Source organism: Ranitomeya imitator, chromosome 2, assembly GCF_032444005.1.
Source record: "Ranitomeya imitator isolate aRanImi1 chromosome 2, aRanImi1.pri, whole genome shotgun sequence".
NCBI classification, from domain to species: domain Eukaryota; kingdom Metazoa; phylum Chordata; class Amphibia; order Anura; family Dendrobatidae; genus Ranitomeya; species Ranitomeya imitator.
The window spans coordinates 848,848,525-849,421,869 of NC_091283.1; the positions used below are offsets into that span (position 1 = coordinate 848,848,525).

The 573,345-nt window shown below is 48.8% G+C and overlaps 3 protein-coding genes across 3 annotated transcripts; 1 reads left to right on the plus strand and 2 right to left on the minus strand.

Annotated features, from left to right (window-relative positions):
• Positions 1 to 7,227: 7,227 nt before the first annotated feature.
• On the minus strand, positions 7,228 to 307,487 carry GFRA1 (GDNF family receptor alpha 1). Its single transcript, XM_069754383.1, has 9 exons — positions 307,272 to 307,487; positions 282,099 to 282,401; positions 248,309 to 248,392; positions 96,707 to 97,043; positions 44,298 to 44,407; positions 43,839 to 43,973; positions 16,856 to 17,043; positions 11,928 to 11,981; positions 7,228 to 9,167 (listed from the first exon to the last, which is right to left on the minus strand). Exons 1-9 carry the CDS (start codon positions 307,309 to 307,311, stop codon positions 9,021 to 9,023), a joined length of 1,398 nt encoding a protein of 465 aa, XP_069610484.1. The 5' UTR covers positions 307,312 to 307,487; the 3' UTR covers positions 7,228 to 9,020.
• A 34,675-nt stretch (positions 307,488 to 342,162) lies between these two features.
• Positions 342,163 to 347,518, plus strand: LOC138666890 (uncharacterized PE-PGRS family protein PE_PGRS54-like). The gene is made up of 4 exons (XM_069755069.1): positions 342,163 to 342,637; positions 343,730 to 346,657; positions 347,156 to 347,305; positions 347,439 to 347,518. The coding sequence occupies exons 1-4, from the start codon at positions 342,163 to 342,165 to the stop codon at positions 347,516 to 347,518; spliced, it is 3,633 nt and encodes a 1,210-aa protein (XP_069611170.1).
• Positions 347,519 to 484,201: 136,683 nt separating this feature from the next.
• Positions 484,202 to 504,245, minus strand: LOC138666891 (S-antigen protein-like). Its single transcript, XM_069755071.1, has 3 exons — positions 504,176 to 504,245; positions 484,912 to 485,210; positions 484,202 to 484,852 (listed from the first exon to the last, which is right to left on the minus strand). Exons 1-3 carry the CDS (start codon positions 504,243 to 504,245, stop codon positions 484,202 to 484,204), a joined length of 1,020 nt encoding a protein of 339 aa, XP_069611172.1.
• Positions 504,246 to 573,345: the final 69,100 nt, after the last annotated feature.

Sequence of the window (573,345 nt, forward strand, 5' to 3'; positions counted from 1 at the left end):
CATGACAATCATCTGCAAATCACCGACAATCACTAGCAAAACATCTGCACAATCACTGGGACAATCGTCTGCGCAATCGCCGAAACAATCACCATCACAATCACGGACACAATCATCTGCACAATCACCACCACAATCTTCTGCATAATCCCCAGCACAATCATCTGCAAAATCACTCGGACAATCATCTGGACTATAACTGGGACAATCATCTGCACAATCACCATCACAATCATCTGCACAATTACCGGCATATTTATCTGCAAATCACCAGCACAGTCATCTGCAAAATCATCGACACAATCATTTGCACAATCGCCAGCAAAATTATCTGCACAATCACCAGAACAATAATTTGCATAATCACCGGCACAATCACCACGACAATAATCTGCACAATCAATAGCATAATCATCTGCACAATCATCAGCACAATTATCTGCACAATCAATGGCATAATCATCTGTACAATCACCAGCACAATCATCTGCACAATAAACGGCACTATCACCGACACAATCACTGGGACAATCATCTGCACAATCACTGGCACAATCACCAGGACAATAATCTGCACAATCACCAGCACAATCACCGGGACAATCATCTGCACATTCAATGGCATAATCATCTGCACAATCACCAGCATAATCATCTGCATAATAAACGAGACTATCACCGGCACAATCACTGGGACAATCATCTGCACAATCACCGGCACAATTATCTGCACAATCACCATCACAATCATCTGCATAATCACCGGCACAATCATCTGCAAAATCACCAGGACAATCATCTGGACAATCACTGGGACAATCATCTGCCCAATCACATCACAATCATCTGCACAATCAATGGCACAATCATCTGAACAATCACCGAGACAATCTACACAATCACTGGCACAATTATCTGCACAATCACTGGCACAATTATCTGCACAATCACTGGCACAATTATCTGCACAATCACGGCACAATCATCTGTACAATCACTGAGACAATCACGACACAATCACCGGCACAATTATCTGCACAGTCACCGGCAAAATCATCTGCACAACCACTGGCACAAGCATCTTAACAATCATAGGCACAATCATATGCACAATCACAATCACAGTCACAATAATCTATACAATCATTTGCACAATCACCGGCACAATCATCTGCACTATCAGAGGCACAATCACTGGCGCAATCACCGGCACAATCATCTACACAATTACCATCACAATCATGGGCACAATCACCAGCGCAATCTGCACAGTCACTAACTCAATTATCTGCACAATCACCGATGCAATCATCTGCACAATTACCGGCGCAATCACCGTAACAATCATCGGTACAATCATCTGCACAACCATCTTAACAATCACCGGCACAATTATTTGAACTATCATCTGCACAATAACCAGCACAATCATCTGCACAATCACCGGCAAAATCATCAGGACAATCATCTGCACAATCACCATCACTATCATCTGCACACTCAACGGCACAATCAAAGGCCACAGGACGGACAGTATTAAGTTTTGCTACCACTGTGACAGCCGCAATCGGAGAACTCTCATCTAGTTCCTTACATATTGTCACGATATTGTATGAAATATCATATAAGTTTATTTTCTCTTGTTAGCCCAGGCTGTGGGCTAAAACCCCCCCTTCCCTTTCACTCAGGCAAGAGCTTGCCTTGTCAATGCATGTGGAGGAGTTTTATTGAAGAAAGGTATTTACGACTGGCATAGCTGCAATGGAAAGTTGTGCTAGCTGAAACCGGTCTGATTCCCTTCTGTAAATGCAAGAAGTCCTTTGTTCCATTATTGTAAGATATTGGGCCAACGATTTAGGCTAGAAAAGGAAAAATACATATTGTTATCATTCGTCTGTGGTTCTGTCAGCCACTCTAAACATGAGCTTCTAACTCCAACAGGTAAAAAGTAGGGATTTCTCTGTAATTATGCATCACAAATAGGACATATTTGATCTCATTAGAATGCCAATGTTAATACGAGATGAATGCTGGGTTTGTTATGACTATGACATGTTCTGTAGCGGAGTTACAGGCATTAGACAAATTTAGGTCAAATTTAGTTAAACTGAAGAGAGAGGAGGATCTGGGTAAGCCAGCCCTGTAGGTGATGTCACAGGCTGCGGTTTATAAGTTTTGCCAGACCCCAGCAGTGAGTCTGTCTGCTGGAGTCTATGTGAGCCTGACTTGAAGAGCTGTTCCTAACCAGAGTCCTAATGCACTGGGACAGATGGAAACTCCACCAACTAGCCTGGTTGCCTGCAATGCTCTGAACACATGTAAGTGTTGATTTCTCATTTAACCCCTGTTATTTTTATAATTACCTTGTACATATTTTCAATTGTCTCAAATTGTAATATCTTTATATGACTTTTTTTTATAAACACTGCCTTAAACCTTTGACGGAGTATAATATTTAATACTAGAGTGGTTCTTCCTGCTCTAAAACGTACCCTAAGTCTTCTGAAGGGAATTACGCTACTGTTTTGGGTTAGCTTCGGACCCGTTTAATCGAAGCTGGTGGCAGCATACTGTGTGCAGGCCTTTGGGTGACGTTGTAGCGACTGCGGCGTTGATAATTATTGTTCCTGCCTGAGTGGGAGTAGTTAATCGCGTCGCTGCAGTGTGCCCAATAGCCAGTACATAGCAGGCAGCCTTTCTGGTGACTAATTACCCTAGGTGCAGTACCTAATCTGACCTGAGAGTAAGGAGGGCGCCAGGGAGCTGCAAGTTTCAAGTGGAACTGTAAGCGGGATATACATAAATCCCTGCAGTTTGTGGTATACCTAAAATAAGCCCCTGCTGTAAACTAAGAGGTCAATTGCCTTGTGTGTGTTTTTTCATCACATTGTGGAGTGGAGGGATAACTAGGATAAGCCCCCCTGCACATGTGATTGCCGTCTGTTGGCCTAAAGTCACCCCGACCCGTGACGTGGGGGTGATGGTCACGGTGTGAATCGTGACACATATCACAGAGAATGGTCCCTACTCTGAGTCTCAGGGAGCCTGGGGGTCTGGGAGTAGGGATGAGTGGACCAGTTGAAGTTCGGGTTCTTTGGGTTCGGCCAAACTTTAGTCCAACATTCGGTTTGGATATCAGAACTAGACCCGAATTTGACACCGAACGCTAACCCCATAGAAGTCCGTGGGGACCCAAACTTTAGTGCCGTAAAATGGCAATAAAATGGTCATATTAGGGGCTATGGGGCTGCAAAAGGAAGCAAAATGGAGGTAAATATAGGACAATAGCCCTGCAAACAAATGTGGATAGTTACATTATTTAAAATAACATAGGATAAAAAAAACATGTCATATAGGTAATTTACTCTATAAGTAGCAGAACATGTGTGAATAGTAGTCAGTACCAATCGTGGTCCCCGGTGGACATCTGGTGGTCCGCACTCACATGGACTCCCAGCTGCTCTATATCACTTCTAACACTTGGATTTGCTCTCTATACAATGTATACTGAGTGTAATAGGAGCTATAATCAGGGGGTCTCTGTGTCCTGCATTGGGGTCCCTTCAGCCATTAATCTTCCCAGCTCTTTGCACACCACATACAATGAGACGGAATAAATATTGTTGTTGTCCTTTGCCCGCTGGAGACCAATCACAGGGACACGATGGATTCTCCGCTCTCTTTTGTTTTCAGCAAACACCAGATTTTTTTTAATTACGTTTCAATGCAATTATTTTGTTGCAGAACTATTATCTGTCTCTAATTATAACAGTGATTTGAATAGTAATTAGTCGTCTACCGGCTGCTGTTCATGGAGAACAATGTGCAGGTGTCTGTCACTGCACGGATGCAGGTGACTTTCCTGGTAAACTTTGTGCAAAATATGAAGAGCTGTATATGGAGGCGGCAGAAGCCGGCGAGACGTCATTGTCACATTACAGAGTTAACATTGTATCACTCGTGGATACATTGGCTGAAACCATCCTCCGACCCTGCGCTGTAAGGTCATGTTCACACGTTCAGTGCGTACACGTGCACCACTCCTGCTGTTGGTTTACAAATACTGATGTGAAATACTGATCAAATACAGAACGTGTGAACGTGGACTGACGTGTGCAGGGCACAGAATCAGCAGCCTGGCAGCTCATGTTCATTGCACAAGGGGGCAAGTGGGTAGTTTGTTATATTATTTATTGCATGGGTGCCACCGATCACATATATTAATGTAGGGGTATAGTAAGTTACTACGAGGGCACGGTATAGCGCTCTGGACCTGTGCAATGGATGCATTACCCTGTCATCGTGAAGTACCATTCATATGGGCACTGGACAGCACTGTCTGGTCATGATGTGGCGATATTTATCTAGGCACCGTACCTGTGATTGTGGTGTGCCATTATTTATCTGGCACCGTAGTATTACACTTTTACTTCCTGTAGTATAGTATATTATTACCCGTCTGTAGTATCCTCTTCCTGTAGAATAGTATATTATTACCTGTCTGTAGTATCCTCTTCCTGTAGTATAGTATATTATTACCCGTCTGTAGTATCTTCTTCCTGTAGTATAGTATATTATTACCCGTCTGTAGTATCCTCTTCCTGTAGTATAGTATATTATTACCTGTCTGTAGTATCCTCTTCCTGTAGTATAGTATATTATTACCCATATGTAGTATCCTCTTCCTGTAGTATAGTATATTACCAGTCTGTAGTACCTCCTTCCTGTAGTATAGTACATTATTACCAGTCTGTAGTATCCTCTTCCTGTAGCATAGTATATTATTACCTGTCTGTAGTATCCTCTTCCTGTAGCACAGTATATTATTACCTGTCTGTAGTATCCTCTTCCTGTAGTATAGTATATTATTACCTGTCTGTAGTATCCTCTTCCTGTAGTATAGTATATTATTACCCGTCTGTAGTATCTTCTTCCTGTAGTATAGTATATTATTACCCGTCTGTAGTATCCTCTTCCTGTAGTATAGTATATTACCAGTCTGTAGTACCTCCTTCCTGTAGTATAGTACATTATTACCCATCTGTAGTATCCTCTTTCTTTAGTATAGTATATTATTACCCATCTGTAGTATCCTCTTCCTGTAGTATTGTATATTATTACCTGTCTGTAGTATCCTCTTCCTGTAGTATAGTATATTATTACCCATCTGTAGTATCCTCTCCTGTAGTATAGTATATTATTACCTGTCTGTAGTATCCTCTTCCTGTAGTATAGTATATTACCTGTCTGTAGTATCCTCTCCTGTAGTATAGTATATTATTACCCGTCTGTAGTATCCTCTTCCTGTAGTATAGTATATTATTACCCATCTGTAGTATCCTCTTCCTGTAGTATAGTATTATTACCCGTCTGTAGTATCCTCTTTCTTTAGTATAGTATATTATTACCCGTCTGTAGTATCCTCTTCCTGTAGTATATTTTTACCAGTCTGTAGTACCTCCTTCCTGTAGTATATTATTACCTGTCTGTAGTATCCTCTTCCTTTAGTATAGTATATTATTACCCGTCTGTAGTATCCTCTTCCTGTAGTATAGTATATTATTACCCGTCTATAGTATCCTCTTCCTGTAGTATAGTATATTATTACCCGTCTGTAGTATCCTCTTCCTGTAGTATAGTATATTATTACCCGTCTATAGTATCCTCTTCCTGTAGTATAGTATATTATTACCCGTCTGTAGTATCCTCTTCCTGTAGTATAGTATATTATTACCTGTCTGTTGTACCCTTTTCCTGTAGTATAGTATATTATTACCCATCTGTAGTATCCTCTTCCTGTAGTATAGTATATTATTACCCGTTGGTAGTATCCTCTTCCTGTAGCATAGTATTTATTACCTGTCTATAGTATCCTCTTCCTGTATTGTGCAATCAGCACTTTACACTGGCACTGTTTCCTTTTTGTTGCTGTCTTTTTTTTGTATTTGTTGTCCCTATTGATTTTACATTTTACTATGTTGTTATTTTAATACATACTAATAAACTTGTAATTTTTTTTATTGCATATAGCTTCTTTCCCCTTTTTCTAATGTACATATTATGGAAGTGCCAATGATTTAAACAGTAATACATTTGGATGTACTGTAGTACTTTTTGTTGCAGCATCGCTGCCTGTAGTCCTTTTTTCTGTAACATCATTGCTTTTAGTACTTTTTGCTGTAGAATATCTACCTGTAGTACTTTTTGCAGTAGCATTGCTGACTGTAGTACATTTTCTGCAGCATCGCTGTCTATAGTACTTTTTGCTGTAGCATCGCTGCTTGTAGCATTTTTTTGCTGTAGAATGTCTTCCTCTAGTACTTTTTGCTGTAGAATATCTTCCTCTAGTATTTTTTGCTGTAGCATCGCTGCCTGTAGAATTTTTTTGCTGTAGAATTGCTGCCTGTAGTATTTTTTCCTGTAGCATCGCTGCCTATAGTACCTTTTGCTGTAGCATCGCTGCCTGTAGTACCTTTTGCTGTAGCATCGCTGCCTGTAGTACTTTTTGCTGTAGCATCGCTGCCTGTAGTACTTTTTGCTGTAGCATCGCTGCCTGTAGTACTTTTTGCTGTAGCATCGCTGCCTGTAGTACTTTTTGCTGTAGCATCGCTGCCTGTAGTACTTTTTGCTGTAGCATCGCTGCCTGTAGTACTTTTTGCTGTAGCATCGCTGCCTGTAGTACTTTTTGCTGTAGCATCGCTGCCTGTAGTACTTTTTGCTGTAGCATCGCTGCCTGTACTTTTTGTTGTAGCATCGCTGCCTGTAGTACTTTTTGCTGTAGAATATCTTCCTCTAGTATTTTTTGCTGTAGCATCGCTGCCTGTAGTACTGTTTGCTGTAGCATCGCTGCCTGTAGTACTTCTTGCTGTAGCATCGCTGCCTGTAGTACTTTCTGCTGTAATATCGGTCATTTGCTCGGACTTGTGTAACGCTCACACAGGTGGAATACACATACAATTTCTGTACCTTAATCCGTATCTGTGTATCACACAATAGCGTACACGTTTCCCTGCATGATTGGAGTCGTAGTACTCTGTGCATCTCTGACAATGTCCCACATGATGGGCTGAGATACACCAATACAGAATGTGGATAAAGTGCATCATTGTCCTAGATGTTGGGGGCTGTAGTACTGTTGGCACATGGTTAGATACACCCCGGCAATGGCTGCTTGGTGATTTTCACTAGTTCTCGCTATAAAATAAAAACTTCAGCTTCTCGGAGTCGTGGATTTTATTCACTTTTATTAAAAGTAACATTGTCATAATAATAATAATCACTAATAAGAAAAAATAAGTAATGGATCCGGAGAATAAGCAGAGTGAGCGCCCCATTGCATCTCCACCTCTTTCCAGCAGCTGAAGTTATATACAAGGTGGCAGACGTAATGTAATGTATGTACGATCCCTCGTAGAACACGTATGTGGTAGGAGGGGTTCCAAGCTCTATGCCCCTCCCCCTAAGGGCACAGGTCACATGCTCCTGGATGCCCCCCACTGTGCACCAGACCTCATCCGCTGCAGTGGAGCCCGGCGTGCGCCATAGTTATCAGCGTGCTGCGACATATTGGCCAGGCAGTCGCCATATTGTAACACAGGCCTCACCTTGTGCCATCGGTTTACATCTCTGCATGACAAATTGTGAACTGTACAAACCAGTGCGACACCATTATACAGCCGCTAACACTGCGGTGTCAATCCAACAATGTAGCGCAAAGTACCACTGGAACTGTAGGGACCTTTAGTGACCTCTGCGGCATTTTTGGCACAAATGAGCAGAGCAGTGAGAAGAGACGGACGCTGCGCTCAATTCCGCGGCGGCCGCTCCTGCGCTGAGCCCGCCTCCTCCTCGGGGGGCAGAAACTTTCCTTTCTGTCACTTGTGTTTCTATTCTCCACAGTCTTATCTGACATGAAAGCGATGAAGCTGAGCGCCCCAATCCTTTGTTGTGACGCCCCAGGAGAGCGCCGTCACAGGCCGCGGCGTTACAGCGACAGATGCCACTAGCCGGCTGCATTGTGTTCAGGCCAGCGTCTCCGGTGCCAACACTCATCCTTTCTAGCCGGCACGGGATTAATCTCGCCCTCGCAGGATTAGGCGCCGGCTTCATTAAGGCGAACGCGCCGCTTGTTTCTGTTTCATGTGTACACAACTTGTTTTCAATTAACTGTAGCGGTAATTAAGCCGACGGCGCGCTCCGGCATCACAGCGAGGACGGTTATACGGTGGCCAAGACATGAATATTCAGGAGCCGCAATTACAGACACGGAGGCAAAAAAATATCTTTGTATCAAACGTTTCGACTGTGGAGTCTCGGGCCCGGCGGACGTCTTGTGTGGTTTACAACATATGGCGCCAGGTGGAAGACGTCGGGCGCAGGAGACTCTCACCGTCCTACCACCGCCAGGACCACCCTAATATATGGAAACTCATTACATAGCACAATTAGAGTCCGTCGCCGCCCTCCTGGCGCCAACCTGCACTGCCCACACCGTGCCCAGAGGGCCTCACCTTATTCCACTTCAGCTCTACAAATGCCCCCAAATTTCCGATTTCTCCCAATCGCCTGATGTCGAGGGCCCCAGAGGAGCAGAAATAGCGGGTGCGCAATGGAATGACACGGAGGATGGAAAGTTACCCTAACGCAAGCCCTGATTGGAGGGCACCGCCGACCCTCTCGTATTTCGCCTCATCCCCAAACAGATAAAAAGAGAAATATGTTATAAATATACACAAAATAAAAAAGAAACTTTATCGACAACCAAATGTACAAATGCTCTTTAGAACACAAGACATGTCCAGAATCTCGGGGGCGGGGTTATCAGATCGCGGAATGAATAGCGCAGCCCCGCCCCCGAGGACATCACAAAATGCGACTGGTTCTTCTTCAGCTTCATTCGTTCTTCTCATGGAGCGGCAAATTCAGATGAATGAAAAGGTAGGAAGGTGAATAATATTCTTCATATGTAATATAGATTTATATAGAGATCAGTTTATTCAGGTCCATGAGGGGCGGAGCAGCTATAACGCCAGCAGGGCGGCGGCGAGGAGGTGCGTCGTGCTCAGCAGGAGGAGGCTGCACACACTGGACCAGGCGCCGGGGGCATTGTTGCCGGAGATGTGGCCGCTAGAGGATCTTTCCACAATGTTGTCTTTTCCAAGCGACTGCTGCAATAGATGAAAGGACACGTGCGTCAGGTCAGAGGTTACTATGAGCTCCGCTAACTGGGGCTTATACAGAGTTACATTCCTCATCCTTTTATAAAGCCCTAAAATCTCTTATGCACTTTCTTATTTAATGGACTATGATTTTAGTGTCATTTAGTTTCCATGAGCCTTTTCATACTAAGCTGAGGTGAGATAAACTAGAAGCAGCTACATAAGGAATATTATACAGCAGTACTGAACAATGTAGCTGTGAATCCAGCACTGGGGTTAGATCAACACCTAACAGAGGCAGCTGCATGAGGAATATTATACAGCAGTGCTGAACAATGTAGCTGTGAATCGAGCACTAGGGTTGGATGAACACCAACCAGAGGCAGCTGCATGAGGGATATTATACAGCAGTATTGAAGTGTAGCTGTGAATCCAGCACTGGGCATAGATGAACACCTACCAGAGGCCGCTGCATGAGGAATATTATACAGCAGTGAGGAACAATGTAGCTGTGAATCCAGCACTAGGGATATATGAACACATACCAGAGGCAGTTGCATGAGGAACATTATACAGCATTGCTGAACAATGTAGCTGTGAATTCGGCACTTTGGTTAGATAAACACCAACCAGAGTCAGCTGCATAAGGAATATTATACAACAGTATTGAACAGTGTAGAATAAATCCAGCACTCGGGTTAGATGAACACTTACTAGAGGCAGTTGCATGAGGAACATTACAGCAGTACTAAACAATGTAGCCGTGAATCCAGAACTGGAGGCATGAAGGATTTTAAACAGTAGTACTGAACAGCACACTGCAAGTGAAGCCCTGAAAAGAGTGATTTGCAGCAGACACTCTAAGGCTATGTGCACACGATGCGGATTTGCTGCGGATACGCAGCAAAATTTTTCAGCGCAGAAACGCTGCAGATCCGCACTGTGATGTACAGTACAATGTAAATCAATGGGATAAAAAAAAGCTGTGCAGATGGTGCTGAAAAATCAGTGCGGAATTGCTGCGGATTTCAAAAAAGTGCATGTCACTTCTTTTGTGTGGATCTGCATCGTTTCTGCACCCCTCCATGTTAAAAATACGCAGTGGCAAAAACCGCAAAACATCCGCATCAATTCCACATAAAAACCGCGGGAAATCCGCAGCTGCGGATTCTGACAGGAGAAGCGGATTTTGTGCAGAAAATCCTGCACCTCTTTTCCTACGTGTGCACATAGCCTAAGGGTTACATAGGAATTTCTGTTGCAGATGTGGCATCCGCAAGAGGACTGGCCCAGTGCACATTTAATGTGGCTACTCTGTGGCATATCGCGAGCTCATGATTTTTGTGGAATGTTAGCAAATTTGATGATGGTTTAGGTTGAATCAGTGCTAACAATGATGCGTCAGTGCTAACAATGATGAGTCAGTGCTAACAATGATGTATCGGTGCTAACAATGATGTATCGGTGCTAACAATGATGTGTCAGTGCTAAGAATGATGAGTCAGTGCTAACAATGATGAGTCAGTGCTAACAATGATGTATCGGCGCTAACAATGATGCGTCAGTGCTAACAATGATGAGTCAGTGCTAACAATGATGTATCGGTGCTAACAATGATGTATCGGTGCTAACAATGATGTGTCAGTGCTAAGAATGATGAGTCAGTGCTAACAATGATGAGTCAGTGCTAACAATGATGTATCGGCGCTAACAATGATGCGTCAGTGCTAACAATGATGAGTCAGTGCTAACAATGATGAGTCAGTGCTAACAATGATGTATCGGCGCTAACAATGATGCGTCAGTGCTAACAATGATGAGTCAGTGCTAACAATGATGTGTCGGTGCTAACAATGATGCGTCAGTGCTAACAATGATGAGTCAGTGCTAACAATGATGCGTCGGTGCTAACAATGATGCGTCGGTGCTAACAATGATGAGTCAGTGCTAACAATGATGTGTCAGTGCTAACAATGATGAGTCAGTGCTAACAATGATGTGTCAGTGCTAACAATGATGAGTCAGTGCTAACAATGATGAGTCAGTGCTAACAATAATGTATCGGTGCTAACAATGATGTATTGGCGCTAACAATGATACGTCAGTGCTAACAATGATGAGTCAGTGCTAACAATGATGAGTCGGTGCTAACAATGATGCGTCGGTGCTAACAATGATGCGTCGGTGCTAACAATGATGCGTCGGTGCTAACAATGATGAGTCAGTGCCTTCAATGATGCGTCGGCGCTGACAATGATGTATTGGCGCTAACAATGATACGTCAGTGCTAACAATGATGAGTCAGTGCTAACAATGATGCGTCGGCGCTAACAATGATGCGTCGGCGCTGACAATGATGTATCGGTGCTAACAATGATGCGTCAGTGCTAACAATGATGCGTCGGTGCTAACAATGATGAGTCGGTGCTAACAATGATGTATCGGTGCTAACAATGATGCGTCGGCGCTAACAATGATGCGTCGGTGCTAACAATGATGAGTCGGTGCTAACAATGATGCGTCGGCGCTAACAATGATGCGTCGGCGCTAACAATGATGCGTCGGTGCTAACAATGATTTGTGTGCTGACTATGTCTCCCATACTGACAGCTTGTTACAATGTATCAGTACAGATAATGCCGGGACAAGCTCGGCTCTGCTACACCTGTATACACCGTCTGCCTGGTTGTATCACGAGGACGGTCAGTAATGAAGAGGTTGACGTATAATTGCTTGGTGGAGGCGCTCCAGGGTGTGAGCCGCTCTTACCTCCGCCAGGCACAGCTGAGGGTCCACAGAGTTGTTTGATTTTAGTTTTTGAGCCTGAAAAAAGGAAACATTAAAAAATAAATAAAAAGTGAAAACTTTCACTAATTGACGGGTTTGAGGGCTTTGATTAGCGGCAGACACGTGGCGGAGTGGGTTACCCACAGCGAATAAATAGCGTCTTCATGACCCGATCCTCAGGAAACGCACAAAGCTTTATCAAGTTATGGGATTGATGTGAAATTAATGAGAGCGGCAGAAACCGGGAGGCGCAGCGTCATCATCATCATCAGGGACAGTAATTAGCTGCTCCCGGCTCCTGACGGCTCATTATAGCGACCGGGCAAAATATTGATTGCAACTGACACAAAGCGTCAAACTTCAGAACATTGTTACAGTAATTACTGATTGTCCGAGAAAGAAAGAAAGTGACAAACGTCATCAGCGTCTGCTTAAAGGGACAGTCACCATCACAGCCCTCAACCTACATCAGTGCTGGAGCGACTAATATCTGTACACGGTGACTGCACCAGCAGAATAGTGAGTGCAGCTCTGGAGTATAATACAGGAGGTAACCCAGGATCAGTAATGTAATGTATGTGCACAGTGACTGCGCCAGCAGAATAGTGAGTGCAGCTCCGGAGTATAATACAGGAGGTAACTCAGGATCAGTAATGTAATGTATGTACACAGTGACTGCACCAGCAGAATAGTGAGTGCAGCTCTGGGGTATAATACAGGAGGTAACTCAGGATCAGTAATGTATGTACACAGTGACTGCACCAGCAGAATAGTGAGTGCAGCTCTGGGGTCTAATACGGGATGTAACTCAGGATCAGTAATGTAATGTATGTACACAGTGACTGCACCAGCAGAATAGTGAGTGCAGCTCTGGGGTATAATACAGGATGTAACTCAGGATCAGTAATGTAATGTATGCACACAGTGACTGCACCAGCAGAATAGTGAGTGCAGCTCTGGGGTATAATACAGGATGTAACTCAGGATCAGTAATGTAATGTATGTACACAGTGACTGCACCAGCAGAATAGTGAGTGCAGCTCTGGAGTATAATACAGGAGGTAACTCAGGACCAGTAATGTAATGTATGTACACAGTGACTGCACCAGCAGAATAGTGAGTGCAGCTCTGGGGTATAATACAGGAGGTAACCCAGGATCAGTAATGTAATGTATGTACACAGTGACTGCACCAGCAGAATAGTGAGTGCAGCTCTGGGGTATAATACAGGAGGTAACCCAGGATCAGTAATGTAATGTATGTACACAGTGACTGCACCAGCAGAATAGTGAGTGCAGCTCTGGAGTATAATACAGGAGGTAACCCAGGATCAGTAATGTAATGTATGTACACAGTGACTGCACCAGCAGAATAGTGAGTGCAGCTCTGGAGTATAATACAGGATGTAACCCAGGATCAGTAATGTAATGTATGTACACAGTGACTGCACCAGCAGAATAGTGAGTGCAGCTCTGGAGTATAATACAGGAGGTAACCCAGGATCAGTAATGTAATGTATGTACACAGTGACTGCACCAGCAGAATAGTGAGTGCAGCTCTGGAGTATAATACAGGATGTAACTCAGGATCAGTAATGTAATGTATGTACACAGTGACTGCACCAGCAGAATAGTGAGTGCAGCTCTGGAGTATAATACAGGAGGTAACTCAGGACCAGTAATGTAATGTATGTACACAGTGACTGCACCAGCAGAATAGTGAGTGCAGCTCTGGGGTATAATACAGGAGGTAACCCAGGATCAGTAATGTAATGTATGTACACAGTGACTGCACCAGCAGAATAGTGAGTGCAGCTCTGGGGTATAATACAGGAGGTAACCCAGGATCAGTAATGTAATGTATGTACACAGTGACTGCACCAGCAGAATAGTGAGTGCAGCTCTGGAGTATAATACAGGAGGTAACCCAGGATCAGTAATGTAATGTATGTACACAGTGACTGCACCAGCAGAATAGTGAGTGCAGCTCTGGGGTATAATACAGGAGGTAACTCAGGATCAGTAATGTAATGTATGTACACAGTGACTGCACCAGCAGAATAGTGAGTGCAGCTCTGGAGTATAATACAGGAGGTAACCCAGGATCAGTAATGTAATGTATGTACACAGTGACTGCACCAGCAGAATAGTGAGTGCAGCTCTGGAGAATAATACAGGATGTAACTCAGGATCAGTAATGTAATGTATGTACACAGTGACTGCACCAGCAGAATAGTGAGCGCAGCTCTGGAGTATAATACAGGAGGTAACTCAGGATCAGTAATGTAATGTATGTACACAGTGACTGCACCAGCAGAATAGTGAGTGCAGCTCTGGTGTATAATACAGGATATAACTCAGGATCAGTAATGTAATGTATGTACACAGTGACTGCACCAGCAGAATAGTGAGTGCAGCTCTGGGGTATAATACAGGATGTAACTCAGGATCAGTAATGTAATGTATGTACACAGTGACTGCACCAGCAGAATAGTGAGTGCAGCTCTGGGGTATAATACAGGATGTAACTCAGGATTAGTAATGTAATGTATGTACACAGTGACTGCACCAGCAGAATAGTGAGTGCAGCTCTGGAGAATAATACAGGATGTAACTCAGGACCAGTAATGTAATGTATGTACACAGTGACTGCACCAGCAGAATAGTGAGTGCAGCTCCGGAGTATAATACAGGAGGTAACTCAGGATCAGTAATGTAATGTATGTACACAGTAACTGCACCAGCAGAATAGTGAGTGAAGCTCTGGGGTATAATACAGAATGTAACTCAGGATTAGTAATGTAATGTATGTACACAGTGACTGCACTGGCAAAATAGTGAGTGCAGCTCTGGGGTATAATACAGGATGTAACTCAGGATCAGTAATGTAATGTATGTACACAGTAACTGCACCAGCAGAATAGTGAGTGCAGCTCTGGGGTATAATACAGAATGTAACTCAGGATTAGTAATGTAATGTATGTACACAGTGACTGCACTGGCAAAATAGTGAGTGCAGCTCTGGGGTATAATACAGGATGTAACTCAGGATCAGTAATGTAATGTATGTACACAGTGACTGCACCAGCAGAACAGTGAGTGCAGCTCTGAGGTATAATACAGGAGGTAACGCAGGATCAGTAATGTAATGTATGTACACAGTGACTGCACCAGCAGAATAGTGAGCGCAGCTCTGGAGTATAATACAGGAGGTAACTCAGGATCAGTAATGTAATGTATGTACACAGTGACTGCACCAGCAGAATAGTGAGTGCAGCTCTGGTGTATAATACAGGATATAACTCAGGATCAGTAATGTAATGTATGTACACAGTGACTGCACCAGCAGAATAGTGAGTGCAGCTCTGGGGTATAATACAGGATGTAACTCAGGATCAGTAATGTAATGTATGTACACAGTGACTGCACCAGCAGAATAGTGAGTGCAGCTCTGGGGTATAATACAGGATGTAACTCAGGATCAGTAATGTAATGTATGTACACAGTGACTGCACCAGCAGAATAGTGAGTGCAGCTCTGGGGTATAATACAGGATGTAACTCAGCATTAGAGATGGGCGAACCCGAACAGTAAAGGTCGGTGTCCGTACCGAACACTTACTTTTCGGGCACGGACACCGAACACAGATTTCACCAAGATAAACTCTCATGCTGCTAGCGGGGATCTCACGGCAGTTCAGCCCTGCTGGGAACGGAGCCTCAGTGACGGTAGGTAACCTGATTGTCATCACCTCCTGTCACTGAGGCTACTCTTGCAGCAGTTCATTCCTCAGTGGTTCTCAGTCTGGACGGTCACATCTTGGCACCATCCAGGTTGAAAACTATTTTTCCCCCGTACATGGATTATAGCGTGGGACAGAGCGACGGACAGGTATGGTATATTGTTGTTTTATTATTTTTGGCTTATTACAGGAGATCGAGGGCTTCGGTGTAATTAGACGAGGTCGTAAGTATGGTTTAATTAAGAATATTAAAGAAGTCTGTGTCATTCTTTCAATTAAAGAACTTTATTCTTGCGGTGTCTTTATCTACATAAAACTATAGGAATAGTAATGGATAGGTGTCTTAAAGACGCCTCTCGATTACTAAGCCGCGGGCTTGATGTCGGAGGTGACATCAACCCCACAAATATGAGCCCCTCCTGCCACCGATACAGGGCAAGTGGGAAGAGCCGGGCAAAGCGCCAGAATTGGAGCGTCTAATAGATGTGCCTTTTCTGGGCAGCTGCGGGCTGCTGTTTTTAGGCTGGGGGGGTCAATATCAATGGCTCCTTACAAGCCTGAGAATAGCAGCCCCCAGCTGTCAGCTTTAGCAAGGCTGGTTGTGAAAAATGATTATTTAAATAATTAAAAAATATGGCGTGTGGACCCTTCTATTCTTGATAACCAGCCTTGCTGAAGCTGAGGGTTGCAGCCTCCAGCTGTGAGTTTCGTATGGCTGGTTAACAAAAATACAGGGGAACCCACGCTGTTTTTTTTTTTTTAATCATTTATTTACACTGCTCTCCCTGTTATTAGCGGCAGCAGGTGTCAGATGATGGGAGCAGTAGTCCCATCAGCTGACACCACTGACCGGAGGTAAACTTTATACCTCCAATTACAGCTGAGCGCTCACTGTCTTCTGACAGCGTGGGAACCGCGGCTCTCTGACCGGCGGGGAGGATTTCACTGCCAATCAGAAGCTGTGTTTGCCGCACTGTCATGCACATGCACAAATACTTGATGTTCGGGACCCCCATTCAAGTGAATGGGGTCCGGGTTTGGGTCCTGTTCTGGTACCCGAACCCGAACTTTTTGTAACTGTTCGGCTGAAGCCGCCTTACCCGAACATCCAGTTGTCCGCCCATCTCTACTCAGGATCAGCACATTGTGAAGACCCCCCAGGAGATTACCTGTATGAGGTTGGCACACGCTGGCAGTCCGTTGTGTGTGGGGATTTCATTGGTGAAGTGCATGTTGTCTGAGAAGGCGGAATCCTTGGTTTTGGATTTGGAGAGGATGGAGGAGGTGGTGGGGTGCAGGACCGGATCTGGCTGCAGCTTCACGTCTGTCCCGTTCCCAAATGCCTGAATGGCATTTCCTAAATACAAATAGAGCAAAAACATCAGACATGACGTAATACCGCAGACAAGTCACATCAGACATGACGTAATACCGCAGACGAGTCACATCAGACATGACGTAATACCGCAGACGAGTCACATCAGACATGACGTAATACCGCAGACGAGTCACATCAGACATGACGTAATACCGCAGACGAGTCACATCAGACATGACGTAATACCGCAGATCAGTAACATCAGACATGACGTAATACCACAGACGAGTCACATCAGACATGACGTAATACCGCAGACGAGTCACATCAGACATGACGTAATACCGCAGACGAGTCACATCAGACATGACGTAATACCGCAGACGAGTCACATCAGACATGACGTAATACCGCAGATCAGTAACATCAGACATGACGTAATACCGCAGATCAGTAACATCAGACATGACGTAATACCGCAGACGAGTCACATCAGACATGACGTAATACCGCAGATCAGTAACATCAGACATGACGTAATATCGCAGACGAGTCACATCAGACATGACGTAATACCGCAGACGAGTCACATCAGACATGACGTAATACCGCAGATCAGTAACATCAGACATGACGTAATACTGCAGACGAGTCACATCAGACATGACGTAATACCGCAGATATGTCACATCAGACATGACGTAATACCGCAGACGAGTCACATCAGACATGACGTAATACCGCAGACGAGTCACGTCAGACATGACGTAATACCGCAGACGTGTCACATCAGACATGACATAATACCTCAGATATGTCACATCAGACATGACATAATACCGCAGACGTGTCACATCAGACATGACATAATACCGCAGACGTGTCACATCAGACATGACGTAATACCGCAGACGTGTCACATCAGATATGACGTAATACCGCAGACGAGTCACATCAGACATGACGTAATACCGCAGACGAGTCACATCAGACATGACGTAATACCGCAGACGAGTCACATCAGACATGACGTAATACGACAGACGAGTCACATCAGACATGACGTAATGCCGCAGACGAGTCACATCAGACATGACGTAATACCGCAGATGAGTCACATCAGACATGACGTAATACCGCAGACAAGTCACATCAGACATGACGTAATACTGCAGACGTGTCACATCAGACATGACGTAATACCGCAGACAAGTCACATCAGACATGACGTAATACTGCAGACGTGTCACATCAGATATGACGTAATACCGCAGACGTGTCACATGAGTCATGACGTAATACTGCAGATGTGTCACATCAGACATGACGTAATACCGCAGACGAGTCACATCAGACAAGACGCAATACCGCAGACGAGTCACATCAGACATGACGTAATACCGCAGGCGAGTCACATCAGACATGACGTAATACCACAGATGAGTCACATCAGACATGACGTAATACCGCAGACAAGTCACATCAGACATGACGTAATACTGCAGACGTGTCACATCAGACATGACGTAATACCGCAGACGAGTCACATCAGACATGACGTAATACTGCAGACGTGTCACATCAGACATGACGTAATACCGCAGACGTGTCACATCAGACATGACGTAATACCGCAGATGAGTCACATCAGACATGACGTAATACCACAGACATTTCACATCAGACATGACGTAATACCGCAGACATTTCACATCAGACATGACGTAATACCGCAGACGTGTCACATGAGTCATGACGTAATACCGCAGATGAGTCACATCAGACATGACGTAATACCGCAGACGTGTCACATCAGACATGACGTAATACCGCAGACGAGTCACATCAGACATGATGTAATACCGCAGACGAGTCACGTCAGACATGACGTAATACCGCAGACATTTCACATCAGACATGACGTAATACCGCAGACATTTCACATCAGACATGACGTAATACCGCAGACACTGAGTGTGGAATATAAAACAGGAGTCTAAGGATATGTGCACACGGTCAGTAATGGCTCAGTATTTGCTCAGGATTTCACGTGGGTGAAATCTGCATCTGAGGTAACGTTTTTGATATGTTTTTACATGCGTTTTTGATGCGTTTTTTCATTACTTGCATTTTTTTGTCACTTGAAATAAAGCTAATTGAAAGTTGGCTTCTGAGAAGAGAAAAAAGTGATTTCCTGTTTGCTGATATATTGCGGTATGTTCCCACGGTCAGTAATTGCTGCGGGTTGGCAATTTATGTAGTGGAGACGCTCAGTCTCCATGGCGTAAATTACCCATAGACTTTCATGAGATGCGGTAAAACCGCATTATCTTCCTAGTCACATGCACATTAAGTGCGGGAGCGCAGCTTACTAGACAGGTGTACTAATTTACATAATTGTGAATCTTGTGACACAGCCAGAAGCACATGACACTGAGAACAGAGGAAAGTACAGAGAGAGGTCCCCTCCTTTTTAGTAAATAAATAATAATATTAACCTATATTATGTTATTATAATATTTACCTATATATGTTAGCCAGCCAGAGTAAAGCAGACAGCTGGGACTGGTATTTCAGGATAGTAAGGATCCAATATCCATGAACCTTACCAGCCTGATAACACCTGACCGCAGCAGTCTGCTTACTTTGGACAGTTAGCAAAAATAGCGGGATCCCCTCAAAAAAAATAACGTGCGGTCTCCCCTATTAACCAGCCAAGGAAAAAGCAGACAGCTGCAGCCTGGTATTCTCAGGCAGGCGAGACCCATGGATTTTGGCCCTCGGCAGCCTAAAAATAGCAGCCTGCAGCCCACCCACAATTGGTGCATCCAAAGATGCAAAACCACAAAAAGAGGACTTGAAAGGACACCAAGAAAAAAGCAGAGATGCTTACCCGCCCAGGCCTCAAAACAAATGCACTAACAGGGCGCAGTGGACTCAATTAAAGATGGCGGCTACACAGGTGCAGTAATACCGATGAGACAGACATGTGTTTTTTTGCACTTTATATCTTTTCGGGGTGCAGTTGGGCCCAGATGGCTCTGTAGACTGTGGCCTCTGTTCACACGGGATGCATTACAGTTAGCACCGGGCAGCCCGCCATACGGCGCCATTAATAGGCTGTGAGCCGGATGCTCTGCATCTCCTGTGTGTGAACAGTGCCGTATAGTATCTCTTTCTGCACTGGTGTACCAAACAGCCAGTCCCTGATTGTAGGGTGGCTGTCTCATTGGTATTACTGCACCTGTGTAGCCGCCATCTTTACTTGGGTCCGCTGCGCCCCGTTAGTGCATTTGTTTTGAGGCCTGGGCAGGTAAGCATCTCTGCCTTTTTCTTGGTGTTTTTCACATCCAAAGATGCACCAATTGTGGCACTTTACCCGGCTCTTCCCACTTGCCTTGTAGCCGTGGGGTAATATTTGTGGGGTTGATGTCACCTTTGTATTGTCCGGTGACATCAAGCCCACAGATTGGTAATGGAGAAGACACCCATCCATTACTAATTCTAAGACACGGCCAGAATAAAGTCCTTTAATTGAAATAATGACACAGACTCATTTATTATTCTTAATTAAACCTTACTTACTGCATCGCCTATTCCACTGAAGCCCCCGATCTCCGGTAAGAGAATTAAAGTAAAAAAGCAACAGGATTCTTACCTGTCCTCCGAGAAAATAAAGAAACTGTGCCACGACGAGTCCATCTCTGCTACATCTGGATGCTACATCCAGACACAGCGGAGCTTTAAGCTGATGACCGGACATAGCTCGGTCACTGGCGGTCATGTCCACGGCAGTTCTCGCGGTCAGCTCAACTCATCACGAGAACTGCAGTGGATGCAAACTTCCGGCAGAAGCAAGGTAAGACATTATTAGTACACACGTGTAGTAAGCTGCGTTCCCGCACTTGTGACTAGGAAGATAATGCGGTTTTACCGCATCTCATTAACTCTTATGAGTAAATTATGCAGCGGAGACAGAGCATCTCCCCAACATAAATAGACATGCTGCGGTCTGGAAAGACGCGCCGCATGTCCGGTTACGCAGGGAAGCCGCGGGAGTCTCTGAACGCATAGTGGACATTGTATTTCTTGAAATCCCCTCCACTATGCTGTAACATCTGGACGCCGAGGATGTACGCAGCGTCCAACCCGCAGCGTCTACTGACCGCGGGAACATACCCAAAGTGATATCAAATCAGGGAGAATATGTGAATGTCGCCGCCATCATGTTCCACAGCGCTGCTGGAAAGAAACACAAAAAAAAGCAAAAACCAGAAAATCCGCTTGGAGACGCCAAACCATCTGCATAATTACAGCAACAAAGCAAGGAACATAAGGCTTGAGAAGGGTCAGTGACGGCGGCCTCGGCCGCGCTCCTGGGGTAAATTACCCGCTCGCCCCGTCATCTTTCACCTTCTATAGAAAATGAACGAAAACATTTTGATCAGGGAATCCGCCGCTTCATGGCAGGAAATCAGAAGAGGAATCGCCCGGTGTCCCCAGTGCCACACGGGCAGAAGACGAATCCACATGATGGCAGAATGATCACATGCAGGGGCCCTAAAGTGTGGCCCCTGATCCCCTATACTCTGCATTCACAGTAGGGTGTACTGAAGACCCCGCAGGGGAGTGGGCGCCCGAGATGGGTCCTAGCCCCAAATCTCACAGGACCATAAACCTTTACAGAGCAGGTTAGAAAAACCTACAAAAGTGTCATGTCATCGAGACCCCCTCACTATCCTCCCTGGCTGCCCTGACAGCGTCATGTCATGGAGACCCCCTCACTATCCTCCCTGGCTGTCCTGACAGCGTCATGTCATGGAGACCCCTCATTATTCTCCCTGGCTGCCCTGACAGTGTCATGTCATGGAGACCCCTCACTATCCTCCCTGGCTGCCCTGACAGTGTCATGTCATGGAGACCCCTCACTATCCTCCCTGGCTGCCCTGACAGTGTCATGTCATGGAGACCCCTCACTATCCTCCCTGGCTGCCCTGACAGCATCATGTCATGGAGACCCCCTCACTACCCTCCCTGGCTGCCCTGACAGTGTCATGTCATGGAGACCCCCTCACTACCCTCCCTGGCTGCCCTGACAGCGTCATGTCATGGAGACCCCTCATTATTCTCCCTGGCTGTCCTGACAGCGTCATGTCATGGAGACCCCCTCACTACCCTCCCTGGCTGCCCTGACAGCGTCATGTCATGGAGACCCCTCACTATTCTCCCTGGCTGCCCTGACAGTGTCATGTCATGGAGACCCCCTCACTACCCTCCCTGGCTGTCCTGACAGTGTCATGTCATGGAGACCCCCTCTCTATCCTCCCTGGCCGCCCTGACAGCGTCATGTCATGGAGACCCCCTCACTACCCTCCCTGGCTGCCCTGACAGTGTCATGTCATGGAGACCCCTCACTATTTTCCCTGGCTGCCCTGACAGTGTCATGTCATGGAGACCCCCTCACTACCCTCCCTGGCTGTCCTGACAGTGTCATGTCATGGAGACCCCCTCTCTATCCTCCCTGGCCGCCCTGACAGCGTCATGTCATGGAGACCCCCTCACTACCCTCCCTGGCTGCCCTGACAGTGTCATGTCATGGAGACCCCCTCACTACCCTCCCTGGCTGCCCTGAGAGCGTCATGTCATGGAGACCCCCTCACTATTCTCCCTGGCTGCCCTGACAGCATCATGCCATAGAGACCCCCTCACTATCCTCCCTGGCTGCCCTGACAGTGTCATGTCATGGAGACCCACTCACTATCCTCCCTGGCTGCCCTGACAGCGTCATGTCATGGAGACCCCTCACTATTCTCCCTGGCTGCTCTGACAGCGTCATGTCATGGAGACCCCCTCACTATCCTCCCTGGCTGCCCTGACAGCGTCATGTCATGGAGACCCCTCACTATTCTCCCTGGCTGCTCTGACAGCGTCATGTCATGGAGACCCCCTCACTATCCTCCCTGGCTGCCCTGACAGTGTCATGTCATGGAGACCCCTCACTATCCTCCCTGGCTGCCCTGACAGTGTCATGTCATGGAGACCCCCTCACTATCCTCCCTGGCTGCACTGACAGTACATGTCATGGAGACCCCCTCACTACCCTCCCTGGCTGCCCTGACAGCGTCATGTCATGGAGACCCCTCACTATCCTCCCTGGCTGCCCTGACAGTGTCATGTCATGGAGACCCCCTCACTATCCTCCCTGGCTGCCCTGACAGTACATGTCATGGAGACCCCCTCACTATCCTCCCTGGCTGCCCTGAGAGTGTCATGTCATGGAGACCCCCTCACTATCCTCCCTGGCTGCCCTGACAGCGTCATGTCATGGAGACCCCCTCACTATCCTCCCTGGCTGCCCTGAGAGTGTCACGTCATGGAGACCCCCTCACTACCCTCCCTGGCTGCCCTGACAGTGTCATGTCATGGAGACCCCCTCACTATCCTCCCTGGCTGCCCTGACAACGTCATGTCATGGAGACCCCCTCACTATCCTCCCTGGCTGCCCTGACAGCGTCATGTCATGGAGACCCCCTCACAATCCTCCCTGGCTGCCCTGACAGTGTCATGTCATGGAGACCCCCTCACTATCCTCCCTGGCTGCCCTGACAGTACATGTCATGGAGACCCCCTCACTACCCTCCCTGGCTGCCCTGACAGTGTCATGTCATGGAGACCCCTCACTATCCTCCCTGGCTGCTCTGACAGTGTCATGTCATGGAGACCCCCTCACTATCCTCCCTGGCTGCCCTGACAGTAAATGTCATGGAGACCCCCTCACTATCCTCCCTGGCTGCTCTGACAGTGTCATGTCATGGAGACCCCTCACTATCCTCCCTGGCTGCCCTGACAGTACATGTCATGGAGACCCCCTCACTATCCTCCCTGGCTGCTCTGACAGTGTCATGTCATGGAGACCCCTCACTATCCTCCCTGGCTGCCCTGACAGTACATGTCATGGAGACCCCCTCACTATCCTCCCTGGCTGCCCTGACAGCGTCATGTCATGGAGAACCCTCACTATTCTCCCTGGCTTCCCTGACAGCGTCATGTCATGGAGACCCCCTCACTATCCTCCCTGGCTGCCCTGAGAGTGTCATGTCATGGAGACCCCTCACTATCCTCCCTGGCTGCCCTGACAGCGTCATGTCATGGAGACCCCCTCACTATCCTCCCTGGCTGCCCTGACAGTGTCATGTCATGGAGACCCCTCACTATCCTCCCTGGCTGCCCTGACAATGTCATGTCATGGAGACCCCCTCACTATCCTCCCTGGCTGCCCTGACAGCGTCATGTCATGGAGACCCCTCACTATCCTCCCTGGCTGCCCTGACAGCGTCATGTCATGGAGACCCCCTCACTATCCTCCCTGGCTGCCCTGACAATGTCATGTCATGGAGACCCCCTCACTATCCTCCCTGGCTGCCCTGACAGCGTCATGTCATGGAGACCCCTCACTATCCTCCCTGGCTGCCCTGACAGCGTCATGTCATGGAGACCCCCTCACTATTCTCCCTGGCTGCCCTGACAGGGTCATGTCATGGAGACCCCCTCACTATCCTCCCTGGCTGCCCTGAGAGTGTCATGTCATGGAGACCCCCTCACTATCCTCCCTGGCTGCCCTGAGAGTGTCATGTCATGGAGACCCACTCACTATCCTCCCTGGCTGCCCTGACAGCGTCATGTCATGGAGACCCCCTCACTACCCTCCCTGGCTGCTCTGACAGTGTCATGTCATGGAGACCCCCTCACTATCCTCCCTGGCTGCCCTGAGAGTGTCATGTCATGGAGACCCCCTCACTATCCTCCCTGGCTGCCCTGAGAGTGTCATGTCATGGAGACCCCTCACTATCCTCCCTGGCTGCCCTGACAGCGTCATGTCATGGAGACCCCCTCACTATCCTCCCTGGCTGCCCTGACAATGTCATGTCATGGAGACCCCCTCACTATCCTCCCTGGCTGCCCTGACAATGTCATGTCATGGAGACCCCCTCACTATCCTCCCTGGATGCCCTGACAGTGTCATGTCATGGAGACCCCCTCACTATTCTCCCTGGCTGCCCTGACAGTGTCATGTCATGGAGACCCCCTCACTATTCTCCCTGGCTGCCCTGACAGTGTCATGTCATGGAGACCCCCTCACTATCCTCCCTGGCTGCCCTGACAATGTCATGTCATGGAGACCCCCTCACTATCCTCCCTGGCTGCCCTGACAGTGTCATGTAATGGAGACCCCTCACTATCCTCCCTGGCTGCCCTGACAGCGTCATGTCATGGAGACCCCCTCACTACCCTCCCTGGCTGCCCTGACAGTGTCATGTCATGGAGACCCCTCACTATCCTCCCTGGCTGCCCTGACAGCGTCATGTCATGGAGACCCCCTCACTATCCTCCCTGGCTGCCCTGACAGTGTCATGTCATGGAGACCCCCTCACTATCCTCCCTGGCTGCCCTGACAGCGTCATGTCATGGAGACCCCCTCACTATCCTCCCTGGCTGCCCTGACAGTGTCATGTCATGGAGACCCCCTCACTATTCTCCCTGGCTGCCCTGACAGTGTCATGTCATGGAGACCCCCTCACTATCCTCCCTGGCTGCCCTGACAGTGTCATGTCATGGAGACCCCCTCACTATCCTCCCTGGCTGCCCTGAGAGTGTCATGTCATGGAGACCCCCTCACTATCCTCCCTGGCTGCCCTGACAGTGTCATGTCATGGAGACCCCCTCACTATCCTCCCTGGCTGTCCTGACAGCGTCATGTCATGGAGACCCCCTCACTATCCTCCCTGGCTGTCCTGACAGCGTCATATCATGGAGACCCCTCACTATCCTCCCTGGCTGCCCTGACAGCGTCATGTCATGGAGACCCCCTCACTATCCTCCCTGGCTGCCCTGACAGCGTCATGTCATGGAGACCCCCTCACTATCCTCCCTGGCTGCCCTGAGAGTGTCATGTCATGGAGACCCCCTCACTACCCTCCCTGGCTGCCCTGACAGCGTCATGTCATGGAGACCCCCTCACTATCCTCCCTGGCTGCCCTGAGAGTGTCATGTCATGGAGACCCCCTCACTATCCTCCCTGGCTGCCCTGACAGCGTCATGTCATGGAGACCCCCTCACTATCCTCCCTGGCTGCCCTGACAGCGTCATGTCATGGAGACCCCCTCACTATCCTCCCTGGCTCCCCTGACAGCGTCATGTCATGGAGACCCCCTCACTACCCTCCCTGGCTGCCCTGACAGCGTCATGTCATGGAGACCCCCTCACTATTCTCCCTGGCTGCCCTGACAGCGTCATGTCATGGAGACCCCCTCACTATTCTCCCTGGCTGCCCTGACATTGTCATGTCATGGAGACCCCCTCACTATCCTCCCTGGCTGCCCTGACAGCGTCATGTCATGGAGACCCCCTCACTATCCTCCCTGGCTGCCCTGACAGCGTCATGTCATGGAGACCCCCTCACTATCCTCCCTGGCTGCCCTGACAGCGTCATGTCATGGAGACCCCCTCACTATTCTCCCTGGCTGCCCTGACAGCGTCATGTCATGGAGACCCCCTCACTATCCTCCCTGGCTGCCCTGACAGCGTCATGTCATGGAGACCCCCTCACTATTCTCCCTGGCTGCCCTGACAGTGTCATGTCATGGAGACCCCCTCACTATCCTCCCTGGCTGACCTGACAGCGTCATGTCATGTAGACCCCTCACTATCCTCCCTGGCTGCCCAGACAGTGTCATGTCATGGAGACCCCCTCACTATCCTCCCTGGCTGCCCTGAGAGTGTCATGTCATGGAGACCCCCTCACTATCCTCCCTGGCTGCCCTGACAGCATCATGTCATGGAGACCCCTCACTATCCTCCCTGGCTGCCCTGACAGCATCATGTCATGGAGACCCCCTCACTATCCTCCCTGGCTGCCCTGAGAGTGTCATGTCATGGAGACCCCTCACTATCCTCCCTGGCTGCCCTGACAGCGTCATGTCATGGAGACCCCCTCACTACCCTCCCTGGCTGCCCTGACAGCGTCATGTCATGGAGACCCCCTCACTATCCTCCCTGGCTGCCCTGACAGCGTCATGTCATGGAGACCCCCTCTCTATCCTCCCTGGCTGCCCTGACAGCATCATGTCATGGAGACCCCTCACTATCCTCCCTGGCTGCCCTGACAGTGTCATGTCATGGAGACCCCCTCACTACCCTCCCTGGCTGCCCTGACAGCGTCATGTCATGGAGACCCCCTCTCTATCCTCCCTGGCTGCCCTGACAGTGTTATGTCATGGAGACCCCCTCTCTATCCTCCCTGGTTGCCCTGACAGCGTCATGTAATGGAGACCCCTCACTATCCTCCCTGGCTGTCCTGACAGCGTCATGTCATGGAGACCCCCTCTCTATCCTCCCTGGCTGCCCTGACAGTGTTATGTCATGGAGACCCCCTCTCTATCCTCCCTGGTTGCCCTGACAGCGTCATGTCATGGAGACCCCCTCACTATCCTCCCTGGCTGCCCTGACAGCGTCATGTCATGGAGACCCCCTCACTATCCTCCCTGGCTGCCCTGGCAGTGTCATGTCATGGAGACCCCCTCTCTATCCTCCCTGGCTGCCCTGACAGTGTCATGTCATGGAGACCCTCACTATTCTCACTGGCTGCCCTGAGCGTCATGTCATGGAGACCCCTCACTATCCTCCCTGGCTGCCCTGACAGTGTCATGTCATGGAGACCCCTCACTATCCTCCCTGGCTGCCCTGACAGCGTCATGTCATGGAGACCCCCTCACTATCCTCCCTGGCTGCCCTGACAGCGTCATGTCATGGAGACCCCCTCTCTATCCTCCCTGGCTGCCCTGACAGTGTCATGTCATGGAGACCCCCTCACTACCCTCCCTGGCTGCCCTGACAGCGTCATGTCATGGAGACCCCCTCTCTATCCTCCCTGGCTGCTCTGACAGTGTCATGTCATGGAGACCCCCTCACTATCCTCCCTGGCTGCCCTGACAGCGTCATGTCATGGAGACCCCCTCACTATCCTCCCTGGCTGCCCTGACAGCGTCATGTCATGGAGACCCCCTCACTATCCTCCCTGGCTGCCCTGACAGTGTCATGTCATGGAGACCCCTCACTATTCTCCCTGGCTGCCCTGACAGCGTCATGTCAAGGAGACCCCCTCACTATCCTCCCTGGCTGCCCTGACAGTGTCATGTCATGGAGACCCCTCACTATCCTACCTGGCTGCCCTGACAGCGTCATGTCATGGAGACCCCCTCACTATCCTCCCTGGCTGCCCTGACAGTGTCATGTCATGGAGACCCCCTCACTATCCTCCCTGGCTGCCCTGACAGTGTCATGTCATGGAGACCCCTCACTATTCTCCCTGGCTGCCCTGACAGCGTCATGTCAAGGAGACCCCCTCACTATCCTCCCTGGCTGCCCTGACAGTGTCATGTCATGGAGACCCCCTCACTATCCTCCCTGGCTGCCCTGACAGTGTCATGTCATGGAGACCCCCTCACTATTCTCCCTGGCTGCCCTGACAGCGTCATGTCATGGAGACCCCCTCTCTATCCTCCCTGGCTGCTCTGACAGTGTCATGTCATGGAGACCCCCTCACTATCCTCCCTGGCTGCCCTGACAGCGTCATGTCATGGAGACCCCCTCACTATCCTCCCTGGCTGCCCTGACAGCGTCATGTCAAGGAGACCCCCTCACTATCCTCCCTGGCTGCCCTGACAGTGTCATGTCATGGAGACCCCTCACTATCCTACCTGGCTGCCCTGACAGCGTCATGTCATGGAGACCCCCTCACTATCCTCCCTGGCTGCCCTGACAGTGTCATGTCATGGAGACCCCCTCACTATCCTCCCTGGCTGCCCTGACAGTGTCATGTCATGGAGACCCCTCACTATTCTCCCTGGCTGCCCTGACAGCGTCATGTCAAGGAGACCCCCTCACTATCCTCCCTGGCTGCCCTGACAGTGTCATGTCATGGAGACCCCCTCACTATCCTCCCTGGCTGCCCTGACAGTGTCATGTCATGGAGACCCCCTCACTATTCTCCCTGGCTGCCCTGACAGCGTCATGTCATGGAGACCCCCTCACTATCCTCCCTGGCTGCCCTGACAGTGTCATGTCATGGAGACCCCTCAGTATCCTCCCTGACTGCCCTGACAGTGTCATGTCATGGAGACCCCCTCACTATCCTCCCTGGCTGCTCTGACAGTGTCATGTCATGGAGACCCCCTCACTATCCTCCCTGGCTGCCCTGACAGCGTCATGTCATGGAGACCCCCTCACTATCCTCCCTGGCTGCCCTGACAGTGTCATGTCATGGAGACCCCCTCTCTATCCTCCCTGGTTGCCCTAACAACGTCATGTCATGGAGACCCCCTCACTATCCTCCCTGGCTGCCCTGACAGTGTCATGTCATGGAGACCCCCTCACTACCCTCCCTGGCTGCCCTGACAGTGTCATGTCATGGAGACCCCCTCACTACCCTCCCTGGCTGCCCTGACAGTGTCATGTCATGGAGACCCCCTCACTATCCTCCCTGGCTGCCCTAACAGCGTCATGTCATGGAGACCCCCTCACTATCCTCCCTGGCTGCCCTGACAGTGTCATGTCATGGAGACCCCCTCACTATCCTCCCTGGCTGCCCTGACAGCATCATGTCATGGAGACCCCCTCACTATCCTCCCTGGCTGCCCTGACAGCGTCATGTCATGGAGACCCCCTCACTACCCTCCCTGGCTGCCCTGACAGTGTCATGTCATGGAGACCCCCTCACTACCCTCCCTGGCTGCCCTGACAGTGTCATGTCATGGAGACCCCCTCACTACCCTCCCTGGCTGCCCTGACAGCGTCATGTCATGGAGACCCCCTCACTATCCTCCCTGGCCGCCCTGACAGCGTCATGTCATGGAGACCCCCTCACTATCCTCCCTGGCTGCTCTGACAGCGTCATGTCATGGAGACCCCCTCTCTATCCTCCTTGGCTGCCCTAACAACGTCATGTCATGGAGACCCCCTCACTATCCTCCCTGGCTGCCCTGATAGTGTCATGTCATGGAGACCCCCTCACTATTCTCCCTGGCTGCCCTGACAGCGTCATGTCATGGAGACCCCCTCACTATCCTCCCTGGCTGCCCTGATAGTGTCATGTCATGGAGACCCCCTCACTATTCTCCCTGGCTGCCCTGACAGCGTCATGTCATGGAGACCCCCTCACTATCCTCCCTGGCTGCCCTGATAGTGTCATGTCATGGAGACCCCCTCACTATTCTCCCTGGCTGACCTGACAGTGTCATGTCATGGAGACCCCCTCACTATTCTCCCTGGCTGCCCTGATAGTGTCATGTCATGGAGACCCCCTCACTATTCTCCCTGGCTGCCCTGACAGCGTCATGTCATGGAGACCCCCTCACTATCCTCCCTGGCTGCCCTGATAGTGTCATGTCATGGAGACCCCCTCACTATTCTCCCTGGCTGCCCTGACAGCGTCATGTCATGGAGACCCCCTCACTATCCTCCCTGGCTGCCCTGATAGTGTCATGTCATGGAGACCCCCTCACTATCCTCCCTGGCTGACCTGACAGTGTCATGTCATGGAGACCCCCTCACTATTCTCCCTGGCTGCCCTGACAACGTCATGTCATGGAGACCCCCTCACTATCCTCCCTGGCTGCCCTGATAGTGTCATGTCATGGAGACCCCCTCACTATTCTCCCTGGCTGCCCTGACAGCGTCATGTCATGGAGACCCCCTCACTATCCTCCCTGGCTGCCCTGACAGCGTCATGTCATGGAGACCCCCTCACTATCCTCCCTGGCTGACCTGACAGTGTCATGTCATGGAGACCCCCTCACTATCCTCCCTGGCTGTCCTGACAGTGTCATGTCATGGAGACCCCTCACTATCCTCCCTGGCTGACCTGACAGTGTCATGTCATGGAGACCCCCTCACTATCCTCCCTGGCTGACCTGACAGTGTCATGTCATGGAGACCCCCTCACTATCCTCCCTGGCTGTCCTGACAGTGTCATGTCATGGAGACCCCCTCACTATCCTCCCTGGGTGCCCTGACAGTGTCATGTCATGGAGACCCCCTCACTATCCTCCCTGGCTGTCCTGACAGTGTCATGTCATGGAGACCCCCTCACTATCCTCCCTGGCTTCCCTGACAGCGTCATGTCATGGAGACCCCCTCACTATCCTCCCTGGCTGACCTGACAGTGTCATGTCATGGAGACCCCCTCACTATTCTCCCTGGCTGCCCTGACAACGTCATGTCATGGAGACCCCCTCACTATCCTCCCTGGCTGCCCTGACAGCGTCATGTCATGGAGACCCCCTCACTATCCTCCCTGGCTGCCCTGACAGTGTCATGTCATGGAGACCCCCTCACTATCCTACCTGGCTGCCCTGACAGCGTCATGTCATGGAGACCCCCTCACTACCCTCCCTGGCTGCCCTGACAGTGTCATGTCATGGAGACCCCTCTCTATCCTCCCTGGCTGCCCTAACAACGTCATGTCATGGAGACCCCCTCACTATCCTCCCTGGCTGCCCTGACAGTGTCATGTCATGTAGACCCCCTCACTATCCTCCCTGGCTGCCCTGACAGTGTCATGTCATGGAGACCCCCTCACTACCCTCCCTGGCTGCCCTGACAGTGTCATGTCATGGAGACCCCCTCACTACCCTCCCTGGCTGCCCTGACAGTGTCATGTCATGGAGACCCCCTCACTACCCTCCCTGGCTGCCCTAACAGCGTCATGTCATGGAGACCCCCTCACTATCCTCCCTGGCTGCCCTGACAGTGTCATGTCATGGAGACCCCTCACTATCCTCCCTGGCTGCTCTGACAGCGTCATGTCATGGAGACCCCCTCACTATCCTCCCTGGCTGCCCTGACAGCGTCATGTCATGGAGACCCCCTCACTACCCTCCCTGGCTGCCCTGACAGTGTCATGTCATGGAGACCCCCTCACTACCCTCCCTGGCTGCCCTGACAGTGTCATGTCATGGAGACCCCCTCACTACCCTCCCTGGCTGCCCTGACAGCATCATGTCATGGAGACCCCCTCACTATCCTCCCTGGCTGCTCTGACAGTGTCATGTCATGGAGACCCCCTCACTATCCTCCCTGGCTGCCCTGACAGTGTCATGTCATGGAGACCCCCTCACTATTCTCCCTGGCTGCCCTGACAGTGTCATGTCATGGAGACCCCCTCACTATCCTCCCTGGCTGCCCTGACAGCGTCATGTCATGGAGACCCCCTCACTATCCTCCCTGGCCGCCCTGACAGCGTCATGTCATGGAGACCCCCTCACTATCCTCCCTGGCTGCCCTGACAGTGTCATGTCATGGAGACCCCCTCACTATCCTCCCTGGCCGCCCTGACAGCGTCATGTCATGGAGACCCCCTCACTATCCTCCCTGGCTGCTCTGACAGCGTCATGTCATGGAGACCCCCTCACTATCCTCCCTGGCTGCCCTGACAGCGTCATGTCATGGATACCCCCTCACTATCCTCCCTGGCTGCCCTGACAGTGTCATGTCATGGAGACCCCCTCACTATCCTCCCTGGCTGACCTGACAGTGTCATGTCATGGAGACCCCCTCACTATCCTCCCTGGCTGCCCTGACAGTGTCATGTCATGTAGACCCCCTCACTATTCTCCCTGGCTGCCCTGACAACGTCATGTCATGGAGACCCCTCACTATCCTCCCTGGCTGCCCTGATAGTGTCATGTCATGGAGACCCCCTCACTATTCTCCCTGGCTGCCCTGACAGCGTCATGTCATGGAGACCCCTCACTATCCTCCCTGGCTGACCTGACAGTGTCATGTCATGGAGACCCCCTCACTATCCTCCCTGGGTGCCCTGACAGCGTCATGTCATGGAGACCCCTCACTATCCTCCCTGGCTGCCCTGATAGTGTCATGTCATGGAGACCCCCTCACTATCCTCCCTGGCTGCCCTGACAGTGTCATGTCATGGAGACCCCCTCACTATCCTCCCTGGGTGCCCTGACAGCGTCATGTCATGGAGACCCCTCACTATCCTCCCTGGCTGCCCTGATAGTGTCATGTCATGGAGACCCCCTCACTATCCTACCTGGCTGCCCTGACAACGTCATGTCATGGAGACCCCTCACTATCCTCCCTGGCTGCCCTGATAGTGTCATGTCATGGAGACCCCCTCACTATTCTCCCTGGCTGCCCTGACAGCGTCATGTCATGGAGACCCCTCACTATCCTCCCTGGCTGACCTGACAGTGTCATGTCATGGAGACCCCCTCACTATCCTCCCTGGGTGCCCTGACAGCGTCATGTCATGGAGACCCCCTCACTATCCTCCCTGGCTGACCTGACAGTGTCATGTCATGGAGACCCCCTCACTATCCTCCCTGGCTGCCCTGACAGCGTCATGTCATGGAGACCCCCTCACTATCCTCCCTGGCTGCCCTGACAGTGTCATGTCATGGAGACCCCCTCACTATCCTCCCTGGCTGACCTGACAGTGTCATGTCATGGAGACCCCCTCACTATCCTCCCTGGCTGCCCTGATAGTGTCATGTCATGGATACCCCCTCACTATTCTCCCTGGCTGCCCTGACAGCGTCATGTCATGGAGACCCCCTCACTATCCTCCCTGGCTGACCTGACAGCGTCATGTCATGGAGACCCCCTCACTATCCTCCCTGGCTGTCCTGACAGTGTCATGTCATGGAGACCCCCTCACTATCCTCCCTGGCTGCCCTGATAGTGTCATGTCATGGAGACCCCCTCACTATCCTCCCTGGCTGCCCTGATAGTGTCATGTCATGGAGACCCCCTCACTATTCTCCCTGGCTGCCCTGACAACGTCATGTCATGGAGACCCCCTCACTATCCTCCCTGGCTGCCCTGACAGTGTCATGTCATGGAGACCCCCTCACTATCCTCCCTGGCTGCCCTGACAGTACATGTCATGGAGACCCCTCACTATCCTCCCTGGCTGCCCTGATAGTGTCATGTCATGGAGACCCCCTCACTATTCTCCCTGGCTGCCCTGACAGTGTCATGTCATGGAGACCCCCTCACTATTCTCCCTGGCTGCCCTGATAGTGTCATGTCATGGAGACCCCTCACTATTCTCCCTGGCTGCCCTGATAGTGTCATGTCATGGAGACCCCCTCACTATTCTCCCTGGCTGCCCTGACAGTGTCATGTCATGGAGACCCCCTCACTATTCTCCCTGGCTGCCCTGACAGTGTCATGTCATGGAGACCCCCTCACTATTCTCCCTGGCTGCCCTGATAGTGTCATGTCATGGAGACCCCCTCACTATTCTCCCTGGCTGCCCTGACAACGTCATGTCATGGAGACCCCCTCACTATTCTCCCTGGCTGCCCTGATAGTGTCATGTCATGGAGACCCCCTCACTATCCTCCCTGGCTGCCCTGACAATGTCATGTCATGGAGACCCCCTCACTATCCTCCCTGGCTGCCCTGACAGTGTCATGTCATGGAGACCCCCTCACTATCCTCCCTGGCTGCCCTGACAGTGTCATGTCATGGAGACCCCCTCACTATTCTCCCTGGCTGCCCTGACAACGTCATGTCATGGAGACCCCCTCACTATTCTCCCTGGCTGCCCTGACAACGTCATGTCATGGAGACCCCCTCACTATCCTCCCTGGCTGCCCTGACAGTGTCATGTCATGGAGACCCCCTCACTATCCTCCCTGGCTGCCCTGACAGTACATGTCATGGAGACCCCTCACTATCCTCCCTGGCTGCCCTGATAGTGTCATGTCATGGAGACCCCCTCACTATCCTCCCTGGCTGTCCTGACAGCGTCATGTCACAAAGACCCCCTCACTATCCTCCCTGGCTGCCCTGACAGTGTCATGTCATGGAGACCCCCTCTCTATCCTCCCTGGCTGCCCTGACAGTGTCATGTCATGGAGACCCCCTCTCTATCCTCCCTGGCTGCCCTGACAGTGTCATGTCATGGAGACCCCCTCTCTATCCTCCCTGGCTGCCCTGACAGTGTCATGTCATGGAGACCCCCTCTCTATCCTCCCTGGCTGCCCTGACAGCGTCATGTCATGGAGACCCCCTCACTATCCTCCCTGGCTGCCCTGACAACATCATGTCATGGAGACCCCCTCACTATCCTCCCTGGCTGTCCTGACAGCGTCATGTCACAAAGACCCCCTCACTATTCTCCCTGGCTGCCCTGACAGCGTCATGTCATGGAGACCCCCTCACTATCCTCCCTGGCTGTCCTGACAGTGTCATGTCATGGAGACCCCTCACTATTCTCCCTGGCTGCCCTGACAGTGTCATGTCATGGAGACCCCCTCACTACCCTCCCTGGCTGCCCTGACAGCGTCATGTCATGGAGACCCCCTCACTATCCTCCCTGGCTGCCCTGACAACGTCATGTCATGGAGACCCCTCACTATCCTCCCTGGCTGCCCTGACAACGTCATGTCATGGAGACCCCCTCTCTATCCTCCCTGGCTGCCCTGACAGCGTCATGTCATGGAGACCCCCTCACTATTCTCCCTGGCTGCCCTGACAGTGTCATGTCATGGAGACCCCCTCACTACCCTCCCTGGCTGCCCTGACAGCGTCATGTCACAAAGACCCCCTCACTATTCTCCCTGGCTGCCCTGACAGTGTCATGTCATGGAGACCCCCTCACTACCCTCCCTGGCTGCCCTGACAACGTCATGTCATGGAGACCCCTCACTATCCTCCCTGGCTGTCCTGACCGTGTCATGTCATGGAGACCCCCTCACTATTCTCCCTGGCTGCCCTGACAGTGTTATGTCATGGAGACCCCCTCACTATCCTCCCTGGCTGCCCTGACAGTGTTATGTCATGGAGACCCCCTCACTATCCTCCCTGGCTGCCCTGACAGCGTCATGTCATGGAGACCCCCTCACTATCCTCCCTGGCTGCCCTGACAGCGTCATGTCATGGAGACCCCCTCTCTATCCTCCCTGGCTGCCCTGACAACGTCATGTCATGGAGACCCCCTCTCTATCCTCCCTGGCTGCCCTGACAGCGTCATGTCATGGAGACCCCCTCACTATTCTCCCTGGCTGCCCTGACAGCGTCATGTCACAAAGACCCCCTCACTATTCTCCCTGGCTGCCCTGACAGTGTCATGTCATGGAGACCCCCTCTCTATCCTCCCTGGCTGCCCTGACAGCGTCATGTCATGGAGACCCCCTCACTACCCTCCCTGGCTGCCCTGACAGCGTCATGTCACAAAGACCCCCTCACTATTCTCCCTGGCTGCCCTGACAGTGTCATGTCATGGAGACCCCCTCTCTATCCTCCCTGGCTGCCCTGACAACGTCATGTCATGGAGACCCCCTCACTATCCTCCCTGGCTGTCCTGACCGTGTCATGTCATGGAGACCCCCTCACTATTCTCCCTGGCTGCCCTGACAGCGTCATGTCATGGAGACCCCTCACTATCCTCCCTGGCTGCCCTGACAGCGTCATGTCATGGAGACCCCCTCACTATGCTTCGTGGCTGCCCTGACAGTGTCATGTCACAAAGACCCCCTCACTATGCTTCGTGGCTGCCATCTTGGGTGGATCTCCGGCCGGGTGGGTCACATCCTGTGTATTCCCCCCGGTCCATGACTAGCGCTGAGCTTTCAGTACATCTGGACTTTTACTGGTGGTCTCGCCGCTTTCCCCCAATAATTCCCTTTCCCTTGTAACGCTGTGGGTGTTGCGGCTGATCCGCACTTTGTGTCAGTGATAATGGAGATGATGGGATATTTTATTCTATGTTGCAGTGCGTTTTGCTATGATAATGATGGCAGAGATGATGAATCCGATAATTGGCGCATTACCAGCAGCCACTTATTCATCGGCTTTATTTTCCACTTTATTTCTGTGATTCGCTTTCCTAAAAAAGGGACGTCGCTCAAGGTAATTTGGTTTATATGGAGAGGACGGAGGGTAATGTGGGGGATGGGAGGCGAATGGCGTTATGGCACAGAATATAGATACAGGGTTTGGTATCAGTAGAATTAAAGGGACAGTACCCTATGGTACTGGAGGCAGCAGAGTTTCCAAAAACTCCCACATAAAGCTGGTAAAGTCGGGAAGTGGCTGCTGCAGGTCTGAGGTTCATGTTGTCAGGAGCCATAGACACCGCCAGATCGATGAACTGTGAGGCGGCTGGCACTGCAAGGGGTCACTTTGGTTGGCATTATTGGATGAGAGCACTGTAATGGGTGCAGCTAAATTCAGGAGGGTATTGGGGGGAGGGGGGTTGTAGAATGGGGCTGTGACGACACAGCATTTTACCCTAATTAACCAGGTGTCTGTTTTCAGCAAGCCAGGAGGAATATGTTATCTATATGTTGACTTTTGAATTTACGTGTTTCTTTCTGGGTGGTCAAGAAAACACAGATTTTTGTTCGTAAAAGCCTGTAATATTAACTTGTAAGTTGACATTTGATTTAACATATTGTACTGTAAATCTGGATGGCTAGAGACGCAGGATGACTGAACAACGATGTTTGCTGATATGCTTATTACACATTGTCCAGACCAGTGAGTTTGTTGACTTGATTAACAGAGGAGGAAAAAATTATGCAAATAGATTACCTAATCAAAGAATGAAAGTTGGTCTCCTCACCATTCTTACCCTTTAGTTGTGAATGCTGACTTGACATTTGTTAATTATAAAAACGATAGATACCTCCTTAGACAGAGATTCAGCCAACACCTCAAGACATTCAGACAGCCAAGAGATCCAGAGATCCAAAGAATCAGAAACTCGCTTCATGACAGCAGCCAAGACATCACGGCTCCATCATGAGGGACACAGATTTATCATTCTACAGTACGCCAGATTAGGGGACCACAACCCCGGCTGGAAGAATACAGATCTGCTCCACTGACAATTGCAAATCCATGGATAAGTTTGGGGTAGTCAAGATTTGGACCCACTAGTCACCTGAGCCCCATGGATACGTTTGTGGAGGCCAGGAATGGGACCCACTGGTTGCCTGGCTCCATGGAGATGTTTGGAGAAGTCAGGCTGTGACCCTCTAGTCACCTGGCCTTGTACCTCAATGGGCTATCATCTCCGTAAGTTTGTTGTTACCTCCTCTCTGTGTGCATGCCACAGGTGGGGTAAAGGGCCCGGGAAGCTCTGATGTCACAGCAGTTCTTATCCTGGCGAGTCAGCGGAAGGGTGAGACTCTAATGTGCACCATGTTGGGTATTTTGCTGGGACTGTTCTATGTGTTATTTGCCTGTTTTATGGTTCAAAAAAGTATTGCCACACTGTTTTACCTCACCCTGTGTTGTCTAAGTAGAATTAAGCTCATGGTGAAAAAGAGAGCGGACGTTTGGTGGAATGATCCATGGTCCATACGGTTTCAATCAATCTGCATAGTTTGTCCTTCAATGGTTCCAGGTCAACGAGCTGTATGATTACAATGGGTAATCAATAGTGATGAGCAAGTGTACTCGTTGCTCAGGTGACCTCCGAGTATTTTTTTAGTGCTCGGAGATTTAATTTTCATCTCGGCAGCTGAATGATTTACAGCTACTAGCCAGGCTGAGTACATGCGGGGGTTGCCTGGTTGCTAGGGAATCCCCACATGTAATCAAGGTGGCTAATAGCTGCAAATCATCCAGCTGCCGCGATGAAAACTAAATCTCTGAGCACTAAAAAAATACTCGGAGATCACCCGAGCATTCTCGGGAAAACCCGAGCAATGAGTAAACTCGTTCATCACCAGTAATCAACATATTAGCAAGCACTGATTGATCAATGACCCTGCTTCCCTCTCCTCCAAGGATTGCAACACGATAAGTTGCAACAACCATCAATTTAAGTGTCAACGTTCAGGCTCATGTGAACAATGGCTTATGATAGTAAGACACATCTGGCATAATTAAGAATAAATGGGGTGTCACAGCAGCTGCATAGGGGGAGGGGGTCACTCTCCTATAAGGAAGGCTTCTGCATTTACCAGGCAGTGCCGTCCCAGGACGTGGAGGAATCGTTTACCTTAACCCAAGTGTCTATGAGCCTATTATACCTAACACTGACAGATGTTTACAGAGGGGAGAAAGTACTGCCCTCGTGGGCTTACAGTCTACGGGGTGGTGGGGAGGAGGCAGTAAGTTGGGGGTTGTGACAGCTCCTTTGGTGGTGAAGAGATCGCTCTGGTGGTGGTGAGGAGACTGCTCTGGTATTGGTGAGGTGGCAGCTCTGGTTGTGGTAAGGAGACAGCTCCGGTAATTGTGAGGTGGCATCTCCGAGGGTGGAGAGGTGACAGCTCTGGTGGTGTTGAGGTTACAGCTTTGATGGTGGTGATTAGACAGCTCAGGAGGTGGTGTGGAGACAGCTCTGGTGGTGTGGAGACAGCTCTCGTGGTGGTGTGGAAACAGCTCTTGTGGTGGTGAGGCAGCAGCTACGGTGGAGGTGAGGCAGTAGCTCTGGTGGTGGTGAAGAGACAGCTCTTTTGGTGGTGAGGAGACAGCTTTGGTGGTGGTGAGGCAGCAGCTACGGGGGTGGTGAGGCAGTAGCTCTGGTGGTGGTGAAGTTACAGCTCTGATGGTTGTTATGAGACAGCTCCGGTGATGGGGAGGTGGCAGCTCTGGTAGACCTGAAGAGACAGCTCCGGTGGTGATGAGGAGACAGCTCCGGTAGTGATGAGGAGACAGCTCCGGTAGTGATGAGGAGACAGCTCCGGTAGTGATGAGGAGACAGCTCCGGTGATGGGGAGGTGGCAGCTCTGGTAGACCTGAAGAGACAGCTCTGGTGGTGGGGAGGCAGTGACTCCGGAGGTGGGAAGGCAGCAGTGCTGTCATTGCAGGCTGTAGCTTTCTTGAAGAGATGTGTTTTCAAGTTCCATCTGAAAGTTCTGACTGTGGTAGACAATCGGACAGGTTGGATGAAGGATTCTCAGGATGAGTCTTGGAGGTGATTTGGTGAGGAAAGTATAAGTGTGGAGGACAGAAGGAGGTCCTGGGATGACCAGAGGTTGTGTGTTAGAAAATATTGGGAGATTAGTTCAGAGATACATGGAGGAGACAGGTTATGGATGGCTTTGGAGGTCAATGTCAGTAGTCTGAACTGGATACGCTGAGGGAATTTGGAGCCAATTGCAGAGGGGGAAGCTGATGAGTAGTGAGGAGAGATGTGGATTAGTGAGGTAGTAGAGTTAAGGACGGACTGGAGACGTGCGAGAGTGTTAGCAGGGAGGCCACAGAAGAGGATATTGCAGTAGTCTAAGCAGGAGATCATGAGGGCACAAGCATTTTAGTAGATTCAGGGTTGAGGAAAAGATGGATTCTGGGAATATTTTGAGTTGGAGGTGGCAAAAGCTTGGATGTTTGGTATGAAGGACAAAGCAGAATCGAGGTTACTCTGAGGCAGTGAATGTCCGATGTCCACAGGGGAAATGTGATTTTATCTATAGGGGGGGGTGTTAGGTGAGATAGAGGAAAGCTGAGGAGTTGGATTTTGTTCACATTAAGTTCTAGCAAGCAGGAGGAGAAGAAGGAGGAGGGTATGGCTGATAGACATGCTGGGATTCTGAACAGGAAAGACGTGACGTTTGGGCCAGAGATGTAGATCTGAGTGTCATCAGTGTGTAAATGGTACTGGAAGCCATGGGACTTTATGAGTTGACCCAGGTCATAGGTATAAATGGAGAGGAGTAGGGTCCCAGGCAGACCCTTGAGGGACAACAAGAGAGAGAGTGCGGGATGAGGAAGTAGTGTAGGAGGGAGTGGGAGACGCTGAATGTGCGGGTTGGTGAGGTGTGAGCAAATCCCGGGGAGGGCAAGGTCTATGATACCGAGGGAAGAAAGGATCTGTACTAGGAGGAAGGACAGGTCTATGAGGACCACAGAGTAATGTAGAAAGCAGAGGACAGGTCTATAAGGAGCACAGGGTAATATAGAAGGTAGAGGACAGGTCTATGAGGAGCAGAGGGTAATGTAGAAGGTAGAGGACAGGTCTATGAGGAGCACAGGGTAATGTAGAAGGTAGAGGACAGGTCTATGAGGGGCACAGGGTAATGTAGAAGGTAGAGGACAGGTCTATGAGGAGCACAGGGTAATGTAGAAGGTAGAGGACAGGTCTATGAGGAGCGCAGGGTAATGTAGAAGGCAGAGGACAGGTCTATGAGGAGCGCAGGGTAATGTAGAAGGTAGAAGACAGGTCTGTGAGGAGCACAGGGTAATGTAGAAGGTAGAGGACAGGTCTATGAGGAGCACAGGGTAATGTAGAAGGTAGAGGACAGGTCTATGAGGAGCAAAGGGTAATGTAGAAGGTAGAGGACAGGTCTATGAGGAGCACAGGGTAATGTAGAAGGTAGAGGCCAGGTCTATGAGGAGCACAGGGAAATGTAGAAGGTAGAGGACAGGTCTATGAGGAGCACAGGGTTATGTAGAAGGTAGAGGACAGGTCTATGAGGAGCAAAGTAATGTACAAGGCAGATGACAGGTCTATGAGGAGCACAGGGTAATGTAGAAGGCAGAGGACAGGTCTATGAGGAGCACAGGGTAATGTAGAAGGCAGAGGACAGGTCTATGAGGAGCAAAGTAATGTAGAAGGCAAATGACAGGTCTATGAGGAGCACAGGGTAATGTAGAAGGTAGAGGACAGGTCTATGAGGAGCACAGGGTAATGTAGAAGGTAGAGGACAGGTCTATGAGGAGCACAGGGTAATGTACAAGGCAGAGGACAAGTCTATGAGGAGCACAGGGTAATGTAGAAGGTAGAGGACAGGTCTATGAGGAGCACAGGGTAATGTAGAAGGCAGAGGACAGGTCTATGAGGAGCACAGGGTAATGTAGAAGGCAGAGGACAGGTCTATGAGGAAGAGTACAGAGTAATGTAGAAGGCAGAGGACAGGCCTAGGAGGAGCACAGAGTAATGTAGAAGGCAGAGGACAGGTCTAGGAGGAGAAGCACAGAGTAATGTAGAAGGAAGGGGAGAAGACTAGGAAGAGTACAGAGTAATGTAGAAGGCAGAAGACAGGTCTAGGAGGAGCACAGAGTGATGTAGAAGGTGGAGGACAGGTCCAGGAGGAGGAGCACAGGTCTAGGAGGAGCACAGAGTAATGTAGAAGGCAGAGGACAGGTCTAGGAGGAGCACAGAGTAATGTAGAAGGCAGAGGACAGATCTAGGAGGAGGAGCACAGGTCTAGGAGGAGCACAGAGTAATGTAGAGGGCAGAGGACAGGTCTAGGAGGAGCAGAGTAATGTAGAAGGCGGAGGACAGGTCCAGGAGGAGGAGCACTGAATAATGTAGAAGGTGGAGGACAGGTCTAGGAGGAGGAGCACAGAGTAATGTAGAAGGTGGAGGACAGGTCTAGGAGGAGCACAGAGTAATGTAGAAGGCAGAGGACAAGTCCGCGAGGAGGAGGACAGAGTAATGTAGAAGGCGGAGGACAGGTCAATGAGGAGGAGCACAGAGTAATGTAGAAGGCAGAAGACAGGTCCAGGAGCAGGAGGACAGAGTAATGTAGAAGGTGGAGGACAGGTCTAGGAGGAGCACAGAGTAATGTAGAAGGTGGAGGACATGTCAATGAGGAGGAGAACAGAGTAATGTAGAAGGCAGAAGACAGGTCCAGGAGCAGGAGGACAGAGTAATGTAGAAGGTGGAGGACAGGTCTAGGAGGAGCAGAGTAATGTAGAAGGTGGAGGACATGTCAATGAGGAGGAGCACAAAGTAATGTAGAAGGCAGAAGACAGGTCCAGGAGGAGGAGCACTGAGTAATGTAGAAGGTGGAGGACAGGTTTAGGAGGAGGAGCACTGAGTAATGTAGAAGGTGGAGGACAGGTTTAGGAGGAGGAGCACTGAGTAATGTAGAAGGTGGAGGACAGGTTTAGGAGGAGGAGCACTGAGTAATGTAGAAGGTGGAGGACCGGTTTAGGAGGAGCATAGAGTAATGTAGAACGTGGAGGACAGGTCCAGGAGGAGAAGTATAGAAAATTGGATGTTGGAATTAGCAGTCAGCAACTCATTGGTAATTTTGGTCACAGCAGTTCTGGGTGGTGGGAGGAAAGTCCAGAATGAACATGCAGTTTGAGGAGTTTGGAGGTGAACAGGAGCAGTAATATGCAATGATAGCTGTATGTAGAGGTTGGGTCGAGGGATGGTTTCTTCAGGATAGGTCTGATTATTGCACATTAGAAAGCAGAATGGAAGACACCAGAGGTTAATAATAGGGTGAAAAGATGGGTTAGGGCGCGGATAAGTGTGGTGGTGAGGTTGGGGGGAGGTGGGATGGGGTCAAGTGCACAAGTGGTGAGGAGCGACTTGGAGAGAAGATGAGCAAGCTGCCCTTCAGTGATGGTGGGGAGGAAGGTTATGGGGAGTCGGCATTGGTCTGTTAATTAGGGGGCTGTGGTGGTTGATTAGTAAAGACTTGTCTGATTTGGTCGATCTTATTTTTGAAATTTGAGACAAAGTATTCTGTAGGAGTAAGAGGGGGCAGCGGACGGTGGAGGAAGGAGGTAAAAGTGTGGAATAACCTTGGGTTGATATGGGATAAAGAAGATATCATAGCTGTGAAATATTAAAAAGTATAAAATTAAAAACTAAACTGCGGCATTTATTGTCCCTATAAGAAAAAGCAAAATGGAATGAGTTGCGGTGAATTTCGCGAAACGCTTTAGAAAGATCGTTTTCCTCCGAGTCAACTGAATTGATTTCCATTTGGTAAAATGTCTCTTAAATGTAAAGGAACAGCGTAGTAATGAGCACCCACAGCTGAGCTCGCGGGGCTGGGTGTATTATTAGCTATTAATTAGTAACAGGTATTTCAGGGCTCGCTCAGACTTACTCAGGCAGAGGTTATCCTTGAAGAAGTTTAGGAATTTCAAGCAGTCATCAATGTAGTTTCCGCTGCTGCTGCAGTCGCACCAGGGGGACACGCTGAGGCTGCTGGATTCAATGTAATTCGGGGTGATACCTGTGCCTGTAACCACAGAAACAGCAGATGATAAGCCAGCCATCATCTCGGGAATCTCAGTTATTATGAGCACTGACTGGTGATTTATATTAATAGGGAGCGTAATAACCATTAGAGGTCAGGAGCAAGTGACTGGGAGAGCCTCAGTGATAATAAGCTGGTGACTCATACATCATGTGCTACAAGTAATCCTTAATGGTCACTTTGTGTTCTAATGCCCATTCACACAGTACAGATAATGCCTCAATCAATGTATCCACACACTCTGCAACAATGTATCATGTGTGACACAGATCCCAGCGGTGCTACTTGTATACAGAGGGTTCCTACCGATGAGACCGGAGTATGCCAGCAGGCATTCCGCATAGTTCTCCTTCAGGCATCCGCTCACCGATCGCGGGTCCGGCTGACAGTCGGTAAGAAAGTGAGCGAGACGAGATCTGTGATAGAAAACACAAGGTCACCTTTCTATAAAATCAGGAAGATTCTCATGGATTACTGGATGACAGGAGAAGACACCCGATCTACAGTCACAAGGTCCCGCCGCTCCCACCCCATGGATTAAATGACATTTACTTCACTTTAATTTCTAATCTGAGCTTGAAGTTGTGAAGAAACACGAGTCTTATTTGTACCAATTTAGTCCTGAAGTAATTACATTTATGCACAAACGCTGCGTCTGAATATCAATGAGATTCCTTGTCATGAAAGGAAATGGAGCGGAATTTACCCTCATTTATCTGTAAACAATAAGTTCACTACAATACGAAGCGCAGGCGATATCTAGAGTATCCGCTACAGAGCGCGGCAATAGTATATGACATATGTCTGATTTACAGGGCTGACTATACCTGCTAATGGGCACATGGCAGAGCATCCGGATCAAGGGAGAAAGCAGAAAACACCGGACACAAGGTCCACAATCACTGTGTGTGGTACCGGCTCTGGGGGGACCTGATGGAACATCCAGCATTCTCTATACAACATATTATAGATAGGAAGATGGCATGATGGCATATAGTATGCTGGGGCTGTAAATGGAGCAATGGCACATCATACGTATCGCCTATAGTGTAGAAAATGTGTCTACAAGTTAGGCCTACGGATGGAGTAATGGTCATCATATGTGTACCGCCTGTGGTGTGGAAAAAACATCCGTAGCCAAAAAGATCACTGTATAGTAAATACAAGAGTGTATATACACACAGTAATGGCATATAGTATCATATGTCTCTAGGCAGGAGGGAAGTATATAGATAAGTATCCAGCAGCTAGATGAGGGTGTCTACAACTAAGAGGTAATGGACCCAAAGCTCTAATGTAGGCAGATTGCCAGGGAAGTTAACTATAGAGTAGTAGCTACAGCGCTGGAGTAATCAATACTCCCACATGTATACGTTTAGATACCCATGGAGAGACAATAAAGCAGGGTATATGAAAGGAGACCTGGGTGGTCAGAGGGGTGAGTGCGGCACACACACCCCGATGCGCGTTTCGGATAAAGTCCTTCGTCAGAGAGTAGGGTCTATCAAGAGCCAGGAGGTTTAAAAAGGATAGTGCCAATTAGAGGAGGCCTTAGAGGATGTTGCAGCATGCGCCGCCAGGAGGAACCCGGATGTCACGGGCGCCTGCGTCAGGTGAACGGTGACGTCGGGTCACATGTCCTGTGCCATGACATCAACGCCCCTGAGGAAGCCCGTGTGAAACGAGCGATGGGGTCACAGACTCACATTAAGGACAGTCCTTCACATGGGTGAGCACTGGTATTACCTTTATTAACATTTACAGCCATTCCTTAGCATGTTTTTATCCATCCATTTAAACACACGTACTTGTTCACTTATAGATTCAAGCACACTACTTCATCGCTCTCTTCCTGTATCCTCACCCATCCCTTGTAGATTGTGAGCCCTCGTGGGCAGGGTCCTCTCTCCTCCTGTATCCTCACCCATCCCTTGTAGATTGTGAGCCCTGGCGGGCAGGGTTCTCTGTCCTCCTGTATCCTCACCCATACCTTGTAGATTGTGAGCCCTCGTGGGCAGGGTCCTCTCTCCTCCTGTATCCTCACCCATCCCTTGTAGATTGTGAGCCCTGGCGGGCAGGGTCCTCTCTCCTCCTGTATCCTCACCCATCACTTGTAGATTGTGAGCCCTCACGGGCAGGGTCCTCTCTCCTCCTGTATCCTCACCGATCCCTTGTAGACTGTGAGCCCTCGCGGGCAGGGTCCTCTCTCCTCCTGTATCCTCACCCATCACTTGTAGATTGTGAGCCCTCACGGGCAGGGTCCTCTCTCCTCCTGTATCCTCACCCATCCCTTGTAGACTGTGAGCCCTCGCGGGCAGGGTCCTCTCTCCTCCTGTATCCTCACCCATCACTTGTAGATTGTGAGCCCTCACGGGCAGGGTTCTCTGTCCTCCTGTATCCTCACCCATCCCTTGTAGATTGTGAGCCCTCGCGGGCAGGGTCCTCTCTCCTCCTGTATCCTCACCCATCACTTGTAGATTGTGAGCCCTCACGGGCAGGGTCCTCTCTCCTCCTGTATCCTCACCCATCCCTTGTAGATTGTGAGCCCTCGCGGGCAGGGTTCTCTCTCCTCCTGTATCCTCACCCATCCCTTGTAGATTGTGAGCCCTCGCGGGCAGGGTCCTCTCTCCTCCTGTATCCTCACCCATCCCTTGTAGATTGTGAGCCCTCGCGGGCAGGGTCCTCTCTCCTCCTGTATCCTCACCCATCCCTTGTAGATTGTGAGCCCTCGCGGGCAGGGTCCTCTCTCCTCCTGCATCCTCACCCATCCCTTGTAGATTGTGAGCCCTGGCGGGCAGGGTCCTCTCTCCCCCTGCATCCTCACCCATCCCTTGTAGATTGTGAGCCCTCGCGGGCAGGGTCCTCTCTCCTCCTGTATCCTCACCCATCCCTTGTAGATTGTGAGCCCTGGCGGGCAGGGTCCTCTCTCCTCCTGTATCCTCACCCATCCCTTGTAGATTGTGAGCCCTTGCGGGCAGGGTCCTCTCTCCTCCTGTATCCTCACCCATCACTTGTAGATTGTGAGCCTTCGCGGGCAGGGTCCTCTCTCCTCCTGTATCCTCACCCATCCCTTGTAGATTGTGAGCCCTCGCGGGCAGGGTTCTCTCTCCTCCTGTATCCTCACCCATCCCTTGTAGATTGTGAGCCCTGGCGGGCAGGGTCCTCTCTCCTCCTGTATCCTCACCCATCCCTTGTAGATTGTGAGCCCTGGCGGGCAGGGTCCTCTCTCCTCCTGTATCCTCACCCATCCCTTGTAGATTGTGAGCCTTCGCGGGCAGGGTCCTCTCTCCTCCTGTATCCTCACCCATCACTTGTAGATTGTGAGCCCTCGCGGGCAGGGTTCTCTCTCCTCCTGTATCCTCACCCATCCCTTGTAGATTGTGAGCCCTCGCGGGCAGGGTCCTCTCTCCTCCTGTATCCTCACCCATCCCTTGTAGATTGTGAGCCCTGACGGGCAGAGTCCTCTCTCCTCCTGTATCCTCACCCATCCCTTGTAGATTGTGAGCCCTGGCGGGCAGGGTCCTCTCTCCTCCTGTATCCTCACCCATCCCTTGTAGATTGTGAGCCCTCGCGGGCAGGGTTCTCTCTCCTCCTGTATCCTCACCCATCCCTTGTAGATTGTGAGCCCTCGCGGGCAGGGTCCTCTCTCCTCCTGTATCCTCACCCATCCCTTGTAGATTGTGAGCCCTCACGGGCAGGGTCCTCACTCCTCCTGTACCAGTTGTGACTTGTAATGTTCAAGATTATTGTACCTGTTTTTGCTATGTATACCCTCCTCACATGTAAAGCGCCATGGAATAAATGGCGCTATAATAATAAATAATAATAATATATTGCCAATAGCTACTGTTTGCCTACTATGGATCCTTGCGTTACTTTATTTGGTCCTCACCCGTGACCTAATACTTTATATGTTTATATTGTTTGCCCATTAGTGTCTTCTGACATTATTTTAATCATTTCTTAAAATGTAAAAAATTGATATTATCTTCAAAATTGAACATGACGCATACGCATCAAGCAGGGATTATTTACTCCAATCTCTTGTAGGATCCATTAATTGGGGGGTTCCCTATGATCTGGGACTATCGTCCCAATATATTGCATACATATACATATATTATACAATTAAAACTACATCAGGTCGCATACTTAGTGTCATACACAGTAATTACCTGTCTTGTGGTCCTTCATTGATTATAATTTTTTGAACATTATACATTGTACTATACTACACTTATATACATTGTTTTTGTCCCAGCGATGCTGTTGCTCTTCAAGAGTCTCATTTGCCCTTTGTTGTCTTCGACGTTGTGCCTTTGCTGCTTTCCGTTCATTGTCATTGGCATACTTTTTAGGAGGAGCCATGTTGGCGTTGATATTTGCTTTATAAAGGGGTTTTCCCACAAACGAAAGATCATTATAAAAATTGTCTGTGTCTGACCGTGTACAGAACATATCGCATCTTCTGGGCAGGGGAGGAAGCAAAATACAATACTGACATTACAGCAGGAGATCACAGAGGATACATTATGTGAGGTAAAATATTGTTTAAAAAGTCAATGAAATATTTTACCTCACAAAATGAATCCTCTGTGATCTCCTGATGTAATGTCAGTGTTGTCTTTTGCCTCCTCCCCTGCCCAGGAGATGTGATATGTTCTGTACACGGTCAGACACACTCACCTGTTATGATAAGATAATTCAGTACCACAATGGACATAGAGGTCAGAGCACATACAGTGACCTGACAATAACCCAAAAACATAGAACGAGCTCTGAGACGTGGGAACTCTGCTGACCGCAATCCCTAATCCTCTCCAACCACACTAGAGGCAGCCGTGGATTGCGCCTAACGCTCCCTATGCAACTCGACACAGCCTGAGAAACTAGCTAGCCTGAAGATAGAAAATAAGCCTACCTTGCCTCAGAGAAATACCCCAAAGGAAAAGGCAGCCCCCACATATAATGACTGTGAGTAAAGATGAAAAGACAAACGTAGAGATGAAATAAATTTAGCAAAGTGAGGCCCGACTTTCTGAACAGAGCGAGGATAGGAAAGGTAACTTTGCAGTCAACACAAAACCCTACAAAAACCACGCAAAGGGGGCAAAAAGACCCTCCGTACCGAACTAACGGCACGGAGGTACACCCTCTGCGTCCCAGAGCCTCCAGCAAGCAGGAAAAAACAAATATACAAGCTGGACAGAAAAAAACAGCAAACAAAATAGCAAAGCAGAACTTAGCTATGCAGAGCAGCAGGCCACAGGAACGATCCAGGAGGAAACAGGTCCAATACTAGAACATTGACTGGAGGCCAGGTTCAAAGCACCAGGTGGAGTCAAACAGAGCAGCACCTAACGACTTCACCACATAATTTGAGGAGGGAAACTCAGAAGCCGCAGTACCACTTTCCTCCACCAACGGAAGCTCACAGAGAGAATCAGCCGAAGTACCACTTGTGACCACAGGAGGGAGCTCTGCCACAGAATTCACAACAGTACCCCCCCTTGAGGAGGGGTCACCGAACCCTCACCAGAGCCCCCAGGACGACCAGGATGAGCCATATGAAAGGCATGAACAAGATCGGGAGCATGGACATCAGAGGCAAAGACCCAGAAATTATCTTCCTGAGCATAACCCTTCCACTTAACCAGATACTGGAGTTTCCGTCTTGAAACACGAGAATCCAAAATCTTCTCCACATTATACTCCAACTCCCCCTCCACCAAAACCGGGGCAGGAGGATCAACAGATGGAACCATAGGTGCCACGTATCTCCGCAACAATGACCTATGGAATATGTTATGTATGGAAAAAGAATCTGGAAGGGTCAGACGAAAAGACACAGGATTAAGAACCTCAGAAATCCTATACGGACCAATGAAACGAGGTTTAAACTTAGGAGAGGAAACCTTCATAGGAATATGACGAGAAGATAACCAAACCAAATCCCCAACACGAAGTCGGGGACCCACACAGCGTCTGCGATTAGCGAAACGTTGAGCCCTCTCCTGGGACAAGGTCAAATTGTCCACTACATGAGTCCAAATCTGCTGCAACCTGTCCACCACAGTATCCACACCAGGACAGTCCGAAGACTCAACCTGCCCTGAAGAGAAACGAGGATGGAACCCAGAGTTGCAGAAAAACGGCGAAACCAAGGTAGCCGAGCTGGCCCGATTATTAAGGGCGAACTCAGCCAAAGGCAAAAAGGACACCCAGTCATCCTGATCAGCAGAAACAAAGCATCTCAGATATGTTTCCAAGGTCTGATTGGTTCGTTCGGTCTGGCCATTAGTCTGAGGATGGAAAGCCGAGGAAAAAGACAAGTCAATGCCCATCCTACCACAAAAGGCTCACCAAAACCTCGAAACAAACTGGGAACCTCTGTCAGAAACGATATTCTCTGGAATGCCATGTAAACGAACCACATGCTGGAAGAACAATGGCACCAAATCAGAGGAGGAAGGTAATTTAGACAAGGGTACCAAATGGACCATCTTAGAGAAACGATCACAGACCACCCAAATGACTGACATCTTTTGAGAGACGGGGAGATCCGAAATAAAATCCATAGAGATATGTGTCCAAGGCCTCTTCGGGACCGGCAAGGGCAAAAGCAACCCACTGGCACGAGAACAGCAGGGCTTAGCCCGAGCACAAATCCCACAGGACTGCACAAAAGAACGCACATCCCGCGACAGCGATGGCCACCAAAAGGATCTAGCCACTAACTCTCTGGTACCAAAGATTCCAGGTTGACCAGCCAACACCGAACAATGAACCTCAGAGATAACTTTATTCGTCCACCTATCAGGGACAAACAGTTTCTCCGCTGGGCAACGATCAGGTTTATTAGCCTGAAATTTTTGCAGCACCCGCCGCAAATCAGGGGAGATGGCAGACACAATTACTCCCTCTTTGAGGATACCCGCCGGCTCAGATAAGCCCGGAGAGTCGGGCACAAGACTCCTAGACAGAGCATCCGCCTTCACATTTTTAGAGCCCGGAAGGTACGAAATCACAAAGTCAAAACGGGCAAAAAACAGGGCCAACGAGCCTGTCTAGGATTCAACCGCTTGGCAGACTCGAGATAAGTCAAGTTCTTATGATCAGTCAATACCACCACGCGATGCTTAGCTCCTTCAAGCCAATGACGCCACTCCTCGAATGCCCACTTCATGGCCAGCAACTCTCGATTGCCCACATCATAATTTCGCTCAGCAGGCGAAAACTTCCTGGAAAAGAAGGCGCATGGTTTCATCACCGAGCAATCAGAACTTCTCTGCGACAAAACAGCCCCTGCTCCAATCTCAGAAGCATCAACCTCGACCTGGAATGGAAGCGAAACATCTGGTTGACACAACACAGGGGCAGAAGAAAAACGACGCTTCAACTCTTGAAAAGCTTCCACAGCAGCAGAAGACCAATTGACCAAATCAGCACCCTTCTTGGTCAAATCGGTCAATGGTTTAGCAATACTAGAAAAATTGCAGATGAAGCGACGATAAAAATTAGCAAAGCCCAGGAACTTTTGCAGACTTTTCAGAGATGTCGGCTGAGTCCAATCATGGATGGCTTGGACCTTAACAGGGTCCATCTCGATAGTAGAAGGGGAAAAGATGAACCCCAAAAATGAAACCTTCTGAACACCAAAGAGACACTTTGATCCCTTCACAAACAAAGAATTAGCACGCAGGACCTGAAACACCGTTCTGACCTGCTTCACATGAGACTCCCAATCATCCGAGAAGATCAAGATGTCATCCAAGTACACAATCAGGAATTTATCCAGGTACTCTCGGAAGATGTCATGCATAAAGGACTGAAACACTGATGGAGCATTGGCAAGTCCGAATGGCATTACTAGATACTCAAAATGGCCCTCGGGCGTATTAAATGCAGTTTTCCATTCATCTCCTCGCCTGATTCGCACCAGATTATACGCACCACGAAGATCTATCTTGGTGAACCAACTAGCCCCCTTAATCCGAGCAAACAAATCAGATAACAATGGCAGGGGGTACTGAAATTTAACCGTGATCTTATTTAGAAGGCGGTAATCTATACAAGGTCTCAGCGAACCATCCTTCTTGGCTACAAAAAAGAACCCTGCTCCTAATGGCGACGATGACGGGCGAATATGCCCCTTCTCCAAGGACTCCTTCACATAACTCCGCATAGCGGCGTGCTCAGGCACAGATAAATTAAACAGTCGACCTTTTGGGAATTTACTACCAGGAATCAAATCGATAGCACAATCACAATCCCTATGCGGAGGTAGGGCATCGGACTTGGGCTCATCAAATACATCCCGGTAATCAGACAAGAACTCTGGAACCTCAGAAGGGGTGGATGACGAAATAGTCAGAAATGGGACATCACCATGTACCCCCTGACAACCCCAGCTGGACACAGACATGGATTTCCAATCTAATACTGGATTATGGACTTGTAGCCATGGCGACCCCAACACGACCACATCATGCAGATTATGCAACACCAGAAAGCGAATAACCTCCTGATGTGCAGGAGCCATGCACATGGTCAGCTGGGTACAGTACTGAGGCTTATTCTTGGCCAAAGGCGTAGCATCTATTCCTCTCAATGGAATAGGACACTGCAAGGACTCCAAGAAAAACCCACAACGCCTAGCATACTCCAAGTCCATCAAATTCAGGGCAGCGCCTGAATCCACAAATGCCATGACAGAATACGATGACAAAGAGCAGATCAAGGTAACGGACAGAAGAAATTTTGACTGTACCGTACCAATGGTGGCAGACCTAGCGAACCGCTTAGTGCGCTTAGGACAATCAGAGATAGCATGAGTGGAATCACCACAGTAGAAACACAGCCCATTCAGACGTCTGTGTTCTTGCCGTTCAACTCTGGTCAAAGTCCTATCGCCTGCATAGGCTCAGGTTTAAGCTCAGGTAATACCGCCAAATGGTGCACAGATTTACGCTCACGCAAGCGTCGACCGATCTGAATGGCCAAAGACATAGACTCATTCAGACCAGCAGGCATAGGAAATCCCACCATGACATCCTTAAGGGCTTCAGAGAGACCCTTTCTGAAAATAGCTGCGAGCGCACCTTCATTCCACTGAGTGAGGACGGACCACTTTCTAAATTTTTGACAGTATACCTCTATCTCATCCTGACCCTGACACAGAGCCAGCAAATTTTTCTCTGCCTGATCCACTGAATTAGGTTCATCGTACAGCAATCCGAGCGCCAGGAAAAACGCATCGATATTACTTAATGCAGGATCTCCTGACGCAAGAGAAAATGCCCAGTCCTGAGGGTCGCCACGTAATAAAGAAATAATGATCCTAACTTGTTGAACTGGGTCACCAGAGGAGCGAGGTTTCAAAGCCAGAAATAGTTTACAATTATTTTTGAAACTCAGAAATTTAGTTCTATCTCCAAAAAACAAATCAGGAATAGGAATTCTCGGTTCTAACATAGAATTCTGAACCACAAAGTCTTGAATATTTTGTACTCTTGCCGTGAGCTGATCCACACATGAAGACAGACCTTTAATGTCCATTGCTACACCTGTGTCCTGAACCACCCAAATGTCTAGGGGAAAAAAAAAGGCAAAACACAGTGCAGAGAAAAAAAAATGGTCTCAGAACTTCTTTTTTCCCTCTATTGAGAATCATTAGTACTTTTGGCCTCCAGTACTGTTATGATAAGATAATTCAGTACCACAATGGACATAGAGGTCAGAGCACATACAGTGACCTGACAATAACCCAAAAACATAGAACGAGCTCTGAGACGTGGGAACTCTGCTGACCGCAATCCCTAATCCTCTCCAACCACACTAGAGGCAGCCGTGGATTGCGCCTAACGCTCCCTATGCAACTCGGCACAGCCTGAGAAACTAGCTAGCCTGAAGATAGAAAATAAGCCTACCTTGCCTCAGAGAAATACCCCAAAGGAAAAGGCAGCCCCCACATATAATGACTGTGAGTAAAGATGAAAAGACAAACGTAGAGATGAAATAAATTTAGCAAAGTGAGGCCCGACTTTCTGAACAGAGCAAGGATAGGAAAGGTAACTTTGCGGTCAACACAAAACCCTACAAAAACCACGCAAAGGGGGCAAAAAGACCCTCCGTACCGAACTAACGGCACGGAGGTACACCCTCTGCGTCCCAGAGCTTCCAGCAAGCAGGAAAAAACAAATATACAAGCTGGACAGAAAAAAACAGCAAACAAAATAGCAAAGCAGAACTTAGCTATGCAGAGCAGCAGGCCACAGGAACGATCCAGGAGGAAACAGGTCCAATACTAGAACATTGACCGGAGGCCAGGATCAAAGCACCAGGTGGAGTCAAATAGAGCAGCACCTAACGACTTCACCACATAACCTGAGGAGGGAAACTCAGAAGCCACAGTACCACTTTCCTCCACCAACGGAAGCTCACAGAATCAGCCGAAGTACCACTTGTGACCACAGGAGGGAGCTCTGCCACAGAATTCACAACACTCACCCCTGTGTCTGACCATGTACAGAACATATCACAGCCCCAACATAGGACACCGTCCTCCTCCCATCATAGATCACAGTCCTCCTCCCATCATAGATCACAGTCCTCCTTCCATCAAAGATCACAGTCCTCCTCCCATCATAGATCACAGTCCTCCTTCCATCATAGATCACAGTTCTCCTTCCATCAAAGATCACAGTTCTCCTTCCATCAAAGATCACAGTTCTCCTTCCATCATAGATCACAGTTCTCCTTCCATCACAGATCACAGTTCTCCTCCCATCATAGATCACAGTCCTCCTTCCATCATAGATCACAGTCCTCCTTCCATCATAGATCACTGTCCTCCTTCCATCATAGATCACAGTCCTCCTTCCATCATAGATCACAGTCCTCCTTCCATCATAGATCACAGTTCTCCTTCCATCATAGATCACAGTCCTCCTTCCATCATAGATCACTGTCCTCCTTCCATCATAGATCACAGTCCTCCTTCCATCATAGATCACAGTTCTCCTTCCATCAAAGATCACAGTCCTCCTTCCATCATAGATCACTATCCTCTTTCCATCATAGATCACAGTCCTCCTCCCATCATAGATCACAGTCCTCCTTCCATCATAGATCACAGTTCTCCTTCCATCAAATATCACAGTCCTCCTCCCATCATAGATCACAGTTCTCCTTCCAAAGATCACAGTCCTCCTCCCATCATAGATCACAGTCCTCCTTCCATCATAGATCACAGTTCTCCTTCCATCATAGATCACAGTCCTCCTTCCATCATAGATCACAGTCCTCCTTCCATCATAGATCACAGTCATCCTCCTATCATAGATCACAGTCCTCCTTCCATCATAGATCACAGTTCTCCTTCCATCATAGATCACAGTCCTCTTTACATCATAGATCACAGTCCTCCTCCCATCATAGATCACAGTCCTCCTTCCATCATAGATCACAGTCCTCCTTCCATCATAGATCACAGTCCTCCTCCAATCATAGATCACAGTCCTCCTCCTATCATAGATCACAGTCCTCCTTCCATCATAGATCACAGTTCTCCTTCCATCATAGATCACAGTCCTCCTTCCATCATAGATCACAGTCCTCCTCCCATCATAGATCACAGTCCTCCTTCCATCATAGATCACAGTCCGCCTTCCATCACAGATCACAGTCCTCCTTCTATCATAGATCACAGTCCTCTTCCCATCATAGATCACAGTTCTCCTTCCATCATAGATCACAGTCCTCCTCCCATCATAGATCACAGTTCTCCTTCCATCATAGATCACAGTCCTCCTTCCATCATAGATCACAGTCCTCCTCCCATCATAGATCACCGTCCTCCTCCCATCATACATCACAGTCCTCCTCCCATCATAGATCACAGTCCTCCTCCCATCATAGATCACCGTCCTCCTCCCACCATACATCACAGTCCTCCTCCCATCATAGATCACAGTCCTCCTTCCATCATAGATCACAGTCCTCTTTACATCATAGATCACAGTCCTCCATCCATCATAGATCACAGTCCTCCTTCCATCATAGATCACTGTCCTCTTTCCATCAAAGATCACAGTCCTCCTTCCATCAAAGATCACAGTCCTCCTTCCATCATAGATCACAGTCCGCCTTCCATCACAGATCACAGTCCTCCTTCTATCATAGATCACAGTCCTCTTCCCATCATAGATCACCGTCCTCCTCCCATCATACATCACAGTCCTCCTCCCATCATAGATCACAGTCCTCCTCCCATCATAGATCACCGTCCTCCTCCCACCATACATCACAGTCCTCCTCCCATCATAGATCACAGTCCTCCTTCCATCATAGATCACAGTCCTCTTTACATCATAGATCACAGTCCTCCATCCATCATAGATCACAGTCCTCCTTCCATCATAGATCACTGTCCTCTTTCCATCAAAGATCACAGTCCTCCTTCCATCAAAGATCACAGTCCTCCTTCCATCATAGATCACAGTCCTCCTCCCATCAAAGATCACAGTCCTCCTTCCATCAAAGATCACAGTTCTCCTTCCATCAAAGATCACAGTCCTCCTCCCATCATAGATCACAGTCCTCCTCCCATCATAGATCACCGTCCTCCTTCCGCCATACATCACAGTCCTCCTCCCATCATAGATCACAGTCCTCCTTCCATCATAGATCACAGTCCTCCTCCCATCATAGATCACAGTCCTCTTTACATCATAGATCACAGTCCTCCTTCCATCATAGATCACAGTCCTCTTTACATCATAGATCACAGTCCTCTTTACATCATAGATCACAGTCCTCCTTCCATCATAGATCACAGTCCTCCTTCCATCATAGATCACAGTCCTCTTTACATCATAGATCACAGTCCTCCTTCCATCATAGATCACAGTCCTCCTTCCATCATAGATCACAGTCCTCTTTACATCATAGATCACAGTCCTCTTTCCATCATAGATCACAGTCCTCCTTCCATCATAGATCACAGTCCTCCTCCCATCATAGATCACTGTCCTCCTCCCACCATACATCACAGTACTCCTCCCATCATAGATCACAGTCCTCCATCCATCATAGATCACAGTCCTCCTTCCATCATAGATCACTGTCCTCTTTCCATCAAAGATCACAGTCCTCCTCCCATCATAGATCACAGTCCTCCTTCCATCATAGATCACAGTCCTCCTTCCATCATAGATCACAGTCCTCCTCCTATCATAGATCACAGTCCTCCTCCTATCATAGATCACAGTCCTCCTTCCATCATAGATCACAGTCCTCCTTCCATCATAGATCACAGTCCTCCTCCCATCATAGATCACCGTCCTCCTTCCGCCATACATCACAGTCCTCCTCCCATCATAGATCACAGTCCTCCTTCCATCATAGATCACAGTCCTCTTTTCATCATAGATCACAGTCCTCCTTCCATCATAGATCACAGTCCTCTTTACATCATAGATCACAGTCCTCCTTCCATCATAGATCACAGTCCTCCTTCCATCATAGATCACAGTCCTCCTCCCATCATAGATCACCGTCCTCCTCCCATCATACATCACAGTCCTCCTCCCATCATAGATCACAGTCCTCCTCCCATCATAGATCACCGTCCTCCTCCCACCATACATCACAGTCCTCCTCCCATCATAGATCACAGTCCTCCATCCATCATAGATCACAGTCCTCCTTCCATCATAGATCACAGTCCTCTTTACATCATAGATCACAGTCCTCTTTCCATCATAGATCACAGTCCTCCTTCCATCATAGATCACAGTCCTCCTCCCATCATAGATCACAGTACTCCTCCCATCATAGATCACAGTCCTCCATCCATCAAAGATCACAGTCCTCCTTCCATCAAAGATCACAGTCCTCCTCCCATTATGTGTCACAGGTTAATGGTCTGGGCTTTAGATGAGCGTCCCTAAACAAACCAGATATGATGAGTGATGGTAGGAGTTGAGGGGTTAAATCCTGGATAATGGATGAGTAGTTGGCCTGGGATTTCTGGCACTGGGGGGGTCACATACATCATGGAGTGAACGTTTCTTCACAATAAATGGTTGTAAATGGACAGAGAAGCTTTCATGTCCATTAATGTGTGGGGGGAGGGGGGGGGCAGCGCCTGTTATAATCCTTCATTGATCAGAGAATTCATGAAAAGGCATTTATGATCAAAGCGGAAGATAACGAGTCCGGCATCGGGGGCCATTAGATGGTCTCTCATCGGAGGACCTGCAAAACCCACCTGGACTGAGGACAGGACCTGAGGCAGCACCTGGAGCAGCCCAGAAGGTCAGTGTCTACAAGGCAAGAGTGACCCAACCAGCGGCAGAAGGGACAGCAATGTCAGGAGGACAGGATCCAGGTGACCCTCCCAAAGGCAGAGAACGGCTAATTCACCAAAATAACAAAAAAACACAACCCGTGTCAGTGTCACAACAACGCGGTGGGTTTCCCAATAAATTCATATTTCCATTTTATCACCTCCCATGCGGATCTCTCAGGTGACCTCATCACGCCCAGCGTCGTTCTCTTATGTGACCCCATCCCCCCCCTTGTACAGCTGTGACCCTATCACACCCTCTGCGGTTCTCTGATGTGACCCTATGGCCGCCCTGTGATGGTGGAGACAGCGGATGTTTGGGGTGAGTGTCCCTTTAATATATGAATGCAGCAGTCTGATACAATGTGATTATTTCCTGCTTCCTCGGTAATGTATAGGAATGTTGGCCGTCTCCGCGGCGCGCAGCTTTATGTCCTTGCTTTGTTGGCGTCGTGTCCTCAGTCCTATTCCGTAATGTAAGTTTTGATGAAGCGGCCGCCATCTGCTGCGAAGACTTCATTTACCGCTGTCAAGAGCCGCCGGCCGAGGCTGGAGGAGGATGTGAATGTCGTCCTCTGCAGTCGACCCGTGTCACTGACGGACGGTTACAGAGGTCAGATCCCAGCACAGGATCCGACCATGAGCACGACCACGAGAACGACCACGAGCCCAAGGTGGACACGGGAGAGAGAGGCGATGTCTACAGAGCCAAGATATAGCGCAGCACATCAGAAAAGCCCCCCACAACCACCTCCGGGGGCTTCTCTGTCCTCATCTACATCCATAGACATTAATATGGAGAAAGTATGTGCCCCCCACATCCACCTCCGGGGGCTTCTCTGTCCTCATCTACATCCATAGACATTAATATGGAGAAAGTATGTGCCCCCCACATCCACCTCCGGGGGCTTCACTGTCCTCATCTACATCCATAGACATTAATATGGAGAAAGTATGTGCCCCCACATCCTCCTCCGGGGGCTTCTCTGTCCTCATCTACATCCATAGACATTAATATGGAGAAAGTATGTGCCCCCCACATCCACCTCCGGGGGCTTCACTGTCCTCATCTACATCCATAGACATTAATATGGAGAAAGTATGTGCCCCCCACATCCACCTCCGGGGGCTTCTCTGTCCTCATCTACATCCATAGACATTAATATGGAGAAAGTATGTGCCCCCCACATCCTCCTCCGGGGGCTTCACTGTCCTCATCTACATCTATAGACATTAATATGGAGAAAGTATGTGCCCCCCACATCCACCTCCGGGGGCTTCACTGTCCTCATCTACATCCATAGACATTAATATGGAGAAAGTATGTGCCCCCACATCCACCTCCAGGGGCTTCTCTGTCCTCATCTACATCCATAGATATTAATATGGAGAAAGTATGTGCCCCCCACAACCACCTCCGGGGGCTTCTCTGTCCTCATCTACATCCATAGATATTAATATGGAGAAAGTATGTGCCCCCCACATCCTCCTCCGGGGGCTTCTCTGTCCTCATCTACATCCATAGACATAAATATGGAGAAAGTATGTGCCCCCCACAACCACCTCCGGGGGCTTCTCTGTCCTCATCTACATCCATAGACATTAATATGGAGAAAGTATGTGCCCCCCACATCCACCTCCGGGGGCTTCTCTGTCCTCATCTACATCCATAGACATAAATATGGAGAAAGTATGTGCCCCCCACATCCACCTCCGGGGGCTTCTCTGTCCTCATCTACATCCATAGACATTAATATGGAGAAAGTATGTGCCCCCCACATCCTCCTCCGGGGGCTTCTCTGTCCTCATCTACATCCATAGACATTAATATGGAGAAAGTATGTGCCCCCCACATCCACCTCCGGGGGCTTCTCTGACCTCATCTACATCCATAGACATTAATATGGAGAAAGTATGTGCCCCCAACATCCACCTCCGGGGGCTTCACTGTCCTCATCTACATCCATAGACATTAATATGGAGAAAGTATGTGCCCCCCACATCCTCCTCCGGGGGCTTCTCTGTCCTCATCTACATCCATAGACATTAATATGGAGAAAGTATGTGCCCCCCACATCCACCTCCGGGGGCTTCTCTGACCTCATCTACATCCATAGACATTAATATGGAGACAGTATGTGCCCCCCACATCCTCCTCCGGGGGCTTCACTGTCCTCATCTACATCCATAGACATTAATATGGAGACAGTATGTGCCCCCCACATCCTCCTCCGGGGGCTTCACTGTCCTCATCTACATCCATAGACATTAATATGGAGAAAGTATGTGCCCCCCACATCCTCCTCCGGGGGCTTCACTGTCCTCATCTACATCCATAGACATTAATATGGAGAAAGTATGTGCCCCCCACATCCACCTCCGGGGGCTTCACTGTCCTCATCTACATCCATAGACATTAATATGGAGAAAGTATGTGCCCCCCACATCCTCCTCCGGGGGCTTCACTGTCCTCATCTACATCCATAGACATTAATATGGAGACAGTATGTGCCCCCCACATCTTCCTCCGGGGGCTTCTCTGTCCTCATCTACATCCATAGATATTAATATGGAGAAAGTATGTGCCCCCCACATCCACCTCCGGGGGCTTCACTGTCCTCATCTACATCCATAGACATTAATATGGAGAAAGTATGTGCCCCCCACATCCTCCTCCGGGGGCTTCACTGTCCTCATCTACATCCATAGACATTAATATGGAGAAAGTATGTGCCCCCCACATCCTCCTCCGGGGGCTTCACTGTCCTCATCTACATCCATAGACATTAATATGGAGACAGTATGTGCCCCCCACATCTTCCTCCGGGGGCTTCTCTGTCCTCATCTACATCCATAGACATTAATATGGAGAAAGTATGTGCCCCCCACATCCTCCTCCGGGGGCTTCACTGTCCTCATCTACATCCATAGACATTAATATGGAGAAAGTATGTGCCCCCCACATCCTCCTCCGGGGGCTTCACTGTCCTCATCTACATCCATAGACATTAATATGGAGACAGTATGTGCCCCCCACATCTTCCTCCGGGGGCTTCTCTGTCCTCATCTACATCTATAGACATTAATATGGAGACAGTATGTGCCCCCCACATCCTCCTCCGGGGGCTTCACTGTCCTCATCTACATCCATAGACATTAATATGGAGAAAGTATGTGCCCCCCACATCCTCCTCCGGGGGCTTCACTGTCCTCATCTACATCCATAGACATTAATATGGAGAAAGTATGTGCCCCCCACATCCACCTCCGGGGGCTTCACTGTCCTCATCTACATCCATAGACATTAATATGGAGAAAGTATGTGCCCCCCACATCCTCCTCCGGGGGCTTCACTGTCCTCATCTACATCTATAGACATTAATATGGAGAAAGTATGTGCCCCCCACATCCACGTCCGGGGGCTTCTCTGTCCTCATCTACATCCATAGACATTAATATGGAGAAAGTATGTGCCCCCCACATCCACCTCCGGGGGCTTCTCTGTCCTCATCTACATCCATAGACATTAATATGGAGAAAGTATGTGCCCCCCACATCCTCCTCCGGGGGCTTCACTGTCCTCATCTACATCCATAGACATTAATATGGAGAAAGTATGTGCCCCCCACATCCTCCTCCGGGGGCTTCTCTGACCTCATCTACATCTATAGACATTAATATGGAGAAAGTATGTGCCCCCCACATCCTCCTCCGGGGGCTTCACTGTCCTCATCTACATCCATAGACATTAATATGGAGACAGTATGTGCCCCCCACATCCACCTCCGGGGGCTTCACTGTCCTCATCTACATCCATAGACATTAATATGGAGAAAGTATGTGCCCCCCACATCCTCCTCCGGGGGCTTCTCTGACCTCATCTACATCTATAGACATTAATATGGAGAAAGTATGTGCCCCCCACATCTTCCTCCGGGGGCTTCTCTGTCCTCATCTACATCTATAGACATTAATATGGAGAAAGTATGTGCCCCCCACATCCTCCTCCGGGGGCTTCACTGTCCTCATCTACATCCATAGACATTAATATGGAGAAAGTATGTGCCCCCCACATCCTCCTCCGGGGGCTTCACTGTCCTCATCTACATCTATAGACATTAATATGGAGACAGTATGTGCCCCCCACATCCTTTTCCGGGGGCTTCTCTGTCCTCATCTACATCCATAGATATTAATATGGAGAAAATATGTGCCCCCCACATCCTCCTCCGGGGGCTTCTCTGTCCTCATCTACATCCATAGACATTAATATGGAGAAAGTATGTGCCCCCCACATCCTCCTCCGGGGGCTTCACTGTCCTCATCTACATCCATAGACATTAATATGGAGAAAGTATGTGCCCCCCACATCCTCCTCCGGGGGCTTCTCTGTCCTCATCTACATCCATAGACATTAATATGGAGACAGTATGTGCCCCCCACATCTTCCTCCGGGGGTTTCACTGTCCTCATCTACATCCATAGACATTAATATGGAGACAGTATGTGCCCCCCACATCCACCTCCGGGGGCTTCACTGTCCTCATCTACATCCATAGACATTAATATGGAGACAGTATGTGCCCCCCACATCCACCTCCGGGGGCTTCACTGTCCTCATCTACATCCATAGACATTAATATGGAGAAAGTATGTGCCCCCCACATCCACCTCCGGGGGCTTCACTGTCCTCATCTACATCCATAGACATTAATATGGAGAAAGTATGTGCCCCCCACATCCACCTCCGGGGGCTTCACTGTCCTCATCTACATCCATAGATATTAATATGGAGAAAGTATGTGCCCCCCACATCCTCCTCCTGGGGCTTCTCTGTCCTCATCTACATCCATAGACATTAATATGGAGAAAGTATGTGCCCCCCACATCCACCTCCGGGGGCTTCACTGTCCTCATCTACATCCATAGACATTAATATGGAGAAAGTATGTGCCCCCCACATCCACCTCCGGGGGCTTCACTGTCCTCATCTACATCCATAGACATTAATATGGAGAAAGTATGTGCCCCCCACATCCTCCTCCTGGGGCTTCTCTGTCCTGATCTACATCCATAGACATTAATTAGGAGAAAGTATGTGCCCCCCACATCCTCCTCCGGGGGCTTCACTGTCCTCATCTACATCCATAGACATTAATATGGAGACAGTATGTGCCCCCCACATCCACCTCCGGGGGCTTCTCTGTCCTGATCTACATCCATAGACATTAATTAGGAGAAAGTATGTGCCCCCCACATCCTCCTCCGGGGGCTTCACTGTCCTCATCTACATCCATAGACATTAATATGGAGACAGTATGTGCCCCCCACATCCTCCTCCTGGGGCTTCTCTGTCCTCATCTACATCCATAGACATTAATATGGAGAAAGTATGTGCCCCCCACATCCACCTCCGGGGGCTTCACTGTCCTCATCTACATCCATAGACATTAATATGGAGAAAGTATGTGCCCCCCACATCCTCCTCCTGGGGCTTCTCTGTCCTCATCTACATCCATAGACATTAATATGGAGAAAGTATGTGCCCCCCACATCCACCTCTGGGGGCTTCTCTGTCCTCATCTACATCCATAGACATTAATATGGAGAAAGTATGTGCCCCCCACATCCTCCTCCGGGGGCTTCACTGTCCTCATCTACATCCATAGACATTAATATGGAGAAAGTATGTGCCCCCCACATCCACCTCCGGGGGCTTCACTGTCCTCATATACATCCATAGACATTAATATGGAGAAAGTATGTGCCCCCCACATCCACCTCCGGGGGCTTCTCTGACCTCATCTACATCCATAGACATTAATATGGAGAAAGTATGTGCCCCCCACATCCTCCTCCGGGGGCTTCACTGTCCTCATATACATCCATAGACATTAATATGGAGAAAGTATGTGCCCCCACATCCTCCTCCGGGGGCTTCTCTGTCCTCATCTACATCCATAGACATTAATATGGAGACAGTATGTGCCCCCCACATCCACCTCCGGGGGCTTCTCTGTCCTCATCTACATCCATAGACATTAATATGGAGAAAGTATGTGCCCCCCACATCCTCCTCCGGGGGCTTCACTGTCCTCATCTACATCCATAGACATTAATATGGAGACAGTATGTGCCCCCCACATCCACCTCCGGGGGCTTCACTGTCCTCATCTACATCCATAGACATTAATATGGAGAAAGTATGTGCCCCCCACATCCACCTCCGGGGGCTTCTCTGTCCTGATCTACATCCATAGACATTAATATGGAGAAAGTATGTGCCCCCCACATCCTCCTCCGGGGGCTTCACTGTCCTCATCTACATCCATAGACATTAATATGGAGACAGTATGTGCCCCCCACATCCTCCTCCGGGGGCTTCTCTGTCCTCATCTACATCCATAGACATTAATATGGAGAAAGTATGTGCCCCCCACATCCACCTCCGGGGGCTTCTCTGTCCCCATCTACATCCATAGACATTAATATGGAGGAAAGTATGTGCCCCCCACATCCTCCTCCGGGGGCTTCTCTGTCCTCATCTACATCCATAGACATTAATATGGAGAAAGTATGTGCCCCCCACATCCACCTCCGGGGGCTTCACTGTCCTCATCTACATCCATAGACATTAATATGGAGACAGTATGTGCCCCCGACATCCACCTCCGGGGGCTTCACTGTCCTCATCTACATCCATAGACATTAATATGGAGAAAGTATGTGCCCCCCACATCCTCCTCCGGGGGCTTCACTGTCCTCATCTACGTCCATAGACATTAATATGGAGAAAGTATGTGCCCCCCACATCCTCCTCCGGGGGCTTCTCTGTCCTCATCTACATCCATAGACATTAATATGGAGAAAGTATGTGCCCCCCACATCCACCTCCGGGGGCTTCTCTGACCTCATCTACATCCATAGACATTAATATGGAGAAAGTATGTGCCCCCCACATCCTCCTCCGGGGGCTTCACTGTCCTCATCTACATCCATAGACATTAATATGGAGAAAGTATGTGCCCCCCACATCTTCCTCCGGGGGCTTCTCTGTCCTCATCTACATCCATAGACATTAATATGGAGAAAGTATGTGCCCCCCACATCCTCCTCCGGGGGCTTCACTGTCCTCATCTACATCCATAGACATTAATATGGAGAAAGTATGTGCCCCCCACATCCTCCTCCGGGGGCTTCACTGTCCTCATCTACATCTATAGACATTAATATGGAGAAAGTATGTGCCCCCCACATCCACGTCCGGGGGCTTCTCTGTCCTCATCTACATCCATAGACATTAATATGGAGAAAGTATGTGCCCCCCACATCCACCTCCGGGGGCTTCTCTGTCCTCATCTACATCCATAGACATTAATATGGAGAAAGTATGTGCCCCCCACATCCTCCTCCGGGGGCTTCACTGTCCTCATCTACATCCATAGACATTAATATGGAGAAAGTATGTGCCCCCCACATCCTCCTCCGGGGGCTTCTCTGACCTCATCTACATCCATAGACATTAATATGGAGAAAGTATGTGCCCCCCACATCCTCCTCCGGGGGCTTCACTGTCCTCATCTACATCCATAGACATTAATATGGAGACAGTATGTGCCCCCCACATCCTCCTCCGGGGGCTTCACTGTCCTCATCTACATCCATAGACATTAATATGGAGAAAGTATGTGCCCCCCAAATCCTCCTCCGGGGGCTTCACTGTCCTCATCTACATCCATAGACATTAATATGGAGAAAGTATGTGCCCCCCACATCCACCTCCGGGGGCTTCACTGTCCTCATCTACATCCATAGACATTAATATGGAGACAGTATGTGCCCCCCACATCCACCTCCGGGGGCTTCACTGTCCTCATCTACATCCATAGACATTAATATGGAGAAAGTATGTGCCCCCCACATCCACCTCCGGGGGCTTCTCTGTCCTGATCTACATCCATAGACATTAATATGGAGAAAGTATGTGCCCCCCACATCCTCCTCCGGGGGCTTCACTGTCCTCATCTACATCCATAGACATTAATATGGAGGAAAGTATGTGCCCCCCACATCCTCCTCCGGGGGCTTCTCTGTCCTCATCTACATCCATAGACATTAATATGGAGGAAAGTATGTGCCCCCCACATCCTCCTCCGGGGGCTTCACTGTCCTCATCTACATCCATAGACATTAATATGGAGAAAGTATGTGCCCCCCACATCCTCCTCCGGGGGCTTCACTGTCCTCATCTACATCTATAGACATTAATATGGAGAAAGTGTGTGCCCCCCACATCCTCCTCCGGGGGCTTCACTGTCCTCATCTACATCTATAGACATTAATATGGAGAAAGTGTGTGCCCCCCACATCCTCCTCCGGGGGCTTCACTGTCCTCATCTACATCTATAGACATTAATATGGAGAAAGTATGTGCCCCCCACATCCACCTCCGGGGGCTTCACTGTCCTCATCTACATCCATAGATATTAATATGGAGAAAGTATGTGCCCCCCACATCCACCTCCGGGGGCTTCACTGTCCTCATCTACATCCATAGACATTAATATGGAGAAAGTATGTGCCCCCCACATCCACCTCCGGGGGCTTCTCTGTCCTCATCTACATCCATAGACATTAATATGGAGACAGTATGTGCCCCCCACATCCTCCTCCGGGGGCTTCACTGTCCTCATCTACATCCATAGACATTAATATGGAGAAAGTATGTGCCCCCCACATCCACCTCCGGGGGCTTCTCTGTCCTCATCTACATCCATAGACATTAATATGGAGAAAGTATGTGCCCCCCACATCCTCCTCCGGGGGCTTCTCTGTCCTCATATACATCCATAGACATTAATATGGAGAAAGTATGTGCCCCCCACATCCACCTCCGGGGGCTTCACTGTCCTCATCTACATCCATAGATATTAATATGGAGAAAGTATGTGCCCCCCACATCCACCTCCGGGGGCTTCACTGTCCTCATCTACATCCATAGACATTAATATGGAGAAAGTATGTGCCCCCCACATCCTCCTCCGGGGGCTTCTCTGTCCTCATCTACATCCATAGACATTAATATGGAGAAAGTATGTGCCCCCCACATCCACCTCCGGGGGCTTCTCTGTCCTCATCTACATCTATAGACATTAATATGGAGAAAGTATGTGCCCCCCACATCCTCCTCCGGGGGCTTCACTGTCCTCATCTACATCCATAGACATTAATATGGAGAAAGTATGTGCCCCCCACATCCTCCTCCGGGGGCTTCTCTGTCCTCATCTACATCCATAGACATTAATATGGAGGAAAGTATGTGCCCCCCACATCCTCCTCCGGGGGCTTCTCTGTCCTCATCTACATCCATAGACATTAATATGGAGAAAGTATGTGCCCCCCACATCCTCCCCCGGGGGCTTCTCTGTCCTCATCTACATCCATAGACATTAATATGGAGACAGTATGTGCCCCCCACATCCACCTCCGGGGGCTTCTCTGTCCTCATCTACATCCATAGACATTAATATGGAGAAAGTATGTGCCCCCCACATCCACCTCCGGGGGCTTCACTGTCCTCATCTACATCCATAGACATTAATATGGAGAAAGTATGTGCCCCCCACATCCTCCTCCGGGGGCTTCTCTGTCCTCATCTACATCCATAGACATTAATATGGAGAAAGTATGTGCCCCCCACATCCACCTCCGGGGGCTTCTCTGTCCTCATCTACATCCATAGACATTAATATGGAGAAAGTATGTGCCCCCCACATCCACCTCCGGGGGCTTCACTGTCCTCATCTACATCCATAGACATTAATATGGAGAAAGTATGTGCCCCCCACATCCACCTCCGGGGGCTTCTCTGTCCTCATATACATCCATAGACATTAATATGGAGAAATTATGTGCCCCCCACATCCACCTCCGGGGGCTTCTCTGTCCTCATCTACATCCATAGACATTAATATGGAGAAAGTATGTGCCCCCCACATCCACCTCCGGGGGCTTCACTGTCCTCATCTACATCCATAGACATTAATATGGAGACAGTATGTGTCCCCCACATCCACCTCCGGGGGCTTCACTGTCCTCATCTACATCCATAGACATTAATATGGAGAAAGTATGTGCCCCCCACATCCTCCTCCGGGGGCTTCTCTGTCCTCATCTACATCCATAGACATTAATATGGAGACAGTATGTGCCCCCCACATCCTCCTCCGGGGGCTTCACTGTCCTCATCTACATCCATAGACATTAATATGGAGAAAGTATGTGCCCCCCACATCCTCCTCCGGGGGCTTCACTGTCCTCATCTACATCCATAGATATTAATATGGAGACAGTATGTGCCCCCCACATCCTCCTCCGGGGGCTTCACTGTCCTCATCTACATCCATAGATATTAATATGGAGAAAGTATGTGCCCCCCACATCCTCCTCTGGGGGCTTCTCTGTCCTCATCTACATCCATAGACATTAATATGGAGACAGTATGTGCCCCCCACATCCTCCTCCGGGGGCTTCACTGTCCTCATCTACATCCATAGATATTAATATGGAGAAAGTATGTGCCCCCCACATCCTCCTCTGGGGGCTTCTCTGTCCTCATCTACATCCATAGATATTAATATGGAGACAGTATGTGCCCCCCACATCCACCTCCGGGGGCTTCTCTGTCCTCATCTACATCCATAGACATTAATATGGAGAAAGTATGTGCCCCCCACATCCTCCTCCGGGGGCTTCACTGTCCTCATCTACATCCATAGACATTAATATGGAGACAGTATGTGCCCCCCACATCCTCCTCCGGGGGCTTCACTGTCCTCATCTACATCCATAGACATTAATATGGAGAAAGTATGTGCCCCCCACATCCTCCTCCGGGGGCTTCTCTGTCCTCATCTACATCTATAGACATTAATATGGAGAAAGTATGTGCCCCCCACATCCACCTCCGGGGGCTTCACTGTCCTCATCTACATCCATAGACATTAATATGGAGATAGTATGTGCCCCCCACATCCTCCTCCGGGGGCTTCACTGTCCTCATCTACATCCATAGACATTAATATGGAGAAAGTATGTGCCCCCCACATCCTCCTCCGGGGGCTTCACTGTCCTCATCTACATCCATAGACATTAATATGGAGAAAGTATGTGCCCCCCACATCCTCCTCCGGGGGCTTCACTGTCCTCATCTACATCTATAGACATTAATATGGAGAAAGTATGTGCCCCCCACATCCTCCTCCGGGGGCTTCTCTGTCCTCATCTACATCCATAGACATTAATATGGAGAAAGTATGTGCCCCCCACATCCTCCTCCGGGGGCTTCACTGTCCTCATCTACATCTATAGACATTAATATGGAGAAAGTATGTGCCCCCCACATCCACCTCCGGGGGCTTCTCTGTCCTCATCTACATCCATAGACATTAATATGGAGAAAGTATGTGCCCCCCACATCCTCCTCCGGGGGCTTCTCTGTCCTCATCTACATCCATAGACATTAATATGGAGAAAGTATGTGCCCCCCACATCCTCCTCCGGGGGCTTCTCTGTCCTCATCTACATCCATAGACATTATTATGGAGAAAGTATGTGCCCCCCACATCCTCCTCCGGGGGCTTCACTGTCCTCATCTATATCCATAGACATTAATATGGAGAAAGTATGTGCCCCCCACATCCTCCTCCGGGGGCTTCACTGTCCTCATCTACATCCATAGACATTAATATGGAGAAAGTATGTGCCCCCCACATCCTCCTCCGGGGGCTTCTCTGTCCTCATCTACATCCATAGACATTAATATGGAGAAAGTATGTGCCCCCCACATCCTCCTCCGGGGGCTTCACTGTCCTCATCTACATCTATAGACATTAATATGGAGAAAGTATGTGCCCCCCACCTCCTCCTCCGGGGGCTTCTCTGTCCTCATCTACATCCATAGACATTAATATGGAGAAAGTATGTGCCCCCCACATCCACCTCCGGGGGCTTCTCTGTCCTCATCTACATCCATAGACATTAATATGGAGAAAGTATGTGCCCCCCACATCCTCCTCCGGGGGCTTCTCTGTCCTCCTCTACATCCATAGACATTAATATGGAGAAAGTATGTGCCCCCCACATCCTCCTCCGGGGGCTTCTCTGTCCTCATCTACATCCATAGACATTAATATGGAGAAAGTATGTGCCCCCCACATCCTCCTCCGGGGGCTTCACTGTCCTCATCTATATCCATAGACATTAATATGGAGAAAGTATGTGCCCCCCACACATCCTCCTCCGGGGGCTTCTCTGTCCTCATCTACATCCATAGACATTAATATGGAGAAAGTATGTGCCCCCCACATCCTCCTCCGGGGGCTTCACTGTCCTCATCTACATCCATAGACATTAATATGGAGAAAGTATGTGCCCCCCACATCCTCCTCCGGGGGCTTCACTGTCCTCATCTACATCCATAGACATTAATATGGAGAAAGTATGTGCCCCCCACATCCACCTCCGGGGGCTTCTCTGTCCTCATCTACATCCATAGACATTAATATGGAGAAAGTATGTGCCCCCCACATCCTCCTCCGGGGGCTTCACTGTCCTCATCTACATCCATAGACATTAATATGGAGAAAGTATGTGCCCCCCACATCCACCTCCGGGGGCTTCACTGTCCTCATCTACATCCATAGACATTAATATGGAGACAGTATGTGCCCCCCACATCCTCCTCCGGGGGCTTCACTGTCCTCATCTACATCCATAGACATTAATATGGAGACAGTATGTGCCCCCCACATCCTCCTCCGGGGGCTTCTCTGTCCTCATCTACATCTATAGACATTAATATGGAGAAAGTATGTGCCCCCCACATCCACCTCCGGGGGCTTCACTGTCCTCATCTACATCCATAGACATTAATATGGAGAAAGTATGTGCCCCCCACATCCTCCTCCGGGGGCTTCTCTGTCCTCATCTACATCCATAGACATTAATATGGAGAAAGTATGTGCCCCCCACATCCTCCTCCGGGGGCTTCACTGTCCTCATCTACATCTATAGACATTAATATGGAGAAAGTATGTGCCCCCCACATCCACCTCCGGGGGCTTCTCTGTCCTCATCTACATCCATAGACATTAATATGGAGAAAGTATCTGCCCCCCACATCCTCCTCCGGGGGCTTCACTGTCCTCATCTACATCCATAGACATTAATATGGAGAAAGTATGTGCCCCCCACATCCTCCTCCGGGGGCTTCACTGTCCTCATCTACATCCATAGACATTAATATGGAGAAAGTATGTGCCCCCCACATCCTCCTCCGGGGGCTTCACTGTCCTCATCTACATCTATAGACATTAATATGGAGAAAGTATGTGCCCCCCACATCCTCCTCCGGGGGCTTCTCTGTCCTCATCTACATCCATAGACATTAATATGGAGAAAGTATGTGCCCCCCACATCCTCCTCCGGGGGCTTCACTGTCCTCATCTACATCTATAGACATTAATATGGAGAAAGTATGTGCCCCCCACATCCACCTCCGGGGGCTTCTCTGTCCTCATCTACATCCATAGACATTAATATGGAGAAAGTATCTGCCCCCCACATCCTCCTCCGGGGGCTTCTCTGTCCTCATCTACATCCATAGACATTAATATGGAGAAAGTATGTGCCCCCCACATCCTCCTCCGGGGGCTTCTCTGTCCTCATCTACATCCATAGACATTAATATGGAGAAAGTATGTGCCCCCCACATCCTCCTCCGGGGGCTTCACTGTCCTCATCTATATCCATAGACATTAATATGGAGAAAGTATCTGCCCCCCACATCCACCTCCGGGGGCTTCACTGTCCTCATCCATAGACATTAATATGGAGAAAGTATGTGCCCCCCACATCCACCTCCGGGGGCTTCTCTGTCCTCATCTACATCCATAGACATTAATATGGAGAAAGTATGTGACCCCCACATCCTCCTCCGGGGGCTTCTCTGTCCTCATCTACATCCATAGACATTAATATGGAGAAAGTATGTGACCCCCACATCCACCTCCGGGGGCTTCTATGTCCTCATCTACATCCGTAGACATTAATATGGAGAAAGTATGTGCCCCCCACATCCTCCTCCGGGGGCTTCACTGTCCTCATCTACATCTATAGACATTAATATGGAGAAAGTATGTGCCCCCCACATCCACCTCCGGGGGCTTCTCTGTCCTCATCTACATCCATAGACATTAATATGGAGAAAGTATGTGCCCCCCACATCCTCCTCCGGGGGCTTCTCTGTCCTCATCTACATCCATAGACATTAATATGGAGAAAGTATGTGCCCCCCACATCCTCCTCCGGGGGCTTCTCTGTCCTCATCTACATCCATAGACATTATTATGGAGAAAGTATGTGCCCCCCACATCCTCCTCCGGGGGCTTCACTGTCCTCATCTATATCCATAGACATTAATATGGAGAAAGTATGTGCCCCCCACATCCTCCTCCGGGGGCTTCACTGTCCTCATCTACATCCATAGACATTAATATGGAGAAAGTATGTGCCCCCCACATCCTCCTCCGGGGGCTTCTCTGTCCTCATCTACATCCATAGACATTAATATGGAGAAAGTATGTGCCCCCCACATCCTCCTCCGGGGGCTTCACTGTCCTCATCTACATCTATAGACATTAATATGGAGAAAGTATGTGCCCCCCACATCCACCTCCGGGGGCTTCTCTGTCCTCATCTACATCCATAGACATTAATATGGAGAAAGTATGTGCCCCCCACATCCTCCTCCGGGGGCTTCTCTGTCCTCCTCTACATCCATAGACATTAATATGGAGAAAGTATGTGCCCCCCACATCCTCCTCCGGGGGCTTCTCTGTCCTCATCTACATCCATAGACATTAATATGGAGAAAGTATGTGCCCCCCACATCCTCCTCCGGGGGCTTCACTGTCCTCATCTATATCCATAGACATTAATATGGAGAAAGTATGTGCCCCCCACACATCCTCCTCCGGGGGCTTCTCTGTCCTCATCTACATCCATAGACATTAATATGGAGAAAGTATGTGCCCCCCACATCCTCCTCCGGGGGCTTCACTGTCCTCATCTACATCCATAGACATTAATATGGAGAAAGTATGTGCCCCCCACATCCTCCTCCGGGGGCTTCACTGTCCTCATCTACATCCATAGACATTAATATGGAGAAAGTATGTGCCCCCCACATCCACCTCCGGGGGCTTCTCTGTCCTCATCTACATCCATAGACATTAATATGGAGAAAGTATGTGCCCCCCACATCCTCCTCCGGGGGCTTCACTGTCCTCATCTACATCCATAGACATTAATATGGAGAAAGTATGTGCCCCCCACATCCACCTCCGGGGGCTTCACTGTCCTCATCTACATCCATAGACATTAATATGGAGACAGTATGTGCCCCCCACATCCTCCTCCGGGGGCTTCACTGTCCTCATCTACATCCATAGACATTAATATGGAGACAGTATGTGCCCCCCACATCCTCCTCCGGGGGCTTCTCTGTCCTCATCTACATCTATAGACATTAATATGGAGAAAGTATGTGCCCCCCACATCCACCTCCGGGGGCTTCACTGTCCTCATCTACATCCATAGACATTAATATGGAGAAAGTATGTGCCCCCCACATCCTCCTCCGGGGGCTTCTCTGTCCTCATCTACATCCATAGACATTAATATGGAGAAAGTATGTGCCCCCCACATCCTCCTCCGGGGGCTTCACTGTCCTCATCTACATCTATAGACATTAATATGGAGAAAGTATGTGCCCCCCACATCCACCTCCGGGGGCTTCTCTGTCCTCATCTACATCCATAGACATTAATATGGAGAAAGTATCTGCCCCCCACATCCTCCTCCGGGGGCTTCACTGTCCTCATCTACATCCATAGACATTAATATGGAGAAAGTATGTGCCCCCCACATCCTCCTCCGGGGGCTTCACTGTCCTCATCTACATCCATAGACATTAATATGGAGAAAGTATGTGCCCCCCACATCCTCCTCCGGGGGCTTCACTGTCCTCATCTACATCTATAGACATTAATATGGAGAAAGTATGTGCCCCCCACATCCTCCTCCGGGGGCTTCTCTGTCCTCATCTACATCCATAGACATTAATATGGAGAAAGTATGTGCCCCCCACATCCTCCTCCGGGGGCTTCACTGTCCTCATCTACATCTATAGACATTAATATGGAGAAAGTATGTGCCCCCCACATCCACCTCCGGGGGCTTCTCTGTCCTCATCTACATCCATAGACATTAATATGGAGAAAGTATCTGCCCCCCACATCCTCCTCCGGGGGCTTCTCTGTCCTCATCTACATCCATAGACATTAATATGGAGAAAGTATGTGCCCCCCACATCCTCCTCCGGGGGCTTCTCTGTCCTCATCTACATCCATAGACATTAATATGGAGAAAGTATGTGCCCCCCACATCCTCCTCCGGGGGCTTCACTGTCCTCATCTATATCCATAGACATTAATATGGAGAAAGTATCTGCCCCCCACATCCACCTCCGGGGGCTTCACTGTCCTCATCCATAGACATTAATATGGAGAAAGTATGTGCCCCCCACATCCACCTCCGGGGGCTTCTCTGTCCTCATCTACATCCATAGACATTAATATGGAGAAAGTATGTGACCCCCACATCCTCCTCCGGGGGCTTCTCTGTCCTCATCTACATCCATAGACATTAATATGGAGAAAGTATGTGACCCCCACATCCACCTCCGGGGGCTTCTATGTCCTCATCTACATCCGTAGACATTAATATGGAGAAAGTATGTAACATAACATAGTAACATAGTTAGTAAGGCCGAAAAAAGACATTTGTCCATCCAGTTCAGCCTATATTCCGTCATAATAAATCCCCAGATCTACGTCCTTTTACAGAACCTAATAATTGTATGATACAATATTGTTCTGCTCCAGGAAGACATCCAGGCCTCTCTTGAACCCCTCGACTGAGTTCGCCATCACCACCTCCTCAGGCAAGCAATTCCAGATTCTCGCTGCCCTAACAGTAAAGAATCCTCTTCTATGTTGGTGGAAAAACCTTCTCTCCTCCAGACGCAAAGAATGCCCCCTTGTGCCCGTCACCTTCCTTGGTATAAACAGATCCTCAGCGAGATATTTGTATTGTCCACTTATATACTTATACATGGTTATTAGATCGCCCCTCAGTCGTCTTTTTTCTAGACTAAATAATCCTAATTTCGCTAATCTATCTGGGTATTGTAGTTCTCCCATCCCCTTTATTAATTTTGTTGCCCTCCTTTGTACTCTCTCTAGTTCCATTATATCCTTCCTGAGCACCGGTGCCCAAAACTGGACACAGTACTCCATGTGCGGTCTAACTAGGGATTTGTACAGAGGCAGTATAATGCTCTCATCATGTGTATCCAGACCTCTTTTAATGCACCCCATGATCCTGTTTGCCTTGGCAGCTGCTGCCTGGCACTGGCTGCTCCAGGTAAGTTTATCATTAACTAGGATCCCCAAGTCCTTCTCCCTGTCAGATTTACCCAGTGGTTTCCCATTCAGTGTGTAATGGTGATATTGATTCCTTCTTCCCATGTGTATAACCTTACATTTATCATTGTTAAACCTCATCTGCCACCTTTCAGCCCAAGTTTCCAACTTATCCAGATCCATCTGTAGCAGAATACTATCTTCTCTTGTATTAACTGCTTTACATAGTTTTGTATCATCTGCAAATATCGATATTTTACTGTGTAAACCTTCTACCAGATCATTAATGAATATGTTGAAGAGAACAGGTCCCAATACTGACCCCTGCGGTACCCCACTGGTCACAGCGACCCAGTTAGAGACTATACCATTTATAACCACCCTCTGCTTTCTATCACTAAGCCAGTTACTAACCCATTTACACACATTTTCCCCCAGACCAAGCATTCTCATTTTGTGTACCAACCTCTTGTGCGGCACGGTATCAAACGCTTTGGAAAAATCGAGATATACCACGTCCAATGACTCACCGTGGTCCAGCCTATAGCTTACCTCTTCATAAAAACTGATTAGATTGGTTTGACAGGAGCGATTTCTCATAAACCCATGCTGATATGGAGTTAAACAGTTATTCTCATTGAGATAATCCAGAATAACATCCCTCAGAAACCCTTCAAATATTTTACCAACAATAGAGGTTAGACTTACTGGCCTATAATTTCCAGGTTCACTTTTAGAGCCCTTTTTGAATATTGGCACCACATTTGCTATGCGCCAGTCCTGCGGAACAGACCCTGTCGCTATAGAGTCCCTAAAAATAAGAAATAATGGTTTATCTATTACATTACTTAGTTCTCTTAGTACTCGTGGGTGTATGCCATCCGGACCCGGAGATTTATCTATTTTAATCTTATTTAGCCGGTTTCGCACCTCTTCTTGGGTTAGATTGGTGACCCTTAATATAGGGTTTTCATTGTTTCTTGGGATTTCACCTAGCATTTCATTTTCCACCGTGAATACCGTGGAGAAGAAGGTGTTTAATATGTTAGCTTTTTCCTCGTCATCTACAACCATTCTTTCCTCACTATTTTTTAAGGGGCCTACATTTTCAGTTTTTATTCTTTTACTATTGATATAGTTGAAGAACAGTTTGGGATTAGTTTTACTCTCCTTAGCAATGTGCTTCTCTGTTTCCTTTTTGGCAGCTTTAATTAGTTTTTTAGATAAAGTATTTTTCTCCCTATAGTTTTTTAGAGCTTCAATGGTGCCATCCTGCTTTAGTAGTGCAAATGCTTTCTTTTTACTGTTAATTGCCTGTCTTACTTCTTTGTTTAGCCACATTGGGTTTTTCCTATTTCTAGTCCTTTTATTCCCACAAGGTATAAACCGCTTACACTGCCTATTTAGGATGTTCTTAAACATTTCCCATTTATTATCTGTATTCTTATTTCTGAGGATATTGTCCCAGTCTACCAGATTAAGGGCATCTCTAAGCTGTTCAAACTTTGCCTTCCTAAAGTTCAATGTTTTTGTGACTCCCTGACAAGTCCCCCTAGTGAAAGACAGGTGAAACTGCACAATATTGTGGTCGCTATTTCCTAAATGCCCAACCACCTGCAGATTTGTTATTCTGTCAGGTCTATTAGATAGTATTAGGTCTAAAAGTGCTGCTCCTCTGGTTGGATTCTGCACCAATTGTGAAAGATAATTTTTCTTGGTTATTAGCAGAAACCTGTTGCCTTTATGGGTTTCACAGGTTTCTGTTTCCCAGTTAATATCCGGGTAGTTAAAGTCCCCCATAACCAGGACCTCATTATGGGTTGCAGCTTCATCTATCTGCTTTAGAAGTAGACTTTCCATGCTTTCTGTTATATTTGGGGGTTTGTAACAGACCCCAATGAGAATTTTGTTACCATTTTTCCCTCCATGAATTTCAACCCATATGGACTCGACATCCTCATTTCCTTCGCTAATATCCTCCCTTAAAGTGGACTTTAGACAAGACTTTACATAGAGACAAACCCCTCCTCCTCTCCGATTTTTACGATCCTTTCTAAACAGACTGTAACCCTGTAAGTTAACTGCCCAGTCATAGCTTTCATCTAACCATGTCTCGGTTATTCCCACTATGTCAAAGTTACCTGTAGATATTTCTGCTTCTAGTTCTTCCATCTTGTTTGTCAGGCTTCTGGCGTTTGCGAGCATGCAGTTTAGAGGATTTTGTTTTGTTCCAATCTCCTCACTGTGGATTGTTTTAGAAATGTTCTTACCTCCCTTGTGACCCCCACATCCTCCTCCGGGGGCTTCTCTGTCCTCATCTACATCCATAGACATTAATATGGAGAAAGTATGTGACCCCAACATCCTCCTCCGGGGGCTTCTCTGTCCTCATCTACATCCATAGACATTAATATGGAGAAAGTATGTGACCCCCACATCCTCCTCCGGGGGCTTCTCTGTCCTCATCTACATCTATAGACATTAATATGGAGAAAGTATGTGCCCCCCACATCCTCCTCCGGGGGCTTCTCTGTCCTCATCTACATCTATAGACATTAATATGGAGACAGTATGTGCCCCCCACATCCTCCTACGGGGGCTTCTCTGTCCTCATCTACATCCATAGATATTAATATGGAGAAAGTATGTGCCCCCCACATCCTCCTCCGGGGGCTTCTCTGTCCTCATCTACATCCATAGACATTAATATGGAGAAAGTATGTGACCCCCACATCCTCCTCCGGGGGCTTCTCTGTCCTCATCTACATCCATAGACATTAATATGGAGAAAGTATGTGCCCCCCACATCCTCCTCCGGGGGCTTCTCTGTCCTCATCTACATCCATAGACATTAATATGGAGAAAGTATGTGACCCCCACATCCTCCTCCGGGGGCTTCTCTGTCCTCATCTACATCCATAGACATTAATATGGAGAAAGTATGTGACCCCCACATCCTCCTCCGGGGGCTTCTCTGTCCTCATCTACATCCATAGACATTAATATGGAGAAAGTATGTGCCCCCTGCATCCTCCTCTGGGGGCTTCTCTGGCCTCATCTACATCCATAGACATTAATATGGAGAAAGTATGTGCCCCCTGCATCCTCCTCTGGGGGCTTCTCTGGCCTCATCTACGCTCCCTGATAACAGCCCATAGCCCTATCCCCCTCCACCATCAGGGGTAAACGTCCTCCAGGAATCACCAAACCCAGAATCCTCCATCAGATGCAGATAGAGAAGTGCGATCCGTCACTGCACAGAACATGTCTCCTCCAGAGTCCCGTGGTGGCGGCTTTACACCACTGCATCCGACGCTCAGCATTGTGCTTGGTGATGTACGGCTGTGTGCAGCTACTTGGCTATGAAGCTCCCGGCGGGGAAGCTGTGTTTGTGCTGATACCAGAGGAGGTCTGGTGAAGGACTGGAGTGTATACACTGAGAGGGTGAGGGAAGGAGTTAAACAACTGGGGGGACTGAAACTATACACTGGGGAGAGCGAGGGGCTGGAGATTATACTCCAAGGAATCTAGTGGTTACACATCGGGGGGCAGGAGGTTATACACTGGGGCTGGATGTTAAACAATGGGGGTCTAGAGGTTATACACTGGGGCCGGATGTTATACACTGGAAGGCCGGCGTCACACACAGCGTAAAACAATACGGTCCGTATATTACGGCCGTAATACGCTGAAAAGTCCCCAAAATAGTGGTCCCTATCTCCTCCGTAGGCAGGGTGTGTCAGCGTTTTTTGCGCATGGCATCCTCCGTATGGCATCCGTACTGCGTGTTTTTCTTGCAGGCTTGCAAAACCGACATACCGCTATAGAAGGGGTCCATGTGTAAAAAAAAAAAACAAAAAAAAAAACTATATATATATACACACTAATATTTCTTCCAGCGCGAGATAGCTTTAAAGCCGGTAATTCAATGGTCGGCTTTTTCTTTCTCCTTCCTAAACCCGACATGATATGATACATGGTTACATACAGTAAACCATGTCTTCTCCCCATCTTTTTTGCAGATTCCACACTACTAATGTTAGTAGTGTGTATCTGCAAAATTTGGCCGTTCTACTAAATTAAAGGGTTAAATGGCGGAAGAAATTGGCGTGGGCTCCCGCGCAATTTTCTCCGCCAGAGTAGTAAAGCCAGTGAGTGAGGGCAGATATTAATAGCCTGGAGAGGGTCCACGGTTATTGCCCCCCCCCCCCCCCTGGCTAAAAACATCTGCCCCCAGCCACCCCAGAAAAGGCACATCTGGAAGATGCGCCTATTCTGGCACTTGGCCACTCTCTTCCCATTCTCGTGTAGCGGTGGGATATGGGGTAATGAAGGGTTAATGCCACCTTGCTATTGTAAGGTGACATTAAGCCTAATTAATAATGGAGAGGCGTCAATTATGACACCTATCGATTATTAATCCAATACTAGGAAAGGGTTAAAAAACCCCACACATATTATTAAAAATTATTTTAATGAAATAAAAACAATGGTTGTTGTAATAATTTATTCTTCCAGATGTGCCTTTTCTGGGGTGGCTGGGGGCAGATATTTTTAGCCAGGGGGGGGGGCCAATAACCGTGGACCCTCTCCAGGCTATTAATATCTGCCCTCAGTCACTGGCTTTACTACTCTGGCGGAGAAAATTGCGCGGGAGCCCACGACAATTTTTTTCCGCAATTTAACCCTTTATTTTAAGAGCTAGAACGGCCAAATTTTGCAGATACACTCTACTGACATTAGTAGTGTGGAATCTGCAAAAAAAATGGTGATATGAGATGGTTTACTGTATGTAATCATGTCTCATATGTCGAGTTTAGGAAGGAGAAAGCAAAAGCCGACAATTGAATTACCGGCTTTAAAGCTGTATAGCGCTGGATGAAGTAATAATATATATATACCTATTCTATGTGTACACATTTATTCTACCTATTCTACTGTAAGCTGTCAGTGTGATTTTACTGTACACCGAAATGAATTGCCGGCTTTTCTCTGTAACACCGCTGCGTATTTCTCGCAAGTCACACTGCTGGTCCGTGTGTAATCCGTATTTTTCACGCTTCCATAGACTTTCATTGACGTTTTATTTGCGCAATACGGTGACAAATGCAGCATGCTGCGATTTTCTACGGCCATAGAAAGCCGTATAATACTGATCAGTAAAATACGGCAGATAGGAGCAGGGGCATAGAGAATAATTGTGCCGTATGTTTGGCGAGTTTTACGGACGTATTTTCTGTGCTCTTACGTCCGTAAAGCTCGCAAATGTGACGGCGGCCGAAGTCTGGAGGTTATACACTGGGGGCCTGGAGATTATACACCAGGGGGCTGGAAGCTATACACGGGGGAATGAAGGTTATAAGCAGGGGGGAGGAGATTATACACCAGGGATGGAAGTTATACACCAGGGTGATGGAGGTTATAAACAGGGGGGCGGAGGATATACAATGGGAGTCTGGAGGTTATACACCCAGGGGGCTGGAAGCTATACACCAGGGGGACAAAGGCTATAAACAGGGGGGCGGAGATTACGCACCAAGGGACAGAGGTTATACAATGGGGGTCTGGAGGTTATACACTGGTGGGATGGAGGTTATAAACAGGGGGACAGAGGTTATACACCGGGGGAATGAAGGTTATACACCGGGGGGTGGAGGTTATACACCAGGGATGGAAGTTATACACCGGGGGGTGGAGTTTATACACCGGGGGGTGGAGTTTATACACCGGGGGTGGAGTTTATACACCGGGGGGTGGAGTTTATACACCGGGGGGTGGAGTTTATACACCGGAGGAATGGAGGATATACCCCGGGGGATGGAGGTTATACACCGGGGGATGGAGGTTATACACTGGTGGGATGGAGGTTATAAACAGGGGGACGGAGGTTATACACCGGGGGAATGGAGGATATACACCAGAGGGGTGGAGTTTATACACCAGGGGTGAAGTTTATACACCGGTGGGTGGAGTTTATACACCGGGGGGTGGAGTTTATACACCGGGGGGTGGAGGTTATACACCGGGGGTTGAGTTTATACACCGGGGGATGGAGGTTATACACCGGGGGAACGGAGGTTATACACCGGGGGGGAGTTTATACACCGGGGGATGGAGGTTATACACCGGGGGAACGGAGGTTATACACCAGGGTGGGGGGGGGGGTAGTTTATACACCGGGGGATGGAGGTTATATACCGGGTGGGGACGGAGGTTATACACCAGGGGATGAAGGTTATACACCGGGGGACGGAGGTTATACACCGGGGGATGGAAATTATAAACCGGGGGATGGAGGTTATACACCGGGGGACGGAGGTTATACACCGGGGGATGGAGGTTATACACCGGGGGATGGAGGTTATACACCGGGGGATGGAGGTTATACACCGGGGGACGGAGGTTATACACTGGGGGATGGAAATTATACACCGGGGGATGGAGGTTATACACCGGGGGGACGGAGGTTATACACCTGGGGATGGAGGATATACACCGGGGGAATGGAGGATATACACCGGAGGAATGGAGGATATACACCGGGGGATGGAGGTTATACATCGGGGGATGGAGGTTATACACCGGGGGATGGAGGTTATACACCGGGGGATGGAGGTTATACACCGGGGGACGGAGGTTATACACCGGGGGACGGAAGTTATACACCAGGGGACGGAGGTTATACACCGGGGGATGGAGGTTATACACCGGGGGGACGGAGGTTATGCACCGGGGGATGGAGGTTATACACCGGGGGATGGAGATTATACACCGGGGGATGGAGGTTATACACCGGGGGGACGGAGGTTATACACCGGGGGATGGAGGTTATACACCGGGGGACGGAGGTTATACACCGGGTGATGGATATTATACACCGGGGAATGGAGGTTATACACCGGGGGGACGGAGGTTATGCACTGAGGTTGATATGATGGACAGATATGAGATATATAATTTGCTGATAACATGCGTCGGGTTATTATCCTTTTTTGTGGCGGGGGGCTCACGGTCAGTATCCTCTCCCCTCGCGCCGTCTTTCCTTGCGCTCATTTCCGTTTTGTCTTTGCGCCATTTATCGGAATTATTTGGAAGGAGACAAACTTCCTGGCAATAATTTGTTGTTTCTGAGATAAATCACTTTGTGACAATGTGTCAGGTCTCAGCAGAGATGGAGATGTCAGCGGAGATAATGATAATCCGGCACGGAAGGAAGGAAGGACGGTATCGCTCCTCCATGTGAACCTGCAGGGTAAATAACAGCCATTAACCCCTCCCCCGCGCCGACACGTGTGGAGCCGCAGGTAGGCAACATGTCCGTGGATGATCTGCCATCTTCTTCCCTTGTGATTTAAGGGGGCACTCCACCCGGAGATGTGGGGTACACTGACGATTGTATCACTGTGTAAATGACTGGTTATATAGAGAGGAAACAAGACGGAAATCCATCAGGTGCCACCGCTCTAAAAGAAGCAAAATCGTCCTGTCCCCTTTCCTGCAATTTCTAGACTCCCATCCTTCTAATCTCCAGTCCCCCATCCTTCTTATCTCCAGTCCCCCATCCTTCTTATCTCCAGTCCCCCATCCTTCTTATCTCCAGCCCCCCACCCTTCTTATCTCTAGCCCCCCATCCTTCTTATCTCCAGTCCCCCATCCTTCTTATCTCCAGTCCCCCATCCTTCTTATCTCCAGCCCCCCACCCTTCTTATCTCCAGTCCTCCATCCTTCTTATCTCCAGTCCCCCATCCTTCTTATCTCCAGCCCCCCACCCTTCTTATCTCTAGCCCCCCATCCTTCTTATCTCCAGTCCCCCATCCTTCTTATCTCCAGTCCCCCATCCTTCTTATCTCCAGCCCCCCACCCTTCTTATCTCTAGCCCCCCATCCTTCTTATCTCCAGTCCCCCATCCTTCTTATCTCCAGTCCCCATCCTTCTTATCTCCAGCCCCCCATCCTTCTTATCTCTAGCCCCCCATCCTTCTTATCTCCAGTCCCCCATCCTTCTTATCTCCAGTCCCCGTCCTTCTTATCTCCAGCCCCCCACCCTTCTTATCTCTAGCCCCCCATCCTTCTTATCTCCAGCCCCCCATCCTTCTTATCTCCAGCCCCCCACCCTTCTTTTCTCCAGCCCCCCACCCTTCTTATCTCTAGCCCCCCATCCTTCTTATCTCCAGCCCCCCATCCTTCTTATCTCCAGCCCCCCACCCTTCTTATCTCTAGCCCCCATCCTTCTTATCTCCAGTCCCCCACCCTTCTTATCTCCAGTCCCCCATCCTTCTTATCTCCAGTCCCCATCCTTCTTATCTCCAGCCCCCCACCCTTCTTATCTCTAGCCCCCCATCCTTCTTATCTCCAGTCCCCATCCTTCTTATCTGCAGTCCCCCACCCTTCTTATCTCCAGTCCCCCATCCTTCTTATCTCCAGTCCCCATCCTTATCTCCAGCCCCCCACCCTTCTTATCTCTAGCCCCCCATCCTTCTTATCTCCAGTCCCCCATCCTTCTTATCTCCAGTCCCCATCCTTCTTATCTCCAGCCCCCCACCCTTCTTATCTCCAGTCCCCATCCTTCTTATCTCCAGCCCCCCACCCTTCTTATCTCCAGTCCCCATCCTTCTTATCTCCAGTCCCCATCCTTCTTATCTCCAGCCCCCCACCCTTCTTATCTCCAGCCCCCTATCCTTCTAATCTCCAGTCCTCCATCCTTCTTATCTCCAGCCCCCCATCCTTATCTAAAGTCCCCATCCTTCTTATCTCCAGCCCCCCATCCTTCTTATCTCCAGCCCCCACCCTTCTTATCTCCAGTCCCCATCCTTCTTATCTCCAGCCCCCCACCCTTCTTATCTCCAGCCCCCCACCCTTCTTATCTCCAGTCCCCCATCCTTCTTATCTCCAGCCCCCATCCTTCTTATCTCCAGCCCCCCATGCTTCTTATCTCCAGCCCCCCACCTTTTTTATCTCCAGTCCCCCCACCCTTCTTATCTCCAGCCCCCCATCCTTCTTATCTCTAGCCCCCACCCTTCTTATCTCCAGTCCCCACCCTTCTTATCTCCAGCCCCCCATCCTTCTTATCTCCAGCCCCCACCCTTCTTATCTCCAGTCCCCATCCTTCTTATCTCCAGCCCCCCACCCTTCTTATCTCCAGCCCCCCACCCTTCTTATCTCCAGTCCCCCATCCTTCTTATCTCCAGCCCCCCATGCTTCTTATCTCCAGCCCCCCACCTATTTTATCTCCAGTCCCCATCCTTCTTTTCTCCAGCCCCCCATCCTTATCTCCAGTCCCCCACCCTTATCTCCAGTCCCCCATCCTTCTTATCTCCAGTCCTCCATCCTTCTTATCTCCAGTCCTCCATCCTTCTTATCTCCAGTCCTCCATCCTTCTTATCTCCAGCCCCCCACCCTTCTTATCTCCAGTCCCCCATCCTTCTTATCTCCAGTCCCCCATCCTTCTTATCTCCAGTCCTCCATCCTTCTTATCTCCAGTCCCCCACCCTTCTTATCTCCAGCCCCCCATCCTTCTTATCTCCAGTCCTCCATCCTTCTTATCTCCAGCCCCCCACCCTTCTTATCTCCAGTCCCCCATCCTTATCTCCAGTCCACCATCCTTCTTATCTCCAGTCCCCACCCTTCTTATCTCCAGTCCCCCATCCTTATCTCCAGTCCACCATCCTTCTTATCTCCAGTCCCCACCCTTCTTATCTCCAGCCCCCCACCCTTCTTATCTCCAGCCCCCACCCTTCTTATCTCCAGCCCCCCACCCTTCTTATCTCCAGTCCCCCATCCTTCTTATCTCCAGTCCACCATCCTTCTTATCTCCAGTCCCCACCCTTCTTTTCTCCAGCCCCCCACCCTTCTTATATCCAGTCCTCCATCCTTCTTATCTCCAGTCCTCCATCCTTCTTATCTCCAGCCCCCCACCCTTCTTATCTCCAGTCCTCCATCCTTCTTATCTCCAGTCCTCCATCCTTCTTATCTCCAGTCCCCCACCCTTCTTATCTCCAGCCCCTCATCCTTCTTATCTCCAGTCCTCCATCCTTCTTATCTCCAGCCCCCCACCCTTCTTATCTCCAGCCCCCCATCCTTCTTATCTCCAGTCCTCCATCCTTCTTATCTCCAGCCTTCCACCCTTCTTATCTCCAGTCCCCCATCCTTCTTATCTCCAGCCCCCCACCCTTCTTATCTCCAGTCCCCATCCTTCTTATCTCCAGTCCCCACCCTTCTTTTCTCCAGCCCCCCACCCTTCTTATATCCAGTCCTCCATCCTTCTTATCTCCAGTCCTCCATCCTTCTTATCTCCAGCCCCCCACCCTTCTTATCTCCAGTCCTCCATCCTTCTTATCTCCAGTCCTCCATCCTTCTTATCTCCAGTCCCCCACCCTTCTTATCTCCAGCCCCTCATTCTTCTTATCTCCAGTCCTCCATCCTTCTTATCTCCAGCCCCCCACCCTTCTTATCTCCAGCCCCCCACCCTTCTTATCTCCAGTCCTCCATCCTTCTTATCTCTAGCCCCCCATCCTTCTTATCTCCAGCCCCCATCCTTCTTATCTCCAGCCCCCATCCTTCTTATCTCCAGTCCTCCATCCTTCTTATCTCCAGTCCTCCATCCTTCTTATCTCTAGCCCCCCATCCTTCTTATCTCCAGTCCCCCATCCTTCTTATCTCCAGTCCCCCATCCTTCTTATCTCCAGCCCCCCACCCTTCTTATCTCCAGCCCCCACCCTTCTTATCTCCAGCCCCCCACCCTTCTTATCTCCAGTCCCCCATCCTTCTTATCTCCAGTCCACCATCCTTCTTATCTCCAGTCCCCACCCTTCTTTTCTCCAGCCCCCCACCCTTCTTATATCCAGTCCTCCATCCTTCTTATCTCCAGTCCTCCATCCTTCTTATCTCCAGCCCCCCACCCTTCTTATCTCCAGTCCTCCATCCTTCTTATCTCCAGTCCTCCATCCTTCTTATCTCCAGTCCCCCACCCTTCTTATCTCCAGCCCCTCATCCTTCTTATCTCCAGTCCTCCATCCTTCTTATCTCCAGCCCCCCACCCTTCTTATCTCCAGCCCCCCATCCTTCTTATCTCCAGTCCTCCATCCTTCTTATCTCCAGCCTTCCACCCTTCTTATCTCCAGTCCCCCATCCTTCTTATCTCCAGCCCCCCACCCTTCTTATCTCCAGTCCCCATCCTTCTTATCTCCAGTCCCCACCCTTCTTTTCTCCAGCCCCCCACCCTTCTTATATCCAGTCCTCCATCCTTCTTATCTCCAGTCCTCCATCCTTCTTATCTCCAGCCCCCCACCCTTCTTATCTCCAGTCCTCCATCCTTCTTATCTCCAGTCCTCCATCCTTCTTATCTCCAGTCCCCCACCCTTCTTATCTCCAGCCCCTCATTCTTCTTATCTCCAGTCCTCCATCCTTCTTATCTCCAGCCCCCCACCCTTCTTATCTCCAGCCCCCCATCCTTCTTATCTCCAGTCCCCATCCTTCTTATCTCCAGCCCCCCATCCTTCTTATCTCCAGTCCCCCACCCTTCTTATCTGCAGTCCCCCGCCCTTCTTATCTCCAGTCCCCCAACCTTCTTATCTCCAGTCCCCCATCCTTCTTATCTCCAGCCCCCACCCTTCTTATCTCCAGCCTCCACCCTCCTTATCTCCAGCCCCCCGCCCTTCTTATCTCCAGTCCCCATCCTTCTTATCTCCAGTCCCCATCCTTCTTATCTCCAGTCCCCCATCCTTCTTATCTCCAGTCCCCCACCCTTCTTCTCTCCAGTCCCCACCCTTCTTATCTCCAGTCCCCCACCCTTCTTATCTCCAGTCCTCCATCCTTCTTATCTCTAGCCCCCCATCCTTCTTATCTCCAGCCCCCATCCTTCTTATCTCCAGCCCCCATCCTTCTTATCTCCAGTCCTCCATCCTTCTTATCTCCAGTCCTCCATCCTTCTTATCTCTAGCCCCCCATCCTTCTTATCTCCAGTCCCCCATCCTTCTTATCTCCAGTCCCCCATCCTTCTTATCTCCAGTCCCCCACCCTTCTTATCTCTAGCCCCCCATCCTTCTTATCTCCAGTCCCCCACCCTTCTTATCTCTAGCCCCCCATCCTTCTTATCTCCAGTCCCCCACCCTTCTTATCTCTAGCCCCCCATCCTTCTTATCTCCAGTCCCCATCCTTCTTATCTCCAGTCCCCCACCCTTCTTATCTCCAGCCCCCCATCCTTCTTATCTCCAGCCCCCCATCCTTCTTATTTCCAGCCTCCACCCCACAATCTCCTGCCCACCCTTATCTCCAGTCCTCCATTCTTCTTATCTCCAGTCCCCCACCCTTCTTATCTCCAGTCCCCATCCTTCTTATCTCCAGTCCCCCACCCTTCTTATCTCCAGCCCCCTATCCTTCTTATCTCCAGTCCCCCATCCTTCTTATCTCCAGCCCCCCACCCTTCTTATCTCCAGCCTCCGCCCCACAATCTCCTGCCCACCCTTATCTCCAGCCCCCCAACCTTCCTATTTCTAGCTGTTGGAAAAGTTCAAACCTCGCTCGTGCTGACATCAGTAAGTTGAACTGAGTTCATTGGCTGTGAACTCCCAGGACCTTTCTGACAGCACCATGAGCGTTAGAACTTTCTCACGCTCGCTGTGATGACAGTCAGGTCATAGGAGATCACCGCGAGACACTGAGCAGTGCTAGCAGACGCTGCTCAGTGTCTCTGCTGGATGGCAGGCTGTATGGTCACATCATGCAACCATGCAGCCTGCCATCTAGATGTAGCAGAGCTGGACCCGTGACGGAACAAATGGATTATTATCTTCCCTACAGACAGGTGAACAATACTCCAAAGACTTACTGATAGGGAATTTATATGGACAGTGTCAATAAGGTCTGTAAAGCACTGCGGAATTAATGGCGTTATATAAGTGAGTAAAAAAGTTAAAAAAAATAAAAATATTGTCTTCTGTGGAATTGGAAATGAAGTGAGTATGGTTTAATATAGATTCAATAAAGGAGTCTGTGTCATTCTTTCAATTAAAGGACTTTTTTCTGGGTGTCTCTGTGTGCAATGTGACTATGGGTTTAGTAATGGGGGTGTCTTATAGACGCCTCTCCATTACTAACCTCTGGGCTTGATGTCACCTGACAATACAAATACAATATATATTATATTATTATTAAAGATTATTATTATTATCATTATTATTATTAACCCCCAACTATCATCCCACTTGCCACCGCTACAGGGGAGGCGGGAAGAGTGAGGTTAAGTACCAGATTTGGCACATCTTATAGATGCGCCATTTCTGGAGTGGCTCAGAGCTGATGTTTATAGTCTGGGTGGGCAGTATCCATGTCCCCTTCCTAGGCTATTAATATCAGCCCCCAGCTATCTGAATAGCTTTTGCTGGTTATTAATTATAGGGGACCCTATGCCATTTTTTTTTGTTCGGGGGGGGGGGGCGGGGGGGGTTGTTCCCCCATTTTAATGGCCAGAAAAAGTATACAGCTGTGAGCTGACATTAGTCGCCTGGGAAGCTCCATGGGTACTACCCCCTCTTCCCAGGCTATAGATATCAGCTCCCAGCTGTCTGCTTTCCCTATACTGGTTAATAAAATGGAGGGGGATCCCATGCCTTTTTTTCTGAAGGGAATTTATTTACTAAAAAATGTACAGTAAACTGCACACACAAAGTACTGATTATGTATCTCACTGACATTTATATCTATATTTTTGCATCTATTTGTATATCTATCTAATCTCTCTGTCTCTCTTTCTCTATATATATCTTGAAGAATATTTCCTTGGTAAAATATGTATGAATGACAGAGAATTGCTCTATGTAAAAGCTCATGTTAAAATCACATTGCAAACGGATGCTAGGTGATAAAATCGGATTGTACTCGGATGAAAATTGCACGACTTTTCAGAAACAAAATCGGACCGATTTTAAAATGCTAGAGGGACCCTGTGGGCTCGCTCCCACTTGCGATTAAATCGGACGAAAGCAATCCGATTAAAAATCAGATTGTATTCGTACCAATTTAATCCTTTTCTTCTGTCCTGTCCTCAACTGTGTTATTTTTCCTTCTTGGATCGGATGACAATAGAATAGGAAAAAACATTGCAGCATACGGAATATGGATCGCACGCACCCATATAATTCCATGGGTCCTTGTGAAACATCGAACTGAACTCGGGTATCACCCTAGAGTAGTGAAATTCCCACAGACGCCGGCAATGGAGGAGATGGAAAAATTAATTACTCCGTCTCCTCTGCAGCTGTGCTGTGATTCTCTGATGGGAGAGGATTGGAGCATGGAGCACCGATACTCGGAGCACCGACACTCGGAGCACAGACACTCGGAGCACAGACACTCGGAGCACCGACACTCGGAGCACCGACACTCGGAGCACCGACACTCGGAGCACCGACACTCGGAGCACCGACACTCGGAGCACAGACACTCGGAGCACAGACACTCGGAGCACAGACACTCGGAGCACAGACACTCGGAGCACCGACACTCGGAGCACCGACACTCGGAGCACCGACACTCGGAGCACCGACACTCGGAGCACCGACACTCGGAGCACAGACACTCGGAGCACAGACACTCGGAGCACAGACACTCGGAGCACAGACACTCGGAGCACCGACACTCGGAGCACCGACACTCGGAGCACCGACACTCGGAGCACAGACACTCGGAGCACAGACACTCGGAGCACAGACACTCGGAGCACAGACACTCGGAGCACAGACACTCGGAGCACAGACACTCGGAGCACAGACACTCGGAGCACAGACACTCGGAGCACAGACACTCGGAGCACCGACACTCGGAGCACAGACACTCGGAGCACAGACACTCGGAGCACAGACACTCGGAGCACCGACACTCGGAGCACCGACACTCGGAGCACCGACACTCGGAGCACCGACACTCGGAGCACAGACACTCGGAGCACAGACACTCGGAGCACAGACACTCGGAGCACAGACACTCGGAGCACAGACACTCGGAGCACCGACACTCGGAGCACCGACACTCGGAGCACCGACACTCGGAGCACAGACACTCGGAGCACAGACACTCGGAGCACAGACACTCGGAGCACAGACACTCGGAGCACCGACACTCGGAGCACAGACACTCGGAGCACAGACACTCGGAGCACAGACACTCGGAGCACCGACACTCGGAGCACAGACACTCGAAGCACAGACACTCGGAGCACAGACACTCGGAGCACAGACACTCGGATGAACAACAATCAGAGCACAGACACTCGGAGCACAGACACTCGGAGCACAGACACTCGGATCAACAACAATCGGAGCACAGACACTCGGAGCAACAACAATCGGAGCACAGAAACTCGGGAGCACAGACACTCGGGAGCGCCGACACTCAAAAGCGCTGACACAAGGAGCACAGACACTTGGATGAACAACAATCAGAGCACAGACACTCGGAGCACAGACACTCGGAGCACAGACACTCGGAGCACAGACACTCGGAGCACAGACACTCGGAGCACAGACACTCGGAGCACAGACACTCGGAGCAGACACTCGGATCAACAACAATCGGAGCACAGACACTCGGAGCAACAACAATCGGAGCACAGACACTCGGGAGCACAGACACTTGGTGCACAGACACTCGGAGCAACAACAATCGGAGCACAGACACTCGGGAGCACAGACACTCGGGAGCACAGACACTCGGAGCACAGACACTCGGAGCACAGACACTCGGAGCACAGACACTCGGATCAACAACAATCGGAGCACAGACACTCGGGAGCACAGACACTCGGAGCACAGACACTCGGAGCACAGACACTCGGAGCACAGACACTCGGAGCACAGACACTCGGAGCACAGACACTTGGATCAACAACAATCGGAGCTCAGACACTCGGAGCACAGACACTCGGGAGCACAGACACTCGGAGCACAGACACTTGGATCAACAACAATCGGAGCTCAGACACTCGGGAGCACAGACACTCGGGAGCACAGACACTCGGAGCACAGACACTCGGAGCACAGACACTCGGAGCACAGACACTCGGAGCACCGACACTCGGAGCACAGACACTCGGAGCACAGACACTCGGAGCACAGACACTCGGAGCACAGACACTCGGAGCACAGACACTCGGAGCACAGACACTCGGAGCACAGACACTCGGAGCACCGACACTCGGAGCACAGACACTCGGAGCACAGACACTCGGAGCACAGACACTCGGAGCACCGACACTCGGAGCACAGACACTCGAAGCACAGACACTCGGAGCACAGACACTCGGAGCACAGACACTCGGATGAACAACAATCAGAGCACAGACACTCGGAGCACAGACACTCGGAGCACAGACACTCGGATCAACAACAATCGGAGCACAGACACTCGGAGCAACAACAATCGGAGCACAGAAACTCGGGAGCACAGACACTCGGGAGCGCCGACACTCAAAAGCGCTGACACAAGGAGCACAGACACTTGGATGAACAACAATCAGAGCACAGACACTCGGAGCACAGACACTCGGAGCACAGACACTCGGAGCACAGACACTCGGAGCACAGACACTCGGAGCACAGACACTCGGAGCACAGACACTCGGAGCACAGACACTCGGAGCACAGACACTCGGATCAACAACAATCGGAGCACAGACACTCGGAGCAACAACAATCGGAGCACAGACACTCGGGAGCACAGACACTTGGTGCACAGACACTCGGAGCAACAACAATCGGAGCACAGACACTCGGGAGCACAGACACTCGGAGCACAGACACTCGGAGCACAGACACTCGGAGCACAGACACTCGGATCAACAACAATCGGAGCACAGACACTCGGGAGCACAGACACTCGGAGCACAGACACTCGGAGCACAGACACTCGGAGCACAGACACTCGGAGCACAGACACTTGGATCAACAACAATCGGAGCTCAGACACTCGGAGCACAGACACTCGGGAGCACAGACACTCGGAGCACAGACACTTGGATCAACAACAATCGGAGCTCAGACACTCGGGAGCACAGACACTCGGAGCACAGACACTCGGAGCACAGACACTCGGAGCACAGACACTCGGAGCACAGACACTCGGAGCACAGACACTCGGAGCACAGACACTCGGAGCACAGACACTTGGATCAACAACAATCGGAGCTCAGACACTCGGGAGCACAGACACTTGGATCAACAACAATCGGAGCTCAGACACTCGGGAGCACAGACACTTGGAGCAGACACTCGGAGCACAGACACTCGGAGCACAGACACTCGGAGCACAGACACTCGGAGCACAGACACTCGGAGCACAGACACTCGGAGCACAGACACTCGGGAGCACAGACACTTGGATCAACAACAATCGGAGCTCAGACACTCGGAGCACAGACACTCGGGAGCACAGACACTTGGATCAACAACAATCGGAGCTCAGACACTCGGGAGCACAGACACTTGGAGCAGACACTCGGAGCACAGACACTCGGAGCACAGACACTCGGAGCACAGACACTCGGGAGCACAGACACTCGGGAGCACAGACACTCGGAGCACAGACACTCGGGAGCACAGACACTTGGATCAACAACAATCGGAGCTCAGACACTCGGAGCACAGACACTCGGGAGCACAGACACTTGGATCAACAACAATCGGAGCTCAGACACTCGGAGCACAGACACTCGGAGCACAGACACTCGGAGCACAGACACTCGGAGCACAGACACTCGGAGCACAGACACTCGGAGCACAGACACTCGGAGCACAGACACTTGGAGCAGACACTCGGAGCACAGACACTCGGAGCACAGACACTTGGAGCAGACACTTGGAGCACAGACACTCGGAGCACAGAGAACGAACACTTGGAGCACCGACACTCGGAGCACTGACACTAGGAGCACCGACATTCGGAGCACGAACACTCAGAGCACTGACACTCGGAGCACCGACATTCGGAGCACGGAGAACGAACACTCAGAGCAATGACACTAGGAGCACCGACACTGGGAGCACGGAGCAATGACACTCGGATAACAGAGAACGAACACTCGGAGCACCGACACTCGGAGCACTGACACTCGGAGCACGAAGCACTGGCAGTCGGAGCACCGACACTTGGATCACAGAGAACTAACACTCGGAGCACTGACACTCGGAGCACCAATGCCTTTGCATTGTCTGTGATTCAATAGTTGGACCCCAGTATATCTGGATGTATGTATCCCACTATTTAGTGTCCAGGTATCTCAGCGATGTATCTCATCAGGTGTACCTCTGCTCAGTGACATCTCCCTGCCCTCATTACCAGTCTCTCTGCCTCCGCTCCAGCTAATGACTGAGGAGATAATTAGATTAATTGCTCTGCTGTTCCGGGATCTGTTCTGTGACTCTGGCATTTTATTAGCTGATGGCACCTTCACCCCTGAGAGGCGTGACCGCGGCCAGCACTCATACAATGTCCTTATACCGGGGTACACTCCTCACACAGCGTCCTTATACCGGGGTACACTCCTCACACAGCGTCCTTATACCGGGGCACACTCCTCACACAGCGTCCTTATACCGGGGCACACTCCTCACACAGCGTCCTTATACCGGGGTACACTCCTCACACAGCGTCCTTATACCGGGGCACACTCCTCACACAGCGTCCTTATACCGGGGTACACTCCTCACACAGCGTCCTTATACCGGGGTACACTCCTCACACAGCGTCCTTATACCGGGGCACACTCCTCACACAGCGTCCTTATACCGGGGCACACTCCTCACACAGCGTCCTTATACCGGGGCACACTCCTCACACAGCGTCCTTATACCGGGGTACACTCCTCACACAGCGTCCTTATACCGGGGTACACTCCTCACACAGCGTCCTTATACCGGGGTACACTCCTCACACAGCGTCCTTATATCGGGGTACACTCCTCACACAGCGTCCTTATACCGGGGTACACTCCTCACACAGCGTCCTTATACCGGGGTACACTCCTCACACAGCGTCCTTATACCGGGGTACACTCCTCACACAGCGTCCTTATACCGGGGTACACTCCTCACACAGCGTCCTTCTACCGGGGTACACTCCTCACACAGCGTCCTTATACCGGGGTACACTCCTCACACAGCGTCCTTATACCGGGGTACACTCCTCACACAGCGTCCTTATACCGGGGTACACTCCTCACACAGCGTCCTTATACCGGGGTACACTCCTCACACAGCGTCCTTATATCGGGGTACACTCCTCACACAGCGTCCTTATATCGGGGTACACTCCTCACACAGCGTCCTTATACCGGGGTACACCCCTCACACAGCGTCCTTATACCGGGGTACACCCCTCACACAGCGTCCTTATACCGGGGTACACTCCTCACACAGCGTCCTTATACCGGGGTACACCCCTCACACAGCGTCCTTATACCGGGGTACACCCCTCACACAGCGTCCTTATACCGGGGTACACTCCTCACACAGCGTCCTTATACCGGGGTACACCCCTCACACAGCGTCCTTATACCGGGGTACACCCCTCACACAGCGTCCTTATACCGGGGTACACTCCTCACACAGCGTCCTTATACCGGGGTACACTCCTCACACAGCGTCCTTATACCGGGGTACACTCCTCACACAGCGTCCTTATACTGGGGTACACCCCTCACACAGCGTCCTTATACTGGGGTACACCCCTCACACAGCGTCCTTATACCGGGGTACACTCCTCACACAGCGTCCTTATACCGGGGTACACCCCTCACACAGCGTCCTTATACCGGGGTACACTCCTCACACAGCGTCCTTATACCGGGGTACACTCCTCACACAGCGTCCTTATACCGGGGCACACTCCTCACACAGCGTCCTTATACCGGGGCACACTCCTCACACAGCGTCCTTATACCGGGGCACACTCCTCACACAGCGTCCTTATACCGGGGCACACTCCTCACACAGCGTCCTTATACCGGGGCACACTCCTCACACAGCGTCCTTATACCGGGGCACACTCCTCACACAGCGTCCTTATACCGGGGTACACCCCTCACACAGCGTCCTTATACCGGGGTACACTCCTCACACAGCGTCCTTATACCGGGGCACACTCCTCACACAGCGTCCTTATACCGGGGTACACCCCTCACACAGCGTCCTTATACCGGGGCACACTCCTCACACAGCGTCCTTATACCGGGGTACACCCCTCACACAGCGTCCTTATACCGGGGTACACCCCTCATACAGCGTCCTTATACCGGGGTACACTCCTCACACAGCGTCCTTATACCGGGGTACACCCCTCACACAGCGTCCTTATACCGGGGCACACTCCTCACACAGCGTCCTTATACCGGGGCACACTCCTCACACAGCGTCCTTATACCGGGGTACACCCCTCACACAGCGTCCTTATACCGGGGTACACCCCTCACACAGCGTCTTTATACCGGGGTACACCCCTCACACAGCGTCCTTATACCGGGGTACACCCCTCACACAGCGTCCGTATACCGGGGCACACTCCTCACACAGCGTCCTTATACCGGGGTACATTTCGGCTTCTGCAGGAGTGCAATGAGCGGCGTTTCTCGGCATCAGCCGCAGGTTTCTACGTGGACACATCACATTATGGGACTTGTGGCAGAAATGATAATGCGGTCACTTCAGGTCACTGACAGGAGAGGGACGGTGTGCGTGGTGTGAACATCCCCCGAGGCATGGTGTGAACACCCCCGAGGTGTGAGCCCTCAGCGCTCTGTACCCCCCACATACGGTGTCAGACATAGGTGGGAACCTGCAGATGTAGTTGGTCTTGCAGGCCTCCTGCAGGCTCAGGCAGTTCTGCTTCTCCCGCTCCTCGTATGAACATGCAGGGACGATGGTCTGGCGTCTGCGCTCGGAGCAGGCCGTGTCTTTACAGGAGCAGAACAGCATGCCGTAGCTGTGCTTGGCCGGGACCTTGTCGAAGAACTGGCGCAGCGCTTTGTGGCACTTCCGCCGGTTGCAGACCTCGTTGGAGATACTGTTAGTACAGGGCGTTATATAGGAGGATCGATACTTCTTACACGTGTCGTCAAGGTTACACGCCTTCGCTGCATCCAAGCAATCGTTACCCTTTGAGATAATTGGCTCTGAAAAGATAAAAAGCAGAATAGTGTATTAGTATCTACTGTATACTGCTACCAACCACAGCGCACTCTCTAATGGCACACAGGTCCCTGTTCAAACCCAGACTGGGGGGAGAAAAGACCGTGGTAGCACCGATCGACAGTGCGATCAGGCCCAATGGGTGAGGGGCCAACCAACACCGGCCCCGAGGACTCACATCCAGCCCCTACTTCACCTGAATGTGCGTCTGAGCAGACCCATCTGGTCCGTGCGCCGCAATACACGCTGCTGGCCAATCAGAGACCACAGCGGACGTCGGTATGTATGTGACCAAGGGTGGTCGGCAATCATGTCATGTGCTCCCGTCACACGCCGTCAGCTGCCGACATCAGAAGAGGATGCCACACGGCGTGGGAGCAGAGGGATGGGTGAGGAGGACCGATTAGTGTTTATTTTCTACGAATTGATAACAGCAAATATATATACCAGGATGAGGCTGAGGATGGGGATATATACCAGGATGGGGTCCAGGACAAGGACATATACCAGGATGGGGCCAAGGATGGGGATATATACGAGAATGAGGCCCAGCATGGGGGACCATATACTAAGATGGAGACATATATACACTGCGTGCAGAATTATTAGGCAAGTTGTATTTTGATCACATGACACTTTTTATACTTGTTGTCCTCCTCCAAGCTGTTCAGGCTGAGAGCCAACTACCAATGCAGTAAATCCAGTGATTGCATCTCTGTAATGAGGAGGGGAGTTGTCTAATGACATCAGAACCCTATAGAACGTGCGCTTAATTATTAGGCAACTTCCTTTCCTTTGGCAAAATGGGTCAGAAGAGAGATTTGACGGCTCTGAAAAGTCCACAATTGTGAGATGTCTTCAGAAATGTTTATTTCTAAATTTTTTGCAGTTATATTGGTTTACCTGGTGAAAATAAACAAGTGAGATGGGAATATATTTGGTTTTTATTAAGTTGCCTAATAATTCTGCACAGTAATAGTTACCTGCACAAACAGATATCCTCCTAAGAGCCAAATCTAAAAAAAAAAAACCCCACTGCAACTTAGAAAAATATTAAGCTTTGATATTTATGAGTCTTTAGGGTGGATTGAGAACATAGTTGTTGATCAATAATAAAAATAATCCTCTAATATACAACTTGCCTAATAATTCTGCACGCAGTGTACCAGGATGGGAACCATATACCAGGATGAGGCCCAGGATGGGAACCATATACCAGGATGAGGCCCAAGATGGGAACCATATACCAGGATGAGGCCCAGGATGGGAACCATATACCAGGATGAGGCCCAGGATGGAGACATATACCAGGATGAGGCCCAGGATGGGAACCATATACCAGGATGAGGCCCAGGATGGAGACCATATACCAGGATGAGGCCCAAGATGGGAACCATATACCAGGATGAGGCCCAGGATGGGAACCATATACCAGGATGAGGCCCAAGATGGGAACCATATACCAGGATGAGGCCCAGGATGGGAACCATATACCAGGATGAGGCCCAGGATGGAGACATATACCAGGATGAGGCCCAGGATGGGAACCATATACCAGGATGAGGCCCAGGATGGAGACCATATACCAGGATGAGGCCCAGGATGGAGACCATATACCAGGATTGGAACATATACCAGGATAGCGCCCATGATGAGGGCCATATACCAGGATGAGGTCATATACAGTGGGGAAAAAAGTATTTAGTCAGCCACCAATTGTGCAAGTTCTCCCACTTAAAAAGATGAGAGGGGCCTGTAATTGACATCATAGGTAGACCACAACTATGAGAGTCAAAATGAGAAAATAAATCCAGAAAATCACCTTGTCTGATTTGGTAAGATTTATTTAGCAAATTATGGTGGAAAATAAGTATTTGGTCACCTAAAAACATGGAAGATTTCTGGCTCTCACAGACCTGTAACTTCTTCTTTAAGAGTCTCCTCTTTCCTCCACTCATTACCTGTAGTAATGGCACCTGTTTAAACTTGTTATCAGTATAAAAAGACACCTGTGCACACCCTCAAACAGTCTGACTCCAAACTCCACTATGGTGAAGACCAAAGAGCTGTCAAAGGACACCAGAAACAAAATTGTAGCCCTGCACCAGGCTGGGAAGACTGAATCTGCAATAGCCAACCAGCTTGGAGTGAAGAAATCAACAGTGGGAGCAATAATTAGAAAATGGAAGACATACAAGACCACTGATAATCTCCCTTGATCTGGGGCTCCACGCAAGATCTCACACCGTGGGGTCAGAATGATCACAAGAACGGTGAGCAAAAATCCCACAACCACACGGGGACCTAGTGAATGACCTGCAGAGAGCTGGGACCACCGTAACAAAGGCTACCATCAGTAGCACACTACGCCACCATGGACTCAGATCCTGCAGTGCCAGACGTGTCCCACTGCTTAAGCCAGTACATGTCCGGGCCCGTCTGAAGTTTGCTAGAGAGTATTTGGATTATCCAGAAGAGTATTGGGAGAATGTCCTATGGTCTGATGAAACCAAAGTAGAATGGTTTGGTAGAAACAAAACTCGTCGTGTTTGGAGGAGACAGAATGCTGAGTTGCATCTAAAGAACACCATACCTACTGTGGAGCATGGGGGTGGCAACATCATGTTTTGGGGTTGTTTCTCTGCAAAGGGACCAGAACGACTTATCTGTGTACATGAAAGAATGAATGGGGCCATGTATCGTGAGATTTTGAGTGCAAACCTTCTTCCATCAGCAAGGGCATTGAAGATGAAACGTGGCTGGGTCTTTCAACATGACAATGATCCAAAGCACACCGCCAGGGCAACAAAGGAGTGGCTTCGTAAGAAGCATTTCAAGGTCCTGGAGTGGCCTAGCCAGTCTCCAGATCTCAACCCTATAGAAAACCTTTGGAGGGAGTTGAAAGTCCGTGTTGCCAAGCGAAAAGCCAAAAACATCACAGCTCTAGAGGAGATCTGCAGGGAGGAATGGGCCAACATACCAACAACAGTGTGTGGCAACCTTGTGAAGACTTACAGAAAACGTCTGACCTCTGTCATTGCCAACAAAGGAAATCTAACAAAATATGGAGATGAACTTTTGTTAATGACCAAATAATTTTCCACCATAATTTGCAAAATAAATCTTCCAAATCAGACAAGGTGATTTTCTGGATTTGTTTTCTCATTGTGACTCTCATAGTTGTGGTCGACCTATGATGGTAATTACAGCCTCTCTCATCTTTATAAGGGGGAGAACTTGCACAATTGGTAGCGGACTAAATACTTTTTTTCCACAGTATATATACAGGAGAATTGGTACTGTGCAGTTACAGCATTAAGCTTGGCTGACATTTCGGGGACTTCCTAATCACTGATCATTACCCGTTTGATAAACATGTGCGGGTCCATTAAGGATGCATTAGTCTGTGACGAGACCCCTGCGGTTATCATTCCCACTGCGGTAGATGAACCGGTCTTGTTAACAAACATTAATATGACAATGGCACTAAGGGCATCGGATCAATGACAATGACCCTCATTGGGAAGAGGAAAATGCAATGCTGGGATCATCAGACTATATTTCTCTGTTACTTTGTGACTTTGCTCCTGGTTTTCCTGTGCATCGGCCTGAAGACATTAATGTAAAGAATTTCTGCCTCTTTAACAAAGCATACAACGTATTTAGAGCCAGCGTCACTAATTAGGAAATTCTTATTAAAGGCTGAGAATCTCTAGTCATTTATTCTTCTCACCATTTAACAAAATCAGGGGATCTTTCAGACTCCACATGGGGATCCAACTTATAAGATCACTATGAAGGTCCCTCACTAGAGAATGAACTAGAGCAGCTCTTTGCATCTTCAAGGTCTCTGCCGGCTTCCAGTTGGAGGATTCACAACTACTCTGATCTAGTCCTGCTCTTACAGGTCAGAGATTGCTTGATGTAACATTGATCGTTTATGCTGATACATTGTAACAGATTGGATGCGTCAGTAATAGGTCAGGAATGGACTACGGTAGGTCAAGACAGGACTAGGTCAGGGCAGGACTAGGTCAGAACAGGACTAGGTCAGTGCAGGACTAGGTCAGGGCAGGACTAGGTCAGAACAGGACTAGGTCAGGGCAGGACTAGGTCAGAACAGGACTAGGTCAGGGCTGGACTAGGTCAGAACAGGACTAGGTCAGAACAGGACTAGGTCAGAACAGGACTAGGTCAGGGCAGGACTAGGTCAGAACAGGACAAGGTCAGGGCAGGACTAGGTCAGGGCAGGACTAGGTCAGAACAGGACTAGGTCAGATCAGGACTAGGTCAGAACAGGACAAGGTCAGGGCAGGACTAGATCAGAACAGGACAAGGTCAGGGCTGGACTAGGTCAGAACAGGACTAGGTCAGAACAGGACTAGGTCAGAACAGAACTAGGTCAGGGCAGGACTAGGTCAGAGCAGGACAAGGTCAGGGCAGGACTAGGCCAGGGCAGGACTAGGTCAGGGCAGGACTAGGTCAGGGCAGGACTAGGTCAGATCAGGACTAGGTCAGGGCAGGACTAGGTCAGTACAGGACTAGGTCAGAACAGGACTAGGTCAGATCAGGACTAAGTCAGATCAGGACTAGGTCAGGGCAGGACTAGGTCAGGGCAGGACTAGGTCAGGGCAGGACTAGGTCAGGGCAGGACTAGGTCAGAACAGGACTAGGTCAGTACAGGACTAGGTCAGAACAGGACTAGGTCAGATCGGGACTAAGTCAGATCGGGACTAGGTCAGGGCAGGACTAGGTCAGGGCAGGACTAGGTCAGGGCAGGACTAGGTCAGAACAGGACTAGGTCAGTACAGGACTAGGTCAGAACAGGACTAGGTCAGATCAGGACTAGGTCAGATCAGGACTAGGTCAGGGCAGGACTAGGTCAGGGCAGGACTAGGTCAGGGCAGGACTAGGTCAGAACAGGACTAGGTCAGAACAGGACTAGGTCAGATCAGGACTAGGTCAGATCAGGACTAGGTCAGGGCAGGACTAGGTCAGAACAGGACTAGGTCAGAACAGGACTAAGTCAGATCAGGACTAGGTCAGGGCAGGACTAGGTCAGGGCAGGACTAGGTCAGAACAGGACTAGGTCAGAACAGGACTAGGTCATGGCAGGACTAGGTCATGGCAGGACTAGGACAGGGCAGGACTAGGTCATGGCAGGACTAGGTCAGAACAGGACCAGGTCAGGGCAGGTACATGTCTTTATGGCTCTTTAGGCTGGGGTCATGCTAAGCGCTCGTGCAGACGACCATTTCCATCGCATGAGTGCTATCCACGGTGTTGAATCATCGCATTTGTACCCTTGCCATTCTATGGGGCTGTGACCATGTCCGTTTTTTTTCCCCGGACTGAGTGTTGTGAGGAAAATAAATTGCAGCATGCAGGATTTGCCTCTGAGAGTTGGATGGCACTCGCCCATTCATGTCTATGGTCCGATTTTTACAAACTGACAAAATTGAGAAGGTGGAGAAACTTTTTTTTTTCTATCCTCCTCCGAGAAAATTGGATCCCACTCAAACTGAGTGCGATCAACATAATTTGCCCAATTTTCTTGGAAGGAGAGAAAATGGTCGTCTGCATCTTCCCTAATATACAGACATAGGGGTGAAATCTGAGCAAAAACTGGATGAATATAAGTTTGTGGTATTGTGGTGCTGCGCTGTGACAATCGCCGCTACGTTCCCATCACGTGAATCACATACAACTCCGAGGGGATTTACAATTGTTTTCCATATAGAAATATTAAAAAGACTCAAATTTCAGACATGTGGCGTAAGTTCAATTTTGTTACAAAAAAAAGGGAAAAGCGTGACTTAATGTGATTGTGTGATTGGAGGGTGTGCACGGTGAGATTACAGGGCTGCGCGGACACTAATGGACGGTGACAGTTTGGTGTTAATCTTGTGGGCGTTGCGGTCGCCCTCCGTCAGGATGAAGCGTTCTCCGCGCAGCGCAGGTAATTGAGCTGTTAGAGCAGGTGCGATCATTACATTTCTAATTAACCTCTGCTTGCTACACACTCAGACAAGAGTGACGCCCTGAGCCCCTCCACGGGGTGACACAGGTGTGGACACGTGCACAGTGTCCTGTTCTTCAGATATTATTCTGATCCTGTATATGGCGAGCTGCAGATGAAACTTCTAATACACTGTTAGGGCAAATGCACAGGAAATGGCGCAGGAGCTGTGAAGTGGGGCAATGGCTGTGCTTCCCGGGACTTTGCCTCACTACTAAAAATTAGCAAAACACACAAAAAACACACAAAATTGTGGCATTAACCTTTCCTGCTCCTGACCAAGAATTAATACTCTACTCCCAATCCAGCATCTGTTCCCTTCTTCACCTCCTCTCATCCTGTCCCACCATCCCTTCCCTTCCCATCATCCCTTCCCTTCTCCAGACCAAGCAGTCCATCGCTTCCCTTGTCCCAGCATTGCTTCCCTTTTTCAGCATCCATTCCCATGTCCCTCCTTCACCGCCCCTTCTCGTCTTCACCATCCCTTTCCTTTACTTCATCACCATCTATTCCCACCTCCATTCTTCACCAAGCCTTCTCTTCACTTCACCACAAGTGATTAGCGAATATACTCGTAACTCGAGATTTCCCAGCATGCTCGGGGGTCCTCCGAGTATTTTTTAGTGCTCGGAGATTTAGTTTTCCTCACCTCAGCTGAATGATTTCCATATGTTAGCCAGCTTCATTACATGTGGGGATTCCCTAGCAACCAGGCAACCCCCACATGTACTTATGCTGCTATCAGATGTAAATCATTCAGCTGCGGCAAAAAAAACGAAATCTCTGAGCACTAAAAAATACTCGGAGGACCCCCGAGCGTGCTGGGAAATCTCGAGTAACGAGTATATTCGCTCATCACTAGTCACCAGACATTCCCATCTCCCTCCTTTACCACCCGTTCTCTTCTTCACCATCCCTCTCCTTTACTTCTTCACCACCTCTTCAGTTCACCATCTATTCCCTTCTTCACCTCTTTGTCACCATCCCTTGCCTTTTCGAGACCCAGCATCACAGCCCTTTTCCACCATCTCTTCTTCACCACCCCTTCCTTTCTTCACAATCCCTTCCCTTCACCAGACCCAGTATCACTTCCCTTCTCCACCATCCATTCACTTCTTCACCATCACTTCTCTTCTTCACCACCCGTTCATCGCCATCCCTTCCCTTCTCCAGACCCAGCATCGATCCCTTGTCTTCACTTCTCCACCATCCCTTCCATAGACCAAGCATTGCTTCCCTTCACCATCCCTTCCCTTCACCAGACCCAGTATCACTTCCTTCTCCACCATCCATTAACTTCTTCACCATCACTTCTCTTCTTCACCACCTGTTCATCGCCATCCCTTCCCTTCATCACCTTCCCTTCCCTTCTCCAGACCCAGCATCGCTTCCCTTCATCACTATCCCTTCTCTTCTTCACGATCCCTTCTCTTCACTTCTCCACCATACCATCCCTTCTTCAGACCCAGCATTGCTTCCCTTCTCCACCATACCATCCCTTCTTTAGACCCAGCATCGCTTCCCTTTGTCACTATCCCTTCTCTTCTTCACGATCCCTTCTCTTCACTTCTCCACCATACCATCCCTTCTTCAGACCCAGCATTGCTTCCCTTCTCCACCATACCATCCCTTCTTCAGACCCAGCATTGCTTCCCTTCTCCACCATACCATCCCTTCTTCAGACCCAGCATTGCTTCCCTTCTCCACCATACCATCCCTTCTTTAGACCCAGCATCGCTTCCCTTCATCACTATCCCTTCTCTTCTTCACGATCCCTTCTCTTCACTTCTCCACCATACCATCCCTTCTTCAGACCCAGCATTGCTTCCCTTCTCCACCATACCATCCCTTCTTCAGACCCAGCATTGCTTCCCTTCTCCACCATACCATCCCTTCTTCAGACCCAGCATTGCTTCCCTTCTCCACCATCCCATCCCTTCTTTAGACCCAGCATCGCTTCCCTTTGTCACTATCCCTTCTCTTCTTCACGATCCCTTCTCTTCACTTCTCCACCATACCATCCCTTCTTCAGACCCAGCATTGCTTCCCTTCTCCACCATACCATCCCTTCTTTAGACCCAGCATCACTTCCCTTCATCACCATCTCCTTCCCTTCTCCAGACCCAGCATCCCTGAATGACCCACAGGACTGTTTCCAAATCAGAGGACACAGTACAATAGAGGCTTCCTAATGTGTGTGCTGGTGGTGAGCTAGAACCTTTCCTATATTTAACATCCCTCCTCTTTACCCCTGGACACCCAGTGTATTGTGTTTTGCCGTGGTCTACCTTCCTGTAGCATCTCCTCCCCATTATCCATATTGTAAAAGCATTGGCGCCTCTCATATTTACTGCAGCTGAAACGTTTCCATTTCCCAGTAACATTCCAGCAATGTTATTACAGATAACGTCCATTATCACCACCAATGGCTGATATCAGACCAGTTAGTAGATACAGATATTGTTCAGGGGAATGTTGGATACTGAGAGCAGCAGCCGCGGTCAGTACTGGACACCTCTGGGTCACGAACGTCGGTGCAGACACGGTAGGAACACCACATTCACTGTGGTTGCACCTCCCTTCATCTTCACCCACAGATATCTGATCAATCAATATCTGCCAGCAATGATTGACAGATGAGAATATTGGGTCTGATGTGCAGCGTTTCCAGGACCGCTCTGGTTAATAGGGTGGGCAGAGCAGAAGCTTCATGTTGGGCTCGGATCAAGGACGATACATCATTTTGATAGGACGGGCGCACTAAATGGCGTGGCGGTGTTCCCAGCTCATTTATGTCTTGGCAGCGGAGGAGGCCTTAATGGTTGTGTCTACAGGATGCGGTCTCCTCCGATCGTCTCACTTCCACCTGATGACAATTACAAGGTATAAATCTTTCTCTGATCAATTAGGACAATACAGCCTCATGTATTATTGATCAGCACCGGCTATGTGGGCCGATGCCGGTAATGAACAGCCCTGATCTGTGGTGGAGTCTGGACCAGCAGGCGTTAATCTGCAGCTGCCGTGCCGTCTGTTGTGGGTTGTAGTTGAATCGTCTTCATCATGTGGTTTCCATCTGAAATGTGTTTTATATCTCTTGGCAGCGACTTTGCCGACGCTGCGGTGACCAGTGTTTAATAAAGCGAATCCAGCAGCATTAATCAGAGGAGGTTATATAATGGGGGGTGAGGACATGCGGCGTGGGGGACACATATGTATCACGCGCTTGATTATACTCCACTGAGATTCGTGGTGATGAAGAGTTTGAGATATGTCGTGATGACGAGAGTGAGATACCTTGTCATGAAGCGCACGAGATACCTGGTGATGGCGCGGCGCTAGATAACTGGTGATGAAGAGCATGAGATACCTGGTGATGAAGAGCGGAAGAAACCTAGTGATGAAGAACACGACAAACGTGGTGATGACACAGCATAAGATACCTGGTGATGAATAGAACGAGATAGGTAGTAATGAAGAGAGCGACATTCGTGGTGATGAAGAGTGCAAGATATGTGGTGATGAAGCAACGCAAGATACGTGGTGATGAAGCAACGCAAGATACGTGGTGATGAAGAAGCGGAGATAATTGGTAATGACGCAACACGAGATACCTGTTGATGTATAGTGTGAGATGCTTGGTGATGTAGAGTGTGAGATACGCGGTGATGAAGAGCGCGAGATACGTAGTGGTGACGCAACAAGAAATGCCAGGCAATAACACAACGCGAGATACCTGGTGACGACGCAACAAGAGACACTTGATGATGACGCAACGCGAGATACGTGGTGATGAAGAGTGCGAGATACATTGTGATGACGCAACACGAGTGTGGAGACACAGCATTGTATCTTAATTAACCAGATGACTATTTTTAGCAAACCAAGAAGAATAGACTGTTATCTCTATGTTGGCTTTTGAATTTGTGTTGGTCAAGAAAACAGACTTTTGCTTGTGTAAGCCGGTAATATTGACATTTCATACAACATATTGTACGCTTATCCTTGATGACTAGTGATGTTTACTGATATGCTAATTCTGCATTGTGTAGGATACTGTAGTTTGGTGACTTCGAAAACAGAGGAGGAAAAACTATGCAAATGGATTAAATAATCAAGTAATGCTACTAGATCTCATCTCCATTCTTACCCTTTATGTCAATACTGAATGAAGGACACTTGTTAAGTAAAAAATAGAGGTTACATGCCTCTATAGAGAGTAACCATGAGAGACAGCCTCAGATTCTGATAAGACATCCAAACATTCAGGGGACCCTACAGGTTGGCAGACAATACATCATGGCTCCATCACGAGGGACACAGATCTATCATTCTACAATCCCTGGCAAAAATTATGGAATCACCGGCCTTGGAGGATGTTCATTCAGTTGTTTAATTTTGTAGAAAAAAAGCAGATCACAGACATGGCACAAATCTAAAGTAATTTCAAATGGCAACTTTCTGGCTTTAAGAAACGCTAAAAGAAATCAAGAACAAAAAACGTGGTAGTAGGTAATGGTTACTTTTTTAACCAAGCATAGGAAAAAAAATATGGAATTACTCAATTTTGAGGAAAAAATTATGGAATCATGAAAACCAACCAAACAGAAAACACAGATTGTGGTGATAACGCAGTGCAAGATACATGGTGATGAAGAGCACAATATACGTGTTGATGACATAGTGCAAACTACCTGGTGATGAAGAGTGTGGGATACCTGGTGATGAAAAGTATTAGATACTTGGTGATGACGCAACGTGAAATACGAGGTTTTGACTAGAGATGGGCGAACCCGAACAGTAAAGTTCGGCGTCCGTACCGAACACTTACTGTTCGGGCAATTACACTGAACATGGACTCCACCAGGAAGTCCATGTTACTGTTCGGATTCGGCTGCCCGAACATCGGGTGTTTGTCGTGCTGTCATGTGCATGACAGGGTGGCAAACACCCCTTCTGATCGGCGGTGAAATCATCCCTGCCGGTCAGAGCCGCAGTTCCCACGCTGTCCAAAGACAGCATGAGTACTCAACTGTGATCGGAGGTATAAAGTTTACCTCCAGTCACTGGTGTCAGCGGATCGGACCACAGTTTCCAGCATCTGACACCTGCTGCGGCAAATAACAGCGATAGCCGGAGAGGCGGATGGGTGTATTTACTAGTGTGGGTTAACCTGTATTTTTGATAACCAGCCAGGCAAATCTCACAGTTGGGGGCTGCAACCCTGAGCTTCAACAAGGCTGGTTATCAAGAATAGAGGAGTCCCCATGCTTTTTTTTTTTTTTTTAAATAATTTAAAAAAACAGCAGGTGTCCCCCCAATTTGACAACCAGCCTTGCTAAAGCAGACAGCTGGGGGCTGGTATTCCCAGGCTGGCAAGGGGCCATGGATATTGCCTCCCCACCAGCCTAAAAATAGCAGCCCGCTGCTGCCCAGAAAAGGCACATCCATTAGATGCGCCAATTCTGGCGCTTTGACTGGCTCCTCCCACTTGCCCTGTAGCGGTGGCAGGTGGGGTTAATATTTATGGGGTTGATGTCACCTTTGTATTGTCAGGTCTATGAGACACCTATCCATTACTAATCCTATAGAAATATGGTAAATAAAGATAGCCAGAATAAAGTTCTTTATTAGAAATAAGATACGTGGTGATGAAGAGAGTGAGATATGTCGTGATGAACAAAGTGAGATACCTGGTGATGACTCAACGTGAGGTCCGTGGCGGTGACGCAGCACGACATACCTGGTGATGAAGAGTGCAAGATTGCAAGATATGTGGTAATGAAGAGAGTGAGATACCTGGGGATGCTGCTACCTTAGATATGTGGTGGTGAATGTCACAAGGGTGTCACGTCCCCCCTGGAACACCTGGAGTTAGACGGTCATGTCAGGTAACGAATCGTAGGTCTTTAGAGATGGTGTGATTTGTGTCCCATATTAAATAGATTAAGTTTCCTCAGGTGCTGAAAAGGTTAATGACCCTTTCTAAGCTGGTCAAAAACATGCAGCTCAGTTTCAGCTGCTTCTGATCTGATCGGTACCTCTTGCTATAAAACCTGGCCAGACCTTCTTGTCCCTGCCGGTGATAGATTTGTCTTCATGTGCGCTAAAGCTAAATGGTTGGAGTGGAGTTGTTGTGGAGGTGTTCTGTTGTACGTGTGAGTTTATCCTCTGGTCCCTGTTCCCATTTAGTTTATTCCTCCCTGTCCCTATCCTCCTATCTATTGCTGGTTGGTGTTTTTCTATGATACAGGTTTTCTGTTATCCCCGTTTTGTCTTTGTGTCTTGTTTACCTTACATTTATGTCCCAGGCTCCATGAGGCGAGGAAGGGGATAGACCAGGGTTTAACAGGCAACAAATAAAGTAGCACTCTGCTGCGCTATAGCAAACATGAAATATATGATATAAGAATTGAATTACTGCTCTAAAAAATTAGAAAAATGTAGAATACTTAGCGCATAAACTGGCCAATTGATGTGCCCGGCAGCCAGGGCCGTTTTTGGCCTTCATGCTGCCCTAGGCACTTTTCGTGGTCGCGCCCCTTACTGACGTCACACAGTCTGTGCACACGAAATCTATATAAGGCAGATCTACTCTGTAAAATGCTTTAAAAAGAGCTAAATAAACACTTAAAGAATAAACGTCTGCACTTGCCGCGCACAGGTTCAGTCTTTTGAGTGTTTTTTTTTAACACCTTCAGCTTTCCAAAGTCGTCAAGAGATTAAAATAGGTGACCTAACCATTGCTTCAGTGAGGAGAGGCCTAGTGATATAGAGACATACTTTCTTCTGGCTTCCTGCCTGGACTTTATCTGCTCCGCAGAGCTTGTTCTTCCCTGTCTTGGTGCCGCCCCCAGCAGTCCCACGCCCCTAGGCACGTGCCCTCAAGTGCCTAGTGGCAAATACGGCCCTGCCGGCAGCTACGACAAGGCGACTGTCGCCGCTGAGGACCCGCCTGTGTGAATCCTCTCCTGGGCTAAAACCTACATTTATATGGGAAGGTAGGATCCTACTGTTTGCATGCTGTAGCGCCACAAAGTGCTACTTTCTTCATTGGATACATATGGAGATGGCCTCCGGCTGACACCTGATTTCTGACTGGATCTGCTGGTCAGTCTTTTGATATTTGTAAACACAGGGTTTAACAGAATAGTAAGGTCGGACACTTGGGCCTCTCTACCTTCAAGAGTACCCCTGGATAGTTAGGGTCCCAGCTCCAGGGACAGTTTGAGCCCCCCGTTCCATACCAAAGACTGTGACATGCGCAGTGCGAGACACAGTACGTGGTGATGAAGAGCGCGAGATACTTGCTGATGACGCACCGCGGGATACTTGCTGATGACGCACCGCGGGATACTTGCTGATGACGCACCGCGGGATACTTGCTGATGACGCACCGCGGGATACTTGCTGATGACGCACCGCGGGATACTTGCTGATGACACAGTGCTGGATACTTGCTGATGACGCACCGCGGGATACTTGCTGATGACGCACCGCGGGATACATGGTGATAATGCACCGCGGGATCTGTGGTGATGGTGCAGAGCCAGAGATATTTGGCGATGACGTAGCAGAAGGATTTGCAGCATTTCCGCCATATTTGCTTTCTTGCACTGACAGCCCGGAACACGCTGCAGATATATTCACACCGTACGTCCCCATTATTGCTGACATTCATCTCATCTGTCAGTTTTAATCTTTTCATTCTTTGCCCCGCTGCTCCACGTTTCAGCACATTCACTGATCATTCATTTTCTCCTCCACAGACACAATTCATCATTGGCGGATTTTCAGCCACTTTCCTTTTTTTGTCTTGTGATATCAGTTGCCGTTTTTATGGCGCCAATTCTTTAAAATGTCGCACACGATTCATGAATTAGGTGAAAAGTAAAAGAAAATTGTGCAAATAGAATGATGAATTATGTGCAAACAAAAAAGGCGAAAACTAAATAAAGAACAGGCGCAAAAGGTAACGATGAATCCGGACTTTGGTCTCCTTATGGGGATCTAACAAAAGTCATCCATCCAAACAAGTGATGGCCCTCCGACTCCACAGGAGACGGCCGGCCTCACTGAGGTTTACCACCTAGGGATAACAATGCTAAGGTCTGTGATGGAGGCATCCTCTCCCCAAATGCAGGCCAAAGTAGTCACCATCTGTACAGGGCGGCACCATAGACTGTATATACAGAGGATCCATCTGTACAGGGCGGCACCATAGACTGTATATACAGAGGATCCATCTGTACAGGGCGGCACTATAGACTGTATATACAGAGGATCCATCTGTACAGGGCGGCACTGCAGACTGTATATACAGAGGGTCCAACTGTACAGGGCGGCACTATAGACTGTATATACAGAGGATCCATCTGTACAGAGCGGCACTACAGAATATATATACAGAGGATCCATCTGTACAGGGCGGCACTACAGAATATATATACAGAGGATCCATCTGTACAGGGCGGCACTATAGACTGTATATACAGAGGATCCATCTGTACAGGGCAGCACTACAGAATATATATACAGAGGATCCATCTGTACAGGGCAGCACTACAGAATATATATACAGAGGATCCATCTGTACAGAGCGGCACTACAGAATATATATACAGAGGATCCATCTGTACAGGGCGGCACTATAGACTGTATATACAGAGGATCCATCTGTACAGAGCGGCACTACAGAATATATATACAGAGGATCCATCTGTACAGGGCGGCACTATAGACTGTATATACAGAGGATCCATCTGTACAGGGCGGCACTACAGAATATATATACAGAGGATCCATCTGTACAGGGCGGCACCATAGACTGTATATACAGAGGATCCATCTGTACAGGGCGGCACTATAGACTGTATATACAGAGGATCCATCTGTACAGGGCGGCACTATAGACTGTATATACAGAGGATCCATCTGTACAGGGCGGCACTATAGACTGTATATACAGAGGATCCATCTGTACAGGGCGGCACTACAGACTGTATATACAGAGGATCCATCTGTACAGGGCGGCACTACAGAATATATATACAGAGGATCCATCTGTACAGGGCGGCACTACAGAATATATATACAGAGGATCCATCTGTACAGGGCGGCACTACAGAATATATATACAGAGGATCCATCTGTACAGGGCGGCACTACAGACTGTATATACAGAGGATCCATCTGTACAGTGCGGCACTATAGACTGTATATACAGAGGATCCATCTGTACAGGGCGGCACTACAGAATATATATACAGAGGATCCATCTGTACAGGGCGGCACTACAGAATATATATACAGAGGATCCATCTGTACAGGGCGGCACTACAGAATATATATACAGAGGATCCATCTGTACAGGGCGGCACTACAGACTGTATATACAGAGGATCCATCTGTACAGTGCGGCACTACAGAATATATATACAGAGGATCCATCTGTACAGGGCGGCACTATAGACTGTATATACAGAGAATCCATCTGTACAGAGCGGCACTAAAGACTGTATATACAGAGGATCCATCTGTACAGGGCGGCACTACAGACTGTATATACAGAGGATCCATCTGTACAGGACGGCACCACAGACTGTATATACAGAGGATCCATCTGTACAGGGCGGCACTATAGACTGTATATACAGAGGATCCATCTGTACAGGGCGGCACTACAGACTATATATACAGAGGGTCCAACTGTACAGGGCGGCACTATAGACTATATATACAGAGGATCCATCTGTACAGAGCGGCACTACAGACTATATACAGAGGATCCATCTGTACAGGGCGGCACTACAGACTATATATACAGAGGATCCATCTGTACAGGGCGGCACTATAGACTGTATATACAGAGGATCCATCTGTACAGAGCGGCACTACAGACTATATACAGAGGATCCATCTGTACAGGGCGGCACTACAGAATATATATACAGAGGATCCATCTGTACAGGGCGGCACTACAGAATATATATACAGAGGATCCATCTGTACAGGGCGGCACTACAGAATATATATACAGAGGATCCATCTGTACAGGGCGGCACTACAGAATATATATACAGAGAATCCATCTTTACAGGGCGGCACTACAGACTATATATACAGAGGATCCATCTGTATAGGGCGGCACCATAGACTGTATATACAGAGGCTCCATCTGTACAGGGCGGCACCACAGACTATATATACAGAGGATCCAGCTGTACAGGGCGGCACTATAGACTGTATATACAGAGGATTCATCTGTACAGGGCGGCACTACAGACTGTATATACAGAGGCTCCATCTGTACAGGGCGGCACTACAGACTATATATACAGAGGATCCAGCTGTACAGGGTGGCACTACAGACTGTATATACAGAGGATCCATCTGTACAGGGCGGCACTATAGACTGTATATACAGAGGATCCATCTGTACAGGGCGGCACTACAGACTATATATACAGAGGATCCAGCTGTACAGGGCGGCACTATAGACTATATATACAGAGGATCCATCTGTACAGGGCGGCACCATAGACTGTATATACAGAGGATCCATCTGTACAGGGCGGCACTACAGACTGTATATACAGAGAATCCATCTGTACAGGGCGGCACTACAGACTATATACAGAGGATCCATCTGTACAGGGCGGCACTGTAGACTATATATACAGAGGATCCATCTGTACAGGGCGGCACTACAGACTATATATACAGAGGATCCATCTGTACAGGGCGGCACTGTAGACTATATATACAGAGGATCCATCTGTACAGGGCGGCACTATAGACTGTATATACAGAGGATCCATCTGTACAGGGCGGCACTACAGACTATATATACAGAGGATCCATCTGTACAGGGTGGCACTGTAGACTATATATACAGAGGATCCATCTGTACAGGGTGGCACTGTAGACTGTATATACAGAGGATCCATCTGTACAGGGCGGCACCATAGACTGTATATACAGAGGATCCATCTGTACAGGGCGGCACTACAGACTATATATACAGAGGATCCATCTGTACAGGGTGGCACTGTAGACTATATATACAGAGGATCCATCTGTACAGGGTGGCACTGTAGACTGTATATACAGAGGATCCATCTGTACAGGGCGGCACTACAGACTGTATATACAGAGGATCCATCTGTACAGGGCGGCACCATAGACTGTATATACAGAGGATCCATCTGTACAGGGCGGCACTACAGAATATATATACAGAGGATCCATCTGTACAGGGCGGCACTATAGACTGTATATACAGAGGATCCATCTGTACAGGGCGGCACTACAGACTATATATACAGAGGATCCATCTGTACAGGGTGGCACTGTAGACTATATATACAGAGGATCCATCTGTACAGGGTGGCACTGTAGACTGTATATACAGAGGATCCATCTGTACAGGGCGGCACCATAGACTATATATACAGAGGATCCATCTGTACAGGGCGGCACCATAGACTGTATATACAGAGGATCCATCTGTACAGGGCGGCACCATAGACTGTATATACAGAGGATCCATCTGTACAGGGCGGCACCATAGACTGTATATACAGAGGATCCATCTGTACAGGGCGGCACTACAGACTATATATTGCGGTATATGGTGAAACCCTCCCATACTGCTGACTAAAAGCGCAATGTGCCCGAAGCGCAAAAATCTTCTGAAGTCATCAGAAGAAACAACAGGAAAACTTTTCTGTATTATTGGTATCTGGACGGACATTTCAGTTTTTCGTAATACAAATCACCATTTGTGGAGATGCAGACGCTTTCCATTTCCCCTATTTCCCCTCCGGTAAGTGGCACCGGTCGGTGTAAGCGCGGCCCCTTAACCAATTACACTGATAGCAATCCAGCCGAACACGGTGGCGGCACAATACATACATTCCTCTTATTCCCAGCCACTGCCGCATAAATCAATAGTCGGGAAGGCAGCAGGGACCAAGCACGACATGATTTATGGCAGCATGGATCCCGTCCAAGGCCCAGAACAGTCGTGTAAGAAAGCAGAGGTCTCAGAGTCCCTAATAATCAATATCTGAGTGCGCGGAGGGTTCTCACATCGCCACAGCCTGCACGTAAAGAAGAGAGCAAAGCATCGTATGGCCATTTACACCCCGTAAAGATTAAAGACGGCCATGTGCAGCATTACTATTTTACTGGAAAGAATGGCGCCGGACGAAGCTAATCTCCGCCACTGTATGACACGAAAAAAGTGAAACGCATTGAGGAGCCAACAGATACGCCAGAAGATATGGACACCAAAATGTGTACTAAATTTACCACCATAACAAGTGGCCACCTACTACAATACCGTGGCAGGCAACTAAGCGCTCACTAATGGCAGAACATGTGCCACAGACCTGGCCCCCCACATCAGGCTCCTCACAAACTCTTCACCAATAGCGCCAGGAACACAACCGATCTGCAGCCCCTGATATATCAATCATACAGGAGCTTTGTCTCCTCCATCCCCAGATATGTCCAAGATACAGGATCTTTATCTCCACCGTCCCCCAAGCATGTCCAAGATACACAAGCTTTATCTCCTCTGTCCCCCAGATATGTCCATGATACATGAGGTTTATCTCCTCTGTCCCCCAGATATGTCCATAATACACGAGCTTTATATCCTCCATCCCCCAGATATGACCATGATATAGGAACTTCATCTCCGCCATGCCCCAAATACTTCCATGTTACAGGAGCTATATCTCCACCGTCCCTCAGATATGTCCATCATACAAGACTTTTATTTCCCCTATGCCTCAGATAAGTCCACGATACAGGTGCTTTATCTCCACCATGTCCCATGTCTGCCATCCGCCAGATATGTCCATGATACTGGAGCTTTATATCTGCCGTCCCCCAGATATGTCCATGGTACAGGTGCTTTATCCCCACCATCCCCCCACATATGTCATTGATACAGGAGCTCGATCTCTGCTGTCCTCCAGATATGCCCATGATACAGGAGCCTTATCTACATGGTCCCAAAGATATGTCCATGATACAGGAGCTTTATCTCTGCCGTCCCCAGATATGTCCATGATACAGGAGCTTTACCTCTGCCGTCCCCAGATATGTCCATGATACAGGTGCTTTATCTCTGCCGTCCCCAGATATGTCCATGATACAGGAGCTTTATCTCTGCCGTCCCCAGATATGTCCATGATACAGGAGCTTTACCTCTGCCGTCCCCAGATATGTCCATGATACAGGAGCTTTACCTCTGCCGTCCCCAGATATGTCCATGATACAGGAGCTTTATCTCTGCCGTCCCCAGATATGTCCATGATACAGGTGCTTTATCTCTGCCGTCCCCAGATATGTCCATGATACAGGAGCTTTATCTCTGCCGTCCCCAGATATGTCCATGATACAGGAGCTTTACCTCTGCCGTCCCCAGATATGTCTATGATACAGGTGCTTTATCTCCACCATGCCCCAGATATGTCCATGATACAGGAGCTTTATCTCTGCCGTCCCCAGATATGTCCATGATACAGGAGCTTTACCTCTGCCGTCCCCAGATATGTCCATGATACAGGAGCTTTATCTCTGCCGTCCCCAGATATGTCCATGATACAGGTGCTTTATCTCTGCCGTCCCCAGATATGTCAATCAAATAAATAAGGCAGCACACTGCGGCGCTAAAACATGCAAACATGAAACATGTAAATTGAACTGCATTACTGCACTAGAAACACGAAATCTCCACCACCACCCCAGATATGCCCGTGATACAGGAGCTTTATCTCTGCTGTCCCCCAGATATGTCCATGATACAGCTGCTTTATCTCCACCATCTCCTGGATATGTCCTTGGTACAGGAGATTTACCTCCAGCGGGCCCCAGAAATGTCCATGGTATAGGAGCTTTATCTCCACCATGCCCAGATATGTCTATGACAAAGGAGCTTTATCTAGGCCGTCCCCAGATATGTCCATGATACAGCAGCTTTATGTCTGACGTACCCGAGATATGTACAAGATATAGGAGCTTATCTCTACCGTCCCATTAGATATGTCCATAATACAGGAGCTTTATCTCTGCCAGCTCCCAGATATGTCAATGATACAGGAGCTTTATGTCCACCGTGCCCCCAAATATGTCCATGGTACAGGACCTTATCTATGCCGTCTCAAGATATGTCTATGATAAAGGAGCTTTTTCCTCTACTGTCCCCCGATATGTCCATGATACATGAGCTTTACCTCCTCTGAACCCCAGATATGTCCATTTTACAGGAGCTGTATCTCCACTATCGCACAGTTATGTCCATTAATCAGGAGTTTTATCTCCGCTGTCTCACTGATATGTCCATGTTACAGGAGCTTTATCTCCACTGTCCATCATATATGTCCATGATACAGGAGCTTTAATTCTTTTGTCCCCTGGATAGGTCCTAGATACAAGAGCTTTATATCTTCTGTCACCTAGATGTGTCAATGAGTCAGGAGCTTTATATCCACCGCACCCCAGATATGTCCATGATACAGGACCTTTATCTTCACTGTGCCCAAGATATGTCCATGATTCAGGAGCTTTATCTCTGCCGTCCCCCAGGTATGTCTATGACACCGGAGCTTTATCTAAGCCGTCCCCAGCTATGTCCATCATACAGGAGCTATATCTATACAGTCCCTTAGATATGTCCATGATACAGGAGCCTTATCTATACAGTCCCTCAGAAATGTACATGATACAGGAGCTTTATCTCCGTTGTCCCCCAAATATGTCCATGATACTGGACCTTTAGCTTCTCCATGCCCCTAGAGATGTCCATGATGCAGGAGCTTTGTCTCCGCCATTCCCCACATATGTCCATGATACAGGAGCTTTATCTCTGCCGTCCCCCAGATATGTCCATGATACAGGAGCTTTATATCCTCCATCCCCCAGATATGTGCATGATACTGGAGCTTTATCTCCTCCATCCCCCAGATATGTCCGTGATACAGGAGCTTTATCTCCTCCATCCCACAGATATGTCCGTGATACAGGAGCTTTATATCCTCCATCCCACAGATATGTCCATGATACTGGAGCTTTATCTCTACTATCCCCCAGATATGTCCATGATACAGGAGTTTTATCTCTGTAACCCCACAGATATGTCCATGATACAGGAGCTTTATCTCCTCCGTTCCCCCAGATATGTCCATGATACAGGAGTTTTATCTCTGTAACCCCACAGATATGTCCATGATACAGGAGCTTTGTCTCATCCATTCCCCCAGATATCACCATGATACTGGAGATTCATCTCCACCATGCCCCATATATTTCCATAATACAGGAGCTTTATCTCTGCCGTCACCCAGATATGTCCATGATACAGGAGCTTTATCTCCTCTGTCCCAGCAGACATGTCAATGATACAGGAGCTTTATCTCCACCATCTGTCAGATATGTCCATGATACAGGAGCTTTATCTCCTCCGTTCCCCCAGATATGTCCAAGATACAGAAGCTTTATCTCCGCCATTCTCCAGATATGTCGATGATACAAGAGCTTTATCTCCTCAGTGCCCCAGATATATCCATGATACCATGATACAGGAGCTTTGTCTCTTCCATTCCCCCAGATATGTCCATGATACAGGAGCTTTATCTCCTCCATCCCCCAGATTTGTCGATGATACAGGAGCTTTATCTCCTCCATCCCCAGATATGTCCATGATACAGGAGCTTTATCTCCTCCATCCCCCAGATATGTCATTGATACTGGAGCTTTATCTCCTCCATACCCCCAGATTCGTTCATGATACATGAGCTTTATCTCCTCCATTCCCCCAGATATGTCCATGATACAGGAGCTTTATCTTTTCCATTCCACAGATATATCCATGATACCATGATACAGGAGCTTTATCTTTTCCATTCCACAGATATGTCCATGATACAGGAGCTTTATCTCCTCCATCCCCCAGATTTGTCCATGATACAGGAGCTTTATCTCCTCCACCCCCCAGATTTGTCCATGATACAGGAGCTTTATCTCCTCCATCCCCCCAGATATGTCCATGACACAGGAGCTTTATCTCCTCCATTCCCCAGATATGTCCATGATACAGGAGCTTTACTAGGGGTGTTCATTTCCCCTGAACCACTTCCTGTGGACTGAGAGTAATGAAATTTGGCACAGTTATAAGCTCTTCTCTACATAGGTGCCACCTAGGGACACACACTTCTCTCATCTCTTTAAGGAACTGTAAACACCTCGCTTGTAGAAGTCGCCAGGTTGCTCTAAAAGCCACGTTGTGACTTTGGAAATCAGAGCCTCATCATCTGGACAATGCTTGCCCTTCACAAATAACTTCATTATTAAAAAGTGGTGGAAGTCCAATCATGTGTGGTCGGGTAAATAAGGGGGATGCGGTAGAATTTCACAGCCACAGGAGCATGCTTCCATTTGGGCAACACGTGAGTTGTGAACTGGTGCATTGTCTTTGGTTTTGATGGCCTCCCGCTATTTCTGCAGCAGTGAAGCATTGTATGCCCCGGTGATCATGGTACCCTTTGCTAGGAAATCCATCAATACTACTCCGTGCTGGTCCCTAAATACTGTGAGCATGGCCTTACCTGCCGAGCATTGGTCAGGTGCCTTCTTTGGAGGCGGTGAGACATAATGCTTCCATTGCATCGACTGGACTTTAGTCTCAAGATCATAGTGATGGATCCAACTTTCATACTGTCTGACCAGTCTGTTGAAAAAGTCCTCCTGGTCTCCATGGCACATTGTCGAAAGAGCCTGAGAGCAGACGGGGACACCCAGTGAGCGGCTACCTTATGCATGTGAAGATGGTCTTGGATGAATTTTTTCACGGACCCCACACTAATCTTGACATTTTGGGATAGGTGGCAGAATGGTTACGCAGCGGTTTTCCAAAATGGTGACCTCCACTTGCTGGATGGTGTGCTCATCAATAGCAGAGAGGGGTCGCACTGGAATTGGAGTGTTTGCGCCGAAGTCTGACCAAATTTGTATTGACTATGCCAGTTCTTGAATGTATCATATGATGGAGAACCATTCCCATAAACCTCTTTCATCTCATCTCCTTTGGTGTGCGGCCTTTCAAGTCAAGGAACTTGATGACTGCTCTGGATTCCACTGGGTCCAATATCAAACCTCCCACCAATTCAGCACCTGTAAAATTAAGACCGTTATCAATTCTGCGATGCAAATTGGCACGTAACCTACAGAGACTTATATCATTGCACATGTGCAGTTTCAGTGTCCTATGATAAATATAAGTGGGTCAGGGGAAATCTTTAATGAACGCCCCTCGTATCTCCGCATATTAATTTAACTTACAGATGTAACTCTGTAAAAATTAAAAATCTCACTAGATAATACACATATGAAAGGTGGCGGTGACATGAAAAGTGTCGCCAGCAGGCAGGATCCAGAGCAGATTATGCAGCCTGAAAATTTCATCATGTTTTCAACTCCAAAGTTTTTGACATGTGAAGAACAAAGTGATCCATCACCGGCGCTGCTGATCCATCAGGTGGAACGCTGGCGCTGAAGACCTAATAGTAGGACGGCAATAACGTCGCCATAAACGTTGCGCCATATAATTGACTGCTTCCACCGGAGCTCACACGTCCACGACACTGACTGATGGTCACGGCTCGTAGGGCTGATGCTGAAGGACAAGACGTTATTGCGCACGTGGCTCTCACAGGCTTGTGGACAGAGGCAGCGCGAAAAATAGCCTCAGGGCAGGACTGAATGAGGAGACACGTTCACCGAGACAGAGCCACCCGTGTCCGTGACGCTCTACATACAGTCATGTGTGCTGGCACGCTTCAAATTGTTCCAGAAAATGAAGTATTTCTCCTAGAAAATTATTGCAATTACACACGTTTTATTATACACAGGTTTATTTCCTTTGTGAGTATTGGAACAACACAAAAAAACCCGATAATAAAGGCAAATTGGACGTAATTTCACACAAAAGTTGTTGGCAACTTTCTAAAATTCCAACTTTGTTTCAAGCATTTGATGCTCGTTCACGCTCACCTGTGGCAAGTAACAGTTGTGGGCAATATGAAAATCACACCTGGAACCAGATAAAAGGAGATGTTGACTCAATCATTGTGTGTGCTACACGAAGCATGGAGAAATGAAAGAGGAGAAGAGAACGGTCTGAGGACTTGAGAACAAAAATTGGTAAAAAAAAAAAAAAAAAAAAATCACAGTTATTATGGGGGCACTGTGGATATCACTGTTATTATGGGGGCACTGTGGATGTCTCTTACGGGTGCACTGTGGATGTCGCAGTTACAGGGGCACTGTGGATGTTGCTGTTACAGGGGGCACTGTGGATGCTGCTGTTACGGGGGCACTGTGGATGCTGCTGTTACGGTGGCACTGTGAATGTTGCTGTTACGGGGGCACTGTGGATGTCGCCATTATGGGGAACTGTGGATGTCGCTGTAACGGGGGCACTGTGGATGTCGTTGTTATGGGGGCACTGTGGATGCTGCTGTTATGGGGGCACTGTGGATGTCGTTGTTATGGGGGCACTGTGGATGTCGCTGTTATGGGGCACTGTGGATGTTGCTATTATGGGGCACTGTGGATGTCACTGTAACGGGGGCACAGTGGATGTCGCTGTTATGGGGCACTGTGGATGCTGCTGTTACGGGGGCACTGTGGATGTCGCAGTTACGGGGCACTGTGGATGTCGTTATGGGGCACTGTGGATGCTGCTGTTATGGGGCACTGTGGATGTCGCTGTTATGGGGCACTGTGGATGCTGCTGTTATGGGGCACTGTGGATGCTGCTGTTATGGGGCACTGTGGATGTCGCTGTTATGGGGCACTGTGGATGTCGCTGTTATGGGGCACTGTGGATGTCGTTGTTACGGGGGTATTGTGGATGTCGTTTGCCATTTGGTGTTACACTATGGGATCCTTTTACGCCCCCTGTGCAGCCACCTGCTTTCATTGACTGTGCCAATATTAATCCCCGTGGACAGAGGTGACGCCTGATGCCTTGGTGATCCAGTGGATCCACGCTGCACACTTGTAGACTTGGCCGGCACAACGTGTCTCCTAGAAGCTGACTGGCCGGCGTCTTAGTATATGGAGTGTTTGCTTCGAGGTGGAGTTCGGTAATAGGAAGAAACGCTCCAGCAACATTCAGAGGAGCGGTGCCGCATCGTCAGTTCTGGAACGCACCGTCACCGACCTGTTTAGTGGATTATAAGGTTGTGACGCCGTGGGAAAGACGCACCTCGGTACGTTGTGTAGCGGCAGTAAATGGTACAGCAGATATTTCCAAACAATTTTAGGCTTTAGTGGCAGGACCAAAATACATTTAGTGTTGCCAAAGCAAGGAAAATAAAAGTGACAGGGGAGGGGATTGGGGATTATGGGAGTGGGGTGTTGGGGGACAATCTGGGAAATAGTGGTCAATTTGGGGTTTTAAGCTCCTCTCAGCTTATGACATATGGTGACGTATTGGGCGGGGATCGCCACTGTTGATTCCTCTTCCCCCAGTAGGATGCAGTTTCCTCTCCTCGTCCATGGATGGGAAGTCTGGATTGCGAATGGAAAGTCTCTGGGAGGCCCTCACTGCTGAGGATTTGTTGCAGTGAAGCAGGAAGTGCGCCTCATCCTCCAGTGCCCCCTGCTGGCAGTGCTGGCTTGTATGTCTGTCGCTGCCGCCCTGTTTCCACCTCTAGGCTGTGGGCATTCAGTCTGTATAGACTCAGGATCTGCCCGTCTTGGGGGTGATGTAACCTCTCCAGATATGGGGCCAGAGCGTCGTCCCTCCGCAGTGACCGGTAGATAATGAGTTTCTGGGAGTTCTCTAGTTCACTCTGCCAACCCTCTATATATTGCATCTTGCAGCTCTCGGAGATCTTCTTTATTTCGGCTTTTGTCAGGTTGTGTGGCTGACTTTGGCGGGACTGGCTGCTGGGGTTCGTGGCTTGCACTGGGCTTTGGGATGGTAGGAGCTGGGGTTGCTGCTCTGTATGTGCGCCTGGTGTGATACGCCCTCTTGTTTATAGTTAGCCATACCGGGAATCGTCCCAACTCTGCCCAACAGGCTATACAGTGCGAAAGTATTCGGCCCCTTTACCTTAATACTTTGCTGCGATTACAAGTCTCTTGGGTTCTGTCTCTATCAGTTTTGTACATCGAGAGACTGAAATTCTCGCCCGTTCTTCCTTGGCAAACAGCTCGAGCTCAGTGAGGTTTGATGGAGATCGTTTGTGAACAGCAGTTTTCAGCTCTTTCCACAGATTCTCGATTATTGAGGTCTGGACTCTGACCTGACCATTCTAACACCTGGATACGTTTATTTGTGAACCATTCCATTGTAGATTTTGCTTCATGTTTGGGATCACTGTCTTGTTGGAAGACAAATCTCCGTCCCAGTCTCAGGTCTTTCGCAGACTCCAACAGGTTTTCTCCAAGAATGGGCCTGTATTTGGCTCCATCCATCTTCCCATCAATTTTAACCACCTTCCCTGTCCCTGCTGAAGAAAAGCCGGCCCAAACCATGATGCTGCCACCACCATGTTTGACAGTGGGGATGGGGTATTCAGGGTCACTTTTTATGGATATCTTTGAGAAATGGCTTTCTTCCTGCCGCTCTTCCATAAAGGCCAGATTTGTGCAGTGTACGGCTGATTGTTGTCCTATGGACAGACTGTCCCACCTCAGTTGTAGATCTCTGCAGTTCATCCAGAGTGATCACGGGCCTCTTGGCTGCATCTCTGATCAGTCTTCTCCTTGTTTGAGATGAAAGTTTAGAGGGACGGCCGGGTCTTGGTAGATTTGCAGTGGTAGGATGCTCCTTCCATTTCAATATGATCGCTTGCACAGTGCTCCTTGGGATGTTTAAAGTTTTGGAAATCATTTTGTATCCAAATCCGGCTTTAAACTTCTCCACAACAGTATCACGGACCTGCCTGTAGTGTTCCTTGGTCTTCATGATGCTCTCTGTGCTTCACACAGAACCCTGAGACTATCACAGAGCAGGTGTATTTATACGGAGACTCGATTACACACAGGTGGATTATATTTATCATCATTAGGCATTTAGGACGTAAAATGTAAAATTTACATTTAGTATCTTTATGTCTGAAGCATGATATGTGGGAAAAGGTTGAAAAGTTCCAGGGAGCCGAATACTTTCGCAAGGCACTGTATTTGAGGTGCTGCAATGTACTTGGAGGAGATATTTCCAGGTGAAAGACTTCGGTCGGGCTGGGTGGTCTGGGTAAGTCGCTGGGCCCCAAACCTCACTACCATACAGCAGTATAGGAGTGATGACGCAATTTTAACCCTTTTAGTAATAACTTTTAGGGGATTTTTATCTCTAAGCTTTACTGCAAAAGACTGAATGGGACGTTATGCAAGATGACAATGAGCTGTCACACTGAGCATGCTCGACTGCCGCTGGTTAGACCTCTACAGGTGGCATCCAATGGAAACAGTCATTAGGGAGGACCAGGAAGGTGGACGATCTTTGGAGATCTGTAGATTAACGTTAACAGGATTATTCTGCAGTAACTCAGCTTATAGGATGAGCTGGATGTAGTTTCCTTTAAGACGGGCTGTCTGATATTAAAAGCCGCAATAATTAATTTCATTTCCCTTTAGTAAATTTAACTCCAGTTAAATATTAGAAACCTTTCAAACCACAAATGAAGCCGGAGTGGACGAGCTGCCACCGAGCTCCCTCCGCAGACACATAATGCATCTGCTGCTACTGATGGATCTGTAAAGAGAGTGCATCGATTGCTGCAGGCCGGCCTCGCTAGAAGGCTGCGCCGCTCGTCTGCAGCCTCCGGGTCCAGGCCTCCCCTCCACACATTATCTGAGCCCGGAGTCACCGGGGAGAGCGCGGCGCTCGCACTTACAGACAGGATTAGTATTGAGCGCAGCGCTCCTAAATGGAAGCTCTTAACGTCCAGCACCCAGTAATTACCAGTATATGAACTCATCCCAGACCCCCGGAGGGGCCGAGCACTGCTACCCACAATGCACTGCCCCAGGACTAATGCAACCACATTGTGCCACGAAAGGATAAGCGGCGTTCTCGGTGATGTCACCTCTGATCTCTGGTGATGGATAGGAGGCATTCTCGGTGATGTCACCGCTGATCTCTGGTGATGGATAGGAGGCATTCTCAGTGATGTCACCTCTGATCTCCGGTGATGGATAGGAGGCATTCTCAGTGATGTCACCGCTGATCTCCGGTGATGGATAGGAGGCATTCTCAGTGATGTCACCTCTGATCTCTGGTGATGGATAGGAGACATTCTCAGTGATGTCACTTCTGATCTCTGGTGATGGATAGGAGGCATTCTCAGTGATGTCACCTCTGATCTCCGGTGATGGATAGGAGGCATTCTCAGTGATGTCACCTCTGATCTCTGGTGATGGATAGGAGGCATTCTCAGTGATGTCACCTCTGATCTCTGGTGATGGATAGGAGGCATTCTCAGTGATGTCACCTCTGATCTCTGGTGATGGATAGGAGGCATTCTCAGTGATGTCACCGCTGATCTCTGGTGATGGATAGGAGGCATTCTCAGTGATGTCACCTCTGATCTCTGGTGATGGATAGGAGGCATTCTCAGTGATGTCACCGCTGATCTCTGGTGATGGATAGGAGGCATTCTCAGTGATGTCACCTCTGATCTCTGGTGATGGATAGGAGACATTCTCGGTGATGTCACCGCTGATCTCTGGTGATGGATAGGAGACATTCTCAGTGATGTCACCTCTGATCTCTGGTGATGGATAGGAGGCATTCTCAGTGATGTCACCTCTGATCTCTGGTGATGGATAGGAGGCATTCTCAGTGATGTCACCGCTGATCTCTGGTGATGGATAGGAGGCATTCTCAGTGATGTCACCGCTGATCTCTGGTGATAGATAGGAGACATTCTCAGTGATGTCACCGCTGATCTCTGGTGATGGATAGGAGACATTCTCAGTGATGTCACCGCTGATCTCTGGTGATGGATAGGAGGCATTCTCAGTGATGTCACCGCTGATCTCTAGTGATGGATAGGAGGCATTCTCAGTGATGTCACCTCTGATCACTGGTGATGGGTAGGAGACATTCTCAGTGATGTCACCTCTGATCTCTGGTGATGGATAGGAGACATTCTCAGTGATGTCACCGCTGATCTCTGGTGATGGATAGGAGACATTCTCAGTGCTGTCACCGCTGATCTCTGGTGATGGATAGGAGGCATTCTCAGTGATGTCACCTCTGATCTCTGGTGATGGATAGGAGGCATTCTCAGTGATGTCACCGCTGTTCTCTGGTGATGGATAGGAGACATTCTCAGTGATGTCACCGCTGTTCTCTGGTGATGGATAGGAGGCATTCTCAGTGATGTCACCGCTGATCTCTGGTGATGGATAGGAGACATTCTCAGTGATGTCACCGCTGATCTCTGGTGATGGATAGGATACATTCTCAGTGATGTCACCTCTGATCTCTGGTGATGGATAGGAGACATTCTCAGTGATGTCACTGCTGATCTCTGGTGATGGATAGGAGACATTCTCAGTGAGGTCACCGCTGATCTCTAGTGATGGATAGGAGGCATTCTCAGTGATGTCACCGCTGATCTCTAGTGATGGATATTTCTAAAGGTACCGTCACACTCAGCGACGCTGCAGCGATATAGACAACGATGCCGATCGCTGGAGCGTCGCTGTTTAGGTCGCTGTAGAGACGTCAAACACTGCAGCTCCAGAACGATGCAGGAGCGATCCAGTGACGTAACGGCGACTCACTTCTCGTTCTCGCTGGTTGTTTTCTCCATGTAAAACGTTGCTGGCATCGTTGCTTTTGATGTCAAACACGACGAATCACGCCGACCTGACGACCAAATAGAGTGCTGGACTTCTAGCTCCGACCAGCGATGTCACAGCGGGATCCGGATCGCTGCTGCGTGTCAAACACAACGAGATCGCTATCCAGGACGCTGCAACGTCACGGATCGCTGTCGTTCTCGTTGTAAAGTTGCTGAGTGTGACGGTACCTTTACAGTAAACTGGGCATACGTTGGGGCTCATGCGCTCTTATATGATAGGCGACTCTGTGTTCCAGCACTTTGCGATATTACAGTTGTGTTCATTTTATGCCCCAGCAGCAGGGGAAGACTTATGTAAGACTCCAGGGGGCACAGCAGGATGTGAGCGCTCAAGACCACCCTCCCAGCTACAAGCAGAGACTATTAAAGCCGCACTTCAAAGGGATCTGATGAGATGACACTGTATTCTTTCTGTGCCAATTAAAAGGAGCCTCAGAGAGTTTTCCCTTCTCCTCCTGACTACTGAAGTGTAACTGTTCCCCTGCACTTTATGTAGGGAGACAAGTATGGCCTTACAGAGCAATGGCAGTACGGTCTGCTCCACCGCTGCCGGTCACCGCCGACTACATCACCCCCAGACAAGCTGCGATGAAAGCGTAGCTCCTCCATTCCTGTCACTTCTAGGACATCTAAGAAGGGGGCACTGAGTAGAATCATTGGGGGGATACATTGTATATAACATGAAATGATACGAGAGGATACAGGAGTGAAGACTAAACCATAAGTAGTGTGAGATTGCACTCACTAACGGGTAGGGGATTACTCGCTTGGCACGGGATTAACACACAAGACCGTATTTTCTTCTAAAAGTTCAACTGGGTTTATTACCCCATAAACCCCAGGGGCAGAAAACACAAAGCAACAATCTTTATATCACGGCAAAATACGGTAACAATGTTCACAGCGTGACTCTGTGCCATCCGGACTGTGACCATACCCTCTTGGTCGAGTCCAATGTTCAGGCTCTGGCGCCAAACACACAGTCTGGTATTACCTGCTCGTCAGCGCTGCAGGTTTTCCACTGGCAGTACCAAACGGGCTGTTTCTGGCTCTGCAGATCCCAGTCCTCACCTCGTGCTCTTCAGGGATCCAGTCCTCCTCCCAGGACCTCCCAACACCCAGGTTACTCGGGATCACACAGGTGGCCTGTCCGGGTACAATCCAGGATGTCCAACCCAAGCTGGGTCCGTCCAGTACCCAGGTCACCAGAAACAAAGTCCCACCACGTGCTCTTCAGGGCTTAGCACACCCAACACTGAGGTATCTGCCAGGACCTTGCACATGGACCATGCAGGTCCCCTCACTCAGACAGCACACAGGAATGCTCTGTAGTGTCCTGCCTGGACTCATGGAAGTCTGTCCATCCTGACACTCACCGACACTCCCCCATGTGCTAACACACCTCCATTAGGTAGCCTGTAACCACAGCCACAGGTGAGGTAACATCACATGCACTGGTCACATGACCATCACATCACTGCAGGTCCTCAAACTCCTGCAGGGAAAAGATACAGTGAGCGCCCCTACTCAGAGTGAGGTATGTGGGTAGCCAGACCCTCCCATCTCTCATAGCCACCCGCAACCCGGACCCAGGTGCGCCCCCACCCAGAGTGAGGTAGCCAGACCCTCCCATCTCTCATAGCCACCCGCAACCCGGACCCAGATGCGCCCCCACCCAGAGTGAGGTATGTGGGTAGCCAGACCCTCCCATCTCTCATAGCTACCCGCAACCCGGACCCAAGTGACATCTTCAATGTTCACGTGCTCTAAAGACAAGATACTCCGGGTAGCATCGCAGGGAGCGTTCATCCCTGTGACACATACCTCCCATTAACCACAATGCCAGACACTGTCTCACCATCACATCCATGTACACAATTGCCACGCACTCTCACGGCCTCAATACGCCTCCGTGAGCATACTGGGGAGACAATGCAGCGCCCCCTACCTGTTACAGGGGTCACTGCATCACAGTAGGAAAAAAAGAGAATGAACCAAACAAAAGTATCCAGAAGTGTCTGACACCATGTACACATGCCCGGACGTGTCCGTATCCAGAAGTGTCTGACACCATGTACACATGCCCGGAGGTGTCCGTATCCAGAAGTGTCTGACACCATGTACACATGCCCGGAGGTGTCCGTATCCAGAAGTGTCTGACACCATATGCACATGCCCGGACGTGTCCGTATCCAGAAGTGTCTGACACCATGTACATATGCCCGGAGGTGTCCGTATCCAGAAGTGTGTGACACCATACACACATGCCCGGAGGTGTCCGTATCCAGAAGTGTCTGACACCATATGCACATGCCCGGAGGTGTCCGTATCCAGAAGTGTGTGACACCATACGCACATGCCCGGAGGTGTCCGTATCCAGAAGTGTCTGACACCACGTACACATGCCCGGAGGTGTCCGTATCCAGAAGTGTCTGACACCATACGCACATGCCCAGAGGTGAACGTATCCAGAAGTGTCTGACACCACGTACACATGCCCAGAGGTAGCCGTATCCAGAAGTGTCTGACACCATATGCACATGCCCGGAGGTGACCGTATCCAGAAGTGTCTGACACCATGTACACATGTCCGGAGGTGTCCGTATCCAGAAGTGTCTGACACCATATGCACATGCCCGGAGGTGTCCGTATCCAGAAGTGTCTGACACCATATGCACATGCCCGGAGGTGTCCGTATCCAGAAGTGAGTGACACCATACGCACATGCCCGGAGGTGTCAGTATCCAGAAGTGTCTGACACCATATGCACATGCCCGGAGGTGTCCGTATCCAGAAGTGTCTGACACCACGTACACATGCCCGGAGGTGTCCGTATCCAGAAGTGTCTGACACCATATGCACATACCTGGAGGTGACCGTATCCAGAAGTGTCTGACACCATGTACACATGCCCGGAGGTGTCCGTATCCAGAAGTGTCTGACACCATATGCACATACCTGGAGGTGTCCGTATCCAGAAGTGTCTGACACCATATGCACATGCCCGGAGGTGTCCGTATTCAGAAGTGTCTGACACCATATGCACATGCCCGGAGGTGTCCGTATCCAGAAGTGTCTGACACCATGTACACATGCCCGGAGGTGTCCATATCCAGAAGTGTCTGACACCATATACACATGCCCGGAGGTAGCCGTATCCAGAAGTGTCTGACACCATACGCACATGCCCGGACGTGTCCGTATCCAGAAGTGTGTGATACCATGTACACATGCCCGGAGGTGTCCGTACCCAGAAGTGTCTGACACCATATGCACATGCCCGGATGTGACCGTATCCAGAAGTGTTTGACACCATATGCACATGCCCGGAGGTGTCCGTATCCAGAAGTGTTTGACACCATATGCACATGCCCGGAGGTGTCCGTATCCAGAAGTGTCTGACACCATATGCACATGTCCGGACGTGTCCGGATCCAGAAGTGTGTGACACCATATGCACATGCCCGGAGGTGTCCGTATCCAGAAGTGTCTGACACCATGTACACATGCCCGGAGGTGTTCGTATCCAGAAGTAACATAGTAACATAGTAACATAGTTAGTAAGGCCGAAAAAAGACATTTGTCCATCCAGTTCAGCCTATATTCCATCATAATAAATCCCCAGATCTACGTCCTTCTACAGAACCTAATTGTATGATACAATATTGTTCTGCTCCAGGAAGACATCCAGGCCTCTCTTGAACCCCTCGACTGAGTTCGCCATCACCACCTCCTCAGGCAAGCAATTCCAGATTCTCACTGCCCTAACAGTAAAGAATCCTCTTCTATGTTGGTGGAAAAACCTTCTCTCCTCCAGACGCAAAGAATGCCCCCTTGTGCCCGTCACCTTCCTTGGTATAAACAGATCCTCAGCGAGATATTTGTATTGTCCCCTTATATACTTATACATGGTTATTAGATCGCCCCTCAGTCGTCTTTTTTCTAGACTAAATAATCCTAATTTCGCTAATCTATCTGGGTATTGTAGTTCTCCCAGCCCCTTTATTAATTTTGTTGCCCTCCTTTGTACTCTCTCTAGTTCCATTATATCCTTCCTGAGCACCGGTGCCCAAAACTGGACACAGTACTCCATGTGCGGTCTAACTAGGGATTTGTACAGAGGCAGTATAATGCTCTCATCATGTGTATCCAGACCTCTTTTAATGCACCCCATGATCCTGTTTGCCTTGGCAGCTGCTGCCTGGCACTGGCTGCTCCAGGTAAGTTTATCATTAACTAGGATCCCCAAGTCCTTCTCCCTGTCAGATTTACCCAGTGGTTTCCCATTCAGTGTGTAATGGTGACATTGATTCCTTCTTCCCATGTGTATAACCTTACATTTATCATTGTTAAACCTCATCTGCCACCTTTCAGCCCAAGTTTCCAACTTATCCAGATCCATCTGTAGCAGAATACTATCTTCTCTTGTATTAACTGCTTTACACAGTTTTGTATCATCTGCAAATATCGATATTTTACTGTGTAAACCTTCTACCAGATCATTAATGAATATGTTGAAGAGAAGAGGTCCCAATACCGACCCCTGCGGTACCCCACTGGTCACAGCGACCCAGTTAGAGACTATACCATTTATAACCACCCTCTGCTTTCTATCACTAAGCCAGTTACTAACCCATTTACACACATTTTCCCCCAGACCAAGCATTCTCATTTTGTGTACCAACCTCTTGTGCGGCACGGTATCAAACGCTTTGGAAAAATCGAGATATACCACGTCCAATGACTCACCGTGGTCCAGCCTATAGCTTACCTCTTCATAAAAACTGATTAGATTGGTTTGACAGGAGCGATTTCTCATAAACCCATGCTGATATGGAGTTAAACAGTTATTCTCATTGAGATAATCCAGAATAACATCCCTCAGAAACCCTTCAAATATTTTACCAACAATAGAGGTTAGACTTACTGGCCTATAATTTCCAGGTTCACTTTTAGAGCCCTTTTTGAATATTGGCACCACATTTGCTATGCGCCAATTCTGTGGAACAGACCCTGTCGCTATAGAGTCCCTAAAAATAAGAAATAATGGTTTATCTATTACATTACTTAGTTCTCTTAGTACTCGTGGGTGTATGCCATCCGGACCCGGAGATTTATCTATTTTAATCTTATTTAGCCGGTTTCGCACCTCTTCTTGGGTTAGATTGGTGACCCTTAATATAGGGTTTTCATTGTTTCTTGGGATTTCACCTAGCATTTCATTTTCCACCGTGAATACCGTGGAGAAGAAGGTGTTTAATATGTTAGCTTTTTCCTCGTCATCTACAACCATTCTTTCCTCACTATTTTTTAAGGGGCCTACATTTTCAGTTTTTATTCTTTTACTATTGATATAGTTGAAGAACAGTTTGGGATTAGTTTTACTCTCCTTAGCAATGTGCTTCTCTGTTTCCTTTTTGGCAGCTTTAATTAGTTTTTTAGATAAAGTATTTTTCTCCCTATAGTTTTTTAGAGCTTCAATGGTGCCATCCTGCTTTAGTAGTGCAAATGCTTTCTTTTTACTGTTAATTGCCTGTCTTACTTCTTTGTTTAGCCACATTGGGTTTTTCCTATTTCTAGTCCTTTTATTCCCACGAGGTATAAACCGCTTACACTGCCTATTTAGGATGTTCTTAAACATTTCCCATTTATTATCTGTATTCTTATTTCTGAGGATATTATCCCAGTCTACCAGATTAAGGGCATCTCTAAGCTGGTCAAACTTTGCCTTCCTAAAGTTCAGTGTTTTTGTGACTCCCTGACAAGTCCCCCTAGTGAAAGACAGGTGAAACTGTACAATATTGTGGTCGCTATTTCCTAGATGCCCGACCACCTGCAGATTTGTTATTCTGTCAGGTCTATTAGATAGTATTAGGTCTAAAAGTGCTGCTCCTCTGGTTGGATTCTGCACCAATTGTGAAAGATAATTTTTCTTGGTTATTAGCAGAAACCTGTTGCCTTTATGGGTTTTACAGGTTTCTGTTTCCCAGTTAATATCCGGGTAGTTAAAGTCCCCCATAACCAGGACCTCATTATGGGTTGCAGCTTCATCTATCTGCTTTAGAAGTAGACTTTCCATGGTTTCTGTTATATTTGGGGGTTTGTAACAGACCCCAATGAGAATTTTGTTACCATTTTTCCCTCCATGAATTTCGACCCATATGGACTCGACATCCTCATTTCCTTCGCTAATATCCTCCCTTAAAGTGGACTTTAGACAAGACTTTACATAGAGACAAACCCCTCCTCCTCTCCGATTTTTACGATCCTTTCTAAACAGACTGTAACCCTGTAAGTTAACTGCCCAGTCATAGCTTTCATCTAACCATGTTTCGGTTATTCCCACTATGTCAAAGTTACCTGTGGATATTTCTGCTTCTAGTTCTTCCATCTTGTTTGTCAGGCTTCTGGCGTTTGCAAGCATGCAGTTTAGAGGATTTTGTTTTGTTCCAATCTCCTCGCTGTGGATTGTTTTAGAAATGTTCTTACCTCCCTTCTGAGTTTGTTTTCCTGGATCTTCTTTGTTCAAGTCTAATGTTTTTCTTCCCGTCCCCTCTTCTTCTAGTTTAACACCCTCCTGATGAGTGTAGCGAGTCTTCTGGCGAATGTGTGTTTCCCAGGTTTGTTGAGGTGTAGTCCGTCTCTGGCGAGGAGTCCATCGTACAAGTAATTCACACCGTGGTCCAGGAATCCGAATCCTTGTTGTCTGCACCATCGTCTTAGCCAGTTGTTTGCATCAAGGATCCTGTTCCATCTCCTGGTGCCATGCCCGTCTACTGGAAGGATAGAAGAAAAAACTACCTGTGCATCCAGTTCCTTTACTTTCTTCCCCAACTCTTCAAAGTCTTTGCAGATTGTCGGTAGGTCCTTCCTTGCCGTGTCATTGGTGCCAACATGTATCAGAAGAAATGGGTGGACGTCCTTGGAGCTGAAGAGCTTTGGTATCCTATCGGTCACATCCTTGATCATCGCACCTGGAAGGCAGCATACTTCTCTTGCAGTTATGTCCGGTCTGCAGATGGCTGCTTCTGTGCCTCTCAGTAGTGAGTCTCCCACCACCACCACTCTTCGTTGCTTCTTGGCTGTACTTTTTGCTGTCACTTGTTGCTGTGTGCCCTTTTCTTTTTTGCTTGCTGGTATTGCTTCATCCTTAGGTGTGCCATCTTCATCCTCTACAAAGATTTGATATCGGTTCTTCAGTTGTGTGGTTGGTGATTTCTCTATGGTCTTATTGCTTCTTTTGGTCACATGCTTCCACTCATCTGCTTTTGGAGGTTCTCTGACACTTTTGTCACCTTCTGTGACCAGTAGAGATGCTTCTGTTCTGTCTAGAAAGTCTTCATTCTCTTTGATGAGTTTCAAAGTTGCTATTCTTTCTTCCAGACCCCGCACCTTTTCTTCTAAAAGGGCCACTAGTCTACACTTCTGACAGGTGAAATTTAATTCTTCTTCTGGTCGATCTGTGAACATGTAGCACATGCTGCAGCTCACCATGTAGGTTGTCACATCTGCCATGTTGCTCCTAGATCCTGCTGACTTGCTGTGTGTTTTCCTTCTTGTGTAATCTACTCAGCCAAGCTCTCTTGCAATAATGTCCTACAGGCAAAAATTTGCGCGCCTGTGTGACACCATGTACACATGCCCGGAGGTGTCCGTATCCAGAAGTGTCTGACACCATATGCACATGTCCGGACGTGTCCGGATCCAGAAGTGTCTGACACCATATGCACATGCCCGGAGGTGTCCGTATCCAGAAGTGTCTGACACCATATGCACATGTCCGGACGTGTCCGGATCCAGAAGTGTCTGACACCATATGCACATGCCCGGAGGTGTCCGTATCCAGAAGTGTCTGACACCATGTACACATGCCCGGAGGTGTCCGTATCCAGAAGTGTCTGACACCATGTACACATGCCCGGAGGTGTCCGTATCCAGAAGTGTCTGACACCATGTACACATGCCCGGAGGTGTTCGTATCCAGAAGTGTGTGACACCATGTACACATGCCCGGAGGTGTCCGTATCCAGAAGTGTCTGACACCATATGCACATGCCCGGAGGTGTCCGTATCCAGAAGTGTCTGACACCGTTATGAACCGGGGGGTGTTTGGTTGCCACAGTTCTTTCTTCAGGGGTTTATTTATATCCCACTTCCGGTGTGGAACTTGCAGCTCTCTGGCACCCCCCTCACCCTCAGGACAGTCAGGTAACTGGACCTAGGATAATTAGTCGCCAGAAAGGCTGCCTGGTCGTGTACTGGCTATTGGGCACACTGCAGCGAGGATGATATAACTATTCCCCGCCGCAGCCAGGCAATACTCTTATAAACCCTTTTCCATCACTGCCAGCTTTACCCAACACGTTCAGTATGCTCGGCTGCAACCAGCTCCTATTCCTATGATTAATATCGGGTCAGGAGCCAACCCAATCAGTAGCGTAATATACTTCAGAGGACGTTGGAGGTAAGCTTTAGAGCAAGGAAAACGAAGCTAGTAAATATTATAACTTTTGCTCCAAAAAGAAATAGGCAGTGTTTACAAAATATATAAAAACAATATTACAAGATGAGACAATTACAGTATTTACAGAATGATTACAAAATAAAAGGGATTACAGATGAAAAAAAAACACAGTTCTCTCATATCATGGCTGGCCTTGCGGCTGGGGGGAAGGGCGACACATCCCAATGCATCAGAGCAGATTGCAGAGTTTCTGTTAGCTGACTTCCTGGGAAAAAGACACTCCTAAAATGAGGCTGAATCTCTTATACCCTCTGCTCGTGACATCACTGAGGGGCTGGATACTCCTTTTTGTTTTAAGTTATGAAATCTGGCTATTAGCCATAACTCCTGGGAAGAAGCCCGTAGAAGGCTGACAAAATTATGTTCCTCAGCATGAAATGGGAGTTCATTTAAGTCTAAACACAATTTGGCTATGTGCATCTCTTAAGCAATAATCCACTACTTGGATTCTGCTGGTACGAGAAATTAGGAAACGCACTGGTGTGTAGCTCTATTGTTGCACATCCCAAATATGTAAATTTCACACCTATACCACTACTTGGGGTCGAGTTATTCCATCTTGAATAACTCTTATACACAAATGGAAGCACATGGCTGCAAACAAAGAACTGGTTTCTGCTAACCAACACATTCTTAAGGGAGGGGGGATGAGTGGTTTAGAATTACACAGAGTGAGACTGAGAGCTATCTAGGCAGGGAGGAGGGGCTCCATATACACATGTCCGGAGGCGACGGTTTCCAGAAGTGTCTGGCACTATATTTACATGTCCAGAGATGACGGTATCCAGAAGTGTCTGGCACCATATTCACATGTCCGGATGTGACCATATCCAGAAGTGTCTGACACCATATACACATGTCCGGATGTGACCGTATCCAGAAGTGTCTGGCACCATATACACATGTCCGGATGTGACCGTATCCAGAAGTGTCTGGCACCATATACACATGTCCGGATGTGACCGTATCCAGAAGTGTCTGGCACCATCTACACATGTCCGGATGTGACCGTATCCAGAAGTGTCTGGCACCATATACACATGTCCGGATGTGACCGTATCCTGAAGTGTCTGGCACCATCTACACATGTCCGGATGTGACCGTATCCAGAAGTGTCTGGCACCATATAGACATGTCCGGATGTGACCGTATCCAGAAGTGTCTGGCACCATCTACACATGTCCGGATGTGACCGTATCCAGAAGTGTCTGGCACCATATACACATGTCCGGATGTGACCGTATCCAGAAGTGTCTGGCACCATATAGACATGTCCGGATGTGACCGTATCCTGAAGTGTCTGGCACCATCTACACATGTCCGGATGTGACCGTATCCAGAAGTGTCTGGCACCATATAGACATGTCCGGATGTGACCATATCCATAAATGTCTGACACCATATACACATTTAATGTTAATGATAAACTTACCTGGAGCAGCCAGTGCCAGGCAGCAGCTGCCAAGGCAAACAGGATCATGGGGTGCATTAAAAGAGGTCTGGATACACATGATGAGAGCATTATACTGCCTCTGTACAAATCCCTAGTTAGACCGCACATGGAGTACTGTGTCCAGTTTTGGGCACCGGTGCTCAGGAAGGATATAATGGAACTAGAGAGAGTACAAAGGTGGGCAACAAAATTAATAAAGGGGATGGGAGAACTACAATACCCAGATAGATTAGCGAAATTAGGATCATTTAGTCTAGAAAAAAGAAGACTGAGGGGCGATCTAATAACCATGTATAAGTATATAAGGGGACAATACAAATATCTCGCTGAGGATCTGTTTATACCAAGGAAGGTGACGGGCACAAGGGGGCATTCTTTGCGTCTGGAGGAGAGAAGGTTATTCCATCAACATAGAAGAGGATTCTTTACTGTTAGGGCAGTGAGAATCTGGAATTGCTTGCCTGAGGAGGTGGTGATGGCGAACTCAGTCGAGGGGTTGAAGAGAGGCCTGGATGTCTTCCTGGAGCAGAACAATATTGTATCATACAATTATTAGGTTCTGTGAAGGACGTAGATCTGGGGATTTATTATGATGGAATATAGGCTGAACTGGATGGACAAATGTCTTTTTTCGGCCTTACTAACTATGTTACTATGTCTGGATGTGACCTTATCCAGAAGTGTCTGGCACCATATACACATGTCTGAATGTGACCGTATCCAGAAGTGTCTGGCACCATATACACATGTCTGGAGGTGACCGTATCCAGAAGTGTCTGGCACCATATACACATGTCTGGAGGTGACCGTATCCAGAAGTGTCTGGCACCATATACACGTCTGGATGTGACCGTATCCATTAGTGTCTGGCACCATATAGACATGTCAGGATGTGAACGTATCCAGAAGCGACCAGCTGCACAACTCAGCAACAAGACAAGTACATTAGAGTCTGTAGTTTGAGAAATCGGCGCCTCACAGGTTCTCAACTGGCAGCTTCATTAAATAGTACACGCAAAACGCCAGTGTCAACGTCTACACGGAAGTGGCGACTCCAGGATGCTGGCCTTCAGGGCAGAGTGGCAAAGAAAAAGCCAAATCTGAGACTGGCTAATAAAAGGAAAAGATTAATATGGGCAAAAGAACACAGACATTGGACAGAGGAAGATTGGAAAAAAGTGTTATTGACAGACGAATCCAAGTTTGAGGTGTTTGGATCACACAGAAGAACATTTGTGAGACGCAGAACAACTGAAAAGATGCTGGAAGAGTGTGACGCCATCTGTCAAGCATGGTGGAGGTAATGTGATGGTCTGGGGTTGCTTTGGTGCTGGTAAAGTGGGAGATTTGTACAGGATAAAAGGGATATTGAATAAGGAAGGCTATCACTACAGTTTGTAACGCCATGCCATACCCTGTGGACAGCGCTTGATTGGAGCCAATTTCATGCTACAACAGGACAATGATCCAAAGCCACCTCCAAATTATGGAAGAACTATTAGGGGAAGAAGCAGCAGCTGGTATCTATCTGTAATGGAGCGGCCAGCACAGTCACCAGATCTCAACCCATTGAGCTGTTGAGGGAGCAGCTTGACTGTATGGTGCAAAAAGTGCCCATCAACCAAACCAACTTGTGGAGGGGCTTCTGGAAGCATGGAGGGAAATTTGATGACTTCCGCAAATTAACTGCTAGAATGCCAAAGATCTGCAATTCTAGAATTGCATTCTGTGACGAAAGCAAAGTTTAAAGAAGAAAATTTTTATTTCAAATAAAAATCTTTTTTTCAAACCTTGTCAATATCCGGACTAGATTTTCAATTCATTTGGCAAATCATGTGATTAATAAAAGTATGGGTCTTCATGGAAAACACAAAATTGTCTGGGTGACCATAAACTTTTGAACGGTAGTGTATAAGTCTATATATCGGCTGCCATAATTTACAGCAATTCTGATTAACCCCAGAGAAAGTGTCGCTGCTGTAGGAGGACATTTTCTGGTCTGTAAACAGCTGACAACACAGCAGAGGATCTCAGTGTGGAAAGTTTCAGTCAGGAGAAGGGACAAAAACATTTCCCAGGCATTAGATCTTCCATCGACGCTGTGAAGAAGTCATCAAGAAGTGGCTGAAATTTGGCACAACAGTGACATTACCAAGGACTGTACGTCCCACAAACATTGATGAAAACAGGACTGTGAGGACTCAGAGGTCGACAGCAGTATTAAAGGAGCTGGAGGAGCTTCTGGTTATTCCTGGTTATGTCCTGAATGTGACCATACTCTCCTGAATTCCTCATATCTCTGGCCTGTGGAGTCGGGGATCAGAAGGAAGCATTTTCTTACATAGAAAAACATTCAAGATTGATGATCTGTTACTAAAATTACATCATGTCGGCCAGAAGAGGAAGCGTGCTCTGTCTGAGGAGAACTCTGCGGCAAAATGCACAAAGCTGACGCTGTGCATCACAAGAAGATCACCATCCCCACAGTGAAGCATGGTGGGGGCAGAATTGTGCTCTAGAGATGGTTTTCAGCAGCTGTGAATGGGGCTTTAGTTAAGGGCGAGGGAATTATGGAAAATTCCAGATATCAGACAATTTTACATGAAAACCTTCCGCCTGATGAGGAATTTGACCTATCAGCTGTCAAATTTATATGTATGATGTGGCTGTATACAGTTATCTGATGTTATATGTATGATGTGGCCGTATACAGTTATCTGACGTTATATGTATGATGTGGCTGTATACAGAGTTATCTGACGTTATATGTATGATGTGGCCGTATACAGAGTTATCTGACATTATATGTATGATGTGGCCGTATACAGTTATCTGATGTTATATGTATGATGTGGCCGTATACAGAGTTATCTGATGTTATATGTATGATGTGGCCGTATACAGAGTTATCTGATGTTATATGTATGATGTGACCGTATACAGAGTTATCTGACATTATATGTATGATGTGGCCGTATACAGTTATCTGATGTTATATGTATGATGTGGCCGTATACAGAGTTATCTGACGTTATATGTATGATGTGGCCGTATACAGTTATCTGACGTTATATGTATGATGTGGCCGTATACAGTTATCTGATGTTATATGTATGATGTGGCCGTATACAGAGTTATCAGATGTTATATGTATGATGTGGCCGTATACAGAGTTATCAGACGTTATATGTATGATGTGGCCGTATACAGAGTTATCAGACGTTATATGTATGATGTGGCCGTATACAGAGTTATCTGATGTTATATGTATGATGTGGCCGTATACAGAGTTATCTGACGTTATATGTATGATGTGGCCGTATACAGTTATCTGATGTTATATGTATGATGTGGCTGTATACAGAGTTATCTGACGTTATATGTATTATGTGGCCGTATACAGAGTTATCTGACGTTATATGTATGATGTGGCCGTATACAGAGTTATCTGATGTTATATGTATGATGTGGCCGTATACAGAGTTATCAGACGTTATATGTATGATGTGGCCGTATACAGAGTTATCAGACGTTATATGTATGATGTGGCCGTATACAGTTATCTGACGTTATATGTATGATGTGGCCGTATACAGAGTTATCTGACGTTATATGTATGATGTGGCCGTATACAGAGTTATCTGACGTTATATGTATGATGTGGCCGTATACAGAGTTATCTGACGTTATATGTATGATGTGGCCGTATACAGAGTTATCAGACGTTATATGTATGATGTGGCCGTATACAGTTATCAGACGTTATATGTATGATGTGGCCGTATACAGTTATCAGACGTTATATGTATGATGTGACCGTATACAGTTATCAGACGTTATATGTATGATGTGGCCGTATACAGAGTTATCAGACGTTATATGTATGATGTGACCATATACAGAGTTATTAGACGTTATATGTATGATGTGGCCGTATACAGTTATCAGACGTTATATGTATGATGTGGCCGTATACAGTTATCTGATGTTATATGTATGATGTGGCCGTATACAGTTATCAGACGTTATATGTATGATGTGGCCGTATACAGTTATCTGATGTTATATGTATGATGTGGCCGTATACAGTTATCAGACGTTATATGTATGATGTGGCCGTATACAGTTATCAGACGTTATATGTATGATGTGACCGTATACAGTTATCAGACGTTATATGTATGATGTGGCCGTATACAGTTATCAGACGTTATATGTATGATGTGGCCGTATACAGTTATCAGACGTTATATGTATGATGTGACCGTATACAGAGTTATCTGACGTTATATGTATGATGTGACCGTATACAGAGTTATCTGACGTTATATGTATGATGTGACCGTATAAAGAGTTATCTGACGTTATATGTATGATGTGGCCGTATACAGAGTTATCTGACGTTATATGTATGATGTGGCCGTATACAGTTATCAGACGTTATATGTATGATGTGGCCGTATACAGTTATCAGACGTTATATGTATGATGTGACCGTATACAGAGTTATCTGACGTTATATGTATGATGTGGCCGTATACAGTTATCAGACGTTATATGTATGATGTGACCGTATACAGAGTTATCAGACGTTATATGTATGATGTGGCCGTATACAGTTATCAGACGTTATATGTATGATGTGGCCGTATACAGAGTTATCTGACGTTATATGTATGATGTGGCCGTATACAGAGTTATCAGACGTTATATGTATGATGTGGCCGTATACAGAGTTATCAGACGTTATATGTATGATGTGGCCGTATACAGAGTTATCTGACGTTATATGTATGATGTGGCCGTATACAGAGTTATCTGACGTTATATGTATGATGTGGCCGTATACAGAGTTATCAGACGTTATATATATGATGTGGCCGTATACAGAGTTATCTGACGTTATATGTATGATGTGGCCGTATACAGAGTTATCTGACGTTATATGTATGATGTGGCCGTATACAGAGTTATCTGACGTTATATGTATGATGTGGCCGTATACAGAGTTATCTGACGTTATATGTATGATGTGGCCGTATACAGAGTTATCAGACGTTATATGTATGATGTGGCCGTATACAGTTATCAGACGTTATATGTATGATGTGGCCGTATACAGAGTTATCAGACGTTATATGTATGATGTGGCCGTATACAGAGTTATCAGACGTTATATGTATGATGTGGCCGTATACAGAGTTATCTGACGTTATATGTATGATGTGGCCGTATACAGAGTTATCAGACGTTATATGTATGATGTGGCCGTATACAGAGTTATCAGACGTTATATGTATGATGTGGCCGTATACAGAGTTATCAGACGTTATATGTATGATGTGGCCGTATACAGAGTTATCAGACGTTATATATATGATGTGGCCGTATACAGAGTTATCTGACGTTATATGTATGATGTGGCCGTATACAGAGTTATCTGACGTTATATGTATGATGTGGCCGTATACAGTTATCTGATGTTATATGTATGATGTGGCCGTATACAGAGTTATATGACGTTATATGTATGATGTGGCCGTATACAGAGTTATCAGACGTTATATATATGATGTGGCCGTATACAGAGTTATCAGACGTTATATGTATGATGTGGCCGTATACAGAGTTATCAGACGTTATATGTATGATGTGGCCGTATACAGAGTTATCTGACGTTATAACGTCCTTGTGGGAATAAAAGGACTAGAAATAGGAAAAACCCAATGTGGCTAAACAAAGAAGTAAGACAGGCAATTAACAGTAAAAAGAAAGCATTTGCACTACTAAAGCAGGATGGCACCATTGAAGCTCTAAAAAACTATAGGGAGAAAAATACTTTATCTAAAAAACTAATTAAAGCTGCCAAAAAGGAAACAGAGAAGCACATTGCTAAGGAGAGTAAAACTAATCCCAAACTGTTCTTCAACTATATCAATAGTAAAAGAATAAAAACTGAAAATGTAGGCCCCTTAAAAAATAGTGAGGAAAGAATGGTTGTAGATGACGAGGAAAAAGCTAACATATTAAACACCTTCTTCTCCACGGTATTCACGGTGGAAAATGAAATGCTAGGTGAAATCCCAAGAAACAATGAAAACCCTATATTAAGGGTCACCAATCTAACCCAAGAAGAGGTGCGAAACCGGCTAAATAAGATTAAAATAGATAAATCTCCGGGTCCGGATGGCATACACCCACGAGTACTAAGAGAACTAAGTAATGTAATAGATAAACCATTATTTCTTATTTTTAGGGACTCTATAGCGACGGGGTCTGTTCCGCAGGACTGGCGCATAGCAAATGTGGTGCCAATATTCAAAAAGGGCTCTAAAAGTGAACCTGGAAATTATAGGCCAGTAAGTCTAACCTCTATTGTTGGTAAAATATTTGAAGGGTTTCTGAGGGATGTTATTCTGGATTATCTCAATGAGAATAACTGTTTAACTCCATATCAGCATGGGTTTATGAGAAATCGCTCCTGTCAAACCAATCTAATCAGTTTTTATGAAGAGGTAAGCTATAGGCTGGACCACGGTGAGTCATTGGACGTGGTATATCTCGATTTTTCCAAAGCGTTTGATACCGTGCCGCACAAGAGGTTGGTACACAAAATGAGAATGCTTGGTCTGGGGGAAATTGTGTGTAAATGGGTTAGTAACTGGCTTAGTGATAGAAAGCAGAGGGTGGTTATAAATGGTATAGTCTCTAACTGGGTCGCTGTGACCAGTGGGGTACCGCAGGGGTCAGTATTGGGACCTGTTCTCTTCAACATATTCATTAATGATCTGGTAGAAGGTTTACACAGTAAAATATCGATATTTGCAGATGATACAAAACTATGTAAAGCAGTTAATACAAGAGAAGATAGTATTCTGCTACAGATGGATCTGGATAAGTTGGAAACTTGGGCTGAAAGGTGGCAGATGAGGTTTAACAATGATAAATGTAAGGTTATACACATGGGAAGAGGGAATCAATATCACCATTACACACTGAACGGGAAACCACTGGGTAAATCTGACAGGGAGAAGGACTTGGGGATCCTAGTTAATGATAAACTTACCTGGAGCAGCCAGTGCCAGGCAGCAGCTGCCAAGGCAAACAGGATCATGGGGTGCATTAAAAGAGGTCTGGATACACATGATGAGAGCATTATACTGCCTCTGTACAAATCCCTAGTTAGACCGCACATGGAGTACTGTGTCCAGTTTTGGGCACCGGTGCTCAGGAAGGATATAATGGAACTAGAGAGAGTACAAAGGAGGGCAACAAAATTAATAAAGGGGATGGGAGAACTACAATACCCAGATAGATTAGCGAAATTAGGATTATTTAGTCTAGAAAAAAGACGACTGAGGGGCGATCTAATAACCATGTATAAGTATATAAGGGGACAATACAAATATCTCGCTGAGGATCTGTTTATACCAAGGAAGGTGACGGGCACAAGGGGGCATTCTTTGCGTCTGGAGGAGAGAAGGTTTTTCCACCAACATAGAAGAGGATTCTTTACTGTTAGGGCAGTGAGAATCTGGAATTGCTTGCCTGAGGAGGTGGTGATGGCGAACTCAGTCGAGGGGTTCAAGAGAGGCCTGGATGTCTTCCTGGAGCAGAACAATATTGTATCATACAATTATTAGGTTCTGTAGAAGGACGTAGATCTGGGGATTTATTATGATGGAATATAGGCTGAACTGGATGGACAAATGTCTTTTTTCGGCCTTACTAACTATGTTACTATGTTACTATGTTATATGTATGATGTGGCCGTATACAGAGTTATCAGACGTTATATGTATGATGTGGCCGTATACAGAGTTATCAGACGTTATATGTATGATGTGGCCGTATACAGAGTTATCTGACGTTATAACGTCCTTGTGGGAATAAAAGGACTAGAAATAGGAAAAACCCAATGTGGCTAAACAAAGAAGTAAGACAGGCAATTAACAGTAAAAAGAAAGCATTTGCACTACTAAAGCAGGATGGCACCATTGAAGCTCTAAAAAACTATAGGGAGAAAAATACTTTATCTAAAAAACTAATTAAAGCTGCCAAAAAGGAAACAGAGAAGCACATTGCTAAGGAGAGTAAAACTAATCCCAAACTGTTCTTCAACTATATCAATAGTAAAAGAATAAAAACTGAAAATGTAGGCCCCTTAAAAAATAGTGAGGAAAGAATGGTTGTAGATGACGAGGAAAAAGCTAACATATTAAACACCTTCTTCTCCACGGTATTCACGGTGGAAAATGAAATGCTAGGTGAAATCCCAAGAAACAATGAAAACCCTATATTAAGGGTCACCAATCTAACCCAAGAAGAGGTGCGAAACCGGCTAAATAAGATTAAAATAGATAAATCTCCGGGTCCGGATGGCATACACCCACGAGTACTAAGAGAACTAAGTAATGTAATAGATAAACCATTATTTCTTATTTTTAGGGACTCTATAGCGACGGGGTCTGTTCCGCAGGACTGGCGCATAGCAAATGTGGTGCCAATATTCAAAAAGGGCTCTAAAAGTGAACCTGGAAATTATAGGCCAGTAAGTCTAACCTCTATTGTTGGTAAAATATTTGAAGGGTTTCTGAGGGATGTTATTCTGGATTATCTCAATGAGAATAACTGTTTAACTCCATATCAGCATGGGTTTATGAGAAATCGCTCCTGTCAAACCAATCTAATCAGTTTTTATGAAGAGGTAAGCTATAGGCTGGACCACGGTGAGTCATTGGACGTGGTATATCTCGATTTTTCCAAAGCGTTTGATACCGTGCCGCACAAGAGGTTGGTACACAAAATGAGAATGCTTGGTCTGGGGGAAATTGTGTGTAAATGGGTTAGTAACTGGCTTAGTGATAGAAAGCAGAGGGTGGTTATAAATGGTATAGTCTCTAACTGGGTCGCTGTGACCAGTGGGGTACCGCAGGGGTCAGTATTGGGACCTGTTCTCTTCAACATATTCATTAATGATCTGGTAGAAGGTTTACACAGTAAAATATCGATATTTGCAGATGATACAAAACTATGTAAAGCAGTTAATACAAGAGAAGATAGTATTCTGCTACAGATGGATCTGGATAAGTTGGAAACTTGGGCTGAAAGGTGGCAGATGAGGTTTAACAATGATAAATGTAAGGTTATACACATGGGAAGAGGGAATCAATATCACCATTACACACTGAACGGGAAACCACTGGGTAAATCTGACAGGGAGAAGGACTTGGGGATCCTAGTTAATGATAAACTTACCTGGAGCAGCCAGTGCCAGGCAGCAGCTGCCAAGGCAAACAGGATCATGGGGTGCATTAAAAGAGGTCTGGATACACATGATGAGAGCATTATACTGCCTCTGTACAAATCCCTAGTTAGACCGCACATGGAGTACTGTGTCCAGTTTTGGGCACCGGTGCTCAGGAAGGATATAATGGAACTAGAGAGAGTACAAAGGAGGGCAACAAAATTAATAAAGGGGATGGGAGAACTACAATACCCAGATAGATTAGCGAAATTAGGATTATTTAGTCTAGAAAAAAGACGACTGAGGGGCGATCTAATAACCATGTATAAGTATATAAGGGGACAATACAAATATCTCGCTGAGGATCTGTTTATACCAAGGAAGGTGACGGGCACAAGGGGGCATTCTTTGCGTCTGGAGGAGAGAAGGTTTTTCCACCAACATAGAAGAGGATTCTTTACTGTTAGGGCAGTGAGAATCTGGAATTGCTTGCCTGAGGAGGTGGTGATGGCGAACTCAGTCGAGGGGTTCAAGAGAGGCCTGGATGTCTTCCTGGAGCAGAACAATATTGTATCATACAATTATTAGGTTCTGTAGAAGGACGTAGATCTGGGGATTTATTATGATGGAATATAGGCTGAACTGGATGGACAAATGTCTTTTTTCGGCCTTACTAACTATGTTACTATGTTACTATGTTATATGTATGATGTGGCCGTATACAGTTATCAGACGTTATATGTATGATGTGACCGTATACAGAGTTATCTGACGTTATATGTATGATGTGGCCGTATACAGTTATCTGATGTTATATGTATGATGTGGCCGTATACAGAGTTATCAGACGTTATATGTATGATGTGGCCGTATACAGAGTTATCAGACGTTATATGTATGATGTGGCCGTATACAGAGTTATCTGACGTTATATGTATGATGTGGCCGTATACAGAGTTATCAGACGTTATATATATGATGTGGCCGTATACAGAGTTATCAGACGTTATATGTATGATGTGGCCGTATACAGAGTTATCAGACGTTATATATATGATGTGGCCGTATACAGAGTTATCTGACGTTATATGTATGATGTGGCCGTATACAGAGTTATCAGACGTTATATGTATGATGTGGCCGTATACAGAGTTATCAGACGTTATATGTATGATGTGGCCGTATACAGAGTTATCTGACGTTATAACGTCCTTGTGGGAATAAAAGGACTAGAAATAGGAAAAACCCAATGTGGCTAAACAAAGAAGTAAGACAGGCAATTAACAGTAAAAAGAAAGCATTTGCACTCCTAAAGCAGGATGGCACCATTGAAGCTCTAAAAAACTATAGGGAGAAAAATACTTTATCTAAAAAACTAATTAAAGCTGCCAAAAAGGAAACAGAGAAGCACATTGCTAAGGAGAGTAAAACTAATCCCAAACTGTTCTTCAACTATATCAATAGTAAAAGAATAAAAACTGAAAATGTAGGCCCCTTAAAAAATAGTGAGGAAAGAATGGTTGTAGATGACGAGGAAAAAGCTAACATATTAAACACCTTCTTCTCCACGGTATTCACGGTGGAAAATGAAATGCTAGGTGAAATCCCAAGAAACAATGAAAACCCTATATTAAGGGTCACCAATCTAACCCAAGAAGAGGTGCGAAACCGGCTAAATCAGATTAAAATAGATAAATCTCCGGGTCCGGATGGCATACACCCACGAGTACTAAGAGAACTAAGTAATGTAATAGATAAACCATTATTTCTTATTTTTAGGGACTCTATAGCGACGGGGTCTGTTCCGCAGGACTGGCGCATAGCAAATGTGGTGCCAATATTCAAAAAGGGCTCTAAAAGTGAACCTGGAAATTATAGGCCAGTAAGTCTAACCTCTATTGTTGGTAAAATATTTGAAGGGTTTCTGAGGGATGTTATTCTGGATTATCTCAATGAGAATAACTGTGTAACTCCATATCAGCATGGGTTTATGAGAAATCGCTCCTGTCAAACCAATCTAATCAATTTTTATGAAGAGGTAAGCTATAGGCTGGACCACGGTGAGTCATTGGACGCGGTATATCTCGATTTTTCCAAAGCGTTTGATACCGTGCCGCACAAGAGGTTGGTACACAAAATGAGAATGCTTGGTCTGGGGGAAAATGTGTGTAAATGGGTTAGTAACTGGCTTAGTGATAGAAAGCAGAGGGTGGTTATAAATGGTATAGTCTCTAACTGGGTCGCTGTGACCAGTGGGGACCGCAGGGGTCAGTATTGGGACCTGTTCTCTTCAACATATTCATTAATGATCTGGTAGAAGGTTTACACAGTAAAATATCGATATTTGCAGATGATACAAAACTATGTAAAGCAGTTAATACAAGAGAAGATAGTATTCTGCTACAGATGGATCTGGATAAGTTGGAAACTTGGGCTGAAAGGTGGCAGATGAGGTTTAACAATGATAAATGTAAGGTTATACACATGGGAAGAGGGAATCAATATCACCATTACACACTGAACGGGAAACCACTGGGTAAATCTGACAGGGAGAAGGACTTGGGGATCCTAGTTAATGATAAACTTACCTGGAGCAGCCAGTGCCAGGCAGCAGCTGCCAAGGCAAACAGGATCATGGGGTGCATTAAAAGAGGTCTGGATACACATGATGAGAGCATTATACTGCCTCTGTACAAATCCCTAGTTAGACCGCACATGGAGTACTGTGTCCAGTTTTGGGCACCGGTGCTCAGGAAGGATATAATGGAACTAGAGAGAGTACAAAGGAGGGCAACAAAATTAATAAAGGGGATGGGAGAACTACAATACCCAGATAGATTAACGAAATTAGGATTATTTAGTCTAGAAAAAAGACGACTGAGGGGCGATCTAATAACCATGTATAAGTATATAAGGGGACAATACAAATATCTCACTGAGGATCTGTTTATACCAAGGAAGGTGACGGGCACAAGGGGGCATTCTTTGCGTCTGGAGGAGAGAAGGTTTTTCCACCAACATAGAAGAGGATTCTTTACTGTTAGGGCAGTGAGAATCTGGAATTGCTTGCCTGAGGAGGTGGTGATGGCGAACTCAGTCGAGGGGTTCAAGAGAGGCCTGGATGTCTTCCTGGAGCAGAACAATATTGTATCATACAATTATTAGGTTCTGTAGAAGGACGTAGATCTGGGGATTTATTATGATGGAATATAGGCTGAACTGGATGGACAAATGTCTTTTTTCGGCCTTACTAACTATGTTACTATGTTACTATGTTATATGTATGATGTGGCCGTATACAGTTATCAGACGTTATATGTATGATGTGACCGTATACAGAGTTATCTGACGTTATATGTATGATGTGGCCGTATACAGTTATCAGACGTTATATGTATGATGTGGCCGTATACAGAGTTATCAGACGTTATATGTATGATGTGACCGTATACAGAGTTATCTGACGTTATATGTATGATGTGGCCGTATACAGTTATCAGACGTTATATATATGATGTGGAGGTATACAGAGTTATCAGACGTTATATGTATGATGTGGCCGTATACAGAGTTATCAGACGTTATATGTATGATGTGGCCGTATACAGAGTTATCTGACGTTATATGTATGATGTGGCCGTATACAGAGTTATCTGACGTTATATGTATGATGTGGCCGTATACAGAGTTATCTGACGTTATATGTATGATGTGGCCGTATACAGAGTTATCTGACGTTATATGTATGATGTGGCCGTATACAGAGTTATCTGACGTTATATGTATGATGTGGCCGTATACAGAGTTATCTGACGTTATATGTATGATGTGGCCGTATACAGTTATCAGACGTTATATGTATGATGTGGCCGTATACAGAGTTATCTGACGTTATATGTATGATGTGGCCGTATACAGAGTTATCAGACGTTATATGTATGATGTGGCCGTATACAGTTATCAGACGTTATATGTATGATGTGGCCGTATACAGAGTTATCAGACGTTATATATATGATGTGGCCGTATACAGAGTTATCTGACGTTATATGTATGATGTGGCCGTATACAGTTATCAGACGTTATATGTATGATGTGGCCGTATACAGAGTTATCTGACGTTATATGTATGATGTGGCCGTATACAGTTATCAGACGTTATATGTATGATGTGGCCGTATACAGAGTTATCAGACGTTATATGTATGATGTGGCCGTATACAGAGTTATCAGACGTTATATGTATGATGTGGCCGTATACAGAGTTATCAGACGTTATATGTATGATGTGGCCGTATACAGTTATCAAACGTTATATGTATGATGTGACCGTATACAGAGTTATCTGACGTTATATGTATGATGTGGCCGTATACAGAGTTATCAGACGTTATATGTATGATGTGGCCGTATACAGTTATCTGATGTTATATGTATGATGTGACCGTATACAGAGTTATCTGACGTTATATGTATGATGTGACCGTATACAGAGTGATCAGACGTTATATGTATGATGTGGCCGTATACAGAGTTATCTGACGTTATATGTATGATGTGGCCGTATACAGAGTTATCTGACGTTATATGTATGATGTGGCCGTATACAGAGTTATCAGACGTTATATGTATGATGTGACCGTATACAGAGTTATCTGACGTTATATGTATGATGTGGCCGTATACAGAGTTATCTGATGTTATATGTATGATGTGGCCGTATACAGTTATCAGATGTTATATGTATGATGTGGCCGTATACAGAGTTATCAGACGTTATATGTATGATGTGGCCGTATACAGAGTTATCAGACGTTATATGTATGATGTGGCTGTATACAGAGTTATCAGACGTTATATGTATGATGTGGCCGTATACAGTTATCAGACGTTATATGTATGATGTGTCCGTATACAGAGTTATCTGACGTTATATGTATGATGTGGCCGTATACAGTTATCAGATGTTATATGTATGATGTGGCCGTAAACAGTTATCTGACGTTATATGTATGATGTGGCCGTATACAGAGTTATCAGACGTTATATGTATGATGTGGCCGTATACAGTTATCTGACGTTATATGTATGATGTGGCCGTATACAGAGTTATCTGACGTTATATGTATGATGTGGCCGTATACAGTTATCAGACGTTATATGTATGATGTGGCCGTATACAGAGTTATCAGACGTTATATGTATGATGTGGCCGTATACAGAGTTATCTGACGTTATATGTATGATGTGGCCGTATACAGAGTTATCTGATGTTATATGTATGATGTGGCCGTATACAGAGTTATCTGACGTTATATGTATGATGTGGCCGTATACAGAGTTATCAGACGTTATATGTATGATGTGGCCGTATACAGTTATCTGACGTTATATGTATGATGTGGCCGTATACAGAGTTATCAGACGTTATATGTATGATGTGGCCGTATACAGTTATCAGATGTTATATGTATGATGTGGCCGTAAACAGTTATCTGACGTTATATGTATGATGTGGCCGTATACAGAGTTATCAGACGTTATATATATGATGTGGCCGTATACAGTTATCTGACGTTATATGTATGATGTGGCCGTATACAGAGTTATCAGACGTTATATGTATGATGTGGCCGTATACAGTTATCTGACGTTATATGTATGATGTGGCCGTATACAGAGTTATCAGACGTTATATGTATGATGTGGCCGTATACAGAGTTATCAGATGTTATATGTATGATGTGGCCGTATACAGTTATCAGACGTTATATGTATGATGTGGCCGTATACAGTTATCAGACGTTATATGTATGATGTGGCCGTATACAGAGTTATCTGACGTTATATGTATGATGTGGCCGTATACAGAGTTATCTGACGTTATATGTATGATGTGGCCGTATACAGTTATCAGACGTTATATGTATGATGTGGCCGTATACAGAGTTATCAGACGTTATATGTATGATGTGGCCGTATACAGAGTTATCTGACGTTATATGTATGATGTGGCCGTATACAGAGTTATCTGACGTTATATGTATGATGTGGCCATATACAGAGTTATCAGACGTTATATGTATGATGTGGCCGTATACAGTTATCTGACGTTATATGTATGATGTGGCCGTATACAGAGTTATCAGACGTTATATGTATGATGTGGCCGTATACAGTTATCAGACGTTATATGTATGATGTGGCCGTATACAGTTATCAGACGTTATATGTATGATGTGGCCATATACAGAGTTATCAGACGTTATATGTATGATGTGGCCGTATACAGTTATCAGACGTTATATGTATGATGTGGCCGTATACAGAGTTATCAGATGTTATATGTATGATGTGGCCGTATACAGTTATCAGACGTTATATGTATGATGTGGCCGTATACAGTTATCAGATGTTATATGTATGATGTGGCCGTATACAGAGTTATCTGACGTTATATGTATGATGTGGCCGTATACAGAGTTATCTGACGTTATATATATGATGTGGCCGTATACAGTTATCAGATGTTATATGTATGATGTGGCCGTATACAGTTATCAGATGTTATATGTATGATGTGGCCGTATACAGTTATCAGATGTTATATGTATGATGTGGCCGTATACAGTTATCAGACGTTATATGTATGATGTGGCCGTATAGTTATCTGACGTTATATGTATGATGTGACCGTATACAGAGTTATCAGATGTTATATGTATGATGTGGCCGTATACAGTTATCTGACGTTATATGTATGATGTGACCGTATACAGAGTTATCAGACGTTATATGTATGATGTGGCCGTATACAGAGTTATCAGACGTTATATGTATGATGTGGCTGTATACAGTTATCTGACGTTATATGTATGATGTGGCCGTATACAGAGTTATCTGACGTTATATATATATGATGTGGCCGTATACAGTTATCAGATGTTATATGTATGATGTGGCTGTATACAGAGTTATCAGACGTTATATGTATGATGTGGCCGTATACAGAGTTATCAGACGTTATATGTATGATGTGGCCGTATACAGTTATTAGATGTTATATGTATGATGTGGCCGTATACAGAGTTATCAGATGTTATATGTATGATGTGGCCGTATACAGAGTTATCAGACGTTATATGTATGATGTGGCCGTATACAGAGTTATCAGACGTTATATGTATGATGTGGCCGTATACAGAGTTATCAGACGTTATATATATGATGTGGCCGTATACAGAGTTATCAGACGTTATATGTATGATGTGGCCGTATACAGAGTTATCAGACGTTATATGTATGATGTGGCCGTATACAGAGTTATCAGACGTTATATGTATGATGTGGCCGTATACAGAGTTATCAGACGTTATATGTATGATGTGGCCGTATACAGTTATCTGACGTTATATGTATGATGTGGCCGTATACAGTTATCTGACGTTATATGTATGATGTGGCCGTATACATTTATCAGATGTTATATGTATGATGTGGCCGTATACAGAGTTATCAGATGTTATATGTATGATGTGGCCGTATACAGAGTTATCAGACGTTATATGTATGATGTGGCCGTATACAGTTATCTGACGTTATATGTATGATGTGGCCGTATACAGAGTTATCTGACGTTATATGTATGATGTGGCCGTATACAGAGTTATCAGACGTTATATGTATGATGTGGCCGTATACAGAGTTATCTGACGTTATATGTATGATGTGGCCGTATACAGTTATCAGACGTTATATGTATGATGTGGCCGTATACAGAGTTATCTGATGTTATATGTATGATGTGGCCGTATACAGTTATCTGATGTTATATGTATGATGTGGCCGTATACAGTTATCAGACGTTATATATATGATGTGGCCGTATACATTTATCAGATGTTATATGTATGATGTGGCCGTATACAGAGTTATCAGATGTTATATGTATGATGTGGCCGTATACAGAGTTATCAGATGTTATATGTATGATGTGGCCGTATACAGTTATCTGACGTTATATGTATGATGTGGCCGTATACAGAGTTATCTGACGTTATATGTATGATGTGGCCGTATACAGAGTTATCAGACGTTATATGTATGATGTGGCCGTATACAGAGTTATCTGACGTTATATGTATGATGTGGCCGTATACAGAGTTATCTGACGTTATATGTATGATGTGGCCGTATACAGAGTTATCAGACGTTATATGTATGATGTGGCCGTATACAGTTATCTGACGTTATATGTATGATGTGGCCGTATACAGAGTTATCTGACGTTATATGTATGATGTGGCCGTATACAGAGTTATCAGACGTTATATGTATGATGTGGCCGTATACAGTTATCTGACGTTATATGTATGATGTGGCCGTATACAGTTATCAGATGTTATATGTATGATGTGGCCGTATACAGTTATCTGACGTTATATGTATGATGTGGCCGTATACAGTTATCAGATGTTATATGTATGATGTGGCCGTATACAGAGTTATCAGACGTTATATGTATGATGTGGCCGTATACAGAGTTATCAGACGTTATATGTATGATGTGGCCGTATACAGTTATCAGATGTTATATGTATGATGTGGCCGTATACAGTTATCAGATGTTATATGTATGATGTGGCCGTATACAGAGTTATCAGACGTTATATGTATGATGTGGCCGTATACAGAGTTATCAGACGTTATATGTATGATGTGGCCGTATACAGAGTTATCTGACGTTATATGTATGATGTGGCCGTATACAGAGTTATCAGACGTTATATGTATGATGTGGCCGTATACAGTTATCTGATGTCATATGTATGATGTGACCGTATACAGAGTTATCTGACGTTATATGTATGATGTGGCCGTATACAGAGTTATCTGATGTTATATGTATGATGTGGCCGTATACAGAGTTATCTGACGTTATATGTATGATGTGGCCGTATACAGAGTTATCTGATGTTATATGTATGATGTGGCCGTATACAGAGTTATCAGACGTTATATGTATGATGTGGCCGTATACAGTTATCTGATGTCATATGTATGATGTGACCGTATACAGAGTTATCTGACGTTATATGTATGATGTGGCCGTATACAGAGTTATCTGATGTTATATGTATGATGTGACCGTATACAGAGTTATCTGACGTTATATGTATGATGTGGCCGTATACAGAGTTATCTGATGTTATATGTATGATGTGGCCGTATACAGAGTTATCAGACGTTATATGTATGATGTGGCCGTATACAGTTATCTGATGTCATATGTATGATGTGACCGTATACAGAGTTATCTGACGTTATATGTATGATGTGGCCGTATACAGAGTTATCAGACGTTATATGTATGATGTGGCCGTATACAGTTATCTGACGTTATATGTATGATGTGGCCGTATACAGTTATCTGATGTTATATGTATGATGTGGCCGTATACAGAGTTATCAGATGTTATATGTATGATGTGGCCGTATACAGAGTTATCTGACGTTATATGTATGATGTGGCCGTATACAGTTATCTGATGTTATATGTATGATGTGGCCGTATACAGAGTTATCAGATGTTATATGTATGATGTGGCCGTATACAGAGTTATCTGACGTTATATGTATGATGTGGCCGTATACAGAGTTATCTGACGTTATATGTATGATGTGGCCGTATACAGTTATCTGATGTTATATGTATGATGTGGCCGTATACAGAGTTATCAGACGTTATATGTATGATGTGGCCGTATACAGAGTTATCTGATGTTATATGTATGATGTGGCCGTATACAGTTATCTGACGTTATATGTATGATGTGGCCGTATACAGAGTTATCTGACGTTATATGTATGATGTGGCCGTATACAGAGTTATCTGACGTTATATGTATGATGTGGCTGTATACAGTTATCTGACGTTATATGTATGATGTGGCCGTATACAGAGTTATCAGACGTTATATGTATGATGTGGCCGTATACAGAGTTATCTGATGTTATATGTATGATGTGGCCGTATACAGTTATCTGACGTTATATGTATGATGTGGCTGTATACAGTTATCTGATGTTATATGTATGATGTGGCCGTATACAGAGTTATCAGACGTTATATGTATGATGTGGCCGTATACAGAGTTATCTGATGTTATATGTATGATGTGGCCGTATACAGTTATCTGACGTTATATGTATGATGTGGCCGTATACAGTTATCTGATGTTATATGTATGATGTGGCCGTATACAGAGTTATCTGACGTTATATGTATGATGTGGCCGTATACAGTTATCTGACGTTATATGTATGATGTGGCCGTATACAGAGTTATCTGACGTTATATGTATGATGTGGCCGTATACAGTTATCTGATGTTATATGTATGATGTGGCCGTATACAGAGTTATCAGACGTTATATGTATGATGTGGCCGTATACAGAGTTATCTGACGTTATATGTATGATGTGGCTGTATACAGTTATCTGACGTTATATGTATGATGTGGCCGTATACAGTTATCTGATGTTATATGTATGATGTGGCCGTATACAGAGTTATCAGACGTTATATGTATGATGTGGCCGTATACAGAGTTATCAGACGTTATATGTATGATGTGGCCGTATACAGAGTTATCTGACGTTATATGTATGATGTGGCCGTATACAGAGTTATCTGACGTTATATGTATGATGTGGCCGTATACAGAGTTATCTGACGTTATATGTATGATGTGGCCGTATACAGTTATCAGACGTTATATGTATGATGTGGCCGTATACAGTTATCTGACGTTATATGTATGATGTGACCGTATACAGAGTTATCTGACGTTATATGTATGATGTGGCCGTATACAGTTATCTGATGTTATATGTATGATGTGGCCGTATACAGAGTTATCTGACGTTATATGTATGATGTGGCCGTATACAGTTATCAGACGTTATATGTATGATGTGGCCGTATACAGTTATCTGACGTTATATGTATGATGTGACCGTATACAGAGTTATCTGACGTTATATGTATGATGTGGCCGTATACAGTTATCTGACGTTATATGTATGATGTGGCCGTATACAGTTATCTGACGTTATATGTATGATGTGACCGTATACAGAGTTATCTGACGTTATATGTATGATGTGGCCGTATACAGTTATCTGACGTTATATGTATGATGTGGCCGTATACAGTTATCTGATGTTATATGTATGATGTGGCCGTATACAGAGTTATCTGACGTTATATGTATGATGTGGCCGTATACAGAGTTATCTGATGTTATATGTATGATGTGGCCGTATACAGTTATCTGATGTTATATGTATGATGTGGCCGTATACAGTTATCTGATGTTATATGTATGATGTGGCCGTATACAGAGTTATCTGATGTTATATGTATGATGTGGCCGTATACAGAGTTATCTGATGTTATATGTATGATGTGGCCGTATACAGTTATCTGACGTTATATGTATGATGTGGCCGTATACAGTTATCTGACGTTATATGTATGATGTGGCCGTATACAGTTATCTGATGTTATATGTATGATGTGGCCGTATACAGTTATCTGACGTTATATGTATGATGTGGCCGTATACAGTTATCTGACGTTATATGTATGATGTGGCCGTATACAGTTATCTGACGTTATATGTATGATGTGGCCGTATACAGTTATCTGAGTTATCTGACGTTATATGTATGATGTGGCCGTATACAGAGTTATCTGACGTTATATGTATGATGTGGCCGTATACAGTTATCTGAGTTATCTGACGTTATATGTATGATGTGGCCGTATACAGAGTTATCTGATGTTATATGTATGATGTGGCCGTATACAGAGTTATCTGATGTTATATGTATGATGTGGCCGTATACAGTTATCTGACTTTATATGTATGATGTGGCCGTATACAGTTATCTGATGTTATATGTATGATGTGGCCGTATACAGAGTTATCTGACGTTATATGTATGATGTGGCCGTATACAGTTATCTGACGTTATATGTATGATGTGGCCGTATACAGAGTTATCTGACGTTATATGTATGATGTGGCCGTATACAGAGTTATCTGACGTTATATGTATGATGTGGCCGTATACAGTTATCTGATGTTATATGTATGATGTGGCCGTATACAGTTATCTGATGTTATATGTATGATGTGGCCATATTTGCAGCTCGGCATTAGACGCAGGAGACATGGCACGCAGGCTGCGCGGTTACCCGTGATGGCACGGCCGTCCTGCCCACATGCTGCACGCTTAGCTGGACACTTGATTTGTGGGCGATCGGGGCCATTATCTCTCCATCTTAACACAGGACTTGGGGCCACTAATTAGCTGTTATTTTACGTTTATACAATTAATGTCAGCGAGACGTTTAATTTCCAGCCCGTTAATGGAACAGTCTCGAGGAGCTTCAGAGATGTGCGCCATGATGTGTATTCATGTTGTGACTGCGCCATGATGTGAGGTTAACGGACTGTAGCGGAATCAGCCGATGACCAGGAATCGGGGTCTGCGGGGCGTCCCGCGGGCTCCGCACACATATAATGTCTTCATTAGGACTCGTCTCTAACGTCTGGACCCTGCAGGACCGAGATCCAATCCATTAGAAGGAAACCGCCCCATGACAAACATTCCTGTCCACTGTCTTCTCAACCGAAGTCCAGCGAAAAGTCACACAATATTTGTGGCCATGATAGTACTTTGCTTTTCTTCTGACAACACTTCCTGCATCTGTTATCTCGCAGGGTTGTCAGAAGCCCCTAGGGACCACTCAGGTGTCTTCTGTAATTCCTATATTAAACCGTCAGGATCATTTTGATCAATATCCGCCAATAACAGCGAGAATCTATTATATAGCGACGGTAATTGCTACGTGTACACGAGCCGCGGGCATCAGATATCCAGGTGGTCCCGAGGGTCAATCATCAAAAGCAGCAGCTCTACATTGTCCCCGAGGTTAATTATTAATTGCCTTCATTTGCATAAACACATACATGTAAATCCACGGCGAGCTTCCCTGACTCCTGGTGGTTTTCCTCTTTATTGCTGTCAGTTGTTACCATCAGTGGTTTTTATTATTATTTCCATCATTGTTGGATGATCGGTCAGATAATGTTTGACGCCATTAAACAGCAGTTTCTGGTTCTAGTAACCACAGGAGCGTTCGCTGCGCCCTTGACTTTGGTCGCTCTGTCAATCACCGGCTGCCATCTTCCAGGTCATTGATTTCACGACACGCGAGATGGTGATCGCTGGTCTGGGGGCCGGTCATGGAGGGGGGCACTTAGCAGGCTGACACTGTGGACAATCTCTGGATGTCACCGGGAAACATTTCCAAATAAATCTGTGACACCAGAGAAGTGACGGGAGCAGGAGCAGCGCTGCCGGTTCGTGCACCTCTATATACAGTGGGTGCGGAGAGTATTCACACCGCTATATACAGTGGGTGCGGAGAGTATTCACACCGCTATATACAGTGGGTGCGGAGAGTATTCACACCGCTATATACAGTGGGTGCGGAGAGTATTCACACCTCTATATACAGTGGGTGCGGAGAGTATTCACACCGCTATATACAGTGGGTGCGGAGAGTATTCACACCTCTATATACAGTGGGTGCGGAGAGTATTCACACCGCTATATACAGTGGGTGCGGAGAGTATTCACACCGCTATATACAGTGGGTGCGGAGAGTATTCACACCTCTATATACAGTGGGTGCGGAGAGTATTCACACCGCTATATACAGTGGGTGCGGAGAGTATTCACACCGCTATATACAGTGGGTGCGGAGAGTATTCACACCTCTATATACAGTGGGTGCGGAGAGTATTCACACCGCTATATACAGTGGGTGCGGAGAGTATTCACACCGCTATATACAGTGGGTGCGGAGAGTATTCACACCTCTATATACAGTGGGTGCGGAGAGTATTCACACCGCTATATACAGTGGGTGCGGAGAGTATTCACACCGCTATATACAGTGGGTGCGGAGAGTATTCACACCTCTATATACAGTGGGTGCGGAGAGTATTCACACCGCTATATACAGTGGGTGCGGAGAGTATTCACACCGCTATATACAGTGGGTGCGGAGAGTATTCACACCTCTATATACAGTGGGTGCGGAGAGTATTCACACCGCTATATACAGTGGGTGCGGAGAGTATTCACACCGCTATATACAGTGGGTGCGGAGAGTATTCACACCTCTATATACAGTGGGTGCGGAGAGTATTCACACCTCTATATACAGTGGGTGCGGAGAGTATTCACACCTCTATATACAGTGGGTGCGGAGAGTATTCACACCGCTATATACAGTGGGTGCGGAGAGTATTCACACCGCTATATACAGTGGGTGCGGAGAGTATTCACACCTCTATATACAGTGGGTGCGGAGAGTATTCACACCGCTATATACAGTGGGTGCGGAGAGTATTCACACCGCTATATACAGTGGGTGCGGAGAGTATTCACACCTCTATATACAGTGGGTGCGGAGAGTATTCACACCTCTATATACAGTGGGTGCGGAGAGTATTCACACCTCTATATACAGTGGGTGCGGAGAGTATTCACACCTCTATATACAGGGGGTGCGGAGAGTATTCACACCTCTATATACAGTGGGTGCGGAGAGTATTCACACCGCTATATACAGTGGGTGCGGAGAGTATTCACACCGCTATATACAGTGGGTGCGGAGAGTATTCACACCTCTATATACAGTGGGTGCGGAGAGTATTCACACCTCTATATACAGTGGGTGCGGAGAGTATTCACACCGCTATATACAGTGGGTGCGGAGAGTATTCACACCTCTATATACAGTGGGTGCGGAGAGTATTCACACCTCTATATACAGTGGGTGCGGAGAGTATTCACACCCCTATATACAGTGGGTGCGGAGAATATTCACACCTCTATATACAGTGGGTGCGGAGAGTATTCACACCGCTATATACAGTGGGTGCGGAGAGTATTCACACCGCTATATACAGTGGGTGCGGAGAGTATTCACACCTCTATATACAGTGGGTGCGGAGAGTATTCACACCGCTATATACAGTGGGTGCGGAGAGTATTCACACCTCTATATACAGTGGGTGCGGAGAGTATTCACACCTCTATATACAGTGGGTGCGGAGAGTATTCACACCTCTATATACAGTGGGTGCGGAGAGTATTCACACCTCTATATACAGTGGGTGCGGAGAGTATTCACACCGCTATATACAGTGGGTGCGGAGAGTATTCACACCTCTATATACAGTGGGTGCGGAGAGTATTCACACCTCTACATACAGTGGGTGCGGAGAGTATTCACACCTCTACATACAGTGGGTGCGGAGAGTATTCACACCTCTACATACAGTGGGTGCGGAGAGTATTCACACCTCTACATACAGTGGGTGCTGAGAGTATTCACACCGCTATATACAGTGGGTGCGGAGAGTATTCACACCGCTATATACAGTGGGTGCGGAGAGTATTCACACCTCTATATACAGTGGGTGCGGAGAGTATTCACACCGCTATATACAGTGGGTGCGGAGAGTATTCACACCTCTATATACAGTGGGTGCGGAGAGTATTCACACCGCTATATACAGTGGGTGCGGAGAGTATTCACACCGCTATATACAGTGGGTGCGGAGAGTATTCACACCTCTATATACAGTGGGTGCGGAGAGTATTCACACCTCTATATACAGTGGGTGCGGAGAGTATTCACACCTCTATATACAGTGGGTGCGGAGAGTATTCACACCGCTATATACAGTGGGTGCGGAGAGTATTCACACCGCTATATACAGTGGGTGCGGAGAGTATTCACACCTCTATATACAGTGGGTGCGGAGAGTATTCACACCGCTATATACAGTGGGTGCGGAGAGTATTCACACCTCTATATACAGTGGGTGCGGAGAGTATTCACACCGCTATATACAGTGGGTGCGGAGAGTATTCACACCGCTATATACAGTGGGTGCGGAGAGTATTCACACCTCTATATACAGTGGGTGCGGAGAGTATTCACACCTCTATATACAGTGGGTGCGGAGAGTATTCACACCTCTATATACAGTGGGTGCTGAGAGTATTCACACCGCTATATACAGTGGGTGCGGAGAGTATTCACACCTCTATATACAGTGGGTGCGGAGAGTATTCACACCGCTATATACAGTGGGTGCGGAGAGTATTCACACCTCTATATAAAGTGGGTGCGGACAGTATTCACACCTCTATATACAGTGGGTGCGGAGAGTATTCACACCTCTATATACAGTGGGTGCGGAGAGTATTCACACCTCTATATACAGTGGGTGCGGAGAGTATTCACACCGCTATATACAGTGGGTGCGGAGAGTATTCACACCGCTATATACAGTGGGTGCGGAGAGTATTCACACCTCTATATACAGTGGGTGCGGAGAGTATTCACACCGCTATATACAGTGGGTGCGGAGAGTATTCACACCGCTATATACAGTGGGTGCGGAGAGTATTCACACCTCTATATACAGTGGGTGCGGAGAGTATTCACACCTCTATATACAGTGGGTGCGGAGAGTATTCACACCTCTATATACAGTGGGTGCGGAGAGTATTCACACCTCTATATACAGGGGGTGCGGAGAGTATTCACACCTCTATATACAGTGGGTGCGGAGAGTATTCACACCGCTATATACAGTGGGTGCGGAGAGTATTCACACCGCTATATACAGTGGGTGCGGAGAGTATTCACACCTCTATATACAGTGGGTGCGGAGAGTATTCACACCTCTATATACAGTGGGTGCGGAGAGTATTCACACCGCTATATACAGTGGGTGCGGAGAGTATTCACACCTCTATATACAGTGGGTGCGGAGAGTATTCACACCTCTATATACAGTGGGTGCGGAGAGTATTCACACCCCTATATACAGTGGGTGCGGAGAATATTCACACCTCTATATACAGTGGGTGCGGAGAGTATTCACACCGCTATATACAGTGGGTGCGGAGAGTATTCACACCGCTATATACAGTGGGTGCGGAGAGTATTCACACCTCTATATACAGTGGGTGCGGAGAGTATTCACACCGCTATATACAGTGGGTGCGGAGAGTATTCACACCTCTATATACAGTGGGTGCGGAGAGTATTCACACCTCTATATACAGTGGGTGCGGAGAGTATTCACACCTCTATATACAGTGGGTGCGGAGAGTATTCACACCTCTATATACAGTGGGTGCGGAGAGTATTCACACCGCTATATACAGTGGGTGCGGAGAGTATTCACACCTCTATATACAGTGGGTGCGGAGAGTATTCACACCTCTACATACAGTGGGTGCGGAGAGTATTCACACCTCTACATACAGTGGGTGCGGAGAGTATTCACACCTCTACATACAGTGGGTGCGGAGAGTATTCACACCTCTACATACAGTGGGTGCTGAGAGTATTCACACCGCTATATACAGTGGGTGCGGAGAGTATTCACACCGCTATATACAGTGGGTGCGGAGAGTATTCACACCTCTATATACAGTGGGTGCGGAGAGTATTCACACCGCTATATACAGTGGGTGCGGAGAGTATTCACACCTCTATATACAGTGGGTGCGGAGAGTATTCACACCTCTATATACAGTGGGTGCGGAGAATATTCACACCTCTATATACAGTGGGTGCGGAGAGTATTCACACCGCTATATACAGTGGGTGCGGAGAGTATTCACACCTCTATATACAGTGGGTGCGGAGAGTATTCACACCTCTATATACAGTGGGTGCGGAGAGTATTCACACCCCTATATACAGTGGGTGCGGAGAGTATTCACACCTCTATATACAGTGGGTGCGGAGAGTATTCACACCTCTATATACAGTGGGTGCGGAGAGTATTCACACCTCTATATACAGTGGGTGCGGAGAGTATTCACACCGCTATATACAGTGGGTGCGGAGAGTATTCACACCGCTATATACAGTGGGTGCGGAGAGTATTCACACCTCTATATACAGTGGGTGCGGAGAGTATTCACACCGCTATATACAGTGGGTGCGGAGAGTATTCACACCTCTATATACAGTGGGTGCGGAGAGTATTCACACCTCTATATACAGTGGGTGCGGAGAGTATTCACACCTCTATATACAGTGGGTGCGGAGAATATTCACACCTCTATATACAGTGGGTGCGGAGAGTATTCACACCTCTATATACAGTGGGTGCGGAGAGTATTCACACCGCTATATACAGTGGGTGCGGAGAATATTCACACCTCTATATACAGTGGGTGCGGAGAGTATTCACACCGCTATATACAGTGGGTGCGGAGAGTATTCACACCTCTACATACAGTGGGTGCGGAGAGTATTCACACCTCTATATACAGTGGGTGCGGAGAGTATTCACACCTCTACATACAGTGGGTGCGGAGAGTATTCACACCTCTACATACAGTGGGTGCGGAGAGTATTCACACCTCTACATACAGTGGGTGCTGAGAATATTCACACCTCTATATACAGTGGGTGCGGAGAGTATTCACACCTCTACATACAGTGGGTGCGGAGAGTATTCACACCTCTATATACAGTGGGTGCGGAGAGTATTCACACCTCTATATACAGTGGGTGCGGAGAGTATTCACACCTCTATATACAGTGGGTGCGGAGAGTATTCACACCTCTATATACAGTGGGTGCGGAGAGTATTCACACCGCTATATACAGTGGGTGCGGAGAATATTCACACCTCTATATACAGTGGGTGCGGAGAGTATTCACACCGCTATATACAGTGGGTGCGGAGAGTATTCACACCTCTACATACAGTGGGTGCGGAGAGTATTCACACCTCTATATACAGTGGGTGCGGAGAGTATTCACACCTCTACATACAGTGGGTGCGGAGAGTATTCACACCTCTACATACAGTGGGTGCGGAGAGTATTCACACCTCTACATACAGTGGGTGCTGAGAATATTCACACCGCTATATACAGTGGGTGCGGAGAGTATTCACACCGCTATATACAGTGGGTGCGGAGAGTATTCACACCTCTATATACAGTGGGTGCGGAGAGTATTCACACCGCTATATACAGTGGGTGCGGAGAGTATTCACACCTCTATATACAGTGGGTGCGGAGAGTATTCACACCTCTATATACAGTGGGTGCGGAGAATATTCACACCTCTATATACAGTGGGTGCGGAGAGTATTCACACCGCTATATACAGTGGGTGCGGAGAGTATTCACACCTCTATATACAGTGGGTGCGGAGAGTATTCACACCGCTATATACAGTGGGTGCGGAGAGTATTCACACCGCTATATACAGTGGGTGCGGAGAGTATTCACACCGCTATATACAGTGGGTGCGGAGAGTATTCACACCGCTATATACAGTGGGTGCGGAGAGTATTCACACCGCTATATACAGTGGGTGCGGAGAGTATTCACACCGCTATATACAGTGGGTGCGGAGAGTATTCACACCGCTATATACAGTGGGTGCGGAGAGTATTCACACCGCTATATACAGTGGGTGCGGAGAGTATTCACACCTCTACATACAGTGGGTGCGGAGAGTATTCACACCTCTACATACAGTGGGTGCGGAGAGTATTCACACCTCTACATACAGTGGGTGCGGAGAGTATTCACACCGCTATATACAGTGGGTGCGGAGAGTATTCACACCGCTATATACAGTGGGTGCGGAGAGTATTCACACCTCTATATACAGTGGGTGCGGAGAGTATTCACACCGCTATATACAGTGGGTGCGGAGAGTATTCACACCTCTATATACAGTGGGTGCGGAGAGTATTCACACCTCTACATACAGTGGGTGCGGAGAGTATTCACACCTCTACATACAGTGGGTGCGGAGAGTATTCACACCTCTATATACAGTGGGTGCGGAGAATATTCACACCGCTATATACAGTGGGTGCGGAGAGTATTCACACCTCTATATACAGTGGGTGCGGAGAGTATTCACACCGCTATATACAGTGGGTGCGGAGAGTATTCACACCGCTATATACAGTGGGTGCGGAGAGTATTCACACCGCTATATACAGTGGGTGCGGAGAGTATTCACACCGCTATATACAGTGGGTGCGGAGAGTATTCAGACCGCTATATACAGTGGGTGCGGAGAGTATTCACACCGCTATATACAGTGGGTGCGGAGAGTATTCACACCGCTATATACAGTGGGTGCGGAGAGTATTCACACCGCTATATACAGTGGGTGCGGAGAGTATTCACACCTCTATATACAGTGGGTGCGGAGAGTATTCACACCGCTATATACAGTGGGTGCGGAGAGTATTCACACCGCTATATACAGTGGGTGCGGAGAGTATTCACACCTCTATATACAGTGGGTGCGGAGAGTATTCACACCTCTATATACAGTGGGTGCGGAGAGTATTCACACCGCTATATACAGTGGGTGCGGAGAGTATTCACACCTCTATATACAGTGGGTGCGGAGAGTATTCACACCTCTATATACAGTGGGTGCGGAGAGTATTCACACCGCTATATACAGTGGGTGCGGAGAGTATTCACACCGCTATATACAGTGGGTGCGGAGAGTATTCACACCGCTATATACAGTGGGTGCGGAGAGTATTCACACCTTTATATACAGTGGGTGCGGAGAGTATTCACACCTCTATATACAGTGGGTGCGGAGAGTATTCACACCTCTATATACAGTGGGTGCGGAGAGTATTCACACCTCTATATACAGTGGGTGCGGAGAGTATTCACACCGCTATATACAGTGGGTGCGGAGAGTATTCACACCTCTATATACAGTGGGTGCGGAGAGTATTCACACCTCTATATACAGTGGGTGCGGAGAGTATTCACACCTCTATATACAGTGGGTGCGGAGAGTATTCACACCTCTATATACAGTGGGTGCGGAGAGTATTCACACCTCTATATACAGTGGGTGCGGAGAGTATTCACACCTCTATATACAGTGGGTGCGGAGAGTATTCACACCTCTATATACAGTGGGTGCGGAGAGTATTCACACCTCTATATACAGTGGGTGCGGAGAGTATTCACACCTCTATATACAGTGGGTGCGGAGAGTATTCACACCGCTATATACAGTGGGTGCGGAGAGTATTCACACCTCTATATACAGTGGGTGCGGAGAGTATTCACACCTCTATATACAGTGGGTGCGGAGAGTATTCACACCTCTACATACAGTGGGTGCGGAGAGTATTCACACCTCTACATACAGTGGGTGCGGAGAGTATTCACACCTCTATATACAGTGGGTGCGGAGAGTATTCACACCTCTATATACAGTGGGTGCGGAGAGTATTCACACCTCTATATACAGTGGGTGCGGAGAGTATTCACACCTCTATATACAGTGGGTGCGGAGAGTATTCACACCTCTATATACAGTGGGTGCGGAGAGTATTCACACCTCTATATACAGTGGGTGCGGAGAGTATTCACACCGCTATATACAGTGGGTGCGGAGAGTATTCACACCTCTATATACAGTGGGTGCGGAGAGTATTCACACCTCTATATACAGTGGGTGCGGAGAGTATTCACACCTCTACATACAGTGGGTGCGGAGAGTATTCACACCTCTACATACAGTGGGTGCGGAGAGTATTCACACCTCTACATACAGTGGGTGCTGAGAATATTCACACCGCTATATACAGTGGGTGCGGAGAGTATTCACACCGCTATATACAGTGGGTGCGGAGAGTATTCACACCTCTATATACAGTGGGTGCGGAGAGTATTCACACCTCTATATACAGTGGGTGCGGAGAGTATTCACACCTCTATATACAGTGGGTGCGGAGAGTATTCACACCTCTATATACAGTGGGTGCGGAGAGTATTCACACCTCTATATACAGTGGGTGCGGAGAGTATTCACACCTCTATATACAGTGGGTGCGGAGAGTATTCACACCGCTATATACAGTGGGTGCGGAGAGTATTCACACCTCTACATACAGTGGGTGCGGAGAGTATTCACACCTCTATATACAGTGGGTGCGGAGAGTATTCACGCCGCTTTACATCTTTCACTTTTTGCTTCATTGCAGCCATTTGGTCCCTGACGAAACGGTAGCGAAACGCGCGTTGGAGTGCAGTGAGGGCGGTGTGTGCTGTCCTGGTCAGGATTTCATCACATTCTTATAGCTTTTCATGGTTGGTGTTGCCTATATCTAATGATATTATACAGGGTATATTTGGTATTATGCACTATGCATTTTCATTTCTTCTTATATATACATATGGAGATCAATTGAATGTGTTGCTATAGGCAGCATCGCCATTTTGATCACTCAATATTGGATGATCTTTATAATTATTAGTGATGAGCGAATATACTCGTTACTCGAGATTTCCCAGCATGCTCGGGTGACCTCCGAGTATTTTTTAGTACTGGGAGATTTAGTTTTTCTTGCCACAGCTGAATGTTTTACATCTGTTCGCCAGCATAAGTACATGTGGGGATTCCCTAGCAACCAGGCAACCCCCACATGTACTTATGCTGGCTAACCGATGTAAATCATTCAGCTGCGGCAAAAAAAACTGAATCTCCGAGCACTAAAAAATACTCGGAGGACCCCCGAGCGTGCTGGGAAATCTCGAGTAACGAGTATTTTCGCTCATCACTAATAATTATATATTTATGCTGGCCGGGCGGTGTACTTTGCCCCCTAACTTGATTATCACATTTTTATGATCTGTGCTCTTCTATCGTGTTTTGCATGATTTTTAACTTTTGTTGTACAATCATGTTCTTTTTAAATAATACTTAATAAAGTTTATTTATTTGATATTTTTGTATTTTGGATACTTTTATCTTCTTTTGGATTTATTGATGCTCATTAGTATCCTGTTTCCTCATCCATTAGTACATTTGGTATTTCTATGTAGATTTACTTACAGTCAGGAATGGTCACAGAGTTGTTCTGAAGCCGCTCCTTTGTTATTTTAGCTGTGTGCTCAGGGTCATTGTCTTGTTGGAAGGTGAACCTTCAGTCAAGTCTGAGGTCCAGAGCCTCTGGAAGAGGTTTTCATCCAGGATATCTCTGTACTTGGCCGCATTCATGTTTCCTTCAGTGACAACCAGTCGTCCTGTCCCTGCAGCTGAAAAACACCCCCATAGCATGATGCTGCCTCCACCATGTTTCACTGTGGGGATTGTATTGGGCAGGTGATGAGCAGTGCCTGGTTTTCTCCACACATACCGCTTAGCATTTTCGCCATAAAGGTCTATCTTCGTCTCATCAGACCAGAGAATCTTATTTCTCATAGTCTGGGAGTCCTTCATGTATTTTTTTTAGCAAACTCTATGCAGCTTTCATATGTCTTGCACTGAGGAGAGGCTTCCGTTGGGTCGCTCTGCCATAAAGGCCTGACTGGTGGAGGCTGCAGTGATAGGTGACTTTGTGGAACTTTCTCCCATCTCCCTACTGCATCCCTGTTGCTCAGCCACAGTGATCTTGGGCTTCTTCTTTACCTCTCTCACCAAGGCTCTTCTCCCTACAGACTCCTCTGTCCCCTTCTCCCTCCAGACTCCTCTGTCCCCCTTCTCCCTCCAGATTCCTTTGTTGTCCTCCTTCTCCCTCCAGACTCCTCTGTCCCCTTCTCCCTCCAGACTCCTCTGTCCCCCTTCTCCCTCAAGACTCCTCTGTCCCCCTTCTCCCTCAAGACTCCTCTGTCCCCCTTCTCCCTCAAGACTCCTCTGTCCCCCTTCTCCCTCAAGACTCCTCTGTCCCCCTTCTCCCTCCAGATTCCTTTGTTGTCCTCCTTCTCCCTCCAGATTCCTCTGTCCTCCTTCTCCCTCCAGACTCCTCTGTCCCCTTCTCCCTCCAGACTCCTCTGTCCCATTTCTCCCTCCAGACTCCTCTGTCCCCTTCACCCTCCACACTCCTCTGTCCCCCTTCTCCCTCCAGACTCCTCTGTCCCCCTTCTCCCTCCAGACTCCTTTGTTGTCCTCCTTCTCCCTACAGACTCCTCTGTCCTCCTTCTCCCTCCAGACTCCTCTGTCCCCTTCTCCCTCCAGACTCCTCTCCTCCTTCTCCCTCCAGACTCCTCCCTCCTCCTTCTCCCTCCAGACTCCTCTCTCCTCCTTCTCCCTCCAGACTCCTCTCTCCTCCTTCTCCCTCCAGACTCCTCTCTCCTCCTTCTCCCTCCAGACTCCTCTCTCCTCCTTCTCTTTCCAGACTCCTCTCTCCTCCTTCTCCCTCCAGACTCCTCTGTCCCCTTCTCCCTCAGACTCCTCTGTTCCCTTGTCCCTCAGACTCCTCTGTCCCCCTCCTCCTCCACACTCCTGTTCTTCTCCCCCTCCCTCCAGACTCTACTGCCTTTATTCTGAAACCACCATTTGTCACCAACGCGTTTGGGGACCTACCCTTTAACGAATATCATCCTGAGTGCTGCACCCAATCTGAAGTCTCTCCTGCTACATTTTAACAAGAGGGGCTCTTAATGGGGACCCCATTACACCTCTAGATTTAGGAAACTGGTACTGAGGGCATCAGCCCTTTTGCTGGAAGTAAATTGGCCGCGTTGGGCGTCCATGGACAGTCCAATCGCCTCTGCAGCACCAGGAGTTCGGCAGACCCCTTCCCCCTTTTCTCTTCTAAATGGTCAAGTGATCACGGTCATTTCAATTAAGTACGGAGAATAAAACAAGCTACCGAAAATTACAAATGTTTGATTTATCTAATAGTGTCAGGAGGAGTTCCCTTACCACTGATGTCACGGTGGACTAACAGGAGACCCCTTCATGTCCTTCTGATGCCCCAATACATGTAGCTCCCTCCATCCCGCTCACTGAGGAGCGCAGTGCCTGATCGAGGAGATTTCCCATGATTTCTCATGATTTGCAAGTTTAATCTTTTACGACTAGAAATACAAACAACGGTGCGCAGCGGAGAGCGAGCGCGGATATTTCTGGAGTTATTACATCGTCATTAACTGGCGAAGTAACGATAATTATCTAATCACCTTTATTTATGTTTTCCACTTAAATGTAGTTTATCGCACATAAGTAATGCACATTATGTGTCTGCACGTACCCGGCCGGAGATAATGGCGGCCAGCTCACCGAAAGTGCGGGGAGAAGAGGAGGCAAAACAAAAGTAGCTCAGAGGCTATAAACACTGCACCTGACAATGATGGAGGTATACAGGAGGTGTATGGAGTGCGCAGGAGGTACACGGAGCGCGCAGGAGGTGTATGCAGTGCACAGGACGGTATACGGAGACCGCAGGAGGTGTATGGAGTGTGCAGGAGGTACACGGAGCGCGCAGGATGGTATACGGAGACCGCAGGAGGTGTATGGAGAGTGCAGGAGGTACACGGAGCGCGCAGGTGTATGCAGTGCACAGGACGGTATACGGAGACCGCAGGAGGTGTATGGAGTGTGCAGGAGGTACACGGAGCGCGCAGGAGGTGTATGCAGTGCACAGGACGGTATACGGAGAGCGCAGGAGGTGTATGGAGTGCGCAGGAGGTACACGGAGTGCGCAGGAGGTGTATGCAGTGCACAGGACGGTATACAGAGAGTGCAGGAGGTGTATGGAGTGTGCAGGAGGTACACGGAGCGCGCAGGTGTATGGAGTGCACAGGACGGTATACAGAGAGCGCAGGAGGTGTATGGAGTGTGCAGGAGGTACACGGAGCGCGCAGGATGGTATACGGAGACCGCAGGAGGTGTATGGAGAGTGCAGGAGGTACACGGAGTGCGCAGGTGTATGCAGTGCACAGGACGGTATACGGAGACCGCAGGAGGTGTATGGAGTGCGCAGGAGGTACACGGAGCGCGCAGGATGGTATACGGAGAGCGCAGGAGGTGTAAGGAGTGCGCAGGAGGTACACAGAGTGCGCAGGATGGTATACGGAGAGCGCAGGAGGTGTAAGGAGTGCGCAGGAGGTACACAGAGTGCGCAGGACAGTATACAGAGAGCGCAGGAGGTGTAAGGAGTGCGCAGGAGGTACACGGAGCGCGCAGGATGGTATACGGAGAGCGCAGGAGGTGTAAGGAGTGCGCAGGAGATGTATGGGGTGTGCAGGAGGTACACGGAGCGCGCAGGAGGTGTATGCAGTGCACAGGATGGTATACGGAGAGCGCAGGAGGTGTATGGAGTGTGCAGGACGGTATACGGAGAGCGCAGGAGGTGTATGCAGTGCACAGGACGGTATACAGAGAGTGCAGGAGGTGTATGGAGTGTGCAGGAGGTACACGGAGCGCGCAGGAGGTGTATGGAGTGCACAGGACGGTATACAGAGAGCGCAGGAGGTGTATGGAGTGTGCAGGAGGTACACGGAGCGCGCAGGATGGTATACGGAGACCGCAGGAGGTGTATGGAGAGTGCAGGAGGTACACGGAGTGCGCAGGTGTATGCAGTGCACAGGACGGTATACGGAGACCGCAGGTGTATGGAGTGCGCAGGAGGTACACGGAGCGCGCAGGATGGTATACGGAGAGCGCAGGAGGTGTAAGGAGTGCGCAGGAGGTACACAGAGTGCGCAGGATGGTATACGGAGAGCGCAGGAGGTGTAAGGAGTGCGCAGGAGGTACACGGAGCGCGCAGGATGGTATACGGAGAGCGCAGGAGGTGTAAGGAGTGCGCAGGAGGTGTATGGGGTGTGCAGGAGGTACACGGAGCGCGCAGGATGGTATACAGAGAGCGCAGGAGGTGTAAGGAGTGCGCAGGAGGTACACAGAGTGCGCAGGACGGTATACAGAGAGCGCAGGAGGTGTAAGGAGTGCGCAGGAGGTACACGGAGCGCGCAGGATGGTATACGGAGAGCGCAGGAGGTGTAAGGAGTGCGCAGGAGGTGTATGGGGTGTGCAGGAGGTACACGGAGCGCGCAGGATGGTATACGGAGAGCAGAGGTGTATGGAGTGCGCAGGAGGTACACAGAGCACGCAGGACGGTATACAGAGAGCGCAGGAGGTGTAAGGAGTGCGCAGGAGGTACACGAAGCACGCAGGATGGTATACAGAGAGCGCAGGAGGTGTATGGAGTGCGCAGGAGGTGTAAAGAGTGCGCAGGAGGTGTATGGAGTGCGCAGGAGGTACACGGAGCGCGTAGGATGGTATACGGAGAGCGCAGGAGGTGTATGGAGTGCGTAGGAGGTGTATGGAGTGCGCAGGCGGTACACGGAGCACGCAGGACAGTATACGGAGAGCGCAGGAGGTGTATGGAGTGGGCAGGAGGTACACGGAGCGCGCAGGACAGTATACGGAGAGCGCAGGAGGTGTATGGAGTGCGCAGGAGGTACACGGAGCGCGCAGGACAGTATACGGAGAGCGCAGGAGGTGTATGGAGTGGGCAGGAGGTACACGGAACGTGCAGGATGGTATACGGAGAGCGCAGGAGGTGTAAGGAGTGCGCAGGAGGTGTAAGGAGTGCGCAGGAGATACACAGAGCGCGCAGGACGGTATACAGAGAGCGCAGGAGGTGTAAGGAGTGCGCAGGAGGTACACGGAGCGCGCAGGATGGTATACAGAGAGCGCAGGAAGTGTATGGAGTGCGCAGGAGGTGTAAGGAGTGCGCAGGAGGTACACGGAGCGCGCAGGATGGTATACGGAGAGCGCAGGAGGTGTATGGAGTGCGCAGGAAGTGTATGGAGTGCGCAGGAGGTGTATGGAGTGCGCAGGAGGTACACGGACCTTGCAGGATGGAATACAGAGAGCGCAGGAGGTGTATGGAGTGCGCAGGACGTGTATGGAGTGCGCAGGAGGTGTATGGAGTGCGCAGGAGGTGTATGGAGTGCGCAGGAGGTACACGGAGCGCGCAGGAGGTGTATGGAGTGATTCCAACAAAAAATAGAAATAAAGTGAAGGACGGCACTAGAGGAAAGTAAGCTCATCTGAGCTAGGACTTATTTTCAACAACCGAATAGCAGGCGTCACGAAAGCTCTGGGTGTATGGTGCTCTGCATATGTAGCTCTGCACTCACCCTTTCTGTAGCTGTGTATTCGTGCTCTTTATTGGAAAAAATACATTAATACATCCATTAGGACATTAGGTATGCAGGAGGGTTCGGTACTGGAGTGAGGACTCCAATGGATGTATTAATGTATTTTTTCCAATAAAGAGCACGAATACACAGCTACAGAAAGGGTGAGTGCCGCATATTTTCTTCTTCTGCTTCATGGTGTATGGAGTGCGCAGGAGGTACACGGAGCGCGCAGGATGGTATACAGAGAGCGCAGGAGGTGTATGGAGTGCGCAGGAGGTACACGGAGCGCGCATGATGGTATACAGTGAGCGCAGGAGGTGGATGGAGTGCGCAGGAGGTGTATGGAGTGCGCAGGAGGTGTATGGAGTGCGCAGGAGGTACACGGAGCGCGCATGATGGTATACAGTGAGTGCAGGAGGTGTATGGAGTGTGCAGGAGGTGTATAGAGTGCGCAGGAGGTGTATGGAGTGCGCAGGAGCTACACAGAGCGTGCAGGACGGTATACGGAGAGCGCAGGAGGTGTATGGAGCGCACAGGAGGTGTATGGAGTGCGCAGGAGGTACACGGAGCACGCAGGACGGTATACGGAGAGTGCAGGAGGTGTATGGAGTGCGTAGAAGGTGTATGGAGTGCGCAGGAGGTACACGGAGCGAACAGGATGGTATAAAGAGAGCGCAGGAGGTGTATGGAGTGCGCAGGACAGTATACGGAGCATGCAGGAGGTAAATGTAGCGTGAAGGAAGTATATGGGGAGTTCAGGAGGCATTCGAAGCGCACAGGAGGTAAACAGAGCGTGTAGGAAGTATATGGGGAGTGCAGGAGGTATACGAAGCACGCAGGAGGTAAACGGAGCGCGCAGGAAGTATATGAAGCACGCAGGAGGTATACGCAACAAGCGAAGGTATACGGAGCATGCAGGAGGTATACGGAGCATGCAGGAAGTATACGGACTGTACAGGAGGCATACGAGGCGTGCAGGAGGTATATGGAGCGTGCAGGAGGTAAACAGAGAGAGCAGGAGGTATACGGAGAGAGCATGAGGTATACGGAGAGAGCAGGAGGTATACGGAAAGTGCAGAAGTTATACAAAGAGCGCAGGAGGTAAACAGAGCATGCAGGAGGCATATGGAGTGCGCAGAAGGTATATGGAGCACGCAGGAAGTACACGGAGTGCACAGGAAGTATACGGAGTACGCAGGAAATATATGGAACGCACAGGAGGCATACAGAGAGTGTAGGATGTATAAGGAGAGCGACGGAGGTATACAGAGCGCGCAGGGGGTATACGGAGAGCGCAGGAGGTATAAGAAACGCGCAGGAGGTATAAGGAACGCGCAGGAAGTATACGGAATACGCAGGAAATATATGGAGCGCACAGGAGGCATACGGAGAGTGTAGGAGGTATATGGAGAGCAAGGGAGGTATACAGCGAGCGTAGGGGTATATGGAGTGAGCAGGAGGTATACTGAGCGCAGGTGGCATACGGAGAGGAAAGCATGTATACGGAGCGCGCAGGAGGTAAACGTAGTGCGCAGGAGGTATATGGAGAGCACAGGAGGTATACTGAGAGCACAGGAGGTATAAGGAGCGTGCAGGAGGTAAACAGAGCACGCAGGAAGTATACAGAGAGTGAAGGAAGTATACGGAACGCGCAAGAGGTATACAGAGTGCGCAGGAAATATATGAAGTGAATAGGAGGATTAAAGCGCACACAGAAGGAATACGGAATGCGCAGGACATATACTGTATGGAGCGCGCAGGAGGTATACGCCCATACAAATCTATAGCTATTCTGCTGGTGCAGCCACTGTGTACATACATTACATTACTGATCCTGAGTTACATCCTGTATTATACTCCAGAGCTGCACTCACTATTCTGCTGGTGCAGTCACTGTGTACATACATTACATTACTGATCCTGAGTTACATCCTGTATTATACCCCAGAGCTGCACTCACTATTCTGCTGGTACACTCACTGTGTACATACATTACATTACTGATCCTGAGTTACCTCCTGTATTATACCCCAGAGCTGCACTCACTATTCTGCTGGTGCAGCCACTGTGTACATACATTACATTACTGATCCTGAGTTACATCCTGTATTATACTCCAGAGCTGCACTCACTATTCTGCTGGTGCAGTCACTGTGTACATACATTACATTACTGATCCTGAGTTACATCCTGTATTATACTCCAGAGCTGCACTCACTATTCTGCTGGTGCAGTCACTGTGTACATATATTACATTACTAATCCTGAGTTACATCCTGTATTATATCCCAGAGCTGCACTCACTATTCTGCTGGTGCAGTCACTGTGTACATACATTACATTACTGATCCTGAGTTACATTCTGTATTATACCCCAGAGCTGCACTCACTATTCTGCTGGTGAAGTCACTGTGTACATACATTACATTACTGATCCTGAGTTACATCCTGTATTATACCCCAGAGCTGCACTCACTATTCTGCTGGTGCAGTCACTGTGTACATACATTACATTACTGATCCTGAGTTACATCATGTATTATACTCCAGAGCTGCACTCACTATTCTGCTGGTGCAGTCACTGTGTACATACATTACATTACTGATCCTGAGTTACATCCTGTATTATACTCCAGAGCTGCACTCACTATTCTGCTGGTGCAGTCACTGTGTACATACATTACTGATCCTGAGTTAAATCCTGTATTATACTCCAGAGCTGCACTCACTATTCTGCTGGTGCAGTCACTGTGTACATACAGTACATTACTGACCCTGAGTTACATCCTGTATTATACTCCAGAGCTGCACTCACTATTCTGCTGGTGCAGTCACTGTGTACATACATTACATTACTGATCCTGAGTTACATCCTGTATTATATCCCAGAGCTGCACTCACTATTCTGCTGGTGCAGTCACTGTGTACATACATTACATTACTGATCCTGAGTTACATCCTGTATTATACTCCAGAGCTGCACTCACTATTCTGCTGGTGCAGTCACTGTGTACATACATTACATTACTGATCCTGAGTTACGTTCTGTATTATACCCCAGAGCTGCACTCACTATTCTGCTGGTGAAGTCACTGTGTACATACATTACATTACTGATCCTGAGTTACATCCTGTATTATACTCCAGAGCTGCACTCACTATTCTGCTCGTGCAGTCACTGTGTACATACATTACATTACTGATCCTGAGTTACATCCTGTATTATACCCCAGAGCTGCACTCACAATTCTGCTGGTGCACTCACTGTGTACATACATTACATTACTGATCCTGAGTTACTCCCTGTATTATACCCCAGAGCTGCACTCACTATTCTGCTGGTGCAGTCACTGTGTACATACATTACATTACTGATCCTGAGTTACATCCTGTATTATACCCCAGAGCTGCACTCACTATTCTGCTGGTGCAGTCACTGTGTACATACATTACATTACTGATCCTGAGTTACTCCCTGTATTATACCCCAGAGCTGCACTCACTATTCTGCTGGTGCAATCACTGTGTACATACATTACATTACTGATCCTGAGTTACATCCTGTATTATACTCCAGAGCTGCACTCACTATTCTGCTGGTGCAATCACTGTGTACATACATTACATTACTGATCCTGAGTTACATCCTGTATCATACTCCAGAGCTGCACTCACTATTCTGCTGGTGCAGTCACTGTGTACATACATTACATTACTGATCCTGAGTTACATCCTGTATTATACCCCAGAGCTGCACTCACAATTCTGCTGGTGCACTCACTGTGTACATACATTACATTACTGATCCTGAGTTACTCCCTGTATTATACCCCAGAGCTGCACTCACTATTCTGCTGGTGCAGTCACTGTGTACATACATTACATTACTGATCCTGAGTTACATCCTGTATTATACTCCAGAGCTGCACTCACTATTCTGCTGGTGCAGTCACTGTGTACATACATTACATTACTGATCCTGAGTTATCTCCTGTATTATACTCCAGAGCTGTGCTCGCTATTCTGCTGGTGCAGTCACTGTGTACATACATTACATTACTGATCCTGAGTTACATTCTGTATTATACTCCAGAGCTGCACTCACTATTCTGCTGGTGCAGTCACTGTGTACATACATTACATTACTGATCCTGAGTTACATTCTGTATTATACTCCAGAGCTGCACTCACTATTCTGCTGGTGCAGTCACTGTGTACATACATTACATTACTGATTCTGAGTTACATCCTGCATTATACTCCAGAGCTGCACTCACTATTCTGCTGGTGCAGTCACTGTGTACATACATTACATTACTGATCCTGAGTTACATCCTGTATTATACCCCAGAGCTGCACTCACTATTCTGCTGGTGCAGTCACTGTGTACATACATTACATTACTGATCCTGAGTTACATCCTGTATTATACTGCAGAGCTGCACTCACTATTCTGCTGGTGCAGTCACTGTGTACATACATTACATTACTGATCCTGAGTTACATCCTGTATTATACTCCAGAGCTGCACTCGCTATTCTGCTGGTGCAGTCACTGTGTACATACATTACATTACTGATCCTGAGTTATATCCTGTATTATCCTCCAGAGCTGCACTCACTATTCTGCTGGTGCAGTCACTGTGTACATACATTACATTACTGATCCTGAGTTACATCCTGTATTATACTCCAGAGCTGCACTCACTATTCTGCTGGTGCAGTCACTGTGTACATACATTACATTACTGATCCTGAGTTACATCCTGTATTATACTCCAGAGCTGCACTCACTATTCTGCTGGTGCAGTCACTGTGTACATACATTATATTACTGATCCTGAGTTACATCCTGTATTATACTCCAGAGCTGCACTCACTATTCTGCTGGTGCAGTCACTGTGTACATACATTACATTACTGATCCTGAGTTATCTCCTGTATTATACTCCAGAGCTGCACTCACTATTCTGCTGGTGCAGTCACTGTGTACATACTTTACTGATCCTGAGTTACATCCTGTATTATACTCCAGAGCTGCACTCACTATTCTGCTGGTGCAGTCACTGTGTACATACATTACATTACTGATCCTGAGTTACATCCTGTATTATACTCCAGAGCTGCACTCACTATTCTGCTGGTGCAGTCACTGTGTACATACATTACATTACTGATCCTGAGTTATCTCCTGTATTATACCCCAGAACTGCACTCACTATTCTGCTGGTGCAGTCACTGTGTACATACATTACATTACTGATCCTGAGTTACATCCTGTATTATACTCCAGAGCTGTACTCACTATTCTGCTGGTGCAGTTGCTGTGTACATACATTACATTACTGATCCTGAGTTATCTCCTGTATTATACTCCAGAGCTGCACTTACTATTCTGCTGGTGCAGTCACTGTGTACATACATTACATTACTGACCCTGAGTTACCTCCTGTATTATACTCCAGAGCTGCACTCACTATTCTGCTGGTGCAGTTGCTGTGTACATACATTACATTACTGATCCTGAGTTATCTCCTGTATTATACTCCAGAGCTGCACTTACTATTCTGCTGGTGCAGTCACTGTGTACATACATTACTGATCCTGAGTTACATCCTGTATTATACTCCAGAGCTGCGCTCACTATTCTGCTGGTGCAGTCACTGTGTACATACATTACATTACTGACCCTGAGTTACCTACTGTATTATACTCCAGAGCTGCGCTCACTATTCTGCTGGTGCAGTCACTGTGTACATACATTACATTACTGATCCTGAGTTACATCCTGTATTATACTCCAGAGCTGCACTCACTATTCTGCTGGTGCAGTCACTGTGTACATACATTACATTACTGATCCTGAGTTACATCCTGTATTATAATCCAGAGCTGCACTCACTATTCTGCTGGTGCAGTCACTGTGTACATACATTACATTACTGATCCTGAGTTACATCCTGTATTATACCCCAGAGCTGCGCTCACTATTCTGCTGGTGCAGTCACTGTGTACATACATTACATTACTGATCCTGAGTTACCTCCTGTATTATACTCCAGAGCTGCACTCACTATTCTGCTGGTGCAGTCACTGTGAACATACATTACATTACTGACCCTGAGTTACCTACTGTATTATACTCCAGAGCTGCGCTCACTATTCTGCTGGTGCAGTCACTGTGTACATACATTACATTACTGATCCTGAGTTACATCCTGTATTATACTCCAGAGCTGCACTCACTATTCTGCTGGTGCAGTCACTGTGTACATACATTACATTACTGATCCTGAGTTACATCCTGTATTATACTCCAGAGCTGCACTCACTATTCTGCTGGTGCAGTCACTGTGTACATACATTACATTACTGATCCTGAGTTACATCCTGTATTATACCCCAGAGCTGCGCTCACTATTCTGCTGGTGCAGTCACTGTGTACATACATTACATTACTGATCCTGAGTTACCTCCTGTATTATACTCCAGAGCTGCACTCACTATTCTGCTGGTGCAGTCACTGTGTACATACATTACATTACTGATCCTGAGTTACCTACTGTATTATACTCCAGAGCTGCGCTCACTATTCTGCTGGTGCAGTCACTGTGTACATACATTACATTACTGACCCTGAGTTACCTACTGTATTATACTCCAGAGCTGCGCTCACTATTCTGCTGGTGCAGTCACTGTGTACATACATTACATTACTGATCCTGAGTTACATCCTGTATTATACTCCAGAGCTGCACTCACTATTCTGCTGGTGCAGTCACTGTGTACATACATTACATTACTGATCCTGAGTTACATCCTGTATTATACTCCAGAGCTGCACTCACTATTCTGCTGGTGCAGTCACTGTGTACATACATTACATTACTGATCCTGAGTTACATCCTGTATTATACTCCAGAGCTGCACTCACTATTCTGCTGGTGCAGTCACTGTGTACATACATTACATTACTGATCCTGAGTTACCTACTGTATTATACTCCAGAGCTGTGCTCACTATTCTGCTGGTTTAGTCACTGTGTACATACATTACATTACTGATCCTGAGTTACATCCTGTATTATACTCCAGAGCTGCACTCACTATTCTGCTGGTGCAGTCACTGTGTACATACATTACATTACTGATCCTGAGTTACATCCTGTATTATACCCCAGAGCTGCGCTCACTATTCTGCTGGTGCAGTCACTGTGTACATACATTACATTACTGATCCTGAGTTACATCCTGTATTATACTCCAGAGCTGCGCTCACTATTCTGCTGGTGCAGTCACTGTGTGCATACATTACATTACTGATCCTGAGTTACGTTCTGTATTATACTCCAGAGCTGCACTCACTATTCTGCTGGTGCAGTCACTGTGTACATACATTACATTACTGATCCTGAGTTACATCCTGTATTATACCCCAGAGCTGCACTCACTATTCTGCTGGTGCAGTCACTGTGTACATACATTACCTATCCTGAGTTACATCCTGTATTATACCCCAGAGCTGTGCTCGCTATTCTGCTGGTGCAGTCACTGTGTGCATACATTACATTACTGATCCTGAGTTACATCCTGCATTATACTCCAGAGCTGTGCTCGCTATTCTGCTGGTGCAGTCACTGTGTACATACAAGTGCTTCTGTAAGCCATAATCATCGACATTAACAGAAATAAACACGTGAAATAGATCACTCTATAGAGTATATGAGATTCCCTTTTGTACATTACTTCACGCTCGGTCGGGAGAGCCACCAGTTGGTCCGAGCATTGCGATACGATCCTCGTCCGTGTTCTTCCGACTTCACCCTTTGACAACTTCAGTGTACAATATAAGACATGTGCGGATTTGCTTTACACAGATTTCCTGTAATAAAGATTCCGAGGTGGAGATGACTCTGGTAATGACTCGGGAACGTCTTCGGTATTTTCAGCGCCATTATTCCATGCCTTCTCACCAAACTCGGTTACTTAGCTAAATAAACAGAGAATGTGGAGAGCGCGCTATTCATCAGCGACTTGTCGTGCCCTCAGGCGGAGGCTCCGGTAATATCAGGGGTAGAGGCGCTCGGGGAACCGCTGTGCGGGGGATAAACATCCTTTCTGTATTAATTATGCAAAAATTCTTCCCCATTCTGTGTATGAGCGAGGACAGATGAGCATTAAAAATGGATCACAGGGAGCGGTGGGGGCTGGGTGCAATTACTGGGTATGAAAGTCGGCAATAAGCGTACTGAATGGCGCATTCCTATGGAAAATGATCGCATTCTGCTGCGCTCTGTACGACGACCTTATTTTCTACCTAGTAAAAATCTGCTCCTTCCTGATGGCCACAATCCAAACGCACCCATGGGGTGAATGTGATCTACAGGGGAAGCCATGACCTCGACTGTACAGTAAAGCTCCACCACCTGTAATAATATGTTACACAGCTGATGTCATCTGCAGGAGAAGCTATGACCTGGACTGTACAGTAAAGCTCCAGCACCTGTAATAATATGTTACACAGCTGATGTCATCTACAGGGGAAGCCATGACCTCGACTGTACAGTAAAGCTCCAGCACCTGTAATAATATGTTACACAGCTGATGTCATCTGCAGGAGAAGCTATGACCTGGACTGTACAGTAAAGCTCCACCACCTGTAATAATATGTTACACAGCTGATGTCATCTGCAGGAGAAGCTATGACCTGGACTGTACAGTAAAGCTCCAGCACCTGTAATAATATGTTACACAGCTGATGTCATCTACAGGGGAAGCCATGACCTCGACTGTACAGTAAAGCTCCAGCACCTGTAATAATATGTTACACAGCTGATGTCATCTGCAGGAGAAGCTATGACCTGGACTGTACAGTAAAGCTCCACCACCTGTAATAATATGTTACACAGCTGATGTCATCTGCAGGAGAAGCTATGACCTGGACTGTACAGTAAAGCTCCAGCACCTGTAATAATATGTTACACAGCTGATGTCATCTGCAGGGGAAGCTATGACCTGGACTGTACAGTAAAGCTCCAGCACCTGTAATAATATGTTACACAACTAATGTCATCTGCAGGGGAAGCTATGACCTGGACTGTACAGTAAAGCTCCGGCACCTGTAATAATATGTTACACAGGTGATGTCATCTGCAGGGGAAGCTATGGTCTGGACTGTACAGTAAAGCTCCACCACCTGTAATAATAGCTTCTCCTGCAGATGACATCAGCTGTGTAACATATTATTACAGGTGGTGGAGCTTTACTGTACAGTCCAGGTCATAGCTTCTCCTGCAGATGACATCAGCTGTGTAACATATGACCTGGACTGTACAGTAAAGCTCCACCACCTGTAATAATATGTTACACAGGTGATGTCATCTGCAGGAGAAGCTATGACCTGGACTGTACAGTAAAGCTCCACCACCTGTAATAATATGTTACACAGCTGATGTCATCTGCAGGAGAAGCTATGACCTGGACTGTACAGTAAAGCTCCACCACCTGTAATAATATGTTACACAGGTGATGTCATCTGCAGGAGAAGCTATGACCTGGACTGTACAGTAAAGCTCCACCACCTGTAATAATATGTTACACAGCTGATGTCATCTGCAGGAGAAGCTATGACCTGGACTGTACAGTAAAGCTCCACCACCTGTAATAATATGTTACACAGCTAACTTCATCTGCAGGGGAAGCTATGACCTGGACTGTACAGTAAAGCTCCACCACCTGTAATAATATGTTACACAGCTGATATAATCTGCAGGGAAAGATATGACCTGGACTGTACAGTAAAGCTCCACACTCTGTAATAATATGTTATTCAGCTGATGTCATCTGCAGGGGAAGCTATGACCTGGACTGTACAGTAAAGCTCCACCACTTGAAATAATGTTACAGAGCTGATGTCATCTACAGGGGAAGCCATGACCTCGACTGTACAGTAAAGCTCCACCACCTGTAATAATATGTTACACAGCTGATGTCATCTGCAGGAGAAGCTATGATCTGGACTGTACAGTAAAGCTCCAGCACCTGTAATAATATGTTACACAGCTAATGTCATCTGCAGGGGAAGCTATGACCTGGACTGTACAGTAAAGCTCCAGCACCTGTAATAATATGTTACACAGGTGATGTCATCTGCAGGGGAAGCTATGGTCTGGACTGTACAGTAAAGCTCCTGCACCTGTAATAATATGTTACACAGCTGATGTCATCTGCAGGAGAAGCTATGGTCTGGACTGTACAGTAAAGCTCCACCACCTGTAATAATATGTTACACAGCTGATGTCATCTGCAGGAGAAGCTATGACCTGGACTGTACAGTAAAGCTCCACCACCTGTAATAATATGTTACACAGGTGATGTCATCTGCAGGAGAAGCTATGACCTGGACTGTACAGTAAAGCTCCACCACCTGTAATAATATGTTACACAGCTGATGTCATCTGCAGGAGAAGCTATGACCTGGACTGTACAGTAAAGCTCCACCACCTGTAATAATATGTTACACAGCTAACGTCATCTGCAGGGGAAGCTATGACCTGGACTGTACAGTAAAGCTCCACCACCTGTAATAATATGTTACACAGCTGATGTCATCTGCAGGGGAAGCTATGACCTGGAATGTACAGTAATGCTCCACACTATGTAATAATATGTTACAGAGCTGATATAATCTGCAGGGAAAGATATTACCTGGACTGTACAGTAAAGCTCCACACTCTGTAATAATATGTTATTCAGCTGATGTCATCTGCAGGGGAAGCTATGACCTGGACTGTACAGTAAAGCTCCACCACTTGAAATAATGTTACAGAGCTGATGTCATCTGCAGGGGAAGGATGACCTGGACTGTACAGTAAAGCTCCATCACATGTAATAAGATGTTACAGAGCTGATGTCATCTGCAGGGGAAGGATGACCTGGACTGTACAGTAAAGCTCCATCACATGTAATAAGATGTTACAGAGCTGATGTCATCTGCAGGGGAAGCTATGACCTGGACTGTACAGTAAAGCTCCAGCACCTATAATATGTTCACAGCTGATGTAATCTGCAGGAGAAGCTATGACCTGGACTGTACAGTAAGGCTCCACACTCTGTAATAATGTTACACAGTTGATGTCATCTGCAGGGGAAGCTATGACCTGGACTGTACAGTAAGGCTCCACACTCTGTAATAATATGTTACAGAGCTGATGTCATCTGCAGGGGAAGCTATGACCTGGACTGTACAGTAAAGCTCCAGCATCTGCAATTATATATTACACAGCTAATGTCATCTACAGGGGAAGCTATGACCTGGACTGTACAGTAAAGCTCCACACTGTAATAATATGTTACAGAGCTGATGTCATCTGCAGAGGAAGCTATGACCTGGACTGTACAGTAAAGGTCCACCACCTGTAATAATGTTACAGAGCTTATGTCATCTGCAGGTGAAGCCATGACCTGAACTGTACAGGAACGCTCCACACTGTGTAATATGTTACAGAGCTTATGTCATCTGCAGGGGAAGCCATGACCTGGACTGTACAATAAAGCTCCACACTGTGTAATAATATGTAACACAGCTGATGTCATATGCAGGGGAAGCTATGACCTGGATTGTACAATAAAGCTCCACACTCTGTAATAATATGTTTCAGAGCTGATGTCATCTGCAGTGGAAGCTATGACCTGGACTGTACAGTAAAGCTCCACACTCTGTAATAATATGTTTCAGAGCTGATGTCATCTGCAGGGGAAGCTATGACCTGGACTGTACAGTAAAGCTCCACACTCTGTAATAATATGTTACACAGCTAATGTCATCTACAGGGGAAGTTATGACCTGGACTGTACAGTAAAGCTCCACACTCTGTAATAATATGTTTCAGAGCTGATGTCATCAGCTGATGTCATCTGCAGGGGAAGCTATGACCTGGACTGTACAGTAAAGCTCCACACTGTAATAATATGTTACAGAGCTGATGTCCAACCCTATGTACATGAAACGTCAGTGTATCACGGGGAGGTCATCTCTGCAACTTGATACAGTAACATACTTTTAGGGTCCATTTCTCGCATGCTTGTGACGGCAGCATCCACACAACTGATTACGACACATGCTGCCTGGTAGTATCCACATCTGCCGCATCTCATCTTGCTGCAGTCGATCACTGGTGTAATCGCATCGGACCATGGTCCATAATGTGTAGCAAGAAACCTGTGATTATAGAGGCAGCCATAGTGCCTGAGCTGCTGCTTTGCATAGGATGCTGAGGTCTGGAGATGACTCATTGACTTCTATCGGACAGAGTTGTGGGCATACCCTGTGCAGGGAGGGGACAGCCGTGATCTTGACCTATTCACTGTTATAGGGGAGTGTGTGGGCATGATGTGTCCAGCGCAGGTCTCTAAGGAAGAAGGAGGAGGACTATACGGCCACCATTATTGCTACTAGTAGACCCTGTTATCTGCCTCCAGTGTTATAAGAGGTGCAGCTTGTTATATGTGGGCGGAGTCAGCAGTAATCTCAATATCAGAGGGTGAGGTCAGCAGAGTAATCTAAATATATTTGGGCGTGGCCAGAGTAATCTCATTAACATTAGAGGGCGTGGCCAGCAGAGTAATATCATTATCATTAGAGGGCGGGGTCAGCAGAGTAATCTCATTATCTTTAGAGAGCGTGTTCAGCAGAGTCATATCATCATAAGCCCACTGGAGTCAGCAGTCATCTCATTATCATATAAGGGCGGGGTATGCACATTTATCTCATTATCATATAGGGGCAGGGTCAGCAGTAATCTCATTATCATATAAGGGCGGGGTCAGCAGTAATTTCATTATCATATAGAGGCGAGGTCTGCACAGTCATCTCATTATCATATAGGGGCTGGATCAGCAAGTTATCTCACTATCAATATAGGGGTGGAGTCAGCAGTGTCATCTCATTATTATATAGGGTTAGGGTCAGTAGAGTCATCTCATTATCATATAGAGGCAGGGTCAGCAGTCATCTCATTATCATGTAGGGGCGGGGTCAGCAGTAATCACATTATCATATGGGGGGGATTCAGCAGTCATCTCATCAAGTAAGAGCAGGGTGAGCAGTAATTTCATTACCATATGGGACCAGCAGTTATCTCATTATCATATAGGGGCAGCAGTCATCTCTATCATATAGGGGCAGGGTCAGCAGTCATCTCACTATCATATAGGGGCAGAGTCAGCAGAGTCATATCATTATATAGAGGCGGGGTCAACACAGTCATCTCATTATCATATAGGGGCAGGGTCAGTAGTCATCTCTATCATATAGGGGCAGGGTCAACACAGTCATCTCAATATCATGTAAGGGAGGGGTCAGCAGTCATCTCACTATCATATAAGGGCAGGGTCAGCAGATATCTCACTATCATATAGGGGTGGGGTCAGCAGTCATCTAATTATCATATAGGGGCAGGGGCAGCAGTCATCTCACTATCATATAGGGGTGGGTTTATTTCCAGTTTCATCTCCCCGCTTGCATTCTGTCTTTTTAGTGGATCAGCAGAAGCCGTGGTCTTGTGATGGTCACAGACCCCCCAGGTTAGTGAATCCTGCTTAACTCCTTCCTTTGTAGTCCTGATAAGACCCTGTGGCGCTTACTGTCATTCCAGTTTTATGCACACATATTGCAGACCTTAAGTCTCGCTCCGCCTGTTATATCCCACATTTCTCTTCTGTCTGTGTATCATCCGACTAATAGCTGCGATGTTACACCAATCCCCCTACATGATTCTCATCACCCCGAGTTCACATGAGTCCACCAACCCCCTACATGATTCCCACCACCCCGAGTTCACGTGAGTCCACCAATCCCCCTACATGACTCCCATCATCCCGAGTTCACGTGAGTCCACCAATCCCCCTACATGATTCCCATCATCCCGAGTTCACGTGAGTCCACCAATCCTCCTACATGATTCCCATCATCCCGAGTTCACGTGGGTCCACCAATCCCCCTACATGACTCCTATCACCCCGAGTTCACGTGAGTCCACCAATCCCCCTACATGATTCCCATCATCCCGAGTTCACGTGAGTCCACCAATCCCCCTACATGATTCCCATCATCCCGAGTTCACGTGAGTCCACCAATCCCCCTACATGACTCCCATCATCCCGAGTTCACGTGAGTCCACCAATCCCCCTACATGATTCCCATCATCCCGAGTTCACGTGAGTCCACCAATCCCCCTACATGATTCCCATCATCCCGAGTTCACGTGAGTCCACCAATCCCCCTACATGATTCCCATCATCCCGAGTTCACGTGGGTCCACCAATCCCCCTACATGACTCCCATCATCCCGAGTTCACGTGAGTCCACCAACCCCCTACATGATTCTCATTGGACAGAGTTCACGTGAGTCCACCAATCCCCTACATGATTCCCATCATCCCGAGTTCACGTGGGTCCACCAATCCCCCTACCTACATGATTCTCATTACTCCGAGTTCACGCAAGTCCACCAATTCCAGGACATGATTAGCATTGCCCCGAGTGTACGCGAGTCCACCGATCCCATCCCCCTACATGATTCTTATCACCCGAGTTCACGCTAGTCCACCATTCCCCCTACATGATTCTCATCACCCGAGTTCACGCTAGTCCACCATTCCCCCTACATGATTCTCATCACCCGAGTTCAGGCGAGTCCACCATTCCCCCTACATAGTAACATAGTAACATAGTTAGTAAGGCCAAAAAAAGACATTTGTCCATCCAGTTCAGCCTATATTCCATCATAATAAATACCCAGATCTACGTCCTTCTACAGAACCTAATAATTGTATGATACAATATTGTTCTGCTCCAGGAAGACATCCAGGCCTCTCTTGAACCCCTCGACTGAGTTCGCCATCACCACCTCCTCAGGCAAGCAATTCCAGATTCTCACTGCCCTAACAGTAAAGAATCCTCTTCTATGTTGGTGGAAAAACCTTCTCTCCTCCAGACGCAAAGAATGCCCCCTTGTGCCCGTCACCTTCCTTGGTATAAACAGATCCTCAGCGAGATATTTGTATTGTCCCCTTATATACTTATACATGGTTATTAGATCGCCCCTCAGTCGTCTTTTTTCTAGACTAAATAATCCTAATTTCGCTAATCTATCTGGGTATTGTAGTTCTCCCATCCCCTTTATTAATTTTGTTGCCCTCCTTTGTACTCTCTCTAGTTCCATTATATCCTTCCTGAGCACCGGTGCCCAAAACTGGACACAGTACTCCATGTGCGGTCTAACTAGGGATTTGTACAGAGGCAGTATAATGCTCTCATCATGTGTATCCAGACCTCTTTTAATGCACCCCATGATCCTGTTTGCCTTGGCAGCTGCTGCCTGGCACTGGCTGCTCCAGGTAAGTTTATCATTAACTAGGATCCCCAAGTCCTTCTCCCTGTCAGATTTACCCAGTGGTTTCCCGTTCAGTGTGTAATGGTGATATTGATTCCCTCTTCCCATGTGTATAACCTTACATTTATCATTGTTAAACCTCATCTGCCACCTTTCAGCCCAAGTTTCCAACTTATCCAGATCCATCTGTAGCAGAATACTATCTTCTCTTGTATTAACTGCTTTACATAGTTTTGTATCATCTGCAAATATCGATATTTTACTGTGTAAACCTTCTACCAGATCATTAATGAATATGTTGAAGAGAACAGGTCCCAATACTGACCCCTGCGGTACCCCACTGGTCACAGCGACCCAGTTAGAGACTATACCATTTATAACCACCCTCTGCTTTCTATCACTAAGCCAGTTACTAACATGATTCTCATCACCCGAGTTCAGGCGAGTCCACCATTCCCCCTACATGATTCTCATCACCCGAGTTCACGCTAGTCCACCATTCCCCCTACATGATTCTCATCACCCGAGTTCAGGCGAGTCCACCATTCCCCCTACATGATTCTCATCACCCGAGTTCAGGCGAGTCCACCGATCCCATCCCCCTACATGATTCTCATCACCCGAGTTCAGGCGAGTCCACCATTCCCCCTACATGATTCTCATCACCCGAGTTCAGGCGAGTCCACCATTCCCCCTACATGATTCTCATCACCCGAGTTCACGCTAGTCCACCATTCCCCGTACATGATTCTCATCACCCGAGTTCACGCTAGTCCACCAATCCCCCTACATGATTCTCATCACCCGAGTTCAGGCGAGTCCACCATTCCCCCTACATGATTCTCATCACCCGAGTTCAGGCGAGTCCACCATTCCCCCTACATGATTCTCATCACCCGAGTTCACGCTAGTCCACCATTCCCCCTACATGATTCTCATCACCCGAGTTCAGGCGAGTCCACCGATCCCATCCCCCTACATGATTCTCATCACCCGAGTTCAGGCGAGTCCACCATTCCCCCTACATGATTCTCATCACCCGAGTTCACGCTAGTCCACCATTCCCCCTACATGATTCTCATCACCCGAGTTCAGGCGAGTCCACCATTCCCCCTACATGATTCTCATCACCCGAGTTCAGGCGAGTCCACCGATCCCATCCCCCTACATGATTCTCATCACCCGAGTTCAGGCGAGTCCACCATTCCCCCTACATGATTCTCATCACCCGAGTTCAGGCGAGTCCACCATTCCCCCTACATGATTCTCATCACCCGAGTTCACGCTAGTCCACCATTCCCCGTACATGATTCTCATCACCCGAGTTCACGCTAGTCCACCAATCCCCCTACATGATTCTCATCACCCGAGTTCAGGCGAGTCCACCATTCCCCCTACATGATTCTCATCACCCGAGTTCAGGCGAGTCCACCATTCCCCCTACATGATTCTCATCACCCGAGTTCACGCTAGTCCACCATTCCCCCTACATGATTCTCATCACCTGAGTTCAGGCGAGTCCACCGATCCCATCCCCCTACATGATTCTCATCACCCGAGTTCAGGCGAGTCCACCATTCCCCCTACATGATTCTCATCACCCGAGTTCACGCTAGTCCACCATTCCCCCTACATGATTCTCATCACCCGAGTTCAGGCGAGTCCACCGATCCCATCCCCCTACATGATTCTCATCACCCGAGTTCACGCTAGTCCACCAATCCCCCTACATGATTCTCATCACCCGAGTTCACGCTAGTCCACCATTCCCCGTACATGATTCTCATCACCCGAGTTCAGGCGAGTCCACCGATCCCATCCCCCTACATGATTCTCATCACCCGAGTTCACGCTAGTCCACCAATCCCCCTACATGATTCTCATCACCCGAGTTCACGCTAGTCCACCAATCCCCCTACATGATTCTCATCACCCGAGTTCACGCTAGTCCACCAATCCTCTGCGTCTTCTAACCAGAACCATGTGCCGGTCGGCTGCACCGCACTGACACCCCTGTCACTTGTGAAAGGTTAGAAGTGCCCCGAGGAGTCGCACAGCAGCGTCATCTCCTGCTGAGAAACATGGTATGAACCCTGCTGAATGTAACTCAGGCACGAGTGACACTGTATTCACTGCCATGTCCTCCATTACCAGTGCTAAATACATCTATTAGCCGATGCTGGATGCCCAGATGTCTAAAAGGCCAGAAACACAGTCTAAAGCGTGTAGCGATGCAGGGGCTTCAAATGACTGAAATGGCTGATAACAGGGAGTAGTCACTAGTGATGAGCGAACGTGCTGGGGTGGGAGTCATCTAAGTATGCTCGGGTGTTATCCGAGTACCCTGGGCGCGCTCGGATAATGTATTCGAGTCCCTGTGGCTGCGTGTTTTGCGGCTGTAGACAACCTGAAGACATGCGGGGACTGCCAAACAAGCAATCCCTGCATGTGGTGTGGCTGCAAAACATGGGGCTAAGGTACTGTAAAAACACCCGAGCACGCCCTGATAACACCTTATCCGAGCACGTCCGCTCATCACTAATCGGCATGTATCAACCATTTCATCACCGCCGACAGTAAACAAACATTGGCGTTTGTTGGGCTTTGTACAGCGCCAACGTTTCTCTACGGTTAGCAGTCTATAACATACTGGGCACTACTTTCATGTATGTGCACTACAACATACTGGGCACTCCAATATACGGGCACTACAACTTACTGGGCACTACAAGGTACTGGCACTACAAGGTACTAGGCACTACAATATATGGGCACTACAATGTACTGGGAACAATGTATGAGCACTATAACGTACTGGACATTACAATGTACAGGCAATAAAATGTACTGGGCACTACAATGTACGGGTACTACAACAGACTGGGCACTACAATGTACGACGCCTCCCGAAGAAGCAGTGCGAAACGCGCATCGGGGCAGAGGGACACCCGGGGATTTCCCACGTGCACACCACCTGGTAAAGAATGCCCAGCTACTTTCATTGTCTATGTACCTGAATGGCCATTAGTGCAGCTCATATCCATTACATAGCAGCAGCAGCAGTGAGTTTACTAATATCCATGACACTTAACTTCCTGTGGACTAAGATGTGACATGTATTTCATTGCAGTCTATACTAATGGAGCTATAGTGTCTTTTGGGATTATTGTTTCATCCTCCCAGTTTGCTTCTTTCTGGCAACATCAACTTGTGTATTTCTGCTAAATGTTCATATGCGTTGCACCTTATTGTCTGGTAGTTGCTTCAGGACTTGGATTGTATATTGTATATATATATACACTATATTGGGCTTGGCTATATTTATAGCTTGTAGCACTAGTGCAGCCTATGGCACGATTGCCCTCTTTTTTGTGACTTCACACCTTTTTCTTATTTATGAATTTTAATGTTGTTTTATAAAAAAAAAATTACCTTTTATTAAGAAGTATCTTGGGTGACCATTGTTTCCATTTATTGGTAACCTACATTGTGATTAATGTATGGGCACTACAATGTACCGGACACAACGACATACTGGGCACTACAACGTATTGGGTACTACAACGGCAGATTTGCAATTTTCACTCAGCAACATCCACTGCTGCCTGTTTCTGGAAAACACCCATGGAGTGAAAATCATCACTACACCCGTAGATAAATTCCCTGAGAGGTGCAATTTCCAAAATTGGTTCACCTGATTGGGGATTCTACTCTTCTGGCACTTAGGGGCTTTATATATGGAGTCCGCAAACTATTCTATGAACATTTTGTCTCAGTCATAAAGCGATCCCGACTCGCCGTGTGGCTAACCAGCACTGTACAGCCACATATGGGGTATTGCCAAGTTCAGCAGAAATTGTGTTACAAATTTTTGTGCCATTTTTACCCATTTCCCCTTGTGAAAATGTAAATTCTGGTGTCCTACAGAAAAATTAAAATCCATAAGACATTCCCGGATAGAGGACATATCACCCTCACAATGAACAAATGGGATTATTCATAACGGGGAATGTGAGAAAAAACAAATACTTTAACCTCCACTGAAGTAGGACTCCACATTGAACATATGGGATTAATTATAAATGGAGAACAGAGAAAATAATAACTGGGGAAGTGAGAGAGAGCTGACACTTCAACCTCCATTGAAGTAGGGGCCTATTGCAGTGACCAGGTAATGACCACAGGAGATTTGTTCAGGGAAAAAAACATCAAGACTGAGAGTCATTTACGCACAGGCTGGGAAGTACACTTCCCAGGCATGAGCTTCCTTTGATCAAAGCACAGTTCCCAGTGGTCAGTGATGGGTATTGGGGTTTTCCATCGATCCAATATTTATGGGAGATATATTTTGGGTGTTGCAGCGAAAGGACAAACATAAAGCATTGATTTATATCAAGGTAGGCCATTCTAATCACTCCAACTTAATAATGGTCAGATGAATGATGCTATCCAGGCCATGTTTCATCTGTACAGACAGGTAAAATCGCGGTAAGAAACATGACAATATCTACCGCCTGGGACCAACAGAGACGAAGATATCCTGTAAGTTGGGGATCTCATAAAATTCTAACAAACCTAGCACATCCCACAAGCAGCCCCCAACCTCATATGAGCTCACCAAGGAGAGACATGTGGGTATAACCTAGATACAATAAAAAGCTGAATTTGGGTTTTTCTTATATGTCAGTCCTGGAAGGCACAGCTTGCTGCAGGTCATTTACTAATGAGTGCAGCCCCCCGTTAAGCTCTGAGCCATTTCCATGACGTCAGATTTAGTCATTTTCTTTTGTTATGTCTTTTATTTAATGTAATTGTATATACCGAATTATTTTGTTCCCATTTTGTATCATTTCTATACATTTTTCTAAACTCTGCCTACCTTTCCAAATGAAATTAAATAGCTCTGTACCTCTTGTTCTGTAAACCGCACCCCGGTAGCCATACGCTCCCTGTAACGGCATCCAATCGGCCTGTATAGCTAGTGGTTCTTTTGTTATTGTGGAGTTGGCAGTGACCGCATAGGCGGTATATACTGTATATATATATTGCATGTGTTGGAATCAGAGGTGTATATACCATACGCTTACTGTGAGTTCACCAATGACGGGCCTAGTTGTGGAATCAGTCGTGGCCTCATCCATCACTCGTCAGGCAATTGTGTAATTGTCCTGACAATTGGAGGCAGAGGAGTTGTGTCTATTTGACAAATGGTGGCAGCGGTTGGATCTGCACAACCCACCTGGCTGTTATCCTTAACATCTGGGGCTAAAACAATCTTTTGGTGGTAAGATTTCACCATTTTTTCATTTCTTCAATACACGATGGTATAAAATTCTGTGATACACTCAGTGCACGCCTAGATGAATTCATGGGGGGAGGTGTAGTTTGTAATATGTTGTCACTTATGGGGGGGTCTGCTGTTCTGGCACCTCAGGGGCGCTACCAATGTGACATGGCATCTGCAAACCATAACAGCAAAATCTGCACTATGATATGGAGATTTTTCCCCTCTGAACTTTGCACTGTGCCTCAAAAGTAGTTTCCAACCACATAAGGGGTATAGACACACTCAGGAGAACTAGTGAGACAAATTGCATGCTTCATTTTCTATTATCCCTTCTGAAAATTACAAACTTGGGGCCAAAGAAACATTTTAGTGGAAAAAATGGGAATATTTCTTTTACTCAGCCCAATGTTATACAATACTGTGAATCACCTGAGTGTTAGAAAAACTCACTAGTCTCTTAGATGAATTCCTCGAAAGGTGTAGTTACAAAAATGGGGTCACTTGTTGCGGTTTATGCTGTTTGGGCATGTCAGGGGCTCTTCACAGGTGTTCCCAATCTATTCCAGCCAAAACAGCCCTCCTTCCCTTCCAAGCTCTGCTGTGCGCCCAAACAGTAATTTTCCCACCATATATGGGGTATCGGCATACTCAGAAGAAATTTCACAACTAATTGTATGGTCATTTTTTCTCATGTTACAGCTGTGAAATTAAAAAAATGGGGCTAAAGCAACATTTCTGTAGTAAAAATGATTTTTGTATTTTCATGGCTCAACGTTATAAATTTCTGTGAAGCACCTGGGGGTTCAAGGTGCTCACCACACATCTAGATAACTTGCTTGAGGGGTCTAGTTTCTACTTATGGGGGGTTTCCACTGTTTAGGCACATTAGGGGCTCTACAAGCAAGACATGGCGTCCGCTTTTGACTCCAGCCAGTTTTGCGTTCCAAAAGTCCTTCCCTTCCGAGCCCTGCTGCACGCCCAAACAGTAGTTTTTCTACATAAATGGGATATTGGTGTACTCAGGAGAAATTGCAGAACAAATTGTATGGTCCATTTTTTTCCTGTTTCCCTTGTGAATAATGCAAAATTTGGGGCTAATATAACATTTTGTGGGAAAAAGGAAAATTTTCATTTTTCCCTTCCATATTGCTTTAATTCCTGTGAAGCTCCAGAAGATTAATAAACTTCTTGAAATAAAATTTTATTGGAAAAATAAGAAATTAGTTTTGCAACTTTTAAAACTTGTGACTTCCTAATAAAAATAAATGATGTTTAAAAATGAATTGATGTAAAGCAGATATGTGGGAAATGCTATATAATAAGTATTTTGTGTGGTTTAAGGGTGCAAAAATTAAAACTTTGAAGTTTTCAAAATTTTGACCAAAATTTATTCCGATCTTTTCATAAACAAACGCAAAACATATCGCCCTAGATTTATCACTATAACGAAGTACAGTGTATCACGAGAAATCTCAGAATCACTGGGATACATTGAAGTGTTCCAGAGTTATTTCCTCATAAAGTGACACTGGTCAGAATTGCAAAATTGGCCTGATCAGGAAGGAGACAACAGGCCGTGCGTCCACTGCACAAGATTAGTACTTTGTATTCACACCCATACCAGCAGTGAGGACGAAGCCTGCCCAGACTCACAGATCTAATCCAGGCACAGAGGCCATGTTCACACGGTCAGTATTCGGTCAGTTTTTGACATCAGTATTTGTAAGCCAAAACCAGGAGTGGGTGATAAATACAGAAGTGGTGACGAGTTTCTATTAGACTTTTCCTCTATTTGTTCCACTCCTGATATTGGCTACAAATACTGATGTAAAATACTGACCACATACTGATAGAGTGAAAGTGGCCGTAGACTGACAATAGAGACCAAGAAAAAAAATCGCTAATGTCCCCTCTCCGCAGTGTGTAAGGCCGGTCCCCTCACCGCACAGTGTGTAAGGCCGGTCCCCTCACCGCACAGTGTGTAAGGCCGGTCACCTCTCCGCAGTGTGTAAGGCCGGTCCCCTCTCCGCAGTGTGTAAGGCCGGTCCCCTCGCCGCACAGTGTGTAAGGCCGGTCCCCTCTCCGCACAGTGTGTAAGGCCGGTCACCTCTCCGCAGTGTGTAAGGCCGGTCCCCTCTCCGCAGTGTGTAAGGCCGGTCCCCTCGCCGCACTGTGTGTAAGGCCGGTCCCCTCTCCGCAGTGTGTAAGGCCGGTCCCCTCTCCGCAGTGTGTAAGGCCGGTCCCCTCGCCGCACAGTGTGTAAGGCCGGTCCCCTCTCCGCAGTGTGTAAGGCCGGTCCCCTCGCCGCACAGTGTGTAAGGCCGGTCCCCTCTCCGCACAGTGTGTAAGGCCGGTCCCCTCTCCGCAGTGTGTAAGGCCGGTCCCCTCTCCGCACAGTGTGTAAGGCCGGTCCCCTCACCGCACAGTGTGTAAGGCCGGTCCCCTCACCGCACAGTGTGTAAGGCCGGTCCCCTCGCCACACAGAGTGTAAGGCCGGTCCCCTCGCCGCACACAGTGTGTAAGGCCGGTCACCTCTCCGCACAGTGTGTAAGGCCGGTCCCCCGCCGCACAGTGTGTAAGGCCGGTCCCCTCGCCGCACAGTGTGTAAGGCCGGTCCCCTCGCCACACAGAGTGTAAGGCCGGTCCCCTCTCTGCACAGAGTGTAAGGTCGGTCCCCTCTCCGCACACTGTGTAAGGCCGGTCCCCTCTAAGCACAGTGTGTAAGGCCGCTCCCCTCTCCACACAGTGTATAAGGCCGGTCCCCTCTCTGCACAGTGTGTAAGGCCAGTCCCCTCTCCGCACAGTGTGTAAGGCCGGTCACCTCTCTGCACAATGTGTATGGCTGGTCCCCTCTCCGCACAGTGTGTAAGGCCGGTCCCCTCTCCGCACAGTGTGTAAGGCCGTCCCCTCTTCGCAGTGTGTAAGGCCGATCCCCTCTCCACACAGTGTGTAAGACCGGTCCCCTCTCCACACAGTGTGTAAGGCCGGTCCCCTCGCCGCACAGTGTGTAAGGCCGGTCCCCTCTCTGCACAGTGTGTAAGGCCGTTCCCCTCTCCGCACTGTGTGTAAGGCCGGTCCCCTCTCCGCACTGTGTGTAAGGCCGGTCCCCTCTCCGCACAGTGTGTAAGGCCGGTCCCCTCTCCGCACAGTGTGTAAGGCCGGTCCCCTCTCCGCACTGTGAATATGCCCCTTCTCCAAAGACTCCTTAATATAGCTCCGCATGGCGGCATGTTCTGGCACAGACAGGTTGAAAAGTCGGCCCTTAGGGAACTTACAACCTGGAATCAAGTCAATAGCACAATCACAGTCCCTATGTGGTGGAAGGGAACTGGATTTGGGCTCATCGAATAAATCCTGGAAATCTGACAAAAACTCAGGAATTTCAGAAGAGGGGGAAGAGGAAATTGACATCAAAGGAACGTGACCATGAACCCCCTGACAACCCCAACTAGTCACAGACATAGATTTTGAATCTAACACCGGATTATGTAGCTGTAACCATGGAAAACCCAGCACAATATCATCATGCAAATTATGCAACACCAGAAAACGACAATCTTCCTGATGGGCTGGCGCCATGCGCATGGTCAGCTGTGTCCAAAACTGAGGTTTATTTATAGCCAACGGTGTAGCATCAATAAAGGAATAGGGTTCTGCAAAGGCTGCAAGGGGAAACCACAACGTCTGGCAAATTCTAAGTCCATTAAGTTCAGAGCGGCGCCTGAATCCACAAATGCCATGACAGAAAATGATGATAATGAGCAGATCAAGGTCACAGATAACAGAAATTTAGGTTGTATAGTACTGATGGTAACAGAACTAGCGATTCTCTTTGTACGCTTAGGGCAATCAGAAATAACATGAGCAGAATCGCCGCAGTAAAAACACAACCTATTCTGACACCTGAATGTTTGACGTTCAGCTCTAGACAAAATCCTATCACACTGCATAGGCTCAGGGCTCCGCTCGGAGGACAACGCCACAGTGTGCACAACTTTGCGCTCGCGCAAGCGGCGATCAATCTGAATGGCCAGAGACATAGAATCACTCAGACCAGCAGGCGTGGGGAACCCCACCATAACATCTTTAACGGATTCAGAAAGACCCTTTCTGAAAATTGCCGCCAAGGCATCCTCATTCCATTTAGTCAGTACAGACCATTTTCTAAATTTCTGGCAATACAATTCTGACGCTTCTTGACCCTGACACAGGGCCAACAAGATCTTCTCAGCTTGATCCACAGAATTAGGCTCATCATACAATAACCCTAATGCTTGAAAGAAAGAATCAACATTAAGCAAAGCAGGATTGCCAGATTCCAAGGAAAATGCCCAATCCTGTGGGTCACCACGCAGCAGGGATATGATGATTTTAACCTGCTGAATGGGATCACCAGAGGACCGGGGTCTCAATGCAAAAAACAGTTTACAGTTATTTTTGAAACTCAAAAATTTGGATCTGTCATCAAAAAATAAATCAGGAGTGGGAATCTTAGGTTCTAAGGCAGGAGTCTGAATAATATAATCTGAAATACCCTGTACCCTAGCAGCAAGCTGATCCACCCGAGAAACTAACTCCTGAACATTCATGTTATTACTAGGTTCCGTAGCCACCCAGAGATTAAGAGGGAGTAAAAGACAAAACAGGCTAAGGGAAAAAAAATGGCTCAAAACCTTTCCTCCCTTCTTCTGAGATGCAATTAACTCATTTTTGGCCAGTTGTACTGTTATGATCTGGTGGCCTAGGAGCAGCATGAGACGTACTCTGGAGAAGGTGGTACCTGTACTGACCGCAAACCCTGAACTTAGCAACGCAACTAGAAGTAGCCGTGGGGTGTACCTAACACTCCCTAGACCCCTCGACACAGCCTAAGAACTAACTTCCCCTAAAGACAGAAACGGGAAAACTATCTTGCCTCAGAGAAAATCCCCAAAGGATAGACAGCCCCCCACAAATATTGACTGTGAGAGGAGAGGGAAATAACATACGCAGACATGAAATCAGGATTTAGCATAGGAGGCCATTCTAGCTAAAAAGAAAGAATAGGACAGAGTACTATGCGGTCAGTATTAAAACACTAGAAAATATCCACTACAGAAAATACAAATCTCCACATTTGACTAAAGACATGGAGGGTATATCTGCATCTCCAGAGACACAGCTTGGCTGCAAAAAATCCTTCACAGACAAAGCTGGACAAGACAAAACATGAAAATGCACAGAACTATAAGGTCCACAGCAGGTGGACAGCAAAAACAAAGCCAGAACTTATCTTTGTTGAAATGAACAGCAAAACAGGAGAGACCAGGTATGGATGTGAATCCTCCAAAAACAATGGACAACTGGCACTGACTAAAGGATAAAGCAGGACTAAATAGCCCAGCCCAAATTGCAAAAAGTGGATACACCTGATAAATGCTGCGATCCAAAGACAGCAGCACTACCACTCATAACCACCGGAGGGAGCCCAAGAGCAGAATTCACAACACCGGTCCCCTCTCCGCATAATGTGTAAGGCCGGTCCCCTCTCCGCACAGTGTGTGAGGCCGGTCCCCTCTCCGCATAATGTGTAAGGCCGGTTCCCTCTCCGCACTGTGTATAAGGCCGGTCCCCTCTCCACACTGTGTGAAAGGCCGGTCCCCTCTCCGCACAGTGTGTAAGGCCGGTCCCCTCACCACGCAATGTGTAAGGCCGGTCCCCTCTTCGCAGTGTGCAAGGCCGGTCCCCTCTCCACACAGTGTGTAAGGCCGGTCCCCTCTCCGCAGTGTGTAAGGCTATCCCCTCTCCGCACAGTGTGTAAGGTTGGTCCCCTCTCCGAACAGTGTGTAAGGTCGGCCCCCTCTCTGCACAGTGTGTAAGGTCGGTCCCCTCTCCGCAGTGTGTAAGGCCGGTCCCCTCTCCGCAGTGTGTAAGGCCGGTCCCCTCTCCGCACAGTGTGTAAGGCCGGTCCCCTCTCCGCACAGTGTGTAAGGCCGGTCCCCTCACCGCACAGAGTGTAAGGTCGGTCCCCTCTCCGCACAGTGTGTAAGGTCGGTCCCCTCTCCGCACAATGTGTAAGGCCGGTCCCCTCTCTGCAGTGTGTAAGGTCGGTCCCCTCTCCGCACAGAGTGTAAGGCCGGTCCCCTCTCCGCACAGAGTGTAAGGCCGATCCCCTCTCCGCACAGAGTGTAAGGCCGGTCCCCTCTCCGCAGAGTGTGCAAGGCTGGTCCCCTCTCCGCACTGTGTGTAAGGTCGGTCCCCTCTCCGCACAGTGTGTAAGGCCGGTCCCCTCTCCGCACAGAGTGTAAGGTCGGTCCCCTCTCCGCACAGTGTGTAAGGCCGGTCCCCTGTCCGCACTGTGTGCAAGGCCAGTCCCCTCTCCGCACAGTGTGTAAGGCCGGTCCCCTCTCCGCAGAGTGTGCAAGGCCGGTCCCCTCTCCGCACAGTGTGTAAGGCCGGTCCCCTGTCCGCACTGTGTGTAAGGCCAGTCCCCTCTCCGCACAGTGTGTAAGGCCAGTCCCCTCTCCGCACAGTGTGTAAGGCCGGTCCCTTCTCCGCACAGTGTGTAAGGCCGGTCCCCTGTCCGCACAGTGTGTAAGGCCGGTCCCCTCTCCGCATAGTGTATAAGGCCGGTCCCCTCTCCACACAGAGTGTAAGGTCGGTCCCCTCTCCGTACAGTGTGTAAGGCCGGTCCCCTCTCCGCACAGTGTGTAAGGCCGGTCCCCTCTCCGCATAGTGTATGAGGCCAGTTCCCTCTTCGCACAGTGTGTAAGGCCGGTTCCCTCTCCGCACAGTGTGTAAGGCCGGTACACTCTCCGCACAGTGTGTAAGGCCGGTCCCCTCTCCGCACAATAAGTAAGGCCGGTCCCCTCTCCGCACAATGTGTAAGGCCGGTCCCCTCTCCACACAGTGTGTAAGGCCGGTCCCCTCTCCACACAGTGTGTAAAGCCGGTCCCCTCTCCGCACTGAGTGTAAGGCCGGTCCCCTCTCCGCACAGTGTGTAAGGCCGGTCCCCTCTCCGCACAGTGTGTAAGGTCGGTCCCCTCTCCGCACAGAGTGTAAGGCCGGTCCCCTCTCCGCACAGAGTGTAAGGCCGATCCCCTCTCCGCACAGAGTGTAAGGCCGGTCCCCTCTCCGCAGAGTGTGCAAGGCTGCTCCCCTCTCCGCACTGTGTGTAAGGTCGGTCCCCTCTCCGCACAGTGTGTAAGGCCGGTCCCCTCTCCGCACAGAGTGTAAGGTCGGTCCCCTCTCCGCACAGTGTGTAAGGCCGGTCCCCTGTCCGCACTGTGTGCAAGGCCAGTCCCCTCTCCGCACAGTGTGTAAGGCCGGTCCCCTCTCCGCAGAGTGTGCAAGGCCGGTCCCCTCTCCGCACAGTGTGTAAGGCCGGTCCCCTGTCCGCACTGTGTGTAAGGCCAGTCCCCTCTCCGCACAGTGTGTAAGGCCAGTCCCCTCTCCGCACAGTGTGTAAGGCCGGTCCCCTCTCCGCACAGTGTGTAAGGCCGGTCCCCTCTCCGCACAGTGTGTAAGGCCGGTCCCCTGTCCGCACAGTGTGTAAGGCCGGTCCCCTCTCCGCACAGTGTATAAGGCCGGTCCCCTCTCCACACAGAGTGTAAGGTCGGTCCCCTCTCCGTACAGTGTGTAAGGCCGGTCCCCTCTCCGCACAGTGTGTAAGGCCGGTCCCCTCTCCGCATAGTGTATAAGGCCGGTCCCCTCTCCACACAGAGTGTAAGGTCGGTCCCCTCTCCGTACAGTGTGTAAGGCCGGTCCCCTCTCCGCATAGTGTATGAGGCCGGTTCCCTCTTCGCACAGTGTGTAAGGCCGGTCCCCTCTCCGCACAATAAGTAAGGCCGGTCCCCTCTCCGCACAATGTGTAAGGCCGGTCCCCTCTCCACACAGTGTGTAAGGCCGGTCCCCTCTCCACACAGTGTGTAAGGCCGGTCCCCTCTCCGCACTGAGTGTAAGGCCGGTCCCCTCTCCGCACAGTGTGTAAGGCCGGTCCCCTCTCCGCACAGTGTGTAAGGCCGGTCCCCTCTCCGCACTGTGTGTAAGGCCGGTCCCCTCTCCGCACTGTGTGTAAGGCCGGTCCCCTCTCCGCACTGTGTGTAAGGCCGGTCCCCTCTCCGCACTGTGTGTAAGGCCGGTCCCCTCTCCGCACAGTGTGTAAGGCCGGTCCCCTCTCCGCACAGTGTATAAGGCCGGTCCCCTCTCCACACAGAGTGTAAGGTCGGTCCCCTCTCCGTACAGTGTGTAAGGCCGGTCCCCTCTCCGCACAGTGTGTAAGGCCGGTCCCCTCTCCGCACTGTGTGTAAGGCCGGTCCCCTCTTCGCACTGTGTGTATGGCCGGTCCCCTCTCCGCACAGTGTGTAAGGCCGGTCACCTCTCTGCACAGTGTGTAAGGCCGGTCCACTCTCCGCACAGTGTGTAAGGCCGGTCCCCTCTCCGCACAATAAGTAAGGCCGGTCCCCTCTCCGCACAGTGTGTAAGGCCGGTCCCCTCTCCACACAGTGTGTAAGGCCGGTCCCCTCTCCGCACAGTGTGTAAGGCCGGTCCCCTCTCCGCACAGTGTGTAAGGCCGGTCCCCTCTCCGCATAGTGTATAAGGCCGGTCCCCTCTCCACACAGAGTGTAAGGTCGGTCCCCTCTCCGTACAGTGTGTAAGGCCAGTCCCCTCTCCGCATAGTGTATGAGGCCGGTTCCCTCTTCGCACAGTGTGTAAGGCCGGTTCCCTCTCCGCACAGTGTGTAAGGCCGGTCCACTCTCCGCACAGTGTGTAAGGCCGGTCCCCTCTCCGCACAATAAGTAAGGCCGGTCCCCTCTCCGCACAATGTGTAAGGCCGGTCCCCTCTCCACACAGTGTGTAAGGCCGGTCCCCTCTCCACACAGTGTGTAAAGCCGGTCCCCTCTCCGCACTGAGTGTAAGGCCGGTCCCCTCTCCGCACAGTGTGTAAGGCCGGTCCCCTCTCCGCACAGTGTGTAAGGTCGGTCCCCTCTCCGCACAGAGTGTAAGGCCGGTCCCCTCTCCGCACAGAGTGTAAGGCCGATCCCCTCTCCGCACAGAGTGTAAGGCTGCTCCCCTCTCCGCACTGTGTGTAAGGTCGGTCCCCTCTCCGCACAGTGTGTAAGGCCGGTCCCCTCTCCGCACAGAGTGTAAGGTCGGTCCCCTCTCCGCACAGTGTGTAAGGCCGGTCCCCTGTCCGCACTGTGTGCAAGGCCAGTCCCCTCTCCGCACAGTGTGTAAGGCCGGTCCCCTCTCCGCAGAGTGTGCAAGGCCGGTCCCCTCTCCGCACAGTGTTTAAGGCCGGTCCCCTGTCCGCACTGTGTGTAAGGCCAGTCCCCTCTCCGCACAGTGTGTAAGGCCAGTCCCCTCTCCGCACAGTGTGTAAGGCCGGTCCCCTCTCCGCACAGTGTGTAAGGCCGGTCCCCTGTCCGCACAGTGTGTAAGGCCGGTCCCCTCTCCGCACAGTGTATAAGGCCGGTCCCCTCTCCACACAGAGTGTAAGGTCGGTCCCCTCTCCGTACAGTGTGTAAGGCCGGTCCCCTCTCCGCACAGTGTGTAAGGCCGGTCCCCTCTCCGCATAGTGTATAAGGCCGGTCCCCTCTCCACACAGAGTGTAAGGTTGGTCCCCTCTCCGCACAGTGTGTAAGGCCGGTCCCCTCTCCGCACAATAAGTAAGGCCGGTCCCCTCTCCGCACAATGTGTAAGGCCGGTCCCCTCTCCACACAGTGTGTAAGGCCGGTCCCCTCTCCACACAGTGTGTAAGGCCGGTCCCCTCTCCGCACTGAGTGTAAGGCCGGTCCTCTCTCCGCACAGTGTGTAAGGCCGGTCCCCTCTCCGCACAGTGTGTAAGGCCGGTCCCCTCTCCGCACTGTGTGTAAGGCCGGTCCCCTCTCCGCACTGTGTGTAAGGCCGGTCCCCTCTCCGCACTGTGTGTAAGGCCGGTCCCCTCTCCGCACTGTGTGTAAGGCCGGTCCCCTCTCCGCACTGTGTGTAAGGCCGGTCCCCTCTCCGCACAGTGCGTAAGGCCGGTCCCCTCTCCGCACAGTGTATAAGGCCGGTCCCCTCTCCACACAGAGTGTAGGGTCGGTCCCCTCTCCGTACAGTGTGTAAGGCCGGTCCCCTCTCCGCACAGTGTGTAAGGCCGGTCCCCTCTCCGCACTGTGTGTAAGGCCGGTCCCCTCTTCGCACTGTGTGTATGGCCGGTCCCCTCTCCGCACAGTGTGTAAGGCCGGTCACCTCTCTGCACAGTGTGTAAGGCCGGTCCACTCTCCGCACAGTGTGTAAGGCCGGTCCCCTCTCCGCACAATAAGTAAGGCCGGTCCCCTCTCCACACAGTGTGTAAGGCCGGTCCCCTCTCCGCACAGTGTGTAAGGCCGGTCCCCTCTCCGCACAGTGTGTAAGGCCGGTCCCCTCTCCGCACAGTGTGTAAGGCCGGTCCCCTCTCCGCACAGTGTGTAAGGCCGGTCCCCTCTCTGCACAGTGTGTAAGGCCGGTCCCCTCTCTGCACAGTGTGTAAGGCCGTTCCCCTCTCCGCACTGTGTGTAAGGCCGGTCCCCTCTCCGCACTGTGTGTAAGGCCGGTCCCCTCTCCGCACAGTGTGTAAGGCCGGTCCCCTCTCCGCACTGTGTGTATGGCCGGTCCCCTCTCCGCACAGTGTGTAAGGCCGGTCACCTCTCTGCACAGTGTGTAAGGCCGGTCCCCTCTCCGCACTGTGTGTAAGGCCGGTCCCCTCTCCGCACTGTGTGTATGGCCGGTCCCCTCTCCGCACAGTGTGTAAGGCCGGTCCCCTCTCCGCACTGTGTGTATGGCCGGTCCCCTCTTCGCACTGTGTGTATGGCCGGTCCCCTCTCCGCACAGTGTGTAAGGCCGGTCCCCTCTCTGCACAGTGTGTAAGGCCGGTCCCCTCTTCGCACTGTGTGTAAGGCCGGTCCCCTCTCCGCACTGTGTGTATGGCCGGTCCCCTCTCTGCACAGTGTGAGGCCGGTCCCCTCTCCGCACAGTGTGTAAGGCCGGTCCCCTCTCCGCACAATGTGTAAGACCGGACCCCTCTCCGCACAATAAGTAAGGCCGGTCCCCTCTCCGCACTGTGTGTAAGGCCGGTCCCCTCTCCGCACTGTGTGTATGGCCGGTCCCCTCTCCGCACAGTGTGTAAGGCCGGTCCCCTCTTCGCACTGTGTGTAAGGCCGGTCCCTTCTCCGCACTGTGTGTATGGCCGGTCACCTATCCGCACAATGTGTAAGGCCGGTCCCCTCTCCGCACAGTGCGAGGCCGGTCCCCTCTGCTGGATTTTTCCATTTTGCTGCCATGGTGAGCAATAAAACTTGTAATTTCTGAGGGTCCTAGAGCTAATCTCTTACCCCGCGATCAGCACAGGTCGCCTGGCCTGATGTTACAGCAGGTGATGGTCGTCTTTTCCCAAGTTCCAGCAGACAATGACATTGTAGCTCTGATGGAAATGCAGCCGCTTCTTTCTTGATGCAGCATAAATTTGATTCCTCCATTGAATATCAATGATTTGCAAAACGTCTTAATATCAACTTTTAAAGATAAATTTAAATAATGTTTCTCCTTGAAGCAAAGGGACAACTTTGAAAAAAAGCGAGTCAGTAGAGAAAAAGAGAGAAGGTGGTGAGGGGACAGAGAGGAAGGAAGAGAGAGAATAGGGTGAGAGGAAAAAAGAGAGAAGGGGTGAAGAAAGAGGAAAGATGAGAGAGAATAGGGTGAGAGGAAAAAAGAGAGAAGGGGTGAAGAAAGAGGAAGGATGAGAGAGAAGAGGATGAGAGGGAAAAAAAGAGGATGGGGTGAGAAGAAAAAGAGGAAGGATGAGAGAGAGAGGAGGAGGAGAGGAAAAAAAACAAGTAAGAGAGAGAAGATGGTAAGGGGACGGAGAGGAAGGAAGAGAGAAGGGAGTGAGAATAAAAAAGAAAAGGGGGTGAGAGGAAAAAGAGGAAGGATGAGAGAGAAGAGGATGCAAGGAAAAAAAGAAGGAAGAGAGAGAAGGTGGTGAGAGGAAAAAAGAGAGAAGGGGAGAGGAAGAGAGAAGGAAGAGAGGGGACAGAGTAAGGAAGAGAGAAGAGGATGAGAGAAACAAGAGGAAGGAAGAGAGAGAAAGGGGTGAGAGGAAAAAAAGAGAAGGGGGGAGAAAAAAAGAGAGAAGGGGTGGGAGGAAAAAGAGGAAGGGAGAGAAGAGGATAAGAAAAAAAGAAGAGAGGAGGGCGATGAGAGGAAAAAGGACAGAAAGGGGTGAGTGGAACAAGAGGAAAAAAGAGAAATGGGGATGAGGGGAAAAAGAGGAAAAAAGATAAGGGGTTGAGGGGGAAGATATGACAAAAGAGAGAAGAGGGTGGGGGGAAAAAGAGAGAAGGGGTGAGGAGGAAAATTAAAAAAAGAGAGAAGGGGAGAGGAAAAAAGAGAAAATCAAGAAGAGGGGAGGGGGAAAAAGAGAGGAGGGTAGGGATAAACAGGGGAAAACAGAGAAGGGGGTGAGGGGAAATAGAAAGGAAGAAAGAGAAGTGGATGAGTGGAGAGCAATGGAGAGAAGAGAAAGGGGTGAACAGACAAAGTGAGAAGAGAGCTGTGCGGAGCTTATTGTGACGTGACATGGGACTTCTGCTCTTGGTCTGGAGCTTTTCGCCCTCTGTACCTGGTCAGCTTTGGGGTAATGAATGGCACTGGGATATTTTTCACATGCTGTACCAGTAGTATTGGGATTGTAGATGAGGTGCAAGTGTTCATGTCCTCTGATACGGTTCATACACGGTTCCGTCTTCTCTTATTTCTGACGCCACTGTTGGATGAGAACCACAAGTACCAGGAGGGGCTCAGTGTGGCACAATGCACAACGCCTGGTGATGGGAATCCATAATCTACACCTTGAGTCTACATGCGACCAGGCAAGGTCCTGTGTGACGGGTCTGGGGTTGGGCGAGCCGGGGGTCTAGAGTTACCATCACTAACTCTCCCTCCCCCCACCTTTCAGTGCACAGTAATATGAAGCCACTTTGGCAGCACTTCTCCGCCATTACGATAATCTCTGGATGGCGGCCAATATGAAGTTAGGCAGCGATATCACAATCCGTCTTTGATGACAGACCGATGAGAAGCGTTTTGTTGGAAATTGCTTTGCTATCATTAATTCTGCAAAAGGATAAGAGGGGAAAAAAGCGGCTTCTATTTCTGTTGACCTCCATCCAGTGAGGGTCTTTAAACGATTCAAATTGGAGGAAGGCAGAAAGCCCCCCAACAGCTGCAATCATGGAGAGAGCAGGGACGCCACACTCGACGCCTTCCGCTTTGCAAACGATTTTTGGTAATTTCTCGAAGGAGCACACAAATGGACTCATCGTCCGCTCTTATCTGCATGCTGTTTGCATTGTTCACTCCAGCTTTGTTATCGAGCAGCAGATTGTAAGCTCCTCAGCCCAGTGGGCAACGGTGACCAGGGACAAATCTGGGATTGGTCGCTTCATTCTGCTGCCGACCGTTCTTTTCTCTGTGTTTTTAAAATACAATAAGAAGTGAATGTTTGAAGTGTAGATCCTGGAGATATTCATATTAATATGGAACCCGGCGGAGGCGAGGACGCGGGAGGCGCAGGATCTGCGAGGACGGAGCCCGTCCCCCTCCTCTTCTTGGTTTTAGTCGCTTGGCTTGTTGTAGTCTGGTACGGCACAATGTTCTAATTCAGCTTTGGGTTCTGAAATCCCAAAGACATTTATACTATTGTAAATGCCCACGGATCTGAGTGCGCCAAAGCCTTATGTGAAGAGCCAGAGCCTTACATGAAGCGCTAGAGCCTGAAGTGAAGAGCCAAAGCCATATATGAAGCGCCAGAGCCTGACGTGAAGCATCAGAAGCTTACGGAAAGCGGCTGAGCCTTACGTGAAGAGCCAGAGCCTTACAGAAAGCGCCAGAGCCTTACGTGAAGCGCCAGAGCCTGACGTGAAGCATCAGAAACTTACGGAAAGTGGCTGAGCCTTACGTGAAGAGCCAGAGCCTTACAGAAAGTGCCAGAGCCTTACGTGAAGCGCCAGAGCCTGACGCAAAGCGCCAGAGCCTGACGTGAAGCATCAGAAACTTACGGAAAGCGGCTGAGCCTTACGTGAAGAGCCAGAGCCTTACAGAAAGCGCCAGAGCCTTACGTGAAGCGCCAGAGCCTGACGCAAAGCGCCAGAGCCTGACGTGAAGCATCAGAAACTTACGGAAAGTGGCTGAGCCTTACGTGAAGAGCCAGAGCCTTACAGAAAGCGCCAGAGCCTTACGTGAAGCGCCCGTTGGAGTCAGCCATGTGGCAGCGCTAACCCTTTACATGATGGTGACCTGGTAACTTACATTATCACCCACCACCAGACTATTGGTGTCAGGATATGACCCTGTTTCCATAAAGCTTTCAGAGACGACCTTGAGCCGATCACCAATGATTTTCACCCAGCTGCATAATGTAAGGTTGAAACCTGCTGCTCCTCACATCTGTGGCGAGAAGCGCAGCCCGTGATATGAGGTGAGAGAGTGGTAATGATGGCTCTAGAGATGGCCACTCAGCTTTCCCAGGTTCCTGTGAGATAGGAGAGCGTGAGTCTACGTCTTCTATTTCTGCCGACAGCAAAGAACCGTCCCTCGCCGACAGCTGATGTTTTCTGTCTGTTGCCGGATTTGTGTGTAAACCGATTTAATGATGTTTCTTCTTCTCGTCCTTGGAGAACAATCTGGATAATCCCATCTGCAGAGCGGGTTTTCCTGTTGTCTAGGTCCATCGCGGCGTGAAGGATTATGCGATGCCGCTTGTGTCTTGTCTATCACTAATGAGCGGAGTGGCAGGTCTCTCAGCACATGACAAGTGTCCCCACCGCACTCTCACCAGCTCTGGATGGAGTTACCTCGTTAGTACGGCCGCCTCTCCTGGGGATACAGATGTTGAGACTTTATCTAACCTTCGACTCCTGCACAGGAAAAACCCCATTAAAATAAAGAGTAAAAAAATAAAACAACAGGATCGATTACATGGCAGCTGCCGCCTGGCCACACACTGCCAGGTCAATGGCTGAGGGATCAGTAACGGGGAACATGTGGGGATCATTCACACCAGCACTAATTAAGGGGCGACGAAGGAGGAAAGATCTCCGGAATCGCACGGCTGATGAGGGCGACAATGCCCCAATCCGCGGCTGATGATGGCGACAATGCCCGAACCCGTGGTTGATGAGGGTCACAATGTCCGAACCCACGGCTAATGAGGGCGACAATGCCTGAACCCGCGGCTGATGATGGCGACAATGCCCGAACCCGCAGCTGATATGGGCGATAATGCCCGAACCCACAACTGATGAGGGCAACAATGCCCAAACGCACAGCTGATGAGGGCGACAATGCCTGAACCCACGGCTGATGAGGGTGACAATGCCTGAACCCACGGCTGATGATGGCGACAATGCCCGAACCCGTGGTTGATGAGAGTCACAATGCCCGAACCCACGGCTAATGAGGGCGACAATGCCTGAACCCACGGCTGATGAGGGCGACAATGCCTGAACCCGCAGCTGATATGGGCGATAATGCCCGAACCCACAACTGATGAGGGCAACAATGCCCAAACGCACGGCTGATGAGGGCGACAATGCCTGAACCCACGGCTGATGATGGCGACAATGCCCGAACCCGCAGCTGATATGGGCGATAATGCCCGAACCCACAACTGATGAGGGCAACAATGCCCAAACGCACGGCTGATGAGGGCGACAATGCCTGAACCCACGGCTGATGAGGGTGACAATGCCTGAACCCACGGCTGATGATGGCGACAATGCCCGAACCCGTGGTTGATGAGAGTCACAATGCCCGAACCCACGGCTAATGAGGGCGACAATGCCTGAACCCACGGCTGATGAGGGCGACAATGCCTGAACCCGCAGCTGATATGGGCGATAATGCCCGAACCCACAACTGATGAGGGCAACAATGCCCAAACGCACGGCTGATGAGGGCGACAATGCCTGAACCCACGGCTGATGAGGGTGACAATGCCCGAACAGAAGCGGTCACCGATTACCAAGAACCAGTTTTATCATTGACAGTGGATAATTATCAGGGTCACAACTTCATCAGATTCTCTGATATGATCTAAAACCGCTGATGGCGCTTGATCCGAGTCCCCGATGGAAATCGGACAAGTCGGACCCATAGACTACAATAAGTAAGGAAGTAAACTTTCACTGGCGAGGAAGAGAAGGTCTGGGCAGATTTTATAGAGAGGAAATGACTAGGTCAGGAGCAGCTGTGAGAAGGAGCTGAATGTTTCTAACCAGCATGGAATGGAAGACCTGCAATTCACAATATGTAATGATTTTCTAACTCTAGATAGCCAAGGAGGATGTGACACTCGTGACCCCCACCAATCACACCCAGCACCCCCCACATAACTGTGATCAAAGTAGAGAAAGGCTCCAGCTCCGGAATAAAATATAAAAAAAAACCTTTTATTTGAACATATTGAAGCTAAAAAGCTGCTAGTAAACCACCAACATGATTAGTGGAAGAGAACAGTCAAAACCCACTGAATACGTTTCGAACAGCTCCTGTGTTCTTAATCTTCAGAAGATCAATCATACCCAGCACCCCGAACAATAACATCCAGCAGCCCCCACCAATAACATTCAGCACCCTCATCAATAACTGTCACATCAGGGCAAGGAGATGCACAGTTTGATGCAAAGGGAGGGGGTGAAGAAGCTGAGAAAAGGCCCTGACAGTAGGGAGAGGGAGTAGATTGTGACCCCTCAACACTCACCTAATGCTGACACCTGTGCTCCCTATCGGCCTAGATGTGTCTTTCCCCTCGTGCGCCATCTTGTGACTCAGCCCTGGCTGACCCTGGGTCTTAGCCCTAGATAGTGACCTGGGCAGCAAGACACAGATCTTACTACTAAAATAAGACAACACAGGGAAAGAGACAGACAGGAGAAACAGACAAACAAATGGAAAACCACAGGAATCAAAAGGATCACAAACAACTTCTCCAGGAACACCGCAGCTACTCCATGTAGGTAAGAAACAGGCTAGAGGAACCTACTGCTGGCATGGGAGGAAGTCAGACATAAGATTAAATAGTGAAGGGGAGCGCACCAATAAGCAGCAACTGAGACCAAAGCCAGGTAGAATCTCAGCAGACTAACTTAGTAACATAGTAACATAGTTAGTAAGGCCGAAAAAAGACATTTGTCCATCCAGTTCAGCCTATATTCCATCATAATAAATCCCCAGATCTACATCCTTCTACAGAACCTAATAATTGTATGATACAATATTGTTCTGCTCCAGGAAGACATCCAGGCCTCTCTTGAACCCCTCGACTGAGTTCGCCATCACCACCTCCTCAGGCAAGCAATTCCAGATTCTCACTGCCCTAACAGTAAAGAATCCTCTTCTATGTTGGTGGAAAAACCTTCTCTCCTCCAGACGCAAAGAATGCCCCCTTGTGCCCGTCACCGTCCTTGGTATAAACAGATCCTCAGCGAGATAGTTGTATTGTCCCCTTATATACTTATACATGGTTATTAGATCGCCCCTCAGTCGTCTTTTTTCTAGACTAAATAATCCTAATTTCGCTAATCTATCTGGGTATTGTAGTTCTCCCATCCCCTTTATTAATTTTGTTACCCTCCTTTGTACTCTCTCTAGTTCCATTATATCCTTCCTGAGCACCGGTGCCCAAAACTGGACACAGTACTCCATGTGCGGTCTAACTAGGGATTTGTACAGAGGCAGTATAATGCTCTCATCATGTGTATCCAGACCTCTTTTAATGCACCCCATGATCCTGTTTGCCTTGGCAGCTGCTGCCTGGCACTGGCTGCTCCAGGTAAGTTTATCATTAACTAGGATCCCCAAGTCCTTCTCCCTGTCAGATTTACCCAGTGGTTTCCCATTCAGTGTGTAATGGTGATATTGATTCCTTCTTCCCATGTGTATAACTTTACATTTATCATTGTTAAACCTCATCTGCCACCTTTCAGCCCAAGTTTCCAACTTATCCAGATCCATCTGTAGCAGAATACTATCTTCTCTTGTATTAACTGCTTTACATAGTTTTGTATCATCTGCAAAGAGCTAAAGCCAAGAGCTCTTAACCCCTTCCACACCAAAAGAAATCTCAGGGCCGGCGTCTGCACCCGGCGTACCCGGGCAAGTGCCGGGGCCCTGGCAAGACAGGGGGGCCCATTCAGAGCTGGCGTTAGGGGCAGGCAGCTGCAAGTGCCTAGGGCCCCCGCTCCCCCAGGGGCCCTCAGCTAGCGGCACATCACACAGCTGCTATGGGGCCCCTGTGAGGCAAGGGGGCCACCTGTCACAAGCACCAACTCTCCCGCCACCGCTTTGAACTTTACCAGCGTCTGCACACTCTGTGTGTGTCAGGCAGTGCAGCGGCAGCCACCGAGACCGGATCAGGGAGGGAGAGGTGCGGGCATGTTGAGAGGTGAGGAGTGTTTTTGTTTTTTGTAACTAACAGTGAGTACTGGACTATGGGGCCATTCTTGGGGGGAGGGGGGCTGTGCTGTATAATACATGTCTGTGCTATATACTACATGGGTGTGTTATATACTACCTGGGCTGTGCTATATACTATATGGGCTGATATATACTACGTGGGCTGTGCTGTATACTACATGTCTGTGCTATATACTACATGGCTGTTATACTACATGGCTGTGTTATATACTACGTGGGCCGTGTTATATACTACGTAGGCTGTTATATGCTACGTGGGCTGTGTTATTTACTACATGGCTATTCTATATACTACGTGGGCCGTGTTATATACTACGTGGGCTGCTATATGCTACGTGGGTTGTGCTATATACTACATGGCTGTTCTATAAACTACGTGGGCTGTGTTATATACTATGTGGCTGAGCGGTATACTATATGGGCTGTTATATGCAACGTGGGCTGTGTTATATACTACATGGCTGTTCTATATACTTATATAAAGCCAGGAGGAACCCAGTAAACTTAAAATATAACTTTTAATTATCTCTTCTAAAACATTTTCCAATGGACAAAACAAAACAAAGTGCATATAGTGCTCAAAACAACCAGTGCTCAATTAAAAAAATGGTTTGATCTCACCACATCAGTCGCTTGTTCAGGAGCATCCAAACGTACATACGGAAGCACGGGGAATAAAGTATATGAGTATGCAGAGTAACTATACTACCCGGTCGTGCCCCTGTACTGCTCCCGTCCTGACAAGGACAGTACCCAAGTCAGACTAAATCTTGTACCCACCATAAACAGAGATAAACATCTCTCTGGGATGTTTATCTCTGTTTATGGTGGGGCTGAAAAGACCTGAGACTGGGGCATAGGTTTACTTTCCAGCAGGACAACGACCATAAACATACTACCAGAGCTACAATGGAGGGTTTAGATCAGAATATATTCATGAGTGAACGGCCCAGTCACAGTCCAGACCCAAATCCCACAGAATCTGTGACAAAACGTGAAAATTACTGATCACAGACGTCTCCATCCAATCTCACTGAGCGAGAGCGAGGGGGATACAAAGAAGGGGTAAAATGTCACCTCTAGATGTGCAAAGCCGCAGAGACAGACCCCTAAAGATCCCTGCAGTGAAAGGTGGTCCTGCAAATTACTGACTCAGGGGGCTAAATACAAATGCACCTAAACCACCTTCAGGGTCACATTTTTTAAAATAAATAGAAAACCTTGTATCATTTATTTTTCACGTCACGAACAATCGCTACATTGTGTCGGTGTCACATAAAATCGCACTAAAAACACAACTAGGTTTGAGTGTGAAATGTGAAAAATGTAGAAAAGTTCACGGGGTATGAAGAGTTTTCCAAGGCACTGTATACAAGCAGCCAATGCAGACAACAATGGGGCTGGTTCGGTAACCTATTCTAATGATGTATCATCAATACCACAAGCCAGGAAAGCCCCTTACATGGAATCGGTCAGGAGGATTTCACCCCCACACTGTTCATATGTGCAGGCAGCTCTTTCACTGCCAAGTTCAGCGATATCTGTACACGGCCGGTCCGTTCCTCCATTACTGAGAAATCAGAGCTGCAATTTATATGCAAATGAGGTTGAAGGGCTATGGTAGATCTGAAGCCCTTGTCACTCCAGCTCTACTTCCCTCTCAGCGCCGCCACCTCCGGCTTCATTGACAGCTCCTTAGCCTGACATTACACAGCATGGAGGCTGTCAATCAAGCAGAAAGAGGCGGGGCTACATGCCCATATAATAATGGTGTGAGGGGTGAAATCCCCCATAAGATGTAGATGGAGCCGACGATGGATCATCTTGCTTACATCACAGACGATTGTCTATATTAGATACAATGTGACAAACCTTCAGCTGTGAGAACCATTAGCTGAGGAGGGATCTCACACATGGAAGTGAAAGAAAAAAAAACTCCAATCACAAACAGCAAGCGGAGATCTTAAGAACACTGAGAAATAGAAAGAAAAGTCTACAAGAAGCTGCGGAAGTTTCCATCCGGAAGACGAAGCCTCGTCACGTAAGACCCATAAATCCATCATCATCGTCAGATCTGGCAGGTAAAGGGTGTGATTGGCGCATAAACAGTTTCTATTAGTCGCTTGTTCACATGGATAAGAATGTGAATGAACAATGAATATTCATCATGGAGAACATGTTTCTGCGGATGCCCCCGATGCGCGGCCCAAGGCAAAACCAGCGCCGAGCGCCATGTCCTGGCAGCAGATTAATGGAGCGTCGGCGCAGGGTGCAGGCATCACCCTCCTGCACTTCTGTAATTGAGTCTTGTATTTAAATGAGGACTATCAATTATTAACATTATTTAAACCCGGAGATAAAAGCTGCGCTCCCTCCATTCATCAAGCCTGAGCAGCTCCACCGGAGCGGGGGGCGCAGCGCGGGGGCCGGCGGAGAGCAGCCACACAGCTCCTTACTAATTCATGTCCCTGGACCATTAGCGGCAGCGGTGCCCCCCGCTCCCCTCCTGCACGCCTAATTATGTTGTATGTTTTCAGCCGCTTGAAGGGGATGATATTAAAAACGTGCGGCATTAATATCCGTAATGTCTGTGCGCTTCACAAAGCAGCTGTAGATACAAGTATTGTAGGATGTCCGCCACAGTACGGGGTAGTCAGCGACTAATGAGCCCCAAGCCCCCGGGGCGAACACTGCATGTCCTCCACAATACCCATCCCATACTCCAACTCCAGACACCGAGGAAACAAACAGCGACGGAGCGAGAACCATCCCGGAAACACAAGATAAAGGCAGCAACATCAAGGAATGCACCGAATACCATCATCATCATCATCAACATCATCATAGTCATCATCATCGTCATCATCATCATCAACATCATCAATGTCATCATCGTCATCATCAACATCATCATCAACATCATCATCGTCATCATCGTCGTCGTCATCATCATCGTCATCAACATCATCATCATCATCAACGTCATCATCATCAACATCATCATCGTCATCATCAACATCATCATCAACAACGTCATCATCATCAACATCATCATCATCATCGTCATGAACATCATCATCAATATAATCATCATCGTCATCATCATCAACATCATCATCGTCATCATCATCAACATCATCATCGTCATCATCAATATCATCATCATCATGATCATCATCATCAACATCATCATCATCATCATATGCTCCTATGTACAAGAATATAACTACTATAATACTGCCCCTATGTACAAGAATATAACTACTATAATACTGCTCCTATATACAAGAATATAACTACTATAATACTGCCCCTATGTACAAGAATATAACTACTATAATACTGCCCCTATGTACAAGAATATAACTACTATAATACTGCTCCTATGTACAAGAATATATCTACTATAATACTGCCCCTATGTACAAGAATATAACTGCTATAATACTGCCCCTATGTACAAGAATATAACTACTATAATACTGCTCCTATGTACAAGAATATAACTACTATAATACTGCTCCTATGTAGAAGAATATAACTACTATAATACTGCTCCTATGTACGTGAATATAACTACTATAATACTGCTCCTATGTACAAGAATATAACTACTTTAATACTGCTCCTATGTACAAGAATATAACTACTATAATACTGCCCCTATGTACAAGAATATAACTGCTATAATACTGCTCCTATGTACAAGAATATAACTACTATAATACTGCCCCTATGTACAAGAATATAACTACTATAATACTGCTCCTATGTACAAGAATATAACTACTATAATACTGCTCCTACGTACGTGAATATAACTACTATAATACTGCTCCTATGTACAAGAATATAACTACTATAATACTGCTCCTATGTACAAGAATATAACTACTATAATACTGCTCCTATGTACAAGAATATAACTACTATAATACTGCCCCTATGTACAAGAATATAACTACTATAATACTGCTCCTACGTACAAGAATATAACTACTATAATACTGCTCCTATGTACAAGAATATAACTACTATAATACTGCTCCTATGTACAAGAATATAACTACTATAATACTGCCCCTATGTACAAGAATATAACTACTATAATACTGCCCCTATGTACAAGAATATAACTACTATAATACTGCCCCTATGTACAAGAATATAACTACTATAATACTGCTCCTATGTACAAGAATATAACTACTATAATACTGCCCCTATGTAAAAGAATATAACTACTATAATACTGCTCCTATGTACAAGAATATAACTACTATAATACTGCTCCTATGTACAAGAATATAACTACTATAATACTGCCCCTATGTACAAACATATAACTACTATAATACTGCTCCTATGTACAAGAATATAACTACTATAATACTGCTCCTATGTACAAGAATATAACTACTATAATACTGCCCCTATGTACAAGAATATAACTACTATAATACTGCTCCCTATGTACAAGAATATAACTACTATAATACTGCCCCTATGTACAAGAATATAACTACTATAATACTGCCCCCTATGTACAGGAATATAACTACTATAATACTGCCCCTATGTACAAGAATATAACTACTATAATACTGCTCCCTATGTACAAGAATATAACTACTATAATACTGCCCCTATATTCAGGAATATACTATAATACTGCCCCTATGTACAGGAATATAACTACTATAATACTGCCCCCTATGTACAAGAATATAACTACTATAATACTGCTCCTACGTACAAGAATATAACTACTATAATACTGCTCCTATGTACAAGAATATAACTACTATAATACTGCTCCTATGTACAAGAATATAACTACTATAATACTGCCCCTATGTACAAGAATATAACTACTATAATACTGCCCCTATGTACAAGAATATAACTACTATAATACTGCCCCTATGTACAAGAATATAACTACTATAATACTGCTCCTATGTACAAGAATATAACTACTATAATACTGCCCCTATGTAAAAGAATATAACTACTATAATACTGCTCCTATGTACAAGAATATAACTACTATAATACTGCTCCTATGTACAAGAATATAACTACTATAATACTGCCCCTATGTACAAACATATAACTACTATAATACTGCTCCTATGTACAAGAATATAACTACTATAATACTGCTCCTATGTACAAGAATATAACTACTATAATACTGCCCCTATGTACAAGAATATAACTACTATAATACTGCTCCCTATGTACAAGAATATAACTACTATAATACTGCCCCTATGTACAAGAATATAACTACTATAATACTGCCCCCTATGTACAGGAATATAACTACTATAATACTGCCCCTATGTACAAGAATATAACTACTATAATACTGCTCCCTATGTACAAGAATATAACTACTATAATACTGCCCCTATATTCAGGAATATACTATAATACTGCCCCTATGTACAGGAATATAACTACTATAATACTGCCCCCTATGTACAAGAATATAACTACTATAATACTGCTCCTATGTACAAGAATATAACTACTATAATACTGCCCCTATGTACAGGAATATAAATACTATAATACTGCCCCCTATGTACAAGAATATAACTACTATAATACTGCTCCTATGTACAAGAATATAACTACTATAATACTGCTCCCTATGTACAGGAATATAACTACTATAATACTGCTCCCTATGTACAAGAATATAACTACTATAATAATGCTCCCTATGTACAAGAATATAACTACTATAATACTGCTGCTATGTACAAGAATATAACTACTATAATACTGCCCCCTATGTACAAGAATATAACTACTATAATACTGCTCCTATGTACAAGAATATAACTACTATAATACTGCCCCTATGTACAGGAATATAACTACTATAATACTGCCCCTATGTACAGGAATATAACTACTATAATACTGCCCCCTATGTACAAGAATATAACTACTATAATACTGCTCCTATGTACAAGAATATAACTACTATAATACTGCCCCTATGTACAGGAATATAACTACTATAATACTGCCCCCTATGTACAAGAATATAACTACTATAATACTGCTCCTATGTACAAGAATATAACTACTATAATACTGCTCCCTATGTACAGGAATATAACTACTATAATACTGCCCCTATGTACAAGAATATAACTACTATAATAATGCTCCCTATGTACAAGAATATAACTACAATAATACCGCACCCTATGTACAAGAATATAACTACTATAATACTGCCCCCTATGTACAAGAATATAACTACTATAATACTGCTCCTATGAACAAGAATATAACTACTATAATACTGCCCCTATGTACAGGAATATAACTACTATAATACTGCCCCTATGTACAGGAATATAACTACTATAATACTGCCCCCTATGTACAAGAATATAACTACTATAATACTGCCCCCTATGTACAAGAATATAACTACTATAATACTGCCCCCTACGTACAAGAATATAACTACTATAATACTGCTGCTATGTACAAGAATATAACTACTATAATACTGCCCCTATGTACAGGAATATAACTACTATAATACTGCCCCCTATGTACAAAAATATAACTACTATAATACTGCCCCCTATGTACAAGAATATAACTACTATAATACTGCTCCTATATACAAGAATATAACTACTATAATACTGCCCCTATGTACAAGAATATAACTACTATAATACTGCTCCTATATACAAGAATATAACTACTATAATACTGCTCCTATGTACAAGAATATAACTACTATAATACTGCCCCTATGTACAGGAATATAACTGTTGTGAGTTCTGTTTTTGGGCTCCCTCTGGTGGTTACTGATGGTACTGGGTGATTTGTGTTCTGCTGTCTCTGGTGTCCACCTGTTCTATTAGGATTTGGGAGTTTCCTATTTAACCGGGCCTTCTTGTCATTTCCTGGCCGGCTATCAAGGTTATCAGAGTGTTTTGTTACCTCAGCTTCTGGCCTCAGTATTCTTCAGGACAAGCTAAGTTTTTGATTTTCTTGTTCCACGTTTGCTTTATTTTTGTCTTGTCCAGCTTGCATTGACGTGTTTCTTTGCTGCTGGTTGCTCTAGCGGGCTGTAATTGCTCCTCATGTTCCATGAGTTGGAACATGAGTTCAAGTAATTACAGGATGGTTTTTTGAAGGGTTTTTTGCTGACCGCGCAGTTTACTTTTGTATCCTCTGCTATCTAGTTTTAGCGGGCCTCATTTTGCTGAATCTGTTTTCATACTGTGTATGTGCCTTCCTCTCATTTCACCGTCATTATATGTGGGGGGCTGCTATTTCTGTGGGAAGTTTCTCTGGAGGCAAGAGAGGTCTGTGTTTCTTCTAATAGGGGAAGTTAGATCTTCGGCTGGTGCGAGACGTCTAGGATCAACGTAGGCACGTTCCCCGGCTATTGTTATTTGTGTGTTCAGGTTTAGGGTCGCGGTCAGCTCAGGTTCCATCACCCTAGAGCTCGTTGGTGCTTGTCCTTTTGTGATTCCCTGCCATTGGAATCATGACAGTATAGCCGGCCACAAAGTTTGGGCTGAAGTAGGAGGAAAAGTAGTCTGAGGAAGTTTTTTTTTTTTTTTCTCCTCTGAGGTTGCTGCCTAGCCTTAATTGCAGCCGGGCTGATTTTTTTTTCCTCCACTTAATCCTTGAATGGCTCTGACCTTAGCTGTTTGTCATGGACGTCCAGAGTTTAGCTTCCAGCCTGAATAATCTTGCTGCTAAGGTTCAAAATATACAAGATTTTGTTGTACATACGCCTATGTCTGAACCTAGAATTCCTATTCCAGAGTTCTTTGCTGGAGATAGATCTAGTTTTCTGAATTTTAGGAATAATTGCAAGTTGTTCCTTTCTTTGAAATCTCGCTCTTCTGGAGACCCTGCTCAGCAGGTTAAGATTATTATATCTTTCCTGCGGGGTGACCCTCAAAATTGGGCATTTGCATTGGCACCAGGGGATCCTGCGTTGCTTAATGTGGATGCGTTTTTTCTGGCATTGGGTTTGCTCTATGAGGAACCTAACCAAGAGATTCAGGCTGAAAAAGCTTTATTAGCTCTCTCTCAGGGGCAAGATGAAGCAGAAATATATTGTCAAAAATTTCGGAAATGGTCAGTGATTACTCAGTGGAATGAGTGCGCCCTGGCTGCAAAGTTTAGAGATGGCCTTTCTGAGGCCATTAAAGAGGTTATGGTGGGGTTCCCTGCGCCTACAGGTCTTAATGAGTCTATGACTATGGCTATTCAGATTGATCGGCGTTTACGGGAGCGCAAACCTGTGCACCATTTGGCGGTGTCTTCTGAACAGGCACTTGAGACAATGCAATGTGATAGAGTTCAGTCTAGAAGTGAACGGCAAAACTATAGGCGGAAAAATGGGTTGTGCTTTTATTGTGGTGATTCAGCTCATGTTATATCAGCATGCTCTAAACGCACAAAAAAGGTTGATAAGTCTGTTGCCATTAGTACGTTACAGTCTAAGTTCATTCTGTCTGTGACTCTGATTTGTTCATTATCATCCATTTCCGTCGATGCCTATGTAGATTCAGGCGCTGCCCTGAGTCTTATGGATTGGTCATTTGCCAAGCGATGTGGGTTTAGTCTTGAGCCTCTGGAAGTCCCTATTCCTTTGAAGGGAATTGACTCTACACCTTTAGCTATGAATAAACCTCAGTACTGGACACAAGTGACCATGCGTATGACTCCCGTTCATCAGGAGGTGATTCGCTTCCTGGTATTGTATAATTTACATGATGTTCTAGTACTTGGTCTGCCATAGTTACAAACTCATAATCCAGTCCTTGACTGGAAAACAATGTCTGTGTTAAGCTGGGGATGTCAGGGGGTTCATGATGATGCACCTCCGATTTCTATCGCTTCATCTACTCCTTCTGAGGTTCCTGTATTTTTGTCTGATTATCAGGATGTTTTTGAGGAGCCTAAGCTCAGTTCGCTTCCTCCTCACAGGGATTGCGATTGTGCTATAGATTTAATTCCTGGTAGTAAATTTCCTAAAGGTCGTTTGTTCAATCTGTCAGTGCCAGAGCATACTGCTATGCGGGATTATGTTAAGGAGTCCTTGGAAAAGGGACATATCCGTCCATCTTCGTCCCCTTTGGGTGCAGGTTTTTTTTTCGTGGCCAAAAAAGATGGGTCCTTGAGGCCTTGTATAGATTATCATCTTTTGAATAAGATTACCGTAAAATATCAGTATCCTTTGCCTTTGTTGACTGATTTGTTTGCTCGCATTAAGGGGGCTAAATGGTTCACTAAGATTGATCTTCGGGGTGCGTATAATCTTATACGAATAAAGCAAGGTGATGAGTGGAAAACCGCATTTAATACGCCTGAGGGCCATTTTGAGTATTTGGTAATGCCTTTCGGACTTTCTAATGCTCCTTCAGTCTTCCAGTCCTTTATGCACGATATTTTCCGTGAATATCTTGATAAATTTATGATTGTGTATTTGGATGATATTTTGGTTTTTTCTGATGACTGGGAGTCTCATGTTCAGCAGGTCAGGAAGGTGTTTCAGGTCCTGCGGGCTAATTCCTTGTTTGTAAAGGGCTCAAAGTGTCTCTTTGGAGTCCAGAAGATTTCTTTCTTGGGGTATATTTTTTCCCCTTCTACTATTGAGATGGATCCCGTCAAGGTTCAGGCTATTTGTGACTGGACGCAGCCTACATCTCTTAAGAGTCTACAGAAGTTCTTGGGCTTTGCTAATTTCTATCGTCGTTTTATAACTAATTTTTCTAGTGTTGTTAAGCCTTTGACGGATTTGACTAAGAAGGGTGCTGATGTTGCTGATTGGTCTCCTGCGGCTGTGGAGGCCTTTCAGGAACTTAAACGCCGGTTTTCTTCTGCTCCTGTATTGCGTCAGCCTGATGTTTCGCTTCCTTTCCAAGTTGAGGTTGATGCTTCCGAGATTGGAGCGGGGGCGGTTTTGTCACAGAGAAGCTCCGATTGCTCGGTGATGAAGCCATGTGCGTTCTTCTCTAGAAAATTTTCGCCCGCTGAGCGGAATTATGATGTGGGTAATCGAGAACTTTTGGCCATGAAGTGGGCATTTGAGGAGTGGCGTCATTGGCTGGAGGGTGCTAGACATCGTGTGGTGGTCTTGACTGATCACAAAAATCTGATTTACCTTGAGTCTGCCAGGCGTCTGAATCCTAGACAGGCTCGTTGGTGACTGTTTTTCTCTCTTTTCAATTTTGTGGTTTCATACCTGCCAGGTTCAAAGAATGTGAAGGCGGATGCTCTTTCTAGGAGTTTTGTGCCTGACTCCCCTGGAAATTCTGAGCCCACTGGTATCCTTAGGGATGGGGTGATTTTGTCGGCGGTCTTCCCAGACTTGCGACGTGCTTTGCAGGAGTTTCAGGCGGGTAAACCTGATCGTTGTCCGCCTGAGAGACTGTTTGTTCCGGATAGTTGGACCAGTAGAGTCATCTCCGAGGTCCATTCTTCTGCGTTGGCAGGTCATCCTGGAATATTTGGTACTAGAGACTTGGTGGCCAGGTCTTTTTGGTGGCCTTCCTTGTCGAGGGATGTGCGTTCTTTTGTGCAGTCTTGTGAGGTTTGTGCTCGGGCTAAGCCTTGCTGTTCTCGAGCCAGTGGATTGTTGTCACCTTTGCCTATCCCGAAGAGGCCTTGGACGCACATTTCCATGGACTTTATTTCGGATCTCCCTGTCTCTCAAAAAATGTCCGTCATCTGGGTGGTGTGTGACCGCTTTTCTAAAATGGTTCATCTTGTACCCTTGCCTAAGTTGCCTTCCTCCTCTGAGTTGGTCCCTCTGTTTTTTCAGAACGTGGTTCGTTTGCATGGGATTCCGGAGAACATCGTTTCTGACAGGGGATCCCAGTTTGTGTCTAGATTTTGGCGGACGTTCTGTGCTAAGATGGGCATTGATTTGTCCTTTTCGTCTGCATTCCACCCTCAGACGAATGGCCAGACGGAGCGAACTAATCAGACCTTGGAAACTTATTTGAGGTGTTTTGTTTCTGCTGATCAGGATGACTGGGTTACCTTTTTGCCGCTGGCCGAGTTTGCCCTTAATAATCGGGCTAGTTCTGCTACCTTGGTTTCTCCTTTCTTTTGTAATTCGGGGTTTCATCCTCGTTTTTTCCTCTGGTCAGGTGGAGCCTTCTGATTGTCCTGGAGTGGACATGGTGGTGGATAGGTTGCATCAGATTTGGAGTCATGTGGTGGACAATTTGAAGTTGTCCCAGGAGAAGGCTCAGCAGTTTGCTAATCGCCGTCGCCGCGTGGGTCCTCGACTTCGTGTTGGGGACTTGGTGTGGTTGTCTTCTCGTTTTGTTCCTATGAAGGTCTCTTCTCCTAAGTTCAAGCCTCGGTTCATCGGTCCTTATAGGATCTTGGAAATTCTTAACCCTGTGTCGTTTCGTTTGGATCTCCCGGCATCGTTTGCTATTTATAATGTGTTCCATCGGTCGTTGTTGCGGAGGTATGAGGTACCTGTTGTTCCTTCGCTTGAGCCTCCTGCTCCGGTGCTGGTGGAGGGAGAATTGGAGTATGTTGTGGAGAAGATCTTGGATTCTCGTGTTTCCAGACGGAAACTCCAATATTTGGTCAAGTGGAAGGGTTATGGTCAGGAGGATAATTCTTGGGTGGTTGCCTCTGATGTTCATGCTGATGATTTGGTCCGCGCTTTTCATAGGGCTCATCCTGGTCGCCCTGGTGGTTCTCGTGAGGGTTCGGTGACCCCTCCTCAAGGGGGGGGTACTGTTGTGAGTTCTGTTTTTGGGCTCCCTCTGGTGGTTACTGATGGTACTGGGTGATTTGTGTTCTGCTGTCTCTGGTGTCCACCTGTTCTATTAGGATTTGGGAGTTTCCTATTTAACCGAGCCTTCTTGTCATTTCCTGGCCGGCTATCAAGGTTATCAGAGTGTTTTGTTACCTCAGCTTCTGGCCTCAGTATTCTTCAGGACAAGCTAAGTTTTTGATTTTCTTGTTCCACGTTTGCTTTATTTTTGTCTTGTCCAGCTTGCATTGACGTGTTTCTTTGCTGCTGGTTGCTCTAGCGGTGTTATGGCTGGCAATCAGGCAACACAGCGTGCAGTAATCAGCGCACATACAGAGATCTGGCAATAACCAAAAACAATAGGACGAGCTCTGAGACGTGGAATCTCTGTAGACTGCAGTACCTGATCTATCCTCACACAACTATAAGCAGCAGTGGATTGCGCCTATCACTACCTATGCAACTCGGCACTGCCTGAGGAGCTGACTAGCCTGAAGATAGAAATACAAGCCTGACTTACCTCAGAGAAATACCCCAAAGGAATAGGCAGCCCCCCACATATAATGACTGTTAGCAAGATGAAAAGACAAACGTAGGAATGAAATAGATTCAGCAAAGTGAGGCCCGATATTCTAGACAGAGCGAGGATAGCAAAGAGAACTATGCAGTCTACAAAAAACCCTAAAACGAAAACCACGCAAAGGGGCAAAAAGACCCACCGTGCCGAACTAACAGCACGGCGGTGCACCCCTTTGCTTCTCAGAGCTTCCAGCAAAAGTTAATAGCAAGCTGGACAGAAAAAACAGAAAACAAACTAGAAGCACTTATCTAGCAGAGCAGCAGGCCCAAGGAAAGATGCAGTAGCTCAGATCCAACACTGGAACATTGACAAGGAGCAAGGAAGACAGACTCAGGTGGAGCTAAATAGCAAGGCAGCCAACGAGCTCACCAAAACACCTGAGGGAGGAAGCCCAGAGACTGCAATACCACTTGTGACCACAGAAGTGAACTCAGCCACAGAATTCACAACAAGCGGGCTGTAATTGCTCCTCATGTTCCATGAGTTGGAACATGAGTTCAAGTAATTACAGGATGGTTTTTTGAAGGGTTTTTTGCTGACCGCGCAGTTTACTTTTGTATCCTCTGCTATCTAGTTTTAGCGGGCCTCATTTTGCTGAATCTGTTTTCATACTGTGTATGTGCCTTCCTCTCATTTCACTGTCATTATATGTGGGGGGCTGCTATTTCTGTGGGGAGTTTCTCTGGAGGCAAGAGAGGTCTGTGTTTCTTCTAATAGGGGAAGTTAGATCTTCGGCTGGTGCGAGACGTCTAGGATCAACGTAGGCACGTTCCCCGGCTATTGTTATTTGTGTGTTCAGGTTTAGGGTCGCGGTCAGCTCAGGTTCCATCACCCTAGAGCTCGTTGGTGCTTGTCCTTTTGTGATTCCCTGCCATTGGAATCATGACATATAACTACTATAATACTGCCCCCTATGTACAAGAATATAACTACTATAATACTGCCCCCTATGTACAAGAATATAACTACTATAATACTGCTCCTATGTACAAGAATATAACTACTATAATACTGCTCCTATGTACAAGAATATAACTACTATAATACTGCTCCTATGTACAAGAATATAACTACTATAATACTGCCCCTATGTACAAGAATATAACTACTATAATACTGCTCCTATGTACAAGAATATAACTACTATAATACTGCCCCTATGTACAAGAATATAACTACTATAATACTGCCCCCTATGTACAAGAATATAACTACTATAATACTGCTCCTATGTACAAGAATATAACTACTATAATACTGCTCCTATGTACAAGAATATAACTACTATAATACTGCTCCTATGTACAAGAATATAACTACTATAATACTGCCCCTATGTACAAGAATATAACTACTTTTATACTGCCCCTATGTACAAGAATATAACTACTATAATACTGCCCCTATATACAAGAATATAACTACTATAATACTGCCCCCTATGTACAAGAATATAACTACTATAATACTGCTCCTATGTACAAGAATATAACTACTATAATACTGCTCCTATGTACAAGAATATAACTACTATAATACTGCCCCTATGTACAAGAATATAACTACTATAATACTGCCCCTATGTACAAGAATATAACTACTATAATACTGCCCCTATGTACAAGAATATAACTACTATAATACTGCCCCTATGTACAAGAATATAACTACTATAATACTGCTCCTATGTACAAGAATATAACTACTATAATACTGCCCCTATGTACAGGAATATAACTACTATAATACTGCCCCCTATGTACAAGAATATAACTACTATAATACTGCCCCCTATGTACAAGAATATAACTACTATAATACTGCTCCTATATACAAGAATATAACTACTATAATACTGCTCCTATGTACAAGAATATAACTACTATAATACTGCTCCTATGTACAAGAATATAACTACTATAATACTGCTCCTATGTACAAGAATATAACTACTATAATACTGCTCCTATGTACAAGAATATAACTACTATAATACTGCTCCTATGTACAGGAATATAACTACTATAATACTGCCCCCTATGTACAAGAATATAACTACTATAATACTGCCCCCTATGTACAAGAATATAACTACTATAATACTGCTCCTATGTACAAGAATATAACTACTATAATACTGCTCCTATGTACAAGAATATAACTACTATAATACTGCTCCTATGTACAAGAATATAACTACTATAATACTGCCCCTATGTACAAGAATATAACTACTATAATACTGCCCCTATGTACAAGAATATAACTACTATAATACTGCTCCTATGTACAAGAATATAACTACTATAATACTGCTCCTATGTACAAGAATATAACTACTATAATACTGCTCCTATGTACAGGAATATAACTACTATAATACTGCCCCCTATGTACAAGAATATAACTACTATAATACTGCCCCCTATGTACAAGAATATAACTACTATAATACTGCTCCTATGTACAAGAATATAACTACTATAATACTGCCCCCTATGTACAAGAATATAACTACTATAATACTGCCCCCTATATACAAGAATATAACTACTATAATACTGCTCCTATGTACAAGAATATAACTACTATAATACTGCCCCCTATATACAAGAATATAACTACTATAATACTGCTCCTATATACAAGAATATAACTACTATATTACTGCCCCTATGTACAAGAATATAACTACTATAATACTGCCCGTATGTACAAGAATATAACTACTATAATACTGCCCCCTATGTACAAGAATATAACTACTATAATACTGCTCCTATGTACAAGAATATAACTACTATAATACTGCCCCCTATGTACAAGAATATAACTACTATAATACTGCCCCCTATATACAAGAATATAACTACTATAATACTGCTCCTATGTACAAGAATATAACTACTATAATACTGCCCCCTATATACAAGAATATAACTACTATAATACTGCTCCTATATACAAGAATATAACTACTATATTACTGCCCCTATGTACAAGAATATAACTACTATAATACTGCCCGTATGTACAAGAATATAACTACTATAATACTGCTCCTATGTACAAGAATATAACTACTATAATACTGCCCCTATGTACAAGAATATAACTACTATAATACTGCCCCTATGTACAAGAATATAACTACTATAATACTGCCCGTATGTACAAGAATATAACTACTATAATACTGCTCCTATGTACAAGAATATAACTACTATAATACTGCCCCTATGTACAAGAATATAACTACTATAACGCAGATGTGAGCTGTGCCGCTCTCTTTAAGGCAATGGTCGTCCTCAGAGGAACCACAGACCCAGTAGATGACAGCTTTGTGTATGAAGATGATGGACAGTGAGCTCTGACGCGGATCGTTATGGAGTGAGAGCGATGCTCTTGAGGCACGGCGTCCGGTAACGTAATACCTCGTGAACTTTATACCACTTTCTCCAGTTTCCTCCTCCATTAATTTCTCCATCCAGATGTCTGTTACTCATATCATATCCAGGAACAATACAGATTCGTGGAACATAAGATGGAATATGAGCACAAGAAGTCGGCAGAAAATTGATTTCTCCATAGGGAAGGTCACTGTGTCCTCTGCATCTTGGAGTGGTCTGATTGCCCCCTATGTCTCCACCTGCGCCCCTACACAGTATACACGTGCATGCTCACACCTGCATGCTCATCTTGTCATCTGGATATAAACGCTTCATAGACAGCCGTACAGTAGTGATGAGCGAGCGTGCTCGAATAAGGTGTTATCTGAGCATGCTTGATGCCAATACAGCATCCTTGGCCTGAGTCGCAGTGGCTGCAGGTCTCGTGGCTGGCCGATACATGCAGGATTGTCTGTTTATTAGGCATCACATAAACACGTAAATTCCTTATCGGTCTCCCGATATCCATTTGCTGTCAGTGACTGGGAACCTTTTTGTTGAAAACCTGCCATAATGCGGCCTGACTTTACAGCTGTGGGGATGTTACAATGTATCAGTACAATTAAGTGACTGGACTATAGCAAGACCAAGAAGTTTAGCTTACAAAACATTGTTTGTAGCGATACACTGTAACAAAAGCACAGTTACTAGAGTTCAGCAAAAAAGATTTGTTTAGCTCTGGTCTGACATTCAGTCCGGTATTTTGTGGACAATTTTATAAGACTTTTTCAGGAATGCCAATTTTATCTTACCGAGCAACGTATCTGCATGATTGCTGGTAAGGCTTTTTTTTACACTTACCGTGTTTTTTGCGGCCCATTATTTTGCCTTTTTTGCGGGCCGTATTGCCGCAATTTTCACGATCTGCTTCGATAACGGACCGCTAAAATCTTGCTGATCGCCGTTTTTCGGGTTTCCAATACTATGGCAAAAGTATTGGGAAAAAAAACAGCGTTTTGCAAAACCGTATGTCACGGTGCACTGCAAAAACAAGCTTCCGTTGTTTTTGCGGCCCCACTGATTTTCAATGGGGGCCGTGTCCGTAAGCCATGAAATTTTTTCATGACTATAAATACGGCTCTAATGGCTATATGGCGTACGGCACTCCATCAGATTATTGCGGCCCTATAGAAATATATTGGGGCCACAAAAACAGGCCACAAAACCAAGGTAAGTGTAAAAAAAGTCCAATAAAAGCCCAACATGAAGTGTTTTGTTTCTTTGTATCTTTTTTCATCTCCTTTGTGCATCCAGTGTTACAGGGTGGCATTATCCCTATCTACTAAACCTCCAGTTCCCAACAGCACCCCACTTCTCCTCAGTGCTGCAGGCCCCTCGCTCTGCTCCACTGTGTTTTTGATAAGGGATGGAAAGATCTCAGCATGGATGAGGTCAGCACGAGGCGCTGTGCGACCAGCAGTCATTACTAGTTACACACTTTACATTTCATTAGTGGCTCATCATCGCACTCTCCCCTTCATGCAGAGCAGAGCCGAGCAGTGCTGCTGCACGGCTGTCAGGGCCGTGCGGGGGATGACATTAGATACCAGTGCAGCTGATGTCAGTGGGATCTTCGGCATAACAGAGCTGAGCTGTGCTACACTCCGGCTGTCAGGACCGTGTGGGGGATGACATTAGATACCAGTGCAGCTGATGTTAGTGGGATCTTCGCCATAACAGAGCTGAGCTGTGCTGCTACACTCGGCTCTCAGGGCCGTGTGGGGGATGACATTAGATACCAGTGCAGCTGATGTCAGTGGGATCTTCGCCATAACAGAGCTGAGCAGTGCTGCTACACGGCTGTCAGGGCCGTGCGGGGGATGACATTAGATACCAGTGCAGCTGATGTCAGTGGGATCTTCGCCATAACAGAGCTGAGCTGTGCTACACCCGGCTGTCAGGGCCGTGTGGGGGATGACATTAGATACCAGTGCAGCTGATGTCAGTGGGATCTTCGCCATAAGGGTACGTTCAGACTAGCGTTGTGCGGCGCTGCGTCGGCGACGCGACGCACAACGCACCGAAAAACGCGGCAAAACGCACGCAAAAACGCTGCGTTTTGCAACGCGTGCGTCGTTTTTTGCCGAAAATCGGACGCAAGAAAAATGCAACTTGTTGCGTTTTCTTGGTCCGACGCTTGCGGCAAAAAAGACGCATTTGTCGCAAAACGCAACAAGCAAAAACGCATGCGTCCCCCATGTTAAACATAGGGGCGCATGACGCGTGCGTCGCCCGACGCGGCGCCGACGCACACTAGCACAACGCTAGTCTGAACGTACCCTCACAGAGCTGAGCAGTGCTGCTACACGGCTGTCAGGCCGTGCGGGGGATGACATTAGATATCAGTGCAGCTGATGTCAGTGGGATCTTCGGCATAACAGAGCTGAGCTGTGCTACACCCGGCAGTCAGGGCCGTGCGGGGGATGACATTAGATACCAGTGCAGCTGATGTCAGTGGGATCTTCGGCATAACAGAGCTGAGCAGTGCTACACCCCGGCTGTCAGGGCCGTGCGGGGGATGACATTAGATATCAGTGCAGCTGATGTCAGTGGGATCTTCGGCATAACAGAGCTGAGCTGTGCTACACCCGGCAGTCAGGGCCGTGCGGGGGATGACATTAGATACCAGTGCAGCTGATGTCAGTGGGATCTTCGCCATAACAGAGCTGAGCTGTGCTACACCCCGGCTGTCAGGGCTGTGCGGGGGATGACATTAGATACCAGACCAGTGCAGCTGATGTCAGTGGGATCTTCGGCATAACAGAGCTGAGCTGTGCTACACCCGGCTGTCAGGGCCGTGCGGGGGATGACATTAGATATCAGTGCAGCTGATGTCAGTGGGATCTTCGGCATAACAGAGCTGAGCTGTGCTACACCCCGGCTGTCAGGTTGTATCACACAGGGTCATTATCTGCATCTGAGCACGGTCCACCATCAGTGTGAGAAGTACCGGAGGACGAGTCCGGTGGCATTGGGGGGTAAAGAAAGCAGTGGGGGCGTCAGTAGGTGGTGATAAATCAGATTTTACAATGGATGTTATTGGCACGTGAGTAATTCTGCCTGTGCAGAAAGCTGGGAGCACATTACCACCTCGGGAATCTCCTGCTCACCCACCATCCTGGACGCGGCGTGTGACGTCTAGACCTCACACCATGGAATGGCCGGCGGGAGTCCAGAAGGATGCCAGCTGCTAATGTGAACGCTGGCTGCCCAACCAAGACAGCGTGAGACTAACGCTAAATATTCCTGTGCACTCTCACCAAATCTAAGAACTGATAGCCAAAGTTTGTAAGGAAGTGGCAGAAAGCATAAAGTGACGCCCTCACGAATCATTACAGCAGACGGCAGCAGAAACATTGGGAATTTATTCCAAGTTTTAGGATTTTGGTCCTGCAGTGAAATGGAATATTTACTGAGGCACGTAGCCCCTCCCCCAGCAGTCACATGATCACTGTTAGCACTGCCCCCGCGGAGCCGCAGACAGCGCGCACAGCCTTCCTGTGGATTTCCCTTATGCTGAGTGCAGCATGCGGTGTCTACTCCGCAGGTGGAGAACACACGGAGGAATCTTCATGATCTGATATTTGCTCAGAAACATTTAACACAACACAGCAGGAAATGTTCTGACTTGTTACAATGTATCGGTCGCACCTCCAGTGTAAAAGCTTCTTTTATCTGCTTGTAACAATCTCCGATAACACCTAATTATACGGTTATAAAGACAACGCCTGGATCTGCGGCAAATAAACCCCCTGGCACCATCTGGAAGAGTATGAAGCCCGCCCCTTCCAGCAGTCTCTTTATCTTCTCCCAGCCTGGCAGTGCCCGCACCTCACTGGCTTTCAAGCTTGGGCCAAATCCGCCGGCTGACAGTCATAGCGCAGACGATGAATTTATTACTGTCACCCAAAGAAGACTTTCCTTGGCTTCCAGCCCCGTAGATCGGCGCCAAAACCAATCCCAGCGCTCGGCAACAATGAAACAACTTCTGGGCTCATGACGGCGATTAGATCATTATAATGATGGGATAAAAGAAAGGCCCCCTCCCCCGTCCACTGGCGGGACCCGTCAATCATCTCTGTGCCGTCCCATCACCTCCATTCAGAAACAGAAAGCAGAGAATGTGATACCGGCCCCAGGACCTCAGAGCAGAACTCGACCGCAGCCCGGATTTACCACCAGATAAACAATCGGCATCTGAAAAACATTTCAGAGGGTCTGAAGCTTTTACAGGGTGTCAGATTAAAGGAAGTTTACGGCTCCCACCCAGACAGCCGCTCCGCTCCTCTGATCCATATTTAATGCTCGTCTGTCTTCATTCATACACAGAACGAGGAAGAAAGAGGAGATAATTAATACAGAAGGGAAGGTTATCCCCCAATATTACCCGAGCCCCTCCACAGACTGGAGCCGCCACCGAGCAGCACACACACCGCCTGCGCACTGCAGCGCTACCGCTACTCTGCAGGCGCATACTATTACTCCCTGTAATCAGCCATTACTAGGGGAGGAGACTGTAGGACAGGAGACCACAATCTATTACTCCCTGTTATCAGCCATTACTGGGGGAGGTGACTGTAGGACAGGAGACCACAATCTATTACTCCCTGTTATCAGCCATTACTGGGGGAGGAGACTGTAGGACAGGAGACCACAATCTATTACTCCCTGTTATCAGCCATTACTGGGGGAGGAGACTGTAGGACAGGAGACCACAATCTATTACTCCCTGTTATCAGCCATTACTGGGGGAGGTGACTGTAGGACAGGAGACTACAATCTATTACTCCCTGGTATCAGCTATTACTGGGGGAGGAGACTGTAGGACAGGAGACCACAATCTATTACTCCCTGTTATCAGCCATTACTGGGGGAGGTGACTGTAGGACAGGAGACTACAATCTATTACTCCCTGTTATCAGCTATTACTGGGGGAGGAGACTGTAGGACAGGAGACCACAATCTATTACTCCCTGTTATCAGCCATTACTGGGGGAGGAGACTGTAGGAGAGGAGACTGCAATCTATTACTCCCTGTTACCAGCCATTACTGGGGGGGGGGAGACTGTAGGACAGGAGACCACAATCTATTACTCCCTGTTATCAGCTATTACTGGGGGAGGAGACTGTAGGACAGGAGACCACAATCTATTACTCCCTGTTATCAGCCATTACTGGGGGAGGAGACTGTAGGAGAGGAGACCACAATCTATTACTCCCTGTTATCAGCCATTGCTGGGGGAGGAGACTGTAGGACAGGAGACCACAATCTATTACTCCCTGTTATCAGCCATTACTGGGGGAGGAGACTGTAGGAGAGGAGACTGCAATCTATTACTCCCTGTTACCAGCCATTACTGGGGGGGGGAGACTGTAGGACAGGAGACCACAATCTATTACTCCCTGTTATCAGCCATTACTGGGGGAGGAGACTGTAGGACAGGAGACCACAATCTATTACTCCCTGTTATCAGCCATTACTGGGGGAGGTGACTGTAGGACAGGAGACTACAATCTATTACTCCCTGTTATCAGCTATTACTGGGGGAGGAGACTGTAGGACAGGAGACCACAATCTATTACTCCCTGTTATCAGCCATTACTGGGGGAGGAGACTGTAGGAGAGGAGACTGCAATCTATTACTCCCTGTTACCAGCCATTACTGGGGGGGGGAGACTGTAGGACAGGAGACCACAATCTATTACTCCCTGTTACCAGCCATTACTGGGGGGGGGAGACTGTAGGAGAGGAGACTGCAATCTATTACTCCCTGTTACCAGCCATTACTGGGGGGAGGAGACTGTAGGACAGGAGACCACAATCTATTACTCCCTGTTATCAGCTATTACTGGGGGAGGAGACTGTAGGACAGGAGACCACAATCTATTACTCCCTGTTATCAGCCATTACTGGGGGAGGAGACTGTAGGAGAGGAGACCACAATCTATTACTCCCTGTTATCAGCCATTGCTGGGGGAGGAGACTGTAGGACAGGAGACCACAATCTATTACTCCCTGTTATCAGCCATTACTGGGGGAGGAGACTGTAGGAGAGGAGACCACAGTCTATTACTCCCTGTTATCAGCCATTACTGGGGGAGGAGACTGTAGGACAGGAGACCACAATCTATTACTCCCTGTTATCAGCCATTACTGGGGGAGGAGACTCTAGGAGAGGAGACTGCAATCTATTACTCCCTGTTACCAGCCATTACTGGGGGGGGAGACTGTAGGACAGGAGACCACAATCTATTACTCCCTGTTATCAGCTATTACTGGGGGAGGAGACTGTAGGACAGGAGACCACAATCTATTACTCCCTGTTATCAGCCATTACTGGGGGAGGAGACTCTAGGAGAGGAGACTGCAATCAATTACTCCCTGTTATCAGCCATTACTGGGGGGGGAGACTGTAGGACAGGAGACCACAATTTATTACTCCCTGTTATGAGCCATTACTGGGGGAGGAGACTGTAGGACAGGAGACCACAATCTATTACTCCCTGTTATCAGCCATTACTGGGGAGGAGACTGTAGGACAGGAGACCACAATCTATTACTCCCTGTTATCAGCCATTACTGGGGAGGAGACCACAATCTATTACTCCCTGTTATCAGCCATTACTGGGGAGGAGACTGCAATCTATTACTCTGTTCCTGAGCCAGGGGCTGACCTCTCGCTGGGCGGTGTGGCAGAAGCGAACAAAGAGGAAGTGAGACTGACGATCGATGGGCTCCGGCCCCAAAAAAAAAAAAATCGCCAGGTCCGGATGGCTTAACATCCGAGTTCTTTAAGACCTTCAGGGACTCCTTGGTCGCCCTCTTGACTCAGGTGTTTAATGAGTGTCTCTCCTCGGGCACTCTGCCGAGATCATTAAGGAGGTCGGCTTTGATCATTTTGTCAAAGGGTAAGGATCCGTCGCGCATTGAGAATTGGCGTCCCATATCACTTCTCAATGTGGACAGGAAGGTGTTGGCTAAGATACTCTTCAACAGGCTGGTGAAGTTTGCACCGCGGCTCCTTTCGGAGGCCCAGCACTGTTGCGTTCCTGGCCGTAGCACTTTCAGTGCTGCTCTGGGTGTCCGAGAGGCCGTGGAGCGGGGCAGGGCAGGCCTTTGGAAGGGGTTCTTGCTGACCCTGGATCAGGCAAAAAGCCTTTGATCGGGTCAACCACGAGTACTTCTGGTCCACTCTTTTGAGGTATGGTCTGCCTGGAGGGTTTGTGAACTGGCTTAAGACCTTGTACGCAGGGGCTGAGACCTTCCTTCTGGTAAATGGTTGGATTGGACAACCTTTCGGGGTAGGATCTGGTGTCCTCTAGGGCTGCCCTCTTAGCCCTTTGCTTTACGCGTTTGCGATCCATTCTTTCCTCAGAAAGGTCGACTGTGGACCGTTGGCGGGGGTGAGGATGGACGGGGTGGCGCCGGAGGCTATCCTGAGGGTAGTGGCCTACGTGGACGATGTGACCGTCTTTGTTTCTTCACAAGAGGATGTGATGGTGGTGATGTCAGAAATGGAGAGCTACTCGGAGGCATCCGGGTCCAAGGTCAACCAGGACAAGTGTGAGAGTCTCTGGCTGGGAGGCGGGGATCCCGTGTTTGATCTTCCAGCAAAGCTTTCCTGCTCCCCTTGCTAATCTACCTGGGCAGCGTCTGTGTCTTGCCGGAGCCTCTCTGGACACGGGTCTACAGTCTGTTCTTCCAGATGTTATGGGGGAATAGACTAAACCTAGTCAAACGGGAGGTCACTTATTACACGAGGAGACTAGGGGGGTTGAATATGGTGAACCCCGTGGTGTTTCTAGTGAACACCTTTTTGAAAGTTAACGTGGCAAACCTCTGGAAAGAGAGGGCTCCTCCGTGGGTATTCTCCTGCAAGGGATGGTTTCAGCCTTTCTTCCAGGAATGGGAGACAGGGGGAAGATTGAAGGATCTTCGCACACCGCACGGGCATATCCTGGCTTATGTTACCCCGGTTCTGAAAATGTTGCACGGTGGGGTCTGGGAATGTGGGAAGTGAGGTCCCTCCCTAGGAAACTCCTCGACATGCGGGTCTTGCTTTCGCATTTTCACAAACCATTGGTCCTCAAGGACTGCCCAAGTCGGGATCTAGAGGTTGGGTTGAGTTTGTTAAATTATAGCAGGATCCCCAAGAAGTATTGGTACTTGACTTGGCGCTGCTTCCAAGGTAAGTTGTATGTGCGGGACAATTTGAAGCACAGGAGCTCAGAGGACAGGAATTGTCCCCGTGAGGCTTGCGCTACCATGCTGGAAAGCATGGAGCACTTCCTTCTTCATTGTCCCTTTAATACAGAGGTGTACAACAGGGTGGGCGCTTCCATTGGTTGGCTGTGGCTGGCCATTCTGTCCTATGCCGAGTGGGCCTATGGAGCGTTCAGAGACCTCGGGAGAAGGGACCGAGCCACTTTATTCTTAGTCAGCGCAGTGGTCAGGTACTTCACGTGGAACGCACGAGTTTTAGTTTCGACGCAGAGTAAAATCCTCCATGTAGATGAAGTTTGTAACAGCATCCTAGGTGCCCTGGTGAAGGTGCGTTCTCTGGAGTGCGAAGGACTGGGTGCCCGGAGGGCGGCCCATCTCTGGAGGGGTTTCTCCTTCAGGGTGCCTTAGTCCGTTAGCGCTCCTATATCCTGGAGGTGGGCTGATATCTTTACACCCTAGATTTTTGTTTTATATTTCTGTTCCCTGAATAGAATGTTTGCAGGCATTGAACTTGAGCCTTGGGTCGTGAGTATGTACAGTTGCGGCCAAAAGTATTGACACCCCTGCAATTCTGTCAGACTCAGTTTCTTCCTGAAAATGATTGCAATCACAAATTATTTGGTATTATTATCTTCATTTAATTAGTCTTAAATGAAAAAAAACACAAGAGAGAATGAAGCAAAAAGCAAAACATTGATAATTTCACACAAAATTCCAAAAATGGGCCAGACAAAAGTATTGGAACCCTCAGCCCAATACTTGGTTGCACAACCTTTAGCCAAAATAACTGCGACCAACCGCTTCCGGTAACCATCAATGAGTTTCTTACAATGCTCTGCTGGAATTTTAGACCATTCTTCGTTGGCAAACTGCTCCAGGTCCCTGATATTTGAAGGCTGCCTTCTCCAAACTGCCATTTTTAGATCTCTCCACAGGTGATCTATGGGATTCAGGTCTGGACTCATTGCTGGCCACCTTAGAAGTCTCCAGTGCTTTCTCTCAAACCATTTTCTAGTGCTTTTTGAAGTGAGTTTTGGGTCATTGTCCTGCTTGAAGACCCATGACCTCTGAGGGAGACCCTGCTTTCTCACACTGGGCCCTACATTATGCTGCAAAATTTGTTGGTAGTCTTCAGACTTCATAATGCCATGCACACGGTCAAGCAGTCCAGTGCCAGAGGCAGCAAAGCAACCCCAAAACATCAGGGAACCTCCGCCATGTTTGACTGTAGGGACCGTGTTCTTTTCTTTGAATGCCTCTTTTTTTCTCCTGTAAACTCTATGTTGATGCCTTTGCCCAAAAAGCTCTACTTTTGTCTCATCTGACCAGAGAACATTCTTCCAAAACATTTTAGGCTTTTCCAGGTAAGTTTTGGCAAACTCCAGCCTGGCTTTTTTATGTCTCGGGGTAAGAAGTGGGGCCTTCCTGGGTCTCCTACCATACAGTCCCTTTTCATTCAGATGCCGACGGATAGTACGGGGTGACACTGTTGTACCCTCGGACTGCAGGGCAGCTTGAACTTGTTTGGATGCTAGTCGAGGTTCTTTATCCAACATCCCCACAATCTTGCGTTGAAATCTTTTGTCAATTTTTCTTTTCCGTCCACATCTAGGGAGGTTAGCCACAGAGCCATGGGCTTTACACTTCTTGATGACACTGCGCACGGTAGACACAGGAACATTCAGGTCTTTGGAGATGGACTTGTAGCCTTGAGATTGCTCATGCTTCCTCACAATTTGGTTTCTCAAGTCCTCAGACAGTTCTTTGGTCTTCTTTCTTTTCTCCATGCTCAAGGTGGTACACACAAGGACACAGGACAGAGGTTGAGTCAACTTTAATCCATGTCAGCTGGCTGCAAGTGTGATTTAGTTATTGCCAACACCTGTTAGGTGCCACAGGTAAGTTACAGGTGCTGTTAATTACACCAATTAGAGAAGCATCACATGATTTTTCGAACAGTGCCAATACTTTTGTCCACCCACCTTTTTTATGTTTGGTGTGGAATTATATCCAATTTGGCTTTAGGACAATTTTTTTGTGTTTTTTCACTTAAGTCAAATTAAATGAAGATAATAATAACAAAGAATTTGTGTTTGCAATCATTTTCAGGAAGAAACTGAGTATTATCTGACAGAATTGCAGGGGTGTCAATACTTTGGCCACAACTGTAGGTTGTGTTCTGTGATGTTGGTTTATGCATATATTGTATATATTGTATATAGTGTGTATAATAGAGGGTCTTAGTTAGGTTGGGGGAATTGGGGGGTTAAACGGCGGTGATAAGAAACTGATCTGGCCTGGCCCAGGCCCCGCCTGGGGAAAAACTTTGGGGCCTGATCCTAGCTCGGATAATTCCTGAAGTTTGTGGCCAGAGCTGGATCAGGGATTGCGGGATAATAGTGTAGGTGTGTGTTTATATATATTTCTAAAAAAAATAATAATAATGGAAAAAGAAAAAAAAATAATAAATGGAAAAAAAAATAAAATATTAATTTTGTACACTGTGTTGTATTTAGGTTTGCTGTAGGGTGAATGTGGTGGTGTAAGGGGGGGCTGTAAGGTAAGGCAGTGGGACCAGCAGGGTTGTGTTGTGTTTGCGGTGTTGTATAATATTTGGTTTAGTATAATGTGTTTATAGTGTATATATTGTATATAATATTGTATATAGGACGGTGTGAATGTAGTTGGGGTTGTATATAGTAGTATGAATGAAGCTGGACCGGGGGTCTTACATGATTTTATACTATTTATTAATTATAATTTTTCGGGGGTATTCATGTAAGTTATGAATATTGTGTTTGTTGTCTTTTAGTTTTGCTTTCTTTATTTTGTTGGAATTTTTCTTTCTTGTCCCTGATTTGTAGGTCATGAACTTTCTCCATTTTGGTTCCATTTCTGGTTTATTTCTTTGTGATTTTTGTCGTTTGTTGTCGTCTGATTGGAGCTTTGTTCTTATGTTTTGTTCTGTTGTGTTTTATTTGTAATGTATCACAGTTAGTGTCATGTGAAAGTATTTTTTTATTTAATAAAAGACCTACAATCTACTACTCCTTGGTATCAGCCAATACTGGGGGAGGAGACAGTCGGATGGTGACTACATTCTTCGGACTCTGGAGTGGAGCGTACATGCTTTGCGGCATTATCTGCACAATTGTCCTGTTTTTCCTTTCTATGATGTGATGGATAATTCTGGATTATAATCTATAGCTGACGCCTCGTGCTGTGGTTTGCATCAGCTTTGTATCCTGCGTGTTCTTTGTCTCTGAATCAGATACATTGTATCCATCTTGCAGTTCCATTTTTTTGCATACGTTCCAGTAAAGGGTTAACTAGAGCGGCTGGGATACAATGTATCTGCGGCTGGAGCTCAGATATATGGCTGTGTATATTGGGAGATTTTAATAATGCACAAGTGTCATAAAATCTACAAGGAGCAAAAAATATTGTTTTACTGATCCTTCTGAAGCAAATCTGCCGTTCAAGCCGCAAAGTGAAATGTGATTAGAGCGTCGGCGGCTCCTGTCCCGGGATGTGATTCTATTATTTTTAGAAATGTATCTTTCATATTTTTATATTAAGTCATCAGCTCCATACAAATCCCATTACAAGAACCTGACACCGGCGGAGGCAGAGAGAAGCCGGGGACGCGTCGCCATACGGAGGCCGGGCTGGATTTCCATATCGCCTTCTCTGGTCTCGCCAGTGTCTGCACAGAGCGGCTTTTCCACGGATTTGTACTGATGGTGCAGACAGCTCTGCACTCGATACTGAACTGATTAATGGGGACTAATGACGGAGGTTTCCCTGCTGATCATCACACTGAACCCCGGGACCACAATATCACACAGCTGACAGTCTCACACATCGACACTCATGGGACATTACATTTAACGACGGGGCGGCCATTGCTGACAATCTATCCTAGCTGATGCTATACCATCCGGCGCCTTTATTTTTTGCATTGCACACGTGGGGGCACTGGCTGCTGCCATCTTGGCTTCACAACTCCCCCCATTTCCATCCTGTATCCTCCCTGAATCTCAGGGGAATCTGTGCAGCGTGGGGTCCGGTCCGTGTGAGGTCGCCTTGTTATGGCAGATGGGATCACACAATGTACGCCCCCATACTTACCATGGCCCAGATTCAGTGGGGCCGGTGTTGTGTACGTCGTATTAATGAGGGGGAGCAGGAATAAGGTGCTCTCCATTAATTCATCTCATCAGGGACTGGAGTAACAAACGCCTCCAGTTTTGATGAATTTGACACGGAGTTGACCAAGAGACCAAAATTCCCAACTCTTTTACGCAACTTTGCGCTGCACAAAATTTTGGCAATTTTTACAGCAGAATAGCACGTTTTGATGAATCGGGGCCATGTTTATATCCATCGTCCTGTTTACACGGTGCTGCAGCCTTTGCAGAGCGAGTGTCGCCAGCTCCCTGGCCAAGGCAGGTATTCGGTCCCACCTAATCAGCACGCCCCGTGCCCCTTCCTTTTACTTCTGCTGATGTAATAATAGTTTGCCCTGCAGCCCCCAAGCTATATCTGGTTGCTGAAATGTGACCTCAAATTAAAAAAAAATAACGTTATAAATTGTTAAAAAAAAAGTTTTACATACTATTTTTTAATGTAACTTTTATTACAATAGGCCAATGTCTAAACCTAGTCTTAAACCTAGACTTGACCAAAAGCCTAGCTCTGACCCCATTCCTAACCACAGTCCTATACCTCACACTGTGGCCTTAACACTAGTCCTATATCTGAAAACCTAACCCTTAACCCAAGTCCTAGCCCTCTCCCTGCCTTACACCTCACCGTACTGCCTTCATTCATTAGCTGCTCAGTTTGTCATCTAGACTGCCGCGCTCTGCACAGGCACTCTGTGCGTCACTCTAGGAGGTAATGTTTGCTGGCAGCACTCCTTTTGCATTAGATTTGGGAGTGGACAAATGTATACACCCCCACAGACTGTAGCACTTGCCCATGTGTTTCACCACACTACACCACGGGCTACTGTCGCTTCAGCATTTGGCTTGTCTAGTCACAGCAGAGGCTGCTGCACATTTACTTTGCTTTCTTTAGAGCTGCCGCCTTGTTTTTTGCATGCTCCCTTAAAACTTGACATGTGGTACAGCAATGGGGGTCACAACAAGGCCTTGAATCTTATTAAGGAACTCACACAAGTGGACAGAAACCCCACTTACTACATATGGCGCCTTAGAATAAATGTAACACTGTAGCATTCCTCGTAATCTCCCACGACACGCAGAGGACAAGAAGTGCACAACAATATTCTAGTGTTGGACTACAGCCATTTGTGGGCACCAATTTTCCAAGTGCAGCATTTCTTGCAGTTCTTTAGCGGCGGTCGTTGAGGTCACAGGTGTCTTTCACATGAAGGGCACATGCTTTCACCGGATTTCAGTAGTCTCCGATACATCAGGGCCATCACATTTCTAGGTAACTCCTGATTATCGGGGTGCCAGTTACTCGGTCTCAGGCAGTAGTCAAACTTACATTTGGGCAATTTTTTTGGCAGTATTTTCTGCTTGCAAGGATCATTCCAATGCTGTAGGAATAACCAGCCATTTATATTGGAGGATCACAATACAGGGATGTCTTGTATTTCGGGCAACATCTAGGTCTATTTTCACTGTTATTGTCTTGCTTTGGACTCATACAGAGGACACGTGAGCGCACTTGTTCATTCTACCAGTGTTCACATTATTGTAGGACACAGACGGGATGTGCTCATCTCTGGCCCCGGGCCCCTCATATCCTGTACTTTGTATGGCCTGGTTTGGCGGGCATTGTTTTGCGGGTGTCCTTCCTCTCTCTATGCAGATGAGATTAGTAAGCACGCGTTGTCTGGGGCGAGGTATAAATATCGGATGATTAGTTTATTATCTGATGACAGGTAAAGCTGATTTACTCCACGCTCTGAACCATTCATCACCGCGCCAGCTCTGTTTTTGCGCGGCGTTCTGTATTAGCATCCTACAAACAATGCCGACCACACTGAGCTTTTCATCAAGGCGACCGACATCCCATTTACATGGAAACGCAATGCTTTTAATTTAATTGGTTTTCATGGCGCCGACTGTGTGGTGGGATCCCTGAGGATAGCGGAGAGACGAACCGCAGCGTGCACCAAGTTCAAAGATTTCTCTTCAGCCACCCAATGCGAGAAGAAATGCATTGTGCGGAGACAATCGGCTGCTCGTTCCTCACCACAGAGCAAACAAAAGGAGCAAAATCCTCCATGTCTGCACCCGGGAGACAGCAGGATCAGGACCTAACACGAGGGGTTGAGGATGGATCCAGCAGACATCGCAGCGCCTGGGGACTGGCCAACGATAAAGCGCAATAGGTCAGATGATGGCAGCGCCACCTCCAGGCCGGCCGGGTATACAGTGCAGACATTTGTCTCCCATACACCTCCCTCATAATTAGGGGCTGCAGAGAGCCCCATACTGGAGCATGCAGCTGAGGTCTCTAGTAGGGAGACATTTCACAGATGGACTCTGTCCTTCTCATTACGTCACATCTCCAGGACCTCTGGTTCAGAGACCCCTTTACCCTGCCCTATAAGGCCATGTCAGGTTCCTGATGGGGGGGATTAGTGTCCGGAGTAGTACTGCCCCCACCCAGAGCAGCAGGCGTCACAGAAGCCGCTCTTCATGGTGCCGGGTCCCCCGATTCCTGATGCTGTCAGGGGGACAGCTCTCTATGGACTGAAGCTCATTTGATCCTTATTTCTATTTTTAATGGTGAAGTAAAATCTACCCCCTGATATAACGATGAGATGACGAGCGGCGACCCACCAGGAGGCCGCAGGGTTTCCCTCCGCTCACACTGCCTGTGCGGACTGCGATCTTTGCCTTATGTAGTTTAATTGTTAACTGTATGAACAACTTCTTAAAGGGTTAAACTTCGTGTGCCAGAGGAGGGACGGAATGATGGCTGCAGTGTCTGAGCCAACACATCTAGGAGAGGTGAAGACATCACCGAGCGGCACAGAGTTGGGATAAAGCCGTGACCCCGTGGGACATCTCCCCCAAATCACAACTGTCCTGTTGGATTCTGCAGTATATCTCTCCTTTCTGTCACCTATTAATACAACCTATCCCACAGTATAACCTCTCAGGCACCTGAATACAGCCCATCCTCCAGACGATCCCTACCTGCAAGCACCTGTATACAGCCTACAGAGCATAATATATCTCTCCTTTCTGTCACCTATTAATACAACCTATCCCACAGTATATCCCACCTCTCAGGCACCTGAATACAGCCCATCCTCCAGAATATCCCTACTCACAGTCTATTCTGCAGTATATCTCTCCTTTCTGTCACCTGTATACAGTCCATAGTGTAGTATATCTCTCCTTTCTGTCACCTGTATACAGTCCATAGTGCAGTATATCTCTCCTTTCTGTCACCTGTATACAGTCCATAGTGTAGTATATCTCTCTTTTCTGTCACCTGTATACAGTCCATAGTGCAGTATATCTCTCCTTTCTGTCACCTGTATACAGTCCATAGTGCAGTATATCTCTCCTTTCTGTCACCTGTATACAGTCCATAGTGTAGTATATCTCTCTTTTCTGTCACCTGTATACAGTCCATAGTGTAGTATATCTCTCCTTTCTGTCACCTGTATACAGTCCATAGTGCAGTATATCTCTCCTTTCTGTCACCTGTATACAGTCCATAGTGTAGTATATCTCTCTTTTCTGTCACCTGTATACAGTCCATAGTGCAGTATATCTCTCCTTTCTGTCACCTGTATACAGTCCATAGTGCAGTATATCTCTCCTTTCTGTCACCGTTATATATCTCATCCTTCAGTATATCCTTTCTGTCACCTTTATATAGTTCATATTACAGTACATCTCTCCTCTTAGTCCCCTGTATACAGCCCATAGTGCAGTATATCTCTCCTTTCTGTCACCTTTATATAGCTCATACTACAGTATATCCTTTCTGTCACCTTTATATAGTTCATATGACAGTACATCTTTCCTCTTAGTCCCCTGTATACAGCCCATAGTGCAGTATATCTCTCCTTTCTGTCACCTTTACATAGCTCATACTACAGTATATCCTTTCTGTCACCTTTATATAGTTCATATTACAGTACATCTCTCCTCTTAGTCCCCTGTGTACAGCCCAGAGTGCAGTATATCTCTCCCTTCTGTCACCGTTATATAGCTCATCCTGCAGTATCTCTCCATTCTGTACACTGTATACAGCCCATCCTGCATTACATTGCTCTTTTTAGTTATCAGAACACCCTGCCTCTTTCCATTGTATCATCCCTCACAGTAGATGTTCCGTTCTAGACACAGCACAGCTATGCTGATGGTGCCAGATGAGAGGCTGTACTGCGCAGGATCCACCAGGGCCCCCTGGACTACAGTATGGTACCAATGCCAACTCACGTGTAAATAGAGCCTGGAAGGGCATCCTTAAAGGGCTATGTACAAAATGTCTCAGATTTAAAAGTTCATGTACTTTATTATAAAACCACATTAAGATTTGAGGAATAACCCTTTAAGGTGAATCTATCACTGGCTGTAAGGTCTCCACACTAAAAAGTGCTGGATGGCAAAGTAAAGGATGAGTGACAAACCTTCCAGGCCACAAAAGGATACTCCACTAAGTGCAGCTGATTCTTGGCTAGTGCACCAAGAGTGGCCAATTTCCAATTACAAAAGTAAAAAGTTTCCCTCCGGTAACTGGTGTCGGCAGATGGGACTACTACTTCCATCAGCCTACACCTGCTGCCGCTAATTACAGTGAGAGCAGGAGTGGCTCATAAGAGTATTCATCAGCCGCCTGTGCTCTAAATAAATAATTTTAAAAATAGCGAGGATTCTCCTACATTTTTTAATAACCAGCCAGGCAAAACTGACAGCTGGGGGCTGCAACCCTCAGCTGTCAGCTTCAGCAAGGCTGGTTCTCAAGAATAGAGGGGTCCCCATGATGTTCTTTTTTAAATTATTTAAATAAATTAAAAAAACAGCATGGGGTCTCCCCCATTTTTTGACAAACAGCCAAGCTAAAGCAGACAACTGGTGGCTGGTATTCTCAGGCTGGTTATTGCCCCCACCCCCAGCCTAAAAATTGCAGCCCATAGCCACCTCAGAAAAGACACTTTTCCCAGATCTTCCCACTTGCCCTGTGGCAGTTGCAAGTGGGGTAATATCTGTGGGGTTTATGTCACCTTTGTTTTGTCTGGTGACATCAAGCCCACGGCTTAGGAATGGAGAGTCATCTATAAGACTCCTATCCATTACTAATCCTATAGTTATATTGTAAATAAACCCATTTCATTTTTTTTATTTAAAAATAACAAATAGAGTTATACTCACCTAACGCCAATTCCACTGAAGCCATGGTCTCCTGTAATAAAACAATAATAAAAAAACAATAATATCCCTCACAGGTGAGGATGTTACCTTTAGAAGCCATTCAAACCCATTTGTGTCAACTTCTGTGCATGTTATCGGCCAAAATCACCAGGGGATGTGAACTTTTGATCAGGGTCATTTGGGTTGTCATTATGACTTAAAAAGAGAAAACACAGTAGTCAGACAATAAATGGCTTCATTAACCATAAGTGGAAAAAAAGTTTTGGTGTTATCATTCATATTCTTGGAAAACAGGACCAAGAAAGCAAAAATTCTGCCGATGTATGTAAACTTTTGAGCACAACTGTAACTATAAGATTAGTAATGGATAGGTGTCTTATAGATGCCTCTCCATTACTAAGCCATGGGTTTAATGTCACCGGACAATACAAAGGTGACGTCAACCCACAGATATTACCCCACTTGGCACTGCCACAGGTCAAGTGGGAAGAGCTGGGAAAAGCGCCATTTCTGAGGCAGATATGGGCTGCGATTTTTAGGTAGAGGTTGGGGGCAATATCCTGCCTGAGAATACCAGCCCCCAGTTATCTGCTTTAGCTTGGCTGGTTGTCAAAAATGGGGGAGACTCCATGCCGCTTTTTTTATTCATTTAACCTTGCTGTAGAACCATGAAACAAATCACTGCTTTGGTACCATGGGGTCTATATGACCCCAGGCTCAAAATCGGCATATTTCATTAAAATGAACATGCTGGCTGTTCCGAATAATCAAGTTTTATTCTGTCATCATTTCAGAATACAGTTATGAAATCAAACGTAACTTTGAAGTGATTTATTTGTCATCATCAAACGCAAACTGAAATTTATACCAAAATGCTTTACTAATAATTAAAAGTATTCAAATTCAATAAAACAAAATGCACAATAACTGCAACTGTGTGGATTTTAGTAACAAGGTAATGACAAGGAATGATCTGGCAATAAATGTAGCCCTTGCATTCACTGCACGTCATAGTGCCATGTTCTTCACAAATGAACTTCTTGCAGTCATTGCAAACAAACCTCGTCTTTCTGCCCTACGATCGAGGACAGACATAGCAGCGTTTGCGCTGTCCGGTAACACTGCTGGTGTCACTTGGAACCAGCCATTGTTTATTTACAATTATATTACAAAACCTGTGAATAAACAGAAAATATAAGAAAAAATGTCAGACAATAAAGACACTATGGGGTCAGGAGGGTCCCAAACACAGAAAATTGAAAATAACTTTGAAACAAAATTGAAAAACAAATTCAAAATATCATCAACGTAAGCAGAAATATGTTACTTGAAAATACATAGAAGGTCAATGTCTGATATTGACCAGTTTTTGAAATAATTCAATTTATTCAGCGCTGGGGTCTATATGACCCCATGGTTCCACAGCAGGGTGTTACATACACACATTAATTGCTTCTCACCTGATAAACTGGAATCCATTTTAAAGATGTCGGAAAGTCGGTTGTTAACAGGCTCATATGGTGAATCCTCCAGAAGTTCATTTCCTACAGGAGACAGAGGAAAAATCAACTTTATGTGGCTATCAGTTATCCAGTGAGGCAATGTATCAGAAGGATAGCAGAGCAGCATATATGTAGATATTAGCTATCCAGAGACAATGTATCAGAAGGATAGCAGAGCAGCATATATGTAGATATTAGTTATACAGTGACAACGTATCAGAAGGATAGCAGAGCAGCATATATGTAGATATTAGTTATACAGTGACCATGTATCAGAAGGATAGCAGAGCAGCATATATGTAGATATTAGTTATACAGTGACCATGTATCAGAAGGATAGCAGCATTAAACATGTACTTGGATAAAAATACAGTAAATAACCAGAGCCAGCATGGGTTTGTAGCAAACAAGTCATGACAGACAAATCTAATCTCCTTCTATGATGGAATCACTGACTGGGTGGATAAGGGAAATGCAGTAGATATAGTATATCTCGACTTCCAGAAAGCATTTGCTAAAGTATTTCATACTATCCTTATAGAACAAATGACCAAGTATGGGATTGACAAGGCTATGGTTAGGTGGATTCATAACTGGCTCAGTGATTGTACTCAAAGAGTGGTGATAAATGGTTGCACGTCCAATTGGAAAAGTGATTCAAGTGGGGACCACAAAGTCCTGGCCCCAGTGCTGTTCAACATTTTTATAAATTATTTACATAAGGGAACTGAATGTAAACTAATCAAATGTGCAGACTATGCAAAGCTAGGAGAGATAGCTAACACTAGAGAAGACAGAGAAAGGATTCAAAAGGATCTAGGGCAATGGGCAGTGACTAATAGAATGGTATTTATTAACAAGAAGAAATGCAAGATTCTACATCTGGGGAGAAAAAACAAAAAATACATCTATAGAATGGGAGGAACAGAACTAATCAACAGCACGTGTGAGAAAAAGACTTGGGTATACTAATAGATCACAGACAGCACAAGAGTCAACAGTGTAATGCAGCAGCAAAATTAAGCAAACACAGTTCTAGGATGTATTAAGAGAAGCATACAGTTTAGATCGTGTGAAGTCATTATCCTCTCTCCTCCTCCTTGGTCAGACCTCATCTGGAATACTGGGTCCAGTTCTGGGCTCCACATTATATAAAAGACATTGAAAAACTGGAGCAAGTTCAGAGAAGAGCTACCAGGATGGTGAGCGGACTGCAAAGTATGTCCTATGAGAAACAGTTAAAGGATCTGGGAATGTTTAGCTGCAAAAAAAGAAGGATAAGAGGAGACTTCGTAGCTGTCTACAAATATCTGAAGGGCTGTCACAGTGTAGAGGGGTCATCATTATTCTCATTTACACATAGAAACACGAGAAGCAATGGGAGGAAACTGAGAGGGAGAAGAGACAGGTCAGATATTAGAAAAAAGTTTTTGACAGTGAAGACGATCAATGAGTGGAACAGGCGGCCATGTGAGGTGGTGAGTTCTCCTTCAATGGAAGTCTTCAGAGGCTGGACAGACATCTGTCTGTGATGGTTCAGTGACTCCTACAATGAGCAGGGGATGGACACAACGACCCTGGAGGTCCCTTTCAACTCTAATATTCTAGGATTCTATGTAGATATTAGTTATAAAGTGACAATTTATCAGAGGATAGCAGCGTTATATATGGAGATTAGTTATACAGTGACGATGTATCAGAGGATAGCAGCGTTATATATGGAGATTAGTTATACAGTGACGATGCATCAGAGGATAGCAGCGTTATATATGGAGATTAGTTATACAGTGACGATGTATCAGAGGATAGCAGCGTTATATATGGAGATTAGTTATACAGTGACGATGCATCAGAGGATAGCAGCGTTATATATGGAGATTAGTTATACAGTGACGATGCATCAGAGGATAGCAGCGTTATATATGGAGATTAGTTATACAGTGACGATGTATCAGAGGATAGCAGCGTTATATATGGAGATTAGTTATACAGTGACGATGCATCAGAGGATAGCAGCGTTATATATGGAGATTAGTTATACAGTGACGATGCATCAGAGGATAGCAGCGTTATATATGGAGATTAGTTATACAGTGACGATGCATCAGAGGATAGCAGCGTTATATATGGAGATTAGTTATGCAGTGACGATGCATCAGAGGATAGCAGCGTTATATATGGAGATTAGTTATACAGTGACGATGTATCAGAGGATAGCAGCGTTATATATGGAGATTAGTTATACAGTGACGATGTATCAGAGGATAGCAGCGTTATATATGGAGATTAGTTATGCAGTGACGATGTATCAGAGGATAGCAGCGTTATATATGGAGATTAGTTATGCAGTGTCGATGCATCAGAGGATAGCAGCGTTATATATGGAGATTAGTTATGCAGTGACGATGCATCAGAGGATAGCAGCGTTATATATGGAGATTAGTTATACAGTGACGATGCATCAGAGGATAGCAGCGTTATATATGGAGATTAGTTATACAGTGACGATGTATCAGAGGATAGCAGCGTTATATATGGAGATTAGTTATACAGTGACGATGCATCAGAGGATAGCAGCGTTATAGATGGAGATTAGTTATACAGTGACGATGTATCAGAGGATAGCAGCGTTATAGATGGAGATTAGTTATACAGTGACGATGTATCAGAGGATAGCAGCGTTATATATGGAGATTAGTTATACAGTGACGATGCATCAGAGGATAGCAGCGTTATATATGGAGATTAGTTATACAGTGACGATGCATCAGAGGATAGCAGCGTTATATATGGAGATTAGTTATACAGTGACGATGCATCAGAGGATAGCAGCGTTATAGATGGAGATTAGTTATACAGTGACGATGTATCAGAGGATAGCAGCGTTATAGATGGAGATTAGTTATACAGTGACGATGTATCAGAGGATAGCAGCGTTATATATGGAGATTAGTTATACAGTGACGATGTATCAGAGGATAGCAGCGTTATATATGGAGATTAGTTATACAGTGACGATGTATCAGAGGATAGCAGCGTTATATATGGAGATTAGTTATACAGTGACGATGCATCAGAGGATAGCAGCGTTATATATGGAGATTAGTTATACAGTGACGATGTATCAGAGGATAGCAGCGTTATAGATGGAGATTAGTTATACAGTGACGATGTATCAGAGGATAGCAGCGTTATATATGGAGATTAGTTATACAGTGACGATGTATCAGAGGATAGCAGCGTTATATATGGAGATTAGTTATACAGTGACGATGCATCAGAGGATAGCAGCGTTATATATGGAGATTAGTTATACAGTGACGATGTATCAGAGGATAGCAGCGTTATATATGGAGATTAGTTATACAGTGACGATGTATCAGAGGATAGCAGCGTTATATATGGAGATTAGTTATACAGTGACGATGTATCAGAGGATAGCAGCGTTATATATGGAGATTAGTTATGCAGTGACGATGCATCAGAGGATAGCAGCGTTATATATGGAGATTAGTTATACAGTGATGATGCATCAGTGGATAGCAGCGTTATATATGGAGATTAGTTATACAGTGACGATGTATCAGAGGATAGCAGCGTTATATATGGAGATTAGTTATACAGTGACGATGTATCAGAGGATAGCAGCGTTATATATGGAGATTAGTTATACAGTGACGATGCATCAGAGGATAGCAGCGTTATATATGGAGATTAGTTATACAGTGACGATGTATCAGAGGATAGCAGCGTTATATATGGAGATTAGTTATACAGTGACGATGTATCAGAGGATAGCAGCGTTATATATGGAGATTAGTTATACAGTGACGATGTATCAGAGGATAGCAGCGTTATATATGGAGATTAGTTATACAGTGACGATGCATCAGAGGATAGCAGCGTTATATATGGAGATTAGTTATACAGTGACGATGTATCAGAGGATAGCAGCGTTATATATGGAGATTAGTTATACAGTGACGATGCATCAGAGGATAGCAGCGTTATATATGGAGATTAGTTATACAGTGACGATGTATCAGAGGATAGCAGCGTTATATATGGAGATTAGTTATACAGTGACGATGTATCAGAGGATAGCAGCGTTATATATGGAGATTAGTTATACAGTGACGATGCATCAGAGGATAGCAGCGTTATATATGGAGATTAGTTATACAGTGACGATGTATCAGAGGATAGCAGCGTTATATATGGAGATTAGTTATACAGTGACGATGCATCAGAGGATAGCAGCGTTATATATGGAGATTAGTTATACAGTGACGATGTATCAGAGGATAGCAGCGTTATATATGGAGATTAGTTATACAGTGACGATGTATCAGAGGATAGCAGCGTTATAGATGGAGATTAGTTATACAGTGACGATGTATCAGAGGATAGCAGCGTTATAGATGGAGATTAGTTATACAGTGACGATGTATCAGAGGATAGCAGCGTTATATATGGAGATTAGTTATACAGTGACGATGCATCAGAGGATAGCAGCGTTATATATGGAGATTAGTTATACAGTGACGATGTATCAGAGGATAGCAGCGTTATATATGGAGATTAGTTATACAGTGACGATGCATCAGCAGTATTACAGAATAGAACATACAGTACAGAGCAAAAGTTTGGACACACCTTCTCATTTAAAGATTTTTTTTATATTTTCATTACTATAAAAATTGTACATTCACACTGAAGGCATCAAAACTATGAATTAACACATGTGGAATTATATACTTAAAGGGAACCTGTCACCCCGAAAATCGCGGGTGAGGTAAGCCCACCGGCATCAGGGGCTTATCTTCATCATTCTGTAATGCTGTAGATAAGCCCCCGATGTTACCTGAAAAAGGAGAAAAAGACGTTAGATTATACTCACCCAGGGGCGGTCCCGCTGCTGGTCAGGTCAGATGGGCGTCTCTGGTCCGCTGCGGCGCCTCCCATCTTCATTACAAGACGTCCTCTTCTGATCTTCAGCCACGGCTACGGCGCAGGCGTACCTTGCTCTGCCCGCTTGAGGGCAGAGGATAGTACTGCAGTGCGCAGGCGCCGGAAAGGTCAGAGGCCCGGCGCCTGCGCACTGCAGTACTTTGCAGAGCAAAGTACGCCTGCGCCGGAGCCGTGGCTGAAGATCAGAAGAGGACGTCTTGTAATGAAGATAGGAGGCGCCGCAGCGGACCGGAGACGCCCATCTGACCTGACCAGCAGCGGGACCGCCCCTGGGTGAGTATAATCTAATGTCTTTTTCTCCTTTTTCAGGTAACATCGGGGGCTTATCTACAGCATTACAGAATGCATTACAGAATGATGAAGATAAGCCCCTGATGCCGGTGGGATTACCTCACCCGCGATTTTCGGGGTGACAGGTTCCCTTTAACAAAAAAGGGTGAAACAACTGAAATGATGTCTTATATTCTAGGTTCTTCAAAGTAGCCACCTTTTGCTTTGATGACTGCTGTGCACTGGGTAATGTCATGGGGGCAGATAGGGGTCTTCCCCAAACTTCCCACAAAGCAGACACTACACTTGCCCACAATTTCTTAAAATTTCCCTTCACTGCAGCTGGTGGTCCGAGGCCACCCCCTGATAACAGCCCATACCACTATCCCCCTCCACCATCGGGGGGAAACGTCCTCCTGGAGTCACCAGCCCCAGACTCCTCAGACACAGATGGAGAAGTGCGATCCATCACTGCACAGAACCCGTCTCCTCCAGAGTCCAGAGGTGGCGGCTTTACACCACTCCATCCGACTCTCGGCATTGTGCTTGGTGATGTACGGCTGTATCCAGCGGCTCAGCTACGAAGACCCATGTCATGAAGCTCCAGATTCTACATTATCTGTAGTCAGAGAGCTATCACTGTGTTATCTGTGGTGTTACATAGGACTGCAGGTGACATATACTACATTATCTGTACTCAGAGTTATCACTGTGTTATCTGTGGTGTTACATAGGACTGCAGGTGACATATACTACATTATCTGTACTCAGAGAGCTATCACTGTGTTATCTGTGGTGTTACATAGGACTGCAGGTGACATATACTACATTATCTGTACTCAGAGAGCTATCACTGTGTTATCTGTGGTGTTACATAGGACTGCAGGTGACATCTACTACATTATCTGTACTCAGAGAGCTATCACTGTGTTATCTGTGGTGTTACATAGGACTGCAGGTGACATCTACTACATTATCTGTACTCAGAGTTATCACTGTGTTATCTGTGGTGTTACATAGGACTGCATGTGACATCTACTACATTATCTGTACTGAGAGTTATCACTGTTATCTGTGGTGTTACATAGGACTGCAGGTGATATCTACTACATTATCTGTACTCAGAGAGTTATCACTGTGTTATCTGTGGTGTTACATGGGACTGCAGGTGACATCTACATTATCTGTACTCAGAGAGGTATCACTGTGTTATCTGTGGTGTTACATAGGACTGCAGGTGACATCTACTACATTATCTGCACTCACAGAGTTATCACAGTTATCTGTGGTGTTACATAGGACTGCAGGTGACATCTACTACATTATCTGTTCTCAGAGAGGTATCACTGTGTTATCTGTGGTGTTACATAGGACTGCAGGTGACATCTACTACATTATCTGCACTCACAGAGTTATCACTGCTATCTGTGGTGTTACATAGGACTGCAGGTGACATCTACTACATTATCTGCACTCACAGAGTTATCACAGTTATCTGTGGTGTTACATAGGACTGCAGGTGAGATCTACTACATTATCTGTACTCAGAGAGGTATCACTGTGTTATCTGTGGTGTTACATAGGACTGCAGGTGACATCTACTACATTATCTGCACTCACAGAGTTATCACAGTTATCTGTGGTGTTACATAGGACTGCAGGTGACATCTACTACATTATCTGTTCTCAGAGAGGTATCACTGTGTTATCTGTGGTGTTACATAGGACTGCAGGTGACATCTACTACATTATCTGCACTCACAGAGTTATCACTGTTATCTGCGGTGCTACATAGGACTGCAGGTGATTTGGTGAGGCCCTGTATATGTGGTGAACGCTCTGCAGCCCTCCATATTGTGGGGCCCCTCTGGTGGCCCCGGGTTCTGGAGCGCTCACACTCCTGCGGTCTCTCGGGCAGTGGCGGGGGGTCTAATGAACGCTGTGCGTCTTTCTTCGGATTATTCTATACGATGGATTCTCTCCATGAACAGAGCAGACACCAGGAAGTAACGGGCCGCGCCGCTCACAAGATCCAATCTCCGTCCAGTTGACTGTGCTGCAGTGGTGAAGGGGTTAAGTGCAGTTGTGTTTTATAACTGGAGAAACATTCTTTACTCCTGGTAACAGAACAGTGAGATGGGCGATGAGTGATGGGCGATGAGTGATGGGCGATGAGTGATGGGCGATGAGTGATGGGCGATGAGTGATGGGCGATGAGTGATGGGCGATGAGTGATGGGCGATGAGTGATGGGCGATGAGTGATGGGCCATGAGTGATGGGCGATGAGTGATGGGAGATGAGTGATGGGAGATGAGTGATGGGCCATGGGTGATGGGCGATGGGCGATGAGTGATGGGCGATGAGTGATGGGCCATGGGTGATGGGCGATGAGTGATGGGCGATGAGTGATGGGAGATGAGTGATGGGAGATGAGTGATGGGAGATGAGTGATGGGAGATGAGTGATGGGCGATGATGGGCGATGAGTGATGGGAGATGAGTGATGGGAGATGAGTGATGGGCCATGGGTGATGGGCGATGAGTGATGGGCCATGGGTGATGGGCGATGAGTGATGGGCGATGAGTGATGGGAGATGAGTGATGGGAGATGAGTGATGGGCGATGAGTGATGGGCGATGAGTGATGGGCGATGAGTGATGGGCGATGAGTGATGGGAGATGAGTGATGGGAGATGAGTGATGGGCGATGAGTGATGGGCGATGAGTGATGGGCGATGAGTGATGGGCGATGAGTGATGGGCGATGAGTGATGGGCGATGAGTGATGGGCGATGGGTGATGGGCGATGGGCGATGAGTGATGGGCGATGAGTGATGGGCGATGAGTGATGGGCGATGAGTGATGGGAGATGAGTGATGGGAGATGAATGATGGGCGATGAGTGATGGGCGATGAGTGATGGGAGATGAGTGATGGGAGATGAGTGATGGGCCATGGGTGATGGGCGATGAGTGATGGGCGATGAGTGATGGGCGATGAGTGATGGGCGATGAGTGATGGGCGATGAGTGATGGGCGATGAGTGATGGGCGATGAGTGATGGGAGATGAGTGATGGGCCATGGGTGATGGGCCATGGGCCGGCACCAACTGCGGGACAGGGAGCCATCATAACAGACCAGCACCACTCCAGTCCCCGGCCGACACCTCTGATCAATTACACAGGCCTGGCTGGGCAGCACTGGGTCTGAATGCCTCTCAGCTGGTGATGAACCACAAGTACCAGCAATGACCACGACTGCCTAACATTGCCTCTACCTAGGGCAGAGAATATACCGTATCCATAAATCCGCCTGTTACCCTCTTACACGCTATGTGAGAGCTGCCGGGGAGTTTACACACTAGACTGCAAGCTCTATAGTCCAGGAGGCTCAAAGGGACCAACTGTGACCTCAGCGCCCAAAAGTGAGGTCAGAGGCCGAGAGATACAAGGAACTGACCAATCACCTCCGCAACCTCACAGCACGGATACTCAGAGCTGCAATCACAATGCTGCGGATAGCTACTCAAAATAAGTATGTACACAGTGACTACACCAGCAGAATAGTGAGTGCAGCTCTGGGGTATAATACAGGATGTAACTCAGGATCAGTAATGTAATGTATGTACACAGTGACTGCACCAGCAGAATAGTGAGTGCAGCTCTGGAGTATAATACAGGATGTAACTCAGGATCAGTAATGTAATGTATGTACACAGTGACTGCACCAGCAGAATAGTGAGCGCAGCTCTGGGGTATAATACAGGATGTAACTCAGGATCAGTAATGTAATGTATGTACACAGTGACTGCACCAGCAGAATAGTGAGCGCAGCTCTGGGGTATAATACAGGAGGTAACTCAGGATCAGTAATGTAATATATGTACACAGTGACTGCACCAGCAGAATAGTGAGTGCAGCTCTGGGGTATAATACAGGATGTAACTCAGGATCAGTAATGTAATGTATGTACACAGTGACTGCACCAGCAGAATAGTGAGCGCAGCTCTGGGGTATAATACAGGATGTAACTCAGGATCAGTAATGTAATGTATGTACACAGTGACTGCACCAGCAGAATGGTGAGCGCAGCTCTGGGGTATAATACAGGATGTAACTCTGGATCAGTAATGTAACGTATGTACACAGTGACTGCACCAGCAGAATAGTGAGTGCAGCTCTGGGGTATAATACAGGAGGTAACTCAGGATCAGTAATGTAATATATGTACACAGTGACTGCACCAGCAGAATAGTGAGTGCAGCTCTGGGGTATAATACAGGATGTAACTCAGGATCAGTAATGTAATGTATGTACACAGTGACTGCACCAGCAGAATAGTGAGCGCAGCTCTGGGGTATAATACAGGATGTAACTCAGGATCAGTAATGTAATGTATGTACACAGTGACTGCACCAGCAGAATGGTGAGTGCAGCTCTGGGGTATAATACAGGATGTAACTCTGGATCAGTAATGTAACGTATGTACACAGTGACTGCACCAGCAGAATAGTGAGTGCAGCTCTGAAGTATAATACAGGATGTAACTCAGGATCAGTAATGTAATGTATGTACACAGTGACTGCACCAGCAGAATAGTGAGTGCAGCTCTGGGGTATAATACAGGAGGTAACTCAGGATCAGTAATGTAATGTATGTGCACAGTGACTGCATGAGCAGAATAGTGAGTGCAGCTCTGGAGTATAATACAGGAGGTTACTCAGGATCAGTAATGTAATGTATGTACACAGAGACTGCACCAGCAGAATAGTGAGTGCAGCTCTGGAGTATAATACAGGATGTAACTCAGGATCAGTAATGTAATGTATGTACACAGTGACTGCACCAGCAGAATAGTGAGCGCAACTCTGGGGTATAATACAGGATGTAACTCAGGATCAGTAATGTAATGTATGTACACAGTGACTGCACCAGCAGAATAGTGAGTGCAGCTCTGGGGTATAATACAGGAGGTAACTCAGGATCAGTAATGTAATGTATGTACACAGTTACTGCACCAGCAGAATAGTGAGTGCAGCTCTGGAGTATAATACAGGATGTAACTCAGGATCAGTAATGTAATGTATGTACACAGTGACTGCACCAGCAGAATAGTGAGTGCAGCTCTGGAGTATAATACAGGAGGTTACTCAGGATCAGTAATGTAATGTATGTACACAGTGACTGCACCAGCAGAATAGTGAGCGCAGCTCTGGGGTATAATACAGGATGTAACTCAGGATCAGTAATGTAATGTATGTACACAGTGACTGCACCAGCAGAATAGTGAGCGCAACTCTGGGGTATAATACAGGATGTAACTCAAGATCAGTAATGTAATGTATGTACACAGTGACTACACCAGCAGAATAGTGAGCGCAGCTCTGGAGTATAATACAGGATGTAACTCAGGATCAGTAATGTAATGTATGTGCACAGTGACTGCACCAGCAGAATAGTGAGTGCAGCTCTGGAGTATAATACAGTATGTAACTCAGGATCAGTAATGTAATGTATGTACACAGTGACTGCACCAGCAGAATAGTGAGCGCAGCTCTGGGGTATAATACAGGATGTAACTCAGGATCAGTAATGTAATGTATGTACACAGTGACTGCACCAGCAGAATGGTGAGCGCAGCTCTGGGGTATAATACAGGATGTAACTCAGGATCAGTAATGTAACGTATGTACACAGTGACTGCACCAGCAGAATAGTGAGTGCAGCTCTGAAGTATAATACAGGATGTAACTCAGGATCAGTAATGTAACGTATGTACACAGTGACTGCACCAGCAGAATAGTGAGTGCAGCTCTGGGGTATAATACAGGCGGTAACTCAGGATCAGTAATGTAATGTATGTGCACAGTGACTGCATGAGCAGAATAGTGAGTGCAGCTCTGGAGTATAATACAGGAGGTTACTCAGGATCAGTAATGTAATGTATGTACACAGAGACTGCACCAGCAGAATAGTGAGTGCAGCTCTGGAGTATAATACAGGATGTAACTCAGGATCAGTAATGTAATGTATGTACACAGTGACTGCACCAGCAGAATAGTGAGCGCAACTCTGGGGTATAATACAGGATGTAACTCAGGATCAGTAATGTAATGTATGTACACAGTGACTGCACCAGCAGAATAGTGAGTGCAGCTCTGGGGTATAATACAGGAGGTAACTCAGGATCAGTAATGTAATGTATGTACACAGTGACTGCACCAGCAGAATAGTGAGTGCAGCTCTGGAGTATAATACAGGATGTAACTCAGGATCAGTAATGTAATGTATGTACACAGTGACTGCACCAGCAGAATAGTGAGTGCAGCTCTGGAGTATAATACAGGAGGTTACTCAGGATCAGTAATGTAATGTATGTACACAGTGACTGCACCAGCAGAATAGTGAGCGCAGCTCTGGGGTATAATACAGGATGTAACTCAGGATCAGTAATGTAATGTATGTACACAGTGACTGCACCAGCAGAATAGTGAGCGCAACTCTGGGGTATAATACAGGATGTAACTCAAGATCAGTAATGTAATGTATGTACACAGTGACTACACTAGCAGAATAGTGAGTGCAGCTCTGGGGTATAATACATGATGTAAGGTACTGAAGCTTCCGCCTCGAAAAACGAGAATCCACAATCTTCTCAACAACATATTCCAACTCCACATCGACCAACACAGGGGCCAGAGGATCAACAGAGGGAACAACGGGCTCCACATATTTCCGCAACAAAGATCTATGGAAGACATTATGAATATCAAAAGAGGCCGGAAGCGCCAGGCGAAAGGACACCGGATTAATAATCTCCGAAATCCTATAAGGACCAATAAACCGAGGCTTAAACTTAGGAGAAGAAACCTTCATAGGAACATGATGGGAAGACAACCAAACCAGATCCCCAACCCAAAGCCGGGAACCAACACACTGACGACGGTTAGCAAAACGTTGAGCCTCCTCCTGAGACAGCACCAAATTGTCCACCACATGAGCCCAAATCTGCTGCAACTTGTCGACCACAGAATCCACACCAGGAAGGTCAGAAGGCTCAACCTGCCCAGAAGAAAAACGAGGATGAAAACCAAAATTACAAAAAAAAAAGGCGAAACCAAAGTAGCCGAACTAGCCCGATTATTAAGGGCAAACTCGGCCAATGGCAAGAAAGCCACCCAATCATCCTGATCAGCAGACACAAAGCATCTCAAATAGGTCTCCACGGTCTGATTAGTTCACTCAGTCTGGCCATTTGTCTGAGGATGAAATGCAGAAGAAAAAGACAAATCAATGCTCAGCTTGGCACAAAAGGCCCGCCAAAACCTAGAAACAAACTGGGAACCTCTGTCGGACACAATATTCTCCAGAATACCATGCAAACGTACCACATGCTGAAAAAACAACGGAACCAAATCAGAAGAAGAAGGCAATTTAGGCAAAGGCACCAAATGAACCATCTTAGAGAATCGGTCACAAACAACCCAGATAACCAATATCCTTTGGGAAGCAGGAAGATCGGAAATAAAATCCATAGAAATATGCGTCCAGGGCCTCTCAGGGACTGGCACTGGCAAAAGCAACCCACTAGCACGGGAGCAACAAGGCTTGGCCCGCGCACAAGTCCCACTGGACTGCACAAAAGACCGCACATCACGCGACAAAGAAGGCCACCAAAAGGACCTACCAACAAAGTCTCTGGTACCAAAAATACCAGGATGACCAGCCAACACAGAACAATGAACCTCAGAAATCACTCTACTAGTCCATCTGTCAGGAACAAACAGTATTCCCACAGGACAACGGTCAGGTTTGTCAGCCTGAAATTTCTCAAGAACCCGTCGTAAATCAGGAGAAATGGCAGAAAGAACCACCCCTTCCTTCAAAATACCGACTGGTTCCAAGACCTCAGGAGAATCAGGCAAAAAACTCCTAGAGAGGGCATTAGCCTTAACATTCTTAGTACCAAGAAGGTACGAGACCACAAAATCAAAACGAGAAAAAAACAAGGACCATCGAGCCTGTCTAGGATTCATCCGTTTGGCAGACTCGAGGTAAATCAAATTCTTATGGTCGGTCAAGACCACAATACGGTGCTTAGCTCCCTCAAGCCAATGTTGCCACTCCTCAAACGCCCACTTCATAGCCAACAACTCCCGATTGCCGACGTCATAATTGCGTTCCGCATGCGAAAATTTACGGGAAAAGAAGGCACACGGTTTCATCAAGGAACCATCAGAATTCCTCTGAGACAAAATGGCCCCTGCCCCAATCTCAGAAGCGTCAACCTCAACCTGAAACGGAAGAGAAACATCCGGCTGGCGCAACACTGGAGCAGAAGAAAAACAACGTTTAAGTTCTTGAAAGGCAGAGACAGCCGCAGAGGACCAATTCGCCACATCAGCGCCCTTCCTAGTCAAATCAGTCAAGGGTTTGACCACGCTGGAAAAATTAGCAATGAAACGGCGATAAAAATTAGCGAAACCCAAAAATTTATGAAGGCTCTTCACGGATGTGGGCTGAATCCAATCATGAATGGCCTGAACCTTAACCGGATCCATCTCTATAGATGAGGGAGAAAAAATAAAGCCCAAAAAGGAAACCTTCTGCACCACAAAAAGACACTTAGACCCTTCCACAAACAAGGCATTTCACGAAGGATCTGGAACACCATTCTGACCTGCTGCACATGAGACTCCCAATCATCGGAAAAAATCAAAATATCGTCCAAATATACAATCAAGAATTTATCAAGATAACTCCGGAAGATATCATGCATGAAGGACTGAAAAACAGATGGAGCATTAGAGAGTCCGAATGGCATCACAAGGTATTCAAAATGGCCTTCGGGCGTATTAAACGCAGTTTTCCATTCATCACCCTGCTTAATACGAACTAGATTATATGCCCCTCGAAGGTCAATCTTAGTAAACCAACTAGCTCCCTTAATCCTAGCAAACAAATCAGAAAGCAAAGGCAAGGGGTATTGAAACTTGACCGTGATCTTATTTAAGAGGCGATAATCAATACAGGGTCTCAAAGATCCATCTTTCTTAGCAACAAAAAAGAACCCCGCTCCCAACGGTGAAGAGGATGGACGAATATGCCCCTTCTCCAAAGACTCCTTAATATAGCTCCGCATGGCGGTATGTTCAGGTACAGACAGGTTGAAAAGTCGACCCTTTGGAAACTTACAGCCTGGAATCAAGTCAATAGCACAATCACAGTCCCTGTGTGGTGGAGGGAAACTGGACTTGGGCTCATCGAATACATCCTGAAAATCAGACAAAAACTCTGGAATTTCAGAAGAGGGAGAAGAGGAAATTGACATCAAAGGAACGTGACCATGAACCCCCTGACAACCCCAACTAGTCACAGACATGGACTTCCAATCCAACACAGGATTATGTACCTGCAACCACGGAAAACCCAGCACAATAGTATCATGCAAATTATGCAACACCAGAAATCGACAATCTTCCTGGAGGGCTGGCGCCATGCGCATGGTCACCTGTGTCCAAAACTGGGGCTTATCTTTAGCCAAGGGTGTAGCATCAATGCCCCTTAAAGGAATAGGGTTCTGGAAAGGCTGCAAGGGAAAACCACAACGCCTGGCAAACTCAAAGTCCATTAAGTTCAAGGCGGCGCCTGAATCCACAAACGCCATGACAGAAAATGACGACAATGAGCAGATCAAGGACACAGATAACATAAATTTAGGTTGTACAGTACTGATGGTAAATGAACTGGCGATCCTCTTTGTCCGCTTAGGGCAGACAGAAATGACATGAGAAGCGTCGCCACAATAATAACACAACCTATTGGCACGTCTGAAACCTTGTCGTTATGTTTTAGACAGAATCCTATCACACTGCATAGGCTCAGGACCTTGTCCTGAAGATAATGCCATATCACTCACAGCCCTGCGCTCCCGCAAGCGCCGGTCAATCTGAATGGCCAGAGACATAGAATCACTCAGACCGGAAGGCGTGGGAAACCCCACCATAACATCCTTAACGGATTCAGAAAGACCCTTTCTGAAAATTGCCGCCAAAGCATCATCATTCCATTTAGTCAGCACAGACCATTTTCTGAATTTCTGACAATAAAAATTCAGCCGCCTCTTGCCCCTGAGATAGGGCCAACAAGATTTTCTCAGCTTAATCCACAGAATTAGGCTCATCATACAATAACCCTAATGCTTGAAAGAAAGAATCAACATTAAGCAAAGCAGGATTGCCAGATTCCAGGGAAAATGCCCAATTCTGTGGGTCACCACGCAGCAGGGATATGATGATTTTAACCTGCTGAATGGGATCACCAGAGGACCGGGGTCTCAATGCAAAAAACAGTTTACAGTTATTTTTGAAACTCAAAAATTTGGATCTGTCACCAAAAAATAAATCAGGAGTGGGAATCTTAGGTTCTAAAGCAGGAGTCTGAACAATATAATCTGAAATACCCTGTACTCTAGCAGCAAGCTGATCCACACGAGAAGCTAACTCCTGAACATTCATGTTAGTACTAGGTTCCTCAGCCACCCAGAGATTAAGAGGGAGGAAAAGACAAAACAGGCTAAGGAAAAAAAAAATGGCTCAAAACCTTTCCTCCCTTCTTCTGAGATGCAATTAACTCATTGTTGGCCAGTTGTACTGTTAAGATCAGGCGGCCTTGGAACAACATGAAAAGACCTTCGCTGGAGTAGTGGTAACTATACAGACCGCCAACCCCGAACCCATCACAGACACCAGAATTAGCCGTGGGGTGTACCCATCAGACCTAGACACCTCGACACAGCCGGAGGACCAAATTTCCCCAAAGATGGAAAATAGGAAAACTGACCTGCCTCAGGGTAGACCCCCAAAGCATAGGCAGCCCCCCACAAATAATGACGGTGAGTAGGAGAGGAAAAGACACACGCAGGCGGAAAACAGATTCAGCAAAGGAGGCCACCTCTATCCAGATAGGAAAGTATAGTACAGGATACTGAGCGGTCAGCACAAAATCTACAAAATATCCACCGCAGAAAAATACAAAAACTCCACCACCTAACCAAAGGTGTGGAGAGTACATCTGCAACTCCAGCAAATCCAACCAGACTGAGAAAACAACAGGACAGTCGAAGCAGGAACAAAATAGAAACTATGAACAGCACTGAAAAACAGACACACAGCCTGTGAGCCTAAGAAAAAGAATAAGACACTCATCTTTAGCTGAAATGGCAGAAGGCAGGAGAGGCAGGCAAAGAACCATTTCTGGCAATTGAACATTGACAACTGGCAGGGACTAACGAGTCCTGCAAAACCAAATAGCCCAGTCAGCTTTGCAATTAGCAGATACACCTGTCCAATCCTGCAGTCCAGGCACAACCGCATTACCATCTACAACCACCGGAGGGAGCCCAAAAGCAGAATTTACAACAATGTACACAGTGACTGCACCAGCAGAATAGTGAGTGCAGCTCTGGGGCATAATACAGGGTGTAACTCAGGATCAGTAATGTAATATATGTACACAGTGACTGCACCAGCAGAATAGTGAGTGCAGCTCTGGAGTATAATACAGGATGTAACTCGGGATCAGTAATGTAATGTATGTACACAGTGACTGAACCAGCAGAATAGTGAGTGCAGCTCTGGAGTATAATACAGGATGTAACTCAGGATCAGTAATGTAATATATGTACACAGTGACTGCACCAGCAGAATAGTGAGTGCAGCTCTGGAGTATAATTCAGGATGTAACTGAATTATACGGTGCACAGTGGCGCAGTGGTTAGCACTGCAGCCTTGCAGAGCTGGAGTCCTGGGTTCTAATCCCACCTAGGACAACATCTGCAAAGAGTTTATATGTTCTCTCCGTGTTTACGTGGGTTTCCTCCGGGTACTCCGGTTTCCTCCCACATTCTAAAGACATACTGATAGGGAATTTAGATTGTGAGCCCCATCAGGGACAGCGATGATAATGTGTGCAAACTGTAAAGCGCTGCGGAATATGTTAGCGCTATATAAAAATAAAGATTATTATTATTATTAACTCGGGATCAGTAATGTAATGTATGTACACAGTGACTGCACCAGCAGAATAGTGAGTGCAGCTCTGGGGTATAATACAGGATGTAACTCAGGATCAGTAATGTAATGTATGTACACAGTGACTGCACCAGCAGAATAGTGAGTGCAGCTCTGGAGTATAATACAGGATGTAACTCAGGATCAGTAATGTAATGTATGTACACAGTGACTGCACCAGCAGAATAGTGAGTGCAGCTCTGGAGTATAATACAGGATGTAACTCAGGATCAGTAATGTAATGTATGTACACAGTGACTGCACCAGCAGAATAGTGAGTGCAGCTCTGGAGTATAATACAGGTGGTAACTCAGGATCAGTAATGTATGTACACAGTGACTGCACCAGCAGAATAGTGAGTGCAGCTCTGGAGTATAATACAGGAGGTAACTCAGGATCAGTAATGTATGTACACAGTGACTGCACCAGCAGAATAGTGAATGCAGCTCTGGGGTATAATACAGGATGTGGCATGTGAACAGATTTTAGGCTTGCAATACAGCACATGGAGTCTGGATGTGGGGTGTCTCTTAATATCAGTTGGAAAGGTCAATCCTTCCCCTTCCCTTCACTCAGTTTTTTTGTTGGTTCTGGTTGGTAAAGACCATCTGTTCCCCAGAATGAAGAATGTACCAGATCTTACAGATAGGAGGGGGGGTAAATGGGTAAATTAAATCATGAGGTCAATGCTGTGTTTTGTATGACAATGGGCATGTTGATGCCAGTCATTGATGTGCGGCAGAGTCACCGTGGGAAGGAGGGGGACACTGAGCAGCCGCCTGCAGGGTCAGAGGTCAGGGTCACAGCCTCCCACATCACAAAACACTTTCATTGAAAGTTCATTTGAAAAATGCAAAGGTTCTGTCACTGAGCCCGAACACGTCCTCCACCGGGGAAGAGGAAGCGGACGTGGCCGACACTGCACACAGCGCTGCCGAGAGCATTCAGACTGAGCCACCAAGCTGCTGTATATATTGTACTGCTAACCACTGAGCACCCATCCTGCCCTATATACAGCTCAGTAATAATAATAATTTTATTTATATAGCGCCGACATATTCCGCAGCGCTTTACATTATAGAGGGGACTTGTACAGACAATAGACATTACAGCATAACAGAAATAACAGATCAAAACAGATACCAGGAGGAGTGAGGGCCCCGATCACCAGATACAGGAGGAGTGAGGGCCCCGATCACCAGATACAGGAGGAATGAGGACCCCGATCACCAGATACAGGAGGAGGGAGGGCCCCGATCACCAGATACAAGAGGAGTGAGGGCCCCGATCACCAGATACAGGAGGAGTGAGGGCCCCGATCACCAGATACAGGAGGAGCGAGGACCCCGATCACCAGATACAGGAAGAGCGAGGACCCCGATCACCAGATACAGGAAGAGCGAGGGCCCCGATCACCAGATACAGGAGGAGCGAGGACCCCGATCACCAGATACAGGAAGAGCGAGGACCCCGATCACCAGATACAGGAAGAGCGAGGGCCCCGATCACCAGATACAGGAGGAGCGAGGACCCCGATCACCAGATACAGGAAGAGCGAGGGCCCCGATCACCAGATACAGGAGGAGGGAGGGCCCCGATCACCAGATACAGGAGGAGCGAGGACCCCGATCACCAGATACAGGAGGAGTGAGGACCCCGATCACCAGATACAGGAGGAGTGAGGGCCCCGATCACCAGATACAGGAGGAGCGAGGGCCCCGATCACCAGATACAGGAGGAGTGAGGGTCCTGCTCACCAGATACAGGAGGAATGAGGGTCCCGATCACCAGATACAGGAGGAGTGAGGGCCCCGATCACCAGATACAGGAGGAGTGAGGGCCCCGATCACCAGATACAGGAGGAGTGAGGGCCCCGATCACCAGATACAGGAGGAGTGAGGACCCCGATCACCAGATACAGGAGGAGTGAGGGCCCCGATCACCAGATACAGGAGGAGCGAGGGCCCCGATCACCAGATACAGGAGGAGTGAGGGCCCCGATCACCAGATACAGGAAGAGCGAGGGCCCCGATCACCAGATACAGGAGGAGTGAGGGCCCCGATCACCAGATACAGGAGGAGTGAGGGCCCCGATCACCAGATACAGGAGCAGTGAGGGTCCCGATCACCAGATACAGGAGGAGTGAGGGCCCCGATCACCAGATACAGGAGCAGTGAGGGTCCCGATCACCAGATACAGGAGGAGTGAGGGCCCCGATCACCAGATACAGGAGCAGTGAGGGTCCCGATCACCAGATACAGGAGGAATGAGGGCCCCGATCACCAGATACAGGAGGAGTGAGGGCCCCGATCACCAGATACAGGAGGAGTGAGGGCCCCGATCACCAGATACAGGAGGAGTGAGGGCCCCGATCACCAGATACAGGAGGAGTGAGGGCCCCGATCACCAGATACAGGAGGAATGAGGACCCCGATCACCAGATACAGGAAGAGCGAGGGCCCCGATCACCAGATACAGGAGGAGGGATGGCCCCGATCACCAGATACAGGAGGAGCGAGGGCCCCGATCACCAGATACAGGAGGAGTGAGGGCCCCGATCACCAGATACAGGAGGAGTGAGGGCCCCGATCACCAGATACAGGAGGAGCGAGGGCCCCGATCACCAGATACAGGAGGAATGAGGACCCCGATCACCAGATACAGGAAGAGCGAGGGCCCCGATCACCAGATACAGGAGGAGGGATGGCCCCGATCACCAGATACAGGAGGAGCGAGGGCCCCGATCACCAGATACAGGAGGAGTGAGGGCCCCGATCACCAGATACAGGAGGAGTGAGGGCCCCGATCACCAGATACAGGAGGAGCGAGGGCCCCGATCACCAGATACAGGAGGAATGAGGACCCCGATCACCAGATACAGGAAGAGCGAGGGCCCCGATCACCAGATACAGGAGGAGGGATGGCCCCGATCACCAGATACAGGAGGAGCGAGGGCCCCGATCACCAGATACAGGAGGAGTGAGGGCCCCGATCACCAGATACAGGAGGAGTGAGGGCCCCGATCACCAGATACAGGAGGAGCGAGGGCCCCGATCACCAGATACAGGAGGAATGAGGACCCCGATCACCAGATACAGGAAGAGCGAGGGCCCCGATCACCAGATACAGGAGGAGGGATGGCCCCGATCACCAGATACAGGAGGAGCGAGGGCCCCGATCACCAGATACAGGAGGAGTGAGGGCCCCGATCACCAGATACAGGAGGAGTGAGGACCCCGATCACCAGATACAGGAGGAGTGAGGGCCCCGATCACCAGATACAGGAGGAGCGAGGGCCCCGATCACCAGATACAGGAGGAGTGAGGGCCCCGATCACCAGATACAGGAGGAGTGAGGGCCCCGATCACCAGATACAGGAGGAGTGAGGGCCCCGATCACCAGATACAGGAGGAGCGAGGGTCCCGATCACCAGATACAGGAGCAGTGAGGGCCCCGATCACCAGATACAGGAGGAGTGAGGGCCCCGATCACCAGATACAGGAGGAGCGAGGGCCCCGATCACCAGATACAGGAGGAGCGAGGGCCCCGATCACCAGATACAGGAGGAGCGAGGGCCCCGATCACCAGATACAGGAGCAGTGAGGACCCCGATCACCAGATACAGGAGGAGTGAGGGCCCCGATCACCAGATACAGGAGGAGTGAGGGCCCCGATCACCAGATACAGGAGGAGCGAGGGCCCCGATCACCAGATACAGGAGGAGCGAGGGCCCCGATCACCAGATACAGGAGGAGTGAGGGCCCCGATCACCAGATACAAGAGGAGTGAGGGCCCCGATCACCAGATACAGGAGGAGTGAGGGCCCCGATCACCAGATACAGGAGGAGCGAGGGCCCCGATCACCAGATACAGGAGGAGCGAGGGCCCCGACCACCAGATACAGGAGGAGCGAGGGCCCCGATCACCAGATACAGGAGGAGTGAGGGCCCCGATCACCAGATACAGGAGGAGTGAGGGCCCCGATCACCAGATACAGGAGGAGCGAGGGCCCCGATCACCAGATACAGGAGGAGCGAGGGCCCCGATCACCAGATACAGGAGGAATGAGGGCCCCGATCACCAGATACAGGAGCAGTGAGGGCCTCGATCACCAGATACAGGAGGAGTGAGGACCCCGATCACCAGATACAGGAAGAGTGAGGGCCCCGATCACCAGATACAGGAGGAGCGAGGGCCCCGATCACCAGATACAGGAGGAATGAGGACCCCGATCACCAGATACAGGAAGAGCGAGGGCCCCGATCACCAGATACAGGAGGAGGGATGGCCCCGATCACCAGATACAGGAGGAGCGAGGGCCCCGATCACCAGATACAGGAGGAGTGAGGGCCCCGATCACCAGATACAGGAGGAGTGAGGACCCCGATCACCAGATACAGGAGGAGTGAGGGCCCCGATCACCAGATACAGGAGGAGCGAGGGCCCCGATCACCAGATACAGGAGGAGTGAGGGCCCCGATCACCAGATACAGGAGGAGTGAGGGCCCCGATCACCAGATACAGGAGGAGTGAGGGCCCCGATCACCAGATACAGGAGGAGCGAGGGTCCCGATCACCAGATACAGGAGCAGTGAGGGCCCCGATCACCAGATACAGGAGGAGTGAGGGCCCCGATCACCAGATACAGGAGGAGCGAGGGCCCCGATCACCAGATACAGGAGGAGCGAGGGCCCCGATCACCAGATACAGGAGGAGCGAGGGCCCCGATCACCAGATACAGGAGCAGTGAGGACCCCGATCACCAGATACAGGAGGAGTGAGGGCCCCGATCACCAGATACAGGAGGAGTGAGGGCCCCGATCACCAGATACAGGAGGAGCGAGGGCCCCGATCACCAGATACAGGAGGAGCGAGGGCCCCGATCACCAGATACAGGAGGAGTGAGGGCCCCGATCACCAGATACAAGAGGAGTGAGGGCCCCGATCACCAGATACAGGAGGAGTGAGGGCCCCGATCACCAGATACAGGAGGAGCGAGGGCCCCGATCACCAGATACAGGAGGAGCGAGGGCCCCGACCACCAGATACAGGAGGAGCGAGGGCCCCGATCACCAGATACAGGAGGAGTGAGGGCCCCGATCACCAGATACAGGAGGAGTGAGGGCCCCGATCACCAGATACAGGAGGAGCGAGGGCCCCGATCACCAGATACAGGAGGAGCGAGGGCCCCGATCACCAGATACAGGAGGAATGAGGGCCCCGATCACCAGATACAGGAGCAGTGAGGGCCTCGATCACCAGATACAGGAGGAGTGAGGACCCCGATCACCAGATACAGGAAGAGTGAGGGCCCCGATCACCAGATACAGGAGGAGCGAGGGCCCCGATCACCAGATACAAGAGGAATGAGGGCCCCGATCACCAGATACAGGAGGAGTGAGGGCCCCGATCACCAGATACAGGAGGAGCGAGGGCCCCGATCACCAGATACAGGAGGAGTGAGGGCCCCGATCACCAGATACAGGAGCAGTGAGGGCCCCGATCACCAGATACAGGAGGAGTGAGGGCCCCGATCACCAGATACAGGAGGAGCGAGGGCCCCGATCACCAGATACAGGAGGAGCGAGGGCCCCGACCACCAGATACAGGAGGAGCGAGGGCCCCGATCACCAGATACAGGAGGAGTGAGGGCCCCGATCACCAGATACAGGAGGAGCGAGGGCCCCGATCACCAGATACAGGAGGAATGAGGGCCCCGATCACCAGATACAGGAGCAGTGAGGGCCTCGATCACCAGATACAGGAGGAGTGAGGGCCCCGATCACCAGATACAGGAGCAGTGAGGGCCCCGATCACCAGATACAGGAGGAGTGAGGGCCCCGATCACCAGATACAGGAGGAATGAGGACCCCGATCACCAGATACAGGAAGAGCGAGGGCCCCGATCACCAGATACAGGAGGAGTGAGGGCCCCGATCACCAGATACAGGAGGAGTGAGGGCCCCGATCACCAGATACAGGAGGAGCGAGGGCCCCGATCACCAGATACAGGAGGAGTGAGGGCCCCGATCACCAGATACAGGAGGAGTGAGGGCCCCGATCACCAGATACAGGAGGAGCGAGGACCCCGATCACCAGATACAGGAGGAGTGAGGGCCCCGATCACCAGATACAGGAGGAGCGAGGGCCCCGATCACCAGATACAGGAGGAGTGAGGGCCCCGATCACCAGATACAGGAGGAGTGAGGGCCCCGATCACCAGATACAGGAGGAGTGAGGGCCCCGATCACCAGATACAGGAGGAGGGAGGGCCCCGATCACCAGATACAGGAGGAATGAGGACCCCGATCACCAGATACAGGAAGAGCGAGGGCCCCGATCACCAGATACAGGAGGAGTGAGGGCCCCGATCACCAGATACAGGAGGAATGAGGACCCCGATCACCAGATACAGGAGGAGCGAGGGCCCCGATCACCAGATACAGGAGGAGCGAGGGCCCCGATCACCAGATACAGGAGGAGCGAGGGCCCCGATCACCAGATACAGGAGGAGCGAGGGCCCCGATCACCAGATACAGGAGGAGTGAGGGCCCCGATCACCAGATACAAGAGGAGCGAGGGCCCCGATCACCAGATACAGGAGGAGTGAGGACCCCGATCACCAGATACAGGAGGAGTGAGGGCCCCGATCACCAGATACAGGAGGAGTGAGGGCCCCGATCACCAGATACAAGAGGAGCGAGGGCCCCGATCACCAGATACAGGAGGAGTGAGGACCCCGATCACCAGATACAGGAGGAGTGAGGGCCCCGATCACCAGATACAGGAGGAGTGAGGGCCCCGATCACCAGATACAAGAGGAATGAGGACCCCGATCACCAGATACAGGAGGAGTGAGGGCCCCGATCACCAGATACAGGAGGAATGAGGACCCCGATCACCAGATACAGGAAGAGCGAGGGCCCCGATCACCAGATACAAGAGGAGTGAGGGCCCCGATCACCAGATACAAGAGGAATGAGGACCCCGATCACCAGATACAGGAAGAGCGAGGGCCCCGATCACCAGATACAAGAGGAGTGAGGGCCCCGATCACCAGATACAGGAGGAGTGAGGACCCCGATCACCACATACAGGAGGAGCGAGGACCCCGATCACCAGATACAAGAGGAATGAGGACCCCGATCACCAGATACAGGAGGAGTGAGGGCCCCGATCACCACATACAGGAGGAGCGAGGACCCCGATCACCAGATACAAGAGGAATGAGGGCCCCGATCACCAGATACAGGAGGAGTGAGGGCCCCGATCACCAGATACAGGAGGAGCGAGGGCCCCGATCACCAGATACAGGAGGAGTGAGGGCCCCGATCACCAGATACAGGAGGAGTGAGGGCCCCGATCACCAGATACAGGAGGAATGAGGGCCCCGATCACCAGATACAGGAGGAATGAGGGCCCCGATCACCAGATACAGGAGGAGTGAGGGCCCCGATCACCAGATACAGGAGGAGTGAGGGCCCCGATCACCAGATACAAGAGGAGTGAGGGCCCCGATCACCAGATACAAGAGGAGTGAGGGCCCCGATCACCAGATACAGGAGGAGCGAGGGCCCCGATCACCAGATACAGGAGGAGCGAGGGCCCCGATCACCAGATACAGGAGGAATGAGGGCCCCGATCACCAGATACAGGAGGAGTGAGGGCCCCGATCACCAGATACAGGAGGAGTGAGGGCCCCGATCACCAGATACAGGAGGAGCGAGGGCCCCGATCACCAGATACAGGAGGAGTGAGGGCCCCGATCACCAGATACAGGAGGAGTGAGGGCCCTGATCACCAGATACAGGAGGAGTGAGGGCCCTGCTGCTCACAAGGTTACAATCTATGGGGAGACACGAGAGGTGGATGGTAACAATTGCTTTCGTTGTTCGGACCAGCCATAGTGTAAGGATCGGGCAGGGCCGTATTTGGCCTTCATGCTGCCCTAGGCAGTTTTCGTGGTCGCGCCTCTTACTGACGTCACACAGTCTGTGCACACGAAATCTATATAAGGCAGATCTACTCTGTAAAATGCTTTAAAAAGAGCTAAATAAACACTTAAAGAATACATGTCTGCACTTGCCGCGCACAGGTTCAGTCTTTTGAGTGTTTTTGTTTAACACCTTCAGCTTTCCAAAGTCGTCAAGAGATTAAAATAGGTGACCTAACCATTGCTTCAGTGAGGAGAGGCCTAGTGATATAGAGACATGTCGTCTGCTCCTTCACCCTCCTCTTAACGGAAGGTGTTCAAAGTGAAGCCGAGGGCAGCCAGGTATCAGAGCGAGCCTGCAGCCACATTGTTTGCTGCCACACTGACACTTAGAGCGCGCTGCTGCACTCATCCAATGTCGCTGCTTTCACACTTGCGTTTTTTTTTTCAAATCAGGGAAAATCAGGTTTTCCAGCCAAATCGCAGCTGCCGGTCCTGCAGAGAATCGCACATGAAATTTATCACTCTCCTTACTTTCTTCTGACTTCCTGTCTGGACTTTATCTGCTCCGCAGAGCTTGTTCTTCCCTGTCTTGGTGCCGCCCCCAGCTGCCCCGCGCCCCTAGGCGCGTGCCCTCCCGTGCCTAGTAGCAAATACGGCCCTGGGATCTGGTGTTCATGTAAAGCTGCATGAACCAGTTATCAGCCTGAATATGTAACAGTACAGACACAGAGGGCTATTAACAGCATGAAGTGTATGAGAACCTGATGCGAGGAACCTGATTATGGTTTACGTTTTGTGAATGGGCCGCACAGGGATAGTTAGGTTAATGCATTGAGGCGGTAGGCCAGTCTGGACAAATGCATTTTTAGGGCGCGCTTATAACTGTGGGGATTGGGGATTAGTCGTATTAACCTGGGTAGTGCATTCCAAAGAATCAGCGCAGCACATGAAAAGTCTTGGAGACCGGAGTGGGAGGTTCTGAATATTGAGGATGCTAACCTGAGGTCATTAGCGGAGCGGAGAGCACGGGTAGGGTGGTAGACTGAGACCAGGGAGGAGATGTAGTGTGGTGCTGAGCCATGGAGGGCACGGGTAGGGTGGTAGGCTGAGACCAGGGAGGAAATGTAGGGTGGTGCTGAGCCATGGAGGGCACGGGTTGGGTGGTAGACTGATACCAGGGACGAGATGTAGGGTGGTGCTGAGCCATGGAGGGCACGGGTAGGGTGGTAGACTGAGACCAGGGAGGAGATGTAGTGTGGTGCTGAGCCATGGAGGGCACGGGTAGGGTGGTAGGCTGAGACCAGGGAGGAAATGTAGGGTGGTGCTGAGCCATGGAGGGCACGGGTTGGGTGGTAGGCTGAGACCAGGGAGGAGATGTAGGGTGGTGCTGAGCCATGGAGGGCACGGGTAGGGTGGTAGACTGAGACCAGGGAGGAGATGTAGTGTGGTGCTGAGCCATGGAGGGCACGGGTAGGGTGGTAGGCTGAGACCAGGGAGGAGATGTAGGGTGGTGCTGAGCCATGGAGGGCACGGGTTGGGTGGTAGGCTGAGACCAGGGAGGAGATGTAGGGTGGTGCTGAGCCATGGAGGGCACAGGTAGGGTGGTAGGCTGAGACAAGGGAGGAGATGTAGGGTGGTGCTGAGCCATGGAGGGCACCGGTAGGGTGGTAGACTGAGACCAGGGAGGAGATGTATTGTGGTGCCGAGCCATGGAGGGCACAGGTAGGGTGGTAGACTGAGACCAGGGAGGAGATGTAGGGTGGTGCTGAGCCATGGAGGGCACCGGTAGGGTGGTAGGCTGAGACCAGAGAAGAGATGTATTGTGGTGCCGAGCCATGGAGGGCACAGGTAGGGTGGTAGACTGAGACCAGGGAGGAGATGTATTGTGATGCCGAGCCATGGAGGACACAGGTAGGGTGGTAGACTGAGACCAGGGAGGAGATGTATTGTGATGCCGAGCCATGGAGGACACAGGTAGGGTGGTAGACTGAGACCAGGTAGGAGATGTATTGTGGTGCCGAGCCATGGAGGGCACAGGTAGGGTGGTAGGCTGAGACCAGGGAGGAGATGTATTGTGATGCCGAGCCATGGAGGACACAGGTAGGGTGGTAGGCTGAGACCAGGGAGGAGATGTAGGGTGGCGCTGAGCCATGGAGGGCACAGGTAGGGTGGTAGGCTGAGACCAGGGAGGAGATGTAGGGTGGTGCTGAGCCATGGAGGGCACAGGTGGGTGGTAGACTTAGACCAGGGAGGAGATGTATTGTGGTGCCGAGCCATGGAGGGCACAGGTAGGGTGGTAGGCTGAGACCAGGGAGGAGATGTAGGGTGGTGCTGAGCCATGGAGTGCACGGGTAGGGTGGTAGGCTGAGACCAGAGAGGAGATGTATTGTGGTGCCGAGCCATGGAGGGCACAGGTAGGGTGGTAGACTGAGACCAGAGAGGAGATGTAGGGTGGTGCTGAGCCATGGAGGGCACGGGTAGGGTGGTAGGCTGACACCATGGAGGAGATGTAGGGTGGTGCTGAGCCATGGAGTGCTTTGTGGATGAGGGTAGTAGTTTTGTACTGGATTCTGGAGTGGATGGGTAACCAGTGTAATGACTGGCACAAGGTAGAGGCATCGGTGTAACAGTTGGTGAGGAATATGATCCTGGCTGCAGCATTCAGGACATATTGGAGCAGGGAGAGTTTGGTAAGAGGGAGGCCGATTAGTAGAGAGTTACAATAGTCCAGACGAGAATGAATGAGTGAAACAGTAAGAGTTATTGCAGAGTCGAAAGTAAGAAAAGGGCGAATTCTAGAAATGTTTTTGAGATGCAGATAACAAAAGCGAGCCAGTGATCGGATGTGGGGGGTGAATGAAAGCTCAGAATCAAGGATGACCCCAAGGCAGCGGGCATGTTGCCTTGAAGTAATGGTGGAACCACACACGGAGATGGCAATGTCAGGCAAAGGTAGGTTAGTAGAGGGAGAAAACACGAGGAGTTCAGTTTTTGACAGGTTCAGTTTCCGATAGAGGAAGGACATGATGTTAGAGACAGCGGTAAGACAATCACTGGTGTTTTCTAAATAGACAGGCGTGATGTCAGGAGAGGAAGTGTATAATTGGGTGTCATCAGCATAGAGATGGTACTGGAACCCAAATCTACTAGAGCCAATATTGGTACTGGAACCCAAATCTAGAGCCAATATTCAAAAAGGGCTCTAAAAGTGAACCTGGAAATTATAGGCCAGTAAGTCTAACCTCTATTGTTGGTAAAATATTTGAAGGGTTTCTGAGGGATGTTATTCTGGATTATCTCAATGAGAATAACTGTGTAACTCCATATCAGCATGGGTTTATGAGAAATCGCTCCTGTCAAACCAATCTAATCAGTTTTTATGAAGAGGTAAGCTATAGGCTGGACCACGGTGAGTCATTGGACGTGGTATATCTCGATTTTTCCAAAGCGTTTGATACCGTGCCGCACAAGAGGTTGGTACACAAAATGAGAATGCTTGGTCTGGGGGAAATTGTGTGTAAATGGGTTAGTAACTGGCTTAGTGATAGAAAGCAGAGGGTGGTTATAAATGGTATAGTCTCTAACTGGGTCGCTGTGACCAGTGGGGTACCGCAAGGGTCAGTATTGGGACCTGTTCTCTTCAACATATTCATTAATGATCTGGTAGAAGGTTTACACAGTAAAATATCGATATTTGCAGATGATACAAAACTATGTAAAGCAGTTAATACAAGAGAAGATAGTATTCTGCTACAGATGGATCTGGATAAGTTGGAAACTTGGGCTGAAAGGTGGCAGATGAGGTTTAACAATGATAAATGTAAGGTTATACACATGGGAAGAAGGAATCAATATCACCATTACACACTGAACGGGAAACCACTGGGTAAATCTGACAGGGAGAAGGACTTGGGGATCCTAGTTAATAATAAACTTACCTGGAGCAGCCAGTGCCAGGCAGCAGCTGCCAAGGCAAACAGGATCATGGGGTGCATTAAAAGAGGTCTGGATACACATGATGAGAGCATTATACTGCCTCTGTACAAATCCCTAGTTAGACCGCACATGGAGTACTGTGTCCAGTTTTGGGCACCGGTGCTCAGGAAGGATATAATGGAACTAGAGAGAGTACAAAGGAGGGCAACAAAATTAATAAAGGGGATGGGAGAACTACAATACCCAGATAGATTAGCAAAATTAGGATTATTTAGTCTAGAAAAAAGACGACTGAGGGGCGATCTAATAACCATGTATAAGTATATAAGGGGACAATACAAATATCTCGCTGAGGATCTTTTTATACCAAGGAAGGTGACGGGCACAAGGGGGCATTCTTTGCGTCTGGAGGAGAGAAGGTTTTTCCACCAACATAGAAGAGGATTCTTTACTGTTAGGGCAGTGAGAATCTGGAATTGCTTGCCTGAGGAGGTGGTGATGGCGAACTCAGTCGAGGGGTTCAAGAGAGGCCTGGATGTCTTCCTGGAGCAGAACAATATTGTATCATACAATTAGGTTCTGTAGAAGGACGTAGATCTGGGGATTTATTATGATGGAATATAGGCTGAACTGGATGGACAAATGTCTTTTTTCGGCCTTACTAACTATGTTACTATGTTACTGATTGTTTGTCCAATAGGGGCAGTATACAAAGAGAGGAGGAGAGGGCCTAGGACTGATCCTTGAGGAACCCCAACAGTAAGGGGAAGGTGAGAGGAGGAGGAACCAGGAAAAGATCGGTCGGAGAGATAGGAGGAGAACCAGGAGAGAACGGTGTCCTTGAGGCCGATGGAGCGGAGCATAGCGAGGAGGAGCTGATGATCCAGTGTCGAATGCTGCGGAGATATCCAAGAGAATTAGCATGGAGTAGTGACCATTAGATTTAGCTGTTAGTAGGTCATTAGAGACTTTAGTGAGGGCAGTTTCAGTAGAGTGTAAAGAGAAGAAAATAGATTGAAGAGGGTCGAGAAGAGAGTTATCTGAGAGATAGCGGGTAAGACGGGAGTGGACCAGGTGTTCCAGGAGTTTAGAGATGAAGGGAAGATTAGAGACAGGTCTATAATTAGCGGCACAGTTTTGGTCGAGGGATGGTTTTTTAAGTAATGGGTGTATGATGACATGCTTAAATGTGGAGGGAAAGATACCGGAAGTGAGAGAAAGGTTGAATATTTTTGTTAGGTAAGAGGTAAGGCCGGGGAAAGGGACTGGAGGAGATGTGAGGGAATAGGGTCACTGGTGCAAGTGGTCGGGCGAGAAGATGCAAGGAGCCTGATTACTTCTTCTTCTGTGACTGGTTCGTAGTCAGAGAGTGAGCGAGATGCAGTGGGGCAGGGAGGACAGTGCATGGTATGAAGGGATTGGGAGATAATTTACTGTCGAATGTGGTCAATTTTTTCTTTTAAGTAATTGGCCAGATCGCCAGCGCGGAGATCCGTGGTTGGGGCCTGCACTCTTGGGTTGAGTAGGGAATGAAAAGTGTCAAAGAGAGGTTTAGGGTTATTGGACAGTGAGGTGAAGGGGGTGTTGAAATCGGTTTGTTCGGAGAGGTGAAGGGCAGAGTTGTATGTTTTAAGCATGAACTTATAATGGATGAAATCTTCGGGTAGATTAGATTTTCTCCACAGACGTTTGGCGCACCTGGAGCACCGCTGTAGGAAACGTGTTTGCAGCGTGTGTCAGGGTTGTCGCCGTCTGTGACAAGTTGTTTTATGTATAGGAGGAGCAGCTTCATCCAGGGCACTTTGCAGGGTTTCATTGTAATGCTTCAGATCAGAATCAGGACATGAGATGCAGGAGATTGGGGCCAATGAGGACTGCAAGTTCTTCATAAGTTTCTGGGTGTTAATGGCCTGTATGTTTCTATAAGTGTGGAAAGTGGGGGTGACCTGAGCGGGATGGCAGTTCTTGATAGAGAATGAAAGAAGGTTGTGGTCAGAGAGTGGGAGAGGGGAGTTTGTGAAATCATCCACTGAGCAAAGCCGTGAGAAGACCAAGTCGAGGGAGTTCTAACCACTGAGCTCCCGTGCTGCCAACTGAGCTGTCGTGCTGACCTATATACAGAACAGTACTAACCACTGATCCAACATGCTGTATATATAGTACAGTGCTGACGACTGGGCCACTGTGCTGCCTTATATATAGTATTGCAAACCACTGAGCTGCCATTCTACCCTATATACCATACTAAACACTGAGCAACCGTGCTGTCATATACAGCAGTGGTGACACGGAGCTGCCATGCTGCCCTATATCCAGACCTGTACTAAATAATGAGGCGCAGTGCTGCACTATATCCAATACAGTACTAACTAGCCACTGAACCGCCGTGCTGCCCTATATACAGTACAGTACTAAGCACTGAGCCACCATGCTGCCCTTTATCCAGTACGGTATTAATCACTGAGGCGCCATGCTGTCCTACATACAGTAGAGTGCTGACCACAGAGACGATGCTGACAGTCAGTGATATGATTATTTACTCTGCCCTTGCTTCAGTGACCATACACTAATTCTCTGCTAGGACTGATCTATAGGAACATACGGGCCCTCATCTAGAGGAACATACGGGCCCTCATCTAGAGGAACGTACGGGCCCTCAACTAGAGGAACATACGGGCCCTCATCTAGAGGAACATACGGGCCCTCATCTAGAGGAACATACGGGCCCTCAACTAGAGGAACATACGGGCCCTCAACTAGAGGAACATACGGGCCCTCAACTAGAGGAACATACGGGCCCTCATCTAGAGGAACATACGGGCCCTCATCTAGAGGAACATACGGGCCCTCATCTAGAGGAACATACGGGCCCTCATCTAGAGGAACATACGGGCCCTCATCTAGAGGAACATACGGGCCCTCACATAATAACTCTGCATGTTACATCTGGGAATATCCTGACATAATGGGGTAAATCAGATACATGGAGTAAAGCCCTGCATACAGTAGAACAGCAGCAGTAAGTGCCTGTGCACACCCTGCAGCCGCCGCTGCTTCTGCAGCTTCTCCCTGGTTGTATGGGTGGCTTCCCCGCTTCCTCCCGGATGTCGCCCAATGACCAGGTCACTTCTGCTAAATGCTCCAAGGTGTCTGAAGCGTCTGATCCGGCAGCGTTATAGGCTACGACCCCACAATGGGAGCAGAGCATGTCCGCTGCTGCCTAATGAACACAGGTGAATCCGCATGTGATCACTGACCCGCGCGGATTTACTGTGCTCGGTACATTCTACTGCTACAATTTTGCAAGAAACGCTCACATGCTGCTGTCCTGAAAGACATGACGCATGTCAGTGTCCGCGGGTGATCTGCAGGTGCACATAGGACCGGCGCACACCAGACCATAGGACAGGCCCACGCCAGACCCTAGGACAGGCCCACGCCAGACCCGAGGGCCGGCCCACGCCAGACCCGAGGGCCGGCCCACGCCAGACCCGAGGACCGGCCCACGCCAGACCCTAGGACCGGCCCACGCCAGACCCGAGGGCCGGCCCACGCCAGACCCTAGGACCGGCCCACGCCAGACCCTAGGACAGGCCCACGCCAGACCCTAGGACAGGCCCACGCCAGACCCTAGGACAGGCCCACGCCAGACCCTAGGACAGGCCCACGCCAGACCCCCGGACAGGCCCACGCCAGACCCTAGGACAGGCCCACGCCAGACCCTAGGACAGGCCTACGCCAGACCCGAGGGCCGGCCCACGCCAGACCCTAGGACCGGCCCACGCCAGACCCGAGGGCCGGCCCACGCCAGACCCTAGGACAGGCCCACGCCAGACCCTAGGACCGGCACACGCCAGACCCTAGGACAGGCACACGCCAGACCCTAGGACCGGCACACGCCAGACCCTAGGACAGGCACACGCCAGACCAGAGGACCGGCCCACACCAGGCCCTAGGACCGGCCCACGCCAGACCTTAGGACAGGCGCACACCAGACCCTAGGACCGGCCCACACCAGACCCTAGGACCGGCCCACACCAGACCCTAGGACCGGCCCACGCCAGACCCTAGGACAGGCCCACGCCAGACCCTAGGACAGGCCCACGCCAGACCCTAGGACAGGCCCACGCCAGACCCTAGGACAGGCCCACGCCAGACCCGAGGGCCGGCCCGCGCCAGACCCGAGGACCGGCCCACGCTAGACCAAAGGACAGGCCCACACCAGACCCTAGGACCGGCCCACGCCAGACCCTAGGACAGGCGCACACCAGACCCGTAGATTAGTACCCACCAGTCCAGCTCACAGCCCCATCCTTCACTGTATGGTTTCTGGTTATCTTACTATGTTGATACATTATTGCAGCGTCTGAAGAACAATTAACCATTTAGACAACACTTTCATTTTTATCTTTCAAGACAGAAGAAACAAAGTAAGACTGATGTTTTCACACAGACCACACTGGTTTCACTGTTCAGCCGGAGGAAGGGCTGGTACTGAGGAATTATGGCCGACTCTGCTGCCTCTTGACATTTTGGCACAGTGGGCACAACAGAAGCGGGCACCTACCCTGCAGGATCTGGTACATGCTCCAATATATCCTCAGACAGTTCTTCTCTTTCTTCATCCCCCGTTTACAGCGACAGTTGTACAGGGATTTCTGTTTCAGAGCCTCCGTGGCATTTTTACACTCATCTTTGGCCTCCAGGCTGGTGACTTTGCTGAAGTTGGTCTCCTTTCCAGCCACGCACTGGCGCAGAGTCCTGGATTTGGCGCTGCACTCCGGCTCTTTCAGGCACTGCTCATTGGCTTTTACACAGTCCAGTCGATCCCCAGATGGCAGCCGCCTCAATTCGGCAGACAGAACGGCATCTGCAGCAGCAAAGAGAGACACAAGGTGACATAATGAGCATTATTACAGTCATATAGAGGCCCAGATGCTCCAGACTCAGCAGAAATGACGGACAGAAATACAGAAGGAAATCCAGAAACACACGAGACCAGAACACTGAAAGACAAGGCCAAAGAGAGAAAGGGAAGAAAGTCGCAATGTAAAGGCAATGTAGGTTACATGCCGAAACCCTGCACTTATAGGTTTATTGTTTGAGCTGCTAAAGTATATATTTCAGAGATACATGATAAGATCATCATGAAGGGGAGCTCCCTGTATATAGAGACACATGATAAGATCCTGTCTGCAGCCACCACTAGGGGGAGCACCCTGTATACAGAGATACATGATAAGATCCTGTCTGCAGCCACCACTAGGGGGAGCTCTCTGTATACAGAGATACATGATAAGATCCTGTCTGCAGCCACCACTAGGGGGAGCTCCCTGTATACAGAGATACATGATAAGATCCTGTCTGCAGTCACCACTAGGGGGAGCTCCCTGTATACAGAGATACATGATAAGATCCTGTCTGCAGTCACCACTAGGGGGAGCTCCCTGTATACAGAGATACATGATAAGATCCTGTCTGCATCCACCACTAGGGGGAGCTCCCTGTATACAGAGATACATGATAAGATCCTGTCTGCAGTCACCACTAGGGGGAGCTCCCTGTATACAGAGATACATGATAAGATCCTGTCTGCAGTCACCACTAGGGGGAGCTCCCTGTATACAGAGATACATGATAAGATTCTGTCTGCAGTCACCACTAGGGGGAGCTCCCTGTATACAGAGATACATGATAAGATCCTGTCTGCATCCACCACTAGGGGGAGCTCCCTGTATACAGAGATACATGATAAGATCCTGTCTGCAGTCACCACTAGGGGGAGCTCCCTGTATACAGAGATACATGATAAGATCCTGTCTGCATCCACCACTAGGGGGAGCTCCCTGTATATAGAGACACATGATAAGATCCTGTCTGCAGCCACCACTAGGGGGAGCACCCTGTATACAGAGATACATGATAAGATCCTGTCTGCAGCCACCACTAGGGGGAGCTCCCTGTATACAGAGATACATGATAAGATCCTGTCTGCATCCACCACTAGGGGGAGCTCCCTGTATATAGAGACACATGATAAGATCCGTCTGCAGCCACCACTAGGGGGAGCTCCCTGTATACAGAGATACATGATAAGATCCTGTCTGCAGCCACCACTAGGGGGAGCTCCCTATATACAGAGATACATGATAAGATCCTGTCTGCAGCCACCACTAGGGGGAGCTCCCTGTATACAGAGATACATGATAAGATCCTGTCTGCAGCCACCACTAGGGGGAGCTCCCTGTATACAGAGATACATGATAAGATCCTGTCTGCAGCCACCACTAGGGGGAGCTCCCTATATACAGAGATACATGATAAGATCCTGTCTGCAGTCACCACTAGGGGGAGCTCGCTGTATACAGAGATACATGATAAGATCCTGTCTGCAGTCACCACTAGGGGGAGCTCCCTGTATACAGAAATACATGATAAGATCCTGTCCGCAGCCACCACTAGGGGGAGCTCCCTGTATACAGAGATACATGATAAGATTCTGTCTGCAGTCACCACTAGGGGGAGCTCCCTATATACAGAGATACATGATAAGATCCTGTCCGCAGCCACCACTAGGGGGAGCTCCCTGTATACAGAGATACATGATAAGATCCTGTCCACAGCCACCACTAGGGGGAGCTCCCTGTATACAGAGATACATGATAAGATCCTGTCCGCAGCCACCACTAGGGGGAGCTCCCTGTATACAGAGATACATGATAAGATCCTGTCTGCAGCCACCACTAGGGGGAGCTCCCTGTATACAGAGATACATGATAAGATCCTGTCTGCAGTCACCACTAGGGGAGCTCCTTGTATACAGAGATACATGATAACATCCTGTCTGCAGCCACCACTAGGGGGAGCTCCCTGTATACAGAGATACATGATAAGATCCCACCTCCAGCCACCACTACGGGGAGCTCCCTGTATACAGAGATACATGATAAGATCCTGTCTGCAGACACCACTAGGGGGAGCTCCCTGTATACAGATATACATGATAAGATCCTGTCTCCAGTCACCACTAGGGGGAGCTCCCTGTATACAGAGATACATGATAAGATCCTGTCTGCAGCCACCACTAGGGGGAGCTCCCTGTATACAGATATACATGATAAGATCCTGTCTGCAGTCACCACTAGGGGGAGCTCCCTGTATACAGAGATACATGATAAGGTCCTGTCTGCAGCCACCACTAGGGGGAGCTCCCTGTATACAGAGATACATGATAAGATCCTGTCTGCAGCCACCACTAGGGGGAGCTCCCTATATACAGAGATACATGATAAGATCCTGTCTGCAGTCACCACTAGGGGGAGCTCGCTGTATACAGAGATACATGATAAGATCCTGTCTGCAGTCACCACTAGGGGGAGCTCCCTGTATACAGAAATACATGATAAGATCCTGTCCGCAGCCACCACTAGGGGGAGCTCCCTGTATACAGAGATACATGATAAGATTCTGTCTGCAGTCACCACTAGGGGGAGCTCCCTATATACAGAGATACATGATAAGATCCTGTCCGCAGCCACCACTAGGGGGAGCTCCCTGTATACAGAGATACATGATAAGATCCTGTCCACAGCCACCACTAGGGGGAGCTCCCTGTATACAGAGATACATGATAAGATCCTGTCCGCAGCCACCACTAGGGGGAGCTCCCTGTATACAGAGATACATGATAAGATCCTGTCTGCAGCCACCACTAGGGGGAGCTCCCTGTATACAGAGATACATGATAAGATCCTGTCTGCAGTCACCACTAGGGGAGCTCCCTGTATACAGAGATACAGGATAAGATCCTGTCTGCAGCCACCACTAGGGGGAGCTCCCTGTATACAGAGATACATAATAACATCCTGTCTGCAGCCACCACTAGGGGGAGCTCCCTGTATACAGAGATACATGATAAGATCCCACCTCCAGCCACCACTACGGGGAGCTCCCTGTATACAGAGATACATGATAAGATCCTGTCTGCAGACACCACTAGGGGGAGCTCCCTGTATACAGATATACATGATAAGATCCTGTCTGCAGTCACCACTAGGGGGAGCTCCCTGTATACAGAGATACATGATAAGATCCTGTCTGCAGCCACCACTAGGGGGAGCTCCCTGTATACAGATATACATGATAAGATCCTGTCTGCAGTCACCACTGGGGGAAGCTCCCTGTATACAGAGATACATAAGATCCTGTCTGCATTCACCACTAGGGGGAGCTCCCTGTATACAGAGATACATGATAAGATCCTGTCCGCAGCCACCACTAGGGGGAGCTCCCTGTATACAGAAATTGTATGTGTTTACTACACACAGATTGGTCGCCACTGGTTCTTGTTACAGGGCTTGCAGCAATGAATTAGGACAGATTTTTAGCTGTTGGATGCCAACAATATTTTTTTTTCCTTTCACTGACAGCAAGTAGAAATGATGAAAATGGTTAAGTGTATAAATGTAAAGTCAATTAGAACGTTTAATCTTTCCATGATACTCTGATGAGCGTGGCCCGTAGTCGGCAGCGTCAGTCTGTGCAGGGAGCTCAGTGTTTGACGCATGTTTCCGAAGAGGCCTCATTGTCATCAGACACACGGACCTGATGACATCAGATGACAGACGCTGCGTCCAATGATCTCACCATCTGATGACTTATCTGCAGCATCTCCTCTGCTGCTGCCAAGAAATTCACTGATTCCAGAGACTCTGCTGAGTCACTACCTCATCCTATAAAATAAAGCAGGAAGAACTACAACTCAACTACAACTCTCACACAACGTATCACTCCCATCACCCCGGACACATGGAGCGCTCTACCTCATCTCACACAACGTATCACTCCCATCATCCCGGACACATGGAGCGCTCTACCTCGTCTCACACAACGTATCACTCCCATCATCCCAGACACATGGAGCGCTCTACCTCATCTCACACATCGTATCACTCCCATCACCCCGGACACATGGAGCGCTCTACCTCATCTCACACATCGTATCACTCCCATCATCCCGGACACATGGAGCGCTCTACCTCGTCTCACACAACGTATCACTCCCATCATCCCGGACACATGGAGCGCTCTACCTCGTCTCACACAACGTATCACTCCCATCACCCCGGACACATGGAGCGCTCTACCTCATCTCACACAACGTATCACTCCCATCATCCCAGACACATGGAGCGCTCTACCTCATCTCACACAACGTATCACTCCCATCACCCCGGACACATGGAGCGCTCTACCTCGTCTCACACAACGTATCACTCCCATCATCCCAGACACATGGAGCGCTCTACCTCATCTCACACAACGTATCACTCCCATCATCCCAGACACATGGAGCGCTCTACCTCATCTCACACAACGTATCACTCCCATCACCCCGGACACATGGAGCGCTCTACCTCGTCTCACACAACGTATCACTCCCATCATCCCGGACACATGGAGCGCTCTACCTCGTCTCACACAACGTATCACTCCCATCATCCCGGACACATGGAGCGCTCTACCTCGTCTCACACAACGTATCACTCCCATCATCCCGGACACATGGAGCGCTCTACCTCATCTCACACAACGTATCACTCCCATCATCCCAGACACATGGAGCGCTCTACCTCGTCTCACACAACGTATCACTCCCATCATCCCGGACACATGGAGCGTTCTACCTCGTCTCACACAACGTATCACTCCCATCATCCCGGACACATGGAGCGCTCTACCTCGTCTCACACAACGTATCACTCCCATCATCCCAGACACATGGAGCGCTCTACCTCATCTCACACATCGTATCACTCCCATCATCCCGGACACATGGAGCGCTCTACCTCATCTCACACATCGTATCACTCCCATCATCCCAGACACATGGAGCGCTCTACCTCGTCTCACACAACGTATCACTCCCATCATCCCGGACACATGGAGCGCTCTACCTCATCTCACACATCGTATCACTCCCATCATCCCAGACACATGGAGCGCTCTACCTCATCTCACACAACGTATCACTCCCATCATCCCGGACACATGGAGCGTTCTACCTCGTCTCACACAACGTATCACTCCCATCATCCCGGACACATGGAGCGTTCTACCTCGTCTCACACAACGTATCACTCCCATCATCCCGGACACATGGAGCGCTCTACCTCGTCTCACACAACGTATCACTCCCATCATCCCGGACACATGGAGCGCTCTACCTCGTCTCACACAACGTATCACTCCCATCACCCCGGACACATGGAGCGCTCTACCTCATCTCACACAACGTATCACTCCCATCATCCCAGACACATGGAGCGCTCTACCTCATCTCACACAACGTATCACTCCCATCACCCCGGACACATGGAGCGCTCTACCTCGTCTCACACAACGTATCACTCCCATCACCCCGGACACATGGAGCGCTCTACCTCGTCTCACACAACGTATCACTCCCATCACCCCGGACACATGGAGCGCTCTACCTCGTCTCACACAACGTATCACTCCCATCATCCCGGACACATGGAGCGCTCTACCTCGTCTCACACAACGTATCACTCCCATCATCCCGGACACATGGAGCGCTCTACCTCATCTCACACAACGTATCACTCCCATCATCCCGGACACATGGAGCGCTCTACCTCATCTCACACAACGTATCACTCCCATCATCCCGGACACATGGAGCGCTCTACCTCATCTCACACAACGTATCACTCCCATCATCCCAGACACATGGAGCGCTCTACCTCATCTCACACAACGTATCACTCCCATCATCCCGGACACATGGAGCGCTCTACCTCATCTCACACATCGTATCACTCCCATCATCCCAGACACATGGAGCGCTCTACCTCATCTCACACATCGTATCACTCCCATCATCCCAGACACATGGAGCGCTCTACCTCGTCTCACACAACGTATCACTCCCATCATCCCGGACACATGGAGCTCTCTACCTCATCTCACACAACGTATCACTCCCATCATCCCAGACACATGGAGCGCTCTACCTCATCTCACACAACGTATCACTCCCATCATCCCGGACACATGGAGCTCTCTACCTCATCTCACACAACGTATCACTCCCATCATCCCAGACACATGGAGCGCTCTACCTCATCTCACACAACGTATCACTCCCATCATCCCGGACACATGGAGCGTTCTACCTCGTCTCACACAACGTATCACTCCCATCATCCCGGACACATGGAGCGCTCTACCTCGTCTCACACAACGTATCACTCCCATCATCCCAGACACATGGAGCTCTCTACCTCATCTCACACAACGTATCACTCCCATCATCCCAGACACATGGAGCGCTCTACCTCATCTCACACAACGTATCACTCCCATCATCCCGGACACATGGAGCGCTCTACCTCATCTCACACAACGTATCACTCCCATCATCCCAGACACATGGAGCGCTCTACCTCATCTCACACAACGTATCACTCCCATCATCCCGGACACATGGAGCGCTCTACCTCATCTCACACAACGTATCACTCCCATCATCCCGGACACATGGAGCGCTCTACCTCGTCTCACACAACGTATCACTCCCATCATCCCAGACACATGGAGCGCTCTACCTCGTCTCACACAACGTATCACTCCCATCACCCCGGACACATGGAGCGCTCTACCTCATCTCACACAACGTATCACTCCCATCATCCCGGACACATGGAGCGCTCTACCTCGTCTCACACAACGTATCACTCCCATCATCCCAGACACATGGAGCGCTCTACCTCGTCTCACACAACGTATCACTCCCATCACCCCGGACACATGGAGCGCTCTACCTCATCTCACACAACGTATCACTCCCATCATCCCGGACACATGGAGCTCTCTACCTCATCTCACACAACGTATCACTCCCATCATCCCAGACACATGGAGCGCTCTACCTCGTCTCACACAACGTATCACTCCCATCATCCCAGACACATGGAGCGCTCTACCTCATCTCACACAACGTATCACTCCCATCACCCCAGACACATGGAGCGCTCTACCTCATCTCACACATCGTATCACTCCCATCATCCCGGACACATGGAGCGCTCTACCTCATCTCACACAACGTATCACTCCCATCATCCCGGACACATGGAGCGCTCTACCTCGTCTCACACAACGTATCACTCCCATCATCCCAGACACATGGAGCGCTCTACCTCATCTCACACAACGTATCACTCCCATCACCCCAGACACATGGAGCGCTCTACCTCATCTCACACATCGTATCACTCCCATCATCCCGGACACATGGAGCGCTCTACCTCATCTCACACATCGTATCACTCCCATCATCCCAGACACATGGAGCGCTCTACCTCATCTCACACATCGTATCACTCCCATCATCCCGGACACATGGAGCGCTCTACCTCATCTCACACATCGTATCACTCCCATCATCCCGGACACATGGAGCTCTCTACCTCATCTCACACATCGTATCACTCCCATCATCCCGGACACATGGAGCGCTCTACCTCATCTCACACATCGTATCACTCCCATCATCCCAGACACATGGAGCGCTCTACCTCGTCTCACACAACGTATCACTCCCATCATCCCGGACACATGGAGCTCTCTACCTCGTCTCACACAACGTATCACTCCCATCATCCCGGACACATGGAGCGCTCTACCTCGTCTCACACAACGTATCACTCCCATCATCCCAGACACATGGAGCGCTGTACCTCGTCTCACACAACGTATCACTCCCATCATCCCGGACACATGGAGCGCTCTACCTCATCTCACACAACGTATCACTCCCATCATCCCGGACACATGGAGCGCTCTACCTCGTCTCACACAACGTATCACTCCCATCATCCCGGACACATGGAGCGCTCTGTACCTCGTCTCACACAACGTATCACTCCCATCATCCCGGACACATGGAGCGCTCTACCTCATCTCACACAACGTATCACTCCCATCATCCCGGACACATGGAGCTCTCTACCTCGTCTCACACATCATATCACTCCCATCATCCCGGACACATGGAGCTCTCTACCTCGTCTCACACAACGTATCACTCCCATCATCTTAAACACAATTGGGCTCACTTCCTAACCTCACATACATTTTACTTTGCCCCAATGTATCACTTCCGTCTTCCCTTAACCTGTGGACTCAATATAAAATTCTTGTATGGCACAATGTATCACTCCTATCATCCTTGTAGTAGCTCACATTTAAATCTCTACATATGACAATGAATCATTCCCATCATCCGTGTCCCAATACACTCACCATCCAATCTCATCCTCCCCTGGCCCCCATATAAGAGACCCAACCACATTGCCTGTGATCAGACTCCATGTATCCAGCAGCTGATGGACCTGTATACCACTAATAGTCTAAGCACAGAGGCAGCTCTGAAAGGTTCAGGGAGAATGCGGATTACCCATCTATCCGGCGCTACGTCATATAATATCATGTTATACCAGCGTGTGACCTGGGACACAATCCATATACATTACACTGTGACTGCGGACAAGTGAAGAAGTACAAATCACAGAAATAACCCTGCAGATAAAGTCTGAGAATGGTGTTCCCAAAAATCACCAGACATATCCCCCATGGCCTCGTCAGCGGGAGATTTCAAGAGATATTCACCACTAATGAAAGGAGACATTGCCAGTGGTGCCCTTCATCTGCCCAGAGACATTTCCAGTGGTGCCCTCCATCTGCCCAGAGACATTTCCAGTGGTGCCCTCCATCTGCAGAGAGACATTGCCAGTGGTGCCCTTCATCTGCCCAGAGACATTTCCAGTGGTGCCCTCCATCTGCCCAGAGACATTTCCAGTGGTGCCCTCCATCTGCCCAGAGACATTTCCAGTGGTGCCCTTCATCTGCCCAGAGACATTGCCAGTGGTGCCCTCCATCTGCCCAGAGACATTTCCAGTGGTGCCCTCCATCTGCCCAGAGACATTTCCAGTGGTGCCCTCCATCTGCCCAGAGACATTTCCAGTGGTGCCCTCCATCTGCCCAGAGACATTTCCAGTGGTGCCCTCCATCTACCCAGAGACATTTCCAGTGGTGCCCTCCATCTACCCAGAGACATTTCCAGTGGTGCCCTTCATCTGCCCAGAGACATTGCCAGTGGTGCCCTCCATCTGCCCAGAGACATTTCCAGTGGTGCCCTCCATCTACCCAGAGACATTTCCAGTGGTGCCCTCCATCTGCCCAGAGACATTTCCAGTGGTGCCCTCCATCTGCCCAGAGACATTTCCAGTGGTGCCCTCCATCTGCCCAGAGACATTTCCAGTGGTGCCCTCCATCTGCCCAGAGACATTTCCAGTGGTGCCCTCCATCTGCCCAGAGACATTTCCAGTGGTGCCCTCCATCTACCCAGAGACATTTCCAGTGGTGCCCTCCATCTGCCCAGAGACATTTCCAGTGGTGCCCTCCATCTGCCCAGAGACATTTCCAGTGGTGCCCTCCATCTACCCAGAGACATTTCCAGTGGTGCCCTCCATCTGCCCAGAGACATTTCCAGTGGTGCCCTCCATCTACCCAGAGACATTTCCAGTGGTGCCCTCCATCTGCAGAGAGACATTTCCAGTGGTGCCCTCCATCTGCCCAGAGACATTTCCAGTGGTGCCCTCCATCTGCAGAGAGACATTTCCAGTGGTGCCCTCCATCTACCCAGAGACATTTCCAGTGGTGCCCTCCATCTGCCCAGAGACATTTCCAGTGGTGCCCTCCATCTACCCAGAGACTTTTCCAGTGGTGCCCTCCATCTGCCCAGAGACATTTCCAGTGGTGCCCTTCATCTGCCCAGAGACATTTCCAGTGGTGCCCTCCATCTGCCCAGAGACATTGCCAGTGGTGCCCTCCATCTACCCAGAGACATTTCCAGTGGTGCCCTCTATCTGCCCAGAGACATTTCCAGTGGTGCCCTCCATCTGCAGAGAGACATTTCCAGTGGTGCCCTCCATCTGCCCAGAGACATTTCCAGTGGTGCCCTCCATCTGCAGAGAGACATTTCCAGTGGTGCCCTCCATCTACCCAGAGACATTTCCAGTGGTGCCCTCCATCTGCCCAGAGACATTTCCAGTGGTGCCCTCCATCTACCCAGAGACTTTTCCAGTGGTGCCCTCCATCTGCCCAGAGACATTTCCAGTGGTGCCCTTCATCTGCCCAGAGACATTTCCAGTGGTGCCCTCCATCTGCCCAGAGACATTGCCAGTGGTGCCCTCCATCTACCCAGAGACATTTCCAGTGGTGCCCTCTATCTGCCCAGAGACATTTCCAGTGGTGCCCTCCATCTACCCAGAGACATTTCCAGTGGTGCCCTCCATCTGCAGAGAGACATTTCCAGTGGTGCCCTCCATCTACCCAGAGACTTTTCCAGTGGTGCCCTCCATCTACCCAGAGACATTTCCAGTGGTGCCCTCCATCTGCCCAGAGACATTTCCAGTGGTGCCCTCCATCTACCCAGAGACATTTCCAGTGGTGCCCTCCATCTGCCCAGAGACATTTCCAGTGGTGCCCTCCATCTACCCAGAGACATTTCCAGTGGTGCCCTCCATCTGCCCAGAGACATTTCCAGTGGTGCCCTCCATCTGCAGAGAGACATTTCCAGTGGTGCCCTCCATCTGCCCAGAGACATTTCCAGTGGTGCCCTCCATCTGCCCAGAGACATTTCCAGTGGTGCCCTCCATCTGCAGAGAGACATTTCCAGTGGTGCCCTTCATCTGCTCAGAGACATTTCCAGTGGTGCCCTTCATCTGCTCAGAGACATTTCCAGTGGTGCCCTCCATCTGCCCAGAGACATTTCCAGTGGTGCCCTCCATCTGCCCAGAGACATTTCCAGTGGTGCCCTTCATCTGCTCAGAGACTTTTCCAGTGGTGCCCTCCATCTGCCCAGAGACATTTCCAGTGGTGCCCTTCATCTGCCCAGAGACATTTCCAGTGGTGCCCTCCATCTGCCCAGAGACATTGCCAGTGGTGCCCTCCATCTGCCCAGAGACATTTCCAGTGGTGCCCTCCATCTGCCCAGAGACATTTCCAGTGGTGCCCTCCATCTGCAGAGAGACATTTCCAGTGGTGCCCTCCATCTGCCCAGAGACATTTCCAGTGGTGCCCTCCATTTGCCCAGAGACATTTCCAGTGGTGCCCTCCATCTGCTCAGAGACATTTCCAGTGGTGCCCTCCATCTGCCCAGAGACATTTCCAGTGGTGCCCTCCATCTGCCCAGAGACATTTCCAGTGGTGCCCTCCATCTGCAGAGAGACATTTCTAGTGGTGCCCTCCATCTGCCCAGAGACATTTCCAGTGGTGCCCTCCATCTGCCCAGAGACATTTCCAGTGGTGCCCTTCATCTGTCCAGAGACATTTCCAGTGGTGCCCTCCATCTGTCCAGAGACATTTCCAGTGGTGCCCTCCATCTGCAGAGAGACATTTCCAGTGGTGCCCTCCATCTACCCAGAGACATTTCCAGTGGTGCCCTCCATCTGCCCAGAGACATTTCCAGTGGTGCCCTCCATCTGCCCAGAGACATTTCCAGTGGTGCCCTCCATCTACCCAGAGACATTTCCAGTGGTGCCCTCCATCTGCCCAGAGACATTTCCAGTGGTGCCCTCCATCTGCCCAGAGACATTTCCAGTGGTGCCCTTCATCTGCCCAGAGACATTGCCAGTGGTGCCCTCCATCTGCCCAGAGACATTTCCAGTGGTGCCCTCCATCTGCCCAGAGACATTTCCAGTGGTGCCCTCCATCTGTCCAGAGACATTTCCAGTGGTGCCCTCCATCTGCAGAGAGACATTTCCATTGGTGCCCTCCATCTGCCCAGAGACATTTCCAGTGGTGCCCTCCATCTGCGCAGAGACATTGCCAGTGGTGCCCTTTATATGCCCAACGCATTACAGTTGGCTTGTAGCCTGGCCTTGACCATCCCACACATTTGTCCTTCTGTGGTGTCCTCCATAATTCAGCCATGTTCCGAAGACTTTGCTGATCTCCATCATCGCAGAGACACTTAGGAATGATATCCTTCATCCTGTACAGATGTATTTACCAATAATGGCCTCCACCTTTACCAGTGTCTTCTATATTCCACAAGACAGACCTTGTATCTGGTACGTCTGTCCATTTCCCAGTGTGGTGCTCCATATTTCTAGAGACAACTTGCAGAGGTCTCGTCCACTGTCCGGACCCTTCGCCCTCCACCATATTGGCCTCCATCATCTCAGAGATCAATGTTATGGTGGAAGCCTCCAATCTCCTCTATATAAGTTACCAGTAGTGGCCTCCATCATCTCAGAGATCAATGTTATGGTGGAAGCCTCCAATCTCCTCTATATACGTTACCAGTAGTGGCCTCCATCATTCTACAGTCTTCTCTGGAAGTCTTGTCCCCCATTGCAGCATGCATTCACCAAAGATCTCTGTTTCAATGTAGCACACCCCAGACATTTTATTCCCAATGGCCGCCTCCATCCTCTCCTTTGCAGGGTCGACCTCTGTTCTTTCCAGAGAGATCTTTCTACAGTTGAGAACATGGTTCGTAACTCCATTTCTACTAAGACCCCAGGACGCCCTCACATTAGATATATAATAGAGGGACATTCACTTTTCAATTATTGTAATATTTCCAGGAGGTTAAATGTAATTTATGACATTAAAAACGAATATAGATATTACATTAGGATGAAGGTCACAGGAGGAGCCACTAAGCTGTGGATCGTCAGGTCCAGCAGATATAACCACCAGTCTCACCCCACATGAATCAGGAGGGGCCAGGACTTTGTAGAGACCCTCTATAGTCACTAGTGACAGCCACATAATGTCAGGAGGAGGCAGAGAAAGAGCCGAGAGCGACCCCTGCCGGTCACCGAGCTCATTACATGCGCTGCACAGGAGCATCTGAATGTTGTCACCGACCCCATATTATGTAGGGGCACTACCCCACTATTAGGCCTATTAACCCATCACACGCCACACAGATCGTGGCACCTTTACCTCCTTAACAGAAGAAGCTACAAAAGACGATGGAGGTCTCTACTCAATGGAAGGAGCGCAACAAAACCCAGACAGTGCCCAGACCCTGCCAACTCCAGCAGAGGAGCGCCCAGTCCATCACTGCCATGTCCCACCGCGCGGAGCAGAAAGGAGCAGATGGCGCTGGGAAAATACATCAATTCTTTACAAGGGCTCGCTGCTTCCTAATGAATCCGGGGGAACATTGGCTACAAATGAGACAACAGTGTTGGGTCCCCCCCTCAGTGTGCATATATCAGGGCACAATCCCCCCTCAGTGTGCATATATCAGGGCACAATCCCCCCTCAGTGTGCATATATCAGGGCACAGCCCCCCTCAGTGTGCATATATCAGGGCACAATCCCCCTCAGTGTGCATATATCAGGGCACAATCCCCCCTCAGTGTGCATATATCAGGGCACAATCCCCCCTCAGTGTGCTTATATCAGGATGCAGCCCCCCTCAGTATGCATATATCAGGATGCAGCCCCCCTCAGTGTGCATATATCAGGGCACAATCCCCCCTCAGTGTGCATATATCAGGGCACAATCCCCCTCAGTGTGCATATATCAGGGCACAGCCCCCCTCAGTGTGCATATATCAGGGCACAGCCCCCCTCAGTGTGCATATATCAGGGCACAATCCCCCCTCAGTGTGCATATATCAGGGCACAATCCCCCCTCAGTGTGCATATATCAGGGCACAATCCCCCTCAGTGTGCATATATCAGGGCACAATCCCCCCTCAGTGTGCATAGATCAGGGCACAGCCCCCCTCAGTGTGCATATATCAGGGCACAATCCCCCTCAGTGTGCATATATCAGGGCACAATCCCCCCTCAGTGTGCATATATCAGGGCACAATCCCCCTCAGTGTGCATATATCAGGGCACAATCCCCCCTCAGTGTGCATATATCAGGGCGCAATCCCCCCTCAGTGTGCATATATCAGGGCACAGCCCCCCCTCCATATATATCAGGGCGCAGTCCCCCCCTCCATATATATCAGGGCGCAGTCCCCCCCTCCATATATCAGGGAGCAGCCCCCCCCATATATCTCAGAGAGCAGCCCCCCCTTCATATATATATGGGCGCAGTCGTCCCCCCCCTCCATATATATCAGGGAGCAGCCCCCCCCCCATATATCTCAGGGAGCAGCCCCCCTCCATATATATCAGGGCGCAGTCCCCCCCCCTTCATATATCTCAGGGAGCAGCCCCCCTCCATATATATCATGGCGCAGCCCCCCCTCCATATATATCAGGGCGCAGTCCCCCCCCTCCATATATCTCAGGGAACAGCCCCCTCCATATATATCAGGGCGCAGCCCCCCCCCATATATCCCAGGGAGCAGCCCTCCCTCCATATATCTCAGGGAGCAGCCCCCCCTCCATATAGATCAGGTATCAGCCCCCCCCTCCATATATCTCAGGGAGCAGCCCCCCCTCCATATATATCAGGGCGCAGTCCCCCCCCTCCATATAGATCAGGTAGCAGCCCCCCTCCATATAGATCAGGGAGCAGCCCCCCTCCATATAGATCAGGGAGCAGCCCCCCCTCCATATATATCAGGGCGCAGTTCCCCCCCCCCTCCATATATCTCAGGGAGCAGCCCCCCTCCATATATCTCAGGGAGCAGCCCCCCTCCATATATATCAGGGAGCAGCCCCCCCTCCATATAGATCAGGTATCAGCCCCCCCCTCCATATATCTCAGGGAGCAGCCCCCCCTCCATATAGATCAGGGAGCAGCCCCCCCTCCATATATATCAGGGCGCAGTCCCCCCCTCCATATATCTCAGGGAGCAGCCCCCCCTCCATATATATCAGGGCGCAGTTCCCCCCCCCCTCCATATATCTCAGGGAGCAGCCCCCCTCCATATATCTCAGGGAGCAGCCCCCCCTCCATATATATCAGGGAGCAGCCCCCCCTCCATATAGATCAGGTATCAGCCCCCCCCTCCATATATCTCAGGGAGCAGCCCCCCCTCCATATAGATCAGGGAGCAGCCCCCCCTCCATATATATCAGGGCGCAGTCCCCCCCCTCCATATATCTCAGGGAGCAGCCCCCCCTCCATATATATCAGGGCGCACCCCCCCCCCCTCCATATATCAGGGAGCAGCCCCCTCCCCCCCATATAGATCAGGAGCAGCCCCCCTCCATACACCGCGGGGATCCGGCATCTGGGGGATCTCGTGCATCATCTCCTCTTTCCGCGGCCGCGCGGTCTGTGATACAATGTATCCGAGGAGTAAATATTGACATTAGAAGACGCGCGATACAATGTAGCGATCAGCGGGGTCCGATCACAGGAGGAAAGAACGAGGGTCAGAACCCCGAGAACCAGCGGATCCGAGAGGTCCCGACAAAGCGCAGACCCGAGACCCATTGGTAGTAGTCCTATAGGCTGTGTGCAGGATATTGGCGGTAGTAGTCCTATAGGCTGTGTGCAGGATATTGGCGGTAGTAGTCCTATAGGCTGTGTGCAGGATATTGGCGGTAGTAGTCCTATAGGCTGTGTGCAGGATATTGGCGGTAGTAGTCCTATAGGCTGTGTGCTGGATATTGGCGGTAGTAGTCCTATAGGCTGTGTGCAGGATATTGGCGGTAGTAGTCCTATAGGCTGTGTGCAGGATATTGGCGGTAGTAGTCCTATAGGCTGTGTGCTGGATATTGGCGGGAGTAGTCCTATAGGCTGTGTGCAGGATATTGGCGGTAGTAGTCCTATAGGCTGTGTGCTGGATATTGGCGGGAGTAGTCCTATAGGCTGTGTGCTGGATATTGGCGGTAGTAGTCCTATAGGCTGTGTGCAGGATATTGGCGGTAGTAGTCCTATAGGCTGTGTGCAGGATATTGGCGGTAGTAGTCCTATAGGCTGTGTGCAGGATATTGGCGGTAGTAGTCCTATAGGCTGTGTGCTGGATATTGGCGGTAGTAGTCCTATAGGCTGTGTGCAGGATATTGGCGGTAGTAGTCCTATAGGCTGTGTGCAGGATATTGGCGGTAGTAGTCCTATAGGCTGTGTGCTGGATATTGGCGGGAGTAGTCCTATAGGCTGTGTGCTGGATATTGGCGGTAGTAGTCCTATAGGCTGTGTGCAGGATATTGGCGGTAGTAGTCCTATAGGCTGTGTGCAGGATATTGGCGGTAGTAGTCCTATAGGCTGTGTGCAGGATATTGGCGGTAGTAGTCCTATAGGCTGTGTGCAGGATATTGGCGGTAGTAGTCCTATAGGCTGTGTGCTGGATATTGGCGGTAGTAGTCCTATAGGCTGTGTGCAGGATATTGGCGGTAGTAGTCCTATAGGCTGTGTGCTGGATATTGGCGGTAGTAGTCCTATAGGCTGTGTGCTGGATATTGGCGGTAGTAGTCCTATAGGCTGTGTGCAGGATATTGGCGGTAGTAGTCCTATAGGCTGTGTGCTGGATATTGGCGGTAGTAGTCCTATAGGCTGTGTGAAGGATATTGGCGGTAGTAGTCCTATAGGCTGTGTGCTGGATATTGGCGGTAGTAGTCCTATAGGCTGTGTGCAGGATATTGGCGGTAGTAGTCCTATAGGCTGTGTGCTGGATATTGGCGGTAGTAGTCCTATAGGCTGTGTGCTGGATATTGGCGGTAGTAGTCCTATAGGCTGTGTGCAGGATATTGGCGGTAGTAGTCCTATAGGCTGTGTGCTGGATATTGGCGGTAGTAGTCCTATAGGCTGTGTGCAGGATATTGGCGGTAGTAGTCCTATAGGCTGTGTGCAGGATATTGGCGGTAGTAGTCCTATAGGCTGTGTGCTGGATATTGGCGGTAGTAGTCCTATAGGCTGTGTGCAGGATATTGGCGGTAGTAGTCCTATAGGCTGTGTGCTGGATATTGGCGGTAGTAGTCCTATAGGCTGTGTGCAGGATATTGGCGGTAGTAATCCTATAGGCTGTGTGCAGGATATTGGCGGTAGTAGTCCTATAGGCTGTGTGCTGGATATTGGCGGTAGTAGTCCTATAGGCTGTGTGCAGGATATTGGCGGTAGTAGTCCTATAGGCTGTGTGCTGGATATTGGCGGTAGTAGTCCTATAGGCTGTGTGCAGGATATTGGCGGTAGTAGTCCTATAGGCTGTGTGCTGGATATTGGCGGTAGTAGTCCTATAGGCTGTGTGCTGGATATTGGCGGGAGTAGTCCTATAGGCTGTGTGCAGGATATTGGCGGTAGTAGTCCTATAGGCTGTGTGCTGGATATTGGCGGTAGTAGTCCTATAGGCTGTGTGAAGGATATTGGCGGTAGTAGTCCTATAGGCTGTGTGCTGGATATTGGCGGTAGTAGTCCTATAGGCTGTGTGCAGGATATTGGCGGTAGTAGTCCTATAGGCTGTGTGCTGGATATTGGCGGTAGTAGTCCTATAGGCTGTGTGCAGGATATTGGCGGTAGTAGTCCTATAGGCTGTGTGCTGGATATTGGCGGGAGTAGTCCTATAGGCTGTGTGCAGGATATTGGCGGTAGTAGTCCTATAGGCTGTGTGCAGGATATTGGCGGGAGTAGTCCTATAGGCTGTGTGCAGGATATTGGCGGTAGTAGTCCTATAGGCTGTGTGCAGGATATTGGCGGTAGTAGTCCTATAGGCTGTGTGCTGGATATTGGCGGTAGTAGTCCTATAGGCTGTGTGCTGGATATTGGCGGGAGTAGTCCTATAGGCTGTGTGCTGGATATTGGCGGTAGTAGTCCTATAGGCTGTGTGCTGGATATTGGCGGGAGTAGTCCTATAGGCTGTGTGCAGGATATTGGCGGTAGTAGTCCTATAGGCTGTGTGCAGGATATTGGCGGTAGTAGTCCTATAGGCTGTGTGCAGGATATTGGCGGTAGTAGTCCTATAGGCTGTGTGCAGGATATTGGCGGTAGTCCTATAGGCTGTGTGCTGGATATTGGCGGTAGTAGTCCTATAGGCTGTGTGCTGGATATTGGCGGTAGTAGTCCTATAGGCTGTGTGCTGGATATTGGCGGGAGTAGTCCTATAGGCTGTGTGCAGGATATTGGCGGGAGTAGTCCTATAGGCTGTGTGCAGGATATTGGCGGTAGTAGTCCTATAGGCTGTGTGCAGGATATTGGCGGTAGTAGTCCTATAGGCTGTGTGCTGGATATTGGCGGTAGTAGTCCTATAGGCTGTGTGCTGGATATTGGCGGGAGTAGTCCTATAGGCTGTGTGCTGGATATTGGCGGGAGTAGTCCTATAGGCTGTGTGCTGGATATTGGCGGGAGTAGTCCTATAGGCTGTGTGCAGGATATTGGCGGGAGTAGTCCTATAGGCTGTGTGCTGGATATTGGCGGGAGTAGTCCTATAGGCTGTGTGCTGGATATTGGCGGTAGTAGTCCTATAGGCTGTGTGCTGGATATTGGCGGTAGTAGTCCTATAGGCTGTGTGCAGGATATTGGCGGTAGTAGTCCTATAGGCTGTGTGCAGGATATTGGCGGTAGTAGTCCTATAGGCTGTGTGCAGGATATTGGCGGTAGTAGTCCTATAGGCTGTGTGCTGGATATTGGCGGTAGTAGTCCTATAGGCTGTGTGCTGGATATTGGCGGTAGTAGTCCTATAGGCTGTGTGCAGGATATTGGCGGTAGTAGTCCTATAGGCTGTGTGCTGGATATTGGCGGTAGTAGTCCTATAGGCTGTGTGCAGGATATTGGCGGTAGTAGTCCTATAGGCTGTGTGCTGGATATTGGCGGTAGTAGTCCTATAGGCTGTGTGCAGGATATTGGCGGTAGTAGTCCTATAGGCTGTGTGCAGGATATTGGCGGTAGTAGTCCTATAGGCTGTGTGCTGGATATTGGCGGTAGTAGTCCTATAGGCTGTGTGCTGGATATTGGCGGTAGTAGTCCTATAGGCTGTGTGCTGGATATTGGCGGTAGTAGTCCTATAGGCTGTGTGCTGGATATTGGCGGTAGTAGTCCTATAGGCTGTGTGCAGGATATTGGCGGTAGTAGTCCTATAGGCTGTGTGCTGGATATTGGCGGTAGTAGTCCTATAGGCTGTGTGCTGGATATTGGCGGGAGTAGTCCTATAGGCTGTGTGCTGGATATTGGCGGTAGTAGTCCTATAGGCTGTGTGCTGGATATTGGCGGTAGTAGTCCTATAGGCTGTGTGCTGGATATTGGCGGTAGTAGTCCTATAGGCTGTGTGCAGGATATTGGCGGTAGTAGTCCTATAGGCTGTGTGCTGGATATTGGCGGGAGTAGTCCTATAGGCTGTGTGCTGGATATTGGCGGGAGTAGTCCTATAGGCTGTGTGCAGGATATTGGCGGTAGTAGTCCTATAGGCTGTGTGCAGGATATTGGCGGTAGTAGTCCTATAGGCTGTGTGCAGGATATTGGCGGTAGTAGTCCTATAGGCTGTGTGCTGGATATTGGCGGTAGTAGTCCTATAGGCTGTGTGCTGGATATTGGCGGTAGTAGTCCTATAGGCTGTGTGCTGGATATTGGCGGTAGTAGTCCTATAGGCTGTGTGCTGGATATTGGCGGTAGTAGTCCTATAGGCTGTGTGCTGGATATTGGCGGTAGTAGTCCTATAGGCTGTGTGCTGGATATTGGCTGTAGTAGTCCTATAGGCTGTGTGCAGGATATTGGCGGTAGTAGTCCTATAGGCTGTGTGCAGGATATTGGCGGTAGTAGTCCTATAGGCTGTGTGCTGGATATTGGCGGTAGTAGTCCTATAGGCTGTGTGCTGGATATTGGCGGTAGTAGTCCTATAGGCTGTGTGCTGGATATTGGCGGTAGTAGTCCTATAGGCTGTGTGCTGGATATTGGCTGTAGTAGTCCTATAGGCTGTGTGCAGGATATTGGCGGTAGTAGTCCTATAGGCTGTGTGCTGGATATTGGCGGTAGTAGTCCTATAGGCTGTGTGCTGGATATTGGCGGTAGTAGTCCTATAGGCTGTGTGCTGGATATTGGCGGTAGTAGTCCTATAGGCTGTGTGCTGGATATTGGCGGTAGTAGTCCTATAGGCTGTGTGCAGGATATTGGCGGTAGTAGTCCTATAGGCTGTGTGCTGGATATTGGCGGTAGTAGTCCTATAGGCTGTGTGCTGGATATTGGCGGTAGTAGTCCTATAGGCTGTGTGCTGGATATTGGCGGTAGTAGTCCTATAGGCTGTGTGCTGGATATTGGCGGTAGTAGTCCTATAGGCTGTGTGCTGGATATTGGCGGTAGTAGTCCTATAGGCTGTGTGCTGGATATTGGCGGTAGTAGTCCTATAGGCTGTGTGCTGGATATTGGCGGTAGTAGTCCTATAGGCTGTGTGCAGGATATTGGCAGTAGTAGTCCTATAGGCTGTGTGCTGGATATTGGCGGGAGTAGTCCTATAGGCTGTGTGCAGGATATTGGCGGTAGTAGTCCTATAGGCTGTGTGCAGGATATTGGCGGTAGTAGTCCTATAGGCTGTGTGCAGGATATTGGCGGTAGTAGTCCTATAGGCTGTGTGCTGGATATTGGCGGTAGTAGTCCTATAGGCTGTGTGCTGGATATTGGCGGTAGTAGTCCTATAGGCTGTGTGCTGGATATTGGCGGTAGTAGTCCTATAGGCTGTGTGCTGGATATTGGCGGTAGTAGTCCTATAGGCTGTGTGCTGGATATTGGCGGTAGTAGTCCTATAGGCTGTGTGCTGGATATTGGCTGTAGTAGTCCTATAGGCTGTGTGCAGGATATTGGCGGTAGTAGTCCTATAGGCTGTGTGCAGGATATTGGCGGTAGTAGTCCTATAGGCTGTGTGCTGGATATTGGCGGTAGTAGTCCTATAGGCTGTGTGCTGGATATTGGCGGTAGTAGTCCTATAGGCTGTGTGCTGGATATTGGCGGTAGTAGTCCTATAGGCTGTGTGCTGGATATTGGCTGTAGTAGTCCTATAGGCTGTGTGCAGGATATTGGCGGTAGTAGTCCTATAGGCTGTGTGCTGGATATTGGCGGTAGTAGTCCTATAGGCTGTGTGCTGGATATTGGCGGTAGTAGTCCTATAGGCTGTGTGCTGGATATTGGCGGTAGTAGTCCTATAGGCTGTGTGCTGGATATTGGCGGTAGTAGTCCTATAGGCTGTGTGCAGGATATTGGCGGTAGTAGTCCTATAGGCTGTGTGCTGGATATTGGCGGTAGTAGTCCTATAGGCTGTGTGCTGGATATTGGCGGTAGTAGTCCTATAGGCTGTGTGCTGGATATTGGCGGTAGTAGTCCTATAGGCTGTGTGCTGGATATTGGCGGTAGTAGTCCTATAGGCTGTGTGCTGGATATTGGCGGTAGTAGTCCTATAGGCTGTGTGCTGGATATTGGCGGTAGTAGTCCTATAGGCTGTGTGCTGGATATTGGCGGTAGTAGTCCTATAGGCTGTGTGCAGGATATTGGCAGTAGTAGTCCTATAGGCTGTGTGCTGGATATTGGCGGGAGTAGTCCTATAGGCTGTGTGCTGGATATTGGCGGGAGTAGTCCTATAGGCTGTGTGCTGGATATTGGCGGTAGTAGTCCTATAGGCTGTGTGCTGGATATTGGCGGTAGTAGTCCTATAGGCTGTGTGCTGGATATTGGCGGTAGTAGTCCTATAGGCTGTGTGCAGGATATTGGCGGTAGTAGTCCTATAGGCTGTGTGCAGGATATTGGCGGTAGTAGTCCTATAGGCTGTGTGCAGGATATTGGCGGTAGTAGTCCTATAGGCTGTGTGCTGGATATTGGCGGTAGTAGTCCTATAGGCTGTGTGCAGGATATTGGCGGTAGTAGTCCTATAGGCTGTGTGCAGGATATTGGCGGTAGTAGTCCTATAGGCTGTGTGCTGGATATTGGCAGTAGTAGTCCTATAGGCTGTGTGCTGGATATTGGCGGTAGTAGTCCTATAGGCTGTGTGCTGGATATTGGCAGTAGTAGTCCTATAGGCTGTGTGCTGGATATTGGCGGTAGTAGTCCTATAGGCTGTGTGCAGGATATTGGCGGTAGTAGTCCTATAGGCTGTGTGCAGGATATTGGCGGTAGTAGTCCTATAGGCTGTGTGCTGGATATTGGCGGTAGTAGTCCTATAGGCTGTGTGCTGGATATTGGCGGTAGTAGTCCTATAGGCTGTGTGCTGGATATTGGCGGTAGTAGTCCTATAGGCTGTGTGCTGGATATTGGCGGTAGTACCCCAGTGTCACACTGAGCCCAGAATATAATCTGTGTCTGTACATGGACTATTCGGAGATTAGAATTACATCTGTGCTAATAATGGGGGAGGATAATCTACTTTTTCCGTTGTGTGAATATTCAGCGGTGTCTGATCTCCACGTGTTCCGGGGTTTTCTGCACTGGGATTATTTCCACTTTCAGAGAATTTCAGATCTGCAGGAGACACTCGGGGGATCAGAGCCCCAACAACCCCTCATATAGGGGGCGCAGCCCCCAATACAGAATACACGGCTAATGCCAGCCGACAGAGATTACACAACCAGCACCAGGAACCCCCGACATCAGTGCCCCCCACCCCCGACATCAGTGCCCCCCACCCCCGACATCAGTGCCCCCCCACCCCCGATATCAGTGTCCCCCACCCCCGACATCAGAGCCCCCCCACCGACATCAGTGCCCCCCACCCCCGACATCAGTGCCCCCACCCCCGACATCAGTGCCCCCCACCCCCGACATCAGTGCCCCCACCCCCGACATCAGTGCCCCCCCACCGACATCAGTGCCCCCCACCGACATCAGTGCCCCCACCCCCGACATCAGTGTCCCCCACCCCCGACATCAGTGCCCCCACCCCCGATATCAGTGTCCCCCACCCCCGACATCAGTGCCCCCCACCCCCGACATCAGTGCCCCCCACCCCCGACATCAGTGCCCCCCGACAACCGGCACCATATCATGTGGAGCAGTGATCGGGAATCTCGTATTTTATACATGATGAGAAGTGGATTTACTTTCCCCTTCATCAACGCCAGATCTGCATCATTACAGAACTTTATTACACCCTGCCTTGGATCACTTTATATAGGGATCTCCTGCACCCGGTCCATCCCCCATCACTTTATATAGGGATCTCCTGCACCCGGTCCATCCCCCATCACTTTATATAGGGATCTCCTGCACCCGGTCCATCCCCCATCACTTTATATAGGGATCTCTTGCACCCGGTCCATCATTCATCACTTTATATAGGGATCTCCTGCACCCGATCCATCCCCCATCACTTTATATAGGGATCTCTTGCACCCGGTCCATCATTCATCACTTTATATAGGGATCTCCTGCACCCGGTCCATCCCCCATCACTTTATATAGGGATCTCTTGCACCCGGTCCATCATTCATCACTTTATATAGGGATCTCCTGCACCCGATCCATCCCCCATCACTATAAAAAGAGATCTCCTGCACCCGGGTCCATCCCCCATCACTTTATATAGGGATCTCCTGCACCCGATCCATCCCCCATCACTTTATATAGGGATCTCCTGCACCCGGGTCCATCACTTTATATAGGGATCTCCTGCACCCGGTCCATCACTCATCACTTTATATAGGGATCTCCTGCACCCGGTCCATCAATCATCACTTTATATAGGGATCTCCTGCACCCGGTCCATCACTTTATATAGGGATCTCCTGCACCCGGTCCATCAATCATCACTTTATATAGGGATCTCCTGCACACGGTCCATCACTTTATATAGGGATCTCCTGCACCCGGTCCATCACTCATCACTTTATATAGAGATCTCCTGCACCCGGGTCCATCACTTTATATAGGGATCTCCTGCACCCGGTCCATCACTTTATATAGGGATCTCCTGCACCCGGTCCATCACTCATCACTTTATATAGGGATCTCCTGCACACGGTCCATCACTTTATATAGGGATCTCCTGCACCCGGTCCATCACTCATCACTTTATATACAGATCTCCTGCACCCGGTCCATCACTTTATATAGGGATCTCCTGCACCCGGTCCATCACTTTATATAGGGATCTCCTGCACCCGGTCCATCACTCATCACTTTATATAGAGATCTCCTGCACCCGGTCCATCACTCATCACTTTATATAGAGATCTCCTGCACCCGGGTCCATCACTTTATATAGGGATCTCCTGCACCCGGGTCCATCACTTTATATAGGGATCTCCTGCACCCGGGTCCATCACTTTATATAGGGATCTCCTGCACCCGGGTCCATCACTTTATATAGGGATCTCCTGCACCCGGGTCCATCACTTTATATAGGGATCTCCTGCACCCGGGTCCATCACTTTATATAGGGATCTCCTGCACCCGGGTCCATCACTTTATATAGGGATCTCCTGCACCCGGGTCCATCACTTTATATAGGGATCTACTGCACCCGGTCCATCAATCATAACTTTATATAGGGATCTCCTGCACCCGGTCCATTACCCATCTCTTTATATAGGGATCTTTTGCATTAAAATCTCTTTAATGGATCACTAGGGTTATAATTTTGTAGAAATCTCCTGTCCTTCACTCACTTTGTACCGGGATCTGCTTCATTACCCCCCGGATCACTTTATATTGGGGATATTTTCTGCCCCCACTCTCGGTCGCGATCACTTTATATTGGGTTTCTGCCCCCACTCTGTCGCGATCACTTTATATTGGGGCTTTCTGCCCCTGCCATGATCAGCCTGTGCCCTCCTTTGTCAGTGATGCCCACACACACGGTACAGGGACACTCACCCATCAGGGGCACAAGGAGGTACAGGGTGACTCCCAGCATGGTGCCCGCACGGTCACAGATCCAGCTCGGGCTCAGCAGGAAGCAGCATCCACATCCCACAAGTTCCCATCCACAGAAGAGAAGGCAGATCCGGGGGCCACAGAGCGGAGATCCCGGTACAATCCCAGCCGCGGAGCGCAGGAGCCGGAGCTGCAGCCGCACCGAGCGCAGCCGAGGAGTGAGAGCAGCGAGCGGGGCTGCCGGACCGGGGGAGGAGCGGGGGCTGCGGAGCACGAGGAGGGGAGGAGACTGGAGGGTCACAGCCGGGGCTGGGGGTCTGAGTACAGGGGGCGTCTGTGAGACTGGGCACTGGGGTATACAGCCAGAACTGTACCCTCCCCACTAACACAGGCTAGGTAGGACAGGCCCTAAGCTGTGGGGGCCACGCAGAGCACTGGGTATACAGGGGGCCACACACACAGAGCACTGGGTATATAGGGGGCCACACAGAGCGCTGGGTATACAGGGGGCCACACACACAGAGCACTGGGTATATAGGGGGCCACACAGAGCGCTGGGTATACAGGGGGCCACACAGAGCGCTGGGTATACAGGGGGCCACACACACAGAGCACTGGGTATATAGGGGGCCACACAGAGCACTGGGTATACAGGGGGCCACACACACAGAGCACTGGGTATATAGGGGGCCACACAGAGCGCTGGGTATACAGGGGGCCACACAGAGCGCTGGGTATACAGGGGGCCACACACACACAGAGCGCTGGGTATACAGGGGGCCACACACACAGAGCGCTGGGTATACAGGGGGCCACACACACAGAGCGCTGGGTATACAGGGGGCCACACACACAGAGCGCTGGGTATACAGGGGGCCACACACACACAGAGCGCTGGGTATACAGGGGGCCACACACACACAGAACGCTGGGTATACAGGGGGCCACACACACACAGAGCGCTGGGTATACAGGGGGCCACACACACACAGAGCGCTGGGTATACAGGGGGCCACACACACACAGAGCGCTGGGTATACAGGGGGCCACACACAGAGCGCTGGGTATACAGGGGGCCACACACACACACAGAGCGCTGGGTATACAGGGGGCCACACACAGAGCGCTGGGTATACAGGGGGCCACACACACACAGAGCGCTGGGCATACAGGGGGCCACACACACACAGAGCGCTGGGCATACAGGGGGCCACACACAGAGCGCTGGGTATACAGGGGGCCACACACAGAGCGCTGGGTATACAGGGGGCCACACACAGAGCGCTGGGTATACAGGGGGCCACACACAGAGCGCTGGGTATACAGGGAGCCACACACACACAGAGCGCTGGGTATACAGGGGGCCACACACAGAGCGCTGGGTATACAGGGGGCCACACACACACAGAGCGCTGGGTATACAGGAGGCCACACACAGAGCGCTGGGTATACAGGAAGCCACACACACACAGAGCGCTGGGTATACAGGGGGCCACACACAGAGCGCTGGGTATACAGGGAGCCACACACACACACAGAGCGCTGGGTATACAGGGGGCCACACACAGAGCGCTGGGTATACAGGGAGCCACACACACACAGAGCGCTGGGTATACAGGAGGCCACACACAGAGCGCTGGGTATACAAGAAGCCACACACACACAGAGCGCTGGGTATACAGGGGGCCACACACACACAGAGCGCTGGGTATACAGGGGGCCACACACGCTGAGCGCTGGGTATACAGGAAGCCACACACACACAGAGCGCTGGGTATACAGGAGGCCACACACAGAGCGCTGGGTATACAGGAAGCCACACACACACACAGAGCGCTGGGTATACAGGAGGCCACACACAGAGCGCTGGGTATACAGGAAGCCACACACACACAGAGCGCTGGGTATACAGGGGGCCACACACACACACAGAGCGCTGGGTATACAGGGGGCCACACACGCTGAGCGCTGGGTATACAGGAGGCCACACACAGAGCGCTGGGTATACAGGAAGCCACACACACACAGAGCGCTGGGTATACAGGGGGCCACACACACACAGAGCACTGGGTATACAGGGGGGCCACACACGCAGAGCAATGGGTATACAGGGGGGCCACACACGCAGAGCAATGGGTATATAGGGAGCCACACGCAGAGCACTGGGTATACAGGGGGCCACACACACACAGAGCGCTGGGTATACAGGGGGCCACACACACACAGAGCGCTGGGTATACAGGGGGCCACACACACAGAGTGCTGGGTATACAGGGGGCCACACACACAGAGCGCTGGGTATACAGGGGGCCACACACACACAGAGAGCGCTGGGTATACAGGGGGCCACACACACAGAGCGCTGGGTATACAGGGGGCCACACACACAGAGCGCTGGGTATACAGGGGGCCACACACACAGAGCGCTGGGTATACAGGGGGCCACACACACACAGAGCGCTGGGTATACAGGGGGCCACACACACAGAGCGCTGGGTATACAGGGGGCCACACACACTGAGCGCTGGGTATACAGGGGGCCACACACACTGAGCGCTGGGTATACAGGGGGCCACACACACTGAGCGCTGGGTATTCAGGGGGCCACACACACTGAGCGCTGGGTATACAGGGGGCCACACACACACAGAGCGCTGGGTATACAGGGGGCCACACACAGAGCGCTGGGTATACAGGGGGCCACACACACAGAGCGCTGGGTATACAGGGGGCCACACACACACAGAGCGCTGGGTATACAGGGGGCCACACACACACAGAGCGCTGGGTATACAGGGGGCCACACGCAGAGCGCTGGATATACAGGGGGCCACACACGCAGAGCGCTGGGTATACAGGGGGCCACACACACAGAGCACTGGGTATACAGGGGGGCCACACACGCAGAGCAATGGGTATACAGGGGGCCACACACGCAGAGCACTGGGTATATAGGGAGCCACACGCAGAGCGCTGGGTATACAGGGGGCCACACACGCAGAGCGCTGGGTATACAGGGGGCCACACAGAGCGCTGGGTATACAGGGGGCCACACACACAGAGCACTGGGTATACAGGGGGGCCACACACGCAGAGCAATGGGTATACAGGGGGCCACACACGCAGAGCACTGGGTATATAGGGAGCCACACGCAGAGCACTGGGTATACAGGGAGCCACACGCAGAGCACTGGGTATACAGGGGGCCGCTCAGAGCACTGGGTATACAGGGGGCCGCACACACTGAGCACCGGGTATATAGGGGGGCACACAGAGCACTGGGTATATAGGGGGCCGCACACGCAGAGCAATGGGTATACAGGGGGCCACACACAGAGAGCGCTGGGTATACAGGGGGGCCACACACGCAGAGCAATCTGTATACAGGGGGCCACACACGCAGAGCACTGGGTATACAGGGGGGCCACACACGCAGAGCAATCTGTATACAGGGGGCCACACACGCAGAGCACTGGGTATACAGGGGGCCACACACACACAGAGCGCTGGGTATACAGGGGGGCCACACACGCAGAGCAATCTGTATACAGGGGGCCACACACGCAGAGCACTGGGTATACAGGGGGGCACACAGAGCACTGGGTATATAGGGGGCCGCTCAGAGCACTGGGTATACAGGGGGCCGCACACACTGAGCACTGGGTATATAGGGGGGCACACACAGAGCACTGGGTATATAGGGGGGCACACACAGAGCACTGGGTATATAGGGGCCCGCTCAGAGCACTGGGTATATAGGGGGGCACACAGACCTCCATCATGAGTGTGCAGAATCAGCTGATACATCCGTCTATTTGCTGAGTAATCACTGGGACTGGTGAGTTAGAGCAGGGGTCCCCAACTCCAGTCCTCAAGGCCCACCAACAGGTCATGTTTTCAGGATTTCCTTAGTCTTGCCCAGGTAATAATTGCATCACCTGTGCAATGCAAAGGAAATCCTGAAAACATGACCTGTTGGTGGGCCTTGAGGACTGGAGTTGGGGACCCCTGCGTTAGAGATTTGGGACTGGGTAGAAAGTATATGTTCAGGTTACAATAAGAGCAGTTAGGACAATGGCTTGAACAGGAGTCAGAAGGACTAATAAGAGGTTCATGGAGGATACATAGAGCAGGCATCACTCACATCTGGGGGGGAGGGGTGGGTTGCAAATAAAAGAAGTGTATTCAGTGCTGAAGTCTCTCAGTTGTGTGTCAGGCGGAGTGGTGACTAATTGTCTCATTCAGTGCTGAAGTCTTAAGGTACCGTCACACTAAACGAGATCGCTAGCGATCTGTGACGTTGCAGCGTCCTGGCTAGCGATATCGTCCAGTGTGACAGGCAGCAGCGATCTGGATCCTGCTGTGATGTCGCTGGTCGGAGCTAGAAGGCCAGAACTTTATTTGGTCGCTGGATCTCCCGCTGACATCGCTGAATCGGCGTGTGTGACGCCGATTCAGCGATGTCTTCACTGGTAACCAGGGTAAACATCGGGTTACTAAGCGCAGGGCCGTGCTTAGTAACCCGATGTTTACCCTGGTTACCAGCGTAAAAGTAAAAAAAAACAAACACTACATACTTACATTCCGCTGTCTGTCCTCGGCGCTGGGCTTCTCTGCCCTGTGTAAGCACAGCGGACGGAAAGCAGAGCGGTGACGTCACCGCTGTGCTCACAGTCAGTGCAGAGAAGCAGAGCGCCGAGGACAGACAGCGGAAGGTAAGTATGTAGTGTTTTTTTTTTTTTACTTTTACGCTGGTAACCAGGGTAAACATCGGGTTACTAAGCGCGGCCCTGCGCTTAGTAACCCGATGTTTACCCTGGTTACCGGGGACCTCGGGATCGTTGGTCGCTGGAGAGCGGTCTGTGTGACAGCTCTCCAGCGACCAAACAGCGACGCTGCAGCGATCCGGATCATTGTCTGTATCGCTGCAGCGTCGCTTAGTGTGACGGTACCTTCAGGGTACCGTCACACAGTGGCATTTTGATCGCTACGACGGCACGATCCGTGACGCTCCAGCATCATAACAATATCGCTCCAGCGTCGTAGACTGCTGTCACACTTTGCAATGTACGACGCTGGAGCGATAATTTCATGACGTATGTGCGATGTAGAAGCCATTGGTTACTATGCGCACATCGTATACAATATCGTGCACACCTTTGTTACACCATGCGATCATGCCGCCACAGCGGGACACTAGACGACGAAAGAAAGTTTCAAACGATCTGCTACGACGTACGATTCTCAGCGGGGTCCCTGATCGCAGGAGCGTGTCAGACACAGCGAGATCGTAACTATATCGCTGGAACGTCACGGATCGTGCCGTCGTAGCGATCAAAGTGCCACTGTGTGACGGTACCCTAAGTGTCCTTCAATGACACAAAGAGAGCAGTCAGATTAGGGATCTCTTAGGGCTGGGAGTTTTATTCCCCATTTATTGCCTCCCCTATATACAGGCCTGGTTCTTCTGGGGGGCTCCATTCCAATCTCCCACTCACCTGCAGGGCTGTGGAGTCGCTAAGCAAACCTCCCACCCACTCCACAGCCCCGGTCACTACTGAGCATGGACATAAAGTGCAGCACGGATTCATCTCCACTACAAGCCCAGATCCTGAGATCAGGAACAGAACAGACATTTATAGGACATTTCAGAACTTTCCCAACTTATCATGGAACCATTTACAGCAGATCCTGCATTGTACTACTGCCAGTAATGTGCGATATATGATAAGTCGGAGTCAGTCCATTTTATACCGACTGACCCAAGATGGACACCGACTCCACAGCCGTGTTCACGGGGACCCATAACATCACAGGACATAGAAGCCTGTTCTGGGGTTTTGTAGGAAACAATCTGAAAAGAACCCGCAAGGTGACAGGAAGCAAATGCAAACTCCATGTCAGGCAGACGACCTCTCTGTAAGAAATCCATTACGGGTAAGGTTCTGCTTGTGGAGAGTGACATGCCAGGCCGGGCAGAGACGATCTGCATATTACATCTTTTAGGCATCTCTCCAGCCTCACTGGCAGGGGGCGCCATTTATCGGACAGGCCAATATGATGGCACAGAATACAGTAAATCAGAAGATACAAGTGACACAAGTGTCTAAGGCACCAAGGTCGTCGTCCACAGCCGGACACACAAAAGATTTGGTGCAGCTAATCTAGTTTTAAGCTGTCAAAATACATTAAGATGTGCTGGGCATCATTTATGAGTCAGGTGGAGCAATGAGTAAGAAGTCAAAGGCACAGTTACACGGGTAAAATAGAAATATCACTTCGATTCGCGACAGGTGGACCAGTAAGTAAAAAGTCTGCACAGTTACAGTCAGAGATTGGAAACTATTATTGAGCTGTGTGTCAGGTGGACCAGTGAATAAGAGTTCTACAAAAGATACGTACAGAGGTTAAAAACTATTCAGACGTCTAGTGGACCAGTGAATAAGAGGTCTACAAAAGATACGTACAGAGGTTAAAAACTATTCAGACGTCTAGTGGACCAGTGAATAGGAGGTCTACAAAAGATACGTACAGAGGTTAAAAACTATTCAGACGTCTAGTGGACCAGTGAATAAGAGGTCTACAAAAGATACGTACAGAGGTTAAAAACCATTCAGACGTCTAGTGGACCAGTGAATAAGAGGTCTACAAAAGATACGTACAGAGGTTAAAAACTATTCAGACGTCTAGTGGACCAGTGAATAAGAGGTCTACAAAAGATACGTACAGAGGTTAAAAACTATTCAGACGTCTAGTGGACCAGTGAATAAGAGGTCTACAAAAGATACGTACAGAGGTTAAAAACTATTCAGACGTCTAGTGGACCAGTGAATAGGAGGTCTACAAAAGATACGTACAGAGGTTAAAAACTATTCAGACGTCTAGTGGACCAGTGAATAGGAGGTCTACAAAAGATACGTACAGAGGTTAAAAACCATTCAGATGTCTAGTGGACCAGTGAATAAGAGGTCTACAAAAGATACGTACAGAGGTTAAAAACTATTCAGACGTCTAGTGGACCAGTGAATAAGAGGTCTACAAAAGATACGTACAGAGGTTAAAAACTATTCAGACGTCTAGTGGACCAGTGAATAGGAGGTCTACAAAAGATACGTACAGAGGTTAAAAACCATTCAGATGTCTAGTGGACCAGTGAATAAGTGATCTTAACTCCTTCCCCATTACCATTGTGTGAGGCCATTGTCTTCCCCTCTGTCGCTGTTATTTTGTTCTCTGCATGTAACCTCACCTGTACAGAACCAGCAATCAATGGGGCTTGGAAAACAGTAATAATGTAACTAAAGCAACTATAAACAATATACCATGTTATTGTGTGTCAGGTGGACCAGTGAATAAAAGGTCTACACAGGCACATATACATTTGAAACCGGAAGTTTCCATCCACTATATATAAAGACACTTCCGCAGGTTTTTCTCAGTATATGACATGATATGAGAATAAACCTTTCCCATTTTAGGACAATTAGGATTACCATAATTATTAATATTTGCCAGAATAATCAGAGAGAGAACGTGTTAAGACATTTTTAATACTTACTGGAAAGTCAGAAATTTCCCTCCATTTCATTAGTATTTGGTGCCGTTGCCCTTACACTGAATGACTTGGGTTAGACGTTTGGGATCTCCTTCCACAACTTCTCACAATAGTTGGTCGGAATTTGGGTCCATTCCTCCTGACAACACTGGTGATCCAGGTTTGTAGATCGTCTTGCTCGCACCAGCCTTTTCAGCTTTGCCCATAAATTTTCAGTAAGATTGAGATCAGGGCTTTGTGTTGGCCGCTCCAAAAGATCGACTTTGTTATACGGAAGCCCCTTTGATATAGGAAAAATAGTAGAGAATCTATGATGGCCTTTGGAAGGATATACACAGCTCTGGCAGTTTGTCTGATTTCTCTCTTTATATTTTTGAGTAAAATGTAAATTGTTCTTTTATTTTATAACCTACTGACATGTCTCTGAAGTTCCAAGCAATACATTTTGTATTTTTTTTTCTGAAAAGGAGAAATAGTCAAAATTAAAAAACCACAGTGCTTGCAGACCTCAAATAATGCAAAGAAAAAACAAGTTCATAATCATTTAGAAACAACAATACTAATGTTTTACCCCAGGAAGAGTTCAGAAATCAATATTGTGTGGAATAACCATGATTGTTAATCCCGGCTTTCCTGCGTCTTGGCAGCTTTCCTCCAGTATCTCACACGGCTCCTGGGTGACCTTATGCCTCTCCTGGTACAATAATGTCAGCAGTTCTTCTTGATTTGATGTTTTGTGACTCTCCATCATCCTCCTGATTAATTCCAGAGGTTTTCAGTGGGTTCAGGTCTGGAGATTGGGCGGCGGTGACAGGGATGTGATTTGGTGGTCCTTCATCCACACCTTGACTGACCCAGCTGTGTGGCATGGTGCATTGTCCTGCTGGAGAAACCAGTCCTCAGAGTTGGGGAACATTGCCTGAGCAGAAGGAATCAACTGTTTTTCCAGGAAAACCTTGTATGCGGCTTGATTCATACGTCCTTCGCAAAGATTAACCTGCCCAATTCCAGCCTTGCTGAAGCCTCCCCAGATCTCACCGATCCTCCACCAAATTTCACAGTGGGTGCAAGAAACTATGACTGGTACGCCTCTCCAGGTCTCCGTCTAACCATTAGACGACCAGATGATTATCTGTAATCAGTGATGAGTAATGTAATGTATGTACACAGTGACTGCACCAGCAGAATAGTGAGTGCAGCTCTGGGGTATAATACAGGATGTAACTCAGGATCAGTAATGTAATGTATGTACACAGTGACTGCACCAGCAGAATAGTGAGTGCAGCTCTGGGGTATAATACAGGAGGTAACTCAGGATCAGTAATGTAATGTATGTACACAGTGACTGTACCAGCAGAATAGTGAGTGCAGCTCTGGGGTATAATACAGGATGTCACTCAGGATCAGTAATGTAATGTATGTACACAGTGACTGCACCAGCAGAATAGTGAGTGCAGCTCTGGAGTATAATACAGGATGTCACTCAGGATCAGTAATGTAATGTATGTACATAGTGACTGCACCAGCAGAATAGTGAGTGCAGCTCTGGAGTATAATACAGGATGTCACTCAGGATCAGTAATGTAATGTATGTACACAGTGACTGCACCAGCAGAATAGTGAGTGCAGCTCTGGGGTATAATACAGGATGTCACTCAGGATCAGTAATGTAATGTATGTACAGTGACTGCACCAGCAGAATAGTGAGTGCAGCTCTGGAGTACAATACAGGATGTAACTCAGGATCAGTAATGTAATGTATGTACACAGTGACTGCACCAGCAGAATAGTGAGTGCAGCTCTGGAGTATAATACAGGATGTAACTCAGGATCAGTAATGTATGTACACAGTGACTGCACCAGCAGAATAGTGAGTGCAGCTCTGGAGTATAATACAGGAGGTAACTCAGGATCAGTAATGTAATGTATGTACACAGTGACTGCACCAGCAGAATAGTGAGTGCAGCTCTGGGGTATAATACAGGATGTAACTCAGGATCAGTAATGTAATGTATGTACACAGTGACTACACCAGCAGAATAGTGAGTGCAGCTCTGGGGTATAATACAGGAGGTAACTCAGGATCAGTAATGTAATGTATGTACACAGTGACTGCACCAGCAGAATAGTGAGTGCAGCTCTGGGGTATAATACAGGATGTCACTCAGGATCAGTAATGTAATGTATGTACACAGTGACTGCACCAGCAGAATAGTGAGTGCAGCTCTGGGGTATAATACAGGATGTCACTCAGGATCAGTAATATAATGTATGTACACAGTGACTGCACCAGCAGAATAGTGAGTGCAGCTCTGGGGTATAATACAGGATGTCACTCAGGATCAGTAATGTAATGTATGTACACAGTGACTGCACCAGCAGAATAGTAAGTGCAGCTCTGGAGTATAATACAGGATGTAACTCAGGATCAGTAATATAATGTATGTACACAGTGACTGCACCAGCAGAATAGTGAGTGCAGCTCTGGGGTATAATACAGGATGTCACTCAGGATCAGTAATGTAATGTATGTACACAGTGACTGCACCAGCAGAATAGTAAGTGCAGCTCTGGAGTATAATACAGGATGTAACTCAGGATCAGTAATGTAATGTATGTACACAATGACTGCACCAGCAGAATAGTGAGTGCAGCTCTGGAGTATAATACAGGATGTATCTCAGGATCAGTAATGTAATGTATGTACACAGCGACTGCAGCAGCAGAATAGTGAGTGCAGCTCTGGAGTATAATACAAGAGGTAACTCAGGATCAGTAATGTAATGTACGTACACAGTGACTGCACCAGCAGAATAGTGAGTGCAGCTCTGGGGTATAATACAGGAGGTAACTCAGGATCAGTAATGTAATGTATGTACACAGTGACTGCACCAGCAGAATAGTGAGTGCAGCTCTGGCGTATAATACAGGAGGTAACTCAGGATCAGTAATGTAATGTATGTACACAGTGACTGCACCAGCAGAATAGTGAGTGCAGCTCTGGAGTATAATACAGGATGTATCTCAGGATCAGTAATGTAATGTATGTACACAGTGACTGCACCAGCAGAATAGTGAGTGCAGCTCTGGGGTATAATACAGGAGGTAACTCAGGATCAGTAATGTAATGTATGTACACAGTGACTGCACCAGCAGAATAGTGAGTGCAGCTCTGGGGTATAATACAGGATGTAACTCAGGATCAGTAATGTAATGTATGTACACAGTGACTGCACCAGCAGAATAGTGAGTGCAGCTCTGGAGAATAATACAGGATTGTAACTCAGGATCAGTAATGTAATGTATGTACACAGTGACTGCACCAGCAGAATAGTGAGTGCAGCTCTGGGGTATAATACAGGAGGTAACTCAGGATCAGTAATGTAATGTATGTACACAGTGACTGCACCAGCAGAATACTGAGTGCAGCTCTGGAGTATAATACAGGAGGTAACTCAGGATCAGTAATGTAATGTATGTACACAGTGACTGCACCAGCAGAATAGTGAGTGCAGCTCTGGAGAATAATACAGGATTGTAACTCAGGATCAGTAATGTAATGTATGTACACAGTGACTGCACCAGCAGAATACTGAGTGCAGCTCTGGAGTATAATACAGGAACAGTACAGGGTCAATACAGGATTGCGTACATGACAAACTAGGTTGTTCTCCTAGTCGGCCATTGGACTGCTGCTCTCCTCATGCTCTGCTGGGCCGTCGTCTGTGTGGTATATATAGTTGTCTTGTTCTGCACCTGTAGAACTACAAGTAGCAGGCTTGGCGTCCTGGCTGGGCTGAGATCCTCCTCCCTCAGCTCCCATGATGAATGGTGATGAATAGAGGACTGTGACCAGTGCTATGAGGAGGTCGAGTCCTTCTTGATGCCTCCCATGTTGTCCTGTCTTGTCCCTTTTGTGAGGAGTTACTGCGTGCTAATAGAGAGTGAATGGCGCCCGAGGCCTCAGCCGCCTCCGTGCAGATCACATTGCAGAGCGAGTCTCCGCTTCGGGACACGGCTGAGGATCACTGCATGTGAACAGCACGTCTCCGAGATACATACATGGGCGTACAATGTGCTGCGACACCGCAGCCCCCGGGCTCCTCACTGACAGATTTGGGGGTTACGTGCAGGAATTGGGTCAATGGGCTCCAAATGCAAAATCAGCTACAGGACCCTAAACAATCATGGCTCCAACAGCATTGGCCATCTCATATGCGTGCCCTAAACCATTGCCTCTCCTGCACCCACTATACACGGAGGGGACCACCGCTTCTTCAGTCCTGAGAGTTTGCTACACTGTATCAGCGCAGGATGATGAATCTCACAGAGGACTGTTGGCTGCGGATTTGCCTCAGATTCTTGGCGCTAGGTAATTGAAGACTATGGGTCCGTGGAAAACATCGCATGTCTGAGTGCGGTCTGATTTTCGTGGACAGACTGAATGAAGCTGGTAAAGAAAGGTTTTTTCTTGGGATCAAACTCAGAGTGATTAACATAACGGACTGTCTCAGATGAGAGAAGACAGGTTGTGTGCCCGGAGCCTCGGAGACCCTCACAACAATGAACGGAGAAGCAAAGTTTATTAGGAACTCTCAATAGTTTTCATTATACAATGATTCACCCCCTAAAAAACGTGACCAGAAAACCTTCCCCATCAGTGACTATGACCATTATCATGGAGATGCCCCACTCAGTGGAAATGCTGCCTTATTTCTGTGCAGTTAGGATTGTGCATGTTTTTACGTGTTTTTTTTCTTACAGACTTGTATAGAGAGCCAGTTTTGTTATAAATATGGATTTGCAGCGATTTTGCACTTAAAAAGCACTATAAAACGGCAGCACACCAAAAAAAGGCACGAAAAAAGCAACAATGAGCAGCACTGCGTATCCTGGGAGGAACACCGCGGAGAAAAAGGACAAAACGTGTCTCCACCCGTGGGGACAGGGAGTTGCTCAGCCACGATAGGTCCGCAGGTAACGAGCGCAGCTCTGGCCATTATTGATCTTTGCATCAATTAACAATTACTCTTGAATAAACACAGAAAACATATGCGGCACAGATGGTGGAAGACGCGGTCATTGTGCCGTTTTCTCACGCTTATGTTTCGCTCCGCCGTCTCGTGCTGTGCTCGGATTTTTAAGTGACCTACTCAGAAGATAATTGCCAGGACAAACAGGGCGCACCGAGAACCAGGGAGCAATGACAAGGGGATCATCAAAGGAGAACGCAGAGCTGCCGTTCACGAGCCTCGTGAATGTGCTCATCACAGGAGAACGCAGAGCTGCCGTTCAGGAGCCTCATGTGAATGTGCTCATCACAGGAGAATGCAGAGCTGCCGTTCAGGAGCCTCATGTGAATGTGCTCAAAGGAGAACGCAGAGCTGCCGTTCACGAACCTCATGTGAATGTGCTCAAAGGAGAACGCAGAGCTGCTGTTCACGAGCCTCATGTGAATGTGCTCATCACAGGAGAACGCAGAGCTGCCGTTCAGGAGCCTCATGTGAATGTGCTCATCACAGGAGAACGCAGAGCTGCCGTTCAGGAGCCTCATGTGAATGTGCTCAAAGGAGAACGCAGAGCTGCCGTTCAGGAGCCTCATGTGAATGTGCTCAAAGGAGAACGCAGAGCTGCCGTTCACGAACCTCATGTGAATGTGCTCAAAGGAGAACGCAGAGCTGCTGTTCACGAGCCTCATGTGAATGTGCTCATCACAGGAGAACGCAGAGCTGCCGTTCACGAGCCTCATGCGAATGTGCTCATCACAGGAGAACGCAGAGCTGCCGTTCAGGAGCCTCATGTGAATGTGCTCATCACAGGAGAACGCAGAGCTGCCGTTCACGAGCCTCATGCGAATGTGCTCATCACAGGAGAACGCAGAGCTGCCGTTCAGGAGCCTCATGTGAATGTGCTCATCACAGGAGAACGCAGAGCTGCCGTTCACGAGCCTCATGTGAATGTGCTCACAGGAGAACGCAGAGCTGCCGTTCACGAGCCTCATGTGAATGTGCTCAAAGGAGAACGCAGAGCTGCCGTTCACGAGCCTCATGCGAATGTGCTCAACACAGGAGAACGCAGAGCTGCCGTTCAGGAGCCTCATGTGAATGTGCCCAACACAGGAGAACGCAGAGCTGCCGTTCACGAGCCTCATGTGAATGTGCTCAAAGGAGAACGCAGAGCTGCCGTTCACGAGCCTCATGCGAATGTGCTCATCACAGGAGAACGCAGAGCTGCCGTTCAGGAGCCTCATGTGAATGTGCTCAACACAGGAGAACGCAGAGCTGCCATTCAGGAGCCTCATGTGAATGTGCCCAACACAGGAGAACGCAGAGCTGCCGTTCACGAGCCTCATGTGAATGTGCTCAAAGGAGAACGCAGAGCTGCCGTTCACGAGCCTCATGCGAATGTGCTCATCACAGGAGAACGCAGAGCTGCCGTTCACGAGCCTCATGCGAATGTGCTCATCACAGGAGAACGCAGAGCTGCCGTTCAGGAGCCTCATGTGAATGTGCTCATCACAGGAGAACGCAGAGCTGCCGTTCACGAGCCTCATGCGAATGTGCTCATCACAGGAGAACGCAGAGCTGCCGTTCAGGAGCCTCATGTGAATGTGCTCATCACAGGAGAACGCAGAGCTGCCGTTCAGGAGCCTCATGTGAATGTGCTCACAGGAGAACGCAGAGCTGCCGTTCACGAGCCTCATGTGAATGTGCTCAAAGGAGAACGCAGAGCTGCCGTTCACGAGCCTCATGCGAATGTGCTCAACACAGGAGAACGCAGAGCTGCCGTTCAGGAGCCTCATGTGAATGTGCCCAACACAGGAGAACGCAGAGCTGCCGTTCACGAGCCTCATGTGAATGTGCTCAAAGGAGAACGCAGAGCTGCCGTTCACGAGCCTCATGCGAATGTGCTCATCACAGGAGAACGCAGAGCTGCCGTTCAGGAGCCTCATGTGAATGTGCTCAACACAGGAGAACGCAGAGCTGCCGTTCAGGAGCCTCATGTGAATGTGCCCAACACAGGAGAACGCAGAGCTGCCGTTCACGAGCCTCATGTGAATGTGCTCAAAGGAGAACGCAGAGCTGCCGTTCACGAGCCTCATGCGAATGTGCTCATCACAGGAGAACGCAGAGCTGCCGTTCAGGAGCCTCATGTGAATGTGCTCAACACAGGAGAACGCAGAGCTGCCGTTCAGGAGCCTCATGTGAATGTGCCCAACACAGGAGAACGCAGAGCTGCCGTTCACGAGCCTCATGTGAATGTGCTCAAAGGAGAACGCAGAGCTGCCGTTCACGAGCCTCATGCGAATGTGCTCATCACAGGAGAACGCAGAGCTGCCGTTCAGGAGCCTCATGTGAATGTGCTCAACACAGGAGAACGCAGAGCTGCCGTTCAGGAGCCTCATGTGAATGTGCTCATCAAAGGAGAACGCAGAGCTGCCGTTCAGGAGCCTCATGCGAATGTGCTCATCAAAGGAGAACGCAGAGCTGCCGTTCAGGAGCCTCATGTGAATGTGCTCACAGGAGAACGCAGAGCTGCCGTTCACGAGCCTCATGTGAATGTGCTCAACACAGGAGAACGCAGAGCTGCCGTTCAGGAGCCTCATGTGAATGTGCTCATCACAGGAGAACGCAGAGCTGCCGTTCAGGAGCCTCATGTGAATGTGCTCATCAAAGGAGAACGCAGAGCTGCCGTTCACGAGCCTCATGTGAATGTGCCCATCACAGGAGAACGCAGAGCTGCCGTTCAGGAGCCTCATGTGAATGTGCTCATCAAAGGAGAACGCAGAGCTGCCGTTCAGGAGCCTCATGTGAATGTGCTCATCACAGGAGAACGCAGAGCTGCCGTTCAGGAGCCTCATGTGAATGTGCTCATCAAAGGAGAACGCAGAGCTGCCGTTCAGGAGCCTCATGTGAATGTGCTCATCACAGGAGAACGCAGAGCTGCCGTTCAGGAGCCTCATGTGAATGTGCTCATCAAAGGAGAACGCAGAGCTGCCGTTCACGAGCCTCATGTGAATGTGCCCATCACAGGAGAACGCAGAGCTGCCGTTCACGAGCCTCATGTGAATGTGCCCAACACAGGAGAACGCAGAGCTGCCGTTCACGAACCTCATGTGAATGTGCTCACAGGAGAACGCAGAGCTGCCGTTCACGAGCCTCATGTGAATGTGCTCATCAAAGGAGAACGCAGAGCTGCTGTTCACGAGCCTCATGTGAATGTGCTCATCACAGGAGAACGCAGAGCTGCCGTTCAGGAGCCTCATGTGAATGTGCTCATCAAAGGAGAACGCAGAGCTGCCGTTCACGAGCCTCATGTGAATGTGCTCATCACAGGAGAACGCAGAGCTGCCGTTCAGGAGCCTCATGTGAATGTGCTCATCAAAGGAGAACGCAGAGCTGCCGTTCACGAGCCTCATGTGAATGTGCCCATCACAGGAGAACGCAGAGCTGCCGTTCAGGAGCCTCATGTGAATGTGCTCATCAAAGGAGAACGCAGAGCTGCCGTTCACGAGCCTCATGTGAATGTGCTCATCACAGGAGATCGCACAGCTGCCGTTCACGAGCCTCATGTGAATGTGCTCATCACAGGAGAACGCAGAGCTGCCGTTCACGAGCCTCATGTGAATGTGCTCATTGTACACATTGTCATATGGGGCATTGCTACCGTGGGGGCTACAAGTGGCAGGGTGCCATGCAGATGGGTCCGCTGCCACTCTGTGGTCACAGGTGGTTCTGCAGTCACTGTAAAGTAAGGCTGCTCCCAAGTGTAACATCAGTCCCATGTGTGATAAAGCAGAGCCATAGTAACACATTGCCCGTATGAGAACAACGCTTTACAAGGAATCACACACTGATTAAATCTCCTCGCCATGTACAATCTTGGGAACCCCCTTGAGAACATCTGTCCGATAATCCACGCTCCTGTAAGGCTACTTTCACACATCAGTTTTTTACCATCAGTCACAATCCGGCGAGTATTGCAAAAAACGGATCCGGCAAAATATTGAAAAACTGAGGAGACGGATCTGTTTTTTTGCTGGATCCGTTTTTATGGGGGTTTTTAATCGATAAAATTTGGACTTCCTGTGAGAGAGAGAGAGAGAGAGACAGAAAAAAATGCCGCTACGGGGCATGCTCAGTGTAAAAAAAAAAACAAAAACGGAATCGGTCGCCGGATTCACTCATTTCACCTCACATTTCATACGTTTTCGCTGGATCCGTCGCTGTGCGTTTTTTTACCGGACAGAAATAACGTTCCTCTGTACGTTTTCTCCGCCGCCGGAAAACTAATTTTGGACGGATCCGGCAAAAAACGGATGAAATGTTAGGCCATCCATCGCTAATACAACTCTGAGGAAAAAAAACAGATCCGTTTTTTTTCCATTATTCGCCGGATTGTGCCTGACAGCAAAAACCTGATGTGTGGAAGCAGCCTAAGCCCCTCGCCATTGTCCTCCATGTATCTGTTACACGTCGGTCTCGGCCCTGGAGGTAAATGTGAACAAAGGAGTGAGAATTAGCGGCCATTATGTTCTCACAGTGGATAACTGGCAGGAACTGACGGTCGGGACCGAGCAATCTGATGTTTTGGGGTCCTGGCTTAGAAGGGGACACAGCTCCTCCATCCCCGTCCTCCCTGCAATCATCAAAACCAGAACAATCCTCAGATCCAAATCATCAGCTTCTTTCACAATGGACGAGAGATTGTGTCCACGAGAAGCGCGCCACGTCATCCACAATCAATTCATCCTGCTGAAATTACACCGAGATTACAGAAATCTTCCCGCTGTCACAAATAACAGAAGCCCCTGCAGATGTGGGCCGCCAGAAGAACTGCAGCAAGAGCATGCCAAGGAGCGGCCCCGGGGCGGACACGGGGTCACCAGTGTATATGGAGGGCCCATCACTACGCGGGCAGGTGAGTTAATGGGTAACCTGGTCTTCAGTCAACTGGCAAATTAATGAGTTACTGCTGGCTGCATGACTGGTCCCCAACGGTGGGGAAGGGTCACCACCAGGTGAATGGAGACCTGGAGGCTACAGGGTGGGGACTGGTGAGGGAGCAGAGATGGTGGATGGGTCACGCAGTGTGAGGTGGGAAGCACAGCGCCAGGTTAGGGTACGTTCACATTTGCGGTTTGCGCCGCAGCGTCGCCGCCGCAACAAAACGCATGCGTCGTGCGGCCCTATCTTTAACATTGGCGCCGCATGGGGCCGCATGTGCATGCGTTGTGTTGCGTTTTACGCCGCATGCGGCGTTAGGGCGCACCTGTCTGGGCGCGGCAAACGCAACATGTTGGATTTTTTGTGCGGCGCCGACCTTTTAAAAAACGCATGCGTCGTGCGGCCCTATCTTTAACATTGGCGCCGCATGGGGCCGCATGTGCATGCGTTTTGCTGCGTTTTTGTTTGCGTTGTGCGTTGCGGCGACGACGCTGCGGCGCACAACGCAAATGTGAACTTAGACTTATGTCCATGGTGTAGTGCCATACGATGCCCACACAAGTGCACGGACCCCCTGGGTGCCCTCTGTACGCCTCCAACATTGCCGCGCTTTCACTATGAGCAAATCAACAGAAACGTCACTCATGGCGAATCCCAGCAGATGCCGTACATGTGAAAGTATGAAAAAACATGGCTTCTATGGGAGAACATTCCCCAAAATGGATGCGTGATCCATTGGTTGGACACCTGCCCCGTACACACAATTCCACCATAGATTGCCCCTCTCAATTCTGCTGTACACGCCCTGTGCACTGTGACATCAGACCCGTCCTGTCGTGCATGGACACTCCATTCCACCATACATCCCCCTGCGCCCGGTTCGGTCATACATGATCCGTGCTTACAGTCGTGCTGTACACACCGTGCTTAGCGGTACCGTACACGCCCCGTGCTTACAGTCGTGCTGTACACACCCCTGCTTAGTGGTACCGTACACGCCCCGTGCTTACAATCGTGCTGCACACGCCCCTGCTTAGTGGTACCGTACACGCCCTGCGCTTAGGGGTACAATACACTCCCGAGCTTACAATCGTATTGTAGACACACTGCGATTATTCATACCATACACACCCCGTGCTTAGTCGTACCGTACACGCCCTGTGCACGGTTACATCAGACACGTCCTGTCGTGCATGGACACTCCATTCCACCATACATCCTCCTGCGCCCGGTTCTGTCATACATGATCCGTGCTTACAATCGTGCTGTACACGCCCCTGCTTAGTGGTACCGTACACGCCCCGTACTTACAGTCCTGCCATACATACCACCTACTTAGTCGTATCGTGCCCGACCCATACTTAGTTATACTGTACACGCCCCGTGCTTAGTCATACCGTATAGGACCTGTCAGGAAATAGGAAGAAGTTCTGTTTACTTCAATCACACATACAGAGCTCTCAGCTGCAGTTTCCTCTGCCTGCCAGCACAAGGCTGGAATTCTAAGCCACTCTTCCTCCCTCCCCCCGCTATATAGCTGTAATGTGAGACCAGCATGCCAGCAACACTCACTGAAGTTGCTGAGGAATTTTTATGACTTTGTGCTAGGAAAGCCAGTCTCTGTCTAAACCCCTCAATCCCCCTCCCGCCTGATACCAGCTATAACTGGTACAGCAACTTCCAAACCGCCTGGGACTCTTTTGTTCTTGAGAGGTTATGTATAATGGCACCGATCAGGGATAGAGATATAAGGGTTACATATTCTGAATGTCTACCGAGAGATCTATAACTCACTGAAATCACTAGGATCTAAACCCATGAAATGCAACAAACGGATTTCTCTTTAAGCGGGTCATACATGTATGCCGTGTTTATACTTAAAAGAACCTCCCTGACGTGGTGAGCATCATGAGCATGGTGTCCTTCTACGAAGTTCATACAGCGAGTTATGTATAGAAATGGCTTGTCATAACTCTAAGGGGAGTATTCAGTCTCTGAGTGAGGTCACCACAGGGGGAGTGCCTTGGTTTTGGGCAGGGAGATAATAGAGTGAGACATCAGGCTTCACTAGTCTTTTGTCCCGGGTCTAGCTGTGAGACAGAACTGTAATGCATCTGGATGTTTGCCCATCCCCCACAGCCCATGGTCTGCGATGAGATGACATAACGAACTGTAAGTGTTTTTCAACTTTAATCCCATTTTATTTGTAATTGCACTGTACATACGATACTTGTCTTTATAATATCTTTTTATACTTCTGTAAACACTGCCTACCTTTTTGGAGTAAAATATATAAAATTACTAGCTTTGTTTCTCCTTGCTCTATAACGCACTGTCACGTCCTCTGAAGTGAATTACGCTACTAATTTGTGTTGGCTCCGGACCCGTGAATAATTAAGAAATCGGAGCTGGTGGCAGCGGATTTGTCCTGTGCATTTGGGAGACTTGGGAGACAGCATGCCCATAAGCCAGTACAAAGTAAGGCAGGCTTTCTGACAACTAATTATCCTAGGTGCAATACCCTGTCTGACCTGAGAAAAAGGGGGGCGCCAGAGAGCGGCAAGTTCAAAACCTAAACTGGGAAGTGAGATATAGATAAATCCCTTTCAGAAAGGAACCAGGGGCAACCAAACAACCCCGGTTCATGACAAATTGGTGTGAGTGGTGGGGATGATAAAGGTATCTTCCCTGGGATCCATGACAGGACCTGTGCTTAGTCATACCGTACACGCCCCCTGCTTACAGTCATACCCATACACAACCTGTGCTTAGTAGTATCGTACACGCCACATGCTTAGTCGTACAATACACGCTACGTGCTTAGTCGTACCGTGCAGTCGTACCATACACACCCCATGCTTACAATCGTACCGTAGACACCCATTCTGACAGTCGTAACGTACACACCACGGGCTGACAGTCGTACCATACACATCCCGTGCTTAGTTATACCATACACACCCCGCGCTTTCAGTCGTGCCGTACACTCCACACGCTAACAATCGTACCGTAGACACCCCGCGATTAGTCATATCGCACATACCCTGTGCTTACAGTTGTACTGTACATGCGCCACCTGCTTAGTCATAGTGCACACGCCACATGCTTAGAGTAATGCCGTACATGCGCCACCTTAGTCATACTGTACACGACCTGTCCTTACAGTCGTACCATACACGCCCCCCTGCACACGATTTATTTAGTCTACTATTCTTAAACAATATTTCAGCATTTGGCTGAACTCGATGGATGTCAGTCTGCTGTCAGCGCTGTGTTCCTTATTCCACGAGGCTTATCTGCTACAATTCACGTGTATCCTGCGCTCTCCTCGCCTCCAGGTGCCGAGGACAGAGGAGTCATCCACCCACCCAGGACACGAGACCTCCAGATGGTCCTGACTTATTTGTGCTGCTCAGCCGCCTCTTGGAGGTCGTTCTTTCATTTGATACCCTGAGATGTATTGCAGCAATATGGTGCAGGAGGCCGCAGCAGCGGAGGGCGTCCGTAACAGTCGCAGGGCGATTCCACCCAATTATGGGACGAGCCGAGAACTTATTTTGCTGAGAACAACGTAAACCATATGCAGACCGTGATCCTTGGGAGTTTCTGGGGCCGGCAGATGGTGGTGACCAAGGAAGGTCATCTGTGCTGGACACTCAGTTCATGGTTTTATGAAAATAGAGGGGGGGGAAGCCACATAATAGTGGGGGGGGGGGGGGGGGGTCTGGACACAATGCAAAGAGAGGGTCTGAACTAAGCGCGGAGGGTGGGGGGCTGGACAGTGTGTGGGAAATCCCAATATCCCAGTAGATAAAGACCTGTACCCACCATTGCTGAGGGTGAGACCTCTGGGGCCAGATGGGGCCCCTCAGCAGCACGTGATCCACTCCCAGGCTACAGTCAGATATGGTGGTCTTAGGAACAGTCCACAGATCTAGTGGGATGTGTGGGGTCCCTGAGCATCTAGCCTCCCCCCACACCGCCGTCTGCCCCAACGGATTATCAGCAGGAGTGAGGCACTATTGATGGGCATTGATTCATCTGCGGAGTAGGACGCTGTGTGAAACGCTCCAAGCGGAATAATCAATGTCAATCACTAATGTTACACGCAGTCTATTCACCTGTCCACTGCACACAGTGGTCCGGCATCGGGGGGATGCATCTTCATCCTGCAGCACAGGAAGGATAAATGGACAGAGAATCCTACAAACTACAATAGGGAGAAATGTCCCATCATGTTCCAAGCACAGACTTTCCTACGAGTGCATTGGTGTCAATACCTCTGCTCGGAGAAAAGGTGTCTGGTGAGGTGCAAGGTTTGTCCTGACCTCTTGCTGCCCATGCAGCTGATGCTTCGTTACAGTGCTTTAGTCCTTTCTCAGATAGATAATCGTATCATCAGCACAAACATGTCGGGTGTTTTGGGTCCGAGTCTTTATGAATGCTCGTGGTAGGTCGTATCTAATATTTTTTCCTAGGTTTCACTCTAGGACTCCATTGGAATCCAAGCAGGTCTCCAAAAATGGTGGAAATGAATTTAGAGATGAGTTTATCCAGTATACAGGTGCTTCTCACAAAATTAGAATATCATAGTTCATAGTTAATTTATTTCAGTTCTTCAAAACAAATAATGAATCTCATATACTCTATAGAGACATTACACACAGAGTGATCTATTTCACGTGTTTATTTCTGTTAATGTTGATGATTATGGCTTACAGCCAATGAAAGCCCAAAAGTCATTATCTCAGTAAGTTAGAATAATTAACAATAATCACCTGTAAAAGGCTCTTATGTGTTTATAAAGGTCCCTTAGTCTGTTTCAGTAGCTCCACAATCATGGGGAAGACTGCTGACCTGACAGATGTCCAGAAGGCATCACTGACACACTCCACAAGGAGGGGAAGCCACAAAAGGTCATTGCTAAAGAAGCCGCTGTTCACACAGTGCTGGATCCAAGAATATTCATGGAAAGTGGAAGGAAAAAGTGTGGTAGCAAAAGGTGCAGAAGCAACCGGGATAACCGCAGCCTGGAAAGGATTGTTAAGAAAAGGCCATTCAGTAATGTGGGGGAGATTCACCAGGAGTGGACTGATGCTGGAGTCATTGCTCCACCACACACAGACGTGTCCAGGACATGGACTACAAGTGTCACATTCCTTGTGTCCGGCCGCTCATGACCAATAGACAACGCCAGAAGCGTCTTACCTGGGCCAAGGAGGAAAGAACTGGACTGTTGTCAGTGGTCCAAGGTCCCAGAGTCTGGAGGAAGAGTGGAGGCCACAATCCAAGCTGCTGGAGGTCTGGTGTGAAGTCTCCACAATCAGTGATGGTTTGGGGGCCATGTCATCTGCTGGTGTAGGTCCACTGTGTTTTATCAAGACCAAAGTCAGCGCAGCCGTCTACCAGGACATTGTAGAGCACTTCATGATTCCCTCTGCCGACAAGCTTTATGGAGATGGAAATGTCATTCTCCAGCAGGACTTGGCCCCTGTCCACACTGGCAGAAGTACCAATACCTGGTGTAAAAACAACAGTATCACTGGGCTTGATTGGCAGCAAACTCGCCTGACCTTAACCCCATAGAGAATCTATGGAGCATTGTCAAGAGGAAGATGAGAGACAACAGCCCCAACGAGCTGAAGGCTGCTATCAAAGCAACCTGGGCTTCCATAACCCCTCAGCAGCGCCACAGGCTGATCGCCTCCATGCCACGCCGCAGTGATGCAGTAATTGATGCAGAAGGACCCGACCAAGTATTGAGTGCATTTACTGAACAGACATTTCAGTAGGGAACATTTCAGGCAGGTGTTATAAAGTATTCTAATTTACTGAGATCATGACTTTTGGGTTCTCATTGGCTGTAAGCCATAATCATCAACATTAACAGAAATAAACACATGAAATAGATCACTCTGTGTAATGACTCTATAGAATATAGGAGATTCACTTTTTGTATTGAAGAACTGAAATAAATTAACTCTGTGATATTCTCATTTTGTGAGAAGCTCCTGTATTTACCAAGTTCAAAACTAGATCTCTGGGAGTGAAGATGACGCACAGCAGTTATCAGATTTCACCCTCATGTGTTGCCAAGAACAGTTTAAAAATGCCCTCAAATGCAAAATGGTATTTAAGAGCCAAATGGGCCTGCGCCCTGCTCCCTAGCGTCCAACGGGATCCGCATCCTGCTCCCTCGCGTCCGACGGGCCTGCACCCTGCTCGCTAGCGTCTGATGGGATCCGCACCCTGCTCCATAGCCTTTGATGGGCCTGCGCCCTTCTCCCTTGTGTCCGACGGGCCTGCACCCTGCTCCCTCGCATCCGACAGGTCTGCACCCAGCTCCCTAGCGTCTGATGGGATCCGTGCCCTGCTCCATAGACTTTGATGGGCCTGCGCCCTTCTCCCTTGTGTCCGACGGGCCTGCGCCCTTCTCCCTCGCGTCCGACGGGCCTGCGCCCTGCTCCCTCGCATCCGACGGGCCTGCGCCCTGCTCCCTTGCATCTGACGGGCCTGCGCCCAGCTCCCTCGCATCCGACGGGCCTGCGCCCAGCTCCCTCGCATCCGACGGGCCTGCGCCCAGCTCCCTCGCATCAGACGGGCCTGTGCCCAGCTCCCTAGCGTCCAACGGGATCCGCATCCTGCTCCCTCGCGTCCGACGGGCCTGCGCCCTGCTCGCTAGCGTCTGATGGGATCCGCGCCCTGCTCCATAGCCTTTGATGGGCCTGCGCCCTTCTCCCTTGCGTCCGACGGGCCTGCGCCCTGCTCCCTCGCATCCAACGGGCCTGCGCCCTGCTCCCTCGCATCCGACGGGCCTGCGCCCAGCTCCCTCGCATCCGACGGGCCTGCGCCCAGCTCCCTAGTAGCCAACGGGCCTACGCCCAGCTCCCTCACGTCGACAACTCCTAATGACGCAGCAAAGACCCCAGTGACACAGCAGAGACCCCAATGACGTAGCACAAAGAGACCCCCAAAAACGCAGAACACAGAGGCCCCGCGATGACGCAGTGCACAGAGACCCCCCGATGACGCAGCGCAGAGACGCCCCCCATGACAGGTTTTGATGCCCTGTAGACAAACATTTTCACACACTGACAGCAAGCAGAGCTGGACGAGATGAACGGTCACATCCAGAAGTGGAGAAACATTGCAGAGATTCTCAGAGTCAGTAGTTGGTGGAGAACATGGCGCTCCCAATAACAAGGCTTCAGCTACTGGTGGTGATAAAGGGTTAAGGTCTGAGTTCCAGAAATTCGGAGCGCGGCTAATCCCTCCCATTGATATCCCGACTCCTGCAGCCGGATCCAGGGGGAGCCATGTTTGATTTGTAATGTCATTTTCCCATCCATTGAAATAACCAAGATATCTTGTGAATTGCTCTTGTGTTACAGCAGAAGATGTATGAGTCTAATAAGACGCCGGTGCGGATTTCATCTGAGCTCCTTCACTTCTACCCGGCAGCCAAGAGCCGCACAGCCCCGGCCAAGAATCTGCAGCCTCCTGGGCCCAGATAGCGCAGAACCCAGAAGATCAGACTGGCGGCCTGACACTGAGCGCCAGAAACAGAAAAATGGGGGTCTATAGACACTATAGGATTATACGGGGATTATATACACACACTATAGGATTATACGGCAGGGGATTATATACACACACTATAGGATTATACAGGGGATTATATATACTATAGGAGGGATTCTAGACACTGCAGGATTATACAGGAGATTATATACACTACACTATAGGATTATACAAAGGATTATAGACACTATAGGAGGGATTATAAGGGGGATTGTATACACTATAGGATTATACAGGGGATTATATATACTATAGGAGGGATTATAGACACTGTAGGATTATACAGGAGATTATATACACTATAGGATTATACGGGGATTATATACACACACTATAGGATTATACGGCAGGGGATTATATACACACTATAGGATTATACAGGGGATTATATATACTATAGGAGGGATTATAGACACTGTAGGATTATACAGGAGATTATATACACTATAGGATTATACGGGGATTATATATACACTATAGGAGGGATTATAGACACTATAGGAGGGATTATAAGGGGGATTGTATACACTATAGGATTATACTGGGATTATATATACTATAGGAGGGATTATAGACACTGCAGGATTATACAGGAGATTATATACACTATAGGATTATACGGGGGATTATAGACACTACTAGATGGTGGCTCGATTCTAACACATCGGGTATTCTAGAATATGTATGTAGTTTATTTATGAAGTTTTCAGAATAATGCAATTTATACACAGGATTCAGCCGGCCGCGACCAATTAGCGAAGCGTGGTTCAAATTCCGCGCCAATTCGCGGCCGGACTGCGCCTGTTGCTGATTGGTCACGGCCGGGCGTGACCAATCAGTGAAGCCAGGGCCGGTGCCAGGTTTTTGAGGGCCCCGGGTGAAAGTCTCAGTGGGCCCCCCTCTTTAACACATACCACGATTCATGATGCACAGATACAGAAGAGAAATATAACACAGCCATGTAGTATATAGCACAGCCACGTAGTATATTGCACCCAGGGCCGGCTCCAGGTTTCCATGGGCACCGGGCGAAAGAGTCCCGGTGGGCCCCTTTAACACATACCACAATTCATAATGCACGGATACGGCAGAGAAATATAGGTATAGTACAATGCCAAAGATTTCACATACTTCTTACATTACATGAGTGATATCTATTGTGCATTCTGCATTAGCTCAGAAACAGAACAGTATAGTCCTCCATACAGTATAATGAGCCCCATATATTGCTCCATACCGTATAATGGCCCCATATATTGCTCAAAACAGAATAATGAGCCCAATATTATGCTCCATACAGAATAATAAGTCCCATATAATGCTCCATACAGTATAATTGGAACCACAGAGTGCTCCATACAGAATGAGCCGCATATATTGCTCCATATGGAATTGACCCCATATAATGCTCCATACAGTATAGTGAGCCACATATAATTCTCCATACAGTATATGATCGGCCCAGTACAGTATACTGAGTCCCATATATTGCTCCATACAGAATGGGCCCCATATAATGCTCCAAAAATAATTGGCCCCATAAGATGCTCCATGTATAAAGGGCCCCATATAATGCTCCATATATATTATTGGCCATATAAAATGCTCCATATATAATTAGTCCCATAAGATGCTTCATATATTATTGGCCCCATATACTGCCCCATATGTAATTGTCCCCATATACTGCTCCATATTGAATTGGCCCCATAAGATGCTCCATATTAAATTGGCCACATATAATGCTCCCTATAGAATTGGCTTCATAAGATGCTCCCCATATTATTGGCCCCATAAGATACTCCATATAATGCTCCATATATGGCCCCTTCTGATGGTCCCCATATATTTCTCCAAATATTTAAAAAAAAAAAAAAAAAATGAAATACTCACCTCTCGTTGCTTGACGCTGCTCTGCTCTGGACTCCTCACCGTCGGCGTCTTCCTGTTCTCTGTGCTGCGACTGCTCAGGCAGAGGGCGCGCACTGGTGACGTCATCGCGCCCTCTGACCTGAACGTCACAGTCAGAGGATGGAAGACGCTGCAGCGCTGGAACAGTGAGAGGCAAGTATCGCAAGTGCCGGGGCCCGGAGAAGGCGGGGGCCGGCACCATAGCACACCAGTGTCCCCGATGGCGAGGGGGCCCCCTGCCTGCTCAGGGCCCCGGCACTTGCCCGGGTGCTGACGCCGGCCCTGATTGCACAGACACGTAGTATATAGCATAGACATAGTATATTGCCCAGCCACGTAATATATTGCCCAGCCACGTAGTATATAGCACAGAGACGTAGTATATAACACTGCCGATGCAGTATATAACACAGCCACATAGTATATTGCCCAGCCACGTAGTATATTGCCCAGCCACGTAGTATATTGCACAGCCACGTAATATATAGTAAAGAGACGTAGTATATAACACAGCCACATAGTATATTGCCCAGCCATGTAGTATATTGCCCAGCCACGTAGTATACACCACAGCCACGTAGTATATAGCACAGCCCATGCAGTATCTAACACAGCCCACATAGTATATAGCAATGTGGGCACCATATCCCTGTTAAAAAAAGAATTAAAATATAAAATAGTTATATACTCACCTTCCCCCGGATCCAGCTGAGGCGTTTACCGATGCTCATTGTGCGCTCCGGTCCCAAGAGTGCATTGCGGTCTCGCAAGATGATGACGTAGCGGCCTCGCGAGACCGCAATGCATGGACCCGAGCGTCGCGAGGAGCGGGAAAGGCCTGGGCTCTATCCGGGGGCCGACAGAAGGTGAGTATATAATGATTTTTTATTTTTTTGGTATTTTTAACATTAGATCTTTTTACTATTGATGCTGAATAGGCAGCATCAATAGTAAAAAGTTGGTCACACAGGGTTAATAGCAGCGTTACTGGAGTGCGTTACACCACAGCATAACACGGTCCGTTACCGCTGCCATTAACCCTGTGTGAACAGTGCCTGGAGGGGAGTATGGAGCAGGCACTGACGGCAGGAGAGTAGGGAGCGGCCATTTCGCGGCCGGATTGTGCCCGTTGCTGATTGGTCATCGCCGTTTGGCCACGACCAATCAGCAACTTCGGATTTCCGTGACAGACAGACAGAAAGATGGAAGTGACCCTTAGACAATTCTATAGTAGATAGGAGGGGTTATATACACTATATGATGGATTATATACACTGTAGGATTATACAGGGGATTATAGACACTATATGATGGATACAAACGAACGAGAAAAAGGAACAGTAATAATCTCATAAGATATCTAAAAAAGTTTATTCAAAAAAGTATTATAATCCAACAGAATAAATTACATAAAATCACATGAAAAAAAGACAAAGTGGATAGTTGATTAACACAGGTGTAAAACGAATGATCCTAAAAAGAAAGTAAAGTGGAAGGAGGGAACCAAAAACTAGCAGCAAGTCTCTCTGGGGTGGTGGCTTTAGCATCATCATCCCTCTGTCTTAGGCCTTTTCACACTTCCATCTTTGTAGTCCTGTCGAGATACGTCGTTTTTTTTTGAGAAAACAGAATCCAGCATTGTCTCATAGACTTGTAATAGCGACGGATGGTCACACGTTTCGTCCGTCGGGGACTGGATCCTGCGTAATTTGACGGCCCGTCTTTTCAAAAAAAGTTCCATGTCTGCAGTGGAAAAACGTTCCCCGACGCCTCCATCGGCATACGTCGTTCCACAGAATGGGAGCCTATGGACACTGGATCTCTCCCTCTCCTCCAGAATCTTATATTATAAAATTCGACCTAAAACTCACTCGACGCATCCGTCATAATACTGGATGCGCCACACACGGTTTCCCCTATTTTCATAACGTCCGTCGAGGCATCATTTCACTGCACTATGACGCACCGCCAATGACGGAAGTGTGAAAGAGGCCTTACTGGTCTGAATGTCGTCCTCAGGCCCCCTCCTTATAACCGGGGGTAGGCAGACATGTTGAAGGTTTTTCAGGTCCCCAGACCTGGGAATGGCGCCTCAGATCAAGGCACTACAGGGGGTGATTTGCGACATTTGTAGAGCAGAGGGGTCATGAATGGACAGTCAGGAATACTCAGCAGGGGTTCATCAAGAGGCATGGGCACATTCAGGCTGCAGAAGTAACTGAGCTAATTCTATCAGAACTTTTATAAGGTCATTAAGACTCTAGAAAAGATGTGGAATAACAATAGTACAAAGCAACAAGACAACACTCCTAAAATCAGTACAAATCTGAACATAGACAGAATGATACCCCACACACCATCATAACCTCTCCCCCCATTTAATAAGTGAGCACACCATGAGGTCTACACAGACCCGTGGCCACCTCACTTTAGTCCACATTGCTCAACTGTTTTAGTTCCTTGTACAGTGGTAGGGGTAGGTTGACCCGAGTCTATGGTTCTTCATGTCATGACAGTCCATCAGCATTATGTTGTTGGCTTCCCCGTTTGTTTTGGATAGAGAAGCTGTAGGGTTATAAAGGCAAACTCCACCACAGCAATCGTCCATTGTCCTCGGATACACGGTTCAGCCATGTGATGGGGTTGGGGTCTTTCACAATTGTTAATTCTCTGCCATACACGTATGGCTACAATATTTTAGTTCCCATACAATGGCAAGGCACTCATTTTCAATGGTGGCATATGCAACTTCCAAATGCAGTAGTTTCCAACTGGGAAATGCAATAGGATGTTCCTCCCCAGCAACGTTCACCTAAGAACTGCCCAAATCCCGATGCATCTGTCTGCACAAGGAACCTCTGCGTATAGTCAGAGGGGCCAAGATATGAGCAGTGATGAGGGCGGTCTTTCATGCTGAAAAGTTATCCTCACATGCAGTCGTCCACGTCACATTCCTTGGCACCAGTTCCCAAAAAAGCAAGTACCTGCTTCTTAGTCTGCGGTCTACACCAGTTGCTAATGGATTCCACTTTGGCAGGCTCAGGCCTTAGGGTTCCATCCCCAACTCTATGCCTGAGGTACTGCATCTCAGCCATCCCCAAGTGGCATTTATCAGGGCAAATGGTCAGTCCTGAAGTTAGACTACAGAGTAGTACTAGGCCCAAGTGATTAAGATGTTCAGCCCAGGTTGTGCTGAAAATGGCAATGTCGTCTAAGTAAGCACACGCAAAGTCCTGACATTGTTCTAACAGTCGATCTACCATTCTCTGGAAAGTAGCGGGGCATTTTTTATCCCAAAGGCATTCCTAGGAACTCCAAAAGCCCAAATGGAGTAGTGAGGGCTGAGTGCTCCCGAACGTCCTCCATCAGCAGTTTCTGCCAGTACCCCTTGCTCACGTCTACCGTCGTTACAAATTGGGCACTGGCTAGCTGATCCGATAGATCATTACCCCAGGGCATGGGGTAAGCGTCACTCTTGGGGCCATCGTTTAGTCTCCGGCAATCGTCACACAAACCGCGTTGTACCATCCTTCTTGTGGACCAGGACAACAGGAGAGGCCAAGGAGCTGTGAGATGGCTGAGTAACCCCCAGTTCTTTCCTTTCTTCCAATTTGTTCTGTATCAAGCCTTGAACAGCCCCTGGAACCCGGTAGGCAGCTTGCTGGATGGGACGTTGTCCAGAGGTTTCCACATGGTGGCTGGTAAGAGTTGCCTGCCAAGGCTTTGAGGAGAAAGCAGAAACCTTAGGTCTTAATACAGAGAAAATGTGTCGTCCTTTTGTATATCCGATAATTGGGAGTCCAGGGGCACTTGTTCCAGGGATCCTCCCTCTTGAGCGACCAGGAGGTCGGGAAGATACTCGTCCTCGGAGGTATCACTAGAGGGGTAGCAGAAAGCTAGAACAGGCAGAAATCGGTCGTGATATTCTTTCAGCATGTTGATGTGGAGGGTCTTCTGTTGTCGACCACTAGGGTCCAGGACAATGATGTAGTTAGTATCATTAATTTTCCTGACCATCTGATAAGGGACTTCCCACGTTTCTACACGTGGGGCTACATCAGAGTTCTTGAGGGACAACTGGAAAGCAGGTGCCCAGGTTGCCCGCACCCATAACATCTCGTCTCTCAGTCCCCAAGGTCGTGGTCGGAATTGTTGTGGCCCAGGATTGTGAGGCGTTGTCGTCATAGGCCTGCGGCTGGGTGGAGGGGTAGATATGACTGGAGGGTGCAGGGGCACAGGAACAGGCTGTGGTTTATGATCCAGAAGCCTCCTCCAGAGGTGCCCGCTCTGTCGCCCGCGGCTCTACAAGGCGCCCAATGAGAGCCTGGCTTCAGATATACAGTATATTCATCCATTCGTACAACTCCAATGTATGCGGTTTAATGGCTACATCAGCCGGAGAAGTAGAGGTTGGTGGTCGATGATTTTGGGTTGATGACCAGACTCTCCTCAGCCCCAGGACTGGAGATATCAACCTTCTAATGTACTACGTGCCCCTGCTGAAAGTGGAAGGGAACATTCTATAGTTTGACAACCATAACGGACCTAATATGTCTCTTACGCCAAGTTCACATGTTTAGTATTTGGTCAGTATTTTACATCAGTATTTGTAGGCAAAATCAGGAGTGGAACAATCATAAGAAAAGTAGAAACTCGTCACCACTTCTGGATTTATCACCAAATCCTGGTTTTGTTTTTTACGGATTTAAAATAATGACCAAATACCGATCGTGTTAACGTGGTCTTAATTGTATCCAAAAGTTCTGGAGAATCGGTGCGAGGCCACTTCACCACCTGGATACTTAATTTCCTTTCTGCCAACATCCCCACTATCATCGTGAGCGACTTCAACATCCCCATTGACTCTTCCCTCTCAGCTGCCACTAAACTCTCACTTCCTCCTTCAGCCTCACTCAATGGTCTTCTGCAGCCACTCACAAGGATGGTCACACACTGGACCTCATCTTCAAACGTCTCTGCTCCCCATCTAACCTCTCTAGCTCACCTCTTCCTGACCACAATCTACTGACATTCTCTTCCCTCTCCACTCCATGTCTACAATCCTCACCCCACAAACTTGCACAACCTCGCAGAAATCTTTAACACCTTGATCTACACTCACTCTCTTAATCCCTCCTCCCTCTCACAGACATAAGTTCCTTACACAATGCGGATGACGCTGCCGCTCTATATAACACCACAATAGCTGTAGCTTTGGAATCTCTTGCCCCTCTCACACATACTAAAGCTCGTAAAATCAACAGATAGCCCTGGCACACCAGCCTGACCAAAGAACTGAGGCGAGCTTCCAGGGCTGCAGAGCGGAGATGGAAAAGATCCCACTCCAACGAGCACTTCATCGCATTCAAACAGTCCCTCACTACTTTCAACACCACACTTGCCACAGCAAAACAAACCTACTTCTCATCTCTCATATCCTCCCTGTCTCACAACCCTAAACAGTTATTCAACACATTCAATTCTCTCCTCCGTCCCCCAGCACCTCCTCCCTCCCCACTCATCTCAGCTGAACACTTTGCCTCATTTTTTAAGCAGAAGATTGAGAACATCAGAGACAGTTTTAGTCGACAACCCCCAGAGCACTTCCTCCCATCTGCCCAGCCCTCCACCTCCAAAACCAACTTCTCCACCATAACAGAAGATCGACTCTCCACTCTACTCTAAAGATCGCATCTCACCACTTGTGCACTTGACCCGATCCCTTCCCACTTCATCCCAAAAATCGCCAAAGTTTTCATCCCAACCCTAACCCATCTCTTCAACCTATCACTAACTGGTGTTTTCACCTCAAGCTTTAAACATACCTCCATCACACCTATCCTCAAAAAGCCCTCTCTTGACCCATCCTCTGTATCTAGCTATCGCCCTATATCACTTCTACCCGATGCCTCAAAACTACTGGAACAACACGTCCATCTTGAACTGTCCTCCCATCTCTCTTCTTGCTCCCTCTTCGACCGCTTACAATCAGGCTTCCGGTCACACCACTCCACTGAAACTGCCCTAACTAAGGTCATCAATGACCTATTAACCAAGAGCAAGCGACACTACTCTGTCCTCCTCCTCCTGGACCCGTCCTCTGCCTTCTACATTACTCTATCCTCCTCCTCCTCCTGGACCTGTCCTCTACCTTTGACACAGTGGACCATTCCCTGCTGCTGCGGACCCTCTCATCCCTTGGCATCGAAGACTTGGCCCTATCCTGGATCTCAACATACCTAACTGACCGGACATTCAGAGTTTCCCACTCACACACCACCTCCTCACCTCGCCCCCTATCTGTCGGAGCCCCGCAAGGTTCAGTTCTAGGGCCCTTGCTCTTCTCCATTTACACCTTTGGCCTGGGACAGCTCATTGAATCTCACGGCTTTCAGTATCACCTCTATGCTGACGACACACAGATCTACATCTCTGGACCAGGTATCACCTCCCTACTAACTAGAATCCCTCAATGTCTATCCGCTAGCTCATCCTTCTTCTCCGCTAGATTTCTAAAACTTAACATGGATAAAACAGAATTCATCGTCTTTCCCCCATCTCACGCGACCCCAACGAACCTATCCATTACAGTAAACGGCTGCCCACTCTCCCCAGTCCCACAAGCTCGCCGTCTCGGGGTAATCCTTGACACTTATCTCTCCTTCAAACCGCATATCAAAGCCATTTCCACTTCCTGCAGCCTTTAACTCAAAAATATTTTGCGGATCCGTACATTCCTAAACCAAGAATCTGCAAAAACCCTAGTCTATGCCTTCATCATCTCCTGCCTCGACTACTGTAACCTCCTGCTCTGTGACCTCGCCTCTAACACTCTCGCACCCCTCCAATCTATTCTAAACTCAGCTGCCCACCTGTCCCCCCGCTGTTCCCCGGCCTCTCCCCTCTGTCAATCCCTTCACTGGCTCCCCATTGCCCAGAGACTACAGTACAAAAGCCTAACCATGACATACAAAGCCATCCACAACCTGTCTCCTCCATACATCTGTGACCTCGTCTCCCGGTACTTACCTACACGCAACCTCCGATCCTCACAAGATCTCCTTCTCTACTCCCCTCTTATCTCCTCTTCCCAAAATCACATACAAGATTTCTCTCGCGTATCACCCCTACTCTGGAACTCTCTACCACAACACATCAGACTCTCGCCTACCATCGAAACCTTCAAAAAGAACCCAAAGACCCACCTCTTCCGACAAGCCTACAACCTGCAGTAACCACCGATCGACCAAACCGCTGCATGACCAGCTCTATCCTCACCTACTGTATCCTCACCCATCCCTTGTAGATTGTGAGCCTTCGCAGGCAGGGTCCTCTCTCCTACTATATCCTCACCCATCCATTGTAGATTGTGAGCCTTCGCGGGCAGGGTCTTCTCTCATCCTGTACCAGTTGTGACTTGTATTGTTCAAGATTATTGTACTTGTTTTTATTATGTATACCCCTCCTCACATGTAAAGCGCCATGGAATAAATGGCGCTATAACAAATAATAATAATAATAGACACTCTGAATGACTTTAAAGGGTTATTCTCATGTTCATGGATGGATACGTCAGAACACACTTGGAGAACAAACACTCCATGTAACTACTTGTTATCAGCCACTCTTCAGATATTAAAAGTATTGCCCACAATGGACACCCCCAGATCAATCATGTCAGGGCCCCAAGTGAAATAGAGACAATCTACTTTCCCCTCCTGCAGCGTGCCGCTCCAGGAACGTTGGCTGTTCTTGGAGAGTTACCTTGTGTCACGTGCCGGCTGTAACCAATGAGCGGCTGCTCGTCAACTACAGTGTTTACTTTTTCCATCACAGCGGATATCCACCCTGATGGAAAATTTATGAAGTGCAGCGACTCACTGACTGCAGCCGGCACATGACACAAGAAGGTCACTCAACAAGAACAGTGGCGCCAAGGTGGCCACTCCCCAAGAACAGTGGCGCCAAAGTGACCACTCTCCAGGAACAGCTGCGCCAAGGTGGCCACTCTCCAGGAACAGCTGCGCCAAGGTGGCCACTCTCCAGGAACAGCTGCGCCAAGGTGGCCACTCTCCAGGAACAGCTGCGCCAAGGTGGCCACTCTCCAGGAACAGCTGCGCCAAGGTGGCCACTCTCCAGGAACAGCTGCGCCAAGGTGGCCACTCTCCAGGAACAGCTGCGCCAAGGTGGCCACTCTCCAGGAACAGCTGCGCCAAGGTGGCCACTCTCCAGGAACAGCTGCGCCAAGGTGGCCACTCTCCAGGAACAGCTGCGCCAAGGTGGCCACTCTCCAGGAACAGCTGCGCCAAGGTGGCCACTCTCCAGGAACAGCTGCGCCAAGGTGGCCACTCTCCAGGAACAGCGGCGGCAAGGTGACCACTCTCCAGGAACAGCTGCGCCAAGGTGGCCACTCCCCAGTAACAGTGGCGCAAAGGTGGCTACTCCCCAAGAACAGCGGCGGCAAGGTGGCCACTCCCCAGGAACAGCGGCGGCAAGGTGGCCACTCCCAAGGAACAGCGGCGGCAAGGTGGCCACTCCCAAAGAACAGTGCCACCAAGGATGTATCTCCCCTGAAATAGCGCCACCAAGAACACTCCCTGGGAACAGCTATTGTTTCTATTTTAATCGGATCGATGATCCGAACAAGCTGGGGATGTCCATAAAGGACAAGTGCTAGAACACATTTCTTTCGCTTACAGCTCATTGCCCAAGTGACCGATCAGCGCTGCTGTGTAGATTGTAAGCAGGGCAGGATTAGGAGGCAGTTTGCTACAGCCTTCCTGGACACCTCTAAAACAGTAATTACATCAACACAAAAGAGCCTGTAAGCGCTACGCTATTTAGCAGCAGTGGTCGGTCTCCATGACAAGGACCAAAGAAAAGTGCCGATATCTCAAGAACGGCTGAAAATGTTAACAAGAAGTAAATTGCTAAATAAATTGTATTCGCAAATGCTACACGACACTACCATTGCTGAAGAAAACCCTTTAAGAAAAGTGACAGATGTGCGCAGTCATGCCTCTGCGACCCTCTGAAGATGCAGCCTCCTTTGCCTGCAGACTAATGAGCTGAGTCCTATGCCGTCACTGACAGCACTAAATGAGGGGCAGATTAGCAGAAGTGAGGGAGCAGCGCTAATCCCATCCCATACCGACTCCGGGACCCAACACTACAGTCTTCAGCCCAATTACACACAGACAGGAATCTGCATTGTCACAATCTTCCCAGAAATGTTCCGATTCACAAGCGGCCTCACCATTCCTCTCCGTGCCAAAATAAAGCTGTAATTGGCGAGAAAACACAGCAGAACGGTCGGAGCAAATTGCTGAGTCCGTGTAAAAGCAGCTTAATAAGGAGAACAAACAAGCTGCAATAGAGACGTCCGTGGCCCCCCGGGATCGGCAGCAGCTCTGAGCGAGAGAGACAGCAGGTACAATAGCAATTACACCAGGCCTGTATCGCAGTCAGGGGGACGGCAGCGGGACAAAGGGACGGTGGGGCAGGAGAGCCGCAGGACAGAGGGGACGGCAGCGGCACAAAGGGACGGTGGGGCAGGAGAGCCGCAGGACAGAGGGGACGGCAGCGGGACAAAAGGACGGTGGGGCAGGAGAGCCGCAGGACAGAGGGGACGGCAGCGGCACAAAAGGACGGTGGGGCAGGAGAGCCGCAGGACAGAGGGGACGGCAGCGGGACAAAAGGACGGTGGGGCAGGAGAGCCGCAGGACAGAGGGGACGGCAGCGGGACAAAGGGACGGTGGGGCAGGAGAGCCGCAGGACAGAGGGGACGGCAGCGGGACAAAAGGACGGTGGGGCAGGAGAGCCGCAGGACAGAGGGGACGGCAGCGGCACAAAAGGACGGTGGGGCAGGAGAGCCGCAGGACAGAGGGGACGGCAGCGGGACAAAAGGACGGTGGGGCAGGAGAGCCGCAGGACAGAGGGGACGGCAGCGGGACAAAGGGACGGTGAGGCAGGAGAGCCGCAGGACAGAGGGGACGGCAGCGGCACAAAGGGACGGTGGGGCAGGAGAGCCGCAGGACAGAGGGGACGGCAGCGGGACAAAAGGACGGTGGGGCAGGAGAGCCGCAGGACAGAGGGGACGGCAGCGGCACAAAAGGACGGTGGGGCAGGGGAGCCGCAGGACAGAAGGGACGGCAGCGGGACAAAAGCACGGTGGGACAGGGGAGCCGCAGGACAGAGGGGACGGCAGCGGGACAAATGGACGGTGGGGCAGGAGAGCCGCAGGACAGAAGGGACGGCAGCGGGACAAAAGGACAGTGGGGCAGGAGAGCCACAGGACAGAAGGGACGGCAGCGGGACAAAAGGACGGTGGGGCAGGAGAGCCGCAGGACAGAGGACACGGCAGCGGGACAAAAGGACGGTGGGGCAGGGGAGCCGCAGGACAGAAGGGACGGCAGTGGGACAAAAGGACGGTGGGACAGGGGAGCCGCAGGACAGAGGGGACGGCAGCGGGACAAAAGGACGGTGGGGCAGGAGAGCCGCAGGACAGAAGGGACGGCAGCGGGACAAAAGGACGGTGGGGCAGGGGAGCCGCAGGACAGAAGGGACGGCAGCGGGACAAAAGCACGGTGGGACAGGGGAGCCGCAGGACAGAGGGGACGGCAGCGGGACAAATGGACGGTGGGGCAGGAGAGCCGCAGGACAGAAGGGACGGCAGCGGGACAAAAGGACGGTGGGGCAGAAGAGCCGCAGGACAGAGGGGACGGCAGCGGGACAAAGGGACGGTGGGGCAGGAGAGCCGCAGGACAGAGGGGACGGCAGCGGGACAAAAGGACGGTGGGGCAGGGGAGCCGCAGGACAGAGGGGACGGCAGCGGGACAAAAGGACGGTGGGGCAGGAGAGCCGCAGGACAGAGGGGACGGCAGCGGGACAAAAGGACGGTGGGGCAGGAGAGCCGCAGGACAAAAGGGACGGCAGCGGGACAAAAGGACGGTGGGGCAGGAGAGCCACAGGACAGAGGGGACAGCAGCGGGACAAAAGGACGGTGGGGCAGGAGAGCCACAGGACAGAGGGGACGGCAGCGGGACAAAAGGACGGTGGGGCAGGAGAGCCGCAGGACAGAGGACACGGCAGCGGGACAAAAGGACGGTGGGGCAGGGGAGCCGCAGGACAGAAGGGACGGCAGCGGGACAAAAGGACGGTGGGGCAGGGGAGCCGCAGGACAGAGGGGACAGCAGCGGGACAAAAGGACGGTGGGGCAGGGGAGCCGCAGGACAGAGGGGACGGCAGCGGGACAAAAGGACGGTGGGGCAGGAGAGCCGCAGGACAGAAGGGACGGCAGCAGGACAAAAGGACGGTGGGGCAGGGGAGCCGCAGGACAAAAGGGACGGCAGCGGGACAAAAGGACGGTGGGACAGGGGAGCCGCAGGACAGAGGGGACGGCAGCGGGACAAAAGGACGGTGGGGCAGGGGAGCCGCAGGACAGAGGGGACGGCAGCAGGACAAAAGGACGGTGGGGCAGGAGAGCCGCAGGACAGAGGGGACGGCAGCGGGACAAAAGGACGGTTGGGCAGGAGAGCCACAGGACAAAAGGGACGGCAGCGGGACAAAAGGACGGTGGGGCAGGAGAGCCACAGGACAGAGGGGACAGCAGCGGGACAAAAGGACGGTGGGGCAGGAGAGCCGCAGGACAGAGGGGACGGCAGCGGGACAAAAGGACGGTGGGGCAGGAGAGCCGCAGGACAAAAGGGACGGCAGCGGGACAAAAGGACGGTGGGGCAGGAGAGCCACAGGACAGAGGGGACGGCAGCGGGACAAAAGGACGGTGGGGCAGGAGAGCCACAGGACAGAGGACACGGCAGCGGGACAAAAGGACGGTGGGGCAGGAGAGCCGCAGGACAGAGGGGACGGCAGCGGGACAAAAGGACGGTGGGGCAGGAGAGCCGCAGGACAAAAGGGACGGCAGCGGGACAAAAGGACGGTGGGGCAGGAGAGCCACAGGACAGAGGGGACGGCAGCGGGACAAAAGGACGGTGGGGCAGGAGAGCCACAGGACAGAGGACACGGCAGCGGGACAAAAGGACGGTGGGGCAGGGGAGCCGCAGGACAGAGGGGACGGCAGCGGGACAAAAGGACGGCGGGGCAGGGGAGCCGCAGGACAGAAGGGACGGCAGCGGGACAAAAGGACGGTGGGGCAGGGGAGCTGCAGGACAGAGGGGACAGCAGCGGGACAAAAGGACGGTGGGGCAGGGGAGCCGCAGGACAGAGGGGACGGCAGCGGGACAAAAGGACGGTGGGGCAGGAGAGCCGCAGGACAAAAGGGACGGCAGCGGGACAAAAGGACTGTGGGGCAGGAGAGCCGCAGGACAAGCGGAAAGGCCGAGGGACAGTGGGGCAGGAGGGCAACGGACAGAGGGGACGGCAGTGGGACCAAAGTGGGAAAGGATGGCGTTGGGACAGGGGGGGGCAGGAAGGCCGAGAGACATATGTCAGTGGGACGGGGGGAGGTGGAGTGATACAGCAGACAGTATCACACACGAAGGGAGGAGATACAGCAGACAGTATCACACACGAAGGGATGAGATACAGCAGACTACTGCACAGGAAGGGAGGAGATACAGCAGACAGTATCACACACGAAGGGAGGAGATACAGCAGACAGTATCACACACGAAGGGATGAGATACAGCAGACTACTGCAAAGGAAGGGAGGAGATACAGCAGACAGTATCACACACGAAGAGATCAGATACAGCAGACAGTGTCACACACGAAGAGATCAGATACAGCAGACAGTGTCACACACGAAGGGATGAGATACAGCAGACTACTGCACAGGAAGGGAGGAGATACAGCAGACAGTATCACACACGGCAGCATTAGATACCAGCTCGGGCTTTTCCTCTTCCTTGTGAGACATATTCCCATTACAGATGTATCTGTACCGGTGTTCTCATTACTTGGCTTCTGGCTGGAGTTAATGATGGGGTTTCTTCAGCCCTCCATGTTGATATCCGGCCCTTCCCCCCTTCAGCTCTTCAATAAATCCGCCTGTCAGACGCTGATTTATACGCTGGTGGCAGGTGAGTGAGACACAAGGGTGGCCTAGTGAAGCGCGTCCACACTCTGCTGCTCTCCTTGCATAATAATCAATTAATCTCCGTATCACAAGTGACAAAATCGTTTTATTCCTGCGACCTTATCCTTGGATCTCAGAGATTTACTCCCTGAACAAAGTAACAGTTACCAATAAACTTCATAAAGATAAACAATTACACAAAGTGACAAGCACATAAAGATAACATCCTCCAGTCACATCCTTGCTGCACTCACTAGTCTGCTGTTACATTGTGTCTTATCCTCCAGTCACCTCCAGAGCTGCACTCACTATTCTGCTGTTACATCATGTCTTATCCTCCAGTCACCTCCAGAGCTGCACCCACTATTCTGCTGTTACATTGTGTCTTATCCTCCACTCACCTCCAGAGCTGCACTCACTATTCTGCTGTTACATCATGTCTTATCCTCCACTCACCTCCAGAGCTGCACTCACTATTCTGCTGTTACATCAAGTCTTATCCTCCAGTCACCTCCAGAGCTGCCCTCACGATTCTGATGTTACATCAAGTCTTATCCTCCAGTCACCTCCAGAGCTGCACTCACTATTCTGCTGTTACATCAAGTCTTATCCTCCAGTCACCTCCAGAGCTGCCCTCACGATTCTGCTGTTACATCATGTCTTATCCTCCAGTCACCTTCAGAGCTGCACTCACTATTCTGCTGTTATATCGTGTCTTACATTCTAGTCACGCTCACAACCTCTTTATGATATTATCTTAGTCTTATGACTCGGTTATATCTAGAGCTGCATTCAGACTTCTGCTATTATGTCACATCTCTACTGGTTATATGGGGAAAAGAAAAAAAACAAAACACTGTCATATATAAATACACCGTATCACCGGGTACACGTCCTCAGCACACACTGTATACCGAGCCCAGACACCGTATCACCGGGTACACGTCCTCAGCACACACAGTATACCGAGCCCAGACACCGTATCACCGGGTACACGTCCTCAGCACACACAGTATACCGAGCCCAGACACCGTATCACCGGGTACACGTCCTCAACACACACTGTATACCGAGCCCAGACACCGTATCACCGGGTACACGTCCTCAGCACACACTATATACCGAGCACAGACACCGTATCACCGGGTACACGTCCTCAGCACACACTGTATACCGAGCCCAGACATCGTATCACCGGGTACACGTCCTCAGCACACACTATATACCGAGCCCAGACACCGTATCACCGGGTACACGTCCTCAGCACACACAGTATACCGAGCCCAGACACCGTATCACCGGGTACACGTCCTCAGCACACACTGTATACCGAGCACAGACACCATATCACCGGGTACACGTCCTCAGCACACACTATATACCGAGCACAGACACCGTATCACCGGGTACACGTCCTCAGCACACACAGTATACCGAGCACAGACACCGTATCACCGGGTACACGTCCTCAGCACACACAGTATACCGAGCACAGACACCGTATCACCGGGTACACGTCCTCAGCACACACAGTATACCGAGCCCAGACACCGTATCACCGGGTACACGTCCTCAGCACACACAGTATACCGAGCACAGACACCGTATCACCGGGTACACGTCCTCAGCACACACTGTATACCGAGCCCAGACACCGTATCACCGGGTACACGTCCTCAGCACACACAGTATACCGAGCACAGACACCGTATCACCGGGTACACGTCCTCATCACACACTATATACCGAGCCCAGACACCGTATCACCGGGTACACGTCCTCAGCACACACAGTATACCGAGCACAGACACCGTATCACCGGGTACACGTCCTCAGCACACACAGTATACCGAGCCCAGACACCGTATCACCGGGTACACGTCCTCAGCACACACTATATACCGAGCACAGACACAGTATCACCGGGTACACGTCCTCAGCACACACTGTATACCGAGCCCAGACACCGTATCACCGGGTACACGTCCTCAGCACACACTGTATACCGAGCACAGACACCATATCACCGGGTACACGTCCTCAGCACACACTGTATACCGAGCCCAGACACCGTATCACCGGGTACACGTCCTCCGCACACACTGTATACCGAGCCCAGACACCGTATCACCGGGTACACGTCATCAGCACACACTGTATACCGAGCCCAGACACCGTATCACCGGGTACACGTCCTCAGCACACACAGTATACCGAGCACAGACACCGTATCACCGGGTACACGTCATCAGCACACACTGTATACCGAGCCCAGACACCGTATCACTGGGTACACGTCATCAGCACACACTATATACCGAGCCCAGACACCGTATCACCGGGTACACGTCCTCAGCACACACTGTATACCGAGCCCAGACACCGTATCACCGGGTACACGTCCTCATCACACACTGTATACCGAGCCCAGACACAGTATCACCGGGTACACGTCCTCACCACACACTGTATACCGAGCCCAGACACCGTATCACCGGGTACACGTCCTCAGCACACACTGTATACCGAGCACAGACACCGTATCACCGGGTACACGTCCTCCGCACACACTGTATACCGAGCACAGACACAGTATCACCGGGTACACGTCCTCGGCACACACTGTATACCGAGCCCAGACACCGTATCACCGGGTACACGTCCTCAGCACACACTGTATACCGAGCACAGACACCGTATCACCGGGTACACGTCCTCAGCACACACTGTATACCGAGCCCAGACACCGTATCACCGGGTACACGTCCTCAGCACACACTGTATACCGAGCCCAGACACAGTATCACCGGGTACACGTCCTCAGCACACACTGTATACCGAGCCCAGACACCGTATCACCGGGTACACGTCCTCAGCACACACTGTATACCGAGCCCAGACACCGTATCACCGGGTACACGTCCTCAGCACACACTGTATACCGAGCCCAGACACCATATCACCGGGTACACGTCCTCAGCACACACTATATACCGAGCACAGACACCGTATCACCGGGTACACGTCCTCAGCACACACTATATACCGAGCCCAGACACAGTATCACCGGGTACACGTCCTCCGCACACTGTATACCGAGCCCAGACACCGTATCACCGGGTACACGTCCTCACCACACACTATATACCGAGCACAGACACCGTATCACCGGGTACAAGTCCTCACCACACACTGTATACCGAGCCCAGACACCGTATCACCGGGTACACGTCCTCCGCACACACTATATACCGAGCCCAGACACCGTATCACCGGGTACACGTCCTCACCACACACTGTATACCGAGCACAGACACCGTATCACCGGGTACACGTCCTCGGCACACACTGTATACCGAGCCCAGACACCGTATCACCGGGTACACGTCCTCACCACACACTGTATACCGAGCACAGACACCGTATCACCGGGTACACGTCCTCGGCACACACTGTATACCGAGCCCAGACACCGTATCACCGGGTACACGTCCTCCGCACACACTATATACCGAGCACAGACACAGTATCACCGGGTACACGTCATCAGCACACACTATATACCGAGCCCAGACACCGTATCACCGGGTACACGTCCTCAGCACACACTGTATACCGAGCCCAGACACCGTATCACCGGGTACACGTCCTCAGCACACACTATATACCGAGCACAGACACAGTATCACCGGGTACACGTCCTCAGCACACACAGTATACCGAGCACAGACACCGTATCACCGGGTACACGTCCTCAGCACACACAGTATACCGAGCACAGACACCGTATCACCGGGTACACGTCCTCGGCACACACTATATACCGAGCCCAGACACTATCACCGGGTACACGTCCTCAGCACACACTGTATACCGAGCCCAGACACAGTATCACCGGGTACACGTCCTCAGCACACACTGTATACCGAGCCCAGACACCGTATCACCGGGTACACGTCCTCAGCACACACTATATACCGAGCACAGACACCGTATCACCGGGTACACGTCCTCAGCACACACTATATACCGAGCCCAGACACAGTATCACCGGGTACACGTCCTCCGCACACTGTATACCGAGCCCAGACACCGTATCACCGGGTACACGTCCTCCGCACACACTATATACCGAGCCCAGACACCGTATCACCGGGTACACGTCCTCACCACACACTGTATACCGAGCACAGACACCGTATCACCGGGTACACGTCCTCGGCACACACTGTATACCGAGCCCAGACACCGTATCACCGGGTACACGTCCTCGGCACACACTATATACCGAGCCCAGACACCGTATCACCGGGTACACGTCCTCATCACACACTATATACCGAGCCCAGACACAGTATCACCGGGTACACGTCCTCATCACACACTATATACCGAGCCCAGACACCGTATCTCCGGGTACACGTCCTCAGCACACACTATATACCGAGCCCAGACACCGTATCACCGGGTACACGTCCTCAGCACACACTGTATACCGAGCCCAGACACCGTATCACCGGGTACACGTCCTCAGCACACACTGTATACCGAGCCCAGACACCGTATCACCGGGTACACGTCCTCAGCACACACTGTATACCGAGCCCAGACACCGTATCACCGGGTACACGTCCTCAGCACACACTATATACCGAGCACAGACACCGTATCACCGGGTACACGTCCTCAGCACACACTATATACAGAGCCCAGACACCGTATCACCGGGTACACGTCCTCAGCACACACTGTATACCGAGCACAGACACCGTATCACCGGGTACACGTCCTCAGCACACACTGTATACCGAGCACAGACACCGTATCACCGGGTACACGTCCTCAGCACACACTGTATACCGAGCACAGACACCGTATCACCGGGTACACGTCCTCAGCACACACTGTATACCGAGCCCAGACACCGTATCACCGGGTACACGTCCTCAGCACACACTATATACCGAGCCCAGACACAGTATCACCGGGTACACGTCCTCAGCACACACTATATACCGAGCCCAGACACCGTATCACCGGGTACACGTCCTCAGCACACACTATATACCGAGCCCAGACACCGTATCACCGGGTACACGTCCTCAGCACACACTGTATACCGAGCCCAGACACCGTATCACCGGGTACACGTCCTCAGCACAACCTATATACCGAGCCCAGACACCGTATCACCGGGTACACGTCCTCAGCACACACTATATACCGAGCCCAGACACCGTATCACCGGGTACACGTCCTCCGCACACACTGTATACCGAGCCCAGACACCGTATCACCGGGTACACGTCATCAGCACACACTGTATACCGAGCCCAGACACCGTATCACCGGGTACACGTCCTCAGCACACACAGTATACCGAGCACAGACACCGTATCACCGGGTACACGTCATCAGCACACACTGTATACCGAGCCCAGACACCGTATCACCGGGTACACGTCATCAGCACACACTATATACCGAGCCCAGACACCGTATCACCGGGTACACGTCCTCAGCACACACTGTATACCGAGCCCAGACACCGTATCACCGGGTACACGTCCTCATCACACACTGTATACCGAGCCCAGACACAGTATCACCGGGTACACGTCCTCACCACACACTGTATACCGAGCCCAGACACCGTATCACCGGGTACACGTCCTCAGCACACACTGTATACCGAGCACAGACACCGTATCACCGGGTACACGTCCTCCGCACACACTGTATACCGAGCACAGACACAGTATCACCGGGTACACGTCCTCGGCACACACTGTATACCGAGCCCAGACACCGTATCACCGGGTACACGTCCTCAGCACACACTGTATACCGAGCACAGACACCGTATCACCGGGTACACGTCCTCAGCACACACTGTATACCGAGCCCAGACACCGTATCACCGGGTACACGTCCTCAGCACACACTGTATACCGAGCCCAGACACAGTATCACCGGGTACACGTCCTCAGCACACACTGTATACCGAGCCCAGACACCATATCACCGGGTACACGTCCTCAGCACACACTATATACCGAGCACAGACACCGTATCACCGGGTACACGTCCTCAGCACACACTATATACCGAGCCCAGACACAGTATCACCGGGTACACGTCCTCCGCACACTGTATACCGAGCCCAGACACCGTATCACCGGGTACACGTCCTCACCACACACTATATACCGAGCACAGACACCGTATCACCGGGTACAAGTCCTCACCACACACTGTATACCGAGCCCAGACACCGTATCACCGGGTACACGTCCTCCGCACACACTATATACCGAGCCCAGACACCGTATCACCGGGTACACGTCCTCAGCACACACTATATACCGAGCACAGACACCGTATCACCGGGTACACGTCCTCAGCACACACAGTATACCGAGCACAGACACCGTATCACCGGGTACACGTCCTCACCACACACTGTATACCGAGCACAGACACCGTATCACCGGGTACACGTCCTCGGCACACACTGTATACCGAGCCCAGACACCGTATCACCGGGTACACGTCCTCACCACACACTGTATACCGAGCACAGACACCGTATCACCGGGTACACGTCCTCGGCACACACTGTATACCGAGCCCAGACACCGTATCGCCGGGTACACGTCCTCCGCACACACTATATACCGAGCACAGACACAGTATCACCGGGTACACGTCATCAGCACACACTATATACCGAGCCCAGACACCGTATCACCGGGTACACGTCCTCAGCACACACTGTATACCGAGCCCAGACACCGTATCACCGGGTACACGTCCTCAGCACACACTATATACCGAGCACAGACACAGTATCACCGGGTACACGTCCTCAGCACACACAGTATACCGAGCACAGACACCGTATCACCGGGTACACGTCCTCAGCACACACAGTATACCGAGCACAGACACCGTATCACCGGGTACACGTCCTCAGCACACACAGTATACCGAGCACAGACACCGTATCACCGGGTACACGTCCTCAGCACACACTATATACCGAGCCCAGACACTATCACCGGGTACACGTCCTCAGCACACACTGTATACCGAGCCCAGACACAGTATCACCGGGTACACGTCCTCAGCACACACTGTATACCGAGCCCAGACACCGTATCACCGGGTACACGTCCTCAGCACACACTATATACCGAGCACAGACACCGTATCACCGGGTACACGTCCTCAGCACACACTATATACCGAGCCCAGACACAGTATCACCGGGTACACGTCCTCCGCACACTGTATACCGAGCCCAGACACCGTATCACCGGGTACACGTCCTCCGCACACACTATATACCGAGCCCAGACACCGTATCACCGGGTACACGTCCTCACCACACACTGTATACCGAGCACAGACACCGTATCACCGGGTACACGTCCTCGGCACACACTGTATACCGAGCCCAGACACCGTATCACCGGGTACACGTCCTCGGCACACACTATATACCGAGCCCAGACACCGTATCACCGGGTACACGTCCTCATCACACACTATATACCGAGCCCAGACACAGTATCACCGGGTACACGTCCTCATCACACACTATATACCGAGCCCAGACACCGTATCTCCGGGTACACGTCCTCAGCACACACTATATATCGAGCCCAGACACCGTATCACCGGGTACACGTCCTCAGCACACACTGTATACCGAGCCCAGACACCGTATCACCGGGTACACGTCCTCAGCACACACTGTATACCGAGCCCAGACACCGTATCACCGGGTACACGTCCTCAGCACACACTGTATACCGAGCCCAGACACCGTATCACCGGGTACACGTCCTCAGCACACACTATATACCGAGCACAGACACCGTATCACCGGGTACACGTCCTCAGCACACACTATATACAGAGCCCAGACACCGTATCACCGGGTACACGTCCTCAGCACACACTGTATACCGAGCACAGACACCGTATCACCGGGTACACGTCCTCAGCACACACTGTATACCGAGCACAGACACCGTATCACCGGGTACACGTCCTCAGCACACACTGTATACCGAGCACAGACACCGTATCACCGGGTACACGTCCTCAGCACACACTGTATACCGAGCCCAGACACCGTATCACCGGGTACACGTCCTCAGCACACACTATATACCGAGCCCAGACACAGTATCACCGGGTACACGTCCTCAGCACACACTATATACCGAGCCCAGACACCGTATCACCGGGTACACGTCCTCAGCACACACTATATACCGAGCCCAGACACCGTATCACCGGGTACACGTCCTCAGCACACACTGTATACCGAGCCCAGACACCGTATCACCGGGTACACGTCCTCAGCACAACCTATATACCGAGCCCAGACACCGTATCACTGGGTACACGTCCTCAGCACACACTATATACCGAGCCCAGACACCGTATCACCGGGTACACGTCCTCAGCACACACAGTATACCGAGCCCAGACACCGTATCACCGGGTACACGTCATCAGCACACACTGTATACCGAGCACAGACACCGTATCACCGGGTACACGTCCTCAGCACACACTATATACCGAGCCCAGACACCGTATCACCGGGTACACGTCCTCAGCACACACTATATACCGAGCCCAGACACAGTATCACCGGGTACACGTCCTCCGCACACTGTATACCGAGCACAGACACCGTATCACCGGGTACACGTCCTCAGCACACACTATATACCGAGCCCAGACACCGTATCACCGGGTACACGTCCTCAGCACACACTGTATACCGAGCCCAGACACCGTATCACCGGGTACACGTCCTCATCACACACTGTATACCGAGCCCAGACACCGTATCACCGGGTACACGTCCTCACCACACACTATATACCGAGCACAGACACCGTATCACCGGGTACAAGTCCTCACCACACACTGTATACCGAGCCCAGACACCGTATCACCGGGTACACGTCCTCCGCACACACTATATACCGAGCCCAGACACCGTATCACCGGGTACACGTCCTCACCACACACTGTATACCGAGCACAGACACCGTATCACCGGGTACACGTCCTCGGCACACACTGTATACCGAGCCCAGACACCGTATCACCGGGTACACGTCCTCACCACACACTGTATACCGAGCACAGACACCGTATCACCGGGTACACGTCCTCGGCACACACTGTATACCGAGCCCAGACACCGTATCACCGGGTACACGTCCTCCGCACACACTATATACCGAGCACAGACACAGTATCACCGGGTACACGTCATCAGCACACACTATATACCGAGCCCAGACACCGTATCACCGGGTACACGTCCTCAGCACACACTGTATACCGAGCCCAGACACCGTATCACCGGGTACACGTCCTCAGCACACACTATATACCGAGCACAGACACAGTATCACCGGGTACACGTCCTCAGCACACACAGTATACCGAGCACAGACACCGTATCACCGGGTACACGTCCTCAGCACACACAGTATACCGAGCACAGACACCGTATCACCGGGTACACGTCCTCGGCACACACTATATACCGAGCCCAGACACTGTATCACCGGGTACACGTCCTCAGCACACACTGTATACCGAGCCCAGACACAGTATCACCGGGTACACGTCCTCAGCACACACTGTATACCGAGCCCAGACACCGTATCACCGGGTACACGTCCTCAGCACACACTATATACCGAGCACAGACACCGTATCACCGGGTACACGTCCTCAGCACACACTATATACCGAGCCCAGACACAGTATCACCGGGTACACGTCCTCCGCACACTGTATACCGAGCCCAGACACCGTATCACCGGGTACACGTCCTCCGCACACACTATATACCGAGCCCAGACACCGTATCACCGGGTACACGTCCTCACCACACACTGTATACCGAGCACAGACACCGTATCACCGGGTACACGTCCTCGGCACACACTGTATACCGAGCCCAGACACCGTATCACCGGGTACACGTCCTCGGCACACATTATATACCGAGCCCAGACACCGTATCACCGGGTACACGTCCTCATCACACACTATATACCGAGCCCAGACACAGTATCACCGGGTACACGTCCTCATCACACACTATATACCGAGCCCAGACACCGTATCACCGGGTACACGTCCTCAGCACACACTGTATACCGAGCCCAGACACCGTATCACCGGGTACACGTCCTCAGCACACACTATATACCGAGCCCAGACACCGTATCACCGGGTACACGTCCTCACCACACACTATATACCGAGCACAGACACCGTATCACCGGGTACACGTCCTCAGCACACACTGTATACCGAGCACAAACACCGTATCACCGGGTACACGTCCTCCGCACACACTGTATACCGAGCACAGACACCGTATCACCGGGTACACGTCCTCAGCACACACTGTATACCGAGCCCAGACACCGTATCACCGGGTACACGTCCTCAGCACACACTGTATACCGAGCCCAGACACCGTATCACCGGGTACACGTCCTCAGCACACACTATATACCGAGCACAGACACCGTATCACCGGGTACACGTCCTCAGCACACACTATATACAGAGCCCAGACACCGTATCACCGGGTACACGTCCTCAGCACACACTGTATACCGAGCACAGACACCGTATCACCGGGTACACGTCCTCAGCACACACTGTATACCGAGCACAGACACCGTATCACCGGGTACACGTCCTCAGCACACACTGTATACCGAGCACAGACACCGTATCACCGGTACACGTCCTCAGCACACACTGTATACCGAGCCCAGACACCGTATCACCGGGTACACGTCCTCAGCACACACTATATACCGAGCCCAGACACAGTATCACCGGGTACACGTCCTCAGCACACACTATATACCGAGCCCAGACACCGTATCACCGGGTACACGTCCTCAGCACACACTATATACCGAGCCCAGACACCGTATCACCGGGTACACGTCCTCAGCACACACTGTATACCGAGCCCAGACACCGTATCACCGGGTACACGTCCTCAGCACACACTATATACCGAGCCCAGACACCGTATCACCGGGTACACGTCCTCAGCACACACTATATACCGAGCCCAGACACCGTATCACCGGGTACACGTCCTCAGCACACACAGTATACCGAGCCCAGACACCGTATCACCGGGTACACGTCCTCAGCACACACTGTATACCGAGCACAGACACCGTATCACCGGGTACACGTCCTCAGCACACACTATATACCGAGCCCAGACACCGTATCACCGGGTACACGTCATCAGCACACACTATATACCGAGCCCAGACACCGTATCGCCGGGTACACGTCATCAGCACACACTGTATACCGAGCACAGACACAGTATCACCGGGTACACGTCCTCTGCACACACTATATACCGAGCCCAGACACCGTATCACCGGGTACACGTCATCAGCACACACTGTATACCGAGCCCAGACACCGTATCACCGGGTACACGTCATCAGCACACACTGTATACCGAGCCCAGACACCGTATCACCGGGTACACGTCCTCAGCACACACTATATACCGAGCCCAGACACCGTATCACCGGGTACACGTCATCAGCACACACTATACACCGAGCCCAGACACCGTATCACCGGGTACACGTCATCAGCACACACTGTATACCGAGCCCAGACACCGTATCACCGGGTACACGTCATCAGCACACACTGTATACCGAGCCCAGACACCGTATCACCGGGTACACGTCATCAGCACACACTGTATACCGAGCCCAGACACCGTATCACCGGGTACACGTCATCAGCACACACTGTATACCGAGCCCAGACACCGTATCACCGGGTACACGTCCTCAGCACACACTGTATACCGAGCCCAGACACCGTATCACCGGGTACACGTCCTCAGCACACACTATATACCGAGCACAGACACAGTATCACCGGGTACACGTCCTCAGCACACACAGTATACCGAGCACAGACACCGTATCACTGGGTACACGTCCTCAGCACACACAGTATACCGAGCACAGACACCGTATCACCGGGTACACGTCCTCGGCACACACTATATACCGAGCCCAGACACTGTATCACCGGGTACACGTCCTCAGCACACACTGTATACCGAGCCCAGACACAGTATCACCGGGTACACGTCCTCAGCACACACTGTATACCGAGCCCAGACACCGTATCACCGGGTACACGTCCTCAGCACACACTATATACCGAGCACAGACACCGTATCACCGGGTACACGTCCTCAGCACACACTATATACCGAGCCCAGACACAGTATCACCGGGTACACGTCCTCCGCACACTGTATACCGAGCCCAGACACCGTATCACCGGGTACACGTCCTCCGCACACACTATATACCGAGCCCAGACACCGTATCACCGGGTACACGTCCTCACCACACACTGTATACCGAGCACAGACACCGTATCACCGGGTACACGTCCTCGGCACACACTGTATACCGAGCCCAGACACCGTATCACCGGGTACACGTCCTCGGCACACACTATATACCGAGCCCAGACACAGTATCACCGGGTACACGTCCTCATCACACACTATATACCGAGCCCAGACACCGTATCACCGGGTACACGTCCTCAGCACACACTATATACCGAGCCCAGACACCGTATCACCGGGTACACGTCCTCAGCACACACAGTATACCGAGCCCAGACACCGTATCACCGGGTACACGTCATCAGCACACACTGTATACCGAGCACAGACACCGTATCACCGGGTACACGTCCTCAGCACACACTATATACCGAGCCCAGACACAGTATCACCGGGTACACGTCCTCCGCACACTGTATACCGAGCACAGACACCGTATCACCGGGTACACGTCCTCAGCACACACTATATACCGAGCCCAGACACCGTATCACCGGGTACACGTCCTCAGCACACACTGTATACCGAGCCCAGACACCGTATCACCGGGTACACGTCCTCATCACACACTGTATACCGAGCCCAGACACCGTATCACCGGGTACACGTCCTCACCACACACTATATACCGAGCACAGACACCGTATCACCGGGTACAAGTCCTCACCACACACTGTATACCGAGCCCAGACACCGTATCACCGGGTACACGTCCTCCGCACACACTATATACCGAGCCCAGACACCGTATCACCGGGTACACGTCCTCAGCACACACTGTATACCGAGCCCAGACACCGTATCACCGGGTACACGTCCTCAGCACACACTATATACCGAGCCCAGACACCGTATCACCGGGTACACGTCCTCACCACACACTATATACCGAGCACAGACACCGTATCACCGGGTACACGTCCTCAGCACACACTGTATACCGAGCACAGACACCGTATCACCGGGTACACGTCCTCCGCACACACTGTATACCGAGCACAGACACCGTATCACCGGGTACACGTCCTCAGCACACACTGTATACCGAGCCCAGACACCGTATCACCGGGTACACGTCCTCAGCACACACTGTATACCGAGCCCAGACACCGTATCACCGGGTACACGTCCTCAGCACACACTATATACCGAGCACAGACACCGTATCACCGGGTACACGTCCTCAGCACACACTATATACAGAGCCCAGACACCGTATCACCGGGTACACGTCCTCAGCACACACTGTATACCGAGCACAGACACCGTATCACCGGGTACACGTCCTCAGCACACACTGTATACCGAGCACAGACACCGTATCACCGGGTACACGTCCTCAGCACACACTGTATACCGAGCACAGACACCGTATCACCGGGTACACGTCCTCAGCACACACTGTATACCGAGCCCAGACACCGTATCACCGGGTACACGTCCTCAGCACACACTATATACCGAGCCCAGACACAGTATCACCGGGTACACGTCCTCAGCACACACTATATACCGAGCCCAGACACCGTATCACCGGGTACACGTCCTCAGCACACACTATATACCGAGCCCAGACACCGTATCACCGGGTACACGTCCTCAGCACACACTGTATACCGAGCCCAGACACCGTATCACCGGGTACACGTCCTCAGCACACACTATATACCGAGCCCAGACACCGTATCACCGGGTACACGTCCTCAGCACACACTATATACCGAGCCCAGACACCGTATCACCGGGTACACGTCCTCAGCACACACAGTATACCGAGCCCAGACACCGTATCACCGGGTACACGTCCTCAGCACACACTGTATACCGAGCACAGACACCGTATCACCGGGTACACGTCCTCAGCACACACTATATACCGAGCCCAGACACCGTATCACCGGGTACACGTCATCAGCACACACTATATACCGAGCCCAGACACCGTATCGCCGGGTACACGTCATCAGCACACACTGTATACCGAGCACAGACACAGTATCACCGGGTACACGTCCTCTGCACACACTATATACCGAGCCCAGACACCGTATCACCGGGTACACGTCATCAGCACACACTGTATACCGAGCCCAGACACCGTATCACCGGGTACACGTCATCAGCACACACTGTATACCGAGCCCAGACACCGTATCACCGGGTACACGTCCTCAGCACACACTATATACCGAGCCCAGACACCGTATCACCGGGTACACGTCATCAGCACACACTATACACCGAGCCCAGACACCGTATCACCGGGTACACGTCATCAGCACACACTGTATACCGAGCCCAGACACCGTATCACCGGGTACACGTCATCAGCACACACTGTATACCGAGCCCAGACACCGTATCACCGGGTACACGTCCTCAGCACACACTGTATACCGAGCACAGACACCGTATCACCGGGTACACGTCCCCAGCACACACTGTATACCGAGCACAGACACCGTATCACCAGGTACACGTCCTCAGCACACACTGTATACCGAGCACAGACACCGTATCACCGGGTACACGTCCTCAGCACAGTCATTGAGTCATTGTGGAAGTTGCAGATTTTCGTTAGTTCCTGACCTCGGAGTCGCTTCCTTATCGTTTGGTTGGCGGCGCCCTCTTGGGGCTGTTGAATGTATTATGTCTGATCTGTGGCCACAATTAGCCGCTCTGTGAACTGTGACGTTATGTTATTTTCCTATTAAGCCGGCGTCACACTACCGTAGAATACGGGCGAGTGCTATGTGAGAAAACATCGCAGCACGCGGCCCAGTGTTAATCTATGGGGCAGCTCACATCTCCGTTTATTTTCTCCGCCATATTTAGCGTGTGAGTAAAATCGTAGCATGATGTGATTGTCCGCGTATATCAGAGTCTCACCAATGCAAGCCTATGGGTGTGAGAAGACGCCACACGGACCATCAGTCTAGCTTGCTAGAAATACGCACACATTTACCTCATTTCAGCACATTGAGCCCTTAAATTCAAAGGGGAAAGTCAATGAGAACTGTAAAGTCATACGGATACATGGGTGGGAGAGAATCGCACCATCGCATTACACACGGAGAACACGCGTGCGACTCTCGGCAGGGAGCCTCGGACAGATTTTCCATACGTTTAGTGTGACCCCGGCCTCATATGGAGGCTACCCTGACCCTCATATTACTGACAATGGCTTCAGGCCTGCTGACATCCATCATGTGGTAGACCGATCTATCGCTGTCACCTGCACATACCGCGACAGACTCAGGGGAACGAGCAGGGCTGCAGAGCAGCGGAGGGGCCAGAGATCTTCATTGCTAGGATTAGTCACACCGTCATTTCACTACTTTACAGTCTTATTTCAGAAGCTTAGTAATAGGTTACAGTCATCAGTGAGGGTTGTCTACAGTTACAGCAGTGAGCCTTTATCGCAATGCTGTATTCTCAGTATCAGTACGCGGACCACCAGTATACGGACCACCAGCATGCGGACCACCAGTATACGGACCACCAGTAGGCGGACCACCAGTAGGCGGACCATCATTATGCGGACCACCAGTAGGCGGACCACCAGTAAACGGACCACCAGTATGCGGGCCACCAGTATGCGGACCACAAGTATGCGGACCAACAGTATGCGGACCACCAGTATGGCATGTGATTCTTATGGACACATTACCATAATGTAGCTTAGAAACTATAAATGATTACTATCTGCTGAGAAGAACAAACTGCAGCCGGGGGACAAGTGAGGAGAAATCGTCCCGTTACTGGATGAGGATGGAAATTATTTATCCGCCAGTGTGAACGAGGCCGGTGACTACATGAGGATTGATTCAGGCCCCTTTACATTTTTCACTCTTTGTTTCATTGCAGCCATTTGGTAAATTCAAAACATTTCATTTTTTCACATTAATGTGCACTCTGCCCCCATCTTCCAAATTTAATAAAAAAGAAAACCTGAACTATCCCATGGCCATAAGTCTTCAGACCCTTTGCTCAGACTCTCATATGTAAGTCCCATGCTGTCCATTTCCTTGTTTTCCTCCTTGAGATGGTTCTACTCCTTCATTGGAGTCTCGCTGTGTGTAATTACACTGGTAGGACTTGATTTGGAGCGGCGCACACCTGTCTATATAAGACCTCACAGCTCACAGTGCATGTCAGACCAAAGGAGAATCATGAGGTCAAAGGAACTGGCCATGGAGCTCAGAGACAGAATTGTGGAAAGGCACAGATCTGGCCAAGGTTACAGCAGAATTTCTGCAGTACTCAAGGTTCCTAAGAGCACAGTGGCCTCCATAATCCTCAAATGGAAGAAGTTTGTGACCACCAGAAGTCTTCCTAGACCTGGCCGTCCAGCCAAACTGAGCAATCGTGGGAGAAAAGCCTTGGTGAGAGGTAAAGAAGATCCCCAAGATCACTGAGGCTGAGCTCCAGAGATGGGAGAAAGTTCCACAAAGTCACCTATCACTGCAGCCTCCACCAGTCAGGCCTTTATGGCAGAGTGGCCCGACGGAAGGCTCTCCTCAGTGCAAGACATATGAAAGCTGCATAGAGTTTGCTAAAAAAATAAATGAAGGGCTCCCAGACTATGAGAAATAAGATCTCTGGTCTGATGAGATGAAGATAGACCTCTTTGGTGATAATTCTAAGCGGTATGTGTAGAGAAAACCAGGCCCTGCTCATCACCTGCCCAATACAATCCCCACAGTGAAACATGGTGGAGGCAGCATCATGCTATGGGTGTGTTTTTCAGCTGCAGGGACAGGACAACTTGTTGTCATTGAAGGAAACATGAATGCGGCCAAGTACAGAGATATCCTGGATGAAAACCTCTTCCAGAGGCTCTGGACCTCAGACTTGGCCGAAGCTTCACCTTCCAACAAGACAATGACTCTAAGCCCACAGCTAAAATAACAAAGGAGCGGCTTCAGAACAACTCTGTGACCATTCTTGACCGGCCCAGCCAGAGCCCTGACCTAAACCCAATGGAGCATCTCTGGAGAGACCTGAAAATGGCGTCCACCAACGTTCACCATCCAACCTGAGGAACTGGAGAGGATCTGCAAGGAAGAATGGCCAAGGATCCCCAAATCCAGGGGTGAAAAACTTGTATCATTCCCAAGAAGACTCATGGCTGTACGAGCTCAAAAGGGGCTTCTACTCAATACTGAGCAAAGGGGCTGAAGACTTATGACCATGGGAGATTTCAGGTTTACTTTTTTAATAAATTTGGAAAAATTTCTACATTTCTGTTTTTTTTTTCAGTCAAGATGGGGGCAGAGTGCACATTAATGAGGAAAAATGAACTTTACTGAATTTTTTTTGTTTAAATAGTTTTTTTATTGAAAGCAAACATGCACAATACAATTTATGCACTGTCCAGTATTTTACAAAAATTTTAACATTTTCCAAACCCCCAACAATCCCAACCATACCCAAACCTCCCCCTCCCCTGACAGCTCCTTCCCAGTTATACTTTTGTTACCAGTATTGATGGTTCCTTGAGCCATTTGACTCACTTATGTTCGCTTGTTCCTTTGGCACTCTCTTCCTTTCAGAGGCTCTCACTCTCCCATTTCCCATAACTACTCATCCCAGCTCGAGCCACGGAGACCACATTTTGTCAAACGTTTCTATTTTCCCATGTCTTTTATAGACCCCCTTTTCCAGATTGAGACCATGTTTAACATAATTCAGGAATTCACCCCTCGTAGGCGGTTCCTCCTTGATCCAGTTCCTTGCTATTACCTTCCTTGCCATGTATAATAGCCTAGCTATTGCTATCTTCCAGATGTTATCCACTCTAATTTCCTCTACATATCCTAGTATACACACTATCGGATCTCTCGGCACTCTGCATTTATACGCCCCTTCCACACGGCTCATTACCACCAACCAGAAAGCAACCAGTCTTGGACATGTCCACATCATGTGGTATATTCCTGCATTCCCAGTCTTACATCTCGGGCATTCAGAGTCAGCACGCAACCCCGCTCTGCACAACACTTCCGGTGATTTATAGACTCTGTGCAAGATGTACAGCTGCGATAGTCTATACGGCTCGCTCAGCGACACTCGTGGAACCGACTCCAACACCGACTCCCAGGTTTCATCCTCCATTGGGCCTAAATCTCTTTCCCATTTCGCTCTCGCTTTTAAAGGGAAGTCTAACAAATATGCATGTAGAAGGTCCTTATAAAGGGTGGTAATGACTCCCCTTGTGGACCCTTCCCCACACACGTATTCCAGAACTATGTCCTCTTGGATCTCAACACCACCGCCCCTGTTTTGAGCTTTAAAAGCATGTTTCATCTGAGCATATTGATACTCCCCAGTCGGTCTCAGTCCAAACTCCCCTTGCAGCTGCGAAAAGGACTTTAATCCTCGTTGTTGAACTATCTGAGCCACCAAGTGGATTCCTTTGGCCCTCCACTCCGCCAGCACTCCAAGGGCCGCAAACTCAACCAAATTATTATTAAACCATATCGGTGTAAATTTAGTCAGCCCCGTAACCCCCCGAATCTGTCGCAGTCTGGTCCATAATTTATATATCAAAAACATAGTTGGGTATAATTTCCCCAATACTCCCAAGGAACCATCCTCCAGACACTGCGCTACCGGTCGTCGGTCTGTCACCCTCTCCATCAAGTGCTGTACCGCACTGGAGGACACCTCCCGTGCCCAGCCCTTCAAATGTTGGCTCTGGGCTGCAAGAAAGTATAACTCAGGATTGGGTAAAGCCAATCCTCCATCTTCCTTGGGTCGCTGAAGCGTCTCCAGGCGAATACGTGGGTACCGCCTCCCCCATATCAGACTTCTAAATAGAGCATTAATCTGCCGGAATTTCCCACGTGGAATCCAAACTGGCGCATTATGTAGGACGTAGAGTAATTTGGGCATCAGAACCATTTTAATTAGATTAACCCTCCCCACCACCGATAAGTGCAATTTATTCCATGCATCCACTTTTGCTTTAAGGGCGCCCACGAGAGGTGTCAAATTCCTATACAGAAACTCTGTAACTGGCATCGAGATCCATATTCCCAGGTATCTGAAAAGGGATACTACCCTAAGCCGCCCCTCTCCCAATGGCTCACTTCTGCTCTCCTCCACCCCATCCACCTCAAAGAGGACCGATTTATCCCAGTTTATCCTCAATCCCGATAAGTCTCCAAATTTCCCAACGATCTCGATAGCCCCATTCAAGGCTTCATCCGGGTCCGCTAGGAACAGTAGGATGTCGTCTGCATATAACGCAATCTTCTCCTCAACACTCCCATAACTGAACCCAGGGACTTCATCCGACTGTCGGATCTTGGCGGCCAATGGCTCCACAGCTAAGGCAAACAGAAGGGGCGACAGTGGGCAACCCTGCCTCGTACCTCTGGCCAGCTTTATAGGCTGAGAAAGTTCCCCATTCACTCTAATTCTAGCTGTTGGTAGTGAATATAACAGTTGAGTCCACGCCACAAATTGCGGGCCAATACCCATACATTTCAACACCCGCCAGAGATATCCCCACTCCACACTGTCAAACGCCTTATGGGCGTCCAAGGATGCAATAACCCTTCGGCCACAATTGTCAGACTTCAGCTGCAGGTTCATATGCAGCCTCCGCAGATTAACCGCTGTAGATCTGTCAGGCATAAAACCAGACTGATCCGGATGCACAAGGTTAGTAATGACACTAGACAGACGGGTAGCTAACACCTTGGCCAAGAGCTTGACATCGATGGTTAACAGAGAGATTGGCCGATATGACTCAGGCTTCCCCAGATCCTTATCCTCCTTCGGAATAACCACTATAATAGCCTCCCTCATAGATGCTGGGAGATACCCTTTACATCCAGCCTCCTCCAGTACTAACTTTAATCTGGGAATCAGCACTTCCTCCAAACTTTTATAGATTTCGGCTGGTAACCCATCAACCCCAGGTGCCTTCCCATTGGCCATAGACTTCAGCGCCCGACTCAGTTCCTCCTCGGTGATAGGGGCATCGAGGCTCACCCTATCCTCCTCACTCAATTTCGGAAGACCCAGACTCTCAAGGAAAGTCTCCGTATCTCCGGCTGACTCATTGACCCTGGAGGAATATAAGTCCGCGTAAAAGTCCGCAAAGACCTTTATAATATCAGGTGTTTCAGATACCCTGCTCCCCCCATCCGAAACCAACGAGTGTACATATGAGGTACTACGCTGAGCCGCGGCTACCACCGATAGAATGTGTCCCACTGTTTCTCCCTCCTGAAAATAAGCCACCCTCTGAAACTCCCGCTTCCTTTCAGCTTTTCCCAGCAGAATCTTTTCCATACAATTTTGCGCTGTTCTCAACCTTTTCTCTGCCTCGGAGGTCCCCAGTACTACCATCTCGTCCTCTGCGGCTTTCAGCTCCTCCAACGCCACTCTCTCCGCTTCCCTTGTCCTCCTCTTACACCTACTAATGTCTCTAAAAAGTAGCCCTCTCAGGTACGCTTTCATTGCATCCCAAACAGTCAGAGCATCAGTACTCCCATCATTTAACGCAAAGAATTCCGTCACCTCCTTCCCTATACCGTCCAAGTCAATACTCTGTAACCAGTTAGGATGGATCTTCCATTCTCTCCCGCTTGTAGTCCGTGTCCCCAACAACCTAACCTCCACCTCAATTGGACTATGATCCGAAAGGGCCCTCGGCAGATAACGCACCTCCCCCACCATTGTGTCCAACAGGCGGTTACCCAGTGCCATATCAATTCTGGATAACGTAGCATGAGCCGGCGAATAGCACGAGTATCCTCTCTCCCCAACATGTCTGACTCTCCATAGATCAATCATGCCTAATTCACGCACATAGGTTCCAAATGTTGTAGTGTGCCCCTCCGACCTATTCTGGGCGTTCTTATTTTTATCCCAAAAGTCATCGCATATATTGTTCAAATCCCCAATAATTAAGAGTGGCAGTGGTTCCCATCGTTCCACCCTCTCCAATACCTCCCTGATCTTCTTACTTGAATATGGAGGTGGAATATACATTGCCGCAACACACACTCTCACTCCATACAATATACATTGTATCACCACATACTGACCCTCAGCATCCACGCATACTTTCACCTCTTCATACTGCACTCCCACCGGCACCAACACTGACACACCCCTTGGGTACGTCGAAAAGGTAGAATGATACCCCTTCTGTATCCAACGTCTATTTAGTACGTCCACTTTCTCCTGTATCAAGTGCGTCTCTAGCAAGCATATCATAGAGGCCCGTTGATCCTTCGCATACTGCAAGCTCGCAGCTCTCCTAGACTTATCCGCCAGGCCTCTCACATTCCAGCTCAATATCTTAAAGCGGTCCCCTATTATGTGACTCATCATCCTTAGTTATGTCAATACTCCCGGTTCTGAGCTGTCTAACTTCCCTCCCCACCCTCACCCCTCCCCCCCCTCCCCCACACCCCCCAATATTATACATTCTGCCTCTTATCAAGAGTGGGGCACCATCACCCGTTGCGAACACTCTTGCTAAACCTTCTCTTTCCGCCTCCCGCTACCGTTTATAACAGAATTCGGCGCAATTCTTAGAAGAACAGTATAATTAAACCTGTATTATGTTACAACTGCAAGAAACTAAATAAACTTTTTAGTACGCTGCACCCCCTTCCTCCCTCATATTTCACCGCCGCACCAGCTCTCCCAGTGCGTTCCCTGAGTAATATCCAACTCCACCCTTCAACCTTCACATTTCAATTACCAGTGTACTGTCAGTCAATCTCTTTTTTTCCCCTTTTTGAAAGAATTAAGATACCTCCCGACCAACCCGCCCCACATTTTCAATCTCCTTTCCCTTTAAGTTTTTTAGCGTTAAGATCTATCCACTGGGTAGCGTCCTCCGGCGTCTGGAAAAAGTGAATCTTATCCAGCGCTACCACTCTCAGTCGTGCCGGAAACATCATGGAGTATTGCACTCCCAGTTCTCTCAGCCGTCTCTTGATACCCGTGAACATCATCCGTTGTTTCTGTACCAGGGCAGAATAGTCAGGGTAAATAGCAATTCTTTGACCTCCAATTGTCAGATCCGTCATGTCTCTAGCCTTCCTCAGGATAATGTCTCTGTCTCTGTAGTTTAGGATTTTGGCAAGCATGGTACGGGGACTTGCTCCAGGGACAGGTGGTTTCGGTGGGACCCTGTGGGCTCTCTCTACCGCAAATACTTTTGTCAGTGCTGCATCACCAAAAGTCTCAAGGAGCCAGCTTTCAATATACTCCGTGGGATTCCTCCCCTCAGTTTTTTCAGGGACACCCACTATGCGAATGTTATTTCTTCTGGACCTATTCTCCAGATCCTCATTTTTTGCAGCTAGCTCCGATATTGTTTGAGCAAACTTCCTCTCCGCTTTCTGCAGCTGCACTATATGGTCTTCTGCCGTGCTCACTCTTTCCTCCACAGCCCCCACACGTTTGTCAATCTTCTGCAGGGCTGCATTTATCTGGGCTGTATCCCTTTTAACCTCCTGTATCTGCTGGGTCAGGGATTGTTTGCATGATGACACCAGTGCAAAAACGTCTCTAAGGGTGGGCTCTGCTCCTGGCTCCTTATCTTCAGATCCCCCTACTACCACCGCCATGTCACCATCCCCACTCTCCTGTTGTACCTCCTGCTCCTCTGCTGGGCTTTCCTCCTCTCCTTCTGTGTCTGTGTCTGCTCCGTCGTCCTCCTCTGCTTTTCCTGTGTTCCCTGCGGCTTCCACTCTAGCAAACTGCTGGAGCTTTGCCGCCGCCGACATTCTCTTCTGGCATGCCGCGTTGTCCTTCTCCGCCTTCTCCCTGGCGTCGGCGCCATCTTGGCCGGTCCCTGCCTCGCCGGCTCCGGCGTCTCTTTGTCTCCTCCTGGTCATGTTCACCGACCTCGGGGCCGCCGCTATTCACCGCCGCACTCCCGGGACTCTCCTGCAGCCGGTATGCGCTGTGAATCGCCGCTCAGCTGCGGCTTATAAGGATAATATTAACTTTGGCAGCGGGAGCGCTCTGTCACGCGTCCGCTCACATGAACGTTCAGGCCACGCCCCCAACTTTACTGAATTTACCAAATGGCTGCAATGAAATAAAGAGGGAAAATGTAAAGGGGTCTGAATACTTTCTGGTGCAGTCACTGTGTACATACATTACATTACTGATCCTGAGTTACATCCTGTATTATACCCCAGAGCTGCGCTCACTATTCTGCTGGTGCAGTCACTGTGTACATACATTACATTACTGATCCTGAGTTACATCCTGTATTATACTCCAGAGCTGCACTCACTATTCTGCTGGTGCAGTCACTGTGTACATACATTACATTACTGATCCTGAGTTACATCCTGTATTATACCCCAGAGCTGCGCTCACTATTCTGCTGGTGCAGTCACTGTGTACATACATTACATTACTGATCCTGAGTTACATCCTGTATTATACTCCAGAGCTGCACTCACTATTCTGCTGGTGCAGTCACTGTGTACATACATTACATTACTGATCCTGAGTTACATCCTGTATTATACCCCAGAGCTGCACTCACTATTCTGCTGGTGCAGTCACTGTGTACATACATTACATTACTGATCCTGAGTTACATCCTGTATTATACTCCAGAGCTGCACTCACTATTCTGCTGGTGCAGTCACTGTGTACATACATTACATTACTGATCCTGAGTTACATCCTGTATTATACTCCAGAGCTGCACTCACTATTCTGCTGGTGCAGTCACTGTGTACATACATTACATTACTGATCCTGAGTTACATCCTGTATTATACTCCAGAGCTGCACTCACTATTCTGCTGGTGCAGTCACTGTGTACATACATTACATTACTGATCCTGAGTTACCTCCTGTATTATACTCCAGAGCTGCACTCACTATTCTGCTGGTGCAGTCACTGTGTAAATACATTACTGATCCTGAGTTACATCCTGTATTATACTCCAGAGCTGCACTCACTATTCTGCTGGTGCAGTCACTGTGTACATACATTACTGATCCTGACTTACATCCTGTATTATACTCCAGAGCTGCACTCACTATTCTGCTGGTACAGTCAATGTGTACATACATTACATTACTGATCCTGAGTTACATCCTGTATTATACTCCAGAGCTGCACTCACTATTCTGCTGGTACAGTCAATGTGTACATACATTACATTACTGATCCTGAGTTACCTTCTGTATTATACTCCAGAGCTGCACTCACTATTCTGCTGGTACAGTCAATGTGTACATACATTACATTACTGATCCTGAGTTACATCCTGTATTATACTCCAGAGCTGCACTCACTATTCTGCTGGTACAGTCAATGTGTACATACATTACATTACTGATCCTGAGTTACATCCTGTATTATACTCCAGAGCTGCACTCACTATTCTGCTGGTACAGTCAATGTGTACATACATTACATTACTGATCTTGAGCTACATCCTGTATTATACTCCAGAGCTGCACTCACTATTCTGCTGGTGCAGTCACTGTGTACATACATTACATTACTGATCCTGAGTTACATCCTGTATTATACCCCAGAGCTGCACTCACTATTCTGCTGGTACAGTCACTGTGTACATACATTACATTACTGATCCTGAGTTATCTCCTGTATTATACTCCAGAGCTGCACTCACTATTCTGCTGGTACAGTCAATGTGTACATACATTACACGGCAAAAAACGCAAATGTGAAACCAGCCTTAGTGAGCTGCGGTACTCTCTACAGACAGAACATCAGGCGATGCCTCATCCTGTATTACAGACACTCGGATTTTCTACAGTTACAGCAGTAATTCAGCCTTTTTCTGTAATTCACATTTTGATTATTAGGAGATCCAATCCTCAGCAGGACACTCCAGTTTGCCAAGTGATGATTCATGTTGCCGTGTGTAATTAATGCAATGCCATTAAATGAAATGTATAAATTCAAACATTGTTAAATTACATAGATAAAAAACTCTACAAAGTTGTCAGGGAACCAGTAAGCCAGAGAAATGGCAATTATTATCACACAATGGTGGTCATCAGCATAGGAAACGTAATCTACAAGTATGACCACACGTGTGAAAACAAGGATTTTTATTTAACCCCTTCATGACCCAGCCTATTTTGACCTTAAAGACCTTGCCGTTTTTTGCAATTCTGACCAGTGTCCCTTTATGAGGTAATAACTCAGGAACGCTTCAATGGATCCTAGCGGTTCTGAGATTGTTTTTTCGTGACATATTGGGCTTCATGTTAGTCGTAAATTTAGGTCAATAAATTCTGTGTTTATTTGTGATAAAAACGGAAATTTGGCGAAAATTTCGCAATTTTCACATTTTGAATTTTTATTCTGTTAAACCAGAGAGGTATGTGACACAAAATAGTTAATAAATAACATTTCCCACATGTTTACTTTACATCAGCACAATTTTGGAAACAAAATTGTTTTTTGCTAGGAAGTTATAAGGGTTAAAATTTGACCAGTGATTTCTCATTTTTACAACGAAATTTACAAAACCATTTTTTTTAGGGACCACCTCACATTTGAAGTCAGTTTGAGGGGTCTATATGGCTGAAAATACCCAAAAGTGACACCATTCTAAAAACTGCACCCCTCAAGGTACTCAAAACCACATTCCAGAAGTTTATTAACCCTTCAGGTGCTTCACAGCAGCAGAAGCAACATGGAAGGAAAAAATGAACATTTAACTTTTTAGTCACAAAAATTATTTTTCAGCAACAATTTTTGTATTTTCCCAATGGTAAAAGGAGAAACTGAACCACGAAAGTTGTTGTCCAATTTGTCCTGAGTACGCTGATACCTCATATGTGGGGGTAAACCACTGTTTGAGCGCACGGCAGGGCTTGGAAGGGAAGGAGCGCCATTTGACTTTTTGAATAAAAAATTGGCTGCACTCTTTAGCGGACACCATGTCAAGTTTGGAGAGCCCCCGTGTGCCTAAAAATTGGAGCTCCCCCACAAGTGACCCCATTTTGGAAACTAGACGCCCCAAGGAACTTATCTAGATGCATAGTGAGCCCTTTAAACCCCCAGCTGCTTCACAAATTGATCCGTAAAAATGAAAAAGTACTATTTTTTCACAAAAAAAATTCTTTTAGCCTCAATTTTTTCATTTTCACATGGACAACAGGATAAAATGGATCCTAAAATTTGTTTGGCAATTTCTCCTGAGCACACCGATACCTCACATGTGGGGGTAAACCACTGTTTGGGCACATGGTAAGGCTCGGAAGGGAAGGAGCGCCATTTGACTTTTTGAATGAAAAATTATCTCCATCGTTAGCGGACACCATGTCGCGTTTGGAGAGACCCTGTGTGCTTAAACATTGGAGCTCCCCCACAAGTGACCCCATTTTGGAAACTGGACCCCCCAAGGAACTTATCTAGATGCCTAGTGAGCACTTTAAACCCTCAGGTGCTTCACAAATTGATCCGTAAAAATGAAAAAGTACTTTTTTTTCACAAAAAATTTCTTTTCGCCTCAATTTTTTCATTTTCACATGGGCATTAGGATAAAATGGATCCTAAAATTTGTTGAGCAATTTCTCCCGAGTACGCCGATACCTCATATGTGGGGGTAAACCACGGTTTGGGCACACGGCAGGGCTCAGAAGGGAAGGCGCGCCTTTTGACTTTTTGAATGGAAAATTAGCTCCATTTGTTAGCGGACACCATGTCGCATTTGGAGAGCCCCTGTGTGCCTATGCAATGGAGCTTCCCCACAAGTGACCCCATTTTGGAAACTAGACCCCCCAAGGAACTTATCTAGATGCATACTGAGCACTTTAAACCCCAAGGTGCTTCACAGAAGTTTATAATGCAGGGCCATGAAAATAAAAAATAATTTTTCTTTTCTCAAAAATGATTTTTTAGCCTGGAATTTCCTATTTTGCCAATGGTAATAGGAGAAATTGGACCACAAATGTTGTTGTCCAGTTTGTCCTGAGTACGCAGATACCCCATCTGTGGGGGTAAACCACTGTTTGGGCGCACGGCAGGGCTCAGAAGGGAAGGCACGCCATTTGGCTTTTTAAATGGAAAATTAGCTCCAATCATTAGCGGACACCATGTCGCGTTTGGAGAGCCCCTGTGTGCCTAAACATTAGAGATCCCCCACAAATGACCCCATTTTGGAAACTAGACCCCCAAAGGAACTAATCTAGATGTGTGGTGAGCACTTTGAACCCTCAAGTGCTTCACAGAAGTTTATAACGCAGAGCCATGAAAAAAAAAAAAAAAAAAATTCTTTTCTCAAAAATGATTTTTTAGCCCGCAATTTTTTATTTTCCCAAGGGTAACAGGAGAAATTTGACCCCAAAAGTTGTTGTCCAGTTTCTCCTGAGTACGCTGATACCCAATATGTGGGGGTAAACCACTGTTTAGGCACATGCTGGGGCTCGGAAGTGAAGTAGTGACGTTTTGAAATGCAGACTTTGATGGAATGCTCTGCGGGCGTCACGTTGCGTTTGCAGAGCCCCTGATGTGGCTAAACAGTAGAAACCCCCCACAAGTGACCCCATTTTGGAAACTAGACCCCGAAAGGAACTTATCTAGATGTGAGGTGAGCACTTTGAACCCCCAAGTGCTTCACAGAAGTTCATAACACAGAGCAGTGAAAATAATAAATACGTTTTCTTTCCAGAAAAATAATTTTTTAGCCCAGAATTTTTTATTTTCCCATGGGTTACAGGAGAAATTGGACCCCAAAAGTTGTTGTCCAGTTTCTCCTGAGTACGCTGATACCCCATGTGTGGGGGTAAACCACTGTTTGGGCACACGTGGGGGCTCAGAAGGGAAGTAGTGACTTTTGAAATGCAGACTTTGATGGAATGGTCTGCGGGCGTCACGTTGCGTTTGCAGAGCCCCTGGTGTGCCTAAACAGTAGAAACCCCACACAAGTGACCCCATTTTGGAAACTAGACCCCCAAAGGAACTTATCTAGATATGTGGTGAGCACTTTGAACCCCCAAGTGCTTCACAGACGTTTACAACGCAGAGCCGTGAAAATAAAAAATCATTTTTCTTTCCTCAAAAATGATGTTTTAGCAAGCAATTTTTTATTTTCTCAAGGGTAACAGGAGAAATTGGACCCCAGTAATTGTTGCGCAGTTTGTCCTGAGTATGCTGGTACCCCATATGTGGGGGTAAACCGCTGTTTGGGCACACGTCGGGGCTCGGAAGTGAGGGAGCACCATTTGACTTTTTGAATACAAGATTGGCTGGAATCAATGGTGGCACCATGTTGCGTTTGGAGACCCCTGATGTGCCTAAACAGTGGAAACCCCTCAATTCTAACGCCAACACACCCCTAACCCTAATCCCAACTGTAGCCATAACCCTAATCACAACCCTAACCCCAACACACCCCTAACCACAACACTAACCCCAACACACCCCTAACCACAACCCTAATTCCAACTGTAGCCGTAACCCTAATCACAACCCTAACCCCAACACACCCGTAACCCCAACACACCCCTAACCACAACCCTAATTCCAACCGAACCCTAACCCTAAGGCTATGTGCCAACGTTGCGGATTCGTTTGAGATTTTTCAGCACCATTTTTGAAAAATCCACGGGTAAAAGGCACTGCGTTTTACCTGCGGATTTACCGTGGATTTCCAGTGTTTTTTGTCCGGATTTCACCTGCGGATTCCTATTGAGGAACAGGTGTAAAACGCTGCGGAATCCGCACAAAGAATTGACATGCTGCGGAAAATACAACGCAGCGTTCCCGCGCGGTATTTTCCGCACCATGGGCACAGCGGATTTGGCTTTCCATATGTTTACATGGTACTGTAAACCTGATGGAACTCTGCTGCGGATCCGCAGCGGCCAATCCGCACCGTGTGCACATGGCCTAATTCTAAAGGTATGTGCACACGCTGCGGAAAACGCTGTGGATCCGCAGCAGTTTCCCATGAGTTTACAGTTCAATGCAAACCTATGGGAAACAAAAATCGCTGTACACATGCTGCGGAAAAACTGCACGGAAACGCAGCGGTTTACATTCCGCAGCATGTCACTTCTTTCTGCGGATTCCGCAGCGGTTTTACAACTGCTCAAATAGAAAATCGCTGTTGTAAAACCGCATTGAAATGCGCAGAAAAAACGCGGTAAATCCGCCATAATTCCGCAGCGGTTTAGCACTGCGGATTTATCAAATCCGCAGCGGAAAAATCCGCAGAGGACCAGAATACGTGTGCACATACCGAAACCCTAACCCTAGCCCTACCCCTAACCCTACCCCTACCCCTAGTTCTTATTTTGATCACTGAGATATAACCTCTCTCAGTGATCAAAATTCACTCTGGAACGAATCTGCCGGCCGGCAGATTCGGCGGGCGCACTGCACATGCGCCCGCCATTTTGGAAGATGGCGGCGCCCAGGAAAAAAGACGGACGGTCCCCGGGAGGCCAGGTAAGTATAAGGGGGGAGATCAGGGCACGGGGGGGCGTCGGAGCACGGGGGGGGGTGGATTGGAGCACGGAGTGGGGGATCGCTGTGCGGGCGGGTGGATCGGAGCACGGGGGGGGAAATCGCTGTGCGGGGGGGGGGGGGATCGGAGTGCGGGGGGGTTTGTTTGGAGCACGGGGGGTGTGATTGGAGCACGGGGGGAGCGGGCAGGAGGACGGGGGAGCGGAGCACAGGACCGAGGGGAGCGGACCACAGATCGGGGGGCGATCGGAGGGGTGGGGTGGGTGCACATTAGGGTGTCCAGCCATGGCCGATGATATTGCAGCATCGGCCATGGCTGGATTGTAATATTTCACCATTTTTTTAGGTGAAATATTACAAATCGCTCTGATTGGCAGTTTCACTTTCAACAGCCAATCAGAGCGATCGTAGCCACGGGGGGGGGGTGTGAAGCCACCCCCCCTGGGCTAAACTACCACTCCCCCTGTCCCTGCAGATCGGGTGAAATGGGAGTTAACCCTTTCACCTGATCTGCAGGGACGCGATCTTTCCATGACGCATATGCTGTGTCATGGGTCGGAATGGCACCGACTTTCATGACGCAGCGTATGCGTCAAAGGTCGGGAAGGGGTTAAGCAATACATAAAATAAACATATATATAATAAAAGGTGGATGATAACATTACAGATAAATAGAATGTAGCACGCGCGGTAAAAGGAGGAGAGGCATCAACATCACATTTCAATTATCACTGATGAACAATAACATCCATCCATGACCTGTAACAAAGGAGCAGATAATGTATCCCAAATATGAAGTCTGCACAGTGCAAAACAGGGCTATAGGCCAGCCTGCCCCAAGATGTGGATACATGCACTACAAAGCCCAGCCACATCCGCCAGCAATCAGTCCTACAGCGCAGATCTATACACGGTATATTCATAGATGTTATAGAACGTGCGCTGCCTCATATGGGTTATTTGTATAGAGGCATCTTTTTCTGTATTGTTATCATCCACTTGTTATTATACTTGTATATTTTATATATTAATTAAATAAAAATCATTGTTTTTGTTCATGTGTGGTCATACTTGTAGATCTTGTATCACAGAAATCAAAGCAAATGAATCACAAGATTTACCCCCCCCCCCCATCTCAGCCCCTCTCCAAATTTAAAGTGGAGAAAAAAGTCCAAAAAACAAAGAGGAGATAAAGAAGAAAGAAAAAACAAAAACACAAAAACCTCGGAGCACTCAACCTTTATCCATGGCTGCAGCCGCCAATTACATGTCTCCCCAAACAAACACTGTCAACTAAAAATATAACAAAGTGCCGGCACATCCACAGCCAAATTACAGGGTCCAAATGTTTCCCATTTTTAAGAGACCATCTAATAACAGTAACAAGGCTCTAATCACCCCTCAGCCAGACGTAGAGACAGTCTGTAAACTTTTAGAGAATTTCTGCCCCCCTCCCCCCCCCCCAAAAAAAAAAAAAAAAAGAAAATCGCAGCTAAAGAAAAATCCCTGAGCGATTTCCACCCATCAAGTTTGTAAAAAATAAGTTTCAGTACTTCTCAACTTATTTATGGGTAACATCCAATATTGTCTCCTTTAAAGGGATCATCCAGCCCCTTAAAATGTATCTTAATAGAGTAATATTAATCCGGCTCACAGGTTATTCCAGTTAGTTGTGAGATACTAAACGTATTCTTAGGTTGCTGGAAGATGATTGGAGTTGACAACATTTGTTTGTAGAGAGTGGGGAGAACCCACACACTGGACTGTTGTCAATATCTGCGGGTTTGGCTGATTTTAGTCAAATGTGTATAGGGCCTTTAGAGTATAACAATCTATGGTCATCGCAGAAGATAGTATAAGCAGGTCGCATAGTGTCCTCCCTTATTACACATAACTTCACACATTATAACATATTATCCTCCCTTATTACACACAGCGTCATCCAGAATAGTGTTCTCCCTTATTACACATAACTTCACGTCAGCCATTATAAGTGTCTTCCCATATTACACATAGCATCATATAAGTGTCCTCCTTTAGTACACATAGCTTCACCCATTATAACGTAGTGTCCTCCCTTATTACACATAGCGTCATTCATTATAACAATGCCCTCCCTTATTACACATAGCATCATCCATTATAAGTGTCCTCCCACATTACACATAGCATCATCAATAATAACAGTACCCTCCCTTATTACAGTGTCATCCATTATAACAGTGTCCTCTCTTATTATAAAGTGTCAGTCATAAGTGTTTTCGCTTATGATAGTTTCAATCAATTATAATATAGTGTCCTCCCTTATTGTACAATCTCACACCTTTTATTACATATCCAGTCTACGCCTCCTGTGGCAGCCAGATTAGAACAGTGCTCTCATGCATCAATCTATATATTTATGAGATTGCAGCTGAAAGCAGGAAAATGATCCTGCTCTTCAAAATGTGATGGTACAAATTTCCAAAAGGTGGACCAAAGTAACAAGAGGGACAATACAATGGCTGCATTGGGACCATAACTGCAGAAAGTTGGGAATTCTCATACAATGTGCAGATTCGAGAAGATGCCAAAGCTGCACTGGCTATGATAACATGGATGGAAGTAGTTACAGGCTGAGGAAGTAGAGGGGAGAGACAAACAAAGAAGACTGATGGGGGGATGGTATAGTTTGTGAAAACAAACTTTTAATATATAAGGCTAAAATCGGTATAATCAACCACATATAGGTAAACAAACAAAGGACTCACAGAATAGATTCCCATATACATGGAATCTGCGGATAGTAGGATCCCTCAGACTGTCCACATGGACGCCTCAGTGTCAGTCTTGAAAGGGAAAAATCTCCCAAGAAGGAGCATGTAACATGTACAAGTAGTATCTCTCACCGCATATAAAAAACCATGAAGGTGCGGTGAAGGTGCATGTATCCTGTCTTTGTAGTTAATGCAGAGCCATACACAGTACATAAAGAAAAATTGGAACGATCTCACCTCTAGTTCTCTTGTAACGGCAAGATCTACTCACATCCGCAGCATCTGGGAGGGGGGGTCCACAGTTTTGACCACACATATACCCATCCAAGCTGTCAGGCGTGTGAATTAACCCCAAAACATCAACCGCATTCTGGAATGCATGCTGCGGATGTGAGTAGATCTTGCTGTTACAAGGGAACTAGAGGTGAGACATGTGGACAGTCTGAGGGATCCTACTATCCGCAGATTCCATGTATATGGGAATCTATTCTGTGAGTCCTTTGTTTGTTTACCTATATGTGGTTGATTATACCGATTTTAGCCTTATATATTAAAAGTTAATTTTTATTATTAGTCACACCCTGCTTTGATACAATTTTTTGACTGGTGACACACCGCTGTTTTTGATTTCATAGTTTGTGAAAACAAACACATCACAATACATAAAAAGGTGAGCGGTGCTTATCGGCATAAAACGTATTTTCGACTACGATCTCTGAAAACACGTTTTAATCTCAGCGGTTGATTATGAATAGGATTTTGATAAAAAATTGTGGTCAAATTTTGGTGTCAGTACGGGGTCTAAATTTGATTAGTTTTCTATCATTTGTGTATCATGGTGGGGAAAAGCACAATTCTTCTTTGCCCATGTGTTATTTTGGGGGTCCCACTCGTCAGCTTGCTACATAGATGACCTGATCCTGATATGATGGGCCGATTTGCAGATCTTACTGAACTTCATAGCCTGCCTAAAAAGTAATGTGAACTTAAAATCCACCCAAGAGACACATGAGAGGGAAGTGTTTTTTTCTTGACTTGTATATCGACTCTGATGTAAAAGTCAGTAAAACTAACCGACAGAGCGATGTCAGACATTTACTGCTCCATGCACAATGTGGTCACCCTCAGCATATAAGGGAAGAAATCCCTGTTGGTGAGACATTCGAGTCCAGCAGGATCTGTTCTGACGCCTCATTATTGAACAAGTGGTCTACAGTCGGCTGGCACAGAGGCTGCCCCTGATGGTCCACTGAAATGGCGAAACAACGAATGAATAGTAAAAATTGTAAACCTGTAAGGGAGGAACAATCACAAACATGAGAATAAAAATTGTATATACACATCCCCGCCGCTTACAGTATTACATTGCCCGAAAAAAGTGAGATCTATCTTTACACTCTACTGAAACTGCCCTCACTAAAGTCCCTAATGATATAACAGCTCCTCCTCACTATGCTCCGCTCCATCGGCCTCAAGGACACCGTTCTCTCCTGGTTCTCCTCCTATCTCTCTGACCGCTCCTTCACTGTATGTTTTGCTGGTTCCTCCTCCTCTCACCTTCCCCTTACTGTTGGGGTTCCTCAAGGATCAGTCCTAGGCCCCCTCCTCTTCTCTTTGTATACCGCACCTATTGGACAAACAATCAGTAGATTTGGTTTCCAGTACCATCTCTATGCTGATGACACCCAATTATACACTTCTCCTGATATCCCACCTGCCTTTAGATAACACCAGTGATTGTCTTACCGATACCTCCAACATCATGTCCTCCCTCTATCTGGAACTGAACCTGTCAAAAACTGAACTCCTCGTGTTCTCTCCCTCTACTAACCTACCTTTGCCTGACATTGCCATCTCCGTGTGCGGTTCCACCATTACTCCAAAGCAACATGCCCGCTGCCTTGGGGTCATCCTTGATTCCGAGCTTTCATTCACCCCCAACATCCGATCACTGGCTCGCTCTTCTTATCTGCACCTCAAAAACATTTCTAGAATTCGCCCTTTTCTTACTTTCGACTCTGCAAAAACTCTTAGTTTCACTTATTCATTCCCGTCTGGACAATTGTAACTCTCTACTAATCGGCCTCCCTCTTACCAAACTCTCCCCGCTCCAATCTGTCCTGAATGCTGCTGCCAGGATCATATTCCTCACCAACCGTTACACCGATGCCTCTACCTTGTGCCAGTCATTACACTGGCTACCCATCCACTCCAGAATCCAGTACAAAACTACTACCCTCATCTACAAAGCACTCCATGGCTCAGCACCACCCTACATCTCCTCCCTGGTCTCAGTCTACCACCCTACCCGTGCTCTCCATTCTGCTAATGACCTGAGGTTAGCATCCTCAATCAGAACCTCTCACTCCCGTCTCCAAGACTTTTCACGTGCTGCGCCAATTCTTTGGAATGCACTACCCAAATACTATTAATCCCCAATCCCCACAGTTTTAAGCGTGCCCTAAAAATGCATTGTCCAGACTGGCCTACTGCCTCAGCGCATTAATCTAACTATCCTTGTGTGGCGCATTCACAAAACGTAAACCATAATCAGGTTCCTCACATCATGTTCTCATACACTTTATACAGTTAATAGCCCTCTGTGTCTATACTGTTAAATATTCAGGCTGCTAACTGGTGCATGCAGCTTTACATGAACACCCGATCCTTACACTATGGCCGGTCCGAATAACTAAAGCAATTGTTACCATCCACCTCTCGTGTCTCCCCTATTTCCCCATAGATTATAGCTTGTGAGCAGCAGGGCCCTCGCTCCTCCTGTATCTGGTGATCGGGGCCCTCGCTCCTCCTGTATCTGGTGATCGGGGCCCTCATTCCTCCTGTATCTGGTGGTCGGGGCCCTCGCTCCTCCTGTATCTGGTGATCGGGGCCCTCACTCCTCCTGTATCTGGTGATCGGGGCCCGCATTCCTCCTGTATCTGGTGGTCGGGGCCCTCGCTCCTCCTGTATCTGGTGGTCGGGGCCCTCGCTCCTCCTGTATCTGGTGATCGGGGCCCTCGCTCCTCCTGTATCTGGTGATCGGGGCCCTCGCTCCTCCTGTATCTGGTGATCGGGGCCCTCGCTCCTCCTGTATCTGGTGATCGGGGCCCTCGCTCCTCCTGTATCTGGTGATCGGGGCCCTCGCTCCTCCTGTATCTGGTGATCGGGGCCCTCGCTCCTCCTGTATCTGGTGATCGGGGCCCTCGCTCCTCCTGTATCTGGTGATCGGGGCCCTCGCTCCTCCTGTATCTGGTGATCGGGGCCCTCGCTCCTCCTGTATCTGGTGATCGGGGCCCTCGCTCCTCCTGTATCTGGTGATCGGGGCCCTCGCTCCTCCTGTATCTGGTGATCGGGGCCCTCGCTCCTCCTGTATCTGGTGATCGGGGCCCTCGCTCCTCCTGTATCTGGTGATCGGGGCCCTCACTCCTCCTGTATCTGGTGATCGGGGCCCTCACTCCTCCTGTATCTGGTGATCGGGGCCCTCACTGCTCCTGTATCTGGTGATCGGGGCCCTCACTCCTCCTGTATCTGGTGATCGGGGCCCTCACTCCTCCTGTATCTGGTGATCGGGGCCCTCACTCCTCCTGTATCTGGTGATCGGGGCCCTCACTCCTCCTGTATCTGGTGATCGGGGCCCTCACTCCTCCTGTATCTGGTGATCGGGGCCCTCACTCCTCCTGTATCTGGTGATCGGGGCCCTCACTCCTCCTGTATCTGGTGATCGGGGCCCTCACTCCTCCTGTATCTGGTGATCGGGGCCCTCACTCCTCCTGTATCTGGTGATCGGGGCCCTCACTCCTCCTGTATCTGGTGATCGGGGCCCTCACTCCTCCTGTATCTGGTGATCGGGGCCCTCACTCCTCCTGTATCTGGTGATCGGGGCCCTCACTCCTCCTGTATCTGGTGATCGGGGCCCTCACTCCTCCTGTATCTGGTGATCGGGGCCCTCACTCCTCCTGTATCTGGTGATCGGGGCCCTCACTCCTCCTGTATCTGGTGATCGGGGCCCTCACTCCTCCTGTATCTGGTGATCGGGGCCCTCACTCCTCCTTTATCTGGTGATCGGGGCCCTCACTCCTCCTTTATCTGGTGATCGGGGCCCTCACTCCTCCTGTATCTGGTGATCGGGGCCCTCACTGCTCCTGTATCTGGTGATCGGGGCCCTCCCTCCTCTTGTATCTGGTGATCGGGGCCCTCACTCCTCCTGTATCTGGTGATCGGGGCCCTCACTGCTCCTGTATCTGGTGATCGGGGCCCTCACTCCTCTTGTATCTGGTGATCGGGGCCCTCACTCCTCCTGTATCTGGTGATCGGGGCCCTCACTCCTCCTGTATCTGGTGATCGGGGCCCTCATTCCTCCTGTATCTGGTGATCGGGGCCCTCACTCCTCCTGTATCTGGTGATCGGGGCCCTCACTCCTCCTGTATCTGGTGATCGGGGCCCTCACTGCTCCTGTATCTGGTGATCGGGGCCCTCACTGCTCCTGTATCTGGTGATCGGGGCCCTCACTCCTCTTGTTTCTGGTGATCGGGGTCCTCCCTCCTCCTGTATCTGGTGATCGGGGCCCTCACTCCTCCTGTATCTGGTGATCGGGGCCCTCACTGCTCCTGTATCTGGTGATCGGGGCCCTCACTGCTCCTGTATCTGGTGATCGGGGCCCTCACTCCTCTTGTTTCTGGTGATCGGGGCCCTCCCTCCTCCTGTATCTGGTGATCGGGGTCCTCACTCCTCCTGTATCTGGTTGATCGGGGTCCTCGCTCCTCCTGTATCTGGTGAGCAGGGCCCTCACTCCTCCTGTATCTGGTGATCGGGGCCCTCATTCCTCCTGTATCTGGTGATCGGGGTCCTCACTCCTCCTGTATCTGGTGATCGGGGTCCTCGCTCCTCCTGTATCTGGTGATCGGGGTCCTCACTCCTGTATCTGGTGATCGGGGCCCTCACTCCTCCTGTATCTGGTGATCGGGGCCCTCACTCCTCCTGTATCTGGTGATCGGGGTCCTCGCTCCTCCTGTATCTGGTGATCGGGGCCCTCACTCCTCCTGTATCTGGTGATCGGGGCCCTCACTCCTCCTGTATCTGGTGATCGGGGCCCTCACTCCTCCTGTATCTGGTGATCGGGGTCCTCGCTCCTCTTGTATCTGGTGATCGGGGTCCTCGCTCCTCTTGTATCTGGTGATCGGGGCCCTCACTCCTCCTGTATCTGGTGATCGGGGCCCTCATTCCTCCTGTATCTGGTGATCGGGGTCCTCGCTCCTCTTGTATCTGGTGATCGGGGTCCTCGCTCCTCCTGTATCTGGTGATCGGGGCCCTCACTCCTCTTGGTATCTGTTTTGATCTGTAATTTTTGTTATGCTGTAATGTCTATAGTCTGTACAAGTCCCCTCTATAATGTAAAGCGCTGCGGAATTTGTTGGTGCTATATAAATAAAATTATTATTATCTTGCAATATGAATAGGATGTTATTTCACTCAGGGTGGGGTGGAGGTTATCCATTATAAGCCACCATACGTATGCAAAGATCACAGATGTAGCCAGGCTCGACCGACAGTCACGTGTATGGGGCATCCTGACGATCCCCCGTGAAATGATGTTGAGGGGGACGGTCTGATTTTACATTGCTGATCCTCTTCTCAGCAAGATAAGTGTGGATGACATAGGGATCCGTCATCCACACAAAGCAAGAAGGAGGCACCGGACCACGAGCGGCAGCGTCACCTCTCGGGCTGCCGCCCCAGGTGAGCATAATAAAGAGGTCTTTTTGTTATTTTACAGGTCAGGTTGGGGGCTTATATACAGCGTTATAGAAGGCTGTATATCAGGCCGGACAGGTGGTCTTATCTCTTATCGGCCAAACCTGATGACAGGTAGGATTTAAAATAAAATGATAAACTGAGTAATACTTACCATACGGATCCCGCCCCGCTGCTTTGCAGGTTCCTTGCTAGTCTTTGTATCCTGGACTGCTGACATTTCAATATGAACATGTGACCACTGCAGACAATGACTGTCTGCACCTGACACCACAGAGCAGTGACTGCAGTCAGGGATTGGCTGCAGTGGTCACGCGTCAGCTTCAAATCTTCACAACTTAAAAATCTACAGGGCTTAATACAAAGTCACTTGGGTGCTTGGATTCTTGGTAACATCAGCATCTCCAGCACATCACAGACCATGGAGGCGACAGCAGAAGTGACTGACTGTGATATGTTCAGAGGATCAAAGACTTCAGGCAGCACATGGTACTTAACTCTGGAAGTGTAACCCCAGGGGGCTGCGATAAGGGAAGCAGGGGCACAGGAGTCATTAAGGTACCGTCACACTAGACGATATCGCTAGCGATCCGTGACGTTGCAGCGTCCTCGCTAGCGATATCGTCCAGTGTGACAGGCAGCAGCGATCAGGCCCCTGCTGTGCTGTCGCTGGTCGGGGAAGAAAGTCCAGAACTTTATTTCGTCGCTGGACTCCCCGCAGACATCGCTGAATCGGTGTGTGTGACACCGATTCAGCGATGTCTTCACTGGTAACCAGGGTAAACATCGGGTAACTAAGCGCAGGGCCGCGCTTAGTAACCCGATGTTTACCCTGGTTACCATCGTAAAAAAACAAACAGTACATACTTACATTCAGCTGTCTGTCCCTTGCCGTCTGTTTGCTGCACTGACTGCTGGCCGCAAAGTGAAAGTGAAAGCACAGCACAGCGGTGAGTCACACAGCGGTGACTCACCGCTGTGGCTGTGCTCTGCTTTCACTTTGCGGCCAGCAGTCAGTGCAGCAAACAGACGGCAAGGGACAGACAGCTGAATGTAAGTATGTACTGTTTGTTTTTTTACGATGGTAACCAGGGTAAACATCGGGTTACTAAGCGCGGCCCTGCGCTTAGTTACCCGATGTTTACCCTGGTTACCGGGGACCTCGGGATCGTTGGTCGCTGGAGAGCGGTCTGTGTGACAGCTCTCCAGCGACCAAACAGCGACGCTGCAGCGATCCGGATCGTTGTCGGTATCGCTGCAGCGTCGCTAAGTGTGACGGTACCTTTAGGCAGCACAGTGGAGACTACTGGATAGAGAGAGATATAGATATGCTCAGTGGTTAGCACTACAATATATACGGCAGGATAGTGACAGTGGTTAGCACTACAATATATACGGCAGGATAGTGGCAGTGGTTAGCACTACAATATATACGGCAGGATAGTGGCAGTGGTTAGCACTACAATATATACGGCAGGATAGTGGCTCAGTGGTTAGCACTACAATATATGCGGCAGGATAGTGACAGTGGTTAGCACTACAATATATACGGCAGGATAGTGACAGTGGTTAGCACTACAATATATGCGGCAGGATAGTGACAGTGGTTAGCACTACAATATATGCGGCAGGATAGTGACACAGTGGTTAGCACTACAATATATACGGCAGGATAGTGACAGTGGTTAGCACTACAATATATACGGCAGGATAGTGGCAGTGGTTAGCACTACAATATATGCGGCAGGATAGTGACAGTGGTTAGCACTACAATATATACGGCAGGATAGTGACAGTGGTTAGCACTACAATATATGCGGCAGGATAGTGACAGTGGTTAGCACTACAATATATACGGCAGGATAGTGGCTCAGTGGTTAGCACTACAATATATGCGGCAGGATAGTGACACAGTGGTTAGCACTACAATATATGCGGCAGGATAGTGACAGTGGTTAGCACTACAATATATACGGCAGGATAGTGACAGTGGTTAGCACTACAATATATGCGGCAGGATAGTGACACAGTGGTTAGCACTACAATATATGCGGCAGGATAGTGACAGTGGTTAGCACTACAATATATACGGCAGGATAGTGACACAGTGGTTAGCACTACAATATATACGGCAGGATAGTGACAGTGGTTAGCACTACAATATATGCGGCAGGATAGTGACAGTGGTTAGCACTACAATATATGCGGCAGGATAGTGACAGTGGTTAGCACTACAATATATGCGGCAGGATAGTGACAGTGGTTAGCACTACAATATATGCGGCAGGATAGTGACAGTGGTTAGCACTACAATATATGCGGCAGGATAGTGGCTCAGTGGTTAGCACTACAATATATGCGGCAGGATAGTGACAGTGGTTAGCACTACAATATATACGGCAGGATAGTGACACAGTGGTTAGCACTACAATATATACGGCAGGATAGTGACAGTGGTTAGCACTACAATATATGCGGCAGGATAGTGGCTCAGTGGTTAGCACTACAATATATGCGGCAGGATAGTGGCTCAGTGGTTAGCACTACAATATATGCGGCAGGATAGTGGCTCAGTGGTTAGCACTACAATATATATGGCAGGATAGTGGCTCAGTGGTTAGCACCACAATATATGCGGCAGGATAGTGGCTCAGTGGTTAGCACTACAATATATACGGCAGGATAGTGACACAGTGGTTAGCACTACAATATATACGGCAGGATAGTGACAGTGGTTAGCACTACAATATATACGGCAGGATAGTGACAGTGGTTAGCACTACAATATATGCGGCAGGATAGTGGCTCAGTGGTTATCACTACAATATATACGGCAGGATAGTGACAGTGGTTAGCACTACAATATATACGGCAGGATAGTGACAGTGGTTAGCACTACAATATATGCGGCAGGATAGTGGCTCAGTGGTTAGCACTACAATATATACGGCAGGATAGTGGCAGTGGTTAGCACTACAATATATACGGCAGGATAGTGGCAGTGGTTAGCACTACAATATATACGGCAGGATAGTGGCTCAGTGGTTAGCACTACAATATATGCGGCAGGATAGTGACAGTGGTTAGCACTACAATATATACGGCAGGATAGTGACAGTGGTTAGCACTACAATATATGCGGCAGGATAGTGACAGTGGTTAGCACTACAATATATGCGGCAGGATAGTGACACAGTGGTTAGCACTACAATATATACGGCAGGATAGTGACAGTGGTTAGCACTACAATATATGCGGCAGGATAGTGACAGTGGTTAGCACTACAATATATACGGCAGGATAGTGACAGTGGTTAGCACTACAATATATGCGGCAGGATAGTGACAGTGGTTAGCACTACAATATATACGGCAGGATAGTGGCTCAGTGGTTAGCACTACAATATATGCGGCAGGATAGTGACACAGTGGTTAGCACTACAATATATGCGGCAGGATAGTGACAGTGGTTAGCACTACAATATATACGGCAGGATAGTGACAGTGGTTAGCACTACAATATATGCGGCAGGATAGTGACACAGTGGTTAGCACTACAATATATGCGGCAGGATAGTGACAGTGGTTAGCACTACAATATATACGGCAGGATAGTGACACAGTGGTTAGCACTACAATATATACGGCAGGATAGTGACAGTGGTTAGCACTACAATATATGCGGCAGGATAGTGACAGTGGTTAGCACTACAATATATGCGGCAGGATAGTGACAGTGGTTAGCACTACAATATATGCGGCAGGATAGTGACAGTGGTTAGCACTACAATATATGCGGCAGGATAGTGACAGTGGTTAGCACTACAATATATGCGGCAGGATAGTGGCTCAGTGGTTAGCACTACAATATATGCGGCAGGATAGTGACAGTGGTTAGCACTACAATATATACGGCAGGATAGTGACACAGTGGTTAGCACTACAATATATACGGCAGGATAGTGACAGTGGTTAGCACTACAATATATGCGGCAGGATAGTGGCTCAGTGGTTAGCACTACAATATATGCGGCAGGATAGTGGCTCAGTGGTTAGCACTACAATATATGCGGCAGGATAGTGGCTCAGTGGTTAGCACTACAATATATATGGCAGGATAGTGGCTCAGTGGTTAGCACCACAATATATGCGGCAGGATAGTGGCTCAGTGGTTAGCACTACAATATATACGGCAAGATAGTGACACAGTGGTTAGCACTACAATATATACGGCAGGATAGTGACAGTGGTTAGCACTACAATATATACGGCAGGATAGTGACAGTGGTTAGCACTACAATATATGCGGCAGGATAGTGGCTCAGTGGTTATCACTACAATATATACGGCAGGATAGTGACAGTGGTTAGCACTACAATATATACGGCAGGATAGTGACAGTGGTTAGCACTACAATATATGCGGCAGGATAGTGGCTCAGTGGTTAGCACTACAATATATGCGGCAGGATAGTGGCTCAGTGGTTAGCACTACAATATATGCGGCAGGATAGTGGCTCAGTGGTTAGCACTACAATATATATGGCAGGATAGTGGCTCAGTGGTTAGCACCACAATATATGCGGCAGGATAGTGGCTCAGTGGTTAGCACTACAATATATACGGCAGGATAGTGACACAGTGGTTAGCACTACAATATATACGGCAGGATAGTGACAGTGGTTAGCACTACAATATATACGGCAGGATAGTGACAGTGGTTAGCACTACAATATATGCGGCAGGATAGTGGCTCAGTGGTTAGCACTACAATATATACGGCAGGATAGTGACAGTGGTTAGCACTACAATATATACGGCAGGATAGTGACAGTGGTTAGCACTACAATATATGCGGCAGGATAGTGGCTCAGTGGTTAGCACTACAATATATGCGGCAGGATAGTGGCTCAGTGGTTAGCACTACAATATATGCGGCAGGATAGTGGCTCAGTGGTTAGCACTACAATATATACGGCAGGATAGTGACAGTGGTTAGCACTACAATATATATGGCAGGATAGTGGCTCAGTGGTTAGCACCACAATATATGCGGCAGGATAGTGGCTCAGTGGTTAGCACTACAATATATACGGCAGGATAGTGACACAGTGGTTAGCACTACAATATATGCGGCAGGATAGTGACAGTGGTTAGCACTACAATATATACGGCAGGATAGTGACAGTGGTTAGCACTACAATATATGCGGCAGGATAGTGGCTCAGTGGTTAGCACTACAATATATGCGGCAGGATAGTGGCTCAGTGGTTAGCACTACAATATATGCGGCAGGGTAGTGGCTCAGTGGTTAGCACTACAATATATGCGGCAGGATAGTGGCTCAGTGGTTAGCACTACAATATATGCGGCAGGATAGTGGCTCAGTGGTTAGCACTACAATATATATAGCAGGACAGTGGCTCAGTGGTTAGCACTACAATATGTATGGCAGGATGGTAGCTCAGTTGTTAGCACAACATACACGGCAGAATGGTGGCTCAGTGGTTAGCACTGTTGCTTTGCAACACTGGAATCCTGGGTTCAAATCCCACCAAGGACAACATCTGCAAGGAGTTTGTATGCTCCCCCGCGTTTTGTGTTCTCCTCCCCAAGTATCACCCATATGGATAGGGATAGTGATAGGGATTTGAGGTTGTCGGTAAAGCAGAATATGATGGTGCTAAATAAGCAAATATGATGACGTAAAAAACGAGGGAACTGGAAGGGTCAGTGTGTTTGTATTGTTAACATGGGGATAAGGACACATGGCTGCACATTCCTGTTCCGAGGGGTTCGGTAAACCCAGCGTGCCTCATATTAGCTGTCATGTCCCATCCCGAGAACATACATAACGTGTGCGTAATGCACACACAGTAGATACACACATTATAGATACATATATTACACACACACACACCAACAGTTAATTTGGTTTTACATTAAGGGGAGAATACGGGGTCGGTGGCAGGACACGATGGCTGCTGGCTGAGGTTCTAATGAAATCACAGCGCTTCGTTACGGACGCACAAACATCTGAGCTCCTGGAGCATAAAATGATCCTTATCGCAGTGAATTAGCTGCTGCTTTAAGATCTACATCAAGATGACAACTTACAGCAGAGATTGAAACAGTTTATTTACCGGCACATGCTCTGAAAGCGCGGACGGCGGCGTCTTATGGAGCCCGAGAACATGATAAACTCTGCACTTTGCCTAATACAAGTGAAATGAGAAACTGAAGAGAGGGAGAGAAATCTAATTATTTACTCCCTTTTGATAAACTAATGCACATTGTATCACTGCCGTCGCTTCACCCTTTTCTTTGTGGTCCATAAAGCGGATTTGTCACAAAAAAGAATCTCAATTCCATAAACTCTCAGATTACAAAAGGGAAAATCTCATTTCATCATGAAGCTGCAGGAAGAATACAGCAACCTGCTCGTAAGATCAAAGAGCAACTTTGTATCACCGAATACTGGGAGCGACCACGGCAACACCATCACCGAATACTGGGGGCGACCACGGCAACACTATAAAAGAATACTGGGGCGAGCACGGCAACACTATAAAAGAATACTGGGGCGAGCACGGCAACACTTTTGCCTTCACTCTGCGGTCCAGCTCACCCCAAACCATCTCGATTGGGTTCAGGTCTGGTGACTGGAGGCCAGGTCATCTGGCGTAGCCCCCCATCACTCTCCTTCTTGGACAAATAGCCCTTACACAACCTGGAGGTGTTTGGGGTCATTGTCCTGTTAAAAAAATAAATGATGGTCCAACTAAACGCAAACCGGATGCAATAGCATGCCGCTGCAAGATGCTGTGGTAGCCATGCTGGTTCAGGATGCCTTCAATTTTGAATAAATCCCCAACAGTGTCCCCAGCAAAGCCCCCCCACACCATCCCACCTCCTCCTCCATGCTTCACGGTGGGAACCAGGCATGTAGGGTCCATCCGTTCACCTTTTCTGCGTCGCACAAAGACACGGTGGTTGGAACCACATATCTCAAATTTGGACTCATCAGACCAAAGCACAGATTTCCACTGGTCTAATGTCTATTCCTTGTGTTCTGTAGACCAAACAAGTCTCTTCTGCTTGTTGCCTGTCCTTAGCAGTGGTTTCCTAGCAGCTATTTTACCATCAAGGCCTGCTGCACAAAGTCTCCTCTTAACAGTTGTTGTAGAGATGTGTCTGCTGCTAGAACTCTGTGTGGCATTGACCTGGTCTCTAATCTGAGCTGCTGTTAACCTGCGATTTCTGAGGCTGGTGACTCGGATAAACTTATCCTCAGAAGCAGAGGTGACTCTTGGTCTTCCTTTCCTGGGGCGGTCCTCATGTGAGCCAGTTTCTTTGTAGCGCTTGATGGTTTTTGCAACTGCACTTGGGAACACTTTCAAAGTTTTCCCAATTTTTCAGACTGACTCATTTCTTAAAGTAATGATGGCCACTCGTTTTTCTTTACTTAGCTGCTTTTTTCTTGCCATAATACAAATTCTAACAGTCTATTCAGTAGGACTATCAGCTGTGTATCCACCAGACTTCTGCACAACACAACTGATGGTCCCAACCCCATTTATAAGGCAAGAAATCCCACTTATTAAACCTGACAGGGCACACCTGTGAAGTGAAAACCATTCCTGGTGACTGAAGAACCTAGAATATAAGACATAATTTCAGTTGTTTCACACTTTTTTGTCAAGTATATAATTCCACATGTGTTAATTCAGTTTTGATGCCTTCAGTGTGAATGTACAATTTTCAGTCATGAAAATACAGGAAAATCTTTAAATGAGAAGGTGTGTCTGTACTATACATCCTGTATTATACCTCAGAGCTGCACTCACTATTCTGCTGGTGCAGTCACTGTGTACATACATTACTGATCCTGAGTTGCCTCCTGCATTATACCCCAGAGCTGCACTCACTATTCTGCTGGTGCAGTCACTGTGTACATACATTACATTACTGATCCTGAGTTACCTCCTGTATTATACTCCAGACCTGCACTCACTATTCTGCTGGTGCAGTCACTGTGTACATACACTACATTACTGATCCTGAGTTACCTCCTGTATTATACTCCAGAGCTGCACTCACTATTCTGCTGGTGCATTCACTGTGTACATACATTACATTACTGATCCTGAGTTACATCCTGTATTGTACCCCAGAGCTGCACTCACTATTCTGCTGGTGCAGTCACTGTGTACATACATTACATTACTGATCCTGAGTTACCTCCTGTATTATACCCCAGAGCTGCACTCACTATTCTGCTGGTGCAGTCACTGTGTACATACATTGCATTACTGATCCTGAGTTACATCCTGTATTATACTCCAGAGTGGAACTCACTATTCTGCTGGTGCAGTCACTGTGTACATACATTACACTACTGATCCTGTCTCTGGAAAACAATACATCCTTACTGTGGTAGACTATGCTACCCGGTACCCAGAGGCAGTAGCTCTGTCGTCAACTAGGGCAGATAAGGTGGCGGATGCCCTGTTGGCCATCTTTTCACGTGTAGGATCTCCCAGGGAAATGCTTACTGATCAAGGGATCCAATTTATTTCTCGCCTAATGGAGGCTTCTCTGTAAGAGAATGCAGGTGAAGCACCTGGTATCGAGTGCGTATCACCGACAGACCAATGGCTTGTGTGAACGCGTCAATGGTACCCTCAAACAGATGCTACGCATGCTGGTTGAGACCCAAGGGTGCGACTGGGAGCGATACCTCCCACACCTGCTATTCGCTTACCGAGAGCTTCCGCAGGCCTTGACGGGGTTCTCCCACTTCGAGCTCCTGTACGGAAGGCGAGTTCGGGGACCCCTTGGGTTGGTAAGGGAATCCTGGGAAGAGGAGCCGAACCCTTCTGAAGTGTCCATAGTGGATTATGTCATGAGCTTCCGTGACAAGATGCAGACCTTGACGCAGTTGGTGCATGACAACATGACGCAGGCTCAGGCTGATCAGAAGCACTGGTACGACCAGAACGTCCGGGAGCAGACCTACCACATGTGTCAAAAGGTGTGGGTTCTGGTCTCCGTGCCAAAGGATAAGCTTCAGGCAGCCTGGGAGGGCCCGTACGTCGTCCACCAACAGCTCAACCCGGTCACCTACATGGTCACACTTGACCACGCTCGGGGTAGCGAAAGGCCTTTCACGTCAACATGATGAAAGCTCATCAAGAACGCGAACCTTTCATCCTACCGGTCGGCAGCCTGCCTGAAGACGGGGAGGAAGACACCCTCCTGGACATGCTGACCCAAGCCAAGGCCGGTGGGTCCATCGAGGACATGGAGGTAAGCGCCTCACTAACCGAACCCCAGCGATCGTAGTTACGGACCAAGCTGGAACCCTTCTGGGTCGTGTTCTCCAACCGAACTGGAAGGACTGAGTTAGCAGTCCACAAGGTGGACACCGGGAATCACGCCCCACTACGGCGAACACCCTATCGAATCTCCGACCAGGTGCAGCAGGTTATGCGCCAGGATATCGATGAGATGTTACAGCTAGGGGTGATTCGACAGTCAAAGAGTGCGTGGGCCTCTCCTGTAGTTCTCGTGCCCAAGAATGATCGGACCACCCGATTCTGCGTGGACTACAGGGGGCTCAACGCCATCACAGCCTCTGACGCGCACCCAATGCCGCGCATCGAGGAGCTACTTGAGAGGTTAGCTGGCGCAAACTACCTGACCATAATGAGCCCGAGGCGCAGGAGAAGTCCACCTTTATCACACCCTTCGGACTGTATGAGTCCACAGTCATGCCCTTCAGCAGTTTGACTTCACCACTGAACACAAAACGGACAGGGAGCATGGCAATGCAGATGGACTGTCCCACCAGGGTGAACCTACTTAGGTGCGCATGGAGGCATACCGAGTGGTTCTGCCTCCGTAGCGCAGACCAAAAGGGGAGGTGTCATGATATTGTATAAAATGTAATATGATTTTGTAGCTTGGCCTGTGAGCACCCATGCTGTGGGCTAAAAAAACCCTTCTCTCTGTGCTTCTGCTTCCTGGAATGTGTGTAGAAGAGGTTTTATTGCTTCTAGCTGCAAATTTCAGGGTCTGGGTAACTTACTCATTCCCTCCCACAAAAGGAATTTTTACAGCCGCTGTAGCTGCAATAGACAATTGTACCAGCTAAAACTGGTCTGATATCTCTCTCAAGACATGCGGTTCTTTGTCCTGTTATAGTAAGATATTGGACATCCGATTTGGGCTAGGAAAATAAGTCCATGTTGCGAATCTCCATCGGCGGATCTGTCAGCCACTGTAAGCGCGTGCTTCTAATTCCAACGGGTACAGAATACGGATTTCTCCGGAACCGGGCGTCCCAACGAGCCCAAGTTTTGTCTCATTAGAAAGCCAATTTTAAAATAAGATGAATGTTTGGTGTGTTATGATTCTGACATGTTCGGGAACGAAAATACAAGAATTATAAGAATTGTTGGAGAAAACTGTACAGCTGAGGAGAAGGGAGGGCGATGTTAACTCCACCCCTTTAGTGATGTCACGAGGCTGCAGAATATAAGTCTCTACTCTTCACCCAGCCTTTAGTCTTACCTGAGGAGCTCTTACTGCGAGCCCTGATGAACTGGGCTATTTGGAGCTCCGCCCACTAGCCTGGTTTTGCCTGAAATGACCTGAACACATGTAAGTGTTAATTTCTCATTTAACCCGTTATATTATAATTACTTTGCACATATTTCCAATTGTCTCATATTGTAACATCTTTATATACCTTTTTCATAAACACTGCCTTAATCTTTCGGAGTAAAATATTTAAATTACTAGTTTTCGTTGTCCTGCTCTAAAGCATACCCTAAGTCTTCTAAAGGGAATTACGCTGTTTTGGGTTAGCTTCGGACCGTTAATCGAAGCTTGTGGCGAAAAACCTTGTTCTGGGTATTTGGGAGTCATTGTAGCGACAGCGGGGTTGATAATTATTGTTCCTGCCTGAGTGGGAGTAGTTATATCTCGCTGCAGCGTACACAATAGCCAGTACATAGCAGGCAGCCTTTCTGGCGACTAATTACCCTAGGTGCAGTACCTAATCTGACCTGAGGGTAAGGGGGCGCCAGAGAGCTGCAAGTTTGCAAGCGGAACTGTAAAGCGGGATATACATAAATCCCTGCAGTTCGTGGTATATTGTAGAGCAGTGGGATACCTAAAATAAGCCCCTGCTGTAAATCGATAGGTCAATAGCCTTGTGTGTGTTTTCATCACATTGTAGCAGTGGAGGAATAAAGATAAGCCCCCCAGCACGTGTGATAGCCGTCTGTTGGCCTAAAGTCACCTCGACCCATGACGTAGGGGTGACAGTCACGGTGTGAATAGTGACAGCTGCACTCACTATTCTGCTGGTGCAGTCATTGTGTACATACATTACTGATCCGGAGTTATATCCTGTATTATACTCCAGAGCTGCACTCACTATTCTGCTGGTGCAGTCACTGTGTAACTACATTACTGATCCGGAGTTACCTCCTGTAGTATACCCCAGAGCTGCACTCACTATTCTGCTGGTGCAGTCACTGTGTACATACATTACATTACTGATCCTGAGTTACATCCTGTATTATACTACAGAGCTGCGCTCACTATTCTGCTGGTGCAGTCACTGTGTACATACATTACATTACTGATCCTGAGTTACATCCTGTATTATACCCCAGAGCTGCACTCACTATTCTGCTGGTGCAGTCACTGTGTACATACATTACATTACTGATCCTGAGTTACATCCTGTATTATACTGCAGAGCTGCACTCACTATTCTGCTGGTGCAGTCACTGTGTACATACATTACATTACTGATCCTGAGTTACATCCTGTATTATACTGCAGAGCTGCACTCACTATTCTGCTGGTGCAGTCACTGTGTACATACATTACATTACTGATCCTGAGTTACATCCTGTATTATACTGCAGAGCTGCGCTCACTATTCTGCTGGTGCAGTCACTGTGTACATACATTACTGATCCTGAGTTACATCCTGTATTATACCCCAGAGCTGCACTCACTATTCTGCTGGTGCAGTCACTGTGTACATACATTACATTACTGATCCTGAGTTACCTCCTGTATTATACTCCAGAGCTGCACTCACTATTCTGCTGGTGCAGTCACTGCGTACATACATTACGTTACTGATCCTGAGTTACATCCTGTATTATACTCCAGAGCTGCACTCACTATGATGTTATTTGTAACACGCACTAAAAATGTAATGTGTCTGATCGCAGCATTTGTCTTATACAGAAGTCTATGGAAACACCTTTCCCAGATCGGGCTGCGTCTTGGAAAGAAATATATACACCATTGACTCTGAAACCCACCAAATGATTTTTGTGATGAGAATCATTTCATATTTTGTGGTTAGCATTTTCGGCTTTTCAGAATCCTGCGTCATGTGTAAATCAGCCTGAGGGTAGGTGAGGTCTTCACAATGCCGGTGACTTTACAGATGTTAGACTGTTCGCCTCCAAGACGTCTCCTGAATATCCCCCGTCCTCTGGAATTTTGTGCCCCAACACATCCGGTTATCCACTACATTTGGATCCTTCAAAAGAAACCTGAAAACCCGTCTCTTCAAGGAAGCTTACAGCCTGTAAAGACCACACGGCCACCTCAACACCACCGGAGCTCCTGCAACCCTCGACCTACTGTCTCTTCCCCACCATCCTGTAGAATGTAAGCCCGCGGGGGCAGGGTCCTCTTCCCTCTGTACCAGTCTGTGATTGTTAGTTTTGTTTACTGTAAGTGATATTTGTATTTTGATTTAACCCCGTCTAATGTACAGACCGTGGAATTAATGGTGCTATATAAATAAATAATAATTAGACACATCAGCGTTCATTTTCCTGAAGTTTCTTCCCGTGTTCTCAGCGGTTTTTGTGTCGACCACTCCATACTTTAAGGTTTGTGGCGCAGGCAGCTGCCAAACGCGTCCTAAGACTTCGGCCCCTTTCAAACATCAGTTTTTTGCCATCAATCACAATCCGTTGGCTCGACGGATCTGCCGCAGATTGTGAAAACTGAGGCGATGGATCCGTTTCTTGGACGGATCCAACTAGTGGATCTGGCTAATTGGATCGGAGCATACTCAGTTAAAAAAACCGGAATTCGTCGCCGTAGGCTTCCATTCTTTCAAACGACAGACGGTGATGGATCAGTCGCTGCCTGTTTTTTCGAGGTACACAAAAAACGTTACTTTGTCCGTTGTCTCCGGTCACCGGACAAAATTTTTCAACAGATACGGCAAACGACAGATGAAACGTGAGACAATCCGTTACTAATACAAGTCTATGAGAAAAAAAACGGATCCACCAGCATTAGTCACCAGATGTTTTTTGTTTTTTTTCAAAATTCAACAGATTGCAACTGATGGCAAAAAAAATGATGTGTGAAAGGGGCCTAAGGTTACACAGAGAAGGCTGAACATGTGCACAGCAAGGTTGTTTTGCTATTGATGTGTATTAAGTTTATGTTTGCGGCGTCTTTCAGGCAAATTCTGACTAAAAAAAAAAAGGTGTTTTGTGCATATACCCCAAATCTCCTGCCTCCGCATAAGCAAAATGCATGCAAATAGCGTGTTATGGGGCATCGGTGCTCAAAAATGTAATATTGTGTTGCTCCCCTATCGGTATACAGCGCGTCGCCTATGCGGGCAGTAAGGTAACGTTCACACTAGCGTTACGCTAATTTGCGTCGGGTGACACAGCGGCGACGCATGCGTCATGCGCCCCTATATTTAACATGGGGGACGCATGCGTTTTTTGTTGTTGCGTTGTGCGACGCATGCGTCTTTTTTGCCGCAAGCGTCGGACCAAGAAAACGCAACAAATTGCATTTTTCTTGCATCCGAATTTCGGCAAAAAACGACGCATGCGTCGCAAAACGCAGCGTTTTTGCGTGCGTTTTGCATGCGTTTTTGCGTGCGTTGTGCATTGCGTCGCCGACGCAGCGGCGCACAACGCTAGTGTGAACATAGCCTAACACACCCGTGATATTGAGAAGACGATGTGTAACGCGTCGTCACGCGAGTTGGGCGTCAGCCAAGGACACAGCGCAGAGGGTAACAGGGAGCGGTACGAGACAGACACGTCTAATCTCCTCTTTACTACACCCATCTGTTCTCCTTCCACCTCCATCTCCCGTTTCTATCTCCGCTCGCTGATTTCATAGACACGATCAGGAAAGATTCTATGAAGCACGTACAACAATGCTGGCAGCCAACTCCTGTGCAGATCGCCAGCGCCGAGCGTCCGCTGCAACATCTGTGCGCGTCCTGTGTTTACATCCACAGCAAAACACACAAAAAATGTGGTGTTAAATACATCAGGACAAGACACCAGGGAGGGGGGCAGACAAATCTGAAGTCTTCCATCTGTTCTGGGGGTTACGACAACAATGTCACCGCGGCGCTGCAATCAGACACGGAGGCTCGCCATCATTACAGGTCGCTTCCCTCTAAAATCAGAGCTTGTCCTCCTCCGTCCCACCAATAACTACCAATATGGAGGACAGTAAGCCATGGCTTCCTGGAGTCAAGATTGGCAATTCAGTCCAGTGTTCAGTAGCTGTACACCCACCATTCCCAAAGTGTAAGCAATGTCTATGGCATATCAATTAGATCAAGGTCCGAGGAGTGAGGGCCGTCCTCCGGGACCCCCATAATGACAAGTAGACCATGGTGTGGTCTGTGCAGTTACTGAGCCTTGTGTCAGGAGTGAGGGCCGTCCTCAGGGACCCCCATAATGACAAGTAGACCATGGTGTGGTCTGTGCAGTTACTGAGCCTTGTGTCAGGAGTGAGGGCCGTCCTCCGGGACCCCCATAATGACAAGTAGACCATGGTGTGGTCTGTGCAGTTACTGAGCCTTGTGTCAGGAGTGAGGGCCGTCCTCAGGGACCCCCATAATGACAAGTAGACCATGGTATCATCTGTACAGTTACTGTGCCTTGTGTCAGGAGTGAGGGCCGTCCTCAGGGACCCCCATAATGACAAGTAGACCATGGTATCACCTGTACAGTTACTGAGCCTTGTGTCGCTTCTGAAGCCTGGAGAAACTGCTGGAGCCTCGAGTATCATGGCAAGTTCCATACACCGGGGAAGGTCAATACAGAGGTCAGAGCCATGGCAATCCCAGATGAAGGTCTCACTTTCTGTTGGTGGGGATCTGATAGCAGAGACCCCACAATCATCCTGAGTATAAGGCCCTGAAGAGCTCAATCTAAGTGCAGAGCGGGCCTCCTTCTCTACGGGACTGCCGGAGGTCACCGAGTACAGAACCTGTCCACGACACATCCATAAATGATGAGTGGAGTCATGCATGGTCGACCAGCCTCCATTCTCACAAGGGTCTTCAGAGTCTTGCCCACTGGATTGGCATCAGTGGTGTTCATTCAGATTTTTTTGATATGCAAAACTAGACACAGTCACGTGAATGTAGCCATAACCAGGTCTTGCAGGAATAATACAGAAATACCACATTATGGCTTAGATGGAACTGGATCTGTAGACAATTTCTGCAGTGCCCATGTTAAGCCCCAAACCATCAAACACAAATAATCACACCAAACAATATTGTGGCCGCTGTTCATTAACACTATCCGGCAGCTCACCCAATGGGCCCGGGGCTCGCCAGCTCTGGTTCCTCCTAGTGATTAAGAGGATGGTGCCGCGCTCCTCGTCCACACTGACTAACCTTCATGGTCGTCTTAGCTGGGTGGCATCCCAGCTCTAGGGCTCGCTCACACGAGTGTGGATTCTCTCACGCGGTACACTTTAGCAATGATACTCTGATCAAACTCTGATCCGATTCTCTCGTAGGAGATAACCGCATCGCAGGTGAGGAGAAGATGGAGAACAAGATTTATCTTCTCCATTGTGTGAGTCTATGGAGTCGGACTGTACTCGGATGTCAAGTCAGAGGTTTTCCACGCAGGAATAGACTTGTATGGGCGAGCCCGATCCGATTCTCAGATACACTCGCATCACGTGCATGAGAACAAAAACGCTATTTAGCACAGCCCCATACAGTAACATTGGTCCGAGCGCTATGAGATAAAACGTCAGCACTCGTCTGATGTATACACTCATGTGAGCTAGCCCTGACCCTGTATATAGGACCCAACTAGCCTCTTATCTCTGACCTGCCTTTCCTTAAGGCTGCGTTCACACTCAGCAGTCAAGCAGCAGCTGTTACTGCACCACCAGGCCTGTGCCGCCGCCGTCTTTCCACTGTTTCCCTCCCCAGTCATAAGGCCAACTCCATATACCTTTATCCCAAACTATCCCTGCCTGTGTCAGTGTCCCCATTACTATCCTTCTGGGGTACACACGGTCGCCTCTCTAGGTCATTGCTACCACTACAATTCCCAAACACCCGTCCACAGCGACGCACATGCCTCTGATGATATTGCTGCACCCCGAAGAATGAAAGGCGTTTATTAATAAGTGCACGCAGGATCTGCAGCCATCCAGCACCTGACACATTAGTGACGGCACATCAAATAGAAAGCAGAACGTAGAAGGAAATTCCTGCGGTACAATGAGCATCTAATGACAAGTGTCATTTCCATCATCTTCTATGGGGCAAGGTCTTAGAAACCATGTTCCTTGGTTCTTCCCTACATTTGGCTCTCTGGAGCCTGGCCTGCAGTCAGAGTCCCGCAGAGTGAGGGGTCCCTGTGGTCTAGAGCCCCCTGTGCAGACGTGATCTCTCCACACGGCGTGGACTGCAGAACGGTGATTACACTTCCACCATCACTAAGCGTCGGCCCCGGGAGTGGAGTTTATAAATATGAGGCGATTTCATGGGCAGTTACAGCCCACAAATCCCATCTTGGCCTTCACTCGGAGAGGCAGTGAATCTAAAATAAATAGGTCTGCACTTAATGTAGAAGTCAATAGTATATCACAAAGCCATAAATCACCGGCAAAATGAATGAGCGCTTAAATCACATTCCGTCAAATATGTCAATACAGACAATTAGGAATTCTGTATGGAAGATGTGGAGCGATGATTTACTGCGCGGCGCAGCCCCCTCTATAACACAGAATGTCATTTATAGAAGCAGGACACGGAGAAGGGATCGCCGCTCGCTCCATTTATCACATGATGGGGTCAGCGGCAGCTACACTATGGCGAGGAACATCGCGAGCTCCTCTGCGCTTCCCAAAAGATCTGCCATATCCACAACACATTAAGAACGAGGGCGGCTGTGTCAGCGAAGGGGACAGTCAGTACCAACAGCCAGGGATCGGCAACCTCATCTGGTGCTGGGTGTTATTGTTATGGGGGAGTTGTGGGTATACACTGCTGTGGGGGAGTGATCCGTTCATGACTTACCATGGTAGGGGGATCCATAGATGAATCACTGTCGTGGGGGGCTCTGTAGAGGATGCGCCGTCGTATGGGGGGAGGGGATCTGTAGAGGACGCACTGTCGTGAGGGGATCTGTGGAGGACCCACTGTCGTGGGGGGGGGGGAATCTGTAAGGGACACACTGTCGTGGGGGGGGAATCTATGGAGGACTCACTGTTGGGGGGGGGGGGATCTGTGGAGGAACCAATGTCGTGGGGGGGGGGGGATCTGTAAAGGACACCCTGTCGTGGGGGGGGGGAATCTATGGAGGACTCACTGTCGGGGGGGGGGGGGGGATCTGTGGAGGAACCAATGTCGTGGGGGGGGGGGGAGATCTGTAGAGGACCCACTGCAGTGAGGGGATCTGTAAAGGACGCACTGTCGTGGGGGGGATCTGTAGAGGACCCACTGCAGTGAGGGGAACTGTAAAGGACCCACTGTCGTGGGGGGGGGAATCTGTGGAGGACCCACCGTCGTGGGGGGGTGGGGGGGGATCTGTAAGGGACACACTGTCGTGGGGGTGGGGGATCTATGGAGGACTCACTGTCGTGGGGGAGGGGGGATCTCTGGAGGACCCACTGTCGTGGGGGGGGGGGGGGGGGAGGGGGAAATCTGTAGAGGACCCACTGCAGTGAGGGGATCTGTAAAGGACGCACTGTCGTGGGTGGGATCTGTGGAGGACCCACTGTCAAGGGGGTATCTGTGGAAAACCCACTGTCGTGGGGGGGGAATCTGTTGAGGACCCACTGCAGTGAGGGGATCTGTAAAGGACGCACTGTCGTGGGGGGATCTGTGGAGGACCCACTGTCGAGGGGGTATCTGTGGAAAACCCACTGTCGTGGGGGGGGGGGGGGAATCTGTGGAGGACCCACTGTCGAGGGGGGATCTGTGGAAAACCCACTGTCGTGGGGGGATCTGTGGAGGACCCACTGTCGAGGGGGGATCTGCGGAAAACCCACTGTCGTTTTCTGTGGAAAACCCAATGTTGTGGGGGGGGGATCTGTAGAGGAGCCACTGTCGTGGGGGGGGGGGGGATCTGTGGAGGAGCCACTGTCGTGGGGGGGGGAATCTGTGGAGGAGCCACTGACGTGGGGGGGGGGGGGAATCTGTGGAGGCGCCACTGTCGTGGGGGGGGGGGGGGAATCTGTGGAGGAGCCACTGTCGTGGGGGGGGGGGATCTGTGGAGGCGCCACTGTCGTGGGGGGGGGAGGATCTGTGGAGGAGTCACTGTCGTGGGGGGGGGAGGATCTGTGGAGGACACACTGTCGTGGGGGGGGGGGGGGAGAGGATCTGTGGAGGAGTCACTGTCGTGGGGGGGGAGGATCTGTGGAGGACACACTGTCGTGGGGGGGGATCTGTGGAGGAGCCACTGTCGTGGGGGGGGGGGGGGGATCTGTGGAGGACACACTGTCGTGGGGGGGGGGGGATCTGTAGGACACACTGTTCTGTAGATGTCGCGGTATGTCACTGTTACGGGGGCACTGGTGAATGGGTGATAACTTGCCCCATCCATAGCACACAGCACGTCTACAGCATCTTATGTGACAGATGAGGGATGTATGTCATGCACAGTATGAATGACTCGCTCCATACATCCATGTCCAGTAACACGTATGAGTTTTGTCTCTATGCCCAGCCAATGTAGCAGTTCCATGTAAAGTAGAAGTCCCATGTGAGGCAGCAGAACGCTGTTCTTGCAGATAATTCTGATACGCAGTGTGCTCAGGTTATAATTACGGTATATCTATAATGCCGAAGCATTGGATATAATGACAGGTATGGATGTGGCGCCAGGTAATCACGCGTATAAATATTACATCCGCTGCTGATAACATTACACAATAAAGTAATAAACACTTATGGAGCTGGAGCGACACGCGGCTGTCACCATATTATCTGTGTGAAGGCTCCTGACAGACGTCTGCTCCACTCTCCTCCGTCCCTGAGGTGGAGGATTGATGGCTCCAGCGCTCCACGGCCTCCCATCAGTCAATAGAATATATAATGAATATGTATGAGCTGCCAAACACACGTGTGTGTGTAATATACATATATACACACACTGCTCAAAAAAATAAAGGGAACATAATCAACAGAATATAACTCCAAGTAAATCAAACTTGTGTGAAATCAAACTGTCCACTTAGGAAGCAACACTGATTGACAATCAGTTTCACATGCTGTTGTGCAAATGGAATCGACAACAGATGGAAATTATTGGCAATTATCAAGACCCCCTCAATAAAGGAGTGGTTCTGCAGGTGGGGACCACAGACCACATCTCAGTACCAATGCTTTCTGGCTGACGTTTTGGTCACCTTTGAATGTTGGTTGTGCTTTCACACTCATGGTAGCATGAGACGGACTCTACAACCGACACAAGTGGCTCAGATAGTGCAGCTCATCCAGGATGGCACATCAATGCGAGCTCTGGCAAGAAGGTTTGCTGTGTCTGTCAGCGTAGTGTCCAGAGGCTGGAGGCGCTACCAGGAGACAGGCCAGTACACCAGGAGACATGTAGGGGGCCGTAGGAGGGCATCAACCGAGCAGCAGAACCGCTACCTCAGCACATTTGTGCCTGCTGGAGGTCATTTTGCAGGGCTCTGGCAGTGCTCCTCCTTTTCCTCCTTGCACAAAGGCTGAGGTAGCGGTCCTGCTGCTGGGTTGTTGCCCTCCTACGGCCTCCTCCACGTCTCCTGGAGTACTGGCCTGTCTCCTGATAGCACCTACAGCCTCTGAACACTACGCTGACAGACACAGCAAACCTTGTCACAGCTCGCATTGATGTGCCATCCTGGATGAGCTGCACTACCTGAGCCACTTGTGTGGGTTGTAGAGTTCGTCTCATGCTACCACGAGTGTGAAAGCACAACCAACATTCAAAAGTGACCAAAACATCACCCAGAAAGCATTGGTTACCGAGATGTGGTCTGTGGACCCCACCTGCAGAACCACTCTTTTATTGAGTGTGTCTCGATAATTGCCAATAATTTCCATCTGTTGTCAATTCCATTTGCACATGTGAAACTGATTGTCAATCAGTGTTGCTTCCTAAGTGGACAGTGATTTCACAGAAGTTTGAGTTAATACAGATGGACAATCACGGGCAGGATGAAGTCTTGTCCAGACCCAATTCTCCACACACAGATGAGGGCACTAGTGCTGACCCTAGACAGGAAACAGTTTACACTCCGGAAATCGTTTGAGGGCCAGTTTGCCTCGTGCTGGGAAAACTTCTGGCACAAACAGACACCCACAACCCAATTCACCTGTCAATCATTGATCAAGCTCTCGTCTCCACTGACACACTGTAGCAAAAGGATAGGCTCCCCTAAAGGAATCTGATTGTAGAGGGAAGGGTGGACCAGATGGAGACGGTGTGGTAAGGAGCGGCCAGTATCACACACAACAGGCGCTGACACTGTGCGATATACCCTGGTGTTATCAGCTGGGAGTCCGAGGCTGATGAAGAACTGGTGGAAGACGGCGACAATCACTCAGCATTCACACAGCGTATAAAACTGGCACTGGAAAAAACACTATCAGTGCACCTATAAGGGTTCTGGATCGGTGACTGACACCCCGCACACCGGCCTGACACCCCACAGTCACTGACACCCCACAATCAGAGACTGACACCCCACAATCAGAGACTGACACCCCACAATCAGTGACTGACACCCGCACACCGGCCTGACACCCCACAGTCAGTGACTGACGCCCCACAATCAGAGACTGACGCCCCACAGTCAGAGACTGACACCCACACACCGGTCTGACACCCCACAATCAGAGACTGACGCCCCACAATCAGAGACTGACGCCCCACAATCAGAGACTGACACCCCACACACCGGTCTGACACCCCACAGTCAGTGACTGACACCCCACACACCGGTCTGACACCTCACAGTCAGTGACTGACACCCCACACACCGGTCTGACACCCCACAGTCAGAGACTGACACCCCACACACCGGTCTGACACCCCACAGTCAGTGACTGACACCCCACACACCGGTCTGACACCCCACAGTCAGTGACTGACACCCCACACACCGGTCTGACACCTCACAGTCAGTGACTGACATCCCACACACCGGTCTGACACCCCACAGTCAGTGACTGACACCCCACACACCGGTCTGACACCCCACAGTCAGTGACTGACACCCCACACACCGGTCTGACACCTCACAGTCAGTGACTGACACCCCACACACCGGTCTGACACCTCACAGTCAGTGACTGACACCCCACACACCGGTCTGACACCTCACAGTCAGTGACTGACACCCCACACACCGGTCTGACACCTCACAGTCAGTGACTGACACCCCACACACCGGTCTGACACCTCACAGTCAGTGACTGACACCCCACACACCGGTCTGACACCCCACAGTCAGTGACTGACACCCCATACACCGGTCTGACACCTCACAATCAGTGACTGACACCCCACACACCGGTCTGACACCTCACAATCAGTGACTGACATCCCACACACCGGTCTGACACCTCACAGTCAGTGACTGACATCCCACACACCGGTCTGACACCCCACAGTCAGTGACTGACACCCCACAGTCAGTGACTGACACCCCATACACCGGTCTGACACCTCACAATCAGTGACTGACACCCCACACACCGGTCTGACACCTCACAGTCAGTGACTGACATCCCACACACCGGTCTGACACCTCACAGTCAGTGACTGACATCCCACACGCCGGTCTGACACCTCACAGTCAGTGACTGACACCTCACAATCAGTGACTGACACCCCACACACCGGTCTGACACCTCACAATCAGTGACTGACATCCCACACACCGGTCTGACACCTCACAATCAGTGACTGACACCTCACACACCGGTCTGACACCTCACAGTCAGTGACTGACATCCCACACACCGGTCTGACACCTCACAGTCAGTGACTGACATCCCACACGCCGGTCTGACACCTCACAGTCAGTGACTGACACCCCACACACCGGTCTGACACCTCACAGTCAGTGACTGACACCCCACACACCGGTCTGACACCTCACAATCAGTGACTGACATCCCACACACCGGTCTGACACCTCACAATCAGTGACTGACACCCCACACGCCGGTCTGACACCTCACAATCAGTGACTGACACCTCACACACCGGTCTGATACCTCACAGTCAGTGACTGACATCCCACACACCGGTCTGACACCCCACAATCAGTGACTGACACCCCACACGCCGGTCTGACACCTCACAATCAGTGACTGACACCTCACACACCGGTTTGACACCTCACAGTCAGTGACTGACATCCCACACACCGGTCTGACACCCCACAGTCAGTGACTGACATGCCACACACCGGTCTGACACCTCACAATCAGTGACTGACACCCCACACGCCGGTCTGACACCTCACAATCAGTGACTGACACCTCACACACCGGTTTGACACCTCACAGTCAGTGACTGACACCCCACACACCGGTCTGACACCTCACAATCAGTGACTGACACCTCACACACCGGTCTGACACCTCACAATCAGTGACTGACACCCCACAGTCAGTGACTGACATGCCACACACCGGTCTGACACCCCACAATCAGTGACTGACACCCCACACACCGGTCTGACACCCCACAATCAGTGACTGACACCCACACACCGGTCTGACACCCCACAATCAGTGACTGACACCCCACACGCCGGTCCGAGGCTCCGCACGGGTCGGGTACTCACCTCCGGCCTCCTCTGCTAAAAAAAAAAAACACCGCACGAAATTCTGGGACGTGGTCACCTAGTAACATCGCAGCTAAAGCGCGGGAAAAGCTGTTGCCACAGAGCAGAAAATCTGAGAGGAAACGGCGGGAACTCGGCGTCACCATAGAGACTGGGCCCAACGTTGCCATAGACACGGGGCCCCGCGTCCTCGGCCGCTCCCAGAGATGAGTGTGGACGCTCTGTACCAGCACATCGTGCTCAGCGAGAAGCGGGCGCAGGAGCAGCGGAGAGTCCAGCAGGAGGGTGAATGTGATGTCATTGCCTGCAGGAGGGTGAATGTGACGTCATTGCCTGCAGGAGGGTGAATGTGATGTCATTGCCTGCAGGAGGGTGAATGTGACGTCATTGCCTGCAGGAGGGTGAATGTGACGTCATTGCCTGCAGGAGGGTGAATGTGACGTCATTGCCTGCAGGAGGGTGAATGTGATGTCATTGCCTGCAGGAGGGTGAATGTGACGTCATTGCCTGCAGGAGGGTGAATGTGATGTCATTGCCTGCAGGAGGGTGAATGTGACGTCATTGCCAGCAGGAGGGTGAATGTGACGTCATTGCCTGCAGGAGGGTGAATGTGATGTCATTGCCTGCAGGAGGGTGAATGTGACGTCATTGCCTGCAGGAGGGTGAATGTGACGTCATTGCCTGCAGGAGGGTGAATGTGATGTCATTGCCTGCAGGAGGGTGAATGTGACGTCATTGCCTGATAGTGACCGGTGACGTCATTGCCTGGCAGTGACCGGTGATGTCAGCTCCTGATAGTGACCGGTGACGTCAGCGCCTGATAGTGACCGGTGACGTCAGCTCCTGATAGTGACCGGTGGCGTCAGCTCCTGATAGTGACCGGTGGCGTCAGCTCCTGATAGTGACCGGTGATGTCAGCTCCTGATAGTGACCGGTGACGTCAGCTCCTGATAGTGACCGGTGACATCAGCTCCTGATAGTGACCGGTGACGTCAGCTCCTGATAGTGACCGGTGACGTCAGCTCCTGATAGTGACCGGTGACGTCAGCTCCTGATAGTGACCGGTGACGTCAGCTCCTGATAGTGACCGGTGACGTCAGCTCCTGATAGTGACCGGTGACGTCAGCTCCTGATAGTGACCGGTGACGTCAGCTCCTGATAGTGACCGGTGACGTCAGCTCCTGATAGTGACCGGTGACGTCAGCTCCTGATAGTGACCGGTGATGTCAGCGCCTGATAGTGACCGGTGATGTCAGCGCCTGATAGTGACCGGTGATGTCAGCTCCTGATAGTGACCGGTGACGTCAGCTCCTAATAGTGACCGGTGACGTCAGCTCCTGATAGTGACCGGTGACGTCAGCTCCTGATAGTGACCGGTGACGTCAGCTCCTGATAGTGACCGGTGACGTCAGCTCCTGATAGTGACCGGTGACGTCAGCTCCTCATAGTGACCGGTGATGTCAGCTCCTGATAGTGACCGGTGACGTCAGCTCCTGATAGTGACCGGTGACATCAGCTCCTGATAGAGACCGGTGACGTCAGCTCCTGATAGTGACCGGTGACGCCAGCTCCTGGTAGTGACCTGTGATGTCAGCGCCTGATAGTGAACGGTGGCGTCAGCGCCTGATAGTGATGTCAGCGCCTGATAGTGACCGGTGACGTCAGCGTCTGATAGTGACCGGTGACGTCAGCTCCTGATAGTGACCGGTGACGTCAGCTCCTGATAGTGACTGGTGACGTCAGCTCCTGATAGTGACCGGTGACGTCAGCTCCTGATAGTGACCGGTGACGTCAGCTCCTGATAGTGACCGGTGACGTCAGCTCCTGATAGTGACCGGTGACGTCAGCTCCTGATAGTGACCGGTGACGTCAGCTCCTGATAGTGACTGGTGACGTCAGCTCCTGATAGTGACCGGTGACGTCAGCTCCTGATAGTGACCGGTGATGTCAGCTCCTGATAGTGACCGGTGACGTCAGCTCCTGATAGTGACCGGTGACGTCAGCTCCTGATAGTGACCGGTGATGTCAGCTCCTGATAGTGACCGGTGACGTCAGCTCCTGATAGTGACCGGTGACGTCAGCTCCTGATAGTGACCGGTGATGTCAGCTCCTGATAGTGACCGGTGACGTCAGCTCCTGATAGTGACCGGTGACATCAGCTCCTGATAGAGACCGGTGACGTCAGCTCCTGATAGTGACCGGTGACGTCAGCTCCTGATAGTGACCTGTGATGTCAGCGCCTGATAGTGAACGGTGGCGTCAGCGCCTGATAGTGATGTCAGCGCCTGATAGTGACCGGTGACGTCAGCGTCTGATAGTGACCGGTGACGTCAGTGCCTGATAGTGACCGGTGACGTCAGCTCCTGATAGTGACCGGTGAAGTCAGCGCCTGATCGTGACGTCAGCGCCTGATAGCGACCGATGTCATCAGTGCCTGATAGCGACTGATGTCATCAGCGCCTGATAGCGACCGGTGACGTCAGCGTCTGATAGTGACCGGTGACGTCAGCGTCTGACAGTGACCGGTGACGTCAGCTCCTGATAGTAACCGTTGATGTCAGCTCCTGATAGTGACCGGTGACGTCAGCTCCTGATAGTGACCTGTGATGTCAGCGCCTGATAGTGAACGGTGGCGTCAGCGCCTGATAGTGATGTCAGCGCCTGATAGTGACCGGTGACGTCAGCTCCTGATAGAGACCGGTGACATCAGCTCCTGATAGAGACCGGTGACGTCAGCTGATAGTGACCGGTGATATCAGCTCCTGATAGTGACCGGTGACGTCAGCGCCTGATAGTGACCGGTGACGTCAGCGCCTGATAGTGACCGGTGACGTCAGCTCCTGATAGTGACCGGTGACGTCAGCTCCTGATAGTGACCTGTGATGTCAGCGCCTGATAGTGAACGGTGGCGTCAACGCCTGATAGTGATGTCAGCGCCTGATAGTGACCGGTGACGTCAGCGTCTGATAGTGACCGGTGACGTCAGTGCCTGATAGTGACCGGTGACGTCAGCTCCTGATAGTGACCGGTGAAGTCAGCGCCTGATCGTGACGTCAGCGCCTGATAGCGACCGATGTCATCAGTGCCTGATAGCGACCGATGTCATCAGCGCCTGATAGCGACCGGTGACGTCAGCGTCTGATAGTGACCGGTGACGTCAGCGTCTGACAGTGACCGGTGACGTCAGCTCCTGATAATAACCGTTGATGTCAGCTCCTGATAGTGACCGGTGACGTCAGCTCCTGATAGTGACCGGTGACGTCAGCTCCTCATAGTGACCGGTGACGTCAACTCCTGATAGTGACCGGTGACGTCAGCTCCTGATAGTGACCGGTGAAGTCAGCGCCTGATCGTGACGTCAGCGCCTGATAGCGACCGATGTCATCAGTGCCTGATAGCGACTGATGTCATCAGCGCCTGATAGCGACCGGTGACGTCAGCGTCTGATAGTGGCCGGTGACGTCAGCGTCTGACAGTGACCGGTGACGTCAGCTCCTGATAGTAACCGTTGATGTCAGCTCCTGATAGTGACCGGTGAAGTCAGCGCCTGATCGTGACGTCAGCGCCTGATAGCGACCGATGTCATCAGTGCCTGATAGCGACCGATGTCATCAGCGCCTGATAGCGACCGGTGACGTCAGCGTCTGATAGTGGCCGGTGACGTCAGCGTCTGACAGTGACCGGTGACGTCAGCTCCTGATAGTAACCGTTGATGTCAGCTCCTGATAGTGACCGGTGACGTCAGCTCCTGATAGTGACCTGTGATGTCAGCGCCTGATAGTGAACGGTGGCGTCAGCGCCTGATAGTGATGTCAGCGCCTGATAGTGACCGGTGACGTCAGCTCCTGATAGAGACCGGTGACGTCAGCTCCTGATAGTGACCGGTGATATCAGCTCCTGATAGTGACCGGTGACGTCAGCGCCTGATAGTGACCGGTGACGTCAGCGCCTGATAGTGACCGGTGACGTCAGCGTCTGACAGTGACCGGTGACGTCAGCTCCTGATAGTAACCGTTGATGTCAGCTCCTGATAGTGACCGGTGACGTCAGCTCCTGATAGTGACCGGTGACGTCAGCTCCTCATAGTGACCGGTGACGTCAACTCCTGATAGTGACCGGTGACGTCAGCTCCTGATAGTGACCGGTGAAGTCAGCGCCTGATCGTGACGTCAGCGCCTGATAGCGACCGATGTCATCAGTGCCTGATAGCGACTGATGTCATCAGCGCCTGATAGCGACCGGTGACGTCAGCGTCTGATAGTGGCCGGTGACGTCAGCGTCTGACAGTGACCGGTGACGTCAGCTCCTGATAGTAACCGTTGATGTCAGCTCCTCATAGTGACCGGTGACGTCAGCTCCTGATAGTGACCTGTGATGTCAGCGCCTGATAGTGAACGGTGGCGTCAGCGCCTGATAGTGACCGGTGACGTCAGCTCCTGATAGAGACCGGTGACGTCAGCTCCTGATAGAGACCGGTGACGTCAGCTCCTGATAGTGACCGGTGATATCAGCTCCTGATAGTGACCGGTGACGTCAGCGCCTGATAGTGACCGGTGACGTCAGCGCCTGATAGTGACCGGTGACGTCAGCGCCTGATAGTGACCGGTGACGTAAGCGCCTGATAGTGACCGGTGACGTCAGCTCCTGATAGTGACCGGTGACGTCAGCTCCTGATAGTGACCTGTGATGTCAGCGCCTGATAGTGAACGGTGGCGTCAGCGCCTGATAGTGATGTCAGCGCCTGATAGTGACCGGTGACGTCAGCGTCTGATAGTGACCGGTGACGTCAGTGCCTGATAGTGACCGGTGACGTCAGCTCCTGATAGTAACCGTTGATGTCAGCTCCTGATAGTGACCGGTGACGTCAGCTCCTGATAGTGACCGGTGACGTCAGCTCCTCATAGTGACCGGTGACGTCAACTCCTGATAGTGACCGGTGACGTCAGCTCCTGATAGTGACCGGTAACGTCAGCTCCTGATAGAGACCGGTGACGTCAGCTCCTGATAGTGACCGGTAATGTCAGCTCCTGATAGTGACCGGTGGCGTCAGCTCCTGATAGTGAACGGTGACGTCAGCTCCTGATAGTGACCGGTGATGTCAGCTCCTGATAGTGACCGGTGATGTCAGCTCCTGATAGTGACCGGTGACGTCAGCGCCTGATAGTGACCGGTGTCGTCAGCGCCTGATAGTGACCGGTGTCGTCAGCGCCTGATAGTGACCGGTGACGTCAGCTCCTGATAGTGACCGGTGATGTCAGCTCCTGATAGTGACCGGTGACGTCAGCGCCTGATAGTGACCGGTGTCGTCAGCTCCTGATAGTGACCGGTGACGTCAGCTCCTGATAGAGACCGGTGACGTCAGCTCCTGATAGTGACCGGTGACGTCAGCTCCTGATAGTGACCGGTGACGTCAGCTCCTGATAGTGACCTGTGATGTCAGCGCCTGATAGTGAACGGTGGCGTCAGCGCCTGATAGTGACCGGTGACGTCAGCGCCTGATAGTGACCGGTGTCGTCAGCTCCTGATAGTGACCGGTGACGTCAGCTCCTGATAGAGACCGGTGACGTCAGCTCCTGATAGTGACCGGTGACATCAGCTCCTGATAGTGACCGGTGACGTCAGCTCCTGATAGTGACCGGTGACGTCAGCTCCTGATAGTGACCTGTGATGTCAGCGCCTGATAGTGAACGGTGGCGTCAGCGCCTGATAGTGACCGGTGACGTCAGCGTCTGATAGTGACCGGTGACGTCAGTGCCTGATAGTGACCGGTGACGTCAGCTCCTGATAGTGACCGGTGAAGTCAGCGCCTGATCGTGACCTCAGCGCCTGATAGCGACCGATGTCATTAGTGCCTGATAGCGACTGATGTCATCAGCGCCTGATAGCGACCGGTGACGTCAGCGTCTGATAGTGACCGGTGACGTCAGCGTCTGACAGTGACCGGTGACGTCAGCTCCTGATAGTAACCGTTGATGTCAGCTCCTGATAGTGACCTGTGATGTCAGCGCCTGATAGTGAACGGTGGCGTCAGCGCCTGATAGTGATGTCAGCGCCTGATAGTGACCGGTGACGTCAGCTCCTGATAGAGACCGGTGACGTCAGCTCCTGATAGAGACCGGTGACGTCAGCTCCTGATAGTGACCGGTGATATCAGCTCCTGATAGTGACCGGTGACGTCAGCGCCTGATAGTGACCGGTGACGTCAGCGCCTGATAGTGACCGGTGACGTCAGCGTCTGACAGTGACCGGTGACGTCAGCTCCTGATAGTAACCGTTGACGTCAGCTCCTGATAGTGACCGGTGACGTCAGCTCCTGATAGTGACCGGTGACGTCAGCTCCTCATAGTGACCGGTGACGTCAACTCCTGATAGTGACCGGTGACGTCAGCTCCTGATAGTGACCGGTGAAGTCAGCGCCTGATCGTGACGTCAGCGCCTGATAGCGACCGATGTCATCAGTGCCTGATAGCGACTGATGTCATCAGCGCCTGATAGCGACCGGTGACGTCAGCGTCTGATAGTGGCCGGTGACGTCAGCGTCTGACAGTGACCGGTGACGTCAGCTCCTGATAGTAACCGTTGATGTCAGCTCCTCATAGTGACCGGTGACGTCAGCTCCTGTTAGTGACCTGTGATGTCAGCGCCTGATAGTGAACGGTGGCGTCAGCGCCTGATAGTGAACGGTGGCGTCAGCGCCTGATAGTGACCGGTGACGTCAGCTCCTGATAGTGACCGGTGACGTCAGCTCCTGATAGAGACCGGTGACGTCAGCTCCTGATAGTGACCGGTGATATCAGCTCCTGATAGTGACCGGTGACGTCAGCGCCTGATAGTGACCGGTGACGTCAGCGCCTGATAGTGACCGGTGACGTCAGCGCCTGATAGTGACCGGTGACGTAAGCGCCTGATAGTGACCGGTGACGTCAGCTCCTGATAGTGACCGGTGACGTCAGCTCCTGATAGTGACCTGTGATGTCAGCGCCTGATAGTGAACGGTGGCGTCAGCGCCTGATAGTGATGTCAGCGCCTGATAGTGACCGGTGACGTCAGCGTCTGATAGTGACCGGTGACGTCAGTGCCTGATAGTGACCGGTGACGTCAGCTCCTGATAGTAACCGTTGATGTCAGCTCCTGATAGTGACCGGTGACGTCAGCTCCTGATAGTGACCGGTGACGTCAGCTCCTCATAGTGACCGGTGACGTCAACTCCTGATAGTGACCGGTGACGTCAGCTCCTGATAGTGACCGGTAACGTCAGCTCCTGATAGAGACCGGTGACGTCAGCTCCTGATAGTGACCGGTAATGTCAGCTCCTGATAGTGACCGGTGGCGTCAGCTCCTGATAGTGACCGGTGATGTCAGCTCCTGATAGTGACCGGTGACGTCAGCTCCTGATAGTGACCGGTGACGTCAGCGCCTGATAGTGACCGGTGTCGTCAGCGCCTGATAGTGACCGGTGTCGTCAGCGCCTGATAGTGACCGGTGACGTCAGCTCCTGATAGTGACCGGTGATGTCAGCTCCTGATAGTGACCGGTGACGTCAGCGCCTGATAGTGACCGGTGTCGTCAGCTCCTGATAGTGACCGGTGACGTCAGCTCCTGATAGAGACCGGTGACGTCAGCTCCTGATAGTGACCGGTGACATCAGCTCCTGATAGTGACCGGTGACGTCAGCTCCTGATAGTGACCTGTGATGTCAGCGCCTGATAGTGAACGGTGGCGTCAGCGCCTGATAGTGACCGGTGACGTCAGCGCCTGATAGTGACCGGTGTCGTCAGCTCCTGATAGTGACCGGTGACGTCAGCTCCTGATAGAGACCGGTGACGTCAGCTCCTGATAGTGACCGGTGACATCAGCTCCTGATAGTGACCGGTGACGTCAGCTCCTGATAGTGACCGGTGACGTCAGCTCCTGATAGTGACCTGTGATGTCAGCGCCTGATAGTGAACGGTGGCGTCAGCGCCTGATAGTGACCGGTGACGTCAGCGTCTGATAGTGACCGGTGACGTCAGTGCCTGATAGTGACCGGTGACGTCAGCTCCTGATAGTGACCGGTGAAGTCAGCGCCTGATCGTGACCTCAGCGCCTGATAGCGACCGATGTCATCAGTGCCTGATAGCGACTGATGTCATCAGCGCCTGATAGCGACCGGTGACGTCAGCGTCTGATAGTGACCGGTGACGTCAGCGTCTGACAGTGACCGGTGACGTCAGCTCCTGATAGTAACCGTTGATGTCAGCTCCTGATAGTGACCTGTGATGTCAGCGCCTGATAGTGAACGGTGGCGTCAGCGCCTGATAGTGATGTCAGCGCCTGATAGTGACCGGTGACGTCAGCTCCTGATAGAGACCGGTGACGTCAGCTCCTGATAGTGACCGGTGATATCAGCTCCTGATAGTGACCGGTGACGTCAGCGCCTGATAGTGACCGGTGACGTCAGCGCCTGATAGTGACCGGTGACGTCAGCGCCTGATAGTGACCGGTGACGTCAGCGCCTGATAGTGACCGGTGACGTAAGCGCCTGATAGTGACCGGTGACGTCAGCTCCTGATAGTGACCGGTGACGTCAGCTCCTGATAGTGACCTGTGAAGTCAGCGCCTGATAGTGAACGGTGGCGTCAGCGCCTGATAGTGATGTCAGCGCCTGATAGTGACCGGTGACGTCAGCGTCTGATAGTGACCGGTGACGTCAGTGCCTGATAGTGACCGGTGACGTCAGCTCCTGATAGTGACCGGTGAAGTCAGCGCCTGATCGTGACGTCAGCGCCTGATAGCGACCGATGTCATCAGTGCCTGATAGCGACCGATGTCATCAGCGCCTGATAGCGACCGGTGACGTCAGCGTCTGATAGTGACCGGTGGCGTCAGCTCCTGATAGTGACCAGTGATGTCAGCTCCTGATAGTGACCGGTGATGTCAGCTCCTGATAGTGACCGGTGATGTCAGCTCCTGATAGTGACCGGTGATGTCAGCTCCTGATAGTGACCGGTGATGTCAGCTCCTGATAGTGACCGGTGATGTCAGCTCCTGATAGTGACCGGTGACGTCAGCTCCTGATAGTGACCGGTGACGTCAGCTCCTGATAGTGACCGGTGACGTCAGCTCCTGATAGTGACCGGTGACGTCAGCTCCTGATAGTGACCGGTGACGTCAGCTCCTGATAGTGACCGGTGACGTCAGCTCCTGATAGTGACCGGTGATGTCAGCTCCTGATAGTGACCAGTGATGTCAGCTCCTGATAGTGACCGGTGATGTCAGCTCCTGATAGTGACCGGTGATGTCAGCTCCTGATAGTGACCGGTGACGTCAGCTCCTGATAGTGACCGGTGACGTCAGCTCCTGATAGTGACCGGTGACGTCAGCTCCTGATAGTGACCGGTGACGTCAGCTCCTGATAGTGACCGGTGACGTCAGCTCCTGATAGTGACCGGTGACGTCAGCTCCTGATAGTGACCGGTGACGTCAGCTCCTGATAGTGACCGGTGACGTCAGCTCCTGATAGTGACCGGTGACGTCAGCTCCTGATAGTGACCGGTGATGTCAGCGCCTGATAGTGACCGGTGATGTCAGCGCCTGATAGTGACCGGTGATGTCAGCTCCTGATAGTGACCGGTGACGTCAGCTCCTAATAGTGACCGGTGACGTCAGCTCCTGATAGTGACCGGTGACGTCAGCTCCTGATAGTGACCGGTGACGTCAGCTCCTGATAGTGACCGGTGACGTCAGCTCCTGATAGTGACCGGTGACGTCAGCTCCTCATAGTGACCGGTGATGTCAGCTCCTGATAGTGACCGGTGACGTCAGCTCCTGATAGTGACCGGTGACATCAGCTCCTGATAGAGACCGGTGACGTCAGCTCCTGATAGTGACCGGTGACGCCAGCTCCTGGTAGTGACCTGTGATGTCAGCGCCTGATAGTGAACGGTGGCGTCAGCGCCTGATAGTGATGTCAGCGCCTGATAGTGACCGGTGACGTCAGCGTCTGATAGTGACCGGTGACGTCAGCTCCTGATAGTGACCGGTGACGTCAGCTCCTGATAGTGACTGGTGACGTCAGCTCCTGATAGTGACCGGTGACGTCAGCTCCTGATAGTGACCGGTGACGTCAGCTCCTGATAGTGACCGGTGACGTCAGCTCCTGATAGTGACCGGTGACGTCAGCTCCTGATAGTGACCGGTGACGTCAGCTCCTGATAGTGACTGGTGACGTCAGCTCCTGATAGTGACCGGTGACGTCAGCTCCTGATAGTGACCGGTGATGTCAGCTCCTGATAGTGACCGGTGACGTCAGCTCCTGATAGTGACCGGTGACGTCAGCTCCTGATAGTGACCGGTGATGTCAGCTCCTGATAGTGACCGGTGACGTCAGCTCCTGATAGTGACCGGTGACGTCAGCTCCTGATAGTGACCGGTGATGTCAGCTCCTGATAGTGACCGGTGACGTCAGCTCCTGATAGTGACCGGTGACATCAGCTCCTGATAGAGACCGGTGACGTCAGCTCCTGATAGTGACCGGTGACGTCAGCTCCTGATAGTGACCTGTGATGTCAGCGCCTGATAGTGAACGGTGGCGTCAGCGCCTGATAGTGATGTCAGCGCCTGATAGTGACCGGTGACGTCAGCGTCTGATAGTGACCGGTGACGTCAGTGCCTGATAGTGACCGGTGACGTCAGCTCCTGATAGTGACCGGTGAAGTCAGCGCCTGATCGTGACGTCAGCGCCTGATAGCGACCGATGTCATCAGTGCCTGATAGCGACTGATGTCATCAGCGCCTGATAGCGACCGGTGACGTCAGCGTCTGATAGTGACCGGTGACGTCAGCGTCTGACAGTGACCGGTGACGTCAGCTCCTGATAGTAACCGTTGATGTCAGCTCCTGATAGTGACCGGTGACGTCAGCTCCTGATAGTGACCTGTGATGTCAGCGCCTGATAGTGAACGGTGGCGTCAGCGCCTGATAGTGATGTCAGCGCCTGATAGTGACCGGTGACGTCAGCTCCTGATAGAGACCGGTGACATCAGCTCCTGATAGAGACCGGTGACGTCAGCTGATAGTGACCGGTGATATCAGCTCCTGATAGTGACCGGTGACGTCAGCGCCTGATAGTGACCGGTGACGTCAGCGCCTGATAGTGACCGGTGACGTCAGCTCCTGATAGTGACCGGTGACGTCAGCTCCTGATAGTGACCTGTGATGTCAGCGCCTGATAGTGAACGGTGGCGTCAACGCCTGATAGTGATGTCAGCGCCTGATAGTGACCGGTGACGTCAGCGTCTGATAGTGACCGGTGACGTCAGTGCCTGATAGTGACCGGTGACGTCAGCTCCTGATAGTGACCGGTGAAGTCAGCGCCTGATCGTGACGTCAGCGCCTGATAGCGACCGATGTCATCAGTGCCTGATAGCGACCGATGTCATCAGCGCCTGATAGCGACCGGTGACGTCAGCGTCTGATAGTGACCGGTGACGTCAGCGTCTGACAGTGACCGGTGACGTCAGCTCCTGATAATAACCGTTGATGTCAGCTCCTGATAGTGACCGGTGACGTCAGCTCCTGATAGTGACCGGTGACGTCAGCTCCTCATAGTGACCGGTGACGTCAACTCCTGATAGTGACCGGTGACGTCAGCTCCTGATAGTGACCGGTGAAGTCAGCGCCTGATCGTGACGTCAGCGCCTGATAGCGACCGATGTCATCAGTGCCTGATAGCGACTGATGTCATCAGCGCCTGATAGCGACCGGTGACGTCAGCGTCTGATAGTGGCCGGTGACGTCAGCGTCTGACAGTGACCGGTGACGTCAGCTCCTGATAGTAACCGTTGATGTCAGCTCCTGATAGTGACCGGTGAAGTCAGCGCCTGATCGTGACGTCAGCGCCTGATAGCGACCGATGTCATCAGTGCCTGATAGCGACCGATGTCATCAGCGCCTGATAGCGACCGGTGACGTCAGCGTCTGATAGTGGCCGGTGACGTCAGCGTCTGACAGTGACCGGTGACGTCAGCTCCTGATAGTAACCGTTGATGTCAGCTCCTGATAGTGACCGGTGACGTCAGCTCCTGATAGTGACCTGTGATGTCAGCGCCTGATAGTGAACGGTGGCGTCAGCGCCTGATAGTGATGTCAGCGCCTGATAGTGACCGGTGACGTCAGCTCCTGATAGAGACCGGTGACGTCAGCTCCTGATAGTGACCGGTGATATCAGCTCCTGATAGTGACCGGTGACGTCAGCGCCTGATAGTGACCGGTGACGTCAGCGCCTGATAGTGACCGGTGACGTCAGCGTCTGACAGTGACCGGTGACGTCAGCTCCTGATAGTAACCGTTGATGTCAGCTCCTGATAGTGACCGGTGACGTCAGCTCCTGATAGTGACCGGTGACGTCAGCTCCTCATAGTGACCGGTGACGTCAACTCCTGATAGTGACCGGTGACGTCAGCTCCTGATAGTGACCGGTGAAGTCAGCGCCTGATCGTGACGTCAGCGCCTGATAGCGACCGATGTCATCAGTGCCTGATAGCGACTGATGTCATCAGCGCCTGATAGCGACCGGTGACGTCAGCGTCTGATAGTGGCCGGTGACGTCAGCGTCTGACAGTGACCGGTGACGTCAGCTCCTGATAGTAACCGTTGATGTCAGCTCCTCATAGTGACCGGTGACGTCAGCTCCTGATAGTGACCTGTGATGTCAGCGCCTGATAGTGAACGGTGGCGTCAGCGCCTGATAGTGACCGGTGACGTCAGCTCCTGATAGAGACCGGTGACGTCAGCTCCTGATAGAGACCGGTGACGTCAGCTCCTGATAGTGACCGGTGATATCAGCTCCTGATAGTGACCGGTGACGTCAGCGCCTGATAGTGACCGGTGACGTCAGCGCCTGATAGTGACCGGTGACGTCAGCGCCTGATAGTGACCGGTGACGTAAGCGCCTGATAGTGACCGGTGACGTCAGCTCCTGATAGTGACCGGTGACGTCAGCTCCTGATAGTGACCTGTGATGTCAGCGCCTGATAGTGAACGGTGGCGTCAGCGCCTGATAGTGATGTCAGCGCCTGATAGTGACCGGTGACGTCAGCGTCTGATAGTGACCGGTGACGTCAGTGCCTGATAGTGACCGGTGACGTCAGCTCCTGATAGTAACCGTTGATGTCAGCTCCTGATAGTGACCGGTGACGTCAGCTCCTGATAGTGACCGGTGACGTCAGCTCCTCATAGTGACCGGTGACGTCAACTCCTGATAGTGACCGGTGACGTCAGCTCCTGATAGTGACCGGTAACGTCAGCTCCTGATAGAGACCGGTGACGTCAGCTCCTGATAGTGACCGGTAATGTCAGCTCCTGATAGTGACCGGTGGCGTCAGCTCCTGATAGTGAACGGTGACGTCAGCTCCTGATAGTGACCGGTGATGTCAGCTCCTGATAGTGACCGGTGATGTCAGCTCCTGATAGTGACCGGTGACGTCAGCGCCTGATAGTGACCGGTGTCGTCAGCGCCTGATAGTGACCGGTGTCGTCAGCGCCTGATAGTGACCGGTGACGTCAGCTCCTGATAGTGACCGGTGATGTCAGCTCCTGATAGTGACCGGTGACGTCAGCGCCTGATAGTGACCGGTGTCGTCAGCTCCTGATAGTGACCGGTGACGTCAGCTCCTGATAGAGACCGGTGACGTCAGCTCCTGATAGTGACCGGTGACGTCAGCTCCTGATAGTGACCGGTGACGTCAGCTCCTGATAGTGACCTGTGATGTCAGCGCCTGATAGTGAACGGTGGCGTCAGCGCCTGATAGTGACCGGTGACGTCAGCGCCTGATAGTGACCGGTGTCGTCAGCTCCTGATAGTGACCGGTGACGTCAGCTCCTGATAGAGACCGGTGACGTCAGCTCCTGATAGTGACCGGTGACATCAGCTCCTGATAGTGACCGGTGACGTCAGCTCCTGATAGTGACCGGTGACGTCAGCTCCTGATAGTGACCTGTGATGTCAGCGCCTGATAGTGAACGGTGGCGTCAGCGCCTGATAGTGACCGGTGACGTCAGCGTCTGATAGTGACCGGTGACGTCAGTGCCTGATAGTGACCGGTGACGTCAGCTCCTGATAGTGACCGGTGAAGTCAGCGCCTGATCGTGACCTCAGCGCCTGATAGCGACCGATGTCATTAGTGCCTGATAGCGACTGATGTCATCAGCGCCTGATAGCGACCGGTGACGTCAGCGTCTGATAGTGACCGGTGACGTCAGCGTCTGACAGTGACCGGTGACGTCAGCTCCTGATAGTAACCGTTGATGTCAGCTCCTGATAGTGACCTGTGATGTCAGCGCCTGATAGTGAACGGTGGCGTCAGCGCCTGATAGTGATGTCAGCGCCTGATAGTGACCGGTGACGTCAGCTCCTGATAGAGACCGGTGACGTCAGCTCCTGATAGAGACCGGTGACGTCAGCTCCTGATAGTGACCGGTGATATCAGCTCCTGATAGTGACCGGTGACGTCAGCGCCTGATAGTGACCGGTGACGTCAGCGCCTGATAGTGACCGGTGACGTCAGCGTCTGACAGTGACCGGTGACGTCAGCTCCTGATAGTAACCGTTGACGTCAGCTCCTGATAGTGACCGGTGACGTCAGCTCCTGATAGTGACCGGTGACGTCAGCTCCTCATAGTGACCGGTGACGTCAACTCCTGATAGTGACCGGTGACGTCAGCTCCTGATAGTGACCGGTGAAGTCAGCGCCTGATCGTGACGTCAGCGCCTGATAGCGACCGATGTCATCAGTGCCTGATAGCGACTGATGTCATCAGCGCCTGATAGCGACCGGTGACGTCAGCGTCTGATAGTGGCCGGTGACGTCAGCGTCTGACAGTGACCGGTGACGTCAGCTCCTGATAGTAACCGTTGATGTCAGCTCCTCATAGTGACCGGTGACGTCAGCTCCTGTTAGTGACCTGTGATGTCAGCGCCTGATAGTGAACGGTGGCGTCAGCGCCTGATAGTGAACGGTGGCGTCAGCGCCTGATAGTGACCGGTGACGTCAGCTCCTGATAGTGACCGGTGACGTCAGCTCCTGATAGAGACCGGTGACGTCAGCTCCTGATAGTGACCGGTGATATCAGCTCCTGATAGTGACCGGTGACGTCAGCGCCTGATAGTGACCGGTGACGTCAGCGCCTGATAGTGACCGGTGACGTCAGCGCCTGATAGTGACCGGTGACGTAAGCGCCTGATAGTGACCGGTGACGTCAGCTCCTGATAGTGACCGGTGACGTCAGCTCCTGATAGTGACCTGTGATGTCAGCGCCTGATAGTGAACGGTGGCGTCAGCGCCTGATAGTGATGTCAGCGCCTGATAGTGACCGGTGACGTCAGCGTCTGATAGTGACCGGTGACGTCAGTGCCTGATAGTGACCGGTGACGTCAGCTCCTGATAGTAACCGTTGATGTCAGCTCCTGATAGTGACCGGTGACGTCAGCTCCTGATAGTGACCGGTGACGTCAGCTCCTCATAGTGACCGGTGACGTCAACTCCTGATAGTGACCGGTGACGTCAGCTCCTGATAGTGACCGGTAACGTCAGCTCCTGATAGAGACCGGTGACGTCAGCTCCTGATAGTGACCGGTAATGTCAGCTCCTGATAGTGACCGGTGGCGTCAGCTCCTGATAGTGACCGGTGATGTCAGCTCCTGATAGTGACCGGTGACGTCAGCTCCTGATAGTGACCGGTGACGTCAGCGCCTGATAGTGACCGGTGTCGTCAGCGCCTGATAGTGACCGGTGTCGTCAGCGCCTGATAGTGACCGGTGACGTCAGCTCCTGATAGTGACCGGTGATGTCAGCTCCTGATAGTGACCGGTGACGTCAGCGCCTGATAGTGACCGGTGTCGTCAGCTCCTGATAGTGACCGGTGACGTCAGCTCCTGATAGAGACCGGTGACGTCAGCTCCTGATAGTGACCGGTGACATCAGCTCCTGATAGTGACCGGTGACGTCAGCTCCTGATAGTGACCTGTGATGTCAGCGCCTGATAGTGAACGGTGGCGTCAGCGCCTGATAGTGACCGGTGACGTCAGCGCCTGATAGTGACCGGTGTCGTCAGCTCCTGATAGTGACCGGTGACGTCAGCTCCTGATAGAGACCGGTGACGTCAGCTCCTGATAGTGACCGGTGACATCAGCTCCTGATAGTGACCGGTGACGTCAGCTCCTGATAGTGACCGGTGACGTCAGCTCCTGATAGTGACCTGTGATGTCAGCGCCTGATAGTGAACGGTGGCGTCAGCGCCTGATAGTGACCGGTGACGTCAGCGTCTGATAGTGACCGGTGACGTCAGTGCCTGATAGTGACCGGTGACGTCAGCTCCTGATAGTGACCGGTGAAGTCAGCGCCTGATCGTGACCTCAGCGCCTGATAGCGACCGATGTCATCAGTGCCTGATAGCGACTGATGTCATCAGCGCCTGATAGCGACCGGTGACGTCAGCGTCTGATAGTGACCGGTGACGTCAGCGTCTGACAGTGACCGGTGACGTCAGCTCCTGATAGTAACCGTTGATGTCAGCTCCTGATAGTGACCTGTGATGTCAGCGCCTGATAGTGAACGGTGGCGTCAGCGCCTGATAGTGATGTCAGCGCCTGATAGTGACCGGTGACGTCAGCTCCTGATAGAGACCGGTGACGTCAGCTCCTGATAGTGACCGGTGATATCAGCTCCTGATAGTGACCGGTGACGTCAGCGCCTGATAGTGACCGGTGACGTCAGCGCCTGATAGTGACCGGTGACGTCAGCGCCTGATAGTGACCGGTGACGTCAGCGCCTGATAGTGACCGGTGACGTAAGCGCCTGATAGTGACCGGTGACGTCAGCTCCTGATAGTGACCGGTGACGTCAGCTCCTGATAGTGACCTGTGAAGTCAGCGCCTGATAGTGAACGGTGGCGTCAGCGCCTGATAGTGATGTCAGCGCCTGATAGTGACCGGTGACGTCAGCGTCTGATAGTGACCGGTGACGTCAGTGCCTGATAGTGACCGGTGACGTCAGCTCCTGATAGTGACCGGTGAAGTCAGCGCCTGATCGTGACGTCAGCGCCTGATAGCGACCGATGTCATCAGTGCCTGATAGCGACCGATGTCATCAGCGCCTGATAGCGACCGGTGACGTCAGCGTCTGATAGTGACCGGTGGCGTCAGCTCCTGATAGTGACCAGTGATGTCAGCTCCTGATAGTGACCGGTGATGTCAGCTCCTGATAGTGACCGGTGATGTCAGCTCCTGATAGTGACCGGTGATGTCAGCTCCTGATAGTGACCGGTGATGTCAGCTCCTGATAGTGACCGGTGATGTCAGCTCCTGATAGTGACCGGTGACGTCAGCTCCTGATAGTGACCGGTGACGTCAGCTCCTGATAGTGACCGGTGACGTCAGCTCCTGATAGTGACCGGTGACGTCAGCTCCTGATAGTGACCGGTGACGTCAGCTCCTGATAGTGACCGGTGACGTCAGCTCCTGATAGTGACCGGTGATGTCAGCTCCTGATAGTGACCAGTGATGTCAGCTCCTGATAGTGACCGGTGATGTCAGCTCCTGATAGTGACCGGTGATGTCAGCTCCTGATAGTGACCGGTGACGTCAGCTCCTGATAGTGACCGGTGACGTCAGCTCCTGATAGTGACCGGTGACGTCAGCTCCTGATAGTGACCGGTGACGTCAGCTCCTGATAGTGACCGGTGACGTCAGCTCCTGATAGTGACCGGTGACGTCAGCTCCTGATAGTGACCGGTGATGTCAGCTCCTGATAGTGACCGGTGATGTCAGTGGCTCATAACATCCATTGAGTGGTTGCATGTATCAGACTGAAGCCCTCTATCAGTGAGGGGCCGCATATATCATTTGAGAGTCATGTATATCGGTGAGGGGCAGGAATCACAGTTACGTATGTAGCGCTGCCCCTGGTTTCCGCACATGCAGTCAGCATACACACAGTGCTGTCTTTACACCGGGAGCGGACCCGTCTGTACGTTTGACGCACGTCCCCCCACGGTTTACAGGAGCCGACAACATGATTTCTGCTTTCCTTATAGTGAAATCTGAAGTTATCAAATGCCATGAAAAAATCTTCCAGGTCAGAGAGACTCTCCGAGCCGCGAAAGGAGCACAGGACACACAGGTGAGAAAATGTCATATATATATATATATATATATATATCAGTACAGACCAAAAGTTTGGACACACCTTCTCATTTAAAGATTTTTCTGTATTTTGATGACTGAAAATTGTACATTCACACTGAAGGAATCAAAACTATGAATTAACACGTGGAATTATATACTTAACAAAAAAGTGTGAAACAACTGAAATTATGTCTTATATTCTAGGTTCTTCAAAGTAGCCACCTTTTGCTTTGAAGACTGCTTTGCACACTCTTGGCATTCTCTTGATGAATGAAATATTCCAGTTGTAAATCTTTATTCATTACATAGTGGAATGTGTTGAGAACAATAAAACCTAAAAATAATCAACGTAAATCACAACTAATATCCCTCGGAGGTCTGGAGTTGGAATGATGCTCAAAATCAAAGTGGAAAATGAAGTTACAGGCTGATCCAATTTCAGTGGAAATGCCTCAAGACAAGGAAATGATGCTCAGTAGTGTGTGTGGCCTCCACGTGCCTGTATGACCTCCCTACAACACCTGGGCATGCTCCTGATGAGGCAGTGGATGGTCTCCTGAGGGATCTCCCAGACCTTGACTAAAGCATCCGCCAACTCCTGGACAGTCTGTGGTGCAACGTGACGTTGGTGGATGGTGCGAGACATGATGTCCCAGATGTGCTCAATCGGATTCAGGTCTGGGGAACGGGCGGCCAGTCCATAGCTTCAATGCCTTCATCTTGCAGGAACTGCTGACACACTCCAGCCACATGAGGTCTGGCTTTGTCCTGCATTAGGAGGAACCCAGGGCCAACCGCACCAGCATTTGGTCTCACAAGGGGTCTGAGGATCACATCTCGGTACCTAATGGCAGTCAGGCTACCTCTGGCGAGCACATGGGGGGCTGTGCTGCCCTCCAAAGAAATGCCACCCCACACCATTACTGACCCACTGCCAAACCGGTCATGATAAAGGATGTTGCAGGCAGGAGATCGCTCTCCACGGCGTCTCCAGACTCTGTCACGTCTGTCACCTGTGCTCAGTGTGAACCTGCTTTCATCTGTGAAGAGTACAGGGCGCCAGTGGCGAATTTGCCAATCCTGGTGTTCTGTGGCAAATGCCAAGCGTCCTGCACGGTGTTGGGCTGTGAGCACAACCCCCATCTGTGGATGTCGGGCACTCAGACCATCCTCATGGAGTCGGTTTCTAATTGTTTGTGCAGACACATGCACATTTGTGGCCTGCTGGAGGTCATTTTGCAGGGCTCCCGCAGTGCTCCTCCTGTTCCTCCTTGCACAAAGGCTGAGGTAGCGCTCCTGCTGCTGGGTTGTTTCCCTCCTACGGCCCCCTCCACGTCTCCTGGAGTACTGGCCTGTCTCCTGGTAGCGCGACCAGCCTCTGGACACTACGCTGACAGACACAGCAAACCTTGCCACAGCTCGCATTGATGTGCCATCCTGGATGAGCTGCACTACCTGAGCCACTTGTGTGGGTTGTAGAGTCCGTCTCATGCTATCACGAGTGTAAAAGCACAACCAGCATTCAGAAGTGAACAAAACATCAGCCAGAAAGCATTGGTACTGAGATGTGGTCTGTGGTCCCCACCTGCAGATCCACTCCTTTATTGAGGGGGTCTTGATAATTGCCAATAATTTCCATCTGTTGGCTATTCCATTTGCACAACTGTACGTGAAATTGATTGCCAATCAGTGTTGTGTCCTAATTGGACAGTTTGATTTCACAGAAGTTTGATTTACTTGGAGTTATATTCTGCTGTTTAAGTGTTCCCTTTATTCTTTGGAGCAATGTATATATACACATATAATATATATATATATATATATATATATATATATATATATATATATATATATACAGTGTTTGCATCAGTTCATGTAAAGAACATGCCAACAACTGTGAACATTTGCCTTTCTTTTTATTGTGAAGAAATAGAACAAAATAACTGAAAGCTTCAGTTTGCATAACTATGCACTCCCTTAAAGTCAGTACTTTGCAGAGCCTCCTTTTGTGGCATTTGCACCTAAAAGTCTCTTTGGATAAGTCTCTATGAGCTTTCTACATCTTGTCACTGGGATTTTTTACCCGTTTGCAAAACTTCTCATGCTCCTTCACGTTTGCTGTTCACCAGAGGAAACATCTATCTTCAAGTCTGACTACAGATTCTCTTGGATTAATGTATTGGCTGTGGGTAGTCCACTCCAAAACATTTACATGTTTCCCCTTAAACCACTTGAGTGTTGGTTTAGCAGTATGCTTTGGGTCACTGTTAGTGATGAGCGAATATACTCGTTACTCGAGATTTCCCAGCACGCTCGGGGGTCCTCTGAGTATTTTTTAGTGCTCGGAAATTTAGTTTTTCTTGCCACAGCTGAATGTTTTACATCTGTTAGCCAGCATAAGTACATGTGGGGATTCCCTAGCAACCAGGCAACCCCCACATGTACTTATGCTGGCTATCAGATGTAAATCATCGGCAAGGAAAACTTAATTTCCGAGCACTGAAAAATACTCGGAGGATCCCCGACCATGCTCTGGAAATCTCGAGTAACGAGTATATTCGCTCATCACTAGTCACTGTTGGAAGGTGAATCTCCGTCCCTGTCTCATATGGCAAACTCAAACAGGTTTTGCTCAAGAATATCCTTGTGGCTGCTCACTTTCCCCAGTCCCACACGCTCGGGTGATCCTCGACTCTGCCCTCTCTTTCAAGCCACATATCCAAGCTCTTGCCTCCTCCTGCTGTCTCAAACTCAAAAATATTTCTCGGATCCGCGCATTCCTTGACCGCGACACCACAAAAACGCTAGTGCATGCCCTTATCATCTCCCGCCTCGACTACTGCAACCTCCTACTCTCTGGACTCCCCTCTAGCACTCTGGCACCACTCCAATCCATCCTACACTCTGCTGCCTGACTAATCTACCTGTCTCCCCGCTATTCCCCAGCCTCTCCCCTATATCAAGCCCTTCACTGGCTTCCTATCGCCCAGAGACTCCAGTTCAAAACCCTCACAATGACATACAAAGCCATCCACAACCTGTCTCCTCCATACATCTGTGACATGGTCTCCCGGTACCTACCTACACGCAACCTCCGATCCTCTCAAGAAAGATCTTCTCTACTCCCCTCTCATCTCTTCTTCCCACAACCGCATCCAAGACATCTCCCGTGCTTCCCCCCTACTCTGGAACTCTCTACCCCAACACATCAGACTCTCGCCTACCATAGAAACCTTCAAAAAGAACCTGAAGACTCACCTCTTCTGACAAGCCTACAGCCTGCAGTGATCCTGAACTTACTGAACCGCCGCACAACCTGCCCTACCCTCTCCTAGTGTTTCATCACCCATCCCCTGCAGACTGTGAGCCCTCGCGGGCAGGGTCCTCCCTCCTTATGTACCCGTGTGCCTTGTTATTTGCTCATGTTTATTGTACTTGTCTATATTTTCCCCGTATTCACATGTAAAGCGCCATGGAATAAATGGCGATTTAAAAATGTATAATAATAATATTTAGCACCATCTTCTCCTCAACTCTGACCATTTTTCCTTTTCCAGCTGCCGAACAACCTCTCTTCATCATGATACCACCACCGTGTTTCTCTGTGGGGATGGTGTTCTTGGGATGGAGCGCTGTGTTGGTTAGGCGCCACACATAGCGTTTACCTTGGTGGTCGAAAAGTTCAATTTTGGTCCCAACTGACCACAGCACCTTCCTCCATACATATGGGGAGTCTCCCACGTCTTTTGTCAAACTGAAAACAAGCCGTACAATTTTTGTGTGTAAGTAAAGGCTTTGTTGTGCCACTTTTCCATAAAAGCCATCTCTATAGAGAGTATGGCTAATTGTAGTTGTATTGGCAGATGCTCAAGTCTCTGCTTGCAAACTCTGCAGCTGCTTCAGAGATTGAGAGTTTTTTTTTTTAACCCAATCCTGACTTGTACTTCTCAACAACTTTATCCCTGACTAGATTGGGGATCTCCTTGGTCTTCATGGTGTTGTTTGGAGATATGCTTGGTCTTCATGGTGTTTGGAGATCTCCTTGGTCTTCATGTTGGTGTTTGGTTAGTGGAGCGTCTTGCTTAATGGTGTTGCAGCCTCTGTGGTCTTTCAGAAAAGATAAGGGCTCTTTCTTATCTGTGTATAAATCTGAAGAAGTGCAGCCTTATTGTGAAGATACTGGGGGGGTGGGGGCGGGTCTGCAGGTGATCTCATCCGCTAGCCCGAAACTGCAGAGACCAGGGCACATATCACCGAACGCCCGTTTTCCTTTTATCGTGGGCGTAAAACTACTCGGACAACACAGGGTTAGGGGAAACACAGTGTGGCAATACTTTATTGAACCACAAAGCAGGCAAATAACACACGGAACAGTTCCAGCAAAATACCCAAGATTGTAAAATTTGACAGCTTCCAGAAGGCGATTAATCCCATCTGTGGCACCCACAGAGGTAACGACAAGCTTAGGAAGTTGACAGCCCATTGAGGGACAAGGCCGTTTGACTGGAGGGTCACAACCTATCATCTCCAAGCAACTCCATGGAGACGTGACCGGTGGGTCCCAATCCTGACAATCCTCCAACATATCCATGGGTTCAGTGATGGTCAATAGAGCAAATCTGTATTCTTTCAGCCAGAGCCGTGGTTTTCTAAGCTGGCATCCTGTAGAATGTCAAATCTGTGTCCCTCGTGATGCAGCCATAATCTGGCAGCTATCCTGTAGAGCAGACCTGGGCAAAGTGCGGCCCGCGGGCCAAATCCAGCCCTTTGGTTGTCTACTCGCTCTAATACTACTTGGAGGGAAAAACAGTGGGGAAATAGTTCATTGAAACACATAATAGGCTAAGAGCACATAGAACAGACCCAGCAACATACCTAAGATGGTGCAAAATTGCACAGTCTCACCCTTCTGCTGACTTGCCAAGATAAGAGCAGCCGTGACTTCAGAGCTTCCAGGGCCGACTCGATCTGATTGGACTAAAAAAAAATTACAGCATGCAGCAAGTGGCCATGTATAGCGAACAAGACTCACCAATGCAAGTCTGTGGTTGCGGGAAAAAAATCGCACTGTACACGGTCCATGCATGTGCCGTCCGATTTTTACATTTCTCAAAGGAAACTGCATTTTATCAGCCAAGTACTCTAAATTCATAGCCTGAACTGTCAGGATAGGATAGAAATAGTTCAAAGATATGTATAATGAGTTAATTGCGTGTGTTATTTTCTGTACTGTACATAGCCAGGAGTCTGACCAGACGTGTCTGACCATCTTAGAAATTGCATTTTTAAATTGCAGTTTTTTAATTGCTATGAATTAGACTAGAATTCCATGGGGCATTTGAGCATTCATCACTGCTGTACTTTCATCATCCTCATCACCACCTGTATCCTCTAATCAAGCTGTTTTGTCTACCCACAGGTATGCTGCTGTCCATCTACTCTGCCTTTCCTGCAATGTGTGTTTATGTGAACTGCATATAATTCCCACCTGGTATGCTGCTGTCCATCTACTCTGCCTTTCCTGCAATGTGTGTTTATGTGAACTGCATATAATTCCCACCTGGTACGCTTTGCTTACCCATTGTTTTCTATCCATTCGTATTTCACTTCCCTTGCTTCTTGCTTGCATACCTGAGTGGCCATCTACCCCACCCCCTCTTTATGACCTGGCTTAACTGTGAACATGTGCTCTAGACACACACGCCCACATCCTCCCTCTCAGCTGTGAGCCCTTAGGTGCCCATAAATTCATAGCCAGGAGTCTGACCAGACGTGTCTGACCATCTTAGAAATTGCATTTTTAAATTGCAGTTTTTTAATTGCTATGAATTAGACTAGAATTGGACTGGAATTGACTGGAAGGTAAAGGAATAGAAAACCACTATAATGTTTCGGTTTCTTTTCACATTCACCCCCATACTACTCTATTTCTTCCTATCTCCTGTAGTCCCTCCACCCAGTAAAGAACTAGTCATTTCTCCCTCCATCCTCCCCAGTCATCTCACCTCCTCCACAGAACTATTCCTCCACATACAATCCTTTCTCGCCAGGCACACACGGCCACATCATGACCTATCCAGCTCACACCTTCTAACGCTCTGTCTGCTGCTCCTCATTGCTGGCGACATATCCCCAAATCCTGGCCCTCCTCATCACATCCCCACACTCATTTCAAATCCCCTGCCACGATCCTCTACACGTCCTCGCAACCACAGTAACCTCATACCCATTCATCCTGCCCCCACTCCCCCAATTTCCCTATCTGGAGCACTATGGAACGCACGCTCTGTCTGCAATAAACTTCCATTTATCCATGACCTCTTTATCAATAACAAACTCTCCTTCCTCGGCATCACTGAAACCTGGCTCACCCCTTCTGACACAGCCTCCCCTGCGGCACTCTCTTACGGTGGCTTCCACCTTTCTCACACACCCCGCCCCAGCAGCAAGCATGGCGGAGGAGTTGGTTTTCTCCTGTCAGATAACTGCTCCTTCACCCCAATCCCACTGCCACCCTCTGTTATCCTCCCTTCCTTTGAGGTGCACTCTGTGCGCATCTACTCCCCCTCCAACCTCCAACTGGCTGTCATCTACCGTCCCCCAGGGCCAGCCACCACCTTCTTCGACCACTTCACCACCTGGCTACTCCACTTCCTCGCCGCTGACATCCCCACTATCATCATGGGCGACTTCAACATCCCCATTGACACTTCCCTCTCAGCTGCCACTAAACTTCTATCTCTCACTTCCTCCTTTGGCCTCACTCAATGGTCTTCTACAGCCACCCACAAAGATGGTCACACACTGGACCTCATTCTCACCCGCCTCTGCTCCCTATCTAACCTCTCAAACTCACCTCTTCCTCTTTCTGACCACAACCTACTTACATTCTCTTCCCTTTCCACTCCTTGTCTACAACCCCCACCCCACAAACTCTCACACCCTCGCAGAAATCTTAAACACCTTGATCTTCACTCACTCTCTGAATCCCTCCTCCCTCTCACAGACATAAGCTCCCTACACAATGCGGATGATGCTGCCACTCTATATAACACCACAATAGCTGCAGCTTTGGAATCTCTTGCCCCTCTCACACATACCAAAGCTCGCAAAATCAACAGACAACCCTGGCACACCAGCATGACAAAAGAACTGAGGCGAGCTTCCAGAGCTGCTGAGCGCAGATGGAAAAGATCCCACTCCATCGAGCACTTCATCGCATTCAAACAGTCCCTCACTGCTTTCAAAACCATGCTCGCCACAGCAAAACAAACCTACTTCTCATCTCTCATATCCTCCCTGTCTCACAACCCCAAACAGTTATTCAACACCTTCAACTCTCTCCTCCGTCCCCCAGCACCTCCTCCCTCCCCACTCATCTCAGCTGAAGACTTCGCCTCATTTTTCAAGCAGAAAATTGAGAACATCAGAGACAATTTTAGTAAACAACCCCCAGAACCCTTCCTCCCAACTACCCAGCCCTCCACCTCCAAAACCAACTTCTCCACCATTACAGAAGACGGACTCTCCACTCTACTCTCAAGATCGCATCTCACCACCTGTGCACTTGACCCGATCCCATCCCACTTCATCCCAAACCTCACCACAGTCTTCATCCCAACCCTAACCCATCTCTTTAACCTATCACTAACAACTGGCATTTTCCCCTCAAGCTTTAAACATGCCACAATCACACCTATCCTCAAAAAGCCCTCTCTTGACCCATCCTCTGTATCTAGCTATCGCCCTATATCACTTCTCCCCTTTGCCTCAAAACTACTGGAACAACATGTCCATACTGAACTGTCCTCCCATCTATCTTCCTGCTCCTTCTTCGACCGCTTTCAATCAGGCTTCCGGTCACACCACTCCACTGAAACTGCCCTAACTAAGGTCACCAATGACCTATTAACCGCCAAGAGCAAGCGACACTACTCTGTCCTCCTCCTCCTGGACCTGTCCTCTGCCTTTGACACAGTGGACCATTCCCTGCTGCTGCAGACCCTCTCATCCCTTGGCATCACAGAATTGGCCCTATCCTGGATCTCATCATACCTAACTGACCGTACATTCAGCGTCTCCCACTCACACACCACCTCCTCACCTCGCCCCCTATCTGTCGGAGTCCCGCAAGGTTCAGTTCTAGGACCCCTGCTCTTCTCCATCTACACCTTTGGCCTGGGACAGCTCATAGAATCTCACGGCTTTCAGTATCATCTCTATGCTGACGACACACAGATCTACATCTCTGGACCAGATATCACCTCCCTACTAACCAGAATCCCTCAATGTCTGTCTGCTATTTCATCCTTCTTCTCCACTAGATTTCTAAAACTTAACATGGACAAAACAGAATTCATCATCTTTCCCCCATCTCACGCGATCTCCCCAACGAACCTATCCATTACAGTAAACGGCTGCCCACTCTCCCCAGTCCCACAAGCCCGCTGTCTTGGGGTAATCCTTGACACTGATCTCTCCTTTAAACCACATATCCAAACCCTTTCCACTTCCTGCCGCCTCCAACTCAAAATATTTCACGGATCCGCACATTCCTAAACCAAGAATCTGCAAAAACCCTAGTCCATGCCCTCATCATCTCCCGCCTTGACTACTGTAACCTCCTGCTCTGTGGCCTCCCCTCTAACACTCTTGCACCCCTCCAATCTATTCTAAACTCTGCTGCCCGACTAATCCACCTGTCCCCCCGCTATTCCCCTGCCTCTCCCCTCTGTCAATCCCTGCACTGGCTCCCCATCACCCAGAGACTCCAGTACAAAAGCCTAACCATGACATATAAAGCCATCCACAACCTGTCTCCTCCATACATCTGTGACCTCGTCTCCCGGTACTTTCCTGCACGCAACCTCCGATCCTCACAAGATCTCCTTCTCTACTCCCCTCTTATCTCCTCTTCCCACAATCGCATACAAGATTTCTCTCGTGCATCCCCCCTACTCTGGAATGCTCTACCACAACATATCAGACTCTCGCCTACCATCGAAACCTTCAAAAAGAACCTGAAGACCCACCTCTTCCGACAAGCCTACAACCTGCAGTAACCACCGATTGACCAAACCGCTGCACGGCCAGCTCTACCCTCACCTAATGTATCCTCACCCATCCCTTGTAGATTGTGAGCCCTCGCGGGCAGGGTCCTCTCTCCTCCTGTACCAGTTGTGACTTGTATTTTTCAAGATTATTGTACTTGTTTTATTATGTATACCCCTCCTCACATGTAAAGCGCCATGGAATAAATGGCGCTATAATAATAAATAATAATAATAATAATAAGTACTTGTATTTAGCTAATAAATATATAAATGAAAAATATGGCATGGGGTCCCTTCTAGTTTTACTAACCAGCTGAGGGAAAAACGACAGCTTTGAGCTGGTCTTATTAGTCTGGGAAAGGGCCAATAATATTGGAGCTTCCCAGCCTATTAACCCCTTCATGACCCAGCCTATTTTGACCTTAAAGACCTTGCCGTTTTTTGCAATTCTGACCAGTGTCCCTTTATGAGGTAATAACTCAGGAACGCTTCAACGGATCCTAGCGGTTCTGAGATTGTTTTTTCGTGACATATTCGGCTTCATGTTAGTGGTAAATTTAGGTCAATAAATTCTGCGTTTATTTGTGATAAAAACGGAAATTTGGCGAAAATTTTGAAAATTTCGCAATTTTCACATTTTGAATTTTTATTCTGTTAAACCAGAGAGATATGTGACACAAAATAGTTAATAAATAACATTTCCCACATGTTTACTTTACATCAGCACAATTTTGGAAACAACATTTTTTTTTGTTAGGAAGTTATAAGGGTTAAAATTTGACCAGCGATTTGTCATTTTTACAACGAAATTTACAAAACCATTTTTTTTAGGGACCACCTCACATTTGAAGTCCGTTTGAGGGGTCTATATGGCTGAAAATACCCAAAAGTGACACCATTCTAAAAACTGCACCCCTCAAGGTACTCAAAACCACATTCCAGAAGTTTATTAACCCTTCAGGTGCTTCACAGCAGCAGAAGCAACATGGAAGGAAAAAATGAACATTTAACTTTTTAGTCACAAAAATTATCTTTTAGCAACAATTTTTTTATTTTCCCAATGGTAAAAGGAGAAACTGAACCACGAAAGTTGTTGTGCAATTTGTCCTGAGTACGCTGATACCTCATATGTGGGGATAAACCACTGTTTGGGCGCACGGCAGGGCTTGGAAGGGAAGGAGCGCCATTTGACTTTTTGAATCAAAAATTGTCTCCACTCTTTAGCTGACACCATGTCACGTTTGGAGAGCCCCCGTGTGCCTAAAAATTGGAGCTCCCCCACAAGTGACCCCATTTTGGAAACTAGACACCCCAAGGAACTTATTTAGATGCCTAGTGAGCACTTTAAACCCTCAGGTGCTTCACAAATTGATCTGTAAAAATGAAAAAGTACTTTTTTTTCACAAAAAAATTCTTTTCGCCTCAATTTTTTCATTTTCACATGGGCAGTAGGATAAAATGGATCATAAAATTTGTTGGGCAATTTCTTCCGAGTACGCCGATACCTCATATGTGGGGGTAAACCACTGTTTGGGCACACGGCAGGGCTCGGAAGGGAAGGCGCGCCATTTGACTTTTTGAATGGAAAATTAGCTCCAATTGTTAGCGGACACCATGTCGCGTTTGGAGAGCCCCTGTGTGCCTATGCATTGGAGCTCCCCCACAAGTGACCCCATTTTGGAAACTAGACCCCCCAAGGAACTTATCTAGATGCATATTGAGCACTTTAAACCCCCAGGTGCTTCACAGAAGTTTATAACGCAGAGCCATGAAAATAAAAAATAATTTTTCTTTCCTCAAAAATGATTTTTTAGCCTGGAATTTCCTATTTTGCCAAGGATAATAGGAGAAATTGGACCCCAAATATTGTTGTCCAGTTTGTCCTGAGTACGCTGATACCCCATATGTGGGGGTAAACCACTGTTTGGGCGCACGGCAGGGCTCGGAAGGGATGGCACGCCATTTGGCTTTTTAAATGGAAAATTAGCTCCAATCATTAGCGGACACCATGTCACGTTTGGAGAGCCCCTGTGTGCCTAAACATTGGAGATCCCCCAGAAATGACCCCATTTTGGAAACTAGACCCCCAAAGGAACTAATCTAGATGTGTGGTGAGGACTTTGAACCCCCAAGTGCTTCACAGAAGTTTATAACGCAGAGCCATGAAAATAAAAAAAAAAATTATTTTCTCAAAAATTATCTTTTAGCCTGCAATTTTTTATTTTACAAAGGGTAACAGGAGAAATTTGACCCCAAAAGTTGTTGTCCAGTTTCTCCTGAGTACGCTGATACCCCATATGTGGGGGTAAACCACTGTTTGGGCACATGCCGGGGCTCGGAAGTGAAGTAGTGACATTTTGAAATGCAGACTTTGATGGAATGCTCTGTGGGCGTCACGTTGCGTTTGCAGAGCCCCTGATGTGGCTTAACAGTAGAAACCCCCCACAAGTGACCTCATTTTGGAAACTAGACCCCGAAAGGAACTTATCTAGATGTGTGGTGAGCACTTTGAACCCCCAAGTGCTTCATAGAAGTTTATAATGCAGAGCCGTGAAAATAATAAATACGTTTTCTTTCCTCAAAAATAATTATTTAGCCCAGAATTTTTTAATTTTCCCAAGGGTAACAGGAGAAATTTGACCCCAATATTTGTTGTCCAGTTTCTCCTGAGTACGGTGATACCCCATATGTGGGGGTAAACTACTGTTTGGGCACATGCCGGGGCTCGGAATTCAAGTAGTGACGTTTTGAAATGCAGACTTTGATGGAATGCTCTGCGGGCGTCACGTTGCGTTTGCAGAGCCCCTGATGTGCCTAAACAGTAGAAACCCCCCACAAGTGACCCCATTTTGGAAACTAGACCCCGAAAGGAACTTATCTAGATGTGTGATGAGCACTTTGAACCCCCAAGTGCTTCATAGAAGTTTATAATGCAGAGCCGTGAAAATAATAAATACGTTTTCTTTCCTCAAAAATAATTATTTAGCCCAGAATTTTTTATTTTCCCAAGGGTTACAGGAGAAATTGGACCCCAAAAGTTGTTGTCCAGTTTCTCCTGAGTACGCTGATACCCCATGTGTGGGGGTAAACCACTGTTTGGGCACACGTCGGGGCTCAGAAGGGAAGTAGTGACTTTTGAAATGCAGACTTTGATGGAATGGTCTGCGGGCGTCACATTGCGTTTGCAGAGCCCCTGGTGTGCCTAAACAGTAGAAACCCCCCACAAGTGACCCCATTTTAGAAACTAGACCCCCCCAAGGAACTTATCTAGATATGTGGTGAGCACTTTGAACCCCCAAGTGCTTCACAGACGTTTACAACACAGAGCCGTGAAAATAAAAAATCATTTTTCTTTCCTCAAAAATGATGTTTTAGCAAGCATTTCTTTATTTTCACAAGGGTAACAGGAGAAATTGGACCCCAGTAATTGTTGCTCAGTTTGTCCTGAGTATGCTGGTACCCCATATGTGGGGGTAAACCACTGTTTGGGCACACGTCGGGGCTCGGAAGTGAGGGAGCACCATTTGACTTTTTGAATACAAGATTGGCTGGAATTAATGGTGGCGCCATGTTGCGTTTGGAGACCCCTGATGTGCCTAAACAGTGGAAACCCCTCAATTCTAACTCCAACACACCCCTAACCCTTATCCCAACTGTAGCCGTAACCCTAATCACAACCCTAACCCCAACACACCCGTAACCCCAACACACCCCTAACCCCAACACACCCCTAACCACAACCCTAATTCCAACCGAACCCTAACCCTAAGGCTATGTGCCAACGTTGCGGATTCGTATGAGATTTTTCAGCACCATTTTTGAAAAATCCGCGGGTAAAAGGCACTGCGTTTTACCTGCGGATTTACCGCGGATTTCCAGTGTTTTTTGTCCAGATTTCACCTGCGGATTCCTATTGAGGAACAGGTGTAAAACGCTGCGGAATCCGCACAAAGAATTGACATGCTGCGGAAAATACAACGCAGCGTTCCCGCGTGGTATTTTCCGCACCATGGGCACAGCGGATTTGGCTTTCCATATGTTTACATGGTACTGTAAACCTGATGGAACTCTGCTGCGGATCCGCAGCGGCCAATCCGCACCGTGTGCACATAGCCTAATTCTAAAGGTATGTGCACACGCTGCGGAAAACGCTGTGGATCTGCAGCAGTTTCCCATGAGTTTACAGTTCAATGCAAACCTGTGGAAAACAAAAATCGCTGTACACATGCTGCAGAAAAACTGCACGGAAACGCAGCGGTTTATATTCCGCAGCATGTCACTTCTTTCTGCGGATTCCGCAGCGGTTTTACAACTGCTCCAATAGAAAATCGCTGTTGTAAAACCGCATTGAAATGCGCAGAAAAAACATGGTAAATCCGCCATAAATCCGCAGCGGTTTAGCACTGCAGATTTATCAAATCCGCAGCGGAAAAATCCGCAGAGGAACAGAATACGTGTGCACATACCGAAACCCTAACCCTACCCCTATCCCTACCCCTAACCCTAGCCCTAACCCTAACCCTAGTTCTTACCCCAACCTTAGTGGAAAAAAAATATATATATTTTTTTTATTGTCCCTACCTATGGGGGTGACAAAGGGGGGGGGGGGGTCATTTACGGTACTTTTTTTTTTTATTTTGATCACTGAGATATAACCTATCTCAGTGATCAAAATTCACTCTGGAACGAATCTGCCGGCCGGCAGATTCGGCGGGCGCACTGAACATGCGCCCGCCATTTTGGAAGATGGCGGCGCCCAGGAAAGAAGACGGACGGTCCCCGGGAGGCCAGGTAAGTATAAGGGGGGGGGGGAGATCAGGGCACGGGGGGGGCGTCGGAGCACGGGGGGGGTGGACCGGAACACGGGGGGGTGGATTGGAGCACGGAGTGGGGGATCGCTGTGCGGGCGGGTGGATCGGAGCACGGGGGGGGGGGAATCGCTGTGCGGGGGGGGATCGCTGTGCGGGGGGGGGATCGGAGTGCGGGGGGGGTTTGATTGGAGCACGGGGGGTGTGATTGGAGCACGGGGGGAGCGGGCAGGAAGACGGGGGAGCGGAGCACAGGACCGAGGGGAGAAGACCGCAGATCGGGGGGCTGGGGGGGCGATCGGAGGAGTGGGGTGGGTGCACATTAGTGTGTCCAGCCATGGCCGATGATATTGCAGCATCGGCCATGGCTGGATTGTAATATTTCACCATTTTTTTAGGTGAAATATTACAAATCGCTCTGATTGGCAGTTTCACTTTCAACAGCCAATCAGAGCGATCGTAGCCACGAGGGGGTGAATCCACCCCCCCTGGGCTAAAGTACCACTCCCCCTGTCCCTGCAGATCGGGTGAAATGGGAGTTAACCCTTTCACCCGATCTGCAGGGACGCGATCTTTCCATGACGCATATGCTGCGTCATGGGTCGGAATGGCACTGACTTTCATGACGCAGCGTATGCGTCAAAGGTCGGGAAGGGGTTAATATCCGCTCACAGCTGTGTGTGTAGCCTTTACTGGTTGTTAAAAAGGGCCCCTCCAAAAAAAAAAAAATGAGATGTGGGGTCCCCTTTATTTTGAATAACCATCAAAGGCTAAGCAGACAGACAGCTGTGGGCTGATATTAATAGGTTGGGAAGGTCTATGGTTATTAGACTAATAAGAACAACTCACGGCTGTCTGCTTTCTGCTAGTTCATTATATGTAGGGGGGCTTGTGACATTAAATATATACAGTACACCTATCCTATTTATTCTATCTATGATCTGTTTATCTCTATGTATAAGATTGTTTTATTGGTTTGTAAACTAGCTTTGTTAAAAACGCATAGTAAACATATGTCATACAGATGATGGGTGAGAAAAATCATATTGCACTCATGACACTTGTTCTACTTTTCTGGATCAACATTGGAGCCTTTTTTCTTTTTTTTTTTTTGCGCAGATGAGTACGAGCCGTAAATTGTATATAGCAACAGACATGTGACACTTAGATTGCACATAGGGGTGTCCTGTCATTAAGCGTGGGTCTTATGAAGATGCTTCATAGTAAAAGGGGGTGAATACATATGTATCTGCCAATTTTTAGTTATTTGATCCCATAAATTTAATTTATACCTATATTATTCTCATTTTACCAACTTAGACTATTTAGTGCTGATGCATCACACGCAAATTGTATTACAAAAATATTTACACACAGCTTGTAATGTAACAAAATAGGTAAAAAGATAAGGGAGTGAATACTTTCGCAAGCCACTGTATATTCATCTAATATATAGTGCTCAGCATAAATGAGTACCGATAAGAGGCCATTCCCCTAAGCAAACACATATAGCCAAAACGCACGTCGGGGTCCTGGCGCCGCACCACCCGGAGGTATGCCATCTATTTACTGCATTGGTCCGCACGTCGGGGTCCTTCTCCAGGATGACTGGAGCAACCTCCGCCCGGGATCCTTCCTGGTTTACAGATACTCTATGAAAGGGTTAATAGTTTATTTTATTAAGGTTTCTTACTCTGCTTCCACTTCTGCACATTTGCAATAGTCACCTGAGGATATTAGCGCAGGCTACCCTGGGATCGCTGCTGACCTTATTCACAGCCATTTCTTTATGGTCACAGGTCCCTGTTTTGCTCGAGAAAGGATTTCAGAGAGATCTGATGAAGAAACGCCAGGACGGCCTGGAGATCCAGAAGCGGAAACTTCTCGGACAGAATCAGGGTCTCCACGCTGAACTTGTGGGTATAACGTATAACCGGTGCGGAGGGTTTTGTGTCGTGGATATGGCTTTAGTGGTGCACAGAAGATAAATGCTTCCACCATCACAGTGCAAATTGTACAGGAGATCTGTAGTGACAGGTTATCTGTAGTGACAGGAGATCTGTACTGACAGGAGATCTGTAGCGAGAGGAGATCTGTAGTGAGAGGAGATCTGTAGTGAGAGGAGATCTGTAGTGAGAGGAGATCTGTAGTGACAGGTTATCTGTAGTGAGAGGAGATCTGTAGTGAGAGGAGATCTGTAGCGAGAGGAGATCTGTAGCGAGAGGAGATCTGTAGCGAGAGGAGATCTGTAGCGAGAGGAGATCTGTAGCGAGAGGAGATCTGTAGCGAGAGGAGATCTGTAGCGAGAGGAGATCTGTAGCGACAGATCTGTACTGACAGGAGATCTGTAGCGACAGGTTATCTGTAGCGAGAGGAGATCTGTAGTGACAGGAGATCTGTAGTGACAGGAGATCTGTAGCGAGAGGAGATCTGTAGTGACAGGAGATCTGTAGTGACAGGAGATCTGTACTGACAGGAGATCTGTAGTGACGGTGGAGCCCCCCAGGTCCTGATCAGCTTGTTAGAATCTCTGCGTTCACGTGTTACCCCCAGCATCAGCATCCCATTCTCTGTAACATAAGAATAATGCCGCTACAGTGAAGGAGGAGGACAGAGGAGTCTGGAGGAGGAGGACAGGAGTCTGGAGGAGGGGGACAGAGGAGTCTAGAGGAGGAGGAGAGAGGAGTCTGGAGGAGGAGGACAGAGGAGTCTAGAGGAGGAATACAGAGGAGTCTAGAGGAAGAGGACAGAGGAGTCTAGAGGATGAGGACAGAGGAGCCTAGAGGAGGAGAAGGACAGGAGTCTGGAGGAGGAGGACAGAGGAGTCTGGAGGAGGACAGAGGATTCTAGAGGAGGAGGACAGAGGAGGAGGACAGATGAGTCTAGAGGGAGGAGGACAGAGCATCCCATTCTCTGTAACATAAGAATAATGCCGCTACAGTGAAGGAGGAGGACAGAGGAGTCTGGAGGAGGAGGACAGGAGTCTGGAGGAGGGGGACAGAGGAGTCTAGAGGAGGAGGAGAGAGGAGTCTGGAGGAGGAGGACAGAGGAGTCTAGAGGAGGAATACAGAGGAGTCTAGAGGAAGAGGACAGAGGAGTCTAGAGGATGAGGACAGAGGAGCCTAGAGGAGGAGAAGGACAGGAGTCTGGAGGAGGAGGACAGAGGAGTCTGGAGGAGGACAGAGGATTCTAGAGGAGGAGGACAGAGGAGGAGGACAGATGAGTCTAGAGGGAGGAGGACAGAGGAGTCTATAGGAGGGGGACAGAGGAGTCTATAGGAGGGGGACAGAGGAGTCTATAGGAGGGGGACAGAGGAGTCTAGAGGAGGGGGACAGAGGAGTCTAGAGGAGGAGGACAAGGAATCTAGAGGAGGGTATCGGGAACATGAGGTATTTGATTGTGTATTATCACGCACACTGAGCTCTGCTAAGTCCCTTATAGCTGAGCCGACACACGCTGCTGGCCATCCCGACCCCCATCTTCTCACTCTGCCTGTGAGTCACCCACCAGGGCAGCAGAGTACTCTGTACCGGGTCCCTTCTTAAAGGGGATGTCACGGTGGCCGCCACCCTGTCCGTGGCCGTGGGACTCACTGTAAAAGGGGAACGGTCTTTAAAGAGAATTGTGATAAAGTCTGTCGTGACGCCACCTGTGGAGTTAGGTCAATAGGGGGACCGACGCTGCTTTAAAGGGGTCCTCTGGGGGATGTTGCAGCAATGATGGTGACGCTTCCCACAGGTGAAGCGGGGTCCCCAGGGGTCCCAAGGTGTATGGTGATGATGGTGTATGCCGGTCAATGAGTAAAGGACACAGCGTTGCAGTCTTTACCTGGTTTACTGAAGTTGTAACAGGCCTCAGTCCAGGGTAACGGCAACAGGTACATTAGGATTCCAGGCAGCCCGGAAACAAGTGAAATCCCCTTGGCACGTCAGGTTGGGAGCCTTCCACATTGTGCTGGCTATAAGTCCCTTGCTGCCTGAAGTGTCCTAACAAGTTCCTGGTTCTTTCTCCTGTCCTGGGACAGGTGGCTGTATGGTAGGCAGCTTGAGCCGTTCCTTCTAGGGTCTCTGCACGGTGACTCCAGGCTCCAGAATGCTGCTGTACCACAGGCTTAATTTGGGCAATATACGTGTAGTTCTGTGCCCTCCGGTTCTGCTATGGGGCTTGCAGCTCCCCACAGCCTCGGGCTCCCGGTACCCTGTCTCTGCGCTCTCGTTCCTCGGAGGCAAACTCGCAGCCTCCTTGAGCCCTAAAATCTCTCCTCTGCTGTATTGTGATACCACAGAGCTGTGTCCATGTGCTCAGCTCTATGTCTATGTGCTCAGCTCTCTGTGCCCTGTATTGTGATACCACAGAGCTCTCTGTCCATGTGCTCAGCTCTCTGTGCCCTGTATTGTGATACCACAGAGCTCTCTGTCCATGTGCTCAGCTCTGTGTCCATGTGCTCAGCCCTCTCTCCATGTGCTCAGCTCTCTCTCCATGTGCTCTGCTCTCTGTCCATGTGCTCTGCTCTCTGTCCATGGGCTCAGCTCTCTGTCCATGGGCTCTGCTCTCTGTCCATGGGCTCAGCTCTCTGTCCATGGGCTCAGCTCTCTGTCCATGGGCTCAGCTCTTTCTGTCCATGTGCTCTGCTCTGTCCATGTGCTCTGCTCTCTGTCCATGTTCTCTGCTCTCTGTCCATGTGCTCAGCTCTCTGTCCATGTGTTCAGCTCTCTGGGCCCTGTATTGTGATACCACAGAGCTCTCTGTCCATGTGCTCAGCTCTCTGTGCCCTGTATTGTGATACCACAGAGCTCTCTGTCCATGTGCTCAGCTCTGTGTCCATGTGCTCAGCTCTCTGTCCATGTGCTCAGCCCTCTCTCCATGTGCTCAGCTCTCTCTCCATGGGCTCTGCTCTCTCTCCATGTGCTCTGCTCTCTGTCCATGTGCTCTGTGCTCTGCTCTCTGTCCATGGGCTCTGCTCTCTGTCCATGTTCTCTGCTCTCTGTCCATGTGCTCTGCTCTCTGTCCATGTGTTTAGCTCTCTTTCCATGTGCTCAGCTCTCTGGGCTCTGTCCATGTTCTCTGCTCTCTGTCCATGTCCTCTGCTCTCTGTCCATGTTCTCTGCTCTCTGTCCATGTTCTCTGCTCTCTGTCCATGTGTTCAGCTCTCTGGGCTCTGTCCATGTGCTCTGCTCTGTCCATGTGCTCTGCTCTCTGTCCATGTGCTCTGCTCTCTGTCAATGGGCTCTGCTCTCTGTCCATGTTCTCTGCTCTCTGTCCATGTTCTCTGCTCTCTGTCCATGTGCTCTGCTCTCTGTCCATGTGTTTAGCTCTCTTTCCATGTGCTCAGCTCTCTGGGCTCTGTCCATGTTCTCTGCTCTCTGTCCATGTCCTCTGCTCTCTGTCCATGTTCTCTGCTCTCTGTCCATGTTCTCTGCTCTCTCTCCATGTGTTCAGCTCTCTGGGCTCTGTCCATGTGCTCAGCTCTCTGTCCATGTTCTCTGCTCTCTGTCCATGTGCTCTGCTCTCTGTCCATGTTCTCTGCTCTCTGTCCATGTTCTCTGCTCTCTCTCCATGTGTTCAGCTCTCTGGGCTCTGTCCATGTGCTCAGCTCTCTGTCCATGTGTTCAGCTCTCTGTCCATTTGCTCAGCTCTCTGGGCTCTGTATTGTGATGCTGGTGGATCCTCATGGAGGCTACCCATGGCCTCAGCCTCCGTCTGTATTACTGCGGCCGTTTACCACTCAGTGCTGTAATTGCTAAAAGACCATAATAGAAATAAATCTGGTGTTTTTGCAGTCCAGCCGCTGCGCCCCAGTGGGGAGGCGTTGGGTTTAGCTGTAAAATATAGATTTCTTTGCACCATTCTTGAAGAGAGCAGAGTTGTGTGACTGCGGCTTCCCGGACCCCTGACCCAGCGCAGGCTGACAGCCATTACTGCCGGCGGGTAGAAGACGCTTTTATCACAGCACTAGCACCTGCTCCTCCATCCCCGGCTCCGGGTCCAGGACTGAGGCTGCAGATGCAACAGTGAGGACAATGTCACCGGGGCCGCAGACACGTTACTGGGGGATTTACGGGGGGCTTAACTTGTCAGGAATTGTCCCCTTTCCTTTCGCCCCTTAGTAATAATGTGGATAATTACCGGATGGGACAGATAGCTGTGTGCCCGACTATATGTGCTCCAGTATCTGACAGATGGACACCACAGTGAAGCCTCTACCAGGTGCCCTCTGGGGCCAGCGAGTCGCCTTGGTCCAGTCAGCCATGTATGATAGGAGCTATATCCCATTGTTATCTATAGGGACAGTAACTCGTCCCCCCCAGCACATTCTAGCAGCTGATGTGTTTTATTTTTCTTAGCAAGAGATGAAGGACAAGATGGCCTCTGAGGAGGAGATGTTTATGATGGAAATCGTGGATTATAATAGAAATTACGGGTTAACGGTGAACAGAAAGGAGCTTCTTGGAGGACAAGCGGAGGCTGAAAGCCGGAGTCTGGAGAAGGAGGCCGAGGTGCTGGGAGAGGGTAAGCGATTCTGGTGCCGCTGTGTGGGATCAGTGTCTTCTAAGATGTCCTTATGAAGCTTGTACCCCCAAGTCATCAGTTGGGTTTCAGCATCTAGTGGGAGCTGCGGCCAGACGCTCGTGTCCGCTCTTCAGTCCTCTGTCCCCCTTTTGATTTCCTTTCTCACCTATCCTACTCCTGCCCCTTCAGAAGAAGCTTCCCCATGTGGCAGGTGTCACAGAGCAGTAATGTGAGCGTCTGCATATACATCCGACGTAGCATTCGATGGTCTGGAAATCCTGTAATCCAAAATCTGTACGTAATGTGAATTTCAGAAGATTTTTTCCTGCCTATACCGCTGAGACAAGCACTGCCTAAACCACAGAGACAAGCACTGCCTAAACCACAGAGACAAGCACTGCCTAAACCGCAGAGGCAGGCACTTCCTAAACCGCAGAGGTGAACACTGCCTATACCGCTGAGACGAGTACTGCCTAAACCGCTGAGGCAGGCGCTGCCTAAACCGCTGAGGCGGGGACTGCCTAAACCGCTAAGGAGATCACTGCCTAAACTGCAGAGGCGGACCCTGCATGAACCGCAGAGGTGAACAGTGTCTAAACCGCAGAGGCGTACCCTGCATGAACCGCAGAGGTGAACACTGCCTAAATCAGAGGTGGACCCTGCATGAACTGCAGAGGTGAACAGTGTCTAAACCACAGAGGCGGACCCTGCATGAACCGCAGAGGTGAACAGTGCCTAAACCACAGAGGTGAACCCTGCATGAACCGCATAGGTGAACAGTGCCTAAACCACAGAGGCGGACCCTGCATGAACCGCAGAGGTGAAGAGTGCCTAAACCACAGAGGCGGACCCTGCGTGAACCGCAGAGGTGAACAGTGCCTAAACCACAGAGGCGGACCCTGCGTGAACCACAGAAGTGAACAGTGCCTAACTCACAGACGGACCCTGCATGAACCACAGAGGTGAACAGTGGCTACACCACAAGTAAACCCTGCATGAACCGCAGCGGTGAACAGTGCCTAAATCACAGGTGGACCCTGCATGAACCGCAGAGATGAACAGTGCCTAAACCACAGAGGCGGACCCTGCAGGAACCGCAGAGGTGAACAGTGCCTAAATCACAGGTAGACCCTGCAGGAACCGCAGAGGTGAACAGTGCCTAAATCACAGGTGGACCCTGCATGAACTGCAGAGGTGAACAGTGCCTAAATCACAGGTGGACCCTGCATGAACTGCAGAGGTGAACAGTGCCTAAATCGCAGGTGGACCCTGCATGAACCGCAGAGATGAACAGTGCCTAAACCACAGAGGCGGACCCTGCAGGAACCGCAGAGGTGAACAGTGCCTAAATCACAGGTGGACCCTGCAGGAACCGCAGAGGTGAACAGTGCCTAAATCACAGGTGGACCCTGCATGAACCGCAGAGGCGGACCCTGCATGAACCGCAGAGGTGAACAGTGCCTAAATCACAGAGGCGGGCCCTGCATGAACCGCAGAGGTGAACAGTGTCTAAACCACAGAGGCGGACCCTGCATGAACCGCAGAGGTGAACAGTGTCTAAACCACAGAGGCGGACCCTGCATGAACCACAGAGGTGAACACTGCCTAAATCACAGCCGAACCTTGCATTATCGCAGAGGTGAACAGTGCCTAAATCAGAGGCGGACCCTGCGTGAATGGCAGAGGTGAACATTGCCTAAACCACAGAGGCGGACCCTGCATGAACCGCAGAGGTGAACAGTGCCTAAATCACAGAGGCGGTCCCTGCATGAACCGCAGAGGTGAACAGTGCCTAAATCACAGAGGTGGACCCTGCATGAACCGCAGAGGTGAACACTGCCTAAATCACAGCCGAACCCTGCATGAACCGCAGAGGTGAACAGTGCCTAAACCACAGAGGCGGACCCTGCATGAACCGCAGAGGTGAACAGTGCCTAAATCACAGAGGCGGACCCTGCATGAACCACAGAGGTGAACACTGCCTAAATCACAGCCGAACCCTGCATGAACCGCAGAGGTGAACAGTGCCTAAACCACAGAGGCGGAACCTGCATGAACCGTAGAGATGAACAGTGCCTAAACCCCAGAGGCGGACCCTGCGTGAACCGCAGAGGTGAACAGTGCCTAAATCACAGAGGCGGACCCTGCATGAATCGCAGAGGTGAACAGTGCCTAAATCACAGAGACGGACCCTGCATGACCTGCAGAGGTGAACAGTGTCTAAACCACAGAGGCGTACCCTGCATGAACCGCAGAGGTGAACTGTGCCTAAATCACAGCCGAACCCTGCATAAACCGCAGAGGTGAACAGTGCCTAAACCACAGAGGCGGACCTTGCATGAACCGCAGAGGTGAACACTGCCTAAATCACAGCCGAACCCTGCATGAACCGCATAGGTGAACAGTGCCTAAACCACAGAGGCGGACCCTGCATGAACCGCAGAGGTGAGCAGTGCCTAAATCACAGGTGGACCCTGCATGAACCGCAGAGGTGAACAGTGCCTTAACCACAGAGGTAGACCCTGCATGAACCGCAGAGGTGAACAGTGTCTAAATCAGAGGCGGACCCTGCATGAACCGCAGAGGTGAACAGTGCCTAAATCACAGAGGCAGTCCCTGCATGAACCGCAGAGGTGAACACTGCCTAAACCTCAGAGGCGGACCCTGCGTGAACCGCAGAGGTGAACACTGCCTGAACCACAGAGGCGGACCCTGCGTGAACCGCAGAGGTGAACACTGCCTAAACCACAGAGGCGGACCCTGTGTGAACCGCAGAAGTGAACACTGCCTAAACCACAGAGGCGGACCCTGTGTGAACCGCAGAAGTGAACACTGCCTAAACCACAGAGGTGGACCCTGCATGAACTGCAGAGGTGAACAGTGCCTAAATCACAGAGGTGGACCCTGCATGAACCGCAGAGGTGAACAGTGCCTAAGTCACAGAGGTGGACTCTGCATGAACCGCAGAGGTGAACAGTGCCTAAGTCACAGAGGTGAATAGTGCCTAAATCACAGAGGCGGACCCTGCATGAACCGCAAAGGTGAATAGTGCCTAAATCACAGAGGCGAACCCTGCATGAACCGCAGAGGTGAATAGTGCCTAAATCAGAGGCGGACCCTGCATGAACCGCAGTGGTGAACAGTGCCTAAATCACAGGCGGACCCTGCATGAACCGCAGAGGTGAACAGTGCCTAAACCACAGAGGTGGACCCTGCATGAACTGCAGAGGTGAACAGTGCCTAAATCAGAGGTGGACCCTGCATGAACCGCAGAGGTGAACAGTGCCTAAACCACAGAGGCGGACCCTGCATGAACTGCAGAGGTGAACAGTGCCTAAATCACAGCCGAACCCTGCATAAACCGCAGAGGTGAACAGTGCCTAAGTCACAGAGGTGGACCCTGCATGAACCGCAGAGGTGAACAGTGCCTAAATCACAGAGGCGGACCCTGCATGAACCGCAAAGGTGAATAGTGCCTAAATCACAGAAGCGAACCCTGCATGAACCGCAGAGGTGAATAGTGCCTAAATCGGAGGCGGACCCTGCATGAACCGCAGAGGTGAACAGTGCCTAAATCACAGCCGAACCCTGCATAAACCGCAGAGGTGAACAGTGCCTAAGTCACAGAGGCGGACCCTGCATGAACCGCAGAGGTGAACAGTGCCTAAATCACAGAGGCGGACCCTGCATGAACCGCAGAGGTGAACAGTGCCTAAACCACAGGCGGACCCTGCATGAACCGCAGAGGTGAACAGTGCCTAAATCACAGGTGGACCCTGCAGGAACCGCAGAGGTGAACAGTGCCTAAATCACAGAGGCGGACCCTGCATGAACCGCAGAGGTGAACAGTGCCTAAATCACAGAGGCGGACCCTGCATGAACCGCAGAGGTGAACAGTGCCTAAACCACAGGTGGACCCTGCAGGAACCGCAGAGGTGAACAGTGCCTAAATCACAGAGGCGGACCCTGCATGAACTGCAGAGGTGAACAGTGCCTAAATCACAGAGGTGGACCCTGCATGAACCGCAGAGGTGAACAGTGCCTAAACCACAGAGGCGGACCCTGCATGAACTGCAGAGGTGAACAGTGCCTAAATCACAGCCGAACCCTGCATAAACCGCAGAGGTGAACAGTGCCTAAGTCACAGAGGCGGACCCTGCATGAACCGCAGAGGTGAACAGTGCCTAAATCACAGAGGCGGACCCTGCATGAACCGCAGAGGTGAACAGTGCCTAAATCACAGAGGCGGACCCTGCATGAACCGCAGAGGTGAACAGTGCCTAAATCACAGAGGCGGACCCTGCATGAACCGCAGAGGTGAACAGTGCCTAAACCACAGAGGCGGACCCTGCATGAACCGGAGAGGTGAACAGTGCCTAAACCACAGAGGGGAACCCTGCATGAACCGCAGAGGTGAACACTGCCTAAACCACAGAGGCGGACCCTGCATGAACCGGAGAGGTGAACAGTGCCTAAACCACAGAGGGGAACCCTGCATGAACCGCAGAGGTGAACAGTGCCTTAAACTCCTTTTAAGGTTCCTAAATATTTCCTTCGTTATATTTTTACGGCCTCAGAGTAAATTCTGTCTAACCAGTGTGATGGGTCGGTGCATTACTAGGACATTCTGCAGATTTTTTCGGGCCCCGGGGTCCTACCAGGAGGCGTCACATCACCATACACCGGTATCTATTATTTTGGGCATTTATAAACGCTCTTTCCATTCTGTACATGTACATTACCCACCGCCAGTTTCATACATACCGCCTCGGGTGCTTGTCTGTCACTACCATCGTGCGACATTATATTTCCCCCCAGAGATAGAAACCCTGAGAGGTGAAAACATCCATCTGAACACTCTTTATCGACAGAGGAACATGATCCAGAGGGAACTAAGTGACTTCCAGGAGACTCTGAGAGGTAATGTGTCCCGCAGTCAGCAAGCGCAGCCCTGAAGCTTTCTTCTCTCGTACCCGCAATGCACGGCCATAATTGCATCTGCCTTATATCTCAGGTCTGGACAAGGCGATCAGTGCTGCCGCCGGGGTCACCAAGGACCTGGAGGCTGAGAAGCTGTCCATCAGTCAGAAGCCGCAGAGCGATGAGGAGTGTCTGAGGTGCGGGGACCTGGTCCGGATACGGGTATAACATAGACTTGGCAGCGCACTTTGTGTAGGATGAGCACGGAGTGTCATTTAGGAGCTCCTAACCTGCTACATGTTCCAGATCTATAAGCGAGGTCTCTACTGCGAAAATATTGTAGAAATCGCTCCAAAAGCCCCGGGACCCTTCTTTCTTCAGTAAGACTGTATTCTGCCATTCGTTAGTTATATCTGTTTCTAGAAAAGCAGGGTGAAAAAATGCCTGTGACGTCACCTCCTCCAGTGGATTAGTTACCCAGCTTTCCCAGACTCCTGCGGCAGTAGAAAAGTAGGATGTGCAGCAATGCTACATAATTACACCTATTATTCATGCAGGAACCCGAGAAAGATGCAGAGAAAGGGAAGAAAAAGTAGCACAAGTCCGTCCTATTCCCCTCTCATCCTGCAGTAATGTCCCTTCTAAAATCAGTAGCGTTAAGCATAAGAGTCGCACTGCCCCGGTCTGGGGTCCGGTCCCGTCTGCAGGTGTGTGGCCCCTAATTCCTGAGGTGTCCCTGGTCATCCATCCCGAGCAGACAGGTACATGGCCAGCAAGCGCCTTCCTCCTAGGCTCACACAGCGCATTGTGTGGGCTTCGCTTAGGTTTTGGGGACACCTAGGACTGACATTGTGAGCGCCGACCATAGCGCTGACGCCCCGGGACAGGGCACCGCTCCTCCATTAGTGCTGGAGGACGTCCATTCTGAAATGGAGAAAGCTCGTTCCCTATTGATTGTAAGCTCGGCCCTAAAGGCAGCGATGTAATGGGTCTGATCCTGCGCCGTCTCCGGTGTATTCCCCGACACTGTATAGACTCCACATCTGTAATAACAGTAATTGTGTTAGCGCATTTCTCTCCCTATAGCTCCGCTATCAGAGCCAATCGAAGACACAAATGTGCGGCTAAGTGACTTCTCCATTCTTCAATTACCGAACTCCTATACGAAGCAGACGGCCGGGAGGTGCGAGATTAAGTGTCAGATATTGAATTAGAGCTTTATGGAAAGCTGCAATTTATATGGAGGCAGAGGAAAGAGCCGACTGGGACCAGACTCTGCTCAGAACTGGGCGCTCAGTTTCCGGCCAGATGAGGGGCTGAGATCAGCAATGTGCAGCTGGATGTCGTCTGCATGTAAGCACAGTCCCCTCATATAAGGCACAGTCACCTCATATAAGGCACAGTCACCTCATATAAGGCACAGTCACCTCGTATAAGGCACAGTCACCTCGTATGCACTGTGTATGAGAGACGGCCAGGAGGTCCACCTTGGTTTTCTCTTGTTGATACAGTTCTGTATCTTGGGCTGATTGTATCTGATCACTTGTAGTGTTTGGACTTTCGCCGACTTCACTCATTTGATCAGAAGTCGTCACTTTCAGTCTTCTCTTCTGTTCTTATTTCTGATATCATCGTCACATTACCTTTCCCGATCCTTTGTAAGGTTCTGTTTTTTGCAGCTCCTTTATATTTTCTGAGTGTCTGAGGCCCAGACATCTGTGCCATGTGTGGACACAGTCATTGCATCCGTCTATGCAGAGTCTCGCCTGTTCCGTTACTGTATTGAGAAGATATAAATGCTTAATTCTTTTGGCATTATCTCCTAATTTTCCTCTAGGGTAGCACAATTTGTGGCCGGGAATTTTACAGTCAGTACTTTAGCTGTCATATGCTTTACAGATAACAGTCCTTCTAGATTGAGAATTTACAACACGTCCTTTACTGGTATTGATGCTTTCTGTGCTTTATTACTGGGGCACATGACGACTCCATGCCCAGAACCTTCTGTCTTTATTCTACTTTCATCAGTAAAATACATTGTGTCCTTGTTATTTAGAGGAGTTGTCCGAAACGTGACAGCTCACCACCTCACGCTGTCACAATTTCACAGTATTCCCCGTTGCGAGCAGGCGGTCATGTGTACAAATGCAAGAGATTTGCTTAGTTGCAGTTACGCGCCCGACTTGAAAGAATTGGAACCGAATTGAAAGAAGCAGATGAGTCAAGTCAGCAGTTTACTGCTCACATATGAATACTGACTGCAGCTCTGGAGGTGACTGGAGGATAAGACATGATGTAACAGCAGAATAGTGACTGCAGCTCTGGAGGTGACTGGAGGATAAGACAATGTAACAGCAGAATAGTGACCGCAGCTCTTGAGGTGACTGGAGGATAAGACACGAGCACAATAGTGAGTGCAGCTCTGGAGGTGACTGGAGGATAACACGATGTAACTGCAGGTGTGTTTGCAGCTTTGGCAGTGAGCGGTGTGATCTGAGGCATCTCCCTGGCAGTATGTTGTGCCTTGTGTAGGTCGCTGGGCCTTAGGTAGTTTATTATCTTACAGTCAATGTCCTTTCTAGGCGGACGTCCGTACAGGATGGCCGTTTTCTGGCCGCAGTCGGGCTCCTCGTCTTTAGTGCCTCTCATTTTACAGAGGATTCGATTTGTCAGGGATCTCCTCTGTGTCAGCAGCTTGATTTCAGCTCCGAGCGCTCTCCCCGTCAGCTCATTATTATCTCCGGCTCTGACAAGTCCCATTTGCCTTTAACTCTCCAGAAATGAGTTTGTCTGGGGAGCGCAGGAGAAGGAGCACATTTCCATTCTGTGCTATATTTAATTGTAATATTTACATTTTAATCAAAGTGAGTATATTTAAGAATGAGCTCCGCCGCTGACATTTACTTAAATCATTTTGTCCTCCTGTCGGGGAGAGAATGACTCGCGGCTGCAGGAGATGAAGTGCGCTGTGTGTGAAGGTTACAGCTCCCAGCCACTTCCAGGGAGAAGGACGGGGCCCAGGCTGTGTGTCTGGTCATATCCTAACCGGGGCCTATCTACAAGGAAGCAGGGGGTCAGCAAGGGCCCTTCTACAAGGGAGCAGGGGGTCACCTGGGCCTATCTACAAGAGGGCAGGGGGTCACCCGGGCCTATCTACAAGGAAGCAGGGGGTCAGCCGGGGCCTATCTACAGGAGAGATGGGCATCATCCGTGCCTATCTACAAGGGAGCAGGGGGTCACCCGGGCCTATCTACAAGGGAGCAAGGGGTCAGCAAGGGCCCTTCTACAGGAGAGATGGGCGTCAGCCGGGACCCATCTACAAGGAAGCAGGGGGTCAGCCAGGGCCTATCTACAGGAGAGATGGGTGTCATCCGTGCCTATCTACAAGGGAGCTGGGCGTCAGCCGGGCCGGGGCCTATCTACAAGGGAGCAGGGGGTCAGCCGGGGCCTATCTACAGGAGAGATGGGCGTCAGCCGGGGCCTATCTACAGGAGAGATGGGCGTCAGCCGGGGCCCATCTACAAGAAAACAGGGGGTCAGCCGGGACCCATCTACAAGGGAGCAGGGGGTCAGCCGGGACTATCTACAAGGGAGCAGGGGGTCAGCCGGCACTATCTACAAGGCAGCAAGGGGTCAGCCGGGACTATCTACAAGGCAGCAGGGGGTCAGCCGGGACTATCTACAAGGGAGCAGGAGGTCAGCCGGGGCCCATCTACAAGGGAGCAGGGGGTCAGCCGGGGCCATCACCCTGAGTGAGGTGGGGAGAAGCTGGCTGGGGACTGTATGGAGAGACTTGTGAATCACCCTGAGTGAGGTGGAGAGAAGCCGGCTGGGGACTGTATGGAGAGACTTGTCCATCACCCTGAGTGAGGTGGGGAGAAGCCGGCTGGGGACTGTATGGAGAGACTTGTCCATCACCCTGAGTGAGGTGGGGAGAAGTCGGCTGGGCACTGTTTGGAGAGACTTGTCCATCACCCTGAGTGAGGTGGGAGAAGCCGCTGGGGACTGTATGGAGAGACTTGTCCATCACCCTGAGTGAGGTGGGGAGAAGTCGGCTGGGGACTGTATGGAGAGACTTGTCCATCACCCTGAGTGAGGTGGAGAGAAGCCGGCTGGGGACTGTATGGAGAGACTTGTCCATCACCCTGAGTGAGGTGGGGAGAAGCCGGCTGGGGACTGTATTGAGAGACCTGTCCATCACCCTGAGTGAGGTGGGAGAAGCCGCTGGGGACTGTATGGAGAGACTTGTCCATCACCCTAAGTGAGGTGGGGAGAAGTCGGCTGGGCACTGTTTGGAGAGACTTGTCCATCACCCTGAGTGAGGTGGGGAGAAGCCGGCTGGGGACTGTATGGAGAGACTTGTCCATCACCCTAAGTGAGGTGGGGAGAAGTCGGCTGGGCACTGTTTGGAGAGACTTGTCCATCACCCTGAGTGAGGTGGGGAGAAGCCGGCTGGGGACTGTATGGAGAGACTTGTCCATCACCCTGAGTGAGGTGGGGAGAAGCCGGCTGGGGACTGTATGGAGAGACTTGTCCATCATCCTTAGTGAGGTGGGGAGAAGCCGGCTGGGGACTGTATGGAGAAACTTGTCCATCACCCTGAGTGAGGTGGGGAGAAGCCGGCTGGGGACTGTATGGAGAGACCTGTCCATCACCCTGAGTGAGGTGGAGAAAACCCGGCTGGGGACTGTATGGAGAGACTTGTCCATCACCCTGAGTGAGGTGGAGAGAAGCTGGCTGGGGACTGTATGGAGAGACTTGTCCATCACCCTGAGTGAGGTGGGGAGAAGCCGTCTGGGAACTGTATGGAGAGACTTGTCCATCACCCTGAGTGAGGTTTGGAGAACCCGGCTGGGGACTGTATGGAGAGACTTGTCCATCACCCTGAGTGAGGTGGAGAGAAGCCGGCTGGGGACTGTATGGAGAGACCTGTCCATCACCCTGAGTGAGGTGGGGAGAACCCGGCTGGGGACTGTATGGAGAGGCCTGTCCATCACCCTGAGTGAGGTGGAGAGAAGCCGGCTGGGGACTGTATGGAGAGACTTGTCCATCACCCTGAGTGAGGTGGGGAGAACCCGGCTGGGGACTGTATGGAGAGACCTGTCCATCACCCTGAGTGAGGTGGGGAGAAGCCGGCTGGGGACTGTATGGAGAGACTTGTCTATCACCCTGAGTGAGGTGGAGAGAAGCCGGCTGGGGACTGTATGGAGAGACTTGTCCATCACCCTGAGTGAGGTGGGGAGAAGCCGGCTGGGGACTGTATTGAGAGACCTGTCCATCACCCTGAGTGAGGTGGGAGAAGCCGCTGGGGACTGTATGGAGAGACTTGTCCATCACCCTAAGTGAGGTGGGGAGAAGTCGGCTGGGCACTGTTTGGAGAGACTTGTCCATCACCCTGAGTGAGGTGGGGAGAAGCCGGCTGGGGACTGTATGGAGAGACTTGTCCATCACCCTAAGTGAGGTGGGGAGAAGTCGGCTGGGCACTGTTTGGAGAGACTTGTCCATCACCCTGAGTGAGGTGGGGAGAAGCCGGCTGGGGACTGTATGGAGAGACTTGTCCATCACCCTGAGTGAGGTGGGGAGAAGCCGGCTGGGGACTGTATGGAGAGACTTGTCCATCATCCTTAGTGAGGTGGGGAGAAGCCGGCTGGGGACTGTATGGAGAAACTTGTCCATCACCCTGAGTGAGGTGGGGAGAAGCCGGCTGGGGACTGTATGGAGAGACCTGTCCATCACCCTGAGTGAGGTGGAGAAAACCCGGCTGGGGACTGTATGGAGAGACTTGTCCATCACCCTGAGTGAGGTGGAGAGAAGCTGGCTGGGGACTGTATGGAGAGACTTGTCCATCACCCTGAGTGAGGTGGGGAGAAGCCGTCTGGGAACTGTATGGAGAGACTTGTCCATCACCCTGAGTGAGGTTTGGAGAACCCGGCTGGGGACTGTATGGAGAGACTTGTCCATCACCCTGAGTGAGGTGGAGAGAAGCCGGCTGGGGACTGTATGGAGAGACCTGTCCATCACCCTGAGTGAGGTGGGGAGAACCCGGCTGGGGACTGTATGGAGAGGCCTGTCCATCACCCTGAGTGAGGTGGAGAGAAGCCGGCTGGGGACTGTATGGAGAGACTTGTCCATCACCCTGAGTGAGGTGGGGAGAACCCGGCTGGGGACTGTATGGAGAGACCTGTCCATCACCCTGAGTGAGGTGGGGAGAAGCCGGCTGGGGACTGTATGGAGAGACTTGTCTATCACCCTGAGTGAGGTGGAGAGAAGCCGGCTGGGGACTGTATGGAGAGACTTGTCCATCACCCTGAGTGAGATGGGGAGAACCCGGCTGGGGACTGTATGGAGAGACCTGTCCATCACCCTGAGTGAGGTGGGGAGAAGCCGGCTGGGGACTGTATGGAGAGACCTGTCCATCACCCTGAGTGAGGTGGGGAGAAGCCGGCTGGGGACTGTATGGAGAGACTTGTCCATCACCCTGAGTGAGGTTTGGAGAACCCGGCTGGGGACTGTATGGAGAGACTTGTCCATCACCCTGAGTGAGGTGGAGAGAAGCCGGCTGGGGACTGTATGGAGAGACCTGTCCATCACCCTGAGTGAGGTGGGGAGAAGCCGGCTGGGGACTGTATGGAGAGACTTGTCTATCACCCTGAGTGAGGTGGAGAGAAGCCGGCTGGGAACTGTATGGAGAGACTTGTCCATCACCCTGAGTGAGATGGGGAGAACCCGGCTGGGGACTGTATGGAGAGACCTGTCCAGCACCCTGAGTGAGGTGGGGAGAAGCCGGCTGGGGACTGTATGGAGAGACCTGTCCATCACCCTGAGTGAGGTGGGGAGAAGCCGGCTGGGGACTGTATGGAGAGACTTGTCCATCACCCTGAGTGAGGTTTGGAGAACCCGGCTGGGGACTGTATGGAGAGACTTGTCCATCACCCTGAGTGAGGGGGAGAGAAGCCGGCTGGGGACTGTATGGAGAGACTTGTCCATCACCCTGAGTGAGATGGGGAGAACCCGGCTGGGGACTGTATGGAGAGACCTGTCCATCACCCTGAGTGAGGTGGGGAGAAGCCGGCTGGGGACTGTATGGAGAGACTTGTCCATCACCCTGAGTGAGGTGGAGAGAAGCCGGCTGGGGACTGTATGGAGAGACTTGTCCATCACGCTGAGTGAGGTGGGGAGAACCCAGCTGGGGACTGTATGGAGAGACCTGTCCATCTCCCTGAGTGAGGTGGGGAGAAGCCGGCTGGGGACTGTATGGAGAGACTTGTCCATCACCCTGAGTGAGGTGGAGAGAAGCCGTCTGGGGACTGTATGGAGAGACTTGTCCATCACCCTGAGTGAGGTGGGGAGAAGCCGGCTGGGAAGTGTATGGAGAGACTTGTCCATCACCCAGAGTGAGGTTTGGAGAACCCGGCTGGGGACTGTATGGAGAGACTTGTCCATCACCCTGAGTGAGGTGGAGAGAAGCCGGCTGGGGACTGTATGGAGAGACCTGTCCATCACCCTGAGTGAGGTGGGGAGAACCCGGCTGGGGACTGTATGGAGAGACCTGTCCATCACCCTGAGTGAGGTGGGGAGAAGCCGGCTGGGAACTGTATGGAGAGACTTGTCCATCACCCTGAGTGAGGTTTGGAGAACCCGGCTGGGGACTGTATGGAGAGACTTGTCCATCACCCTGAGTGAGGTGGAGAGAAGCCGGCTGGGGACTGTATGGAGAGACTTGTCCATCACCCTGAGTGAGGTGGAGAGAAGTCGGCTGGGGACTGTATGGAGAGACTTGTCCATCACCCTGAGTGAGGTGGAGAGAAGCCGGCTGGGGACTGTATGGAGAGACTTGTCCATCACCCTGAGTGAGGTGGGGAGAAGCCGGCTGGGCACTGTTTGGAGAGACTTGTCCATCACCCTGAGTGAGGTGGGGAGAAGCCGGCTGGGGACTGTATGGAGAGACTTATCCACCCTGAGTGAGGTGGAGAGAAGCCGGCTGGGGACTGTATGGAGAGACTTGTCCATCACCCTGAGTGAGGTGGGGAGAAGCCGGCTGGGCACTGTTTGGAGAGACTTGTCCATCACCCTGAGTGATGTGGGAGAAGCCGCTGGGGACTGTATGGAGAGACTTGTCCATCACCCTGAGTGAGGTGGGGAGAAGTCGGCTGGGCACTCCATCACCCTGAGTGAGGTGGGGAGAAGCCGGCTGGGGACTGTATGGAGAGACCTGTCCATCACCCTGAGTGAGGTGGGGAGAAGCCGGCTGGGGACTGTATGGAGAGACCTGTCCATCACCCTGAGTGAGGTGGGAAGAAGCCGGCTGGGGACTGTATGGAGAGACTTGTCCATCACCCTGAGTGAGGTGGGAGAAGCTGGCTGGGGACTGTATGGAGAGACTTGTCCATCACCCTGAGTGAGGTGGGGAGAAGCCGGCTGGGGACTGTATGGAGAGACTTGTCCATCATCCTTAGTGAGGTGGGGAGAAGCCGGCTGGGGACTGTATGGAGAGACTTGTCCATCACCCTGAGTGAGGTGGGGAGAAGCCGGCTGGGGACTGTATGGAGAGACTTGTCCATCACCCTGAGTGAGGTGGGGAGAAGCCGGCTGCGCACTGTTTGGAGAGACTTGTCCATCACCCTGAGTGAGGTGGGGAGAAGCCGGCTGGGGACTGTATGGAGAGACTTGTCCATCACCCTGAGTGAGGTGGGGAGAAGCCGGCTGGGGACTGTATGGAGAGACTTGTCCATCATCCTTAGTGAGGTGGGGAGAAGCCGGCTGGGGACTGTATGGAGAGACTTGTCCATCACCCTGAGTGAGGTGGGAGAAGCTGGCTGGGGACTGTATGGAGAGACTTGTCCATCACCCTGAGTGAGGTGGGGAGAAGCCGGCTGGGGACTGTATGGAGAGACTTGTCCATCATCCTTAGTGAGGTGGGGAGAAGCCGGCTGGGGACTGTATGGAGAGACTTGTCCATCACCCTGAGTGAGGTGGGGAGAAGCCGGCTGGGGACTGTATGGAGAGACTTGTCCATCACCCTGAGTGAGGTGGGGAGAAGCCGGCTGCGCACTGTTTGGAGAGACTTGTCCATCACCCTGAGTGAGGTGGGGAGAAGCCGGCTGGGGACTGTATGGAGAGACTTGTCCATCACCCTGAGTGAGGTGGGGAGAAGCCGGCTGGGGACTGTATGGAGAGACTTGTCCATCATCCTTAGTGAGGTGGGGAGAAGCCGGCTGGGGACTGTATGGAGAGACTTGTCCATCATCCTTAGTGAGGTGGGGAGAAGCCGGCTGGGGTCTGTATGGAGAAACTTGTCCATCAACCTGATTGAGGTGGGGAGAAGCCGGCTGGGGACTGTATGGAGAGACCTGTCCATCACCCTGAGTGAGGTGGAGAGAACCCGGCTGGGGACTGTATGGAGAGACTTGTCCATCACCCTGAGTGAGGTGGAGAGAAGCCGTCTGGGGACTGTATGGAGAGACTTGTCCATCACCCTGAGTGAGGTGGGGAGAAGCCGTCTGGGAACTGTATGGAGAGACTTGTCCATCACCCTGAGTGAGGTTTGGAGAACCCGGCTGGGGACTGTATGGAGAGACTTGTTCATCACCCTGACTGAGGTGGAGAGAAGCCGGCTGGGGACTGTATGGAGAGACTTGTCCATCACCCTGACTGAGGTGGAGAGAAGCCGGCTGGGGACTGTATGGAGAGACCTGTCCATCACCCTGAGTGAGGTGGGGAGAACCCGGCTGGGGACTGTATGGAGAGACCTGTCCATCACCCTGAGTGAGGTGGGGAGAAGCCGTCTGGGGACTGTATGGAGAGACTTGTCCATCACCCTGAGTGAGGTGGAGAGAAGTCGGCTGGGGACTGTATGGAGAGACTTGTCCATCACCCTGAGTGAGATGGAGAGAAGCCGGCTGGGGACTGTATGAAGAGACTTGTCCATCACCCTGAGTGAGGTGGGGAGAAGCCGGCTGGGCACTATTTGGAGAGACTTGTCCATCACCCTGAGTGAGCTGGGGAGAAGCCGGCTGGGGACTGTATGGAGAGACTTGTCCATCACCCTGAGTGAGGTGGGGAGAAGCCGGCTGGGGACTGTATGGAGAGACCTGTCCATCACCCTGAGTGAGGTGGGGAGAAGCCGGCTGGGGACTGTATGGAGAGACTTGTCCATCACCCTGAGTGAGGTGGAGAGAAGCCGGCTGGGGACTGTATGGAGAGACTTGTCCATCACGCTGAGTGAGGTGGGGAGAACCCAGCTGGGGACTGTATGGAGAGACCTGTCCATCTCCCTGAGTGAGGTGGGGAGAAGCCGGCTGGGGACTGTATGGAGAGACTTGTCCATCACCCTGAGTGAGGTGGAGAGAAGCCGTCTGGGGACTGTATGGAGAGACTTGTCCATCACCCTGAGTGAGGTGGGGAGAAGGCGGCTGGGAAGTGTATGGAGAGACTTGTCCATCACCCAGAGTGAGGTTTGGAGAACCCGGCTGGGGACTGTATGGAGAGACTTGTCCATCACCCTGAGTGAGGTGGAGAGAAGCCGGCTGGGGACTGTATGGAGAGACCTGTCCATCACCCTGAGTGAGGTGGGGAGAACCCGGCTGGGCACTATTTGGAGAGACTTGTCCATCACCCTGAGTGAGGTGGAGAGAAGCCGTCTGGGGACTGTATGGAGAGACTTGTCCATCACCCTGAGTGAGGTGGGGAGAAGCCGGCTGGGAAGTGTATGGAGAGACCTGTCCATCACCCAGAGTGAGGTTTGGAGAACCCGGCTGGGGACTGTATGGAGAGACTTGTCCATCACCCTGAGTGAGGTGGGGAGAAGCCGGCTGGGGACTGTATGGAGAGACCTGTCCATCACCCTGAGTGAGGTGGGGAGAAGCCGGCTGGGGACTGTAAAGAGAAACCTGTCGATCATCTGGAGAGTGGAGAAACTGGCTGGGATCTGCAGAAATATCAAATTCTGTGGTAGATACAGTTTGCTTCTTTTATAAGCCACCCTACCCTCAGTAGACCTTAAGAAACAAGCCGGAAAGCTTGTGTAGAGGCAAACATTTGGCTTTTCCCAGAATTTCAGCCTCTAAGCCGTGAATTTCTTGGGGTTTTGGGGGCCTTGCCTAGCATTCCGATGTGACCGAAGCAGCCACAAAAAAAACAAACAGTCTTGAGTGAAAGCAGAGAATGAAATGAACGCGCTCTCCTTATAAATCATATCTGGAAGCAGGGCCACCAGACCTGAACCAATGCTTTATTTCTGTGATGGATTGCCGTGGGGCCACAGTTCTAGCAGTTTTGAGGAATATTTGCAATTTAATTTTATGTTAAGTTTCATAAGCCGAAAATATCAATCTTCAGAGCCGTATATTTCATGGCAAATGAGTTTCTGTAATGGCAATCTGTTTACTGTTCCCTCTCACTGTGAAAGTGATCCTGCTCCTCCTAGAGGACGGCGAACACAGCCCTGATCTCCGAGGGTTTATGGCCTACTGTCTGGAAGGATCAATGATCCCAGACACTTATGGTACATGGACACCGCATGTCTGTAAGGAGACGTCATCAGGTCCTGACATCAGAAGGCGCCAGAGATACAGAGACAAGCGGCAAAACTGCAGAATGGATCTGTTATCATTGCTGCTGCCAAACTCCATCTCCTCATGGGCTGAGCCCGTACTATACCATGATTTACTGACCTCACCAAATACCGATCTTATGTCATATTGTCATATGTCACCTCAAATAGTATCTCCCCTCATACCGGACCTCCCCTCATAGGTCACCTCAAATAACTCCTCCCATACCGGACCTCCTCTCATACCAGACCTCCCGTCATACTGGACTTCCCCTCATAGGTCTCAAATAATATCTCCTCTCATACCGGACCTCCTTTCATACTGGACTTCCCCTCATAGGTCTCAAATAATATCTCCTCTCATACCGGACCTCCCCTCATACCGGACCTCCCGTCATACTGGACCTCCCCTCATAGGTCATCTGAAATAATAGCTCCTCTCATATTGGATCTTCCCTCATACCGGACCTAACCTCATAAGTCAGCTCAAATAATATCTCCTCTCATACCAGACCTCCCATCATACTGGACTTCCCCTCATAGGTCTCAAATAATAGCTCCTCTCATACCGGACCTCCCCTGATAAGTCAACTTAAATAATATCTCCTCTCATACCAGACCTCCCGTCATACTGGACTTCTCCTCATAGGTCTCAAATAATATCTCCTCTCATACCAGACCTCCCATCATACTGGACTTCTCCTCATAGGTATCAAATAATATCTCCTCTCATACCAGACCTCCCGTCATACTGGACTTCCCCTCATACGTCACAAATAATAGCTCCCCTCATACCGGACCTCCCCTCATAGGTCATCTCAAATAATAGCTCCTCCTACTGGAGTTTCCCTCATACTGGACCTAACCTCTGAGGTCAACGCAAATAATGGCTCCTCTCATTCCGGACCTCCCTTCATACTTGACTTCCCCTCATAGGTCTCAAATAATAGCTCCTCTCATACTGGTCCTCCCCTCATAGCTCAATTCAAATATTAGCTCCTCTCATACCGGACCTCCTCTCATACCAGACCTCCCTTCATAGGTCACCTCAAATCATAGGTCACCTCAAATAATAGCTCCCCTCATACCGGACCTCCTCTCATAGCAGACCTCCCCTCATAGGTCACCTCAAATAATAATTCCTCTCATACCGGACCTCCCCTCATATGTCAACTCAAATAATAGCTCCTCTCATACCGGATCACTGCTCATACCAGACCTCCCTTCATAGGTCACCTCAAATCATAGGTCAGCTCAAATAATAGCTCCCCCATTACGGACCTCCTCTCATAGCAGACCTCCCCTCATAGGTCACCTCAAATAATAGCTCCTCTCATACCGGACCTTCCCTCATACCGGACCTCACCTCATAGGTTAACTCAAATGATAGCTCCTCTCATACCAGACCTTCCCTCATACTGGACCTAACCTCAGAGGTCACCTCAAATAATAGCTCCTCCCCTACCGGACCTTCCCTCATACCAGACCTCCGATCAAAGGTCAACTCAAATAATAGCTCCTCTCATACTGAACCTTCCCTCATACTGGACCTAACCTCAGAGGTCACCTCAAATAATAGCTCCTCTCATACTGGACTTCCCCTCATAGGTCAACTCAAATAATAGCTCCTCTCATACTGGACCTAACCTCAGAGGTCACCACAAATAATAGCTCCTCTCATACTGGACCTTCCCTCATACCGGACCTCGCCTCATAGGTCACCTCAAATAGTAGCTCCTCTCATACCGGACCTTCCCTCATACTGGACCTAACCTCAGAGGTCACCTCAAATAATAGCTCCTCTCATACAAGACCTTCCCTCATACTTGGCCTAACCTCAGCGGTCACCTCAAATAATAGTTCCTCTCATACCAGTCCTTCCCTCATACTGGACCTAACCTCAGAGGTCACCTCAAATAATAGCTCCTCTCATACCGGACCTTCCCTCATACTGAACCTCCCCCCATTGGTGAACTCGAATAAAAGCTCCCCTCACACTGGACCTCCCATCACTGGGCCGTAATATTACTGCACCACTCTCCATGTCCCCTCACCCAGTGCCTGGTCACATCTCATCAATTGTTTCCCTTCTGCTCTTTCCTGGGGTGTTTCTGGATTGTTTGGCTACGAGAGACGTCTCTTGAGATTTTTGGCTGCTCATCCTGGACATGTCACCTGGATCAGATCAGACGTCTGCCTTGTATATAGCGGCCACTGCTGCGGGGGGGCGCTGTGCATTACTAGCACACTACCTGGGAGCTGATGATGGGCTCCTGCAGCTCGCTCAGCGGATGTGTTTGGGGGGCTCCTCAGTATTACATGCTGCAATCCAAGCTGGACATACGAGCAACACTTTAGGATGTAGAGGGATGGTGTCAGCCACATGTCGGGTCTGTCACAGTGTTACATTCTGCTTGATGGTAGAAGAGTTCTCCATGCTGATGTTATCGCAACCTCATACCGCTCTCTTCCTCCCGCCGCCAGCTCTTGCCCACATTAATAAGTTTATGATGCCAGTCTCCATAACTGAAGCCCTCGCAGACCCCCCTACAACCCATCCGCTGGTGTGAACGGCCCTCCAGCTCGTGTCCTCGATACTCCGCAGAGCTGTTTCATAAAGCCGCAGAGATTAGAGAGAAAAGCAATTGTGAGATGATTAGATCATAAGGTAAAACACGACATTACAGGAATCATTCTATATGTAAAACTGCAAAATTATGCAAGAACATCACATCACCATAATGTCATCCACAGCCGGTCTGACATCTGATTCCTGTACCGCTGCCAGCCCCAGGGTATGCAGACCCCCGAGATCATGACATCAGCCATCACCCACCATGTACTCCCCTCCTATTCTGCCTCTAGCTGCTCCTGTTAAATTGTCAACCACAGCAGCCTCCTGGCAATGTCAGCCTCCGTGCCCCCTAGCATACCCCCTTACATCATCAGCCTCCGTGCCCCCTAGCATATCCCCTTACATCATCAGCCTCCGTGCCCCCTAGCATACCCCCTTACATCATCAGCCTCCGTGCCCCCTAGCATACCCCCTTATATCATCAGGCTCCGTGCCCCCTAGCATACCCCCTTACATCATCAGCCTCCGTGCCCCCTAGCATACCCCCTTACATCATCAGCCTCCATGCCCCCTAGCATACCCCCTTACATCATCAGCCTCACCCTTACATTGTCAGCCTCCATGCCCCCTTGCATCCTCCTTACATTGTCAGCCTCCGTGCCCCCTAGCATCACCCTTACTGTTATGAACAGGATATTCAGAACCACAATGGACCTTGAAGTTCAGAGCACACAAAGTGACCTGACAATTACCAAAAACATAGGACGAGCTCTGAGACGTGGGAACTCTGCTGACCGCAATCCCCAATCCTATCCAACCACACTAAAGGTAGCCGTGGAGCGCTCCTGACCAGTCCTATGCGCCTCGAGCACAGCCTGAGAAACTAGCCAGCCCTAAGAAAGAAAAATAAGCCTACCTTGCCTCAGAGAAATACCCCAAAGGAAAAGGCAGCCCCCCACATACAATGACTGTGAGTAGAGATGAAAATACAAACGCAGAGATGAAATAGATTTAGCAAAGTGAGGCCCAACTTACTGAACAGATTGAAGATAGGAAAGATTGCTTTGCGGTCAACACAAAACCCTACAAACAACCACGCAGAGGGGGCAAAAAGACCCTCCGCACCGACTAACGGTACGGAGGTGCTCCCACTGCGTCCCAGAGCTTCCAGCAAGCAAGAAAAGCCAATATAGCAAGCTGGACAGAAAAAATAGCAAACAAAAATAACACAAGCAGAACTTAGCTTATGCCGTGGTGTGTGTCTACCGTGGTGTGTGTCCGCCGTGATGTATGTGCCCACTGTGTTGTGTGTATCCTGTTGCGAATTCTGTGGTCAAGCTCCCTCCTGTGGTCATGAGTGGTACTTCGGCTGGCTCTGTCCATAAGCTTCCTCTGGTGGATGTGAGTGGGGCTGCGGCTTCTGAGTTTCCTTCCTCAGGTGACGAGGTTAAGTCGTTAGGTGCTGCTCTATTTAACTCCACCTAGTTCTTGGTTCCTGGCCTCCAGTCAATGTTCCAGTATTGGTCTTGCTCTCTCTCCTGGATCGTTCTTGTGGCCTGTCTGCCCTGCATAAGCTAAGTTCTGCTTGTGTTATTTTTGTTTGCTATTTTTTCTGTCCAGCTTGCTATATTGGTTTTTCTTGCTTGCTGGAAGCTCTGGGACGCAGAGGGAGCACCTCCGTACCGTTAGTCGGTACGGAGGGTCTTTTTGCGCCCTCTGCGTGGTTGTTTGTAGGTTTTTGTGCGGACCGCAAAGCTATCTTTCCTATCCTAAAATCTATTTCATCTCTGTGTTTGTATTTTCATCTTTACTCACAGTCATTATATGTGGGGGGCTGCCTTTTCCTTTGGGGAATTTCTCTGAGGCAAGGTAGGCTTATTTTTCTATCTTCAGGGCTAGTTAGTTTCTCAGGCTGTGCCCGAGGCGCCTAGGTCTGGTCAGGAGCACTCCACGGCTACCTCTAGTGTGGTGTGATAGGATTAGGGATTGCGGTCAGCAGAGTTCCCACGTCTCAGAGCTCGTCCTATGTTATTATTAACTATCAGGTCACTTTGTGTGCTCTTAACCACCAGGTCCATTGTGTTTCTGAATCACCAGTTCATAACAGTATCCGCCATGGTGCGCACCCCATTGTGTCTGCCATGGTGTGTGTCTGCCGTGGTGTGTGTCCGCCGTGGTGTGCGTCCGCCGTGGTGTGTGTGTCCGCCGTGGTGTGTGTGCATCATGTTGTGTGTCCGCCGTGATGTATGTGCCTACTGTGTTGTGTGTATTTGCCATGGGGCGCACCGTAGTGGTGTGTGTCTGTCGTGCTGTGTATCCGCCGTGGTGTGTATGTGCCCCGTGGTGTGTGTGTCCGTCGTGATGTGTGTGCCTCATGGTGTGTGTGTGCCGTGGTGTGTGTTTGCGTCTTGTGTGTGTCTGCTGTGGTGTGCACCCATTGTGTGTGACTGTCGTGGTGTGTGTCCGCCGTGGTGTGTGTCCATTGTGGTGTGTGTGCACTGTGGAGTGTGTCTGCCGTGTTGTGTGCACCCCATTGTGTATTTCTACTGTGGTGTGTGTCCGCCATAGTGTGTGTTCACCGTGGTGTGAGTCTGCTGTGGTGTGTGTCCGCCGTGTTGTGTGTGCACCGTGGTATGTGTCCGCCATGGTGTGTGTGCACCGTGGTGTGTGTCTGCTGTGGTGTGTGTGCACCGTGGTGTGTGTCTGCTGTGGTGTGTGTGCACCATTGTGTGTGTCTGCTGTGGTGTGTGTGCCCCATTGTGTGGGTCTGCCCCATTGTGTGTGTCTGCTGTGGTGTGTGTCCGCCATGTTGTGTGTGCACCGTGGTATGTGTCCGCCATGGCGTGTGTGCACCGTGGTGTGTGTCTGCTGTGGTGTGTGTGCCCCATTGTGTGGGTCTGCTGTGGTGTGTGTGTCCGCCGTGTTGTGTGTGCCCCATGGAGTGTGTCCACCATGGTGTGTGCGCTATGGTGTATGTTCGCCGTGGTGTGTGTCCGCCATGGTGTGTGTGCACCGTGGTATGTGTCTGCTGTGGTGTGTGTGCCCCATTGTGTGTGTCTGCCGTGGTGTGTGTGTGTCCGCCATGGTATGTGTGCCCCATTGTGTGGGTCTGCTGTGGTGTGTGTGTTCGCCGTGTTGTGTGTGCACCGTGGTATGTGTCCGCCATGGCGTGTGTGCACCGTGGTGTGTGTCTGCTGTGGTGTGTGTGCACCATTGTGTGTGTCTGCTGTGGTGTGTGTGCCCCATTGTGTGGGTCTGCTGTGGTGTGTGTGTCCGCCGTGTTGTGTGTGCCCCATGGAGTGTGTCCACCATGGTGTGTGCGCTATGGTGTGTGTTCGCCTTGGTGTGTGTCCGCCATGGTGTGTGTGCACCGTGGTATGTGTCTGCTGTGGTGTGTGTGCCCCATTGTGTGTGTCTGCCGTGGTGTGTGTGTCCGCTGTGTTGTGTGTGCCCCATGGAGTGTGTCCGCCATGGTGTGTGCGCTGTGGTGTGTGTCCGCCGTGATGTGTGTCCGCAGTGGTGTATGTCCGCCATGGTGTGTGCCCTGTGGTGTGTGCCCGTGGTGTGTGCCCCATGGTATGTGTCCATCGTGGTGTGTCTGCCGTGGTGTGTGTGCCCTGTGATGTGTGTCCCCCGTGGTGTGTGTCTGCCGTTGTATGTGTCCGCCGTGGTGTGTGCACCGTGGTGTGTTTCTGCCATGGTGTGTGTCCGCCATGGTGTGTGTCCGTCGTGGTATGTGCCCTGTGGTGTGTGTCCGCCGTGGTGTGTCCGCCGTGGTATGTGCCATGTGGTATGTGCCTTGTGTGTGTCAGTCGTGGTATGTGCCCTGTGGTATGTGCCTTGTGTGTGTCCGTCGTGGTATGTGCCCTGTGGTATGTGCCTTGTGGTGTGTGTCCGCCGTGGGGTGTGCCTTGTGGTGTGTGTCTGCCGTGGTATGTGCCCTGTGGTATGTGCCTTGTGGTGTGTGTCCGCCGTGGGGTGTGCCTTGTGGTGTGTGTCTGCCGTGGTATGTGCCTTGTGGTGTGTGTCCGCCGTGGTGTGTGCCCTGTGGTGTGTGTCCGCCGTGGTGTGTGCCCTGTGGTGTGTGTCTGTAGTATGTGCGCCGTGGTGTGTGCCCTGTGGTGTGTGTGCCCTGTGGTATGTCCGCCGTGGTATGCGCTCTGTGGTATGTGCCCTGTGGTGTGTGTCTGCCGTTGTATGTGCGCCGTGGTGTGTGTCTGCCATGGTATGTGCCCTGTGCTATGTGCCCTCCGGGGTGGTGTGTGCCCTATGGTATGTGCGCCGTGGTGTGTGCCCTCCAGGGTTGTGTGCCTTGTGTGTGTGCCCTGAGGTGTGTGCCCCGTGGTGTGTGTCTGCCGTGGTGTGTGCCCCGTGGTGTGTGCACTGGTCATTAGGCGCTGATAGCGGGTTGTACACATTGATGCCATTTTGCATCTGCCCCTGTATGTGTAACCCCGAGCTGCGGTGTACGAGCAGCACCGTCCCCTCCTGTAGCGCGGTACAACACGGCCTCATCAAACTTTATTTGTTTGCACTCAGGCTGAAGAAGGAGCTGGAATCCTACAGGGAGGAGGCGGTGTGGAGGTCCGAGGCGCTGCAGCAGGTGCGTACCCGCCGTCATCTACACAATGATGGAGAACCTGGAATTCTCGTACATTCTGCTCAGATAATTGTAAGTGATTGCAGCGGACAGCGGCCGCTATCATATGCCAGGGACAAGACGTGGCTGCCGTCACCTAGCACAGCCAGAGAAAGACCCTACCGTGTACTGTAAGCGTCCTCTAATCCGACATCAGTGGGAGCGATGGATTATCAGATAGTCTGGATTATGGGTCCATTATATGAGATGAACACCCGTCTGGTCCGATCTCACGGAATAGTCAACGCTCCCAAATTACTAATAATTGTCCTGCTCACAATGACGGGAAGGTCTCAGGACACGGAGAGCCTCGGTCAGCCGCCGTATATGAAACGTGCACGCCGTCCCTGAGGTTTCTGACCTCTCAGTGCTCCTGATATTCCTGCAATATTGGCGGCATCTGGCCTGCGGCTGCGGTTATCTTCCCGTAGCCTCATGACAACACTACCCGCTGGTCATAAGAAATAAAATCACCATCCATATCCTCTATAACCGGCTTCAGTAGAAGCCATGGGGGCTGTCCAGCAATGTCGGTGATGTCTTGGAGCCACACATTGCTCACACAGTCTCCTCGCCCCCCGTTTGTAACCACCAGCCCATCTCCCCGGTGTATAACCTCCAGACCGTTGCCCCCATCACTCCCAGTGTATAATCATCAGCCCATCTCCCCGGTGTACAACCTCCAGACCGTTGCCCTCATCACTCCCGGTGTATAATCATCAGCCCATCTCCCCGGTGTATAACCTCTAGACCGTTGCCCCATCACCCCCAGTGTATAATCATCAGCCCATCTCCCCGGTGTACAACCTCCAGACCGTTGCCCTCATCACTCCCGGTGTATAATCATCAGCCCATCTCCCCGGTGTATAACCTCCAGACCGTTGCCCTCATCACTCCCGGTGTATAATCATCAGCCCATCTCCCCGGTGTATAACCTCCAGACCGTTGCCCCCAGTGTATAATCACCAGCCCATCTCCCCGGTGTATAACCTCCAGACCGTTGCCCCCAGTGTATAATCACCAGCCCATCTCCCCGGTGTATAACCTCCAGACCGTTGCCCCCAGTGTATAATCACCAGCCCATCTCCCCGGTGTATAACCTCCAGACCGTTGCCCCCATCACCCCCAGTGTATAATCACCAGCCCATCTCCCCGGTGTACAACCTCCAGACCATTGCCCCATCATCCCCAGTGTATAATCACCAGCCCATCTCCCCGGTGTACAACCTCCAGACCATTGCCCCATCATCCCCAGTGTATAATCACCAGCCCATCTCCCCCGGTGTATAACCTCCAGACCGTTGCCCTCATCACTCCCGGTGTATAATCATCAGCCCATCTCCCCGGTGTATAACCTCCAGACCGTTGCCCCATCACCCCCAGTGTATAATCACCAGCCCATCTCCCCGGTGTATAACCTCCAGACCGTTGCCCCCAGTGTATAATCACCAGCCCATCTCCACGGTGTATAACCTCCAGACCGTTGCCCCCATCACCCCCAGTGTATAATCACCAGCTCATCTCCCCGGTGTACAACCTCCAGACCGTTGCCCCCATCACCCCCAGTGTATAATCACCAGCCCATCTCCCCGGTGTACAACCTCCAGACCGTTGCCCCATCATCCCCAGTGTATAATCACCAGCCCATCTCCCCGGTGTACAACCTCCAGACCGTTGCCCCATCATCCCCAGTGTATAATCACCAGCCCATCTCCCCGGTGTATAACCTCCAGACCGTTGCCCCCATCACCCCCAGTGTATAATCACCAGCTCATCTCCCCGGTGTACAACCTCCAGACCGTTGCCCCCATCACCCCCAGTGTATAATCACCAGCCCATCTCCCCGGTGTACAACCTCCAGACCGTTGCCCCATCATCCCCAGTGTATAATCACCAGCCCATCTCCCTGGTGTATAACCTCCAGACCGTTGCCCCCATCACCCCCAGTGTATAATCACCAGCCCATCTCCCCGGTGTACAACCTCCAGACCGTTGCCCCCATCACCCCCAGTGTATAATCACCAGCTCATCTCCCCGGTGTACAACCTCCAGACCATTGCCCCATCACCCCCAGTGTATAATCACCAGCCCATCTCCCCGGTGTACAACCTCCAGACCGTTGCCCCATCACCCCCAGTGTATAATCACCAGCCCATCTCCCCGGTGTACAATCTCCATTGCCCCCATCACCCCCAGTGTATAATCATCAGCCCATCTCCCCGGTGTATAACCTCCAGACCGTTGCCCCATCACCCCCAGTGTATAATCACCAGCCCATCTCCCAGGTGTATAACCTCCAGACCGTTGCCCCATCACCCCCAGTGTATAATCACCAGCCCATCTCCCCGGTGTATAACCTCCAGACCGTTGCCCCCAGTGTATAAACACCAGCCCGTCATCCCAGTCCCAGTGTATAACTTCCAGCCCATCACCCCCAGTGTATATCCTGCAGCCCATCACCCCAGTGTATAACCTCCAGCCCGTTTCTACCAGTGTATAAGCTCCAGGCTGTCACCCCCGGTGTATTACTTCAACTCCATCGCTACCAGTGTATAACCTCCAGACCATCGCCCCCAGTCTATATAACTCCAGCCCGTCACCCCCAATGTATAACTTCCAGCCCGTAGCCACCAGTGTATAACCTCCAACCCGTCACCCCGGTGTATAATCTCCAGCCCATTGCCCCAGTGTATAAACTCCAGCCCGTTGCCCCAATTGTAAAACCTCCAGTCCATCGTCCCCGGTGTATAAACTCCAGACCGTCGCCCCAATGTATAACCTCCATACTGTTGCCCCCAGTGTATAACCTCCAGCCCGTCATCCCAGTCCCAGTGTATAACTTCCAGCCCATCACCCCCAGTGAATAACCTCCAGCCCATCATCCCCAGTGTATAACCTCCAGCCCATCATCCCCAGTGTATATCCTCCCGCCCATAATAATAATAATAATCTTTATTTTTATATAGCGCTATCATATTCCGCAGCGCTTTACAGTTTGCACACATTATCATCACTGTCCCCGATGGGGCTCACAATCTAGAATTCCTATCAGTATGTCTTTGGAATGTGGGAGGAAACCGGAGTGCCCGGAGGAAACCCACGCAAACATGGAGAGAACATACAAACTCTTTGCAGATGTTGTCCTGGGTGGGATTAGAACCCAGGACTCCAGCGCTGCAAGGCTGCAGTGCTAACCACTGCGCCACCGTGCTGCCCCATCACCCCATCACCCCAGTGTATAACCTCTAGCCTGTCACCCTGGTGTATAACCTCCAGCCTGTTACCCCTAGCGTATATACTCCAGACCGTTGCCCCCATTGTATAACCTGTAGCCTGTCACCCCAGTGTATAACCTCCACTCCATCGCTACCAGTGTATAACCACCAGCCTGTTACCCTCAGTGTATTCTTCAGATCGTCACCCCAGTGTATAACCTCCAGCCCGTCACCCCAGTCCCAGTGTATATACTCCAGACTGTCACCCCAGTGTATAACCTCCAGCATATCGCCCCTAGCATGTAACCTCCAGCCCATCACCCCAGTATATATCCTCCAGCCCATCACCCCAGTATATATCCTCCAACCCATCACCCCAGTATATAACCTCCAGCCTGTTACCCCCAGTGTATAAACTCTAGACCGTGACCCCCATTGTATAACCTCTAGCCTGTCACCCCCGGTGTATAACCTCCACTCCATCGCTACCAGTGTATAACCTTCAGGCTGTTACCCCCAGTGTATATACTCCAGACTGTTACCCCCGGTGTATAACCTTCAGCCTGTTACCCCCAGTGTATATACTCCAGACTGTTACCCCCAGTGTATAACCTCCAGCCTGTTACCCCAAGTGTATAACCTCCAGACCGTCGCCCCAATGTATAACCTCCAGCTCTTCATCCCAGTCCCAGTGTATATCTTCCAGCCCATCACCCCCAGTGTATAACTTCTAGTCCGTCACCCCCGGTGTATAACCTCCAGACAGTTGCCCCCGGTGAAGCTGCATACTGCCATACATCACCAAGCATATTGCCACCACTGAACTCTAGAGCAGACGTGTTCTGTGCACTTCATCATTTTGGTAGATGGCAACAGATTTTTATCCGGAACGTCTCTTACATTTGTCCATTCATTCTTCCTTCAATCATAGGAAGTTTTATGCTGAAAACCAGCCCCCCATCATGATGTTCCCACCTCCACACTTGACTGCTAGCATAGTGTCTTTGGGGTGATATGCAGTGCCTTTGGCTTTCTAACATGGTGTGTTATGGCGTCCAAAAGACTGAATTTGGGTTTCATCTGACCAAACTATATTCACCCAGTATTTCACAGGCTTGTCTGAATGTTATGCAAATTAAACTGGTGAGCATAAATATAGGCTATGGAGGTAGCTTGGGGAGCGTGCATACAGGCCATGGAGGTTGCTTGGTGAGCGTGCATACAGGCCATGGAGGTTGCTTGGTGAGCGTGCATACAGGCCATGGTGGTTGCTTGGTGAGCGTGCATACGCGCCATGGAGATAGCTTGGTGAGCGTGCATACAGGCCATGGAGATTGCTTGGTGAGCGTGCATACAGGTCATGGAGGTTGCTTGGTGAGCGTGCATACAGGTCATGGAGGATGTGTGGTGAGAGTACATACAGGCCATGGAGGATGCTTGGTGAGCGTGCATACAGGCCATGGTGGTTGCTTGGTGAGCGTGCATACAGGTCATGGAGGATGTGTGGTGAGAGTACATACAGGCCATGGAGGATGCTTGGTGAGCATGCATACAGGTCATGGAGGATGCTTGGTGAGCGTGCATACAGGCCATGGAGGTTGCTTGGTGAGTGTACATACAGGACATGGAGGATGTGTGGTGAGAGTACATACAGGCCATGGAGGATGCTTGGTGAGCGTGCATACAGGCCATGGTGGTTGCTTGGTGAGCGTGCATACAGGTCATGGAGGATGTGTGGTGAGAGTACATACAGGCCATGGAGGATGCTTGGTGAGCATGCATACAGGTCATGGAGGATGCTTGGTGAGCGTGCATACAGGCCATGGAGGTTGCTTGGTGAGTGTACATACAGGACATGGAGGTTGTGTGGTGAGAGTGCATACAGGTCATGGAGGTTGCTTGGAGAGCGTGCATACAGGGCATGGAGGTTGCTTGGAGAGCGTGCATACAGGTCATGGAGGTTGCTTGGTGAGCGTGCATACTGGCCATTGAAGTTGCTTGGTGAGCGTGCATACGCGCCATGGAGGTAGCTTGGTGAGTTTGCATACAGGCCATGGTGGTTGCTTGGTGAGCGTGCATACAGGTCATGGAGGATGCTTGGTGAGCGTGCATACAGGCCATGGTGGTTGCTTGGTGAGCGTGCATACAGGTCATGGAGGATGCTTGGTGAGTGTACATACAGGACATGGAGGTTGTGTGGTGAGAGTATATACAGGACATGGAGTTTGCTTGGTGAGCGTGCATACAGGTCATGGAGGTTGCTTGGAGAGCGTGCATACAGGTCATGGAGGTTGCTTGGAGAGCGTGCATACAGGTCATGGAGGTTGCTTGGTGAGCGTGCATACTGGCCATTGAAGTTGCTTGGTGAGCGTGCATACGCGCCATGGGGGTAGCTTGGTGAGTGTGCATACAGGCCATGGTGGTTGCTTGGTGAGAGTGCATACAGGCCATGGTGGTTGCTTGGTGAGCGTGCATACAGGTCATGGAGGTTGCTTGGTGAGCGTGCATACAGGTCATGGAGGTTGCTTGGAGAGCGTGCATACAGGGCATGGAGGTTGCTTGGAGAGCGTGCATACAGGGCATGGAGGTTGCTTGGAGAGCGTGCATACAGGTCATGGAGGTTGCTTGGTGAGCGTGCATACTGGCCATTGAAGTTGCTTGGTGAGCGTGCATACGCGCCATGGGGGTAGCTTGGTGAGTGTGCATACAGGCCATGGTGGTTGCTTGGTGAGAGTGCATACAGGCCATGGTGGTTGCTTGGTGAGCGTGCATACAGGTCATGGAGGTTGCTTGGTGAGTGTACATACAGGACATGGAGGTTGTGTGGTGAGCGTGCATACAGGTCATGGAGGATGCTTGGTGAGAGTACATACAGGCCATGGAGGATGCTTGGTGAGCGTGCATACAGGCCATGGAGGATGCTTGGTGAGCGTGCATACAGGCCATGGAGGATGCTTGGTGAGCGTGCATACAGGCCATGGAGGATGCTTGGTGAGCGTGCATACAGGCCATGGAGGATGCTTGGTGAGCGTGCATACAGGCCATGGAGGATGCATGGTGAGCGTGCATACAGGTCATGGAGGATGCTTGGTGAGCGTGCATACAGGCCATGGTGGTTGCTTGGTGAGCGTGCATACAGGTCATGGAGGATGTGTGGTGAGAGTACATACAGGCCATGGAGGATGCTTGGTGAGCATGCATACAGGTCATGGAGGATGCTTGGTGAGCGTGCATACAGGCCATGGAGGTTGCTTGGTGAGTGTACATACAGGACATGGAGGTTGTGTGGTGAGAGTGCATACAGGACATGGAGGTTGCTTGGTGAGTGTGCATACAGGTCATGGAGGTTGCTTGGAGAGCGTGCATACAGGGCATGGAGGTTGCTTGGAGAGCGTGCATACAGGTCATGGAGGTTGCTTGGTGAGCGTGCATACTGGCCATTGAAGTTGCTTGGTGAGCGTGCATACGCGCCATGGGGGTAGCTTGGTGAGTGTGCATACAGGCCATGGTGGTTGCTTGGTGAGCGTGCATACAGGCCATGGTGGTTGCTTGGTGAGCGTGCATACAGGTCATGGAGGTTGCTTGGTGAGTGTACATACAGGACATGGAGGTTGTGTGGTGAGCGTGCATACAGGTCATGGAGGTTGCTTGGTGAGTGTACATACAGGACATGGAGGTTGTGTGGTGAGCGTGCATACAGGCCATGGAGATTGCTTGGTGAGCGTGCATACAGGCCATGGTGGTTGCTTGGTGAGCGTGCATACAGGCCATGGAGGATGCTTGGTGAGCGTGCATACAGGCCATGGAGGATGCTTGGTGAGCGTGCATACAGGCCATGGAGGATGCTTGGTGAGCATGCATACAGGCCATGGAGGATGCTTGGTGAGCGTGCATACAGGCCATGGAGGATGCTTGTTGAGCGTGCATACAGGCCATGGAGGATGCTTGGTGAGCGTGCATACAGGCCATGGAGGATGCTTGGTGAGAGTACATACAGGCCATGGAGATTGCTTGGTGAGCGTGCATACAGGCCATGGTGGTTGCTTGGTGAGCGTGCATACAGGCCATGGAGGATGCTTGGTGAGCGTGCATACAGGTCATGGAGGATGCTTGGTGAGCGTGCATAGAGGCCATGGAGGATGCTTGGTGAGAGTGCATACAGGCCATGGTGGTTGCTTGGTGAGCGTGCATACAGGTCATGGAGGATGCTTGGTGAGCGTGCATACAGGCCATGGTGGTTGCTTGGTGAGCGTGCATACAGGCCATGGAGGATGCTTGGTGAGCGTGCATACAGGCCATGGAGGATGCTTGGTGAGCGTGCATACAGGCAGCACGTTGGCTCAGTGAATAGCACAGCAGCCTTGCAGCGCCAGAGTCCTGACTTCAAATCCCACTTTGGACAACATCTGCAAGGAGTTTGTATGTTCTCTCCGTGTTTGCGTGGGTTTCCTCCGGGTTCTCCGGTTTCCTCCCACATTTCCAAAGGCATACTCATAGGGAATTTAGATTGTGAGCCCCATCGGTGACCGCAATGATAATGTGTGCAAACTGTAAAGCGCTGCGGAATATGTTAGCGCTATATAAAAATAAACATCATATTATTATATATACAGTATATTATATACAGGACATGGAGGTTGTGTGCATTACTTATAGCTTTCTGCTGATTCCGGGTGTGAAGAAACCAGATTGTATCTTAATTTCCCAGACAACCATGTTTTTTTGCAAACCAAAATAACTGTTTTGTTATCAGTATATTGGCTTGTGAATTTAAGTGTTTATGTCTGGTGGGTCAAGAAGACAGACTGCCCACTGATATACTATCTAACATACTGTGTAAAGGTACCTGCACACTCAGCAACTTTCCAACGATCACAACCAGTGATACGACCTGGCCGTGATCGTTGGTAAGTCGTTGTGTGGTCGCTGGGGAGCGGTCACACAGACAGCTCTCTCCAGCGACCAACGATCAGGGGAACAACTTCGGCATCGTTGAAACTGTCTTCAACAATGCCAAAGTCCCCAGGTAACCAGGGTAAACATCGGGTTACTAAGTGCAGGGCCGCGCTTGGTAACCCGATATTTACCCTGGTTACCATTGTAAAAGTAAAAAAAAAAACACTACATACTTACATTCCGGTGTCTGTCACGTCCCTCGCCGTCAGCTTCCCGCACTGACTGTGAGCGCCGGCCGGCCGTAAAGCAGAGCGGTGACGTCACCAGTGAACACATTGGTTACCAATGGTTACCAGTGAACACATTGCTGGATCGGCGTCACACACGCCGATCCAGCGATGTCAGCGGGTGATCCAGCGACAAAATAAAGTTCTGGCCTTCTAGCTCCGACCAGCGATGTCACAGCAGGATCCAGATCGCTGCTGCATGTCAAACACAACGATATCGCTGTCCAGGACGCTGCAACGTCACGGATCGCTATCGTTATCGTTGTAATGTTGTTCAGTGTGAAGGTACCTTAAGTCTGTAATAGGGGACTGTACATTGAGTGGGTTAAGCTTTGTTTATCGATGTGTGCTTATATGCTACTAGTGCTACTTAATCCCATCACCATTGTTTACCTTATCTTGATGTTGGACTGAAGGACCCTGGGTAATTCTAAAAATAGCTTGCATGCCTTGGGTATAAAAAGACTCAGAGATCACATCCTGGGAGACTGAAGTAATATAGAGCCACCAGCCGGACATTCTGCAAACCACCCAACAGACAAGAGAAAGGACTGCAGCCAATTCATCATGGCACCATCACGAGGGACACTGATCTATGATTCTATAGGAAACAACCTAGGGGTTTTCGGCTCCGGTTGGAAGGACACAGATCTGATCCAGTGACCATCTCTGAACCATGGATATATTTCGAGAAAGCCAGGGTTGGGACCCGCTGGTCGCCTGGTTCCATGGAGCTGGTCCGATAAGACAGGTGGTGACTCTCGTGTCAACTGGCTTTGGACCTTGTATGGACTCTATGGACAGTTCTTGGTCATCTCCCAATGCTTGTCGTTACCTCTTCTCTGTGTGTGCATCCACAGATGGAGTAGCGACCCTGGGAGCTCTGACATCATGTCATACTGGAAATATGTGGAAACGCAGTGATCTTTTATATGCGCCCATGTAATCAAGCAATTCCAGCCATGTTGGGATTGTTCTGTTTGCTATTGTGTGCTGTGGTTCAATAAAGTATTGCCACCCTGGTTTACCTTAACCCTGTGTTGTCTGTGTAGTGTATTGCCCACTGGGAGATAGAGTGAACGTTCAGTGGTATGAGCCGTGGTCCATGCAGTCTTGCTAAAGACAGCCGGGCCAGCGGACAAGAGCACCCACTGACCCGTTTCTCCACACCGGGTCGTTTGGTATAAGGCTACTTTCACACTAGCGTTTTTGCAATACGTCGCAATGCGTCGTTTATGGGAAAAACGCATCCTGCAAAGTTGTTAGCAGGATGCGTTTTTGCCCCATCGATTAACATTAGCGACGCATTGCCACACGTTGCAACCATCTTGCGACGGTTTTTGTAACGTTTTTTGCTGCTGACGGACCGCTTTTTCCGACCGCGCATGCGCGGCCGGAACTCCGCCCCCACCTCCCCGCACCTTACAATGGGGCAGCGGATGCGCAGGAAAAATGCATCCGCTGCCTCCGTTGTGCGGGGCTTTTGCTGCTAGCGTCGGAACCTCGACCCGACGCACTGCGACGGGCCAAGTCCGACGCTAGTGTGAAAGTAGCCTTATTCTCCTTTCACTCTTGTGGGGAGCACCGGGTCGTGGTCGATTTGTGGTGAAATCTTGGGGGGGGCATCTGGTTGTGGCTGATTTATGGTGAGATCTTAGGGGGGCACGTTGCTGTGGCTGGTTTATGGTGAAATCTTGCTTGGAGCACCTGGTTGTTGCCCGTTTATGGTGAAATCTTGTGGGGAGAACCTGGTTGTGGCTCATTTATGGTGGAAATGGTTGGGGGGGGGCACCTGGTCGTGACTGGTTTATGGTGAAATCTTGAGGGGGCACCTGGTTGTGGCTAGTTTATGGTGGAATCTTGGGGGGGGGGCACCTGGTCGTGGCCGGTTTATGGTGAAATCTTGCTGGGAGCACCTGGTCGAGGCCAGTTTATGGCGAAATCTTGTGGGTGAGCACCTGATCGTGGTCGACTTTTGGTGAAACCTTATGGGGAGCACCTGGTCGTGGCTGGTTTATAGAGCAATCTTGCAGTGTGCACCTTATCGTGGCCGGTTTATGATGAAATCTCTCGGGGAGCACTTGGTCGTGGTCGATTTTTGGTGTAATATTGCGGGGAGCACCAGTTCATGGCTGGTTTATAATGAAATCTCTCAGGGAGCACCTGGCAGTGGTCAATTTTTGTTGAAATCTTGCGGGGAGCACCTGGTTGTCTCCACTTTATGGTGAAATCTTAACTTGGAGCATCTGGTCGTGGTCGGTTTATGGTGAAATCTTGCTGTGAGCACCTGGTTGTGGCCGGTTTATGACGAAATCTTGTGGGGAGCACCTGGTCATGGCCGGTCTGTGGTGAAATCTTGTGGAAGACATCTGGTCATAGTTGTGGCCAGTTTATGGTGAAATCTTGTAGGGAGCACCTGGTCATGGCTGGTTTATGGTGAAATCTTGCAGGGAACACCTGGTCATGGTCGTGGCATGTTTATGGTGAAATCTTGTATGGAGCAGCTGGTCATGGCTGGTTTATGATGAAATCTTGTGGGGAGCACCGGGTCGTGGTCTTGGCAAGTTTATGGTGAAATCTTGTGGGGAGTGCCTGGTCGAAGCCAGTTTATGGTGATATCTTGTGGGGAGCAACTGGTTGTGGCTGCTTTATGGTGAAATCTTGTGGGGACTACCTGGTCGTGGCTGGTTTATGGTGCAAACTTGTGGGGAGAACCTCGTCGTGGCTGGTTTATGGTGAAATCTTGTGGGAATCTTGCGGGGAGCACCTGGTCTTGGCTGGTTTTGGTCAAATTTTGCGGTGGGCACCAGGTCGTGGCCGGTTTATGGTGAAATCTTGCGGGGCCACCTGGTCATGGCCGGTTTATGGTGACATCTTGCTGGGAGCATCTGGTTTATCGTGAAATGTTGTAGGGAACACCTGGTTTGTGGCCGGTTTATGGTGAAATCTTGTGGGGGGGCACCTGGTCGTGGCTGGTTTATGGTGAAATGATGTTCTTTCCACTCCTGGATTGCGGCCACCAGCATCGCTCACTGGAACCTTCAGTAGTTCTGAAATTCTGTAACCAATGACATCAGGATGTTTTACAACAATAAGGTTGTGAAGGTCTTGAGACAGCTCATTGATATTATTCATCATGAGCTGTTTCCTGTGTGTTCCCATTTTAATAAGGCCCTTCTTATAGACATCAGGTGACCCAGCTGATATTATTTGTCACTAATAGCAGCGTTGCTTCCTACTTACTGATACAGTAGATCTCTGCCGGTGTCAGGACTTTTCAGGGCTTTTTGTTTATTTCGTTGTTCATGTGTTCAGTACTTTTCCCTGTATCCTTTCTCAAAATTTCACATAATTTATGAACATCTATGGTGATTTCTTTCCTGTGTGGATTGAACCCATTGTTACCAACATCTGGGTAGAATTAACAGCTTTACCGATAGATTTACTAAGAACACTGGTGACGAGTTCCATTCTTCTGTCACTGTTGTATACATTTACTTTTATTTTTCTTTACCTGCAGAATCTCTGTGATGGTCATTTTGATAGGACGAAACCAAACATTTCACCGCAGTAAACCCAACTGATAAGTGGTTACAGTACGGCGACAATCTCCCCTGCAGTTACAGCATCAGTCTCCCCTTCAGCTACAGCAACAGTCTCCGGTGGTTACAGCGACAGTCTCCGGTGGTTACAGCGACAGTCTCTGGTGATTACAGCGACAGTCTCCATGGGTTACAGCGAAAGTCTCCGGGGGTTACAGCGACATTCTTCCCAGTGGTTACAGCGTCAGTCTCTGGAGGTTACAGCAGCAGTCTCCCCAGTGGTTACAGCAGCAGTCTCTGGAAGTTACAGCGTCAGTGTCACCGGTGGTTACAGCGTCAATCTCTCTGGTGGTTACAGCAGCAGTCTCCCCTGTGGATACAGCGAGAATCTCCGGTGGTTACAGCATCAGTCTCTCTGGAGGTTACAGCGACAACCTCTGGAGGTTACAGAGTCAGTCTCCCCAGTGGTTGCAGTGTCACTCTCCCCAGTGGTTGCAGCCTTAGTCTCCCCTGTGGATAAAGTGACAGTCTTCGGTGGTTATAGTGTCAGTCTCCCTGATGGTTACAGCAGCAGTCTCAGGAGGTTACAGTGTCAGTCTCCCCGGTTTTTATAGCAGCAGTCTCTGGAGGTTACAGCATCAGTCTCCCCAGTGGTTACAGCAGCAGTCTCCACTGTGGTTATAGCATCAATCTCTGGAGGTTACAGCGTCAGTCTCCCCAGTGGTTACCGCAGCAGTCTCCATGGTGGTTATAGCATTAATCTCTGGAGGTTACAGCGTCAGTCTTCCCGGTGGTTACAACAGCAGTCTCTGGAGGTTACAGTGTCAGTCTCCCCAGTGGTTACAGTGTCAGTCTCCCCAGTGATTACAGCGTCGGTCTCCCTGGTGGTTACAGCATTAGTCTCCCCTGTGGATAAAGCAGCAGTCTCTGGAGGTTATAGCGTCCGTCTCCCCAGTGGTTACAGCAACAGTTTCCACGGTGGTTACAGCATCAGTCTCCCCAGTGGTTACAGCAGCAGTCTCCACGGTGGTTATAGCATCAATCTCTGGAGGTTACAGTGTCAGTCTCCCCGGTGATTACAGCAGCAGTCTCAGGAGGTTACAGTGTCAGTCTCCCCGGTGATTACAGCAGCAGTCCCAGGATGTTACAGTGTCAGTCTCTGGAGGTTACAGTGTCAGTCTCCCCGGTGGTTACAGCGTCAGTCTCCCCGGTGGTTACAGCGTCAGTCTCCCCGGTGGTTACAGCGTCAGTCTCCACGGTGGCTACAACGTCAGTCTCCCCAATGGTTACAGCAGCAGTCTCCCCGGTGGTTACAGCGTCAGTCTCCCCAGTGGTTACAGCATCAGTCTCCCCAGTGGTTACAGCAGCAGTCTCCACGGTGGTTACAGCGTCAGTCTCCCCAGTGGTAACAGCGTCAGTCTCCCCGGTGGTTACAGCAGCAGTCTCCACGGTGGTTACAGCAGCAATCTCCCCAGTGGTTACAGCGTCAGTCTCCCCAGTAGTTACAGCGTCAGTCTCCCCAGTGGTTACAGCGTCAGTCTCCCCAGTAGTTACAGCGTCAGTCTCCCCAGTGGTTACAGCAGCAATCTCCCCAGTGGTTATAGCGTCAGTCTCCCCAGTGGTTACAGCAGCAATCTCCCCAGTGGTTACAGCGTCAGTCTCCCCAGTGGTTACAGCAGCAGTCTCCACGGTGGTTACAGCGTCAGTTTCCCCAGTGGTTACAGCAGCAGTTTCCACGGTGGTTACAGCGTCAGTCTCCCCAGTGGTTACAGCAGCAGTCTCCACGGTGGTTATAGCATCAATCTCAGGAGGTTACAGTGTCAGTCTCTGGAGGTTACAGCGTCAGTCTCCCCAGTGGTTACAGCATCAGTCTCCCCGGTGGTTACAGCAGCAATCTCCCCAGTGGTTACAGCGTCAGTCTCCCCAGTGGTTACAGCGTCAGTCTCCCCGGTGGTTACAGCGTCAGTCTCCCCAGTGGTTACAGCATCAGTCTCCCCAGTGGTTACAGCGTCAGTCTCCCCAGTGGTTACAGCGTCAGTCTCCCCAGTGGTTACAGCGTCAGTCTCCCCAGTGGTTACAGCGTCAGTCTCCCCAGTGGTTACAGCGTCAGTCTCCCCAGTGGTTACAGCGTCTGTCTCCCCAGTGGTTACAGCATCAATCTCTGGAGGTTACAGCGTCAGTCTCACCGGTGGTTACAACAGCAGTCTCTGGAGGTTACAGTGTTAGTTTCCCTGGTGGTTACAGCGTCAGTCTCCCCTGTGGATACAGCAACAGTCTCTGGAGGTTACAGCGTCAGTCTCCCCTGTGGTTACAGTGTCAGTCACTGCAGTTTACAGTGTCAGTTTACCCGGTGGTTGCAGCAGCCTCTGGAGGTTACAGCAGCAGTCTCCCCGGTGGTTACAGCAGTCTCCCAAGTGGTTACAGCGTCAGTTTATGGAGGTGACATTGTCAGTCTCCGGTGGTTACAGCGTCAGCTTCCCTGGAGGTTACAGCAGCAGTCTCTGGAGGTTACAGCAGCAGTCTCTGGAGGTTACAGCAGCAGTCTCTGGAGGTTACAGCAGCAGTCTCTGGAGGTTACAGCAGCAGTCTTCCCAGTGGTTACAGCGACAGTCTCCCCGGTGGTCTCTGGCCTGACCGCACGCCGTCTCCTCACCGCAGCTTATTTCATCGTTCACTCCAATTAAATTGAATTATTAATAATAGTTCTCGGCGTACATTAGGAGTTATAGGCGATGGGCTTTGGCGTTTATGCCGTTTATCGGCAGCACAAATGTTCACTTTGCACTAAATGGTTATTACTTTGCTGGATGCTGGTGGTATTAATAAAGGCTCGCCGGCTGCGAGTTATTGATGCGCCTCTCGCTAATGTTTCATGGCACTGATCGCGGGGAAAATAATTATCACAAAAACTTCAGCTCCATTATAACCCGGTCACAATCCTGCTCAGTAACTCTCCTCCCCGGCAGACGGGTAAAGTGGTTTTCTGTCATTATGTGACATGCAGGAGAGTTCTGCTCCGGAGGTGACACCGCCGGTACCTGCGACGTCACACGCATGCCACACTGCGGCCGCTCTGCCGGGCTTGTATCGTTGCTTCTCTGTTTCCATGTACCGGCTTCCTGCCTGTACACCGCAGCCAATGTAATGAAGCTGAGCAGTAGTATAAATCATAGCGGATAGGAAAAAACCTCTGATGAGATGTGCCTGTGTCAGACGCTTAGACGGTGCAGCTGAGCGACACTTAAGGTATGTGCACATGTAGAAAGTTCCTCTGTGCATTTTTCCGCAGCGGATTTCATAAATCCGCAGTGCAAAACCGCTGCGGTTTTTCCTGCGGATTTATCACGGTTTCTATTGCAGATTCCGCTCCGGTTTTACACCTGCAGTTTTCTATTGGAGCAGGTGTAAAAATGCTGCGGATTCCGCACAAAGAATTGACATGCTGCGGAAAATAAAACGCTGCGTTTCCGCGCGTTTTTTTCCGCAGCATGTGCACTGCGGATTTCGTTTTCCGTAGGTTTACATTGTACTGTAAACTCATGGGAAACTGCTGCCAATCCGCAGCTCCGGAAACGATGCGGATCCGCAACAAAATCCGCAACGTGTGCACATACACTTACTGGTTAGGCTTCTGTCCTTGTGAAGCAGAGGTGCAGTGTAAAGCATAGTGCATAGGCTAGCATGAGCCCAAGCTTCTGATGAGACATTGGTTGTATGATTCTTATAGGTAGTGCAGCTCAGAAAGTCACTGATTGTGTCTCTGAGGAAGCAGAGCTCCAGTGCAAAGCATGAGGAACAAGTATACAAGTGAGCATCTGATGAGCCAGGAGGTGAACTCAGCCTATGATACAGGCTCTGTCCTGACGAGGCCGCTGTCAGGGTGGAGGAAGGTGATATGGCTGTAGATTTGAGCCCTGGTGTGTGCAAGTTGGGGCCCCGGCTGTCAGTCTGCTCCATCTGCGGTGCATTGTATCATGTGGCCTCTGCGGATACATAGGATGCAGGTACTGAGACAGCGAGGCATGGAAGGAGTTAACCATCAATTAAAGTGTTTGTGTACAATGATGTTATCGACATCCTGGTGTGCCTGGTACATTGTACAGGATCCGCAGCCGCTCGATACAACCTCGTCAATTAGCTGCAAATTAACGAGCTGTGGCGTTCACTGCGCAGTGTAAACACTCCACCCCGTGAACAATCACTTAAGAGTACATGTAGAATGTAAAGAAGCCTGCACACACCACATTAGGCGTCTCCGGTACGTGTGGTGACAGTTTTCACATGTACCGGAGACACTGACACACATAAACCCATTTAAGTGAATGGGTCTGTGCACAAGTCAGTGTGTTTCCACAGATCGTGTGTCCGTGGGCAAAACGCACTGACATGTCCACTTTTTACCGCAAAACGTCCTGCACTCATGCACACGGAGAATACACATGGATGTCATCCGTGTGACACGCATCGGCGCCAGGGAAGAAGCGCTACAGTAAGCGCTGTTCCCCGGCGCCGGATGCTGAAGACATTATCATTATTTTCCCTTGCTCTGCCGGCGATCAGCGCAAGCAGGGGAGAATGACTAGAGTTGTGTTCAAGAGATAACAATGACAGCAGGTGGCAACTGATGGGACTATTACTTCCATCAGCCTACACCTGCTACCGCTAATAACAGTAAAAGCAGGAGTGGCTGATAAGAGTATTCCTCACCCGCCGCCTGCCCTGGAAAGAAATATTATTATTATTATAGCGCCATTTATTCCATGGTGCTTTACATGTGAGGAGGGGTATACATAATAAAAACAAGTACAATAATCTTGAACAATACAAGTCACTACTGGTACAGGAGGAGAGAGGACCTGCCCGCGAGGGCTCACAATCTACAAGTGATGGGTGAGAATACAGGAGGAGAGAGGACCCTGCCCGCGAGGGCTCACAATCTACAAGGGATGGGTGAGGATACAGGAGGAGAGAGGACCCTGCCCACGAGGGCTCACAATCTACAAGGGATGGGTGAGGATACAGTAGAGAGGACCCTGCCCGCGAGGGCTCACAATCTACAAGGGATGGGTGAGGATGCAGTAGGTGAGGGCAGAGCTGGTTGAGCAGCGGTTTGGTTGATTGGTGGTTACTGCAGGTTGTAGGCTTGTCGGATGAGGTGGGTCTTCAGGTTCTTTTTGAAGGTTTCGATGGTAGGCGAGAGTCTGATATGTTGCAGTAGAGAATTCCAGAGTATGGGGGATGCGCGAGAGAAATCTTGTATGCGATTGTTGGAAGAGGAGATAAGAGGGAAGTAGAGAAGGAGATCTTGTGAGGATCGGAGGTTGCGTGCAGGAAAGTACCGGGAGACGAGGTCACAGATGTATGGAGGAGACAGGTTGTGGATGGCTTTGTATATCATGGTTAGGCTTTTTTACTGGAGTCTCTGGGTAATGGGGAGCCAGTGAACGGATTAGATGAAAAAAAACAGCGTGGGTTTCCCTCTATTTTCTATAACCAGCCAGGCAAAAGTGACAGCTGGGGGCTGTAACCCTCAACTTTCAGCTTCTGCAAGGCTGGTTATCAAGAATAGAGGGGGTCCCCATGCTGTTTTTTAAACAGATGCACCATTTCTGGTGCTTTGCCCGGCTCTTCCTCTTGCCCTGTAGCTGTGGGAAGTGGGGTTCATGGCACCTTTGTATTGTCAGGTGACATCAAGCCCACGGCTTAGTAATGGAGAGGCGTCTATAAGACACCCATCCATTACTAATCCTATAGTTATATGGTAAATAAGGACACAGCCAGAATAAAGTCCTTTATTGTAAATAAAACAAACCACACTTTTCCATTTTTATTTAAAAATAATAAACACAGTTATACTCACCTAATGCCTAATTCCACTGAATCTCTCATCTCCTATAATAAAATTAAAATAAAAAAAGCCATATCCCTCACCTGTCTGTAGTTCTGACCCACGCTGTAATCCATGTCTGGGGGATAAATAGTTTTCAACCTGGATGGTGCCAAGGTGCGACTGTCCAGGCTGAGAACCACTGGTGAATGAGCTGCTGTGAGCGCAGCATCAGTGACCAGCTGTGACGTCATCAAGGTTACCTCCGGTCACTGAGGCTCTGTTCCCAGCAGGGCTAGTTTTATTGCAGAAGACAATGGTGTTGGTGGAATAGGCGTTAGGTGAGTATGGCTGTGTTTAGTATTTTGAAATACAAATGGTAAACTGTGTTTTATTTTATTTCTAATAAAGGACTTTTTTCCTGCTGTGTCTTTATCTACCATATAGCTATAGGATTAGTAATGGAGAGGTGTTTTATAGACACCTCTCCATTACTGCATAACAATACAAAGGTGACATCAACCCCACAAATATTCTACAGGGCAAGTGGGAAGAGCCCGGCAAATCTAATAGATGTGCCTTTTCTGGACAGCTGCGGGCTGCTATTTTTAGGCTGGGGGCCTATATCAATGGCCCCTTACCAGCCTGAGAATACTAGCCCCCAGCTGTCAGCTTTAGCAAGGCTGGCTGTCAAAGATGGGGGGGTGCCATGCCGTTTTTTTTTTTATTATTTAAATAATTAAAAATAACTTTGGGGACCCCTTTTATTCTTGATAACTAGTGGTGATGAACGTGTGTACTCGTTGCCCGGATTTTCCAGAGCACGATCGGGCGGTCTCCGAGTATTTGTAACTGCTCGGAGATTTAGTTTTTGTTGAGGCAGCTGAATGATTTACATCTGCTAGCCAGCCTGAGCACATGTGGGGGGGTTGCCTGGTTGCTAGGGAATTCCCATATGTATTCAAGCTGTCAGCTGTAAATCATGTAGCAGAGGCAACGAAAACTAAATCTCCGAGCACTAAAAAATACTCGGAGATCACCCGAGCAATGAGTACTCTCGCTCATCACTAATAACCAGCCTTGCTGACAGCTGAGGATTGAAGGCCTTCAGCTGTCAGTTTTGCCTCGCTGGTTGTACAAAATAAAGTGGAACCCACACTGGGTTTTTTAATTTATTTATTTATTTACAAGGCGGGTGAGGAATAGGCCGGGGTCACACTAGCGAGTTTTACGGACGTATGAGAGGCGCAAATTCTATGCATTGCACACGGACCAATGATTCTCTATGGGGCAGCTCCTATCTGCCGTATATTTCTCTGCCGTATTTTACGAGCGTAGAAAATCGCAGCATGCTACGTTTGTCAGCGTATTGCGCAAAAAATTCGCCAATGAAAGTCAATGAAGGCGAGAAAAATACGGATTACGCACGGACCAACAGTGTGACTTGCGAGAAATACGCAGCGGTGTTCTATAGAAAAGCCGGCAATTCAGTGCGGTGTACAGTAACATCACAGTGACAGGTTAGAATAGAATAGATAGAATAAATGTCTACACATAGTATAGGGGTATATATATATATATATATATATATATATATATGTATGTCAGTGAGACACATATACAGTGGGGCAAAAAAGTATTTAGTCAGCAATAGTGCAAGTTCCACCACTTAAAAAGATGAGAGGCGTCTGTAATTTACATCATAGGTAGACCTCAACTATGGGAGACAAACTGAGAAAAAAAAATCCGGAAAATCACATTGTCTGTTTTTTTAACATTTTATTTGCATATTATGGTGGAAAATAAGTATTTGGTCAGAAACAAACAATCAAGATTTCTGGCTCTCACAGACCTGTAACTTCTTCTTTAAGAGTCTCCTCTTTCCTCCACTCATTACCTGTAGTAATGGCACCTGTTTAAACTTGTTATCAGTATAAAAAGACACCTGTGCACACCCTCAAACAGTCTGACTCCAAACTCCACTATGGTGAAGACCAAAGAGCTGTCAAAGGACACCAGAAACAAAATTGTAGCCCTGCACCAGGCTGGGAAGACTGAATCTGCAATAGCCAACCAGCTTGGAGTGAAGAAATCAACAGTGGGAGCAATAATTAGAAAATGGAAGACATACAAGACCACTGATAATCTCCCTCGATCTGGGGCTCCACGCAAAATCCCACCCCGTGGGGTCAGAATGATCACAAGAACGGTGAGCAAAAATCCCAGAACCACGCGGGGGGACCTAGTGAATGAACTGCAGAGAGCTGGGACCAATGTAACAAGGCCTACCATAAGTAACACACTACGCCACCATGGACTCAGATCCTGCAGTGCCAGACGTGTCCCACTGCTTAAGCCAGTACATGTCCGGGCCCGTCTGAAGTTTGCTAGAGAGCATTTGGATGATCCAGAGGAGTTTTGGGAGAATGTCCTATGGTCTGATGAAACCAAACTGGAACTGTTTGGTAGAAACACAACTTGTCGTGTTTGGAGGAAAAAGAATACTGAGTTGCATCCATCAAACACCATACCTACTGTAAAGCATGGTGGTGGAAACATCATGCTTTGGGGCTGTTTCTCTGCAAAGGGGCCAGGATGACTGATCCGGGTACATGAAAGAATGAATGGGGCCATGTATCGTGAGATTTTGAGTGCAAACCTCCTTCCATCAGCAAGGGCATTGAAGATGAAACGTGGCTGGGTCTTTCAACATGACAATGATCCAAAGCACACCGCCAGGGCAACGAAGGAGTGGCTTCGTAAGAAGCATTTCAAGGTCCTGGAGTGGCCTAGCCAGTCTCCAGATCTCAACCCTATAGAAAACCTTTGGAGGGAGTTGAAAGTCCGTGTTGCCAAGCGAAAAGCCAAAAACATCACTGCTCTAGAGGAGATCTGCATGGAGGAATGGGCCAACATACCAACAACAGTGTGTGGCAACCTTGTGAAGACTTACAGAAAACGTTTGACCTCTGTCATTGCCAACAAAGGATATATTACAAAGTATTGAGATGAAAGTTTGTTTCTGACCAAATACTTATTTTCCACCATAATATGCAAATAAAATGTTAAAAAAACAAACAATGTGATTTTCTGGATTTTTTTTTCTCAGTTTGTCTCCCATAGTTGAGGTCTACCTATGATGTAAATTACAGACGCCTCTCATCTTTTTAAGTGGTGGAACTTGCACTATTGCTGACTGACTAAATACTTTTTTGCCCCACTGTATATGTATTTCTATTTCATACATGGCTAGATAGCAGAAAAGCCGGTAATTCAATTGCCGGCTTTTGCTATCTCCTTCCCAAACGCGACAGCATATGAGACATGATTACATACAGTAAACCATTTCATATCCCTTATTTTTTAACATATTCCTCACTAATAATGTTCCAAGTGTCTCTGTGCGAAATTTGGGGGCTCTAGCTGATAAAATAAAGGGTTAAATCGCGGAAAAAACTGGCGTGGGCTCCAGCGCAATTTTCTCCGCCAGAATGGTAAAGCCAGTGACTGAGGGCAGATATTAATAGCCTGGAGAGGGTCCACGGTTATTGCCCCCCCCCCCCTGGCTAAAAACATCTGCCCCCAGCCACCCCAGAAAAGGCACATCTGGAAGATGCGCCTATTCTGGCACTTAGCCTCTCTCTTCCCATTCCCGTGTAGCGGTGGGGATATGGGGTAATGAAGGGTTAATGTCACCTTGCTATTGTAAGGTGACATGAAGCCAGGTTAATAATGGAGAGGTGTCAATAAGACTCCTATTCATTATTAATCCAATAGTAGTAAATGGTTACTAAAACACACATTAGGAGAAAAATATTTTATTGAAATAAAGACGCAGGGTGTTGTAATAGTTTATTATACTCTGGATCCAATTGAAGACCCTTGTCACCTGAAACAAAGTTAAAATAAAAAAAAACAACAATATCCCATACCTTCCGTCGTTCAGTCTTGTCCCACGCTGTAAATCCATCTGAAGGGGTTAAATAATTTTACAACCAGGAGCCTGCTAATGCAGCTGCCCCTCCCTGTAAAAAGTGGGGAATGAATGGAAAGCAGGGGAACGTAGATACCTAGATTTGTGGTGCTGCGCCCCCTGCTGGCATAACCTCAGATGAACTCGAGCGTGAGAAAATATTCAGAAAATTTCCCACGCTCGAGTTCATCTGAAGTTATGCCAGCAGGGGGCGCAGCACCGCAAGTCTAGGTAGCTACGTTCCCCTGCTTTCCATTCATTCCCCACTTTTTACAGGCAGGAGCATAGCTGCATTAGCAGACTTCTGCTTGTAAAATTATTTAACCCCTTCAGATGGATTTACATCGTGGGACTTGACTGTAACATCGGAGAGGTATGGGATATTGTTGTTTTTTTTTATTTTAACTTTGTTTCAGGTGACAAGGGTCCTCAATTGGATTGAGGGTATAATAAACTATTACAACACCCTGTGTCTTTATTTCAATAAAATACTTTTTTCCTAATGTGTGTGTGTTATATTAACCATTTACTACTATTGGATTAATAATGGATAGGTGTCTTATTGATGCCTCTCCATTATTAACCTGGCTTAATGTCACCTTACATTAGCAAGGTGACATTAACCCTTCATTACCCCATATCCCACCGCTACACGGGAGTGGGAAGAGAGAGGCTAAGACCGGAGTCACACTATACCGCAATACAGCCGAGTGCAATGCGATAAAAAATCGCATAGCACTCGGCTCAATGCAATTTTCTCCGTCAGAGTAGTAAAGCCAGTGACTGAGGGCAGATATTAATAGCCTAGAGAGGGACCATGGTTATTGGCCCCCCTGGCTAAAAACATCTGCCCCCAGCCACCCCAGAAAAGGCACATCTGTAAGATGCGCCTATTCTGGCACTTAGCCTCTCTCTTCCCACTCCCGAGTAGCGGTAGGATATGGGGTAATAAAGGGTTAATGTCACCTTGCTATTGTAAGGTGACATTAACCCCTTAGTGACAGAGTCAATTTGGTACTTAATGACCGAGCCAATTTTTGCAATTCTGACCACTGTCACTGGAACACTTTAACGGATCCCGCTGGTTCTGAGATTGATTTTTCGTGGCATATTGTACATCATGTTAGTGGTAACATTTCTTCGATATTACTTGCGATTATTTATGAAAAAAACAAATATGGCGAAAATTTTTAAAATTTTGCAATTTTCAAACTTTGTATTTTTATGCCCTTAAATCAGAGAGATATGTCACGAAAAATAGTTAATAAATAACATTTCCCACATGTCTACTTTACATCAGCACAATTTTGGAAACAAATTTTTTTTTGTTAGGGAGTTATAAGGGTTAAAAGTTGACCAGCAATTTCTCATTTTTACAACACCATTTTTTTTTAAGGACCACATCACTTTTGAAGTCATTTTGAGGGGTCTATATGATAGAAAATAACCAAGTGTGACACCATTCTAAACCTGCACCTCTCAAGGTGCTCAAAACCACATTCAAGAAGTTTATTAACCCTTTACGTGCTTCACAGGAACTGAAACAATGTGGAAGGAAAGAATGAACATTTAACTTTTTTTGCAAACATTTTACTTCGGAACCTTTTTTTTTATTTTCACAAGTGTAAAAACAGAAATTAAACCATAAATTTTGTTTTGCAATTTCTCCTGAATACGCCGATACCACATATGTGGGGGTAAACCACTGTTTGGGCGCACCGCAGAGCTTGGAAGTGAAGGAGCGCCGTTTGACTTTTTCAATGCAGAATTGACAGGAATTGAGATGGGACGCCATGTCGCGTTTGGAAAGCCCCTGATGTGCCTAAACAGTGGAAACCCCCCACAAGTGACACCATTTTGGAAACTAGACCCCTTAAGGAACTTATCTAGATTTGTGGTGAGCAGTTTAAACCCCCAGGTGCTTCACAGAAGTTTATAACGTAGAGCCGTGAAAATACAAAATCGCATTTTTTCTACAAAAATGATTTTTTTTGCCCCCAAATTTTTATTTTCACAAGGGTAACAGGAGAAATTAGACCACAAAAGTTGTTATGCAATTTCTCCTGAGTACATCAATACCCCATATGTGGGGGTAAACCACTGTTTGGGCGCACCGCAGAGCTTGGAAGAGAAGAAGTGCCGTTTTACTTTTTCAATGTAGAATTGGCTGGAATTGAGATCGGACGCCATGTCGCATTTGGAGAGCCCCTGATGTGCCTAAACAGTAGAAACCCTCCACAAGTGACCCCATTTTGGAAACTAGACCCCCCATGGAACTTATCTAGATGTGTGGTGAGAACTTTGAATGCCCAAGTGCTTCATAGAAGTTTATAATGCAGAGTCGTGAAAATAAAATTTATTTTTTTTTCCACAAAAAAGATATTGTAACCCCCAAGTTTTTATTTTCACAAGGGTAACAGGAGAAATTGGACCGCAAAAGTTGTTGTCCAATTTATCCCGAGTACGCTGATGCCCCATATGTGGGGGTAAACCACTGTTTGGGCGCACGGCAGAGCTCGGAAGGGAAGGAGCGCCGTTTTGGAATGCAGACTTTGATAGAATGGTCTGTGGGCGTTATGTTGCGTTTGCAGAGCCCCTGATGTACCTAAACAGTAGTAACCCCCCACAAGTGACCCCATTTTGGAAACTAGACCCACCAAGGAACTTATCTAGATGTGTGGTGAGAACTATGAATGCCCAAGTGCTTCACAGAAGTTTATAATGCAGAGTTGTGAAAATAAAAAATATTTTTTTTCCACAAAAAATATTTTGTAGCCCCCAAGTTTTTATTTTCACAAGGGTAACAGGAGAAATTAGACCGCAAAAGTTGTCCAATTTATCCCGAGTACGCTGATGCCCCATATGTGGGGGTAAATGTTGTGAATTCTGCTCTTGGGCTCCCTCCGGTGGTTATGAGTGGTAGTGCTGCGGTCTGTGGATCGCAGCATTCATCAGGTGTGTTCAATTTGGACTCAGCTATTTAGTCCTGCTTTATCCTTTAGTCTGTGCCAGTTGTCCATTGTTTTTGGAGGATTTCTTCTCTTCTGGTCTCTCCTGTTTGCTGTGTTTTTCTACAAAGATAAGACCTGGCTTTGTTTTTGCTGTCCACCTGCTGTGGACCTTATAGTTCTGTGCATTTTCATGTTTGTCTTGTCCAGCTTTGTCTGTGAAGGATTTTTTGCAGCCAAGCTGTGTCTCTGGAGATGCAGATATACCCTCCATGTCTTTAGTCAGATGTGGTGATTTGTATTTTCTGTGGTGGATATTTTCTAGTGTTTTAATACTGACCGCATAGTACTCTGTTCTATTCTTTCTTTTTAGCTAGTATGGCCTCCTATGCTAAATTCTGATTTCATGTCTGCGTACGTTATTTCCCTCTCCTCTCACCGTCAATATTTGTGGGGGGCTATCTATCCTTTGGGGATTTTCTCTGAGGCAAGATAGGTTTCCTGTTTCTGTCTTTAGGGGTAGTTAGCTCTTAGGCTGTGTCGAGGGGTCAAGGGAGTGTTAGGTACCCCCCACGGCTACTTCTAGTTGCGCTGCTAGGTTCAGGGTTTGCGGTCAGTACAGGGACCACCTTCTCCAGAGTCCGTCTCATGCTGCTCCTAGGCCACCAGATCATAACAGTACAACTGGCCAACAATGAGTTAATTGCATCTCAGAAGAAGGGAGGGAAGGTTTTGAGCCATTTTTTTTCCTTAGCCTGTTTTGTATTTTCCTCCCTCTTAATCTCTGGGTGGCTACGGAATCTAGTAATAACATGAATGTTCAGGAGTTAGTTTCTCGGGTGGATCAGCTTGCTGCTAGGGTACAGGGTATTTCAGATTATATTATTCAGACTCCTGCCTTAGAACCTAAGATTCCCACTCCTGATTTATTTTTTGATGACAGATCCAAATTTTTGAGTTTCAAAAATAACTGTAAACTGTTTTTTGCATTGAGACCCCGATCTTCTGGTGATCCAATTCAGCAGGTTAAAATCTTCATATCTCTGCTGCGTGGTGACCCACAGGATTGGGAATTTTCCCTGGAAACTGGCAATCCTGCTTTGCTTAATGTTGATTCTTTCAGGCATTGGGTTTGTTGTATGATGAGCCTAATTCTGTGGATCAGGCTGAGAAAATCTTGTTGGCCCTGTGTCAAGGTCAAGAAGCGGCAGAATCGTATTGCCAGAAATTTAGAAAATGGTCTGTACTGACTAAATGGAATGAAGATGCCTTGGCGGCAATTTTCAGAAAGGGTCTTTCTGAATCCATTAAAGATGTTATGGTGGGGTTCCCCACGCCTGCTGGTCTGAGTGATTCTATGTCTCTGGCCATTCAGATTGATCGGCGCTTGCGCGAGCGCAGAGTTGTGCACACTGTGGCGTTGTCCTCTGAGCGGAGCCCTGAGCCTATGCAGTGTGATAGGATTTTGTCTAGAGCTGAACGTCAAAGATTCAGGCGTCAGAATAGGTTGTGTTTTTACTGCGGCGATTCTGCTCATGTTATTTCTGATTGCCCTAAGCGTACAAAGAGAATCGCTAGTTCTGTTACCATCAGTACTATACAACCTAAATTTCTGTTATCTGTGACCTTGATCTGCTCGTTATCATCATTTTCTGTCATGGCATTTGTGGATTCAGGCGCCGCTCTGAACTTAATGGACTTAGAATTTGCCAGACGTTGTGGTTTCCCCTTGCAGCCTTTGCAGAACCCTATTCCTTTAAGGGGCATTGATGCTACACCGTTGGCTAAAAATAAACCTCAGTTTTGGACACAGCTGACCATGCGCATGGCGCCAGCCCATCAGGAAGATTGTCGTTTTCTGGTGTTGCATAATTTGCATGATGATATTGTGCTGGGTTTTCCATGGTTGCATGTACATAATCCGGTGTTAGATTGGAGATCTATGTCTGTGACTAGTTGGGGTTGTCAGGGGGTTCATGGTCACGTTCCTTTGATGTCAATTTCCTCTTCCCCCTCTTCTGAAATTCCTGAGTTTGTCAGATTTCCAGGATGTATTCGATGAGCCCAAATCCAGTTCCCTTCCACCGCATAGGGACTGTGATTGTGCTATTGACTTGATTCCAGGTTGTAAGTTCCCTAAGGGCCGACTTTTCAACCTGTCTGGGCCAGAACATGCCGCCATGCGGAGCTATATTAAGGAGTCTTTGGAGAAGGGGCATATTCGGCCATCTTCTTCACCATTGGGAGCAGGTTTTTTTTTTTGTTGCCAAGAAGGATGGCTCCTTGAGACCCTGTATTGATTATCGCCTCTTGAATAAGATCACGGTCAAATTTCAATACCCTTTGCCTTTGCTTACTGATTTGTTTGCTAGGATTAAGGGGGCTAGCTGGTTTACTAAGATTGACCTTCGAGGGGCATATAATCTTATTCGTATTAAGCAGGGTGACGAATGGAAAACTGCATTTAATACGCCCGAAGGCCATTTTGAATACCTTGTGATGCCATTCGGACTCTCTAATGCCCCATCTGTGTTTCAATCCTTCATGCATGATATCTTTCGGAGTTATCTTGATAAATTCATGGTTGTATATTTGGATGATATTTTGATTTTTTCCAATGATTGGGAGTCTCATGTGAAACAGGTCAGGATGGTATTTCAGATCCTCCGTGATAATGCTTTATTTGTGAAGGGATCAAAGTGCCTCTTTGGAGTGCAGAAGGTTTCTTTTTTGGGTTTCATTTTTTCTCCCTCATCTATAGAAATGGATCCGGTTAAGGTTCAGGCCATTCATGATTGGATTCAGCCCACATCTGTGAAGAGCCTTCAGAAATTCTTGGGCTTTGCTAATTTTTATCGTCGTTTCATTGCCAACTTCTCCAGTGTGGTTAAACCTTTGACCGATTTGACGAAGAAAGGCGCTGATGTGACGAATTGCTCCTCCGCGGCTGTTTCTGCCTTTCAGGAGCTTAAACGCCGATTTACTTCTGCCCCTGTGTTGCGTCAGCTGGATGTTTCTCTTTTATTTCAGGTTGAGGTTGACGCGTCTGAGATTGGGGCAGGGGCCGATTTGTCTCAGAAGAATTCTGATGGTTCCTTGATGAAACCGTGTGCCTTCTTTTCTCGGAAGTTTTCGCCTGCGGAACGCAATTATGATGTCGGCAATCGGGAGTTGTTGGCTATGAAGTGGGCATTTGAGGAGTGGCGTCATTGGCTTGAGGGGGCCAAGCACCGTATTGTGGTCCTCCTGACCGATCATAAGAATCTGATTTACCTCGAGTCTGCCAAACGGCTGAATCCTAGACAGGCTCGATGTTCGCTCTTTTTCTCCCCTTTTGATTTTGTGGTTTCATACCTTCCGGGATCTAAAAATGTGAAGGCTGATGCCCTGTCAAGGAGTTTTGTGCCTGACTCTCCGGGTGTTCCGGAGCCGGCGGGTATTCTTAAAGAAGGGGTAATTTTGTCTGCCATTTCCCCTGATTTGCGGCGTGTGCTGCAAAAGTTTCAGGCTGATAGACCTGACCGTTGTCCTACGGAGAAACTGTTTGTCCCTGATAGATGGACTGGTAGAGTTATCTCGGAGATTCATTGTTCAGTATTGGCTGGTCATCCTGGAATCTTTGGTATCAGAGATTTGGTGGCTAGATCTTTTTGGTGGCCTTCTTTGTCACGGGATGTGCGTTCTTTTGTGCAGTCCTGTGGGATTTGTGCTCGGGCTAAGCCCTGCTGTTCTCGTGCCAGTGGGTTGCTTTTGCCCTTGCCGATTCCGAAGAGGCCCTGGACGCATATTTCCATGGATTTTATTTCTGATCTCCCTGTTTCTCAAAAGATGTCGGTCATTTGGGTGGTTTGTGATCGCTTCTCTAAGATGGTCCATTTGGTACCCTTATCTAAACTGCCTTCCTCCTCTGATTTGGTGCCATTGTTTTTCCAGCATGTGGTTCGTTTGCATGGCATTCCGGAGAACATCGTCTCGGACAGAGGTTCCCAGTTTGTTTCGAGGTTTTGGCGGTCCTTTTGCGCTAAGATGGGCATTGATTTGTCTTTTTCTTTGGCTTTCCATCCTCAGACTAATGGCCAAACCGAACGAACTAATTAGACTTTGGAGACATATCTGAGATGCTTTGTTTCTGCTGATCAGGATGATTGGGTGTACTTCTTGCCTTTGGCTGAGTTCGCCCTTAATAATCGGGCCAGCTCGGCTACTTTAGTTTCTCCTTTTTTCTGCAATTCTGGTTTCCATCCTCGTTTCTCTTCAGGGCAGGTTGAGCCTTCGGACTGTCCTGGTGTGGATGCGGTGGTGGACAGGTTGCAGCAGATTTGGACTCATGTGGCGGACAATTTGACATTGTCTCAGGAGAAGGCTCAACGTTTCGCTTGATTTTGTGGTCTCCTACATTCCTGGTACTAAGAATGTTAAGGCGGATGCCCTCTCTAGGAGTTTTTTTCCTGATTCCCTTCTAGTCTCTCCTGTTTGCTGTGCTTTTCTACAAAGATAAGTCCTGGCTTTGTTTTTGCTGTCCACCTGCTGTGGACCTTATAGTTCTGTGCATTTTCATGTTTTTGTCTTGTCCAGCTTTGTCTGTGAAGGATTTTTTTTGCATCCTAGCTATTTCTCTGGAGATGCAGATATACCCCCCATGTCTTTAGTCAGATGTGGTGATCCGTATTTTCTGCGGTGGATATTTTCTAGTGTTTTTATACTGACCGCATAGTACTCTGTTCTATTCTTTCTTTTTAGCTAGTATGGCCTCCTATGCTAAATTCTGATTTCATGTCTGCGTACGTTATTTCCCTCTTCTCTCACCGTCAATATTTGTGGGGGGCTATCTATCCTTTGGGGATTTTCTCTGAGGCAAGATAGGTTTCCTGTTTCTGTCTTTAGGGGTAGTTAGCTCTTAGGCTGTGTCGAGGGGTCTAGGGAGTGTTAGGTACCCCCCACGGCTACTTCTAGTTCCGCTGCTAGGTTCAGGGTTTGCGGTCAGTACAGGGACCACCTTCTCCAGAGTCCGTCTCATGCTGCTCCTAGGCCACCAGATCATAACAGGTAAACCACTGTTTGGGCACACGGCAGAGCTCAGAAGGGAGGGAGCACAATTTGACTTTTTGAGCGCAAAATTGGCTGTCGTGTTTGGAGACCCCCTGATGTACCTAAACAGTGGAAACCCCCCAATTCTGACTCCAACCCTAACCCCAACACACCCCTAACCCTAATCCCAACCGGATCCATAATCCTAATCACAACCCTAACGATAATCACAATCCTAACCCCAAAACAACCCTAATGTCAACCCTAACCCTAATCAAAACCCTAAATCCAACACACCCCTAATCCTAATCTCAACCCTAACCTCAAACCTAACCCTAATCCCAATATACCCCTAATCTCAACCCTAACCTTAACCCTAATCCCAAACCTAACCCTAATCCCAAGCGTAACCCTAATGCCAACCCTAACCCTAATACCAACCCTAATCCAAACCCTAATCCCAACTCTAACCCTAACTTTAGCCGCAGCCCTAACCCTAAATTTAGCCCTAACCCTAACTTTAGCCCCAACCCTAACCCTAGCCCTAACTTTAGCCCCAACCCTAACCCTAGCCCTAAGGCTACTTTCACACTTGCGTCGTGTGGCATCGGTCGCAATCCGTCGTTTTGGACAAAAACAGATCCTGCAAATGTGCCCCCAGGATGCGTGTTTTGCCCATAGACTTGTATTGCCGATGGATCGCAACGGATGGCCACACGTCGCGTCCGCCGTACACTGGATCAGTTGTGTTTTGACGGACCGTCGGCACAAAAAATGTTGAATGTAACGTTTTTTTTTGTACGTCGTGTCCGCCATTTCCGACCGCGCATGCGTGGCTGTAACTCCGCCCCCTCCTCCCCAGGACATAGACTGGGCAGCGGATGCGTTGAAAAACTGCATCCGCTGCCCACGTTGTGCACAATTTTCACAACGTGCGTTGGTATGTCGGGCCGACGCATTGCGACGACCCCGTACCAACGCAAGTGTGAAAGAAGCCTAACCCTAAATTTAGCCCCAAACCTAACCCTATATTTAGCCCCAACCCTAACCCTAAATTTAGCCCTAACCCTAAATTTAGCCCCAACTACTCTACCTGCTGGCCGGCAGAATATGGCGGGCGCACTGCGCATGCGCCCGCCATTTTCTTTCCGGAGAAAGAAGCTGGCGGCCAGGAGAAGAACCAGGAGGACCCAGGGACACCGGTAAGTATAGCAGGGTCCCCGAATTCCCCTATTTCTCTGTTCTCTGATGTGCGATCACATCATAGGACAGAGAATGAAAGATCGCTTTTTCTTTTTTTTTTTGCGATCGCCGGTAAACAGTTAATTACCGGCGATCGCAAAACAGGGTTCGGTAAAAACCGACCCCGATCATGTTATTTGGGGTCTTGGCTACCCCCGGCAGCCTAGACCCCAAAGACCTTCCTGGTGCCTGCCGGCAGGCGCACTGCGCATGCGCCCGGCATTTTTTGGCCGGAACAAGATGGCGGCGCCCTCGGGAGCCACGAGGAGCACCGGGGGAGACAGGTGAGTATCGGGGGGCTATCGGGGACCCCATTTCTCTGTCCTCTGATGTTCCATCACATCGGAGGACAGAGAAATTAAATGGGAAATCACTTTTTTTTTTTTGCGATCGCCAGTAAAGGGTTAATTACTGGCGATCGCAACCCGGGGTCGGTAAACCCCCCCGAATCATGTTCTCTGGGGTCTCGGCTACCCCCAGCAACCGAGACCCCAGAGAAAATCCGACTCTGGGGGGCGCTATTCACTTTTTCCACAGCGCCGTTAATTAACGGCGCTGTGGTTTAAGTACCCTTAACTGCCGCCGTTAAAAGGCGTATCGGCGGTCGCTAAGGGGTTAAGCCAGGTTAATAATGAAGAGGCGTCAATAAGACACCTATCCATTATTAATCCTATAGTAATAAAGGGTTAATAATACACACACCTTAGGAAAAAAGTATTTTAATGAAATAAAGACACAGGGTGTTGTAATAGTTTATTATACTCTCAATCCAATTGATGATATCTGAGTGGTGTGCGCTGTCTCATAGGCTTATATGGGTGCGAGTGAGCCGACAAAACATCGCCTGCTGGGATCTGCCCCCTGGCGTAACATTGGGCCGAGTGCAATGCGATTTTTAATTACATTGCACTTGTCCGTTTAAATCGCCAGTGTGACCCCGGCCTTACTGAGCTGGCGGTGCCTCCTTGTGAATGATGAGATCAGGAGGCAGGAGAGGAAATGAAGAGGCTCATAAGTGCAGCACTCCATTGTACCCAGCCTGTGCACCAGATGGATTAGCACTAGAGATGGGTGCGTGTGCTCGTTGCTCGGGTGACCTGTGACTGCTCGGAGATTTAGTTTTTGTTGCCTCAGCTGCATGATTTACAGCTGCTAGCCAGCCTGAGTACATGTGGGGGTTGCCTGGTTGCTATGGAATCCCCACATGTAATCAAGCTGTCTATCAGCTGTAGGGCTATGTGCACATCTTGTGGATTTTGCTGCGGATTCGCAGCAGTTTTCCCTGAGTTTACAGTACCGTGTAAACCTATGGAAAACAAAATCCGCTGTGCTCATGGTGCAGAAAATACCGTGCGGAAACGTAGCGTTGTTTATTCCGCAGCATGTCAATTGTTTGTGCGGTTTACACCTGCTCCATAATAGGAATCTGCAGGAGTAAAACCGCAGGTGGAATCCGCACAAAAACCGAAAAATAACGCAGTAATTCCGCAGGTAATTCACAGTGCGGTTTACCTGCGGATTTACCAAAATCAGTCCGGAAAAATCCGCAGGACTTTCCGCAACGTGTGCACATGGCCTGAACCGAGCAGTCCCAAATACTCGGGGGTCAGCCGAACAACGAGTCCTCGCACTCATCACTAATTAGCACCGCGCTCATCACTAATTATCACAGTGTTCAGCCGCAGACGATGAGGGATCAGATACTTTTGCGTCTGTTATTTTACTATTTTCGAATCCTTGCGAGCAGGACGACTCTGCCTCTTCTGGATTTGCGGACGGCGGTGCTTATTCTGCGACATTTTCTGTGTTTGTGGCCTCTGTTCTCAGACGCCTTGTACAGTGCGGCTGCTCCATCTAGTGTTATTACAGGAGTGTGTAATAATCTCAGCGCTGCAAACGATCCCGAGCATTGTGCCCCAGAATAAACCATAGACCCCAGGAATACCTGCGGCTCTGCCTGAGCGCGGACACAAAGGGTTAAGACGCCGGTTCTGTTGTATCAGCAGAGCAGCCATGTTTCATTTTTATGGCAGTCATTCAATCTGCAATGTGCCTTGTCTGATATACTCGGCTATTATGGCGGCACATTACCAGGCATCTTTTATTACCGCACGTCTCTGATTTCTCGTCACTGTGAAAGTGATATATCTGTAGTGTGGAGCCGATATCAGGAGTCATGTCGCCATATTATATACCGCCACATGTGACCGCTGCTTCATATGGAGCCTTGTGCTCTGCAGTCTGTGGTATGGATGGTACAAAAAAGCCCCACCAGCCTGCCCCCTAATACTGCCAGCAGCCTGCCCCCTAATACTGCCACCAGTGTGCCCCCTAATACTGCCAGCAATCTGCCCCCTAATACTGCCACCAGTCTGCCCCCTAATACTGCCACCAGCCTGCCCCCTAATACTGCCACCAGTGTGCCCCCTAATACTGCCAGCAATCTGCCCCCTAATACTGCCACCAGTCTGCCCCCTAATACTGCCACCAGCCTGCCCCCTAATACTGCCAGCAGCCTGCCCCCTAATACTGCCACCAGTCTGCCCCCTAATACTGCCACCAGTCTGCCCCCTAATACTGCCACCAGCCTGCCCCCTAATACTGCCAGCAGCCTGCCCCCTAATACTGCCACCAGTCTGCCCCCTAATACTGCCAGCAGCCTGCCCCCTAATACTGCCAGCAGCCTGCCCCCTAATACTGCCAGCAGCCTGCCCCCTAATACTGCCACCAGCCTGCCCCCTAATACTGCCAGCAGCCTGCCCCCTAATACTGCCAGCAGCCTGCCCCCTGATAATAGAACCTGCAGTCTGCCCCCTGATAATAGTACCCGCAGTCTGCCCCCTGATAATAGTACCCGCAGTCTGCCCCCTGATAATAGTACCCGCAGTCTGCCCCCTGATCATAGAACCCGCAGTCTGCCCCCTGATAATAGTACCCGCAGTCTGCCCCCTGATAATAGTACCTGCAGTCTGCCCCTGATAATAGTACCCGCAGTCTGCTCCTGATAATAGTACCCGCAGTCTGCTCCTGATAATAGAACCCGCAGTCTGCCCCCTGATAATAGTACCCGCAGTCTGCTCCTGATAATAGAATCCGCAGTCTGCCCCTGATAATAGTACCTGCAGTCTGCTCCTGATAATAGAACCCGCAGTCTGCCCCCTGATCATAGAACCCACAGTCTGCCCCCTGATAATAGAGCCCGCAGTCTGCCCCTGATAATAGAACCCGCAGTCTGCCCCCTGATAATAGAACCCGCAGTCTGCCCCCTGATAATAGTACCCGCAGTCTGCCCCCTGATAATAGTACCCGCAGTCTGCCCCTGATAATAGTACCTGCAGTCTGCCCCTGATAATAGTACCTGCAGTCTGCCCCTGATAATAGTACCCGCAGTCTGCTCCTGATAATAGTACCCGCAGTCTGCTCCTGATAATAGAACCCGCAGTCAGCCCCCTGATAATAGTACCCGCAGCCTGCTCCTGATAATAGAATCCGCAGTCTGCCCCTGATAATAGTACCTGCAGTGTTGTGAATTCTGTTGTCGGGCTCCCTCCTGTGGTAATGAATGGTACTTCGGCTGGTTCTATCCATGGAATTCCTCTGGTGGCTGTGGGTGTTTCTGAGCTTCCTTCCACAGGTGACGAGGTTAATTCTTTAGCTGGCTGCTCTATTTAACTCCACTTAGATCTTTGCTCCATGCCACCTGTCAATGTTCCAGTATTGGTCTTGTTCACTCCTGGATCGTTCTTGTGACCTGTCTTCCCAGCAGAAGCTAAGTGCCTGCTTGTTTTTCTCTGGTTTGCTATTTTTCTGTCCAGCTTGCTATTTTGTTTGTTGTCTTGCTTGCTGGAAGCTCTGGGACGCAGAGGGAGCACCTCCGCACCGTGAGTCGGTGCGGAGGGTCTTTTTGCGCCCTCTGCGTGGTCTTTTTGTAGGTTTTTGTGCTGACCGCAAAGTAACCTTTCCTATCCTCGGTCTGTTCAGTAAGTCGGGCCTCGCTTTGTTAAATCTATTTCATCTCTGTGTTTGTATTTTCATCTTTACTCACAGTCATTATATGTGGGGGGCTGCCTTTTCCTTTGGGGAATTTCTCTGAGGCAAGGTAGGCTTTATTTTTCTATCTTCAGGGCTAGCTAGTTCCTTAGGCTGTGCCGAGTTGCATAGGGAGCGTTAGGAGCAATCCACGGCTATTTCTAGTGTGTTGTGATAGGATTAGGGATTGCGGTCAGCAGAGTTCCCACGTCCCAGAGCTCGTCCTATATTATCAGTAACTATCAGGTCATTCCGTGTGCTCTTAACCACCAGGTCCATTATTGTCCTGACCACCAGGTCATAACAGTACAGGTGGCCCAAAGTACTAATGCATCTCAATAGAGGGATAAGAGAAGTTCTGAGACCATTTTTTTATCTTTGCAGCGTGTTTTGTCTCTCTTTTCCCCTTAACCTCTGGGTGGTTCAGGACACAGGTGTAGACATGGACATTCAAGGTCTGTCCTCTTTGATGGATAATCTCACTATAAGTGTACAAAACATTCAAGATTTTGTGGTTCAGAATTCGATGTCAGAGCCTAGGATTCCAATTCCTGATTTGTTTTTTTGGTGATAGATCTAAGTTCTTGAATTTCAAAAATAATTGTAAATTGATTCTTGCCTTGAAACCTCGCTCCTCAGGTGACCCTGTTCAACAAATAAAGAGCCTTATTTCTTTGTTACGTGGTGACCCTCAAGACTGGGCATTTTACCTTGCGCCAGGGGATCCGGCATTGCGTGATGTTGATGCGTTTTTCCTGGCGCTTGGATTGCTTTATGACGAACCTAATTCAGTGGATCAGGCAGAGAAAATCTTGCTGGCTCTGTGTCAGGGTCAGGATGAAGCGGAGATATATTGTCAGAAGTTTAGAAAGTGGTCTGTGCTCACTCAGTGGAATGAATGTGCCCTGGCAGCGATCTTCAGAAAGGGTCTCTCTGAAGCCCTTAAGGATGTCATGGTATCTCCGATTGTCCTAAGCGCACTAAGCGGTTCGCTAGGTCTGCCACCATTGGTACGGTACAGTCTAAATTTCTATTGTCCGTTACTCTGATTTGCTCTTTGTCATACTATTCTGTTATGGCATTTGTGGATTCAGGCGCTGCCCTGAATTTGATGGACTTGGAGTATGCTAGGCGCTGTGGTTTTTTCTTGGAGCCCTTGCAGTATCCTATTCCATTGAGAGGAATTGATGCTACGCCTTTGGCCAAGAATAAGCCTCAGTACTGGACCCAATTAACCATGTGCATGGCTCCTGCACATCAGGAGGATATCCGCTTTCTGGTGTTGCATAATCTGCATGATGTGGTCGTTTTGGGGTTGCCATGGCTACAGGTCCATAATCCAGTATTGGACTGGAAATCTATGTCTGTGTCCAGCTGGGGTTGCCAGGGGGTAATTTTGTCTGCCATCTCCCCTGATTTGCGGCGGGTGCTGCAAAAATTTCAGGCTGATAGACCTGACCGTTGCCCATCGGAGAAACTGTTTGTCCCTGATAGATGGACTAGTAGAGTTATCTCTGAGATTCATTGTTCAATGTTGGCTGGGCATCCTGGAATCTTTGGTACCAGAGATTTGGTGGCTAGATCCTTTTGGTGGTCGTCTTTGTCACGGGATGTGCGTTCTTTTGTGCAGTCCTGTGGGACTTGTGCTCGGGCTAAGCCCTGCTGTTCTTGTGCCAGTGGGTTGCTTTTGCCCTTGCCGGTCCCAAAGAGGCCCTGGACGCATATTTCTATGGATTTTATTTCGGATCTCCCCGTCTCTCAAAAGATGTCGGTCATTTGGGTGGTTTGTGATCGCTTTTCTAAGATGGTCCATTTGGTACCTTTGTCTAAATTGCCTTCCTCCTCTGATTTGGTGCCATTATTTTTCCAGCATGTGGTTCGTTTACATGGTATCCCGGAGAACATCGTTTCTGACAGAGGTTCCCAGTTTGTTTCGAGGTTTTGGCGATCTTTTTGTGCTAGGATGGGCATTGATTTGTCTTTTTCCACGGCTTTCCATCCTCAGACAAATGGCCAAACCGAACGAACTAATCAGACTTTGGAAACATATCTGAGATGCTTTGTTTCTGCTGATCAGGATGATTGGGTGTCCTTTTTGCCGTTGGCTGAGTTCGCCCTTAATAATCGGGCCAGCTCGGCTACTTTGGTTTCGCCGTTTTTCTGCAATTCTGGTTTCCATCCGCGTTTCTCTTCAGGGCAGGTTGAGTCTTCGGACTGTCCTGGTGTAGATACTGTGGTGGATAGGTTGCAGCAGATTTGGACTCATGTGGTGGACAATTTGACATTGTCCCAGGAGAAGGCTCAACGTTTCGCTAACCGCCGGCGCTGTGTGGGTCCCCGACTTCGTGTTGGGGATTTGGTTTGGTTGTCGTCTCGTTATGTTCCTATGAAGGTTTCCTCTCCTAAGTTTAAGCCTTGTTTCATTGGTCCATATAAGATTTCTGAGGTTATCAATCCTGTGTCATTTCGTTTGGCCCTTTCTGCTTCTTTTGCCATCCATAATGTGTTCCATAGGTCGTTATTGCGGAGATACGTGGCGCCTGTGGTCCCATCCGTTGATCCTCCTGCCCCGGTGTTGGTTGAGGGGGAGTTGGAGTATGTGGTGGAGAAGATTTTGGATTCTCGTATTTCGAGACGGAAACTCCAGTACCTGGTCAAGTGGAAGGGTTATGGTCAGGAAGATAATTCCTGGGTTTTTGCCTCTGATGTTCATGCTGCCGATCTGGTTCGTGCCTTCCATTTGGCTCATCCTGGTCGGCCTGGGGGCTCTGGTGAGGGTTCGGTGACCCCTCATCAAGGGGGGGGTACTGTTGTGAATTCTGTTGTTGGGCTCCCTCCTGTGGTCATGAATGGTACTTCGGCTGGTTCTATCCATGGAATTCCTCTGGTGACTGTGGGTGTTTCTGAGCTTCCTTCCACAGGTGACGAGGTTAATTCGTTAGCTGGCTGCTCTATTTAACTCCACTTAGATCTTTGCTCCATGCCACCTGTCAATGTTCCAGTATTGGTCTTGTTCACTCCTGGATCGTTCTTGTGACCTGTCTTCCCAGCAGAAGCTAAGTGCCTGCTTGTTTTTCTCTGGTTTGCTATTTTTCTGTCCAGCTTGCTATTTTGTTTGTTGTCTTGCTTGCTGGAAGCTCTGGGACGCAGAGGGAGCGCCTCCGCACCGTGAGTCGGTGCGGAGGGTCTTTTTGCGCCCTCTGCGTGGTCTATTTGTAGGTTTTTGTGCTGACCGCAAAGCTACCTTTCCTATCCTCGGTCTGTTCAGTAAGTCGGGCCTCACTTTGCTAAATCTATTTCATCTCTGTGTTTGTATTTTCATCTTTACTCACAGTCATTATATGTGGGGGGCTGCCTTTTCCTTTGGGGAATTTCTCTGAGGCAAGGTAGGCTTTATTTTTCTCAGTCTACCACCCTACCCGTGCCCTCCGCTCCGCTGATGACCTCAGGTTAGCATCCTCAATAATCAGAACCTCCCACTCCCGTCTCCAAGACTTTACACGTGCTGCGCCGATTCTTTGGAATGCACTACCTAGGATAATACGATTAATCCCCAATCCCCACAGTTTTAAGCGTGCCCTAAAAACTCATTTGTTCAGACTGGCCTACCGCCTCAATGCATTAACCTAACGATCCCTGTGTGGCCTATATTAAAAAGAAAAAAAAAATTAATTAACTGGTTCATGCAGCTTTACATGAACACCCAAGCCTTACACTATGGCTGGTCCGAATAACTATAGCAATTGTTACCATCCACCTCTCGTGTCTCCCCTTTTCCTCATAGTTTGTAAGCTTACGAGCAGGGCCCTCACTCCTCTTGGTATCTGTTTTGAACTGTATTTCTGTTATGCTGTAATGTCTATTGTATGTACAAGTCCCCTCTATAATTTGTAAAGCGCTGCGGAATATGTTGGCGCTATATAAATAAAAATTATTATTATTATTATTATTATTATTATCTTCAGGGCTAGCTAGTTCCTTAGGCTTTGCCGAGTTGCATAGGGAGCGTTAGGAGCAATCCACGGCTATTTCTAGTGTGTTGTGATAGGATTAGGGATTGCGGTCAGCAGAGTTCCCACGTCCCAGAGCTCGTCCTATATTATCAGTAACTATCAGGTCATTCCGTGTGCTCTTAACCATTGCGTGATGTTGATGCGTTTTTCCTGGCGCTTGGATTGCTTTATGACGAACCTAATTCAGTGGATCAGGTAGAGAAAATCTTGCTGGCTCTGTGTCAGGGTCAGGATGAAGCGGAGATATATTGTCAGAAGTTTAGAAAGTGGTCTGTGCTCACTCAGTGGAATGAATGTGCCCTGGCAGCGATCTTCAGAAAGGGTCTCTCTGAAGCCCTTAAGGATGTCATGGTGTCTCCGATTGTCCTAAGTGCACTAAGCGGTTCGCTAGGTCTGCCACCATTGGTACGGTACAGTCTAAATTTCTATTGTCCGTTACTCTGATTTGCTCTTTGTCATCCTATTCTGTTATGGCATTTGTGGATTCAGGCGCTGCCCTGAATTTGATGGACTTGGAGTATGCTAGGCGCTGTGGTTTTTTCTTGGAGCCCTTGCAGTATCCTATTCCATTGAGAGGAATTGATGCTACGCCTTTGGCCAAGAATAAGCCTCAGTACTGGACCCAATTGACCATGTGCATGGCTCCTGCACATCAGGAGGATATCCGCTTTCTGGTGTTGCATAATCTGCATGATGTGGTCGTTTTGGGGTTGCCATGGCTACAGGTCCATAATCCAGTATTGGACTGGAAATCTATGTCTGTGTCCAGCTGGGGTTGCCAGGGGGTAATTTTGTCTGCCATCTCCCCTGATTTGCGGCGGGTGCTGCAAAAATTTCAGGCTGATAGACCGCTGCTTGTTTTTCTCTGGTTTGCTATTTTTCTGTCCAGCTTGCTATTTTGTTTGTTGTCTTCGTGCTGGAAGCTCTGGGACGCAGAGGGAGCGCCTCCGCACCGTGAGTCGGTGCGGAGGGTCTTTTTGCGCCCTCTGCGTGGTCTTTTTGTAGGTTTTTGTGCTGACCGCAAAGTAACCTTTCCTATCCTCGGTCTGTTCAGTAAGTCGGGCCTCGCTTTGTTAAATCTATTTCATCTCTGTGTTTGTATTTTCATCTTTACTCACAGTCATTATATGTGGGGGGCTGCCTTTTCCTTTGGGGAATTTCTCTGAGGCAAGGTAGGCTTTATTTTTCTATCTTCAGGGCTAGCTAGTTCCTTAGGCTGTGCCGAGTTGCATAGGGAGCGTTAGGAGCAATCCACGGCTATTTCTAGTGTGTTGTGATAGGATTAGGGATTGCGGTCAGCAGAGTTCCCACGTCCCAGAGCTCGTCCTATATTATCAGTAACTATCAGGTCATTCCGTGTGCTCTTAACCACCAGGTCCATTATTGTCCTGACCACCAGGTCATAACACTGCAGTCTGCCCCCTGATAATAGTACCTGCAGTCTGCCCCTGATAATAGAACCTGCAGTCTGCCCCTGATAATAGTACCAGCAGTCTGCCCCCTGATAATAGAACCTGCAGTCTGCCCCCTGATAATAGAACCCGCAGTCTGCCCCCTGATAATAGAACCCGCAGTCTGCCCCCTGATAATAGTACCTGCAGTCTGCCCGATAATAGAACCTGCAGTCTGCCCCTGATAATAGTACCTGCAGTCTGCCCCCTGATAATAGTACCTGCAGTCTGCCCCCTGATAATAGTAACCGCAGTCTGCCCCTGATAATAGAACCCGCAGTCTGCCCCCTGATAATAGTACCTGCAGTCTGCCCCCTGATAATAGTACCTGCAGTCTGCCCCCTGATAATAGTACCTGCAGTCTGCCCCCTGATAATAGTACCCGCAGTCTGCTCCTGATAATAGTACCCGCAGTCTGCCCCCTGATAATAGAACCCGCAGTCTGCTCCTGATAATAGTACCTGCAGTCTGCCCCTGATAATAGTACCCGCAGTCTGCCCCCTGATAATAGAACCCGCAGTCTGCCCCCTGATAATAGTACCCGCAGTCTGCCGCCTGATAATAGTACCCGCAGTCTGCTCCTGATAATAGTACCTGCAGTCTGCCCCTGATAATACTACCCGCAGTCTGCTCCTGATAATAGTACCCGCAGTCTGCCCCCTGATAATAGAACCCGCAGTCTGCCCCCTGATAATAGAACCCGCAGTCTGCCCCTAATAATAGAGCCCGCAGTCTGCACCCTGATAATAGTACCCGCAGTCTGCCCCCTGATAATAGAACCCGCAGTCTGCCCCCTGATAATAGTACCCGCAGTCTGCCGCCTGATAATAGTACCCGCAGTCTGCCCCTGATAATAGTACCTGCAGTCTGCCCCTGATAATAGAACCCGCAGTCTGCCCCCTGATAATAGAACCCACAGTCTGCCCCCTGATAATAGTACCCGCAGTCTGCTCCTGATAATAGAACCCGCAGTCTGCCCCCTGATAATAGTACCCGCAGTCTGCTCCTGATAATAGAATCCGCAGTCTGCCCCTGGTAATAGTACCTGCAGTCTGCCCCCTGATAATAGTACCTGCAGTCTGCCCCTGATAATAGAACCTGCAGTCTGCCCCTGATAATAGTACCAGCAGTCTGCCCCCTGATAATAGAACCCGCAGTCTGCCCCCTGATAATAGAACCCACAGTCTGCCCCCTGATAATAGTACCTGCAGTCTGCCCCTGATAATAGAACCTGCAGTCTGCCCCTGATAATAGTACCTGCAGTCTGCCCCCTGATAATAGTACCTGCAGTCTGCCCCCTGATAATAGTAACCGCAGTCTGCCCTTGATAATAGAACCCGCAGTCTGCCCCCTGATAATAGTACCTGCAGTCTGGCCCCTGATAATAGTACCTGCAGTCTGCCCCCTGATAATAGTACCCGCAGTCTGCTCCTGATAATAGTACCCGCAGTCTGCCCCCTGATAATAGAACCCGCAGTCTGCTCCTGATAATAGTACCCGCAGTCTGCCCCCTGATAATAGTACCTGCAGTCTGCCCCCTGATAATAGTACCCGCAGTCTGCCCCCTGATAATAGTACCTGCAGTCTGCCCCCTGATAATAGTACCCGCAGTCTGCCCCTGATAATAGTACCCGCAGTCTGCTCCTGATAATAGTACCCGCAGTCTGCCCCCTGATAATAGAACCCGCAGTCTGCCCCCTGATAATAGAACCCGCAGTCTGCACCCTGATAATAGTACCCGCAGTCTGCCCCCTGATAATAAAATCATCAATCTACCCCCTGTTAAATAGTAGTGCCACCGTTTTCCCATGATGCACAATGCCAGCTTTTCATCTTTTATGATAATTATTCCTGTTTGCCTTAGTGTCACTTTTTTGCAGCAATATATTTTGTGCCACTAGGGGGAGCTGACTCCAGAAGTTGATGGGAGCTGTGGATGAGGCTGGCTCCTCCTAGTGGTGGCTTCTGGCAGCACTTTGTTGGGATTTTTGCCTTCTCTGCTGGGAGTCTATGGGATCGCTGATTCTTCTTCTTAGGTCTGAAGATCTGACACGATGTCGCCCAAACAGCCTTTATCATCAGCCCAACATACATGTTCATCAGAAGTGTGACAATGAGTCGGTCTCTTCTATGGGGGCGGCCATTACTGTCAGCGGCTCCCTGCTCCTGGGTGCTGACTAGTGGAAAACTTCCCATTTCCCTAACCCAGCCCAGGAGAGGCTCGTTCCGCCCCGGTATGGGGGTGTACATCGCTGCATTACTGTGGTGCACCGATGTCGGAGGTACGCTCAGGGCCCTCAGTACCCTCGGCCAGGGGTGAACATAGAAATCATGGGTCCACATGGCAGAAGTCCTAATTGGGCCCCCCAAAGAAAAAGAAATAAATATTTGGTGGGGTTTTACTCGTGGTTTTGGCTACAAATACTGATGTGAAATACTGAAGGTGTGAACATGGCCTGAGTCTGCACAAGTGTAAATGATGGGGGGAGTCATGCTGTAATGTGTGCTGGAGATATCACCTGTGAGTCCCCTCCATGTCACATTCATTGTACTGACCCTGGGGTGTAGGTAAGAACATCTGGGGGAAAAGGCCAAATACTACCCCTCCGCATCGCATCTATGGCTTTCTCCCCACTGAGCAGATACGCAGACATCAGGTTATGAAAGGGTTACTGGTCAGTAATAACAAGAAACCAAATCCTAAAAGATGCAGATTAATAGAAGGGTGTTTATCGCCACCTAGTGTTGGACACTGATCATTACACTGGTTACTACCATCTGATATAAGTGTAGCAATCCCCAGGATTCGCTCATGTCCAACCTTTATAAGCAAGAAAGATTTTATTCACGAACGGCAAGCCGAAATCTTCATAAAGGTGAAGTCAGACGGCTGTCGAAAGGGGCCGATGATCGCAATGCTCGGACTGGCCGGCGCCTCTCCTGACCTGAGCATGACAGCTGCATAGAAATACATGGCCATGCTCAGGTCAGGAGATGCGATTGCCGTCTGCGCCCTTAGACCTTCTGCACACATCCTTTTTTAAGGACCTCAAGTACGGACACACGCACCCCCATTGTATTCAATAGTGGTGCACACATGTCAGGTTTTACACACGGACCGTGCGTAGATGTGAAGAACCCGCTGATATGTCAGTTTTTTTTGCTGCACATGTGCACACTGATAACACGTGGATGAGACTAGCGTGACAGGGAACAAGTGGTACAGCTCGCTTTTCCCATTTTTCGTGATCTGGGGTCGGGTGAGGGCTTATTTTTTGCGTGCCGAGCTGACATTTTTAATTATACTATTTTGGTGCAGATACGTTCTTTTGATCGCCCGTTATTGCATTTTAATGCAATGTCACGGCAACCAAAAAAATGTAATTTTGGTATTTTGATTTTTTTTTTCTCTCTACGCTGTTTAGCGATCAGGTTATTCCTTTTTTTGTTGCTAGATCAGGCAATTCTGAATGTGGCGATACAAAATATGTGTAGGTTTGATTTTTTATTTATTTATTTATTTTTATATTTAATTTTGATTCAGGCAAAAGGGGGTGATTTGAAATAAATCTATCTATCTATCTATCTACAGTGGGGCAAAAAAGTATTTAGTCAGTCAGCAATAGTGCAAGTTCCACCACTTAAAAAGATGAGAGGCGTCTGTAATTTACATCATAGGTAGACCTCAACTATGGGAGACAAACTGAGAAAAAAAAATCCAGAAAATCACATTGTCTGTTTTTTTATCATTTTATTTGCATATTATGGTGGAAAATAAGTATTTGGTCAGAAACAAAATTTCATCTCAATACTTTGTAATATATCCTTTGTTGGCAATGACAGAGGTCAAACGTTTTCTGTAAGTCTTCACAAGGTTGCCACACACTGTTGTTGGTATGTTGGCCCGTTCCTCCATGCAGATCTCCTCTAGAGCAGTGATGTTTTTGGCTTTTCGCTTGGCAACACGGACTTTCAACTCCCTCCAAAGGTTTTCTATAGGGTTGAGATCTGGAGACTGGCTAGGCCACTCCAGGACCTTGAAATGCTTCTTACGAAGCCACTCCTTCGTTGCCCTGGCGGTGTGCTTTGGATCATTGTCATGTTGAAAGACCCAGCCACGTTTCATCTTCAATGCCCTTGCTGATGGAAGGAGGTTTGCACTCAAAATCTCACGATACATGGCCCCATTCATTCTTTCATGTACCCGGATCAGTCATCCTGGCCCCTTTGCAGAGAAACAGCCCCAAAGCATGATGTTTCCACCACCATGCTTTGCAGTAGGTATGGTGTTTGATGGATGCAACTCAGTATTCTTTTTCCTCCAAACACGACAAGTTGTGTTTCTACCAAACAGTTCCAGTTTGGTTTCATCAGACCATAGGACATTCTCCCAAAACTCCTCTGGATCATCCAAATGCTCTCTAGCAAACTTCAGACGGGCCCGGACATGTACTGGCTTAAGCAGTGGGACACGTCTGGCACTGCAGGATCTGAGTCCATGGTGGCGTAGTGTGTTACTTATGGTAGGCCTTGTTACATTGGTCCCAGCTCTCGGCAGTTCATTCACTAGGTCCCCCCGCGTGGTTCTGGGATTTTTGCTCACCGTTCTTGTGATCATTCTGACCCCACGGGGTGGGATTTTGCGTGGAGCCCCAGATCGAGGGAGATTATCAGTGGTCTTGTATGTCTTCCATTTTCTAATTATTGCTCCCACTGTTGATTTCTTCACTCCAAGCTGGTTGGCTATTGCAGATTCAGTCTTCCCAGCCTGGTGCAGGGCTACAATTTTGTTTCTGGTGTCCTTTGACAGCTCTTTGGTCTTCACCATAGCGGAGTTTGGAGTCAGACTGTTTGAGGGTGTGCACAGGTGTCTTTTTATACTGATAACAAGTTTAAACAGGTGCCATTACTACAGGTAATGAGTGGAGGAAAGAGGAGACTCTTAAAGAAGAAGTTACAGGTCTGTGAGAGCCAGAAATCTTGATTGTTTGTTTCTGACCAAATACTTATTTTCCACCATAATATGCAAATAAAATGATAAAAAAACAGACAATGTGATTTTCTGGATTTTTTTTTCTCAGTTTGTCTCCCATAGTTGAGGTCTACCTATGATGTAAATTACAGACGCCTCTCATCTTTTTAAGTGGTGGAACTTGCACTATTGCTGACTGACTAAATACTTTTTTGCCCCACTGTATCTATCTATCTATCTATCTATCTATCTATCTATCTATCTATCTATCTATCTATTTATTTTTTTCATGCAATAGTCTCCATGGGAGGCTAGAAGCTGGCACAACTCGATCGCCTCTGCTACATAGAGGTGATGCACCGATCACTTCTATGCAGCAGAATTACAGCATTGCTATGAGCGCCGACCACAGGGTGGTGCTCATAGCAATCTGCATCAGCAACCATAGAGGTCTGGAGCAGACCTCTGGTTGTGATGGCAACGCACCAATGACCCCCGATCATGTGAAGGGGGTCAGCGGTGTGAATACTTCCGGACACATGGCCAGCAGCGCTTGTTAACCCCTTCCTGACATGCGCCGTACTAGTACTGCTCTGCGGGAACTGACTTCTCACAAACCGGAGTAATAGTACAGCGGCACGATTGCACGGCCTCACGGTGAGCACCGCGGCGATCGTGTGCAGGTATCAGCTGTATGTGACAGCTGACACCCCGCAGCAATGCCCACGATCGGCGCTAGCGCCGATCGTGGGCATTTAACCCCTCTGATGCCGCTGTCAGTAGTGACAGCGACATAGAGGGGCATCGCACAAGGACGGGGGCTCCCTGCACTCTCCCACCGGAACTACGCAATGCGATCGTGTTCTCCAAGGAGCCCCCAGATCCAAAATGGCCGCGGGGCTCCCTCTGGGTCCTGAAGTGAGGTGGCTTCCCGGCGCCTGCTGAGAACAGGCGCCGGAAAGCCTCCTGCACTGCCTGTCAGATTGCTGATCTGACACAGTGCTATGCAAAGTGTCAGATCAGCGATCTGATGTAATATAGTGATGTCCCACCCTGGGACAATGTTATAAAGTTTAAAAATCCCCAAATAAAGAAGAAAATGAATAAATATTTTCCAATAAATCCATAAAAAAATGGCCTGGTCAAGAAGTTGAAAACAGGCTTTGGGCTGAAGGGGTTAAATGCCGCTGTCAGAGTTTGACAGCGGCATTTAACTAGTTAATGGGCACGGGTGGATCGCAATTCGTCTCGCGCCCATTGTGCGCACATGTCAGCTGTTGAACACAGTTGAAATGTCTCGGCTTTGAGGTGGGCTCACCGCCGGAGCCCACCTCAAAGCGGGGGATACTGCCAGCTGACGTACTATTCCGTCCGATGGCAGATAAAGGGTTAACAGCTCACAGCTATTTGCTTGGCCTCTACTGGTGAATTTAAGGGGGACCCAAGAAAATTACGTAGCGTCCCCCCTATAAATCCAAACCAGCAAAGGCTAAACGGACAGCTGTCTGTTAATATTAATAGCCTGGGAAGGGGCCATGGATATTGCCCCCTCCCCCAAAGCTGCCCACATCAGCCCTCAGCTGTTCCAGAAATGGCGCATCCATAAGATGCTTAGCCTCGCTCTTCCCACTTGCCCTGTCACGGTGTCAAGTGAGGTAATAGCATTGGGGTTGATGTTACCTTTGTAATATCAGGTGACATCAAGCCCAAGGTTAGTAATGGAGCTGGAGCTGTTATTAATAACCTGGGAACCGTATGGGGAGTTGTCACCATTGTCCTGCGCAGGAGACGGTGATGAGAGCTGCCTTCGCCAGCCGGGTTTCTGGGATTAGTGCGAGCTGTACTGCTTGTCCTAGGCGCCGGTACGTGTCGCGTGGGCATACGAATGGCACACGGACCACAGATCTCTCCAGTATGATTTTATTTCCTGTACAGGAATCACCAGGATGTATGAAGGAGCCTTGTAGTGAGAAAGGGAAATGCAAGGAGAAACTGGCAGAACTTTTGCACAATAGTCACAAGTGTACAGTAGCTGTTTTCAGTTTTATTTCACAGATCATTAAAAGAAATGCAAAATGTTTCCGTCCTCCTGGATTGAACTTTCATTCTCAATTCAGGGGCAGAATCTGTATTCAATGAATATACAATTTCACATGACTGAGCCTAGAGATGACAGCTCGTGCTGGAGCTAGAGACTGTCATAAACGGGGAGGAGCTAGAGACTGCCACAGAGGGGAGGAGTGAGACTGCCCTAAAGGGGGAGGAGCAAGAGACTGCCCCAGAGGGGGTGAAGAGATAGAGACTGCCCTAGAGGGGGAGGAGCGAGAGACTGCCGTAGATGGAGAGGAGCTAGAGACTGCCCTAGAGGGGGAGGAGCGAGAGACTGTCCTATATGGGGAGGAGCGAGAGACTACCCTAGAGGGGAGGAGATAGAGACTGTCATAAACGGGGAGGAGCTAGAGACTGCCACAGAGGGGAGGAGTGAGACTGCCCTAAAGGGGGAGGAGCAAGAGACTGCCCCAGAGGGGGTGAAGAGATAGAGACTGCCCTAGAGGGGGAGGAGCGAGAGACTGCCCTAGAGGGGAGTAGCTAGAGACTGTCCTATATGGGGAGGAGCGAGAGACCGTCCTATCTGGGGAGGAGCGAGAGACTGACCTAGAGGGGGTGAAGAGATAGAGACTGACCTAGAGGTGGATGAGCAAGACACTGTCCTAAAGGGATGGAGTGAGAGACTGCCGTAGATGGAGAGGAGCTAGAGACTGCCCTAGAGGGGGAGGAGTGAGAGACTGCCCTAGAGGGGGAGGAGCTAGAGACTGCCCTAGAGGGGGAGGAGTGAGAGACTGCCCTAGAGGGGGAGGAGCAAGAGACTGTCCTAGAGGGGGAGGAGTGAGAGACTGCCCTAGAGGGGGAGGAGTGAGAGACTGCCCAAGAGGGGGAGGAGCGAGAGACTGCCCTAGAGGGGGAGGAGCGAGAGACTGCCCTAGAGGGGGAGAAGCTAAATCCATTGGAAGTGATATACATACGTAGATGGGCAGAAGTTAGGTATAGAGGGGGAGGAGTTAGGAGCAAACAGAGGGGGAGTAGCTAGAAACAGATATATAGGAAGGAGTTAAAGGCAGACAGAGGAGTAGGGGCTAGAGACAGATATATAAGGGATGAGCTAGAAACTGAGAAAGAAATGGAGGCAGATATAGAGGGGAAGGGGCTAGAGACAGATGATGAGTATGAGGCAGAGGAGGAGCTAGAGACAGAGGAGGAGGAGGAGCTAGAAGCAAAGAGGAGGTGCTAGAGGCCCCAGTAAATGTGAATGAGCCTTTTATGATTACAGGATTGTAAGGACATGGATATACTACCCGCGTTCCACCTTTAAGACTTTTGCATTGCTTTAATGTATTTATTTCTAACATGTCATAAAACACATTGCACATTTAGAGTTAATAGTTGGGACTAGCCCAGAGCGGATGTGGATAAGCTGAGGGAACAGAGGTAGTTTCCTGTTAGGAAGTCAGATAGGGCCTGGAGTACATAGAGAAAGGACCTAAGGTTCACGCTGAGCAGTGTCGCATTCTGGGTTGTCCCCAAATGAGAGGAGACTGAAAGAAAGAGATAACAAGATCTGGAACAGAAGTGACTGAGAGTAATCTTACGAGTCGGGTCCTGGGTCAGGACGCCTAGCAGAAAGGCCTTGAGTTTTTATAAGGTAAAGGGCAGGACTGGGTATGTAAGACAAATAGATTGTCTGGGAGTTCCAGAGCGTCAGCACTAGAGATGATAAGTACCGGCCATTCTGGCATCATAGCTTCCCTAAGGGACGAGAAGACGCAGAACCGCAGGTTGAGAAAAGGACTCTTGGTAAACATTACTATAGTGTTTAGCTGGGTTGTGGAGAAGCAATGGTTACAGAGGGCCCGGTGAACCCGCAACATCGGTTACATGTGGCCTGCACTGGTGTAGCGCCCTCACGGCACAAGTCCACACACACACAGCCAGGACCTCCACCTTTATGTAACCTGCTGGGGCATAAGAGATGAGTACCTCGCCCACAACTACTCGCACCACGTTATAGGATGACGTTTTGCATGTTGGATGTGTCCTGTCCCATTGCGAGCAGTCGTGACCACTAGTTGGCAGTAAGCTATAGTGATGTACTGTGTACCTCTGCCGGCCTCCTTCTCTGTAGAAGCTTTCTTCAGGACACATCTCTCTATGTAGAAGTTTAGAGGCTCTGGCTCAGTCTTCAGTTGTCTTTACGTCCGCTAATATTGTGGAGAGCGGATCTCATTCTGTAATCACTGGTGTAACGCGTTTCGGATGGATGTAGTTGCATCAATGTTTCCAGTCACCTTACGGTGCTTTCGTATGTCATTTTTTTTTGGGGGGGTCCACATTCAGCGTGAACGCCCACCCCAGCTGTGGGTCTCCTGACCAAACCTAACAGCTTTATGGTCAATGATAAGATTATTAGTTGAGGGCCGCAAACCTGCTGTCAAAGGTCGCAGCCTGGGAGGTTGCGCAGCTCCACCCACTGTGATCTTTGTGTTCAACAGCCTTGTGCTGCCCCCTGTAGTCCAAACAATTACGTGATTGAACGACAAACAATGGAGAAGGCCGCAGGTTGTTTCCAATAGGTTGGTTATCAGGAAACTAGCAGTGAGCATATGGTATATACACCTCCGATTCCAAGCTTCTCCACCATGACAGAAGATCAGCTCTCAACCCTCCTGTCAAGATCACATCTTACGACTTCCATGCATGACCCGCTCCGGTCCCTCTTCAACCTCTCACAAATGGTGTCTTCCCCTCATCCTTCAAGCATGCCTCATTCACACCCATCTTCAAAACGCCCTCCCTCGACCCATCCTCTGTATCTAGCTATCGCCTGATATCTCTTCTCCCTTATGCATCAAAACTACTGGAACAACACGTCCATCTTGAACTATCCTCCCACCTCTCCTCCTGCTCCCTCTTTGATCGGTTACACTCTGGCTTTCGACCGCATCACTCAACTGAAACTGCCCTAACTAAAGTCACCAATGACCTACTAACTGCCAAAAGCAAGCGACACTACTGTCTTCCTTCTCCTGGACCTGTCTTCTGCCTTCGATACTGTGGACCATTCCCTCCTGCTACAGATTCTCATATCTTGGCATCACAGACTTGGCCCTATCCTGGATCTCGTCATATCTGACAGACCGAACATTCAGTGTCTCCCACTCACACACCACCTCCTCACCTCGACCCCTGTCTTTCGGTGTTCCCCAAGGCTCAGTTCTATGACCCCTGGTCTTCTCCATCTACACCTTCGGCCTGGGACAGCTCATAGAATCACACGGTTTACAGTATCCTCTCTACGCCGATGACACGCAGATCTATTTATCTGGACACGACCTCACTTCCTTACTGACCAAAATCCTACAATGTCTGTCTGCCATATCAGCTTTCTTTTCTGCACGCTTTCTAAAACTGAACATGCACAAAACAGAATTCATCATCTTTCCCCCATCTCACTCTGCCCCTCCATGAGACCTATCCATCAATGGCTGCTCACTTTCCCCAGTCCCACACGCCCGGTGCCTCAGGGTGATCCTCGACTCTGCCCTCTCTTTCAAGCCACATATCCAATCCCTCGCCTCCTCCTGCTGACTCAAACTCAAAAATATTTCCTGGATCCATGCATTCCTTTACCATGAAACCACAAAAACACTACTGCTCACCCTTATCTCCCGCCTCGACTACTGCAACCTCCTACTCTCTGGACTCCCCTCTTGCACTCTGGCACCCCTCCAATCCATCCTACATCCTCTGCCCGATTAATCCACCTGTCTCCCCGTTATTCCCCAGCCTCCCCTCTCTGCCAAGCCCTTCACTGGCTTCCTATTGTCCAGAGGCTCCAGTTCAAAACCTTTACTATGACATACAAAGCCATCCACAACCTGTCTCCTGCATACATCTGTGACCTCGTCTCCTGGTACTTTCCTGCACGCAACCTCCGACCCTCTCAAGATCTCCTTCTCTGCTCCCCTCTTATCTCTTCTTCCCACAACCGCATACAAGACTTCTCCCGTGCTTCCCCCATACTCTGGAACTCTCTACCCCAACACATCAGACTCTAGCCTACCATGGAAACCTTCAAAAAGAACCTGAAGACTCACCTCTTCCGACAAGCCTACAGCCTGCAGTGATCCTCAGTCTACTGAACCTCCGCACAACCTGCTCTACCCTCTCTGTTATGATCTGGTGGTTTAGGAGAAACATGGAACGAGCTCTGAAGGACGTGGTAACTGTACTGACCGCAGTCCCTAAGCTCAACACAACACTAGAAGTAGCCGTGGAATGCTCCTAACTCTCCCTAGGCATCTCGTCACAGCCTAAGAGCTAACTACCCCTAAAGATAGAAGCAGTAAAGCTATCTTGCCTCAGAGAAAATCCCCAAAGGATAGATTAGCCCCCCACAAATAATGACTGTGAGTGGAGAGGGAAAAGACATACACAGAATGAAACCAGGATGAGCACAGGAGGCCAGTCTAGCTAAATAGATAGGACAGGATGGAATACTGTGCGGTCAGTATAAAACACTACAAAAAATCCACGCAGAGTTTACAAAAATCTCCACACCTGACTAAAGGTGTGGAGGGTAAATCTGCTTCCCAGAGCTTCCAGCAAGACAGAATTAATTCATACTGATAAGCTGGACAAACAAAGAAAGCACAGAACGGATAAGTCCACAATCTATGGACAGAAAAGAGCAAGCAAAAACTTAGCTTTGCTGAACTGGTCAGGATAACAGGGAAATCCAAAGAGATGTGAATCCAACCAGGAACCATTTACAAGTGGCACTGGCTGAAGGAAAGAGCCAGGCCTAAATAGCAGAGCAGAAGAGACGATAAGTGGAGGCAGCTGATGACAGCTAACTCCAAGGAGCAGCCATACCACTTGAAACCACAAGAGGGAGCCCAAGAGCAGAACTCACAAAAGTGCCACTTACAACCACCGGAGGGAGCCCAAGAGCGGAATTCACAACAGTACCCCCCCTTGAGGAGGGGTCACCGAACCCTCACCAGAGCCCCCAGGCCGATCAGGACGAGCCAAATGAAAAGCACAAACCAAATCGGTGACATGGACATCGGAGGCAACAACCCAAGAATTATCCTCCTGGCCATAACCCTTCCACTTGACAAGATACTGAAGCCTCCGCCTCGAAAAACGAGAATCCAAAATCTTCTCAACCTCATATTCCAACTCTCTCTCAACCAACACCGGGGCAGGAGGGTCAACAGAGGGAACAACGGGCACCACATATCTCCGCAACAAAGATCTATGGAAAACATTATGAATGGCAAAAGAGGCTGGAAGGGCCAAACGAAAAGATACCGGATTAATAATTTCAGAAACTTTATAAGGGCCAATAAACCGAGGTTTAAACTTAGGGGAAGAAACCTTCATAGGAACATGACGAGAAGACAACCAAACCAAATCCCCCACACGAAGCCGGGGACCAACACACCGACGGCGGTTAGTAAAACGTTGAGCCCTTTCCTGAGACAACGTCAAATTGTCCACCACATGAGTCCAAATCTGCTGCAGCCTGTCCACCACAGAATCAACACCAGGACAATCAGAAGGCTCAACCTGCCCAGAAGAAAAACGAGGATGAAAACCAAAATTACAAAAGAAAGGTGAAACCAAAGTAGCCGAACTAGCCCAATTATTAAGGGCAAACTCGGCCAACGGCAAAAAAGACACCCAATAATCCTGATCAGCAGACACAAAGCATCTCAAATAGGTCTCCAAGGTCTGATTACTTTGCTCAGTTTGGCCATTGGTCTGAGGATGAAACGCCGAAGAAAAAGACAAATCAATGCCCATCCTAGCACAAAAGGCCCGCCAAAATCTAGAGACAAACTGAGAACCTCTGTCAGACACAATATTTTCCGGAATGCCATGCAAACGAACCACATGCTGAAAAAATAATGGAACCAGATCTGAGGAGGAAGGCAACTTAGGCAAAGGCACCAGATGGACCATTTTAGAGAACCAGTCACAAACAACCCAGATAACAAACATCTTCTGGGAAACAGGAAGATCCGAAATAAAATCCATGGAAATATGCGTCCAGGGCCTCTCAGGGACTGGCAAAGGCAAAAGCAACCCACTAGCGCGGGAACAGCAAGGCTTGGCCCGGGCGCAAGTCCCACAGGACTGCACAAAAGCACGCACATCGCGCGACAAGGAAGGCCACCAAAAGGACCTAGCAACCAAATCTCTGGTACCAAAAATCCCAGGATGACCAGCCATCACTGAACAATGAACCTCAGAAATTACCTTACTTGTCCATCTATCAGGAACAAACAGCTTCCCCACTGGACAGCGGTCAGGCCTATCAGCCTGAAATTCCTGAAGTACCCGCCGCAAATCAGGGGAGATAGCAGAAAGAATCACCCCCTCCTTAAGAATGCCAACCGGCTCAAGGACTCCAGGAGAATCAGGCGAAAAACTCCTAGAGAGGGCATCAGCCTTAACATTCTTAGATCCTGGAAGATGCGAGACCACAAAATCAAAACGGGAGAAAAACAGGGACCATTGAGCCTGTCTAGGATTCAGCCGCTTGGCCGACTCGAGGTAAATCAGATTCTTATAATCGGTCAGGACCACAACGCGGTGTTTAGCTCCCTCAAGCCAATGTTGCCACTCCTCAAACGCCCACTTCATAGCCAACAACTCCCGATTGCCGACATCATAGTTGCGTTCCGCAGGCGAAAACTTTCTGGAAAAAAAAGCACATGGTTTCATCAAAGAACCATCAGACTCCCTCTGAGACAAAACGGCCCCTGCCCCAATCTTAGACGCGTCAACCTCAACCTGAAATGGAAGAGAAACATCCGGCTGACGCAACACAGGGGAAGTAAATCGGCGTTTAAGCTCCCGAAAGGCCTCAACAGCCTCAGAGGACCAATTCGTCACATCAGCGCCTTTCTTCGTCAAATCAGTAAGGGGCTTAACCACACTGGAAAAGTTGGCAATGAAATGACGATAGAAATTAGCAAAGCCCAACATTTTTTGAAGGCCTTTCACAGATGTGGGTTGGATCCAGTCATGAATAGCTTGGACCTTAACAGGATCCATTTCTATAGACGAGGGAGAAAAAATAAAACAAAAAAAAGAGACCTTCTGAACTCCGAATAGGCACTTAGACCCCTTCACAAACAAAGCATTATCACGAAGGATCTGGAACACCATCCTGACCTGCTTCACATGAGACTCCCAATCATCGGAAAAAATCAAAATATCATCCAAATATACGACCATGAATTTATCAAGATAATTGCGGAAAATATCATGCATGAAAGACTGGAACACAGATGAAGCATTAGAGAGCCCAAATGGCATCACAAGGTATTCAAAATGGCCTTCGGGCGTATTAAATGCAGTTTTCCATTCGTCACCCTGATTAATACGAACAAGATTATATGCCCCTCGGAGGTCAATCTTAGTAAACCAACTAGCCCCCTTAATCTGAGCAAACAAATCAGTAACCAAAGGCAAGGGGTATTGGAATTTGACCGTGATCTTATTAAGAAGACGATAATCAATACAGGGTCTCAATGAGCCATCCTTCTTAGCAACAAAAAAGAAACCCGCTCCCAATGGTGACGAAGAGGGCCGAATATGCCCCTTCTCCAAAGACTCCTTAACATAACTCCGCATGGCGGCATGCTCTGGCACAGACAGATTGAAAAGTCGGCCCTTAGGGAACATGCAACCAGGAATCAAGTTAATAGCACAATCACAGTCCCTGTGCGGTGGAAGGGAACTGGACTTGGGCTCATGAAATACATCCTGGAAATCCGACAAAAACTCAGGGACCTCAGAAGAGGGGGAAGAGGAAATTGACATCAAAGGAACGTCACTATGTACCCCTTGACAACCCCAACTAGTCACCGACATAGTTTTCCAATCCAGCACCGGATTATGTTCCTGTAACCATGGAAAACCCAGTACAACAACATCATGCAGGTTATGCAACACCAGAAAACGGCAATCTTCCTGATGTGCAGGAGCCATGTACATAGTCATCTGTGTCCAGTACTGAGGTTTATCCTTGGCCAAGGGTGTAGCATCAATACTCCTCAAAGGAATAGGGCTCTGCAAAGGCTGCAAGGAAAAACCACAGCGCCTGGAGAATTCTAAGTCCATTAAGTTCAGGGCAGCGCCTGAATCCACAAATGCCATAACAGAAAAGGACGACAATGAGCAAATCCGGGTCACAGATAAGAGAAATTTAGGCTGTATAGTACTAATGGTAACAGACCTAGCGACTCTCTTAGTACGCTTAGGGCAATCAGAGATGACATGAGCAGAATCACCACAGTAAAAACACAGCCTATTCTGACGTCTGAATTCCTGCCGTTCTATTCTAGTCAAAATCCTATCACATTGCATAGATTCAGGACTCTGCTCAGAGGATACTGCCATATGGTGCACAGCTTTGCGCTTGCGCAGACGCCAATCAATCTGAATGGCTAGCGACATAGATTCGCTCAAACCGGCAGGCGTAGGAAAGCCCACCATAACATCTTTAAGGGCTTCAGAAAGACCTTTTCTGAAAATAGCAGCCAGAGCCTCTTCATTCCATTTAGTGAGCACAGACCATTTTCTAAATTTCTGGCAGTATAACTCTGCGGCTTCCTGATCTTGACACAAGGCCAACAGGGTTTTTTCTGCATGATCCACAGAATTAGGTTCATCATACAATAATCCGAGCGCTTGAAAAAATGCATCAACATTCAATAATGCCGGATCCCCTGTTTCAAGAGAAAAAGCCCAGTCTTGAGGGTCACCACGCAGCAAGGATATGATGATTTTTACTTGCTGAATGGGATCACCAGAAGAACGGGGTTTCAAAGCAAAAAACAATTTGCAGTTATTTTTAACGTTCAAAAACTTGGATCTGTCCCCAAAAAACAAATCAGGGGTAGGAATTCTAGGCTCTAAAGCCGGAGTCTAGACAACATAGTCCTGGATACTCTGTACTCTTGCAGCAAGTTGATCCACACGAGAAAACAAACCCTGCACATCCATGCCAAAGCATATATCCAGAACCACCCAGATATCAAGAGGAAAAAAAAGACAAACCAGAGCACAGAAAAAAAAATGGTTCAGAACTTTCTTTTCCTTCTTTTGGGATGCATTTAATTCATTTTTGGCCACATGTACTGTTATGATCTGGTGGTTTAGGAGAAACATGGAACGAGCTCTGAAGGACGTGGTAACTGTACTGACCGCAGTCCCTAAGCTCAACACAACACTAGAAGTAGCCGTGGAATGCTCCTAACTCTCCCTAGGCATCTCGTCACAGCCTAAGAGCTAACTACCCCTAAAGATAGAAGCAGGAAAGCTATCTTGCCTCAGAGAAAATCCCCAAAGGATAGATTAGCCCCCCACAAATAATGACTGTGAGTGGAGAGGGAAAAGACATACACAGAATGAAACCAGGATGAGCACAGGAGGCCAGTCTAGCTAAATAGATAGGACAGGATGGAATACTGTGCGGTCAGTATAAAACACTACAAAAAGTAGTAGTTTACAAAAATCTCCACACCTGACTAAAGGTGTGGAGGGTAAATCTGCTTCCCAGAGCTTCCAGCAAGACAGAATTAATTCATACTGATAAGCTGGACAAACAAAGAAAGCACAGAACGGATAAGTCCACAATCTATGGACAGAAAAGAGCAAGCAAAAACTTAGCTTTGCTGAACTGGTCAGGATAACAGGGAAATCCAAAGAGATGTGAATCCAACCAGGAACCATTTACAAGTGGCACTGGCTGAAGGAAAGAGCCAGGCCTAAATAGCAGAGCAGAAGAGACGATAAGTGGAGGCAGCTGATGACAGCTAACTCCAAGGAGCAGCCATACCACTTGAAACCACAAGAGGGAGCCCAAGAGCAGAACTCACAAAAGTGCCACTTACAACCACCGGAGGGAGCCCAATAGCGGAATTCACAACACCTCTCCTAGTGTATCCTCACCCATCCCCTCCAGACTGTGAGCCCTCATGGGCAGGGTCATCCCTCCTTATGTACCCGTGTGCCTTGTTTTGCTCATGTCCATTGTACTTGTCTATAATTTCTTCTTCCACGTGTAAAGTGCCATGGACTAAATGGCGCTATAAAAATATATCCTTGCGAAGTTCTTGGCTCCCTGGAACTTTTCAACCTTTTCCCACATATCATGCTTCAAACATAAAGATACCAAATGTACATTTTTGGTGAAGAATCAATAACAAGTGGAACACAATTGTGAAGTTGAACGAAATTTATTGGTTATTTTAAATTTTTGTGGAAATTCAAAAACTGAAAAGTGGGGCGTGCAATATTATTCGGCCCCTTTAACTTACTTTGTTGCGCCACCTTTTGTTGCGATAACTGTTGTGAATAGGTAATTCAGAACCACAATGGACCTTGAAGTTCAGAGCACACAAGTGACCTGACAAAAACCACAAAACATAGGACGAGCTCTGAGACGTGGGAACTCTGCTGACCGCAATCCCTAAACCTATCAAACCACACTAGAGGTAGCCGTGGATTGCGCCTAACGCTCCCTATGCAACTCGGCACAGCCTGAGAAATTAGCTAGCCTGAAGATAGAAAAATAAACCTACCTTGCCTCAGAGAAATACCCCAAAGGAAAAGGCAGCCCCCCACATATAATGACTGTGAGTTAAGATGAAAATACAAACACAGAGATGAAATAGATTTAGCAAAGTGAGGCCCGACTTACTGAATAGACCGAGGATAGGAAAGATAGCTTTGCGGTCAACACAAAAACCTACAAACAACCACACAGAGGGGCAAAAAGACCCTCCGCACCGACTAACGGTACGGAGGTGCTCCCTCTGCGTCTCAGAGCTTCCAGCAAGCAAGCAAAACCAAAAAAGCAAGCTGGACAGAAAATATAGCAACAAAAGTAACACAAGCAGAACTTAGCTTATGCTGAGCAGACAGGCCACAGGAACGATCCAGGAGGAAGCAAGACCAATACTAGAACATTGACTGGAGGCCAGGATCAAAGCACTAGGTGGAGTTAAATAGAGCAGCACCTAACGACTTAACCTCATCACCTGAGGAAGGAAACTCAGAAGCCGCAGTACCACTCGTTACCACAGGAGGGAGCTTGATCACAGAATTCACAACAGTACCCCCCCTTGAGGAGGGGTCACCGAACCCTCACCAGAGCCCCCAGGCCGACCAGGATGAGCCATATGAAAGGCACGAACAAGATCGGTAGCATGGACATCAGAGGCAAAGACCCAGGAATTATCTTCCTGACCATAACCCTTCCACTTAACCAGATACTGGAGTTTCCGTCTCGAAACACGAGAATCCAAAATCTTCTCCACTATATACTCCAACTCCCCCTCCACCAAAACCGGGGCAGGAGGATCAACATATGGAACCACAGGCGCCACGTATCTCCGCAACAATGACCTATGGAATACGTTATGGATGGAAAAAGAATCTGGAAGGGTCAAACGAAAAGACACAGGATTAAGAACCTCAGAAATCCTATACGGACCAATGAAACGAGGCTTAAACTTAGGAGAGGAAACCTTCATAGGAATATAACGAGATGACAACCAAACCAAATCCCCAACACGAACTCGGGGACCCACACAGCATCTGCGATTAGTGTTAAATATTAATTATTCTTATTTTTATTCTGTACCGAGCACATGGATTCTTGCTGACACTATCAAAAGCTATTTCTGTGTATGTAGCTCAGAGTATAAGTTAACTCCATATACAGAAGACACGTGATCAGTGTTGAACATATATAAACGTCTCTTAGGAGGGTGTGGGGGCTTTTGTCACGTGGGACGGTCACCTCCCTTCCTTCACCATCATTCTCCATGGACATGAGACAAGACACGAGGAACAACAGCTGTTAGCTACTCCATGCTATGATGACTTCAGACTTCACACAGACAGATGACTTTTACCATTCAGGACCTTGGAAAGATGAGTAACAAGAAAAGCGCTGATATTTACACATGGACACTCTGTTCGTAACTGTTTAATCTATTTTTATGTTTTCTGCAATTTGGTTTTTCTGTGGACTAGTCAATAAACCACTATATTTTCTTCAGAAAATCATGACATTTTTCTTTTAAGAATAACGCACCTGGTTAAGTCTTGATTAGATATTTTTGCGCAATAACGATTTTTAACATTGGCCTAGCCAGCCAGTTTTGATTTTTTTGTGCTATTTTTGCGTGAATTTCCTTCTTCTTGCACACGGGGGAAGACAGAAGAGTTCCGCTAGATTGTGCAAGTATTCAGGAATTCCACTTCAAAACTTCAAGTCACAAAGAACTCATACAAGAACCTATGAATTACGGAGACTTTAACAGGTGTCAGATGGATTGACAGCAAGCACTGGTAGTGCTGAAGATAGACGTGCTAAAAATAGCCGTGCTGAAGTCCGGAGCCCAGCGTTGTAAAAGCAAAGGGATTACAAGCTGAGATTTCAAGGTAAGACAAATGGATTTGATTAATTCATATGCTAAATCAAGTCAGATAGAATTTGTAAGTTTGTACGGATCTAGCTTAGAAATATTTTGGGTCTCTTTATTTGCAGAATAGCGAATTTGAAATTAGATTCTAAGCTAATGTCTAGGAAAAAAAAGAAAAAGAGCAACTGAAAAATATTTTACATATGGTTTATGTATTTAACGAGTTTGTGACAGAGAAGTCCAAAAAAGACAGTGTAGAAAGAATTTCTAAGGAAACTAATGATGTTCCCAAGATTGACTGTAATGGGAAGAGTGAGGAAGATGTGACGCACGTATCTGTGATGACGATGACCACCCAAAGTGACATTGACTTTGTGACTCAGGATGAAAAACAAGATGGAGGAAGTGTAGGAGACATTGACAAAGATGATCTACGAGGGACAGATGTACAAGGGCCACTAAAAATAGAAGACGACTCAGAGTCCCAAAAACTCCAAACTAAATCTAGAAAAATCTTGCTAAAATTATGCAAAATCAAATCTATGAAGTACGAAGAAAATTACATATTTGTTACAAACCCTATGAAAAGATTCAGGAGTCTATCAAAGAAATTCCTCTGAGAGGGTTAAATGCTGAAGGCTCAGATCTCTCTGAGATGTCGAAAATTGACAGATGGAAGCAGGTGAGTATCTCAGGGGGTGCTCAGCTGAACACTCCATTAACACAGCTCTTCAAAGAGTCCATAGGGTTAAAGTTACATTTTGGGATAGGAATTGGCTAAAAATGTAATTATATATTATGATGAGTTATACAATGTATTATTTATTAATGTAATTATTTTATTCTATATAATTCTGCAGTTACATATATTAATATAATATACAGTAAATACTGTAGCATATTTGTATAAGTAGAGATTATATTAACTGCATTTTTATATGTATAGTGAAATAATTAAAATTTACTCCAGTAATAATATTTAGAATTACATTAAATACATTTATTAAATATATACATATGTATAAGATATCTAAATTATTTTGTTTTGAAATAAATATGAAATTAACCTTTATGTTTCATTTTCCCTTAGAATTTTACTTTCAAAGCGAGGATTGAACAAAAAAATACCTCTTTCATGAATTTATGTCCTATTCACACAGGAAGCTATATTAACTGCATGATATATATATATATATTTAACACTTAAAAATAAATAATATATCTAATAACCTAAAAATGTGTGTACTACATGTTTTTCTGTAACATTATGTTTTTTCCACTGCATGGTGCATGACGTGACAGCTGTGAGTTAAGGGATATCATATAGCCTTGTTTTTTAACTTTAGGAATTTTCCTCAGCCTTTACTTGCAAATGGATTCCTGTACCGAAATAGCGTTGGAACATTCAACTCGGGTTTCTTGTAAATGGAGGAGTCCTTTCTATAGGTTAAAACATAGTGTTAGATAATATTTGGGGAATATTCAAAGAAATATTAGAATACTAAATTTAATAGATTACAATGCGCATTGATTGATAATTAGGATACAATATTTTGGGTTAAAATATGTGTATTTTTTGTATGTGAAATATACATTGTGAACGTCTACGTGTGTCACCGTCTGAGTGACAGATGACAGAAGTGTATGGGCAGCTGCTAAGGGTGAATCCAATGTAAGAGTGACCAGAGCGTGGTATGTGGAATGTGGAATGTGTATGCACAGTTTGACTGAGCCCTCATGATTTATGGTATGTTTGAAAGAAAAAAAAAAAAAAACCCACCTTGTGTTAATGAGAAAATAATAGGATTCAGTTAAATTATTAGAATATTAAGATATATTTAAATATTATTATTCAACATATATTTCTTTAGTGATTATTAGTGAATAAGTACAATAACATTTTCCAAATGATAATTTTTTCATATTCAGTGTTTTTTATAGTTACATAGATGAGTACACATCTTCAAACAAATATAAGTCATAAAGCTGATATGACAGTTATAAAAATAATGATTTTTCACTTGGGTTTTTACAAATTAATTTTTTCATAAAATAATATTTTTTGATATTAAGGGGGAAATGTGTTTTTGATCCTGATCACATCATCACATTTCATCAATACCTCTTCTTCACACATTTTAATAAAGAAGAAATATTAATAAGGTATTATTGGGTATAATAACAATAAATATTATAAAAGTCATTTTTTCCTCTAATGAAGGGTATTATATGCAAAGCTGCATAATTTCAATATTTTGGTGATCCAAGGTTATGACAACATCTACATGAGGAAAATATTAAGGGAATGTGTTACTGAGACATAACCTCAGCATTTGTCATCAACATATAAAGGCCTTATTCTTATTTTTATTTTTTATTCTCATTTTTATTTTTCATTTTTTATCAACAAATGAAGGCCTTATTTTTATTTTTCATTTTTTCACTTTTTCTTCAATTTTTATTCTTAATTTTTATTTTACATCTCAAGAAAAAAATCAATATTTAATAAAGTAATGTCTACAAGCATATTGCTTTATCAAATATAGTGATCATATGGTTTCATTATATAAGAAATGTTTCAATCCTGAGTTAAATACAACAATTCTTTAACTCATTCATTCATTTATTCATATATATTCTTATTTTGGTTCATGGCTATACATACTTACATATTATTGGTCTACTGAACATAAATTAATAAAGTTTTAATACTAAATATCAGCACTTGTTACATAAAAGACACACTGACATCTATGGGTTCAAAAAGAAATTACACCTATGACATAAAAATGTCCTATCACATGAAGAAAATGGTTAATAATATACTATCATTTATCATTTATTATTATTATTATTATTATTATTTTATTTTTCCAAATATAAACTCCATTTTAATATCATTTAATAATTATATGGATATTATTGATTGCTATGGTACGCTGTGATATTATAAGTTAGGGAAATTACCAGATTTGGTATAGAATAGGGAATGAAGACTTCAATCAAGATACTAAAGACGTTAATAAAGACTTTACATTTTTCTAAATTCAATTGATTCTTAAAAGTTGCAAGAAGAAAAGCCGTTATCCAGAAGTTCCACAAGGTAACAATGCTATGATTTCTGAGTAATAATAGACTGTGTCAAATACAATTCATGTCACCATTCACAACGACAGCATCCAGCATTGACAACTGAGTACAGTATCAAAGATGAACTGTGTTATTACGTTCTTATCACGTTCCAGTGGTTTCCTATCACCTATAAGACTTCCATGAAAGCTGGTGAACACTCAGGTAATTGTCAGGACGCTACAACCCTGACATGTGTCCTGTGCACTAAGGACTGGTTATGGTGCTATGTTTAGCAAGGAAGAGTCAATGTAACCCTTGCTGTGCTGACCAAAGACGTCACACCTGTCCCAAGACCAGTGCGGATGATTTGAGGATTCCAGATGATTTCAAGGCGAGCCAATGTAAGTCCAGGTCTCTAAAGGTGACACTACACAGATATTAAAGCTACATTTCATCTATGGACTTTGTTTTCTTATCAACATTTGAATTTATGGACTTTGATTGACACACGACACACAGTCTCTACATATCTACATGCTATCATCTATTTTAAAAGACTTATAATAAAGATTATTTAAAAGAACCAAGAAGACATCAATATGAAGACCAGATGACATCAGACCTGAGATGCTTCAAGTAGATATAGGGAAGTAACATAGTAACATAGTAACATAGTTAGTAAGGCCGAAAAAAGACATTTGTCCATCCAGTTCAGCCTATATTCCATCATAATAAATACCCAGATCTACGTCCTTCTACAGAACCTAATAATTGTATGATACAATATTCTGCTCCAGGAAGACATCCAGGCCTCTCTTGAACCCCTCGACTGAGTTCGCCATCACCACCTCCTCAGGCAAGCAATTCCAGATTCTCACTGCCCTAACAGTAAAGAATCCTCTTCTATGTTGGTGGAAAAACCTTCTCTCCTCCAGACGCAAAGAATGCCCCCTTGTGCCAGTCACCTTCCTTGGTATAAACAGATCCTCAGCGAGATATTTGTATTGTCCCCTTATATACTTATACATGGTTATTAGATCGCCCCTCAGTCGTCTTTTTTCTAGACTAAATAATCCTAATTTCGCTAATCTATCTGGGTATTGTAGTTCTCCCATCCCCTTTATTAATTTTGTTGCCCTCCTTTGTACTCTCTCTAGTTCCATTATATCCTTCCTGAGCACCGGTGCCCAAAACTGGACACAGTACTCCATGTGCGGTCTAACTAGGGATTTGTACAGAGGCAGTATAATGCTCTCATCATGTGTATCCAGACCTCTTTTAATGCACCCCATGATCCTGTTTGCCTTGGCAGCTGCTGCCTGGCACTGGCTGCTCCAGGTAAGTTTATCATTAACTAGGATCCCCAAGTCCTTCTCCCTGTCAGATTTACCCAGTGGTTTCCCGTTCAGTGTGTAATGGTGATATTGATTCCCTCTTCCCATGTGTATAACCTTACATTTATCATTGTTAAACCTCATCTGCCACCTTTCAGCCCAAGTTTCCAACTTATCCAGATCCATCTGTAGCAGAATACTATCTTCTCTTGTATTAACTGCTTTACATAGTTTTGTATCATCTGCAAATATCGATATTTTACTGTGTAAACCTTCTACCAGATCATTAATGAATATGTTGAAGAGAACAGGTCCCAATACTGACCCCTGCGGTACCCCACTGGTCACAGCGACCCAGTTAGAGACTATACCATTTATAACCACCCTCTGCTTTCTATCACGAAGCCAGTTACTAACCCATTTACACACATTTTCCCCCAGACCAAGCATTCTCATTTTGTGTACCAACCTCTTGTGCGGCACGGTATCAAACGCTTTGGAAAAATCGAGATATACCACGTCCAATAACATAGTAACATAGTTAGTAAGGCCGAAAAAAGACATTTGTCCATCCAGTTCAGCCTATATTCCATCATAATAAATCCCCAGATCTACGTCCTTCTACAGAACCTAATAATTGTATGATACAATATTGTTCTGCTCCAGGAAGACATCCAGGCCTCTCTTGAACCCCTCGACTGAGTTCGCCATCACCACCTCCTCAGGCAAGCAATTCCAGATTCTCACTGCCCTAACAGTAAAGAATCCTCTTCTATGTTGGTGGAAAAACCTTCTCTCCTCCAGACGCAAAGAATGCCCCCTTGTGCCCGTCACCTTCCTTGGTATAAACAGATCCTCAGCGAGATATTTGTATTGTCCCCTTATATACTTATACATGGTTATTAGATCGCCCCTCAGTCGTCTTTTTTCTAGACTAAATCCTAATTTCGCTAATCTATCTGGGTATTGTAGTTCTCCCATCCCCTTTATTAATTTTGTTGCCCTCCTTTGTACTCTCTCTAGTTCCATTATATCCTTCCTGAGCACCGGTGCCCAAAACTGGACACAGTACTCCATGTGCGGTCTAACTAGGGATTTGTACAGAGGCAGTATAATGCTCTCATCATGTGTATCCAGACCTCTTTTAATGCACCCCATGATCCTGTTTGCCTTGGCAGCTGCTGCCTGGCACTGGCTGCTCCAGGTAAGTTTATCATTAACTAGGATCCCCAAGTCCTTCTCCCTGTCAGATTTACCCAGTGGTTTCCCGTTCAGTGTGTAATGGTGATATTGATTCCCTCTTCCCATGTGTATAACCTTACATTTATCATTGTTAAACCTCATCTGCCACCTTTCAGCCCAAGTTTCCAACTTATCCAGATCCATCTGTAGCAGAATACTATCTTCTCTTGTATTAACTGCTTTACATAGTTTTGTATCATCTGCAAATATCGATATTTTACTGTGTTGAAGAGAACAGGTCCCAATACTGACCCCTGCGGTACCCCACTGGTCACAGCGACCCAGTTAGAGACTATACCATTTATAACCACCCTCTGCTTTCTATCACTAAGCCAGTTACTAACCCATTTACACACATTTTCCCCCAGACCAAGCATTCTCATTTTGTGTACCAACCTCTTGTGCGGCACGGTATCAAACGCTTTGGAAAAATCGAGATATACCACGTCCAATGACTCACCGTGGTCCAGTCTATAGCTTACCTCTTCATAAAAACTGATTAGATTGGTTTGACAGGAGCGATTTCTCATAAACCCATGCTAATATGGAGTTAAACAGTTATTCTCATTGAGATAATCCAGAATAACATCCCTCAGAAACCCTTCAAATATTTTACCAACAATAGAGGTTAGACTTACTGGCCTATAATTTCCAGGTTCACTTTTAGAGCCCTTTTTGAATATTGGCACCACATTTGCTATGCGCCAGTCCTGCGGAACAGACCCTGTCGCTATAGAGTCACTAAAAATAAGAAATAATGGTTTATCTATTACATTACTTAGTTCTCTTAGTACTCGTGGGTGTATGCCATCCGGACCCGGAGATTTATCTATTTTAATCTTATTTAGCCGGTTTCGCACCTCTTCTTGGGTTAGATTGGTGACTCTTAATATAGGGTTTTCATTGTTTCTTGGGATTTCACCTAGCATTTCATTTTCCACCGTGAATACCGTGGAGAAGAAGGTGTTTAATATGTTAGCTTTTTCCTCGTCATCTACAACCATTCTTTCCTCACTATTTTTTAAGGGGCCTACATTTTCAGTTTTTATTCTTTTACTATTGATATAGTTGAAGAACAGTTTGGGATTAGTTTTACTCTCCTTAGCAATGTGCTTCTCTGTTTCCTTTTTGGCAGCTTTAATTAGTTTTTTAGATAAAGTATTTTTCTCCCTATAGTTTTTTAGAGCTTCAGTGGTGCCATCCTGCTTTAGTAGTGCAAATGCTTTCTTTTTACTGTTAATTGCCTGTCTTACTTCTTTGTTTAGCCACATTGGGTTTTTCCTATTTCTAGTCCTTTTATTCCCACAAGGTATAAACCGCTTACACAGCCTATTTAGGATGTTCTTAAACATTTCCCATTTATTATCTGTATTCTCATTTCTGAGGATATTGTCCCAGTCTACCAGATTAAGGGCATCTCTAAGCTGTTCAAACTTTGCCTTCCTAAAGTTCAATGTTTTTGTGACTCCCTGACAAGTCCCCCTAGTGAAAGACAGGTGAAACTGCACAATATTGTGGTCGCTATTTCCTAAATGCCCAACCACCTGCAGATTTGTTATTCTGTCAGGTCTATTAGATAGTATTAGGTCTAAAAGTGCTGCTCCTCTGGTTGGATTCTGCACCAATTGTGAAAGATAATTTTTCTTGGTTATTAGCAGAAACCTGTTGCCTTTATGGGTTTCACAGGTTTCTGTTTCCCAGTTAATATCTGGGTAGTTAAAGTCCCCCATAACCAGGACCTCATTATGGGTTGCAGCTTCATCTATCTGCTTTAGAAGTAGACTTTCCATGGTTTCTGTTATATTTGGGGGTTTGTAACAGACCCCAATGAGAATTTTGTTACCATTTTTCCCTCCATGAATTTCAACCCATATGGACTCGACATCCTCATTCCCTTCGCTAATATCCTCCCTTAAAGTGGACTTTAGACAAGACTTTACCTAGAGACAAACCCCTCCTCCTCTCCGATTTTTACGATCCTTTCTAAACAGACTGTAACCCTGTAAGTTAACTGCCCAGTCATAGCTTTCATCTAACCATGTCTCGGTTATTCCCACTATGTCAAAGTTACCTGTAGATATTTCTGCTTCTAGTTCTTCCATCTTGTTTGTCAGACTTCTGGCGTTTGCGAGCATGCAGTTTAGAGGATTTTGTTTTGTTCCAATCTCCTCACTGTGGATTGTTTTAGAAATGTTCTTACCTCCCTTCTGAGTATGTTTTCCTGGGTCGTCTTTGTTCGAGTCTAATGTTTTTCTTCCCGTCCCCTCTTCTTCTAGTTTAACGCCCTCCTGATGAGTGTAGCGAGTCTTCTGGCAAATGTGTGTTTCCCAGGTTTGTTGAGGTGTAGTCCGTCTCTGGCGAGGAGTCCATCGTACAAGTAATTCACACCGTGGTCCAGGAATCCGAATCCTTGTTGTCTGCACCATCGTCTTAGCCAGTTGTTTGCATCAAGGATCCTGTTCCATCTCCTGGTGCCATGCCCATCTACTGGAAGGATAGAAGAAAAAACTACCTGTGCATCCAGTTCCTTTACTTTCTTCCCCAACTCTTCAAAGTCCTTGCAGATTGTCGGTAGGTCCTTCCTTGCCGTGTCATTGGTGCCAACATGTATCAGAAGAAATGGGTGGACGTCCTTGGAGCTGAAGAGCTTTGGTATCCTATCGGTCACATCCTTGATCATCGCACCTGGAAGGCAGCATACTTCTCTTGCAGTTATGTCCGGTCTGCAGATGGCTGCTTCTGTGCCTCTCAGTAGTGAGTCTCCCACCACCACCACTCTTCGTTGCTTCTTGGCTGTACTTTTTGCTGTCACTTGTTGCTGTGTGCTCTTTTCTTTTTTGCTTGCTGGTATTGCTTCATTCTTAGGTGTGCCATCTTCATCCTCTACAAAGATTTGATATCGGTTCTTCAGTTGTGTGGTTGGTGATTTCTCCATGGTCTTCTTGCTTCTTTTGGTCACATGCTTCCACTCATCTGCTTTTGGAGGTTCTCTGACACTTTTTGCACCTTCTGTGACCAGTAGAGATGCTTCTGTTCTGTCTAGAAAGTCTTCATTCTCTTTGATGAGTTTCAAAGTTGCTATTCTTTCTTCCAGACCCCGCACCTTTTCTTCTAAAAGGGCCACTAGTCTACACTTCTGACAGGTGAAATTGGATTCTTCTTCTGGTCGATCTGTGAACATGTAGCACATGCTGCAGCTCACCATGTAGGTTGTCACATCTGCCATGTTGCTCCTAGATCCTGCTGACTTGCTGTGTGTTTTCCTTCTTGTGTAATCTACTCAGCCAAGCTCTCTTGCAATAATGTCCTACAGCCTCCTGAAGCTTGAATCCCTGGTTTGGTGATGCTTTCGAAGCAGCTGGTCCCGGCTGTACCCAACGATCTTCTAGCTTAGGGAGACTTCGCTTCTCCCAGAAGGCACCTGGAATATGCAAATTAGCCTCCTGAAGCTTGAATCCCTGGTGGTTGACTCACCGTGGTCCAGTCTATAGCTTACCTCTTCATAAAAACTGATTAGATTGGTTTGACAGGAGCGATTTCTCATAAACCCATGCTGATATGGAGTTAAACAGTTATTCTCATTGAGATAATCCAGAATAACATCCCTCAGAAACCCTTCAAATATTTTACCAACAATAGAGGTTAGACTTACTGGCCTATAATTTCCAGGTTCACTTTTAGAGCCCTTTTTGAATATTGGCACCACATTTGCTATGCGCCAGTCCTGCGGAACAGACCCTGTCGCTATAGAGTCACTAAAAATAAGAAATAATGGTTTATCTATTACATTACTTAGTTCTCTTAGTACTCGTGGGTGTATGCCATCCGGACCCGGAGATTTATCTATTTTAATCTTATTTAGTCGGTTTCGCACCTCTTCTTGGGTTAGATTGGTGACCCTTAATATAGGGTTTTCATTGTTTCTTGGGATTTCACCTAGCATTTCATTTTCCACCGTGAATACCGTGGAGAAGAAGGTGTTTAATATGTTAGCTTTTTCCTCGTCATCTACAACCATTCTTTCCTCACTATTTTTTAAGGGGCCTACATTTTCAGTTTTTATTCTTTTACTATTGATATAGTTGAAGAACAGTTTGGGATTAGTTTTACTCTCCTTAGCAATGTGCTTCTCTGTTTCCTTTTTGGCAGCTTTAATTAGTTTTTTAGATAAAGTATTTTTCTCCCTATAGTTTTTTAGAGCTTCAATGGTGCCATCCTGCTTTAGTAGTGCAAATGCTTTCTTTTTACTGTTAATTGCCTGTCTTACTTCTTTGTTTAGCCACATTGGGTTTTTCCTATTTCTAGTCCTTTTATTCCCACAAGGTATAAACCGCTTACACTGCCTATTTAGGATGTTCTTAAACATTTCCCATTTATTATCTGTATTCTCATTTCTGAGGATATTGTCCCAGTCTACCAGATTAAGGGCATCTCTAAGCTGTTCAAACTTTGCCTTCCTAAAGTTCAATGTTTTTGTGACTCCCTGACAAGTCCCCCTAGTGAAAGACAGGTGAAACTGCACAATATTGTGGTCGCTATTTCCTAAATGCCCAACCACCTGCAGATTTGTTATTCTGTCAGGTCTATTAGATAGTATTAGGTCTAAAAGTGCTGCTCCTCTGGTTGGATTCTGCACCAATTGTGAAAGATAATTTTTCTTGGTTATTAGCAGAAACCTGTTGCCTTTATGGGTTTCACAGGTTTCTGTTTCCCAGTTAATATCCGGGTAGTTAAAGTCCCCCATAACCAGGACCTCATTATGGGTTGCAGCTTCATCTATCTGCTTTAGAAGTAGACTTTCCATGCTAACGATTTTTAACAATTAGCGAAACGTTGAGCCTTCTCCTGGGACAAGGTCAAATTGTCCACTACATGAGTCCAAATCCGCTGCAACCTGCCCACCACAGTATCCACACCAGGACAGTCCGAAGACTCAACCTGCCCTTAAGAGAAACGAGGATGGAACCCAGAATTGCAGAAAAACGGTGAAACCAAGGTAGCCGAGCTGGCCCGATTATTAAGAGCGAACTCAGCCAACGGCAAAAAGGACACCCAATCATCCTGATTAGCAGAAACAAAACATCTCAGATATGTTTCCAAGGTCTGATTGGTTCGTTCAGTCTGGCCATTCGTCTGAGGATGGAAAGCCGAGGAAAAAGACAAATCAATGCCCATCCTAGCACAAAAGGCTCGCCAAAACCTTGAAACAAACTGGGAACCTCTGTCAGAAACGATGTTCTCTGGAATGCCATGTAAACAAACCACATGCTGAAAGAACAATGGCACCAAATCAGAGGAGGAAGGTAATTTAGACAAGGGTACCAAATGGATCATCTTAGAGAAGCGATCACAAACTACCCAAATGACTGACATTTTTTGAGAGACGGGGAGATCCGAAATAAAATCCATAGAGATATGTGTCCAAGGCCTCTTCGGGATCGGCAAGGGCAAAAGCAACCCACTGGCACGAGAACAGCAGGGCTTAGCCCGAGCACAAATCCCACAGGACTGCACAAAAGAACGCACATCCCGCGACAGAGACGGCCACCAAAAGGATCTAGCCACCAAATCTCTGGTACCAAAGATTCCAGGATGACCAGCCAACACCGAACAATGAACCTCAGAGATAACTTTATTCGTCCACCTATCAGGGACAAACAGTTTCTCTGCTGGGCAACGATCAGGTTTATTAGCCTGAAATTTTTGCAGCACCCGCCGCAAATCAGGGGAGATGGCAGACACAATTACTCCCTCTTTGAGAATACCCGCCGGCTCAGGCAAACCCGGAGAGTCGGGCACAAAACTCCTAGACAGGGCATCCGCCTTCACATTTTTAGAGCCCGGAAGGTACGAAACCACAAAGTCAAAACGGGAGAAAAACAGCGACCAACGAGCCTGTCTAGGATCAGGGCCGGCGTCAGCACCCGGCGTACTCGGGCAAGTGCCGGGGCCCTGGCAAGACAGGGGGGCCCATTCAGAGCTGGCGTTAGGGGCAGGCAGCTGCAAGTGCCTAGGGCCCCCACTCCCCCAGGGGCCCTCAGCTAGCGGCACATCACACAGCTGCTATGGGGCCCCTGTGAGGCAGGGGGGCCGCCTGTCACAAGCACCAACTCTCCCGCCACCGCTTTGAACTTTACCAGCGTCTGCACACTCTCTGTGTGTCAGGCAGTGCAGCGGCAGCCACCGAGACCGGATCAGGGAGGGAGAGGTGCGGGCATGTTGAGAGGTGAGGAGTGTTTTTGTTTTTAGTAACTAACAGTGAGTACTGGACTATGGGGCCATTCTTGGGGGGAGGGGGGCTGTGCTGTATAATACATGTCTGTGCTATATACTACATGGGTGTGTTATATACTACCTGGGCTGTGCTATATACTATATGGGCTGTTATATACTACGTGGGCTGTGCTATATACTATATGGGCTGTTATATGCTACGTGGGCTGTGCTGTATACTACATGTCTGTGCTATATACTACATGGCTGTTATACTACATGGCTGTGTTATATACTACGTAGGCTGTTATATGCTACGTGGGCTGTGTTATTTACTACATGGCTATTCTATATACTACGTGGGCCGTGTTATATACTACGTGGGCTGTTATATGCTACGTGGGCTGTGCAATATACTACATGGCTGTTCTATAAACTACGTGGGCTGTGTTATATACTATGTGGCTGAGCGGTATACTATATGGGCTGTTATATGCAACGTGGGCTGTGCTATATACTACATGGCTGTTCTATATACTACATGGGCTGTGTTATATAATATGTGGCTGTGCTATGTACTATGTGGGCTGTTATATGCTACGCGGGCTGTGTTATATACTACATGGCTGTGTTATATGCTATGTGGGCTGTTATATACTACATGGCTGTGTTATATGCTACGTGGCTGTGATATATACTACGTGGGCTGTGTTATATACTACATGGCTGTGTTTATATGCGATCATGAATCTTGGTATGTGTTAAAGGGGGGGCCCACTGAGACTCTTTCGCCCGGGGCCCTCATAAACCTGGAGCCGGCCCTGTCTAGGATTCAACCGTTTGGCAGACTCGAGATAAGTCAAGTTCTTGTGATCAGTCAAGACCACCACGCGATGCTTAGCTCCTTCAAGCCAATGACGCCACTCCTCGAATGCCCACTTCATGGCCAGCAACTCTCGATTGCCAACATCATAATTTCGCTCAGCAGGCGAAAACTTCCTGGAAAAGAAGGCGCATGGCTTCATCACCGAGCAATCAGCACCTCTTTGCGACAAAACAGCCCCCGCTCCAATTTCAGAAGCATCAACCTCAACCTGGAACGGAAGCGAAACATCTGGTTGACACAACACAGGGGCAGAAGAAAAACGACGCTTTAACTCTTGAAAAGCTTCCACAGCAGCAGAAGACCAATTGACCACATCAGCACCCTTCTTGGTCAAATCGGTCAATGGTTTAGCAATACTAGAAAAATTACAGATGAAGCGACGATAAAAATTAGCAAAGCCAAGGAACTTTTGCAGACTCTTCAGAGATGTCGGCTGAGTCCAATCATAAATGGCCTGGACCTTAACAGGGTCCATCTCGATGGTAGAAGGGGAAAAAATGAACTCCAAAAATGAAACCTTCTGAACACCAAAGAGACACTTTGATCCCTTCACAAACAAAGAATTAGCACGCAGGACCTGGAACACCATTCTGACCTGCTTCACATGAGACTCCCAATCATCCGAGAAGACCAAAATATCATCCAAGTATACAATCAGGAATTTATCCAGGTACTCTCGGAAGATGTCATGCATAAAGGACTGAAATACTGATGGAGCATTGGCAAGTCCGAATGGCATAACTAGGTACTCAAAATGGCCCTCGGGCGTATTAAATGCAGTTTTCCATTCATCGCCCCGTTTAATACGCACAAGATTATATGCACCACGAAGATCTATCTTGGTGAACCAACTAGCCCCCTTAATCCGAGCAAACAAATCAGATAGCAGCGGCAAGGGGTACTGAAATTTGACCGTGATTTTATTTAGAAGGCGGTAATCAATACAAGGTCTCAGCGAACCATCCTTCTTGGCCACAAAAAAGAACCCTGCTCCCAATGGCGATGACGACGGCCGAATATGACCCTTCTCCAAGGATTCTTTTACGTAACTCCGCATAGCGGCGTGCTCAGGTACAGATAAATTAAACAGTCGACCCTTAGGAAACTTACTACCAGGAATCAACTCGATAGCACAATCACAATCCCTATGCAGAGGTAGGGCACTGGACTTGGGCTCATCGAATACATCCCGGTAATCAGACAAGAACTCTGGGACCTCAGAAGGGGTGGATGATGAGATAGACAGAAATGGAACATCACCATGTACCCCCTGACAACCCCAGCTGGACACAGACATTGATTTCCAATCTAATACTGGGTTATGGACTTGTAGCCATGGCAACCCCAACACGACCACATCATGCAGATTATGCAACACCAGAAAGCGAATATCCTCCTGGTGCGCAGGAGCCATGCACATGGTCAGCTGGGTCCAATACTGAGGCTTATTCTTGGCCAAAGGCGTAGCATCAATTCCTCTCAATGGAATAAGACACTGCAAGGGCTCCAAGACAAACCCACGGCGCCTAGCAAACTCCAAGTCCATAAAATTCAGGGCAGCGCCTGAATCCACAAATGCCATGACAGAATAGGAAGACAAAGAGCAGATCAAAGTAACGGACAAAAGAAATTTCGACTGTACCGTACCAATGGTGGCAGACTTAGCGAACCGCTTAGTGCGCTTAGGACAATCGGAGATAGCATGAGTGGAATCACCACAGTAGAAACACAGCCCATTCTGACGTCTGTGTTCTTGCCTTTCAGCTCTGGTCAAAGTCCTATCGCCTGCATAGGCTCAGGTTTATGCTCAGATAATACCGCCAAATGGTGCACAGATTTACGCTCACGCAAGCGTCGACCGATCTGAATGGCCAAAGACATAGACTCATTCAGACCAGCAGGCATAGGAAATCCCACCATGACATCCTTAAGGGCTTCAGAGAGACCCTTTCTGAAGATTGCTGCCAAAGCACATTCATTCCATTGAGTGAGCACAGACCACTTTCTAAACTTCTGACAATAAATCTCTATCTCATCCTGACCCTGACACAGAGCCAGCAAATTTTTCTCTGCCTGATCCACTGAATTAGGTTCATCGTACAGTAATCCGAGTGCCAGAAAAAACGCATCAATATTACATAATGCAGGATCTCCTAGCGCAAGGGAAAATGCCCAGTCTTGAGGGTCGCCACGTAATAAAGAAATAATGATCTTAACTTGTTGAACTGGGTCACCAGAGGAGCGAGGTTTCAACGCCAGAAACAGTTTGCAATTATTTTTGAAAATCAGAAATTTAGCTCTATCTCCAGAAAACAAATCAGGAATAGGAATTCTTGGTTCTAACATAGAATTCTGAGCCACAAAGTCTTGAATATTTTGTACTCTTGCAGTGAGAAGATCCACACATGAAGACAGACCTTTAATGTCCATCACCACACCTGTGTCCTGAACCACCCAAATGTCTAGGGGAAAAAAAAGGCAAAACACAGTGCAAAGAAAAAAAAATGGTCTCAGAACTTCTTTTTTCCCTCTATTGAGAAGCATAGTACTTTTGGCCTCCAGTACTGTTGTGAATAGGTAATTCAGAACCACAATGGACCTTGAAGTTCAGAGCACACAAGTGACCTGACAAAAACCACAAAACATAGGACGAGCTCTGAGACGTGGGAACTCTGCTGACCGCAATCCCTAAACCTATCAAACCACACTAGAGGTAGCCGTGGATTGCGCCTAACGCTCCCTATGCAACTCGGCACAGCCTGAGAAACTAGCTAGTCTGAAGATAGAAAAATAAACCTACCTTGCCTCAGAGAAATACCCCAAAGGAAAAGGCAGCCCCCCACATATAATGACTGTGAGTTAAGATGAAAATACAAACACAGAGATGAAATAGATTTAGCAAAGTGAGGCCCGACTTACTGAATAGACCGAGGATAGGAAAGATAGCTTTGCGGTCAACACAAAAACCTACAAACAACCACGCAGAGGGGCAAAAAGACCCTCCGCACCGACTAACGGTACGGAGGTGCTCCCTCTGCGTCTCAGAGCTTCCAGCAAGCAAGCAAAACCAAAAAAGCAAGCTGGACAGAAAATATAGCAACAAAAGTAACACAAGCAGAACTTAGCTTATGCTGAGCAGACAGGCCACAGGAACGATCCAGGAGGAAGCAAGACCAATACTAGAACATTGACTGGAGGCCAGGATCAAAGCACTAGGTGGAGTTAAATAGAGCAGCACCTAACGACTTAACCTCATCACCTGAGGAAGGAAACTCAGAAGCCGCAGTACCACTCGTGACCACAGGAGGGAGCTTGATCACAGAATTCACAACAGATAACCAAGGCCATATTTGCCACTAGGCACTTGAGGGGTCGCTGTGGAGCACGCTGAGGTTGGAGATTACACTCATGTAAGTTCACCTCTTTTTGGCGATAGTTTCAGGCACGGTCCATTATCTTTAGCACTGTGCACTTTATTTCAGTCCCAAGTATCATTTAGAATGGGGATCTATATATATTAATAGCCATTATTATTCCATAGGAACGTTGTTTCCAGTATACATTTTATGTATGGTTTATTATATTATCTAACCTTCTACTAGGAGATACCATGGACTGTTTTGTTATTTATGCAAATTGTTACAGTTAGTCTTAGTGCATTCTATTGTCATATTCACATTCTCCAGCTTTGATGTTGCTCCCAGCTGTCTCACAGAGAGGTCTCTTTGTTTAATATACTGGGTTTTTTTTTAATATTTCTTATTAAAAATATATTTTTATTGAATTGGTTACTACTTGCTTTAGCCTCTTTTTTCCCCGTATTATTCTGGTATGGGAAAGTTGGTTTATTATCAATCGGATTCAGGTCTGGGGAACGGGCGGCCAGCCCATAGCTTCAATGCCTTCATCTTGCCGGAACTGCTGACACACTACAGCCACATGAGGTCTGGCATTGTCCTGCATTAGGAGGAACCCAGGGCCAACCGCACCAGCATATGGTCTCACAAGGGGTCTGAGGATCTCATCTCGGTACCTAATGACAGTCAGGCTACCACTGGCGACCACATGGAGGGCTGTGCGGCCCTCCAAAGAAATGCCACCCCACACCATTACTGACCCACTGCCAAACGGTCATGCTAAAGGATGTTGCAGGCAGCAGATTGCTTTCCACGGTGTCTCCAGACTATGTCACGTCTGTCACATGTGCCCAGTGTGAACCTGCTTTCATCTGTGAAGAGCACAGGGCGCCAGTGGCGAATTTGCCAATTCTGGTGTTCTGTGGCAAATGCCAAGCTTCCTGCACGGTGTTGGGCTGTGAGCACAACCCCCATCTGTGGACGTCGAGCACTCGGACTATCCTCATGGAGTTAGTTTCTAACCGTTTGTGCAGACACATGCACATTTGTGGCCTGCTGGAGGTCATTTTGCCGGGCTCTGGCAGTGCTCCTCCTGTTCCTCCTTGCACAAAGGCTGAAGTAGTGATCCTGCTGCTGGGTTGTTGCCCTCCTAAAGTACCTTCCACGTCTCCTGGTGTACTGGCCTGTCTCCTGGTAGCGCCTCCAGCCTCTGGACACTACGCTGACAGACACAGCAAACCTTCTTGCCACAGCTCGCATTGATGTGCCATCCTGGATGAGCTGCACTACCTGAGACACGTGTGGGTTGTAGAGTCCGTCTCATGCTATCATGAGTGTTAAAGCACAAGTAACATTCAGAAGTCACCAAACATCAGCCAGAAAGCATTGGTACTGAGATGTGGTCTGTGGTCCCCACCTGCAGAACCACTCCTTTATTGAGTGTGTCTTGATAATTGCCAATAACCTCCATCTGTTGTCTATTCCATTTGCACAACAGCATGTGAAATTGATTGTCAATCAGTGTTGCTTCCTAAGTGGACAGTTTGATTTCACAGAAGTTTGATTTACTTGGAGTTATATTCTGTTGTTTAAGTGATGCCTTTATTTTTTTGAGCAGTGTGTAAAATATATATATATATATATATATATATATATATATATATATATATATATAAATATATAGCCCTAGACTATATATATATATATATATAAATATATAGCCCTAGACTATATGCTGCCACCACCAGTAGGTTTTTATACAGGCTGACAGAAGGCCTGGTTCTGGACCTGGTAACATATGGCTTCAAGGATGTGGTTTATAGAACAAAAGGAACAGAACTATTACATTTTATATTTCATCCAAGGCAGTTGTGGAGACACTGGGGTTGGCAGGCGCCCAGGTCTGCCAGCCAAAATCTCATGGACCAGGGATCATCCCACCAAACGCACGCTCTCCTTAACATGGGCATAACGCTACTCAGACAACACAGGGTGAGAGTAAAACAGTGTGGCTGTTAGAATCTGTTTAGTTTGTTACTATCCACCATTTTAATGTAGAGTTCTGGCTGCTGGTCTTTTTCCTCTGGTGCTGGGTTTGTCTTGGGTCAGGTGTTTGTTTCACTCTTTATTAACCAGCATCTGACCCCCATTCCTTGCTGGACACCAGTGTTTATCTGCTTGAGCTCTAGCTTGGTGCTTTGTTTTTTCTTCTGTGTGTTATTTGTGCAGCGCTGGTATCTCTGGTTCTGCTAGCCTTAGTTTGTGTTTTCTATTGGTTCCTGCAGCCTTCTCTTTGTTTTCTATTAGGAGGTGACCCGTTTTTGTACCCAGTCCTTAGTTCTTTAGGGAACCCTTCCCCATTATCTATAGGTTTTTGCTTGAGATAAACCTAGGATCGTCGGTGGGTCTATTTGCAAGGAATGGGTCACCCACTCCATCGTAGGGTTTCAGCCTAGTCATAGTGCAGTGTCAGTTTTCCACCTTCTACCTTCGTCCTGTGGTGTAGATCCATAACAGTGGCAATGCTTTATTGAACCACAAAACAGGCAGATAACACATAGAACAGTCCCAGCAAAATACCCCAAGATGGTGCACATTAGAATCTCACCCTTCCGCTGACTCACCGGGATAATGGCAGCTGTTACGTCAGTGCTCCCAGAGTCGGCTTCTCCACCTGTGGCATGTACACAAAGGAGGTAATGACAAGTGTAGGGAGTTGACAGTCCATTCAGGTACAAGGCCAGTTGACCCGATGGTCACAACCTGGCTTCTCCGAAGATCTCAATGGAGCCAGGTGACCGGCAGGTCCCAATCCTGGTTTTCTCCAAACGTATCCATATCGTATGGTCAATAGAGCAGAACTGTATTCTTCCAATCAGGGCAGAAAACCCCTAGTTTGTTTCCTGTAGAATGATAGATCCATGTCCCTTGTGATGGGGCCAAGATGAATTGGCAGCTGTCTTGTAGGATCCCCTGGAGGTTTGGATGTCTTGGCAGAATCTCTGGCTCCCTCTCAGTCTCTCTGTACAGAGGCATGTAACCTATTTTGTATATTTAACTAGTGTCCTTCAGTCCAGCATCACAGATAAGCGGAAGAATGGTGACAACCAAATCACTTTGAATATGTAATCTATTTGCATAAATTTTCCTCCTCTGTTTTAAAAATCAACAAACTTTCTGGGCTACACAATGCATAATTAGCTTATCAGTAAACATCACTAGTCATCAAGGATAAGAGTACAATACAAGTCAATATTACAGGCTAAAGGTACCGTCACACTAAGCGACGCTGCAGCGATACCGACAACGATCCGGATCGCTGCAGCGTCGCTGTTTGGTCGCTGGAGAGCTGTCACACAGACCGCTCTCCAGCGACCAACGATGCCGGTAACCAGGGTAAACATCGGGTTACTAAGCGCAGGGCCGCGCTTAGTAACCCGATGTTTACCCTGGTTACCAGCGTAAAAGTAAAAAAAAAAAAACACTACATACTTACCTTCCGCTGTCTGTCCCTCGGCGCTCTTCTTCTCTGCCCTGTGTGACGTCACCGCTCTGCTTTCCGGCCGCTGTGCTTACACAGGGCAGAGAAGCACAGCGCCGAGGGACAGACAGCGGAAGGTAAGTATGTAGTGTTTTTTTTTTTTTTACTTTTACGCTGGTAACCAGGCTAAACATCGGGTTACTAAGCGCGGCCCTGCGCTTAGTAACCCGATGTTTATCCTGGTTACCAGCGAAGACATCGCTGAATCGGCATCACACACGCCGATTCAGCGATGTCAGCAGGAAGTCCAGCGAAGAAATAAAGTGCTGGACTTTCTGCAGCGACCAACGACATCACAGCAGGATTCTGATCGCTGCTGTGTGTCAAACTGAACGATATCGCTAGCCAGGACGCTGCAACGAAACGGATCGCTAGCGATATCGTTTAGTGTGACGGTACCTTAACACAAAAGTTTGTTTTCTTGACCAGCCAGAAAGAAATGCTTAAATTAAAAAGCCAACACACAGATAACAGCCTATTATTTTTGATTTTCTAGAAAGATACCTCTGTTTAATTAAGATACAATGCTGTGTCTCCACGCAGTGTTTGTAAAATCTTTTGTATATTTTTTTGTAAAGGGGGACAAAACAATACAGCATATACTGTTACAGAAAATAAAAAGAAATGGCATAAGAAACTTACTACACCGATCACAGAGATTATTCAGTTTAGCGAAGGAGAGTTCTTCAATTGGAGACGTTCAGTAATCATCATGCATACACTGATGTGTAGTTACACTAGCACAGTCCCGTGGTGACCTCACGTCTACCGGGTTGTGGGATGTCCTCAGCCCTTCAGGATTTTATGAAATTATCAGCCTATGCAATACCTTCACTCATGATGATTGCAGAAGTTCGGGATCGCCGTTATGTTTTTTTTATCGCCATCAGTTACCCAGAGACTGAACATGACATGGCTGTTGTCAGCTATCTGCCCATATCTGTATCTCTGTACACAAGGACCTCCCTCTAGTAGTGACTATAGACAGAATCTTGTCATGTATCTTTGTTGTGACGACACAGCATTTCTTCTTAATTATGCCAGATGTAAATTTAGTAGGCCCAGAATTAGAGATGAGCGAATATGTTTGTCTCCCTCCTTATTCGGCAAGCTATAACACTTACCGAATACGCTGCAGAGGGAACCCAGATACCTGGATCGCTCCTGCTGATCAGCGGTCCGGCGCTGCAGCTGCATATGCTGCGACTGTGTGGCAGTCACAACACATGCACGGAGAGCCCAAAAAAACAGGTAAGCACTGTAGCTTGCCGAATAAGGAGGGAGCCGAACATATTCGCTGATCTCTACCCAGAATCATAAACTGTTGCCTGAAGTATTGATCATCTCCTACAGCGTATTTTCTGTTATCTTTGAAAAATAGTTATGCATGGCCACTGAACAATGATGTTTGCTGATATGTCGATTATGCAGCGCCCCAGAGACCTGGTCGTTGCAGTAACGTCGCTCTGCCACTAAGGGGAGTGATGTTATGTCTGATGGCACTAAAGGAGTTCACCTGACCAGGTATCACAGTCACACACTACACTTCACACTCCGGCCACTAGGGGGAGCAAAAGGTTCTATTTATTAGGCCACTCCTCACACTGGTAAAACTAGGGGTTGGATAGGAAGTTAGTCAGAAGCTGGCTGGGTTTTGTCCAGGCAACATCCCATGGCAAGGGGTGTTGCGGGGAAGATTCAGAGGGGTCCCTGTCAGGCGTGGGAACCTGGCAGTGACTTAGCGACAAGGACAGAACGTTACAGAGCCGCGCCTGCACTACCTTGCGGTGGCATCTAAAGGAAGGACACGAAGCGAAGTATATTGTGGAGAAGTGAGAAACGAGATCAAGCATAAAGGAGAGCCAGTAGGAGTCGTGCCCCGAGATCGGCAGCATCCTACTGAGGCGCGTAGCCGGTGGCCGGAACACCGAGGAAGTAACTGACTCCAAGCATTACTTCAAACAGAGGCAGGACAGTTGATTATAGGTTGGCTGTCTAACATACATCACCTAAGAAGACATAGGGGGCAACTGTGGAGAGGGGCGTCTCTAGGGTCTCAGAATAGCTCCGAGCCTTCCCGTCAAACGGGTGCGTCCTAGCCATAACAAACAGGGGGACGAAGCAGAACATCAGAATAGAAACGACAGTTGTGAGGACTATCCCGAATGCTCAGCAGGGAAGCACTACAACACACAGGCGCTAGTGGTAGGCAACGATTTCCACCTGCAAAGGGAACTCTGGATGTGCATTCGGACCGGCCGGTCTCAGACAGCCCTGTTAACTGTGCTCTGGATTGAGGATCCTGAAGTCTTCAGTAAAGCGGTAAAGAGACTGCAACCTTGTGTCCTCGTTATTAACTGCGCCTCACACCATCGCCACCTACACTACTGGGAAGCCCTGGTGACATACTTCACCTGTGGGAAGGTATACCATCCAGCTGCTATCACATCACCCCAGCGGACCCCTAAGCAGCGTCGGTCACGCTGACTGAATACCACAGGTGGCGTCACAAACACCTAACAACTTTTACCACCCTTTCATTGGGCGCCCCTTAGCAGGGTCACGGACCGGGTCCAGCCACCGTGACAATCCTAGGACTGAGACAGAGAGGACCGGTACCGAGAGAACCTGTGGCCCTGTGTCTGGGGGCGATCCAACTACATACATTGTCCATGTCAGACAGTTTTTTGGCATTCCAAACAGAGGAGGAAAAAACTATGCAAATAGAATACATATTTAAACAATGCAGGTTGACCTCATTCACATCTCTCTGTCCTCTGAATGCTGGTTGAAAGCCAGTTGTGAACTATACAAAGAGACTTTTTCTTCTGGTCCGAGTGACTCTACAGGATGTCAGTTTATGGGACTATGGTCCCAGCTGGAAAACACTGGACTTCATTGACCATCACTGAAACCCCAGAGATGTCTTAAAGATTTCAGGTTGGGACAATTGGGTCACCTGGCCACATACCTCACTGCTCTCGGTTAGCTTCCTAAGCTTGTTGTTACCTCCTCTCTGTGGGGCCTGCCAAAAGTGGAGAGCCACTGGTGGGGGTAATCAGCACTGGAAACAGCTCTGTAATTTGTAACATCTTGGGTATTTGCTGGGACTGTTCTGTTTGCTGTTGTGTGTGGGTGGTTCAATAAATTATTGCCACACTGTTTTACCCTCACTGTGTTGTTTGAGTAGTTTGGCCCATGGGGAGAGAGAGCGGCCGTTCAGTGGTATGAGCCCTGGTTCATGCAGTTTTTCTAGAGCCAGCAGACGAGAGCACCCACTGACCCCCATGTCTCCACATCTGTATACAGGGAGCTCTCCGTAGTGGTGACTGCAGACAGGATCTTATCATGTATCTCTGTATACAGGGAGCTCCCCCTAGTGGTGACTGCAGACAGGATCTTATCATGTATCTCTGTATACATGTAGCTCCCCCTAGTGGTGGCTGCAGACAGGATCTTATCATGTATCTCTGTATACAGGGAGCTCCCCCTAGTGGTGGCTGCAGACAGGATCTTATCATGTATAGCTGTATACAGGGAGCTCCCCCTAGTGGTGACTGCAGACAGGATCTTATCATGTATCTCTGTATACAGGGAGCTCCCCCTAGTGGTGGCTGCAGACAGGATCTTATCATGTATCTCTGTATACAGGGAGCTCCCCCTAGTGGTGGCTGCAGACAGGATCTTATCATGTATCTCTGTATACAGGGAGCTCCCCCTAGTGGTGGCTGCAGACAGGATCTAATCATGTATCTCTGTATACAGGGAGCTCCCCCTAGTGGTGGCTGCAGACAGGATCTTATCATGTATCTCTGTATACAGGGAGCTCCCCCTAGTGGTGGCTGCAGACAGGATCTTATCATGTATCTCTGCATACAGGGAGCTCCCCCTAGTGGTGACTGCAGACAGGATCTTATCATGTATCTCTGTATACATGGAGCTCTCCGTAGTGGTGGCTGCAGACAGGATCTTATCATGTATCTCTGTATACAGGGAGCTCTCCGTAGTGGTGGCTGCAGACAGGATCTTATCATGTGTCTCTGTATACAGGGAGCTCCCCCTAGTGGTGGCTGCAGACAGGATGTTATCATGTGTCTCTGTATACAGGGAGCTCCCCCTAGTGGTGGCTGCAGACAGGATGTTATCATGTGTCTCTGTATACAGGGAGCTCCCCCTAGTGGTGGCTGCAGACAGGATCTTATCATGTATAGCTGTATACAGGGAGCTCCCCCTAGTGGTGGCTGCAGACAGGATCTTATCATGTATCTCTGTATACAGGGAGCTCCCCCTAGTGGTGGCTGCAGACAGGATCTTATCATGTATCTCTGGATACAGGGAGCTCCCCCTAGTGGTGGCTGCAGACAGGATCTAATCATGTATCTCTGTATACAGGGAGCTCCCCCTAGTGGTGACTGCAGACAGGATCTTATCATGTATCTCTGTATACAGGGAGCTCCCCCTAGTGGTGGCTGCAGACAGGATCTAATCATGTATCTCTGTATACAGGGAGCTCCCCCTAGTGGTGACTGCAGACAGGATCTTATCATGTATCTCTGTATACAGGGAGCTCCCCCTAGTGGTGGCTGCAGACAGGATCTTATCTTGTATCTCGGTATACAGGGAGCTCCCCCTAGTGGTGACTGCAGACAGGATCTTATCATGTATCTCTGTATACAGGGAGCTCCCCCTAGTGGTGGCTGCAGACAGGATCTTATCATGTATCTCTGTATACAGGGAGCTCCCCCTAGTGGTGGCTGCAGACAGGATCTAATCATGTATCTCTGTATACAGGGAGCTCCCCCTAGTGGTGACTGCAGACAGGATCTTATCATGTATCTCGGTAAACAGGGAGCTCCCCCTAGTGGTGACTGCAGACAGGATCTTATCTTGTATCTCGGTATACAGGGAGCTCCCCCTAGTGGTGACTGCAGACAGGATCTTATCATGTATCTCTGTATACAAGGAGCTCCCCCTAGTGGTGACTGCAGACAGAATCTTATCATGTATCTCTGTATACAGGGAGCTCCCCCTAGTGGTGGCTGCAGACAGGATCTTATCATGTATCTCTGTATACAGGGAGCTCCCCCTAGTGATGGCTGCAGACATGATCTTATCATGTATCTCTGTATACAGGTATCTCCCCCTAGTGGTGGCTGCAGACAGGATCTTATCATGTATCTCTGTATACAGGGAGCTCCCCCTAGTGGTGACTGCAGACAGGATCTTATCATGTATCTCTGCATACAGGGAGCTCCCCCTAGTGGTGGCTGCAGACAGGATCTTATCATGTATCTCTGTATACAGGGAGCTCCCCCTAGTGGTTGTTGCAGACAGGATCTTATCATGTATCTCTGTATACAGGGAGCTCCCCCTAGTGGTGGCTGCAGACAGGATCTTATCATGTATCTCTGTATACAGGGAGCTCCCCCTAGTGGTGGCTGCAGACAGGATCTTATCATGTATCTCTGTATACAGGGAGCTCCCCCTAGTGGTGGCTGCAGACAGGATCTTATCATGTATCTCTGTATACAGGGAGCTCCCCCTAGTGGTGGCTGCAGACAGGATCTTATCATGTATCTCTGTATACAGGGAGCTCCCCCTAGTGGTGGCTGCAGACAGGATCTTATCATGTATCTCTGTATACAGGGAGCTCCCCCTAGTGGTGGCTGCAGACAGGATCTTATCATGTATCTCTGTATACAGGGAGCTCCCCCTAGTGGTGGCTGCAGACAGGATCTTATCATGTATCTCTGTATACAGGGAGCTCCCCCTAGTGGTGGCTGCAGACAGGATCTTATCATGTATCTCTGTATACAGGGAGCTCCCCCTAGTGGTGACTGCAGACAGGATCTTATCATGTATCTCTGTATACAGGGAGCTCCCCCTAGTGGTGGCTGCAGACAGGATCTTATCATGTATCTCTGTATACAGGGAGCTCCCCCTAGTGGTGGCTGCATACAGGATCTTATCACGTATCTCTGTATACAGGGAGCTCCCCCTAGTGGTGGCTGCAGACAGGATCTTATCATGTATCTCTGTATACAGGGAGCTCCCCCTAGTGGTGGCTGCAGACAGGATCTTATCATGTATATCTGTATACAGGGAGCTCCCCCTAGTGGTGACTGCAGACAGGATCTTATCATGTATCTCGGTATACAGGGAGCTCACCCTAGTGGTGACTGCAGACAGGATCTTATCTTGTATCTCTGTATACAGGGAGCTCCCCCTAGTGGTGGCTGCAGACCAGATCGTATCATGTATCTCTGTATACAGGGAGCTCCCCCTAGTGGTGGCTGCAGACAGGATATTATCATGTATCTCTGTATACAGGGAGCTCCCCCTAGTGGTGGCTGCAGACAGGATCTTATCATGTATCTCGGTAAACAGGGAGCTCCCCCTAGTGGTGATTGCAGACAGGATCTTATCTTGTATCTCGGTATACAGGGAGCTCCCCCTAGTGGTGACTGCAGACAGGATCTTATCATGTATCTCTGTATACAAGGAGCTCCCCCTAGTGGTGACTGCAGACAGAATCTTATCATGTATCTCTGTATACAGGGAGCTCCCCCTAGTGGTGGCTGCAGACCAGATCGTATCATGTATCTCTGTATACAGGGAGCTCCCCCTAGTGGTGGCTGCAGACAGGATCTTATCATGTATCTCTGTATACAGGGAGCTCCCCCTAGTGATGGCTGCAGACATGATCTTATCATGTATCTCTGTATACAGGGAGCTCCCCCTAGTGGTGGCTGCAGACAGGATCTTATCATGTATCTCTGTATACAGGGAGCTCCCCCTAGTGGTGACTGCAGACAGGATCTTATCATGTATCTCTGCATACAGGGAGCTCCCCCTAGTGGTGGCTGCAGACAGGATCTTATTATGTATCTCTGTATACAGGGAGCTCCCCCTAGTGGTTGTTGCAGACAGGATCTTATCATGTATCTCTGTATACAGGGAGCTCCCCCTAGTGGTGGCTGCAGACAGGATCTTATCATGTATCTCTGTATACAGGGAGCTCCCCCTAGTGGTGACTGCAGACAGGATCTTATCATGTATCTCTGTATACAGGGAGCTCCCCCTAGTGGTGACTGCAGACAGGATCTTATCATGTATCTCTGTATACAGGGAGCTCCCCCTAGTGGTGGCTGCAGACAGGATCTTATCATGTATCTCTGTATACAGGGAGCTCCCCCTAGTGGTGGCTGCAGACAGGATCTTATCATGTATCTCTGTATACAGGGAGCTCCCCCTAGTGGTGGCTGCAGACAGGATCTTATCATGTATCTCTGTATACAGGGAGCTCCCCCTAGTGGTGGCTGCAGACAGGATCTTATCATGTATCTCTGTATACAGGGAGCTCCCCCTAGTGGTGGCTGCAGACAGGATCTTATCATGTATCTCTGTATACAGGGAGCTCCCCCTAGTGGTGGCTGCAGACAGGATCTTATCATGTATCTCTGTATACAGGGAGCTCCCCCTAGTGGTGGCTGCAGACAGGATCTTATCATGTATCTCTGTATACAGGGAGCTCCCCCTAGTGGTGGCTGCAGACAGGATCTTATCATGTATCTCTGTATACAGGGAGCTCCCCCTAGTGGTGGCTGCAGACAGGATCTTACCATGTATCTCCGTATACAGGGAGCTCCCCCTAGTGGTGGCTGCAGACAGAATCTTATCATGTATCTCCGTATACAGGGAGCTCCCCCTAGTGGTGACTGCAGACAGGATCTTATCATGTATCTCTGTATACAGGGAGCTCCCCCTAGTGGTGACTGCAGACAGGATCTTATCATGTATCTCCGTATACAGGGAGCTCCCCCTAGTGGTGGCTGCAGACAGGATCTTATCATGTATCTCCGTATACAGGGAGCTCCCCCTAGTGGTGTCTGCAGACAGGATCTTATCATGTATCTCTGCATACAGGGAGCTCCCCCTAGTGGTGGCTGCAGACAGGAGCTTATCACGTATCTCTGTATACAGGGAGCTCCCCCTAGTGGTGTCTGCAGACAGAATCTTATCATGTATCTCTGTATACAGGGAGCTCCCCCTAGTGGTGACTGCAGACAGGATCTTATCATGTATCTCTGTATACAGGGAGCTCCCCCTAGTGGTGACTGCAGACAGGATCTTATCATGTCTCTCTGTATACAGGGAGCTCCCCGTAGTGGTGACTGCAGACAGGATCTTATCATGTATCTCTGTATACGGGGAGCTCCCCCTAGTGGTGACTGCAGACAGGATCTTATCATGTATCTCTGTATACAGGGAGCTCCCCCTAGTGGTGGCTGCAGACAGGATCTTATCATGTATCTCTGTATATAGGGAGCTTCCCCTAGTGGTGACTGCAGACAGGATGTTATCATGTATCTCTGTATACAGGGAGCTTCCCCTAGTGGTGGCTGCAGACAGGATCTTATCATGTATCTCTGTATACAGGGAGCTCCCCCTAGTGGTGACTGCAGACAGGATGTTATCATGTATCTCTGTATACAGGGAGCTCCCCCTAGTGGTGACTGCAGACAGGATCTTATCATGTATCTCTGTATACAGGGAGCTACCCCTAGTGGTGACTGTAGACAGGATCTTATCATGTCTCTCTGTATACAGGGAGCTCCCCGTAGTGGTGACTGCAGACAGGATCTTATCATGTATCTCTGTATACGGGGAGCTCCCCCTAGTGGTGACTGCAGACAGGATCTTATCATGTATCTCTGTATACAGGGAGCTCCCCCTAGTGGTGGCTGCAGACAGGATCTTATCATGTATCTCTGTATATAGGGAGCTTCCCCTAGTGGTGACTGCAGACAGGATCTTATCATGTATCTCTGTATATAGGGAGCTTCCCCTAGTGGTGACTGCAGACAGGATGTTATCATGTATCTCTGTATACAGGGAGCTTCCCCTAGTGGTGGCTGCAGACAGGATCTTATCATGTATCTCTGTATACAGGGAGCTCCCCCTAGTGGTGACTGCAGACAGGATCTTATCATGTATCTCTGTATACAGGGAGCTCCCCCTAGTGGTGACTGCAGACAGGATCTTATCATGTATCTCTGTATACAGGGAGCTCCCCCTAGTGGTGACTGCAGACAGGATCTTATCATGTATCTCTGTATACAGGGAGCTCCCCCTAGTGGTGACTGCAGACAGGATCTTATCACGTATCTCTGTATACAGGGAGCTCCCCCTAGTGGTGACTGCAGACAGGATCTTATCATGTATCTCTGTATACAGGTTGCTCCCCCTAGTGGTGACTGTAGACAGGATCTTATCATGTATCTCTGTATACAGGGAGCTCCCTCTAGTGGTGTCTGCAGAGAGGATCTTATCATGTATCTCTGTATACAGGGAGCTCCCCCTAGTGGTGGCTGCAGACAGGATCTTATCATGTATCTCTGTATACAGGGAGCTCCCCCTAGTGGTGGCTGCAGACAGGATCTTATCATGTATCTCTGTATACGGGAAGCTCCCCCTAGTGGTGGCTGCAGACAGAATCTTATCATGTATCTCTGTATACAGGGAGCTCCCCCTAGTGGTGGCTGCAGACAGGATGTTATCATGTATCTCTGTATACAGGGAGCTTCCCCTAGTGGTGGCTGCAGACAGGATCTTATCATGTATCTCTGTATACAGGGAGCTCCCCCTAGTGGTGACTGCAGACAGGATCTTATCATGTATCTCTGTATACAGGGAGCTCCCCCTAGTGGTGGCTGCAGACAGGATCTTATCATGTATCTCTGTATACAGGTTGCTCCCCCTAGTGGTGACTGTAGACAGGATCTTATCATGTATCTCTGTATACAGGGAGCTCCCTCTAGTGGTGTCTGCAGAGAGGATCTTATCATGTATCTCTGTATACAGGGAGCTCCCCCTAGTGGTGGCTGCAGACAGGATCTTATCATGTATCTCTGTATACAGAGAGCTCCCCCTAGTGGTGTCTGCAGAGAGGATCTTATCATGTATCTCTGTATACAGAGAGCTCCCCCTTGTGGTTGTGGCAGATTTGTAGTTCTATATTAGTATTAGTGCATTATGCAGTTGCTCTCATAACTATGTACTTCTAAGAATCGTCTAAGTGTATCCAGTGTAGATAATACTCTGCCATCATTAGGATGATATAATTTAGAAAACCTGTTACATTGGTGCAGCGATAAGAGATTTGTGCAGATGAGACAGTGAAGCATCTTTAAATCCATTGGAAAGTTGCAGCGTTCTACGATTAGACTTTAGTTTGGCCCTTTAAGGAGTCTTAATATTAGAGGAATTTCATGGCTCCTGTCGGTTTTTGCGTCTTTGACATGTGGAATAGCCACAGCATTAACTTCCTAAACCTATTACATAATTGTCCCCGCAGATTAGCGCTGCATGGCGGCGGTATCGGACCTGTGACTGGCAGCCTGGCGCAGCGCACGTTCCGGTACATAAGTGCAGGAACGGCTCCCGTCTGTCAGTAGAATAACAAGCGTCTCCGGTGTCCTTCAGAGTTCATTCTTAGCTGCTCCGCTGGAGCTTTACTTATCTCGGCAAGAAGTGAAATGAATATTATTCCCATCTGTCGATACTTGAGATTTTCACAGGTTGTGCCCAGCGCTCTCTGCCGTAATATCGTCAAGTACATAAGTGCTGATCCCGGCAGAAACCGACCCAATCCTGAAGTGCATTGTTATGTCAGCTCCGTCTACTCTTCATAAAATCAGTCAGGGATTTACTCTGTGCCAGGAAAACATTACATAAAATGGGTAAAAGGAGACACGGGATGGTTTCCTGGGAGCGCAGAATCACCGCTGTGGCCGCAGCTGTTTGTAGAGCTGGATAAACTGTATCTGCCTATAATCCTGAGAGTCCTTCCTAGAGAAGGAGCGCAGACTGCGGGACGGCTGCATTCACAGTAATGCCTGCCATAAGTCTGATGTTATAGTACTGCCATACAGTGCCCACATAATACTGCAATATGGTGCTCACATAATACTGCTATATAGTGCTCACATAATACTGCCATACAGTGCCCACATAATACTGCAATATGGTGCTCACATAATACTGCTATATAGTGCTCACATAATACTGCCATACAGTGCCCACATAATACTGCAATATGGTGCTCACATAATACTGCTATATAGTGCTCACATAATACTGCCATACAGTGCCCACATAATACTGCAATATGGTGCTCACATAATACTGCTATATAGTGCTCACATAATACTGCCATACAGTGCCCACATAATACTGCAATATGGTGCTCACATAATACTGCTATATAGTGCTCACATAATACTGCCATACAGTGCCCACATAATACTGCAATATGGTGCTCACATAATACTGCTATATAGTGCTCACATAATACAGCAAAATAGTGCTCACATAATACTGCCATACAGTGCTCACACAATACTGCCATATAGTGCTCACATAATACTGTAATATACTGCCCACATAATACTGCCGTACAGTGCCCACATAATACTGCAAAATGGTACTCACATAATACTGTAACATAGTGCCCACGTAATACTGCCATGCAGTTCCCACATAATACTGCCAAACAATGCTCACATAATACTGCCATACAGAGCCCACATAAAACTGCCATGCAGTGTCCACAAAATACTGCTATACAGTGCCCACATAATACTGCCATATAGTGCCTATGTAATACACAATACTGCTATGCAGTGCCCACATAATACTGCTATGCAGTGCCTAAATAATACTGCCATATACTGCCCACATTATACTTCTATACAGTGTCCACATAATACTGCCATGTGGTGCCCATATAATGCACATAATACTGCCATGCAGATCCCACATAATACTGCCTTATAGTGCCTATGTAATACACAATACTGCTATGCTGTGCCCACATAATACTGCCATGCAGTGCCTAAATACTGCCATATACTGCCCACATAATACTTCTATACAGTGTCCACATAGTACTGACATGTGGTGCCTATACAATGCACATAATACTGCCATGCAGATCCCACATAATACTGCCTTATAGTGCCCATGCAGTGCCCACATAATACTTGTCACGATAATGTAAAAATGTCATAATGTGAGATTAGTTCTAGAAAGTACCATGTCACAGACACACACACTGCAGTTTCGACCCCCCCCCCCTTCATCCCCTCTACATTCGCTCATGCAACAAACAAAGCCCTATGGCAGACACTGTGCAACTTGATACCAATGTGTGAGCAGTTTATGGCTTTTAAACTGCAGTCAACTAATCCCGTAAAGCCACTCATTCCCCCTCCCCTTTCCAAGGAATGTCTTTGTCTGGGGACTCAAAAAGCGTAAATAGTAGAGAAAGAGTGCATATCATTACTCAGCCCACTCAGTGATGTCATGACAAGAGGGCATATCTTTACCCCTGCTGAGTTGGGAGGGGGAGTGTTGGTCCAGGAAGTGAACTAACAGCTCAGCAAAGCTGTGCTCATGCATATGGATATATGGAAGCCCTTTCTCCTCCATAGCACACGGCCAGTCACAAGCTGAAATTATCTGAACGCTATGTAAGTGTTTTATATTCAATTTTAATCCCATTTTATTTGTAATTTGTAATATACACATGATTGTCTTCTTTGTAATATCTTTTATACTTTGTAAACGCTGCCACCTTTTTATGGCGTAAAATATATAATTTACTAGCTTGTCTCTCTGCTCTATAAACAAACTGTCACTTCCTCTGAAGTGAATTACACTACTGATCTGGGTTGGCTCCAGTCCTGATAACCCTTTTGGAATCGGAGCTGGTGGCAGCATACTTTGTTCTGTGCGATTGGGAATCTTTGTAGCGACGACTGCATTGATAATTATTGTTCCCATCTGTGTGGGAGTAGTTATAACGCCCTCGCTGTAGCGTGCCCAATAGCCAGTACATAGCAGGCAGCCTTTCTGGCGACTAATTACCCTAGGTGCAGTAGCTGATCTGACCTGAGGGTAAAGGGGGCACCAGAGAGCTGCAAGTTCCAAACCGGAACCGGGAAGTGGGATATAGATAAATCCCCTTCAGAAGGAACTAGGGGCAACCAAACTATTCTGTCCCCTGGGCCTGTGGCTGCAAATATGGCTCTGTGAGATGCTGGATCTCTTCACCTTAGGCTACTTTCACACTTGCGTCGGCCCGATGTACCGACGCAGGTTGTGAAAAAAATGAACAACGGGGGCAGCGGATGCAGTTTTTCAACGCATCCGCTGCCCCATTGTAATGTCCGGGGAGGAGGGGGCGGAATTCCGGCTGAGCATGCGCGGTCGGAAGTGGCGGACTCGATGCACAAAAAAAGTTACATGTAACTTTTTTTTGTGCCGACGGTGCGCCAAAATACGACGGATGCGATGTGTGGCCATACGTTGCAATGCATCGGCTAATGCAAGTCTATGGAGAAAAAAACGCATCCTGTGGGCAACTTTGCAGGATGCGTTTTTTCTCCAAAACGACGCATTGCGGCATACGTCACACAACGCAAGTGTGAAAGTAGCCTTACAATTGCCGATGGTCGCAGATAGCTTAACTCAGCTGCAGGCACACATGTTATGAAGAATCCAGAAGAGACTGATTTCTTTAAGAATTCTTGTTGAATGCATACAAAGAGCAGCAGGTAAAAAAGATTTTCTTCAGACAAGCGCACATGTGCCTCTAATGAAGCCAAGATGGAGACTGAGACACAGGGAGAAGAAGGAAGTGACATGACACTCAGCAGAGGGAGACAAAAGGGACAAACTTCATGGAAAGGGAGGATTTCAGCTATGCAAAACACAGGAACACATAGCAACAATAAACAATGAGAGACTGCAATACAGCATGTAAAATGTACAGGACAGTCTGTAAAATGTCTTTCATGGGACAGAACACTCCCCGTCTGAAATCTTTAGATTTCATAATTCTATGATGTCCTCTGGGGATGTCACTGTAGACCTGAAAAACAAAAGGAAAACAAGCATGCAAGTAACAACAACAACAGTTGTATTCCAATTGACATGGTCCAATCTTCAGTTGGAGGCATGAAGTCCTCAACAGCGGGATAGTCCGAGTCCAAATGTAAACCCATCTTCAGATTGGGGAAGCCGCAACATGCAAACACTTCCACCAACCCAACAATCCGCTGGAGAAAGTTCAAATGTTCCAACACAGCTAGAGGAATATATGGTGGTAGGCTCCCCGCCGTGAGCTGTGTCCATAAACAATGACTTTGAGCTTGTGCTACTTTTACCAAAGGAGGACCTCGCAGTGACTGGACTAAAGAAAATACGAGTTGAACCGCCTTTCGTAACCTTGACTTCTACCTTACGGATCTTCCCGTCATTGCTTCGTGTAACCTTGGTGATAAGACCCATTGGTCAGACGTTGCGATGAGCTTCTTTATCTTTAAGGAGGACGAGGTCTCCCTCTTGGAGATTAGGTTTTGCAGTCTGCCATTTGTGACGGCTTTCACGCAAGTGCAGGTATTCAGTTTTCCAGCGGTGGCAAACGGCATTGGACAAGTGTTGTACCTGTTTCCACTGATGTCTGTAAATGTCCCCATCCACAGACTTCCCTGGAGGGATTGCGGCAGCTCCAACCTTCTGAGTAAAAGGTATAGCAGAAGGATCATTGGTGCATCAGGGTCTGATGTTACTGGTACCACTTTGCTATTGATTCATTTACCTTCTACACATACAGTAATGTCCATTTCATCTTTTATAGCTTCAGCTAACTCCACTGCCAGAACGGCAGCTCAAATTTCGAGTCTTGGAACAGACTGAGCAGGTTTCGGGGTTAGTTTTGCCTTACCGAGGTTGAATCCACAATGCACCTTGTTATCTTCTTCCAAGGTCTTCAGGTAGGCTACGGCAGCTGTAGCCTCTGTAGAAGCGTCGGAGAAAATGTGGACTTCTCTTCTGATGGTGGCTGAAAGGGTGCCTGGGGAATAACAACGTTGGACTTGGAAATGCTCAAAGACCTTCAGAGATTTCTTCCATGCCTCCCACCTTTGTTGTTTCTGGGATGGTAGCGGAGAGTCCCAATCTGTACTCTCAGCAGTCAACTGTCTCAACAGTATCTTGCCTTGAATAGTGATGAGTGCGATAAACCCAAGAGGATCATAAATGCTGTTCACAACAGATAGGACTCCTCGTTTAGTGAAAGGTTTATCACAAGCTGACACCTGGAAAGTGAACGTGTCCTGCTTAATATCCCAAAGCAGGAACGTCAGAACCCAAAACAAGATCCCTTACACCGGCAACGTGATCCTCAAGATGGAAATGCTTTCAATACCTTTTTACTGTTGGAGATGATCTTGTGGAGTCTAAGGTTTACTGTTGACAGCATTTCCTGAGTCCTAGAGAGGAGATCGATTTTCTCTTCACTTGTGGGAAGAGACTTAAGCCCATCATCTATGTAGAAGTTTCTTTCCACAAATAGACGAGCATCAGACCCATACTCTCTCTCACCTTCCTGTGCTGTCCGTCTTAATCCATAGATGGCCAAAGCAGGCGAGGGGCTGTTCCCGAAGATGTGCACCTTCATCCTGTAGTCTATGACCTTGTTATGGACGTCGTTGTCTTTGTACCATAGGAATCTGAGGTAGTTTCTGCTGTCTTCTCTCACGATAAAACAATGAAACATTTGTTGAATGTCGGCCATTACTGCGACAGTTTCTTGCCTGAAGCGAATCAGTACACCTATACGGCTGTTTAGATTAGGCCCAGTGAGCAGCAGGCTATTTAGGGAGATGTCTACTCTTCATACTGAGTACTGAAGTCAAACACCACTCTAATTTGGTTGGGTTTGCGAGGATGGTAGACACCAAAGGATGGGAGTGTCACGAATTACACCGTGACCGTCACCACCACGTCACGGATCGGGGTGACTTTAGGCTAACAGACGGCTATCACATGTGCAGGGGGCTTATCTTAGTTACCCCTCCACTGCTACAATGTGATGAAAAAAACACACACAAGTCTATGGACCTCTTAGTTTACAGCAGGGGCTTATTCTAGTTATCCCACTGCTCTTCAATATACCACGAACTGCAGCGATTTATGTACATTATGTACATCCCGCTTTACAGTTCCGCTTGAACGAGCAGCTCCCTGGCACCCCCGTTACCCTCAGGTCAGATTAGGTACTGCACCTAGGGTAATTAGTCACCAGAAAGTCTGCCTGCCATGTACTGACTATTGGGCACACTGCAGCGATGTGATATAACTACTCCCACTCAGGCAGGAACAATAATTATCAATGCCGCAGTCGCTACAACGACACCCAAAGGCACCGCACATGGCATGCTGCCACCAGCTTCGATTAAACGGGTCCGAAGCTAACCCAAAACAGGAGCGTAATTCCCTTCAGAAGACTTAGGGTACGTTTTAGAGCAGGAAGAACGAATCTAGTGTTTTAAATATTTTACTCCATTAAAATTAGGCAGTGTTTATGAAAAATATTACAAGGATGTTACACAAGAAACAATTGAAAAATATGTACAAGGTAATTATAAAAATAACATAGATTAAAGAAGAAAGGTAAAACTCACATGTTCTCAGTTCATGTCAGGCAAAACCATGCTGCAGGCAGAGCTCCCAAATGTCCCAATGCATAGTACAGCTCCTCAGGCAAAAAAAACTCGGACTCGGACTAAAGGCTGGGTTAAGGGTAGAGACTTTTAAACCCCCAGGCTCGTGACATCACTAAAGGGGTTGGTTTCCTCGGACCCTCCCATATCCTCAAACACCAAATTTAACACAAAGTTTTATAATGCTCGTATCTCCGCTCCAGAACATGCCAGAATCCCAGCACACCCCTCATTCGGCTTATTTTAAAATTGGCTTTCTAAGGAAACCAAATTTGGGCTGGTTGGGACATGCAGTTCCAGAGAAATCTGTACCTTTTTACCTGGTGGAATTAGAGGCTAGTGCTTACAGTGGTGGATAAATCCATCGATGGAAATTCACAATATATCCTTATTATTTTTCTAACCCAAATCAGTGGCCCAATATCTTACTATAACCGAACAAAGAACCGCATGTCTTTGAGAAGGATAATCAGACCAGTTTCAGCTGGAGGGAGCTTTGGGCTGCTACCAGCGCAATAAACCTTCCTGGGCTTCGGGGCAGGGCAGAGCATTGACAAGAATAGCTGCACACACACACATAGAAACAAAGAGAGACAGAGAGAGAAGGGGGGGGTTTAGCCCACAGCATGGGCTAGCAAGAAGCAATAAAAGCTCTTCTACACCCATTGAAAAGAAAAGCTAAACCCTGAAGTAATGGGGGAGTCAACGTCCACCCTATATGTGCTGGCAGAGAAACAAAACTTATTATATACATTTTCCTCACAGGAAGATACCAGCATTCTTCACCTTCTTTTAGCGGGGGTGCGGGTTCTGAGTGACCTCTGTCGAAGATATTCTGCATGAATTTGATAAAATGTTTCTCCATCTCTGGCCTTCTCTTTAAGGTGTGTTTTAGGGATGAAAACCTTGCCGTTGCCTGTTGCAGATTATCAGATAGCCTTGTTCTTGGCAAACGAAAAGGTAAAGGTGCTACCCAGCTATTTGAATAGTCTTGGGCGAATTCATTTTCCATAATCTTTATGAACTTTTTGTCCTCCTTGCAGGTGCTAGCTGGTTGTCTTCTCTTGCAGAGTTGAAAACTGTTGACCCCAGGTCGTCATTGTGGGACAGGAATATGTTTATCGTCAGAGGTTTCTTTCTTCCACTTGTTATTGCTTATCTTCTTTCACCCAGTAATGATGTGGGCATGGTTTAAAGTAAGTGCTGCGACCATTTGGTGGGACATGAGTCTTAAATGAGGAAATCCTTGTACATCTCTTCATCTTTCCTATGATAACCCACTCTAGGTCAAGGCATTGAGAAAATGGAGCATCGTGTGGCCCGTTGATTTGCTGACGTACCTTGTGTAGTCACAGAATGTCTCTGCCAAGCAAGATCAGAATGTTTGCGCTGTTGTCAAGAGCTGGTATCTTGCCTGCCAAAGTCCTTACATGAGAGTGATGGAGTGCAGCCTCTGGAGTTGGGATTTCCTCTGTTGGACGGTATCTGGTTGCATTCGACCAGAGTGGGTAAGGGTATCTCCACATTGTTTTCAAGAGAAGACACCATGAGTCCATTGGCTTTTCTCCCAGAGACCTCTGTAACACCACTGCAGGTGACCAGGGTGTAGGGGTGAGAGTTTCCCTTAAGTCAACCATATCAAAGAGCTCTGACCTTGCAAGTGACCTCTTGCTCTGATCATCCAGGATAACATACACCCTTGCAATTTTCTCTGGTCGAACCTTGTGATACACATTCACCAGGCATATCTTCGCACACGACTTGTCCCAGAGTCCTTCTCCCCGGGATCTCTGACATACTGTTGGGATCCGTGACATAGTGTTGGCAGGCATGGTGTGAACCGTGACACTGGTACACTGAAAGGGTTATGGTCCTGAAGAGAGAATGTGGGTACCAGCATTTGGGGTCCAGGTTGTCAGATTGATCTGGTCTTATCGCGTGGCATACACTGTTAGACCAGGCCCTGAGGTTCCAGAAGTCCCTCTTAAAAAGGAGGGGATATGGGTTTACCGCGACAGACGGTGCAAAAGACAGCACTGTCTGATTTCACGTACTTCTGCACCAATTAGAAGCACTTCACCATCATATTAAACAATGCAGGTTTCTGCTAGCAGCGCCGGTGTTAATCTGTTCTGTTGAGAGCTCCTGGAGGCTTTCCTGCTTTGAGGCTCTCAGCTGTTCAGTATTGGCCACTCCCCTCTGCTATATACGCTGGTCTCTAGCTGCAGGGTTGTTGGAGGTGTTGGTTGTTTAAGGAGGCATTTGGAGTGTTCAGAAGACTGTTGCTTGGTGGTTTGTCTGTGTGCATATCCTCATCCTCTCCTATTTGATTTTTCCTGCCTATACATTCCAGTGTTATGCGCTCTTATTTGTGAGTGCATATTTATATGATTGGTATTTTCATTTATCCCTGTACGTCTTCCTTTGTTAGTCTGGTTTGTGTATACTTAAAAACTACAGCAGCGATAGCTAGCGTGCCCTTAGCTTTAGGGATAGGGAAGGAGCCCCTATCCCTGGGTTATCCTGCAACAGTGCTATAACAGTACAGTGATAATACACACAAGTGATGTCACAATACAGGGATATTGCACATTGATGCCACAGTACAGTGATAATACACAGTGATGCCACAGTACAGTGATAATACACAGTGATGCCACAGTACAGTGATATTACACACAGTGATGTCACAGTACAGGGATAATGCACACAGTGATGTCACAGTACAGACATAATACACAGTGATGTGACAGTATAGGGGAAAATACACAGTGATGTCACAGCACAGGGATAATACACCATTATGTCACAGGACAGGGATAATGCACATGGTGATGTCACAGTACAGGGATAAAACATACAGTGATGTCACAGTACAAAGATAATACACACAAGTGATGTCACAATACAGGGATATTACACAGTGATGACACAGTACAGTGATAATACACAGTGATGACACAGTACAGTGATATCACACACAGTGATGTCACCGTACAGAGATAATACACTGTGATGTCACAGTATTATTATTATTATTTATTGTTATAGCGCCATTTATTCCATGGCGCTTTACATGTGAGGAGGGGTATATACAGGTCCTTCTCAAAAAATTAGCATATAGTGTTAAATTTCATTATTTACCATAATGTAATGATTACAATTAAACTTTCATATATTATAGATTCATTATCCACCAACTGAAATTTGTCAGGACTTTTATTGTTTTAATACTGATGATTTTGGCATACAACTCCTGATAACCCAAAAAACCTGTCTCAATAAATTAGCATATTTCACCCATCCAATCAAATAAAAGTGTTTTTTAATAACAAACAAAAAAACCATCAAATAATAATGTTCAGTTATGCACTCAATACTTGGTCGGGAATCCTTTGGCAGAAATGACTGCTTCAATGCGGCGTGGCATGGAGGCAATCAGCCTGTGACACTGCTGAGATGTTATGGAGGCCCAGGATGCTTCAATAGCGGCCTTAAGCTCATCCAGAGTGTTGGGTCTTGCGTCTCTCAACTTTCTCTTCACAATATCCCACAGATTCTCTATGGGGTTCAGGTCAGGAGAGTTGGCAGGCCAATTGAGCACAGTAATACCATGGTCAGTAAACCATTTACCAGTGGTTTTGGCACTGTGAGCAGGTGCCAGGTTGTGCTGAAAAATGACATCTTCATCTCCATAAAGCATTTCAGCCGATGGAAGCATGAAGTGCTCCAAAATCTCCTGATAGCTAGCTGCATTGACCCTGCCCTTGATGAAACACAGTGGACCAACACCAGCAGCTGACATGGCACCCCACACCATCACTGACTGTGGGTACTTGACACTGGACTTCAGGCATTTTGGCATTTCCTTCTCCCCAGTCTTCCTCCAGACTCTGGCACCTTGATTTCCGAATGACATGCAAAATTTGCTTTCATCAGAAAAAAGTACTTGGGACCACTTAGCAACAGTCCAGTGCTGCTTCTCTGTAGCCCAGGTCAGGCGCCTCTGCCGCTGTTTATGGTTCAAAAGTGGCTTTACCTGGGGAATGCGGCACCTGTAGCCCATTTCCTGCACACGCCTGTGCACAGTGGCTCTGGATGTTTCCACACCAGACTCAGTCCACTGCTTCCTCAGGTTCCCCAAGGTCTGGAATCGGTCCTTCTCCACAATCTTCCTCAGGGTCCGGTCTCCTCTTCTCGTTGTACAGCGTTTTCTGCCACATTGTTTCCTTCCAACAGACTTACCATTGAGGTGCCTTGATACAGCACTCTGGGAACAGCCTATTTGTTGAGAAATTTCTTTCTGGGTCTTACCCTCTTGCTTGAGGGTGTCAATGATGGCCTTCTTGACATCTGTCAGGTCGCTAGTCTTACCCATGATGGGGGTTTTGAGTAATGAACCTGTATAATAAAAACAAGTACAATAATCTTGAACAATACAAGTCATAACTGGTACAGGAGGAGAGAGGACCCTGCCCGCGAAGGCTCACAATCTACAAGGGATGGGTGAGAATACAGGAGGAGAGAGGACCCTGCCCGCGAGGGCTCACAATCTACAAGGGATGGGTGAGGATACAAGAGAGAGGACCCTGCCCGCGAAGGCTCACAATCTACAAGGGATGGGTGAGGATACAGGAGGAGAGAGGACCCTGCCCGTGAGGGCTCACAATCTACAAGGGATGGGTGAGGATACAGGAGGAGAGAGGACCCTGCCCGCGAGGGCTCACAATCTACAAGGGATGGGTGAGAATACAGGAGGAGAGAGGACCCTGCCCGCGAGGGCTCACAATCTACAAGGGATGGGTGAGGATACAGGAGAGAGGACCCTGCCCGTGAAGGCTCACAATCTACAAGGGATGGGTGAGGATACAGGAGAAGAGAGGACCCTGCCCGCGAGGGCTCACAATCTACAAGGGATGGGTGAGGATACAGGAGAGAGGACCCTGCCCGCGAAGGCTCACAATCTACAAGGGATGGGTGAGGATACAGGAGGAGAGAGAACCCTGAATGCGAGGGCTCACAATCTACAAGGGATGGGTGAGGATACAGGAGGAGAGAGGACCCTGCCTGCGAGGGCTCACAATCTACAAGGGATGGGTGAGGATACAGTAGGAGAGAGGACCCTGTCTGCGAGGGCTCACAAACTACAACGGATGGGTGAGGATACAGGAGGAGAGAGGACCCTGCCCGCGAGGGCTCACAATCTACAAGGGATGGGTGAGGATACAGTAGGAGAGAGGACCCTGTCTGCGAGGGCTCACAAACTACAAGGGATGGGTGAGGATACAGGAGGAGAGAGGACCCTGCCCGCGAGGGCTCACAATCTACAAGGGATGGGTGAGGATACAGGAGGAGAGAGGACCCTGCCCGCGAGGGCTCACAATCTACAAGGGATGGGTGAGGATACAGGAGGAGAGAGGACCCTGCCCGCGAGGGCTCACAATCTACAAGGGATGGGTGAGGATACAGTAGGTGAGGATAGAGCTGGTCGTACAGCGGTTTGGTCGGTCGGTGGTTACAGCAGGTTGTAGGCTTGTCGGAAGAGGTGGGTCTTCAGGTTCTTTTTGAAGGTTTCGATGGTAGGCGAGAGTCTGATGTGTTGTGGTAGAGGGTTCCAGAGTATGGGTGATACGGGAGAGAAATCTTGTAGGCGATTGTGGGAAGAGGAGATAAGAGCGGAGTAGAGATGGAGGTCTTGTGAGGATCGGAGGTTGCGTGCAGGAAAGTACCGGGAGACGAGGTCACAGATGTATGGAGGAGACAGGTTGTGGATGGCTTTGTATGTTATGGTTAGGGTTTTGTACTGGAGTCTCTGGGTAATGGGGAGCCAGTGAAGGGATTGACAGAGGGGAGAGGCCGGGGAATAGCAGGGGGACAGGTGGATTAGTCGGGCAGCAGAGTTTAGAATAGATTGGAGGGGTGCGAGAGTACAGGGATAATACAGTGTCACAGTGCAGGGATAATGCACACAGTGATGTCACAGTACAGAAACAATACACCGTGATGTCACAGAACAGAGATAATGCACACAGTGATGTCACCGTACAGGGATAATACAGTGTCACAGTACAGAGATAATGCACACAGT

Excerpts from the sequence above, each read along its gene's own strand:
- GFRA1 (XM_069754383.1), bottom strand. The coding sequence starts at position 307,311 with ATGCTGGGAGTCACCCTGTACCTCCTTGTGCCCCTGATGG. Across the intron at positions 248,393-282,098 it reads CATGTACCAGATCCTGCAGG|GAAATGAACTTCTGGAGGAT; the intron begins GTAGGTGCCCGC and ends TGTCTCCTGTAG. Across the intron at positions 43,974-44,297 it reads GGCATACTCCGGTCTCATCG|GCACAGGTATCACCCCGAAT; the intron begins GTAGGAACCCTC and ends CTGTGGTTACAG.
- LOC138666890 (XM_069755069.1), top strand. The coding sequence starts at position 342,163 with ATGACACAAGAAGGTCACTCAACAAGAACAGTGGCGCCAAGGTGGCCA. Across the intron at positions 342,638-343,729 it reads CCAGGAACAGCGGCGGCAAG|TCAGGGGGACGGCAGCGGGA; the intron begins GTGACCACTCTC and ends CCTGTATCGCAG. Across the intron at positions 346,658-347,155 it reads GGGACGGCAGTGGGACCAAA|ATGTATCTGTACCGGTGTTC; the intron begins GTGGGAAAGGAT and ends TTCCCATTACAG.
- LOC138666891 (XM_069755071.1), bottom strand. The coding sequence starts at position 504,245 with ATGACTCCTGATATCGGCTCCACACTACAGATATATCACTTTCACAGT. Across the intron at positions 485,211-504,175 it reads CGAGAAATCAGAGACGTGCG|AGATTGATGCTGTAACCACT; the intron begins GTAATAAAAGAT and ends TGTAACCTCCAG. Across the intron at positions 484,853-484,911 it reads CCACCGGGGAGACTGATGCT|ATTGATGCTATAACCACCGT; the intron begins GTAACCACTGGG and ends TAACCTCCTGAG.